Raw genomic sequence first — 576,716 nt, 5'->3', positions numbered from 1 at the left:
ATTATGTACATTAATGCTTCTTTCCCCCCATAATTGTTCCTTGTACCTCACACTGAAGGATTTTCCAGTTTGTCCTATATAATAAACGGGACCCGCATCACAAGTGATTTCATAAACTCCTGAACAGTGGACTTGAGATTGTGAATAAGATTTTTTTGCAAGTTATTGTCAGTGGAAAAGGTAACTTTGCATCTTCATTTGGAATTATCTTGCTTTCACCTTCAAGGTAGAAGTACACTGTACTTCTGTCAGTCATTATATAGTTTATTCATATCACATTAACAACAAGTTGAATTAAATGAAGCGCATTTTGCACTAAAAGTTTTTGTAGGAAGACATTCTACATGAAATCGAAATAAAAAGAGAGAACGTGGTCTTGTTCTTTCTCTGCTCCCTTTTTCTCATGTTGAAGATCGGTGTAAAATTATCTGCTCTTCTGCTTGTGAAGAAGTAACTCAATCACAACTCTGCGCTTCGCTGTATTATTTAGTCAAGGAGACTTCAGTTGAATATTTAGCTCCTTGCACGTGTGGTAAGTATCTACTTGTGGCCTTTCAAATTAATGATTAAAATTTTCCCTGAAAAATGTCCAGTAAAAGTAATAACGTACTTTTTCTTGAGGATATTTCTCAAGGAAAAATTATCACATCAGACTGATGATGAGGCCAGCACTGAAATAATATCGTGTTAGTCACCTACACAATGACATTATTTCCTCAGAAAGGATGGTATATGATCCCGCGCTCAACTTAGCATTGCTGTCGGTAGGCTGTGCCGTTCTCTTTTGCCTTCGGGTGTCCTGCGAGCAAATTTCAGTGTTCGTAGTCTTCTCGTTCTCTTCACGCTAATGCTGAAAACTCCTGTAAAGGCATCGGCACATACTCTTTCTCTCTGGTAGTTCCATTAAGTATATGATACATAACGCTTGCAGAATTAACACATGGAGAGTAAAATACTTGGACAGCCGTGCTTCTAAGAGGCCCTTGAAGAAATACATCTTGATCATTTTTTGCTGTAATATTGTGAAACTGTGTAAACGTGTCCAGGCATCTTATCAAATTTTTCCCAAGAAATTTTGTGAATAACTACGAGTATAATACGACATTTATTTTTGTTAATATCAGTTTCACGTAAAATAATATCTACACGAAACTACAAATTAGATACCTGTTCCAAATCAAATGAACGCATTTTATTATTAAACGTATTTAGTGTAGAATGGTTTCGTAACACAGTGTTACTGAGATATGTTGGAGAAAATGCTACAGCCTAAGAGTGGTCTGAATTCACAATAACAGAAACTCAGCGTAGAGGCTTGAAGCTTAAAAATATATTGTAAATTAATCATTCATGTCTACTAATTATAAACTTAGCATACACAAAAATAAAGGACACAAGCTTATAACGAAGAAACATCGAACTATTCACATTCTCTGTACACTGTTTAAACAGGAAGCAATCATCATACAATGCTGGTATCATGTGATCTGGTTACAAAATAAGATTATAGGAAAACTAGGAGTATTTAAAAGTAAGATTATGCAATTACAGGTAAGTTTACACTACGAAAATAACGAAGCGTGTCTAGGGTTTATGTGACCTATTATTCATTTACTAAGACAATAAAGACAGTTGCTACTTAGTTGGAAGTGAATGCAACCATTTATGCTACAATATAATTCGCATAGGCCTCTCCTCATATCCTTACAGATTTTATTTAATTGGCTTTACAACATTGTGGACGATTACGTTTTTTCGCTTTTCCGAATTACAGCCTTGCTATCCAGTATCAATATCACATTTGGAAGCACTCAACGTACGGAAAAATTCAAAATAGACACTAATGGAACATACAACGCAATGCATGTTTAAAACAAAGACAGCAATGAACAGCAGTCGAAATAGTAGCAGCATATTGTTTGATTGTGAACGCAGATTGTAATGGCACCTAATGGCGTGATGAGAAAGCATTACAGATTTGCGACATTAGTTTGTGCAGTTACCTAAGTTTCATTTTCAAAGAAGCATGAGTCACAACTCGTGGCTCTTCTTTCTTTCAAAGGGCTGGAGTCATTGACTGATGCCAATATAAAAATAACTCTGTTTTTCAGTATCTCATAAAAAACATACAAACTGCTGGACTGCCGCCCTTTTAATGTCAGTTTGTGGAGTTATATACGAAGTATCTCGAACAATAGTAAACTAAAAATAACCAAATTAATGACTAATGCCCACTTAAAAAATATACAACGATGGTAACAGGCAGCGACTTTCATTTAAAATTTCCTCCCTTGAATGAGAATTACATAGGTTAATGTTCGTATGAGTACATGTTAACGCAGGAAGTTTGGGCTTGGCCATAAGAAGTACACAGATGACCAAAGCACTGAGATGGGCAGTCTGCCTTCGTCGGCAGAGCGGTGCGTGCGGAACTGTTTACGTACTACAGCGGCTTTCTGACGAGTGAGTGTCTTTCGAAGTAAATGGCCAATTCATATCATAAATCGCGGCTGAAATTGATTTTCCCGAATGAACATGCACGTCCCAAAATGCTGAAATACAAATTTCTTTAGGCGATGCGAGGACCCTTATATCGAACTTGTTGGAATCCAGTTGTGAACAGCTATTGTAGACAAGACGAGAGACTGGCTCAGATTCCAACATTCAGACGGCGACATTGGTCCAGTGATTGTGGATCATGCGGGTCTTGTGGAGAAGTGGGTACAATTTACCACCTACCCTGTATGGAAAGGAGTGCGACAAGTACGGTTTGAAATCTGTAAGCATGTTCCACCTTACCTACACATCGGAGATACAGGGCAATCGTCATATGTTGCTGCCAGGAAAGGACCTGTTCGGGTTGCGGAAAAGAGGGCCACGTTCGCACTGAGTGTCTGCAGCGACGGATTACTCACCTCCGACCAACGGATCTGGCGCCTTCTACCATCCCGACATCTCTCCCTCTGAATATCCAGCAGCACTGCGGACGAATCCCAGTGAGATGCACGGGCCCGACTACTTACAGGATCTTCAGCAACTGGTGACGTCAAGATTGTACGAGGGCAAGCGACACCTTACACAGTCCTCCCTTACTCCTCATCTATCAATCTATCTATCGCTTGCGCCTTGTCCCGCGGTGACTCAGGGTCGGCCATGGTTAGCCGGATTTGGCAAGTTAATTGTAAGAGGTGGCTGTATGCCCTTCCTGTAGCCACCCGGTACCCCCCAAGGACGGAATTACTGTACCCCAGCTGTCTGTGTCTAGCGTAAATCATGAAACAGTGTGACTGCGTTTCAGATGTCTGTGAGTCTTGGAACTGAGGCTGGACGTGGGGACCAGCCCAGTATTCACCTAGTAGAATGTGGAAAAACGCCTAAAAACCCCATCGAGGCTGGCAGGCACACCGGCCGTCGTCGTTAATCCGCTGGGCGGTTTCGATCCGGGGCCGGCGCGCCTACCCGAGTCCAGGAAGCAGCGCGTTAGCGCTCTCGGGTATCCTGGCGGGTTCCTCCCTTACCCCCCACCGGTTCTCCAAATAGATAAAGAGAAGCGCCGTTGTGTTTTGCCAGCTGATGTAATGTTCGTACTCACAGCTGCTTTTGTGCCTGGATGTAAGTACTCTCTCCTGTCACCTAACACAGAGACGCCCTCTAGGAAACAGTGGTCCCCAAAGAGGCATAAGAAGCGAAAGATGACCCCAGCCAGTGAGCTCACAGCACAGTCGGAAGCCGATGCGATCTTTTACAACCACGATGAACTTCCGATGGACGCCTCCACGCCGGATTATGGCATGTGTCCTTCGACAGGGCCACGCGCCGATTCGCTCTGGTCGAACATGCAGCTGTTGATTGCCGAACAAAGCGACAAAAGACGCCTTGTGTCATGTGAAGTGTTCCAGCAGACCCCACGCCCCATACAGGAGGCCTCTGAATACCTAACCCATTTTTCTCAGCATGATAGGCTCACTAATCAAACTTCAATTGCTGCTCGATGTGCTAGGGGCGGTGGACGTGGATGTTGCTCAATTTCAGGAAGTTCGACTGAAAACTTTCCCAGACATCTACACGTTTACTACCAATGTCACTCCTGCTGCTACAGGAGGCAGTTGAACAAATGCCCTTGCGCAATTTGGAACAGGGGTAACCGATGTCATATACTTGCCATCGGCACGAGGACTGCGTTCGATGTGTAATGGGCTCGAGGTCTTAACGTATACGCCGCTTCTGGGTTTTATGCGGAATAACTTACCCCCCTTTTCTTGGACCACTATAACCAAATCATTATTGGCAGAGATTGAACTGCGTCTCTTGGCACAACACCTGCGTCTTGCTGATACTTAGGAGGTATTACACTGCGATCGCTCTGGCTTCATTTACGTGACCAGTCATTCCACCAGCAGACTCGCTTGGGTCTAAGAAGTCCTCTGACCTCTTGTTGGCGATTCTAGCAACAAAGCACTGGCCCAGTCTTTCTCAGACCATAGTCCCTATATCTGCACGTTCAGTCTCCAGCGGCAGACGGTCTGGAGAAGTCGGGAGTATGGAAACTGAATGTAGCACTCCTGCTGGATCAGGAGCTTCATATGAATATAGATTGCTGCGGTGTCCTTCAAGGCTTCAGTGGCGGCTCGAATGTGTCAAAATGGCTTTACGAGGTTCGCTATTTAGTTATGGTGGAGAACGATCACTCTGGCACCGACAAATGACGACCATGTATTACGCATTTCTTTGAGAACTTACGGCGTACCACAATCCCCCGATCGCCAGATGGAGATCAATCGTGTCAAAGCAAAGATTCTCACCCTTACTCGCCACAGGCGTGAAGGTGCTGTGGTACAAACGAGATACCAGGATAGGATCGACAAAAGACCTGCATCCATGAACCCCAATATCCCCAAACGACGATGAAGACGACGCCACTTAGTACATCTTCGTCTACGAAAAGTTTCTGACAACACAACAACTGCAAAATATTGCTTGTAACCTCCTTCTCGCTTATCGACCTTAACGACAGTGAAAAATTAAACCGCGTGTAACTAATGGAAATTTGGGAAAAGCAATCGTCACCAAAGTTAATCTGTCGGTAAAGGGGGACGAAAGGGTTACATCTAAATGAAAGGAAAAATGCAAATCAAACTGGTGGAAATTAATTTTGAAAAGGGGTAAAGTTGATAAAGAAAGTAAATGTGCGGCCGTTACGTTAACAATTAACTAGCGATAATTAGATATTTGAGATTTGGGGGAAATTACGGTCGCCAGTCCTAAAGACAATTACTATAGTAATTGAAAAAGAAAAGTTATTACACATATAATTAGCACTATAAGCGTGGCAACTGAAGGTTGACACGTGTAGTGTGAAAACTGAAAGTTTGTCAGAAGTAATAAATTTTGCTACACTCTGACTTAATTTAGCAAAACAATTAATAAAACAGGAAAATCGAAAGTTAATTTAGTGACTGAAGATAATAGTGAGCTTTCTTTCTGAAACATATCGAAATTCAGTAAAATACGGTTAGTCTTGGACTACCTCAACAATCATTTCAAAAGCTACTTGAATCTACGCTATTTAGAAATAAGAGATTTAACTTTGAACTTGAATTAAATGATTCTGAACAATTAACAATAGTAAAATTTAGTACGTACCAAGCTGAGCTGTAGTCACAGGTAAGCTAAAGTATGGTAACAAAACTTGCACTCATAATTTGTGCTTGTGTAATCTAAATATTGTAGCCAGCTATGAATACTTTAACTGAACTTGGAAATTAAAGCAGTGAAATCGAATTATATTACTTTAATGCTGGCGTTTGAATTTCAACGACACTCGGGTTCATTTCGGAAAAGGAAGGGACCCTGCTTGGCAATGCAATTGGGACAATGAGCAACAAAGGTTCATTCTCAGTTGTTGTAGTTTTGTGATGCAACAATTTTAAAAGGTGAGGTCTGCCATACAGTTCTAAAACTTTACCTGTTTCCAGTCTTCTTTGCTGGTTGATTGAAGGTATGAAACCGTCGATCGAGGAGGTGGCGACAGTCACTCATTGTCGGCCGTCGCTGTTGCAGAAGCTGGATGTTGGCGCGCCTTCTGCTCGACACTGTCACCAGACGAAACGGGCTCTTGATGTGCGCCAGCTAATGCTTCCCGTCCGCGACACCATGTCAGAAACTATCATCGCAAGTCGAGCGCAACTACATGCTGCCAAACTCCGAAAGCGCGGCAACTCGCGGGAGCTTCACACAACACACCTGCTCCACTGCACTACTCCAGCCAGACTCCCCTCTGCCCGCGCTCCACGCGACAGAGTTAACGCTACCAAAGATCCTTTGGTTCTACACACGACCTATCGATGTAATGGTTCGATAGCATAGTTTTCCCTAGGCAAGACCAGCGTATAAATACAAATAATATTCACAAAACAAACCAATTATAAATCGACATAAATGCATATATATATATATATATATATATATATATATATATATATATATATATATATATATATATATATAGTAAAACAATTACAATATACAAAGACACAGAAACGTTATATCTTCAGGTAACAAAAGAAGGAAAAAAATTATAGTACAATTGATGGAAATAGGAGGATATGCATTTCCGGCGTTACACTTGCATCACATTGTCTGAGGATGTTCGTGTAACCTAAACAGACTCAGAAAATGTCCCAAGAAAGAAACAGCGGAAATGTATTTGCTCAAAATATCAACAAAATTTAGCATTCGTCTAATTAATCATAAACCAATTTTTAGACCATAATAATTGAGTGGAGGCACTCCTAATCTTATTCCACTCTGTCATCTTGCACAAAATAAAACAGGTTGACAACATATTAAAATTCATAGAAAACATAGAAAATGGTTTAGCTACTCCATAATCATTAAAATTCGTAACACTATCAAGAAATGGAATACTATTTACAAAATTAATCAGAGTACATGGTCATAAAAACAGGTAGATCAAAATACGCAAATTAATTATTAATGACACAGAATACATATTTTTCTTTATATAACCTTTTCATAATTAATATTCTCGTCATGAGAGTCCACTTAACGCTAAACAAGAAAATAATATACAGCAGATCGACAAAAACATAAATATTGACAACAGAATTCTTTCACATTGACTGACCGGGAAGAAAAACAACTCCGCCTTCCCTACCCGTAAGTACAAAGAATACCGACAGCGGCACAAGAGCCGACAGCGGCACAAGAGCCGACAGCGGCTCCGCCTCGCCAGTATTGTTGCGCCCGCCTGTGCGGCACGCTTGTTCTCACTCGCCCTTGTAACGGCATTTCCAGAACGTCCGTTTCACTGAATTCTATCGGAAAAACTCACTCCCGAGTAATCTCAAGGAGTCCATTAACACTATCACAGTGGATAACTCAACACTGTCCATCATCATAAATGTTCAAGCCTGAAACTTAAAACATCGTCTAAGTACATCGGCAATGACTAGTAAAACACATATTCATGAAATCTTACAGCTAGTTACAAAATTATATTTCCATTCCTTAATCTACTGTGACTCAGCTGAAAACTTAAACTACCAGCTCGGATTTTTCAATTGATTAATAATCACTCTCTCTTAAATCATTTAGTAAAAATTAATTACTTATTAATTACAATTTCTTTAATGACCTCTTGGTGAGGCAAAAGCATGACAACCTAGCAAATCCTTAAATCTTACACTCTATATTTAGATACAGCACAAATTACCCATTCTGTGGTATTAATCAATCCTAGGTTGGTACAATTTCAAGTCTACAATGTTCCGTATACCTAATAGTTTTCCAGAGCTTGGATACTCTAAGCAATAAGCATTTGTGTGAGGTATACCAATGACTTTATATGGTCCATTATAAACAAACTTAAATTTAGAGATTTCATTGTCTATCTCGCTCGATTTCTCATGAGCTTTTACAAGTACTAATTCTCCGATTGCAAACTTAGCAAAGCGCGCTTTGGCGTCATGACGACGTATGCGAGCATCGGCTTTTAGCTTCATTATTTCTCGCAAACGATCTTTTTTCACACCAATACTAATGTCAATCCGTGGAGGGAATTTGATTATCTCTTCCAATAGTCCCGGTTTGTCTGAAAACACACTCTTATTCTTCATTATCACTTCATACAGGACTCGTCTTTGTTCGTGTGTTACGTTTGACACACCGTCTACAATACTTTCCAAGTCACTTTCTACACTATTGTCAGTGCTGAGATTCCTCACGTTACAGTAGTTCAAATTCATGCCTACGTCAATGGCATCCAACCAGTTAACAATGTGTATAGGCTGGTTTTGTCTATGCACGCCGTCTCCTGCCTCGTGAAAACTAACTACTATTGTTTTATCTTGTGACGTACATGTCAAAGTTTTGCTTTCACAATTAATCACTGCACGGTACTTTAATAGCCAATGTAACCCGATAATTACTTCCATAGTTAAGTCTGGCACGACGACAAACTCTTGTTCAAATCGTGCCCCACAAATCTCGAAGTTGACAAAAATTTGTTTTGTGACCGGTTTACTGGCCTTCCCAGTAGCACCGATAATTTTCACTCCTGTAACTGGCATAACTACGATACCAGTTCTGTCTTTCAGTAACCCAAATATTTTCCCAGACACAGCACTCAATTCTGCACCGGTGTCAATCAACACGTTTAGTTGTAGGTCGTGCATATTAACAAACACTACTATCTGACTACACTTGTCCTCGACTGTTTCTTTATTTTCCCACAGTAAATCCTCGTCTATATCCAGGTCATTCCAGAAAAAACCATCCGGCTTCGATCCTAAATCCGGCTTATCTGGCGGCCTTTTCAGCCTCTGTTCACATACAGTTTTAATTTCAACACGTTTGTCCTGAGGCTTAGTCTGTAGCTGCGCCCCCAATACCGAAACCTTTTCCTGTAACTCGTCAAATAGTGAGTGTTGCTTTGCTATCAATTCACTAATTGTCACCTTCGTTGATTCCTCTTTGGTCAGATTGATCTCATCTGCCAATCTACCTGGAGGAATGTGCCCAGTTGTATCTGCAATTACTTCCTCTAGATCTGCGCAACCCACACTGCTATCGTCTGACCGTACAACGTCAGCTCTAACCTCATAAACGCTATAATCTATATGCTTTTCTACCAATCGTGTCCGGTTATCACTAAAATTCTCGTAATCTATCTCCTTAATACTTTCGCAATGTTTAAACTGGAGGTTTGCGTCGGATGGGTCGGCCACTTCTACCACTATAACTTTCGGTAAAGTCTGCCGGTTAGGGCCAGAACTTTCCGTTACTACTTCAACATCTAACTCCTGCGGGACGAAACACGACGAATCTTGCTCGTGCTCCCCATTAACATCGTTTCTGGTAAAGTCTGCCGGTTAGGGCCAGAACTTTCTATCATTTCACAAACACTATCTTCCTGCGGGACGAGACGCGGCAAATCCTGCACGCGCTCCCCATAAACACTTCTCCCATACATGCCCCTATAATCTCTTAGTTCGTCGGATAAGCGACCGAACTGCCTTAACCAGACCTCATCCCTCTCTGCATCCAATCGTCCGATGACGGACGTGTTATCCGACATCTGGTCTTCTCTCAACGATTGCGAATCATTCTTAAACTCAATCTCCAGTTCTGCTGTGGGTGTTACAGCTGCCACTTTATAATCGATTTCCGGAACACTACTTACATTGTTCTCACTGACAGTGAATGCATTTTCTAGTGCCGTGTCTACAGCTGATCTACTACTTGTGGGTGCACTCCTTTCTCCTAACACTGGCACACTCTCCCGCCGTTGATTATTCCATACGGAATTTTCATAACGACGACACCTCGGTTTTCTACCGTTATTGGGCCGCCAAAATTTCTCCACGCCCGGTCGGCCCCTCACCGACGCGGCTAATGGTTTCCCTGTCTCGTCCCAGCAGATACGCTCCCCGGATGCTGCTGAGGCGGCTGATCACACCCTCTGGCGTTATTACTATTCTGCGAAGACCGTATCACGCTAGTATGATACTGGTTTCCGTCATTCCTGTTTTTATTTGCATTGCACCGATTGTCATTACATCCCGAACCACTATTGTTATTGCTGCCAAGATTGTGGTATGCATTATTCCCATAGTTATGATTGTTGTGGTTTCTGTGGTACCCGTTGTTGTTACCACGGCCTCTACCACTATCGCTATTATTACGCCAATTGTCCTCGTCCTCAACTCTTTCCAGGAAACCATGGATTGTCCTGTAATTGCTTCCTATGTAGCGTTTTGTATCATCTGGAAGCTTCTTGTAGAGTTCCCAGACTATTCCGGGTTCGGTGCGGCGATCACGCAAATATTCCAACTTGTGGATCCAGCCCTCACAAAACTCCTTCATCGAGCCGCGCGAATTCGCATCGAAAGGCCTCGATACGACAAATTCGCTCCAGAATCTTTGCTATTTTCGCTCTCACCAGTATTCAGCCAGAAACAAATTTTTAAACTCGTCAAAAGTCAGGTTCGTAATGTTGAGGTTTAAGCCCCAACGCTTGGCATCACCAGCCAACACGTCAATAACCGCATTAATTTTTCTCTCATTAGTCCATGATCTGGGTAAAACTCTTTCACAATTTTTAATGAAAGCCGTCGCGTGTATACCGCCTTTTTTCAAGGGGTCGAACCGTTCCTCTTTCGTCAACAATTCCGAACTATGTGCACATATTGGCACATAGCTCTGTTTTTCGTCAAGTTTCTTTTCTAATTCCGACACTCTCGCAATTACTTGGCAAGTGGTTGTCGCAAGCGTTTCCACATCCCTCTTTTTCTCTTCGCAGGTATTAGCCTGCTTCGTCAATTTGGTATCTACTTCGGATACTAAAGCCTTTAAAGTTTCCACCTTCTTTTGATCCTCTTTTTTCACTAATTGAATTTGTTCCGTTACCTTATTCTCGATGATCGGAGCAACTGCTTCTCCTACACTTTTCTCGATTCTGCTAATTTCGGAATAAAAACGAGTATTTATGCTTGCAATTTCCGCCTGAACGCCTATCATTTCCTGTTAAAGATTACCGATTTCGGTATTAATTACAACAATATCTTCTTTGATTTAATCAACTTTTGTGTTAACAACTCCAACATTGTTGTTAACAACATTAATAGCTTTGTTCTGATTGTCTAGCTTCCGTTCAATTTTTTCAGACTGAGCTTATTGCTTGGCAGCCTGAGCTTCTTGCTTGGCAGCCTGAGCTTCTTGCTTGGCAGCCTGAACTATAATTTCCGCCTATTGACTCTTGATTTCGTTAATCAAAACATTCAAAAAATCAGTTAAATTCACGGAAACTATCGGTTTTACTTCCGTAGCGGCTTCCTCTTTAATTGTCCCCCAGTATTCGTCATCAAGGGATTCACATTTGATTTCACTTCCGAGTCCGAAACATTTTCTTAAGTTTGGAATTCCATTTCTGCTCTTTGTTGCGTTTCGGCGGTCGCGTCTTTCATGCTAGCCGCCTGCCCCTGAACAATGAGTACCGTGGCGCGCGTTTCCCACTGTTCGACCGATTGTTCCGTGTCCAAGTCTACCAAATTTTGGTAATTGTTGCCTTCACTCATTTTAATAATTTTCAATATAAATGCCAAATCTCAAATCTAGTTAGGATTCCTCACACTAAGATTCTCGCTGACGTATCGACCATTTCGTAACCAGTACTTTATTACGAGATTTGCACAATGCAAAATTTGTGTCCAGAACAACCTCAAATCCGAAGATTGTCCTGTCACCAGATCGTCACGTGTCACCTCCCCCTCACTTATCGACCTTAATGACAGTGAAAAATTAAACCACGTGTACCTAATGGAAATTTGGGAAAAGCAATCGTCACCGAAGTTAATCTGTCGGTAAAGGGGGAGGAAAGGGTTACCTCTAAATGAAAGGAAAAATGCAAATCAAACTGGTGGAAATTAATTTTGAAAAGGGGTAAAGTTAATAAAGAAAGTAAATGTGCGGCCGTTACGTTAACAATTAACTAGCGATAATTAGATATTTGAGATTTGGGGGAAATTACGGTCGCCAGTCCTGAGGACAATTACTATAGTAACTGAAAAAGAAAGGTTATTACACATATAATTAGCACTATAAGCGTGGCAACTGAAGGTTGACACATGTAGTGTGAAAACTGAAAGTTTGTCAGAAGTAATAAATTTTGCTACACTCTGACTTAATTTAGCAAAACAATTAATAAAACAGGAAAATCGAAAGTTAATTTAGTGACTGAAGATAATAGTGAGCTTTCTTTCTGAAACATATCGAAATTCAGTAAAATACGGTTAGTCTTGGACTACCTCAACCATCATTTCAAAAGCTACTTGAATCTACGCAATTTAGAAATAAGAGATTTAACTTTGAACTTAGATTAAATGATTCTGAACAATTAACAATAGTAAAATTTAGTACGTACCAAGCTGAGCTGTAGTCACAGGTAACCTAAAATATGGTAACAAAACTCGCACTCATAATTTGTGCTTGTGTAATCTAAATATTGTAGCCAGCTATTAATACTTTAACTGAACTTAGAAATTAAAGCAGTGAAATCGAATTATATTACTTTAATGCTGGCGTTTGAATTTCAACGACACTCGGGTTCATTTCGGAAAAGGAAGGGACCCTGCTTGGCAATGCAATTGGGACAATGAGCAACAAAGGTTCATTCTCAGTTGCTGTAATTTTGTGATGCAACAATTTTAAAAGCTGAGGTCTGCCATACAGTTCTAAAACTTTACGTGCTTCCAGTCTTCCTTGTTGGTTGATTGAAGGTTTGAAGCCGTCGATCGAGGAGGTGGCGACAGTCACTCATTGTCGGCCGTCGCTGTTGCAGAAGCTGGGTGTTGGCGCGCCTTCTTCTCGACACAGTCACCAGACGAAACGGGTTCTTGATGTGCGCCAGCTAATGCTTCCCGTCCGCGACACCGTGTCAGAAACTATCATCGCAAGTCGAGCGCAATTACATGCTGCCAAACCCCGAAAGCGCGGCAACTCGCGGGAGCTTCACACAACACACCTGCTCCACTGCACTACTCCAGCCAGACTCCCCTCTGCCCGCGCTCCACGCGACAGAGTTAACACTACCAAAGATCCTTTGGTTCTACACACGACCTATCGATGTAATGGTTCGATAGCATATTTTCCCTAGGCAAGACCCAGCGTATAAATACAGATAATATTCACAAAACAAACCAATTATAAATCGACATAAATGCATATACACTCCTGGAAATTGAAATAAGAACACCGTGAATTCATTGTCCCAGGAAGGGGAAACTTTATTGACACATTCCTGGGGTCAGATACATCACATGATCACACTGACAGAACCACAGGCACATAGACACAGGCAACAGAGCATGCACAATGTCGGCACTAGTACAGTGTATATCCACCTTTCGCAGCAATGCAGGCTGCTATTCTCCCATGGAGACGATCGTAGAGATGCTGGATGTAGTCCTGTGGAACGGCTTGCCATGCCATTTCCACCTGGCGCCTCAGTTGGACCAGCGGTCGTGCTGGACGTGCAGACCGCGTGAGACGACGCTTCATCCAGTCCCAAACATGCTCAATGGGGGACAGATCCGGAGATCTTGCTGGCCAGGGTAGTTGACTTACACCTTCTAGAGCACCTTGGGTGGCACGGGATACATGCGGACGTGCATTGTCCTGTTGGAACAGCAAGTTCCCTTGCCGGTCTAGGAATGGTAGAACGATGGGTTCGATGACGGTTTGGATGTACCCTGCACTATTCAGTGTCCCCTCGACGATCACCAGTGGTGTACGGCCGGTGTAGGAGATCGCTCCCCACACCATGATGCCGGGTGTTGGCCCTGTGTGCCTCGGTCGTATGCAGTCCTGATTGTGGCGCTCACCTGCACGGCGCCAAACACGCATACGACCATCATTGGCATCAAGGCAGAAGCGACTCTCATCGCTGAAGACGACACGTCTCCATTCGTCCCTCCATTCACGCCTGTCGCGACACGACACGACACGACACGATGTTGGGGCGTGAGCGGAAGACGGCCTAACGGTGTGCGGGACCGTAGCCCAGCTTCATGGAGACGGTTGCGAATGGTCCTCGCCGATACCCCAGGAGCAACAGTGTCCCTAATTTGCTGGGAAGTGGCGGTGCGGTCCCCTACGGCACTGCGTAGGATCCTACGGTCTTGGCGTGCATCCGTGCGTCGCTGCGGTCCGGTCCCAGGTCGACGGGCACGTGCACCTTCCGCCGACCACTGGCGACAACATCGATGTACTGTGGAGACCTCACGTGTTGAGCAATTCGGTGGTACGTCCACCCGGCCTCCTGCATGCCCACTATACGCCCTCGCTCAAAGTCCGTCAGCTGCACATACGGTTCACGTCCACGCTGTCGCGGCATGCTACCAGTGTTAAAGACTGCGATGGAGCTCCGTATGCCACGGCAAACTGGCTGACATTGACGGCGGCGGTGCACAAATGCTGCGCAACTAGCGTTATTCGACGGCCAACACCGCGGTTCCTGGTGTGTCCGCTGTGCCGTGCGTGTGATCATTGCTTGTACAGCCCTCTCGCAGTGTCCGGAGCAAGTATGGTGGGTCTGACACACCGGTGTCAATGTGTTCTTTTTTCCATTTCCAGGAGTGTATATACAAATAGTAAAACAATTACAATATACAAAGACACAGAAATGTTATATCTTCAGGTAACCAAACAAGGAAAAAAATTATAGTACAATACATGGAAATAGGAGGATATGCATTTCCGGCGTTACATGCTCTAGCGGACTCCCTAGTTTGCATGCGGTGTAGTATGACTGACAAGCGTTTGGAAGCTGCTGCAAGTGAGTGCATTGGGTGAACTCCTGAGTTTCACACACCAGATATATCCAAGATATCTCATGTAATATCCTTGCAGAACCTATTACTACCCAATGATTTAACTGTGACTGGTGAGTCAGTTGTAAGTCTGGGCCCTGTACGAGTTACCATGGAGAACTCAAGGTTCGGCACTCACCCCTCTTACCATGTCTGGAGAGCTGTCTCCCGCTGAAACTAGAACTGAGCTAGGGCAAAACACATAATGCGCATGACCTGTTCAAAACCCTGCTGTTTCTTGTACGCTGAGGTGACAGAAGTCATAGGGTAGTGATATGTACATATATGGATGGCATACACAAGGTATAAAATGTCAATGTATTGGTGGAGCTGTTATTTGTACTCAGGTGATTCATTTAAAAAGGCTTCCAACATAATTATGGCCGCACAACGAGAATTAACAGACTCAGTCCCTGATAGCCTTCACTCAATGACTGAGAGCAGCAGTGTTTACATAGAGTTCTCAGTGCTAACAGACAAGCAACACTGCCTGGAATGTGTACCTTCCGCGAATGTGTGGCTTTCAATTCAGAGTATGCTTTCCTTCTACCTCCAAGCGCCGTCCCACACGATCGAGCCCGGAATGTTCCTTCGCCCGGTTAAGACCTACTTTCCCCAGTCGAGGATACATGCGATTAACTGTGTAAAAGCACTTGCTGTCATCTATTTCGGAACGGTCTCAGAGAGGCACATTCCTTTAGGACTTTCTTACAGGAACGACGCGATCAGCTGCAATACATTTCCAGATATCGTCACACCTTTGCTAATTATTAAGCAGAGTATTTAAAGACCTCCTGCTACTTGATGGTATCGCGTAAAAAGTAGTTTCAAATGAACACTGATTTGAATCTCGACACGGAAAACTCAATAAAGCTGTATTCAGGGAATACAACCGCGTCCCCATCGTGGAGAGTTGGGACCAGACAGCGTTTATTTTATGATGTTTTCGATTGGTCATCGCTTTTATATTGTATTACCCGTAGGATAACCTCAGTTCGACGTATTCAGTTTTATATTGCTTGTTAATAAAATACATTGCTGTCACAAAAAACAATGCAAAACACAATATTTTGGAAATGGGAGAGTCTCTGGTTCGAATCTCCTTAACAGTAAATTTTTCCTTTTTTTTACTGTAGTTTAAATTGTATATCTTTGTCAAATGGAAATTATAATTGACTAATACTGTATTCGACAAATAAAAATTTGTCTTCTTCAGAAGATAACAATGAACATCATAGCTTACATTAGAAAAGTATGCAACTTATAAGCCAAGAATATTACTAATTACATTAGTAAGGACTAATGTACCATCGCCGTTTTTACAATTGTCGGCATAGATCCCTGTGTCAAAAATAAAATATAGCCCTAAAATTAGGGTTGGTCACGTTAATATAAAATAGCTCATGGATCTCGCAGAGCTCACAACCGACTGAGTGTAATCGGCGAGCGTAGTTACTCTGAAAACAGGGCAGGTGGCGCTCGTGCCGAGAAACATGTGCCAATTGGCGTACAAAGGCAATGTGTAAATTATCAGTATTAATAACGTTGTCTACAAGCAAGGTTCAACTGGTCGTTCAGTATATTACCGTCCATGAGCTCAAGATGTTTGAAAATTAGTAACTCTTCCCATAGATCTAATCTACGCAATTTGTCTTCTCTGTGTAGGATAACGGTGTCTTCTAAATGTTTTGGCGTATGACTGGTTATCAGGAGGTGTTCAGCAAAAGTAGAATTGTGTATATTCGCTCCTTTTTTACCTAATAGGTGTTCTTTATATCCTGTTTTCACAGCTCTGCCTGTTTGACCAAAATAATATGAAGGACAGTTTTTACAGGTTAGTTTAAACCCCTGAATTGGAAAACCAATCGCCGGCGATCTCTACTGAATGTACAAGATTTCTCTTTAAACTGTTATCTGTAGAGAAGGAGACGTTAAAGTTATATTTTTTCATTAGAAGACGTTTTATCCTATATGATATACTACCCAAGAAAGGAATAGAAATAAATTTTTTTAACTTCTTTTGCTATCAGTGGGGAGGTTGTTGCTCAAAGTCGAAGAGTTTTAGGACGTTTTCTTACTGAACATGTAATCAATCATATTCTGATTGTACCCATTATTAACCGCAATTGCTTTGATGACATTCAATTATTTTTGTTGATCGGCAGGTGAGAAAGGAGTAGTTACCATACGGTGAATGGCAGAATGAAAAAACGCCAGTTTATGAGCTTTTGGATGAGTTGAGTCAGCAGGGATGACATTAGCTGAATACGTGTCCTTACGGAAAATGTTTAAATTGAAGGAACTATTCTCTATAGAAATTGTTAAATCGAGAAAGTTAAGTTCACCTTTTTCATTCTGAAGTTCTTTTGTGAAGGAATTTTTTTTCCCTTGTAAACCATTGAAAGTATTGAAGAGAAGCTCTAACTCACAATCTGTACCAGCAAAAGCAATGATAATGTCGTCAACATAACATGCATAATAACGGATTTTGTGGCGTGATTCTGAACCTGAATTGAAGAACGTTATTTCCAGAGCGTTGATGAAAACATCAGCCAAAATACCAGCAAGTGGACTACCCATTGCTAAACCATCTGGTTGTATATACATTTTCCCACTGAACGTGAAGTAAGTGTATTTCAAAACGACTTTAAGCAAACTAATCAGTTCTGCAATCTGAATTTCACTGACTTTTTTATGTTTTAGTAGATTATTTTTTACAAGGACTATGGTTATATCGACAGGGACAAAAAAATTTTTTATTTGTCGAAACCTAGGTAAAGAATTTCTTTATCCATTGCAACTGGTCGGCTGTTTATAATTTTATTACGTGAAACCGTTGCTTTTGTGCAGCTATGTTTAAAATATTAATACCGTATTATTATTAAAAAAAACGCTGCCTAGCAAGCAGGAGGAAAAAGAAACAAAAGGAAAAAAATGTGGAAGGTTGAAAAAGGCGGTTGAGACAGAAAAAGTGGTTGATTCGACAACAATAGAATGTACTTAAGGCGACCGCTCTCCTAAAGCGGGAAATCGTGGTTCGAGTCGCTGTCCGGCTCAAATTTTCATTGTTGTTATTCCTTTATACAGCTGATTGTTCTTCGTAATCGCAACTGCGAATACATTTCATATATTTCATAAAGACTGTATTCGGCGCGTTACCCGTTCCTTCGGACATGCATGCATGTCCAAAGGAGCATTGCTTTGTTATTCTTAACAACACAGGTGATGCATTATCGCATCTCATTTTATTTATGTTCTGAATGGGATGAGAAATTCGCTCTTGACATTAAAGAGCTTAGTCTATTAAGGACTACGGCCGCTGACCTTTGTTCGTTTGCTGGAACCTAGATGACGATTAACGGCGCGACTCCTATGTCTGAAGCCTTATTACCGTTCAGCCGGTCTACAGTAGTTAAGCCATAGACGCAGGTGATAGAATGTATGGAATGTACGGAATTCTGATCAGAAACTTGTGTAGAAGAAATCAGATCCTGTCTGGGAGACAAAGGACGAGAACATTCCCAGAACTGTGATTAGGAAAACACGTCCCGTTGGCTGGCAGAAACAGGAGCAAACACGAAAAGGACCTTAACCAGATAGGAGCCTTAGCTAACGGTAGGGTCTAAATTGAAGGCTATTGAAAAAATTTCTTAAGACAACGAGTAGTGATCTGGATCTGTGATCACTATATGATGACGATAATGGTGACGTTGATGATGATGCAATTATGAAGTGAATATGAACACCTAAAGAAGGTAATTTGTAGTCATGGGAACAGGACTTCTGTCATGTGAATACAGAGTTATAAATGCAAAATCAAAAAGCGGTAATGCAGGAATAGGTTTAATAATGAATAAAGGGAACAGGAATCCGGGTAAGCTACTATGGGCAGTATAGCGAGCCCAGTATTGTAGCCAAGACAGACACGGAGCCCACACACAGCGCAGTAGTAAAAGTTTATGTACCAGCTAGCTCCACAAACAAGGAGGAGATTGAGGATATATATGCTGAGGCAAAATAAATTATTCAGATAGTTAAGGGAGTGAAAATTTAATAGTTATGGGAGACTGGAATTTGATAGTAGGAAAAGGAAGAGAAGGAAATGTAGTAGGTGAATATGGACTAAGGGAGAGGAACAAAAGAGAAAGCCGCCTGGTGGAAATTTCACAGTGCATAATTTTAATCACAGATAACACCTCGTTTTATAATTATGACACGTGGAAGAACCCTGGAGGCTACGGATGGTTTCAAATTGATTATACAGTGGTAAGACAGATTTCAGAACCAGGTTTTCAAGGGCAGATTTGGGCTCTGACCACAAATTACTGGGTCTTAACTTCAGATTAAAACTGAAGAAACTGCAAAAAGGCAAGAGTTTAAGAAGCTGGGGCTTGTATAAACTAAAAGAAACAGAGGTTGTAGAGAGTTTCAGAGGGATCATTAGGGAACTATTGACAGGAACAGGGGAAAGGTATACAGTAGAAGAATGGGTACCTTTGAGAGGTGGAAAAGTGAAGGCAGCAGAGGATCAAGTAGGTAAAAAGACTTGGGCTGGTAGAAATCCTTTGGTAACACAACAGATACTGAATATAATCGACGAAAAGAGAAAATATAAAAACGCAATAAATGAAGCAAGCGAAAGGGAATACAAACGACAGAAAAGTGAGATCAACAAGAAATGCAGAATGGCTAAGCAGGGATAGCTAGAGGACGAATGTAAGGATGTGGAAGCATATATCACTAGGGGTAAGTTGGCGCTGCCTACAGGAAAATTAAAGAGACCGTTGATGGAAAACCGGTCCTAAGCAAGGAAGAGAAAGCAGAAAGATGGAAGGAGTGTATAGAGGGTACAAGTACTTGAGAGCAATATTACGGAAAAGAAAGAGGACATAGATCAAGATGAGAAGGGAGATATGACACTGTGTGAACAAATTGACAAAGCACTGAAAGACATAAATCGAAATATGGCCCTGGAGTAGACAACATTCCGTTGGAGCTACTAATAGCCTTGAGAGACCCAGCCCTGGCAAAAGTCTTCCATGTGGTGAGCAAGATGTATGAGACAGGCGAAATACACTCAGACTCCAAGAAGAATATAATATTTCCAATTCCAAAAAAAAAAAAAAAAGCAGGTTCTGACAGGGGTGAGAATTACCGAACTAGCAGTTTAATAAGTCACGGTAGCAAAATACTGACACGAATTCTTTACAGAAGAATGGACAAACTGGTAGATGCCGACCTCGTGGAAGATCAGTTTGGATTCAGGTGACATGTAGGTACACGCAAGGCTGTACTGGCCCTAAGATTTCTCGCAGTAGATAGGTTAAGGAAGACAAACTTACGTTCGTAGCATTGGTAGACTTAGAGAAAGCTTTTGACAACGTTGACTGGAATACTGTCTTTCAAACTCTAAAGACGGCTGGGATAAAAGACAGGGAGCGAAAGCTATTTGCAATTTGTACAGAACTCAGACAGCAGTTATACGAGTTATGAAAGGGAAGCAGTGGTGGAGAAGGTAGTGAAACAGGGTTGTAGCCTATTCCCGATGTTAATCAATCTGTACGTTGAGCAAGCAGTAAAGATAAAAAAGATAAATTTGGAGTATGAATTAAAGTCTAGGAAGATGAAATAAAAACTTTGACGTTTGTCGATGACATTTTAATTCTGTCAGAGACAGGAAAGAACCTTGAGGAGCAGTTGAACGAAATAGACAGAACATTGGAAAGAGGGTACAAGATAAACATTAACAAAATCAAAGCGATGATAACGGAATGTACTCGAATGAAATGCTGAAGAAATTGGATTAGCAAACGAGACACTGAAAGTAGTAGTTGAGTTTTGCTATTGGGATGCTAAATAACTGATGCTGGTCGAAGTATGGAGAATATAAAACGTAGACTGGCAATGGCAGGAAAAGCTTTTTCGAAGACAAAAAAAATTTTAACATCGGGTATACGTTCACGTGTCAGTAAATCATTTCTCAAAGTATTTTTATGGAGTGTAGCCACGTATGGAAGTGAAACATGGGCGATAAACAGTTTAGACAAGGAGAGAATAGAAGCTTTTGAAATGTGGTGCTTTTCAATAATGTTCAAGATTAGTTGAGTAGAATACGTAACTAATGAGGAGGTGCTGAATACAACTGGGAGAAGAGAAATTTGTGGCTCAACCTAACTAGAAGAAGGGATCGGTTGGTGGGACATATTCTGAGGCTTCAGGGGATCACAAATTTAGTACTGAAGGGAATCTTCGAGGGTAAGAATCTTAGAGGGGTACCAAGAGATTATTACAGTAAGCAGATTCAGAAGGATGTATGTTCCAGTCGCTACTCTGAGATGAAGTGATTAGCACAGGTTGGAGTAGCATGGGGAGCTGCATCAAACCAGTCTTTGGGTGAAGACCGCAACAACAACAATACCAACAGATGACTTAATTGAAAACTAATACGATCAGACTTCATACCATTCCTTATTTACCAAGCAGCTACAGATATTTAAATATTTGATTAGTGATTATGTTTGTGGTAGAGACCAAAAGGGAACCGTTATTTGTAATTGCATGGCACTGTATATGGTAACCCTCTCTGTGATGACCACTAAACGAGCCTCTACCGAAATGAGCTCTTCCCGTTTACAGATTCGCTATTTCCTCTATAGATCCGATCTGACTGGGGTTGCAAACTAGCAGTATTGAAGCTTTTCCTTTCGTCCTCGTTGCGGAGCTTCTGCAGCGTCTGATTAAGCACCACTGACGCCCGTGGCCAGATTCCATGAACACTTCATGTTGTATTTAATTTTTTGTTTATTTATTTATTTGTTTGTTTAAGCTTATGTAATTAGGGCCACCAGACCTCTATTAGAGTGGACCAGGATTTCACACATACTGTAATTGCCTTACATCATACTTATCTAGGAAATAAAAATTTCAATATGACAACTAGCATGAAAATGATATGAATGTCTGAAATGGCAATGTGAGTAAATTGTACTGTCCATGAACTAATAAAGTTAATACTGGCAGTACTTGCACTACAGCAGATGCTGCCATTAATAGTGATGGTGATAATAATAATAATAATAAGCGATAGAGCAATTAGATGAAAAGAAGCAGAAATTACAAGCATTGGCCAAACGACTTAGGTGATACAAAAAAAAATGAAAATGGAAGGAAACAAAACCAAACATTCAACACAAACCAAAAGAAATTTTATCAGGCAATAGATAACACACACAGTAAAATAGACAACCCACCAAACATAACAGACACAGAACACTTCTGGATCAAGATATGGTCAAACCCAGTGCAACATAACAGGCATGCACGGTGGATACAAGCAGAAACAGACTCATACAAGATGATACTACAAATGCCTGAAGTGATAATTTTGCACCATGAAGTCACCTGAGCAATTAATTCTATGCACAATTGGAAAGCCCCTGGAAAAGGTAAAATAGCAAATTTCTGGCTAAAGAAGTTCACCTCAACACATTCACATCTAACTAAATTATTTAACAGTTACATTGCAGGCCCATACACAACCCTGATACACTTACAGATGGAATAACTTATCTGAAACCTAAAGATCAAGCAGACACAGCAAACACTGCAAAATATCGCCCCATAATATGCCTACCAACAACATACAAAATATTAACTTCAGTCATTACACAGAAATTAATGACACATACAACACAGAACAAAATTATAAATGAAGAACAAAAAGGCTGCTGCAAAGGAGCACGAGGATGTAAAGAGCAACTGATAATAGATGCAGACGTGACATATCAAGCTAAAACTAAACAAAGGTCGCTACACTACACATACATTTATTACCAAAAAGCTTTTGATAGTGTACCCCACTCATGGTTACTACAAATATTTGAAATATACAAAATAGATCCTAAATTAATACAGTTCCTAAACACAGTAATGAAAAATTGGAAAACCACACTCAATATCCAAACAAATTCAAATAATATCACATCACAACCAATACAGATTAAGCGTGGTATATACCAAGGATACTCATTAAGTCCTTTCTGGTTCTGCCTTGCTCGAACCCACTATCCAACATGCTAAATAATACAAATTATGGATATAATATTACTGGAACATACCCACAAAGAATCACACATTTGCTATACATGGATGATCTAAAACTACTGGCAGCAACAAATCAACAACTCAACCAATTACTAAAGATAACACAAGTATTCAGCAATGATATAAATATGGCTTTTGGAACAGACAAATGTAAGAAAAATAGCATAGTCAAGGGAAAACACACTAAACAAGAAGATTACATATTGGATAACCACAGCGACTGCATAGAAGCGATGGAAAAAACAGACGCCTATAAATATCTAGGATACAGACAAAAAATGGGAATAGATAATGCAAATATTAAAGAAGAACTAAAAGAAAAATATAGACAAAGACTAACAAAAATACTGAAAACAGAATTGACAGCAAGAAATAAGTCAAAAGCTATAAATACTTATGCTATACCAATATTGACCTACTCGTTTGGAGTATTGAAAGGGAGTAACACAGACCTAGAAGCACTCAATACACTTACACGATCACAATGCCACAAATATAGAATACATCACATACATTCAGCAACAGAAAGATTCACATTAAGTAGAAAGGAAGGAGGAAGGGGATTTATCGACATAAAAAACATACATTATGGACAGGTAGACAATTTAAGAAAATTCTTTATAGTACGAGCAGAAACTAGCAAAAATACACAAAGCAATCACTCATATAAATACATCAGCCACACCACTGCAATTTCATAACCACTTCTACAACCCTTTAGATCACATAACATCAACAGATACGAAGAAAGTAAATTGGAAAAAGAAGACACTACATGGCAAGCACCCATATCATCTAACACATCCACACATCGATCAAGACGCATCCAACACTTGGCTAAGAAAAGGCAATACATACATTGAGACGGAAGGATTCATGATCGCAATACAGGATCAAACAATAAACACCAGATATTACAGCAAGCATATTATTAAAGATCCCAATACCACAACAGATAAATGCAGACTTTGCAAACAACAAATAGTAGATCACATCACAAGCGGATGTACAATACTAGCAAATACGGAATACCCCAGAAGACAAGTCAATATAGCAAAAATAATACATCAACAACATTCCATGCAACATAAACTAATAAAACAACACGTTCCCACATACAAGTATGCACCACAAAATGTACTGGAGAATGATGAATACAAATTATACTGGAACAGAACTATTATAACAGATAAAACAACACCATATAACAAACCTGACGTCATACTCACCAATAAAAAGAAGAAATTAACACAACTAATCGAAATATCCATACGCAATACAACAAATATACATTATGACATTATACCAATTATACTATCAACTACAGGAATAATACCGCACAATATCCACCAGTACATCAACGCAATACAGCTACATCCAAACTTATATATACAACTACAGAAATCTTTAATTATTGATACATGTTCAGTTACCCGAAAGTTCCTAAATGCAATGTAACATATACCGTACAGTTAAAAGGAAGTCACGCTTGATCAAGGTCCGCGTCACTTTCCATTTTTGACCAGACATAACATCTGTGAAAAGAATAACAATAATGATAGTGGCAGATAAAAAAAATATTTATAGATGTACAAGATAGATTTTTCCTGATACAGCACAGAAAATGTAGGGAGATTGCACCTGATAAAAACACTAGGAAGTGAGGGAGATCACGTTGGAAAGAAGGACGTACAAGGTTAGCGAGTGCGTGTAGGAACAGCAGATACGTCATTAGCTGTCTTCTGAAGCTGCAGATGTTATTTAGTTCTCTAATATAATCCGGGAGCTTGTTCCATAGTCGGGAACTGAGGAGCACTTTGAGAAGGTAGCTGAACAATGGAGTATGACAGAAACGATTTTATTCCGATGGGAGCGAGTATCTCTCATATGTTGTTCAGACAAGAGCGTTAGAGGAGAGATGTGAGGAGCAGTTTTCGTTGATAAGACAATAGAGAAGACGGAGGGTAAGGAAATCTCTGCACTTGTCTACACGCAGCCAGGATAGCGGTGCATATGTTGGTGAAATGTGATCAAAGAGTCAAACGTACACGAATATAACGAACACTTCCATAATTAACACGTTCATAACTAGTTCCAGGAGCCTTGAGCTTTCCTGAGACGCCGGCGGGGTAGCCGTGAGGTCTAAGGGCGTTGTGTCACGGTTCGCGCGGCTTCCCCCGTCGGAGGTTCGAGTCCTTCCTCGGAAATGGGTGTGTGTGTTGTCCTTAGCGTAAGTTAGTTTAAGTTAGATTGAGTAGTAGGACCGATGACCTCCGCAGTTGGGTCCCATAGTCCTTAACACAAAATTCCAAACTTCTTTCCTGAGAAAGGCATAGCAAGATAACATATCTGTAGTCAGTAATTGGAAGTATAAGTGTTGGTACAAGTGTTTTTTTCAGGGAAGAGCCTTTCATATTTTTGTAGGGCATGGGAAAATGCTGATGTGTTCTTGCATATTGCAGTTACTTTCTCAGAACAATTTAGGTTTTCAACTATTAATTCCCCTGAAATCTTTGTTGAGGTAGAGAAATTGATATTCGTCCCATTTAGGGTTCAAGTCGGTAGTAATTTCCGATATTTTGGGATAATTATCCTAGAATGACCAACCACTTGCGTCTGGGTTTTGGATAGGTTGAGCTATAACCATATATCCGTGGTCCATAGTGCACAAAGGTCGGTATTGAGATTCGGTGTTGAGATTCTAGTTAGCTGTCATTTGGTTTGTTGGTTTTGCACTTAGATACAACTGGATATCTTCAGTCTTCATGCGGTATTTGCAGTAGGACAAAACTGACGACATATGATTTACCTACAGTGAAGAGAGTATAGGACCGAATACAGAATTCTGGTGGACGCCTCATACTTCGTGGTACCGGACATGACACATGACACATTGCTAGCGAGACGTCAGGTATGAGCGAAAACGTTGCACTGCAGTTGGCGAGAAATTTATGCGCTAAGATTGGCAAGAAAAATGTCGTAATCGCCACTGTCAGAAGCTTTGCTGAAGTCTACGAAGTCTATGGCCGTTGCCTCTTTTGCATCTATGTCAACCTTCAGGTAATCTGTTACTTTGTTAAGGCTTAGGTTGTGCCGCGATGTTTAAGGACGTCTGAATGGTATTCGTCAGATACTTTGTTTATAGTTAGGTAGTTTGCTAGCTGGTTAGCTGGTCGTGGGCTATAGATTTTAAAGCCTAGGACATCGCAGAAAGAATCCAAGTATATCGGTAATCAGAAGGTGCTGTGGCAACGTCCTTTTTGGGTATGGCTAAATTAGCCCCTTTTTCCAGGCCTCAGGCAGGACACTTGTTGGTACGGATACGTTGAAAATATCTGTTACAGTGGATAGTAATGTGTCAGTACGAAGCTTCGTCATTGGACTGTGATGCCAGTTTCCAGTAGATCCTGATCTGATACGCATGATGACATTTTTGACAGTGTTGCAGGTAACGTGTTTTGGATAGAATTTTCCGTGGCTACAATCGTTCACCTCAATAAATCATCAATGTGTCTTTGTTCCCAATGTTCAGCATCTGAGCTGTTTTAGTTCGTCAGTTAGCCAAGGTGTAGGTTTACGTCTTACTCAAGAGGGCATGCTTGTATTATAGTTGTGTAAGTTTGTTAACAAACCCATGACGTTTTTCTTTTAAGACCGAGAAGAAGTCCCCAATACTATTTCTTGCTCCTAACTTGCAAGTTCGGGTAAATTAATGTGTTTGAAGTCTCGAGACCTTCCAGTGAGTACGTCACGAAAATTATGTTTAGGGAGGACATGCCAGGTGCAGATACTTGAGAGAAATGAATCACTCTTTCGGGGTATTTCGTAGCACGTATATTTGTGAGAGGAGCTTGCGACTGCTGTTGGTTTGGGGGTAGGAGCACATTTGAAGAGGAAAACATCTGTTTTAATTTCATAGTGGATTGACTATAGTGTAGAAAATTTGTGTTAGTGTTACCAGCTATAACTGTACGGCCGTATGTCGATTCGCGGCGAAAGAGCAGTTTTGAAGTAGGAAAACTCAACCAGCAAAGAAAGTTAAGGATTTTATCTATATGAACTTATATTCCAACTGCTTATCTTCATTATTGTAGGATGTGTGTAGCACAGAAGGCAATAAATCAGCGCGTATGTACGCCCCAGTCAACCCCTTCTCGGTAACATCTGTCATATCTTAAAAAGGCGTAGACATACAGATTCACCGAACTTATGGGAATATTTTGTTTGAGCCAACGTGAAAGGAATGGAAAGGAAACTGGATAGGAAAGAGAGAGGAAATGACTTCCAGTCGCACAGGGCATTGAGTCAAATTTGTGCTATACCGGGACTCGAACATAGATGCTCCACATCACAAGAACGGTTACCTTAACTGCCTCAGCGATCCGGACATGCTTTCTATATGACCCAAATTCCCAGCTTTCCACTCATTGCATCCCATAAACCCCACTCATTAACCCCCTACTCAGTTTCTGCCCCCCCCTGTAGCCTGTGGCGTATCATACTGCATCTGCAGCAGCAGTTTGAACAGCAGTTGGCTCCATCGTGACACAACGAACTTTTACAAATTATTCACTTTAAGAATAACACAGGGCCGGATGTCCTGTTGTGTGTGCTCCACTGAGCACAAACCACAGCTGCTTTTGACTTCAGTAGAGTTCAGCGAGAGCTCATTGGTGGGCAGGGTGGAGGTCTGATGGGTTTTCAGACAAAATCTGGTCTCCCCCCTGTGCCAGAAATGGCCGTGCGTTGGCTAGAAAAAGGCCAGTACGGAGCCTGCAGTCAGCCTGTCTGCGTAAGTTACGGACACACTGGACATACACCTGGAGTTATGGTCTGAGGAGCGATTTCGTATGGCAGCAGGAGCATTGTAGTGGTTATCCCACGCACCCAGTCCGCATATTTGTACATCAGTGTCGTGATTCGACCTGTTGTGCTACCATTCATGAACAGCATTCCAGCAGGATAATGCTCGCCCACACACCGCTTTTGCAACCCGACATGACGTGCAGAGTGCCGACATGTTGCCTTGTGCCACTCGATCATCAGATCGGTCGCCAATCGAGCAAATGTGGGAATTCATTGGACGACAACTCCAGCGGCTTCCACAAATAGCATTAACCGTGCCTTTATAACGAAGTGCAACAGACGTGGAATTCCGTTCCACAAACTGTCATCTGGTATATGTAGAACACAATGCATGCAAGTTGACGGTTACATGAGCTACTAATGTACCAGTATTTCAAATTTTCAGTGATTCATCTCGCACTTACATGAACCTGCGATCTTGCAGTGTTAATCACTGAAATACGTCACTTGGGTAAATGTATTCTCGAAACTTCATTACTCTAGATCAGTTACTTTTTGGTGTTGTGGTTTTTCTTGTTTTCGTATTTTAGCACGTGTGATCTGAAGATGGTTGCTTAGTCAAATGAAACTAGTTGTCACATTTTGTTTTATCGTGTACTCCATCTACGTAATTATAGTTTCTGTTTTTAAAACTTTAATAAATCTATATTTCATCACTTTCCCCATTTCTGAGGATGTCAGTTACAACTAACATTTCTGCAGACAACAGCCTTATGTGTCCGACTGGTCCCGGCGGAGGTTCGAGTCCTCCCTCGGGCATGGGTGTGTGTGTTTGTCCTTAGGATAATTTAGGCTACGTAGTGTGTAAGCTTAGGGACTGATGATTTCACACACATTTGAACATTTTGAACAGCCTTATGACATTCCAGATGTTATCCACTAGATCGTTTGCACGATGTACACTTCATAAGTAATGCACACAAAGTTTTTTACTAACACTTTATTTAAATTTTCAGCATAAATTTTCAGCATATCTTTAGAGTCCTTCAGTATGTCTTCCTGTTTCTCTATGACTGGCCGGAATTCTCAGGAGGTCTATTATTCCACTAGAACACCACTTCTAATCATCTGTCGAGTGGCTTGGATAACAGTGGTAGAAAGCACTTCCGGAGAAAGATAACGACGTCCACGAAGAGGTTTTTTCAACTTCAAGAGCAAGTTGAAGTCAGGTGGAGTCATGACTGGGCTGTAGGGACGATGCGGCAACGCCTTTAATCAGTGTTTGCGCATTTTTTGCGTTGCAACATGGCTGACATTCGGGCTATCATTGTCGTGGAGAAAGAGTAGCACCGCCTCCAGCAACTGACCACTGGTTTTGTGCATTTCTCTGCTCAGGTTTTGCATGGAGTTACAGTACATTACTGTGACACTTGTTACACTTGAGACTCTATCTGTAACGATGATTCCTTGGTGATCATAAGCAAAAATCATAATTTACTTGAACTTTGACTGAACACGTAGAAATTTTTGGACTTGGAGTATTTGAAGTTCTCCACTCATTGGACTGTGATTTGAACTCAAATTGTTCAAATGGCTCTAAGCACTATGGGACTTAACATCTGAGGTCATCAGACCCCTAGACTTAGAACTATTTATACCTGAGGACAACACACACATCAATGCCCGAGGCAGGATTCGAACGTGCAACCGTAGCAGCAACGCGGTTCCGGACTGAAGCGGCTAGAACCGCTCGGCCACAGTGGCTGATTTCAATTCCGGTTCAAAATTTCCAATCTACTTTTCATCAATAGCGACGATTCCACACAAGAATGCTTGACCTTCACGGTCGAATCGTTATTTGAGCAACGTTGCAAAGTCCAAGTGTCTCTGCTTCTGTTCAGCAGTGAAACAGCGTGGGACCCACCCGGCAGAAATTTTTTTCTTCTTCAAATAATTTCTCAGAATGCGGAATACTGATGTTGGGTGAATTCCCGTGGCTTCAGAGAGTTCCTTGAAAGTCGCACTGCTATCCTCTTCAAAAGCATCTGCAACAAGTTTCACACATCGTTCATCTGTTGACGTTTCTGGCCTCCCGGGTCTTGAATTATCGTCAGTGGTCATATAACCACCAAAGTAATATTAACCCAACGTATAACTGTACTACGCCCCACTCTACACTCATCAGAAGTTTCACTTATCACATTGCGGATTGCTGTCAGGGTTTTGCCGCGTAATGTCTCGATCTTGAAGTACGACCTCTGTTCTTCAACTATCACAGTACCCGAGACCCATGTTCTATCCATTTCTAATTCCCGTCAATTGTATGTTAGAACACATGGCGAAAAAAACAAATCATGTACTTGTTCCTCAAGCTCCCAAGTACATCTGACGTAACTTTAATTGATTTTGCATCATACAGTCCACAGTAATACGAACCTGTGCATTATTTATGAAATGTCCCTCGTGTATGTCGTGAACAGTAATGATGTTATAACATTCTCTTAGGGTACATCACAGTGTTGTATAATCACTAAACTAGACAGGGTCAGCCGGTCTGTTAGCCCGAATGGGTACTCCACGAACATCTTGTGCGAGATCCTGACTTTGACGTATAACTTTAATAGGCCAACAGAGGTCAGTATATCAATCCCAGTTTCACAAAACACATCGGTTGTTGTCGGTCAACTACACTAGCGCCTACCTCGTGCGGAGGAGTGAAAGAAGCAAACACTTTCCCGTCCGGCACCTCTCAGCTGGCTCTGCGGCAGCCCGGCGCGGGGCACTGCCTTTCATCTCACTTTCATCGCCGCCCCGGCGGTGATTAATGCGGTTGAATTCGCAGAGACTGTAGAGTAGCTGGTGCCCCTCCTGCGCATGCCGGGGCGCGTACCATTCCAAGTTGCAGCTGCGAACCGGCGCGGCCAAGTTGCGCACGTTATCTCCGCCGCGGAGCCCTCACCGGAAGATCAAAGCAGCCGCCGCCGCCGCCGCGCGCCCTTGAGGGCTAATGGTCGCCCACACCGATAAGAGCCACGTCAGCCCTGCGCCAGCCGTATTAACGGTTTGCCGGAGCACGGCGGGCCGGAAGCCGATGCCGCGGCGACGGGTGCGTGCCTGCGCTCCCCATGGCTGCAAACAGCGGCGTATCTCACATTAAAACTTCTGAGGGGGCGTCACACTGAAAATACCGCCCAGTCGAGGAACGTGCTCAGAAAGCGAATCAGTTGAACAGTAACGCAGCCGTTTTCTAACGACTGCTTGAGAAACATACGGAGTGTCGTCCTTTTACGTCTACATCTACGTTAGTAGCCACAGTACTGCTCACGGCGTAGGGTACTGCCCAGCAAAATTGTCAGTTTTCTGTCTTATTCCAGTCGGGTATTGTGCGACTGAAAAATGTCTGTGCCTATATCGATCTTCACGTGTCCAAAACTCTCTTATTCTCATTATCCCTTAAAGTCGGCCTCTCATGGAATATGAAGACGCACGTGAACCTTGAACTGGTGACGTCACAGCCTGGAATTCCACGTTCCATTACAAAGGGGAGCGTGAAATAAGGAATCTAGCATGCCAGATTTTTGCCTCATAAAGAAGAACGTGGCAATGAGATGCGACATTATTCTACGTCGGAAGTAGAATATAGTAGCCACCATATTGTATAGTAAGAACCTTCAACATCGCAGCGCGTCAGCAATCGTTGGTTAATATATTAAAAAGCTAAAAACCCGCCTCGATTGCGAAAAAAGCACCTAGTGTTAAGTGTTAACCCAGGTTCTCCAGAACAACAATAAAACCCACAAGTGTCTAAGAAGACCTTTGTCAATGATTAAAAGAACACCATAGCTACATATTTCTAAACGAGAAAGAAAAGGAAAACAAAAACAGTACATATGTACTGTTTTTTTGTACACTTTGTGCATATGAACTGTTTGTGTTTTCCTTTTCTTTCTCTTTTAGAAATATGTAGCTATGGTGTTCTTTTAATCATTGACAAAGGTCTTCTTAGACACTTGTGGGTTTTATTGTTGTTCTGAAGAAGGTGTAGTTATCTACGCCGAAACCTGAGTTAACACTTAACACTAGGTGCTTTTTCCGAAATCGAGGAGGGTTTTTAGTTTTTTAATATATTGTATAGAGTTAGACAACGTATTTGGTGGGTTTTCTATCTCGTAGGGTTAGTGGTATGAATGTAATCTGTTTCAAAGCATCAGCAAACTGAAGACCTCTGTACGATTTGTTATAATAAAATGACGGGAAACCTCATATCGGTAGGTAAAAGCTTCATGTAATTGAAGTTTTTAGAGTTACAAGTTTCGCGCTACGGAATTACACAGTTTCAGTGCTACGACCCAATAATTATCAAAATCGGCTTTTTGTACAGTTTGTTATTGAATATCAAATAATGATATCTACAACTGCAATTTTACACACTGTATGCCATATCGGAAGCTGAAACTGTATCGCAATTGGTAGCATCGTGAGATTATGAGTAGTCACGTGATAGCCACCAGGTTCTTTTCCATCTTCCTATGAAATTTTGTTTTGCATCTTGTTTTCTCTAAGATTGTGGATTTCTGTTATTCATGTAATAGACGTGTTATCTGAAAAGTTGATGTTACTTATTACACATAATGAATCAGCTGTTATTGTTGTTACAAGGGCCAAGGACTGGAATGCTATCCTTGTGCTCAGAAAGCTTGATATAGTTACTTAATTTCAGGCTGTTGGTAGTCAACGCAGCATCGATAACATGGATATGACCCATGCACAAACTCATATTACACACCATACATTAACCATATTCAATTTAAAACGGAAAATGGAGGAAAATGTTATTGTGTCAACTAATGACTTCTACCAGTATTTATCTCAGATCGTTGTACAGCATTATGTAGTGTTCCTCTGCCTGCAATTCGATTTTCAAGCCATCGACGAGTCTAGAATCTTCTTCGGGTTTTCCTCCACTCTTCTTCGACAATCACTAACAGAGTTAACGCAGATAGTTTATGGGTATACGTTTTCGCAAAGAAAGTGTGTGGTTTGAGAGCCATATAAAGTCGGAAACGGCCGCTGCAGAGCGCAGTCACGTTAACCAGCTCGTCCCGTGTGCCGCCGGCGCTCTATCTCGTGAGGTCGGATGTACCGTCCGCGTCCACGTCAACGTTAGCTGCTTCGTCCCATGTGAGGTCGGCATAAGACAGACATCCGCTGCTGGTAGCATAATGGACACACAAAGTTCTTCACTTGTAGGTATCCTAAATTTACCCGATACACTGTCGTGCAAATTCGATCGATTTTCTTCAGAGGACTCCCTTTTTACTTCTCTCAGCTTTTTTGGTAGTCTTTCCTGAGGGCTACACTACCCATTACTATCTTAGCAGTGTATCTCTGAATTCATTTCGTATATATGCCAACATCATAAGAACTTCAAGCGCTGAAACAATACTGTGGAATGGGCCACCCTAACATCTTGTATGAGATTTCCTTTTCAGATTGGCTTATAAGTAGATATAATTTTTGTCTATTCCTCCCCCCCCTCCCCGGTGCTTCACCGTTACTTCTAATACTATTAACTAAAACTGTACTGTACTGTACTGTACTGTGTGTTACACACGCCATCGGAATCACGAACCACTCTAACATCACTGGTACAGTCGAAGAACTAAGTGGAGTACTGACTGGGCATATATAGTGAAGCACAGGAACCCCAAATTAAAACGATTTGGTATTTCTTGGTAATCTCTATGCATGCACACTGGATACTCTTATCTAATATAATTTAATTCTAGAACCGTAGATATTAGGCTATTACTAATCACATGAGCCTTACAACGAACAAAGGCAGGACTACTTTGCAACAGATGCCTGTTACATAAGCACACAGGCGTCATAGCAAACCAAGGTAAAATCAAATGATCGAAAAGTAATATCATAGGATAGTCGATTTTCACTATATGGAACAAATTCCAATGCTGCGTCTTATAGAACGTACAATGGGTCCTTTCATTGGTAGATTGTGATAGTCCATGACATACACATATACAAGCACCTAGGTGCTGGTTTTTCAAAACTTTTTAAGGGTGAGGAATAAATAAGGTGGCACTGAGATCATCTATATCTGATTAAAATTTTTAGGAGCTTGTAATGGTATTTGTCAAGTGCACAGATACAATGAATATTTCCTGCAGCATTCCTTGAAACAGCTGAATAGCTAACCAGAGGAAGAGTAAAGATGCAAGAGATTTGAAAAATAATTTACGAAGTTTCAGTGGGTTACGAAAATTCCCAAAAACAGGAATAACGACGTTTCTACTTCTCTTCCCCCCCCCCCAAAAAAAAAAAAAAAAAAAGATAAGAACCTTACCACTAAGGTGACTGGGATACACAAAGTTCCCTGCTTCATAAACTTGGGGAGTGTAGATGTAGATGTAGACGTAGCTGTAAACACAACTATTCATTTTTCACACTCCTATCGTAGTGTGCAAAACTTTCGCTCACATTATCGCCAACTTCGTCCATAAAAAACATTGAATTTTAACTAGGCAAATGGCTTTGGAAGGGATACGTAACACCTGATCAGTTTCAAGTTGCAAACGAAGTTATGCAATGGAGGGATGAGACTCGATTACCATGTATAAATTCTGAGAGTTATTTTGGCTATTAGAGGGGGAATCGATTTTACTGGTGGGGGATATTCCGATGGCAGCCTTTTTAAGATGCACATCAGTTCTATGTTTCGTGTTCAGCACTTCATAGTGGGCACTGATAATGTTTGTTAGTGATCACTAGCAGCGAGAATCATAGTTGCCAGCATGCTGTCCAGATCTGGCCATAGACAGCGACACACACCAACATGCTTGAGAACACTGGCTGCCGACGGACGTATTGCCAAACTTTTCGAAGTACTGCCTTATATTTCGTTGTTTGATATTATATGATTTCGGTTTGAGAAGTTCTTTTCGTAAGTTGTCCTGATTAATTTAGACTAGTATATTGACAAAAAGGCATTTCCAAATGATTCATATTTGTGAAAATATTGTCCAGCTGTGGTTTCCCAGAGTGGCCTCGTATTGAAACTTCCTGGCAGATTAAAACTGTGTGCCGGACCGAGACTCGAACTCGGGACCTTTGCCTTTCGCGGGCAAGAGCTCTAACATCTGAGCTACCCAAGCACAACTCACACCCCGTCCTCAGATGGTAGAGCACTTGGCCGCGAAAGACAAAAGTTCCGAGTAGGCAGTTTCAACTCCCCCACTTGAAAGTCGAACAGATGACATTATTCATTCCGACCGCCGTGTGACTGTGGAAATGATAGTTGATAAGGTTCAAGTTAGTACTTGTACAGTTCATAACATTATCTGTAACAAGCTGAAGTACAACAAAACATGTGCCAACAAGGTCCCAAAGGAGTTGACACGGCTACACAAGGAAACAAGGTTGAGAGTGTCCACAGAGCTAAAGGAATGTGATGAAACCTAGGTTCACTATTATGGGCCTGAATCAAAAAGTCAAAGCATGGAGTGGAAACACACCAACTCTCCTGTCAAGAAAAAATTCAAAACTCAAGCTATCAGCATGAAAAGTCATATTGACGGTGTTTTGGGATGCTGAAGGTCCAGTTTTTTGTGATTATATCGAAGAGCAGCATACAATGAATAGCCACTACTACTCAGATTTGCTTCGAAACAAGGTTAAGCAAGCCATAAGAGAGAGACTTCGTGGATCTCATAGGAGAGGTGTGATTTTCCGGCACGACAACGCACGTCCTCATATTTCACAACTAACCCGTGAAACCATCGACAAAATGGGCTGGGAAGTACTGCCTCATCCCCTTATAGTCCTGATGTAGCACCTAGCGATTTTCATTTGTTTGGTGCACTGAAGGAGTCATTACGTGAAAAACGAGGTTCGAGGACAACGAGGACGTGAAAACTTTGTGGGAAATTGGTTCTAACATCAAGGTAAAGAGTTCTTTGCAGCCGGAATAAAAACGCTCATAGCCTGTTGGAACAAGTGTATAAATGTTCAAAGGGATATATGTTGAAAAGTGGAAAAAGTATTGTTTTGCTAAAATAAATGCTTTTTTCTCCAGACCAATTTGTCTCTTTAATTATTAGATAACCCACGTATATTTTGTCTTAAAAGAATATAGTTTTAATAAAACAGGAAAAAAGAGAACAATGTTAATATGTCGCTATAGGATATATATTTTAAAACCATTTATTTTTCCGAATAACTAAATCACACTCTCTGATAGGTTGTGTGCCCAGTTTCCAATTCTGAACATACAGTTACCCTACAAAATATCAAAACACCGCCTTCACATAATTAAACATTGGTACAACTCGTAAAAGCCCAAAAATGAAAATAATAAATTAACCATACAAATTTACTGCTTTCATAACACAAGTCTGACAGATTCTGGCTGGTCATGCCCAGGCTGCAGCACTCTCAAACTAACGTCCTTAAATGATTAATCAAACTAACCGCCAAGTTTCTTACCTACTAAACTTATAAATCCAAAACACGTTTTCTAGTCAAATTCCAGCTGCAGTTACGATTTTAAGAAGCACGAAGGGTGATATCAAAAGTTTACCTGTGCTTAACGCAGGTAAATGTTTGGACCATAGTTTTAAGAAGAAACCGTACTGTGCCAGGCACGTCTGAATGACGCTTGTTTAATAGATAGTCAATACAAAATACCAACAGCCCACAGATGACCATTGCCGTCCAATCGGACAGCACCAGCGTGGATGACGCACATAATGACGTTAAGCTCGGCCAGTCTACAAGACAATAAGTATCTCACTGAGTATGCTCCCCTCTAAAGAAGAAGTTTGTAGCCGGCCGGTGTGGCCGTGCGGTTAAAGGCGCTTCAGTCTGGAACCGCGTGACCGCTACGGTCGCAGGTTCGAATCCTGCTTCGGGCATGGATGTGTGTGATGTCCTTAGGTTAGTTAGGTTTAAGTAGTTCTAAGTTCTAGGGGACTGATGACCACAGAAGTTAAGTCCCATAGTGCTCAGAGCCATTTGAACCATTTTGAAGAAGTTTGTGCACAAATGATAGGGTGCGTATTTCATTTCTCACAACAACAAGAACACTTCGTTCAAACGCTTCCACGGCTGTGAGACTCTATAGTACGATCACGACTCACTGGTGAACAACGCAACAAGTTTCACAACCGGTCACACCACCAAAAATTAGCGTCAGGATGAGAAAGAACAAAAATACATCGATGTCCATACAACGCCCATTGAGTTTTACACTATGAAAGAAGCATTAGGACTTAGGGCCAGAGGATGCACGGATGTGCTCTTGTTGTTCGGAATACTCCCTAATAACAAAATTCTCACATTAGTACCGAGCCCAAAATGCTCGATAGCCCCCAATCCAGCCACTGAAATCAAAATAGCGTCGTCTCGCTACAGGCCAGGCGATGTTGACCCCTCCCTCGTTCATCACCGAGGCCCGCACCAACTTCCAACGCCTGTCGCAACGACCGACACCCGTCGTTACGGCGGTCCAGCTGTTTGCTTCAACGACGCGCTCTTCGCCCGCTGCATCCGCAACGGCAGTTTTAAATGGTTGCCCGCGTGGTGACTTCTAGTACATCTGACACTGAGAAATTGAGGATGGTGCACATTAGCACACAGAGTGTGGAGAACGGGATGCCGCAAGTTTTCGTACTATGGAAAGACAGACCAAACTGGCATAATGCTGGGGAAGAAGAGAGGGAAGAAAAGACGACATGGGCCAGAGAGAGCAACTTCAGGACGAAGCATTGGGTAACGGATGAAGTGTCAATTGTGTTCGGGGATTTCCATGTAGTATGAAGAAGGAGAGGCGTGATTACTTAGTACTGTCAGTTCACTGCGTGGGATTGCAAAGGGAGCTCACAAATGACAGAGCCTGTGTGACAGAAAATTCTGTGCCTGCGTAGACAGAGTTGGGGAGAAGAGGATCAGCTACAAGGAGAGGTCACATAATGTTTAGAACTCAGTGAGCAACGAAATCACTGAGTGAAATCCCTCCAATCACTCCCATGTTTATCGCAACTTTTTGTCATAATCATTTTTTCTTCGTGTTGGGTGGCCATTCCTTGTGGGCTGATGCTCGAATCTTTAAATATCCCTCTGTTCCATGTTGGATTTCAATCTCTAAATACACTTGCGGGAAAAAATCACAACACCAGGAAAGAGTTGTGCGACATAAAAGTTAGTAGTTGTGTATCTGAAAAACGATCCTTATTCAGATAACGCACCAGTCGCATAAGAGTGTTGCTAGCAGCGCCACTTTGAGGTTGCACCCAGTAACAGTCATGAGTGTCAGTTATATTTGAATTTGAACGAAGTGAGTTGATGTTAGTGAACAAAGCCTTTAACGCGACAAAGACGCCATTATGAACATGTCACTGAGTTTGAAGAGGTCGTGTAATAGGGTTGCGAGATGTTGGACGTTACTTTTGAGATACTGCAGCAAGACTTAGCAGGAACGTAGCCACTGTTCGTGATTGCTGGCAGCGGTGGTCACGAGAGTGTATGGTCGAGAGATGACCTGGTACCGGACGGCCATCTCGCGTTACCGAAAGGCCATACCATCGTATTCGGTGTATGGCTCTGGCGTATAGCACTGCATCTGCAGCATCAGTTGCAGCTTCAGTTGGCACCGCAGTGACACAACGTACTGTTACAAATCGATTATTTCAAGTACAACTCGGAGACAGTCTGATCCAAAATCACCGCCATTTTCGACTTGACTGGTGTCAAGCGAGAGCTCACTGGAGAGCAGGATGAGTGTCTGTTGTGTTTTCTGATGAAAGTTGGTTCTGCCACTGTGCCAGTGATGCCAGTTGAAGGCCTACAACCAACCTGTCGTATGACATCACGAGCACTCTCGTTGTTGTCCCACTCACACCGACTGCAAGTTTCGACCTATTGTACTGGCATTCGTGAACAGCATTCGTGTAAAGTTTTCCAACAGGATAACAGTCGCCCACGTACCGCTATTGGAACCCAACACGCTCTACAGAGTGTCAACATGTTGCCTTCGGCCGATACATCACGGGCTCTCTTCCTAGTCGAGACCATACAGAATATCATCGGATGACAACTCCAGCGTCTTCCACAACGAGCATTAACCGTCACCGCATCATCCGACCAAGAGCAACAGGCATGGAACTCCATTCGACAAGCCAACATCCGGCAGCTGTAAGATCTAATTCATGCACATTTGTATTCTTGGATAAAAAATTCTGCTGATTACCCCTTTTATTAATGTACCATCTCTTCACCCTTCCAGTGGCTTACTTCCCACTTACGTTAACCTGTGATTTTGTGATGTTAGTCACTCAAATGTATTACCTAGACAAAAGTGTTCCTGAAATTTCATTACTTCACATTAATTATTTTTTTCATGTTAAGATTTTTTCCGCCAGTTTACTACGCTAATGCCGCCTTCTCAGCGTGCTCATCCTTGCAGACTACAGTCGCAGGGAGCGGAAGCACAGCAACACCACACTGGTTGCCGTGTGTACTATACTTAAAACAATTAAAGGCCGGTAATCAGCCAGCATGGAGACAGGAAGCAGTCAAACCTTCCAAGGCATCGTCTCAAGTTCACAGAAAACTGAAGATGAAGCCGTTGAAGTATAACAATTCTGCAATACCGTTATATCACCTTTTTGTCAACTGAATGAAGTGTTATTTGATTTATTTATACGTTACTGAAGTGAATACTTGTTATCGAGAGACAATATTTGTGTGCTGCGACATTTTCTCGCTCTGAAAAAATCTATTAGACTTTGCCACATTCCATTGGTATTGTCTAACGGGTAGAAATTGGGATGATCTTTTTATGGAGAGAGCATCAGTATTGGTATAGTACGTATATTGTTAAAGTCCATCATCAGCTCTTATGGTGAGGGCTTTCATCTTATTGGCTAGTAGTTATTATTATTATAAGTATATTAAGTTTTCAGAGAAATATTGCATCGTATTGGTGTGAGGTGGACTCTGACTCAAATATTGCCACAAAATTGGCGCACTCGACATCGCGGTGAGCTTAACGAAAGCGTAATAGCACCAGCCGCACTTTTCTATGGGTTTGAAAATAGGAACTGGGGTGAGAGGTTGATAAACCGCCAACCTGCTGCCACAAAAATTATGGTGAGTGATCAGCGCGTTGCACTGACACCGCATCTGTCACACATGTCTTCCTCCAAAACTCTCTCCGTCGAGTGGTGAGACGACTTAATTTGTTCAGCCCCACCGTCCCTCTCCTACTCCCCCCCGTCCCCCACCATGCATTTCCAATTACTGTGTCGTGTCCTTGCCTATTCAGATCGGCCCCTGAGGATATCTGCTTTGTTGGAACTCAACTGTTTCTGATTTTAATCCTTCATTTAATTTGTTTTCGTCACGATCTGATTCGCATGCATAAAGTTCCTCAATCATTTAGAAGTTACAAAGGTATTAGTGTAATTACATACATTAAAAGATGAATTACATTAGCTTTTTACCACGAATAAGTCTTACAAACGTTCGAAGGAAAAATATTTTTACGTGACAGACAGGCAGAAGTCAACTACATCAGCTAAAAACCAGTGAATGGTGTTTTGCTTGTAATGGTCCGCCTGGTCGTAGATATTGCTAATTGCTGTAATCGCACTATTTCACTCCAATTTACGGAGCTTGTTAGCACTTGATGTTAGGTTGGCGCCATTAAAATGTATTGTATTGTAGTAATCGCTGCTGCTTGCTGGATCGCTGCTGTGTCTCGATGCTGATGCTGGCTCTAAATCTGGTTGTCTAGGGTAAACACATGAGGTCCCGTGTTTTTCATGTGCTTTTGATGATAAAGAACGAGCGAAACCAACACATATGTAAACATCAAACATTTATTACTTTGGTGGCCATATTAATTCCACTGTCCACCAAAGACCATAACACAACACAAAGTAGTACTTCCTTTACATGTTCTTTGCATTGTTTTTCCATCCCAAACAATAACACAGAAACACACTTCACCAAAGTGACATTCCGACTGCCCCACTGCCTCCAACTGCTTTCCGACCCTTCTCGCTGCTTGTATTTATAACATTGTCAAAGAACTACTAAAAAGAGATATAGTTTATGAGTCACATGTACATCTGTTATCATAATTTGTGCAGAAAAGTTATTAATTTGCATCGAGTGACATAATTTAACATGTTATGAAAATGACAGACAGATTTGTTGACTTGACAGAATAATTCTCTGTTACAAAAAGGCCGTTTTTTAGAAGTTTGTCAATTGACTTCTCTAATTTGCATAAATAAGTAAGTAACATGAATTATGAAGAATTACATTGGTTTTCGTCTAAAATAGGATTGATTACGTGAATACTGAGTGAAAACGCTCCTAGTGAACAAATAGGTTTCACTGGGTGATTTTTATTTAAGGAGATCCAAAATACCTAAGTTGGCCACTATTTTTCGTACTTCATATTAATTATTTAAGATAAACTTAGTGTTTTTCATGATGACATTTGCTGTATCAGTGATCAAGTGATATAAACTTTTGTGTGGGTCAGTTATTCAGTATAATTTAATGTGTTGACTGTTTATGGAGACATGTTATGCAATCATTGTTAACATACACAATAACTTTTCTATAATCATAACTACTCATTCAACTGGTTGAATTTGGAGGGTATCGCATACTTCGGGAAAGGAAAGCCTTTAATATGTTCCGTTACATGCTTCATGCAAGTCTGTCTCAAACCAAAATTAAAATGATCGACGATGTAAGTAATTCTTACACATATTTAAGTGGTTTTGTCAAGAGGAAACACAAATGAAAGCAACAACTTACTATCTTATAGGTGTGAGCTGCGTATCACTTCCAAATTTTAAGTGTCTAGATGTTTTGGCGGTATATTTCCAAGGGATGTAACCACACCAGGTCTTTGGCTTCCCAGTGAAAAATCGTCAAGAAAGGAACGTAATGACAGAACTGGGGAAATCTGATAACATTGTAGAGGCACATTTATTTTCGTTGTAGTATCAAAGAAGGTAGAAAAAAAGTGTTTCAGAATAGTAACACACTTGCCGTCATTACCAAAACAAGTCTCTTTATTAACTATCTCACATCATGTTTCGGAAGAACCACAACATCATGACTGTTAAAAGCAATACGATATCTTTTGTGGCCATTCCGTAACACCATCAGCGACTGCGATCAGGAAAAATACAATACCATTCAAAACCAAATGTGGTCGCAGGCCTCCTGTGTGATTTTCTTCTAAAGTGGTAAAAATTGTTATTTTACTGCATGTTATGTTGGCATAAACCGTAGCTTCTCCACTTCAAACAACACTGCAATGGGGTTTTTGTATTTCTAATACTGTGCATGAAACACTGCCAAGGGAATGACGACCAAAACCTGAAAGCAGATCTGTAACATTATTCTGCGTATTTCGAGGAATGTACGTATACAATATCTCTATCAGAGCTCGATTCTGAACGAATCTGATCAGTTAGAACACAGTGACAGGAAGAACTGTGCGGAACTGTTATGTTATACAGTTATACGGAGACTGATTGTCGGTGTTTCAATAACGTGAAGTGAAATTTTACATATTAACAATGAGTTTAAAATTACGTTCATTTTAATAGAAAACACTGCCGATTTTTTGGTTTGCTTATTCCGCGTTTTCTGCCTCACGTGAAGGGCCGTTACCAGGAGTAAGGATTTGAAGACAACGATGATATGTCAGTGAATGTGAGGACCTGGATACTACAGTTCACACTTGTCACTTTTAAAAAATGGTTCCGGTATTCAGACTGCATGAATATATCTCTTACGACGAGAACTATTTTTGGGGCTCATATAATATGTCACTACAACTGGTAATGCAAATTTAATTTCGTTCTAATCGAGTTTTGAATTTACACTGGTGTGTAAAATATACGGACGAAAGTACCACTGCCAGCAAACATCTCGATGATGGTTGTACCAGACATAGAATGCTCTGTTACAGTACAGCACAGAAAATACGTATGTGAAAGAAATATTTATTTATTAATCGTCAAGTTCCGTAGGACCAAACTGAGAAGCAAATCTCCAAGGTCATGGAATTTGTCCGTACATGAAATTACAACATAAAAGTAATAATAAATAAAAATAAGTAAATGCAATCAACAACATAACATAAAAATCAGCTTAACTTTTCAAGGAACTCCTCAACAGAATAGAAGGAGTGACCCATGAGGAAACTCAACAGTTTGGATTTGAAAGCATGTGGATTATCATTAAGATTTTTGAATTCTTGTGGCGCTTATTGAAAATGGATGCAACAGTATACTGCACACGTTTCTGCACAAGAGTTAAGGAAGGTTTATCCAAATGCAGGTTGGATTTCTGCCGACTATAGCTAAGTGAAAACTGCTTATTCTTGGGAATAAGCTGATATTGTTAACAAGAAACGACAGTATAGAAGGGAGAGGGAGAGAGAGAGAGAGAGAGAGAGAGAGAGAGAGAGAGAGAGGCTAATGTCAGAATATCCAGACTAGTGAACAGGGGTCGACAAGAGGTTCGTGAACTTAAACCACTTAGTGCCCGAATCGCCCGTTTCTGAGACAAAAATACTTTTTAGAATGGGAAGAACTACCCTGGAATATAATAAATATAATAAAAAGTGGACTATTTTTCGTGTCGAACGATGACTGACTTCAGACACCGTCCGAACAGTAAAAATGACAGCATCAAGTCTTTGAACAAGATCCTGAACGTGGACTACCTATCTGAACACCTAGAAATCTGAACTGTTGCGTTTCACTAATCATATGCCGATTCTGTGAAATTAAAACATCGGGTTTTGTTGAATTGTGTGTTAGAAACTGGAGAAACTGGGTCTTACTGTGATTTAGCGTAAGTTTATTTTCTACAAACCATGAACTTATGTCGGAACTGCACTATTTGAAACCGAGCCAATGTTGCACACAACATCCTTTACTACCAAGATAGTGTCATCAGCAAACAGAGATACTTCAGAGTTACCCATAATACTATAGGGCGTATCATTTATATAAATAAGGAACAGGAATGGCCCCAACACTGATCCCTGGGCAATCCCCCATTTGACCGTACCCCACTCACACCCAACATCACAGCCATTCTCAACACTGTGAATAATGACGTTTTACTGTCTGTTGCTAGAGTAAGAGGTGAACCACTTGTGAGCTACTCCCCGTATTCCGTAATGGTCCAACTTTCTGAAGAAATATTTTGTGATTATCACAATCTAACGCCTTAGTTAAATCAAAAAGTATGCCATGCGTTCGAAACCTTTCGTTTAACCCATCCAGTGCCCCACAGAGAAAAGAGAATATAGAATTTTCTGTTGTTAAACGACTTCTAAAGCCGAATTGTATATTTGATAGCGAATTATGTGACATAAAATTATAAATTATCCTCAAATATACAGCTTTTTCATTAACTTTAGCAAATACTGATGCCGTAGAAATAGGCCTAAAACTGTCTACATTATCCCTTTCTCCATTTTTATAAAACGACATTGCTATTGAGTACTTTAATCGTTGAGGAAACTGACCATTTCTAAAGGAAAAATTACAAATATGGCTAAGTACAGGGCTAACATGTGCAGCACATTACTTTAATATTCTGCTAGGCAGTCCAACATATCCGTGAGAGTCCTTAGTCTTCAGCGATTTAATTAATGATTCGATACCCCCCCTTGTCTGTACCACAGAGGAGTATTTCAGACATCAATCTCGGAAACGCATTTGCCAAGAGAGTTATATGATTTCCCACTGAAACTAAATTTTTATTTAATCCACCAGCAATGCTCAGAAAATGATTGTTAAATACTGTACATATATCTGATTTATCAGTAACATAAATAATCTTATTACGAACTAACTTTATATCGTCGACCTTGTGCTGCTGAATAGAGACTTCCTTCACAGCTGACCGTATGGTTTGACTGAGACTGAGAGAAATGACGCTTTTATTCAAAGAGAGTAATTACACTGAAGTGACCGCAATTTATGGTGATCTCCTGGTCACAAAAAGGAGGGACATGGCTCTTAACAGAGTGAATAATCACCATGGATAGCAATGCATGCTCTGTAACGAGGTCTCATGCTGGCCACAAGGCTGGTTACGAGGTTTCGTGGTAGGACGTTCCATTCCTCCACCAGAGTGGTTGACAAATGCTGATAGGTTGTTAGCACATGTGGACGGGCTGCAGTAAGACTCCACATCGCATTTCACGCGTGCTCGGTTGGATTTAAATCGGGAGAACGGGCAAGCTAGTCCATCGGCCGAATATCCTCACGTTAGATCTGAGCTGTCCGATGCGGTCGCCCACTGACATCCACAAAGATGAAGTCAGGTTCGAATGCATTCCTGAAAATACGGACTTCGGGAGGAGTATAGCGTCACAATAACATTAACTGGTGACTGTATTGTGTTCAAAAATTTGGAAGTCATTGCGTCCATGCAACATTACGAGTCTCCACACCATAACACTTCTACCACGAAACGATCACATTCGACAATGTTGCTGGGTTCTTGAGTGTTCGGAGCTCTCATCATATGAGGGTATGTCAAAAATTATTACTACTACTCCGTCTACAGGCCACAAGTGGCACATCGGTAGCATCCGACCGCCGTGTCATCCTCAGGGGAGGATGCGGATAGGAGGGGCGTGGGGTCAGCACACTGCTCTCCCGGTCGTCATGATGGTATTCTTGACCGAAGCCGCTACCATTCGGTCGAGTAGCTCTTCAATTGGCATCACGAGGCAGAGTGCACCCCGAAAAAAGGCAACAGCACATGGCGGCGCGGATGGCCACCCATCCAAGTGACGACCACGCCCGACAGCTCTTAACTTCGGTGATCTCGAACCAATGTAACCACTGCGGCAAGGCCGTTGCCCAAAAATTATTACTCAGACCGAATCTGCTTCCATTCAGGAAGGGCACGCAACTACCCCCATGCAGTCGCCGTGCCACTGTCAACTGTGAGATTACGTGCCTTGCAGTCCTGTTAAACATGTTGCAATTTCACCCAAAGTTTGACGTCCATAACTTCTTACTTTGTTGCTCACTGTACCGTTCATCTGCCGCTCTAGTGGGCCACCTCCTCTCCTTCGAACTTCAGTTCCTGTGTATCGGAACGCTCTACTTCCACGTCAAACAATGCTGTGAACAGTATACAATTCCTGGGCTACACTTGTAACAGATCGTATATCTTCCAATATCCCGATGATTCCTTCCCGGATGATGTCATCCAAACGTTGTCTCCGGGCCACATTTTATTGAAGAATACCACCACAGTGCACCATAACTGCCCGCTGATGGACATACACTGTCTTTTCCAGTTTAACTGCCTAATGTTGCGGGCCAGCCTTTTTTGAGGCTACAGTTACTCTGAACTGGTGTCGCGTGACGTCCAACTTTCTGTGCACGACTAGTAGACCTCTAGCAACGTGATCACGCACATTCATTCATTTCCACCTTGTAGTCACTGTGTTGTTGTTACTTTACCTATCTCAATCTCAGTTTGCAGAGCAGTGTATACCCGTTAACAGATGTAACAAGGAGCTAAGCAGAGCCTGCCTTCGAAAGCAGGATCCGGCAACAAAATCGCAGTGGTATCAAACCGAACATCTGTCCGCGCGATTTATTCGCCCCCAGCAGGGAGCGCTGCAGTCGGGTTGCTGAGGGTGAGTTAAAGGCGCCACGGTGCTCCCACTTTCCCCTGGGATAGGGGTTGCCGGCGGAAAAAATCGCGGGGATTACTTGTGGATTCGACACCGTTAGTCAAGGTGGCGCCGCCAATCGGAAACGTGTCGCCCTAAAGTTGCCGCCAGCCGCCGACCTGCGGCCCGGGTATTGAATATAAAGGGGGCGCGCTATGCTGACATTAGCGGTGATACGGGAGGCAGCGCGCCCATGCCGACCTCTGTCTTTACGACCGCCGCTCCTTTCATCCCTCACGGTCCCTCCCCTTTCTCGAAACACGGGCCGTTTCGGAGAAATGCGCGCTGCAGGTGCGTAAAAACTACACGGTTGCGTGCGCTCCGGCAGATTGCGGCAGCGCTGCGTGGATTCGAATGTTTCACGCAGTCCTCACAGAACGTACTACTGGAGGCGTGTTCAAATTAAATAAAGCGCCAAACATGCGCCAAATTTTGCATTTATGTCCACTCTGGGTAGTTGAAATTGAACCATTTTTATAAATACAATGTAGATATTTCCAAATGGAAGTATGCGACCTTCGTAAATGTTCGTATAACATTTTATTAGGTCACGATCTCGTAGAAATATAAAAATATTCACGTTACAGGTTTCGTCAAGTAGTTTACGCCATCAAATCTGCTTAAACCACTAAAAAATTTCGTGTAGAAATACAAACAAAGCATCTAATTATTTGAGGGCGGAATTTTAGGTCGTAATAGTGCATTTAGGCGTCCAAAAATCTTCCAGTACGTCGCTTGGACTATAGAAGAACTAAATAACCCTTAAATATATTACATAGAAAACTGAACATAATTAAAATACGCAGTGTTGGCGTTTTAGCGTTTCTATAAACTTAAGTCGTTTGCTCGCATCCCACTGTATCTGCAGCCTAATCTCAGGAGCTGCTGTAGAGAATTTGATCTAGTTTTGACAATGATTCACGAGAAAGTATTTTGTACACTTTTTTAAATTTTTCGTACAAATCGTCTGAATTATGATGAATTAAAGTTAAGTTGTGGAAAGGATGTCATCAGCACCTACAGAACAGCCGCTATAATTCGAAAAAGCAGCAGTCTCTTGAGAAAACAGAAAGCGAGATGTAATTCGCGTGTGGTGTGCGCTGGTCTAGTGTTAGGGAATGTTACTGGAAAGCGAGAAGTTGTGTGGTCGAGTCTTGGCTGCGGTATTTCTTTCCACTGCGCCTTTTAACCTACCATTCGCCTCTCAATGATGTGGAAACACGCATTTCGAAATATGACGAAAACTTCTGACAGCCAGTTTCTGTTTACCTCAGACTCGCACTCGTAATTCTCACTCCTAATTCACATCAGATCCTTCTAACTACGGGAAGTGAGTTACTCAGCTCAAAAAATGGTTCAAATGGCTCTGAGCACTATGGGACTTAACTTCTTAGGTCATCAGTCGCCTAGAACTTAGAACTACTTAAACCTAACTAACCTAAGGATGTCACACACATCCATGCCCGAGGCAGGATTCGAACCTGTGACCGTAGCGGCCGCGCGGTTCCGGACTGAGCGCCTAGAACCGCTAGACCACCGCGGCCGGCGTTACTCACCTGTACCACCCTATCATCTGGCTGTGAGATGAGACTTAAAATTTGAAAAAAAATAAATAACTTTTAACCAATAATTTCCCTGCAATCGCCTAAGAACAGCTACACAGCGTAAAAATATGCGAATGCAAAGTACTGTATGTGGTGATCTATTTTTACAATGTAAGCACAAATTTTTCTGAGAAACTACTTGTGCATCTTAAGTAACTTCGCTTCGTTGCATACAGTACGGTCTTTCAGCATCACAGCAGGACTGTTTATTTTCCGCCTTACTTAAATGAAACCTAGATACCGATTCTTTTCCTGACACTTTGAAGAAGTCTGCCATAAAGAGTCCACGACGAAGGAATGCAGCAATGAGTCGCATCAGTGCATCACAGTGCGTGCTCAGCTTCGCAAGATGAATGCTGCGACATGAGGTAAACAGGTTCATTACGCGTGTTTCTTCTTATCTTTTCTTTATTTGTGCCCTCACAGCCAGACTCCGATACGTACTGAATCACTCTCACACACATACACCCATTTTTCACATACAATATTTACATCGGTTGTAAACATATTACATACATCACGGTGTGGTCCCGTCACTCTCATGATATGTCACACCAAATGCCAGTTCGATATGGAGGACACAACTTCCTTGTCGTGCGCTGCTTACATCGCTTAAGTTATATCAAAGTTATGATATTCAATTACTTAACGCTGTTCTATGAAATTTATTCATAACTCTGCGGAGTGGAAATCATTCTACGCTAGACAAGTCGTCTGGTCGCAGATACGTAACGTTACTCGCCCGAAGCTGGGCCAGGTTTTACTCATTCATGAAAAACAAGAAAAATTTAAATATGCGCAGTTGCACAACGTACTTTCACACTGGTACTTTATTTTAGAAATGTAAAATATAAGAAACATACAATACAGTTTAGCAGTTTGTTTCCGAACGATCCTGTCACCGAATAGATTTTTATACAACTAAAATCTTTAAAAAATGGAAACTTGGTGTGTCATTTTCGAAACATTTTTCGCTTTGTCCTATAGGTATGACACATTCACATTTATTACTTTTCCGTCACATCAAAACTGAACTCAGCCATTTTAAACAATATTTCCAAAATAATCTGCTTCACAAAGGACATAGCGAAATACACTATTCCGAAATGTAAAAACTAATATTTAAAAACGTAACACCTCTGTTTGTTGCATTCTTGGAAGAACATAATTTTCCAACCTATTGCACACTGCGGGAGCTAGGGCATCCACCGTCTTATACGATCATACTTTGAACTAGCTGTTTCCGGCATTTTCTTCTGTTAGCCTATTCGCGCACTGAAACTAGAATAGATTTAGAACGATGAACACGTTATAATTTTGTACGTTAATCGGCACACTACGTACTTCAGTGGTTGAATTTGGCAGGTGGAAAACAAATATTGGACGATGGCCTTGCTTTCCTATAACTGGAGCCCGAGTATAATCAAGCAGAGAGGTGAGATTTTCTTACTACAATGGCTAGGCAGCTTTAACTCTCTCCTTGTGTGTGTGTTTTTCATCTGATGTCAGTCCAAGGCCTGCAAATACCTTTCTTTGTGGAAACAGGTAGTTGACCAGAATTCCATGACCTAAAGACTTTTTTCCAAATGTGTCCTGTACTCCCACCTTCGATATTTGAAAGCAATTTTAATTTTTTTTAAATAGAAGGATTTTATGTTACATAACAGAAATAGGTACGTTTTAGGATTTTTAAGGCAAAATAGGCGAAAACCATAGTTAACGTTGTATTAGGCTGTTTTAGGTGCTATAAAGTTAACGCTTTCAAGTTAATTAGTCATGAAACGCTTAAGTGCAAATTTATTTGTAACTAGACACTCAGAAAAAGAATGAATTTTAACCGAAAAGTCTGAGGTCTACTGATTGTGTTGTTTATGCATCTGTTCGAATGGTTCAAATAGCTCTGAGCACTGTGGAACTTAACTACTAAGGTCATCAGTGCCCTAGAACTCAGAACTACTTAAACCTAACTAACCTAAGGACATCACACACATCCATGGCCGAGGCAGGATCCGAACCTGCGAGCGGAGATGTCGCGCAGTTCCAGACCATAGTACGTAGAACCGCTCGGCCACCTCGGCCGGCTATGCATCTCTAAGAAGCTTTTTAGTAGATTAAGAACACCTGAATCAAGGTAAATTATTTCTTCATAATTAGACTACTCTGTAACAGCAAAGGCAATTGCATAATTTCGTTAACGTCTATTTCCGTCAGTTCGGCATCGTAATTCGAAAACTTTCCAAAATTTACATCGGTAATACGAATATTTATATAGGCAATCCAGATGATCGTGAAGTAATAAATTGTTATGAAATGTAACCCTTACACACAGACCCAGTGTTGGAATTTGGGTTGGCAGTAATTTGCACATAAACAAAAATAAAGAAACAGAGTATGTGAGTGGACATATCGGATGTTTAAAATTTAAACTCAGGGAATAAGTTCTTGAAAAAATAGATGATTCTGATAAATTATTTCGTCTTAATTATTCCCGTCTGTAACAACAAAAGCAGTTTTATATTTCCGATGAAGTCTGTTTTGCAGCAGTTTTTCGTTGTAATTTGAGAACTTTTTCTTATAACCCTGTCAGCTGACTCTGAGGATCAGGATTTTATGTACATGAACGTAAGAATGTTTGTAAAGAGATGCCATAAAATATTTTTGAGGTCGAAGCAGAAAGATTGGAAACACACGTTTTCTATTAAACTCTGCTTCCTTGTTATTTCAAAAAGTCTGTCGAAATCTTCTGCAGCTGGGCAGATTATGATAGGTTTTTAATTTTTGAAGAGGGAATGTGTACAATTTTACTTTGTATCATTAGTGTGTCTTATTATGTGTATCTTTGACTATATTATCACACAAATCAGTCTTCATCATCTTTCTCTTCAATAGCTGAGAGTTATCGCTCCTTCTTCTTTTTACTTCCTTTCTAGTTTTTTTTCTTTTTTTCATTCTCGTTATTTCTAGCTGATATTCTAAGCAGACTTTCCACCAAACCTTTACACGAATTTTCAGCTAGTTCTTCAAGCTTTCTCTTAAATTGTGAATCTGTTAAAATTGCTGTATTTTCTTTTTTGTTGGAGTTATTTCTTTCTGTATTTTAAGAGTCACCAACCTTTAATGAAGGTCTTACCTCACAAGGTGACAGTGGACACGTAGTACGTTTAAAAGAATTAGGTACGTAGAGATCATATGCCAATTTTATTGATTACTTTTTGTGCTAAACCATAGCAAGCATCAATAATTGTACTTCCTTCCGGTCGTCATCAGGCGCTTATAATCTGTCATTTTTATACCTTCCGTATGCTGCAAGCTCTTTCTTGGTTTGTTATTTTTATGATTTCTCATAGCTCTTACCTGAAAGAAGCGAAAAATCTACTTAAACGCTTGTCGGGGAAATTTTTCACGTAAGACTATCATCGCCGAAAATATTGCGAGAACCAGGCCCTTACAGATATTTCAGACAAGAAGGGAGCTGGAAAACAGAGCCTGAAACTACCCTCAATTCTGATTAAAATTATATTGTACAACTGATAAGTCAGAACAGATAATAGCTGCAGTATACACTTCACTGAAAAAAGAGTGAACACTGAGAGTTAATTATGTCCATAAATGGACATTTTCAGCAGAAACAGACAACTGAAAGACTAAAATCTGTCTCGAGAAACTAACAATTGCCTATACCCTACTCAGTATATGGGTGATATTACTGTGGTTTGCTTTAAGACACGTAACAACTAGGAACTCGAGATTTGTGACAACCATCCCCTGTAACAACCTGCTCTATTGTAGGGCACACAGAACTATACAGACATTTCTTTCTTTCTCATAAAGTGAGGTACAACCGTCTCTTGCAGGATACTCACAGAAATATAGCAAATATTTTAATTGTTTGTAAAGTTTGGAGTCCCAGCTTTCGCATGTGGTTTATTAAAAACATTTACCGCGATTCTCTGCGTATTATTGCAAAACAATGAACGTGCTGATGAGTACAGGAGCCACAAGAAAATTAGTGATATAAATAGAGTCCTACAGTTAAGAAATTTTGGACTAAAAAATGAACCCACTGATGATGGCGAAAAATGCGTCGCAACATATATGAGCAACAAAAATATAAGTAGTACGCTTAGCAGGAGTAACTAAATTTCTATAATTTAGTTTGTAAACAGCATTGTTGTTAGAGATATACAAACATCGATCACGTATGTACATGTTATTCTAAATGCTGTAATTTTAATTGCATATTTAAAAATACTAGAGCAATAAAACCATTGCACATCTAGCAACTGAAACTTATGTTTGTTAATTAGAGTGCGTTTTAAGAGCTTAACTTCACATTCAGCTAACTGTCTCGGTTTTAGCTGCCCAGCAAAACTCTATCTAACGAACGTAGGTGTTTCCATACAACTGAAGTTTTCATTGAAACAGAATAACCTCGATATAACAGAGAAATATACGTCACTTTAGGACTAGTACATAAATGTATCAATAAATGTTTGACGTTTATATGTACTTTATAAAAATCTGTGTTGCGTGTCAAATCAACCACCGGAAGCACCAGGGCACATGCATCGAAACGCAAGATAAGTTACTAAATGCATAAACATTAAATCTTGCAAATCGAAATTTTTCATTAGTACTGATAGGGCCGACGACAGCCGGAATTCGGATCACTTTCTGTAAGATCACGGCCCCTTTCGATCAGCAGACTGTGCGAAATGTAGAAATATACAAACAACAAAGTGCGAAATTAGAAACCAGCTGATGTCACTTGACGGAAGACGTGTTTTTGTGCCTGCTTTTTACCATATCTTGCCTCTGAAGGAACTAATCCCATTTGATACAATGCTCTAGTGAAGGTCGGGGCAGTAGCGAGATCTGTCACGTGACTGGGAAAAGGGCACGGGTCGTTTCAACGTGTAAAAGGGTCGCGGAAAGATTTACAATTCCGTAAACCTACCTCACCTACCTGGCGTAACTTACAGATGTCGTTCTGTGTTCGGCAGTACTGAATTAAATATGATGCCCTTAATGAGGTGGCATTGTGAAAAGGTCAGGTTGCTTTATATCTCGGGGTACTATAAGGGGACTGATGCTGTTTACGGTAAATTCTAATATTCTGACTTGCAATGTATGTGGCTGTATGACACTTTCCGAAGAAAAGTGTAATGTTCATTGCTGCTCAGCAGCGTGCTGACGAAACACGGTGGTGGCGGCCAATAGTTGCCAGCGCAGCGTCTTTGCAGGCATTGTGAAAAGGTCAGGTTGCTTTATATCTCGGGGTACTATAAGGGGACTGACGCTGTTTACGGTAAATTCTAATATTCTGACTTGCAATGTATGTGGCTGTATGACACTTTCCGAAGAAAAGTGTAATGTTCATTGCTGCTCAGCAGCGTGCTGACGAAACACGGTGGTGGCGGCCAATAGTTGCCAGCGCAGCGTCTTTGCAGGCAAGAGTGATTGCAGTTAGGGAAGATAGTGGCGATGTAACCATCTGCTGCCGCATACAGATGATTCTAAGGACTGCCTGCTGGCGTAGAATCTCAGATCCCAAGGAATGTGGCCGGTGGCTGGCTGACCCGATATTTGGGCCTGCAGAGCTCTGTAACTGGCTCTTACCACATCTACATCTACATCTACATGACTACTCTGCAATTCACATTTAAGTGCTTGGCAGAGGGTTCGTCGAACCACAATCGTACTATCTCTCTACCATTCCACTCCCGAAGAGCACGCGGTAAAAACGAACACATAAACCTTTCTGTTCGAGCTCTGATTTCTCTTATTTTATTTTGATGATCATTCCTACCTATGTAGGTTGGGCTCAACAAAATATTTTCGCATTCGGAAGAGAAAGTTGCTGACTGATATTTCGTAAATAGATCTTGCCGCGACGGAAAACATATTTGCTTTAATGACTTCCATCCCAACTCGCTTATCATATCTGCCACACTCTCTCCCCTATTACGTGATAATACAAAACGAGCTGCCCTTTTTTGCACCCTTTCGATGTCCTCCGTCAATCCCACCTGGTAAGGATCCCACACCGCGCAGCAATATTGTAACAGAGGACGAACGAGTGTAGTGTAAGCTGTCTCTTTAGTGGACTTGTTGCATCATCTAAATGGCCTGCCAATGAAACGCAACCTTTGGCTCGCCTTCCCCACAGTATTATATATGTCGTCTTTCCAACTGAAGTTGTTCGTGAATTTAACACCCACGTACTTAGTTGAATTGACAGCCTTGAGAATTGTACTGTTTATAGAGTAATCGAATTCCAACGGACTTCTTTTGGAACTCATGTGGATCCCCTCACACTTTTCGTTATTTAGTGTTAACTGCCGCCTGCCACACCAAACAGTAATCTTTTCTAAATCGCTTTGCAACTGATACTGGTCTTCGGATGACCTTACTAGACGGTAAATTACAGCATCATCTGCGAACAACCTAAGAGAACTGCTCGGATTGTCACCCAGGTCATTTTTATATATCAGGAACAGCAGAGGTCCGAGGACGCTTCCCTGGGGAACATCTGATATCACTTCAGTTTTACTATATGATTTGCCGTCTATTACTACGAACTGCGACCTTCCTGACAGGAAATCGCGAATCCAGTCGCACAACTGAGACGATACCCTATAGGCCCGCAGCTTGATTAGAAGTCGCTTGTGAGGAACGGTGTCAAAAGCTTTCCGGAAATCCCGAAATACGGAATCAACCTGAGATCCCCTGTCGATAGCGGCCATTACTTCGTGCGAATAGAGCTAGCTGAGTTGCACAAAAACGATATTTTCTGAAACCATGCTGATTACGTATCAATAGATCGTTCCCTTCGAGGTGATTCATAATGTTTGAATACGGTATATGCTCCAAAACCCTACTGCAAACCGACGTCAATGATATAGGTCTGTAGTTCGATGGATTACTCCTACTACCCTTCTTAAACACTGGTGCAACCTGCGCAATTTTCCAGTCTGTAGGTACAGATCTATTGGTGAGCGAGCGGTTGTATATGATTGCTAAGAAGGGAGCTATTGTATAAGCGTAATCTGAAAGGAACCTAATCGGTATACAATCTGGACCTGAAGACTTGCCCGTATCAAGCGATTTGAGTTGCTTCGCAACCCCTAAGGTATCTACTTATAAGAAACTCATGCTAGCAGCTGTTCGTGTTTCAAAGTCTGGAATATTCCATTAGTCTTCCCTGGTGAAGGAATTTCGAAAAACTGCGTTCAATAACTCCGCTTTAGCGGCACAGTCGTCGGTAACAGTACTATCGGCACTGCGCAGCGAAGGTATTGACTGCGTCTTGCCGTTTGTGTACTTTACATACGACCAGAATTTCTTAGGATTTTCTACCAAATTTCGAGACAATGTATCGTTGTGGAACCTATTAAAGGCATCTCGCACTGAAGTCTGTGCTAAATTTCGCGCGTTTGTAAATTTTAGCCAATCTTCGGGATTTCGCGTTTTTCTGAACTTCGCATGCTTTTTCCGTTGCCTCTGCAACAGCGTTCGGACCTGTTTTGTGTACCATGGGGGATCACTTTCACCTCTTACCAATTTATGAGGTATGAATCTCTCAATTGCTGTTGCTACTATATCTCTGAATTTGAGCCACATCTCGTCTACATTTGCATAGTCAGTTCGGAAGCAATGGAGATTGTCTCTTAGGAAAGCTTCTAGTGACCCTTTATCCGCTTTTTTAAATAAACTTATTTTGCGTTTGTTTCTGGTGGATTTGGAAGAAACGGTATTGAGCCTAGCTACAACGACTTGTGATCACTAATCCCTGTATCAGTCATGATGCTCTCTATCAGCTCTGGATTGTTTGTGGCTAGGAGGTCAAGTGTGTTTTCGCAACCATTTACAATTCGCGTGGGTTCGTGGACTAACTGCTCGAAATAATTTTCGGAGAAAGCATTTAGGACAATCTCGGAAGATGTTTTCCGCCTACCAACGGTTTTGAAAAAGTATTTTTGCCAACATATCGAGGGAAGGCTGAAGCGAATGAGTGGGGTATTTATTTGTTAGGAGACTCAAATTTTCTCTGAACTGTTCAGCAACTATATCATCGGAGTCTGGGGGTCGGTAGAAGGAGCCAATTATTAACTTAGTTCGGCTGTTAAGTATAACCTCCACCCATACCAATTCGCACGGAGTATCTACTTCGACTTCACTACAAGATAAGCCACTACTGACAGACACAAACATTACACCACCAATTCTGCCTAATCTACTTTCCTGAACACCGTCTGAGACTTCGTAAAAATTTCTGCAGAACTTATTTCAGGCTTTAGCCAGCTTTCTGTACCTATAACGATTTCAGCTTCTGTGCTTTTTATTAGCGCTTGTAGCTCATGGACTTCCCCAGCACAACTACAACAATTTACAACTACAATTCCGACTGTTCCTTGATCCAAGCACGTCCTGTATTTGCCATGCACCCTTTGAGATTGCAGCCCACCCCGTACTTTCCCGAGGCCTTCTAACCTAAAAAACCGCCCAGTCCACGCCACACAGCCTCCGCTACTCGTGTAGCTGCCAGCTGAGTGTAGTGAACTCCTGACCTATTCAGCGGAACCCGAAACCCCGCCACGCTATGGCGCAAGTCAAGGAATCTGCAGCCAACACGGTCGCAAAACCGTCTGAGCTTCTGATTCAGACCCTCCACCCGGCTCTGCACCAAAGGTCCGCAGTCGGTTCTGTCAACGATGCTGCAGATGGTGAGCTCTGCCTTCATCTCGTAAGAAAGACCGGCAGCCTTCACCAAATCAGATAGCCGCTGGAATCCAGAGAGAATTTCCTCAGATCCAAAGCGACACACGTCATTAGTGCCGACATGTGCCACCACCTGCAGCTGGCTGCACCCTGTGCTCTTCATGGTCTACTACAGAATGGTCAGCGCGCATGCGTATTTGTAGTGTCCCCATGCCAAAAGATTTTGTTGCCAGGGGCGGAAGAAAGCCTGGGCGATTGATATAATGGGACGTCGTTGCCTACTTGCAAGAAGTTAGCAGGTCTGGTGTCATCAGCCGCGTGACTTTGGGGATGCTACGTGGATCAAAGGGAGTTCGATGCTCCTCTGCTTTGCTATATTCCGTCGCCAATTTATAAAACACTGAGACAGCTACAGATGATCAAGGACTGACAGCCTGTCTCAATGTAAGTGACTGTAATGTAACGCCGGGAATCATACGAAAAGATCGGAACTCACTTGACTAAAGGATCGGTAATCGACACCTGCAATCATTCAACAATTGGTACAGAGATACACAAACTGGAACGAAAATAGCCCTCGTCATGGGAACGGTGGGGAGAAGAATTCTAAGGAAGGGTATTTCACGCAAGGGAGATGTTCCTTACGAAATCCTAAAATCCCAATGCTGATGCGGTGCAGGGTGTTGTATTTCACATAAGCTGCAACACACAGTACGACACATTTACACAGATCAGCCAGAACATTATGACTACTGATCTATCCAGGCGATAGCAGCGTCACCTGGCGAGGAATAACTGCTAGTCGGACACGCGCACGGTGCTGTCCGTGTGTAGAATGGGGAAGGCGTGCGATCTATCTGTGACCGAGGGCAGATTGTGATAGCCCTGTAGTACGACACGAACATTTTAGGAACTGTGAGACTTTTCGAGTGTTCGAGGAGTGCTATGGTGAGTGTATGCAAGACGTGACGGGACCAAGGTGAAACCAGGTGCAGACGCCATGGGATTGGGCGGCCACTCCTCGTTACATAAGTCGGACGTCGTAGGTTGGGCAGACTGGTAAAACAGGACATGCGACGAATTGTGGCGGAACTAACATCAGATTTTAATGCTGGGCAGAGTATAAGTGTGTCTGAACACACAGTGCCCCGAACGCTCCTAACGATGGGCCTCCGCAGCAAATACGGCTTAAACTCGCAAGTGAGCATCAGCACTTGACATTGGTAAGTGGCAGAGCTTTGCATAGTCTGATGAATACCGATATATTCTTCGTCCTGCCGATGGGAGGACGCGAATCCGTAGCCCTCCAGGGTAATAGCTTTTGAACACCAGTACTGTGTCACGGAAAGAAGCTGGCGGCGTCTCCAATATGCTCTGGGGAACGTATATGTGGGCATCCATGGGTCCATTTGAGCCCGTACAAGGCACCATGACTGACAAGGAGTGTCGCACACTCGTTGCAGACTACATGATGATCTCGTTTCCCGACGGGAGAGGCATTTTTCAACAACATAAAGCGTCATGTCACAAGGCCAGGAGGGTGATGAAATGGTTCGAGGAACTCAGTGGCGAGTTTCAATTTATGTGTTGTCCCACAATTCGCCAGATCTGAGCCCGATCGAAGACATTTGGAATGTAACTGAATGTGGTGTCGGAGCTCCTCGATTCCTCCCCGGAGATTACGGGAATTGCGTGACATGCGTGTGCAGATATGGCGCCGACTCCCCCATTGGCTCTGAGCACTATGGGACTTCTGGGGTCATCAATCCCCTAGAACTTAGAACTACTTAAACCTAACTAACCTAAGGACATCACACACATCCATGCCCGAGGCAGGATTCGAACCTGCGAGCGTAGCGGTCGCGCGGTTCCAGACTGTAGCGCCTAGAATCGCTCGGCCACTCTGGCCGGCCTCCCCCATTGTTTCCAAGACACGACGCACCGCTACGTTACCCGTGCTTATGGTGGACATACCGGCTGCTATCTAGACAGCAAAATAACCCATCACGGACGGAGCAAGGGTGATATAAGAAGTAGAGTAGCATTAGCACAAAGGCCATTCCTCTCCAAGAGCGGTCTATTAGTATCAAACATAATTCTTAATTTGTGGAAAAAGTTTATGAGAATCTGAGAATGTACGTTTGGAGGACAGTAAAACACGGACTGTGGTAAAATATGGAAAAGAAGAGAATCGAAGCATTTGATAGGTGGTGCTACAGAAAAATGTTGAAAATCAGGTGGACTGGCAAGGTAAGAAATGAGGAGGCTCTCCGCAAAATCGGCGAGGAAAGAAATAAATGGAAAACACTGACAAGAAAATGGAACACAATGGTAGAACATGTGTTACGACGTCACCGAACAAACCCACGCTACTAGAGGGAGCTGCAAAGCGTAATAACTTTAGGGAAAGCAAATAATTGAAGACATAATGCTACTCTGAGCTGAAGACCGTGCGGTCTAGGCGCCTTGCCACTGTTCGCGCGGTTCCCCCCGTCGGAGGTTCGAGTCCTCCCTCGGGCATGGGTGTGTGTGTTGTCCTTACCGTAAGTTAGTTTAAGTTAGATTAAGTAGCGTGTAAGCCTAGGGACCGATGACCTCAGCAGATTGGTTCCGCAGAACACACCACAAATGTTTTTGAGATGAAGAGGGTTGCATAGGAGAGACGGATCGCATCAAACCAGTCACAAGACTGATAAATATTTTCGCCCAGCCGACCACGCTACGTGCCGGCCGTAGCGCGAGACTTCCCCGAGAGAGCGCCACTACCTACAAAGCTGGTCCAAAGTCGGCATACCCGGAGACGCTGGGACGGCCTATTTTCTACATTTGCCATCGGCACTAGCAGCACCAATATCTAATGTATGCAAGCAAGAGGCAATAAAGTATTTCTTGTATCCACGACCAGACTTTTTTGCTGTACCTGCTCACTACGAGTCATCGTGGACACGCCAAAATACAGGGTGTTCGAAAATTCCAGTAACATACTTACAGAGGGGAGTGAGTACAAGATATTTTGAACAGGAACCCATGTCCAGGAACGTACATTTCCATGCTAGAGCTGTCTGAAAACGTGTTTTCCAGGAAAGCATGAAACAGGGTAGTCATGGTCGGCGTGGTTACGTCGGATAGGCTGACGTAATTTGACGTCAGTCGTATCTTTCCCACCTAGTTCGAGCCCCATTCTGGTGCCTCTGTTTCAGCTATGTGGTTGAGTGCAACACGGTTGAGTGCACGTTTGCGGAATACATTGGCATGATCATCCTGAGTGGTGAAGCTCACGGTATCGGAATGGCTGCTTGTCGCCTTTATGAAGATCGTTTTCCACAACGTCCGACACCATCGCATACCCTTTTCGCCTCAGTTACGCAACGGTTTAGGGAAAGAGTACTTTCACCGTCAGCAGGCGTGACTGGTGCGCCAAGGGGACGCCGCGCGCCCGAACTGGACGAGGCCGTGCTGCATCGCATTTAAGAGAATCTGTGAATGAGTCCATGAACAATATCTTTGGCTATTAATGAGTGGAATTGTAAAACAAGTGATGTACTGGGTCCCACCTAATTAATTACTTTTAAGAGTGGTCGAGTTACCAAACAGTTTCCAAATGATTGTAGCACGGAAACGGTACTTTTCAGGACATGTTTACAATTCATAACATTATCAACTTCTTCCCCACTAAAGTCCTAGAAGTTTGTAACGGGAATTTTTGAACATCCCATAATTTAGTAATGCGTTGCACACGTTACTGCTATTACTTCATTCAGCACAATCACAACAATCAAGGCTACCTGCCATGGCTGACCGTCGAAAACACTTCCGGTCTTTCCAACTGGCGCTTGTAACTTGACCCGAGCCCATACAAACAGTTCACTGGGCTTTCATGCTTGACATAGAACTTTCACATGGTACAACAACTTTGTAAAGTGGCGTATTGCTATAGCAATAAGGAGATATTGGTGCAATGGGAACGGGATAACTCGTAGGAGGTGATGTGGAGGACAAGTGTAAAGCGTGCCAAGGCCAGAGGACGGCTGACACCCAGCACCCTAAAGTCCCCTGGGGTGCGAACCGCACCAACAGCGACTGATGGAGCAATTAAAGCTGATTAATACGCCGCCGCTACGGCCTCCGCTTCGCGGGTCAAAACACATTTTGTTAGCAGGCTGCTGTTGCGGTCGGCGCGGCTATTAGTTAGTCAAATTAGACAGTGCGCGCCTGTGGCTCCCTGCGCGCCCTAAGACAGCCGGCAAATGGCTAAACGTTTCATTAGGGCCGCCAGCCGTCCGCTCATAAGGCCAGCTCCATTAATTTAAAACACTGCCACCCTTCGTCTCGTCCCTCAGAACTGCGCTCATTGCCCGGACCCTTCTTCCGACTGCGGCTGCTGCGGTTGACAGGAGACAGATTGTTAATTTGCGCGTAATTTTGCGGAAAACGCTATTTCTTCGCGATATTTTTCTTGTTTACCTCCTATGTCTGTTGTTTTAGCCAGAGCCGTATCGAGGAGATCCTGCGCCTCTGGCAGAGCTGCCAAAGTTCTGCCCCCCTCACCCCCGGATTTATCAAATGCTGTAAATTTGTAAGTAGGTTTAATAGAAAGTACGACATTGTCGGTAAACATCACTTAAATGAACTGTACTCATGAAAAAAGTATAACAGAGCAAATTAAATGCAGCATTTCAGTAAACAGATTACTAATTATATAGACTCTCTAACAGAATTGTAATCAGAACAAAACCTACATATTACTGTTTATGGCAGCTCTTTACGTTGATAAAGTTATGATGTATCGTACATAACAGATTTCTTTTGTTTCTACAAATTACTAACGCAGAGTGGGCAGAGAAACGGGAATATTTGAAGTTGATGTCGGCAGCCCTGTAGACGTTCAATAACCGGAGGGAAAGCGCCAAACTATCTAGCAGCAACGGACATTCAGTTGCAATGGAAACGGAGGGCAAATTACCGACCTGGTGACAGTGTGAAAACTGCGTAAAGAGTGTTACAGCACCGCTATAAGATTCTTCCTGTGATCAAGATCTTTCACACGCAATCAAAACATTAGTTCATAACTTTGAAGAGACCAGTTCGACTTTGACAATCAAAAGCCATGTGGGTGGGAATCGTTCATACGTACCCCAGAAAACATTAATGCTGTGGTAGAGTCCTCGTCCGTTTGGTGCAAAAAATTACCTTGTCATTGGGGTCCGGACGTCGAAGGGCGTAGAGAATACTCCATAGCCTTCAATTTCATTCACGCAAACTTCAGACTTTTCATGAACGGGTATCTAATTATTTTGTCTTGTGCATACGATGTTGCGAAAACCCGTCGACTAAAATCAGTAAGGATGCACACTTCACTGAAAATTTTTGGGTCTCAGAGAAAACTTATTGTCATTGGACACGTGAGTAAGCAGATCAGGCCAAACTTGTCACAAAAAAATCCTACTGCGCTTCACCAGCATCCATTACACACTTCTAAACTTACTGCGTGGTGTCCAGTGTCGTGTTGTGCTGTCATAAGTCCTCACTTCTTTGAAGCAGAAGAAGGCTTGATTCTCAATGTGACTTTTCAACGCTATATCAAAAACACAGTGACATTTTTAGCTCATAAACTCTACTCTCTTCCGAAGTTCGACGTTAAGCACATTTTCATTCAACATGACAGCGCCATCTCACTCGCTATCTAGCTGTCCATGCATGCAATGAATCGTTTGTTTGGGGATCACATGGTTACAAGGAATGCTCACATCGATCTGATCTCTAGCCCTCTCTGTGACTTCTTTTTGTGAAGATGTCTAAAGAAAGTTGGGCCGGCTGGAGTGGCCGAGCGGTTCTAGGCGCTACAGTCTGGAACCGCGCCACCGCTACGGTCGCAGGTTCGAATCCTGCCTCGGGCATGGAGGTGTGTGATGTCCTTAGGTTAGTTAGATCGAAGTAGTTCTAAGTTATAGGGGACTGATGACCTCAGAAGTTAACTCCCATAGTGCTCAGAGCCATTTGAACCATTTGAAAGAAAGCTGTTTACCATACTATACCAACAAACCTTGCCCAGCTCAAGACTCGGATTGAGGAAAACATTGCCAGCAACCCGGAGACGAAAGTCTTACATGACCTTTTAAGAAGCGATGCCTAATAAAATATCCGCTGTTGTTGAATAAACATTTCACCATCAAATAACTATTTTGTAATTTTCCATTCTCCAATTATTTGAAATTGTGCATAATGTTTGTAAAAGCCAAGATCGCTTGATTTTAAGACCTTTGTTCCAGTTTCTAGTTACAACAGAATCGTGCTGTCATCTTCAGACTGATATTACATTGTACGAAAATGAAATATGTAATCGGTGATCTGCACAAGATTACACCATTTTTGGGAATGACCCAAATTTTACAAAAGTTTCTACTTACCTTTGCTTATATGTTCACTTACATCTGTTGTTGACATATTCAGAAAAGTGAGTAAATACATTTAAAAACTCGACATGGTTTGTCACTTATAAAACAGAGTGCTCCCAGATGGGTTGTCAAATGAATAAAAGGTAAAATTACAACGTCCATAGCACCAACACACGCCATATCGAGGACCTCACTTGGAGTAAACTGAGGCGCCACAGAGCCCTTGTGACTTGCCGTGTAGACGTCAGTGGCGCCATCGTATTAACCGGAGACATACTGAAATATTTTGAAATTAGTCTTACGAATACTTTACACAATGTAAAAAGCATGCTATAAAAAGATTTCGTATACAGAGATTTGGCGCATTTCACCAGTACCAACTGCATTTATGGAAAAACGTAATGATAGTAAACGTTCGTAATCCTCTTAGAATGTCATTATGTGCAACGTGCTCTCAATACACGACAACAGCCAATAAGCTCGTCCACAATAGACGATGATCTCTTAATATTATGCCCTATACATACCATTCACTAATCATTCCAAGTCTAGTTACACGAAAAATCATGATATGCACCATGAAATAACAAATCCAATAACCAGGGAGATGGGGGGCGGTGGGAGATTGGGAGGATGAGGGGGGGAAGGGGGGAAAGGGGGGAAAGGGGGAGGATATGGGGGAAAGGGAGAAAGGGGGAAGGCAGGTAAGGAAGGAAGAGTGGAGGGAAGGGGAAGGAATCAGAGAGGATTAAGGAAATGTATAGGAAGAGGGAGTAAAAAGAGGCAGGAGGGGAAGGAAAAGGGGAAAGTGGGGTGGTACATGGTTTAAAGTTGTTTGTCAAGGCAAAAATAAAAACATTTGATTGTGGCACTGAATTTACATTATGTTTGTAAAGAGGAATATTAAAAGTATGGTTCTGTGCGTGCAATAACGTATAACTAGGCATGGCTCGATTAGTGAATGGTATGTATATGGTACAAATAATAAGACCGTCGTGTACAGAGGGCGAGTTCGTTGGCAGTAGTGGTGTATTCAGCGACTTGTAGCACATAATGACAGTCTAGGAGAATTACAAATGTTTGTTGCCATTACGTTTTTCCATACCCGTAATTTATATCGGTGAAATGCGCTATATCTTTGTACATGAATTAGGTGCAAAGATGTTACCTGTGTGATTCCTATAGTATCCAATATGCTTTTTCAACTGTGTGAAAATTTTCATGAGGATAATTTAAAAATATTTCAATATATCGCCGGTTGATACAATGGCGTCACCTGATGTCTGCATGGCAGGTCACAAGGACTCCATGGCGCTTCAGTTCAGTCCACGTGAGGACATTGAAACGGCATCTAGTTCTAACTCTGTTGGTGCTATGGATGTTGTAATTTTACCTTTTATTCATTTGACAACCCATCTGGGAGCCCTCTGTTTTATAAATGACGAACAATGAGATTTTTAATATTCTCAAAATGTTATCAAAATTCTGGCGACACTCTACAGGAATATATAGGTAAAGGTATGTAAAAGATTTTGCGTTCACCACCGTCGATTTTCTTGCCAGGGCTACTCTCTGAGTGATCTGTCTTCGCTGATAGTCGCCGCTGCTGCCTATCACGGTCACCACCTGGAACTGCTGCCCGTTGCCTCCTCCCAGTGTTGCCAGAGTCCGCTGCCCGTCGCCGTGCCTGTCGCCGCCATCACCTGCCCGCCACCGCCGCTGACATCGCTGCTGCCAGCAGTCCCTCCTGGGGTACCTACAGCCGCCGCCGCCATCCTTGTCTTTATCGCTGTCCTCATCTGATACGTATACGAGCGCATTAATCATGCCTCTTTTCTGGGTCGGGTGGTGGTTTGATAGCTTGTGCTGGTATCGGTCCGTGTGTGTCGGTTTTCGATACACGCTGTGTCCCAGGTTTTCGACATCCCTTGTGACCAGCACATCTAGAAATGGCAGTTTTTTGTCCTTTTATACTTCCATGGTAAATTTTATGTTGGCTAGGAGGCTGTTCGTAGAAATCTCCATTCCAAGTGAAATAGTTCGTGGTGAGACATACACGGAAGAGGTCTGTGATGTCGTGCGGGAAAATGGAACCGATGTACTCCAGAGCGTCACTGAGTATCACTTTCGTAAACAAAGAAACAACATCAAAGCTGACCAGGATGTCGTTTGGTGCGAGTTTCAGTTTCTTCTGCTTCTCAATGAAATGTCCTGAGTCCTTTATGTATGAGTAGGTCTTCCTCACGTGTGACTGGAGCAGAGAGGCCAAGTGTTTTGCCAGTTTATACGTTGGTGAGCCAGGAGCGCTAACAATCGGTCTGAGTGGAACGTTGTTCTTATGGATCTTGGGTAATCCATACAGGCGAGGGGGTGTGGCTTCTGTGTTGCGCAATTTTCTCTGTATGTCCGCCGTCAGAGAAGACGCCTTGATTAATCGATTCGTATTCCGTGTCATACGCTGCGTCGGATCTGCGCTTAGTTTTCGGTACGTCGTTATATCTAATAGGTCTCGGATCTTTTGCTCATAATCTTCGGTCTTTATTATGACGGTCGCATTCCCCTTATCGGCAGGCAGTACCAATATACGCTTGTCGGCGCTGAGATTCTTAATGGCTTGTACCTCTTCCTTCTTCAGGTTGCAAGCTGGTGGTTTTTCTCGGCGCAGTATCCTGTCTGTTTCAGTGCGTATTTCCTCTGCCCTTTCACAAGGAACGGTCCGAATGGACTCTTCGGTGTTGGCAATGATGTCCTCCATAGGTATAGTTCTCGGGATGATAGCGAAATTCCCTCCTTTTTGAAAAACAGACACTTCCTCTTCCGTCAATTGTCGTTCAGTGAGGTTGACCACTGTGTGTAACATGTCAGGAATCGCGTTGTCAGTCTGCTTCCGGCGTCTTTCAAACTTTTTCTCCTGTTGCTCGGTGCTACGCTCGAGTTCGTTCTGCATGCTTCTGTGAGTGACAATGTCAATCTTGTCCCAGTCGTCTCGATGCATTCTGCTACTTTGTTGATAGAAAATGTCCGAAAGTTCCTGATCCGTTCTTGCCAAGTTTCTCCGTGTTGTATGAATTCACTCAAAGCTCGTTCCATTCTGTCGTAGATACTTTGTGCTAGGGCGGTGGTGAATAGGCTCTTACATTTCAAGAAGTTCGGTGTAGCACCTTCATCTCGGCACCGTGACAGAAAGGCGAGAGAGGACATAAATAGCGCTTTCTTCTTCCGTCGTTGGACCATGCGTCGGTACAATCTGCAAATCTCCTCACCGTAGAGGCGTAATACAAAACTGTTAAGGCTTTCGTGGCCACTCGTTGACAAACTGCCTATTGATTTCTGTTTTGGATTCTTCGGCCGACGTTCATCTAATGATTTTACTGACGTTTCGCCAGCGGGAGTGGCTGGCATTGTCATAGACACTTGTCCTAAGACACTTGAATAGACTCCATACCAACATAAAATTGGGCATAGAAGTAGAAAAGGAGAAAAAACTGCCATTTCTAGATGTGCTGGTCAGTAGGGATGGCGAAAACCTGGGACACAGCGTGTATCAAAAACCGACACACCCGGACCGATACCTGCACAAACTATCAGACCACCACCCGAGCCAGAAAAGGGGCATGATCAATACGCCCGTAAAGCGAGCAGGACGAATATGTGAGCCGCAGAACCTCACACGCGAAATGCAACACCTGAAAAGTGTTCTGAGGAGCAATGGGTACTCCACAAATTATATTAGAAGTGTAACAGAGCCAAACACTCGGCGAAGTAAGGAATCAGAAAAAGAAATGTCGGGTACAACCTTTCTGCCATACATTCCCAGAGTGACAGACAGAATCGGCCTTATATTGGGCAAACATGGCGTACAGACGATTTTCAATACGAGAAGGAAGATCAAAGAGTGTCTTAGATCGGCAAAGGAGAACAGGGACCCAGTTGCAATATCGGTAATATACCGTATACCATGCACATGGGGAGAAGTTTACGTCGGAATGACTGGACGATCAATCAACACCAGGATCAAAGAACATAAGCGACATTGCAGGTTGGGGCAGGTGGAGAAATCAGTTGTGGCAGAGCACGCACTGAGTGAGACCGACCACGTAATAAAATTCACCGACACGAAATTGGGGCTGTAGAAAAGCACTATCACACGCGCTTGTTCAGAGAAGCTGTAGAATACAAAAACACGAGAACAGTTTCAACAAGAAAGAGAAAAAACCTTAAGGTAAACGGATCCTGGCTTCCCATACTGCAGCGAACGACCGTCGCAGGTAGCAAGAGAAAAACCGCACCGGAAATGACCGTGGAGATGCCCTCGGACGTTGGCACGCAAAGTACATATTGTCTGCGGCTGTGAGCTCGGCTCTAGTACACCACCGGCAATGGAGGGTGAACCTTTGACAATGCCAGCCACTCGTGCTGGCGAAACGTCAGTAAAATCATTAGATGAACGTCGGCCCAAGAACCCGAAACAGAAGCTAACTGGCAGTTATTCAACAAGTGGCCATGACAGCCTTGACAATTTCGTTTTACTTGCGAAGTCAATCTGATTTAACAGAAGTGTACAGATTCTGTGAAATTATTAGCCAAATCATCAACAGCAAATACACTCCTGGAAATTGAAATAAGAACACCGTGAATTCATTGTCCCAGGAAGGGGAAACTTTATTGACACATTCCTGGGGTCAGATACATCACATGATCACACTGACAGAACCACAGGCACATAGACACAGGCAACAGAGCATGCACAATGTCGGCATTAGTACAGTGTATATCCACCTTTCGCAGCAATGCAGGCTGCTATTCTCCCATGGAGACGATCGTAGAGATGCTGGATGTAGTCCTGTGGAACGGCTTGCCATGCCATTTCCACCTGGCGCCTCAGTTGACCAGCGTTCGTGCTGGACGTGCAGACCGCGTGTGACGACGCTTCATCCAGTCCCAAACATGCTCAATGGGGGACAGATCCGGAGATCTTGCTGGCCAGGGTAGTTGACTTACACCTTCTAGAGCACGTTGGGTGGCACGGGATACATGCGGACGTGCATTGTCCTGTTGGAACAGCAAGTTCCCTTGCCGGTCTAGGAATGGTAGAACGATGGGTTCGATGACGGTTTGGATGTACCGTGCACTATTCAGTGTCCCCTCGACGATCACCAGTGGTGTACGGCCAGTGTAGGAGATCGCTCCCCACACCATGATGCCGGGTGTTGGCCCTGTGTGCCTCGGTCGTATGCAGTCCTGATTGTGGCGCTCACCTGATCGGCGCCAACCACGCATACGACCATCATTGGCACCAAGGCAGAAGCGACTCTCATCGCTGAAGACGACACGTCTCCATTCGTCCCTCCATTCACGCCTGTCGCGACACCACTGGAGGCGGGCTGCACGATGTTGGGGCGTGAGCGGAAGACGGCCTAACGGTGTGCGGGACCGTAGCCCAGCTTCATGGAGACGGTTGCGAATGGTCCTCGCCGATACCCCAGGAGCAACAGTGTCCCTAATTTGCTGGGAAGTGGCGGTGCGGTCCCCTACGGCACTGCGTAGGATCCTACGGTCTTGGCGTGCATCCGTGCGTCGCTGCGGTCCGGTCCCAGGTCGACGGGCACCTGCACCTTCCGCCGACCACTGGCGACAACATCGATGTACTGTGGAGACCTCACGCCCCACGTGTTGAGCAATTCGGCGGTACGTCCACCCGGCCTCCCGCATGCCCACTATACGCCCTCGCTCAAAGTCTGTCAGCTCTACATACGGTTCACGTCCACGCTGTCGCGGCATGCTACCAGTGTTAAAGACTGCGATGGAGCTCCGTATACCACGGCAAAGTGGCTGACACTGACGGCGGCGGTGCACAAATGCTGCGCAGCTAGCGCCATTCGACGGCCAACACCGCGGTTCCTGGTGTGTCCGCTGTGCCGTGCGTGTGATCATTGCTTGTACAGCCCTCTCGCAGTGTCCGGAGCAAGTATGGTGGGTCTGACACACCGGTGTCAATGTGTTCTTTTTTCCATTTCCAGGAGTGTAATTAGACAATAAAAAAACAGAGCTGAATACCACCAGCGCCAAACCGTCAGGCAGGTTTATTTGAAAACATAGATTTCCAAAACTAATTACATGTACGTTTATCTCAAAAATATTTTGCCAAGCCAAACACAGAGCTGGATCACATATATTGCGCTACGTAAATACAACACAGCAGATTCTGCCATCACATAAATAACTTTTTACAAGATGTAGCTTTCCCAGACTACGACGTTACACTCGATTTTTACACTGATACACTGAATTTGCCCATTTTTTACGTCTTTCGTAGCTATGAAACACCTGAACGTGTACTAAATATCAGTTTCCATCGCATAGCAAGAATGAGAAATTACTGGAATACCAGTAAGGTAAGTTTCAGCACCAGGAATACTGATGGGATTTTGAACGAAATTAAAGACACGTTTATTTTAGCAGCAAGAATCTGTAAACAGAATTTTACGGCATTTGTTCTACGAAATGTCTACGTAACCAGCTACTTTACTTACACTACTGATATGCACCAATTCCGACGACATAAATTGTTTCTTCAGTTAGACGTCTTGCATTCGGAAATCATTACATTACTGCTATTAATATATTTCATCGCCGTTCTGCTTGGTATAAATTTTTCTTGCTGTTTTCTAGGAACTCTGCTAACTGCCAAATTTTTACATCTGTGCGTATTTACATTGCCAGTTTTCATGTATGCTTATTCTGATTTACGTATGTGTGTACATAATAATATGACGCAACACAGATCCTTTTAGCTGAAGTATTTCCCATGCTTATACATTGGTACCTTGTTTCCACGATTCCTTAATTATTCAGCATTTTATTATGTGGCAACGTGCAAGGTAGGGAGAATGTTGCAGGTCGCTTCTCTTACCGTAAGTTCAGGCCCTGCACATTTTCTGTTTTCATACGGGTGTTCATGAAAACAACAACTGAAAGAGACAACATTTATTTTGACATATGTCTAGCTGATCACATCTCTTGGGTGGTCTGACCGTCGCAAATTGTAACTCAAACATTTTTTTTATATAATACGAACTTGTGTCCTTTTTGTTTATATCCTATATATATCCTATGATCATTTTATTCTGATACTATTTTGTCTTTACTGATACATTGTAATGTACTCTTTTTATGATACTATGCTGAAATTTATGCTATTGTCTAATGAATTATCATTACATTTTTTGTTAGGTTAGTCACTCTTTGCACTTTATAATGTTTCCATATTTCATTCCTGCCCAGTCTTATACTCTAATTTGCTATTTCTCTTGTATTTGATAATGTCACTACTTTATTTGCTTTCGCCTACGTAGATTTAAGAAATCAATGTACCCTGTAACTTATGTCCATCGCACAATATTATCCATTTCCTATATTTTGCAGAACCATTGCACCAAAGTCTCATTCTTATCAAACGGGACATTATGCTCATAAAGAGAAGCACATGAAAGTGCAGGAAATGCAGTACATAGAAGTACATAATAAGCAACTTGTCTGAAATTAAACACCATTGACACTTCTCAGACTGTTTCCTGGCATGCCTTTTATAAAGATTTGCCTTTTACTGTACTAGGCAAATTAGGCAGACTGCCTGTAAAGATTTAGGATATTGTTTTGCAAATTGTGTTAGGTATTAGATCATTATTTAATGTGTGTTCGTGCCCTGAGGTGCACCAATTTTGGAATAATGATGGAATGTTGATGTTTAATAACTGCACATGTCATGAGCTGCATTATAATATTCAGGATTATATTGACACATTGCTGATTTTTACTTAATGATATTCTATGATGTCAATATATATTTTGTGTAAGTTGTGTCCTTTCTAGGAATATCTGTCTTGCCTTGTGCGAAATAATTGGAGGTGTTTGTGGGAGACTGTCACAGAAGCTTTGCAGCTAAAAACTTTTTTTTTCACCATTACTTGTGAGATGGGTTATGAAACTGCCTTCTTATGTTACGTGCCTGACTCCCCTTTTTTTTTTTGTTTCCAGGTTAATAATCACATTTATAGGATTCACTATTTCTGCAGTTCACCCTCATACTTGCATTTTGTATCTCTTGATTTCGCGTGGTATGTTACATTTATCTAGTCACTAAGCTATATTGCACTTATTACTCTTGTCTTTATGTTTGCATATACTATAATTACATTTTTCTTAGCTTTGGCCACAGCAGTTTTTGACTCAAGACGAATTACGATTGACTGTTAATCATTTTCCTTACAGATAAAGTGCACTAACCATATGATCATTCCCATATCCTTCACTGTAGATATGCCGTTGTTAGAGTTATAGGTCATTTAAAAGATGCTTTTTATGAAGCCCCAAGAGTGCTACACAATGTATGAATATTGTGTCTTTATGTGTCTATTTTTCTAATATACACTCATACAGGCCATACACAGACATACTTTTGTATAGTACTGCTATTTATGCACCTTGTTCTTGTAAAATCCATATTGACTTAAGTATTCTCATTATGAATCATGCATAGGCCTCTGAGTGCCATATAAAGTTATAGGTTAATGATATTTTATGATACTTTCTTAGCATTATGCTGCGTAAAACTAGACTACCTTGAGCCAGAAAGACGTTTTCTGTCACATTAGCAATTAAGATTAGCATTTATTTCATGTAAGAACAGGGCTACTGTGAGCCTCAAAAAATATTTTCGTCACCATTTAGTTATTAAGGTCAGTAATTAATTCTTTGTAAAACTTAGTCACTTTGAGCCACAAAAACGATGTCTGTAACGTTTTATAGCTACTAAGATCAGAATAGCTACTAAGATCAGAATTCCCCCATGAACCATGGACCTTGCCGTTGGTGGGGAGGCTTGTGTACCTCAGCGATACAGATAGGCGTACAGTTGGTGCAACCACAACGGAGGGGTATCTGTTGAGAGGTCAGACAAACGTGTGGTTCCTGAAGAGGGCCAGCAGCCTTTTCAGTAGTTGCAGGGGCAACAGTCTGGATGATTGACTGATCTGGCCTTGTAACATTAACCATAACAGCCTTGCTGTGCTGGTACTGCGAACGGCTGAAAGTAACGGGAAACTACAGCCGTAATTTTTCCCGAGGGCATGCAGCTTTACTGTATGGTTAAATGATGATGGCGTCCTCTTGGGTAAAATATTCCGAAGGTAAAATAGTCCCCCATTCGGATCTCCGTGCGGGGACTACTCAGGAGGACATCGTTATCAGGAGTAAGAAAACTGGCGTTCTACGGATCGGAGCGTGGAATGTCAGATCCCTTAATCGGGCAGGTAGGTTAGAAAATTTAAAAACGGAAATGGATAGGTTAAAGTTAGGTATAATGGGAATTACTGAAGTTCGCTGGCAGCAGGAACAAGACTTCTGGTCAGGCGAATACAGGGTTATAAATACAAAATCAAATAGGGGTAATGCAGGAGTCGGTTTAATAATGAATAAAAAAATAGGAATGCGGATAAGCTACTACTAACAGCTAGTGAACGCATTATTGTGGTCAAGATAGATACGAAGCCCACGCCTACCTCAGTAGTACAAGTTTATGTGCCAACTAGCTCCGCAGATGACGAAGAGATTGATGGAATGTATGATGAGATAAAAGAAATTGTTCAGATAGTGAAAGGAGACGAAAATTTAATAGTCATTGGTGACTGTAATTCGACAGTAGGAAAAGGAAGAGAAAGAAACGTAGTCGGTGAATACGGGATGGGACTAAGGAACGAAAGAGGAAGCCGACTGGTAGAAGTTTGCACAGAGCATAACTTAATCATAGCTAACACTTGGTTCTAGAATCATAAAAGCAGGTTGTATACATGAAAGGAGCCTGGAGATACTGGAAGGTCTCAGATAGATTATATAATGGCAAGACAGAGATTCAGGAACCAGGTTTAAATTGTAAGACATTTCCAGGGGCACATGTGGACTCTGACCACAATCTATTGGTTATGAACTGTAGATTAAAACTGAAGAAACTGCAAAAAGGTGGGAATTTGAGGAGATGGGACCTGGATAAACTGAAAGAACGAGAGGGTGTAGAGAGCTCCACGGAGAGCAGTAGGGAACGATTGTAAGGAATGGGGGAAAGAAATATAGTAGAAGAAGAATGGGTAGCTTTGAGAGATGAAATAGTGAAGGTAGCAGAGGATCAAGTAGGTAAAAAGACGAGGCCTAATGGAAATCCGTGGGTAACAGAAGAGATATTGAATTTAATTGATGAAAGGAGAAAATATAAAAATGCAGTAAATGAAGCAGGCAAAAAGGAATACAAACGTCTCAAAAATGAGATCGACAGGAAGTGCAAAATGGCTAAGCATGGATGGCTAGAGAAAAAATTTAAGGATGTAGAGGCTTATCTCACAAGGGGTAAGATAGATACTGCCCACAAGAAAATTAAAGAGACCTTTGGAGAAAAGAGAACCACTTGTTTGAATATCAAGAGCTGAGATGGAAGCCCAGTTCTAAGCAAAGAAGGGAAAGCAGAAAGGTGGAAGGAGTATATAGAGGGTCTATACAAGGGCGATGTCCTTGAGCACAATATTATAGAAATGGAAGATAATGTAGACGAAGATGAAATAGGAGATATGATACTGCGTGAACAGTTTGACAGAGCATTGAAAGACCTAAGTCGAAACAAGGCACCGCAGGTGGATAACATTCCATTAGAACTACTGACAGCCTTGGGAGAGCCTGGCCTAACTAAACTCTACTATCTAGTGAGCAAGATGTATGAGACAGGTGAAATACCCTCAGACTTCGAGAAGAATATAATAATCCCAATCCCAAAGAAAGCAGGTGTTGACAGATGTGAAAATTACCGAACTATCAGTTTCATAAGCCACGGCTGCAAAATACTAACACGAATTCTTTACAGACTAATGGAAAAAAACTGGTAGATGCTGACCTCGGGGATAATCACTTTGGATTCCGTAGAAATTTTCGAAGACGCGAGGCAGTGGGGGAAAGAAATATAGTAGAAGAAGAATGGGTAGCTTTGAGAGATGAAATAGTGAAGGTAGCAGAGGATCAAATAGGTAAAAAGACTTATCTTAGAAAATAGATTAAGGAAAGGCAAACCTACGTATCTAGCATTTGTAGACTTGAAGAAAGCTTTTGACAATGTTGACTGGAATACACTCTTTCATATTCTGAAGGTGGCAGGGGTAAAATACAGGGAGCGAAAGGCTATTTACAATTTGTGCAGAAGCCAGATGGCAGTTATAAGAGTCGACCGACATGAAAGGGAAGCAGTGGTTGGGAAGGGATTGAGACAGGGTCGTAGCCTCTCCCCGATGTTATTCAATCTGTATATTGAGCAAGCAGTAAAAGAAACAAAAGAAAAATTCGGAGTAGGAATTAAAATCCATGGAGAAGAAATAAAAACTTTGAGGTTCGCCGATGACATTGTAATTCTGTCAGAGACAGCAAATGACCTGGAAGAGCAGCTGAACGGAATGGACAGTGTCTTGAAAGGAGGATATGAGATGAACATCAATAAAAGCAAAATGAGGATAGTGGAATGTAGTCAAATTAAATCGGGTGATGCTGCGGGAATTAGATTAGGAAATGCGACGTTTAAAGAAGTAAATGAGTTTTGCTATTTGGGGAGCAAAATAACTGATGATGGTCGAAGTAGAGAGGATATAAAATGTAGACTGGTAATGACAAGGAAAGTGATTCTGAAGAAGAGAAATTTGTTAACATCGAATATAGATTTATGTGTCAGGAAGTCGTTTCTGAAAGTATTTGTATGGAGTGTAGCCATGTATGGAAGTGAAACGTGGACGATGAATAGTTTCGACAAGAAGAGAATAGAAGCTTTCGAAATGTGGTGCTACAGAAGAATGCTGAAGATTAGATGGGTAGATCACATAACTAACGAGGAGGTATTGAATAGAATTGGAGAGAAGAGAAGTTTGTGGCACAACTTGACTAGAAGAAGGGATCGGTTGGTAGGACATGTTCTGAGGCATCAAGGGATCCCCAGTTTAGTATTGGACGGCAGCGTGGAGGGTAAAAATCGTAGAGGGGGACCAAGAGAGGAATACACTATACAGATTCAGAAGGATGTAGGTTGCAGTGGACATTGGGAGATGAAGAAGCTTGCACAGGATAGAGTAGCATGGAGAGCTGCATCAAACCAGTCTCTGGACTGAAGACCACAACAACAACAACAAGATCAAAATTTATGTAAGTAGGAAAGCAACTGGACGTCTCTGGTTGTCATTTTCTATTCAACTGTTTCAGATATTAAGATTTAGTGTATTTCGTGTACTAGGCCACTTGGGTTGGTTCAAATGGCTCTGAGCACTATGGGACTCAACTCTTGTGGTTATCAGTCCCCTAGAACTTAGAACTACTTAAACCTAACTAACCTAAGGACATCACAAACATCCATGCCCGAGGCAGGATTCGAACCTGCGACCGTAGCAGTCGCACGGTTCCTGACTGCGCGCCTAGAACCGCAAGACCACCGCGGCCGGCTGGGCCACTTGGGGCCCCAATCATTTCATAGCTATTAAGATCAGCTTTAATGTGTGTAGGAATGCTACTTGGAGTCCCAGATTGATATTTTCTCCACAGTTGTATTAGTTATGATAATGTGCATGTATTCCAGGTAGAAGGCAACCTCGAGCCATTCAGTTCTTGATGTTACTGTTAGATTTTCTTAAGTAATTATGTCACAGTATTGCATTAACAAGGCCACTGAGAGCCAGCATCCTGATTTTCATGACATTTTATGAGCAGTTTGTGTAATCATTTATGTCAAATGGCCATTGAGAAACAGGAACTTTAAATTTACACTACAATTTTAGCTAGCTATGTACTCATGCATACTCTATAACGGTCTCTTGTAGCCAACCTGTGACCTTCCTTTAGTATGTATACTTTATATAATGGCCACATGCAGTCATACCATGAGTATTTCTTATTACCTTCTTAAGTATTTTGTCAGGATGTTTAGTATGTGAATTGAGCTTGTAACCATAGCACTATTTATCTGAAATGTCTAACCTCTGCTATATTCATTATGATAGGTATACAGGGTGTATCAAAATTAATGGTGTGGATGTTGGAGCTACGAGCAATTTTTCATCTTCGATACTGTGAAGCAAATCTCTTCTACTGAAAGCTCTTCGCTTTCCATATTTTGGAAAATGGTAATGTGCTCCAAAAAAAGAAAAAAAAAAGAGCTATGAGCACCGTCTCATCTTCACTACTTGGAAACACAACCCTTCTAATGAACAATTGCTCAGAGCTTTTAAGGTACCGTATGCATTTTAGAGCAAATGTTTACTGGACTTTTTGTTCTTTTTTCAGTCCCCACTGCTTCTCCCAAATGTGGAAATCAAAGAGCTTGTGGTAGAAGAGATTTGCTTCACAGTATCGAAGATGACAAATTGCTCATAGCTCTTAAGGTGAGCATTTACGACCCTTTGTCTACTGAGACTTTTTTGCTTGTAGTTTCATGTACTTTCAACTGTATGCATCAACGTCATTAAAAATGATAAACTCTGTATAAGCCACTGTAGATTATGAAGGATTTTCCATTACCAATATTATTGTCTTGCCTTGTTTGCTTCAATCTTTATGTTTTGTTGAGATAGCAGGTATGCTAGTATTGATATACTCAGAGACAGACACATGCCACATTTCTCAAGAACTATTATACTTACAGGCAGACTGTTGCCACACTTGTCCTTATATTGTATAGAATTGAAATCTTATAGTTAACAGTAACATGGATTTATCCAGATAATGATTTTCTTACGATGTTGTATCTTTACTGTTCACTGTTCCCACATTTACTGAAGTTGTCATGTTACAACAGTCAGTTTAGGCTGATTTAGGTCTTACAAAGACATTGTGCTACATTTAGTAGAATATGTTCCACTATCTTACCTGTTTCATTGCTTCCCATCTTCCCTCATCCAATTTCCTCCCTCTACTCATGGTATTGGAGCTATTGGTTATCAGCTTTCATACTCCACTGTGGCCATGCACGTTAAGAATCGAGAACAACCTAATTTTGGTTGTTGGTAAATATGGTGCTTTCTACTGGAGTGAGACTATGGAGACTTGTTTAGCTGCTCTTGGACGCTGGACCAACCTACTACAGCTAATGCTCAGATGTGAGACTGCAAAGAATTTGACTTTATAATACAGCCACGTCTACATGGTTATAAGTTTCCGCCATGCAACAACATTTCCTTAACCGTTTTCCCATTATGTTCTTGATCACTAAGGGTATATACTTCACTCGTAGTATCCCGCTGTGGTGGCATAGCGGTTCTAGGCGCTTCAGTCCGGAACTACGCGACTGCTACTGTCGCAGGTTCGAATTCTGCCCCGGGTATGGATGTGTGTTGTCCTTAGGTTAAATAGGTTGAAGTAGTTCTAAGTTCTAGGGGACTGATGACCTCAGATGTTAAGTCCCATAGTGCTCAGAGCCATTTGAACCATTTTTCTCGTAGTGTCACTAATGTTATGCATCGTGTAGCAACAAATTTATAAAATTTTGGATATGACATGACCAGACTTTACATTTACTACTTATGCACGAGAGCACAACTCGCTCAAGAGCGCAATGATCTGTACTGTCTTTACGATTATATTGTGATGATTCTGTAATACCGATTATTCATGTTGCAAATTCTGATGTAAAAAATTTGCCCTACATTTGGTGTCCATTGCGTATCCAAACCGGTTAGCAAATTTAACAAACACCGCTGGAGGGTTATGTGAGGGATCCACTTGTACGCAGAGCCCGATTTTCTCACATATTTAATGCAATATGACATGAAATCGTTACCACATGTAGAAGAGATTGTATCTTTAACACCACTGAACCAAAGATGTTGCCTGAGTAGCAGACTCGATGGTAAGTGGGGCGCGGAACTCAGTATCAGTTGCCGTTGCACTATCTTAAAGGTAGGATGTAAGTTTTATGCTAGTGGCTAGCTGCGAGAATTTAGCTGTTGGCCTGTGGACACAGCATAATACAGTTTTGTAAGGTAATGAAACTTTGTATATTTAGTTTTAAGTATTCAGCAACGTTACTTCTAACAGTACCACCCCTTGAATGTAGGAACCAAGTGTCTTCCATCAGATTTAATGTACATGTTGATTAGGTATATCCGATTTGTAATATTTTGTGTATTTGTAAGCCTGATACAGACAAGTTAATTTCGCAATCTGTTTCGTCAAACAATGTGAGACCTTTTGTCACGTAACTATCCAGATATTGTTAACTACGTCAGTAAGTAGAATCGTAGAACAGTTGAGAAGTTCACTGTTTTTTAAGTTAACGTAAAATGTTTTATATCTGATTTTGTGAAGAATAAACTTTAGTCTGAATACAAGTTTCAAACTAAACCATTTGGTCTTAGCATATCCCCTTATCAGTATCTCATCCTCTTCCACATCGTGTTTATTTAAATCAAATAAATATTTTTTGAAAAAAATTATTTTTCAATCAGTCAGAAAAAATGTAATGTGCCGGAATCACAAAAGTATTAATGTTTGTATGAAGCTATTTTACGGCCGGCATTGTACTTCGCTGAGCCAAGATTGAATACGGAGTATGCATCCTACGGAGAGAACAGAGTACTAAGATTACACCCGTTGGGACTCAATACCTTAAGGAAATGTATTTCATTGTGTATTTTTATATGGAATTTTATCAGTTTATTGCACAGGGCCGTAGAACTCGATGCTCACGAGACTGAGTAAATTTCAGAGGCATTGATTTCATTGTAGGCATCACATAATGGTTTCCCAGATTAAGTTGTTTAATTTTTCTTTGGATTACTGGGAGGTTGGTAAATGGATCCAATTATTTTATTCCGGTTGCCAACAATGACCTCTGCCCATACAAACTCACAGGAAGCATCTACTTCAATTTCGCGACATGATATACTACATCTAACAGCAACAAACAAACCACCACCAACCGTGTTCAGCCTGTTGTTCCGGAACACTGTTAGGTTCTTCGCAAAAATTACGTCTGAGATCATCTCCGGCTTTAGCCAGCTTTCAGTGCCTATGACGCTTTGAGCATCAGTGCTTTCCATTAGCGCTTGGAGCTCTGGAACTTTCCCAACACAGCTACGACAATTTACAACTGTTATACCGATGGTTCCTTTACCTACGTTCTTCCTGTGCTCGGCCTGCACCCTTTTTGGCTGAAGCGCTTCTTGTGTTTTTCCGTGACCTTCTAACCTAAAAAGCCAACAATTCCACGCCACACAGCCCCTGCTAGCCGTGTAGCCGCCTCCTTCGTATAGTGGACACCTGACCTATTCAACGGAACCCGAAACCCAAGCCTACATGGTCACAGAACTGTCTGAACCTCTGATTCAGACCCTCTACTGGCGTCTGTACCAGAGGTCCGCAATCGGTCCTGTCGACTATTCTGCAAATTGTCAGCTCTGCTTTCATCCTGCTAGCAAGGCTGGAAGCCTTTACCACTTCTGTTAGCCGCTCGAAAACAGAGAGAATCTCTTCTGATCCAAAGTGACACACATCATTGGTACCGACATGGGCAACCACCTGTAGTTGCCTGCACGCTGTGCTCTTCGTGGCATCCCTGAGGACCCTTTTCACATCTGGAATGACTCCACCCGGTATGCACACGGAGTGAACATTGGTTTTGTTTCCCTAGTTGGCAGCCATTTCCCTAAGAGGCCCCATAAGGCGCGTAACGTTGGAGCTTCCAACTTTCAATAATCCCGCCCTCTGTGATGGCCCGGATGTTGCAGGCTAAGAGGATTCCTCTAAAACAGAACAGGCGACAGCATCTGGTTCAGTGACTGCGTCAGCCACAGACAGCTCCTGGAACCTGTTTGTCAGACAAACCGGTCAGGCCTTACGTGCGGCGACCTGGGAAGTCTTTCGTCGCCTGCTGCGCCCCGGGGCGCCCTCCCACTCGGCGACAGGTGAAAGGTCAACCTCAGTGAACGCAGTAACTGAGCTCTCGCAGCCTACCGACCCCGTTTGCGCAGTGGGTCTTGCTGTTTCTATTCAGCCTAAGTAATGTAGATTATGACTAGTTACTATGGTGCTACAGTTTTGCACTTGATATGGCCAAACTTTGGCTTGCAGTAGTTTAGTGTCAATCGCTTCTGAAGAAGGCCAAATAATTTTGGCTGAAGCCTGGGTAAGGTTTGGTTTCTATTTGCAATTGAGGCTGACGTGTTACATGTTCAAGCGAGTGATATCATTGACATCTAAATGCAGTTGAATATAAACTGGGCTGATATAGAGAAGAAAATCAAACGGACCTAGAAATAAACAACCTAACCACAAAGAACATCAGAAATGTATATTATGACATTTTGCTACAAGGTATGGAAGTATACCAGACTAATTTTATTAGCCTATTCAGGTGACTTAGAGAATGAGGAAAATATCGACATAGCAGCGATGATGACACAGATGTACTCACATAAACAAAAAATGTTTTGCTGATACAGAGAGAGCAATACGCAAATCTTAAGTTGAATATCTTGCCCTACTTCACTTTATGTTGGCATGCTATGCAGTGTAGGAGCAAAAGATTTCATAATTTCTGTATCAAATAGAAACTGTAAAGGCGTATGTAGACAGTAATGGATGTATTCGTTCCCGTAATAACCAGTGTAAACATAGAGGGTGGTCATAAAGTCTGAGAAACTTATAAATGTAGTGTTTAGGTTGTGCTGAGAAATAGTTCTTAATAAAAAAAATCGATACGTTGCACCGTTTCCGAGTTAATCAGCAGTGAAATTAGCCAATCAAAACGTGGCGCGCAAAACTTCAAGCTAACCGCTAGAGACGCTGTCCCAAACGTGTTCTTCGTTTGGTTTCCTAAAACTGAACAAGAGAGCGATACGAAAAGTGGACACGAGACGGTAAAATAGATCTAAGCCGAACCATAGGCCGAGCAGTCTCCTGCGGTACCAGCTACACTATGAGAACTATCTATCTATGTATCGTTTGTGCCTTAACTCGCGGTTGCACAGGGTCGTCCATGGTTAATGGGATTTGGCATGTTAATTTTAAGGGGTGGCCGGATACCCTTCCTGCCGCCACCCTATACCCCCCCCCCCCCCCCCCCCCCGGGATGGAAGTAGTGTACCCAACTGCCTGCGCCTAATGTAATCCATGGAATAGTGCGAATGTGTTCAAATGTCTTCGAGCTGTGTAACTGAGGCGGAACGTTGGGACCAGCCCGGTATTCACGTAGCGGGATGTGGAAAACCGCAGCTACACTGTGAGAACAATTGACACTAATAGTATCTACGATACGGCAGTGCCTGTGTTGTTCCAAAGTACGATGCGAAGTTGTTCGGACATGCAGGCACCGTGGCGACTACAACTGACATGAAATGCATGAAATATATTCGCAGTTGCCAATGTGGACGACCATCAGCTGCATAACCAAATGACGACAATTAAGTTTGGGTCTGGCCGTGTGTCACGCTCGGACAGCCTAGTGGTAACGCGCCCACTCGCGATAAGCAGAGAATCCGGGTTCGAGTCCCAGTCCGGCACATATTTTCACTGTCTTCATTCCATTATATGGCAGAGATTGTCCATATCCGCAACTGCGAATAAATTTCGTGTACTAATTGTACGTGCCAGGACACTTGCATTTGTGAGTGTAAAGGCCTGATCGGCCAACTTTAGCTGTAGTTGACTCGGGTGGTGCAACGCTTCGATTTTTTTCTTAACAATTATTAGTCAGTACAAACTATCGTTCAACGCCTTTACAAGATTTCCAAACTGTTTCTGACCGCTCTGTTTAGAGAGCGGAGAAGATAGTATCCTCTGCAACATTTATCAATTCCCCTTGGCTTACGCGCAGAGACACAGAACAGATTTTATGATAACTTTTTCAAAAGCGGAAGCATAGAGTGATACAAACTGTAAACAGTCCTCCACGTGATATCATCGGCATAGACCATCGGTAGCAAAAGAATATACTGATAGAGGCTTACAAAGCGCGATATTATCTTACAGCGGGTATCTGATGGTGACATTTGTTGCGTATCGACTGAATTGCAGCGGTTTATGTTTGCTTCCACAGAAACGTACTCTGAAATATTAATCACTGTTAATTATCTCTTTGTAGATTGGGATTTAAAATAGATGATACACTTCAGCCTTTTGTGTTTAGTTTTACGTTGTAGAAATTGGTTTGGCAGCAAAATTGAACTTTTCATTCTAAATGTTTAAAACTGCAGCTAACGCAAAAGAGAAACTGATACTTTGGAGTGATAAATGATGCTCGCAGACCTGGCCTCAGTATGCACTAATGAATTACGTGATTATTTCGGTTTAAGAGACATTACCTGCGACTGTGATACTGAATTTCAGTGGTATGAATTAAGTTACGAGAATCCTATGAGTATACTAAAAGAGACAACAATAATAATGTTTATCTGTTCTTCCACATTCACATTGAAGTGGAGACAATAATCTCTAAGAACTAAGAATACGCTCAAAAACGTCACTGCCACCTATATTTTAACCGATATATTATTTCATGTAGATTTCGTGGAAGTAAGATGCCAGTGTGGAGCCTTATACAGTTGTTGTGGAGTTAGGTTTTGAAGAACGTTTCATTTGGCGTGTATTTCACAATAGGTCATGAGAACCTAATGTAACGTATGGGCTCCGTGGCATTTTACAGCCAATATCCCACACCAATCAAATATAGATGAATTAAATTTCATGATGGTTGGCGGTGGAGAGAATGCTACAGCTAGAGACAGTCAGAGAACGGCGCAAAACACCTTAGATAAATATGTTACATTTAATACTACAAAAATTTTCGTGATTCAAATTCTCGAAGAACCAAAATGTTTTGCGCCTTGTATACAGATTTGCAGACTCCTCTCCGTAGAATCCTAAATACGCGCGACTAGCAATGATACCAGACTAAAGCCTTCGAGAGAAAGGGTATAACACAAATAAAGACTGTAGATGGATCACAGCCGTGGTTCTTTTGCAGAGAGTTAATTATTCCCTGTCTATCAGGAAAAGGATCGATCTGGGGATAAAGTGTTATTTTTTTTCTTTAGACATGCTCAGACGACGTGATTAATAAAGCACTGCCAGAGACAGATACAAATGTATCGCTATAACTTAGCACAACAATCATCACAGCTTAATAACATTTACGTTGGGTTGAAGAGTATTCGTTGTCAATAGTAACTGAAGCTAATCACCATGTGCTTACATGTACGCATTTATTTGCATTTTCTTCGGTATTCAGCTGTTAGATATGGCCATTACTTTCTGTTGTCTCATGTACTGGATAATACTACATTTTGCCGCTGCGTGATATCATGGACATATTTTCAATGTTTAACTTTTTAAGTGACACTGGTAAAATATATACTGGGTGATCAAAAAGTCAGTATAAATTTGAAAACTGAATAAATCACGGAATAATGTAGATAGAGAGGTACAACTTGACACATATGATTGGAATGACATGGGGTTTTATTAGAACAAAAAAAAAAACAAAGTTCACAAAATGTCTGACAGATGGCGCTGGCCAGAAAAACTGCTACCGTGACGGGTGAGAGGTACGCCGATATGTTACAGAATCGCATCATCCCCAGCCTGGCTAATAAACACCTGCTGGGGAACGTACGATGTTTATGCAGGATGGCGCTCCACCCCATATTGCTAGATGCGTCAAAGATCTCTTGCGCTCGTCGTTTGGTAATGATCGTGTGCTCAGCCGCCACTTTCGTCATGATTGTTCTCCCAGGTCCCCAGACCTCAGTCCGTGCGAATATTGGCTGTGGGTTACCTGAAGTCGCAAGTGTATTGTGATCGACCGACATGTCTAGGGATGCTGAAAGACAACATCCGACGCCAATGCCTCACCATAACTCCGGACATGCTTTACAGTGCTGTTCACGACATTATTCCTCGACTACAGCTACTGTTGAGGAATGATGGTTGACATATTGAGCATTTCCTGTAAAGAACATCATCATTACTTTGTCTTACTTTGTTGTGCTAATTATTGCTATTCTGATCAGATGAAGCGCCATCTGTCGGACATTTTTTGAACTTTCATATATACAGGGTGTCCCAGCTATCTTGTCCACCCAAAATATCTCTGGAACAATAATAGATATTGGAAAACGAATTTCACCGGTATCAGTGTAGGGCTGGGGCCCATGAATGTACATATTTGGAAACACTCTAAAACGAAAGCATATGTGTTTTTTAACACAAACTTATGTTTTTTAAATGAACCTCCTATATTTTTTCTTCAGCAATCCATAGCATGACAAAGCACATACACAATGGCGTTGATTGCATCGCAATATTACCATTACATCCCGAGATATTAAGACGCGAAGTTGACGCTTGAAACACCCGACATGCGCTGCTAGCGCACGTCCTGCGGCTCAGGCGTGAACCCCATGCTGCCCGTAATCGCCATGTGATTGATATGCGTAATCACACTTCCATACTTATCAAGAGGTGCGAAACGAATAATACGGTCTGCTGCCATCCTGCATTAACGTCGTACATTCCAGCAGATATTTATCCCATAGGCTAGGGGTGATGCGGTTCTGTAACATATCTGTGTACCGCAACGTTAGTCACAAAGTTAACTTCGCTTATCGTTAATCCGGTACTAAAAAGGTAATGCCGTTCAACGTTAAAACTTTACTTTACTGTAGATCTAGCGCAAGTGACAGTTAATCATTCACTCGTAATAGTAAAATTCATGTTGATGGTTTTAGTGAAACGAGCAAGTGGACTAAAAGTTTTACCGTCGTTTAGTTAAAAATGTTTTGATTTGGGAAGTTCAGGTAGGACATAGAAGATGAATGTAAACATATTTAACCAATTAGTTTTATTATCACATAATTATCAATGTTATGTTTATCTAATGCGTTAAATGACAAATTGTTGCAAACAGATGTTTCTTAACATCACTGGGTAAAATGGCCCTTTGTAGAAACTTCCACTGTGATATCAGCACTACATACTAAACATAGCGTTCACATCTCATCCTCAAAGTGATGCCCATTGGCTTCAATACATAGGGTCACTCTGCGGATGAAGGATGCCCTACTTCGTGCTACTGTTTCCTCTTTGATGGCTGTACAAGCATCAATAATGCGTTGCTTCATGTCCCCTGGTGTTGTTGGTTCATGTTGGTAAACAGCTTCCTTCACTGCTCCCCAAAGAAAATAATCCAGCGGTGTAAGGTCCGGAGATCGGGCAGGCCACCTAACTGGGCCACCTCGTCCAATCCACCTACCAGGGAACTTACGGTTCAGAAGTCGTCGTGCTCGTAAGGCGTTATATGCAGGGCATCCGTCATGCTGATACCACATGACCATTCTCCGGTTCACAGGTACGGCGTGCAAGAGAACAGGAAGATTGTGTCGTATAAATCTGGAGTATTGTCTGCCATTTTGGATGCCATTTATAAAGAAAGGTCCTATAATGGTATCTCCAATAATCCCACACCAAACATTAACTTTCCACGGACGTTGATGCTCTACCTGACGGACCGATTTTGGATTGTCTGCGAACCAATAATGCATATTCCTCACATTGACAATTCCTTTGTTGGAGAATGATGCCTCGTCGGTTAAGAGAACATCTGAAAAAAAATTTGGATTAGTCAGAAGTTTTTGTTGAGCCCACCGAAAAAATGTTACCCTATTGCGGAAGTCATTTCCATGAAGATCCTGGTGCAAATGAACATGGTAGGGATGAAATTTATGACGTTTAAGAATACGCTGTGCACTTGATTTCGACACACAAACTTCACGTTAAATTTGACGTGTGCTGATTTGAGGATAGCGAGCTCAGCAACTTCAGCATGTTCATCAGTGCGTGTTCTAGATACGTTACAGAACCGCATCACCCCTAGCCTATGGGATAAATACCTGCTGGAATGTACGACGTTAATGCAGGATAGCAGCAGACCGTATTATTCGTTTCGGACGTCTTGATAAGTATGGAGGAGTGATTACACATGTCAATGACATCGCGATTACGGGCAGCATGGGGTTCACGCCTGAGCCGCAGGACGTGCGCTAGCAGCGCATGTCAGGTGTTTCAAGCGTCAACTTCGCGTCTCAATATCTCTGGATGTAATGGGAATATTGCGATGCAATCAACGCCATTGTGTATGTGCTTTGTCATGCTATGGATTGCCGAAGAAAAAATATAGGAGGTTCATTTAAAAAAAACATAAGTTTGTGTTAAAAAACACATATGCTTTCGTTTTAGAATGTTTCCAAATATGTATATTCATGGGCCCCAGCCCTACATTGATACCGGTGAAAGTCGTTTTCCAATATCTATTATTGTTCCAGAGATATTTTGGGTGGACAAGATAGCTGGGACACCCTGTATATATTTTTTTGTCCTAATAAAACCCCATGTCATTCCAAGCATGTGTGTCAATTTGTACCTCTCTGTCTACATTATTCCGTGTTTTATTCTATTTTCAAATTGATACTGACTTTTTGATCATATTGATAACATTGACCTTAATGCTATTGCTTAGTTCATTTGCTTCAAACAATTGATTTTATTCGTCTTAATATATCGAGAGTAGTTTACCTGATAAGAATGAATACCAATTTTATGTTTCTAAGTGGATAGATACCAGCGAACATGTGAGTAATGGTATATTTACCGATGGCTTTGAGACACTCGTCATCAGAGCTGGTTTTGTGCTCAGCTGGTACTTGTCACCAGTGGATATACCCTTCCGATGTGGACGACAGTAAGTAGAAATCAGAGAAAATTTTTCTGTATTATAAAGCATCAAATCAATACGGGAGCTGTTTGCAAGTTTATTTGCAGCTAGTTTTCTTATTCACCTCACAAGTAAGCAAGTAAATTGATTTGAATTCTGGTCCTGGTAGCATCCAGTATTCCTGCCTATATACTGTGAAATGCTTCTTCTAATGAGGAGCAAATATTGCACATAACATTGTCTCACAAAATATTCCGAAATTTTTAACCGCTGAGATAATGTATATTATTTACGCTGATAACGTACATGTACCTTGATTACTGAAAATATGTGAAGTGGTGAAAGCAGGCCACGTTCACCCTTGAATGTAACAGGCGAACTATTTACTCACCGAAGGTTGGTTTTTATACACTATGGGATCAAAAGTATCCGGACAACGGTCTAAAAATGACTTACAAGTTCGTGGCGTCCTCCATCGGTAATGCTGGAATTCAGTATGATGTTGGCCCACCCTTACCATTGATTGCAGCTTCCACTCCCGCAGGCATACGTTAAATTAGGTGCTGGAACGTTTCTTGGGGAATGGTAGTCCATTCTCCATGGAGTGCTGCACTGAGGAGGGGTATAGACGACGGTCGCTGCGGACTGGCACAAAGTCGGCGTTCCAAAACATCCAAAAGGTGTTCTATAGGACTGAGGTCAGGACTCTGTGCAGGCCAGTCCATTACAGGGATTTTACTGTCGTGTAACCACTCCACCGCAGGCCGTTCATTACGAAATGGTGCTCGATCTTGATGAAAGATGCAATCGCTATCCTCGAATTGCTCTTCAACAGTGGAAAGCAACAAGGTGCTTAAAACATCAATGTAGGCCTGTGCTGTGATAGTGCCACGTAAAACAAATGTTCAAATGTGTGTGAAATCTTATCGGACTTAACTACTAAGTCATCAGGCCCTAAGCTTACACACTACTGAACCTAAATTATCCTAAGGACAAACACACACACACCCACGCCCGAGGGAGGACTCGAACCTCCGCCGGGAGCCACGCAAAACAACAAGAGGTGCATCCTCCTCCATAAGAAACACGACCACACCGTAACACGACCGTCTTCGAATTTTACTGTTGGCACTACACACGCTGGCAGATGACGTTCACTGGGCCTTCGCCATGACCACACCCTGCCATCGGATCGCCACATTGTGTACCGTAATTCGTCACTCCACACAACGTTTTCCCACTGTTCAATCGTCCGGTGTTTATGCTCCTTACACCAAGCGAGGCGTCGTTTGGCATTTACCGACGTGATGTGTGGCTTATAAGCACCCGCTCGACCATGAAATCCCAGTTCTCTCACCTCCTACCTAACTGTCATAGTACTTGTAGTGGATCCTGATGCAGCTTGAAATTCCTATGCGATGGTCTGGATAGATGTCTGCCTATTAAACATTACGACCCTCTTCAACTGTCGACGATCTCTGTCAGTAAACTGACGAGGTCGGCCTGTACGTTTTTATGCTGTACGTGTCCCTTCACGATTCCACTTTACTGTCACATTGGAAACAGTGGACCTAGGGATGTTTAGTAGTGTGGAAATCTCAAGTGTAGACGTATGACACAAGTGACACCCATCACCGGACCACGTTCGAAGTCCATGAGTTCCGCGGAGCTCTCACGATGTCTAATGACTACTGAGGTCGTTGATATGGAGTAACTGGCAGTAGGTGGGAGCAGAATGCGCCCAATATGAGAAAGGTATGTTTTGGGGGTATCCGAAAGCTTTTGATCACATAGTGTAGTTAGAGGTCGTCATGGAGATGCCATGTTTTGATTGCAGATGACGGCTGATCGTGTAATGGACTGCTGGGAAGATATTACAGAAGAGCAAGCAGAACATCTAGAATTTGGAGGAGATTATGACGCAGATGAAACTATTTCAACAATTTAAAACATTACTATACTAACCAATGGAAGTTTGGGGTTACGCAGTGTCAAGTAGACCACAGGGTGAAGCGCCTACTACAGATGCAGCAGATAGGGTGCTGTGCTGAGCTGTGCTGCAAGAAGCATGTCATGAAGTGCGATATCTTAGTGCCTGTGTTGTTAAGAGAAATGACGCATCGTTCTTCTTAACAACACGGAGACTGCAATATCGTATTTATCCTCCGATACCGGGCAGAGAAATTCAATTAAAATGTCATCCACTGCAGGGAAATTACATAATGCGTATAATAGTACAAGTTGTGTCGCAGGAACTACGACATATGAAAGTTCGGGTCTGACCGTGGATCGCGCACGGATAGCAAAGCGGTTAAGGCGACCGTTGTAATTCCGAGTTAGAGATCCAATCCAGCACAAATTTTCGCGGTAGTCGTTCCAATATACAGCTGATGGTGGTTCGTATTCGCAACCGCAAATACATTTCGAGAAAGTCATGAAACGAACTTTTATTTGTAATTGGTTGCAAATGTTGATATATACGCTTGGTCCAAATTTTGGTTGTGAACCCCTGTTTTTTGGGAAATTTTTTCCCACTGAAGGCATAAGTTTACTTAAAAAAGTTGACATTGATAATTTCCTGCAGATTTTTTCCCAGATTTCCAGTGAAACTACCATGTGCTCTTGATTAATTGTTATGAGAGTATTTATCACCTCTCGCTTCCCGCGCCCGGGTTACCGGGTTCGATTCCCGGCGGGGTCAGGGATTGTCTCTGCCTCGTGATGACTGGGTGTTGTGTGATGTCCTTAGGTTAGTTGGGTTTAAGTAGTTCTAAGTTCTAGGGGACTGATGACCATAGATGGTAAGTCCCATAGTGCTCAGAGCCATTTGAACCATATTTATGACCTCTCAACTTATGGGGACGTGCAAAAATATAATACGTTGAACAGTTTTATTGATGAATGTTCCCAGAAAATACATACTGACACGTATTTCATTGTTGCATTGGATAAAATATTTAGTCAGTGAAAGCGAGTGAGAGAGTAGCTATTTTATAATAGTATTTCATAAGGACGGAGTCATTAACTAACTAAAACAGATGAATCGAAGCAAACGCCACAGCATACAGTAGATTGTGCCTCGTACTTGTCTGTCACTTGTGATGATAAATTTTGATACATGCCAAATCTGAACAGATATTGGTTGTTCATGAACGTAAAATTGTGCACTCCACAAAAGTAAAGAATTGTAGTAAGGTATGCGTACAATATCAGTGAATCTTAAGTGAAAACGGTTGACTCGTAGTAGAATCAGGAAGTCACAGTTTGTAGGAATGTGAAATGGAACGTCACATAGGCTCAGTCGTAAGGAAAATCAGGTGACTGACTATCGTTGACTGTCCGAATACAGTACTAGTTAAATACAATCAGTCTACAAAGGAGACAGCTTAAAAAGAGTCGTGCTGTTCCAACAGGATAATGCTTGCCCGCGCACTGGTGAAACTCGCCAATCTCTGCAAGACGTGTATCAAATTCCATGGCCAGGATCCCCGGACTTCTCTCCTAAGAGCACGTGATGGGACGAGAAGGGATTCGTGCGACCCGTCAGTCAACAACTCTTACAGAACTTGTAACCTCCCCACAACATATTCTATATATAATAACTATATTTATTAGTAATGGAGCCACAGCTAAGTGTGACCTTCCCACAGAAATTTTAAAAACAATATTTATTAGAAATGGTGCCACAGCTAAGTATAAACTCCCACAAGAATATTAATGGCAAAGACAATTAAATGAAAGCTCGCTATCTGACTCAAGTACAAGTTCCCATTAAATAATGAACGCTAATCCCATGATAATGAAACTGTAATGATAACCTAAACTCAATTCAACCGAAAAGTCGGTGTTTGCCCTGTGCGAAACGAGAATAAATTTCTTACCTTAGTGAAACTGCATGTCAAAATTCTGCTCTTATTGTTCTCTGGCGCTTGCATGAAAAGCATTGGAAGTACCTTTTAAAAATCTTTGTTAAAAGGAAATGGAAGGAAATTTGAATGATTGTCTCTAAAATTGCTTTTAACTCAAAATTATTATTGGGGGCGATTTTTGAAAGTTAAATTACAATGACTGTTCGTTACATTATCTGATGAGCGCAAAGCTGCATGATTATTTATTTAAATAAATTATACCTCGTCCTGAATCTCGACCATTGCGATGCCGACGCCCGCCGACTGCTCTCCGCTACTGCTAGCAACCGACTCCAAGCACTACTGAGGACTGACTACTGCAGACTGACTGACTGCTCGCTACTGCGAGTCGAGCGCAACTGCTCTGGTCAGAGATTCTACAATGTCTCAGCATCGCTGCCGCACAACATACGTGTTTCATAACCCTCCACTGGGGGGGCAAAAATTTGGCAGCGATGGTGAGTCATTTGGACTTGCCATCGTAACAAATTTTTTCTTTAATTAATGAACATTTACAAAATATTTGGATGTAATACATGAATTAAATGTTGTGCGCATGCACCAATTACAAAACATTACAGACAAGACAAAATATAAGTACAAAACAAATCAGGAAAAATGTATATACAAATTATTTGACAGATAATAAAATGCACACACACTGAAAAATTCTTTAGCAGTTTCATAACAGGCAAAAAAAATCATGTTGACAAGTGTCATGAGTGCACATGCACTGCAGTGGAGAACATATCAGTAAAAAAAAACGAAATGTATATACAATGAGTAACAAGTGACATAAATCATAAAAGGTATACAGAATGAACACAAATCATATCGTAAATTGGGAAGAGTGCAGAGGCACTGGAGTTCAGTTGAAAACATATTCACATAAGTGCACATGCACTGAAAAGCTTTTGAACATTTTCATAACAAATAAACACAAGGATAAATAATCATCAAATCACAAAAAGTATATACAATAGAGATGACAAGAGTGCACACATACTGCACTTCAAAACAAATCGAAAATGTCTTTAGTATTTTGACAACAAATGGCAAAAATCATGTCGACAAGTGACACAAGTGTACTCGCACTAGAGTTCAACAAATCGAGAAAAAAAATGTATAGGCCATGAACATAAATGGTGTTAGTAAAAAATGATTTTCACTATTAGGATAGGAAAGGAAAGGATTGCATCATGGTTGTAGCACTTTAGTTTGCACATAGCTGCACTGAAAGTCCATATCTTTCCACAGAATCACAACTAAGTGATACAATCTGCAGTTCCGTTCCCAGAAGTATTTATCAGCTTATCAAGACAGTGAAACGTCGTAGTAGTATTCCATACTATCATTTGGCAGTATACCAGGTACACCAAACAGTGGGACCAGAATAACGTCTTCATCGCTTACGGTGGTGGACAGCATGTCGTGTCAACACCACGCTCTTAAGAGGCGGCACACAGTGCTCCATAACAAAGTCTTGATTAGTGATTACATAAGTAGTTTCTTCGCCTACAGTGGTGGACAGCATGTCGTGTCAAACCACGCTTTTAAGAGGCGGCACACCAACGTAGAATTAGTGCAAAAACCAAATATAGTGCTCCATGATAATGAGGATGGACAAGACAAATGGATGTTACAATAATTTCAGGTAGTTAGGTCAGAAGGTGAAGGACATTAACTAACACACAAGTCTTGATTAGTGATTACATAAGTAGTTTGCGGTATCCATACTCTAGTCATTGAACATTTCTGTACCATGAATGTAGTATTACAGAAAAATGTTCATTAATTAATTTAAAGACAAGAGTGGTAATCAATCGCCATCAAGTATTGAGTATTACAAAACATTTTTCCTCATTCAAATGACATATTTACAAGTAACTATTAACATTCAGTGGCCTAGCAACTTTCGATTAGTACAAAATATTTATCATCATTCAGTATTAATATGGGAAGTCATCATTCAAAACACTAACAAAACGTTAAGTTACATTAATTATTGGCACTCAGTGGCCAGCAAGTATTGAATAGTACAAAACATTATTCATCATTCAGTATTATTCATATCATTAAGAAATCATTATTAGAAAAATCAGTTAATTACAGTCATAGCATTAATAAGCATGGGCATTATAAGTTACATTAATTATGGGCACTCAGTGGCCAGCAAGTATTGAATAGTATAAAACATTAGTAGCATTAATAAGCATGGGCATTATAAGTTACATTAATTATGGGCACTCAGTGGCCAGCAAGTATTGAATAGTATAAAACATTATTAGCATTAATAAGCATGGGCATAATAAGTACTCTCATTACAATAGATAGTGGCAATTATGTTTTGGTATCATTAAGAAGTCATTATTCAAGTGACATACTATTCAGAGCTGATCAGTGTTATTCAGAATTATCATAAACTAGTGACATTATCTGGGACTGTTAATACATTTTGTTTTTTCTGCTAGCAATGCATTGCTTTGGGTAATTATAAGGGAAAGCAAGAAGAAATAAGAGAAAAAATTGCTTCTAGGTTGTTCCTATAAATGAAAAGATTGTGTAACGTCATTCGTCATGAGTCAGCTGTAGCAAGGTTATCACATTTATAAATGATAGACACAAGTGGGTAAAAAAAAAAAATGCAAGTACTAGAACAGGTATAATAAGTAACAAGTTTAGTAAGTATCATAAAAAGCTTCTCCTGAAAGAAAAATACAAAATGGATTATTGAGCTGAAAGAAGAAACGCAGACTATGCTGAAAAGTAGTGAACTTCGAATTAACAGACAGTGAAATGTGTATAAAAATGTGTTCCATAGCTGTCCTTTCCAAAATCTTCAGTCATCCTACTATGCAATATAACACCTGCTGTCAAAGCAAACTGCAACAAATACTTAAATAACTACATAGCATAAATACATAACTTCAACATTATCCTCATCTGTAAAGAAAAACTTCATTATTCATATCATCATAACTCCATCATTATCATCACCTGTAAACAGAAACTTCATTATTCATAGTACCATATTCTTCATCATTGTTCATTATCAGCATTCATTATCATCTGCAAAAATCATTTCATTATTCATCACACAACTATTCCTAATCCCTAGCATATTTCATCACTTAAAACTAAAATGTGTAGTTCTGTCTGACAGCTTGCATCAATCGCTTTGTATTCTGAAAGAAAAAATTAGTTAAGACTGCTATTCTGCGATGTGTATAATATATTCTGGTTAATGCTTGTTAATTCTGATCCATTTACTCGTCCTCATTAGCTTATTGCATCTTCTTTCGTTTATTCCATAGGTGAAATTCCCACTTCTGTTTAATTCATTTCCTGTACGCATCATTTATTTCTGAAATTGATGAACAAAGATTAATGTCTTGCATTTAAATCAGATACCCATTAAATAATGACTGGTTAATGGTGACTCAATTAAGCATACAACATAACATGACAGAAAACGTAACATCTCAAAGCACAGACAGTGTTTAAAGGCAAAAAGTGTACAGAGAATATCGTAATGCAGCAGCAAAAAAGGGAAAATGTAAAACAGTCATGATGTTGAGATATCACAAGGCAAAATGTCAAAGTCAAATGGTGTGTGTTATACCTTAACTAGTTCACAGTGCATACAAACAAAACATAAAAACAATCGTACATACATAAGAAAGACAAAATGTGACATTCATTGTGTTCAGCTTATATGTAGTGTAGTTAATAGATGCGATAATTAAAGACTTCAATGGAGAGAGAATTTGATAAAATTAATGCGTCATTATAGAGAATTGCATAATTATTCATAAAATGCGTAAGTTCATCTGAAAAAATGCACGGTCTAGTGTGTAACGACAAGAAAAGCGACCTGCTAACCTTACCTTGCCGGGCACTTGCCAAGAAAAAATACGATAATCATCAATAGGTAGTCACATAAATGTAATTGCATAAGTGGTCACAAAATGTGTAAGTTCATCTGGAAAATATGCACGGTCTGATGTGTAACGACAAGAAGAGCGACCTGCTAACCTTACCTTGCCGGGCACTTGCCAAGAAAAAATACGATAATCATCAGTAATTAGTCATGTGAATATAATTGCATAAGTGGTCATAAAATGTGTAAACGGCCTCATAGCATGTTACATCGTAAAGTGGTTTCATTCGATAAAGGGTTTAATGTTTGACACATGATGGTTGCCTTTCGATTTTCTGGTTCTCAGAGTTTCGACGTGTACAACATTGGGGTGAGGAATGCTGCGAATCCGATATGGACCTGCGTATAGAAGTTCAAATTTACTGCACTTACCTTTTAATTTGCTGGATAAATAGTGTGTACGTACTAATATCTTCTGTCCAACGTGAAAATCTCGGTGTCTACAAACCTGTTTTTGCTGTCTTCTCCGGCGCTCTACGGCACGTTTGATGTTGTTCAGCGCAATGTCAATTATTTCGTGGTGTCGTAATCGACGAGATGTAGGAAATGTTACTAATTCTTTGATTTTGTTTGGTGGTTCAACGTTTTTCAGTATAACAGACGGAGGTAGCATAGTGGATTCATTTGGAATGGAATTAATTACATCTTGAAATGAGTGTACGTGTGTGTCCCAATTAACATGTCTTTTGTGGCAGTATATTCTACACAGTTTACCAATTTCTTTCATTAGTCGTTCACAAGGGTTCGAAGAGGCGTGGTACTTGGATATATAAATCGGAGAAATGTTTCTAGCTCGTAACATGCGTGTCCATATGACAGAACGAAATTGTGATCCATTGTCAGAAATTACTTTCATCACATGCCCTACATGAAATAAGAAATGCTTTACAAATGCTTTCGAAACAGTTTTAGCAGTAGCTTTGCGTAACGGAGTGAAGGTAACAAATTTTGAAGTGAGTTCAACAGCGACAAAGATGTAGCAAAAACCTCTATTAGTTCTCGGAATTGGACCAAAAATGTCTACTGCGGCCATATGTCTTAATTTAACAGGTACAATGGGATATAATGGAGGAATGTGTGAAGTGGTGTCAGACTTAGTTTTCTGGCAAATTTTACATGACGCTAAAACTCGTCGTATACGTTTTTCCATGCTGGCAAAATAACAGTTCTGTCCCAGTATCAGAAAACATTTTCTTGCTCCATAATGTGCGTAGCTTAAATGAGTGTACCAGATTAATTTGTTAACCAGTTCGTCAGGAATGCATAATAACCAATTGTTACTGTCTGGATGAGAGCGGCGAAACAGAATGTCATTGCGTACAGTGTAGTGGTTTCTAATCGTAACATTATTCTTATCTTGCCAAAGGTGTTTAATTTCTTTCCACACATTGTCTTTGCTTTGCTCTCGTGCTATGTCCTGTAATGATGATGAAATAAAATTTTCAAATGCAACTTGTTGAATGTACATGACGCTGAAATTTGCTTTGCAGAAGTTGGTTGCTACGTCTTGCTGATTGTTGCTGAGAGAACGAGAAAGTGCGTCTGCTATAACATTTTGTGTACCGGGAATGTGAACAATCGTAAAATTAAATTCTTGTAAATACAGTTTCCATCTGCTTAATCTGTCGTGAGTAAATTTAGCTGAAAGTAAAAATTGTATAGCTCTGTGATCTGTGTAAACGGTGGTATGTCTGCCATAAAGAAAGTGCCGAAATCTCGTAAAAGCCCATACAACACATAATGTTTCTAGTTCAGTAACGGAATAATTTCGTTCAGCAGGTGACAAAATGCGGCTTGCAAATGCGATGTTTTTAATTACTATTGAGCCATGTTCTTCAAATTCCTGAAAAATGTGTACGCCTAAAGCTGTGTTGGAACTGTCGGTGGCAATAGAAAAATTTCTAGTAAGGTCTGGGTGCGATAAAAGTGGAGCATTCAACAAAGCATGTTTCAGGTTCACGAATTCAGAGTGTGCTTGCTTATCCCATGACCAAATAGTATTTTTACTTGTTAATTGGCATAATCTAGGTGTGTCTAAAGCAGAGTGATGAATAAATTTACGAAAAAAGTTAATTAAACCCAAAAAACTGCGTAATTGTTTCTTTGTTGTAGGAACAGTAATGTCACGTAGAGCTTGAAGTTTTTCTGGATCAGGCGCAATGCCTTCAGCTGAAATTACGTGTCCAAGAAATTTTATAGAAGTTTTACCAAAATGCGATTTACTGAGGTTAACTGTAAGTCCTTGTGCATGGAAAGTTTGCAATAGTCGTTCTAAAATCAGATTATGTTCAGACCAGTTAGCTTCTGCAATAAGAATGTCGTCTACGTACGTCGTAATTCTGTCTTTAAGTTCTGTCGGAAGTATTGTGTTCAAACCACGAATAAAAGCTGCAGAGGAAATAGTTAAGCCGAATGGTAATTTACAAAATTGATAACAGTCACCAAAACAGAGAAAAGCTGTGTACTTTCTGCAATTCGGATGAAGTTGTATTTGCCAAAATCCCGATTTCAAATCTAATGTGGAATAAATAGCTGTACCGTGAAATTTCTGTAGTAGTTCTTCTAATGTCTGTGGTCGATCTGTTTCATTAATAATAATGTCATTAATGTGACGTGAATCAAGTACGAGGCGAAGTGAGCCATCTTTTTTCTTAACAATATGCAGCGGGTTTATGTACGGGCTAACTGCTGGTTCAATAATTCCTTGATCGAGCATATCCTGCAATTCTTTTTTAACTTGTTCTCTGTGGATATATGGAATGGGATAATGCTTTGCTTTAAATGTGTCGTGCTGTTTGACTTGAAATTCGTACATAAAGCCGGACATAGTACCAGGAATATTGTCGAAAACTGGAGCTTGTTGTAAAAGAATTTTATGTAATTGCGTTCGTTCGTCGTCTGTATTTGCACTGCTTTGTTTAACTTTATCAGAAATCATTTGCATTACGTCGTAGTCAGTTTCGTCTGGAGTGTTATAGTTATGTACGTACGTGTCGGTGAACAATGCGGAATTACAGTTTATGTTACGTGTTGCGGAAATGACCTCTGTGCAGTTAATTGTTTGTTCTTCTGCAGATAGTGAATGTTGAAATTCTAAAGCTAATTGCACATTTTCATCTTTTAACATTAAATAAGAATTTTGGAAATCAACCACTGCGTCGTGTTGTACGAGAAAATTAGTACCTAAAATTACGTCTGTTGTCAATAAAGGAACAATCCAAAAATCTGAGTGAAAAATATGACCTCCAATACAAAATGATAAATGCGTCTGTAATTTCACATCCACTCCTTTACTCGATACTGCTCCTTTCACTTTCGTTTTGCCTAAAGGTAATGTAGGATAAGTATTCTCTTTGTTGCACTCGTTAAAAGTTTCCTCATTAATAACTGACATAGGTGATCCGGAATCTATTACCGCTGAAAATTTCGATGAACCAATTTTAATTTCGATGACAGGATGTGAAATAGTTTTCTGAACAACTGGTTTTTCCTGCAAAAGAGTGTCTCTGATGTCGTCAAACGTAATTACATTCTCGTGAACAACATTTTGCGTGTCAGAACTAGTGCTTGTGTTATTGGAAGATGCAACCTGTACAGTATCTAGTCAGATTCTATCTGACGTGTTATTATTTTCTGGAGGATGTTGCGACATTTCTACTATTTGAACAGTTCTATTACTTCTTCCAGACGTGTTACGCTCTGGATGGTACCTACTGTCGGGTTCATTCATGAGAATAGGTTCTTGTGGATACTTTTGCTGTTGGTATGACCGACTGTTATTAGATGTACGCTGAAAACTGTCGTCATTATTTTTACGTCTATCGTAATAGTCATTCCTATACGGTGCATTGCGATAGGAATTGAAAAACTGTCTTCTCTGTACGTAGTTATTTCCTTGCTGCCGTGCGTTACTATTTGTTGTATCAGAGACTACACGTGCACGCGGTGAAACATTAAAGCTAGGTTGACCTTGTGCATTCCATTGTTGGTTAGGTATGCTAACCGGTTGACTTTCATGCTGTTGTGGTGGAAAACGTCTATTGTTACCAAAATGTGATTCTTGTTGCTCAAAATTTTGACGATATTGATAATTAGAATTTTGTCTGTTATTAAAGCTTTGGTGGTTTTCATTCCTAAAACGTCTGTTACTTTTCCTATTAAAATTACGTGTCTGATCATAATTACTGTAAGTTTGTTGACTTTGATTACTATACGAAAAATTTTTGTTTACGAAAGAATAATCAGATTGCTGCACTTCTAAAAGCTGCAATAGCTCTCTGAATGCTGAAATGTTTTCTTTTTGTTGACCTGTTAGAAGTGACACTCTTAATGATCGCGGCAATTTAGAGATACATAATTGAATAAGTGCAGATTCACTATAGGGTTCACTCAGGTACTGGTTTTGTTGCACCATGTGCTCAAAAAATTGCGTCACACTCGGAAAATTGGAGTTCTCATAATTTGGTAAGCTAATTAACTGATCTTTAATTCCGCGCTGTGTCGTCTTCGACCAATACGCTGACAGAAAAGCATTCTGAAATTCCTCTACCGAGTAACATTGTCTCGCGATCGGCCTCATACGAGTTGCCGGTTCGCCTTCCAAAAAGCTGCAAATAAATTCAAGTTTATGCGTTACAGGCCAAGTCGGTGGAAAAGCAAAGCTAAATTGTTGTATCCAATCTAGCGGGTGAATCTGTGTTCTGTCGTTTTTAAACACTTTAAACTTTCTCACTGACAGAAAATGTTTGTAATCGAAATTGTCGTCTCTGTGTGATGAAACAGGTTCATGGTTGTAAGAGAATCTGTTGAACTGTGATTGTTCGGAATCTAAGTCCCGTACTCTCTGTAGATTACCCAAATTATACGCGTTGCGCGAGTCTGGCAAATGTTCGAAAAGTGGTGTCTGCTGTGCTGTGTTATTAACTGAAGTGTTTTTCATCTCTGTTACCTCCTGCTGTAAACTTGACAGTTTTCTACGCAAGGTGTTATTAGACGAATCAATCTCATTAATTGTCTGCTGTAAATTTTGAAATTCAGGTGTTTGGTTGAATGAAACCGGTGAAGTATCGTCTGATTTATTGTCATTAGTGCTTTCGATGACATCAATACGACTGGCCAATTCATCACATTTTTCAGTCAGTATTTTAACCTGATCATCGGTTTTAGTGTCATTGGCATTAATCTGGTTTTGCAATTTACGTGTAGTTTCGTTCAGTTTTTTAACATCAGCTTTCACGACATCGGAATCCTGTGTTAGTTCTAATTGTTCGAGTCTGTCGGTCACTGTTTGAAAATCTGTTATGTATGTGTCTGTTTTCGATTTCAGATCAGAAATTTCGTCACGTAATTCTGTGTTTGACTGTTCGATGGTATTAATTTTGTCCGAAACTGTGGCAATATTATTGTCTACATACGTTTTTGCCTTCGCAAACATTTTACGTTTGTCTTCTTGTCTCTGTGCAGTGATTGTTTCCATTACCTGGCGTTTTACTTTATTTTGATCATCAATAAATTTACGAAAACGCGTATTACTGTTTTCTATGTGAAGATTAAGACGTTCGTTAATTTGTGTGTTCTGTTGTTCGAATTTTGCGTCAATCTTTTCATCCATTGTGCGCGAAAGTTCTACCGTCATTGCTTTAAACTCGTCGCGTAATTGTGTAGCTTTTTCAGAGCATTGTTTAGCGACTGTACTGATTTCCGCTCTAAGTGTTTCTGTTGCAGCTGTTTGCAATTCCCTTAATTCCTGAGCAACAGACTTAATTTCTTCGCTACTTTTTCGTGAACAAGCCTCAATTTCCTCGCGTAACTGTTCCTTAGTGTCATGACATTGTGCGGCAACGGCCCTAATTTGTTCACTTAACTGTCTGCAATTGTTATCTAATTTTTCATTCTGTTGTTTAGCCTGTTCACTAAGTTGTTTGAGATTTACATCATTGTTGTCTTGTTTTTCAATAATTTGGTTAATTCGTTGCAGCAATAGTGCCATAATTTGATCTGAGCCAAAATTAACATTTCTATTCTCTGTGCTGATTAATGGTGGATCTGGAATCGTTTCGCTTTCTGTAACCATTTGGTTATTTTGCGATTTACAAGAAGGTTTGTCAGTCAGATGTACACTGTTAGACATTATTTCGGAATTAAATAAGTCCGGCGTACTTTCCGTACACTGATCATTTTCATTAGACAAATTTGTCTGTTCGTCACGTGAATTTAGTAAACCGGTTGTGTTAGGCTGGGCAGCGCTCATTACAATAGAGCGTCCCGCGTCATTGATTGTCGTCAAATCAACAGAAGACATAACCGAGTTCGTTTGTTCATCATTAAGGTAAAAGTCGTCATTCGCCATTGGAACGCACTGACTGTTAGTGAACACAGCATTGTCATCATTACACTGCGTGTCACTAGTACTATTGGTCACGTTGTTTAAGTCGGTAATTTCGTTCATGATACCTCGCGATACACTATTCACAGTCTTTCGCGGCATTTTCACAATAGTCACAATTAATCACAAAACAAATAAGCACAATGCAAAATCAACACACAAATACAACAGAGCAACGAATTGCCGTTGACCTGTAGAAAGAAAGTCACAAGATTAGTAAAAGCGTTGCGCCAAATCCTAATTATATCTAAGAAATAAGAGCAGATATCTGACTGTTTTTCAAAAGATTCTCTACGAAATACGATCCTGGCAGGGTCGCCAAGTGTAACCTCCCCACAACATATTCTATATATAATAACTATATTTATTAGTAATGGAGCCACAGCTAAGTGTGACCTTCCCACAGAAATTTTAAAAACAATATTTATTAGAAATGGTGCCACAGCTAAGTATAAACTCCCACAAGAATATTAATGGCAAAGACAATTAAATGAAAGCTCGCTATCTGACTCAAGTACAAGTTCCCATTAAATAATGAACGCTAATCCCATGATAATGAAACTGTAATGATAACCTAAACTCAATTCAACCGAAAAGTCGGTGTTTGCCCTGTGCGAAACGAGAATAAATTTCTTACCTTAGTGAAACTGCATGTCAAAATTCTGCTCTTATTGTTCTCTGGCGCTTGCATGAAAAGCATTGGAAGTACCTTTTAAAAATCTTTGTTAAAAGGAAATGGAAGGAAATTTGAATGATTGTCTCTAAAATTGCTTTTAACTCAAAATTATTATTGGGGGCGATTTTTGAAAGTTAAATTACAATGACTGTTCGTTACATTATCTGATGAGCGCAAAGCTGCATGATTATTTATTTAAATAAATTATACCTCGTCCTGAATCTCGACCATTGCGATGCCGACGCCCGCCGACTGCTCTCCGCTACTGCTAGCAACCGACTCCAAGCACTACTGAGGACTGACTACTGCAGACTGACTGACTGCTCGCTACTGCGAGTCGAGCGCAACTGCTCTGGTCAGAGATTCTACAATGTCTCAGCATCGCTGCCGCACAACATACGTGTTTCAAACTATGTGAACAGGAAGAGAAGGCGTGGTTGAGCATGTATGGCATAATGCATCAGAGAACGACTCTCTCCTCCTGTTTGATCGACTGCTGAAAAAAAATTAGTAAAACATGTTTGAGGTTTCCAGTTCACTTAAGAGTTATTGTTGCAACAATGTATATAAAACACATGAAATGATAATATTTACCGGCCAGTAACACAAGCGGTTCCTAGGTACCAGATATCGACCCATGCTGGAATACCCATAATAGTACATGGGTCGCCCCCTCGGGCGACAATGCAGGCGCTGACTCCGGCATTCAGTTGATCAAACAGGAGGAGAGAGTCGTCCTCTGATGCATTATGCCATGCATGCTCAACCACGCCTTCTCTTCCTGTTCACATAGTTCTGTAAGAGTTGTTGACTGACGGGTCGCACGAGTCCCTTCTCGTCCCATCACGTACTCTTAGGAGAGAAGTCCGGGGATCCTGGCCAGGGAATTTGATACACGTCTTGCAGAGATTGTCGAGTTTCACCAGTGCGTGGGAAAGCATTATCCTGTTGGAACAGCACATTAACTTCCTGTTGCAAGAACCACAAAATAACGGGTCGAACAACATTATCGCACGTAACGATCGGTGGTTAGCGTCCCATCTAGAAACACAAGAGGTGAACGAGGGCTGAAGCTAATCGCATCCCAGACCATAAGGCCTGGTGATGGGGGGCTGGAAGGGAGGGCAGTGTGTCTTCGACGATGCACTCTGCGAGACAGCGCTCAACAGATCTACGGCTTTAGCGAAGAAGATCATCACTTGCGTGTAGGCAGAATCTGCTTCCATCGCTGAAGACTATCTTCCAAGTGATTCTCTGATGGCATCAGCAGAGCCGTACATGTCGATGCTGTAACGTGAGTGTGAGACGAGCTAGAGATATGCGTGCCCACTATCCCCTTGTTAATAACCGGTTCCCAACACTTCGTGTTGACATGTCTAGGCGTTCTTATCTGTGCTGTGTTAGCTGTAGGTTCTGCCACTGCCGCTCTTTACGACGATCCAGGAGAACGTCTGTGATACGTGGGCGTCCAGGTCGTCGGCTATGAGGTGAGAATGTTCACGAGACCACAACTGACGCAGCACGTCCAACCTGTGAGGCAATTCCCCGAAATGGCCACCCCGTTACAAGGAAGACCACAATTTTATCTCTTCCAGACTCGCTCAATGGGCTGTGTGAAGCACTAAAGCGTCACCGTGGCATGGTCTTCGTAATAAAATAAGAGAACTCAAAATTCCCAAGAATATTCACTTGCTCATTTTGTCCACGTACTGCTCGAGCGTGGAACGGTCGAGAAATAGTCTCAAAGTGCTTCCGTAAACTATCTGCGAAACACCTAAGGATGAATTGCAGTCACGTAATGTAAATGTAAATTAGCGGCGCGGCATTGCAACATTCGCGTTAAAATAAACTGTGAGTGTCATTTGCGAATTTTGCGTGTTACTATGAGGGTCGCTTAATAAGCAACGCCCCACATTATTTTTTCGTAGAATACGTTTATTGTTAAGAGTCAGAATTTGGTAACAATATACATCAATATGTCTTGTCCATGTCCTATTTTTCTACGATCGCATTCTATGGCCGTACGCCAACGTTGAGGAAGAGCATGTATTCCCTGCTGGTAAAAGCCCTTGTCCTGCAGTCATAGCCATGTTTTCAATGAATGGCTGATACTCTAGTCATCTTCAAAGTGTGCTCCCCGTAGAGAATCTTTAAGCAGCCCGAAGAGATGGGGATCCGAATGTGCCAGATCTGGACTGTAGAGCGGGTGAGGCAGTGATGTCCAACCTAATTTGGTGATGTGTTCCCAGGTTCTCAGACATGTGTGTGGACGTCCATTATCGTGTTGGAGCAAGATTTCTGTTGGATTCTTGTCCGATCAAACAGGTCGGAAACCGTTCTTGAGTTTCTTCAGAGTCTTCACGTATGACTCTGAATTGATGGTTGACCCTCTTGGATCACATCCACGAGAGTGCCGCCATCACAATCCGACAAGACTGTTGAAATTGGTAGTCAAGGAAGGCAGGATTCGGCTACGATTGTGGACGGGGCCGTAATCAGTTACTACTGGTACCCTTTTGCAATTACACACATTTATTTCAAAACGGTAATTACAGACTCAACAATAAATAAAGATATCACACGTTATTAATGAAGGAATAAGCAAGTGTGAAATTAATAGTGCTTTCAGTGAGTTACAGTTTACCAAATGAGCATAAAATACAGACACAGCAAATAATGTTTTAAAAACAAGCCATTGTGATCCCAATTAGCATTTTAAGGCAAGTAACTGCAGTCACGGCTGACTGCCTTTAACGCCAAGAACGGCAACTATAAAAAATTTAACAAACATGCTGTAAAACAGCAATGCAGTGGCAAAGGTTAATTTGAAAAGACAGGAAACTGATCACCAAACAGGTGAGACAAAGTGCAATGAACTTGGTAGCACAACCATTTAAACCTGCTTTAACGCCGAGAATGGCAATTAAAAATTAAAAAAAGATTAGAAATATACAATAAAACCGCAAATACAATTATAAAATACAAGGGCCAGTTACAGACAATGCACCAGGAATCGGCCTCTGAGTAGGTCCGGGAGAAAACACTTTCGCCAGCGATGAGAGAGGGAGCCAAGAGTTGCATTAACTTCACCAGATAGTAACTCAGACTAGTGGCAGTCTAACGAATGGCTAATGACAATCTTGCTGAGGCTACCTGACGTCCAATAAACCAAATGCAAAGACGTAAAAATACGCCAAAGCTGGAACCCACGGTCTGGACTCCGCCCGCAGAATACTGTGCTTAGAACACCTGGAACGACAAAAGAATCATGACCACCAGAGTAGAAGAATCGCCAACCAACTTACAATCAAGAAAGCTGTCAAAACTACACGACTCACCGGACAGCAGTGGCAAGGCGAGGAAACGTACACTGCCGTTACATACACTAACCCCCAGGGCAGGTAATTGTGGCGTTAGTGGCCACGAGGCAGGAAAAATAGCACTGGTTGAACTTAACAAATAATAACAAACTGAACGCAATAAATAGTAATTAGAAGCCCAGGAAAGCTAATCAGATCCGCATTCCCCATGCACTCCACTCGCTGCTTTTGGCCTCGGCAACACTACGAGCAGCAACACGAACCCAAGTCACTGGAGAATCTCCAGATCTCACAATGGCGGAGGTTTCTCTACTTGAATCCAAATGCACTCAACTTAAAACTTACAGGATCCGGTTTACGACGAGGTCGTGCACCCTCGTGACCACAGACCTTCGATCCGGCAGTCCATGCGCACCGCCAGTGGTCACGGAGTATTCTCGCACCGCGCGGACCTGGCTCCTCCTGAGCCCCCATCCGAACTACCCACTGACACGACCCGGAAGAACAACGACGTCGCCCTATAGATAGGGCCACAGTTACTACATATCGATAACCGCCGCTGCTGCCACTAGCGGACAGGCAACGCTTTCGAAACCAAGTGGCGCCAGTCAACACGAGAGGAAGACAAACAACCGAAACCATGTCAGCTAAACGATACGGCATGGCCCCCAACAGAGGACAGAAACCTACAAACAGCACCAATGTGAGACGCAGCACGGCTCAATTGTCACCATGACTTTTAAGTAAGAGGAGGGGCTCGTCTTGAATTTCTTCTTTCGTAGTGAATGAGGATGATGCCACTCCATGGACTGCCTTTTTGTTTCCGGCGCTAAGTGGTGCAACCAGCTTTCGTCCCGTGTAACGTTCCATGACGGAAATGCCTCTCCGTCGGTCTCAAAACGCTCCAACAATTCAGATGAAATGGCCTTTCTTTGAATCTCGTGGTCCACTTTGAGCATTCGTGGAACCCATCGTGAGCACCTCTTTGAATATTCGAGAGTCTCAATCATTGCAGACGCTCTTCCAACGCTGACCGACAACTGTAGAGACAGTTGCCGTGTTGTGACGCCCCGGTCACCACGAATAATGGCATCGGCACTGTTCAGTATGTCTGGGGCAGTAGCTGTGACAGGACGTCCAGAGTGCAGCTGGTCATGGAGCTCTGCTTCTGCGTTTCCTTAGGCTGTAACTTTCTTTGCCCATCTCCCAACTATACTCCTATCAACTGCAGTACCGTCATACACTGCACGCAACCGTTTATGGATGTTCACCACGGTTTCCATTTTGACGCTGTATTACGCGCTGCCGTCTGGCAGAACGGTTCGAAACTTAACCGGCACACAGAACAAACATTACATGTGAATCACCATCACGGTCGTTTGTCTTTTTTAAAAAATGTGGGGCATTACTTATTGAACGACCGTCGTAGTTGAAAACTGAAATAAACATGCACGGTATGTAATAATAAAGTGGATCTGTAGACTGCACTCAGATATAAAATTATTTTCCCTGATCCTCAGACCGAAAAAATTCGATCGATATTTTCTGTGGCTAAAGAAACGTTACGCGTTTTGGAAGGGAATCGGTTTCGGCTTTACAGCACAGATTTATTATAAACTGACTTCTACCGTTACTGAAATTTAATATAGCAAGAGGGAGTACGTCACTGTGATCGTCATTGTGCTCGCCGACTTCATAACTGCGGCACAAGAAGCTGATATTACGTAGTACAGCGAGCAGACGCCCAGCACAGACATCTTAGCAGCTCCGTCGCATCTCTGGAGTAAGCAGTGGCCACAAATGAAGAATGTCTCATGCAGTTGCGAAATGTACGAAGTTTTATGAGATTTAAAACAGCTGGTAAACATCTTGTGACGCATCCGTTGACTAAGATACCCAAATAATTATTGGACTTATTAGTAATTGCTGACATTTTTTAGAGCAGAACACAACAAAATAGTTTAATTTAACTACGCCCTTCACGTAACAGAGATACACCCATTGCTTCAAAATTAGAATTTATGTTGATACCTTCAAAGCAGATATTCCTTGAGTTAACTACGTGACTTGATTTTTCGCTATCACGTGGTCTAATTTGGCACTATATGGTCAAACACTGCAACATAAACAAAAAATTTCAATTACATTGTCTATGAGAACCTGAGTATTTTCCAGTAATAAGTTAAATTAGTTCCAGTACATGTTCCGACAAAGGGAATTTGTCAGGTAATTATGGAAGTGAAATCGCCTGTCATTTATATCCAATTGGAAACATGTATGTCTTACCACCAGCTTGCCAAATCATCGACAAGAATTCAAACACTATGATAGGCTGGATCTGAAACAGTGCACTCTGTTCCTTGGAGTGGAGAACCAAAAGTGCCAAAACAGGCAAACAAATAGTGGAGCATCATAAGACACAAATCTTTTATGGAAACACATTGCTGCTTTACTTATACAATGCGATGCTCTGTTGCCCCTGTGAATGACTGTTTCGAACAGGTGTATTTTTTTCCTTTTCTTCCTATATACCGAAAACACTGGAGATTATAGAGTATTCAGGTACAAAAATAAAATGCTGATGGAAACCTGTGTCCAAAACCTGTGTCATCTGAGACATTGGAAATATCACGTTTGCAGGAGACAAGGCATTTCTCCGCAGCAGATAGCTTCATCCTCTCGGTTGGCGCCTGTGCCGATCAGTTGCGATCACTCAATAGCAAGCATCGTTGTGTGACGTTCCACCTACGTCCTGTCAGCGTACGAAGTCACATTTGGTGCCGACCGGGTGGCCTAGCTGCAGACTCAGGCGCCTGTAACTTCGACGCTCTGCAGCATCGTTGGATGACGTTTCCGGACACGGTTTCCTGTCCTCGATTTGTTGAACGAGACACTCTGTAAAACTTCTCGAAGTTTTACGCCGCATTTCTGGGACAACCTGTGAACTGATATCTCATATAGTACTTCATTATTGTTATTATTATTATTATTATCTAGCTGCTCGACAAAATGAAAGTTTGACTTGAAGGTGTGTGTGTGTGTGTGTGTTTTTGTGTTTCTGTCTGTGTATTACTTATTACTTTGAAACGTCCCCATAGAAAAATTAAGCGTGGCTGTACTGCAAAAAATTCTTACGTTATTTGAGTTTCAAACAGCTGAGCAAAATTCAACGTACTCAAACAGTTTTCTATTTACTTATTCTGATCTTCACTAAACTGACAAACACAATATCTTCAGCGCAACGCAATCTGACTTTCATAAATCCCTACAAAAGATTGGCACTGAATATCAATAACCTATACCTTTCATGAATCACTTATCTCACAAAAATCTTCGTTACTCGAACTACTGCAATACAGCCAGTTAAATAAAATATTCTAACTACTGAAAGCACTAACTACTGATAGACATAGTTAGCAAATGAAACATTTTGATAGAGAACAAACAATGTATTTACCTTAATAGCGTTCAAAAGTCATTATAATTGTGTGATATCCAATTAAACAAATTTCCGTTTTCTGACGGACACACGTCCAGATCGTCCGCTCAAAACACTGGCAACTGTCTCCCCACATCCACCACTGCTGGCGGTTCACTTCCAACTGTGCAACGCTACGTGCTGTTCACATCCAACTGCGCAACACTACACAAGCGAATATTGCAACAATGAGTACGACCAGCCACAGTCTGCACACAGCACAGTCAGTGATTTTCATACAGAGCGCTACGTAGCGTTACCAACATAAAACCTAAACAGCCTACATAGAACTTACTTTTGAGGATAATATCAACCAATAAGAGTAATATAATGGAAAGGTTCAGTTTTATTCATCTTGTTGCATTACAGTACATTAACCGCACCATTAGGGTCGTCGGTGCACTGGTCGCTTCCCATGGTTTGAAGAGAGGCAAGATCGTGTTTCGTCGCATAGCAGTACAGTCACCTACACCTCAGTTTATGTTTTGGTTGGCCGACTGAAGGCGTGTAGCTATATGCTGCTATGAGCAGTCATCTTTTATGTGGCAACAGATTCCAGATGTCCTTTGCACCACTTTCCCCTCCACTGGTTGTAATGGACCTGCGTTCACCCATCGCAGCAATTCCTGTCAGCAATAACGAAGCTCTAGGATTCGAACATACATCTCCTGCTTACTTGATAGATACACTAGCAATTAATTCATTGCTTCAGTCTACTTCATTATCGTAGACCAGGGAGAGATTATGTCTCAGCAACATCAACAGTTTGTGATTAATGTGTCACCTACGCCTACGAGATACAGGCAGGAGTAACCCCATTTCGCTCACCGCTAAGATGCTGTTCCTACCTTGGTAGTTTCGACAGTACTGATGCGAGTTTAGAAGGGGAATAGCAATGGGCAGCCATGTGACTTGGAATTTGTATCGGGAAGGGAGGCATACAACGATAATCCATATAGCGTGGCGTAACGGATGTTACATCTGTTTCTATGTAGTAAGCAAGAGCCACGGTTCGAATCACAGTGGTGGTACAAGTTTTAATTAATTGCCTCGGCCTACTTCTACACTCCTGGAAATTGAAATAAGAACACCGTGAATTCATTGTCCCAGGAAGGGGAAACTTTATTGACACATTCCTGGGGTCAGATACATCACATGATCACACTGACAGAACCACAGGCACATAGACACAGGCAACAGAGCATGCACAATGTCGGCACTAGTACAGTGTATATCCACCTTTCGCAGCAATGCAGGCTGCTATTCTCCCATGGAGACGATCGTAGAGATGCTGGATGTAGTCCTGTGGAACGGCTTGCCATGCCATTTCCACCTGGCGCCTCAGTTGGACCAGCGTTCGTGCTGGACGTGCAGACCGCGTGAGACGACGCTTCATCCAGTCCCAAACATGCTCAATGGGGGGACAGATCCGGAGATCTGACGGCGGCGGTGCACAAATGCTGCGCAGCTAGCGCCATTCGACGGCCAACACCGCGGTTCCTGGTGTGTCCGCTGTGCCGTGCGTGTGATCATTGCTTGTACAGCCCTCTCGCAGTGTCCGGAGCAAGTATGGTGGGTCTGACACACCGGTGTCAATGTGTTCTTTTTTCCATTTCCAGGAGTGTATATCGTAGATAAAGGTGAGACTCATTATGTCTCAGTAACATCAACTGTTTAAGTTTAATCCCTCTCAGGTTTTTACCGATTGTCAGTTACAAGGTATGTTAGTTAACATCCTTTCACGATCACTGTTCTCTCTCTCTCCCCCCCCCCCCCCCCTCTCTCTCTCTCTCTTTGTGTGTGTGTGTGTGTGTGTGTGTGTGTGTGTGTGTTTGTGTGTCTGTGTCTGTGTGCCTGTGTGCGTGAGCGAGTATGCATGCGAAGAGAGTACCTTTCATGCCTCTGAGTCCACCCGCCACACTCTCGCTCAGTAGCTCACTGCGTCATTACCACTGCGCAGTGAACGCTCCCCAGTAACTAAACAATGACTTCCTCTGCGGATCTTCATAGCCAAACAAAGAATATGAAATAAACATGTGGGGTGTCAAACTGACCAGCGTGACGTCTAGGTTGAATTGGTTGCAAGCAACAGAGATAATAAGAAAATTAAGCGAGCGAAGGGAAAATTTTTGACCGATTGTCTTAGCCAAATGAATAGTGGCAAATCGGTTATCACGTGAACCCTTGTTTTTCAACACAACGTATTTAACTCGTTGAAAGCAGTCACAGTAATTAAGACTGTGGGGACATCAAAATTTACACTGCTGCGTTATTTAACTCTCAAAAAACGTGAAGATTAATGAAAGAGAAACACGCTCGAATGTGAAACGACTTGTTTAAAAACAAGAAATAAAAGAGATTAAAGAAACATTCGACAGTCCCTTGAATGGTGCTGCAAATAATCTTCAGCAAATGAGCTGTCGGCTGAATATTTAAAATTCAATGGAACCTAGAATTTGAAAGAGAGTTAATAGCAGTTTCTCTAATGGATTATATAGACCATGCAATCTGTTGTTGTGTGGCCTTCAGATATATTTGCTTTGACTTTAACGGACATGGTTTCGAGCACCATTCAAAGGTACGTCAAACGTTCATCTAACTTTTCACTACTGGCCATTAAAATTGTTACACCAAGAAGAAATGCAGATGATAAACGGGTATTCATTGGACAAATATATTGTACTGGAACTCACAAGTGATCACATTTTCACGCAATTTGGGAGCATAGATCCTGAGAAATCAGTACCCAGAACAACCACCTCTGGCAGTAATAACAGCCTTGATACGCCTGGGCATTGAGTCAAACAGAGCTTGGATGGCGTGTACAGGTACAGCTGCTCATGCAGCTTCAATACGATACCACAGTTCATCAAGAGTAGTGACTGGCGTATTGTGACGAGCCAGTTACTCCGCCACCATTGGCCACACGTTTTCAATTGCTGAGAGATCTGGAGAATGTGCTGGCGAGGGCAGCAGTCGAACATTTTCTGTATCCAGAATGGCCCGTACAGGACCTGCAATATGCGGTCGTGTATTATCCTGCTGAAATGTAGGGTTTCGTAGGGATCGAATGAAGGGTAGGGCCACTGGTCGAAACACATCTGAAATGTAACGTCCACTATTCAAAGTGCTGTCAATGCGAACAAGAGGTGACCGAGACGTGTAACCAATGGCACCCCATACCATCACGCCGGGTGATACGCCGGTATGGCGATGACGAATAAACGCTTCCAATGTGCGTTCACCGCGATGTCGCCAAACAGGGATGCTCTAAACAGAGCCTGGATTCATCCGAAAAATTGACATTTTGCCATTCGTGCACCCAGGTTCGTCGTTGAGTACACCATCGCAGGTGGTCTTGTCTGTGATGTAGCGTCAGGGGTAACCGCAGCCATGGTCTCCGAGCCGATATTCCATCCTGCTGCAAACGTCGTCGAAGTGTTCGTGCGGATGGTTGTTGTCTTGAAAACGTCCCCATGTGTTGACTCAGGGATCGAGACGTCGCTGCACGATCCGTTACAGCCATGCGGATAAGATGCCTGTCATCTCGACTGCTAGTGATACGAGGCCGTTGGGATCCAGCACGGCGTTCCGTATTACCGTCCGGAACCCACCGATCCCATGTTCTGCTAACAGTCATTGGAGCAGCAATCTCGCGCTACGATAAACCGCAATCGCGATAGGCTACAATCCGACCTTTATCAAAGTCGGAAACGTGATTGTACGCATTTCTCCTCCTTACACAAGGCATGATAACAACGTTTCAGCAGGCAACGCCGGTCAACTGCTGTTTGTGTATGAGAAATCGGTTGGAAGCTTTTCTCACGTCAGCACGTTGTAGGTGTGGCCACCGACGCGAACCTTGTGTGAATGCTCTAGAAAGCTAATCATTTGTGTATCACAGCATGTTCTTCCTGTCGGTTAAATTTCGCGTCTGTGGCAAATCATCTTCGTGGTGTAGCAATTTTAATGGCCAGTAGTGTATTTTATTTGTTACTAATAGACAAATTTTCTCTCAAAATACTGAGACTTTTCTTTGAATTTCTTTTCTTTTCTTTTTTTGTGAATCAGGTGGAACTGTGTCGCCTGGTCGGTGCCCACTGTGTTCGCGGCCCGCCAGGACAGCGCCTGCCTGTGGCGGCCGCGTGAAGTGGTAGGCGCTCTGGGAGCCGGCATTACTGCGGCCGGCAGGCGGCCATTTCTTGGGATTAAAACAATCAAGTATTCATGGTGGGCCACGCACGCTGCATTCCTGCAGGTAAACAAGCCCGACCGCCGAGGCCGTGTGCGGCCACGTTTTAGGATTAATTTATTTCTGAGAGCATCTCACGGAGGCAGAAACAGAATTTAATCTAAATTAAGTGCATTTGCTGCTTAGCGATGGCAAAAAAAGGTTACTGCAACACCCAATGTCTGTGTAATACGACTAAAACGCAGAGTGACTCTTAAGTGAGACCTTTCTCCCCTTTTTTTCCTTTTACGGAAACGCACAATTTCACACACCTTCACACAAATGTACAAGGTGGGTATTTAGATAAGTAGATTTATTTCATAATATATTTAGAGAACATTGCACAGTAATTCTGAACAATACAGACACTATAATATCGTATTTATCGGCCGATGCAGAGTCAGCGACTTCCAATTGAATTTTTGTTTTTCTTTTTTCGGAATACACATAACGAGAGTGCGAGTGCAGGCACATACATGACGACATGTGGAATTTTTTTGGTCTAGCCGTAAGTCGTGCTCGGATAACCTAATGGTAAGCCGATCGCTCACAATAAGCACGAAATCCGGGTACGAGTCCAGGTACGACAAATATTTTCATTGTAGTCATTCCATTTACAGTTGATAGATCTCCATATTCGCAACTGATAATACATTCCATGCATTTCGTAACGGCTGTTGTCGCTCCAGTGCTTGTTACTTCGGATGTACATGCATGTCCGAAGGAAAACTACATCGTAATTTTTCACTGAAATATGGTATCGATGTAGAAATAATTCCTCGCCAGAGCGCACTCCGAGTGTCGTATATTGAGTCTGACGTGATGCGGTTCACTTATTCCTCTGGTGCGCGATCCAACTGTACCGTTGAACTCCTGATCTTTGTGAAGCTGCTTGAGATTTCTTAAACTGAACTGTTTTAATATTTAACGTGAAAGGCAGAGAATTTTTCTCAAATTATTTTTCTCAGTATATCTACACTTCTGTTCCTTCCAATTATGTCTTTTCAAAAATTCTATCTCTTATAGGAAGGGATGAAGGATTTCTTTTGTCTGTCATATTATTGGGAACAAAAGTTGGTCAACTATGTGACATTCATAATTTTACGTAGAAAATTCATTTGTAGTGAACGTGTTTCATCGTAGCAGTGCCTTCATTGAAATCTTCACATTCTATGTCCTACAAATTCTAAATTAATAGAAAATAACCTTTTGGATAGAAATCTTAAAAACAGATCAAATGATTCTTGTGACAATAGAGAAAAACACACAACTGAGCGAGGATAGTCACTGCTTTAGGTCGGAGACAAAGACACTTGGTGCTACCTCTCTTGGTGGAGCCATTCGACGAACAATTTGGTGTATCTTATACCAAACGATATCAAGAAGTAAATGTAGGCTTCCTTGTCCGTTGTCATAGTTAATGGGATCCCCTCTATCGCCTATCACAGCAGACCTCTTTATGCAAGCGTTCAAAGAAACGGCATTCTAGTCCGCACCATTACGTCCAGAATTAGGATACGTTGACGACACCTTTGTCACCCGGCCACACGGCGAAGAAGAGCTTCAGAACTTCCACCACCATCTCAATCAACAGCACAGCAAAATTCACTTCACCATGGAGATAGAAAAGAGCTGGGTCTTGCGTTTACCGTAAACCTGTTGGACACAAAGAGTTTACAGAAAGCCCACGAACAGGGATAGGTAGATGCATTCATGCTCCTACTACCGTCCTACGCGAAAGAAACCGGCCCTGCAAGCTTTAACTAAGAGCGCCCACAGAATCAGCGATGAATACAATCTCAGAACTGAACTACAGAACCTCAGGTCCACTTTTAAAGCTAATGGCTACCACATGAGGATGGCCCCGAAAGGAATAGGGCAACAGGGAAATGCAGAATGACGCACAGAACACGGCCCTGCTACCATACGTACAAGGGGTCACTGAGCGTCTGGGCAAAGTTCTCCGTCGGGCAGGTATTAAGCTTATTTTTCGTAGTAACAAAAAACTAAAGGTCGTTCTGGGCTCGATGAAAAATACAATTGACAAGTTTCATGCCGCCGGAGTTTATGAAATCGGGTGCGAATGTGGACTGGTGTATGTAGGCGTCCAATAAGCATACGGTTATCTGAACAAGAGAGATACATTCGTCTCAAACAATACAACAAATCAGCGGTGGCAGAACACCAGGAACAGCGCAGGGTGAAGACAGAATTTCTAGAGGCCCGCGTACTGGCGAAACAGCCGTTTAGCTTGAAGAGGAAGATCAGTGAGGCTATAGAAATAGCCAAGCAACCCGAGAAGACGGGTACCAACTCCCAGCGTCTTGGCTGCCAGCAGTGACACTTTGCGGAAGGGCAGCTCTCGCAAAGCAACATACGCGCAGTAGGCCACAGCAGCGGAGGGTACACGGAGTGCTGTCGCGCCCTAGCCGAAACTAAGCAGTTAGTAAACTGAGCTACGTTGCAGTCGCCGTTCAGTTTCCTGTGCTCAGATTTCCACCGATGGCAAGCAGTGAAGGAAACCCTAATGGAAAACGCCTATTTCCGCCAGTGACAAGACACAATGCAAAGAAGAATAAAAGAACATCTAATATCCTTCGTCCTTACCCTCACGTCCAATAAAAACACTCCTCCATAATATATAAGTAATTAATCTAGCGCCCATTCAGCAGTTAGCAATACACCCTGAGGAACACTTCTTGTAATTGTCGTCGAGATGTCGGAATTTTATGGTAGACAATACGGACACAAGCCCAGAAGAATTTTATTGACAATATCAAGAGGACTGGGTCACATACAGAATTTTCCTGCTCTGGTCATGGCTGGTATTGCTGTTTCTCCAATCAATTCGGGAGCGGAAAGCCTGAGCCGAGTCTATAATTGCCCACAGTATTTCAAAACTACGTAGAAGTAAGTTTCTTGTGTAGAATCAGGTCATACGTGGGGTTAAGGGGGATGGAAAAATGTTCAAATGTGTGTGAAATCTTATGGTACTTAACTGCTGAGGTCATCAGTCCCTAAGCTTACACACTACTTAACCTAAATTTTCCTAAGGACAAACACACACGCCCATGCCCGAGGGAGGACTCGAACCTCCGCCGGGACCAGCCGCACAGTCCATGACTGCAGCGCCTCAGACCTCTCGGCTAATAAGGAGGATGGAAACAGATGCCGTTTCGCCAGTGAAGATGCTGATGGTAGTGAACACCTCATTGTTGATTCAGTCCTGTCGTTCAGACTCGTCGTTAATAGGTGGTTTAGCTGCTATGATTTCGTGGAGGGGTGAAAAATTTTCCATATAAAAGGCCACAAAACCTGAATGAACACATTGCCAAAAATCGCATTTGGTAGCTGATATTATTGAGTTGGATATTCAGGTTTCTCTGGATACTTGATGTAGTAAAGTCAGAGGAGACTATATAAATCTCGTTAACACACCGCCAGCTCACACGGAATATTGTAAACGAAACTTGTAGTTAAGGCAGATACCACGTGGAATCCGTTCCACCTCTTCCAGGCAGCGCGTGCAACTTTTACTGGAGCACTACAGCCAGTAGAAATCCCCGTGTCACATAGTTGGAAGCCAAACACGTGGTTGGTGAGTTTTACGGTACTAAATGCTCTTCTTTCCGTGGAGGGTGAAGATGTGACACTGCCAGCCGCTGTTCCTCGCGATACGCGAGAAGAACCATTCAAACGAATGCCCGCCAAGGATCCCGAGACGAAAACGAACGAGCATTACGTCAACAAGTGACTACGAAAGACTCAGCAATTTTGTGGCCTCTGTTATCGTTCGGAGCGTGCAGCTCAATAATACTAGTTGGTTGAAAGTAAGAAAGAAAGACTTAAGCAAAAAGTGCAGTTAGTAAATCGAGCTAGGATTGTAATCGGAAGCATCGACTTGTGTGAATGGCAGCGGCTGTTCCTGTATGAATCTAGCGCACCGGGTAGTGGGAAGAGCGAAACAGTGCAGCGCAGGTAGCATCAAGTATTCAGCGAACAGCGGCCTGCCGCCGGCAGCCGTCGCTCTCGCTGCCCACACGTGGTTCAAAGCCCCCAGCACGACCTGATGCGGCCGCCATGCGACGCGCGGCCAACGCGACTCCCGGGATAGCGTCCGAAATAATCCTTTCAATTATTCCGTCGCCTAGCCGACCGTCACGCGTTGACGGCGTGCCCCGGATGTAAGAGGTAGGAGGTAGCGAAAGCCACTGACTTGTCATGCGAACTTACCAAGGGATGACGTGGAGGCCTCTGTGTATCGTTATGTGTGTTGTATTTTGCGCACAATTCCGTAAAATTCTTCTGGTTTTTAAAACAAATTCACTGTTCCAAGTACCCTTCATCTGGCTTGTCATCATGTAACGAATCACCGGTGCGTGACCTGCCACTTGGTGATTTTTCTTCAAAAAATGGTTCAAATGGCTCTGAGCACTATGGGACTTAACATCTGAGGTCATCAGTCCCCTAGAATTTAGAAATACTTAAACCTAACTAACCTAAGGGCATCACACAAATCCATGCCCGAGGCAGGATTCGAACCTGCGACCGTAACAGTCGCCAGGTTCCAGACTGAAGCGCCTAGAACCGCTCGGCCACCGCGGCCGGTGATTTTTCTTCATTTCTCTGTCGCCTCTTGGTATAGGACACAGGTAACTCATCTTACAATTGCATATCGCTAGTAGGGTAGACACAAATATAGAAAACGCACTGTCTGTAAAGCACATCGTCTCCCTTGCCCTCCCTTTGCGACGTAATTTCGTAATCGATTATCGGAGTATAGTCAATCGGGACATCTAGCAACACGCCTTTTCACCCTAACCTAAATTTATATCAAGTGGATTCGACTTAAAGAGACACATTTATAGCTAAAGCGCAACATGTTTGTTGCATACCGATTCCTTAGGAAACATACACCATAATTTCCTTTGGGCCTTTGTCCCACTTCAGTTACTATGGAATTGGGGATGTTAGCGTCAGTAGGTGGCCGCATGCCCTTCCTGTCGCCACCCTGTACCCCCCGGGATGGAATTAGTCTACCCCAGTGGTCTGCGTCTAGTGGTTGGTTGGTTGGTTGGTTGGGGGAAGAGATCAAACAGCAAGGTTATCGGTCTCATATTATTAGGGAAGGATGGGGAAGGAAGTCGGCCGTGCCCTTTCAAAGGAACCATGCCGGCATTTGCCTGGAGCGATTTAGGGAAATCACAGAAAACCTAAATCAGGATGGCCAGACGCTGGATTGAACCGTCGTCCTTCCGAATGCCAGTCCAGTGTGCTAATCTGTTTCTAGTGTAAGGCATGAAAGAGTGCAAACGTCTTCAAATGTATGCAAGTCGAATAACTGAGGAGGGACGTGGAGACCAGTCAGGTATTCACCTAGTGGGATGTGGAAAATAGCCTAAAAACCACATCCAGGCTGGCGGGCACACCAGCTTTCGACGTTTTTTTAATCCGCCGGCGCGACTACGCGAGTCCAGGATGCAGCGCATTAGCGCCCTCGACTGATCTGGCGGGTATAGGTAACAAACATCACTCTGAAATTTTACTTTAGGACTCCTGTAAGAAATTAGCATTTCGAATGTTGAAATCATTTTATTTTATGTCCCCATACTTAACTACCATGAACTGACGTTCTGCAACAGCTAACAAAAGTACTGGGATTTATGTTTCATGAAAAGCCTACTCATTTGGTTAATTCCAAAGCTGTATGAAATATTAACAAATGAAGCAGTTTTACAACGTTAAAAGCTAATTAAACTACTGTTTTAAAAAGTAGCATTCCCTCAACTGATGCTGGAGGGCAGCAGATCATGTTTAACACACACAACGCATCAACTGAATTAAAAATTACTAAAAAATCAATAATAATGGATATATAATTAGACCCGAAGCTCTCTACGCATCTGAGACACTAAACCTTCAACACAGAACACTAAAAGAGGAATTAGAAGTGAAAGAACGTAAGATAATGAGGAAAATCCTAGGACCAGGAACTAAAGATGGGGTACATTATCCAAAACCCAATGCAGAAATATATAAAAAATCTCCAAAATAACAGACACAATGCGCATGAGAAGAATCCAATTCATGGGGCACTTAGAAAGAATGGACTCAAACAGGTTAACGCACAAAATCCATACATTTTTAAAGAACAATACCACAAGACCGAACTGGTACAATCAGACGGAAAAAGACCTGAGAGAATTAGGGTCTCCAAATCTACATGATAGAAATGAAATCAGAAAAATCACAAACACACGGGGTTTTGAGGAAGAAGAGAGAAAAACTAACCGACATACATGGTCTACGCAACGAAAGCTAGCCCATTCGTTGTTTATGAAGGAATACTGGGCGAAAAGGAAGGCCAACAAATGTTGATTACGCGTGGTCCTAAGTGATCCATCCGCGAAGAAGAAGAAGAATGGATATATTACACATTCGGAAATGTGAGCCAGCCATTCCTTTGAGGCGAGATGCTGAAATTATTCTCAGTGGTTTTCAACTTCGTATATATTTCATATATTTGATCTTCCTAACTTGACAGACAGAATGGTGGAAACAATTGTGGACTGAAGTTTGGTCCCTATCACGAAATTCAAACAAATTTTCTCGGCAAATGGAAAACACTTTCAAGTTACTACCATCAATTAATACATCACTAGACTTAGGGCAACTTATGGCTATTATTATGTATACGTTTTTACTTCGTTTTTGTGGTCTCACATCCTTTAAATTTGTGGGAGGAGGAATGTCTTTAAACAGATCTTGCAGAGACGCCAAAAGGCAGTTCAGACTGAACAGAAGTTGTACTAAGTCGTTTCTACTTGCAATGCTCTTAACACCAGCCAAATGTAGGTTGGCAACAGTACGAGAACATATCAAAGGCCAGCTATTATTGTAACATATTTTGAGAGTTTGTAACCTCCCTGTTTCTAATCAACCTATTGGAATGCGATATAAAACCGTGATCGCATATGCGTTACGACATTTTACAGTGATTAATGCTATTGTTACCGAAGGAAAATAATGACGGTTAGTAAGGGGGTGGGGGGGGGGAGGGGAAGGGTAACACGTAATATTTAACACAAAAAATACTGATTAGCAAAAAAGAATTACCCACTAGGACAATGAATTTACAAAACCCAAGCCGGCCGCGGTGGTCTTGCGGTTCTAGGCGCGCATTCCGGAACCGGGGGACTGCTACGGTCGCAGGTTCGAATCCTGCCTCGGGCATGGATGTGTGTGATGTCCTTAGGTTAGTTAGGTTTAAGTAGTTCTAAGTTCTAGGGGACTGATAACCACAGCAGTTGAGTCCCATAGTGCTCAGAGCCATTTGAACCATTTTACAAAACCCGAAGAAAGGCAATGGCAAAGAAACTTAAGCAAATAATCATTGGCGTGGAAACAGAAGATTGTCACGCTCTTCCACGGCTCAACAGTTCACGAGGAAATAAATAAATCAGAAAACACTGATTTTGTAGTTACTTATTTTGAAATAATAAGTTTTGAAAGTGAGGTTAAATGAAGTTGCTGGTTGAATTTTATCCACGCAAATGAGAAACTGGTATTACTTTTCACATAAGAACAATAATGTACGTACCAAGCCAGCAGAAGTTAGTCGATAAGCTCAATCCAGAAAAAATGAAATTGTGCACTATTACTTTGTGATGTATCTTTAGTTATTAGTTATGTCAGTGAAATTACGTTACGTTAAGTGAGTGGGGTAAATACCCAAAATTTCAAATTCGTTAAAGTTCTGTTATTCAGTTTGAGAATGAACAGTTACTGAGGCAGCAATATTTAGACAAACTGGTAATTAGCAAACAAACAAAATTGGCTGTAAATAGTTAATCAATTTTCATATTTTTACGACACTCTGCGAATGCATGGAAAGGAAAGGGACCCTGCTCGGCAATAATGTCTGAGGACAACGATAACACAGATAGTGCCCTACAAGTTTTTACTATTGCAAGTTGTTATTCTAGAAAGTTAGATAAACCTCGCGAAAGAAATGCCACTGGGTAATGCCTGTACAATATTAGTTATACTCTGTCAATTAACAGTCTTACGAAGTTGTAGCCGCACGGATGACGAAGACTGTCGCCGAGAACAATGCTGAGTTCTGAACTGCAGCTATTTCTGCTGCTGGTTGAGAACCACGAGCCGTCTCCAGAGCCACGGATAATTATGGGTTAGAACTAGAGCTCCTTTCTTGTCCACTCCTGCCGTGCTCTCAATACTGGCGGGTTAACAAAGTAGGTACACATATATTGGCGCGGTCATTGCTGCACACCGCGTCTGCTGGAGCGCTCAATAAACACTTCCGCACTCTTGCATGACTCAAACTGCTCCGCTTCCTCTCTGCTCGCAGCTCGACAGAGACTCTCCGTACGCAAAGATAAACAACAGCAAAGCTACTGCCATTTCGTTGGTGTTATCTACTTTTGACAAAGGCATTGTTGGCCGAAAGCTTATTGTGTGACAGTCGTTTTGTTGTGCCTGTGTACGACTCAGCTTGTCCACTGTATGGTGAGTAGCAACTATCCTTTTCATAATATTGTTACGTTCCAGCCTGGATTTTCCGTTGTTTGATTTTGCTTTATTTATTCATCTCTGTGTATTAAAGGCGATGTCCATACTGACTGGCTGACTGACTGACTATTGCCCAGTCCAAACCGCTAAAGATAGGAACTTGAAATTTGGATAAGGTATGAATCTTACACTACAGGCGTCATTTAAGAAGGGATTTTTCTAAATTCGAACCCTAATGGGGTTAAATACGTTAAAATGCTGCTATTAAGGAAATTTTGGAACTGGACCTACGAAAATTGGTATTTGGTTTCTTGTCAGAAATAAAGAAATACATGTTTTAGCATTTTTGGAAATTTGGCCCAATGGGGGTGTAAAAGTGAGTGAAAACTTTGTCTGAAATATATCGTTACTAAAGAACAAGAATTTGTCATCTCGGTTACAAATTACAAAAATACACGACTCAGAGTTTTCGTAAATTGTGCCCCTAAGGGGGTGAAATAGGAGATGACATTTTTTATGGAAATATTTTATTAAGAAAGCATTTTTAAAGTTAAATCTATGAACATTTAAGTTTGGGTTCTCAGTTGTAAATAAGGAAATACGTGTTAGACTGTTTTTGGAGATTCATTCCCAAAGTGGGCAAAATAGAGTGTGAAACGTTTGATGAAATTATTTCACTGTGAACACATGTTTAAAGCTGCACCCTTGGATATTGATGTTTGGCTTCTCGGCTCAAGAGGAAAAAATACGTTTTTCACTGTTCTAGGAAATTCAACCCACAAAGATAGTGACTCATTATCAACCATCCCAAACCGCTAAGGATGGAAACTTGAAGTTTGGAGAGGGTGTGGAACTTATACTGTCAGCATCGTTTAAGAAGGGATTGTCTGAAATTTCACTCCCAAAAGGGTGAAATAGGGAGTGAACGTCTTGTTCAAAGTATGTTGTCATTAATTAATCTAGAACCACAAAAACTGGTGTTTGGATTTTTAGTCAGAAAATAAGCGTTTCTGGAAATTCAACCACTAAGGGGGTAAAATAGAAAGTGAACAGTTTTTTCAAAGTAAGTGATTGCTTAAGAACTACTAAAGGATTTTTTAAGGCTAGATCTATGACAAGTGATATTTAACTTCTCATTTTCTGGAAACTCAAACCCTAAAGGAGTGCCAGAGGGGATTAAAATTTTTAAAATGTTTTGTTATATGAAAAAGTTTTAAAGGTAAATTTATGAAAATTATTATTTCATTTCTCAGTTAGATGTAAATATTTGTTAGGGGATGAAAGTTGCTGTGCAAATATCTCCATAAGAACTCAACAGGCATGAGTAAAAAAAAAAAAAAGACTTTGGACTGCAGCTACTAGAATCGTTTTTGCTCAGAAGTACACCTGGAAAAGACCATGCTTATAAGGCCTTAATTAGTATGGAAAGCTCAGAAGGTGTTGCAGTTCTTGAACAGCATAGACATTCCATTAAATAAATATAAAAAGTATCTCTGCAGGTGTACCGGCCCGTATGCGAGCCGAGGCTCGGTCTCTGCTGCTGAGGCATTTCTCAGTACGTCTCGGCTGTGCTCTGCCTTTCTCGGTACAGCGCGACATTTCATTTTGCAGCGCGATGGGTCACTTTCTTCCGGTATTTGGTGTGGCCTATTTGGTTTGGCATGACTTTCTTCATTTGGGCAGAATAGTGGCGTAAATCCTTATTATCTTGTGCTGTTTTTTTGATGGTATGAAGGAAGAGCACCGGTCCAGTGGCTGTTTGCGCACAAAGACGTCTCTAGCAATCTATCGTCGCAATCTTTTTAAAAAATTTGCTAAAAGTGAGAAGGACTCTCACACTGAGGGCTGATTATGTATAACATCCTGGAATCGAGAATCTCAACAATTTTCGCCTATTACCGATATCAATCCTGGCAAAATGTTGGCCCTGAGGATTTCAACACCGCTCAAAATCTTTACGGTAGGTCCTTAATCTACCCCGCACATGCAAATAGAAACACTCAGGGGACTTTAGTTAGTACATTTAAGGATAAGATCTAATTTTTAATTGCTTACAGAAATATAACTAAAACTAATATTTTTATGTTTGCGTGCAGTAATATTATCATTCAAATTTAGTAATTTCCCGTTGTTTTACTTATACCCTAGAACCTCGTTTCTAGCAAAATTTCATGATTGGAGGTTGATGGAAGATCCCTATAGGTTTCGATGAGCGAGTCTGCGAATAGCAAAATACACTGATGAGCTAAAAAATTATGACCACTAGACTAACAACGTGTTTGTCCGTGTTTGGAACGAAATGCATAACTGATGTTGTTTATCAGGAATCCGACGGTTCGTTGGCAGGTTTGTGGAGGTATGTGCTATTTGATGTCTATACACAGGTCATGTAACTCGCATAAACGACGGACCTCTGATTTGTGTACTTGATGATGGCGCCCGGTAACGACCCAGATGGGTTCCACTGGATCTGCATCAAGCAAATTTGCTGGCCGAGACATTATGAGTTCTATGTATTGCTCCTCAAATCACAATAAAACGCTTCGGCTTCGAGGCAGGGACAATTATACAGCTGGAGAAGAAATCAAGCTTGAAGGGATGGAGGTAATTCGCAGTTGTCAGCATGTCTTCGAATACTACCAAGGTCCCAAGCAAGAGCAGGACGATATCTCCCATAGTATGATACTGCTCCCACCAGCCTATGTCCGTAAGGAGCTGCGCATGCCGAGCCGCCGTTCATCCAGATGATACCGTTTATCAAGACGACCAGTGACTTATTGTAGCAAAAATGCAGTTCATCCAAAGAGCCGACACTTTTCCACTGATCGACACTTGAATCTCGGTGGACCCGTGCCAACTGCAATCGCAATTGATGATGCCGTTGGGTCAACATGAGAATAAGTAGGGGTGGCCTCCTCCGGAGCTCCATGTTCAACAATGTACGATGAACGATGTGCCCCGAAACACTTGTGCGTGCACTAGCATTTTCCTGTTTCGGCAGAGATGCTACAGATCACCATCTTCCTGCATTACACAGCAGGCAAGCCTCCGAATCCCACGTTCTGTGAAGAGTCGTGGAAGTCCAGTCATCTAGCGCCTAGCGGTAATTTCACTGTCCTACCTCTTTACTTAACCGATCACAACAGCAAAACGTGAAAATTCGATCAGCCTTGCGTTTTCGAGATACCCGCTCACAGGCTTGGCGTAATAATAACCTGCCCTTTGTCAAAGTCACGTATCTCAAGGGATTTTCCCGTTTGCAGCCCATATTTTCGCAAGGGTGATAATCGGCCGTGTCTGCTTCGCTTACATACATTTGTTACTTCGCCACGTGGCCCCAACGCCACTAGGCAGCATCCAACTGAGAGGGGTATACTCGGGCGCACTTGTACGTAGCACCAGAATAAGATAAGAATATTAATAAATTAAAATTAAAGTAGTATCTATAAACGATGAATGTCTCTGACAGGCTCGATAGTGTGGATCGCTGAGAGTACGCGACCACAGAGGCAAGTATACTGTACTGCTTTGTAGGAGTAAGAGAGTGCTGGGTACACACCGTAGGTAGCTGTCTGTGAGGGAAAGACGATGGAGTAAGCAGTTTCTGTGATGCGGTATCTGAAGCCACCAAGAGTTAGAATAATGTAGGTATGTCAATATTGTAGATCATGGAAGCAGAATTCTTCATGCAAACGAGGTAAAAATATTAAATAATTGTGATTTTTGTTCTGCCAGCGCGTTTGTATAAATGAGTTGGCTGATAATTTGTAATTGTTGAGTAACCCCAGAATGAACGTAAAAGATTTTGATGAAGAGGCTAGTTAAATATTTCATTTTTAGTAATGCTTTAAGATTTGTTAAAAGAGGTACGTGTAATTTGATGATTTGAACTTATGTTGGATTAAAGAAGTCAGATCATACTTGCTGTTTAAATCCCGTTGTTTGTGAATCTGTGAATCAATTGTGAGCAACGTAGCTTCAATTTTCAGATGTTTTTGAAAAGCCAAAATTAGCTTGCAGTATGATTTTGCTAAAAAATCTTTGTGTTAGTAATTCACCATAATCAGTCCCGCCTCCCAGTCCCAGTCATATAATTTTTAAAGAAGTTTGAAGTTGAATTTTCTTAAATGTTCTCGTCTATCAGCCAAAAGAATTTCAAGTGCATTTCAAGTATTATGGCCATCATTGCACACTGCTCAGCGTGTACTTAGCATATTCATATTTTTTATGAGAGACCAGAATTCATCGCGTTACTCCGTTGCCGCTTTAGGGGTAAGACAATTTAATTTATTTGTTCTTTGAACAAGGTCTTAGGATTCAGTGTTTAAAAGGCTGAATGTATTCTGCAGTGACTGTATTTCTTTACTGATATTGGGAGTTGCATTGCCCAATCCATTCCTAAAGTAGTGCTAACAAGACAGAGTAAGCACACCTCTTGCACTACCAACACGCAACAGGACAATTGGAGTTCTGTATCAATTCCACAGTTCGGACTACATTCAACGTAATAGTTCAAATGGCTCTGAGCACTATGGGACTCAACATCTTAGGTCATAAGTCCCCTAGAACTTAGAACTACTTAAACCTAACTAACCTAAGGACATCACACACATCCATGCCCGAGGCAGGATTCGAACCTGCGACCGCAGCAGTCCCGCGGTTCCGGACTGCAGCGCCAGAACCGCTAGACCACCGCGGCCGGCCAACGTAATAGTAAAGCAATCATTGTTAAAGAACGTTATACTAGGAAAGTTACACTTGGCGACAACTCTGCCAGTCGTTCACTTTGTGAAATCGTTGATGTTAAAATAACCAGCTAAATATATTCTCTTCTCTCAACCACTCAGTAGCGATAATAGTAGCTAGATTTTTGGCGCAACGCAATTTACTAATTCGTACAAAATTTTTCCACAGTTCTTCTGCATTCTTATACTCCGACTTGTTTCTTTTTTTTTTCATTGAGTTGAGTGTTGAACATTTGTCTTTGGATTTGTACCCTGTGTGTGATTTACGATGCCGCGCATAACTGTTAAGGTTCCGGCGCATAATCTTACAATTAGAGATACCGTAATAGACGATTTTCTCATTATTGACAACAGTGTTGAGACTGCTAGTGACCACTCTATGGCGCAACATTTGCAAAGCACCACAGAAAACATGAGTCCTGTTTCCAAAAATAATGGACAAATTCCTGACACTAGAATTTCACCCACTAATTTGACTAAATCAGACGGTAGAGACCGGTACTGCCGACGACGCTGATCTGCACATGGCTGATGTGCACAGTGCAAAACTCGATTGTTTTCCTAGTGAGGTCGGTGACTTCCCTACTTTTCACAGATTTCGTCCGATTGCCAATAGTATGTGAGAGGAAAAAATAGTGCAAAGTACTCAATTCGTTTTTAAAAATCCATCCGTCAGATACCATTACCGGTAATTGTACAGGTAATGCAACAAACGAGACGTCCATGGTGCAGATGTCTCCACACCACAAAACGCAAGTGACACCCGACGCATCAGTTGAAAAGAATACGGAAGCGATGCTTCAAAATCTCATGCAAACGATGGTTAATCTGAATACTCAGTTCTATAAACAACTTCCCAGCGTATGAAAACAACAAGATGGAGAATTTTACAGCGTACGAGAAAGACAAAATGACAACTACAATCAGTTCAAAAAATGGTTCAAATGGCTCTGAGCACTATGGGACTCAACTGCTGTGGTCATAAGTCCCATAGAACTTAGAACTACTTAAACCTAACTAACCTAAGGACAGCACACAACACCCAGCCATCACGAGGCAGAGAAAATCCCTGACCCCGCCGGGAATCGAACCCGGGAACCCGGGCGTGGGAAGCGAGAACGCTACCGCACGACCACGAGATGCGGGCACAATCAGTTCAATGAGTGGCTTAATAAAAATGATGAACAATTTTCCACCATACGTGACGAGCTTAAAAGCGTACACAAAACGACTGATACCCGTTTGAAACAGGTAGATACAGATCTTAGGACCAGTGAAAAACCTCTTTGCGATAAAATTGAATACCCAATCGCTGAGAGATGACATTAATGATTTAAGATAGTGAAACGCATAAAAAGCTTACAGAAGAAATCCAATCAGTTAGTCAAAGAATAGATCAACGAGACACTCGATAAGATGCACGTCTTAAAGTCCTCACAGAGACCTCAGAAAAGCGATACCAAGACTTTCTCCGTGAACACACTGACGAAAGCAATCAGTTTTTACAGTCATTAGCAGTACAAACACGGGAAGCAGAACAGCAGTTGCTCACCAGTCTAACAACCCATGTTGACGCTAGCACAACTTCGTTACAGAAGAGGTTAACACAATAAAGCAAGCACAGAACCAAATACAGGCAGACGTAACTGATTTCAAAACCACTGTTGACACATAATGCAAAAAGTTGAAGAAAAACGTACGGATGACAATGAGTCGCTAAGCTACCGTCTTGAACAAACAGAGCTGGTGCAGGACCCTGACACAATTAAAGCAGATTTACGGAAAGATGAACAAAACCACATGAAAACTACAGAAGCAAGTCGACACCTTAGACTGAAACACTTCCACACACATTCTTACGCTCACGGAAAGATGTGATAACCTATCGGCAGGATTAGAAACAGTTGAAAATCAAACCGAAAACAAACCAGACAACACAGCTCCCATTCCGTTCGCTGAATCTTAAGAATATCATTGCGTGCAGTAAACAATAAGCCAACTTTGTGCACGTAAGTGTTCACTACATAGGAAAGGTAACAGTTTACATCAGGAAGTAGAAAATATCAGACTGTTTTCTCCACGTAATCAGTTTCAAACTAACGTGCCACAGCAACAGTCGACTACTTTAAAGCCCCACAATAACATGCGCAGACTCAAAAAATTGCGTGACTTCGATAAAAGCCAGTCATCTCACGATCAGTTCTTTTACGCCGCCGAACCCTCTCAAAATCCACAACGCTAAGGATTCGACTATAGACATTTCCTATCTGTAATGAAATTCAAGTTACTTGGAAATAACCGCAAAGATCTGCATCCCCTTGATTGGGTGCAGCGATTTTCATTTTCGCTACCACCAAACTGGCCCGTGACACACAACCTCGAATTTATCTGTAGCCTTTTAGAGGAAGAAGCTTTGATGCATATGAGACCCATAGCAAGGCACTGTCACTCCGTTGAATAGCTCCAAAATGCATTTCTGTCTGCGTATTGGTCGGAAACGACTCAACGAGACATTAAAGACCAGCCAATCAGTTTATCCAGTTAGAACACTCCAGTGTTCCCACTATCACCAGATTTTGAATATATGTTTCAACAACACCAGTACCTGACCGAACCGCATAGAAAATCTGCGCTCATACAATTATGCATCCCAAAATTTCTGCGCACATTACGAGTTTCCTTTCTCACCGGACAGCAAAAGGAAAGAATTTCAGATTTCACGGACTTATTGCAGTTATTAGAAATTCGGCAATGTCGATAAAAACTTTAATAACAGAAATCAAGGTAACAACTCATTCGGTTACTACGAGCAATACCGCCCATTCCACAACAAGGGAAATAAATGGTTTGGTTCCGATAACGATTTTCAGGAACATTTTAATAAGAGACAACATTTTGACAACCAGTATATTCAGCAGCAGCAACTACGTGTATACCAGAATTTCGACGCCAACAATCACAGTTTCCAGCCACAATTCTTGCCGCAGCAGCCGGAAAATATCCTACAACAATATGGTCGACAAGCCCAACCGAAGGTCAATGTACCACCACCGCCCAGCTTTGCCAATACAGCCCAGTCCAGTAATTTTACGCAACCGCAAGGGAATAACTTCTCCCACAAAATCCAAAGGTCACAGTCACCTCGAAACGATCAACAGCAAAGAAACTTTCACCACAAGGGTGAAGGGATTATTCAACAATTTAAGGGTAATTTTGGCCACAGCAACTTGCATCACAATCAGCTTGCAGCAGTCTCAGTTCATTCTTAATGAACCTAACGTTCGTTTCCTTCTACCACGGCATTCTGCAGACCAAAACAGCCGTACAGTACATATAATTCAACCAACACAGCAATCTTCTGCAACCAATCCGCCCACTAGTAATGCATGACTAGAAACCACCAACGCTGTTCATTTGGAAAACGTGCGGTGCAGTTCTTCTACTCAAAATACCGTTCAGCTAAACGTCATAACCTTCGACGGCATTCTCTCTCTCTCTCTATTCGTTTAGTCGGTTCCGACTCTTCGTGACCCCATGAACCAAACACGCCACTTTTTCCTGTCTTGCACTTTCTCCCGTAGACCTTCCAACTTGGAACACATTGCTTCTGTGATGCCATCGATCCATCTTATCCTCTGACGCCCTCTTCTTCTAGTTCCTTCAATCATCTCCAGCATTAATGTTTATTCCAGCGATGTATGCCTTCGCATTGTGTGTCCAAAGTAGGTCAGCATTTGTTTTAACATTAGACCTTCCAGGGAGAAATCTGGTTTTATTTGCTCCAATATTGATCTGTTGGTTCTCTTTGCGGTCAATGGAACTCTAAGAAGTTTCCTCCAACACCACAATTCGAAGGAGTCAATTCTCCGCCGTTCAGCCTTTCTAATGGTCCAGGTCTCAAATCCATACATCACAACTGGAAAGACCATAGCCCGCACAATACGGATCTTTGTTGCTAGTGTTATATCTCTGGACCTTATAACCTTGTCAAGGTTTGACATCGCCTGTCTACCGAGCATCAGGCGTCTCCGGATTTCATGGGTGCAGTCGCCATCAGCAGAGATCTGGGAACAGAGATAACTGAATGTGGTCACTACCTCCATGGTTTCTCCTGCTATATCCCACGAATTGGTAGGTGTAGTTGCCATAATTTTCGTTTCCTTCACATTCAGACTAAGGCCGGCCTTTTCACTTTCGTCTTTCACCTTCAGCAAGAGTGTTCTCAATTCTTCTTCACTTCACGACATTAGGGACACATTATTTCAAGAGCGACACCAAACTCAAAAGAATATTTCTCATCCGGTTGTTGAAATTAAAATTGGTTTGTAATTATTTTCTGCAGTGATCGACTCTTGTTCACCAGTAATAGTGATAAATGAAACAGCATTCCAAAAATGTAACGCTGACAATACCCGTCCTACCTTTCCACTAGGTAAAACGGAAGTTCGAGGCGCAATCTCTAACAAGGGAGTAGATGTGAATCTGCAAAAACACCTATCTTTTATACTAGTTGACCACACATTTCATGCTAATTTCTTGATCGTTTCTTTCTAAGAACCGACGTCATCCTTGGTATGGATTTCCTTGTCGAATATGACGCGTTATCAACCTTAAGAAGTCATTGCTTATATTGAAATCCGATGCACAACAACTATCTGCCACTTTTCGGAATACTTTTTCAGCTGAGGACAGAGTAGAGGTCATTTCAGCATCTAAGAATACTAATTGCCATACAACATTCTTTACAGACAAGTATTTCCGTAGTAACAATATCCCTGAGGCTTCGACCGACGAAGAGCGCCAACAGTTGCAGGAAATCCATTTACAGCACTCTGAAGTATTTAACAATGTACGAGGAACCATGTGCAGTTTTGTTTACGAATTTCAAGTGAAACCGCATGATAAATTCAAGGCAAAACATTATTCCATTCCTTCCATGTAGCCTTTCACGGCCGGCGTCTTCATCAGTAAACACTTCCGGGCTAAGTTGCAGTGGAAGATGTTCTCCGTAGTTGAGAACGAAACGTCAGGGAGAAGAAGCTCTACAGATCGACCACGGCAACTTAGCCCGGAAGTGTTTACTGATGATTATTCCATTCCGTTCGAGATCAAGTCAAGCAAGAACTTCAGGCTATGTTACACCAAGGTATCATTGAAACAGCCGTTAGTCAATATTTTAAACCTCTTCACGTTGTGTAACAAGAAAGATGGCTCACTTCGCCTTGTATGGGATTCACGTCAGATCAACGAACTCATCATTACTGAAACCGATCGTTCGCAAACGCTGGAACATCCCTTACAAAAACTTCACGGAACGTCAATCTGTTCTAGTCTGGACCTAAACTCTGGAGTCTGGCAAATTCAACTACATCCTAATTGCAGAAAATACACTGCTTTCCTTTGTTTCAGTAACTTCTACCAATTTTGTAAATTGCCTTTTGGCTTAACAATTAACTCTGCTGCCTTCATCCGTGCTATCAATACTATTCCTCCAAATGAATTAAGAGACAGAATCACCTCTTACATTGACGACATTCTAATTGCTGAACCTTCTTGGTCGGAACATAATTCTGTTCTTCACATGCTATTGCAAACTTTTCTTACAGAAGGCGTTAGCGTGAACCTCCCTAAATCTCATTTCGCAAGACTTCCATAAAATTTCTAAGTCACATAATTTCAGCTGGTGGCATTACGCCCAATTCCGACAAACTACAAGCAATCTGTGACATTACAATTCCGTCTACCAAAAAACAACTTCACAGCTTCCTCAGTTTGATCAATTTTCTTCGACGTTTCATACACCACTCTGCACTGGATACCCAGAGATTGTATCATCTTACTGGTAAAACTACTATCTGGTTGCGGGATGACCAGGCACACTCCGAGTTTCTCAGTCTGAAAAAGGCTTTACTTAACGCTCCACTTCTAACAGATCCTGATCCGACAAAGAATATTTCGATTGCTACAGACAGTTCCAAGGCTGCTCTTGGTGTCCATGTATTTCAGGAAATAGAAGAAAATGGTACAAGTATTAAGAAGAACATCGCGTTTGCTAGTCGCATCCTCACATTGGCTGAAAGAAATTATTCTGTCACCGAACTCGAAACGTTAGCTGTTGTTTGAGCTTTCTCTAAATTTCGTCACTTTCTATGCGGCAGACACACAACAGTATACACAGATCACAGAGCTATTCATTTTCTTTTATCAGCTTAATTCACAAATAACAGACTCAGTCGTTGGCAACTTTACCTACAGGAATTTGATTTTACGATTGTCCACATCGCAGGAACCCAGAATACACTAGCAGATGCGCCATCTCGCTCACTGTGCAATAACCAGCAAGAAATCCCCGCCAATTTCTGTCAAACCGATTTCAGCCTCCTCTACATTAAACAAGTAGCTTTTGAAAATTTCATTTCAGCATCGTTAAAAGACATCGCCAGAGAGTAGAGCAAAGAGGACATCTGGAAAGAGATCAAACTTCTGTGGCGAGGCACGAGCCAGACAACAATCAGAAATTACTACCTTGTGCACAATCAAATTTATTCCGTTTCGTCGTTCTTGTCCTGACAGCGATAATTGGACTCTCTGCATACCTGAAGAACTTGCCAATAAGTTAATCTGGTATACATACTTGAGTTACGCAGTTTATGGTGCTCGCAAATGCGTTTTGATACTACGACAGAATTTTTAGTTCACAAACATGAACAAGCGTATTCGACGAGCCCTGGCGACTTGCAAAATTTGTCAGACAGCTAAATCTTCTACACTATCACACATTGCCCCTCTGAATCCCACTGTACCCATGAAATTAAGACATATGGCAGCTGTTAGTCTATTTGGACCCATTCCACGAACTAATAAAGGTGTCTTACATGTTTGCTGCTGTAGAACTAACTTTTGAATTTGTACCTTTCACTCCGTTTCGAAAAGTCACTGCTATAACTGTTTCTAATGCTTTTACTAAATATTTTTGCCTCCTTGTGGACATGTTCAGAAGGTTATCTCGTACAATAGAGCGCAATTTCGATCAGTAATATGGAAAAGCACACTGCAGGGTAGAAATATTACACCCATTTCTACTTCCATATACCATGCTTCTTCCTACCCATCAGAGCGTATCATGTGAGAGATTAGAAAACTTTGTCGTATCTACTGTCATAAAAAAAATATTGATTGGGACAAGCACATTTCAGATTTTCAGGACGTCATCACTTCAGTACCAAACGACCCCACCATGCTTTCGCCGTATCTTGTGTTGAAAAATATAGACACATCTAACAAAATTCGTGAACTTATTTCTTTTCCTTCTACAAGAAGATTACGTCACAATGAAATTATAGACATTGCACTTAATAATGTAAAGAGTGCAGCACGGCGCCGCAAAGGGCAACAAAAACACAGGTGATTAACCTCCAGGAATTTCGCATAGGTCAAAAGTATTGGTACGCACTCACTACCTATCCAACAGAGGAAAGCGTCGTCGCAGTAAAATTGAACGTTTATATTCTGGACCTTTTAGGATACGTAATATTCCCCATCCCAATGTGGTTCACATTGAAACATTACGGACGAGAAAATCGCAAGACAATCATATCAGCAACGTCAAGCATTTTTAGAATAAATTTTACTTTGGTTCATTTCACGTAGATAGATAGAATTTTTGATGATGACATACCACAAGTCTTTATTTTTTCGCCATTCAGCTTGTTATAGCTTTTTTTGCTATTTTTCAGGAACCATGGTAATGGTCAAATTTTTACGGATGTGCTTATTTATATTGCCAGCATTCAAATATGCTTATTCTGATTTACATATGAGTGTACATAATAATATGAATCAACACAGATCTTTTTACCTGATGCATTTCCCATACTTACACAAATTGTATTGGTACCTTGTTTTCACGTTTCCTTGATTAATTATTCAGCATTTCGTTAGGTGGCCACGTGCTCTATAGGGAGAATGTTGCAGGTCGGTTCTCTCACCGTAAGTTCAGGCTTTGCACATTTTTCTGTTTTCAAACGGGTGTACATAAACAACAACTGAAAGAGAGAACATTTATTTTGACTTGTGTCTAGCGGATTACATCCCTTGGGTGGTCTGACCGCTGAAAACTGCCACTCAAACTTTTTTTTTTGTGTAATACGAATTTGTGTCCTTTCGTATATAGCCTCTATATATCTTATGTTCATTTGTTTCTGATGCTACGTTGTCGTTACTGATACAATGAAATGTGCTTTTTTATGATGCTATGCTACTTCACTTTGCCAACTATTGACATTTATGCTATTGTCTAATGAATTATCATTACTTTTTTTTGTTAGGTTAGTCACTCTTTGCACTTTACGATGTTGCTATGTATCATTTATGTCCAGTCTCGTGCTCTAACTTCCTATATATCTCTTGTGCTTGATGATGTCACTAATTTACTTGCCTCTACCTATGTGGCCGCAGCTCGTGGTCTTGCGGTAGCTTTCTCGCTTCCCGCGCACGGGGTACCGGATTCGATTCCCGGCGGGGCCAGGAATTTTCCCTGTTTCGAGATGACTGGGTGTTGTTGTGTCGTCTTCATCATCATCATTCATCCCCATTATGGTAGGAGGAAGGCTATGCCAAACCGCCTCCGCTAGGACCTTGCCTAGTACGGCGGTGCGGGTTTCCCGCATAGTCTCCTACGCTCCTTGGTATATGGGACCTCATCATTATCATCACCTACGTAGATTTAAGAAATCAGTGTACCCTGTAACTCATGTCCATAAGATGTACTTATTCGTTTTGTATGTTTTGCAGAACCAGTGTACCAAAGTCTCATTGTATTCAAACGAGACATTATGCTAATAAATAGAAGCACATGAAAGTGCAGGAAATGCAGTGCATAGAAAGCATGACATAAGCAGCTGATGTGGAATACTGAATTCTACTCACTCAGTTTCCTGGCATGCTTTTATAGCCATTTTCCTGTTGGTGTACTAGGTAAATTAGGCAGATTGCCTATAAAGATTTAGGATTAAAGATATATTTTCTCGGCATTTTGTGTTAGATTCAGTGAGTGTTCATGCCCTGAGCTCCATCAATTCTTTGGAGTAATGATGGAATCAAACCCTGAGCTGCACTCCAATACTGAGGATTATATCGATATTGATGATTTTCTATAATGGCATTCCATGATGTTCATATGTGTTTTTGTATGTTGTGTACTTCCTAGGGATATCTGTCTTACCTTGTGACATTTGATTGGAGATGTTTGTGGAAGAGTGTGACTGAAGCTTTACAATTAAAAAACATTTTTTTTCACCAGTTCTTACGAAACTGCATATGATACTGCCTTCTTAGGTTAGCATGCATGTCTGCCTTGTTTTTTGTTTCCAGGTTAATAATCACATTTACAGGTTCCACAATTTCTGACGTTCACTCTCACCTTTGCATTTTTATCTCTTGATTTCTTGTAATATGTTACATTTATCTAGTCACTGAGTTATATTGGTCTTAGTAATCTCGTCTTTATGCTTGCATATACTATAATCACATTTTTTCTTTGTTTTGGCCGTAGCAGATCTTGACTCGGGACGAATGACGATTGACTGTTAAATATTTTCTTTACAGGTGAAGTGCACTGCCCTTATCAAGCATTCCCACATCCTTCCATTTACATATGCGCATTGTTAGAGTTATAGATCATTTAATAGATAGTTTTGTGAATCCCCAATGGTGCTTTAAAAACCTCTAAATATTGTGTCTTTACTCACATGGTACCATACTTATATTCTATGATTTTATTTGTCTAATAGGTATTCATACAGGCTACGCAGAACAGTACTTTTGTACTGCTATTTATGCAATTTGTTCTTGAAAAAGCCGTCTCGAGTTATGTATTCTTATTATGAATTATTCATATGCCTCTGAGTGCATATAAAGTTATAGGTAAAGGATATTTTAAGACACTTTACAAGCTTTCATGTTTATGTTGTGTAAAACTAGGCCACCTTAGGCCATAAACAAGTTTCCTGTCGCCTTTACTATTAACATTAGCAATTAGTTCATGTAAAACCTGGCCACTGTGACTCAAAGAACGTTTTGTAACTTTTTAGTTATTAAGGTCACCAATTATTTCTTTGTAAAACTTGGCCATTATGAGCCACAAATATGACATATGACGTCTGTAACATTTTTTAGCTACTAAGATCAGCATTTATTTATGTAGAAACACTCTTGGCACATCTGATAAACTTTTTTCTATTCAGTCGTTTTATTTAGTAAGATTTGCTTGCATACTAATTACAAGGCCACCTGGAGCCATTTGATTCTTGATTGTCCTATTACGTTCTTTACGCAATTATAGCACAATATCTCATATACAGGGCCACTGAGAGTCATAGTATAATGTTATGAACCAGTGATGTTCTCTGTCATGTTAGGTTATTCTATGTCTAATTGGTAGCCTGATGTTACACTTACTGATGTTATCTTACTCAGAGTTCACTTCCAATTTTGCCTATTCACTCTGATGTAGAGCACTGTTGCTTCATCCAGTCTGTAATTTCACTAGGATACTGTACATATTCTGATCAGATAGATTACTCGATGTTGACATAAGTAGAAATGGTCATGTTCCACTACCTTACCTTTGCTACATTTTTGTACCTTCCATTATTCAGTCTCCTACCACAGTTCATGATACTGGAGGAAATTACTATTTGTATTCATACTTCAACATAAGTGGCAATATGTTGTTTAATACTAAAATGTAGACTTTCGCGGCCGGAAATATCATGTCCATTATAATTATCCGGGCTATTATGCCGTGGTCGGTTGATGAATTCTGTGTCAATTCCCAATGTTTCGTCTCCGACTGCGGGAGACATCTTCAAGGGGGTCCGTAGCTCGATGGAAGGTCCTACACACCCACTGGCTCGCTACTGTAGCTACTGTAACGAGCCAGTGGGTGTGTTGAACCTTCCATCACGCTACGGACCCACTTGAAGATGTCTCCCGCAGTCGGAGACGAAACGTTGGGAATTGACACAGAATTCATCAACCGACCACGGCATAACAGCCCGGATAATTATAATGGACATAATATGTTGTTTAGATCTCAGAAGAATCTCTACTATGAAGAGCAGTGATGATGATGGTCATTACGTTACTGATATTATGGTAATCGCCAACTAGGGTTGCCGACAATCTGTTGGCGAGTACATATTGTATCTCTGCCCATAACTGAGGAAAATAATGAGGAGTTCAGATGTATTGGTACACTGAATGCAATCCGAATGTGTCACTACTAGTGGTTGAACCGACACAGAACCAAAAGAAATGGACTTTAGGATACAGTCACTTCAACATGCTCATAGGGTTCAGCCCAATCCTATACCATTATCATGACGACTATAATGATTCTGCCTTACATACTTAATTTACCAGCAACCTTGTTTAGGAGACAATTTACTCACATTATTACCCGTTTATGATTTGTGGTAGTGCATCTGAGCACTATCAATTCTTTCGAGTTTAATAATGTTATAGAGTTAGATAAATTTACCACACATTTGTTGTGCAAGGTACTTCTAAATATTCTAAATATGTGCCAAATTTGTTAAACCCCGCTGGAGGGTTATGAGAGGTGTATGCAGGGAGCACTTGTACGTGGCAGCAGAATAAGATAAGAATATTAACATATAAAAATGAAAGTAGTATACTATAAACGATTAATGTCTCTGATAGGCTCGATAATGTGGATCGCTGACCGCGCCTGACCACAGAGCCAAAGATAATTTATTGCTTTTGTTGGAGTAAGAGAGGTCTGGCGCACAGTGTAGGTAAATGTCTGCGAGAGAAAGGCGATGGAGTAGGCAGTTTCTGTGGCGTGGTGTGTGAAGCCACAAAGAGTTCGACTAATGTAGGTATGTCAATATTGTTGACCATGGAAGCAGAGGTCTTCATGCAAACAAGTTAAAAATATTAAATAAATGAGATTTTTGTTCTGCCATCGAGTTTGTATAAATGAGTTGGCTGATAATTTGTAACTGCTGAAAAACCCCAGAATGAACGTAAAAGATTTTGATGAAGAGGTAAGTTAAATATTTCATTTTTTGTAATACTTTTAAGATTTGTTGACAGAGCTACGTGTAATTCGTGATTTTCGTTTATGTTGGATCAATGAAGTTAGGTAATACTTGATGTTAAAATCAACTTGTTTGTGAAACAATTGTTAGTAATGTAGGTTCAATTGTCATATGTTTTTGAAAAGCCAAAATTAACTTGCATTACAATTTTACTAAAAAAAGCTGAGTGTTAGTAATGCACCATAATCAGTACCGCCTGCCAGTCTAGGTCATATAATTTTGGAAGAAGTTGAATTTCCTTAAATGTTCTCGTTTATCAGCCAAATAAATTTCAAGTGTATTTCAATTACTATGGTATTATGTAGTTAGCATATTCATGTTTTTTGTAAGAGACCACAATATATCGCGTTACTCCGTTGCTGCTTAGAGGTAAGACAATTTAATTTATTTGTTATGTGAACAGGGCCTTAGGATTCCGAGCTTGTAAGGTGTCAGGCAAATCCAACAACTTTCATGAAAACCCTGACATGATAAGCAAATCCAGTAGTATGTCACATAGCTCCGAATAAATCGTGACATTAAATTAACCAAAGTAATACGAGTAACGAGTGAGTAAATGGAATACCACAGACTAACACAAGAATGCCTAAATGCATGTCATACCTTCCCACCGTGAGACAGACGCAGTTCCGAGGGGAGAAACGAGAACAGAAGCCGAGAGCAGAACTGTGTTAAGCTGGAAGGCCCTACGATAAGGGACGGACACCCACGTCGCCACCTAACCGCTAGGACCACCCCCAGCCCATGTTAAAATCTAGAGCCCTCCAGAACAACAGTATAGATCCTACGATAACACAAAAAGGGCCACACCACCCGCAAGTTTTAGCGTGAGACTTTTTCGCCTCTCTGTTACGTCATGACCACCCCCCAGCCCATGTTAAAAGATAGAGCCCTCCAGAAGAACAGTATAGATCTTACGATAACACTAAAAGGACCACACCAGCTGCAAGTTTTAGCGTGAGACTTTTTCGCGTCTCTGTTACGTTGCAAACTTTAAAAAACATTGCCCCCACCACGAAAAGTATAACTTTTCTCATGGGATGGACAGAATTTTTGTAGGCGGAACTTAAGGTTAACATTGAGACACTGATTTGTCAGATGAAAACACAGCTAGATAGGTTTTTTAACCAACTTCGGTAAATTGTAGTAAGGAGAAGTTAAGAAGGAGTTGCTTCCGAGACGGCAAGGTGGGCGGAGCTGTGCTGCCCGCTGCCCCATGACGAACACCGACAAGGTAATGAACGCACGCGATGCCGCATAACAGCGCATAAAGTTTCACTCAGAACTGCAGAAGTCTCATCTGTTACATCCCCTTTTTGCGTAATACTAGTGTCGATCGTCAATTAAAGCTCATGGTATTCACATTTGCTAAGTAAGTTAAAATCTGAAACGCGATGATTTTTCTGTTATATAATTATTGAGAAGCCACATGAGCCACTGTAATTTACGACAAGTTAGATACGTAATTAAAGATAATTGAGGGTCACTGTAGACCATTTTGATAGTTTTCTCTCTTGTGAAACTTAATTTAAACCTAGATTATAGATGTGATATCGCATAGGTCATCCTTCAATCCATTGTAGAACTTGGAAACCCACTCAGGGAATATTCGTTCACATTTTTGTTGAACGCAGTTGGTTTTTATCATCCTGTATTAAAACATTTCCTTTTATCAATAGTGCAATTTATAAACAATGTTTTGGGAGTAGAATAAAATTTCCAATAGTAAACTTAACTGCTTTTTCGACGTTATTTTACCAGATAACTAAAAGTATGAAAGCCTTGAAACCCTTCCACTAAATTTAGTTAGCATTAAGATTCTTTTACAGGGAGTGCAGTGGAGCTGACGTTGAAATCATTAAGTATTTGGTTATATCATCGCTAGTTTCACTGAACTCTTCTGAACTCTACATGTCATGTGTGGTCTGGTGTCTCCTTACCAGCAACAGGTCCCAGGTTCAAACTAGTCAATTCACTAAAAAACACGCTCAGAGCGTTGTTGCGCGAAAGTAGTAGGGAGACACGATATAGAAGAAACAAGCACCACCCAGAATGATACAAAAGTAGCTTCAATTGTCAGATGTTTTTGAAAAGCCAAAATTAACTTGTATTACAATTTTGCTAAAAAGTGCTCAGTGTTAGTAATGCACCATAATCAGTACCGCCTGCCAGTCTAGGTCATATAATTGTGAAAGAAGTTGAATTTCCTTAATTGTTCTCGTTTATCAGCCAAATAAATTTCAAGTGTACTTCAATTATTATGGTATTATGTAGTTAGCATATTCATGTTTTTTGTAAGAGACCACAATATATCGCGTTACTCCGTTGCTGCTTAGAGGTAAGACAGTTTAATTTATTTGTTATGTGGACAGGGCCTTAGGATTCGGGGCTTAAGTGGTTTAATGTATTCTGCAGTGACTGTATTTCTTTATTGATATTGGGAGTTACATTGCCCAATCGATTAATAAAGTTTTGCTAACAATAAGACAGAGTAAGTCCACCACTTGCACTTACCACATGAAACACGACAATTCGAGTTCCGTAACCATTCCACAGATCAGACGTTCATTAATCGTAATTTTTCTCCCAATTTTTTTAAAGAAATTTACACAAAGTCGTGGTCGCGGTGGACGTAATGTTTTGACTTATCAGTGGATGTAACATGAATTACAGAATCTTAATTGCCATTACTTATAAACTGAAATTTTTCACACCGGCCAGAGACCATAGGTTTAAGTATGAGTCATGAACTTGAACGTGTTACGCCAAACTGTTCCTGAGAAAAAGGGGTCTTAATAGACGGACAGACAGATATATTACAAATTACAGTATCAGGAATTTTTGCTTTACTTGTACTGTCAAATCTTTCTGCTTGCCAAATTTCATCACTATCGGTCAACGAGAGGTACCATATAGGTTTTGATGAGTATGTGTTCGAATACGAAAATAGTTAACACAAATGGCCGTAGCTTTTGATTGAATTGACTTAAAATATTGAAATTTTTACACCGCCAAGGGAACATAGATATTAATACCATGCCCAAACAATTTAAAGATTTAGTTGACGATGAAGGAGCTAAAAAATGTAACGATGGACGTATCACTTGTACGGGGTTTATTGTCCTGCAGATCTAGTAGCACTTTGCGTAAAATATGCAGACATGGAAGCATGGCGGAACCGGTAGTGCGAATAGAAATTTTCAAAAGTCGTACGCACTGTTACATCGCACGTTGCAACAGTTTTTGATGTAATTAAACGAAGAATACCGAGACGTTATATAATACTGCAAAGTACACCAAATGACATGCCTGGAAAGAGCTTTCAATTAAAGTGCACATTTTTTGAAGAAAAAAGGTAAGCAAGAATGAAAATTAGTAGATCCAGAACTGATAGCAGACCTTGAATTTTTAATACAGTTGCCTGCAGACTTCCCTCCTTCAATTTATTGTGTGATTTCATGGCGAAATTGGATGCATTTAACAAGGAAGTCGCATTGCGGAAGGGAGAACTTATGACACAGGACTCCATTTATTACCCTAAGTTGACTGGCTTCAAAGCAAACGCGAATTTTGAGCAGTCTATTTCTTCATTGAAAGAATTACAGGAATAGCTTTCCGAACGTTTGAGGACGCTGCTAGTTTTATATCTGCTTTAGACCTTCTTTTGCTACTTGGTTTGAAGGTGCCCCTTTGTATCTGCAGATGGAATTCGATCATCTCCAGCGTTATTCCGTTTATAAGACAAATTCTTCCACTTTAAAATTGTTGGGGAGTTCTTCGTTGTTTTCACATTTTCGTGATGATGTTGCCAACGTGGTACCAATAATACGATTAATTTATCTGTTTTCCACATGAACCATGGACTTCGCCGTTGTTGTCCAGATCTGCGTGCTTCAGTAACAAAGATAGCCGTACTGCTGATGCAACCGCAATGGAAGGGCATCTATTGAGAGACCAGACACACGTCTGGTTCCTGAATAGGGATAGCAGCCTTTTCAGTAGTTGCAGGGGCAACAGTCTGTATAGCATTGCCTCCGGTAAAAAACAGTACAAATTAATAGCAGAGACTTAACAATGGGGAAGAGTTATCTGTTTTGTCAGAATTACCAATATATTATCTGTGTTTTATTGTAGAAGAAGAATAAGTCGCTTTTGTTTAATTGTCTCGTCGATTCTACGGTCCTCACTGATGGACGTTAAATTTTCACGGTCTGTAACTGATATGTAACTGATAAAATATTTGTAGTAGTGTTGAATACATATGAGATTAATAATTATAGTGAGTATTTTTGTGAGTAGCTAGTACCTATCCTGTATATGATTCAGGACGTAATAATAAATGTTGCCTTGGCTATTTCTGTATAGTCTCATTCTGGTAGCGAAGCCATTAATGACAAAAATTATGTAAGTTCTTCAACAGTCATATAACATTAAAAGTATAAAAAGAATAATTTTATAATCTGAAAACGGTGTCCTGCAATATTTTTCAATTCATATTGGGCAAGAGGTACAGTTTTTGTTAATAACAATATCAATAAATGCTTATGCTGCCATTGCTCATAGGCAGCTATCTTGGAACATCCAGCCCCTCAGAAAAAAATAATTATGAATTCTTTATATATATTATTGCATAATAGTTAAAAAGGATTTTAATCCATCGTGAATGGGATGGATGTCTTCACATTGGGATATGTATACCAGTGTTATTGATAGCACCCTGAGAAAAACCAGGCGTGGCTTTTGCCATACATAAAAGAGAAAACAGTCATTATTTCTATTTTTCAAAACTATTTCATACAACAAGAATAACGGCACGGTTATCGTTGCATGAATTATTCAATCTATCATTTATTATCATTTAAAATTACGCGATTGATCTGGCCTTGAACATCAACGAAAACAGACCTTGCTGAGCTGGTACTGGGAACAGCTGAAAGCAAGGGGAAACTACAGCTGTAATATATTCTCGAGGGCAAGCAGCTCTACTGTATGGATAAATTATGATGCCTTCCTCTTGGGTAAATCATTCCGGAAGGAAAATAGTTCCTCATTCAGATGTCGGGGGGGGGGGGGGGGGGACTACTAGAAATAATGTCGTTATCAAGAGAAATAAAACTGGCCTTTTACGGATGGGCGCATGTAATGTGAGACCCCTTAATAGTGCAGGTAGGTTAGAATATTTAGAAACGGAAATAATTAGGTTAAAATTAAATATAGTGGGGATTTGTGAAGTTTGGTGTCAGGAGGAATAGGACTTCTGCTCATGTGAATACAGGGCTATAAATACAAAATCATATTGGGGTAATGCAGGAGTACGTTTAACAATGAATCCGAAAATTGCAATGCGGATAAGCTACTATGAACAGAACAGTGAACGCATTATTTTAGCCAAGATAGACACGAAGGTCATACCCACGACAGTAGTGCAAGTTTAAATGCCAATTAGCTTTGCAGATGATGAAAAGATAGAAGAAACGTATAATCCAATAAAAGAAACTATTCAGATAGATAAGGGAGTCGAAAATTTAACAGTCATGGAGGACTGGAATTCGCTAGTTGGAAAAGGAAAAGAAGGAAAAAAGTAGGTGAATACGAACTTGGGGAAAGAAATGAAAGAGGATGCCGCCTGCTAGAATTTTGCATAGAGCATAATTTAACCACATTTGATTCGAGAATCGTGAAAGAAGGTTGTATACATAGAAGACATCTGGAGACACTGGAAGGTTTCAGATTGATTATACAAACATCAAAAGAATTATGCATTACCTCGGTCCAGAGAGTTCGGGAACCTTTACAGAAAATTGGAATATAATCAACACAAACATAATTTCCGCCCTTTTTATTGCTCATGAAAACCACACATTGCATATTGTACCACCATACAGAGAGACCTTCAGAGGTGGTGGTCCAGAGTGCTGTACACACCCGTACCTCTAATTCCCAGTAGCACGTCCTCTTGCATTGATGCATGCCTGTAATCGTCGTGACATACTATACACAAGTTCATCAAGGCACTATTAATTCAGATTGTCCCACTCCTCAACGGCGATTCGGCGTAGATCCCTCAGAGTGGTTGGTGGGTCACGTCGTCCATAAAAACCCCTTTTCAATCTATCCCAGGCATGTTCGATGGGGTTCATGTCTTGGGAACATGCTGGCAACTGTAGTCAAGCGATGTCGTTTTCCTAAAGGACGTCATTCACTAGATGTGGATGATGGGGGCGCCAATCGTCGTCCATGAAGACGAATGCCTCGACAATATACTGCCGACATGGTTGCACTATCGGTCGGAGGACGGCATTCACGTATCGTACAGCCGTTACAGCGCCTTCCATGACAACCAGCGGCGTACGACGGCCCTACATAATGTCACCCGAAACATCAGGGAACCTCCACCTTGCTGCACTCGCTGGACAGTGTGTCTAAGGCGATCAGCCAGACCGGGTTGCCTTCCTGTCTGGTTGAAGGCATATGCGACACTCATCGGTGTAGAGAATGTGATGCCAATCCTGAACGGTCCAATGGGCATTTTGTTGGGCCCATATGTACCGCGCTGCATGGTGTCATGGTTGCAAAGATGGACCTTGCTATGGACGTCGGGATTGACGTTGCGCATCATGTAGCCTATTGCGCACAGTTTTAGTCGTAATATGACGTCCTGTGGCTTCACGAAAAGCCATATTCTACATGGTGCCGTTGCTGTCACGGTTCCTCCGAACCATAATCTGTAGTTGGCGATCATCCACAGCAGTACCAGCGCTTGACGGCGTGATCGAGGCATGCCATCGTCAGTTCCTGCCTCTCTCCGTATCTCCTCCATGTCCGAACAACATCGTTTGGTTCACTCCGAGACGCCTGGATACTTCCCTTGTTGAGAGCTCTTCCTGTCACAAAGTAACAATGCGGACGTGATCGAACCGTGGTATTGACCACCTAGGTATGGTTGAACTACAGAGGAAACGAGCTGTGTACCTCCTTCCTGGTGGAATGACTGGAACTCATCGGCTTTCGGACTCCCTCCGTCTAATAGGCGCTGCTCATGCATGGTTGTTTACATCTTTGGGTGGAGTTAGTGACATCTCTGAACTGTCAAAGGGACTGTGTCTGTGACACAACATCCGCATTCAACGACAATATGAGTTCTGGTACCGGGGTGACGCAAAACGTATAATGGTAAGAATGAGATTTCGCAACCAGGTTTTAAATTGTAAGACGTTTCTAGCGATAGATGTGGATCTTGACTACAATTTATTGGTTGTAAATAGCAGATTACATCTGACGAAACTGTAAAAAAGTATGAATTTAAGGAGATGGGCCTGGATAAACTGGAAGAATCAGAGGTTTTTGAGACTATTGGAGGGAGCGTTAGGGAACGACTGATGAGAACAGTGGAAAATAATGAAGTAGGAGAAGAGTGGATGGCTTTGAGAAAGGAAACTGTGAAGGCAGCAGAGAATGAAGTTTGTAAAAAGAAGATGAGGGCTAGTAGAAATCCGTGGGTAACACAATAGATGTTAATTTTAATTTATGAAAGGAGAAAATATGAAAATTCAGTAACTGAAACAGGAGATAGGGTATTCAATCGTTTAAAAAATGAAATTGACAGAAGTGCAAAATGGCTAAACAGGAATGGCTAGAGGCAAAGTAAGGATTTAGGTGAAAGGTAGATACTACCTACAGGAAAAGGAAAGATATTTTTGTAGAAAACAGAACTACCTCATGAATATCAAGACTGAGAACAAATCCTAAGCAAAGAAGGGGAAACGGAAAGGTGGAAGGACTATAAAGAGGGTCTGTAAAAGGGTGATGCACTTTTGAGCAATATTATAGAAATAAAAGAGGATGTGGACGCAGATTTGGTAGTAGATAAGATACTGCTTGAGGATTTTGACAGGGAACTGGAAGACGTAAGTCGAAACAAGGCCCTGGGACTAGACAACATCCCGTTAGAACTACTGATAGGCTTGGGAGAGCCAGCCATGACAAAACTCTTTCATGTCGTTAGCTAGATATATGAGACAGGTGTGAAAATTGTCGGTCTATCATTTGGTAAGTCATTGCAGCAAAATGCTAACAAGAATTCTTTAGAGAAGAATGGAGAAACTGGTATAAGCCATTCTCAGGGAAGATCAGTTTGGATTCCGTATAAATGTTGGAACACGTGATACAATACTGACCCTACGACTTATCTTAGAAGAGAGCGTAAGGAAAGAGAAACCTACGTTTATGGCATTTGTAGGTTTAGTGAGAGCTTTTGATAATATTGACTAGAAAACTCTGAAATTTATGATGGTAGCACAGGTAAAATACAGTGAGCGAAAGGCTATTTACACACTAGTATGTTGACGAACTATGTGGAATACGAAACCAAGCTGCATTTGTGACTTTCGCAGTTTCCCCCGCCCCCACCTCTACTCCCGCTCAGTGTGGCGTGAAAGAGGATCGAGAGAGAGTTTGGCATGCACGCACGGGCACCACTCGTAATCAGAGTTGTTGGTTGCCCCAGTTCGTGTTCAACAAGCTACTGTACTGTGCAACGTCAGTACTTTGATAGAATGATAAAAACTGCTCATAACTTTATATCTGGTAGAAAATACTATACATTAAACTATATTTCAGTTAACGCTTAACAACATTGACGGCTTGGTATGGAATATTATTCATCGATACTGTTGTAAAAGTGGTGCTGTTAACCCTCAAAACATCGTAACGTACATTTGTTAAAATATTCAGGGATTGTATAAAGTTTGGCGTTCTCATCTGGTGCATGACGAGAAATATTCGCTTTTCGAAAAGCGCTGATGTAAAAAAATCGCAACTCCAAAAAACACTTGCTATAGATTAATGAAATTTGGGGCATACATTAATCTAAGTAACATATTTAAGTGATAAACATTGCAAGGTCGCAGATTATTGTAAGCGCGGGATACGCCATTGCAAATGTGAAAAGTTGGTACATGAATTACCAGTGTAACCTCCAGTATGTTGAAAACAGGCATGCAGACGTGTATGCATTGCATTGCACAGGTGCCAGATGTTTGTGGAACAGAGTTACAGGTCTCTTCCACTTGGTCGATCAGTACAGAGAGGGTTAATGCTGGTTATGGACGACGCTGGAGTTTTCGTCGGAAGATGCCCCCTATGCGCTCGACTGGAGAAAGATCCAGTGATGGAGAAGGCCAGTGACGGATGTCGACACTCCCTACAGCATTTTGGGTTACAATAGCGATATGACCGTGCGGATCTAGGCTCTTCAGTCTGCAACCGCGTGACCGCTACGGTCGCAGGTTCCAATCCTGCCTCGGGCATGGATGTCCTTAGGTTAGTTAGGTTTAAGTAGTTCTAAGTTCTAGGGGACTGATGACCACAGATGTTATGTCCCATAGTGCTCAGAGCCATTTGAACCATTTTACAATAGCGAAATGTGAACGAGCGTTATCCAGTTGGAAAACACCCCCTGGGATGCTGTTCATGAAATGCAGCACAACAGGTCGAATCACTAGATTGACGTAGAAGTTTACAGTCAGGGTGCGTGGGATAACCACAAGAGTGCTCCTGATGTCATAAAAAATCGCATCCCAGGTCACAACTCCAGGTATGGGTCCAGTGTGTTCAGCAAGCTGACATGTTGGAAAACTCCGCCGTGTCCTCCACTGAGCTCTCGGTTTACACCACTAAGGTCACAAAGAGCGGTGGTTTGGGATCAGTAGAATGCACGATATAGAGCGTCTGGCTCGGAGCTGTCCTTAAAGTAACCGATTTATAGCAGTTCATTGTGTCAGTATGGTACCAATGGCTGCTAAAACTGCTGCTGCAGATGCACTACGGTGCCCCTGAGCCATACACTGAATACGATGGCCATCCCTCTCGGTAGTGCCACATGACCGTCCGGAGCCCGGTCTTCCTGAGACCGTACATTCTCGTGACCGCCGCTGCCAGCACTCATATACAATAGCTAAATTCCTGCCTTACCGCAGAAGGATCATTCAACTTCTCATTGCCCTATCACACGCCCTCGTTCAATCTCAGAGTGGTGTCTCCGTCGCGTTAAGGCACTAGTGATTCATATCAGCTCACCACGTCCATTTTCAAAGATAACTAACGCTCACGACCGTTACAGCACGTATTTAGAGCAAATCTGATTTGTATCCTGATAGTGGCACTAGTAGTGCAATTCTTACACGAGTAATGCGGAATTTGAATAGGCATTTTCTTTCCGATGTAGAAATACGCCTATCACCTTTCATTTATGTCGCACAACTCCTTCCTATTGTGATTTCTCTCTCATCAGTGTATATGTTGACGATAATAAACAGATATTGTCAAACTTAAGCTCCACTGTGTTTTTCAAGTAGGCATTCACGAAAAGTTATGCTCATTTGATGAAAAACTTGCAGAAAACAAATGCAGCTCTAGAATACGTGATACTGCCTTCTGATCACGGTGGTGAATCTTACAAGAGATAGAAACGCGTATTAGGGAGCAATAGGAAGCAATAGGAAGCAATACAGTAAACGTTTGCCATTTAATCCCAGTAATTCGTATAAATGGACAGATAATCTACCACCAAATGGGCTAAATAATATGGATCGTCATTAAAAAATGACTGTTTAAGGTAACTGTTTGCTAGAAACTGAATTTCTTCCTTAAAGCATTGAACTTGCGTGAGAAAATACTAATGGTGGGCTACTTCACTCAAGTTGCGAAGTGGAAGACTTTGAAAAATTAACTTGTCGGCAGAACTATTCCTTAATTACAGTGACTAACATAGCAATCAACTAACCCCGTATTCGCATTACGAAGTGTACAAATACTTTTGACGTCTGTGGTCGACACTTTCATGGTTTGGTCTCAGGGAGAAATAAATTAATGGATCATTTACATCATGTCATCTCCATACATAAGAATATTGTCTTTGTAATTGAAATCATGAAAGACAGTCGTCTGTCTTGCCTGGATGGTGTTAAACAAAAGAATAATGGCTCTTTGAGGCATTCAGTTTATCGCAGGCCTTCTCATACCGTTTTGTATTTACATTGTTCAAATTGTCATCACCGGTCGTAAAATACGAGTTTGCAACTCATGGAGCCTACGGAATGTGAAATCCAGTTACTTCGCATACAAAGCGCGCTCACCTAACGAAATTTATCAGGGATAACTCATCTTCTACCCACTATAATTAACAGGACTGTGTCAGCGAAAGCCAAAATGAGGAGATGAAAGGCTGCAGAATCCGTTACTTTTCTGGCCTGGCCATATTTCATCAAGATAGACAAATCCTCAAACAATGTCTGGATGAAGTTGTTTTCGCCTATCGCTGAAGATTGTAGACGTTCTGGAATCAGTAAAATACGGTTTGTTATTGCGGAAGGCTGGAATTTACAAACTATCTTGCCTTTGAGGTATGGCTTATGTAGCCAGACCGCATACATAGGGAAGAGCGCGGTACCGAGCAATAACGTTGCAGCTGCATTTTGCAAACAACCAAGTACCTTACTGCCAAACAATGTATTTCCACAGGAAATTGAACTGAGTAAGATAAAACAAAGAATCTGTGGAAATACCCTTGACGGAGAATCGAAATAACTGTAATAGGGGTTACCAGTCTGATAACGCGTTGAATCCATCTTATCCACAATTTCCTCCAAACAAAGACGACGTAATATGGCGGTTGCTTCAGCGTCCTAAAACCCTGAAAACTTATGAAATCCGCAGTTTCACCAGTGGTGCCGCTACTTGCAGTGTAGTGTGGCCATCTGATAGAACGATCTCGACGTATCCGCGGAACACGCACAGTGTGCTAATAAACTGCGGGCTGGAGCAAGTCTTTGTCAGTCTTCGATGGCTCTAATGACGATGACTGACAGGTACCCAATCAAAATATCGTGGAGTGTAGTAAATGATGATCGTACGTAAACCTGAAACTTCTTTGACTATTCAGGTCGCTGGGGAAATTTTAAAATTGACATGAAACTTCCACATCGTGCAAAGAATACTGTCCAACATATGTAGAACTGGAACCTTAAAACAACTCCATGTTGTTCAGCTTTGACTTTCACCTTTCCCAGAAATTATGTTTTAAATATTAAGTGTTTGGTAAGAAGGTCGTAATATATTTTATGATAGGCTTTTTGATTCATTTATGTTCAGAATTGTATGTCAACAGTGCTGGAAGAGTGGAATCCGATATCTTGGAAGCTTTCTCATATAATGTGAACAAAGCTTGATAACACAACACTGTCATACGACACGTAATTTCCTTTAAAATACAAGTACTCTTAAGTCACTTTCTGCTATTGCTGGGACTGAATATTTCATATTTGTTTCTTTACATGTCTATTTTTTTTCTTTCGTTCCTCTTTCTGCGTGGGCTCGGCCAGGAAGATTTCTATGCATGTCTGTAGTTGTATCGAGGGATGGCATCACCTTACACTGTATGAATAAGAACGAGTGCAACTGAGGATGTGAAAAGAGAGTGAGGCCGCACAGAAATGCGTAACTGGAAATAACTGGGGAGAAGAGATCCTGTAAAAAATGTACATGACTCTGTGACCATTGAAAGAACCACCAGCAGCAACACTGTCAAACCACCAAAAAGGGAACGCTCAAGAAATAAGAATGGTTGGATAACTTGTTATAGATGAAAAAGGACAACGTTTTTAACATTTATTTGTATGTGTTAATTCAAATATGTTCTTCTTATTACGTAATTATAAAAACACACCTTATAATTTGGTATGAAAGCAGTTGCTGTACATGTGTAGGAAACCATGGCTGCCCTCTTGATTCAAACGTGTAACATTTAAAGGAGTGAGACCACCCCATTATATCATGGTAAAATGTTTTTCGTAATTAACTGAAAGTAATCAATAAAATCAAATGCTATTAGTTGAATTAATAAATTGATTAATAAAAATTGAAAAAGAAAAAAGCGGCTTAGGTTGCTTCCAAGTTGAAAATTCTTATACGAACCATTGTATTTCACTAACAGAAGAGCAACTGCGAAATTAGCTTGACTGTGAAGTTTTAAACTGTTCTCCCTTTGGAATAAAAGAAAAACTATAAAGTAACTTAGAATATTTAGAAAAATCGTGCTGGAACTGTAAAATCAACAGCATTAGTTTGTAGATGGAATAAAATATTTAAGTCATAAAAGTGGCAGAATAAATACAGAATTAAAAACAAAATTGAGGGTACTTCATTGTAATTTGTATGTACAATAGGGAAGAAGCATTAGTGCGTTAATATGGTTAACAGATACCTTCACTAAGTCAGTAACACTGATGAGAACGACAGGACTGGGATGACCTTGTTGCGCCTCATACATAAACCATGAGAAGTAACTTTTGCTTTCCAATTACAGGCTGCATTCGGACTTCGCATATTTAATTACCAAGGGATAGTTACGTAACACTTTAAATACAAATCATTAAACAAGTATTTGTACGAGTAATTATCAGTAATTAATCACGTAATTTGTGGCTAATAACAAACGAAAGCTGTTTATACACTAAACAGAGGTTTCAGTTAAACATTTGTGAGATCCTCATTAGACATTATGATTGGTTTTTTCTGTGTTCAGCGAAGTCAGATGGATTTAGGGATGATGACAGGTAAGTCTCTTTGTCAGCGTCTACTTGAGATATCGCACCGTTAACGTGTCGTTTATGATTGCTTGACTTAAATCTGACGAGAAATCGGAATGTTAATTTACTTCAGTTGTTCGAAAACTGACGTGGTGAGTATGTGTGTTTGAAAATTATAGGTTAATTCCTTCAGTAAAGGAGAACCGGCAAGCACCTTTTGTTAATAACGCCGTTTATTAGGGATGAACTGCGCTGTTGGCTACTTCCAGTTGATAAGTACATCCTCAGACGGCTGTTCACATTCCAAAATACATTACGGTGTACATACGCTATACTGAGGGCAGATAATTGAGAAAGCTATAGCACAATCGGTTTAATAGTTCCTGCATCCAAGTTGCTGACGTGAATAATATTGAGAAGAGTAGAAAAGAACATTGACTCATTCTTCTTTGTTCTTGTACCCTTCTCTTTCACCCCGAGCCTTGCATGGTGTTATTGCAGACGAAACATTGATTGGGAATTAAAGTCGCTTAAAATTAACTGGAAAATCAGTTGGGAACATTGCTATACAGAGTATGGGAGACCTCTGCAGCTGCTCCACCTGAGTGGAACTTGCTTCAGGTACACATATTGCATAGTTTTAATCTTCGAATGGGTGGAAAACGAAGTCTCGGACGATTCTGATTACATCTACAGGTATCAAACATGGGCGTTATTTGAGAATGAAATTTCCGACAATATACGTTTGGAGCACAGCACTCTCTATTAGTGAATCATGGATTGTAGGAAGCCTAAACGGAAAAGAACAGAAGCGTCTGAGATGTGGAACTACAGAAAAATGTTGAAAATCCGGTGAAATGATAAAGAATGAGGAGGTTCTCTGGAGAATTGGCGAAGAAAGGCACATATGTAAATCAACACTGACAAGAAGAACAGACATGGTGCTAGTAAATGTGTTACCACATCAGGGAATAATATCATTTGTATTAGAGGGAGCTGTAGAGGATAAATCTGTAGGGGATGACGAAATTGCGAATGCAACAAGCGAATAATTGAGGACATAGGGTGCAAGTGCTACTCTGAAATGAAGAGGTTATCGCAGGAGAGGAATTTGTGGCGGGCCACATCACACCAATCAGAAGGTTGACGACTCAGAAAAAGTGATATCCGCTGATTATTTTTTGGGGTAATACTTCTGATTCAAAATGGATTTTTTTGGCTCAAAAACGAGCTATTCGAGCTATATGTGGTGTAAGTTCGAGAACCTCTTGTCGACCCCTATTCAATAGTCTGGGAATTCTGACATTGCCTTCACAGTATATATTTTCTTCAATGTCGTGTGTTGTTTGCAATATTAGCTTATTCCCAAGAGTTATGAGCTTTCTCTCAGTTAATACTAGGCAGAAATCAAATCTGCATGTGTAATGCACTTCCTTGACTCTTGTGCAAAAAGGAGTGCAGTATTCTGCTGCATCCATTTTCAATAAGCTACCACAAGAACCCAAAAATCTTAGCAGTAGCCCAAACACTTTTAAGTCTAAACTGAAGAGTTTCCTCATGGCTCACTCCTTCTATTCCGTCGAGGAGCTCCTGGAAGAGCTAAAAAATTAAGCAATTTCCAGTTACTTTGTTGATTTTCTTTATTTAAACTTATGACTTGTCGCCTGAATATGTTTCTTATATTTCAATTTATCTGTTTCTACTATCGTGTTATAATTTCATGTATTGACTCGTTCCATGACCATGGAGACTTGTCCTTAATTTGGTCCCACGGAACAATAAATAAATAAATAAATAAATCGTACTTGAAGCTCCATGCGGCAGCGGTGCCCTACCGTAACAAATTACGTGCGGAAGTAGTTAAGTGTTTTGTAAACGGACATAATACTGAATTATAGTAACGTAGACAAGTAACTTGGTTAAGAACAATTAGTTTCTGGTTTCTTTCATTGAAATTCCTGTGTCCTATTACTACACTGTTAACTGCTTTCGAAGCACTATATATTTCGCTGAATGACAGACCACATGTAACAAATTGTGAATTTTGAAAATGTAAACAGTTTAGAATTACGCTCACACACACACACACACACACACACGCGCGCGCGCGCGCGCGCGTTAGTACTGCGGACATACTGATGTTAATATGCAAAGATAGTGCTTTACCTGTATTGAAATTTCATACACTCCGATGTTTATATATACGAAGACAGAGATTTACAAACGCAGAACAGTGTCTGTCATAGAATTTAGGATATGTACACGAATATTGCGATAGAAAATTCGTATGGTATATGTGTTGTAGTAATTGCAGTATATTCTAAATGGGCATTAATTCTAATTTAAACAAATAAGGAAAGCCAGTTCACCAAAAAGAAATAGATTTACTGCTAAATTTGCTAGAAGATAACAATAACATGAGAAAGTGAGACACTTGTAAGCACAATTATGATACACGTAGATATTATGACAGCTTGCTTGCATTATTTATTGTATTTTACACAGGGTGATTCAAATCATGTCTCGTAAGACAATAATTATATTTGTGATTCAACAACGCTGTTCCTTGAGGAAAAGTCGTAATTAGTGGAGTAAGGGAAAGTACAAAGAAATGAATGTATGTTAGACAAGTGCTTTAAACGTACAAACAAAATGTTTCATGATCTGTCCTTGACAACCTGAAACCTGGTTGTGACAAAAAATAAAACCACCTACAGCCATCCTTAGTATTTTATTTTAATTTGTCGCTACCAGTTTCGACGCTTCATAGCGTCATCTTCAGGCTTTTTGATGCGGTACAGCTTGATACGATCCCCGTCCATAACCCATCAGTTGCCAGCATTGCTGGATTCGCAGATAATGTGTCAGCACTCCAACCATCAACTGTCAACTCAAGTGACGCAATGAAGCGTCGAAACTGGTAGCGACAAATTAAAATGAAATCGTAAGGACGGCTGTAGGTGTTTTTATTGTTTGTCACGATAGTAAACGGCCGTCGTCCCAGAGACGTCCTGCTAAAAGGATGGAAATACAAAAGCTCGAAACCTGGTTGTTCACAAGTACATCTTATGCAGACGGTGTTCAGATTCACTGTCATCCTGCAGACGAGACACCGGAACACAGCTACAGACACTAGAGGCCACTGACCTAACGTCGCTGTCGGAATTTCTGTACAGACTCTGATCATATTCTCCTGCAGATCAGTTAATCTTCCAACTCAGCGCCCAAGAAGAATCTCATCCAGGAGTTGTGAACGTTTCGTCTGAAGTGTGGAAGTGCGCGATCGTGCTGGAAGAAAATCTTACGTCTTTACTAAATTTAAGGAACACGTACATGTCATACGCGTGAATAACATATGGAAATACCCAGTTGCAATGGACATTCCTCTTAGCAGACATATAGTAAAGAGTGTCGAAGATCGCCTTCAAATGTTCAGCCATGGTCAAAACGTTAGCTTCAGGTAGCTTGAAGAAGTAGAAACCTAGATAGATAATAGGGTTGCTCTAATCTTTTCAACGAAGAGACTGTGCTAAGGAAATTAGAATCTCTACATATGTACTCTACAGAATAATTAAGAAGAAAATCGGGCATGTCTTTTTTTTTTTTAAGAGACATAATGACATTTGGGGAAAGCATAGATCTAAATTTTGCTGTAGACACGACTTCCACCATTGTCCTGTAGAAATCTTGTCCGGCAATATTACGAGTGCGATCTTCGTAAATAATTTAGGAGACAACTTGAGCAGTCAACTGAGGTGTTTTCATGATGTTATCGTTTACCGTCTAGTGAAGTAAACTGATGATCAAAATTATTTTAATATATAATATTAATATTATATTTGATCATTACGAAGAAAATTCTGTTGAGTTTCTGTTAATTTATAAATAATTTTGTCGGGTTGCCAATAAATTTATGGATTACAAGTGAGAACACATTAAACTGGATGGATCTTGTAGCAACAGTGTTTTAAAGGCGAACCAAAGACTTTAAAATTCTTATAATGTGCAGTTAATTCATTAAAGAAACTAAGTTCACTATCTTCCTCCTTCACTTCCACAGTACTCTTGCACAGTAAGAGACCCTTAGCAGATAAGACTGACAGAAGGTACAGAAGGATGAAGAGTAGCTCGTTTTGTGGTATCATGGAGAAGAAGAGAGAGTGCCACGCATTGGGATGGCAGTCGTTAAAACAAAAGCTTCTTTATTTCCGTGGAACTGTTTTTATGATATTTCAATTAGCCACTTTCTCCTCCGTGTGCCCTAGTACTATGTTCTCCCCCTCTCTCCCAAAGTGAATAACAGTTGCGATAAAAATAGATAAATTTGAACTTTCACGAAAATTAATGTTCGTTTAACCTATGCACTATTACAGAGTGGAACAGCAGAGGTATACTCTTACATTGGAAGTTCGTTCTTCAGCACTTAATGATAGTGTATTATTTAGAGCATTTCTCGACAGTTAAGTAATGCACTATCCCCTAGGTCGTGTAAATCTTTCAGTCTCACGTCGACAAGTGTTTCCCAAACCATTATGCTACTTATTTATTGTTGATCGTTTGTGCTCTTGATATTTCAACGAATATAGCACGTGCAGTTTTAATTATTTAATTTATTTATTTATTTACTTATTTACTTTTACGCAACTTGAATATCTGAGAAACGTTAGCCAAAGTAAATTAGAATTTTGCCACTGTTGTAGTCCTCATACTACCAAGTGAATTTCACACAAACTATGGACAACAACTACTCTACCGGTCATGAACGTGGTGGGTGAACACTGCAGAAGTAGAAATCTCATGAGCTGAAACATTTTGAAAGTGTATATGTTCTTACAGTGTAAATGAATTATTCAGATTATGGTTTATGCAGTGAAGACGAGATCATTAAACATAAAAGTAATTCTGATTTGGGTGAGCTGAGAGAAAAAGTCGACGAAATAGGAAATCTATAAAAATGGCTATCGAATAAACTGACGGAGCTTAGGCCCGTTGTCCTCCAAAATTTTAGTCCATTGTCTTACTACTAGTCCAAGGTCACACACCATTTTCGGAAGTTTCTTCATTTCCATATTGCGAATTAGTAAAAAGTCGTAATGTGTAATATTTCCTGTGGTACTACAATAAAATATATGATCAAAGGGATCCGGACACCTGGCTTAAAATGACTTACAAGTTTGGGGAGCCCTACAACGGTAATGCTGAAATTCCATATGGTGTTGGCCCACCATTAGCCTTGATGACAGATTTCACTCTCGCAGGCATACTTTCAGTCACGTGCTGGAAGGTTTCTTCGGGAGTGCTGCACTGAGGAGAGATATCGATGTCGGTCGGTGAGGTCTGGCACAAAGTCGGCGTTCCAAATCTACCCGAAGGTGTGCAGTAGGATTCAGGTCAGGACTCTGTGCAGGCCAGTGCGTAATAGGGATATTACTGCGTGTAACCACTTCGCCACAGACCGTGCGCTATGAACACTGAAAGTTGCTATCGCCATCCCGGAATTGCTCTTCGACACTGGGAAGCAAGAAGGTGCTTAAAACATCAATATAGGCCTGTGCTGTGATAGTGCCACGCAAAACAACGTGGGGTGAAAGCCCTCTCCATGCAAAACACGACCACACCACAACACCACGGCCTCCGAATTTTGCTGTTGGCACTATACACGCTGGCAGATAACGTTCACCGAACTTTCGCCATAGCCACACCCTGTCATCGGAAAGTCAAATTGTGTACCGTGATTCGTCACTCCACACAACGTTTTGGCACTGTTCAATCGTCCAATGTTTTGGCTCCTCATACCAAGCGAAGATTGGCTTGGCATTGACCGGCGTGATGTGTGGCTTATGAGCAGCCGTTTAACCATATAATCCAAGTTTTCTCACCTCCCGCCTAACTGACGTAGTACTTGCAGTAGATCCTGATGCAGTTTGGAGTTCTTGTGTGTAGGTCTAGATATATGTCTGCCTATTATACTTTACGAACCTCTTCAACTGTCGGTGGTCTCCTGCGGTCAACAGACGAGGTCAGCCTGTGCGCTTTTGTGCTGCACGCGTCCCTTCACGTTTCCACTTCATTGCCACATCGAAAACAGAGGACCTAAGGATGTTTAGGACTGTGGAAATCTCGCATACAGACGTATGACACAAGTCACACCCAGTCACCTGACCACGTTCGAAGGTCGTCGAGTTCCGTGGAGCGCCCCATTCTGCTCTCTCAAGAACGCCAATTACTACTGACGTCGCTGATATGGTGTACCTGGCAGTAGGTAGCAGAACAATGCGCCTAACATGAAAAACGTATATTTTTGGTACTTTTGAATGCATAGTGTAGCTTCTGTGTATTAGAGGATAAAATAACCTGCTTCCTAGAAATATATTGTCCGACGACAGAAGGTAAATTAACCTGCTCCTATGACTTATACCTCCTACAAGACTGTTGACTTTGCGAAGAAGAAAGTAAAAATGCGTCCAAGCTTACAAAGACCCCAGAAGTATATCTCTTAATGAAGTGCTACACCTTTCACAACATTGGAACCCTTCACGTGCTCTATCTTTATTCAATTTCTCAGAGGGCAGTATACCGACGGAAGTAGCCACCTGCAGTGGGTCTTTGAAAGGATGTTTCGCTCGATTCCACTCCGCAAACTGTGAAAGCTTCTTCGGTGAAATAAAGTGGAGGGCCACTTTGTACTGTTAGCCCTATTTCTGGGAGTACGGCGTCAGAGTAGCTTGTCCATGTTGGCAGCGGATATACTGGCATCCCTGCTGGGCTCGCCCTGCGATGTAGCGGCGGCGAACAAAGTGGATGGAAGTTACCCCCACCCCAATCCCCATCCCCACCCCCTCCCGCCGTATTTATTGGCGGCTCTGCATCCGGCCCGGCGATGATACGGCGGCTCGCTCGTTTCCATTACCCGCTTCACGTGAGAAAGAGGGTCTCCTGCCTCAGACGGATGGTAGCGCTGTGTTTCATGGCTCCACGCCCCTTTGCTACGATCCGCTGCTTCCTTGCGCAGTACGTGACGACGCATTGACGTAGTACTCAGATTCATACACTAAAACGCTGTTGTTTCATTCCTTTTCGTTAATCTTCAAGGAAGCGAACAGTTCTTACAGTTATACATGATGATCTTTACACCATTACAACTTCATATATTCCCGTCGGATGATCATTGCATACAGAGATGTAAGTGAATATTCGTAACGTCCATCTACTCTACGTAGTTATGAGCACCCAGGTGACAAAAGTCATGCGATAACTAATGATATCGTGTCGGACCTCGTTTTTCCCAACAGTACGCAGCAACTCGACATGGCTTGGACTCAACAAACTCTTTGAAGTCCCCAGCAGAAACACTGAGCCTTGCTATCACTATAGCAGTCCATAACTGCGAAATTTTTCGGGGGCAGGATTTTGTGCAGGAACAGACCTCCTATGATTATGTCCCATAAATATGGGATGGGAGTCATTTCGGACGATATAGATAGCCAAATCATTGGCGTGAACTGCCCAGAATGTTCTTCAAATCAATCGCCAACAGTTGCGGAACAGAGATACAGCGCATTGTCATCTATACAAATTCCATAGTTGTTTGGGAACATGAATGCCATGGGTGCCTGCAAATGTTCTCCAAGAGGTTCAGTTGGATCGCAGCACCCAGACAGTTTGCGAGCACAGTCCACACCGTTATTCAGCCAACACTAAATTGCAGAGTGTCTTATTGACGACTTGGGTGCTTGGCTTCGTGGGGTTTGCGAGACACTCGAACCGTACCAACTCAAATCTGAACTCATCTGACTAGGCCACTGTCCAGCGGAACCGATACGGTCAAGAGCACAGATGAGGCGCTGCAGGCAACGTCGTGCTGTTAGCAAAGACACGTCGTTCTTCTGCTACCGTAGCGCACTAAGACCACATTTCGCCACACTGGCCTAAAGGGTACAAAAATCGTAGATCACACATTGAATGGTTCAAATGGCTCTGAGCACTATGGGACTTAACTTCTGAGGTCTTCAGTCCCCTAGAAGTTAGAACTACTTAAACATAACCAACCCAAGGACATCACACACATCCATGCCCGAGGCAGGATTCGAACCTGCCACCGTAGTGGTCCCGCGGTTCCAGACTGTAGCGCCTAGAACCGCTCCGCCTCTCCGGCCGGCCTCACACATTGATGCTGTGTTTATTTCACGCATTGTTTCTTGTCAGCTAGCTCTGACAACTCTAAGAAAATGCCATTGCTCTCGGTCGTTAAGTGAAGGTTATCGGCCACTGTGTTACCTACAGTGAAAGGTAATACCTGAAATTTCATGTTTTGGACACGCTATTGACAGTGTTGATCTCGGTATATTGAATTCCCTAACGATTTTGGAAGTGGAAAGTCCCATGCGTGTTAAGTGTTAGAAGTCCGTTAACTCCCGTCGTGCGGTCTTAATCACGTTGGAAACCTTTTCACATGACTCACCTGAATACAAATGACAGCTCCACCAATGCACTGCCTTTTTATACTTCCATGTGTGTGTGTGTGTGTGTGTGTGTGTGTGTGTGTGTGTGTCTATCTCATGAGTTTTGTCACCTCAGTGTAATTGCTTACATCCAGTTATAACAGTCTTCATACACTCACAAAATAATGCCATATAATTTCCTTAAGTGCTGTCTGAGATGATTTTTTACCACTACATTTTGGTTCTACATTTACTATCATACACACTGATTACCAGCATTCCCTAGTAAGAAAAGAACGAGATGTGACACTGAAATCCTGTATACTATACAAGAAGCCTTATATTCTTCTGCATGCAATGGGCCCTTTCTGTGTTGTTGACGGATGTTGTATAGGCTCTATTATGTATGTATGATGATTTCAGACGACTTCAGTGAGTGTGTATGTAGTATGATGTAAATATTGAGGTTTATTGCAAGAGGAGGCACAGGGTGAAATCCAATGGCAGCAAGTAGTCCTGATATAGAATAGCACCACAAGAGCTGCAAGACATTAACCCTTTGACTGCTGGAGGCGCACGATCCGCTTGGCACGCTGAGGCGCTGCGGCCTGCACTGTCATCCGTATACCTGCGCCAGTGTGGCTGACCCTCGAGCTGCCGCCTGTGGCTGAGCGCCCGTCGGCTGCCCCACCCGCGCTGTGCTGAATATTTCTGCCGTCACTGCGACTACTCGCGAAATATTGTGTCCTCTCACGGCTGATGCAGAATACTCGTAAGTGCTCTCACTACGTAGTTCCTCTGCAGGTGAATTTTACTACAGAATCAAACTGTCTGGTAAAACTATTTTCCGTCACCAAGAATGGTATCTTGCTTGTAGTTTTCTTGTACTATTTTTGTAGATTATGCCGAAAGCGACATGATTCGTTAGCTTTACATCAATAGTTTATTGATCTTTCTTAGATACCCGTTTATAATGTCTGCGTTTATCTATGTGTTCCTCACTGTATTAACTCAAGAACGAATAAAATAAGCCATAGATTATAGCTTACTGTACGTTATTTTTGTTGTTCAGAACATCGTATTACGTCGTTTATAGGAGAAAGCGACATGCAGATCATCTTTCATATCGCACTGCAACATCGGAATTTACTGTGAGCAACGGTAAGAACAATTTTAATTCACGTCGTTAAATTCATATTCTGGTGTGATAAGAAATTTCACATGGTCTACTGTTTGTATCGCTGAATTGGCGGAATATTTGTTGCGCTTTGTAATTACCCGATTATGCATAATTTTGTTTCTTTGACGAAATTTGTACAATACCTGTGATTGTTGCATATGAGTATTCAACAGATTTTCCAACATTTGAAAGCTGTGAAATCTCTGTCTTTTTGTTAGCACATTAAATTCACTTATAGAGAAAATTTAAAGTTATGAACTGTAAATTTAGGCGTTACTTTTACACTTTGTGAATATGTTTCCCATCCTTCTTTGTGATCCGGGCTTTGGACCGGTACTGGTGAAGTTAAAAACATTTTTATTTTCTTTTTCCCTTTTTACAATTTTTTTTCGTTTTCGAAGTATTTTCTAATAGCATTATTGTGTTCGTTCTATGCTGCAATTAGTAATTCTGTTTTGTGTGTTTTTTTTTCAAAACAGGGTACGACGCACAGTGGTACCTTGCAAGTTTTAGATTTGTACCTACTTTCTTGACGCACTTTTTGTTTCCAGCAAAAAATGCATCTACGCGTTAGCGCACTTTTCTTGGACTGCTCACTTGTTATAATGTCTGGAAAATGCCTGCCCACAAATCTTAGAGGATTATCATCAGAACACCTTCCTCTGCCAGCTTTTCTGCCCTCTAACGCAGACGTTTCTATATGTTCCCTTACCAGTGACAGATGAAACTCTGTTATCGTCATTTTACGACCTGTTAGTGATCTGTGTAGGACATGAGCATTTAAAACACACAGATCTAGAACGTGAAAAAAGAACTTCATATACCACTTCATTGTTTTCCGTATAAATCCGACAAAGCTAAGCAGCATATCAGAACGGTCAACTGCTCCCATATTCAAGTTATAATCTACAATGCTTTGTGGTTTCTTATTTTTTCTCCAGTATTCCTGTCAATCTTTCCTGTGTCAACCATTTCTGTGGTGTTACATATGGTCAACATCCACACTTCCCTTTTGTCACACCACTTTACAGCAAGCATTGTATCAGTACACGTAAACTGAATATCTCCACGTTCCAGTTTCTTCTGAAGTTTCGGCATGTTATGTCTGTTCTTACGGATAGTACCACATGCGTTTGTCCCATGACTGTGAAGCCAGGCAAACAAGTATGGGCTTGAGTACCAGTTATCGACGTAGAGGGTATGTCCACGTTCTAAATAGGGCTTCATAAGTGTAGCCGCTATGTCACCACTTTTCCCCAAATTGTGGAACTCAGTTTCTGTTGATGCCCCTGTATAAACAATGAAATCCAAGACACAGCCAGTCTTACAATCACATAACACAAATGTTTTTATACCGAATCTACTCCGTTTCGATGGAATGTATTGTCTGAAAGATAAGTGTCCTTTAAATAATAACAAACTTTCAACGATGCAGAGTTTCAGATGTGGATTAAATGCACAACGGAAAGCTGTACGAACTTTATTGACAATGTTCTTAATTTTGAATAATCTGTCTCCTCCTGTATTGACAGAGTTGTCACTGAAATGTAACATTCTCATAAGTAACAAAAAGTGGTCTCTTGACATGAGATCACTAAAAATTGGCGTATTTAGAAGAACATCTCTGGTCTAGTATTCGCTAATTTTCAGAAGACGAACAGCTATGAAACAATACATTACTTCATATCCAGTATCTTTCCACTTCGAGATTCGAGAATGCACTGATTCGGGAGTATTCTCCTTGGTGAATAAATAATACCGATTCGTTTCGTCAGCTGTATATTTCATCAGTTCTTGTGTAAAGAATAACACGAAAACTGACAGAATACTTGACTCATTCCCTGTTTGACACACATGTCCCAACAGCGTATCATCAATTGCGTGATTAACTGGCTGAAAGTCATTTTCTTTCCAGTCAAATATATCACTAAGACGTGCTTTCTTCATAGGCGTTTGCGTTTCACTATCACTTTCTGATGCTTCAGATTCAGAACAACTAACATATCTTGTTGAAACATGAGGTTGCTTTGACATCCCTGCTGACATGGACACTTTATGAATAGAGCTTTCGGACTCTGTGGAAGAGCTATCACTTTCGTCAAAATCAAGTACTTCACCCTCACTGTCGCTCCTTGTAAGAATGTCCATGAATTCTTCCTCAGTGCAACCATGACGTCTCGCCATTTTCCTTGTAAAATACAGGACGCGAAGAACACTGATGTAAATTCCGATGAACAGTGAACTGTAGTGCGAAGCTTAGACTCAAAACAGCCAAGATAGGGGCCAGAACTGCGAAAGGCTACTGAGACATGGGACGGAAAGTCCGCTGTCCGAGTTACCTCGTCATCAGCATTCAGGTAGCGGCGCGCCTATACTCGTCAACAGCGCTCAGAGGCCGGCAAGCGGGTGCGACTTGACTCGTCAACAGCGCTCAGGGGAAAACCGGCGACCACGACTATACTGGTCATTAGCACCCAGGTAGCGGCATACAGCATGACAAGTAAACTCATCAACAGCAGTCAAAGGGTTAAAATTCCCATGCAACAGCTGTCTAACCATCACCAGTGTTGCATGCCTTTTTTCATGAGACACTGTAGAGAGATTTGTATTTTATTCCTGACCTTTGGCTTACATTCCCTTGGTTAAAAACTTAAGCCAATACCTGTCTTCTCATTGATGGCCAAATACTAGTGGTGAAAATTTTGTCCACTGACAGGGCTATAACTACCTTCTTCAAAGATGAGTACAACAACAAAGGGTGTACATTAGTGATGTCACCGGTAGTAGGGAAAAGAGAGCATTGCCCCACTCTTCATTGTTGCCAAATTTGTTCAAGATGGTGGATCCAAGATGGCGGCGATAAAAGTGGCAACATCATAATGTATTCATGGCAGGGAGTTCAAATTTTGGCCAGAAAATAGATCAAGTGGGCTACGTCCATTAACCTAACCCCTCCCCTCCCCTCCTCCATCACTTCCCCTGCCCACCCTAAGAAAATGGTGTGAAAATTTTGGTGGGAAGAAAATGGCATGAAAAAAGGTCACTTGGGCTACCTCCACTAACCTAAGTCATCCAACCACCACCTCTTTCTTAGAGTTGACAGGAAAAGGACGCAGTCAGTGCTAGGCTGATGTATAGGATGGACATAAATATTTCTTTTGCATGCATTGTTTACTTAAATAATTTGAGTTGTCACAGGTAGTAGCTCCATCCAGCATCTTCACCATGAGGTGAAGTCCAGAGTTCAACTGACCTAGTACACAGTACCACCACCAGAGGGCGCTGTTGTACCTCCCATGACATAATCCAAGATGACAGTCTGGGGAAATAATGGTGGGAAGAGTCTGTGGCCAGCTGCTAGAGAGGAAGTGGTATACTTAATTTAAATTTTTAAATTTCAGTGGAAAGTTTTAATATTTTATTTAGGGATGGGTTTCACATAGTTTATTTATTGCACTGACAAAAAAGACTTGATCTGAAGTACTTGGGGTCACAAAAATAGCCTACAACCTGCAAAGTACTCGTAAATTACCGAAATAATGCTGTACACTGATGTACAGACATGCAAGCAACTCATAAATTGTCAATATAATGCATGTAAAACGCTCTGCAAACATGCTCAGTAATTGTGAACTGTCAAAATAATGCATTGCACAGCCTACAGGCATGTCCACAAAATAATGCAGTACAGTGATGTACAGACACATTCACTACATGTAAAATTGGCAAACTAATTCATGTATAACGCTTTGCAAATACTATCACAGTGCTTCAACAGCCGAAATAGAACAGTGCACAAACACTCATTGTATGGAAAAACAATTTCGAATTATCGTTAAGAAATTCTACCGTAATGTTTCAGTCACCTGTTCCCTACAGATGTCCAAGGCAGAATGATAACCACATGTGTCAGGCACACACACCCGTCTAGCCTGTCCCACATGTGAGACGCGTCTGGCTGCGGACATGTTCACCTGCTGGCCATGGCTGGTGCGCTGATGCATTGCCATAGTAACTGCAGGTTCTGTCCCAGCCTAATTGCCTAGCGAGATCCTTGCCTAGCGACTCACCCACGCAGATGCAACTGAAAGGTTGTCAGTGCTATACTGACATCTCATGTCCATATGAACAACAGCTAAGTCTCCCTCTGGTCACATTATAGAAATCTTTTGCAATGCTTTCAGAAACTATGATAATATCACACAGGATGCATTATTCCTAGTGATCGTAATAATACAGCCTGTCAATTATATATCAACCCTTCCTGGAAATCATTAAGTACCACAGAAACAGTTAATAGTTGCTTTTGTAGTGGGAGCTTTCATGATGTCTCAGCTTGTCAACATGCAGATTCTTGTCCTAACAGGACCTATTTACGAAAAATTCCCAGAATGATACCGAATGCATTCTTCCTGCTGGTCCTAACGAGGCATACCATCTATCACATCTTACCCATCCCGGAAATTCTGATGTCCTTCTTTCAACTTACATCTGGTAAACATTTGCTCCTGTTCTCATCACCAAAAGCCTTCATCATGTCTGTGCATGCTTGGGAAAACACCATTAATCATAACTGCATTCTTATTGTTTGGAAATAGAGCACTGTCTATGCAAAGATAGGAAAATCAGGACAATTACGTAAATAGAATTCGAAGCACTGTCCTACAGAAGAGAATAACGGCTGGAATTTTCCGTGTTCTAAAGCTGCTGGTCTGGAGATGTCGTAATTCCACAATGGCAGATGAGGGACAGCATCCCACCAGAGAACAAAGAAGGCATCACATTACTCTCAGAACTTTCCATACGTAGCATTTTGTACGAACCAGTCTGTAGAGGCTTCTTGCCCCAACACAAAGGATGTATTGTGAGTGAATGGAGCATTCTGAATGGCTCTTACTGAATTTACCTGTCAAATTGCTACTATTGGTGACGTAGGAGCACTGTGCATCACTTTTTCTGTGGACGAGACATTCAGTGGTAAAGATATTTAGTACAGATTGCCATTTGCACTGACAGTTAAACCCTATAAAAGTGGTCTACAGATCGTCAAATACAGAAAGACACTTCCTCAATTACACTGCTCTGCTACTGATGAGCAATGCCTAAATTTTTTCGGCATGAAACCCGCCAAACTACTGCTGCTGGTGTGGGAGCAATGTCCACCATTTTCTGCACACGAGGCTTTCAATGGCAAAACTATTTTTCACAGATTGGCATACTGCACTGACAGTCAAATATTACAAAAGTTGTCTACAGATCATGAAATATGGAAAGAAACTTCCTCGATTACACTGGTCTGGTACTATCGAGGAAACCTGGAACATTCCAATGTGAAGCCGATCTCAAACCCGGCTATATCACCACATACCATATTGTTATTGTGAACACACAATTCGTAACCTGCGCCATACAAAATCACTATTTCTGCATGCTGCATATAGCTTTCAACCATCAGACACTTGCACATATACCACAAAGACAGACAGCATAAGTACAAACACCATTTATACTCCTTGGAGACCTAGACATTTCTTGTGAAACTGGGTGGTCGTCCACTGCAGCCAACGGTCACAAGTCACATGTCCCCAGACACACACTAGTCTAGCGCATGACCAGAACACCCTCAGCAGACTAAGGTCACTCTCTGAACTGTTGTACAAAGGCTGGGTCAGTTCTCTTCAGCGTTAGTGTTTCTGACTCCTACAAGCTTACTTCCCTGTTTTTTACACCCATCACCAAACTTTGGGATTAAAAGAACATATATATCTTCACATGGTTTACCGGAATATTATACCATTTTATACCATTTTGCGATACTTCTCGATATCAAGCACATAGCAATATCGCTTGCATAACATTATCACTTCCACCATATAATTCCCGAGGTATAGAATAAAAATTGTTTGTCTAGAAACCCAAAATTTTAGCTATGTGCAGCGAGGTAGAACGTATTGTAAACCACAAAGGATGATAAACTTATCTCGTCGGGGAAGACATTTACGTGAATACTCGAAAAAAACTGATTATCCTACTCATGGCTACCGATTTTGGTGGTATAAGAGATTTAAAACTATCCTTATAATTTGCAAAGTCAACTGAGGTGGTTCTTATGTCTAGAGACCCTGCAAACATATCTTCCACTCATCTTTCACCTGCTAGGTACGCACAGCATACACCAAAATTAATGTTGTCTCGACCAAATGAAGAGAGGAAATGTGCAGTCAACCGGACAATTTACATTGGAAAGACTAATCCTCTAGCGCAAAATAAGTTCATATTGGATCTTCTCAAATTTCCATACAGAACAAATGCGATCACCAACACACACTGAGTATTAGTCCGCTATTCAGCCATCTAGAGGGCGTGTCGTCGTGGTTAGGTCAGCTATATTCCTGTACCCCAACCGGCCTTTCCATTCAGATGGCTAGATGGCTCCTGCTGTAAGCCAAGAACGGGAATCGTCCCCACCACAGGCCACCACCGCTGCACGCTACACACCCCCAGACAGAATCTTCCTAGGTAGTCAGCCATATATATATATATATATATATATATATATGATTACCGTACATACAATTAAATATTACAATTACAACCTCAATCACATGACATTTGACAATGAGGGTAGTATCGAAAATACCCCCTCCTGACAACTGTGTCTCTGGAAATAGAAATATCTGTACCATTCTTATGACTTGACATAATTTTCCAAATAAAAAATATATTTCATTCCCTTTGCGGCTATCGCAGTTTTCCAAGTCAAATCCATTCCTTCCCTTATGTCAGGACACATCCATTTTCTATGCACATACACATACTTTGTAAGTCTGATGCTAAAGGCGAATCTAGCACACATCCCCTACTACTAAGTATAATACTTCACCAATAACTGAATGCTGGCGATATGAAGCCATACTGAAAGAAAATCAGCGATGGGTGGACATGTCTCATAATTTGTCTTGCGAGTGGGACAACTGTGTCTTAGAAAGAGAGATGTAACCATTTTACAAGCCGCCAGATGTTAAAAACACGAGCACAGCGCCTATGTTACTGTTACAACCGGTCTTGGTTCTACAGGTGCTCGTACGTGTCGCTAACGATATCCATGTTAAAAATTGTACAAGCCATGTAACTCGAGGTATGGCATTACCTCTGGATGAAGTGGTATTTCCACTCAAATGCCGCAACACTGAATATAAATGATGATCGATGGAGTGTGTTTTAACAGACTGAAGCTGCAGTTACTGGTCGCAACAGTGTAAACTCGTAATAAAATCATCAAATTTAGAAAGTGATTTGGCTAAGGTACATGGTATCAAGCCAGCATTTGCAGCTTCCTCATGATGCTGCTATTTATTTTTAAAGTATTTGTAACGCATTCTGTCTTGATGCCACATCAGAATTTCTGTGAGGTTATAGCCGATGGTTAACTGAGAATGATCACATACAGTAGATGGTGTGCTGATTGAGGTAATAAGAAATGTACATAGGCTTTTCAGATCTCTAGCGTTACGTTTTCCAGAACAAATGCTGTCTGTGATTTGGAATCAAGTTTTTCCATTCATCCACATACCTGAGTTTGATCCTACGGAAAAGTCATTTAATGATTACGACCACGAGTGAATCATATTCGTGGCACTCTCATACCTCGAAACGAGTCACCTGTTTCGAACTTATATGCTACAGTAAAACTGGGCTTTTGAGAGTCACTGTTCATCTTGCAACTGCTCCTCAGACTCTGCCCTACCGTGTCTGTAGCTTTGCTCATGTGATCGTTCGAATTTAAGCCGGAACTGAGCAGAAGTTTGGAGAGAGCTATATCTAACACATTCTGCAGCCATTTTAGAAACAGGCTAAGCTGAGTTAGTGCAACAAGACCGTGTTTTGACCATTCGGTGGAATTGGGAACATGTTGTCATAGCTCAGCCAACTGAATACGATGTGAAATGTCAATGCCAAATGAAGCTCGTTCCTGCAACATGAAGTAGTACAAAAGACAGTACGATCTGTTATGGTGGTGCTTCTTATAGAGAAAATTTGGAAGTCTCAACATCAGATGGTTCAAATGGCTCTAAGCACTAGAGGACTAACATCTGAGCTCATCAGTCCCCTAGACTTAGAACTGCTTAAACCTAATTAACCTAAGGGCATCACATATTTCCATGCCCGAGGCAAGATTCGAACCAGCGACCGCAGCAGCAGCGCGGTTCCTGACTGAAGCGCCTAGAACCATTAGGCCACAGCGGCCACTATAAAAGTTCTCATAATTTCATTAGATAGAGAAGTCGATAAGATTTTTACCACATTTGTCTCTTCTAGTATATTGAAAACTAACTCCGTATGTGTGTCGGCATCACGCATATGTGTCGATCCTATTAAATATGCAGGCACTGATCCATTGCACAGACCATTGTTAATTGTATCAGTTGCAAGAGAGGTCTGCGTCAAGATCTAAACTGATATTAACATTCTTCGATTCATTGTCTTTCTCATAGGAAACTAGACATCACACAGTGTAAATCACATTGTTGCAGCTGCTACCTCAAAACACACACTGGATGATTTTAAATAAAAGACAGTCACAACATAAAGAAACTGGAAGAGTTTTGTAGTGTTGTGTAGCGTTTCCAAACTTCTGTCCTAATGTAACCGATGGCTTCAGCATTTAACCTCATCTGTCACAGTGATGGGATAGCTGATGGTGCTGTGTTCCGTTTCGATTGATTCCTCATATTTCAGTCATGTACACGATCTCTGTTTCGGTGCTGGTCGTCCCCACAAGGTGTTGTCCCTCCACTCTCTTTTTCCATCTCAAACAAGCGATGTCACTGAATCATTATGTGGTAATCAAGGGCATACCAGTGGACAGATGGGATGGAAAACACACCACCAATGTACTGTAATAATAAGAGGCACAGTTGATAGTGTGAACAATTTTACCATAATTTCAACACTGACCAATGACACTGAATCATATTTTCCAGATTCTCTATCACTGCTAAACCGCACCTCCTCTATTTTGCGACTACCATTGTAAATGTAGATAGATGACTGAGCAGTATGTCCATCCATTGTTAAATCTCGAACATATGCAGCGAAGTATACCAGAGAAAAATCTACATATTTTTAGTACTCCGACCATACTGCGTAACTTACGATCTTTCTCTATGTGCGTGGAAGTCACAGGACATTCTCTCATTCTTAGGATAAATTTAGAGATTGAAAGATCTCCTTGCACTGTCTTTCATCAACCCACCCTGCAACACTGCCACCAACTTCATCTGCAAACTGACGAGAAGTAGGCCGTTACATTCCACGTGTCATGAAGGAATGGAATGTGCCGCGTCTACAAATGCTGCTCCGCATCCATTCAAGTGCACAACATTTCTCCAGATGCACGCACGTCGAGGTGCCTAGCACCCCTTATTGGGGTGTTGTAATTGGAAGTGTTGTAATGTAATAGCAGACTGTTAAGAACGACAAGAAACAGGTGGTTTTTATGCATAATGGAGCTTCAGACGGATGGAGTTCGAAGCATTTTACGTAAATAAACTACGCTATCAATTCTAAAGTATTGTTCTAGTATCTTGGATCAGTACCAAGAAGTTATTGGTAAGAGAGGACATAAACACACGCACTCCTAAGGCTACACGTTTCTGCACGTAAAACTGGCTACAACGTTAGATCGTTGCAGTTTCTGACCTATTGGTCGTGTGGTACACAGTACTGTTAATATTAAAATGTAAGAAATACATTCCCCGTGGATGACGTACACCCTTCTAGCAGATTTCTCTACGATAAACTATGGTGACAAACTGCAAAATGAAGAAAACTATTTCCTTAAAATGTCAATTCCGTGTCATCCATGTACAATATACCTTTCCACTGTTCACATCCGATCACGGTTCAGGAATTATACTACGCTCGCTTCCCTCCTATAAAATGATCGTTACTAACAGAGAATACCTCTTACAAGGAAAAAGATAAACGCATAGCAGCGGCGTATGACTTCCGAAATTACTCGTCATGAAGCTACTAACTCTGTCAACAGGACATCTGTCAAGCAGATGTAAACACGGTGATTGCAGTGCCTTACAAACACCTGTCGCTAACTTAGAATGACTTAGTTATGAAACTGAAAATGGTTCAAAATGGCTCTGAGCACTATGCGACTTAACTTCTGAGGTCATGAGTCGCCTAGAACTTAGAACTAATTAAACCTAACTAACCTAAGGACATCACACACATCCATGCCCGAGGCAGGATTCGAACCTGCGACCGTAGTGGTCACGCGGTTCCAGACTGAAGCGCCTAGAACCGCTCGGCCACAACGGTCGGCTATGAAACTGAAGTCTAGATTTTATAGCCAAGATACGACAGAGGAATGAAGTATGTCGCGTAAATCTTCGTTCGTTTAGAGGAATGTGTCGAAACAGAATGTTCACTTTTGATTACACATGGAATGGAAGTCGTCTGATGATTGCTGAGAGGTTCGCTCTTGACGATCGCAAGTAGACAGTGCTCAAAGTCACACACAGAACACGCAGCTGTATACGAGTCGAAAGCAGGCTATGTCACACAGCTGATGCATCCTGACAGCACAACGGAAGAAAATGGTCAAATGACCTGCAGCAACATCTCCCTCTCTCTCTAGAATGCGTCATTAGTCTACCATTAAATCGTACCGCATTACAACTCCATCTCAACCGATTACTCCATCCACTCTACGTCATCCTTTAACGCTTATGCAATAAGTTTAGAGGCATGGGGCACTAATTTTTTTTCCAATAAAGTATCAAAGACAACAGCCAACTCGTGAGTATCATTATTACCTCCAGAGACATACAGTAGAATGCTGCCTCGACAAAAAAATAGATGTTTCCCTGGTTCCCGTTGTTTCCATGTCAACGTTTTCTCGTTTTCCTCTAGCTGTCACATACTCGTTCTCATGTACAAGAACTGTTCTGCGCCAGTCATAAGATACGGAAGTACTTCCATCTGGGGAACATTCAATAAGGCTTCCATGGGACCTGTGGTAGTATTGGAAGGCTTCATAACATCTGCGGACTACGTGAACATTATTGCTGATTACTTACATCTCTTCTTGCTTGATGTCTTCACCGACGGCAGTGGCCTCTTCCAGCAAGATAATCGTATCACATGGCTAGAATGCCACGGCATTGGTTTGACGAACGGGATAGTTAATTGACATCGATGGTTTGGACAAAAAATTCGCCTCATCTGTCCCCGATAGAACACATCTGGAACCCTATCAAGTGCCAGCTGAGAGGCCAGACAACACCAGCAGATAATTTACGAGAATTGTGTGATCCCTTTGTTGACATCCGGTGTTACCTACCTCTGGAAAACTGCCAAAGACTTGTCGTATCCGTGATGTGCCTAATCTTTGTTGCACTGCTTTGCAAAACGGACCGATATGCTACTAAACAGGTGGTCATCATGACATGTGGAATAATCGGGTCTATTGCCGGATGTTTGTGTCGCTCTGGCACAATATTTCGGCCACATATCTCGTTGCCTTCTTCAGGTGCTACCTGAGACTGCCGTATTGGAGGGTCTTGTCCAGTATTTATGCCCAGAGGGCGCTGGAAGCTCTGTTTGCCGTCCGCGCCCGCCTGGCACTGCTTGTAAAAATGGTTCAAATGGCTCTGAGCACTATGGGACTTAACTGCCATGGTCATCAGTCCCCTAGAACTTAGAACTACTTAAACCTAACTAACCTAAGGACATCACACACATCCATACCCGAGGCAGGTTTCGAACCTGCGACAGTAGCGGTCGCGCGGTTCCAGACTGTAGCGCCTAGAACCGCTCGGCCACTCCGGCCGGCCACTGCTTGTAAGGTGTTGTCTCTTCACCAGAGCTCCCTCAGACGTCCGCGCCCGACTTGGTCGCCGTCTGTGGCAGCTCTCTGAAACTCCTCCTGTGTCGAGCGTTCCGTTCGCGGTCCGCGCCCGCCTGGTGCTGCTGCTGAGGATTTGGCCCCTCCCTGGTGCTCCCACGGACGTCCGTGCCCGGCTCGTCCACCATCTGTGGTCGTGGCAGCTGTCTGGGGCCGGACCCGCGTTTGGTGTTCCGTTCGTGGTCCGCGCTCACCTGGCGCTGCTTGTAATTTGTTGTCTCTTCTCTGGTGCTCCGTCGGACGTCCGCACCCGAATCGGTCGTCATCTGTGGTCGTGGCAGCTCTCTGAGGCCTGTCCCGCGTTGGACGCTCCGTTCGCGGTCCGCGCCCGCCTGGCGCTGCTCCTGAGGTGTTGGCACTTCCCTGGTGCTCTGACGGTCGTCCGCGCCCGGTTACGCCAACATCTGCGGTCGTGGCGGCTGTCAGAGGCCCGTCCCGCGTCGGGAGTTGCGTTTGCGGTCCGCGCCCGCCTTGCGCTGCTCCTGCTACTACTTCTTGAGGAGTTTCTTGGTTCCTTTCGTTGGGCCCTGATAAGCTCCAGAGCCGGATTCCACGCCGAGCTGAGCTGTTAACCGCTGTATCGGTTTATTAGGTTGTCTGTGACTTTGATCTCGATGGCCTCCTTTATGACACTGTCCCAAAATCTTGACGTCTGTGTCACAATTTTGGTGTTGTTGTAGTCCACTGAGTGGCCGAGCCCCAGACAGTGCTCCGCTATGGCAGATTTAGTTGCCTGTCCGAGTGTGGTGTGCCTCTGGTGTTCTTTGCACCTGACATCCATCGTCCTGGTTGTCTGGCCACTTTCCACACTGCCACGGGATGTTGTAAATGCCTGGTTTACGTAGCCCCAGGTCGTCCTTCACACTCCCTAGCATTGTCCCAATCCTGGAGAGTGGACAGAAGATACACTTTATATTATATTTTCAAATAATTCTGCTGATCTTTGCAGAAATAGGTCCAGCTTATGGCAGGTATGCCACCTTCTTCGCCTCTTCTGGCTCCTCTTCTGTACCAGAACGACACAATCATCTGGCAGTAGACCCGATTATTCCACATGTCAAAATTTCGCCGGGAAAGCCTGGAGAGTTACAGGTGGTCATAATGTTTCGGCCTATCAATGTAGATTTTATATCAAACGTCAGACGCACTTTGTCTGATAACTGGCAGTGTTCTCATTTTCCACAAGCCTCACAAGCAAGGGTTGTGTCGATGTTTTCGATGTCTCTTGTAACATGACTTCTTTATCTAAGCATTATCGCTAGAAATAGCTTGGAACAATAGTTGAACTACCTATAGGAACGACAAGGACCGACTGAAATATGAAATTTGTCACTTGTTACACTATTACGCTTCTAGAACCACATGGACTCACCCGCTTCTGAGAGAACAAAAAATTTCTTTTCAAAGGCCGTGTAGTCCACCTTCAGGTAATATTTGTTACGTAGAGCCACGCTGTCTATGACAGCAAATGAAACGAGAGCCTGTACAGCGTCGTAAGAGTTTTAATACATTCAAACATCTTTGTAATTCTTTTCGTTCCAGTAAGTAACTGCGCACAGTGGTATTTCATCCATGCTATAGTTACTCTTATATTTTATGTTTCAGTTTTTACTTCAAGTCCAGAGTACATGACAAATCTCTGTGTGCAATTACTCACTCTATCGAAAATAATTACATAGTCCTTACAGTGTATAAAAGGGCTTTGTTTCACATGTTGTGATAGACAGCGTGGTGTGCATAAGAGATTGCAGCTGAAAATTTTAAAATATGACTGATCTGGGTGATGCACCGGTGTTGTACACTGCAGTTGTAATTATAATACCTTAGGAGTGGTGGCAAATTTCTCTTTACAGTTAGCGACTGTAATGAAAATAGTTATATAATCTGAGGATACTGGATATTTTTTTTATTCCATCCGTCTCATTTGCATTAACACACAATTTTTGCTGCAGTGCTTACCGATTTTATTCTGTCACACTCATTCTTTAACAACACACCTTGTTAGGAGCCGCAACTAGTCAGACATACTGTTCCAAAACGCTCAAATAGCTCCTGTACAAAAACTCCAACTATGGACAACAAGTATTCTCATCGATATTAGTCTAGGCGTCTATTGTTAAACTGACTGAGTTTGGTTGTGTCAGTCAGGTACAACAGTAGGCACATAGACTAATATCTGTGAGAGGACTCGTTGCTAACAATTGGACTACATGTACGAGTAAGGAACTGTTAGTGTCTTTTGGCACCATGCTGTATGACCAGTTACCGTTAATAACTAGGTGTGTGGTTTAGAGTGGGCGTGACAGCCCGAAACCGGTAACCACAGCAGCAAAAATTTTATATTAATGTAAGTGAGACAGATGAAATAAAGCGATCCAGTTTCCTCAGTACTGAACAGCTCCGGACCTACCCTCTCGTGGCAGCATGTCTCGAATTAGCAAATTACAAAGACGTTTCACTGTATATGCTCGATGCTTCCGTTGCTGACACCGATAGTTTGATCTGCAGTTGGTATTCAAACTACTGAAACTGGTCATTACTTTAAAGTTAAATGCTATTTTGGCAATACATAGAAAATTTTGAAATTTTTAAAAAGTTGTATAGAAAGTTTTTAAAATTTTGGTAATTTCACACTGGAAACCTTTTGCTCGCCAATTATACTTGAGCTCGGAGTCGATTCGTGATTTCTACACGGATAATGTAATTCGTAGTGAACTACCCTACAGATGTGCGGGCTCCAGACTTTAACTGTGCATTTGGCGTACGTTATTCTTTTGTCCAACAATCAAGGCGTCACGAAATCACCTTGTATTTCGACAGCCCAGCGCTTCAGATTCTGTAGCATCAGCGTCCACGTCATCTGCTCCTGGTGCCTGTTTGCAGTTAATAAAACGAACTCTCGGCAAACAACAGCGCGGGTGCGTCAGTGTTTACACGCTTGGTTGCCGGCAGCTCCCCACAGCAAGTGCTCGCGTCGGCCTGGGACAGATAAGGCGGGCGGGGTGGTGCCCGGGCCTGATAAACACGGTGTGTACGTGTGTGTGTGTGTGTGTGTGTGTGTGTGTGTGTGTGAGGGGTGAAGTGTGACGAGGGGGGGGGGGGAGAGGGGTTGCGGCGAGGCGCCGAGAGGGGTGTGATATGGAAGGCCTATCAGCTCCCCGGCAGCGTCACGGGGCTGCTCGGCGTTAATGAAAATCACGCGTCGAGGTTTTGCAATTTGACAAATCAAATATTTTGTCAACATTGCATAATGTTTAGCTTGTACAGTTTGAGCGTCGAGGCCGAGTAAACAATGAAAATAAATTTATTATCCTGCGTGATCGGTGACGTAATCCGAATTCTCGTGAATCTGTTTGTGCCAAGAGCAATCGTGATGGAACCTTGCCACGATACGTCATTATTTATGACACTCGGATGAGAAAGAAACTGGTACACCAAAAGGAACTCTAAAGGGCACGGCAGGAAGTACTTTGTCCAGTATACGATTTTAAGTCACATTCCATTCGCCTATCAAGCGAGACCAAAATAGCAACCAACTCTCCATGTACGCTCCGTAATCTGTGTTTCTCGTTATCACTGCGTTGAACAGACGACGGAAGATGAGGAACACAAGTGCAGTCTTCTCCAAATAACTATTGCCTAAACTTACCCCACATTGGTTTCCCTAGATCCATACATTTCTTCAAGAGAAAGTTCCCTAACCATTTTCGTCAAATATTCTTGCTGATTACACTGATCTCTTATAATCCTAACAGCGTGATTCTGCATTCTCTGAATGTCTGTTGGCTCACCTACTTGGCAAATGGAACAATATCTCAGAGCTGTTTACAGTAGCGTCTTGTATACAGTTTGCGCTAAACATACGCCAAATTTTCTCAGAATTCGTCTCAACGAATTCAAATGTTCCAGACGGTTTCCCTGTAAGTGATACTAAGTGTTTTCTCCTGTTTGTGTCTTTTCTGGTTTTATGACAAGTTATTTAAATAATGTGACGTACTGCAGAATATTTAGCTTTATTTCGTGAGATAAACACCACATTTAAACTCTTTCCATATTTTTGCATTACTTACTGCATTCTACATCAGTAATGATATCTTCCACTAATTAATATCCTCACCACACAACAAAAATTTAGTCACCTGCACTAGGCATCACACTAATGCTATGCAACACCGCCTCTAAACTTGAACTTGTCTTCATTTCGGCGAGGAGGATAGTCCACAAGCTTCTTCAGCATAACCAATTCATTGATGATTAGATCCAATATAGCTATCAAACTGCTGACATACAGGGTGTTAGGTATATAGATAGACATGTTGTGATATTTGGAACCTTAATATGTACCCAATTCAGTTGTTTTTCCTCTGTTTCTTTATTCCTACAAACACATCACCTAATTTACTTTTCTGCGCGGCCGCAACGGCGTCCCCAAGTGGACTGTGCCTCTCATTGTAGACTTTTAATACCTGACCTGCTGCCCAGAGGAAAATGTGCGTTAATGGCTTGCTTCTGCCACACGTACTGGTACTTGGAGGTACTAACAAATCTACAAACATATTGCTTCTAATGTCTATTATTATTGGTCTTCAGTTAAAGTAAATGCTGATGAAATGTTGTACAATACACGGAGATCAGTAACCAAGAGAAATATTTGCACTTGTACCCCTAAGACCTTGCATTATACTACGTTTCACCCTCTGTTCCAAATATTTTTTAATCGATTACGACTGGGCGATATAGCGGGTCACCTAAGTTGAGCCGCGCTAGGTAGCCCTGCAGTCTGAGGCGCCTTGCCACGGATCGCGTGGCTCCCTCCGTCGGAGGTTCGAATCCTCCCTCGGGCATGGATTTGTGTATTGTCCTTAGCATAATTTAGTTTAAGTTAGATAAAGTAGTTTCTAAGACTAGAGACAGATGACCTCAGCAGTTTAGTCCCATAGGAACTTAACACAAATTTCGAAAATTAAGTTGAAATACGATGCGTGAGCTTTCGTCGAATCAGGAGCGTATGCACGGAGTCCTGCAAATATGGCTGTTGCCATCTTGGAATACTCGCTTGCACACAAGATTCTCAACAAGAAGATGTAGATAGAAGAGCTGAACGTGGTCTCTGCAAACATTGTACTAAAGGTGCCAGTTAAATTCCCGGTAACAGAAATGAGTGGGCTTAGGGCTCAGTTGGGAAGAAAGAGAACCCAATTTTTGTTGGTCCCTATAGTGTGCAAATGAAAGGACCTCCCACAGACGTTTAACTTAGTAATGGACGTCGTGCCTGTGATTGGTGGGCTACACCGATGGTCCGATCGAGAACATTTTCGCACACAATCAACACACACAACTGAAAAAAAGAATCACAACGTCAAGGAGTTGTGCGACATAAATGGAAGTTGGTGGACGTGTTTCTACACCTGAAAGATGACACCTACACTACTGGCCATTAAAATTGCTGCACCATGAAGATGTTCTACAGACGCGAAATTTAACCGACAGGAAGAAGATGCTGTGATATGGAAATGATTAGCTTTTCAGAGCAGTCACACAAGGTTTGCGACGGTGGCGACACCTACAACGTGTTGACATGAGGAAAGTTTCCAACCGATTTCGCATACACAAACAGCAGTTGACCGGCGTTGCTTGGTGAAACGTTGTTGTGATGTCCCGTGTAAGGAGGAGAAATGCGCACCATCACGTTTCCGACTTCGATAAAGATTGGATTGTAGCCTTTCGCGATTTCGGTTTATCGTATCGCGACATTGTTGCTCGCGTTGGTCGAGATCGAATGACTGTTAACAGAATATATAATCGTTGGGTTCAGGAGGGTAATACGGAACACCTTGCTGGATCCCAACGGCCTCGTATCACTAGCAGTCGAGATGACAGGCATCATATCCGCATGGCTGTAACGGATCGTGCAGCCACGTCTCGATCCCTGAGTCAACAGATGGGGACGTTTGCAAGACAACAACCATCTGCACGAACACTTAGACGACGTTTTGCAGCAGCATGGACTATCATCTCAGAGACCATGGCTGCGGTTACCCCTGACGCTGCATCACAGACAGGAGCGCCTGTGATGGTGTACTCAACGACGAACCTGGGTGCACGAATGGTAAAATGTCATTTCTTTTCGGATGAATCCCGGTTCTGTTTACAGCATCATGATGGTCGCATCCGTGGTTGGCGACATCTCGGTGAACGCACATTGGAAGCGTGTACTCGTTATCGCCATACTGGCGTACCACCTGGCGTGATGGTATGGGGTGCTATTGGTTACACGTCTCGGTCACCTCTTGTTCGCATTGACAGCACTTTGAACAGTGGACGTTATATTTGAGATGTGTTACGACCCGTGGCTCCACCCTTCATTCGATCCCTGCGAAAGCCTACATTTCAGCAGGATAATGGACGATCGCATGTTGCAGGTCCTGTACGGGCCTTTCTGGATACAGAAGATGTTCGATTACTGCCCTTTCCAGCACATTCTCCAGATCTCTCACCATGTGAAAACGTCTGGTCAGTGGTGGCCGAGCAACTGCCTCGTCACAATACGCCAAAATATGGTTCAAATAGCTCTGAAAACTATGGGACCCAACATCTGATGTCATCAGTCCCCTAGAACTTAGAACTACTTAAACATAAATAACCGAAGGACATCACACAAATCCGGTTCCACACTGAAGCGCCTTGAACCGCTCAGCCACACTGGCCGGCCCACAATACGCCAGTCAATACTCTTGATGAACTGTCGTATCATGTTAAAGCTGCATGGACAGCTGTACCTCTACACGCCATCCAAGCTCTGTTTGACTCAATGCCCAGGCGTATCAAGGCCGTTATTACGGCCAGAGGTGGTTGTTCTGGGTACTGATTTCTCAGGATCTATGCACCCAAATTACGTGAAAATGTAATCACATGTCAGTTCTAGTATAATATATTTGTACATTAAATACCCGTTTGTCATCTGCATTTCTTCTTGGTTTAGCAATTTTAATGGCCAGTAGTGTATTTATATTTCGCGCCAATCATATAAGACTGGCGCTTCTAATGAAACCATTTAACGTTTGCTTTAAATACACCCTGTAAAGGACGTGAGTGTTGGTTACTTTTGAAATCGAACGTGATGAGTTGACGTCTGTCAAGAGTGCCTTTAAGTAGACAAAGCCGCCATTATCAACTCCTCATTAAATTTCAATGAGATCATGTAGTAGGGCTACGGAAGCTGAATATTCCTTCTGCCATATTGCGGAAAGACTTGACAGGAATGAAGCCACTGTACATAATTATTGGCAGCTGTGGTCATGAGGAGGTACAGTCAGCAGAAGAGCGGACACCAGACGGCCGCCATGCACTACCGTGAGGGAAGACCATCATGTTCTGCTTATGGCTCTGGCACATCGTACTACGTCTGTAACAGTAATTTGAGCAGCACCACAGTGTCGCAACAAACTCTTACAAATCGGTTGCTTCAAGGACAGCTCCGAGCCAGGTGCCCCGTAGCATGCATCCTACTGACCCCATGTCACAGCCATTTGGGAGTTAACTGGGGCAAAGCGAGAGCTCACTGCAGAGTACGGTGGAGGTCTGTTATGTATTATGATGAAAGCTGGTTCTGCTGCAGTCCCAGTGGCGGCCATGAGTTGGCTATAAGTAGGCCCCTTGAGGTCCTGAAGCAACCTATCGGAGTGCTAGACTCACAGAACAAAGACTGGGAATTATGGTCTGGGGTGCAATTTCGTATGACAGCAGGAACACTCTCGTGGTTATCTCACGAATCCTGACTGCAAATTTGTACGTCAGTCTACTGATTCGACCTGTTGTTCTACCGTTCATGAAGAGCATACGAGAGTGTTTTATCCAGCGGGATGACGCTGTCTCACATACCGTTATTGTAACCCAGCAAGCTCTGCAGAGTGTCGGGATGTTGCCATGACCTCCTCCATCACCAGATCTGTCTCCAATCTGGCACATACGGGACATCGTAAGATGAAAAACCCAGAGTCATCCACAACTAAACCGTCTCTGTATTGATTGACCGACATCAACAGGTCTGGAAGGCTATCCCACAAATATCTGGCACCTGTATAATGCAATTCTTGCAAGTCTGTGTGCTTGCATCCAACATTCTGGCTGTTACACCGGTTTTTAATGTACCAGCATTTGACTTTGCAATGTCTTACCTCACGCTTACAGTAACCGCTGATCATGCAATGTTAAACACTTAATGGTGTTATCTAGAAAAATGTATCCCCGAATTTTTATTACTTTACTTTAAGTATTTGTGAGTGCTGCGACATTTTTCCGTCAGTGTATTATTTCTGGACCCCAGTTTCACTCGCTGTCCTCACCCATCTGCCATTAGCTGCCTTTCCTTTACCTCTTGGTAAGACGTTTACAAATAAATCAGAACATAGATATTGCATAAATTTCTTTCAAAATAAGAATTACAGCGACAGTTATTTATAATAGAAATAAATTAATGAATATTATTCCTCTTAATATAACCCAGGCAAATTATTAAGAAAATCAGAAAATGGGGGCAAAGATTTATAAAGTTTTGAAACTTCGGGAAAATACTCATATGGGGTATAGTAACAAGAAACAGAAAAGTTCTCCTTCGCAGGGAGGGGGGTCAAGTCCCCCTTTCATCCTCGCCCCAAAAGTCAATTTGGAACTGCCAAAGTAGTGCCAGAGAGTTCTGTTTTTGTGACTGTATTCATCGTTTGTGGTGTTATGAAATGCCTCTTCTTAGTCTCATTTCTTGTGTCTGGACTGAGAAAGCAATAATGCTTGACCATATTACCTGTTTTATTTGCGGTAAATCTATTTAGGAAGGAGAGACATCAATAGTGATAAGGGATTGGAAACTCTGATACGCGGCAGCAAGGAACAGTAGGATGCGGCTCATAATCTTTTACAGTACAAAGGACTGATTGAACTGCATAAGATATGTCGAAGTGAATGTAATAAGGGACGTGATACAAGGGAACTAATTAATCAGAATTTTGCATAAGCAGATGATAAAAGTTTGAGATTCTCTTCCTCTTATCCAGTCAATTTCAAAAAAGAATGTTTCGTATGTGCTGAAAAGCGTGACATAGAGACGGAAAGAAAACAACCACTCCACAATTCCGTGGAGTGTTTGAAGTTCACTCTTTAACTGTGAAACACACGCAACTTGATAAAGCAGAGAAGCGCGATGATGATTTCGATAGAAAGATGGCCGAACGCATCAACAATGTTTCGTGTTTAGTAACAGCAGAAGCCTGTTATCATAAAGATTGCTATGCCAAACTAGTGTCGAATCCCACCTTTGTTCGAAAAAGAAGCCGTCCTCAAGATATCTATTTTATGCCACTTTTCAAGAATTATGCAGATTTATAGATAGTTCAGAGGAAAGTCAATTTTCAGTGCTCTATTTGTCGTAGAAAGTTGATGAATATCTCCCAGAAGAAGAGACATTGACTAAAAATTCTGAAAAATAAAGTGACTGAAAACTTCAGTGATGGGGTCTTGTTTGTCACAGTGACAAAAAATCCCCCAGTTGTATGTTTTCGTGGCAGTGGCCACAAACGTTTGAATCAATGGTACAATGAACGAGCTGTTAGTGAAAAAGATGAGAGAAAGAGAAGAGCAGCAACAGTAGCTGCAGCTATCATCCGTGAAGTATGAGAACGACTATTTTCAATATTGCCGATTATCCAGTGACTTGACAGAGAATGCTGAAGTTATGGTTCCTGTCAGTTTACACGAATTTGTGAAGGGAGTGGTTTTGTTAAAAAAGAAAGGTAATGAACAGTCCCCTTTAAAAAATATACACAATATGCCCTGCCATTGTGTCAGCTACCAGGCCTCGTTCATTTACCTCCCACTACAACTTGGACTTGCAGTGTACTTGTTTCGTAAAGTGGGATAAAATTACATTGTTGAAACCATCTCTCATACGGGTTTCTGCTCTTCATATAGCAATGTGGCTTTATTTGAGGCTCGAAACCAAATACTTCAAATGATTCGTTCTCACAGTTTGTTTTCGATAATGCTGGCTCCAGTATTGCATAAATGACGGGCGTAGATACATAGGTGGAATCAGGTGTGTTATTCCGGACAGAGCGATAGAACATCAGAGAGAAACGAAGCTCTCTGTCATGCCGAGCTCTACTGAAACAGCAAGTGCCCAAAACATTAGTCTGCTAACATTCCGAAGGCAGAAAAGAGTTGGAATTGAAGAAATTGTTCTGCAAAATGTCTACTCAGAACAATCGTTCACTTAAGCGACGTTACCTAGGAATCAAGATTTTACTCGGATGATGGGAAAGTTTTTACAGCTTTCTATTCCTGCATGGCAAGGTTTGAGGATAAAATCACAACTGGAGAACCTTATACGCAGTCAAATGTATTATCGTTTCCATTCATCAACAACCCGCCCACAGATTATAGCACTACTTTAACTGGTTTAACTTATGCCGTCACGGAGTAAGAAGACCACACAGCAAACGTGTGCCGTGATATTTGATCAAGCACTCTACATGAAAGCTAAAGATATAGTTGTAATGGAGGCTAATGCATAGTATGTGCTATTCACTAATATAGTTATTAGGAGGCTTTAAATTGATTATGTGTTTTCTAGAAGCAATAGGATTCTTAATGTGAGACAGTGGACTCTCTCAACTTTTGTAGACTGTATATGCTGCGGCTCCTGTTCCCCATATACTTTCTGATCGACCATACATTAGGGCAATTCAAGCTCACTCTGCGTCATGTGTGCTCTTTCCATCATAATACTGGAGGAAATGGCAATCATGGAGGAGGAGAAGCAACATATTAAATTTCTGATATGGGTGGAAACGGTGCATCTTTCGGAGATTGGAAAAAAGATCAAGTGATTAAAAGCTGAAAAACAAATTTGTCAACACAATGGATGACATTAAGCAAACAGGGAAAACATCCCAGTTACGGATACAAGCCTTCAGCTTGGCATCTGGGCAATGCATTTCATCCAAGCAGAGCTTATAGGAAATTGGGAGCTCCATATAGAATGTGTGGGAGCTAAGCTCCCAATATTGCATGCAACTGGACACATTCCTTATGTCAACGCGTGTCATTTTTATCTCTAGGACGTAGAAAAACTGTAAGAAACTATGAAACCGCAGAGTTAGATAAATTCACCAAGGAGAGATTCTTCACGGTTCGAAGCTCTGATAAGTATTGGTGTGGAGTATGGACCGGCATAACGACAGACAAACGCTTAAGAAAAGCCTGAAGAATGTTTGAGGTGTTTCACACGGAAGAGGTTCCACTGATAGTGCGTTGAACCGATGGATCACCGGCATACCAATAGACCATCACATATATGAAGTTATGGAACAGTTCTGCAATTTACATTCCGTTTCGAGAGATCAACATGTTGAACTGAGGAGTCGGAGGGTAGAAATCGACGAGAAAATGAGCAGAAGATTTCAGTTATGATTGCAACAACACACTCCATTTGCTTATAAGAATCAGTTGTACTCATTAGGATCTGGATTACTAGCTTCCCAAGAAGTAAACCACTACAAAGCTCTGCCTGTTCTTGAAGAAGCTTTGGCCAAAATTTAGTTCTCTGACGCTTAAGCGATTAAGTGTGGTTAGGACAATGTGGATGTCAACTGTTAGGCTTTAAAAAAAATGTAACAGCTCGGGTATTTCACAGAATACTGTGCACGTTTCATTTACGTGATGATTTAAAGTATTGCTTCACGTACGAATTATCAACTGTATCAATGTCTCTGTTTCACAGCAGTGGATTGGTGAAGAACACAAAAAAGTCTTCGCTGTACAATCTTTTCAATCAAGTACCTGAAAGGAATACTGACAATAATCAATCGAAGTTCTTTGTTATAGATGGAGGGTTTCTTATCCATCAAGTCGTGTGGCCCGAGAATGGAGCTTCTGTTAACGTATAAAACCTTAATATCCTATATTCAGAGACTTAATAAAGATGATGTTGCTATTGTATTTGACGGATATTCAGAAATAACACTGAAAATAAAACTACTTTACGCCAAAGGCCAACGATGAAGCGGACCTCACGGGAAATTGTCTTTAATGGCGAGACATTATGCGTTGAATCACAGTTTGCGTTTCTTAATAACCTTAGCAACAAGATAATGTTTATTACACAGGTTGGGCAAAAACTAGATAGCTTGGTATTGAAACCAGGATTGCGGATGACGATGCAGATGTTGATATTGTTGCAAAATCAATAAATGCCTCAAAATTTTAGAAATAAGTGATTACAGTGGGACAAAATGTAGATCTTCTTGTGCTACTTATCGCTCCTCCTCCGGACGACACAGACATAATCCTGATGAAAGAAGGTAAGGGTAGCATCAGAACAAGGTGTTCAGTTTTAAAGGTATACGTCACTCCTCACTCGTTTATGAACGCAAGAATTCAATACTGTTTCTTCATGCAGTAAGTGGTTCCAACAGCACTTCAGCGTTGTTTGGGAAAGGAACGCTGCAAGCTTTCCAACTGTTCAACCACTATCTCCAACTTCATAATATTCCACAGATATTCACCGATCCTGCTTCTTCTCCTGATACCATTGCAAAAGCAGGAGAGAAATTTATACTCTATCTCTACACAAAAAAGTACAGAGTCCTGATTATAACTTATGTGTCATTCGATTTAAATGTTTTAATGTACTTGTGGGTCAGCCAAACAATGCCGTCATACACTCTCGTTTGCCACGCACTACCGATGCAGGACGCCTCCACTCTTAGCGAGTTTACCAACAAGTCCAGCTATGGCTGAGGAACAACTTGGATCCCAGAAACTGAGGCTGCGTGAAATCAAACTCATCCCTCCCACCGATTGACGTGAAACGACCAATTCCTTCAGAGAAAATACTGCCGATGATTTCATGGGGCTGCACTCAAGGCTGCGGAAGACAGTGCGGATGTATGAAGGCTGACCTACATTGCACAACAATGTGCAAAAACTGTCGTGGACAAAACTGCACTAATATGCCACGCAATAACTTGATAGAAGATTTGGATGATAGGATACAGTTACAAGAATTTATTTGTTTGATAGATATTGTCAAATTTTCATTGTCTACGTGCAGTATATATGATTGTAAATACATTAGACCAAAAGTACCTATTCATTATTTTTGCAGTAATTATTAATTTGCATGAAAAATTATTTTCATTTCAGTAATTTAAGTTGCATAAATCTAAAGTAAAAGAGTATAAAGCAAAATTGTTCTGTATAAATAAAAGTCTGTTTTAAAAGAAATTTCACTCTTTTACCTGAAAATTTTAGCACTCTTAAACTAATTACCTTGCTTAAACACGCATTTGACCTTTTCCGAGTAGAATTTCATCACAAATATTTTCCGTCATATAGATAACTTCGTCAAATTAACCGTTTTCGTTAAGTTTGGAAAAAGGAATATAAATTACGTTAAAGGGCGGTAGTGGGGGAAGCGCCTCCTATAGCAGAGGGAACTTTTCTGTTTTTTGCTTCTTCATTCCCTATGCGTGTTTTCCCAAAGTTTCAAAACTTTATAAACATTTCCCCCATTTTTCCTAATTTACCTGGACTACTAGGAAGAAAAGTTCATTTCCATTAAGGTAATTCCGGCGATCCTTAAATTCCTTTAATGAAATTTAGAAGAGCTAGATCTATAGTACTGGTTTCGAAGAAATAATGTAAAGCCGATCACTTGCGAAATGGAAGGTTTATTGAAACCCCTTGACAACTGTTGCAACATTTATCAACGCATCTTCTTCAGAAGGAGATGGTGGTAACTGTGTTACATGTTGTGTTGGAGGTAAATTAAAATGTAGCGGAAAGCGTCTGTAAAATATACAATTTCACCTCCATAATAATTAAATTGTGTTTAACGTAATGTTGTATTGTTGTAGCTACAGTAAAAAATGTGTAATCTATTAGGGCGAATGGAAAGAATAATAACTCCTGTAAAATTTTTCTTTAATAGTATAGCTTGGTAATTCTATAGTTTCTAATTATTTCATCTTACATCAGAAAATATGAGACAGAAATTTAAAAAAAAAGAATAAAATTTTGTATTAATGCGGTAAACGTAAGACACTCACTGACAGCTCACTTTGTATATGTGAAGAAATCTCACTTGTAAAACTTAATGTCTGAAACTGAAAAAGGAAACACAAATTGGGTTGTAATAGTGTAGGGCAGTAATCTACAAGTACGGACCAGTTTGATCCCTGCTTTAGTTCTGTGTATGTTTTACTACAGTACAATTTTTCTACACTTTAACTTTGCTAAATCTTTCGAAATATAACCTGAATCTATTGATTTCAAGCTATTGCTTTCAAGGGCCTAAGTCGACAGTCCACACAAATGTTTTTCATAACAGAAGCGTCCGCTTCTGTTGCTTGATCTCAAATCGACTTCGGGTAGACCTGCTTGTTGGCCTTTGGAAATGCACAGGCACAGATGATTTGGGGATATCAAGTACTGCAAATATGAAAGGATACATTGCAGCAGGCAAATGAAAACAGAACTGCAGTTTAAAAAGAAACGTGATTTACTTGGTAGCGCGGAGGCTTAGTGGAACTAGAGGTAACAGAGAAAAATATGCTCGTGCCCTGCATCAAAACATAAAGGTAAAACCGCCGTTTACAATGACAAGCATGTATCTTTCCGAGCATTATTAAGATGGCGTAAGATTTTGTGTCGTTCAGGCTAAACTGCATCCTGCCATGCGGATCTCACACTTTAATATACATCACTGAAATTTTTTTCTACACTGTAAACCACTGTAATTCATGACTCATGAAATGTCAATAAAATTCTTATCACCTAAAGAGAATAACCAATAGGGCGCATGGATCCATAAGTGACTCTCATACTCAAGACAAAATAAACACTTCCTATGTCATGTAACTGGTACTGGACTTTGCTGCCAGCCATATCAGCGCTCATTGCCTTGACCACTAGTTTAGCCTTCTGTGCTTTTGTCAAGCATTATAAAGACAGTTAGTTATAGAGATTTACCCAACAAAAATTTACTGATAAGTAACACTACTATGGGGTTCCAGGCTCATAGCATACGTACTTGTGAATACACATTTCTCAGTGCCTATATGCAGGAGCAGGTCGGGTGACTGCGTTTAGAGGCGAGGTAGGCGAGAACAGTACTGTTGTAACTTAAGAGTTAAGGTACACCTGTCGACGGCTGTACTTCGAATTTGGCATTACACTTGATGCAAGATGCAATGTATCCTTCAGTCCTTCATTTAATTGCCACGAGGTTATTGCCACACCTTTATGCTTCTTCTTTCTCCTTTTTCCTCTCCTTAAGCACATATGTTTTTAGTGGCACCATTCCAGATTTTACATTTGGAGCGTTAGTTGTAAAATGTGGCCAGATACCCTTGCTGTCACTGCAGGCCCCCTCCCGTCACACACACACACACACACACACACACACACACACACACACACACACGGTGCCAGACGGAATTCCGCTACGGTCGCAGGTTCGAATCCTGCCTCAGCATGGATGTGTGTGATGTCCTTAGGTTAGTTAGATTTAAGCAGTTCTAAGTTCTAGGGGACTGATAACCTCAGATGTTAAGTTCCATAGTTCTCAGAGCCATTTGAACCATTTTGAATTTTTAATGTTGGTATATCATGTAACTGAGGTGGGACTTTTGGTATGCTTCTTCTTTCTCTTTTTTGCTCTCCTTAATCACATGTTTTTAGTATCACTATGCCAGGTTTTAGATTTGGAACGTTAGTTGCAGAATGTATCCAGATGCCCTTGCTGTCACTGCAGGCCCCGTCCCCTCACACACCCACCCACCCACCCAACACACACACACACACACACACACACACACACACACACACACACACACAGTGCCGGACGGAATTCGTGCACCCCAACTGCCTGTGCCTAGTGTTGCACCAGGTGAAAGTGTGTGAACAATTTTTAATGCTTGTATATCATGTAACTGAGGCGGGACTGTGGTGTTAGTCCAGCATACATATATTGAAATGTGGGAAACCATTTAAAAACCACATGCAAGCCAGCTGTCAAATCCGTCTACAACCTTAATCAACTTTTTGGATTCTTCCATCTACTCCACTGTCGCTTTCAACAGCTTTTCTGTAATACTTCACGGAATCAGGCAACATTTTAGGGTGGAACAAAGTAATGCGTCATGTTCTATACCGGAAGAAAGAGATTCACGTTATTGACCGGCTAATACAGTTTTCTATTACTTTATAACTTAGGACTTTTTCAGATTACGTTCGACTTGTGGTTCACTAAACAAATTTTCATACCAGATGGTTTTGGAAATTTTCCACTAACGCTTCACATCGCCAAGCACTACTTTAGGGAGCGTGAAGATAATGCATCATGTTCTATGTAGGGAAAATATAATCGACGTTATTTACCAAATATTATACCTTACTACAACTTAAGATTTTAGGCTGAGTTGAGGTTAGTTTACTGGTGGTACAGAGAAAGGAACGTTGTAGCAATTTCTGATCGGAACTATGGTGCCAGGGCTTTGTAAGAAGTTTACACACTTTATCACCTTTCCCTATCACAAGCAACTTCTAACCAAAAGCTAAGTCCAGAACAAGCTCTAGGACGCTTCTATCTGTCAACGTACATTTCCCAACATATCACCACAGTAAAATGTGCTAAAAATTATGCGTTTTTGAGAGATCTTTATTGTACTGTATCACTAAAACTGCATATTTTCGTAATACGCTAGTACATCTGTGAAAAAGCACCAAAGACAAATGAGCCATGCGCGGCTCGCGGTCGTGCCGTTTATTGCTCGTCATATTGTTTTTGTGGTTCTGTGACCTGTTTTCTGTTATTCAATTTACTGGCGTCACTAAGTTGCTGGTTTGCTTGTCCGTGAGTGGCAGCAGTAGCGCTTATCGTTAAGTGCACTGTCGTGCTACCTCTGGAGCGACCTCTGGTATTTCCACGTCGTTGTCTGTCGGGAGTTCAGTTGGGGACGGAGTGCAGTCGCGGACGGAGTTCCAGTGAGGTGCGGACAGCCAGTGCTCGCCGACCGCTGGAGACACACACAATCTGTCGGACGGAAGGAGATAGCAGCGGGACGACCATTGGTTGGTCGTTCCGTTGGTCGTCTCATCGGGCGACGTGTATTTGGTCTTTTGGCTGTTTCGGGGCCTCGTCAGTTGATCACTTCGCCGGACGTGGGTCGGTTTCGTCCTTGTGCAGAGATGTCGTGGCCAATGGGCAAGAGTTACCTCTGCATGGTTGGGTCCGAGCCAGTGTGCCCGGGTCTCCGTATCTCCGAATTCCGAACGGACATCGAGTCGAGTCGGGTTGGAGTTGCAGTCAGCTTCTGACAGCCAAGACTCGTTCGACCGTTGCCGACACACGTAAATACAGTGGGAACGACGTGCGTTGGTCGTTCGGTAGGTCGTCTCATCGGACGACGTGCAATTTCTCGCCGACCGCTTGCGGATACTCTCTGTGTGTCGAATTGATTCATCCTTGTTGTTCCACAGTGATTGCTTTTACGATTCTTCGAGTTCTTGTGTAAGTGTGTTTACGTGGAACTGCGTGTAGCTTCTGTGATTTTCATTGAGTAGATGAATGCTGTCTGCGTACTGGAGTAGGGATTCGGTCGGTTGCGACAGAGCAGCGAGGAAGTCATTTTCGGCTGTCGTGCCGTTGGTAGCGTGGAAGGGATTTGATTAGGTTCTCCGTTGGTTCTTCAGCCGTCCCTAGGTCTTACTGCCACCCGATTGTTCAGTGTTACGGTAGGCTGCCTATCTCACCTAAACTGTGCTTAGAGTTTTCTCTCCAGGCCGACGCTTGGAACACTCCTGAACACCACTGTTTGTTGTTCGTGATGGTCATTTTATTTGGTCGCAGGTACTCTACCAGGCCTTCAGCCATGTATTAATATTGTCTATTTTATGTTTAGTATATGGCCTTCAGCTGAACTTCATGTCAACTATTTTAAGATTAGCCCTTCAGCGGTGTTTCGTTTTAAATTCTTGTTGCTCTGTATTTAGGCCTTCAGCCGCGTTTGTTTCTCGATCTGTCGCTTTAATACGTAACTCCTTGTCCTAAGGTTTTTTTTAATTACCTTGGATTCTTGAAACGGCCTTCAGCCGTTTTCTGAAAATCTTAAGGTTGTCTTTATTTACTCCTGAATAATTGTTTGGGCCTTCAGCCGACAAGATACTTCAGGTTTTCTTAAGATGTTTTGCTGTTGTATTGGGTAAAAGCTTATCTTTGAAGCCTCTCTTTTATTATGTAAAGAAAATTTTTTATTTGGCTGTCAGCAGAAGAATTAACTTTAATTTCTCTTAATATGGCCTTTAGCTGGAATTTGTAAATGCCTGGCTTTTGAAGAAGTTCCTTAACTCATCTGAAATATTATTTCGCCCTGTAGCTGAGAAGATATTGTAATTTTGCTTAATTAAGGTCTTCAGCCGTTACTCTAAATCCTAGTGTTTTAAAAGCAAACATTTAAACTTAATCTGGAGACGTTACTTAGGCCCTCAGCAGTGAAATGATCTTTGTTATTTTAAAGAAAAAACTGTGCATTGGTTTGAGCACATAAAGTTGTGTGTATTCTTGTATAACTAACAGTAATTGACCTTGGCCCCTTTCCACAGTCTGATCCGCTCTGTCCTGCGAAAGCAGATTTTAACAGCGTGTTAGTTTCGTAAAATCTTACCTCATCTTGTGGCGAAACAAGTGCTGTATCACTGTGAGAGATACAGACGCCAGTGAGCGTGACGGGACGTACCCCAGTTCACTACTAATAGCATCACGTAATCATAACGCACCTGTGCGTAGCATACAAAGTATTGCACCATAATCTAAACGTGTAATTAAAAATTAAAATAACTTGTCCAAACTTTGTCACTGTATGCATCAATATGTTAAAGACGGACGTAGGGCAAATGTATTCTACAAAAATATTACAGCTAATATAGTAAAACTTTAAACCATTATGTATAACATAATGTTTTGTGTTAGCAGAAGAGCCAACACCGTGTTACGAGTGGAGGCCGAAATGCACGCGTTTTAGCTCACGCAGGCTGGAGGGTAGAACTATACTGACGTGAGGTCTGGAACACGACAAGGAATGAGAATTCAGAAAGCGGACGTAATTAGTTTGATACTTAACTTTAATCCATTAACGATGAACGTCGCTCTTGACGGTACATGATTCACAATATTATCTGTTCAGAATACATTCTTGAAGATAGTAATTATAGTAAGTGAATATGGCGGTTTGCTAGGTCGTAGCAAATTACGTAGCTGAAGACTATGCTAAACTGTCGTCTCTGCAAATGAGAGCGTATGTAGACAGTGAACCATCGCTAGCAAAGTTGGCTGTACAACTGGGGCGAGTGCTAGGGAATCTCTCTAGACTAGACCTGCCGTGTGGCGGCGCTCGATCTACAATCACTGGTAGTGGCGACACGCGGGTCCGACGTATAGTAACGGACCGCGGCCGATTTAAAGGCTACCACCTAGCAAGTGTGGTGTCTGGCGGTGACACCACATAATGCTTCTGTGAAATTTTGTAATGTGCATCCACATACATTTTATAAGGATTTGAATTTTTAATTACCATTGTTTCTATAATGTACGTTTTCACGTAGACTAATCAAGCAAGAAAACTGGAATTTCACAGTTTACACCTCCAAATGAGGCTAATAAAACGTGTGAAACAGATTTAGTCATCGTTGGTTTGAAATTGAATTTTCAATTTTGTATACTCGGTACTGCAACATTTTTCTCAAATTTTAATGAGGAACTTCTCTCAGAGAAAACACAAGGAAAAAGTTCTGCACAGTATTATTTAGTAAGTAATTCTTAAGAACTATGCCATTTTTCAGGATGCTAGCTTTCATAGTTACTGAGAAAAGGTACATATAGCTCAAAAATGTCAGTTAATGGCAATTCGCATTTAAAGTATTTACTTCAAATTTTGACAGTATTACTATACGTCTAGTGACTAATGCTGTCCATATCCATAATCCTCATTTTCTTCCTCGTCTTTCTGGAGGAGAAAGCCAACTTTCGCATTTTTTCTTCTGCTGTCTGAGCTTTGTCCAGTCGCACTTCATCGATGGTTTCGAGTATCTTCAGTGTGACTGCACCTCTATTTGTGCCTGGTCTCTGCTGCCTACCTACATTTCCACTATTTAACACTAGACATGCATGACATGCAGCTGTCTTCACAACAACTGAGGGCACAAACACTGTCTTAAGTGAACACATTCACATAAGGTAATTGTACTCTGTCCCCTGTGTTTTCTCATGTACGCATATTTCAGCAGTTCATGATTGGCTAGATACCTGAAAGTTGGTTTTATAACATCGAAAACAGCAAGTGGCAAACCATGTTTAAGGTGTATGGCTTTCTACTGAGTTTTGCCTGGAGATATGTGCCCCATAATATGTCACAAAGGGAATGTTGAGGATAATCACCCGTGGAATGTTTGTGAAAGAATATTGCCCACACGGCTTGCTGAACTGTTTTCACTCTATCCAAAAAAAAAAACCACGTTGTCAACAAAGAAAAAGCAAAGATAATCTTTCTCATAGCCTTCTACGCTAATCTGCAGTTGATTTCGACTGTGTGAACGAAAAATGAAGTAAAAATTTTTTTGGGTAGAGAAGGTGTGGATCAGAGCATAGAAAATTTGGCTGTGGCAGGTGCAGACGCACAAACAAACTTTTTTAAAACATGTTTCTGGCCAGAAAGCGATTATGTAACTTTGGGACGTTATTCTTCAAGAACCAGTCTAATAAATTACTCATGGGCTGTACACCGCCGTGGATTGTTTAGCTTTCACGGAAGTAGCTGTTTGGCAAGTGGCGCGATTATTTTCCGCATTTAGGGCGTGCAATTATCTTTGATAATTAGAAATCAGGTTGAATGGCCATTTTACTTGTAACTTGCCGTATAGGTCGCTCTGGACTGGTAATAGTGCTTTTCCAATAAGTACATATTATTATTATCAGGAATATTATTATGTTTGTGAGTGTGAATTTTTACCGATGATATTAATCAGTTACAACACAAAACTTTTATTTATAGTCTGAGTTCCTCCTCCCGCTGAGTAAATAGCAAGTAGGAACATTTTCTTCAAGGAATGCAATGAGTAATGTGGACTTGCAGACTGGAAGTTATGGTTTGTAAGTTCTCCATCGTTTTCTGGCTGACTAAAAAAATAGTTTTTAGACTCTTGTAAAAGGCGAAGAAGATTTATATTATTCCCCCCGTCGTCCCAGAAAAACAAAGGCTGCATGATTTAATTCTGTCAGCCAACACCATCTATGTCATCATGAAAAGGACTCTGTTTTGTGCTGTGAATTCATAAATCCCACAGGCACTTCCTCATATTATAGTTGAACTTAAAGTTGACCACTTTGGCAAACGAATGGTTATTAAATGTATTTATTCCCTCGGCTTTAAACTCTGTGTATGGCTTTTTTGCTGCTTCATTCACAATGTCAAGACCACAACGTTTAGATACACAGAAGCTATCTTCCTTTAGGAAGTCCAAACGGAAATAGAGGTTGTTTAACAGATATTTTCAAATATCTTCTGGCGTACTAAACATCCTTGGGTCCTATATTTTATTCGAGTACGTATTTAATTCTATTGACAGTAAGTACCGGTACCTTGTATTTCCCAACTATACACAGATTTTTCCATGTTTTGCGTAAAAAGTCATTCATAATCTTTGTTTTCAGATTCCCTCCTAGTTTTCGTTTGCATACGCTTAACGCATTAATTGTACTTAAAGTAGCTAATTTCTGTAATAGGAAATGGTTTAAGTTAGTCCGATACATAGCTCCTTTTTCTTAAGAGCTACGGATTCGTGGGAACCAGCCCTAATTTAGCAAGATTTATGTATGAGAACTGTGTACCAGATGAAGAAAAATATATTTCTTCTGCTTTTATATAACACATACGTTGCCCTTGCTGGAGTCTGTATTAACGACATCAGCTTAGTTTATAGGTAAATAACTCAAACTTTAGGCAGACAGAAGAAGCCACTGCAGATATGGAAACAAGTCTTACAGATTTAAATGATGACTAACTGACAACCTCAGCTGCTGATAGGTGTTGTTGTTATACCTCGATGTGGACAGCTGAAAATGTGTGCCCCGACCGGGACTCGAACTCGGGATGTCCTGCTTACATGGCAGACGCTCTATCCATCTGAGCCACCGAGGACACAGATGAATAGCGCGACTGCAGGGACTTATCCCTTGCACGCTTCCCGTGAGACTCACATTCCCAACTGTCCACAATTCTACATATGTACTGTACCTTATAGATTAATGGAAAATTCTGTCTACAAGTGGGGATCACAGGATCGGGGTCACTAGGTATTAGCATTTACTGTCAACCGCAAGTATTACTGTTTACTAGCACAGACAGTAACCAGGAGAAACGAAACAGCTAGGCAGTATCTACCGCCTACAGAAGGCCATATTGTTCTCCTCATCGTAAACTTTGCTCCCAAATGCTAATTTTATTCCACTTTGACACTTGCTTTGCTGCAAGGCACAATGTATCTCCAAATTAGCTGCCACAATGCTATTGCCTTAATATTCGACATTGATTTAAATTTCCCACTGAACCCAAGTTTGGAAATGTAGGAAAGGTCATAGATACTCGGGCTTCATTCCATAGCCGCGGCTTGCTCCAGTAGAGGGTGCCGACACAACCGCAACACGTGGGCTCAGCACAACCGCAACACTTGGGCTTTTCACTGATGCGAGGGTGCCTGTAAATAATGCAGCACCACACCTGTCAGTTAGCTATTGCTGTTTTATAAAGCCTTCGATACGTGCCATTAACAGCAGGGGGATTTATCTTGTCTGTATATCTCTTTTTGTTTGGTTTGCTCCCTGGACTGTTTGTGCACACTGAAGACGACTTTCACCACGCTCTGCGTTTCGTTTCTGTATAATCATTTACTTCGTGAACTCCGCCGTCACCGACAACAAGAGCAGCCAGTTTATTCCACCAGCCCCGTGTCACAACAAGTACGGTGCTCTATCTAAGCAGAGTAGGACAGAAACTTGTCCACGTGTAAATTGCCACAATGTTAATTACACATCAAAATACTCTGTATTAATGATCTCCATTGATACAAAGCATATTTGGCCCAGATTCTTTACACTACTGGTGTAACTTACATTGTAAACATTATATTACTTCTAACAGTACTATTCAAAAGTAGTTACAAAAACCGTGACGCTTCATCTCACCGAGCACTATTTTAGACAGGAAGACGACAACCCACCATCTTCTACAGTAGAGAATGTAACTGACGTTACTGGCCGGCCGAAGTGGCCGTGCGGTTAAAGGCGCTGCAGTCTAGAACCGCAAGACCGCTACGGTCGCAGGTTCGAATCCTGCCTCGGGCATGGATGTTTGTGATGTCCTTAGGTTAGTTAGGTTTAACTAGTTCTAAGTTCTAGGGGACTAATGACCTCAGCAGTTGAGTCCCATAGTGCTCAGAGCCATTTGAACCATTTTTTTTTTTTTTGACGTTACTGACCGGCTAATACAACTTTTCGTAACTTTCGATCTGCGCCTACCTGTTGATATAAAACTGGTTGTACAAAGACAGGAAAACTGGGACATTAACCGATCAGAGCTATGATGCCAAGACCCCTGAAAATGTTTACAGCAGTACCTCATTTCCTTATCACAACCAGCTACTAAATAATGCCAAGAGAGAACTCCACAATAAGATCAATGTGATTCTTGTTCGCAGACGTCACGTTTCCCGACACTGTAGTACAACAAACGGTACTGCAGTTTACGTTTTAGAAAGCCCTTTAATACAATATACCACTTAAATTGCATATTTTCATCATAGCCTAGTATAAAAACGAAAATAGGCAAATACGACATGTTAGCTTCTTAACACTTACATGAAAATGACGGCTTCTTGCTTTACATCTGTTAGCCAATCACCGAAAGGATCCGTGACGTTAGGGAACCATCACTCTGTTTCATCAAGCGAACTCATAAGCACTGCCGATGCTCCCACATGTTCTAGTGCGATTTGTGCATAGGACATTAAGTTTACCACTTTAACCAAGAATGGTCCTTAAACATAGTCATCCCATCAGTTTTAAATTATGCAAATTTATTTTCTTTTGCTAGCTTCGCAGTCTTGAAACAAGCTCATTAAATGCCATATTACAATTTTCTTAAGAAGATCCAAATGCGGAAAGAGTTATAGATAGACTTTTTCCAAATATCTCCCAAAGTAGGTAACGCCTTAGGATCAATTATTTTCTACGGGTAATACAGCGTATCACAACTTTCCATGGTTTTTACACTAAATGCTCATATCTTGTAATCACCAGTCGTATGTTTTGCTAACCATCACTTTCTCCTAGTTCTCTAACACATGGCTACTTTCTGTGCTATTTACAGTAAATGCAAATATCTCGTGGTCCCCACTTGTATACAGAATTTTCCATATGCTGTGTTTACTGGGCTGTGATTTGGAGACGAAACTGTGTGTAGGTGAATGCGTGCTTGCCCATGTGTGTGTAGGTGAATGCGTGCTTACCCATGTGTGTGTGTGTGGGGGGGGGGGAATGGGAGAGGGGGATGGGAAGGTGGACTTTAGTTTAGGATTTCTCTTGTTTTTTTCTTGAGTATCATCTACGGATGACCATATCCCAAAATCTAACCATATGTCGAAAAATAAATCTTGAGTTCGGGGCGTTTTAGTCGTGATTTTGGCTGCGTAAAGAGTCCGAAGATCGTACTGCACATCACAGCGGCCGCTGTTCCGTAGATCTTCTATTGTAATTAAGTTGAAGGGGGCTTTCAGTCAAGCTAGGCGCGTCGTGCAGTAAAGGAAGATTTCAGCGGTATATTCATGAAGATAGAATCTCTCCAAAATCAATCGATTTTGAATCCAAAGGATGAAATCAACAACTGCAAGTAACTAGAATATCATCGTTTATCCCGAAACTAAAGATAATAGTTCATGTGATAACGGTTCAAAAATGGCTCAAATCGCTCTGAGCACTATGGGTCTTAACATCATCAGTCCGCTAGAACTTAGAACTAGTTACACCTAACTAACCTAAGGACATCACACACATCCATGCCCGAGGGAGGACTCGAATATGCGACCGTAGCGGTCGTGCGGTTCCGGACTGAATCTCCTAGAACCGCTCGGCCACTGCGGCCGCCGATTTTTACGGAAATGAATAGAAGATTACAGCTAAATATTTCAGAAACGCAAAGAAAATTTCATAATTTGCCTACAGTTTTACGACCAGACCGATCACATGTTGTAGATGGAGCGATTATTAAATGAAAAAATTAAAAAAAGCTGCAAGTAGCTGCAATTATGTCATTAATACGATTTCTTAGAATTTTAAACATAGTCCTTTGAATCAAGTACATTAAAGACACGGAATGTGTAAAAATGATTCAGATAAACGTTGTAGAGGTTTTCAATATCATTTTCGGGGTGTATTAAGGTTATCATTCCTTACAATTACTCATTCTCACTGAAGACTGTTTAAACAATGACAAATTATTGTATTATATGCTGCTGATTTGTTGAATCTGTCTGCGGTCTTTTAGTATTGAGTTTTATGATACATAATTTCCTTAAATTAGTATTTCCTTTTACTTTTCAACTAATACTTTGGAATATGTAATAATAGAGAGGTTGAATATGGAAATATGTATGTATATCATGCTTCCCAGTTTTATAATCTGTCGCTGTTGAACGTAAAGCATGTGGCTAAACAAGGCAGGAAATTTTCTCGTTATTGAAAAATCATTTGAATGACACAGTGTCTGAAACATATGTGGAGATCGAGAAGTTCGTGTCTGTTAAACTACAATGACCCTTTCCTCTGTCAGACGCTTCACTCTAGCTGTTGCATGACTTGCATTAAAAAGTGGCGTCAAGTATCATGCAAGGAAGGAAACATTCTGCACAAATTTCCTGAATTGTTGAAAGTGTTTGTTTCTTTACACAAATTAAACAATTTTCCGAAAATTCGAGTAAACTGGTTCGGCCTTCTTCACAATTTGAGGAGAATTGTGATGATGCAACACAAAGAAGTATGTCCGAAAAGGAGAAATTCCGATCACGGCCGCATTCACACAGTGAATGAATTCACTGGCGACAATTGAGAATCGGTCTTCATGGTCATCGTCGCCCATGCCGACGTGGTACTTATCACTGAATACAAATCTACTCCAGTCATTGTACTTACATCAAAAAAAGTTTTGCTTCACCTCGGATAAGAGAGTTCCGGAACCTGTACAGAAAATTGTGATAGAGATCTACATAAACATCATTCCCGCACTTTTTATTGCTCATGAAAACCACACATTGCAGGTTGTACCACCATATAGTGAGACCTTCATAGGTGGTGGTCCAGATTGCTGTACACACCGGTACCTCTAATACCCAGTATATTCGTCGTGGCATACTATTCACAAGTTCATCAATGCACTCCTCAACTGAAATTCGGCGTAGATCCCTCAGAGTGGTTGGTGAACCACGTCGTCCATAAACAGCCCTTTTAAATCTGTCTCAAGCATGTTCGATAGGGTTCATGTCGGAGGAACACGCTGACCACTCTAGTCGAGCGATGTCGTCATCCTGAAAGAATTTATTCACAAAATGTGCACGATGGCGGTGCGAATTGAGTCTATGAAGACGAATGCCTCGCCAATACGCAGCCGATATGGTTGCACTGTCAATCGGAGGATGGCATTCACGTATCGTACTGCCGTCACAGCGCCTTCCATGGCCACCAACGGCGTACGACAACCACACATAATGCCACCCCGAAACATCAGGGAACCTCCACCTTGCTGTACTCGATGGACAGTGTGCCTAAAGCGTTCAGCCTGACCGCGTTGCCTCCAAACACGTCTCCAACGATTGTTTGGTTGAAGGCACATGCGACACTCATCGGTGAACAGAACGTGATGCCAATTATGAGCGGTCGATTCGGCATGTTGTTGGACCCATCTGTACCGCGCTGCATGGTCTCATGGTTGGAAAGAGAGACCACGCCATGGACGTCATGTGAAGTTGGGCATCATGCAGACTATTGCGCACAATTTGACTTTTGGCCAGCTTTGTGGGATTAAGCCCCACTGTGTGGCGTAGGCGACACCTTTCCTTCCCCTGGGGTGGTATCCGTCGGGGTATTGCTCCTTTCTTCATTCATCCTATTCACATGCCCAAACCAAATCATTTGTGTTTGTTCGATGTGTTCACAGATACCCCTAGACATTTTCATACTTCGCCGAATGTAGTCATTTTTATCCCACCCATCGTAGTACAACTTGAGCTTCGTCTTGCGTCCCAGGCTTCTGTTGCTCCATAGAAATCTACACTCTGGATTAAAGTGTTACACATTCTCTTCATCGTTGTTTTTCTTACCTTTTTGTTCCGCAGATCGGAGTATATAGCTGTTGTTACAGCTCGTCCTTTATTAATCCTACTAACTATTTCATCATTACCTGTTCGCTGTATATTAAATAAAATCCGAAGGTATTTTGCCTTTTCCACATTTTCAAATGCTTCTCCATATACCTCCAAACTGTTTACATTCCCCGTTCGAATGACCACATACTCACACTTCTCCATGTTCGTCTTCAGGTCAGCCTTATTGTATTGCTCTTTAAACTTTCTTACCGTATAGCAGAGATCAACTTCATTGTCTCTAGAGAGATCTTTCGAAATATGAAGGCTAAACACATTGCTGTCCTCTAGCGTCAATTCTATAACCTATCAGTTTATATGCCATGTCCTTAGGAATGCTCCTAGATACAGGTTAAAGGGGGTCTGCGACAGCCCTCATCCCTGCCACAGACCCTGGTTCAGCTTCTGTTCTTCTCTCCAACTACCCTCAGTCCTTCTTCTGTGTTATTTCCATATAATTTTATAACAGCCTTTGGCGATCTTTGATTCAACTATGTCACTTTCAAATTCTCCCATAGTTTGTTCAAAATGTTCAAATGTTTGCAAATTCCTATGGGACCAAACTGCTGATGTCAACGGTTCCTGGACTTACACACTGCTTCAACTAACTTATGCTAAGGACAACAGACACACCCATGCCCAAGGGAGGACTCGAACCTCCGGCGGGAGGGGCCGCGCAATCCGTGTCATGGCGTATCTAACCACGTGGCCACGACGTGCGGCTCCCACAATTTGTTGGTGGGTAAATTATCATATGATTTTTCAAGGTCATTCAAGGCAATATGCGTCTCGAACCTTTGCACATTTTTCATATATTAATTTCATTGTGAAAATGCTGTTCATTACTGACCTTCCTGTTAGGAATCCTGCTTGCTCATCTTGCTCCTTGAGTTTTGTTTCTCTGACATTTATTTGAGAACACAAAGGAAATGTTCATCTGGTTCTAGTGCAATCATTTCACTCACAGACTGTCAAAACACCTGGCAGGGTTGTTAGCTTCTAAACTGGGACACTGCGAACATCGCTTAGCTAATTTGCAGTCATTCGTTGAGACCCACAAGAAAGAGCCAAACGCCACCTTGGCTCCAGGCTCAGGTTCGCGTCCACCTTGACCTTAGCTCGCTCCCAAAGGAGGTTACCTCAGCTTCGGTATACCGCTCGCGGTTTGTCGAAATTCGTGCGAAGTTCATTAATACGATCTTCATTTATACAGTTGGCTCTAAGACCAATGACGGTGTCGGGTGTTCTTTTATTGCCGGGGCACACAGTTTCAAATACCGGCTCCAAGGCCATTGTTCGGTCTTCACAGCTGAGCTATTTGCCCTCTATCAGGCTGTTCTTTACATCCACCGCCACCGACATTCTGCTTATGTCATCTGCTCTGATTCCCTGAGCGCCATCCAGAGTCTCAGTGATCCGTATCTAGTTCACCCTTTCGTGCACCTGATCCAACGCTCTCTTCAGCGGCTGGCGGACAACGGTTGTCCTGTTACCTTTATGTCGGTTCCTTGCCATGTCGGTATCCCTGGGAACGAAGCTGCAGATTCCGCAGCCAAGGCTGCGGTCCTCCAGCCCTGGACAGCTTCTTGTTGTGTGCCTTCATGTGATTTTAGCAGGGTTATTTGTCAGCGCATTTTATCGCTGTGGCATGCCGGTTGGTCTACACTTACTGAAAACAAGCTTCGGGCCTTGAAACCTCTCCCCACGGTTTGGACGACCTCTTCACGCCCTTCTCGGCGGGAGGAGGTCGTTTTGGCCTAGTTACGGATTGGACACTGCCGGTTCAGCCACCGCCATCTGCTGACGGCTGCGCCGGCGTCGTTCTGCCCATGTGGGCAATTGCTGACGGTACGCCACATTTTAACGTCCTGTCCGAATTTTAATACACTGCGCATTGATCTTGGCCTGCCATGTACTCTGGATGAAATTTTAGCGGATGACCCAGGAGCAGCTGCTCGCGTTCTTCGTTTTCTCCACTTGCCATACCTGTCTAAGGACATTTGATTTTGCTGTTTTTTTTTTTTTTAAATCCCTTGCCTGTTAATGTGCCTTTTATAGTGTTGTCCTTTTTCGTTGATGTTTTAACATTGTGCCTCGCAGTGCATTCATAATTTAGTCTGAGCGCTAATGACCACGTAGTTGTGCGCCCTAAAACCTCAAAAAAAAACCTCAAGAAATTAAAGATAGACCAAAATTACGTAATGGATAGCCTGGACGTTGTGTCACTTTTTACGAGCTCTTTTAGTCCAACAGTTAGTTTCCACTTGAGATCGTCAAGCTATTCCGCCATGCCTTAACAACAACATACATTCTGTACCGTAATGAATATCATGGGATGACGATGGAACAGCCTTGGAATGCCCACTGTTTCCGGTAGTGGCGAATTTTTTCATGCAGCACCTTGATAAATAAACTCTGCACTCTGAGAGGTTGTAACCGCCTTGCTTCCTACGGTTGACGATACCTTCTTGATGTAACGTCATGGTGGAAATGCACTAAAGCAGTTCATCGATCACATGAACGGTGTCCATCCTAACATTAAATTTACTGTCGAGTTGGAGAGGAAGGCAAGTTCCCGTTCTTGGATGTTTTAGCTGAACGGAAGGCAGGGACCAGCTCGATCATTCAGTGTACAGGAAATCCATGCACGCTGACCGGTACTTAAACGCCAACAGTTCTCACCACCCTGTACACAAGAAAGCGGTACTGAACACTTAAGTACAGTGGACAAATATTATTTCCGACGACAGCCTTCCAAAGTCTAAATTAAAGCTCTGGAACACGTGAGAAGAGAAAATGGTTACACCAGTGGAAAAAATGCTAAAATGTTCAAGTGCCACCGACGGAAGACCCTTCCTGAACTGACGAAAGAGGCCAAGCCAGCTGTATTCCTTCAATATTCTGGAGCAACTGCTAGCAAGGTTGGACATGTGGTGAAGAGACAGGAAGTGTACGTAGTGTTCCGGCCCGGATGCAAGGTAAGAGATATTTTACGGCCCGTTAAAGACAACATAGATCTTCGAGTTCCTGGCGACTATGGTGTTCGTGTGAATGTGATAGTATTTACGTAGATCGAACCATTCCCACTGTTGCCGAGCTTTGTGCAGAATTTTCACAACATATCAATCAAAGGGAACCGGCCAGAGTGGTCGAGTGGTTCTAGGCTTTTCAGTCTGGAACCGCGGGACCGCTACGGTCGCAGGTTCGAATCCTGCCTCGGGCATGAATTTTTTTTTTGTTTTGTTTTGGTTTTAGGGCGCAAAACTGCTATGGTCATTAGCGCTCGGTCCGTGACTTAGGAAACAGTAAAAAATGAAAATGGAAACCAGCAGCAATGGGAACGAAACTAAAAAAATTGGAGAAACTAAAAGCACAAGGAAGGCTTAAAAATCCACTACAGAAAGGGATTGGTTGTCCCCAAAAAAAGCTTCAAATGACTGACGTCATCTCATTGGCACTAATAAACTCGAGAACGCTATCGGCCGAGCGCGTGTCATCTGCTAAAATTGACGATATATCAGGCGACAGCTGTAGACGGGCGCGTAACGGAGTAAAATAGGGGCACTCAATTAAAAGGTGTCTTACCGTCCACAGGTGAGAGCAGTGGGGACAGAGTGGGGGAGGATCGCCGCTTAAAAGATGTCGATGGCTAAAAAGACAGTGCCCTATCCGGAGTCTAGTTAAAATGAACTCCTCCCGACGACGCGTTCTGCAGGAAGAGATCCAAGCACAGGGAAGAGCTTTCACGTCCCGCAATTTATTATGGGGAAGTGTCGACCAATGTGCGTGCTATAAAAGAACAACACGACGACGTAAAACGCTCCGTAGATCGGCGAAGGGAATCGATTGAATAGCTGGCCGAAGAAGAGAGACTGCAGCCTTGGCCGCTATATCGGCCGCCTCATTTCCGCAGATACCAACGTGTCCCGGGAGGCAGAGGAACGCCACCGAGACGCCCCCCAGGTGGAGCAAGCGCAGACAGTCCTGAATCCGGTGGACCAGAGGGTGGACATGCTAGAGAGCTTGAGTAGAGAGCTGAGAGAGTCTGAACAGATAACGTACTGTATCCGCTGATGGCGGCGGATGTAGTGGACAGCCTGGAGAACAGCGTAAAGCTCCGCAGTATACACCGAACACTGGTCGGGAAGCCGAAATTGATTTGGGGTGTCGCCAACAATATAGGCACTCACTACGCCTAACGATGTTTTCGAGCCATCAGTGTAAATAAATGTGGCTTCCTTCGTTTGTGCACATAGAGCAGCAAATGCCCGACGATAAACAAGTGAAGGGGTACCATCCTTGGGAAATTGACAAAGGTCACGGAGCAGGCAGATCCGGGGACGGAGCTAAGGCGGTGCTGTACCCCAAGTTGTCAAGAAGGTTTTAGGAAAGCGGAAGGAAAGAGAATGGAGCAGTTGACGGAAGCGGACTCCCGGTGGTAGTAGGGAGGAAGGGAGGCCTGCATACCCTACATCAAAGGAGGCGTCGAAAAAAATGTCATTGGCTGGATTAGCAGGCATGGAAGACAGGTGGCTAGCATAACGACTCAGAAGGACTGCTCGCCGATTGGACAGCGGAGGTTCAGCAGTCTCAGCATAAAGGCTTTCCACAGGGCTGGTGTAAAAAGCTCCACACAGTCAACGTAATCCACGGTGGTGGATAGAGTCGAGACGACGAAGAATAGACGGCCGAGCAGAGGAGTAAACTATGCTTCCATAGTCCAATTTCGAGCGCACTAAGGCGCGATAGAGGCGGAGAATGACCACTCGGTCCGCTCCCCAAGAGGTACCATTCAGGACACGGAGGGTGTTGAGCGATCGCAGATAGCGAGCCGAAAGATACGAAACGTGGGAGGTCCAGCACAGTTTTCTGTCAAACATAAGACCCAAGAATTTAGCGACGTCCGAAAACGGAAGGTTGACAGGTCCTAGATGTAAGGAGGGTGGAAGAAACTCCTTACATCGCAAAAATTAACACAAACGGTCTTACTGGGAGAAAAACGGAAGCCGGTTTCGATGCTCCAAGAGTGGAGGCGATCGAGACATCCTTGAAGACGTCGTTCAAGAAAGCTGGTCCGTTGAGAGCTGTAGTAGATCGCAAAATCGTCCACAAAGAGGGAGCCTGAGACATCGGGAAGGAGACAGTCCATAATTGGATTTATGGCAATGGCAAACAGTACAACACTTAGCACGGAGCCCTGGGGTACCCCGTTTTCTTGGGAGAAATTACGGGAGAGAGTAGTGTTCACCCGCACTCTAAATGTGCGCTCTGCCATAAATTCGCGAAGAAAAAGGGGCAGCCGACCTCGAAAGCCCCAAGAGAACAGTGTGCGGAGGATGCCTGTCCTCCGACAGGTATCGTATGCTCTCTCCAGATCCAAAAGTATTGCTACTGTTAGGCGTTTCCGGAGAAAATTGTTCATGATATAAGTGGAGAGAGCAACAAGATGGTCAACTGCAGAACGATGCTTTCGGAAACCGCATTGGGCAGGTGTTAAAAGACTGCGGGACTCCAGCCACCAAGGTAAACGGCAATTCACCATACGCTCAAAACCTTACATACACTACTCGTGAGAGAAATGGGGCGGTAACTAGAGGTGAGATGTTTGTTCTTTCCAGGTTTCGGAACAGGAACGACAATAGCTTCCCGCCATCGTCTGGGAAAAGTACTGTCGGTCCAAATTAGATTATAAAGGCGAAGGAGGTAACGCAGACTATGGGTTGATAAATGCAGCAACATTTGGATGTGGATACCATCCGGTCCTGGGGCGGAGCAGCGAGAAGAAGAGAGTGCATGTTGGAGTTCCCGCATGGAGGAAACAGTATTATAGCTTTCGTGATTTTTAGAGAAGAAAGCAAGAGGTTGCACTTCCGCTGCACGTTTCTTCGGGAGAAACGCTGGCGGGTAATTTGAAGAGCTCGAAGTCCCAGCAAAGTGTTGACCCAATGAGTAAGAAATTGCGACGGGGTCCACTAACGTATCACGCGCGACAGTGAGCCCAGAGACCGGGGAGAAACTAGGCGCACCTGATAACCGTCGAATCCGACTCCAAACTTCCGAGGAGGGAGTGAAGGTGTTAAATGAGCTAATAAAGAATTTCCAGCTTCCCTTCTTGCTATCGCGGATGACGCGACGGCATCGCGCACGGAACTGCTTATAGCGGATACAGTTCGCCAAATTAGGATGGTGGCGGAAAACGTGAGGAGCACGTCGCCGCTCACGTATTGCGTCACGTCATGCCTCGTTCCACCAAGGAACTGGGGGGCGCCGGGGCAATTCGGAGGTGCGTGGTATTGAACGTTCCGCAGCTGTAAGAATAACGTGTGTAATATGTGTGACCTCATCGTTGACGCTAGGAAAGTGACGGTCATCGAATGTCGCTAGAGACGAAAAAAGTGTCCAATCGGCTTGGGCAAACTTCCAGCGTCGCGGGCGCATATATGGCAGTTGAGGCTGCAGTCTAAGGACACATGGAAAGTGGTCACTCGAGTGTGTATCATCAAGGGTGAGCCTTTCGAATCGCCGAGCTAGCGGAACAGTACCGACCGACAGGTCCAAATGAGAGAAATTTGTCGTGGAGGCAGACAAAAATGTAGGGACCCCAGTGTTGAGGCAAACTAGATCCGAATGGTGGAAGACGTCTAGCAATAGTGAGCCACGTGGACAAGGATGTGGAGATCCCCAAAGCGGGTGGTGGGCATTGAAGTCCCCAACCAGCAAATAGGGGGGTGGAAGCTGACCAAGAAAATGAAGGAGATCAGCTCGTGCCATTGGTGTGGACGATGGAATGTATACAGTACAAAGAGAAAAGGTATACCCAGAAAGGGAAAGACGGACAGCGACAGCTTGGAAGGAAGTGTTTATGGGGATTGGGTGATAATGGAGAGTATCATGGAGAAGAATCATGAGTCCTCCATGGGCTGGAGTGCCTTCAACAGAGGGGAGATCAAATCGGATGGACTGAAAATGGGGACGCAGCTTTGTTTCCTGAAGACAGAAGAAGACTGAGGAGTAGGATCGTAACAGGATCGACAATTCATCACGATTGGCTCGAATGCCGCGGATATTCCAGTGGATAATGGGCATAGGGTGGACAGAAAATGGAGGAATGTGACCAAGGTTGCCGTCAACTCAATGACTGCTCAGAGCTTGCGACCGACAGCATGGAGTGGCATTCAGCCGAAGGCAGAAGATCCTGATCCATAGGTTGTTCAGGGGCAGCTCCTTCCACCAGCGATCGGCCGGTTGATCGGCCGCCAGCAGTGCGCCTCGGCGGCACAGAAGACGGCAAAGGGCGATTTCCGCCAGGTGGTGCTGTAGATGAGACACGCCTTGGCGGAGAAGGAGATGAACTGGGTTTCTTATTAGCATTCTTGGAAGTATGATGTTCAGATGAAGGAGGAACCGATGGTTGTGAAGTTGGGATATGTAAAAAATCTTCACAACTATGCTCTTTTTTCGAAGTCTTGGTGTCTGACTTTTTGGCTCGAGATTTAGCAGAACCCGATGAAGGGTGAGCCATAGACTGGGCAGGCGAAAGTGGTGAGGTTGAACGGGCGATCTTTGCGCTGGCCGATCTGACGACCGTGGCCCTAAAGGTGAGGTCGCAAGTCTGCGTGGCCACCTCCTTTGTTGGCCGAGGAGAAGCAAGGACAACAATTAGTGGAATAATAAATCTAATAAAAACTCTTGTAGATAGAATTAGGATTGTTTTTCCTGATTTATATCAAGCTTTCTGATTGGAAGTCAAATGTACTATTTATACTAGAAACACAATTATCTACCTCATCAATAAATAGCTGTATTTGCCTGTCTGAGGCACGGTGGGCTGTCGACTGGTGAATAATTTTCGAGCAGCAAAGGTCGACACCTTTTCCTTCACTCTGATTTCCTGAATGAGCTTTTCGTCTTTAAAAATGGGGCAATCGCGAGAGGAAGCAGCGTGGTCACCCATACAGTTGATGCAACGAGGGGATGGAGGTGGACAAGCACCCTCATGGGCATCCTTGCCACACGTAACACATTTGGCTGGATTGGAACAGGACTGGCTGGTGTGATTGAACCGCTGACACCGATAGCAACACGTAGGGTTTGGGACGTAAGGGCGAACGGAAATTATCTCATAGCCTGCTTTGATTTTCGATGGGAGTTGAACTTTGTCAAATGTCAAGAAGACAGTGCGGGTTGGAATGACGTTCATGTCAACTCTTTTCATAACTCTATGAACAGCCGTTACGCCCTGGTCAGACAGTAGTGCTGAATTTCTTCGTCAGACAATCCGTCGAGGGAGAGTGTATAAACGACTCCACGTGAGGAATTTAAAGTGCGGTGCGCTTCAACCCGGACAGGGAAGGTGTGGAGCAGTGAAGTATGCAGAAATTTTAGTGCCTGGAGGGCACTGACTGTTTCTAAGAACAAGGTGCCATTCCGTAATCTGGAACAAGACTTTACAGGACCTGCAATTGCGTCGACACCTTTCTGAATAATGAAAGGGTTGACCGTGGAGAAGTCGTGACCTTCGTCAGACCGAGAAACAACAAGGAACTGTGGCAACCATGGAAGAACTGTCTGTGGCTGAGACTCAATGAACTTACGCTTGTGAGCAGACATAGTGGAAGATGAGGAAACCATTGCGGAAGAATACCCCATGATTACCGGCGTCTCCGATGGCGCGCTCCTCCCTTGTGGGGGCCCTCTCTGAGGGCACTCCCGCCTTAGGTGATTGTTCACACCTCAGGTCACACCTCCCGACAAACGGACGGAGGGACCAATCGGCACTTTCGGAAGGTATCAGCTCGGATAATTACCCCTCCCAGGGCCTGGCCGTTACCAGGGGGTACGTACGTGTCCTACCTGTCTACCCGGGGCGGGGAATTACGCGTTACCCCGTCACCGGCTACACACGAAAGTGCGTGGGTCGGCCTTCAGACACGCACAGGGAGGAAGAAAGAGAAAGGGAAAAACAAAGAAAGGGAAAAACAAAGAAAGGGGAAAAAAAAGAAGAGAGGTCTCAAACGCCGCAGCGGAGAAAAGGGTAAAGAGAAGAGGTAAGGAAAAGAGAAGGACAAAGGAAGGATGAAGACATACCAGTAGAGAAGGCAAAGAATGCGTTACATTTACGAGCGTCCGTCTCCGGAGGTAGGCACAAACCATACTCCCAGAGGGGGAGAAAGGGAAGGAAAGAGCCAGAGGTGAGGGGAGGTGGGAGGGCGAAGATCGGGGATAGGAAAGGATGCGGAAAAGGAAGGTATGCAGCCCGGAAAGGAAGGAGGGCGCCATTAGCTCGGGGTCCCGTGCTCGCTACACACGTATCCACAAAAGAGTTGTGGACCCCCTGGGCGGGGGGGAGGGGGGGCATGGATGTGTGTGATGTCCTTAGGTTTAAGTGGTTCTAAGTTCTAGGGAACTGATGACCTCGGATGTTAAGTCCTGTAGTGCTCAGAGCCATTTGAAACAAAGGGAACTTGAGAAATCGGCCATTGCTGAACATTGCCTAGAAAACTGGCTTGAACACCACCGTACTGGGATTCTTTTGTCAAAGAAGCGGCTAAAACTGCATTAAGCAACAACAGTTTTAACACAGACCAGGTTAACACACTTAATAGGGCATGGAGGGCGGACTTTGGATATTGCGCGAAAGCAAAGACGCCGACTTGACGCTTATAGGGAAGCAGAAGCGGTAGCTTAAAACATGGCGCTTTCCGCTCGCACCATGCGACGTCAATCAGTCTCGCGAGGGTGACGGAGCCGTTAGGGGCTGCCCAACTTGCCTTCCACACATGTGCAACTCCTGCTCTTTCAAGAGGGTTCCAGACGCTGCCATTACATCTATATAAGCAGAACACCGTGCCAGCCCCGACAGTCAGTTCCTGACAATGATAGCCGAGACAGCTCGAGTGATTTATTTGAAATGACGCGGTTTGTAAACCGAAAAGAATTTATTGAACCTTCGTGTACATTCTTCCATCAAAAGCGATCACAGCCAATCTCCTATTATTACTTGGATCATTACGGGGCCCCTTTTACTCACCGGAACATATTTTCCATTCCAATAGAACCTCTTCTCCATTCAATATAATTTACTGAGCGTCTCCATCAATTTCTTTGGTTTAAACTTCAACACATCTGGATATAATAATCCACTTTCTGGTGCCTTCTTCGTCCTACGTTTCCTCACAACCTGCTGAAGAACTAAAGATCGTTGCATTTTCACCTCACATCTGTGTGATAATTCATGCCGATTTTTCCGTAATAAATCTTTAAAATAATTTTCCATTGAGTATGCCCAACGTTATTATGATATAACTCGTCACTAGTCGACATTCACACTGACTTTATTGTTCTCCATGCCTCACCACCACGTTTCCCAGAAATCATCCTCTTTACTTATTCATATCTTTCGTCATACACCGTTTTTTTCCGTTTTCGCACCTTCTCTTTACTTCTCTATTCAGTGTCCTACATCTATTTTTGGTTTCATCATCATTCAAATTGAGGAACGTCAAATAAGGTTTATTTTCCTTTTAATCATCTCTGCTATTTCTGTCTCCCACTAAACTGGTATCTTCTTCTTTCCATACTCTGCAAGGGCTTCCTTTGAGGCTTCATTAACAATGTTCTTTATATTCTGTTTTTCCTCTTTCCCCAATGTCCAATTTTGTAGCCTGTCGCTATCGATACAAATACTTAGTACTATCTTCCCTTAAACTGTCCAAGTTATATCTTATGATATCAGACTGGTCAGCACGTTGATTCCCCTTTCGCTCGCCAATACCCCTTTGAGAATCATTACTGTAGCCTTCACTACTCATGTAAGAGCAGCCTAGTATATATTTCTAGGATTTTTTGTAGACAAAGGTACGTTTTGCTAATTGTTTTGTATACTATATCAATGCGGAACGCACTTGCTTGGATTTTGACAGAAATTATGTATACTGTAAGGAATGACTGCTGATTCTAAGTGCAACTGATGTAAATGATACGTTCCCCCGGATGATGAACACTTCAACAATATGTCACTCTTTTAAATCTGACATCATGAATTTTTAAATAGACCTTTGGCAAACTTTTTCTATTCTCATTCGTAACATCCTCCTCATACATCCCAGTAATCTTACTATAATTCTCTTCCCCTACTCTCCTATTAAAATCTCCTGCCAGTATCAGTTATACTCTCTATCAGCATCTGTTTAAAATATTTTTACCTTAAACGTCGCGTCTTCAGTGGGGGATTACACTCCAAATACCACTACACTCATGGATCAAGCTCTCAGATTGAGCTTTATCAACTGTCATTAACTGCTTCCCACGATGTTATGTATTTTTACTACCCTTTATTTAGAGCGATGGATACTGCTGCTCTGGCACTGCTGTCTTTGTACACTCCACTATAATACTGGTCGAACTGCAGACAAGTTGCCCAAGAAAAGGGATGTGGCTTAAGAAGTTCGTGCAAAAATTTAATTGAGAGAGCTAAATATGTGTGTGTGTGAGCGTTGTGTGTTTGCGCGCGAGCGTACATGCGCCAACCCCTTCGCCAGGCCTCCCCTAACAATCCAACCTACCTATTTATGTAGTCATCCGGAGCTTGTAACGTCACAGTAAGAGACAGACTCTTATGCAATACAATTATCCTATCAAGGTAGGATGAAGTGGAATGAGATATGGACTCCAATCCACTGTCAGGCCACAATTAGGTACTCTCCGAGAGTTCTCTGGGGTTTGTAAAGATCGTGGCGCCCAGTATGACAAGGTACAGGCAGAAACAGGATTCACGTCATCTGTGTCCCACTTTTCCTATTATTTTGTGGATGGTCAGGAAGGCCCAGCGTAGAACTACTTCTGCCATCTTGACTTTCTGCCATTGACAACATCTTCTGTCACAGTTCATAAGTATATTCCTTATTTACTTTGATGTCTTCGATTGATCATAAAATCAGTCAGTATTTGCTTATATACCTTTGAAAGTCGAAAGTTTCTCGAGGGATATCATTTGATACGCCTGGGGGTAATTAGTATGCACTACTGTTCGTTTACGTGGACGCTGTGCACGCACTATACACGACGAACGGAAATGGTATAGCCACCTCCACTCAATGTCGCACCGTCTCATCCCATCCACGTGTGCCTATATTTTCTTCGGCATAAAGGTGGTAATTCTGTTCTGTCCAGTAGGATTAAAACTAAGAAGGATATGAAGAACATAAATGTGAAGATTTCCACGACCAGTGTCAGTATAAAACCCTTTCCAACATTACGAATATACAGCGTTATTTTGGAACTGGAACACCCTGATACAGACTACTGCAAGGAAGGTTGAAACCCCTGTTTGAATAGCAATTTTTGGTTTAAAGTGACTCAATCTATTGGCCAAAAGAATTTTATTCAAACACATACATGAAGAACGTTCAGGCGTGAAACAATATGAGTGTTGTCTACGTTAGCTCAACAGCTAATTAGGTACATTACATATGACTGGTCGTTCCCCTTTGAGCATCATTACTGTAGTCTTCACTACTTTTGTAAGAAGGGCCTCGAATATATTTCTAGGAAAACGTACGTTCCGCTAATTCTTTTATATATTATATCAACGCGGAGCTCACATACTTGGATTCTGAAAGAAATTAAGTATGCTGTAAAGAATGACTGCTGATTCTAAGTGCAACTGATACATGTTTAGTGAGTCGTAAATGCTGCTCTCAGTATGAGGCAAATAATTCTTTAATTTCGAGGACTAACACGTCTGTATATGGAATTGAATGAATACACTGGTGTGTGCAGGAGTCTAGCATTTGGTAGATCTGTTCAGCTAGTAAAATAAAGACAATCAATAGTCTTTTCGTCAAACAAAATCGTTTACAAAATGTACTATAACTTGAACACACTAGGTGGAATCCACAATAGGCTGGTTTAAGAATTTGTTACGAATCCTGTTTATTACGATGCTAAAGGAATGCCAACGAGATAATTACTGGTTTAATTAGTAGGGCGAGAACGGCTCAAAGAGATGTCCCTTTGTGGTAAGCAAGGGTCGATAGCTATGAGGGTAGAATGGAGGACACTGACCTGTACGTACGAATCCAGGAGGGATAGGTGGAGTTCGAACAGCGCTGATCGTTAGCGGAGCATGATAGCGGCTGTATTAATGAGACAGCAAGATTATGATACGAACAGTACAGTAAAGAGAGAGCAAAAAGTAACTTTAGAAACTTGTAATTGGATGTATCTTGTGGCAGATTCTAATATATTAAAAATCTACTACTTATTAAACAAGTGTGTTAAAGATGCTGATGCAGGGATGGAATCTCCAGATCGAACTGCTCTCTGTTATGTTGGAGAAATAATGTATGAATCTTCTGTCGTGGCTTTTGACATGGGGTACAGATGGACAATAAGGGCACAAAGTGATTTTAGATACTGTGATAACTAGTTTATACCTTTGGTGTCCGTGTTGTGTCTGTTTGAGTACGAACGTAAGCTTTGTCGTGTGTGTGTGTGAGAGAGAGAGAGAGAGAGAGAGAGAGAGAGAGAGAAAGAGAGAGAGAGACTGTAAGTGTGTGTGTGCGTGCGTGTGTGTGTGTGTGTGTTTGTGAGAGAGAGAGAGAGAGAGACTGTAAGTGTGTGCGTAAGTGTGTGTGTGTGTGTGTGTGTGTGTGTGTGTGTGTGTGTGTGTGTGTGAGCGTGCACCTGTTCGTCAGTAAGTTCCACTGCTAAGAAGAAATTTCAAAATTACGAATGTAAACTAATGATTTTGTTTTTTAGATCCATCGTCCGCATAGTAGAGTCAAAGATTAAAATACACATGTGCAAAGACCCAGAATTGCAAAAAATCTCTCAGTACTTCGGCATCCTTACGAAGAAATACTGACGACACATGATGAAAGGCAGCAAGCATGCTCATTGTTCTTATTTCCCTAACAATAGACAGAGACACTTTGAGAAGCGTGAAATGGCAGACAGTTGAAGAACAGGCTTCTTTGCTTGCTAAAACCAACTTGTGTAAGTGTAAATGTTGCACTGGAAATAAACAAGTCTAATGTCGGTACTGACATTTTTGGTATTAGAAGTGGAAGGTATAATTAAAAAGAGGATGAAAAAGGGGAGGATTGGCATGCAAGTGACAACAGCTGCTAGGAAACAAGAGAATTTCATCAGAGAACTCTGAACACAAAGAGAGCGAAAGTAGTGGGGGAGGGAAGGTTGACGAGAGAGAACTGCAAGCAGAGATAGCTATTGTGATACAAGGTGGGCCATTAGCCATTTTTTAAAGTTTGAAAGGATTTTAATTTCTCTAATACTCTAAGGGAGATTGTTCCAGAATCGAATTCCTGATGAAAAAAAATGTTTCGAGAATATGGTAGTGTTGTGTAATGGTACAGAGAGGCTTTTACTTTGTTGATTATGAGTACTTCGTTGGGTTGTTCAGATAGTGGTGTAAGGACTGGAGATAAATGGGAAGTAGTGCAATGACAGAAGAAGATGCAACAAACACGGGGGATTATAATCTCTATATATAGCCATTATAATTGTTCTTAAGAAGGAGTGATGTAATTGAAATATAGTACTTCATAAATGTATCACATAGAAGCACTCGTCGCCAGTTCCTGCCGACGTGAGCTCTTGTAGGAGAGGATCACCATGATTAAGGATGGCGAGTGTTAGTGACTATACGAATTTCTTTTTAATATCGAGAGGAAATGCTTTTTATATTTCTGTAATATATGAAGTGATGCTGAGACCTTATTACAGGTTGCAGTTGTGTGTTCAGTGCAGACTAGGTGATTGACCACAGTTATTTCCAAACTCTTTGTAGAGGAAGGAAAGATGCTTTTTTGTGCAGTTTACAATTAATGGTGAAAACGATTACCTGATCTGAGATTGTGGAGGCGTCTTGGGCAAGGAGTGGGGCGAGTTGTTGCTGGGCATATTTGTGGGTCAATTTGAACTCGTGGCTGACTTCGAGTGCCGTCTTCGTGCATAGCCTGGCCACACTGATATGAGAGTTTAAGTGAGTTTCGGTCTTCTGAATTCTAGACCCCCCATTGGAACTGATAAGATTCATCTTCGATTCGTGAACTTCAGTTAGGATTTGGATTTTGAGTTCTTAAATGTTATTTTCTTATTAGAGTCATAAGTCTGTTGGGATCTTTGCGATTCCTCAGCTGACCTATTTCAGCACCAGTTGGTTCCTTGAATTGTGGCTGTTGTTTGCTTTTACCTGAGTCGATGCAGGCCCAGATCGTCTGTTAACAGGATAAGTTAAACTGTGTCAGCCGATGGTGTTTCCTGAGCCGGAACTATAACGTGTTTCTTCTATGCTTTACTTTTCTGTAGCTGTTGTTAAAGAAGGCCTGCCTGTTTTCTATTTGATAATTTCACTTAACTGAACCAGTTATTATCGAGGGCCTGCCTGTTTTCTATTTGGCAATTCTACCTAGCTGAAACTGTTATCGTTAAAGGCGTACTGTTATCTGTTTGGTAACTTTGCTTAACTGAAGCTGTTGTCATTGAAGATGAGCCGGTTTTCTGATTGTATGGGTAATTTTAGTTAACTGAATTTCTTATTATTGAAGGCTAGCCTTTCACTTTTAATTAAATAAGAGCTATTTCATAGTTTTGGTTAGCTGACACTCTTATTCGTCATTGACCACCTGTTTCTATTGTCCTATAGCTCAGTTCTGATATCTTACTCAGTCTGTGTTGTAAGCAACTAAAATTGTGATTGTCAAAGGCCTAACCGTTTCAGAGATACTTATGTCAATACTGTAGTAACAAGAAATGACACATCCATTTATTCACAATTTTAGGTTTCAACTGGTAGCTGAGCGTTGGTAGTTTTTTTTTTTTTTGGAGGGGGGGGGGGCATTGTGTACCTGTCTCTGGTGATTTGTCATTTCCTGTCGTTATTTAAAGGTTCCCTTACTATCTGTCAAGCACTGTGCTAATTTGTTCCATTGTTTGCAGGAAGCTAGCTTGCTATGGATCCCAGGGGCTACCGCGGAATAGGACATCTAAAGAAGGAGCACTTGCAGTATGAATGTAGACTTCGGGAGCTTAGCACAGAGCTGGCGGCCAGGTTGCGCGCGGTATTGGGCACCCAGCTTTGCATTTCGACGAGCACTATTGGGGAGGTAGATGTTTCTCTCGATAATATTTCTGCGGCGTTGTATGACGCGCAGCGTAACCTATCCTTTTTGCAGACCTACTGTGAGGCAAATTGGTAGAATTCAGGCCCTCCTTGCACGTTTGAGGGATATTACCTCCTTGCAACTTAGCCAGCCCCTGAAGATTCCAGGGTGGGGCAGTTGAGTGATCGAGTGAGGAATTTGTAGGTCCAAGCAGTGTCCTTAAGCCTGGAAAGTCAGGAAGCGGCATCAAGTCCAGCAGCTACCTCCACTAATTAGTTCGTTGATCAGGCGTCTGGGGCCCCAGGTTTAGGCAGTCCTCCGGCTAATCATTTCGTTTGACTACCCAACCCAATTATGTGCCGACTCAGTGGTATTTCTGAGTTTTCACTCGATACTTTGGGCTTGTCCAGTAGTTTTTGTGGCTCTTAGAGAGATTTGAATCTCATCCCGATGCCTCGGGAAAGCCTCATTATATGACATTAGCATAACTTTACCCCTTGGCGAAAGATACTCTGAGTTATTTTATGTCCGAAGTCCTTAAGTGGGAGGGTTCAATAGGACAACTAAGGGAACGGACTGTCGATAACAAGCTCTCACAACGGATGCGGAACGAGCATGAACGCACATGTTAGAGGCCGGTGCAGACATCAATTGAACAGCTGAGCCAGTTGGGCTTAATATTGCATCAAAGATTTTGGAGAGCATATGTCCCGAGGAAAGGTTGCACTCTGCCTTTCGTTCCCTACCCACTAGCTTCCGTGGATTGCAAACACTGGTTGATTTCTTTGAGTCCTCATTGGCAATGGGGAACGGAGGTGTGAGGAGCACTTTGAAACTCCCCTGCCCATCTCGAGAATTAATAGGGTTCCTCAAGCATCCAATACATTTTCACGGAAAGGCTGTTTTCGGTGCGACGCCCGCGATCACCTGGTGCGCAAGTGTCCCATGGCACCAGCTCCTAGAACCGGCGAAAGATGCCAGGTGAAGAAGCTGGGGGCACTAATTCCGTCAGGGACGTGCACCATGGTTCCCGCGTATTTAGGCTCCCTTCGAGTCTGCCCTCCCTTTTATCTGTGCCCATATAGGACAAGTATCTTGTGCGCGCTGTTGGATTCTTGTAGCTCCGTGTCTTTGTTGAATTATAACTGGTATTTCAAGTTTGGGCATTTGTGTAAATTACCTTCCGTGCGCCCCTTCCTCAGAGATATCATGTGGGCAATGGGCAGGAACTGCCTATAGTCGGCGAGGTACGCAGCAGTTTCTCCATTTGTAATTTCCAATGGCCCTTTAAGCTCTTGCTTTTTATAGATCTAGCCCTCAGTTTGTTGGTTGGGTAAAACTGCTCTTGCCACTGCGCAAGTGTCGGAGATTCGCTAAAATGTAATTCCAGTGAGTTTGATGTGGCCCATCTTGAGCCGTGTCAGGCAGGGCAGTTGAATTTATTAGTGGAGTTTCATGAGATATTTTCTAATAAGTTGGCTGTCACTTAAGTCATACAGTACCACATACGCTTGGTTGACGATATTCCGGTGCGACAGTCTCCTTAACTGGCGATTACGTTAAAGGATATGGTCATTAGGCCGTCTACACCTCCCTACGAGTCACTGTCTCAAGGACAGGACTATAGGCTGGTGGTTGCTTGTAGACTCCTTAATAAAAAGGTTATCTTAGTATCTGTCCCCTTGCTTGATTTTCACAACTGCTGTACCAGGTATTCGGGGGCTAAGTCGTTAACGATGCTTCATCTCAAACAAGCTTATAATCAGATTCCTCTTCCCGAGGAGTCTAAAGATGTCACCGCTTTCTGCACTGATTGGAACCTTGATGAGTTCAACTGGGTGTCGTTCGGCTTGGTCAGTGGAGCGGTGGTTTTGCCTCGTTTATTATCATATCCTGGGCGACTTGAATTTCCATGTGTCTTTAATTACCTTGATGGTGTTGTTATTTATAGCCAGTCGTTTGAGGACCATATTTCCCATATTCAGGAGGTCCTCTCCAAGTTTCGTGATGCGTTGTTCATTGTTAAGCCAACCAAGATTACACTTGCTAGGAAATAGGTGTCCTTTCTGGGCCATTTCATTTCCAAGGACGGCGTTAGGATTAACCAGGAACGAATTAAGGTGTTGAAGGAATTTCCTCAGACCAGAAATAGGAAGGAGATACCGAGATTTTTTGGGATGGCAAATTATTTTCGTCGGTTTGTCCCAGATGTTGTCGAGACGGCCGCTACCCTGAATATTTCTTTTGCCTGCCCGTAACCTATAAAAAGGGCCTTGACGGTCCTTTCATTGTAACATTTCACGGCCTTTCTATTTGGTGTAGTCTGGTCTCCTTGCTAATAAGCCTACTTGTGCACCCATTGTGAGGAGACAGTTCAAACTCTTGGTTACTCAACTGAAGCAGCTATTCAAGATGTCCTATGTATTTCCTGTTTGGTATTCTTACCTAAATGAAGCTGTTTTTAAAGAAGGGCAGCTAGTTTTCTAGTTGCTAATTTCACTTAACTGAAGCTGTTATTATTGAAAGCCTGCCTATTTTCTATTGGGTAATTTTACTTAACTGAAGCTCTTATTAAATTAAGAGCTATTTCATAATTTTAGCTGAAACTGTTTTTATTGTCCTGTTACTGAGTTCTGATATCTTACTCTATGTTGTAATTAACTAAAATCGTGTTTGCCAAAGGCCTACCTATTTCAGAGGTATTTATGTCAATAAGGTAGTAACAGGAAATGACACATGATCGTACACGGTCCCCAACCTTTCGCCTCACATCTCTTTATCCATAATCGTAGGTTTCAAATATGATAGTCGACACATCATTAACGTGGAAAGAGCGACATTGTGGGACGAATACTGATCCTCGCCGGGCCCCCTTATAGGAGATTTCCATAGTGACGTTTCTTTTTCAGTCATTACACACTGTTGGTGGTATGTAAGGTACGAGTGGCGTCACTGTACAGCAGTTGAAGAAAAAGTTGGAATTCTGAGATTAGCAAGTAGAATATTGAAGTCGACAGAGTCCAAAGCTTTTCAGAAATCCAAAAAGTATGTAATAGTTGCCTCTTGTTGCTCCCAGGCTTGTTTCATTTCGTGAATCACTTTTGTAAGACCTTACGGATTTTTCCATATTTCTTTTTTCTAAATCTGTGACGACATTAGTGTTAACGAGATTACGTTCATTATTAATTTTTTTGCGTACTTGATTCAACACGGAAAATAGTAAACTTCAATCTTGATTATTGTTATTATCTTGTACTTTCTAAGTTGCAATTTTCGTCCTGATCACAGGTTACTGTACAGTTCGCAATTACCGGTTTTGGGATACTGCCATCACCAGACCATTAGGAATAGTCTGACACAAGTATCAATGTCATATAATTTGCACGCACAGATAGATGGTCGAGTGGTGATGTATCTGCGTGTATACATTGTGTAAGGTGGATACTTGTACGAGAGTATTCCTAATGATCTGGTAATGGCAGTCAGCCGAAACCAGTTATTGTGACTTGTGCAGTATTGTGCGATGAAGGCAGACATTTACGAAAAAGTGGCCAAACATGATCGCGGTCTCGTTTGCAGTCATTATGTCTTCAGTTTATACATTACTGATACAAATAAGTATTTCCGAAGAAACTATCCCCCAAAGCAATGTTAACTGTAGCCAACTTCAGATGGGTTTCCACTGTAGTAGCAAGTGCTGCTTGAGATGGAGAGACTGGATGGGTTTAAACTGTATTAGTAAATGCTCCTCTCAGATGACGAGGTTGGCACGAGAGAGGAATTCTTGTCGAGCCGCATCAAACCAGCTACAAGACCAATGGCTCAAAAAAGCAAAAGAAAAAAACTAAAAATGCGTATAGGACCTGAAACAGGGCGAAGTCTTTGCACACTCTCGACGTGGTTGTATCTATACGATGTGCTGCATGTACGTTCATGTATGTTCCCTGCGCTAACGGATTGCTTGATCGCTGAGTAGGAGCCGCACAAACTGCTTCCAAAACTCTACATTTATTGAAGGCAAAATGCCGGCCGTGGTGGCCAAGCGGTTCTAGGCGCTTCAGTCCGGAACCGCGATGCTGCTTCGGTCGCTGGTTCCAATCCTGCCTTGGGCATGGATGTGTGTGATGTCCTTAGGTTAGTTAGGTTAAGTAGTTCTAAGTTCTAGGGGACTGATGACCTCAGATGTTAAGTCCCATAGTGCTCAGAGCCATTTGAACCATTTTGAAGACATAATAAATATTCAACAAGGGCCTGTGGGTGTTTCGACTTACAACTGTTGCCAATAACTCGTGTTCAATTATATTTGTATTTCGTTGATTACTACAACTACAACTCAAACTGGAGATATGCGCTTAGAAAGTGTATAGAGTTGTATGCCAGCTGTCAATAACTTCAAAGAAAGGATGAAAAGTTTTTTTCTTCATATACCTGTGATCACAAACACTATCTGAAATTATTTGTACTGGTAACAAACATAGGTGCTGATGTTCAATGGAATACAGTTATTAAATATTTCCTACAGTGGCGTTGCTTTACCAGTCCATCATGCACCTGGCAGTAGTACAAGAGAGACTGCCACACTGTTAGTAGTCTTCTTGTAATGAGATGTTGTGGGAGATGGCCGTGATCACGTTACAAAATGAAACATATGGTAATGTTAATTTAGTAATGAATTCAACAACTAAAATCTGCTTATTCATTTCCGCAGCTGTTTGCAGGCAAAGCTAAGTAGTGCGACATCAAGTTCATTCCTATTCTGAGTATTGTAATGTCAAAAAAGGGAAGACTGGACAGAGAGCTGACTATATTGAGAGGCGCACTACACTGCTGCGCGGACCTTGCTTAAAATGTGACAGATACATGAAACGTAAAGCAATACTGTTGTGTAGAGTACACAGAACGAAGGTAGGCACAACATAAAATTGGACATGACCAAAATACAGCACGAAACAAACGCGCAGTCGCTTTTAAACGTCATCACTCGTAAACAACCAGCTGACACTGCTGACGTTATCTTCTGGGTCGGTTACTCGTATGTGGCCGCTGAATAGCGCCGAATCACGCGAGCTTTCAACAGCGGTAATAAGGGTCTCATTCTCAGAGTAGGGCGGTGGAAGCGATAAGTGTACTGATTTCTATCATATGTGAAAAGCACAGTCCACGTCCCTCCCTGTACAGGTATCAATTTCCTCTTGTTTTGGTTATCACTTAATAACACAGTACTGCATCAAACATACAGGGGTTCGACAAGCATATGGAAACAACAGGAGAAAATGCTAGCCAGGCATGCAGGACTCGCTGTTGCACTTAACGTCAGTTGTGCAGTGTTCTCAATACGTTGTGTCACACGTGGTCAGAATAGTCGTCAGCGCATTATGTGGCAACCTAGTGAACCTAAACATGGCCAGATTGTTGGTGCTCGTACGATGGGTGCCTCGGAAACCAAGCCAAGCCGAAGTTTTTGGTGTTTAAAGAGTCACCGTATCGAATATTTTTAACGCAACAGGGAAAGCGGGGAAACATCAACCGTTAAGTCAGAACGTGAGTGAATGTGTATTTTCAGCCATCATGCGAACGGTGTTTGAAGAGGACTGTGGTGAAAAATAAGAGGTCGACTGTTGCAAATACCCGTAACAGGATGACGTGGTGCCGAAACCACAAGACTGGGACTTCTGTGGTGAAAAATAAGAGGTCGACTGCTGCAAATTCCCGCAACAGGATGACGTGGTGCCGAAACCATAAGACTGGGACTTCGGAGCAATGGAAGAATGACATTTGGCCGGATGAGTCTTGTAGCACATAATTTCAAACTTCTGGCCGAGTTTAAATCCGAAGGGTGAAACGTGATGGAGGTTTAATGATAATTTGGGCAGCTATATCGTGGCATTCCGTGGGCCCCCTGGTTACTCTGTAACGTTGCATTGTTGGCAAGGACCATTTGGGCTTATCAAGTCCGCCCCTTGGTACTGGGTTTGTTCCTCAATAACGATAATGTGTTTCAAGACAACAAGGCGCCTATTCAATCAGCTCGCTTCGTCCAGGACTGGTTTTGCGAGATCAAGGACGAAATGTTGCATTTCCACTGGCCACTAGATCCAAGTATTATTGAGCCTTTGTCGTCTTCTTTTAAGAAAGGGATGCGTGATCGCTATCCACTTCCATCATCGTTACCAGGAACTGCCACAATTTTGCAGGAAGAATGATATAAGGTTTCCTTGAAAAACGTACAGCGAGACGACTGGAAGCTGTTTAGAATGCCGTCGGTTTTCTTGCAACGTATTAGGCATGGTAATGCGTTGTGTTTTTGGAGTTTTCATGTTTCAAAATGCATAATCGACAGTTCCAGGCAGGTTAAATGTAGTGTACTGTACTAGTTTACGATATTTAAATACTTGTTTATAACAACAGGAGGGTATCTCTTCACAACGATGACTCCTAATTTTTGTGTACTGCTTGAAGGTAGAACAGAAACGTTATATCGACGGAGAGAAGATCGAACAGAAACGCTATATCGACTTCCTCACAAGAAAATATGGTAAGCAAAACAGATTAAAACAGAATAAAAGATTTGGTTCATGGTCTCTACCAAGAAAAAACTTTGAAGAGAAAAAGAGGAATCTGCTCTCCCTAAATATCAAAAAATGACAGTGAATCCGTTGGTCTACCTTAATAATAACACAGGTCTTGTAAGCACTGTCTGACGCCTCATCACGTAAAATGTGACAACTGTACCTGGAAAAGCGAATAATTCAGACAAATGCGTGAAAGGAGCATGGGTGAATGATGATGTATTACTAGGTAAAACAAAATGTGTGTTTCGGTTATACATTTGTGAAGTAATTGCTATTTTTAATTTGGAGCTTATAAACAAAAATAGAATCTACCCACTTGCACCATCACTAAACCAATACCCCAATCCCTTCCTGATCTGAAGGGTTAGTCAGACCATATATAGTCGTATACACCCATTACTAGCAAGACAATAAAGTAGATATGAATCAGCTATGGAGCAGGTTCAGTCTGTTGTCTGGACAAATATTCCCAGAATAAGATATGTTACACAAAAAGGTACTGAGACTGCTTGTGTGCGATACCTGGAAGCTCTGAATGAGCGCATAATTGGCCGTATTTAGGAGATCATAATTTTGTCCAGTTATCACACATACTGAGTGTACTCGCAACGCAGGCTGATCGAAATGGTTCGTGTGGAGCTTAATATGTCTGCACTGTCGGTGACCACGGGGCTATTACAGCAACAATGATTACCAGTGTAAACGGTATGACAACAACAAGGAGGAAAATTACACCAGTGTAAACGGTATGACAACAACAAGGAGGAAAATTACATGTTGAAAAAAGCAAAAAATAGATGCAGTACTGTCGTATCAAGGGAAAATTCAAAACGTTTTACTCTCTGCGCGAACACATTGAAGATCAGCTACTGAATGAATATGTACCTTATACGTTCATGATGTAACAGACACTTTCATGGTTTACAATCTTTGTAAAGTACTTTTACAGCAACAGCGACTTCTCCGTGACTGGTGTAGCGTAAAACATGGAGTTTCTGAAACAGAGGTCCTAAGTAAAACGCGTTGGATATCAGAAGGGCAAACCGTGAACCCTTCAACGACTATGGTGGTAGAATTTTATCTAAAGACCCCGACAAGAGTGGAAGATATTCTCGTCATATGCAAAGGGTATTAGCTGTAACAAATGTCCTGACACTCACAGACTGCAGAGAACCTCAAACTGAGGAAGCAGATACGTGCCGAACCTGAATGTGCTCAAGACGTAACGACCATACAATGCTACTTTCGTTTTTCCTTATTACAACATCCTCCTGAGTGATCTGCGTCCGGAGATCCGAATGAGGAAGTGTTTTACTTCGGGAGTATTTTACTCAAGAGGACGCTGCAATCAGTTAATCGTACGGTAGAGCTGCATGCTCTCTGGAAAAATAACGGCTGTAGTTTCCCCTTGCTTTCAGCCGTTCGCAGTACCAGCACAGAAAGGGCATGTCGGCTTGTGTTACAAGACGATATTAGTCAAACATCCAGAATGTTGGCCCTACAACTATTGAACACTTGTAGTCTTCAGGAAGCACATGCTTGTCTGCCCTCTCCACAGAGGCCCACTCCCCACTCTTTGAGTCTGTAGCAGCCGCCTCCCCCCTCCCTCCCTCCCAGTCGCCCCACACCTCAGAAAGATTCTTACTTCTTAGTCTGGGGGTATGAGTTAAAGTAATTTCGCTGTTATAAAAGTGACATTTATTCACTATTGCAAAATTAAGAAGTACTACTTATAAAGTCATAAAACTAGTTTGCACAGATTAATTTTGAAATAATAAATAACCATTAGTTAATTCATCATGTTCTTATATCATGGTCGCTGTCATCCACATCTATAAGGATATGATTCAGTTGTAGGAGTAACTTCAGACATTCACCAGAGAAGTGTGCTCGTACACTTGTTCTTCATGTTGTGTGAATATGACTCGACATTCAACAGTAACAGTAATCTCAGATATATTTCAAGTAGTTTACTACCTATATAAATCAGCCTAAACATTCATGATGATACTGATAAGATTTAAAACTGGTGCAGAAATACTGAAAGAAGTACAACCGTATATTTCACAAAACGCTAAAACGTAGTATGCTATGAATACAATATCAATCAATCTGATCAGAATCTGCAAACTTATATAAATACCAGGGTTTAAAAATTTGTGGATGGGTGAACTGAAATAGTCACATACGTCCAATCGTAAGATAAACCTGTTTTAGGGAATTCATTGGGACGATTCAACGAAAACACAGTAAGTCTACAAAGGAGTTAGCTTACCTGTGCCACCCGTCCTAGAATTTTGTGAGCGACCCATACGAAGTAGGTCCAACAGGGCATAGTAATTATATATGTATGGGAGCATGAATCGTGAAATCTTTGCGCCACGAGAGAGTACCTAGGAAATTCTGAAAACCTGAGCAGCCATATTCTTATAAACAGACGCCACCTATGATGTGAAAGATTAGTTAAGAGTTCCAAGGACCAGTATCACGTGAGAAATTTGAGGAATGTGCTACTGCTTCTACGTAGAGCTGTTGTACAAGAAAAGACCAATAAACGAGTGCGAAGAGGGATTTAAGTAGTGTTCGTTCCCGTGCTTCATCCATGACTGCAGCGGGAAGAACTAATACGCGGCACAATGGGAAGGCAGCACCCCGTGTCAGGTGCTTCATAGTCCTTTGCACGGTATAGATGCAGATGAAGATGTAGATGTAGGCACGTTTCTTCACAATCCGTACTGTAACGATGCACTGAAGACTAAATATTCTTGGTGTTCACATTCGAAAACATTTAATGATATTTTCTAAGAATGTTGTACATGATATTGCGTTTTGAAAGTGTATTAACAGATCAGAGTCTGCAGCTCATCGGTTTCACTTGCAGCAGTTCAACAAAGCAGGTGAATGAAAACAATTACGGCCATCCTACATACGTAAAAAAAAATGGTTCAAATGGCTCTGAGCACTATGGGACTTAACATCTATGGTTATCAGTCCCCTAGAACTTAGAACTACTTAAACCTAACTAATCTAAGGACAGCACACAACACCCAGTCATCACGAGGCAGAGAAAATCCCTGACCCCGCCGGGAATCGAATCCGGGAACCCGGGCGTGGGAAGTGAGAACGCTACCGCACGACCACGAGCTGCGGAGCCTACATACCTAGATTACAGCGAAATTTGAGAAGAATAAGTAATCCAGGGTAATTCACTACAATATAAATAGCTTCTGAAATATTCTTCCGTTAAAATGACAGCTTTATTGCTACCTCTGCGGTCCAAAATAAACTGCCAGTTCATGTTTCAGATTTTCTACTTTAATTTTATAAATACCACTTGATGAATAAGAACAGTTTTAATATTCATAATTCGTTGTCACATTACGTTAATTTTGCGTGCTATTATTTAGTGAGAGTTTGAAGCACTTTTGAAAGACGAATATATGAAAACTAAAGCTAAAATAAGAAATGGAATAGTATCAAAATTAAAAACTGGCTATGGAATGGATGTGGCAGTGATGTATACAAAACTTTATTTGTCTGGTACGATTCCGACACATACAAATCCCCCTTATAGCCCAGTCGAAGAAGGAAAATTAGGGGAAAAATTCGTATAGTCGCAATTTTTCGTACAATGGAAGGGCGAAGTATCATGGACTACATACTAAAAATCCTGACCTGTAATTGGGGTGGGGTGGGGGGGGGGCGTTTAAAGGGCACTTTTTCGTGTTTTTCTTAAACAACACAAAAACCATGGCTTCTAGTGAAACTGCGTCCCAATACAAAATTAAAGCACATTAATTTCCTACAAAAAAGCTTGTATTAATTTTTCTCTAGGACTAATAGTTTTCACATTAAAATGGGTGTAAAAGCCAAAATTTTAAAAAAAATTATGGTTTTCGTGGTGTAAAATTAATGTTTAATTCCCAATGAACTGGGAAATAGCAGACAATACCCAGTGGTTATTATAAAACATCATCTTATCTTAAATTTGTACATTTCAAGAATCAACAACTGTATCATCATCGTCATCATTTTCTAGATCGAGCAACGGGGTACCATTTGTACACGTACCACGGCAAGTACCGCAAACCATTCAACATAAGATACCCGCTTTTAGGCATTCAAATCGTCCCCCATACCCAGTAGAACATCGGCAAAAGTTGTTGTTCGGTATATCTTCAGGTGCTACTGGGTCTTTAGTTGTCAGTGGATGGGGCCATCTATCCCAGTTCAGTAGACAGTAGGGGGTTCCTGAGCCACAGTTGTCTCTGTAAGTAAGTAAACAAACATAAGTAACAAGAAATGGTATTGTAAAAATAATTATATAAAAACAGACAGTTAATAAAATTAATTTACCTGCAAATAAACTCTAAAAGAGTGATGATGTGCAACTCCTGTGGTTGGCGACAATGAGGCAAGGTCTGGTTTTGGCTTCGTTGATGTCTTTAAGTTTGCATCATATCAGAGATTACTTAAATCTTGCAGATATTCATTAGCTTCATACATTTCTAGAAACTTCTTCTCACCAGCCTATGCAACCTCCTTTGCTGGTGTCGAGGGGTTATTGAAGATGTCGGATATTGTTTTCATTTGCCTCGGGATCTTACTGCATTGCTTAACTAGTTCTCCCTTGCTTTTGTTGTAAATGGCGGAGGTTGTGTCACACCCGCTAGAGGCATGTAGTAGGAGGATAGTTTGGGTTCAGCAAAGGGAAGTTACTGGAATTTATTTGTTGAAAACAATTTGGATTCAACCTCGCCTTTATCAAGCTTCATGAAACATGTGTTAGTGCCTGTCTGTGAAAAAGCAATCAGTAAATCAATTAAGTCGACATCGTCCCCAATCATCGTAACATGTAGGTTCATGGCAGCTTTACTTGATGCACATCTCACTATCGTAGCGTCAGTATCGCCTGTAGTAACTACTGTTTCTATTCCCTTTGCTGCAATTTTGTTACTAAGGACTGCTGTAAGCCTGGTTCTGTTCTTTCCGTATGCGAGAAAATGCTCCTGTTGAACTGTGACAGTCATACATTTATTAAAATTGATTTCACCTGAAGTTTTTGTGAAGACCCTCCTCTTCTGCTCTGCTCATTTTGTGCTGTTGACATCACCATAACCATAAAATACTACAGTACAATTTCTACCATAATGTTGGAACACATAGGCTATACACTGATTGCAAATGCCCACACGCTGGAGAAGGAAGCCTCCATCTACTACATTGGCGTTGGTTTGCAGGTTATGAGTTGCATAATTGTTTTCCGGAAAAGCATCATAGAATTATTACATGAAGATCTCGATTCGTGAACCTATCTAAACCATTAAATGGCAGAATAAACAAAAAGTACGAGTTACAAATATAATTTATAAAGGTAGAAGGGAGCAATGAACTTATTCAACAGTAAAGTTGTTTTTCTTACTCACAACTGAACTGGACTGAAAATGCTGTGTGTAAATTGAAGAGCGAGCAGTTCTCCTAGTGGGGGTAGAGGCGTTTCCCAAAAGAAAGCCGCAACAAACGGACATTGTGCCCTGCAATCAGTTTCCCGCCTACCAGTGTAAGGTGGTGTGCACAGATGTACGCAGATTTTGTTTGTATGTGTAGTTCTATTAGTAAATAATATCTATATTCCATTTCGTGTTAGTGCATTTGTGGAAAATAAACACTTCTAACACGCGTCCTCGTACAATGCATATTGTGAAATATCATAAATCTCCAGGTGTCTCTGAGCACTGCATCACCAGTGAGTTACGAGATGCCCTGTGGACGGGTCGATGTAACTTGGTGAAAAATCCTGTAGTTGCTTCTTGCGATGTAATGGGGTAGATGGATCGAGGACTCACTAACTCGCTCTTCGTTTTGCAGACGCACAAATAAGGGAAGGGCTTGACATCGTTCCGCGTCAAGCCTTCCGTCATCTTCTACCCTCCAGCGTCCCCCCCCCCCCCTCCAATCCCACTCTCATCCTCTGCCACCTGTCACATCCTCACAACAAAATTTATCCCTCAGTACTATTCTACTGTACGTAAATGAGCTACAGCCATTTAATATTTGGTCTTAAACATCTTCATTTTATACCAATAAAACAATGTTTTTATAAATTTGCTATTTTTCCACCCCTTGTACCGCGAAACCTATTGGTCCTAGAGAAAGAATAAATACGACCTTTTTTTGTAGGAAATTCAGCGTACTTTAATTTTGTACTGGGAAACATTTTCTCTAGAAACCATTGTTTTCTAGTCATTCAAGAAAAGCGTAAGTAAGTGAACTTTAACGCCCCTCATCCCAACGTTCACAACCTACAGGTCAGGATTTTTAGTATATTATTCATGACTCTCCCCCCCCCCCCCCCCCCCCAGCACTACACAAAAGTTGGTGACGACACGAATTCTTCCCCTAATCGCCAATTATTGGTCCTCGTTGACTGGGCTATTATAAGTTATGTCTTGCTCTTGCTGACTTAGCGCACTGGATTCGCTCGGATATGCAGACAATCTACCCCTGTGGGTATAAATACAATGGCGGTAAGTTAATCTACTTTAAATAAGTTGCCGGACGTCATTAGGCTGCATTTATTAACAAACTTCGTAAAACAATTGCCAATGATGCACTTTGATACTTATAAAAAGTACGGAAAATCGACTGAGTAGGCGACACAAAGCACACCTCTTGATTGCAAGCTAAAACTGCCTGACGAGATTCTCGCGTAGCAGACGTGTTTAGTATACTTCATTTAGCTTCGAAGCTTTTCGTATACTGTCAGAAGACTCAGCAGAATAATAAGTCTGATTTCTTTCGTGATATAAATAGCTTACAGAGTAGTAGCATTAACATAACTTGGATTCAAGGTAGCTTTTAATTGTTAATATTTGATAAAGAAAATGTATTAGGTAGACGCCTAAATGCTGGCTGTCCCCGTTGTTCAAAAAAGCCGATTAGGGCCAACTCTCATGGCTTACTCATAGTTCCTCACACCACTGGCGTACTTCAGTAGCAGATGGCGTCGCCACTCTCGCTGTCTGTGTATCGTATATGGGCACCTCTTCCTGCTCTTCCTACTCTTCACTATAGCATTCTAAATTGTGACACACGAAAGCGAGTTACTCATGTTAACTGAAGCGTCACAATGGAATAGTACAATTAGTAAATATAACGTCCAAAATAAGGTGACGACCCCGATATACCCTTCATTGTTGTCTTTTCAGAATTATTTTTTTAACAAAGTTTTAATTTTGAATATAAGTAGGGTGATGATACTATATTACCTAGTACGTAGCCTCTGAACTTCGTTGTCTTTCTCTGTGCAGTAAACTTATACATTTTCTAACAGCAAACACAGAATTCTAATGAAGCGTTTTAGTTGCTTATTTAACTTCAGTAATTAAGAAATTGTTTTTAATTACATATTCCCTAAATGTAAATTCTTCATTGGAGTCTTACCACAAAATAAAAAGTTACAACTATAATGAAATATATCAAAAGAAAATGTGGTACCAAGTTTCTTTCCTTCAGGTTACAACGATAATCTAATCCTACTTCCCACGATTTCACAATGATAATATTCATTACCATTGATTAGTTTAGTACAAACAACAAACACAATGAGGTTGATTTCAAAATAATCCTTTCAGATAATAAAACACTTTACTGAAATTAGCTTATGTCACTGTGAACACACTTCTCGCTCCACCAGTGACAGCCGTCCGTCCCAATCGAAACGACCAATAGCCTCTAGACAAATACCTGTCCATTCCCTTTAAACATCTCGCTAATTTGTACTTTGCTTCATTATTACTTGAAACGCTTCCACCGTGCACGGCCTACTGTTAATAAACATTTAACACAACATATTTTCTTAACATCTGCCTGTTTGTTAACATGTTCTTTTACATCTGTTTGTCTAGATTCCGTTATTTAACAATACACATTGGACTTTGCATAATATTCTGACTGTTAGTAATTCCTTGTTTGTTTACAAAAGAAATGCTTGTTCCAGTACATGATATTCGTGTCATTATAGCCAAGCTACTTTCTATCAATTTTCACAATATATCTTGATATATACATTATACACTCATTTGCAGACTGGGACATAGAATGTGTCATTACCAAATTCAGATAAATTAGTCTTCTTAAAATGTACTGACCTTCCTAATATATCTCTACATTATCGTGAATACTTGATGATTTCTCTTTTTCAATAAGCCTTTGCTGTTTGACAACGCTTTTTGGTACTTCAGAAGCAAATTCCTCGAGTCCCCTCTTAGAATTTCATGAATCTGTTTCATTTCCACTACTTCATCTCTTATTTCGTTGTTTGGTATCCTTATTTCTAAATATGTATGCCGAACATTTCCTCTTTGTGATGTAATTTCATTTCTATTGGACACCATTCGAAAACCTGAATGCATCGCCTCCTCACAGCAGAGATTTTGCACTTTTTTCGGAATGACCAATAACATTTGCACATTTTATATTATCCTTTCAGTCACCTTGACACACATATTGCTCTTCTCAAAACATCAGTATGGTCCACCAACCGATTATTTCCTATAATACACTACTGGCCATTAAAAATTGATACACCAAGAAGAAAAGCAGATGATAAACGGGTGTTCATTGGACAAATATATTATACTAGAACTGACACGTGATCACATTTTCACGCAGTTTGGGTGCATAGATCCTGAGAAATCAGTACCCAGAACAACCACCTCTGGCCGTAATAACGACCTTGATACGCCTGGGCATTGAGTCAAACAGAGCTTGGATGGCGTGTACAGGTACAGCAGCCCATGCAGCTTCAACACGATACCACAGTTCATCAGGATTAGTGACTGGCGTATTGTGACGAGCCAGTTGCTCGGCCACCATTGACCAGACGTTTTCAGCTGGAAAGAGATCTGGAGAATGTGCTGGCCAGGGCAGCATTCGAACATTTTCTGTATCCCGAAAGGCCCGTCCAGGACCTGCAACATGCGGTCGTGCATTATCCTGCTGAAATGTAGGCTTTCGCAGGGATCGACAGAAGGGTAGAGCCACGGGTCGTAACACATCTGAAATGTAACGTCCACTGTTCAAAGTGCCGTCAATGCGAACAAGAGGTGACCGAGACGTGTAGCCAGTGGCACCACATACCATCACGCAGGGTGATACACCAGTATGGCGAAGGCGGATACCGCTTCCAATGTGCGTTCACCGCGATGTCGCCAACCACGGATGCGACCATCACGATGCTCTAAACAGAACCTGGATTCATCCGAAAAAATGAGGTTTTGCTATTCGTGCATCCAGGTTCGTCGTTGAGTACACCATCGCAGGCACTCCTGTCTGTGATGCAGCGTCAAGGGTGACCGCAGCCACAGTCTCTGAGCTGATAGTCCATGCTGCTGCAAACGTCGTCGAACTCTTCGTGCAGATGGTTGTTGTCTTGCAAACGTCCCCATCTGTTGACCCAGGGATCGAAACGTGGTTGCACGATCCGTTACAGCCATGCGGATAAGATGCCTTTCATCTCGACTGCTAGTGATACGAGACCATTGGGATCCAGCATGGCGTTCCGTATTACCCTCCTGAACCCACCGATTCCATATCCTGCTAACAGTCATTGGATCTCGACCAACGCGAGCAGCAATGTCGCGATACGATAAACCGCAATCGCGATAGACTACAATACGACCTTTATCAAAGTCGGAAACGTGATGGTACGCATTTCTCCTCCTTACACGAGGCATCACAACAACGTTTCACCAGGCAACGCCGGTCAACTGCCGTTTGTGTATGAGAAATCGGTTGGAAACTTTCCTCATGTCAGCACGTTGTAGGTGTCGCCACCGGCGCCAACCTTGTGTGAATGCTCTGAAAAGCTAATCATTTTCATATCACAGCATCTTCTTCCTGTCGATTAAATTTCGCGTCTGTCGCACGTCATCTTCGTGGTGTAGAAATTTTAATGTACAGTAGTGTAAAACTAATCTAGTATATATCTGGTGTTTGCAGATCACTTACTCCGTTTCTTGATTCCTCATTTATGATAATACTTGTTTTTTATTGTATTTGATACTGCCTCAGTGTCATCCATTATAAAATGATGATTTTTCTTTATTCTCTGACTTTATTTGTTTCTTTCTAATCAGGTTGCCATTGTCATGACAATTAAATGGTACAGTACCACGAAATTTCTAACTCACATGAAGGTTCTTCCTGTCACAAACATTATTCCATCTGTTATCATGCAAAAGTAAATTCTCATCAGTCTCTTCCTTGTCACAATCATTAATTTGTTTACATCTATGAAAATGTGAACCACTTAGTTTTCACCTGCTTCTTTTCTGAGGAAACGGTTACTGTATCTTTCATTCTTATCTGTGGAAACATTGTTTACGTCATTGTGGTTTCCGTTCCCATTATCCTTATATTTCCGTCCTACACATTTCAACCATTAACTTCGTATTGGTTTTTCATACAAAGGACCCACCTGAACGAGAGCCTTTACAATAGTCCCAGTTTGTACTTTGTGATTCCCAATGAGGCATACTATTCCTATATTTAAGAAATGGTTGAAAGTACCTACTACCTGATAGTGGTCTCATTAATAATATTTCCACTATTATTATTTACTACAGCTCTACTTTATAATTGTCGGCAGAAAATTCAGTCTCTATATTACTAAAATGCAGTAAATGAAGCAGGCAAAAAGGAATACAAACGTCTCAAAAATGAGATCGACAGGAAGTGCAAAATGGCTAAGCAGGGATGGCTAGAGGACAAATGTAAGGATGTAGAGGCTTATCTTACTAGGGGTAAGATAGATTCTGCCTACATGAAAATTAAAGAGACCTTTGGAGATAAGAGAACCACTTGTATGAACATCAAGAGCTCAGATGGAAACCCAGTTCTAAGCAAAGAAGGGAAAGCAGAAAGGTGGAAGGAGTATATAGAGGGTCTATACAAGGGCGATGTACTTGAGGACAATATTATGGAAATGGAAGAGGATGTAGATGAAGATGAAATGGGAGATACGATACTGCGTGAAGAGTTTGACAGAGCACTGAAAGACCTGAGTCGAAACAAGGCCCCCGGAGTAGACAACATTCCATTGGAACTACTGGCGGCCTTGGGAGAGCCAGTCCTGACAAAACTCTACCATCTGGTGAGCAAGATGTATGAAACAGGCGAAATACCCTCAGACTTCAAGAAGAATATAATAATTCCAATCCCAAAGAAAGCAGGTGTTGACAGATGTGAGAATTACCGAACAATCAGTTTAATAAGCCACAGCTGCAAAATACTAACACGAATTCTTTACAGACGAATGGAAAAACTAGTAGAAGCCGACCTCGGGGAAGATCAGTTTGGATTCCGTAGAAATACTGGAACACGTGAGGCAATACTGACCTTACGACTTATCTTAGAAGAAAGATTCAGGAAAGGCAAACCTACGTTTCTAGCATTTGTAGACTTAGAGAAAGCTTTTGACCATGTTGACTGGAATACTCTCTTTCAAATTCTAAAGGTGGCAGGGGTAAAATACAGGGAGCGAAAGGCTATTTACAATTTGTACAGAAACCAGATGGCAGTTATAAGAGTCGAGGGACATGAAAGGGAAGCATTGGTTGGGAAGGGAGTAAGACAGGGTTGTAGCCTCTCCCCGATGTTATTCAATCTGTATATTGAGCAAGCAGTAAAGGAAACAAAAGAAAAATTCGGAATAGGTATTAAAATCCATGGAGAAGAAATAAAAACTTTGAGGTTCGCCGATGACATTGTAATTCTGTCAGAGACAGCAAAGGACTTGGAAGAGTAGTTGAACGGAATGGATGGTGTCTTGAAGGGAGGATATAAGATGAACATCAACAAAAGCAAAACGAGGATAATGGAATGTAGTCGAATTAAGTCCGGTGATGTTGAGGGTATTAGATTAGGAAATGAGACACTTAAAGTAGTAAAGGAGTTTTGCTATTTGGGGAGCAAAATAACTGATGATGGTTGAAGTAGAGAGGATATAAAATGTAGACTGGCAATGTCAAGGAAAGCGTTTCTGAAGAAGAGAAATTTGTTAACATCGAGTATAGATTTAAGTGTCAGGAAGTCGTTTCTGAAAGTATTTCTATGGAGTGTGGGCATGTATGGAAGTGAAACATGGACGGTAAATAGTTTGGACAGGAAGAGAATAGAAGCTTTCGAAATGTGGTGCTACAGAAGAATGCTGAAGATTAGATGGGTAGATCACATAACTAATGAGGAGGTACTGAATAGGATTTGGGAGAAGAGGAGTTTGTGGCACAACTTGACCAGAAGAAGGGATCGGTTGGTAGGACATGTTCTGAGGCATCAAGGGATCACCAATTTAGTATTGGAGGGCAGCGTGGAGGGTAAAAATCGTAAGGGGAGACCAAGAGATGAATACACTAAGCAGATTCAGAAGGATGTAGGTTGCAGTAGGTACTGGGAGATGAAGAAGCTTGCACAGGATAGAGTAGCATGGAGGGCTGCATCAAACCAGTCTCAGGACTGAAGACCACAACAACAACAACAACATTACTAAAATCACTTATCTCATGCCAGATACTATTTACCATCGCAAAAACCTTTGGATGACTGACATTAAATGTCTTAACAGAATTTGCTTTAGAAGATAGTGCGAATTGAGCCTGCTTGTTTCGGACTAACTTCTTAATTACAACTGAGATTCTCCTTAGCATTTCTAAGTTTAATCCCTAACAGTAGTCTGCAACGCATTAAAGGTTGTCTCAGTTTCATTGATACCTAATTTGGTACAACCTTGTACTCATTATATTTACTAACTTACTTCATTAATATTTCTTCCTCCATGAAACCAGTAACATTTTCAATCAATTCTTGAAGGTTTTGTTACTGTCACTAGCAGTTGGGGCTATTTTCTCGGTATGAGCTGCCTCCATTTTGTCGGATCTCTTGTTAATATCCCTAGAAGATTTTCCTGACTTATTATTTTTATATAAAATCTGTTGTTTGTGTCCCTAGAAGAATCGTCTGTAGTTTTTTTTAGAAATACTTCCTTCACATGAATGTCCACATTTCCAGTCCTTTTACTCTTTACCTTAGTATTTGTGTCTTTAATATTCTTTGTTAAATCTACAGTTCCTCGAGCCATTTTCTACCATTAAACCTTCTCTAATTTACCCATGTTAGCTTTCATCATTGGCTCTAACTTTCTTAATGATAACACACACACTACAGATTCTAATTTTTAAAATTTAGAACTATTATAACTAACGTAATCTTCGACTATTTTCTCTAAATTTTCTGGCTCTCTGGAGGATGTAGTTGGTTGAAAATTGTGACATTACAATGCCCTTGCTCCAAACTCCAGATCTCTGCATGTTTGCCTGCAGCCCAACTTTCTATGCTGTCCCTGCGTGGAGTGATGCCTCCTTTAGGTAAGTGTCTGCTGCTTGGTGATACTTTCGTGATGATTGCCTGCGACACGTCGCACACGATATTTTGATAATCCTTGGATGCATTCAAAATTTTTCCTTCATGTAAACTTATTACTTCCTCCTACAGATACATGTGACATTCTGTGAGTGCATCATTATATTTTCACAAACCACACATTATATTCCCTTTCACTTCTGAGTTCGCTTCCTCCACAGTTCTAAAACTTCAGTCAGTTGAGACAGTGCTGGTGTTTCTTAACTTCAGCACAAATATTCGGGCGAAACATCCACTATCCTTAATAAAGGTTATCAAACAAATATTCTGTTGTCACGCACGTGTACTCAAACTGCATCTCTTGACCTCAACAAAATCCCCAACAAAATAATCTCCTCAAGGGATACAGTAATGCTAGATCCTCTACTTGGTGGTAAGCCTCCATGAACGTTTCTCACTCCACAGAAGAGTACATATATAGTGATACAAGTGATCTGCAGTACGACTGGTCATTCCTTCCCATTCGACAGTGTAAAAGTCAAGTCAACTCGTTGATGACACAACTTACTGAAACAATGCTTAGAAGTCCTCCCTACCTGATGTGTCTCTTGCTCTTTCCGGCATAGTGCCTTGAAGCAGCTCTCATACCTTATTGGATTTGTTCAGAGGTAAAAACAGACTATCTGTGTGGCTATAAACGGAAAGGCAAGGGTAATGTACTTTAAATAAATTTCAGAATGTCATTGTGGTGAATCTGTTATCAAATACGGCAAAATAACTCATACTGATACTGTTTGATAGACATTACCTACAACAAATACAGAAAATCGAGAGCACAAACTAATAGAGATGAGATCTGGATTGTATCCTAACTCCGACTAACGAGGTTGACGTGCAATACGTTGTTAACCGTTGGAACTATTCGTAAGCTGTTGACAAAATAACAGTATTCATTTGTTTACTGATGTAACCTGTTTACTGCATAGTAGCACTGTAGTACCCAAACTTTGAAGACACATTCACCTTAGCATTCTTTATGCTCTCGTCGAATTTTACTAATTAACAATTTATGACGGTAATTTATTACTTTTGCATCTAAATGGTGGCATGTCCTTGACGTATAGAACTGCCAAGTACCATCTACTCTAACGTCTTACTCAGTACCTCACGCTTTTGGCGTACTTCAGATCAGATAGCACAGCTAATCTTGCCCCCTGTGTTCAAAAGTGGAGATCTCTTTTTAATTCTTCCTGCTTCTCTCGAAAGATAGTTACTCGTGTTGACTGCAACGATCAAATACAATGTTAAAATGAGGAAATAAAAGGTTGCCCAGGATAAGAGGAACGACAAGCACTTTATAAGATAGTGGTGGTGTTTTGTTTCATTAGAATGGATAAAATATAATACTGTGCCATCAAGAAGGTATTTGTTTTGGTTGATTTATACTACGAGTGTCTTTTGGACCGTCAGCGAGAGAATCCGCTTTCTGTCACCGCTGTAGGTAAGGTGAGAACACGGCTTGTTTTCGAATTATATCTACGAACTTCAAACAGGAGCGGCCTATTTTCAGTTATGTGTGTGGATACTAGTTTAGTTTCTTTTAATTTCCTGCGTGTTTGTGTCCTCACCAGGGATAGTATTTCGTTTTAATAACAGTGTTGTGTAAGGTACCCCTGCTTGTGTCGACACTTGTATGGATCCTAGTATCGTACAGACATTTGTTTATTTGTTTCGGTTAGATCAGGCCATGGTCGGTTGACCATCAGTGAGAGAGCACTTTACGTTGCTGCTACAGATTAAGATGATTACATCTACAACATTGAAATAGGAGCGACTTATTTTCAGTTATCCAAGTGTACATTAGTTTATTCTTCTAATTTCCTGCATATTCGTGTGATTACTAGGCACAGTCTTCTGTTCTCGTAACAGTTCAGTGTGCAGTTCTCCAGCCTTCTGTGTGGATAGGGACTGTGACAGCTGCGTTCAGATGCCAGCTGATTTGGTGACCATTAGCGCACAGCCCCAGGCAGTACTGGCGTGGTCACACAGCTTGATGCTGTTGCCAACGAGATTCACTGTGAGGCGCAGGACGTGGGGATCAAGGGGACGTCTGACACGTCCCATGTATCCCACGGCCTGTCCACTACTGCGGCCACCTCGGGTACTGCCAACACTGAAGGTGACCCCTCACCCATTATCGACTGGGAGTTCACTCCAAGGAGAGGCAGGCTGCGACAGACTTTCCAGAGGCCAATTGTAGGGGCACCCCGTTTCGTCTGACGAACAGGATTCGGGCGCTATCTTTGGCTGACGAAGTTCCTGAGCCAGATGTAGTTGCTCGCCGTTTTTCCAGAAGAAGCCTCTTGGCCCGCAAGGTCTAGGCATTCGCACAGGGTGGGAGTACTGTTAGTTGGAAGTTCTAGGGTTAGGCTCGTAATGGGGCCCATAGGGATTTGGATGCCAAGGAGGAGAAGGAATCCAGAGTGCACTATGTGTGCGAACCGGGAGGAGGCGTTTCAGATGAGGCAAAGTTGCTTCCAGATGTCATGAAGAGCAGAGGGATTAGCCAACTGCCGGAGGTGGCTCATATCAGAGTTAACGACGTGTGTCACTTTATATCAGAAGAGATTCTCTCTGCTTTTGGGCGCCTAGATGAAGGACTGCCAGTCTTGCTTGCTTGGTGGGTTTCTGGGTTTGGCTTAATAGGTCAGGGTTTCATTAAACACAGAAAGCGGCAACACGGGTAGCAGTGAATGTTCAAAACTCTTCAAATTTGTGTGAACTCCTCAGGGACCAAACTGCTAAGGTCAGACTTACACATTACTTAAACTAGCTTATGCTAAGAACAACATACACACCCATGCCCGAGGGAGGACTCGAACCTCCGGCGGGAGGGGCCGCGTGAATCCGTGACATGGCGCCACAAACCGCGCGGCCTCTCCATACGACAGCGGGGGATGTGTGGAGGGGACTGTGCGAATTTTCAGGTTAGAAGGTTTAGGGAAAAGGGCATCATTGTAAATGGGTGTAGGCAAAACACCGGAAAATAGACCTGTAAACTATTGGTATTGTAGTTGTATACTGCCTTAGCTAATTGGAAAAGAACCAGAGCTCCAAGCGCTAATGGGGAGCACTGAAGCTCAAACGTTACAGATACGGAAAGCTGGCTAAAGGCGGAGGTAAATTGAGCCAAAATTTCTACAATGTACCCAACCGTGTTCGGAAAGGATGGTGGAGTGTTTCTTGCTGTCAGAAGTGGAAGTACTTAACCTTGTAGAGAAATCGAAGTTGAAAATGCCTGTGAGTTGTTATAGGCTTAAGCAGTACTTGACAACCGGAATCAATTAATAACTGGTTGGGACCATAACGTTGTAGAGAGACTGAGTACCGTCGCATCCAGACCCACCAAAAATAAACACAAAACACATTGATTTAAAGAAGCAGATAGAATTTCGTTGGGTCTTCCTAATAGACAGTCTGCGCGCCTTCTAATCTGAATATGAAGGCATAGAGCAGATGTTTTTTAAATTCAAAGAAACAGTATCGACGGCTATTAAGAGGCATATACTAAACACATTAACAAGAGAAGGTACTATCCCCCATGGTACACTAAACTTGTTAGAACACTGGTGTAGAAGCAACAAGACAAGCATGCTAAATTTAAAAGAACGCAGAACCCTCAAGATTGGAGAAATTTTACAGAAGTTCAGTACCATCACTGCTCGATAACAGTATTGAGTTACTGATGACAATGTCACTAAAGCAGAGTTACTAAATACCGTTTCCCGAAACACATTAACAAGAGAAGGTACTATCCCCCATGGTACACTAAACTTGTTAGAACACTGGTGTAGAAGCAACAAGACAAGCATGCTAAATTTAAAAGAACGCAGAACCCTCAAGATTGGAGAAATTTTACAGAAGTTCAGTACCATCACTGCTCGATAACAGTATTGAGTTACTGATGACAATGTCACTAAAGCAGAGTTACTAAATACCGTTTCCCGAAAGTCCTTCACAAAACAAGATGGAGTAAATATCCCAGAATTCGGCGAAGCAAAGAAGCATAAATACTTTAATCAAGGCAAGGTCTCCAGTCCTGATAATATATCGCCCAGATTCCTCTCAGAGAATAAAACCGATCTCTCGCCGAAACATCCGTACCTGAAGACTGGAAAGTTGCACTTGTCACATGCAAGAAAGGAAATAGGAGTAATTCTTTTGATTACAGACCCCTGTCGCTGACGTCGATTTGCAGTAGGACTTTGGAATATGTGCTGTGTTCGGACATTATGAGGTACCTAGAAGAAAGTGATTTATTGACAATCAACCAACTCGGATGCAGAAAACATCGTTCTTGTGAAATACAACTAGCTCTTTATCCACACTAAGTAATGAGTGCTGTTGACAGGGGATGTCAAATTGATTCCGTATTTATAAATTTCCTGAAGGATTTCGACAACGTTTCTCACAAGAGGCTTGGAATCAAATTGCTTGCTTATGGAATATCATCTCAGTTGTATGAATGGATTCGTGATTTCCAGTCACAGAAGCAAAAATTCGCAATAACTGACAGAAAGTCGTCAAGTAAAACTGAAGTAATATTTGGTGTTCCCCAAAGAAGAATGACAGGCCCTCTGCTGTTCCTTATGTACGTAAACGATTTAGGAGTCAATCTGTGTAGCACTCTTAGATTGTTTACAAACGATGTTGTCATTTACAGTCTTATGAAATCACAAGATGATCAAACCAAATTTCAAAACGATTTAGACACGATACCAATTTGGTTCGACAAGTGGCAATTAACTCAAATAATGAAAAGTGTGAAGTCATCCACATGAGAACCAAGAGGAAACCGCTAAATTTTGGTTACACGATAAATCACACAAATCTGAAGGCTGTAAATTCAAATAAATGCTTACGGACTACAATCAAGAATAACTTAAGTTGGAACCATTTCGTAGGTAATATTGTCGGCAAAGGCAAACCAAAGACTTCGATTTATTGGTAGAACACTTATAAAATGCAACAATTCTTCTAAAGAATCTGTCTACACTACGCTGTTACGTTCTCTTCTGAAGTACCGTCGTGCGGTGTGAGATTCGTGTCAGATAGGATCGACGATGGCCATCGAAAAAGTTCAATGAAGGGCAGCTCGATTTGTACTGTCGCGGAATAGGGGAGGCGATTCGGATATAATGCGTGAATGGGGTTGGCAGTCATTAAAACAAAGGCGTTATTCGTAGCAGCGGGAGCTTTTCATGAAATTTCAGTCAACAAATTTCCTCTCAGAGGGTCTGGAAACGAATGGGAGTGTTAGAGCTCTCCATTTATCAAGCTGCAATACTATATAGATTTATGAAGGAACTTTGTGGCTACCTATATGGCGAGAAATAATCACCGTAATATTTTTTTAAAAAAAGAGCACAGACGGAAAGATTTAAATGATTGTTTTTCCCGTGAGCTGTTCGAGAGTGGAACAGTAGAGAAACAGCTTGAAGGTGTTTAGATGAACCTTCTGGTAGGCACTTAATTGTGAACTGCAGAGTAATCATGTAGATGCAGATGTACATGCAGATCTACAAAATGTCGGCGAAATTTCACGAAGAGTCACCATCATTTGGTGTTTGAAGCTATAAAGTTGGTCATATGTCCAGACTGATTCGTAGGGACTTGATTTCTCCTGATTATGAAAGCTAAATTAAACTAACGTGCCGAAAAATATCTGCACAGGAGGAAAATTTTGTTGTTTCGGTAATTAGGTGGAACAGGATTCGCATAAAATTACAATTGGGTTCTCTCCTCCGTTTTCAGCAGTCACGGAATGATAAGCTAAATTAGTCACCCTTCCCCGGAAAGGAAGTCATAAAAACTGTACTCACAGATGAAAACACATATGAAGTGCAACATATTATATACATCGACATTTATATCTGAATGAAATAGCTGACACTGTACGTGAAACATTGCATTACACTATACCTGAAGAATTAAATATGGGGTACTTTCGTGGGTTGAGTGTTCACATACAGCAAACTCAAGTATTAGTTTCTCAGCATTGGCTTAGCCGTTTTGAATACGATCAGACTGATGGTTTTCTCTTACTTTGTACAATAGGAAAAGAAACATCTATCAAAACAGAGGTGAGTAACCAATGGAACTGTACAAAGAAGACGTTCTGAACACCAGATAACAAGAACCGAAATGACACGCGATGCAGGACAGATCTAAATCTATGTCTACATCAAGGATTAGACATTGTGGTCCGTTCCGCCTCCTTCAAAATTGTTCATTCCATCCCTTCATTGGTCTTTCTGAAGATATTTTGCCTTTTAGTTTATATTATTTTATGGCTTTAGTTGTTCTTGCATCTGGCATAAGGGTTTATTCTCCTATGTTATTTCTGTCTTAACTGATGTTGTTTTATTGTATCAGTTGGAGGAAGGCAATGGCAAACCACCTCCACTAGGACATTGCCTAGTACAGTGGTGCGGGTCTCCCACATCGTCCCCTACGCTCCTCGGAGTTTGGAACCTCATTATCATCATGTTTTACATATTCAGTTCAGCTTGGATGTCATCATTTATCTTTTTATCCGTCAAAGTATACCGTGCCACGTATCTAAGGAAATTCATTTCACTTAATTCTATTCTCTTTTCATCTCTCTTCTTAAGAGTCCAGTTTTCGCATCCTTAGAGCAGTGCTGATATAGCCATAACCTGATAGAAATTTAGTAAAGATTCTCTGTAAGGTTCGAGTCCTCCCTCGGGAATGAGTGTGTGTTTGTCCTTAGGAAAATTCAGGTTAAGTAGTGTGTAAGCTAGGGACTGATGACCTTAGTAGTTAAGTCCCATAAGATTTCTCACACATTTTAATATTTTGAATCTCTGTGGACTTTCTTTCTCAGTGTTCTGCGTAAAGTTCCGCAGTAACAGTTAAACAGGTCTAGCCTATTTTCTATTTCATTGTTTTTCCTGTATGTAATACTGCTCCTTTCCAATAATCCGCTCTAAGAGCTCCTTGTCAATTTCAATCTAACTTGCATCGGCCGGTGTCCTAAAAATGCCGCTGATTTTGTCTTTGTGATGGGGACTTTCATACTGTGTTACCCATCTTTTGTACTTAAGTTAAAGACGGCTTCTTGTAAGTCATTTTCATTCTGACCAATAATTAATTGGCCGTCAGCAAAAAGTATTGTACTAACATCAACATCGCTAATTTTAAAATGTTTTATTGCCTGCCATGAAGTGTTGGTTACATCGTCGCTATGTATATGAAAATGAGTTAGTGAGAGTCCGCCCCCGGTAGCTGAGTGTCAGCGCGACAGAATGTGAATCCTAAGGGCCTGGGTTCGATTCCCTGCCGGCTCGGAGATTTTTCCGCTTAGGGACTGGGTGTTGTGTTGTCCTAATCATCATCATTTCATATCCATCGACGCGGAAGTCGCCAAAGTGGCCTCAAATCGAAGCAATTGCACGTGGCGAACGGTCTACCCGACGGGAGGCCCCAGTCACACGACAGTGGGTGAGAGAGAACAACGTTGTCTAACTCAATGGTTCATTTCAGCTATATTATGGCTGCTGCTTGCTATTTTTATTTGTATTTTGTTACTCATGTGTGAACTCTGTCCAGCGGTTGTGAGAAAGAATCCCTTTGTTTCTTCAAATTTCCCACTGTCTGTTTCAATTTGCTTTCACAGACGCCTTTTCGTAGTCAATGAAGACACTGTAATTGTTAAGTTGAATTCGCGATTTCTGTTGGTTGTGTCATGGTGAAAATACAGTCCGAGCATGATTTGCCTTTTGAAAAGCATTATGGGTGTCCGACAGTACAGATTCAGTAATTGGAGACGGTCGTTTTCCTAAAATTAGAGCATACACTTATACATGAATTCTGTAAGCTAATACCTCTGTAGTTCTTATATTCATGTCTGTTTCCTTTTTATTATCTGCTGATATCTAGGCTATATTCCACTCTTCAGGTGTAGAACTACTACGCCAGCACATGCTCCTATAAATCGAGTACTCTTACTTTTGCAATATTTGGTGCACATTTTATCGATTCTGTATTGATTTTGCCACACCCTGGAGTCTTCCTGTTCTTGCCAGACGTTACTGCATCCCGTATCTCCTCTAACCTTATTAAATCTATATTCCTATCTCGTTCAGACAGACCCACTGTATATCTTGCACTTTCGTCCAGAGTGTTTTATAGTATTGTAACCAATTAGATTCAGATATTGTGTTCATTTTCTGACTGTCCTTATCTTCTTTGTTTAAATGATTCTTTATTTTGTACGCTTTGTCTTGTCGTCCTCTAACGTTATATTCAATATCTATAATATACTTTTCTCAACTAACGTTCTCAGTTTGTATGGCTTTCCTCTTGACTAGATCTGATTTCCTTTTTATAATCTAGTCTCAGCTTTAGAACGTCTGGGTAATTGACATTTAGAAGTGGGCATGTTTCTTATCATAAATTAGACTATGTATTTCATCATCCCAGTATTACAGGCTCCTTTTGAAAAAAAAACTTTTCTTTCTTGTGCCATGTGACTCTTTTGCTGTTTAATTAGTGCTTTCCTTATATTGTTCCAATCCTGGTTGACGTTATCCGCTTTTATACTTCAACTTAAGCGTTCTTCAAGTCTTTTATGACATAGTAATCAGGTACTCTCTCCTTTAAGAAAATGTTCTTGAAATGTTGCATCATCGTTATTTTGTTTCTGTTTCAAAGATATCTTCCATCTTTTAATTAGTTTTATTTTTGAGATGAGCAAGAAATCATCTGGAGAGACAAGTAGACCTCTCAAGAACCTTGTGTTTTGCAGTGAAGACCAAGGCATCTTGTTTGGAATTACGTAGTCCGTAATGGTGACAAAGCCTTTAACTCAGCAGGTATATTTGTGAACCTATGAGGTCAGATGTTTAAGGAAAACTTTCGGCAGATATGAATACGGGTATCAGGTGAAATAATGCTGTTTTTATGGAACTGAACTTTATAAAAGCTATTTTTATGGTTCCCCTAAAAAATCGGAGGCACATGCTGGGATGATTACTTAGAAAAGGAATTAGCCAATGGCATTCCTCGTCCTCTTATCCAGAGATTTGCTCGACCACAGATGACTTCACCGTCGGTGGGACATTTAACCATTACATTATAATATGGACGTTGGGTAAAATTCAGGAAAGGGAGATACTGGACTATGTTTAGCCTTAAAACCTCTCTTGACACAGCAGCATCTGCACCGCTTATGGTAATCTTCCTTTAACTCCTTCACAGAGCACTGTAAGCAAACGGTACTCGTGAGGAGCCAAGTTTTGTACTTTCATATGTAACTAGAGGTAATAAGATGATTAAGATGACATTGATTCTCGTAGTCCATCTGTGTTGTAATGACAGATAATACGTTGGACATCCAGCAGTGTGTAAGTACAAAATTTCATTAATGGAGATGACAGAGACGCCAGGTGTAACGAGTATAAGTGCAAATATTTGTATCGGTATGTGAGGATGGTGTACTGAACAACATGAGTCATTCATGTATGACGGTAACATCAGTTTAGACGTCATTTTCAGACCAACAAGCATGGTCATTACAAGTCGTACGTTTTTACGTTGGTTGGTATCTCCTAGTACATGTGGAAAGAAGAAGCCATCAATGTTCATTTTCCCATGGACAGTACGTCAGCTGTTGAAGTATAAACACATGGACGCCAAACTGGGAGACTATACTGACAAGCGTAGTCCACTTAATGGTGCCGTACGACTGTGCAAAAACACATCAGGTCGTAAATTTTGTGACGAATTTGTGGGAAGACTGTTCGACGCAGAGCAAAACCAACCAACCTAAAGACGTGTGTACGTATCAGGTTACCACATAGAAAATTATCTGCTCGTATACCTGTTACACTGTGTATACATTGCCTGGTATGTTATTCAAATCCTCTCTGGTCATATTGATTTACGTTTTCCATAATTAATCCAAATCTCTTCAGACGATTGCGTGATGGTTCCTTAAATGTGCCACTTCAGATTCCATAACTTCTCATTCTATAACTGTAACATATTTTACGGCTTCTCTATTGAAGGTTCATATAATTCAAGCCATTCTTTGTTCATTCGTTTGGTGCAAGCTGTTTAATTAAAACGTTGTCGTCATTAATCTTAGTTGCACTTGCTGTATGGAACACTAACAGCGAGGCAGCCATAGCTCGTCTTTTATAGCCACGCTGGTTTCACGACTCAGGCGCCCTATAAAAATTCCCGTTGCCTCGATGTTAAATAATACGTTTGGGGATCATGTGCGGTGGTTTCTTGCAAGGGGAACACCCTACCGCACCTACTCAGATTTAGTGATAAAATGGCCCTTTGAGTAGCCTGTAAAAAACTGAACACTGATCAAGAATGAAAACAGGAAGGAGTTGTATTGAACTGTCGAAAGAGAAGCAACATATAAAAAGTGAACGAACCAAGTTCAGGACGTGCAACATAGAAATGCAATAACCACTGTGTCGTGGTTATATGGTTACGGCGTTGGACTCCAAAGTGGGAGATCCGTGTTCAGATCTCTCTAATGCCCCTTTTTTTTTACAAAATTATGAACTGTCCGTCCGGTCATTGAAGTGTTTGTTTTCTTTATGTAATCTTGGCAGTTGTCATGCTATGGATTGCTTATAGAGTATGAGTTATGTGGTAAGAATACATTACTGTCGCAAGTAAATGTGATGAATAACGTGAGCAGGCGAGATGCCGCATAGACCTCTCACTAAAATGAGAGCAACAAATAAACTGGTGTGAACTATGTTACAATAAAGGAAATCAAGCGTCAGAAATTCCAAAACGAAGCTCAAGAGTCACAACATGTGGTACTTCTGTTGAGCAAATAGGAGGTGTGTACGTCTGTGACCTCATCGCCTTGTAATCATGGGATCACAGTGTCGAGTACCCGTGAAAACACACGAGTTTTCCTTGTTAGTAATTGTGTTACGTTTTGCACTCGAGGGTAAAATTGTAAGACCATCGGTTGTTGTGTGGTTGATACTATGATGAATTTAGTCAACGTTTTTGGCAATGGAAAATAAATATTGGACGAGGCATACACAGCAGACCTCAGCGAAAAAAGATGCGATTTTTATGGTATGGTATTGGGAAACAATGCTTTTAGGATGTCATGTCAAGGAAGTTAAACTGAAACTAAATTTAAAGCCGTTTATTGTGCCTCTGCGTCGTTATTTTTCCAAAAGCGCCGACGTGTTCTTTGCATAAATGAATTTGAAAAACGTATTAACTTGTGTTTTCCAGAGCCGCATACGACATGGTTATTCTTTGTTCCGCGCCTCTCTCGTTTTTACAATGGATTTGATATATTTAATACCACCTTTGTATAGTAAGCGACGTGTGCCTATGAATCATAGGCCCAGCCCGTCTATAGTATGGTGAGGCGAACATTTAATCTAACACGTAGATCAAAGTAAACAGGAAGCAGGTTTTGTATAAGAGTCTAACAACCGTTTCTTTGATCGCTCCGCAGTGGGAAGATAACGATCTCTAGTTTTCCTTGATCGAGCGGGGTGGCGCAATGGTTTACACTGTCTACCAGCATTCTGTAGCAATAAATTATAAATCGCTTTCTAACTACCAGAATGAAGTTATAGATGATTTCAGAATATATATATTAGGCCTGTTCTGTGTTGCTTTCCTTTAAAAAGTTGGGAGCAATTTACTTTCCCATCCTTGTCATATCTAATCTCGTGATCTATCCTTTACGACCTGGTAATCGACGTTACATTAATCTCTAATCTTCCATATATACTTTCCTTGGATTTCTCCATTTGACTTTAGCAAAGCCAGCCGATAAATATTTAATGGCCAGCGAGAGTTTTTTAGTTGATTTAGTAGTAAGCGTGTAAGGCAAGAAAAACACTTAGGATTGACAGGAAGCAAATATTTCTTTCTTTATTGCTCTTTCATACCCTCAACCAACACGGGCATGGGCGGCCTGGGATCGGTCCAGTTTGCTGTCCCTCAGCTGAAGAATACACGAATTGATAGGTTTTACATTTAAAACTTACGAAAAGAGTGATGATGAAATATTTCATAAGCTGAAAACCATGTGTGTTGTTTTATGACATATGGGGACGCTGATGTCAGGGCTCTTGGTACCTGTGGGACAGGAATTTCGACAAGGTTAGGGCTTAGGAGAGGTTTACGTAGGACTGTGTGTGTATATGGGGCCAGTATTGAATAGATGGAATGTTGGTATTAGGCTGTGCATGTGTGGTAGATCATGAGACTGCATGTGAGAGGAAGTTCGCGTCCCATAGGAGAAGAAAAGACAGGTCACTAACCGAAAATATTGTTTTATGATAAGATTGCGTAAAAATACGGTTACATTCTGCTGAGAGTGCGAACGCAAATAATTGGTGTCGCGAATGAGTATTCCGTAATGCTACGAGTCGCGGAATGAACAAATATAATAAACTACTACTGTCTGGGATGTCAGAAGAGGCATGAAATACAGATACCCGGAAAATAGAATCTTTTTTGTTAATGACACACATTAATAATTTTCAGTTACTGAGATTTTGATGTTAAAATTGCCTTTGTATAGATAGAAGTCTAACTTACGATTGAAAAAGTAAGATTGAAACTGTAAACGACTAAGATAATATAACAAAGTTCATTTCTTCTACAAGTAATTCCTTGACCTCCGAAATCCGGTGGACACCTGAGCTCTGTTACTGTATACGAGCAGATGCAGTGAGATTCACGTAAACAGCGACCGCAGTTTTTGTGTTATAGGTAACTCATCATAAATGTCAATCAACCAACCATGAATGAACTCAACCTACATAAACCTGAACGACACAGTAAATTGGAATTTATTGAAAATGTTCAAATGTGTGTGAAATCTTATGGGATTAACTGCTAAGGTCATCAGTCCCTAAATTATCCGAAGGACAAACACACACACCCATGTCCGAGGGAGGACTCGAACCTCCGCCGGGACCAGCCGCACAGTCCATGACTGCAACGCCTTAGACCGCTCGGCTAATCACGCGCGGCTGGAATTTGTTGGGTGAAGATGAGGTCCGGGGTAAGGGAAAAGATACGGGATAAGGGAAAAGATACGGTGGACAGAACGGATGTGTACCGTGTGTGGTTAGGAATCAGATGGGGGAAAATTTTAGATGTTGCCATGTTATCAAAGCTGGGAGGGTACAACGTCAGAGCAGGTACATTAAACGAAAAGTGGGTAGGCTGTTGAATATAAGGTGCGTCTGATCGTGTGATGGCAGTTACAATATGGGGAAAGACAGATCGGCGCACTTACGGAAATTTCTTAGTTTGAGTACGTTAGAATGTATGAACGTATTATTTAAGTCTGCAGTCTGTAGTTGCCGTAGTCATTCAAGGTAAAATCTTTTAAAATGTGCGCCGGCCGGGGTGGCCGAGTGGTTCTAGGCGCTACAGTCAGGAACCGCGAGACCGCTGCGGTCGCAGATTCGAATCCTGCCTCGGGCATGGGTGTGTGTGATGTCCTTACATTAGTTAGGTTTAAGTTATAGGGGACTGATGACCTGAGAAGTTAAGTCCCATAGTGCTCAGAGCCATTTGAACCTTTTTTTTTTTTTTTTAATGTGCAGTTGGAGGCACTTTGAGCCGTCTGTATTTTGAATCTAATATGCTTATACGATGAGATTCGGCGATTCACTACGTTGTCTTCAGGCCCCCTGACCAATGTGTAGGAGGAATCCAACATGAATTTTAGATTTTATACTGGTCAGCCGATGTTCGCAGTCATCTTGTACAAAGATAGACTTACAGAGCCATAGTATTTTAGATTGTTAGGCTGGATGTGTCGAGTTCTTCTTCAACTTCTTCTACACAATGAGTCTGCAGCTAGTGCCGGCCGCGGTGGTCTAGCGGTTCTAGGCGCGCAGTCCGGAACCGCGCAACTGCTACGGTCGCAGGTTCGAATCCTGCCTCGGGCATGGATGTGTGTGATGTCCTTAGGTTAGTTAGGTTTAAGTAGTTCTAAGTTCTAGGGGACTGATGACCACAGATGTTAAGTCCCATCGTGCTCAGAGCCATTTGAACCAATCTGCAGCTAGTGGTGGACACCGGGTGATCCTGAAGATTGCAGTGGAAGGTTAGAAAAGTCGATCGTGTAGAAGAAATTGAAGAGGAACATGACGTGACCCAACAACCCAATAGATTTGGTCTTGAATGTTTTCTTATTTTGTAAAGCTATAGTCACCAAGGGACTATCTTCAGCACTGGGAGGGGATGGAGAGAATGGTTTGTCCTGGGCTATAGATTTCTCGGATGGGAATAATGAGTTTAGGTTTTGTTGGTGGAGATAAAAAGCAAAGGAGAGTTCATAATATACATACACTTATTTTTCGAAACCTCGTTGCCTAGGTAGAAGTGATCTATAAACTTTTTCCACTACACTAGAAACCTTTTATCAATGCATTTGAAATATTTCGGTAACGAGCTGTGTTCCACTGCGTTAGGTCCCTCCTGTGACGCTGCGGAGTTTGCTGTCCGCGGGGCAACAAGCCGCGCCAGACAGTCGAGGTCTCTAAACTGACACTGGCGGCTTCTAGCGGCGTCTGGGGGAACCAGCGCTCGGCAGGTGGCGGCCACCCCGGCAGCCTCGGTCAGTGAGCGCGCAGCCGCCACCCGCGACGGACGGCGCGATCTCTCGCTGTCGCCAACGTTGCGGCCGTGGCCGGCGTCTAACGCATCCGACTATATCAGAACCGATATTCGCCGAGTGCTGGTAGACGCAACGCTGACCGCGCTTGGCTTTGTTTTTTTCTACTCTATCTGTTTCCAGTTTTGGTGAATCCTTGAATGGACCAACTGTCACGCGTAGATTTACTGTGCCATAATTCAGATTCCATCTGCCGAGCAGTAGCATAAACTGTAACATCAGCGGACCGCTCTCCGAAAGCCGCCCCAACATAAATTGCTTCATCCAGAGATCGCCACACACTCTTCAGAAGATGCCATTTCCGAACATATACACATTAATACGAAGTAAATATTCAGTGAACGATGGCTAGTTACTTTGAACATTGCCAGTCGTGTGCTACATTACTATAAGGATATACCGCTTTTAGCGGGTTTTATTCAAAATATCTGCTTCTAATCTGAAAGTATCTTGGCATAGGACTGCTGAGAAAAAGAAAAGAATACACTAACGATATGTAACTAAGCCTTCACAGTTATGATCTCTTCTACCTTTGCTTCTTCAAAGAATTCCAAACATGACACAGGCACAGAATGAGAATAAGTTCTCATTAGATGATCGATTTCGAAATGTGGAAGTAAAACGGTGGTAACATCTGGACTTTCTCAACCATCAACCAGTAGTTGGTAAGTTTCAGAAAAAATTCTGCGTAGAAGGAAGTCATAACTTTTTTCATTACTCAATTTTCATATAAAAAATTTTAATCATTTTATTTCGAATAATTTTTTTTTCAATTTTAGTATAGATTTCCTATACCGTGCAGCATAAATAACGTGCAAGGAATAGCATGTAAATAAGACACACCAGTTTATTAGATAGCTATTGTATATGAGACATATTCTACCCTTATTTGAAATGAATATTTCATCTCCCTCGTATATCTTTCAAAAACAATGAGCGAATCGATATAAGGAATTCTTTCCTATTTTCGTGAATGCTTTTCTCTTAGCTATATTCACACGTACGTAGGACTCCAAGGGTCAGTTCGTCCCAGGCACGAACTGATCGTGGGCTGAGAATGAACCAGTTGAGATTTAAGATACGATGTAACGTTATTTGCGTTCCTTGTATGTATCACAGTTTACATCATAAACGTTACAACGCTACAGTTATCATACGTATCCAAAAGAATGTCTTTACCGTGTAGTAAACAAAATGACGTCGCTTTCCCTAGACATCTTTTCAATGCTTTACTAGAGAGTGCAAGTTTTGACGTATATTTATCGCGTAAACAATTACAAGTCTATGTTTTCAGATGTAACCTACAAACCAATTTGTCAGCCGCGGTTAATACTAAATACTTAAAGGTAAACTACTGTTTGGAAAGATGATCTCTCCTCGCAAAGTGCGAACCCATATCTGGTCCTCTGAATTTAAAAAGGCACAAGTGTGAAATGTATCGTAAGAGACTGTAGTGATATTGCAGGTTGAACAACAAGGACATTTTGTGGTTTATCACCGTTCAGCACTGACCTTCAGAAACGATAGACCTTCGTTTATCTCCTGCAATGTTCTGACTGTTGCATACGTTTTTCTGAGTTAATCACCAGTCTCAAAGGCATGATTTACTTCAGTAGCATTTTTTATTTCTTAATGTCTATCATACTGTTCCTGAGGTCTTGTGTCCATCACGACGGCTCCTATTAGAACCATATCATAATATTTTAATAAATATTTTTACCTCAGTTGATTACTATCTCTCAATCTGGGTGTAAAGAATCCTCAGACACGAGTAGATTTTTACGTATCTCCATACCTCATCGTACATTGGTAAGGTAAGGTCGAATTGTTCCTCAGGTCCTATGGTATTGTTGGAGGATCATGACAGCGCTTTCTTTGTCAATAGTGTTTACATACAAGTAGTAAGGTAGCATAGTAGAAAATACAGTTTAGAATCCCTCTGTTAAGGACACTGCAGTATTTGGTCTCTAAGAACTTATATCCTACAACTTTGTAAGTAAAGCAGCGTACAATGTGAAGTTTGTACGGGCCGTATATGTTTCTGACTTTGTGAAAGCGAGCACAGCGGATACTCGATAGCATATTTTTCTTTGGAGAAATGCGGAGGGAAGCAATGATTCAGACCGCAGATGAGCTAAGATTTGTGAAGACGCTGGGCCTGTGAAGGAGGCAATCGGGAGAGAGAGAGGGAGAGAGGGAGAGAGAGAGAAACAAAAATGTATGGGAGGGAACTACAGAATTTTTAAAAGAATTTTAATGGCATTACTTTCATTCAGAATTTTATCAACACAATTAATGCGTTCCATAGCACTTAATGCATAATTAGACAATTCTTTGGTGAAATAATAATCACAATTACGTTTTTCTAAATTTATTTTGACAATTTCAATGGAAATGGTAAAATTATTTATAAATTTATTTCTGTGAAAACACAGTTCTTGTTAAGCCAATACGTCGAGAAAACTGTATCCCCTACTGTTTAAATGTTTTAAGCTTGGGGTATTATTTTTTCGCTCATAAATGTAAAAGTAAACTGTGTTTGTTGTTGGGAGTTCTCCGTGCAGTTTCGGCTAAGCGGAGATGGTATATTTAATACGAACAGTGCATATGTGTGCATTGAAAGAACCTCGTAGGCGAGTTTATCTCTTGAGAAAGTGTTCCGCTTCTATTACTAAAGCATCTAATTAACATTAGTAATGCTGATGCTTTTAATGTCGATCAACGGCTACGTTCAGCCGTCCTTAGCTGATATCCACCGCTGTTCATTCCGTTCACGGGTTTACGACTTAAATAAATCGGAATTGGAGACATACGTTTGACTGCCTCTGACGTAAGTACATTTTCTAATATCACGTACATCTCTCTATCTTATTCACCCCCCGTCAACCCATTCCACCCCTCGCCTTCGGCACTTTTGCCTTCGCATCCTCTGCATTTTCACGAGTTTTAAATTGCAGTCAGTCGAGTAATATCATCCGTAATAATAAGTCCAGGGAAACACGTCGCACTGAGTGCGTATCAGTTCTATATCGCAAAAAACAACAGGAATACACGCGATACTTAGTTCCGTGTTTCGTGATGCCTTTACACTCACAGTGCGATTACTGATGAATAAGTAAGTTATACATACTCCAAGCACCTAAACGTCGATCAATATGCACAAAACACTTCGCTTTTCAGTTAGAGATATTTTATAAAATGACGTCGCGTTTCAACCATCCGAGACTGTTTTTTGCAAAAACAAACATTCGATACGAAAGTAAACTAATGGTATCGAATACGCACCAAGAAGTAAGGAAAATCATATGGAGTACATCAGTTGGTGTATGTGAACCATGATGGTGATGAATCTGGAGCTCAAACTGAAAATATTTGATAAGTGTTAAAAAAAAGGCTGATCACCATTAAATAGATGTTCGTTGTGTGAAGTGAAGAGATGCTGGGAAGATTAGATCACAAAGGAACGTATGGTACACTTGAGAGAATAGGTTCAAATGGTTCTGAGCACTATAGGACTTACCATCTATGGTCATCAGTCCCCTAGAACTTAGAACTACTTAAACCTAACTAACCTAAGGACATCACACAACACCGAGTCATCACGAGGCAGAGAAAATCCCTGACCCCGCCGGGAATCGAACCCGGGAACCCGGGCGTGGGAAGCGAGAACGCTACCGCACGACCACGAGCTGCGGACCACGAGAGAATAGGTTCGAGAGAAACCGATGACCAGTACACAATTCTGTGGAAAGTTAGTTTGCACAAGGTAATACGCACAAGAATTTTTCTTTGCTAAATTGTCTTCACGGTGTAAAATACTTTCGCTGTGGATGATCCTATAATACGACGTATATTAGCGTGACGACGGAATGGTAAAATAGGAAGCTGTTCCTAAACATGCTACTGGTCATTTAGTAGTGTAAAACCCACGTATGTTTTCAACTAGGGAGTGGAACAACTTGCTGAGAGGTTGAACGATTTTTTTGGGGGGGTTGGGGGTTGGGGGTGGGAATACACTTCTTCTGCAGAACGTTTTGTTTGACGTTATGAATTCTTGAGACAAGATTGGTATGGCGGTATCACACGACGTCTTAGCGCCACCACCGCCGTCATTTAAGTGTGACGACCGCTGATGAGCAGATTTCTGACTCCAATAACATAGGAATTTTAAGTTAAAAAAATCATTTTCTGCAAATTTACTCCAATTCGTGCGTGTAGCTCTCGAATACAATCTGTAAAAGAATGAACACTGCTTAAGGCCTTAGATATTATAGGTTAGACTTGTTTGAGTTTGGAATAATAAACTAAAGCCTCCCTCATTCAGCCATTCAGTAAAGTATTGCGAGTCACTCGATTGCGTTCAGATTAGTTACAGCTTTTCTCAGAACCAAAAACGTAACTGAGAATTTTTCCCCAGTGGATTCCGAGATTAAAATCGTAGTTTGCAAAAACTTAATCATTTCGCCAACCGATATATTGTTAACGAAGTTCTGTATCAGATTCTAAGAAGCGTTCTGAAGTTGTTCATCAGATTTCATGTAAATTTACTCACTGACCCATACAGTGAACCACAAACTAGTCGGCCCAGATATGTTGTTTGTAATTTCTTGTGTGATCCCATAAAGTGCGATTGACCAAGACAACTTTCGACATCTATTTTTTTCTAATTGTAATAACTTTCGAACATTTACTCCCGTTTCCTTTTGTGAAAAGTGTGTAAGACCACACGAAATAGCTATTGGAACCGTAATAAAAATATTGGAAAGTTCACATACCGTGCGCCAAGAGCAGTCGAAATATTGACATGTTTACAGAACGGGTAATAATAGGTTCACTGAAATATCATACAATATAGAAAATAGCCGATTAGAGGAAACTGTGGAACATTTACAAGGCATCAAGATTACGGAATAAAATATAACAAATTCTCTGTCGTTTGAAGCACCACTAACGAAGCACAGTGTCACACAGAAGCTTAAAAAGGAGACCGGCAGGAATGGTTACAGGAACGGAAGAAAAAGCATAGTAAATTCAGGCGGCGGTTCTGGCAGAATTAGAAGATAACTCCCAAGTAGAAACACCCATTATAGCGATAAAACGGAGAAGGAAGAATAATTACCAGGAGCCGTTTCTAAATCACTAGTTCTTGTTGCTACGTCATTCATAGAAACTACCATTCCTTTGAAATTATCTGATACATCAGCGTCGAACGTGAAACAACTAGAGATACTAGTCGAGTACTGTCGATACTTCGCAAAAAGTAGGTCGTAAATGAATGCTAATTTTGTGCCTCTCGCGTAATAACAGTCTACTTCGTTTCGGTGACAGAAGGGATTTAAATTAGCCAAAGTGATTTCGTCAAACGAGATTCCTTTGTATTACAACGAACTGGAGAATCAGTACTTTTTCAGCCTCAGGGTTTGCCAGTCCCAATTTCCTTCCGTTTTTTAATCTTTCGAATACCACCAAACCGCGGAATCCGCGTCGCGTTTAACGTAATTACGAGCTCAGCCGTTGATCAAACGGCGGCGCGGACGAATGTACGTGGTGTGCGCGGGCGGCCGTTTGATATCTCCTTTGAGGCGAGACTCCATTTCAGAGGGCCGCGATTTCACAGGAGAGCAGAGAGGTCGCTCTGTCGGGCCCTGGCAATCAAAACGGCAGAGGCGAGTCCTGTTGTCAACTGTGCCTGCAAAAGGCGCTTCCGCAGTGGCTCCTGAAATAAAGCGCTAAACTGGAAAATGAAATTCTGTTTAAAAAAACTAGTTTCAGCGCTTCGCTTTCTACAGAACAGCCACGCCAACGATTTATGAACTAATTATAACGGACTAACTGTGCAAAGGCTAGTCTTTAAATTTTAATAATAACCTTGAAAAATTAAAGTTTTCTAGTTATTATACTTCTTGTTTGTTTGCAGGTATGTATGTCGCAACGCGGTAGAGGAGAAAAAAAAGTAACAGGCAGACCTCACTGATACAGTATTGTGGGCTGCATCACGGTTTTTTTCTCCTCTACTTGCGTGATATGGTACTACGGCTCGTGGTTTCTCGAAGTATACCAGAGTTGAAGACATGGAACTGACCGGTCAAAGAGACTAGACTCTTTCACCCGTCAGTTCGACGATTATATGATAGTTAAGTGAAACGTTATCATAGACGTTGCCTAAGATTTGACACCAGTAAGACACATAACAGCTTGTACATTATGTTAGAGGATATATTTCAGATCCTATCGTATTAACTGACATGCACGTCCCTGTTATATATTTACGTAATATATCACTGACGATGGGTACTAGCCCGAAAGCCGATTTTGGTAAATAGACGTTTCTAGTGCATCTCACGGTGTGCAGAAGATGGCCTTCAATAAATATCTGAAAGCTGCGGAACACTAATCATTCAAGATTATTTGCTAGTCTGTTCGACAGTACATTTCAAGCGATCTCGAATGTAACCAAATGACTTACTGCTTTAAAGAAAATATAAATCATTACGAGCTCTAGACTGTAATTTATCAAATGGAAAACAAGAAGGTCAAACTTCCGATTTGTTCATCTTTTTGAGTGTAATACTGCAGGAAAAGACTGGGTAGATGGATACATATATATGTTCGGTATACGTGGACCATATGAAAAAGTAACAAAATTATGAAAAGAATCCATACATTTCATTGTGTGATTACTTTGGATATCAGAATTAACGTTTACTTTCTCTAAACAGATGCCTTTTCTGTTACTAATGACACCCGCTCGTAAGGTGGTTACTCCATATCAACTACTAGTACAAGTAGAGCCATTAAGCCCTGACTGAAACTATGTTGTTGTTGTTGTTGTTGTGGTCTTCAGTCCTGAGACTGGTTTGATGGAGCTCTCCATGCTACTCTATCCTGTGCAAGCTTCTTCATCTCCCAGTACCTACTGCAGCCTACATCCTTCTGAATCTGCTTAGTGTATTCATCTCGTGATCTCCCTCTACGATTTTTACCCTCCACGCTGCCCTCCAGTACTAAATTGGTGATCCCTTGATGCCTCAAAACAAGTCCTACCAACCGATCCCTTCCTCTGGTCAAGTTGTGCCACAAACTCCTCTTCTCCCCTTCTCCCCAATTCTATTCAATAACTCCTCATTAGTTATGTGATCTACCCATCTAATCTTCAACATTCTTCTGTAGCACCACATTTCGAAAGCTTCTATTCTCTTCCTGTCCAAACTATTTATCGTCGTTTCACTTCCATACATGGCTACACTCCATAGAAATACTTTCAGAAACGACTTCCTGCACTTAAATCTATACTCGATGTTAACAAATTTCTCTTCTTCAGAAACGCTTTCCTTGCCATTGCCAGTCTACATTTTATATCCTCTCTACTTCGACCATCATCAGTTATTATGCTCCCCAAATAGCAAACCTCCTTTACTACGTTAAGTGTTTCATTTCCTAATCTAATTCCCTCAGCATCACCGGACTTAATTCGACTACATTCCATTATCCTTGTTTTGCTTTTGTTGGTGTTGATCTTATGCCCTCCTTTCAAGAGACTGCCCATACCGTTCATCTGCTCTTCCAAGTCCTTTGCTGTCTCTGACAGAATTACAATGTCATCGGCGAACCTCAAAGTTTTTATTTCTTCTCCATGGATTTTAATACCTACTCTGAACTTTTCTTTTTTTCTTTTATTGCTTGCTCAATAAACAGATTGAACAACATCGGGGATAGGCTACAACCCTGTCTCACTCCCTTCCCAACCACTGCTTCCCTTTCATGTCCCTCAACTCTTATAACTGCCATCTGCTTTCTGTACAAATTGTAAATAGCCTTTCGCTCCCTGTATTTTACCCCTGCCACCTTCAGAATTTGAAAGAGAGTATTCTAGTCACTGAAACTATGTCTCGTTATAATAAATTTCCTGAGATAACCAATCAATTTTTACCGCTTTCTGACTTCGGTAATGGAAAAGGAAATAAAATGCGCACTTCACACTTACATATATCGTGCAACTTCGCATATGGCAGACGTAGTATGAATAATTTAAAGCAAATAAATATGAAAATCACTCGTAGAACCTTCTAAATTTACGTATGTGTAATTGTGATCAGCTTATACTCGAGCTATGTGCAATGGGTGAAGAGTCTACTCTCTATAAGTGCAATAGTCAAATATGAAAAGAAAATAGCTGTTAGCAGTACGGTTCAGAATCATTTCAGTAATATTTTGCTCAAAGGATATTAAAACTGAAACTACTAGCAGTAACCAAGAAATAGATATCCAAGATCGACGTCAAGACAACTAGAGAATGAGCTAAAATGAAGTAGAGAGTGACCGAATTACTGCACACGAGGCTGATGAAAGTCAACTTTTGAAACTTAATGCGCATAGGTACTAAATTCATCGCATATTTAGCACACGAAGCTGATGAAAATCAACCGAGGGATACGAATGGGGAACCTTGGTTATGGGCAACCACTTCAAATAATCGCAAATAAATGAATAGTTCTCATCAATACTGCAGACACGCTGTCACATCAGTCTCCAACAAATACTCAACCATACTCTGTTCTTGCGAAGTCTGGTGCACAGTTTTAATCTGCCAGGAAGTTTCATATCAACACACACGCCAATGAATAGTGAAAATTTCGTTCTGGAAACATCCCCCATAGTGTGGCAAAGCCATATTTCCGCAGTATCATTTCTTCCAGAAGTGCTAGTTCTGCGAATTTCGCAGGAAACCATATGTGAAGTTTGGAAGGTAGGAGACTGGCGACAGTAAAGCTGTTGTGCTGGGGTAGCTCAGTCGTTAGAACACATGCTTACGAAAAGCAGAGGTCCCGATTTCAAGTGTCGGTCCAGCACGCAGTTTTGATTTGCCATTAAGTTTCATATAAGCGCACACTCTGCTACGGAGTGAAAATTTCATTCTACATACTGGGTTCTATTACTTAAGAAGTGTTCGATCTACTCACATACCTGGGAATGTATTCTGTTTGCTTTTACCTTCGTTAACAGTCCACAGTGTCAAACGTTTTACTCAAATCTAAGAATATGGAATCCGTGGTTCGCTGGATCTCATGTGAGAAGAGGTCAAACTATAGTTTCACACGAGAGATGCTTTTGAAAACCGTACTGATTTGTGAATAGAAACTTTTCCCTGGTCGTTTCTAGAAATTAAGTCTGTCATATTTACTTCTTTCACCTCTGATAATGTTTGGTGATGTGAAAAAGGGCGAGCTGGACCATGTTTCTGAGTACACTGTACCTGAGTGGGTAAGTTCAAAGACTGGAGGAAGGAAACGGCATACCACCACCAACAGGACCACGCCCAGTATAGCACTGTAGTGTTAGAACCAACCTTCGGGTCCATGAGAGCTCTGCCTTTAAATTTTGTTGAGTGACAACTTTCCTTGAGGAGGATATATTTAAGACAAGGTGTTGCATCTTCTTAAACTGAAACCCAGCAGACTTTTCAGAGATGAAATCTTTTGGAGAGATTTATCAGCAGTAGAGACTAATAATGTAGTGCTGTATGTGTGTCACAGAAAAAGTAACGCTATTTGATTCTTTCTGACACACCAACGTTGAACCAATCAGGGTATGGCGTGGAAAATTCGGTCATTTGTACGCTTTATGTTTTAAAATACGTTGTATACATGCCTTCCAATAACAGTATCTGGTCATAGTGTTAATACCACTGTAGATTAATAACGTTCATTAGTAAAGAAACACACTCTGTTTCGTTTGGAACAGTGTTCTGGAATATCACTTATCCTTAATCTAAGCTACACAGTCGAAGAGGTACAGACAAATATGTCCCACATAAACTCATCAACAACCTCTTCAAAAGAATAAGATAAGTCACGAAAAGAAAATCAAAATCTAAACCACTGAAGTCGTTAGATCATGTTTGTCTCACCCATCACAGGAGTAAGAGCGAACTGGCGTCGCCGTAGTGTTCTACTACGTGGCAGCAAGCACTTCTTCTTCTTATTCCTGGACTTTTACCCTGACTCTGTTGGGTCGGCGTGTTACACCGGAAGAGGCAATCTTAGTGGTATTAGCTGTTTGGATGCCCTCTCTTAGGCCAACGTCACAGCATACACGTTTCAATTAAAACAGAGGCACACAACAACAGCTTGTCGTAAATACGGAAAGTCACGGAAATATTCTAGAGTAAGCGAACTGTAATGCAATAAACACACCCACAGAGCGACATCATGTTTCCTCTGTTGCTGCAGAAATAAAAGAAAATGAACTCAAAAAACCATAGACGCAGTGTTGTGGAATGTGGCGGGGGGAAGGAGGGGCAGGGGGTAGGGTAAAGGCAAATGAGAGACTTGTTTTACATCAAAAGGAGTGTGCAGACTAGGAATCGAGGGAACTATCTTCGTTTTCACAGATAATGTACATATCATTTGAACTATCCATGTATGCTTCACGTTCACTCAATCTTTCCAACTGCCAGTATCATTCTCTTGATTTCCAAATTACTCACCAAACGTCCTATGAAGAGTGAACCTCAGCCCCGCCGACAAAATTCCGATGATTTTCATTGATATGATTTGAGTATTTTGGTATAAGGGACTTCGAGTATCCAGTGGCTTGCAGAGTAATTACTTCATTTCGCGTGATTTCTTACATGTATTTATGTTTGTATAGTCACAATATTACAAAAATCGACAATCAGCTCCTTGTTTGGAAACAAGTGTGTTCCATACACTCATGGGTTTTGCTATTGACAGCAGCAGTGTTCATTCTCTCTTCGTCCTCAGACTTGCTTTCAATACCACGCGATTCTACATCTGGTTGGTTTTCCCAAAAACGGAAATATGACTCACTGCTGGACAACACAAAACGCCACTCAAATTACAGCATGTCTCTATAACATGGTAGTCTGTCTTCTGCTGTATTGTGTCAGTGGCACACGACTCATGGCTATCGTGCGGATGTCGCCAGTTCTGTCCGTCTATTTATCAGTCAATATCAATAAAATTCGCCAACTACTGTGTACTTTAAGGTTTATTTTTACTTTATTATAAAGGCTACCAGTTTCGATATTTCATTTAACTCGTAGCCTTCACAATAAAATAAAATAATATCTTGAAGTACACGCCTGTTGGTGAATTTTATTGACACTGACATTAACCAGCCGGTATCCCCTGGCGCTGATGGACCAACAGATATTTGTCACTCAGTCTAACAGTCGTCGTCAAATGCGCTCTGCAGTTATTTCATTACGGCGAACTGTCTCTACAATCAGTCGGCATGACGCTCCTATGTGCCATTTGAGAATGATTCCACGCTTCTTAAAGTCTGAAAGATGGCGACGGCTGTATCTGCACTTTCTCTGGGCATGAGGATTGCGATTTTCCATTTGAAAATTTCCGGCAAGGTTATGAAATGGATCCTGTGGCTGGCAGGCCATTTCTTCAGAGGTCTATGTGGTAGCGGAGAGTCGTGGGGAGGAGTAGGCCGATGGAAGCTTAGCGAACAATATTAAAAGTCTTTTTTACTTAATTACATCTCGAGTGGCTACACTCATATGTCACGATGTGGCTGCCTCGCTCCTCTCGTCGTAGTAGCGAGTGCCGCAAAGTGTTGGCTAACGCTCAGATGGTGGGCTCCAACGTTTGCAGCCCAGAATGATGCTTGCTTGCCAGCACCCGACCTAGTTGGGCATGCCGAATCTGCTTGCGGGTGGTGTCGGTGGCACAGATGACGGCCCAGAGCACTTGTAGAGGATGCCAGCCTCCAATTGGGGAATCTCTCGGCGACGGAGACGTATGTCCCCAGGGCGCCCACATCAATGTGGAAGGGTGAGTCACGGCCTACTGTCCTCTAAGCAGCAGTTGGGGTGCCGCTGGAGTGAGCCCGAAGTAACCCACCAGTGAATAGGCACCAAGTACAAGAAACAGGGCGTGGTAGTGGAAGATGGTGCAGGGGTGTTGACCCACAGTTGTAGTGGTGGCTGCTTGCTGACCCATAGTGCAGCGGTAGCTGCCGTAGACCTTCCCCCCCCCCCCCCCCCCCCAAATCCCCCGCCCACCCAATCGTAGTAGGGGAGTGAATATCTCTGCTAAAAAGTGACAGTTATTTATATGGGATGGCAGCTGATTTGTTGTGCCGACGTATCGCTTCTAGTTCTTTTCCTTAGAGCACTTATGCTGCCTGGTGGTTGAGAAACTACTGGGACCATTCTTTAAGAAACCTATCCTACACTAGAATGAGATTTTCACTCTGCAGCGGAGTGTGCGCTGATATGAAACTCCCTGGCATATTAAAACTGTGTGCCGGACCGAGACTCGAACTCGGGACCTTTGCCTTTCGCGGGCAAGTGCTCTACCAACTGAGCTACCCAAGCACGACTCGCGCCCCTTTGCAGGTTCGCAGGAGAGCTTCTGTAAAGTTTGAAAGGTAGGAGACGAAGTACTGGCAGACGTAAAGCTGTGAGGACGCGGCGTGAGTCGTGCTTGGGTAGCTCAGTTGGTGGAGCACTTGCCCGCGAAAGGCAAAGGTCCCGAGTTCGAGTCTCGGTCCGGCACACAGTTTTAATCTGCCAGGAAGTTTCATACCTTACACTATGCTGGCATACCGACAACCAGTACTCGCCGACTCCCTATGGCTTCTACCAATACTACACAGCTACACTGTTGGGCTTACAATACCCAAAAACTAGTGGCTGTGCTATATTTCGGTACACCTGAAAGCCAACATGTACTCACACCATACGGCTTCTGTTGGAACAAGTTTTTTATGAACTTGAAGTGCTCAAGATAATCTCCAATAGGGATGAAATTTTAATCAACATACCTTACAGTCATAGAAATACTGGCTTATCAGTTTGGTAGCATTCGGTCAAGGTGTTCATCGCTTATCGCTTGCCACTTAATTTAGTGTGGATATCGATCGCTGCTTTTGACTCTTCTGTATCCCCTGGTTCCGGAAACTTTCTGTTAGAGCCTAAATGGCGGTATAATCAATGCGTTTCCTGGAAGCAGACCGTTTTGCCACAACAGGTATGGTTTATTTTTTGAAAATGTGTTCTACAAATTTGGCGTGTTGAACACAGATAGTTTATTTTTTTGTTATGTTACTGTCGAGTAATCATTGAAAATAGTCATACCAATAGCAATTGTTGAGCAAGAATAAGTATCTAACAAAATTCTCGTTCGACCGACACTTTAGTATGGTCCTGTCCGCGATCCTTTCCAGGAAACAGAGAAGCTTCAAAGAAGAGAGGCAGGTTTCTTTAGCAGCATAGCAAGTGCTAAGAGAGAGGCATTGTGCATCACTGTAACGTGTACACTGATCAGTCAGAACATTAGAACCATTTACCTAATAGACGGTATGTCCATTATTAACATGGATGACAGCGGCGATGCGTAATGTCATGCAAGTAATGATGCCTTGGTGGGTAGCTGAAGGGGGTTTCCACCACATCTGCACACACATGTCACCTAACTCTCATAAATTCCAGGGAGGAGGGGGGGGGGGGGGGGCAAGGCGATGAGCTCTGACGCCTTACACAATCACATTACAGATTTGTTGTATGGGGTTCAGATCTGGCGAGTTGAGGGGCCAGCACATCAATTGAAACCCGCCACTGTATTCGTCGAACCACTCCATCAAACTCCTTATCTCGTGACATCGTGCTACATCGTACTGAAAAACGCCTCTGCCAACGCGAAACATGATTATTATGAAAGGGTGTACGTAGACTGCAATCACTGTACGATACACCTTGGCCGCCTTACCTTGCACGAGCTCCACTGGATCCATGGATCCCCACTTCGTGTTCCCCAGAGTATAACGGAGCTGCCGCAGGTTATCTCCATCCCTCAGTACAGGGGCCAAGGAACTGTTCCCCTGGAGCACGACGGATTCGCGCCATCTCATCGGCATGACGAAAAAGGTATCGGGATTCATCAGACATTGCAACGCTCTGCCACTGCACTAACGCCTAGTGCGTTGAGTCGTAGCTGCTGATGTCGTGTTGTTAATATTGGCACATGCATGGGTCGTCGCCAGTGTAGGCCCATCGTTAGAAGTTTTCGGTGCAATATTTGCTCAGACACACTTGTACTCTGCCTAGCATTAAAGTCTGATGTTAGTTCCGCCACAGTTCGCCGCAAGTCCTGTTGTATCAGTCTGTGCAGCCTACGACGTCAGACTTCTGTAATGAAGGGTTGCTACACAAACCCACGACGTCTGGACGTGGTTTTACCTTGGTTTCGCCACGTGTTGAAGACACTCACCACAGCTCTCCTAGACACCCGACAAATCGTGCAGTTACAATCCGCCCTCGTTCAAACTCAGATAGATCGCGCACCTTCCCCATTCTTCACACAGACAGAACTCTCACTGACACAATATTCACCGTGTCTGTCTGTGACTAGCAGCCCTTCCTCGCCAGTGATGCTGCTATCGTCTGGACGGGTTTATATCCGTAGTGGGTTGGCGGTCATGATGTTCTGGCTGTTTAGTGTACGTTTCTAGAGGAGATAGCATACAAACGGCTAGTATCTACGTACATCTCGCAAAAGACCTGGAAGGTAAATGAAAGAGATTCGAACTCATACAGATACTTTTCTAGAGCCGTTCTTCCTGTATACTATTCGCAGATGGAGCGAACGGAGAAATGTAACGGTGGTGTACAAACTGCCTCCTGCCACACTACGTAAGGTAGCTTGCAGTACATATGCAGATGTGGATAAAGAAGTCTGTTATCGAAAAGTCTTGCTGGCACTTGTTTTTCACGTTTTCAGTTTCTTTGAAGTTCCGTGCTTGGTGTTACATTGACCTTTCAGACCGCACTACAAAACTTGTTGTTGGTCATTGGCGTGCACTATCGCTTTCCATATTTAATCGTTCGTTTCTGGTACACCTTTGTACAGAGTTTACGATTTCAGAGAACCTGCCTGTTTCAGAAAAGCCGCTAAATTTCCGATTTAGCTATACTATCGATGTTTATTATTATTGTCTTCTAAGCCCTTACCTGTGTGTTATATCATGAACGAATAATGCAGTTGAAGAATGTAAAGTAGATTCTTACACAAGAATATGTATTTTCTGCATATAACATGTATATTATTTCACGGCTATTTATGTCGGGTTTCAAGATTATTTAGGGTGATGGGAAACACTGCAAGTTTTGTAAGGGTGTTGCAGGGTAGGTTGTGCTGAGAGATAATAATTGAGAAAAAATCCGGTACGTTGCGCCTTGAATTAATCGTCACTGAAGTTAGCCTATCATACCGTTGCGCGCGCTAGTTTAGACGCTCCACCAGATACAGTTAGTCGTTCTCATTGTGTAGATGACAGCGCACGAGACTGTTTAGCCTTCTGTTCGGGGTAGATCATTACTACCGTCCCATATCCAATTTTTGTATCGCTCTCCCTTGTTCGGTTTTAGCAAACCAAACTAAGAACACGTGCCGCGACACCGTCTTTGGCTGGTCGCTTGAATTTACGAGCGCAACGGCCTAATTGAAAAACTTCAATAATAATTAATTCGGAAACGGTGCAACGTATCGTTTTTTTTCCTAACAGTTATTTCTCAGCACAACCGACCCTGTAATACCTTCATAAGCTTTTCAAACTGATATGACTACCTTTCATTTCTAATTTTGAAATAAGCATATAAATACATTGTACTTAAGGCTAAGGGACAATACGATGAGTAAAACATACAAAGATAACAACGTGAGGGGATGTGTACTGAGTTATCTATGTTAAAGTGCTTGAAATATTTTCGAGGCCACATAGGACTCTTCCTGTCCTGTATAAACATATGCCATCATATGTTATACGCTCTCAAAACTACAGGAGCTTTATTATAAATCAGTTACTGATGACAAACTGGAAACTAGGTATCAATGGCTTGCAATTTGGGAAACGGTGACATTCAGATCACCTTGTGAAAATGAAGAAGAATTACAAGATATTTTGAATGGAATGAACCGTCTAATGAGTAGAGAATGTGGATTGAGAGTAAACCAGAAAAAGACAAACGTAATGAGATGTAGCAGAAATAGAATTGCGAGGAATCTGACGTCAAAGTAGATGGCAACGAAGCAGACGAAGTTAAGGAAATTTGCTACTTTGGGCGTAGAGTAACCCATGGGGATCAAAGCAAGGAGGACATAAAAAGCAGCTGCTGATAAGACAAGAAATGCGAAGGTTTTCTACAGAACAGGCGAAGAAAGGGACATTTGGAGAACACTGAAAAGAAGAAGGAACAGGTCCTGTGTTAAACCGTCATTGTTCTAGATGGAACTTTAGAGAGGAAAGCTGTAGAGGAAGACAGGGATTGGAATACATCCAGAAAATACACTAACGGAAAAAAATCGCAACACAAGAATGAGTTGTGCAACATAAGAAAGTTGGTAGGCATGTTTATATCTCAGAAATATGAAGTCTATTCACACACATATAAAAAAGAAAAAGCTTTGCATCACCTCTGTTCCGAGAGTTTTGGTACCTGTACAGAAAATTGGAATAGAGATCAATATAAACATCATTTCCACCCTTTTTATAGCTCATGACAACCACTAATTACATGTTATACCACCATACAGCGAGACCTTCAGAGGTGGTCGTACAGACTGATGTACACACCGGTACCTCTAATACCCAGTAGCATGCCCTCTTGCACTGATGCATGCCTGTATTCGTCATGGCATACTATCTACAAGTTCATCAAGACGTTGTTGGTCCACATTGTCCCACTCCTCAACGTCGATTCGGCGTGAATCCCTCAGAGTGGATGATGGGGCACGTCGTCCATAAACAACCCTTTTCAATCTATCTCAGGCATTGCTGATAGGGTTCATGTCTGGAAACCTTGCTGCTCTAATCGAGCGATGTCGTACCCTGAAGGAAGTCATTCACAAGACGCGCACGACGGGGGCGCGAATTGTCATCCATGAGGACGAGTGCCTCTCCAATATGCTGCCGTTATGGTTGCTCTGTCGGTCGGAGGATGGCATTCACGTATCGTACAGCCGTTACGGCGTCATCCATGACCACCAGCGGCGTACGTCGGCCCCACATAATTCCACCCCAAAACAGCAGAGAACCTCTACGTTGCTGCACTTGCTGGACAGTGTCTCTAAGGCGTGCAGCCTACCTGGGTTACCTCCAAACACGTCTCCGACGATTGTCTGGTTGAAGGCATATGCGACACTCATCAGCGAAGAGAACGTGATGCCAACCCTGAGCGTTCCATTTGGCATGTTGGTGGGCCCATCTGTACCGCGCTGGGTGGTGTCGTGGTTGCAAAGATGGATGTCGCCATGGATGTAGGAAGTGAATTTGCGCATCAGGCAGCCTATTGTGCAGAGTTTTAGTCGTAACACGACGTCCTGTAGCTTCACGAAAAGCATTATTCAACACGGTGACGTTGCTGCCAGGGTTTCTTGGAGCCACTATCCGTAGGTAGAGATCATCCACTGCACTAGTAGCCCTTGGGCGGCCTGAGTTAGGCATGTCATCGACAGTTCCTGTCTCTCTATATCTCCTCCAAGTCAGAAAAACATCGCTTTGGTTCACTCCGACACGCCTGGACTCTGCCCTTCTTGAGAGCTCTTCCTGACACAAAGTAACAATGCGGACGCGATCTAACCTCGGTATTGACCGCCTAGGCATGGATAAACTACGGACAACACGAGCCGTGTACCTCCTTCCTCGTGGAATGACTGGAACAGATCGGCTGTCGGACCCCCTGCGTCTAATAGGCGCTGCTCATGCATGTTTGTTAACATCTTTGGCCATGTTTCATGACATCTCTGAACAGTCAAAGGGACTGTCTGTGATACAATATCCACAGTCAACGTCTGTCTACATGAGTTCTGGGAACCGGGGTGATGCAAAACATTTCTGATGTGTGTATTTCACGCAGGTCGCGCTGGTAGCGATAGTATGAGTCTGCAAATCATGTTTGCTTTAAATACAAGCTGCAACAGTCGTGAGCGTTAGTTACCTTTGAGATTGAACGCAGTGAGTTCATGTTAGTCAAGGAGGACTTTAAGGCGACAAAGACGACATTATCAACACCTCACTGAGTTTGAACGAGGTCATGTATTCGAGCTACGAGAAACTGGATGTTCCTTCTGCGATAGGGCGAAAAGACTTTGCATAAATGTAGTCATTATACATGATCGCTGGTAGCGGTGGTCACAGAAGACCGGGCTCCGGACGGCCACGTAGCGCTACCGAGAGGGAGGACCATCGTGTGAAGACCATCATGGTCGGTGTACGGCCATACTACATCTGCAGCAGCAATGTGAATTGCAGCTTACACCACAGTGACACAACAGAGTGCTACAAACTGGTTGCTTCAAAACAATTCCGAACCAGACGCAGTGTATTGTGCGTTCCACTGACCCCAAACCATGCCATTTGTGAATTCAGTGGTGTCAAGCGAGAGCTTGGGGTGGAGGTCTGCTGTGTTTTTTTATGAGATCTGGTTCAGCCTCGGTGCCAATGATGATAGAAGGAGGGCAGTTGTGGGTCTGTAACCACCCTGTCTGCGTTCTAGACACACTGGACGTACACCTGGAGTTATGGACTGGGTTGCGATTTCGTATGACATTAGGAAACTATTCCCGAAACAAGAATACAAATGCAAATGGTAGTAAGAATAGTATATGTGAAACATGTTTCTATTTTCTACGTGCACTAATGCGGTAGTATGACTCGTACCCTACAATACTGCCAAAAGCTCTGGTATATGCAGTATGGTGTAGCGGAGGTGTGCTGTGAATCGGCGATCCAAATCCGATATGCGGTAATTATTTTTGCTTGGCATTTATAATTTCTGGAATCTTGTTGTAATATACTCGTATTGTATTTGTAATATTTGTATAGCCGGAATATTCGATTACTGTATAAATACTAGTATTCTGAAATAGTCGATACCTTTATAAATAACAGCAATCTCCGTCTAGGAGGTTAGCTCTGACCTGGCTGTAAGCTGGTGATCGTAGTAATACTGCGTTCGGTTCTAAGTGTATTACATTACTGACAAGCCTGCCTTTGGATTTGCACTTGACTGTGGTTTTGACGTCGTAATATGCTAATGGTGAAAACGTACGATAGGCAACCGTTGTAGGACGTACACAGAGCGCTCGTGGACACTGTAAGGGTACATGTAACATTATGATGTTACTAAGCTCTCCGGACGACAGAGTGTTTCCCAAGTACTTGTCGCTTGAGAGCATTTTAAAGTGTGCCTAAGTAACACCTGACGGTCAAGTGATCTTCTTCTGCTGACGTAAATCATGGCAGTGGATTGAACGGCGTCATTGCAGTGACGCGGACCGACGTGGAGACGTTACAGTACAGCAGAAAGAAGTTGTCGTGTTTATATATGATCATGACCGCAACGTGAATGATGTTAACCCAATTTGTTCCAGGTGTCAACGCGTGTACCACAGCGAATGAACACGGCATAAAATCAATTGTCGCTAAGAATTTCCTAAGCGACAGACACTAGATGTTTCATGTCTTGTCATATAATGGAGTCGGATATCACGAAAAACACTGTTCACTGCGGCACGTAAAGCTGTGCGACTTTAGTCGGCCAAATGACACAAAACTCAGGCTTGACATAGTGTCCTGTGGTTCGATCAGTTGCGATTTTGCGTCCTGTCAATTGTTGCAAAGCGCCGAGTGTACCGATGCCACAATGCGGCGTTTAACCGAAAATGTGTGGAGGGTGTACCTCAGGCCGAAAGAGATTCTGTGACGTATTTGTCGTGTTTTTCCTACCACGAGCCGGGCCCGCTCTCTCAGCTCACCTCGAACGAGAATCTCCATATTTAATCCAAAATCCTTGGTAACTAAGAATTGCCCTTTCTTCTGCTTCTTCGTGGTAGTTATTTTGTGGTGAGTTCCTATGGGACCAAACTGCTGTCATTGATCCCTAGGCTTACACACTACTTAATCTAACTTAAACTAACTTACGCTAATGGTATAAAACCTGAGTTCAGAAGGCTGCTTTGACAAACTATTCTATACTAACTTGACAAGTCCACTACATCACTCAATCGTTATCCAACAGATATGTCTAGGATTATTTGTAATAGTGGACGAAACGAAGCAAACAACATTCCGTAATTCGGTAACTCTGCTGGATTTAAGTACCAATGAGTTGCTCCAGCTGTATGGGAGGATTTCACGATTTCAGTCTTTGGCAAGACTTGGGGCGATATCATACAGCAGCAGCCTAGTGACTCCTGGGGAGTCGCTACTAATGTTAGTCCGGTGTGCCTGTAAACCTCACGGTCAAATAAAGAACGCCGACGTGAAGTCAGCATGCGTCTAATTTTAATAGCGCGTTGATGCACCTTTGGAATTCAATTCGTAAATGACTCCGTGTGTCATGGATTAGATAAGTCCTGGGGAGCATTCTGGAGGTATGTGGCACCAAACGTCTACGTACAGGTCACAAAAATCCCGTAAATTACCTGGCGGTGGTTTGCGGGCCAGGAGTTTACACCCATTGTGTTCAATCCGTTTTAGATCAGGCGATTGTGGTGGACAAGAAATGAACATACTTTCACTATCATGCTTCTCACACCTGCACAGCACGAATCTGGCTTTGTGCCACGGCAGCTACCCTGCTGGATGATGCCATCGCCTTCAGGGAAGACGTCTGGCCTGAAGGGATTCAGGTTCTGCGCAATAACGCATACGTAGTCCACAGCTGCCATGGTACCTTCGACTCTACCAAAGATCTCATGCAGGACAAAGGATCCTTAGGTCGGATGAAGGGGAAACCAGTCGCGATCATCAATCTGCTGATTCACCTCACCATGCGACACTTTTCCATTGATCCACGATCCAATCTCGATATTGTTTTGAATAGAGTTCTTTTGATTCGGGTCACCATGTCCAACAATGTATGTTTAACTATGTGGGAAATACTTGTAGCTGCGTCAGTGTGGTATTGTGTTGTCACATCCGCCATAGATAGCCACCTACCCTACTTTACCGACACCACGTCGAAAACCGTGTCGTCTCTCATGCTAAAGACACTAGCACGAGAAGACACAACGAGCGTCTAAGCCGCTTATATCAGACGGTTTCTTTTTTTGCGACCCCTACATTCGATAGAATACTTACTTTCCGCAAGCACATTTCTTACTGCGCGTGTGCACATAATTTCACTAGAAGGCACATAGTCTTGCTTGCCGTTTGGCCGTGTAGAAAATGTGCACCTGTTCAACCACAAGTGGAGTGCAATAGCAGGTAGAATTATATGATTATACACAGCGATTGAAAACAAACTGAGTCTCGCTGCTATAATAAGTACGAATATGTGTCTATGAACCTTGTACGTTCACTAAGTGAACAGTGCTAACAACAAGCACATTAATAATGGCTACTCACATCCAATTTTGTAAACAGCAAGAAGTTGTGTAACGAGATCAATGTTTTTCAGCGCACGCAGGCATTTGCGGATAGTGAACGGTTTAATCACACTGTTTGTGAAGGTGTTTCAAAACTTTTTCGTCGGACTGCTAGCGGTGATATTTCAGGCCAACAATTTTTGTTAGACAAAATGTTCACCGATGCCTCCCAGCGACGATACGCGTCCTTTAGTTTTAGCTGGCTCCCGTACGTCTGTATTTTGCCAAACAGGCAGGGTCTACAAACTAGGTACGAGTCACACAACCTGTTCCAGTGAACTGATAAGTGACTTCCATCAATAAAACATTAAGAACGACTGTCGCTGAGTGGAGAAAGATACCTTACAAGCGAAACAGGAACCTTAATTTTGCTCAGTCTCCCTCTGTTTCATACCGAGCAGATGACAGAATTATAGGAGACACAAAGGCACACGCACGCGACAGAGTGACGATGTGTTATACACCTGAGAGGTGGAAAACCAGTACAAAGCGACACCTAGATATTGCTGGGAAGCAGCAGCCAATATTTTTTTCTAACAAAAATTGTTTCCACAACGCGATCTGTCAACGCCTAAACATTTGATGCAAAGGCTTTGCAACGTCATTCATATACAGGGTGAGTCAGGAGAAAAGGTACAAAAAACTCCTAAGAAACATATGCCCTTTTCTTAATCGTTTCCGGGTAAACCAATGAAAACAACTAGGAACGGCAAACGTGTAGCGTCGTTCTTACTAACCGTGCCAGCACGCAGTTCACTTACGCATGATGCATTTGTTCACATCAAGTCTAAGTCCGATAGTGCTTGTCATAGTGCACGTTACTACAGTGTTGTTACGTGAACAACGATACAATTTTGTGTAATGAAAATGCCACGGATCTTCACACATGCAGAGTATGCTGACATGACGTTTGTTTATGGTTTGTCCAATGGGAATTCCAGAGCTGCTGTGCGAGAGTACCAACAACGATTTCCGAATCGCAGAGTGCCAGATAGCAGGATGTTCATCACGGTGTTTCACGCATTGCGTGAGCGTTTTATGCTTCCCAGCGTTAATGTTGTCTCTGAACATCCCATACAACAAACTCTTAACGAAGTTGAGAACATTCTTCAAGTACTAGAACGCAACCCTACTACTAGCTCTAGAAGAATTTCTGGCGAACTTGGTATTCCACAAACACGAGGGATACACACAGCACACAAGCACTGTCTGCATCCCTTTCATGGGCAGAGTTTACATCAGCATGAAGGAGATGTTTCCGCCCGGCAAAAATTCTGTCAATGGATCATTGTCAATGATCGATTAGTTCCACGTATTCTGTTCACTGAAGAGTCGCCATTTACCCACAACGGAATCAACAACACGCACAACTCTCATGTATGGTCACATGAAAATGTGCGTGCTCCTGTGGAAACGAATTTTCAACGACGTTTCTCAACGTCTGGTGCCGTTGTTTTAGATAACCGTCTTACCGGGACACGGCATCTTGAGTTTCTTAAAAATGTGTTACCAGTAGACGTGGAGGATATCCCTTTGGCAACACGAGTTCGTAAGTACTTCCAGCATGACAGAGCTCCTATACATTCCGTACGGCCAGAACATCTCAACACAACGTATCCTGATCGCTGGGTCGGTCACCGTGGAGTCATTTCTTGGCCACCGAGGTCATCCGACCTTACCTCATTGGATTACTACTTGTCGGGGTGGTGGACGAGCGACATCTACAAGCATAGAGTGGACACAAGAGAGGAATTCCTTGCTCATATTTCACATGCTTGTGCCCAGGTAAAAGAATTCAAAACTGAGCTCCGATCGGCGACCAACACCTTTTTACAAGAGCAGCAATATGCATTGAAGTTGACGGTGGACTGTTTGAACATCTGTGAGTAAACGTACACAATGAAACAAACCATAACGTAACAGTATCTTAATTTACCGTCACCTGCACCTTTCCCGTTCCTAGCTGTTTTCATTGGTTAACCCGGAGACAGTTAAGAAAAGGGTCTATATTTATTAGAGGTTCTTTGTTCAGAATCACCAGTAGTATCACCCACAAAATTATGTATCTTTCCTCCTGACTCACCGTGTATTACATTCAACTGTAGAGCTGTGAATCGAACATGTTTTACCTGAAAATAAAAAAAAGGATGATGTATCTTTCTGATACGGCAAAGCAATCTAATTTTTGTTTGCTGATAGGGATGTGGAACTGGATTCGAGATTTTCAACTAACTCAAGCAAGGATTGGGTAATATTAAATTCAAGTATAAAATTTTGAATTTCTTTTTTCAATTTTCACCTGTTATTAACCAATAAAGAGAGCAGTAGTTTATAGCCGCAAATATTGTATGACTCGTACGTCTCCCTGCGTCTTACAAGGGGAGGCCGCCAATTGTAAAATTCAGATTCGATTCATACTGCGCATAATAAAAGCTCATGGCCAGAGGTGTAATGTGGCAAAGCACCAAGATGCACTTCTCAGCCGTTGTCGAGCAAATCGACAGTTAAAAGAAACCGTTGCGGTGAAATACTCTCTACGATTAATGGTTCTCCACAGCGTCGTGGCGCAGCGGTAAGCGCTCGGGTTTGTAATCCGAAGGTCGCCGGATCGAATCTCGCACCATGCAACTTTTTTTTTAGTATTTGTTTTTTGTAATTCAAATATATATATATAATTCCCGGCAATCAGTTGCAACAATTATGCATATAATAAGTTGTTGAAAGTCGTTTGTCGTGGAAAAACTGGCGGCTTCGAACATCATTATGTTTTCCGCAACCAAAGTTGTATTTCACAAATGTTATTAATTGTCTTCATAATGGTAACCACGTACAGTTAACAGAAGACGTAGAAACTATATTCCGAGACGAATACGTATAGCGTAAGTCAAACGTTCGAATTAGAATAGAGACCCCACGAACACAAATTCGCTGTGGCAGGTATCATATATAAACTCCGTTACTCGCTCGTTACACTTGAAGGACAGATGTAGAATGGGCCGAAACGAGCCGCCGCATAATAGCGTAGTGGCTTGCTAACTTCGAAAGAAGGTAGATGCGGTCCCTAGCGCAACATATAACATCGTCGAAAATCAGTGCGGACGGGAGAGCTTTGGTACACCCTGTTAAAAAAACGGAAAAATGGAGGCGGTACAATTGGAGAGCGATCCGCCTTCACCAACATGCATAAGCAATTCATTAAATATAAAAAAATTTCATGGCGCGAGATTCGATGCGGCGACCTTCGGATTACGAACCCGAGCGCTTACCGCTGCGCCACGACGCTGTGGAAAACAATTAATCGTAGAGAGTATTTCACCGCAACGGTTTCTTTTAACTGTCGATTTTCTCGACAACGGCTGAGAAGTGCATCTTGGTGCTTTGCCACATTACACCTCTGGCCATGAGCTTTTATTATGCACAGTATGAATCGAATCTGAATTTCACAATTGGCGGCCTCCCCTTTTTAGCCCTGCGAGTTTACATTGCATAACAGGATTTGGTTATGAAAGGCATTTTAATTTTTTTGGTGTATTACGACAGGCAGTTAACTTGTAACGTAATTATGAAAACATCTGTTTCGTTACTTCACCATATCCTGTTATCCGACGGCTTCTTGCAGTTCTAGCAGACTGCTCCAGCAGCGTCGTTCGAGAAAAATCGGCTGTCCGTCCGCAGATTGCACCCTGGATAGGAACAGTTCCAGACGCAGCTGCTCGTCGGAGAGTTCGAGAAACTCACCCGACCGAGTTAACTGGAGAAAGACTCTTGCGGCCCGAGGAAAGACAATGGAAACTTTCCGACGTAGCAAGACGTCGCTCTGCAGAGCACAAAATCGCGTTACTGCCACTCTCAGGATACATACCACTGACAGAACTGATCTCAACCTCTGTGCCTCATGCAGCAGCTTAAGATAGCTTTTGTAGACCCTGCACTTTCAAGTAAGCTAAAAATTTGAGAAAATTAAGCTACATTAGGAAATAAATTGTATTGTTATCTGATTACTGTACGTGCGCGCCCTATAAGACACTGTACGTAAATGGCACTTTTGACTTTGATATTCGCCTGTAAATTTACGTCTCGTCCGTTTTGACAGCTTTCCTGTGCTTAGAACTATTGTCAGGTTCGACTGAACATTTGTCGCTAATCTGAACTCATAGGAAAGCGTTGTCTACGGTACATTTAGAATTGCAGCCGTCAGTTTCAACTTTTCCCGTGACGTGTAGGAAGTACCTACTACAGTAATCATCAGGACGAAACGTGTCTCAGGAGAAAATCTACTCTTCGGATGAGTCGGTGTTCTGTCAGAAGAAAGCCCTCAACAAATTATTAACGACGAACTAAATTTCAAAACAAATTTTAAATGAAATATTGAGTGAATGTGCTTGGTATTAATGTGCTTCTTAGCCGAACTCTCAGTAACGGTAAAGTAATTTGTCACAAAGATCAGATCTCCTAATTATAAGTGGTCGACAGTCAGTTCAACAAAGACATAATTACCTGATGAGTAACAATAGCAAATAATAGAAAGACGACGCTAACGAAAGCATACATGTTTAATGGATTAGAGAATTCAACGAAAGTTTTTACACTGTAAAGAAATGTAAGCGCTGTATGGAGAAGAAGCTCTGCGATGAATGTGTTTCACCATCCACAGCAGTCCAAGTTATAAGTTTAGCAGCGAGGTTTGCTTTTAAAGAAAAAAGAAATTCTTTCAAAGTACGAATTGTAAATTCAGACATGACTGTCTTCTGTTTTTGTTTTGAACGGCCAGTGCCGGTTGGTCACAGCCAGTGTGCTCCCTGCCGCCGTTGGATAAGCAGCTGCCAGCAGAAAGTCGTATACTCCTAGCTCACTCATTTGTTACATAGTTTAATTCTTAATTTCTTTGCGTGTTTTTGGTACTTGCATTGTTCAAATTCATAAATTTCGGGAGTATTATAGTATTTGAGAGTTGTAGCATCGCGTTTTAGTACCTGAATAGTGTAAAATCGCGTAGTCTCCTTCCGTCGCCAAGCAGTGTGTCAGCAGTGAGCAAGTAGCAGCATTACTGAATTTACTAGGCAATCTTGTATTTTAATAACCGTTTAAATTTTGTGTCGATTTGTTTGTGCTCTCTGTAGATTAGATCAGACGTTCTTTGCACAACGGTTTTTAGCATGGATAGGGTCTGCAACTGCTGTGTTCGGATGCAGGCTGAATTGGCATCCCTTCGCTCCCAGCTTCAGGCAGTGTTGGATTCGGTCACACAGCTTGAGGCTGTTGCCAATGGGCATCACAGTGGGGGTCCGGATGGGGGTTTGTCGGGGACGGCCAGCCCGCCCCAGGCATCCCCCGATCGGACTACGACTGTGGCTGCCCGGGATACTGCCCACATTGAGGCTGATGCCTCACCTGTGGTAGAGTGGGAGGTCATCTCGAGGTGTGGCAGGGGGCGAAAGATATTCCGGAGGGCTGAACGGAAGGCCTCTCCAGTTTGTCTGACGAACCGGTTTCAGGCTCTGTTTCAGGCTGATACTGATGTTCGGCCGGAGATGGCTGCTTGTCCTGTTCCAGAGGTTGCCCCTCAGTCTGCAAGATCCGGGCAGTCGCAGAGGGTGGGCTTACTGGTAGTTGGGAGCTCCAACGTCAGGCGCGTAATGGGGCCCCTTAGGGATATGGCAGCAAGAGAGGGGAAGAAAACCAATGTGCACTCCGTGTGCATACCGGGGGCAGTCATTCTAGATGTGGAAAGGGTCCTTCCGGATGCCATGAAGGGTACAGGGTGCACCCATCTGCAGGTGGTCGCTCATGTCGGCACCAATGATGTGTGTCGCTATGAATCGGAGGAAATCCTCTCTGGTTTCCGGCGGCTATCTGATTTGGTGAAGACTGCCAGTCTCGCTAGCGGGATGAAAGCAGAGCTCACCATCTGCAGCACCGTCGACAGGACTGACTGCGGACCTTTGGTACAGAGCCGAGTGGAGGGTCTGAATCAAAGGCTGAGACGGTTCTGCGACTGTGTGGGCTGTAGATTCCTCGACTTGCGCCATAGGGTGGTCGGGTTTCGGGTTCCGCTGGATAGGTCAGGAGTCCACTACACGCAGCAAGCGGCTACGCGGGTAGCAGGGGTTGTGTGGCGTGGACTGGGCGGTTTTTTAGGTTAGATGGCCTCGGGCAAGTACAGAAAGGGCAACAGCCTCAAAGGGTGCGGGGAAAAGTCAGGACATGCGGGGACCATGCAGCAATCGGTATTGTAATTGTAAACTGTCGAAGCTGCATTGGTAAAGTACCGGAACTTCAAGCGCTGATAGAAAGCACCGAAGCTGAAATCGTTATAGGTACAGAAAGCTGGCTGAAGCCAGAGATAAATTCTGCCGAAATTTTTACAAAGGCACAGACTGTGTTTAGAAAGGATAGATTGCATGCAACCGGTGGTGGCGTGTTTGTCGCTGTTAGTAGTAGTTTATCCTTTAGTGTAGTAGAAGTGGATAGTTCCTGTGAAATATTATGGGTGGAGGTTACACTCCACAACCGAGCTAGGTTAATAATTGGCTCCTTTTACCGACCTCCTGACTCAGCAGCACTAGTTGCAGAACAACTGAGAGAAAATTTGGAAAACATTGCACATAAATTTTCTCAGCATATTATAGTCTTAGGTGGAGATTTCAATTTACCAGATATAGACTGGGACACTCAGATGTTTCAGTCGGGTGGTAGGGACAGAGCATCGAGTGACATTATACTGAGTGCACTATCCGAAAATTACCTCAAGCAATTAAACAGAGAACCGACTCGTGGAGATAACATCTTGGACCTACTGATAACAAACAGACCCGCGCTTTTCGACGCTGTAAGTGCAGAACAGGGAATCAGTGATCATAAGGCCGTTGCAGCATCGCTGAATATGGAAGTTAATAGGAATATGAAAAAGAGGGAGGAAGGTTTATCTGTTTAGCAAGAGTAATAGAAGGCAGATTTCAGACTACCAAACAGATCAAAACGAAAATTTCTGTTCCGACACTGACAATGTTGAGTGTTTATGGTAAAAGTTTAAGGCAATTGTAAAATGCGTTTTAGACAGGTACGTGCTGAGTAAAACTGTGAGGGACGGGAAAACCCACCGTGGTTCAACAACAAAGTTAAGAAGCTACTGCGAAAGCAAAGAGAGCTTCACTCCAAGTTTAAACGCAGCCAAAACCTCTCAGACAAACAGAACCTAAACGATGTCAAAGTTAGCGTAAGGAGGGCTATGCGTGAAGCGTTCGGTGAATTCGAAAGTAAAATTCTATATACCGACTTAACAGGAAATCCTAGGAAGTTCTGGTCTTACGTTAAATCAGTAAGTGGCTCGAAACAGCATATCCAGACACTCCGGGATCATGATGCCATTGAAACAGAGGATGACACGCGTAAAGCTGAAATACTAAACACCTTTTTCCAAAGCTGTTTTACAGAGGAAGACCGCACTGCAGTTCCTTCTCTAAATCCTCTCACAAACTAATAAATGGCTGACATCGAAATAAGTGTCCAAGGAATAGAAAAGCAACTGGAATCACTCAACAGAGGAAAGTCCACTGGACTGACGGGATACCAATTCGTTTCTACACAGAGTACGCGAAAGAACTTGCCTCCCTTCTGACAGCCGTGTACCGCAAGTCTCTAGAGGAACAGAAGGTTCCAAATGATTGGAAAAGAGCACAGGTTGTTCCAGGCTTCAAGAAGGGTCATCGAGCAGATGCGCAAAACTATAGACCTATATCTCTGACGTCGATCTGTTGTAGAATTTTAGAACATGTTTTTTGCTCGAGTATCATGTCGTTTTTGGAAACCCAGAATCTACTATGTAGGAATCAACATGGATACCGGAAACAGCGATCGTGGGAGACCCAACTCGCTTTATTTGTTCATGAGACCCAGAAAATATTAGATACAGGGTCCCAGGTAGATGCTATTTTCCTTGACTTCCGGAGGCGTTCGATACAGTTCCGCACAGTCGCCTGATAAACAAAGTAAGAGCCTACGGAATATCAGACCAGCTTTGGGCTGGATGAAGAGTTTATAGCAAACAGAACACAGCATGTTGTTATCAATGGAGAGACGTCTACAGACGTTAAAGTAACCTCTGGCGTGCCACAGGGGAGTATTATTGGACCATTGCTTTTCACAATATATATAAATGACCTAGTAGATAGTGTCGGAAGTCCCATGCGGCTTTTCGCGGATGATGCTGTAGTATACAGAGAAGTTGCAGCATTAGAAAATTGTAGCGAAATGCAGGAAGATCTGCAGCGGATAGGCACTTGGTGCATGGAGTGGCAACTGACCCTTAACATAGACAAATGTAATGTATTGCGAATACATAGAAAGAAGGATCCTTTATTGTATGATTATACACTCCTGGAATTTGAAATAAGAACACCGTGAATTCATTGTCCCAGGAAGGGGAAACTTTATTGACACATTCCTGGGGTCAGATACATCACATGATCACACTGACAGAACCACAGGCATATAGACACAGGCAACAGAGCATGCACAATGTCGGCACTACTACAGTGTATCTCCACCTTTCGCAGCAATGCAGGCTGCTATTCTCCCATGGAGACGATCGTAGAGATGCTGGATGTAGTCCTGTGGAACGGCTTGCCATGTCATTTCCACCTGGCGCCTCAGTTGGACCAGCGTTCGTGCTGGACGTGCAGACCGCGTGAGACGACGCTTCATCCAGTCCCAAACATGCTCAATGGGGGACAGATCCGGAGATCTTGCTGGCCAGGGTAGTTGACTTACACCTTCTAGAGCACGTTGGGTGGCACGGGATACATGCGGACGTGCATTGTCCTGTTGGAACAGCAAGTTCCCTTGCCGGTCTAGGAATGGTAGAACGATGGGTTCGATGACGGTTTGGATGTACCGTGCACTATTCAGTGTCCCCTCGACGATCACCAGTGGTGTACGGCCAGTGTAGGAGATCGCTCCCCACACCATGATGCCGGGTCTTGGCCCTGTGTGCCTCGGTCGTATGCAGTCCTGATTGTGGCGCTCACCTGCACGGCGCCAAACACGCATACGACCATCATTGGCACCAAGGCAGAAGCGACTCTCATCGCTGAAGACGACACGTCTCCATTCGTCCCTCCATTCACGCCTGTCGCGACACCACAGGAGGCGGGCTGCACGATGTTGGGGCGTGAGCGGAAGACGGCCTAACGGTGTGCGGGACCGTAGCCCAGCTTCATGGAGACGGTTGCGAATGGTCCTCGCCGATACCACAGGAGCAACAGTGTCCCTAATTTGCTGGGAAGTGGCGGTGCGGTCCCCTACGACACTGCGTAGGATTCTACGGTCTTGGCGTGCATCCGTGCGTCGCTGCGGTCCGGTCCCAGGTCGACGGGCACGTGCACCTTCCGCCGACCACTGGCGACAACATCGATGTACTGTGGAGACCTCACGCCCCACGTGTTGAGCAATTCGGCGGTACGTCCACCCGGCCTCCCGCATGCCCACTATACGCCCTCGCTCAAAGTCCGTCAACTGCACATACGGTTCACGTCCACGCTGTCGCGGCATGCTACCAGTGTTAAAGACTGCGATGGAGCTCCGTATGCCACGGCAAACTGGCTGAAACTGACGGCGGCGGTGCACAAATGCTGCGCAGCTAGCGCCATTCGACGGCCAACACCGCGGTTCCTGGTGTGTCCGCTGTGCCGTGCGTGTGATCATTGCTTGTACAGCCCTCTCGCAGTGTCCGGAGCAAGTATGGTGGGTCTGACACACCGGTGTCAATGTGTTCTTTTTTCCATTTCCAGGAGTGTATGATAGCGGAACAAACACTGGTAGCAGTTACTTCTGTAAAATATCTGGGAGTATGCGTGCGGAACGATTTGAAGTGGAATGATCATATAAAATTAATTGTTGGTAAGGCGGGTACCAGGTTGAGATTCATTGGGAGAGTCCTTAGAATATGTAGTCCATGAAGAAAGGAGGTGGCTTACAAAACACTCGTTCGACCTATACTTGAGTATTGGTCAACAGTGTGGGATCCGTACCAGATCGGGTTGACGGAGGAGATAGAGAAGATCCAAAGAAGAGCGGCGCGTTTCGTCACAGGGTTATTTGGTAACCGTGATACCGTTACGGAGATGTTTAGCAAACTCAAGTGGCAGACTCTGCAAGAGAGGCGCTCTGCATCGCGGTGTAGCTTGCTCGCCAGGTTTCGAAAGGGTGCGTTTCTGGATGAGGTATCGAATATATTGCTTCCCCCTACTTATACCTCCCGAGGAGATCACGAATGTAAAATTAGAGAGATTCGAGCGCGCACGGAGGCTTTCAGACAGTCGTTTTTCCCGCGAACCATACGCGACTGGAACAAGAAACGGAGGTAATGACAGTGGCACGTAAAGTGCCTTCCGCCACACACCGTTGGGTGGCTTGCGGAGTATAATTGTAGATGTAGATGTAGACCAAAGGTAAAAGCAAAATATAGAAACGAGGATCATGTGATGAATACTGAAAGTGGAAAAAATACTATAGAATGTGTTGATAAACGTTGTCCGTGTCCGAACCAAACTTCAGAATGGTAGGCAAGCAAGTGCAACGTAGCTTACACATGAGCATATATTCAAAAATAATCCGCCTATAAATGAAATTTACTTGTTTTGAGTGTAATACCATTGAATACTAAATTACTGAAAACGTGTGTATGTTAAACATTACTGAGCACTTCTAAGTGTACTGAGACGAGGGAGTTAATTGTTCCACTCCTATCTTTCGGCTAGTCCTGTTCCACCCCCCTCCACTTTCCCCTCACCCAGAGAAATCGTAAAAGAACACCTTAAAAACTCTAAGTTGGAGTAAACATCCATTGACAATGGGATACGGTCAGTGCAGTCTTCGGTAGCCTCCCTATGTCACCTTGTTTTCAGAGCCATGACAGGTGTTGTACCAAGATATACCGTCATTTTATCTGGCGAAACATCTCTCCCCGGGTGGTGTAGCGTATATTTCGTTTCTGGGGGTCACTTTCTGTATTTTCGGTGTTGTATGCGCATTGTTATACAACAATATCGCTGATAATCGTATACACGAGCTGCAAAATTCGAGTTCCATTGTTGGCTGAGCACTTTGAAGATACGCCAGTCCCTATTGTCGAAAAGAGAATCGAAAATAATATCAGCATCACGATAAGCATTCGCTTTATTTTCAGACAGATTTTACATTACTGTCACTCCTTCAGCTCTGGTCTTGGATTCATTACGATTTATATTACCGCATAGAAGACAATAATTCTTATTCTGGCCCCTTCTCATCAGTGACTTTTTCAGTATTCTCAGCATCTCAAAAGGCCTCATCGTCGCTTATATGCCTACTGATTGCCATTCTCATACTTGAAAGAAACCCCTGGATAAGGATATGAAAATTTGTCTCGTTTAAGTAGGTAGCTTGGCGTTGTACAGATAGAAGTGACGTATCGGATTGTCACAGTACTATGGGATGAAACGAGATGTACTGCTTGCTACGGCAGGCTAGGCAAAGAAACGTGACAAAACAACGCGTCGGAAGTATACCGATGTTAAAGACAAATGGGAAAATCAGTACGTTGGAAGACGTTAGCCAGTGGAGCGGAGCCCGTGATACGAACTGAGGGAGGATTTCATCAAAACAAAGAAGGGCAAACTATTAAACACAAATGAATCTCACCTGAGTTTTCGGGCTTGCAGCCGATGACATCGACATCTTGTATTGATATTTCAGCTAAAAATCAATTTTGTAATCTTCATACGAGTTTTATAGTGGAGATGATTAGTGTACGTCATTGATTTCATTCCTAAAGTAGGTGTGGAGGCAGATGTGCATAATTCACTGCTGTGTTAGGGCCGCTGTCAAGACTAGCGCCCCCTATCGAATAATAATCCACCTGAGCTGCGGAGAAGCGTGTGTAACGACGACACAGCTTGCACGCTCTCTGTCGAATTGTGAGACTGCGGGGTGAAAATTCAAAGTAATTAAATTGAACTGTAAAATCATATATTTGTTAAACCCTGTATAAATTAATATCTTTGCTGCAAGAGAAAGACAAATCGTTAGGAAAGGAAAACTTCTATTTGCGATAGTAGTGGTGTTTAGTACACGGACGCAGCGTTCGCTCCACTTCAGCACGTGGCCCGAGTCTTTAGAATGTATTGTACATCCCGTATTTCTATAAGAAGAGCGTCATTAGGAAACCCACTCTGAAACTTGAGGTGACGTATGGAGATCAAAGGCCTTATGTTTCAGAAAATGACGTCTAGTCATACCAAAAGATCAAATTATGTGGCAGTGAAGTAACGACTCTACAGTAAGATTTCTTGTACGAATGTGATCGAATGAGGATTAGCAATAAGCAAACAGGTTTACTGTAGGTGACAAGCCGTCGGACACACAGTTTTCACCCTTTTATATGTGGAAATTAACGAAGTTACGGTTCATCAAAAATGACCTTGGGTTATGACAGTTACTTTGTTGACTGTGCTCTACAAGATGAAAGTCTCCGATCCCTACGGTGTCACCTTCTAGGTGAGAGGCAAAAAGAGGACATAAAAAATATTTTAATTGCGTCACGATCATCAAAAATGTTCAACTGTGTGAATTCCTAAGGGACCAAACTGCTGAGCCCATTGGTCGCTAGACTTACACACTACTTAAACTAACTTCAACTAACTCAGGCTAACAACAACACACACATACACCCACGCCCGGCGGGAGGGGTCGCCCAATCCGTGACATGGAGCCTCTAACCGCGCGGCCACTCCGAGCGGCACGATCATCAAATTTCAGGTCATAAATCACATTCCATGTACAAATATATAGAGTTTTAAAGCTCCCGTTATGATGGCAACCGGGAAGGTTACTAAATCTCTGCGACACCAATTAGCAAACAGCAGCCTGCCTGCAAATAAATTCTCCACGTGAAGTGTAACATCGTTCTACCTCCCGAAATTTACGCATACGAAGAATCTCGTCTAATGTGACACTGAACAAGCAACTAAACAACGTCGTAGAATAACTGTATCTACATCATACTCTGCAAGCCACCTAATGGTGTGTGGCGGAGGGTACTTTCGGTACCACAATCTGATCCTTCCAACCACGTTCCACTCGCGAATAGTGCCTGGGAAGAATGATTGTCGGTAAACCTACGTATTGGCTCTAACTTCTAGATTTTTCTCCTCGTGGTCAATACGCGAGATGTATGTGTCGAGGGGGAGGGGGGGGGGGGTAGATGACGAAGTAAAATGCTGAAAAGTGCTGTCCCGAAATTTCAATAGTAAATCTCCCCGTGATGCACAATGAATATCTTGTAACATCTGCCAGTGGCAGTAACGCTCTCTCGCCAGCTAAACGATCCTGTGACGAAACGCGCTGCTCTCCGTTGGATCTTCTTTATCCCCTCCATCAGTCCTACCTGATAGGGGTTCCTGATAGATGAACAATATTCAAGAATCGGGCGAACAAGCGCCTTATAAGCCACTTCTTTCGTGGATGGGTTACATATTAAGATTCTTTCAATGAATCTGAGTCTTGTGTCTGCTTTTGCCCCTATCTGTTTTTCCTATGTATGCGCAATATGTTACATTTACATTACATATGCCAGAGTCTGCACCATTCATCAATTCTCTGCAGATCGTCCTGCAAATCCTTACTATCATCTGAGGTTGCTACTTTGGTATAAACAACTGCATCATCTGGAAATAGCCTTAAAGAGCATCCAACGCTTTCTACTAGATCATTTGTAAATATTGTGAACAGCAACGGTCCTATCACACTTCCCTATGATACTTCGGATATTACCTTTACCTCTGTCAATTTAGTTCTATTGACATGTTGAGTTCTATCTGCAAGAAAGTCTTGAATACAATCGCAGTTCTGCTTCGATACTCCGTAAGCACGTTTTTTTTTTTTCATTAAACGGCAATGCGGGAATGTTTCAAATGCCTTACTGAAGTCAAGGAACACGTCATCAGCCTGAGCGCCGTTGTCCACTGTGCTGTGGATCTCATGGAGGAACAGAGCGAGCTGAGTTTCGCGGGATTTCTGTTTGCGGAACCCATGTCGATTTTTATAGAGGAGCTGTTCACTTTCCAAAAACGTTATAATTCTTGAGCATAAAACATGTTCCATAATTCTGCAATAGACTGACGTCAACGATATAGATCTATAATTGTGTGGATCTGTCTTACGGCCTTTCTTAATGACGGGAATGACCTGCCGCTTTTCCCATTCGTTAGGTAACTTTCGTTGCTCAAGCAATGTACGATAACTTACTTCTAGAAAGGGAGCAAGTTCTTTCGCATAATCTTTATAGAATCTTGTAGGTATCTCATCTTGTCCTGAAGCCTTTCCACTACTAAGCGATTGCAGCTGCTTTTCAATTCCGCGATCGGTTATCTCAATATCTGCCATTTCGACGTTCGCACGACGATTGGAAGTATGGACAGTGTTACGATCTTCCGCTGTGAAACAACTTCGGAAGGTAGGTAAATAACGTGGACGATTAGGGCAAGGCCACAGTTCTTTAAGATTAATTGCATTCTCTCAATGATGAACTGTATCAATTAGAGGAAAAACCAAAGAAGAGTAGTAGTAAGGTACTCTGCCTTACGGCAGGTCTCCCACTTTTGTCTGTCCATAGCCAGTCTTTTCATTTCTGAATATTTGTGCCTTTGGTATTGTTCAGCATTTGATATCTTCTTTTTCCTCTTCCCCTTTTTCCATCCACCATTCCCTCCAAAGAAGAAATAACAGAGAAAAGTAAGAAAGATGAAAATCAACCGCAGCGGTGGCCGAAGACTCACGGTATAAGAAGTCACCTTCATCCTAACGACGGCCATGCGAAGAGAGTGGAGCAGCGTACAGGTTCTCGGGTAACTTCTTGCCACTGAAAGGAGGATGAATCAGCAGTTCAAAATGGTGCTATACAAATGGACTTGGAAAACTGTATATTGAAAAATATAATCTAAGGACATGTAGCGCTATAATGGAAAGAGTGATCATCTCTCCATTGGCGAAAGGTTCCGGATTAGTCCCACAGTCAGATCTTTGGGAGGGGGCTGCCAAGGGCACGTAACTTCGAGAAATTGATGGAATAACCAACGATGGGACAGCCTGGATTGTCAGAAGTTTGAATGTTGTAGAAAAGCTAGAAAATCTGAAAGCGGAAATAGAAACACTCAATATACAGTGAAGCGCCAAAGAAGCTGGTATAGGCATTCGTATTCAAATACAGTGATGTGTAAACAGGCAGAATTTGCCGCTGCGGTCGGCCTATGTATGACAAAAAATATCTGGCGCAGTTGTCAGATCGGTTACTGCGGCTACAAAGGTAGGTTATCAAGATTTAAAGGAGTTTGAACGTGGTGTATAGTCGGCGCACGAGCAACAGGACACAGCAGCTTGATATGGGGATTTTCTCGTACGACAATTTCACGAGTGTGTCGCGAATATCAGGAAACCGGTAAAACATTAAATCTCCGACATCGCTGCTGCGGGAATAAGATTCTGCAAGAACGGGACCAACGAAGACTGAAGAGAAACTTTAAACGTGACAGAAGCGCAACCCTTCCGTAAATTGCTGCAAATTTCAGTGCTAGGCCATTAACAAACGTCACCATGCGAACCATTCAACGAAACATCATCGATGTGGGCTTTCGGAGCCAAAGGCCCACTAGTGTACCCATGATGACTGATCGATACGAAGCTTTACGCCTCGACTGGGCCTGTCATCACCGACACTGGACTGTTGATGACTGGGAATGTGTTGTCTGGTAGGACGAGTCTCGTTTCAGATCGTATCGATCGGATGTCTAGTGCATGTGCGTGTCATGCATTTAATTGCATTTAAAATACCAAATTTAAAATTAGTAGCTGACTACTCCAGCGCTTTGTCTTGAAACTTTTTAAAATATTACAATTTCAAACGAAAAAAATGTAGTGTGTCACTTGAAAGATCTCTTTACATACGACATTCAAACATATAATGTGACATCGGATCCTACAGAGCGTAAGTATGCCACGTACAGAGTTAATGGAGTTAGCGCATCACTGCACGTTCTTGGATCCATAGTCAAATGTGTGGTATTTTAAAAAGTTTTAGACAACGCCGCTTACAGTAGAGGGCTACTACTTCTAAATCATGTATTTTAAAATCTGATTAAGTGAATGGCACACAAACATACACAATACAGAGTTATCGACTCCCGCATAGGAAACAGATATTACGTGATTCAAACCTCGGAAAAAGACAGTTTTAAAACTGCCGAAAATCTGATCAGGATGAATAAACCTGTGTTTTGCAATTGATTGGCGGTTATTTCCAGTCCATTGAAAGTCAGAACTATCTTCAGTAAAAATTAGAACGAAAGTGTCAACACTGGTAACTCCACTTCAGTTGCAGAGGAGAGAATGTATAGGTGCAAGGAGTACACTGAAGGCCTCTACGAGGGGGGGGGGGGAGTTGTGTCATAACGTGATTGACTCCTAAATAAAGAGTTCAACGATCTTATTTGGCTTGTAAGAATTACCAGTTAGGCACTACTCTCATTAAAGTTTCTGAGCCTTTCCAGGAAGTTGTAGCAACTTGGAATACTAGGCTGCACAAAAAAAGCTCGTTATGCAACTTCATGTGATGAACAGAAGTCACAAAGATATGAAACAAAAATCACGTTACACAACACACTACGACCAAAGACATCATCACGAATGTTAACTGCACGTTCTTAGGAGAACCATACGAAGCACCATCCAAATTATAATGCGGGAAAAATTAGGATTAACAAGTGTAGCAGTAGAAACTGACTCTACTGGTCACATTATTAAACAAAATGAGATGTGCTGAAAGGAAAATTACACCCATCTTAGGAGACAAGCAAGAAAATTGGCAGACTACAGAGAACACAGTCAAGGCACATGCGTCTAACTTTTTCTTTCAGCAACGGCCGTCAGTACCAGAGCATAGACAAAATTATTAACCAATTTACAGCCAATCTAGATGCGGCCGACAATGATTCTACTTTAGAAATCATTACTTTCGAAGTATTACGTATTGTCGTAAGCAGTGAAAGTAGGTATGAAGAAACTAGCAACGATCTCTCAGAGCTGTTTCACGAAACATTTCAGGTTTAATTGATACAGATGAAACAGATATTTGCAATGAAATACTGTTCTGCAGCTACGTAAGTTCACATTCACGGAAGTAATAGGATAGCATGGACTTTCGAACTTTCGTAATGGTGAATAATGATAGTGTACTCCTACCACGTTCAATAAAAGGAGGAGCTGAATCTTGATTTCTCAGATGATTGGACAGTAATAAGCTGGAACGATAGCGGGTGTTCTTTGATCACAATCATGACTCCACAGAGAAGTCTTATGAAATTGGCCTGGTAAAACAAATCTAAAATAGCAATTTTTTTAATTTGTTAAGGCTTATTCTAGTATTAAACATAACCTTTTACATCAGGAAATGAAGAAGAAAGGATTTGATGAATAAGTCTTTCGCAACATAATAAGTTTTCTCATTGGAACCTAACCTCGTTTGAAGGGTAATCTGATATGACTGGCCCTGTCGGTGGTCTCATGATGCCAGAGTCGTGGACCCGCTACTGGTCTGATACACTCAGCCACGACCATCTCCTTTGTCAGTCTCTTCATCTCAAAGAGCACGTGCTCACTAGGCACTCAATTATTTGTTCTATGTATTCCACTCTCTGACTTCTCCTGTAAATTTACCCTCTAAGACAGATGTCATAATAGACATCCTCTCCTTCTCAGTGTTTTCCATATGTTTCTTTAGTTCCGATACCGCGGGGAATTCATTTCTTGGAGGTAAGAGATGAGTGTTTAATGTCCCACCGACAGCGAGGTTATTAAAGAGGGAGCAGAAGCTCGGATTAGGGAAGGATGGAGAATGAAAGCGACGTGCGTTATGGAAGGAACCATCCAGACATTTGCATTAAGCGATGTAGGAAACCATAGAAAAGCTGAACTAGGATGGCCGGACGCGGGATTGAACGGTCGTCCTCCCGAATGCGAGTCCAGTGTGCTGACCACGGCGCTGTCCCGCTCGGTAATTCATTTCTTGTCAGTCCACCTAATTTTCAACCTCCTTTATTACCTCTATTTCCCACAGTCTGTGATCCACTTCTAAAACAATGTTGTGCACTAAACGTACAATCAACGAAATTTCTCTCTTAAACTACGAACAGTGTTTGATGCTAAAAGACTTACTTTGGTAGGAATTCACTCTTAGCTTATGTTAATCTGTTTTCTATATCATCCTTGATTCGTCTGTAATACGTTGTTTTGCGTCCAAAATAGCTGAATTCCATTCTTCATGGTCACCAATTTTCATTTTAAGTTTATCGTTAATCTCATTTCTGCTATGCTTCATTACTTTTACCTTTCACTGATTTTCCTCTTGATCCATAAACTGTACTCATTAGGCTATCAATTCCATTCATCACATTCTGTCATTCTCCTTAATTTCATTGAGAATAGCAATGTCATCAGCGAATTTTATCACAGATACCCCTTCACACTACATGTACAGATTGAACACAAATGATGAAATACTGGATCAATGTCTTACACCCTTTTTATCCGAGCCTATTGTTCTTTGTCTTCCACTATAATTGTTCCATCATGGTTTTTGTACGTATTGTATGTCACCCCTGTTTTCCTTTGGCTTATAATTACTTTTCTGGAAATCTACCATCATTTTACAAAGTCTAATTCTTTTTGTAAGTAAAAAAAAAACTATGTACGTATTTATGATCAAATGGAACATGAAAATTGTCTCCCTGGTGCCTTTACCTCCCCTAAAGCCAAAAGATATCATTGTCTAACAAAGCTAACCATCCCGAGAAAGCCAATTAGAAATAATCAAGTATCGGTTTAGAATGATAACTCGAGGAACATACTACAACCCAGCATGTATGTGTCCCACAGGGACCGTAAGGACAAGATAACATAAATTGGAAATTTGTGGTAAGGTCTTATGGGACCAAACTGCTGTAGTCATCGGTCCCTAAGCTTACGCACTACTCAGTCTAACTGACTGACGCTAAGGACAACACACACACCCATGCCCGAGGGAGGACTCGATCATCGGACGCGGGGAGCGGCGCGGACCGTGACAAGACGCCTCAGACCACGCGAAGATTACATAAAAAACAGTACGCATGGTCACATTTAAGCATTCTTCCAGCGCTCCATATGGGAATGGAAGGGTAAGCGGTCCTGAAAATTGGTAGGCTGCCACGCAGTTCACATTGTTTAGCAACGTATGATATAAAAGTTCTCTGAGGTGACTAAAGTTACGGGTAAGTTATATACACATACACAGATGGCAGCAGTATCGCTTACACGAGCTATAAAAGGGTGATGCACTGGCGGAACTGTTACTTGTACTCAAGTGATTCATGTGAAAAGTTTTCCGACGGGATTATTGCACACGACGGGAATTAATAGACTTTGAACACGGGATGGTAGTAGGAGCTGGACGCATGGGACACTCCATTTCGGAAATCGTTAGGGAATTCAGTATTCCGAGATCCACAAGAATGTGCTAAGAATAATAGATTTCAGGCTAGACCTCTCACCGAGGACGACGCAGTTTTCACTTAAGGACTGCATGCAGCGCCGTATGCGTAGAGTTGTCAGTGCTAATAGACAAGCGACACTGCGTTAAATAACCCCAGAAATCAATGCGGGACGTACCACAAACATAGCCGTTAGGAAAATGCTTGCGAAATCTGGCGTTCATGTTCTGTAGCAGTAGACGAACCGAAGCGATTGCCATTGATAACAGCACGACATCGCCGGCAGCGCGTCTCCTGGGCTTGTGGCCATATCTGTTGACCCCAAGACGGCTTGAAAACCCTAGCCTGATCAGATGAACCCCGATTTGGTAAGTGCTGATGGCTGGATTTGAGTGCGGCGCAGATCCCACGAAGCCGTGATTCCAAGTTGTCAACAAGGCACTGGCACTGCTGGTGGTGACTACATAATGGGCTGTGTTGTGTTTATATAGAATAGATTGGGTCCTCTGCTCCAACAGAACCGATCATTAACTGGAAATGTTTATGTTAGGCTATTTGGAGTCCATTTGATGACCTTCATGGATGATGCGCGAATAGTTGTGCCACCCACCAGCAACATTTTCGAAATTATGAATAGCTATACAGGCAGCATTGCTCAATGTTTCTGCAGGGGACTTCCAGCGAGGTGTTGAGTTCCATTGGCACTTCGAGCTGCTGCACTTGGCCGGGAAAAAGACGGTCCCCCACGGTATTGGGAGATTTCCCAAGGCTTTTGTCACCTCAATGCAGATGTAGGTGCTCACCTTCCTGTATATTATACCTGTCAGCAAATTTGATGCCTGTGCTGTTGAGTTGATTGTACGATTGTTTGCACACTTATCTGCCTTTGGTGTCTTCGTAATTGTGTGGATGATATTTGTCCAAAAGTCTGATGCTATATCTCCAGTCTTACAGATTCTATAAACAAACTCGAGTATTCGTTTGTCAGCCACTTTCTCAGTGATGACAGCCCTAGAGACCTGTTTAGCATGACGTAGTTAATGAAAGGTCCAAACAGGGGACAATCTATACGGATTCCTGGCCCCTGCGTTGATTCACCGTCCGATCTCGATTTTGTAGACACGCAAAATCTCTGTTCTCCCTTCAGAGAAACACAATGGGCCAGATGTGTGGCATGCATTGTAGTTATTCTCACCCTTCAATTCACAGTTGTGGTAAAACTTAAACTTCTGCATAATTACAATTTCTGTGGACAATTATATAGAAGACTTCAGCTGAATTAGTCGTGGACTTGTGAAATGATAGTAGTCTACAGACTTACAACGAATATTTAGTGTGTCTAGGGTCAGACGTCAGTTTCTGACATGCTGCTGAGACAGGATACGTGCAGAAAGGGCCCTAATCTCCCATCCTGTTTATGCTGCAGTGTGGTGGCGCCATCGGCGGTGGCTGCTGGTCTGCTGTGGGATGCTGGTAGCGAGTATGCGGCCGGCGGCGCAGCTGCAGCAGCAGCTGACCACGGCTCTGGTGGTCACGCTACTCGGAGCAGCAGTGGCGCAACAAGGTCAGTGGAGACGCTGAGCACCACGTCAAGGTGTGGTAACGTGTCGAGAGCTTAGTTTCGTGGTGCGTCTGTACTGTTGTCCTCCTCAACACAGGCTTTAACGAATCTTCTAACATAATGAACCTTTGAGTGGCAGTAAATGTGCAAGAACATAGAAACTACGAACTCTATTTAAACGTCTCACAAATTTAAAGCCTCAGTATTAGGTAGCGTATGTTGATTTCCCACCACCACGGTACCGTTTGCCCTGTTGTTTTGGGCTTCAAAGAGCGACATTGTGTTGTATTCTCGTTTCAGAGTCCCTTTCGTAGGGCTGTTGCAAAAAGAATCGGGCAAAGCGGTTGGGGAGGGGGGGTGGAGAGAGGGGGAGGACACATGTAGATGTTACCTCCTCTCCTAAAAGGTTATATGTTTTTACATATACATATTTCCCAATTTCTTAAATAAGCTGTAAAGAATGAAGAGCCTGAAAATATGCCGAGGAATTCTATACAATTCCAAGCCCACATGGATAGACCTGCGTCCTGGCCACCCGTGGGGAACGTTCACAAGCTAATCTGCTGCTGACTACAATGCCGATACGTTTAGAGTCCACGTGTAGAACCGGTGAAGCGCAGGAAGTAGAATGATCTGAGACAGATGGGGAAGAACATCTGCTCCTCGAATAATAAAAATTACAAAAGTAGGCGTCTGGAACGCGTGCGGAAATGATTGACAGAAAAAGTGTTTCCCTCTGCAGACCTGTGTTCGTAATCGTAGCACTCTGTAAGATGTTGACAATTGTGAAAGCGCACTCTGATTGTATATTATGTAAGTTTCAATGTTGTCAAAAAATGTAACAGTTTGTTGCGGTTATATTTCTCACGCCAACTTCATGTCCCATGCCCTTTTCAAATTTTTGGACAAATGTTTTTCAAATACTGCAGTTCTCTGAAATGAAATTTCTTAGAAGTTATGCTAAGGGAGTGCACTCACTCATGTAAATCAGTTACTGCATTAAAATGTTTTACTCTTGTTATTATTATAACCTAGACGTCTGTGGCATGTTAAAAGCTATGTGAACAGTAAGTGAGGCTTTTGGAGGTAGGAGTGGGGAGGGAGACTGTAAGAAAATGTGATCCATCCCTCCCTCCATCTAGAATCAAACTCTGGATCCACACCTCGCAGTAACAAGAACAGCTACATCTTAAAATTTGCTTGGACTTGAAAAAGATTTCCCACAGCCACTGCAACAAGTATAAGTGATGATAATTTTATTGGTGACTGAGGCAGTGAACTGAAAAACATTCCGTCAGTACTTAAGTCATTTGCAAACTAATAACTATAGCTACTACAAGTCGTATGTTTTTAGGTTGGTTAGTACATCCAAGTACTTGCGGCAAGACCAAACCATTAATGTTTATTTTCGTCTGGGCAGCAGGTCAGGTGTTGAAGTATGGACCCATTTATGGGGAAAGCCGAATAGTCTCGAAAGTTTAACATAACGCTCTCGGTGAAAACTTTCCTTCTTATATGTTATTCATATAGTTACTTGTACGAAAAGAAGTGGAAAGAAGTTGAAGCATTATTCGTGCCGGTTTTTCTTCCACGTACATTGCGGTTTCATAACTAATTGCAGCCACGTTCTTTTGAAATTTGAATCTTCTGTTTTCAGGTACCATAAATAAGGAATAACTGCAGCAAGTGATTGTCAGCGTAACGTAAGCGTCAAACAACATATCTTTAGCACGCCCTTTAAAATTGTTAATGCAAATGGAGATTGCCATATTGGCGAACAGACAGCTTGTAATTAATTCCAGGCTCTTTAATTAAACAAACATCACGTACGTTTGTAAGTTCTAAATCATACGTTTACCATTTACAGTCCCGTAGGAAGCAGAATAGTAGCAGAATGTCCACATTTGGAAGCTAGCTGTCGATCCTATACGAATTGATTGGCCACAATTTGAAGTAAACTCACCCTCAGATGTAAGTGAACAAGTGCTGGAGATACAATATAGCAGTGTGGCGAAGCGATCGATTCAGTATGTACATAAGAACCGCAAACAAAACCAAAATCGTTTCTATGCAGCAGCCTATGGTTGCAGAGAAAAATAGAAGTAGCTTTTCTTAATATTTCTTTTTGACATATATCCAGATACGCATTTTATCCCAGATATGTCATAGATAGTGAAGAAAATTAGGCTGTCTACTGACGTTAGTAACTGTGACTACAAACGTGTAAATTTATGAACTGTAATGAGTTGGTCACTAACAGTAGAATGCTTGATAAACGGAACATCTGTTCTGTTGTAAACGTATTTTACTGAAATTTAAAGATTGACCAAGCTGGTTAAGGGTTATTCGCTATAACTGTCAGAACGGATCATATCAGTACCATAAGAGCAGTCATACTCTCATTCACCCGCTGCGAATTTCTTGTGTTACACTGCGAGAATAAATAACTACACTTACCCTAAAGGCAATGCAATAGAAAAATCTTTCTTCTTTACCGGACACTTTTGCGGTTAGTCACTTAAATTTTGTATGACACAATATGACATTTAGGCACCAACGAAGCCACTAAGCGATAACTGGAAATGTGGTGCTACATGAGAATCATCGAAGGCTCTAAAGTCTTCCCATAAAGGTCATAATTATATCCTCAGATTTCAGAAATTTACCCTTTCTCCGGATGAATAACTTCAGCTATTTTTCCTTATTTCCGTCACTTAGTGAGCTCTGTAGGAAATGAAAACAATAGAGAAGAACGAGAAAGTCGTCATTTTACAAAACGTGGATAAATAATCGTAAAATCTTAATTCATCTCATTATGGGTTATTCATTTAGTATAAATGATATTCGTAGACTATTTAGTGCTACAACAGAAGACAGATTACCACCAACACCAGGAATTACAGATACTACAAAAGGATTAACATAGCGGAGGACTTTTTGTTTCTGGGACATATAGCACGAATGAGACCAACTAGTTTGACCAAGCGGATTATTACGTACTTCATAGAACGAAAAGAAGGGGCCCTGGTTCTTCGAAATTGGTGGGATCTTCAAAAAGATGTCGTCACATATTAAGAACTCCATGACAGTGACTTATTCAAGAAGGAACGTGGAGCAAAGTAGGATTCACATGAAAACTGACAAGACGTGTACGGGAGGAATAAAGAAGCTCAAAGGACTCGAACGAAATCTACTGGGTGCAAGTTAAAGTACAAAGAAAGAGGTTGTAGAAATAGAGTGGTTTTCAGGTGGACTTATGGAATTAAATAGTATTAATGCTGGTCAACCAAAGTATTTTTACAGATAGCAGAAAGTTTAGATTCTGCAATGACAGGATCACTGCGAATATAGGCAGAGAATGCGCAGAATATTAAAGGCGTTCGTTATGGTCACTTTTCTCCCATCTCTCACAATCAGCGGCTGTACCGAGTGGCGGCACCAGGGTCTGGCCCAGACTGACGATCCGGCGGTCAGTAAGCCTGTCCTTGCCTCTGGCGGTGAGCTGGCGGGACACAGCGTTACGTAAGTCACCCTAAGCCGGCGGCAGGCAGCGCCCGCTCTCGAAAAGGCGGTCCTTTCCTGGGGCTTAGCATCAGTTATTCAGTAAGCTGGTTTGCTTTACGCAACACGCCGGCTTTTGTGAGCCAAGTGGCCCGTCCGCTTTAAGACTGGTATTGGCAACGCCACCGGTGGAAACACGGGGGCCTCTACTGAAAGGAAACCTCGCAGCCCAAAGTCCTCTGTGGGCAGTTAACAACTGGTTTTGCTCTAAGGTCTTGGATGCCGCAAAGTACTGGCAAATGTTAGATAATGGAGAACACCGAGTAAAGAGATGAATGACTGGTAGTTCACATGAAACTCTTATTAAAAGTTCTACAGATACGACTGTAATTGAGACTTCCTGAGTGTTAAAGAGAGAGAATGCCATTAGCAAATCTGATATATTTTTCCAATTTTGTAAGATTAAAAATTAGTTTGTGTTGCAACATATTTCCATTTTTTTATTTTACTTTTTTAACTGATATCTATGAACACCTTACTATTTCAATCATTCTCATGTAGTTACTTCACTTCTTATTTATTTTTACACTACTATACATTCTTGTGTTTTTCGTGTTGTTACGTTCCTGCAATTTTACATCTTGTAGAATGAATACATAGGCCAACTAAAACTACGAGAATGAGAATCGGGACGGAAAACACGAATCAGTATCTACAAACGCAAATGAAACTGGTTTATAAGCACATAAATTGATTAAGTAGTAATCTGTTTATTTCAACCAACTACTAAGTGCCATTGTTATCATTATTATTATTAATAATTGTTTTAACTTTCTTATATGGAGCATAGAACTACAACAAAGGATCGCCATCTTGTTCTGCCTTCTGCTAGTTTTTTCACCTCTTCCCATACTTTTCCTTGCTGTTGAACTTCTGCTTCAACTGATCGTCTCCGCGTCATTCCGGGCCTGCCTCGTCTCCGTCTTCCCTATGAAGTGCTTCCTTCGCAATGTGTTCATTTCGTAACTCTCCAAGATGTATGTCGTAAACATCGCCACTTCCTGCCTCTCATTTGCAGTTCAGTCTGCTTCTGATTGATTCCTTCCCAGACTGTTTCATTAGAGATGACATTTGGTCACCATATCCACAGGATGTTCCTCAAATACGTGTTGTTCAATATCTGCAGCTTATGGATTATGCAATTTGTCACTTTCCATGTTTCACACCCGTATAGGAACACAGACTTTACGTTACTTTCAAATATCCGCATTTTGGTCCTCAATGTTATTCCCTTCGATCTCCAGGTAGAGCGGACAGTTGTAAAAGCGCCTTTGGCTTTGTTGATGCGGCTGTTGTTGTCCTCTGTTGAACCAACCGCCATATGGTGTGCTCATGCTTTCAAGGTAGCCAAATTTATCCACCTTTTCGATTACCTGGCGCCTTTAGGTTTAAGCTCTGTGGTGTTGGTATCATTTTCCCGTATGTTTTTTGTTTTTCGGCATTAATTTTCAAGCCGAGTTTCTTCCAAGCAGATTTCAGATCTTATTGTTTCTCTTTCATGTCGTTGAGGCTAAGGGGTAGAAGGCGGAGGTCCTCTGCAAAATCTAGGTCTTCTGGGTGTGTTCCATTGCTCAATGTTATTCATCTCCCTTTATCTATTGCTTGCGTCATTACAAGAATTAGTACTATGTTAAATAGTATCGGTAACCTGCTGCTTTCACTGCTATTTGATCTGAAAGCAGGACTTGATGTTAAACCTGGCACTAGTAGTTTTCATACGTGCACTGACAAGAGAAATTATTTTCTTGGGAATTTCAAAAGTTTGCAGTGAGCCCTATATTTTTGTTCTAATTATAATGTCGGATTCTTTTTCAATGTCTACAAACAGCATGTAAAGCAGTGATTGGTATTCATATGAATATTCAGCAACTATTCTCTGGTCAATGCAAGAGCAGCCTTCCCTGGATCCTGCTTGTTCTCTTCCTATTTTCTTGTGTACATACGTTTTTATCGAATTTAGTATTATTCGCGAGAGGATTTTGCTTGGGATTGACAGCCTCTCCAATTATCACAAACCGACAGATCTGCTATCTTGGGGACCTTGACAAGCATGCCTTTTTTCCAATCATTCGCTACTTTGGCTGTCAGCAGTGGATGAAAAATTTCTGCTTTTCCGTTTTTTATGCATTTGGCTGCTTTAGCGATTTATTCTTCGGATAGCAGTTCAACGTTAATTGACATATCTTATCCGTATACATAGACCCTCCAATGATCAGGTTAAACATACCGCACAAGTCTATGAGACGTTCACCATTGTCATTACAGGTTTCCAACCCATGTTGCTGCATAATCTGCTCTACTCCATGGTTGTCATTCCCAATTTTTGCATTGAAGTCACCCATCAACAGGAGGGTATTCCCTTTTCGACTCTTTTGTAGTGTTTCTTGGAGTTTGCCATAAAAACTTGTCTTTCTCGTCATCCTCAGACATTTCTGTTGGTGCGTAACGTTGTACAATGATCAGTGGTCTTAACCTCGCTGCAAAGCGAGCGACTGTGATTCTCTCTTTAATTGAGTTCCACTCTATCAGAGACTTCTTTGCTTCCCAGTCTAGTGCTAATGCCATTCCTTCACTATGGATTTCATCCTTTCTTCAAGAATAAAGAATGATATGCCCTACCTCTATTCTTTTTTCTCCAAATCGTGTTATTCTTGGTTCACTTAATCCTAAGATTTCTAATCTGTGTAGTTTCATTTCTTGTACTACTTCATTTGTTTTCCTGTTTGTCACATTGTTCTCACATTCCAGAATCCTATTCGTGTTACCAGTTTCATCGCCAAAATTGCTATCTTTAAATCCGTCCATATTATTAGTTCAAAATGGTTCAAATGGCTCTAAGCACTATGGAACTTAACATCTGAGGTCATCAGTCCCCTAGACTTAGAATTACTTAAACCTAACTGCCCGAGGCAGGATTCGAACCTACCACAGTAGCAGCATCGCGATTCCGGACTGAAGCACCTAGAACCGCTCGGCCATAGCGACCGGCACCGATTATTAATTAGTACTCTCTGTTGAAGTTCCTGTGATATGCTAGCTTCAGGTTCATGGGTTATCGGTCCATACACCCTATCCCGATGGGAGGGCTCCTCCCTTGATTGCAACTGAACTCAAAGATGTTGTCTGTCGAGGTTATCTCCCTTAGCTTTTGAGGGTCCTCTCTCTCTGCAAGAGAGTAGCTACTCACTATGGTCCGCAACACATGTTGTCCGACAGTTTGCTCTATCCCATTGTTGTCATTCTGGGGAGCGTTCCCCTATCATCCACCTAGGGACCAATAACCCCTCAAGGGACTGTTCATATTGTTAGACATATAAATGCGAACGAATTTCCACATCGTCGAAATCATGATCACAGTGCTCTACCGATGGTTGAAATACCGTGTGAATGACAGTACGATGTTACCACGGCGATATACAGTAGCTGACAGTCGTTGCGGTCACCTGACGCCTGGATGGTAGTTCAGCAGTCTCCCATCGACCAACCGCGCAGTTCTCGAGTGACTATACAGTGTAGCACTGCTGCCAAAAGCACAGGGTTCGAAGTGGATACTCGAGGTCACGAAACCCACCCGTCAAAGCCACTATAAGGTAGTTTCTTCCAAATTACAGGTGCTGTATTTCCGTTCCCTGAAAATATGGAATAAGGACTGCGTATTACCAGCTTGTCAACTACAGGTAGTCTAAAGTTTCCTTAACACTATATGCGGGAAGATTGTTGAGGAGAAAGAAAGGTATCTTTAAAAGGGCTAAATTTATATCTCGAACGGCACTTCAGTGCATGTGTTGTTCACAAAGAACGTAGCAGTGTCCTTCGGACACACGCAAACGACGACGTATGGAAGTCTGGGTGTGGCCGTCGGTCGTGTGTGGTTAGTCAGAGTGGTTACGGCGAGCGTTCGATTAAAGCAGGAAATCCGAGATCGTGTGTCAGTCCGGTACAAATTTTCGCTGTCGTCGTTGCCTTACAAAGTTGGTGGCTGTTCGAATTCGCAACTGCGAATACGTTTCATTTGACATCTGCAAATTTACGGAATTCTCAAAGCAAACTGTGTGCTGTATTTCGCGGCTTTCCGAGTGTCAGGTTGATGTATCAGACTTCACCAGTCACATAGACACACACTATTTTCAGAGCACGAAGTGAGTGGGACAGTTACAACTACAGAATAAATAAATTACCGCAGTCGCTGCCACGAGATGATTTTTTGATCTCCTATTGATTCACAATTCGTTTCGTGACTGTAAGTAACATCCTCAGGTGCCAAACAATTGACCTTATTAGACATGGAAGCCGTTCCTCAATAAAACATTCTTATGCTGATCATACCGTAAAACCGCAATAGAAAAAAAAACTTGATACTGGATTGCATGTGTGATGTAACAAAAGCTGCGGTGAGAGACCGTACGTGTAGCGGCCCAGCCCACAGGTACCCCCGTGATTATATTCCAGCTATAAAGTTCTTGACGCTTTCTTGGATGATTTCGTCGTGTTGTTCTGTGAGTCCTCCTCTGCTAGTTAGCAACAGCACCGAAAACTTTGCCTGCGTCGAGTCTTGAGATACTAGTTAGCGTCAACGTGTAAAGAATTATTCGGTTCACCTATCACATCACAAGGTTTTCTTCTGAGGCCATACAGATAAAGAGAAGTTAACGACGCGTTTTTGCTCGCCTAGAAATAGAATCGGCCAACCAACTAAGACCCATATGTAAAAATAAGAAGTTCTCCAAGACCTGCCACCGAGCGAGGTGGCGCAGTGGATAGCGTACAGGACTCGCATTTGGGACGACGACGTTTCAAATCCACCTTCGACCATCCAGATGAAGGTTTCACGTAATTTTCCTAAATATTTTAAGGCAATGTCCGGGATGGTCCCTTTCAAAGGGCACGCTCGATTTCCTTCCCCACCCTTTAATAATCCGACATTGTTCTCGGTTTCTAACGACCTCTCTGTCGACGGAACGTTAAACACTGGACTTACTTCCTACCAAATTCTGACGGTTTTGATGTATATATTCTATCACTAATGCTGCCATATAAAGTATTTCCTTCGCCCATCGGTCTCTAAACAGTTGTCAGACTACCGGCGTAGAAAATGTTAGTTCATTTTCCTCCCGAAACGATTTTCATATTTTCTTTTCTTTTTTTTTTTTTTTAGTTGTCACACCAAAATCTAATTTTGAGGTACCACCCACTGAAAGGAAATCAAGAAAGAAGTAAGCAAAACAATAATCTCAAGGAAATTTTTGGGATTTTTTTTTTCAAGATTCCAATACATTCGTTTAAAATTCGTGGGCATTAAAGCACTGGAAAAATGCATTTGAGGTTTAGGAGTAATAACAATAAACAGAAATTCGTCGCCATTAAAGTAGCAAAACATCAAAAATACACATGTTTGAAGTAATGAACAAGTGAGTGAAGCATTTAGCGTTTCTTGGGCCATCGTGAAAATGTGGACGAAAATATTGTGTAGACCAGAAAATATAGATCAAATATCAGAGTAGAGATGAAAGTAAGTGGAACACTTAGTTCACGTACTTTATGAGAAAATACATTTAATCTAGAAACATTATAATAATTGCTCATGCAGCTGTATAAGAGCGTCATTAATAATAACTATTACTAGGACATACTTTAACTCACCGTATTTCAGCGGATATCCGTGTCCGCGTAACAGACAAATTGTGTATGAATATGTTCACTCAACGCTGGTTGCATAAAAGAAACATAAGAGTAGAAATAGTTTATGTATGTGTTCACGCACGGCTTGTTGCACAGAACAAACATAAAAGTAGATTAAGCAGACAGAATAACTCTCACGGTGTTCAGTCTAGTTTCATCTCTCTTCATTGGGTTGTTGACTTTAATACTCCCGTTTCGTCATGCGATCGAACACTCGTACAATAGTTATAGAAGCTTGAGGACGTGCCTCGCTACCAGTACCAAGTCTCACGCATGCAGCAAGCCAAGCCACCAGCAGAGCGCAATGTCATATTCATGACTCTCCACAGAGTTGGGCGCCGATGTTGTGCTGACGTCTTGGACAGCAGTAAACAGGTGTCTCATAGCACCCTAGACGTGGACTCCTTAAAGTGGTTATATGAACTGACAACATCCATCTGAGTATGGACAATATCGACTGCCTCGGATTTCGATGTCCAAAGATACCTGTACAACGAAGCGCAGAGAGAGACCATTAGCGGGTAAGTTCCCCGTTCAGTCTCGGAGTTCAGCCCTCACCTGTTATCCCAGGAAGCATTGAGGGACTCCGCGATTGGCGGTGTCTGTCGCACTACCTCTCATTGTTGGTTTGATGATCGAAAACATACGGTGAGCGTTTTGCCGTCAACACAACTATGCCGACTCCGCACCCTCTTTGTGCTCACCATCCAACTGATTGTCAATGTGTAGAACTTAATACCTTAGCATTGCTTAACATCGTGGTATTCCACTTCCATCCGAGACGCTTCTTTCTCAACTGGCGTCCTTGTAAATTTACAGCCGTTCCTGTGTCTGCGGATGCGTGAGGCTTCATTCATTCCTTCTGCTCCTTCTGCTCATCAGTTTTATGAAGGAGGAACGTAGTTGTCATTATAATGTCTAATTCCATTTGGCAAGTACAAAAGATATCGGTGCCTGACTGCGTGCGGTGGCAACACTGCAACTGACGGCTTCCAAGCACGTGAATGCTATATTGTATTCATTCGTATCACTTCCACTCGTAATCCGAGAGCTCAACGAGTAGTTCTTAAGCTCAGAATTCTAAGGCTTTGTGATATAGATATTACAGTAGTTTGCAATGCCTAACATATAGTTATGGACAAGCCCATATCTGCTTGTGTTTCCAGTACCCCATCGAGCAGCACGATGCTTATCCATTGTCCCCACAGGAGAAGGACGGAAAAGGACTGAGAAGATACAAAATGGTCCATAGTCGGCAGAGAATTATTAGACTGCTAAGTATGGAAGCCGGTTAGTACAGACTCCAAATCCAAGGAGCTTTGGAAATATTTAGTGCCTTAGCTAACAGGTTTTTGCACTCCTGGTGCCGAGTGCCTCTACGCGAAAGACACCCACAACGTCTTCATACATGATGTCCTCCTGTTTTTTATCACTTCGTTGTCGTGATGCATCTTGCAAGAGAAATTGGAATGTTCGCCTGCATTCGCAGGCCAAGGCTCAATGCAGCACGGCTCCTTTGATAAATGGTTTAAAGTCCTGCACTTCAAAATAGTGTAGGCTGATTTTTGTAGTGCCTCGAGCGATTTCTCTGTTATCCAACGCGTTCAACGCTAAGCACATTGATGGTATGACCAGTATCCATCTTCGCAAGATATGGCCTCATTTAAAGTCGAAATTCAGTATCTTCCTCCGAACTGTGAATTAACTTACCAAGCCAGTTTCCACAGCAGCTACGTTGAACGGGGTGTCAGCATCGTACGGCAGCTTGGTATTCTATAAATATATCAGTACAAAAGCAGTGCCGCAAGTGAACGTCGCAATAAGCAAGAGGACAAATCTTAGGACGGACTCCTTGACCTTGAAATTAGAATCAGTTACTTCGTTAAGTTTAATGCGTGTTAACGTGCTGTCTGTGTGGCTCTACAGGGTGTAACTTTACGTTCACTGGCAGCTGTGACCTGAAGTGCCGTAACTATACTACTTTCGAATATAAACATTAACTGCGTAAATTTTACCGAGTATGTGATGTTTGATTACTCTGAACTGGACCTGACACTCTGTAAATGATTAATAACTAAAGGCAAAGACTAGGTATCTGTAATACTCTGGAAAACTTTCTCATCAGCAATCAAAAGTTACAGTGGTCAACTGTCACTTATGAAATCTGTATGCTGTTGTGTATGTAACTTCTGAGTTATACAGAAAATATACAAATTGATACAGTTTCCTAATTCTTCCCCACAATGTTCGTGATGGTCCTACAGTCGATTTTTACCTGGGCGAAGGAAACAGCTACTCCGCTCTGCTTTAATATTTGAAATAAGTTGTGGAGCTATATGTTCTTGAAAGAAATCACTGCGCGGCTGACAGATTTAAAATTTGCTTTAGCTACCTGTCAGTAAAGATTGATACGTTGAAATGAATGCAGCTAGTGCGAAGTATGATAGCAAAGTTACGTTACGTTTTACTTTCAAACAGTGAGACGATAGCTTAACGAACTAACGGCAAACGAATGATAATGTTGTTCCAAATTGAAATTATATTGCTACTTTTAACCACATAGAATCTGACTGCATTGGAATGAGATCTGTAGTATTCTTCAGACATATCACAGACAATAAAACTTTACAGATCAGCACTAACAAGAAGGAAATTTCTGGCCAGGAAAAGTCTATTAGTATAACACATAGGTCGTAATATGAGGACGAAATTTTTGAGAATGTACGTTTGGAGCACAGAATTGTATGGTAGTGAAACATGGACTGTGGAAAAACCGAAGCAAAAGAGAAGCATTTGACATGTGGTGCTACAGAAGGATGTTGAAAGTTAGGTAGACTGATAAAGTGAGGAATAAGGAGCTTCTACACAGAATCTGGAGGGAAGAAATATATGGAAAATTAAAGAATTGTTAACATTTAAGTTACATGAAATATTCTGTTTTGCTTTTTTAAAAATCTTTTTAACCGAAACAGAAGAGTGAAAAATGGTTACAACAGCTCTTAACATGTGATTGATGATTCTGGAATGGATACCAAAGTATAGATTGTTGATCAGAATTCAGCTTTTGCATTACGACAGTTCGCGTAAAGTTAAATATGATGCAAAACAGCATACTTTAGAGTTAGAATTAGCGTTCACAGCAGATAAGACCGTTGTCCGTATTGTCTCATTCATGCCTAAAAGTCGCACCCGGGAGCACCGCAAAAAATCATCCTGTATCCACCATGTACGCCATCCGCAGAGCTCTCTCATGGACCACCAACAACAGGAGACTAATTGCATCTGAACAGCAGTGACTTCATCTGCAAATAACAAGGACGCACTCTCCTAAAACAAATAGAGGATTGAAAATGGGAATGTAGGCCACTTCTGTGACACACGTTTTTTTAATTTTGTTTTTTTATTTACATTTGATGTGCTTCTGAGCAAGGCTCATTACGAAGTCGTTTAGCAGTTGGCAAAGTGGCTGAAAACTGTAATATATTTCATTCAGCTGATGACCTCCAAGTAAAAGCACTGTTTTAAACGATAATACGTGTAGAGGAAAAGCAGTAAATCTTCTACATGGGTGTTTTTCCTTTAGACGACCACAGAGATTTTGACAAATGAAGAGCAACCTGAACAAAACTTCTTGGCTGATAAAACTATGTGTAGGATCAGTGCATGAAACCTATATCTAGCTCTTCACGGGGCACACGCTCTGCGGGCTGAGTGAGCAAACATGACTCACGATTCGTCGTCACAGTTTTGCTTCTGCCAGTGCTCGTCTCACACTTCCATAAAATTTTTTACCAATATCTTCGCTTTCATGGATACCAGACCAGCAGGAGGGGCCGGAGTAGCTTACATCCGTGCAGTTTGGAAAGTAGGAAAGAACTGTTGGTGTTAGTACAGTCCTAAGGGTGGGTTTTGTGTAACACGCCTGAATAACTCAGTGGATAGAACACTTCCTCGCGAAAAGTGACGGATCTCGTTTAAAGTCCCAGTCCGCGACACAGCTTTAATCTGTTTAAAACTTTCAAATCAGTACAAACTCAGCTGCAGAATGAACATTCGTTCTGAAATCATCTAGAATATTTCTGTATAATATGCACATTGTCGTCTGTTGTTTCTAAAGAAAACCTTACTTTTGTGGTGCGCTATACACACCAAAGACAGTCGTGAGCTCCTTAACGTTTATAGTTATTATCTCGCCCCGGGCAAAGTAATCTAGTGGAAGACCCCTTCTCCTTTATCGGTTTACCATTTATTACACCTCAGTGGCTTCTAGGGCTTCGGGGAAGTGACAGCGAAGTGCCTGTGACACCAACTGCTACGCGTAGATCGCCGTGCGGCAGCGCACGTGCTGTTGCCTTTTCTCCTCGCAGCTCTGTGGGGGCGTAACTGGCGCGTTCCGCTGACGCGACGGATGGCCTCCTCTTCCGCTCACCGGAAGACGCCGCGAGGTGCGGGGGTGCCACATGTGGCACTAAGCAGTGACGCAGGCGCCGCGGCCCGCCTCCACGCGATCGTATATTGTTTTACGATACGCGGAACGACGCCGCGTAGCGCGGCCCCTGCCAGCGCTTTTATTTACATATTGCGACATGTTTTATTCAGAGACGGCGCTTCTAAAATTCAGCTTCTGCAACCGAACTTTATTTACTCGCGTTTGCTTCCCTGGCGGTCTACAGCAGGGCAGTGGCCGAACTGAATGCCTTTTCGGACCTCTTTATCCTTGTTTCTCACCGTACTTACACTACATCCCGTCGAAATGAACGTTTGGTGGTTCGGAGAATAGTACCAGTATACGTACGGAAGCTACGAGTAATTACTTCGTAGTGCATCTTCCGTAAAAAGGCAGTATGATATGCGGGTGTGTTTTTAGTTCACAGTGCGTACTGATGTGCCAATATTTTCCACTTACTGCATCCTTATTTGGCCGAGCGGTTCTTGGCGCTTCAGCCGTGAACCGCGCTGCTGCTCCGGTCGCAGGTTCGACTGCCTACACTACACTTGCCCGTCCTCTTTGGGACTACTGCTGCGCGGTGTGGAATCCTTACCAGATAGGATTAATGGAATAAATCCGGAGAGCGTGCCGGACGGTGTGGCCAAGCGGTTCTAGTCGCTTCAGTCTGGAACCGCGCGACCGCTACGGTCGCAGGTTCGAATCCTGCCTCAGGCATGGTTGTGTGTGATGACCTTAGGTCAGTTAGGTTCAAGTAGTTCTAAGTCTAGGGAACTGATGACTTCAGATGTTAAGTCCCATAGTGCTCAGAGCCATTTGAAGCATCCTAATTAACGTCCATCTTTGGTACGTTCCTTTGTGGAAACTGTGATCAATGGGGCCATCCGTGAGGGGTTGTCGTCATGGCAGATAGGGAAGGAAAACGGTGTCAATATAGTTGAAATAGGACGGTACGACAGTAGTGGGGAGCGAGCGAGCGCGAGAGAGAGGCAATAATTACAATCAAAACAATTGGACGACAATTATACTGAAGATAAGAATATTCAAACTTTACAGACATAGAATTTCACACCTACATAACCCCAGAACAAGATCTAGAGAATGATGGGTTTCGGTTATTAGATGTAGATAACCGAACAATTTTACCGATGAGAGATACAGAGAGAGAGAGAGAGAGAGATAGAGAGAGAGAGGTGGGGGGGGGGGGGGTGGAGGGAGAGGAAGCGACGGAGCGTGGGAGGTCAGACATAGTGGTGAAGGAGGATCTCTCTCCCATATTCCTCACGTCATGTCAGGCCATTTCATCGATTTTTTCGAACTGAAGTTCATTAAGATGCTTTGCGATAGATGTAGTAGATGGCGTGCAGTGTATTACTTTTCGCCCTTAGCGGTCCCAATTTGGGTTATAGGCCGTAGGAAATGTTTTAGTTTCGTGTGAAGAAGTTTCATTCGGATTAAAAAGAGATGTTTAAGAATAAGAACTCTATGTATGCCTATTACTAGTCCCCAAGGGCACCCACATCTGGGAGGCTAGGGGCAACTGGTTGCGGTCTCCTCCTAGCTATCATGGAGGCACGCGTGTTTTTAACATTCTGAGAAGTGCAACTTTTTATGACTACTTTCATAACAAACGAAACTATATAGTTCAAGAGACCTTTTCAAATGACAAACATTTATAACGTAGAAGGGCAGACTGAAGGTCCGAATGAAAATTTATACCGACGCTGGGTTTGGAACCTACGTGTGTTGGCCGGCCGGGGTAGCCGTGCGATTCTAGGCGCTACAGTCTGGAATCGCGTGACCGCTACGGTCGCTGGTTAGAATCCTGCCTCTGGCATGGATGTGTGTGATGTCCTTAGGTTAGTTAGGCGACTGATGACCTTAGAAGTTAAGTCCCATAGTCCTCAGAGCCATTTGAACCATTGTTTGAGCCTACGTCTGTTGAGCAGTCTCCTGCTCATTAGTCAGATGCGCTAAACCCTAAGCAGACTTCTCGGACTACCATACGCTCGGACTAACATACGCACCTCAGCCGACTAGGTATTTCCTCCTAAACTCGAAAAGCATTGCACAAGCTGTCTGGCTGTATTGGAATAGCACTTCAGGATGGAATGAAACGGAGGATCCTGCCTCAAATTTAAGGACAAGAGCTTAAATCAAATGGAGTCTCAAACATCTACGATGTACACATGCACCCTAAAGCGACGCCAGGGTAGCGTATTAGTTGTTGCATCTCGCCCATCCCCTCCCCCACAAACAATCGTATGGGCGCCTTTCGATCTGTACTACCGCACTCGTAATAATTAAAGGCACACTTTATCAGATAACATTTCAACCTGGCAGTACTTCAGTCCCAATTTACTCTCGTTACTATGTTTAGAAAACTATTCCTGTTCAGTTTTGTAAATCGCCTAATGAAGAAATCTGTTACAACGATAATGTGCACTGTTTCTGGTACATACCTCGTACCTGAATTTTCATTATTTCTTTTCCGGCCCCACCATCAGTTTTCACGTAATGATGTTTTTTCTTTTTTAAGTATTTACGATAACCTAGCTCTGTTACATTGTATATGCCACAACGACACGCTCTCGCAACAAGATATCCGAATGTGAACGAAAAAAGAAAAAGAAAAAAACAGTCTCACAGTACATAAAGGACTTATTGAAACGAGTAACATAAGAGAGAAGAAAAGTACAAATATTTCCCTCATAAGCTGCTGCGTTTGCCTCAGGAATATCGCTACGTAAGACCTGTAGTAATAGGACAACGCTGTGGTACTCCATTTGCCGTAACAACGCTCTTTCATTTGAGAAGTGTTCAGATGGAACAATTCTCAGTGTTCTACGCTTACGGTGTCAAAGTTATTTTGCAACATGTCCAATCGATCGTTCAAGAAATGCAACTTATATGATGTGATACATCCCATAAGGTGATATTATTTCAGTAGTTCTTGTATAATAACGCAAAAGATGTCTGTTCAGTGGTTGCCAAAAATGTTTTCACAGACGTTTGTGGAAGCCAGCCAAGGTGTTCTTTCAAAGCCAGGCAAGCTGTTGTTTCACCACCACACAACAAATCAAGGAACTAGAATGAGATTTTCACTCTGCAGCGGAGTGTGAGCTGATATGAAACTTCCTGGCACATTAAAACTGTGTGCCGGACCGAGACTCGAACTCGGGACCTTTGCCTTTCGCGGGCAAGTGCTCTACCAACTGAGCTACCCAAGCACGACTCACGCCCCGTCCTCACAGCTTTACTTCTGCCAGTACCTCGTCTCCTACCTTCCAAACTTTACAGAAGCTCTCCTGCGAACTGTTCATCAGAAGCTCAAAAAACTATTCAAATGTGTGAAAATCTTTTGGGGCTTAACTGCTAAGCTCATTAGTCCCTAAGCTTACACACTACTTAACCTAAATTATCCTAAGGACAAACACACACACCTATGCCCGAGGGAAGACTCAAACCTCCGCTGGGATCAGCTGCACAGTCCATGACTGCGGCGCATCAGACCACTCCGCTAATCCCGCGCGGGAAGCGGAAGCTGATTCCTTAATCCAAAAACCTACAAATATTCCTTCCTTTATTTTTGCTTCATTGATCCTTGTAAAGATTTTCTCTCAAGTACATCAATTCACCTCAAGTTTTTTTCATGCGTTTCGTAAATTTTTGACGACACTCGGTTTAAAGTGCTGCGGAGCTAGATACACGTTTTTGATGTCAGCAAGAGGGGCGTTCACCACGTTCTTTTGTCCAGCAACAGCGTATATTCAGCCGGCCATCTTTTTCCACAGAACTGTTTTTTTCTTTTTTGTCTCTTTTGTGCCACACACGTAGAAAGCAGCAGAACTTCATGGATCCGAGCTGCATGCCAGCAGTTGTAATTACCTTAAGGTATTCACAATGATGCCATTTGTATTTTAAGTACTGCAAAGAGGTTAGTAATGGTTTACAAAAGAGCATCACCTTTCTTGAGAGAATATTAAAAAATGGCGGTCACAATAGACACTGACTTTCGCACCGCGAAGAAACCACCATCGTTTCACATTTTCAGGAGGTCGTGCCCCACAGCGCTTATATATTTGATAAAAGTCATATTACCGCCTTGAGCTTCAGGTAAATACTTTATTCGTGCAACTAATTCCAGTCTTGTGACCATCATCGTGTACCGTATACCAATAATACATAAGTAACATTACAGGCTTAAACAGTCGCGAATTGGTTAACTGATGTAAATTTTAAAATAACACACATGTAATGAAATGTCACGTACTCACCTTTAAAGCATTCACGGGATCATTCTAGGTGAGATATAACACCGCTATCGCCAGGTGTAAAAGCATGAATTATAACCGAAAATAAAAGTATATCATGACACAGTAGTGTGACTCATTAAGGAAGCCACTTATCATGAAGACGTAAGTGGTACATAATTTTACAAAACAAATGGCTCTGAGCACTATGGGAGCACTATGGGACTTAACATCTGAGGTCATAAGTCCGCTAGAACTTAGAACTACTTAAACCTAACTAACCTAAGGACATCACACACATCCATGCCCGAGGCAGGATTCTGACCTGCGACCGTAGCGGTCACGCGGTTCCAGACTGAAGCGCCTAGAACCGCACGGCCACACCTACCGGCCATAATTTTACGTAGCTACCTATTATCATGTAGTAATATAAATTATATCATCAATCTACAAAACTGTGCCAGGTAGTGGACTCATCCATGTTAAAACTGTAATCGACTTCAGTACTGTGATCATATGAATAACGCATAGAGGCGACTTCACAGTTGCTCACTGTTTACTGGTCGAGCCAAATATGGTCAGGTTCATAGACAGGTTGTTTTATCAGTATCTCACATAACACAGGCTTTATAAATAGCTGCTGATGTCTGTTAAACAGCAGCACTATTGCTCTTTATTTTTTATGCTTTAGCTGCTGTTCACTATCGCTATGTTACCTCAATCTTGCGTACAAGTGAAACACAGGCTTAGACGCTTAATTTGTGTGACGTTCTGTTGACATGGTCATTCTAGCACTAAGTCTCTCTACATAAGAGATTAAATGTTTTGTTATATGAACAATAATTAAACCTACTTTTATTGACACTTCCAAAAAACATTATTTCAGTTAATATACGTCTCTGCGTGAGGGAAAAATCCTCGATGCCTCTTTAGTTTGTTATGTGAGACGCAGACGTAACTATTTGTCCTGCTTTACCAGGAAACAGTAATCAGCTGTGAAGTCGCCTCTGCGTAATATACATCATAGCGTTAACGCTGATTACACGAATAAGTACGCTACCCAGCACACTTCTTTTTACAGTGACTATGTAATTTACATTACCATATGATAACGGGTAACTATGTAACAATATGTGAACCACTTACGTCTTCATGATATGTAGTTTTCGTAATGAGTCAGATCAGTGTGTCATGGTATACTTTTATTTTCAGTGTTTAATTCATGCTTTTACCACCTCATGATTAACAGATTCGTGACAATTTAAGACTGTAATATAAAGAGTATTCTGCCAGCAGCACAAGGTGGTAATACGATATTTTTCTCCAACCATTTAATCACGATGCTACAATCTCAATCTGTTTCTTCAACAATTTTAAATCGCGGGGAAGATCTTTGAGATTCCCTTGAAACAAAAAGTATACTTTTCCTGCGTGTCGGTTACGACATTCGTCTTCACTGTCAAGTTCTAAGGATACCAAGTATTGGCATTTCTTACTATGACAATCAGGCCTTAAAGCAGACACTGTATTTCGATGTACATTTTGTTTCCGATGTAATAACATCTATTTTTGCCTAACAAAGGTAACAGCCCATTGTATACTCGTTGCTTCCCTCCGAAGCATAGGATAGTAACATTGTTGAACAGTGTATGTGGGGGCCTGACTGTGTCGTGATGGAGAACGCAGCACTAACATTCCACTTTTGCTCTTTCAAATTTAGCACTCGACAGATATAGTAAAAAATATCTGCGCTCTTTACACAGGTACAAGGCATTGCTTCTTCTAAATTATCACAAAATACAAACGACAAACCTTCGCGATATTTTGCAAAAAGGAGCGTCTAGATCGCTAAAAATGTTTCTTTGTAAAAAAATTAATAGCTATCTTGACGGTTTTCTTCGCAAAATAAATACAGTGATCACAGACTCATACAGGAAATTCATCTACTTTATTAATAAACCTTCCATAACTTAGAACATCAATCAGTCATTTCCAAAAATTGTTAAAACTTACAATGTTGATATGCAAGTGGTACAAACTCATCGTGATTCTGTAGTTGGACATGGCACTTTGTTAGTGACGTTTTTTACCTGGAGGTCGATTTCTGAACTCAGAACCATGTATTTTACTTCATTGAACATACTTCGATTAGTTGTAAATAATTAAATCTGCAGAATATACGAGGGTTGGAACTTAAATAGTGGCAACTATTTATTCACAACCGATACAAAAGAGTTACATGTTTGCACCTGTTACTCAAAATGGTTCAAATGGCTCTGAGCACTGTGGGACTCAACTGCTGAGGTCATTAGTCCCCTAGAACTTAGAACTAGTTAAACCTAACTAACCTAAGGACATCACAAACATCCATGCCCGAGGCAGGATTCGAACCTGCGACCGTAGCGGTCTTGCGGTTCCAGACTGCAGCGCCTTTAACCGCACGGCCACTTCGGCCGGCGCACCTGTTACTGTCCTTCAAATTAGTCACCAGCGTTGTGTAGAACCCGTTGCCAGCGATGTGGAAGGCGTAGTATACCGTTAGCAGAGCCTGTTCTGTTGATGGTGCGAATGGAGCGGTGTACTGCCTGTCAAATCTCTGGAAAAGTTCTGAAGCGAATGCCACGAAGTGGTTCCTTCATCTTCGGAATCAAATCAAAGTCACAAAGACGTAAGTCCGGGGAGTATGGTGGATGGTACAGTACTTCCCAGTCACATCGACCGAACAGAGCAGCCACAGCTTGCGCTGTATGCGCCCTGCGCATTGTCGTGCAAAATGATGGGTGGGTTGCGCAGGAAGTATCGCCGCTTCTTTCGCAAAGCTGGTCGCAGGTGATGCTCCAAAACCAAACAGTAATACTGTGCACTGGAGGTCTGCCGTGGAGGAACGTAATGCGTTAGGATAAAACCATCACAGTCGTACGCGAGAATCACCATAACTTTCACCATACTGGGACTCTGATGCACTTTCGACTTTCGCGGCGACCCACAATGACACCATTCATTGGATTGGCGTTTCTGTTTTGCTTCGTACGATCCGGCGCATGTCTCATACAGTGTTACGATACGGTGTAAGAAAGCCTTTCCTTCGCACTCATAGCGCTCCAAGAGCGTCTGAGCAGCGTCGTAACGCATCCATTTCTGCATTTCAGTCAAGTCATGGGGAATTCGTCGTGATGCAATTTTTTGCATGCCCAGGCCTTCCTTCAGGATAGGAAGCACATTCGTTTGCGCTAATGCGGTTTCGTAGGCGAGCTCACGAATCGTATGGCGTCGATCACTGTGCACTAACGCAGCAACAGCGTGCACTTCTTCTTCAGAGACGCTAGGACGAGCTGCCCGATGCATGTCTGCCACAGTTTACCGACCTTCGTTGAAGGCTTTTACCAAACGTGCCACTGTTCTGTACGGCAATGCCAATTCCCCGCACGCCTCTGGAAGACCTTGATTAAGACCTTGATGACACTGTCGTGCTGTACAACCTTTGGCACATTCAATCTTGATCCAGCTCAGTTGTTCCTCTTTCTAAAAGATGGTGATACCGTTACTTTTGACCGCTCGCTCACAAGTGGCTGTGTTTCCCTCGATTGTCCACAAGCCAGTGACGTGGGACAGGCGAGTCCATTTGCTCAGAGGTAAGGTAGGTATGTCAACAACGTGTGCTATCAGCGACAGTAGTAGTTTCCATTGCATAGTGTCTCCACAGCAGTGTTGCCACTATTTAAGTTCCAACCTACATGTACGTTAAGCCACAGATGATTGCAGCATAGCCGGCCGCGGTGGTCTAGCACTTCTAGGCGCTCAGTCCGGAACTGCGCGACTGCTACGGTCGCAGGTTCGAATCCTGCCTCGGGCATGGATGTGTGTGATGTCCTTAGGTTAGTTAGGTTGGAGTAGTTCTAAGTTCTAGGGGGCTGATGACCACAAAGTCCCATAGTGCTCAGAGCCATTTGAACCATTTTGATTGCAGCATATGATTTCGATAGAAACAGGGTAGTGTCTTACAAGAAAATTATGCCCGATATTTAAACGTGGATTTCATTTTCGATTTCAGCAACCACGACTCAGCAATGAATACCATTCGTATTCTTTTTGTTGACCAGGTTAATTATTGAACCTTAAGTCAAACACTGTTTAAAGCAATAAGCGTTTCTGATTATGCGTGAGCGATTGTCAACCATAGAGCACTTGAGTTACTTGAAACCGAAGTAACTTGCTTTAGTACTTATTGCAAAACCTGCCGCTGAATTCTTCCACGAATATGCTTCTTTTCATCGCAGAGATTCTTTTTGAATTCCATTGACGTTCATCTCACTTTTAATATTTATAATTTTCAAGATCTATTTTCAGTCGATACGCTGTTTACTCTAGTGTCCGATACGACAAGGAAGTGTGCCCGTTTTGCGTTTCATTGTTGTAACATTCACACTCTACGATCTGAATCACGCAGAGATCCACACCACTTTTAATCAACACACGGCATTTTATATAGACGTACTACCGTTGATGAACTATGTGCCCGAATACTGGTCCGGCAAATAAATGTATTGAAGTGCAGCTCATCAGTAAAAAAATATGGCCTTTATGAGGCAGAATATGTATTATAGGTTAATAAGATTGTGTATAATTAATTTATAAAATCTTCCGATGACAGACGCACACTGGATAGGTAACTTCACCAGCAACACCATTCACTCGTGATTCAAAAGACGGAACAATGAGTTTCTGTTGATGCTTGCCTTGGTTTCATTATCTGTATTCCTGCTTAATCAGAAAATTTTCAGAAGATAAGTCAAGACATTTTGAGGTGTTCAAACTTCCACATGTCTTACATCGCATATTACAGAGATGCGCTCTGCAAGTGTACGTTCTAGGAATTGTCCGACATTTCGCGTGTGTATGGAGTAATCACCAAGCGTTTCATACAGTATTTCGTTGAGAAGGCAGAGTTTGATCCTTTGTGGGACGGATGGATACTGACGATCCAGTTACATCAGGCTGCAGTTGAACTTAGTATAAATGCGTACTCAGGTAAGTTACGTAGCACCTGCCTTAAGGAAGCTTGCTTTCTGTATACCCAGTTGAACATACTTCAACTACTCCCAAAATCAAAAGCAAAGTAAATGATATAACTACGTACTTCCAATAGTAAGACCACAGCACTATCTGAAACCGTGTTTATTGGAAGGCACCTTTCCTTCAAAACTTAAAAGGAAAGAAAATTTTGAATGTTATGTTTCAGAAAACTTGGTTCCAACAGCGCAGACAAATTCTTCTAATCGAAATTCAGGGCGTTATGAGAGCATGAGACTGTTTTACGGTTACGGTAAATGAATTTTAAATCACAGTCATGTCCACAGCTAAATCGTAATGTATTCCCATCTGTTAATATCGATGAGATATTAGAACGTGAGTGTTAGATATTTGTCAGCAGAATGTAAAACATTTGTTTGCTTATCATAAGTTTTTGTTCTGCTGTCGTCTACGATCTGTGCACCAGCTGTTTCAGGAACGATAATGCTAAGCTAACAGAGCGCTGGGGAGGGATGAAGGTAGTAGATACAATTGCAAAACCTAATTTCGAGAATAGTGTTACATTTACTGGGCTCTGGTTGTTATTGGAATTATTTAGACCTTTTTTGCAGTCTCATACCTGTATGAATAGCTACTTTAGGTAGCTGTATGATTCTTAATGTAGATTTCGTTTATGGATATATGCTGATAAAATTTCGAGCAAACATGTCAAAATTAGTTGCTTTAACTTGGGTAGTTCGACATAACTGGCAATTAGGTCAAGTAATTACGACGTTGTTTAAAATGATGTGGAAGGATGGTCTGACAATTAATTCCGAAACTAAAAGATAGAACATTTCAACTGTGAAAAATAGTTGGTTTACTGAAAGAGACATGTCTGGTGAAACTATCACACAAGTCATTGTTCTGAGAACAAAAATGTACGCTCTCTACATTGGTACACATCGAGTAATGAGTAGAGTAAAAGATGGCAACTTCAGCTAAAGAACCAAGCTTTGGTGATTACCGAAAACGTGTATGACCTTTTGTTAATAAAATGGATGTTCAGTACAGAATTCGCTATCCGCTATGACACAGAGTACGTTGGTATTATCAGCAAAAATTAAGGAGGAGCACATTCTCGAAGATGAAATGAGTGCTTAGCTTGAGTTCATTTTCCATCGTTGAGAACAGAAAGCAAAGCTAGTCAGTAGCTAGATACTTTCCTGTGAAACTATATTGTGTGTAACACTGTACTGCAGAATTATACGTCATACTATATTTTAGATTAATCGAACAGTATTTAATAGTTGTTTCATGTTACTGTAAATGTAGCAGAATAAAAATATTTTTGAGAATGGAACAGACTGGTTGAAGATGTAGAGAGTTGCAATTGTGTTATTGTAATAAATTAACATAATTATGATGAATGAAGAAGTGCTGAAAGCATAGTATGAAACTGTAAGAGATATAAAACTGTTAGAGATATAAAGTAGGTAACTGTAGTACCACGAAAATACAAGTGTTTCAGAGTTGAAATGACATTATGAAACTGTATCGTACTGTTTCTGGATGTGGAGTATTATGAGTAAGCAAAAAGAAAACCTTCGTAGCATATATATCCTAACTGTAGCAGAGGTGAATGATGATAGAAGAAACATCTGTAAACTACTTATGATCCTAATGATCGATTTTTGCCTCTCATTAAAGAGGGAAAGAGAAGATTGTCGCACATCTACACACAATCACTCTCTCTCTCTCTCTCTCTCTCTCTCTCTCTCTCTCACACACACACACACACACACACACACACACACACACACACATGTACTTACACACACAGCGGCATGGGAACAGGGCGGGAACAAAGGTGAAGTGGTTTGGCTGTTCCAACAAGCCATGGCAAATCTTTCCTGGAAAACAATGTCCATATAAGAAGCTGCAGGCAAGCAAAATGTATTAGTCAAACGCGTGGTGTGATCTCCATTTCAAGCTCATAGCTAGTAATTGGCAATGAAAAAGTGCGATTTCTTGCGACTAGTTCCACCACACTAGGCCTTTTATATTAACTCTGCGAGGCTCGTTCAATGAATAATGACATTTTTTTATACAGCTGTTAGTATATGTAAGAGATCAGCATACCAGGTGATTCAAATCTGAAGTTTCTTCTTAACGTGAGTGAAGTTTAACAATTCCAACAGATGGCAGGTCTATAGTGAATCACAAAAAGGCTTTTAAGAAAGCAATGTGCTTAATGGAAATCTCGGTTGCGGATAAAGGAACCATAGCGAATATACGTCAGTGTTTATGTGAAGTGTATGGCAAAGACGCAGTTGATAGGAATACTGTTTGCTGAGCAGTAAACAGGATTGTACTTTCATGAAGTGCAGAAACGGAGCTCCGTGATCGGCTACATTCGAGAGGTCAAGTCACAGCGGCTGTTCGCGATATAGTGGACCGCGTTTATGCCATTACTCGCGCAGAATGGCGCCTCGCCACTCGACAATTTGCTCTACAGCTATCGGTATTCACTGGAAGTGTGTATCGAATGATTAAGGGTCTTAGATATTCAGAGCTGTGATCAAGATGGATTCCATGAATGCTGACAACAGATCGCACGAACTGCTGGAGAAGTGTGAGGTCAATGGAGAAGCCTTTCAGTCACGAATCGTTACAGGTGACAAACGAGATTTGGGTACATCAGTTTGATCCGAAAAAAAGTTATACTCATAGGATTGGGACCAAAAAAGCCGAAATTAAAAACGAAAGTCGTAGTGGCAGTCTTTTACGACAGTGGTGACGTCATTCTCGTGGACGTGTTGCCAAGAGTGTAACAAACTCAAGAACAATTACCGACGTATTCGGTCTGACAGGAATCCAAGAAACTTTGCTCTAGCACTGCAATGCACACGCACACAAGAGACTCAGAACCCATGAGCACGTCGTCAGATTTTGTTGGCCATTTTGTTTCGTCATTTGATATCCGACTTCAAACTTGAAATTTAAAATGTTCCCGAAATTCATGGAAGCCCAGGAAGTAGTATCTTACCCGTAGAAATGTCGATAACAGCCAAAAATCGTCGATGTTCTCGATTCCTGAAATGGAAATGGAAATACAGAATGAAATTTGTACTGAACCCTCCGTACGCAGGTCTTACTCGCACCTGACCAACTTTTGCCTGTTGTTGTACTGTGAAACCTTTGTTCTTGCCGAATTTCATAATTCTAGACCAACTGGAAGTACACTACATCTTTAGATGAATGAGGGATCTTAACATGCTGACGGCAGGCGGAGAGTCTGGTAACAAGCGACAAAAAATTTTGTTCTGTGACAGAATTACAGATTAAGAATTTTCGGATTACTTCCTCTGGCTTGCTTCCTGGAAAATTTTGATTCTAGGTCAACGAGACGTAACCTGTAGGTTTTGATGAGTCAGTTCGCGAATATCGAAATATGGGACACAAATGTCCTTTTATCTTTTGGTTGCATTGACTCAGAAGCTTACGTCTACTATATCGCCAAGCGACTGTAGACCTTAGTATAAGACATAAATTTCAACTTGATACATCGTACTGTTACACAGAAAAAGGTCGCTTAACAGACGGATAGACAGGAAGAAAATAAATAAAAATAAACCTTTTTCGTGCGATATAATTACAAATTCTCAACGTCTGGATTTTTTTTTCTTTGGTTGTAGAGTGAAACCTTTTTTCTACAAAATTTCATGTAGGTTTTTGCAAACGAATTTACGGGTATTAGAATATGTGAGATATATGGCCGTATCTCTTGAATGAGTTGAAGTTTTTTTATTTTTTTAATTATTTATTTTTTTTTACGTCTAAGAGATCGCAGACCTCAATGTGTGATATAAATTTCACCTGTATACGTCTACCGTTTTGTTCAGTCGGGAAGACAGACAGGCAGATGGACAACGAAGTGATACCAAAAGGGTTCCGTTTTTACCGATTCTGGCACGGAGACTTAAAAACAAACGTTTTGTCTTTCTTATAGGATAACGGGCACTGATACAATTTCCGTACGTCAGTGGAATTCTTTTGCAGTAAATTTGGACCGTTAATGTGTGTGGACACGCGAAATGAACATTTTCTAGTACAGGAAGGAAACCCGGCGATCAGCATTGAGGCCTTTGGCGTTGCTTTCTGTTAGTCAGGGAGCGTTCTGCTCAGCAAATGGCCATTTTACTTTTTTCGGTATCTGTGAAGGAGTGTGCAGTTGCTGTAGTGAAAGTGACGTAAAAGGCAGCGAAATATACGTGCTTATGCATTTGATGATTAACGTCTGTCGATCACGTAAATACGCAGGCAGGCAGATACGGTATTTAGATTAATAAATGACGTGTGTATTTGTTTCTCATACGAGGGACCACTCAGTATCCGTTAACAGCCGGTGAAAACGTCGAGAACCTGTTGCTAATTTCATCCCACGAGGGTCGCAGTGAGCCGAGCAGAGTATTTCCGGTACAGCCGTAACACAGTGGCCGCCGATCGGGATGGACGTTTCGTGTTTCCCCTGGGAATTTTCAATCCGCTCGACGAATCGGACCTGCAGGCCAGGCGGTGACGCCAGGCGGTGAGGTCGCCGGAATTGAAAATGAACATTCCCTGACAGGCGGGCGGCGCACGCACACGCACAGACACGCACTCACGCAACTACGCAGGCGGGCGGAGCGGGGGTGGAGCCTCACCCGGCCACGCTCACACCACGCACATCCGTGCCACGTGTCGAAAGTCGAACGCATCGACATCCGAGGTTCTTTACCCTTTGTCTCTAACAGGTACTTTCCTTCAGATATATTCTTTTATTCTAATGCACTGAAGGAAATGAAGAGAGTTACGCCATAAAAGCTTTGGGCCACCAAGCTGACATTACAGTATTTTAAATCCAGTGAGATACATTGACTAACATTTCATCTTTACATAAGCTTATTTTCAATATTCTGACAGGAGAAACTCGCCATCACACCCCCTCCCCGTTCTATGATTTAGTGGTACAGTGGCCCTGTGGACAGCCCGTTAAAAACTGACCTCAGAAAACAGAAAGGTGTATTGAATTGTGCAAAAAAAGAACCAAAAAGAAACAGCAGACGGTCCATGTGTAAGATGTGTAACAATGAGCGAATTGCAAGTAGCACTGTGGTTCTGTGGTATTGGTGTCGGACTATAAAGCAGGAGAACCGTGACACCTCGTTGAATCGGGTGTACTGCCGGTAGTCTGCGTTTTTTCTAATACAATATTTCGACGTCGTACCTCGGCATCTTAATCAGGTTCTTCCTGTGACTGAACGACAGGGTGACTGTGTCCCTTATTTATGTCCAGTTGGTATCTGGCGTTCCCTACGCCGTCCGTTCCCGCTGCGACCGTGTCGTTTGGTCGCCAGATGTTCCGTCTTCCATCCGCGCCACTTTCCGCTGTTTTCCCCGATTTTCTCCAGCGCCCCTGTCAGCGCGGACCTAGTAGGGTACGTCATGAAACGGCCACCACCGGGGAAGACAGCAGAAGACGGCACGGACGGAAGACGGAACATCTGGCGACCAACCGACACGGTCGCAGCGGGAGAAGACGGCGTATGAAACGCCAGACACCGTCCAGACATAAATATGGGACACGGTCACCCTGCCGTTACATCCGAAACTTGCTCGCGGCTAAGAAACGCCGGGACTGGCGACAGACATGCACCCGTTTAAATGCTACCCTACCTATAAACTCGTCCAAGTTCTGGCCAGCCTTCCGTCGCCTTACCGGAACTAACCCCCCCCCCCTACTATCCTCTTCTCCATGATGATCACCCCTTCCCTGAGGCCCTTAGTAAGGCCAATCACTTTTGCTCCTACCTCTCCGATGTCTTTTCCATCCCCGACGATCCCCAGTTCGATTACTCCCTCTTCCTGGATGTCCGCGATAGAACCGACACCTCTGTCCCTCCCCTCGCACCTGGTTTCCAGTACTTGGACAACATTGCACACATGGAACTCAGTGCCCCTATCACTACACAGGATCTCATTGCTACACTCCGCACAAAACGCAACACCGCTCCTGGTCACGATCGTGTCACCTACCGCCACATTCGTGAAGCTCCTGTCTCTTTCCTCTCCACCCTGGCTAGGCTCTACAATGTATTCCTGTCCACCGGCTACTACCCCGACCTGTGGAAAACCTCCCATATCCTGATGTTCTTTAAACCCAGTAACCCGCCGTCCTCCATCTCCTCCTGCCGTCCCATCAGCCTTACCTCAGTCTTCAGCAAGGTCCTGGAATACATCCCCACCCAATGCATCCACCAGCATCTCCGCCACCACCGCCTCCTTCCCGTTACCCAGTGTGGCTTTCGGCCATCCTTCTCTTGCGATGACTTTCTCCTTCACCTCACTCATCTCCTTTCCGAATAGCTTAAATCCCGTCGCTCCGCAATCTTCCTCTCCCTGGACCTCGAACGTGCCTATGACCGCGTATGGCATTCCGGTCTCCTCTTCAAGCTCCAAACCTTCGCCCTTCCCATTAACTACGTCCGTCTGATCGGCTCCTTTCTCTCCCACCGTCCTTCATACGTCACCATCCATGACACGGATTCCTAAACCTTTTTTCCCTTCGCCGGTGTGCCCCAAGGCTCCGTCCTCTCCCCCCTTCTGTACCTTTTGTATACGGCGGACATGCCGCCGCCGTCACCCCCCGTCCACCTTCTCCAGTTTGCCGATGATACCGCCTTCCTTGCCCTCGCCTCTCCTGGACCCCCTATCTCCGGACAATTCAAGCCAAGGCATGCTCCCGACTCCGTCTCCTCAAGCTCCTTTCCGGCCGTACGTGGGGTCTGGACCCCTACACCAAACTCCACATCTATAAATCGCTCATCCGCCCTATCCTCTGTTACACCCATCTGGCCTGGGTCTCCGCCCTCCCTACCTTTTATAAATCCCTTCAGATCCTTGAACGCCATGCTCTCCGCCTCACATATCGCATCCGTCTCCCCTCCCCCACGTGGATCCTGTACGACCTAATTCTGTTCCCCCACCAGCCCCTTTTCCTCGAACGGATACGGATTCTCTGCACCTCCCGTAAACTCGATCCTCCTCACCCGCTTGTCTCACCCATCCTCTCCCACCCCCGCCCGCTGCCGCGCCTGTATTCCCACGTCCCACCCAGTCTCCATCTCTCCACCCTCCCTACCCTCTCCCAAGGTGGCTTTCGTCAGCTCCCCCTCCTGATGATGCCCTCCTCCCCTCCATCTACCCCTCCTATCAACTTTGAGCCTCCCTTCCCACTTCCTGTGTTTTTTCCTTTCGGCGCCCTCCCTCCATTCTCTCTCCTTTCCCACATCACCCCTTCCTCCACCCCTCTTCCCTCGGGCTTCCCCTCCCACTTACTCCCCTCCTTCCTCCCCCTATCTCCCCTGCCCTTAGCATCTCTGCTCTCCCCTCTCCCTCTCCCACCCCCCTCCTCCTCTCTTGGCAGGTCCCCGCACTCGTACATGCTCAGTGGACATTCGCGCGCCGGAGATCATCGCCATCAGTGTCTCGTGTGTGTGCCTTCGTTTTGTGTTTAGTCTTCTTTCGCCATCACACCACCATCGTTCACCTGTGCCGTCACAGTCGTCCGTACTTTGTGCGCCGTGTCAACAGGTTTTAGTGTTTTTTCTAGTCCAGCGTGAACGGCTGCGTGTATATTGTTTCCCATGTCTACATTTTTTTACCCGCCATTTGTATTGTATCATCTGTACCTACATTATGTTTTATATTGTATCACTCGCGGCTGAAGGGCAGCGTATTATGCTGCTGACAGCCCACGTTTGTACAAGGTGTTCAAAATAACAATAAAGAAAAAAAAACTGTCGTTCAGTCACAGGAAGAACCTGATTAAACGCCGAGGTACGACGCCGAAATATTGTGTTAGAAAAACGCAGACCACCGGCAGGACACCCGATTCGACGAGATGTCACAAAATCGCCGGGAAAGTCTAAAAAATTACGGGAGAACGGTGTTCAAATCTCCCTTGTGCCCCTTTTTTCCACGTAATTATGAACTTTTTGTCCGATCATTGACGTGTCAGTTCTCCTTCCATAGTCTTATGAATTGTCATACTATACATTGGTTATAGAATATGAGACATGTTGTGAGAATATGTTAGCGTCAATGTCATGAAAGTGAGAGGAGGTTGAGATGCCGCAATAGATCTCTCACAGAAATATAAACAACAAATAAACGGGTGTAAACTATGTTACAACAAAGTGATTAAAGACTCAAAACTTCCAAAATGGAAAACAAGAGTCATAACATGTGGTAGTTGTGTAGAACAATAGGAGGTACGTACGTCCCGTCCCGAGGTTCCTCCCTTACCTCTTTTTTTTTTTTTTTTTTTTTACTTTATTGTCATTTTAAAACCTATACAAAGGCAGGCTGGCAGCAGCACACTACGCTGCTCTTCAGCCAAAGAAGACATAAGCAGCAAAAACATGAGAAAAACATAAAAGTTGCAAAATGGTGGGCGATAAAACAGGAGACACAGAGAGACAAACACGGAGCCGTTCACACTCGACGATAAAAACCACACTGCAAACTGTTGAGACGACGCACAAACACCGAAGAAGACGATGGCACTGGTGAAGAATGGAGTGTGACGGTGAACACTGAACACTAAACACGACGGCACACACGAGACACTGATGGCGGTGATCTCCGGTGCGCGAAAGTCCACGTAGCGTGTGCGAGTCCGGGGACCTGCCAAGAGGGGAACAGGGGTGAGGTGGGGGAGAGGGGAGAAGAGGATGCCAATGGCGGAGGGGACGGGGGCAGGAAGGAGAGGGACAGGGGAGGGGAGGCCCGGGGGAGGAGGGGAGAGAAAAGGAGGAGGGAGGGAAAAAGGGAGAGAAGGGAGGGAGGGTGCCCTGAGGAGCAAGCACAGGAGGAGGGTGGGAGGATCAAAGTTGGTAGGAGGGGTAGATGGAGGGGGGGAGGGCATCATCAGGGAGGGGGAGCTGGCGGAAGCCACCTTGGGAGAGGGTGAGGAGGGTGGAGAGATGGAGACCGGGTGGGACATGGGAGTACAGGCGCGGCAGCGGGCGGGGGTGGGAGATGATCGTGGAGACGAGTGGGTGAGGAGGATAGAGTTTACGGGAGGTGTATAGGATTCGTATCCTTTCGAGGAAGAGGAGGAGGTGGGGGAAGGGGATAAGATCATACAGGATCCGTGTGGGGGAGGGGAGACGGATGCGATAGGCAAGGCGGAGAGCATGGCGTTCGAGGATTTGGAGGGATTTATAAAAGGAAGGGGGGGCGGAGATCCAGGCTGGATGGGCGTAACAGAGGATAGGGCGGATGAGGGACTTATAGGTGTGGAGGATGGTGGAGGGGTCCAGACCCCACGTGCGGCCGGATAGGAGCTTGAGGAGACGGAGTCGGGAACGTGCCTTGGCTTGGATTGTCTGGAGATGGGGAGTCCAGGAGAGGCGACGGTCGAGGGTGACGCCAAGGTACTTAAGGGTGGGGGTGAGAGCGATGGGACGGCCATAAACGGTGAGATAGAAATCAAGGAGGCGGAAGGAAGGGGTGGTTTTGCCTACAATGATCGCCTGGGTTTTGGAAGGATTGACCTTGAGCAACCACTGGTTGCACCAAGCGGTGAACCGGTCAAGATGGGATTGGAGAAGGCGTTGGGAGCGTTGCAGGGTGGGGGCAAGGGCAAGGAAGGCGGTGTCATCGGCAAACTGGAGAAGGTGGACGGGGGGTGACGGCGGCGGCATGTCCGCCGTGTACAACAAGTACAGAAGGGGGGAGAGGACGGAGCCTTGGGGCACACCGGCGGAGGGGAAAAAGGTGTAGGAATCGGTGTTATGGATGGTGACATGGGAAGGACGGCGGGAGAGGAAGGAACCGATCAGACGAACGTAGTTAATGGGAAGGGCGAAGGTTTGGAGCTTGAAGAGGAGACCGGAATGCCATACGCGGTCATATGCGCGCTCGAGGTCAAGAGAGAGGAAGATTGCGGAGCGACGGGAATTGAGCTGGTCGGAAAGGAGATGAGTGAGGTGAAGGAGGAGATCGTCGGAAGAGAAGGACGGCCGAAAGCCACACTGGGTAATAGGGAGGAGGCGGTGCTGGCGGAGATGCTGGTGGATGCGGCGGGTGAGGATAGATTCCAGGACCTTGCTGAAGACCGAGGTAAGGCTGATGGGATGGTAGGAGGAGACGGCGGACGGCGGTTTGCCAGGTTTGAGGAACATGAGGATACGGGAGGTTTTCCACAGGTCGGGGTAGTAACCGGTGGACAGGACTACATTGTAGAGCCTGGCCAGGGTGGAGAGAAAGGAGACAGGAGCTTCACGAAGGTGATGGTAGGTGACACGATCGTGACCAGGAGCGGTGTTGCGTTTGGTGCGGAGTGTAGTAATGAGATCCTGTGTAGTGATGGGGGCATTAAGTTCCATGTGTGGAATGTTGTCCAAGTACTGGAAACCAGGAGCAAGGGGAGGGACAGAGGTGTCAGTTTGATCACGGATATCTGGGAAGAGGGAGTAATCGAACTGGGGATCATCAGGGATGGAAAACACATCGGACAGGTAGGAGGCAAAGTGATTGGCCTTACTAAGGGCGTCAGGGAAGGGGTGATCATCGTGGAGAAGAGGATAGTAGGGGGAGGGCTTAGTTCCGGTAAGGCGACGGAAGGCGGTCCAGAACTTGGACGAGTTTATAGGGAGGGTAGCAGTTAAACGGGTGCATGTCTGTCGCCAGTCCCGGCGTTTCTTAGCCGCGAGCAAATTTCGAATGTGTCGCTGTAGTTGCCGGTGGCGTCGTAGGGTGTCCGGGTCACGCGTGTGGAGGAAGGCACGGTAGAGACGACGGGATTCACGGAGGAGGAGGACGGCCTGTGGTGGCAAGGTAGGACGGTGGGGGTGGATGGCAACAGTAGGGACGTCGGCCTCCACGGCCTCAGACAAGGTCTGCTGGAGAAAGGAGGCGGCATGGGAGACATCATCGGGACGGCGGTAGGCGAGAGGGTGGCTGTCGACCTGAGTGGAGAGGGTATCCCGGTAGGCATTCCAGTTGGCACGGGAATAGTCATGGATGTACTTGGGGGGAGGGTCATGACGAGGGTCGGGGCGGGGGCGACGACCGTCTGAAACGGTGAGGAGGACAGGGAGATGGTCACTACCAATAGGCTCCAGGACATCCACCGTAATGCGACCAAGGAGGTTGGGGGAGGAAAGAATAACATCGGGAGTGGAATTGGATTCGGGGCGGGTGTGCTGGGGGATGGGGAGGAGGTCGCCTTGAAGGGAGGAGAGGAACCGATGCCACCGCCGTAACTGGGCAGCGGAGCGACTATGGATGTTGAGGTCAGCGGCGATCACATAGGAGGAGAAGGTACGGTCGATGTGGGAGAGGAAGTCGAAAGGAAGAGCGGCGTTGGGGCGGACATAGATGGTGGCACAGGTAACGGTAAGGCCGGGGAAGAAGAGACTAAGGATCAGGTGTTCGGTGGGGTCGGGAAGGAGAGGTTGGAATCGAACGGGGATCTGGCGGTGGTGGCCAATGGCAACTCCGCCACGCGCGACTGGGAGGGGATTATCGGATCGGTGGAGGAGATAGGGGGAGGTGTGGATGGAGTGGTGGGGTTGGAGGAAGGTTTCATTGAGGAGGAAGGCATCCACACGGTGGGTAGCAAGGGTGTGCAGGAAGAGGTTCTGGTTGGCGGGAAGGGAGCGGATATTGTTGAACAGGATACGATGCTGTCGCGCCATGATAAGGATTTAGACGAGGGTGTCAAGGTGGGAGAAGGTGAAATGGGCCTGGTTATGGGAATAGGTGGCGTACATTTTAAGGTGGAAGATGGAACGGGCGGCGAGGGAGATCTGTTGGAGGGTGTGGGGGCGCTGAAAGGGATGGACGTTTTGGAGGACAATGGTGAGGAACCTGATGATGTCCTCAGCAGTGGGGGGGGGGGGACGAAGGGAATTGCCAGGAGGGGTGGGGGCGTCCAGGGGACGGACAGGTACGGTGAGTTCAGGGGTGGTGGGAGGGGGTCGGGCTTTACACTTTTGGGAGTAGGTAGGGTGGGGGAGGCTGCAGGTATTACAGGAGGGAGGGGATTGAAGGTTGGGGCACTGCCGGAGGAAGTGCGCTTGTCGACAATGCGGGCAGGTGGGGGCCTCGCGGCACTCGGCAGCACAGGGATTGAGGGGGGGAACGGGAGGGGTCTACCTTGTACCGCTGATTGAAGAGGAGGGCACCCTCCTTCAGGAGGCGGTCAATGGAGGGGGCGTCCTCAGAGAACACCCGCATAAGGCGGGTGGGGCCGGTTGCGTTAAAAATGCGGCGGACTGCCCGCACCTCCAGGGTGGGATGGGCCTTCAGCTCCGCCAACACCTCCTCCTCCATGATCGACGGACTAAGCCGAGTGATCACGGCGGTGAGGGTCGGCGGGCGACGCGGGGGTTGGGGTTGGCGGGTAGGAGATGGGGAGGGAGCAGGGGTGAGGGAGGCGTTAGGACCAAAACGGGTGATGGGGAGGCGGGAGAGGATGTCAGTATGGAGGGTTGGGCTGGGGGAGGAGATAAGAACAGAGTCCCGTCTGGGAGTAAGGAGAGATATGGGGGCGCCAGGGAAATGGTGGCGGAGGAGGAGGGAGAGATTCCGGGCCTCGAGGAAGGAAGGATCGGGACGGGACAGGAGATATTTGTAGAGACCGGGTGGGGAGGAGGAGGAGGAGGGAGCGGGGCCTGGTGGGGAGACGTCCATGGCATTTTGGGGTGGGGATGGGGGGCGGGGTGGAGCCTTTTTAGGAGCAGAGGAAGTGGGGGCGCCACTAGGGCGTTTGACAGCGGCTGATGGGCGGGTGGTGATAAGAGGGACGGGAACGATGGGGAGGTGGTGGGAAGGGGCAGGTCCCGGCACGGACGCTACAGTCGGCGCCGGAGAGAATGACTGTGACGGTGCAGGCGAAGGTGTCAGTGATGGTGACGGCGACGATGATGGCGGTGGTGGTGGTGGCGGTGGCGGCGGCGATGGCGATGGCGACGGGGAGAGCTGGGCGTGGACAGTGGCCCGACGGGCCACCACCCGAGCCGGAGCTGCAGTGACAGGCTGGGGGAGTGGGGGGAAGGGATCAGAACGAGAGGAAGAAGCGGGAGAGGGGGCGACAAAGAGCGAGGGCGAAGGGATAGAGAGGAGGGGAGGGATGGAAGGAGGGGGGTGGGACTGGGCACACCAAGTGATAGTGGTGGAGGCGGCGGAAGGGGACATATACACGATGGCGGTGGTGGGAGTAGTGACGGTGGTGGTGGGGGCGGACATGACGACAAGGAGAAGAAAGAAAAAAAACACAACACTAAAAGGACAGGACACACACTGGGGTACGGCGGACGGCGGACGGCGACGGCCAGGAACGCTGCTGCCGCGGACGGGGCCGGGGCGGCGGCGGCTGCTGCTGCTGCTGCTGCTGCTGCCTGGACTGCTGCTGCCTGGACTGCTGCTGGTACCGGAGGGCTGGCAGGCTGGCTGGCTGGCTGGCTGGCTGGCTGCGGGACCACTGCTGCAGGCCGGGACCGAGAACTGCTGCTGCTGCTGCTGCTGCTGGGCTGGCTGGCTGGCTGGCTGGCTGGCTGGCTGGCTGGCACCTGGAACACCTAACACTTCGATAAGCGCTAGAAGTGCACTATCGAAGGGCGGTAACCTTTCGGTGTACCGCCGGAGATGCCTTACCTCGCCGTTGCAAACGAATGTTGCTCCACGACACATACAAAAATTTGAGTACAGCGAACAGACACGGCAACCACCGGACGGGCAGTCGATAATTTTGTCATATATATATATATATATATATATATATATATATATATATATATATATATATATATATATATATATAAGGTGGTCCATTGATAGTGACCGGGCTAAATATCTCACGAAATAAGCATCAAACGAAAATAACTACAAAGAACGAAACTCGTCTCGCTTGAAGGGGGAAACCAGATAGCGCTACGGTTGGCTCGCTAGATGGCACTGCCATAAGTCACACGGATATCAACATGGTTTTTTTTTTAATAGGAACCCTCATTTTTATTATATATTCGTGTAGTACGTAAAGAAATATGAATGTTTTAGTTGGACCAATTTTTTCGCTTTGTGACAGAAGGCGCTGTAATAGTCACAAACGTACGTGATATCATGTAACATTCCGCCAGTGCGAACGGTATTTGCTTCGTGATAAATTACCCGTCTTAAAATAGACCATTTACCAATTGCGGAAAGGGTCGATATCGCGTTGATGTATAGCTATTGCGATCAAAATGCCCAACGGGCGTGTGCTATGTATGCTGCTCGGTATCCTGGACGACATCATCCAAGTGTCCGGACCGTTCGCCAGATAGTTACGTTATTTAAGGAAACAGGAAGTGTTCAGCCACATATAAAACGTCAACCACGAACTGCAACAAATGATGATGTCCAAGTAGGTGTTTTAGCTGCTGTCGCGGCTAATCCGCACATCAGTAGTAGACAAACTGCACGAGAATCGGGAATGTCCAAAACGTCGGTGTAGAGAACGCTACATCAACATCGATCGAGTGCAACCGTATTATATTTCTATGCACCAGGAATTGCATGGCGACGACTTTGAAAGTCGTATACAGTTCTGCCACTGGGTACAAGAGAAATTACGGGACGATGACAGATTTTTTGCACCCGCTCTATTTAGCGACGAATCGTCATTCACCAACAGCGGTAACGTAAACTGGCATAATATGCACTACTGCGCAACGGAAAATCCACGATGGCTGCGACAAGTAGAATATCAGCGACCTTGGCGGGTTAATGAATGGTGTGGTATTATGGGAGAAAGGATAATTGGCCCCCGTTTTATCGATGGCAATCTAAATGGTGCAATGTATGCTGATTTCCTACGTAATGTTCTACCGATGTTGCTGCAAGATGTTTCACTGCATGACGGAATGGCGATGTACTTCCATCATGATGGATGTCAGGCACATAGCTCGAGTGCAGTTGAAGCGGTATTGAATAACATATTTCATGACAGGTGGATTGGTCGTCGAAGCCCGCACGTTCACCGGATCTGACGTCCCTGGATTTCTTCCTGTGGCGAAATCTGAAGGATATTTGCTATGGTGATCCACCGACAGCGCCTGACAACATGCGTCAGCGCATTGTCAATGCATGTACGAATATTACGGAAGCCGATATACTCGCTGTTGAGAGGAATGTCGTTACACGTATTGCCAAATGCATTGAGGTTGACGGACATCATTTTGAGCATTTATTGCCTTAATGTGGTATTTACAGGTAATCACGATGTAACAGCATGCGTTCTCAGAAATGTTAAGTTCACAAAGGTACATGTGTCTCATTGGAACAACCGAAATAAAATGTTCAAACGTACCTACGTTCTGTATTTTAATTTAAAAAAACGTACCAGTTACCAACTCCTCGTCTAAAATTGTGAGCCATATGTTTGTGACAGTTGATGTCCGTTTGACCTGTGGCAGCGCCATCTACCGGGCCACCCATAGCGCCATTTGGTTTCCCCCTTCAGGCAAGACAAGTTTCATTCTTTGTACTTTTTTCATTTGACGCTTATTTAGTGAGATAGTTGGCCTGGTCACGATCAATGGACCACCCTGTATATATGTATATGGGGCACGTGGAAGATTTGAACACGTATCTGTTCGAGGCCCAACACCGGGACCACACGACCACGACCTCCTGACTGTTCAAATTCGCTCGAAGTTGCACATCTTGAGCTTGGACCGTTAACTGTTTCTAATTTGCTTGTTTTTTCACAGTTCAGTACACCTTCCTCCTGTTTTCTTGCTTGGTATGCATTTAGTTTTGACGGGCTGTTCACTAGGCCATCTGACAATTTAATCTGAGGAGGGTGCGATGTGCAGTTTCCTTTGTGAGTGCAGAATGAAGCCATTCGTACAGATGAACTATGGTGTGAACACATTATGGTCATTAGGAGTGTTTAACGTCTTACTCTTACATCTACATGATTACTCTGCTATTCACAATTAAGTGCTTAGAAGACGGCTCTTCGAACCACTTTCAAGCTCTTTCTGTACCGTTCCACTCTCGAAAATCTTGCGGGCAAATTAACACTTAAATCTTTCCATGCGAGCTCTGATTTCTCTTATTTTATTATAGCAACCATCCCTCCCTATGTAGGCGGGCACCAACAAAATGTTTTCACACTCTGAGGAGAAAGTTGGTGGTTGAAATCTTATGAGAAGATCCTGCCGCAACGTTAAATTCCTTAGTTTTAATGATTCCCAATTCGCGCATCACGTCCTTTCCTAACTCTCCCCTATTTCACAATAGTACAAAACGAGCTACCCTTCTTTGATCTTTTTCGATGTCCTCTGTCGCTCCTGTCTGATGCGGATCCCACACTACACAGCAATACTCCAAAAGAAGACAGACAAACGTACCCTAAGCAGTGTCTTTATTAGACGTGTACCAGTTTCTAAGAGTTCTGCAAAGAAATTGCAGTCTTCCGTTTGCTTTTTCATACAAAATTAAATATGAGGTCGTTCCATTAAAATTATTCTTAATTGTAATACCTAAGTATTTATTTGAATTTATGGCCTTTATATTTTTGTGACTTATCGTGTAACCGAAGTTTAACTGCTCCCCTCTAATATTGATGTGAATGAGTCAACACACTTCATTATCCACAGACAATTGCAAACTTTCGTAGCATACAGATATCTTGTCTAAATCGCTTTGCAATTTCTTTTAATCAACCGATGACTTTATAAGACGGTAAATAACACCATACTCTGCAAACAGTCTAAGAGGGCTACTCGGATTGTCTCCTAAATGGTTTACGTAGATCATGAAGAGCAGGGTCCTTAACGCACACCTGTTATTACTTTTGTTTTAGTCGATGACTTTCCGTCAGCTACTACTAACTGTGACCTTTCAGAGAAGAAATCACGAAACCAGTAGCACAACTGAGACAATACTCCATAGACACACAATATGATTAGAAGTCGCATGTGAGGAACGGTGTAAAAAATCTCCTGGGAATCTAAATGTATGGAGTCAATTTGACATCCTCTGTCAATACCACTGATTGGTTCAAATGGCTCTGAGCACTATGGGACTTAACTGCTGTGGTCATCAGTCCCCTAGAACTACTTAAATCTAACTAACCTAAGGGAATCACACACATCCATGCCCGAGGCAGGATGCGAACCTGCGACCGTAGCGGTCACGCGGTTTCAGACTGTAGCGCCTAGAAACTCACGGCCACGGCAATACCACTGATTATTTGGTGAGAATAAAGCCAGTTGTGTTTCACAAGAACGCTATTTTCTGAATCCGTGTTGGCTTTCAATAAACTGTTTATTTCAGAATAACTTATAACGATCGAACACAGCATATGTTCCAAAATCCTATTGCAAATCGATGTTGGCGATGTGGATCTGTAATTCACCGGATTACTCCTACTTCCATTCTTGAGACTGTTCGTTTGGAGAAGAAAAGTGGGCGAGACACATGTTGCTACAAACCGGAGGAAGACGTTCAAGTTCGTACCACGCTGTTCCATCACTGTGGATCACAGTATTCCATGGAGTCGCGTCTCAGGAATGGAGGAGTCTATTGATTTTCTGCATAAATAAAAAGTTATTTCATAACTCTTAATTATTTATTTCTGAAAAATTTTAGCTTGCAGTGATCAAAAATGGCTCTGAGCACTATGGGACTCAACTGCTGAGGTCATTAGTCCCCTAGAACTTAGAACTAGTTAAACCTAACTAACCTAAGGACATCACAAACATCCATGCCCGAGGCAGGATTCGAACCTGCGACCGCAGCGGTCTTGCGGTTCCAGACTGCAGCGCCTTTAACCGCACGGCCACTTCGGCCGGCCTGCAGTGATCATAACTCAAACATTGTCGTCCCTACATCATAACTCAAATTAAATCTATGTCTGTCTGCATGTTTCTGTCACAGTTTAAAATAACTGCTGCAATTGATTACATCACACTTTCCCCACGACTAGCAGCACTGAATGCTGCGACTTCGTTTGGAACGTTTGACCCACCTGTTTTCGCAGCATTTAGACTCACCAGACAAGTTCAAGAACGACCACAGCGTTTTACATGTCGGTCGATCGGAACGCACCTAAATGAACTTATTAAAGTACACACCAATAGTGCCCAGTTCATAATGCCTTATGCTCCAGAAACTGCCACGCAGGGATTACTCACTAGGTTTTAAGTCTGATAAAATCTAAGCTCCAAGTATTTATATTTTTCTTTTCCTGATTCAATGTTATGTATCGCTTAAAATGGAACTGAACTCACTTCGGATTTCTAGAGTCGTGAAGACCATTGTCAGTCGTTTGAAAGGAAACAAGAGTGGAGACCATTTTGTTATGTATTTACGTTTAATATGGGTGAATCAGAGGCACCCATGAAATCGTCCAGGAATATGTAATCGAGTTGTTACTAATAACCTACATCGTCATTAACGGTTCGCAGGAAACGAGGTTCTGAAATAACGAGTTTTTGAAAAACCAATCGGGAGGCCATTTAGCTATTTAAGTAATTTACATAGTAATGTATGCAAAAATTTCAGTTCTTTAATGCCAAAGAAATGCAGCTCCACCAACTTACAAATAAATTGCATGGTGCTAATAGTGCAGTAATAAATCTGTTTTCATTAAAGTTTTCATCTAATGTGAATACTGCTCAATTTTTATATATACTGGCTACATGTCCTCATAATTCTCCAGTGGCAGCTCATGATACCTCTATGGGAAGAAATGAAATTTGCAAAGTTACTAATCAATTGTTGAAATTCGCTTGTACACGATAGATGAAAATATCGAGTACAGTTTGGAAAAAATTGGTTAGGTGAGAGTAGGACACGCATACTGAGGGTATCGTTCAAAACTCGTTATATATATAGACAGTTCAACCATTCCACGAATCGAGAGCCTAGACGACTTTGGCCCGTTATCGACACTGATATTGGCAAGATATCGATCCCTGGGATCCATAGACTATTGAGAATGGTTTAGTTTCAAGTTTGAATTTTCATAACCAGGGACATAAGAAATATCTTTTCGTGCAATAAAATTACAAATTAAGATTTTTTACAAAAAATTTTCCCTCCACTTGTACTATAGAACGTATCTACTGGCCCAATTTCACGTCAACGCGAAGATTTTAAGGAGTGCATTTGTATCAAAATATTTGCCACAAATCGCCGTATCTTTTGATTGCATTGACTCAGATGCTTAACATTTTCATTCACCAATGGACCGTAGACCTCAGTATGTCACGTAAATTTCGATACGTCCTCCCGCTCCTGAGAAAAAAAAGTCTTAACAGATAGACGTAGAAACAGATAATCACGCAACAAATGGCAATTTTTCCATATGGTGTAATTACTGATTCATAAATTTTGGGTGCTTTCCTTTATTTGCATAGTGAGATCTTCCTTCGTGACGAATTTAGTGATTCTAGACCAAGGGAAGTACCATACAGGTTTTGATGAGTGAGTTTGCGATTATCAGAATATGACATAAATGGCTGTATCTTTTGATGGCATTGACTTAAGTGCTTAACATTTTTAAACTACCAAAGTGCCATAGGTCTTAGTATGTGACGATATGAAGTTCGGCTTCATACGTCTACCGGTTCCTGAGAAAAAGCGGACAGAACAGACTGAGGAACAGTCGAATACTAAATGACAAAAATTTTTTGTGTGGTATAATAAAAATTAACTATTTTTGATTTTTCTCCTTTGGTTCCACGGTGAAACTTAGCTTCTAGCCAAGTTTCATGATTATAGACCAACGGGAAGGGGAAGTACTCTATAGGTTTTGATGAGTGAGTCTGCGAGTATCAAAATATGTGACATTTAATGGCTGTATGTTTTGATTTCACTGACTTAAATCTTCAGTTTTTTACACCACTCGGGGACCACAGTCGTTAGTATGTAACAGAAATTACAACTCATTATGTCTGCTCATTCCTGAGAAAAATAGTTTTTAACAGTTGGACAGACAGAGAGACAGACGGACAACAAAGTAAACTAATTAGGGTTCCAGTTTTGCCGAGTAAAGTAGGGAAACCTAAAAAACGCTAAACTATTTTCATAAATACTTGAACTTGTGAGTTAAAATAGTATGTGGACAATACGCTATATTTATTGAAGCAGCAAAAATAAATGTGAATGAAAACAGTTCCTGTACTTAACAGCAAGTTTATTGAACTAAACATATGTGGCGTGAAAAAGGACCTACAGAAAGGGAGTCCTATAGTCGTAGACGTATCTGAAGCTTTCGTTTACCAAAAAGACCGTTATGCTATCTACTTATCTTCAAAGTTAGGGAATATGTACCCACCTTCAGATCATACAGTCATATTTAAGCGAAGTGATATAATAACATGCTTCAATATCACTTTTTTTGGCTGTTCCACCTGTCACAGAGAATTGCAATTTGCGTCAGTTACGCACCCGACGATGGTGTGTACATATACGAAGTTACATATACATCAGACAATCTCTTCTTGGTGCTTCACTTTCTCTGTCACGCAGTATGTATTTACTGTGTCTATCTGACTTTAAAGACATTTTCTGAAAGCGTATACATTAGGTTCATCTAGTCTGAGCTTGGACTTCGAAGCGTTCCATTATCAGTTTAGTACGGGTGTCCACTATTCAACATGTCGACACTATTTTGAAAAGCGGGAACGTTTCGGTGAAGTTTGCAAAGTATGAGAGGAATACTGGCAAAATTTAAAGCATGAAGACGAGTAAAGAATCACAACTGGACAGCTCAGTCGGTAATAGCGTAAGGAAAGATTCTGCAATTCTGTAGCTGGAGTATTGATTCAGTTTGGCACTAAGTTCCGCAACGGTGTGTGTCCACTTTGGAGTGGGAGAATCAGGCTGCAAAAAAATCCGAGAACTGAACCATTTCTATATGACATCCATTTTACGAGGCGTGTTTATCGGCAAGTTATGCAGGAAGGCGTCTTTGAAAGTGAAAGACAGGAACGGGCAGAGCTGGAGCTACGAGGACAGGTCGAAAATCATGAGTCCATAGTAATAAAGCCGTTCTGAGTCCCAGACCAGAACCAAGTCCCTGTTTAAATTCTGCATAAAAGTCATCAACAATATTGGCCTAACACTCCCGTTATAAGGGGAGACTTTCACTTTGCCAACGGCTTTTCAAAGAGGAAGATTCAAGGCAAAATCTTGCATTTGGAATGGTAAACTGCCCAGAAAATGCGGAAAAAATCAGCAGTTATCAACAGCATGGGGCTGCAATAGACAGTGGAAATAACAGCATTAAAGACGCACAATATGTATACATACGACATGCTACCTGTGACTGAAGAGTGCCATGATGACCTCTCCATTGGCAGAAAATTCCTATTTAGACCCTCATTCGGACCTCTGGGAGAAGTAACACGAGAAAAAACTGAATAAACAACAAAAGAGTAACGTACTGCGAGTTGGAGCGTGGAAAGTTTCAGTGTTGTGGGCAAGCTACAGTATCCGATAAGGGTGGCTCCCCCACGTCGGAGGCTCGAGTCCTCCCTCGGGCATGGGTGTGTGTGTTCTCCATAGCGTAAGTTAGTTTATGTTAGATTAATTAGTGCGTAAGCTTAGGGACTGATGACCTGGGCAGTTTGATCCCGTAAGACCTTACCACCAATTTCCAAATTTTTCCGAAAAGGGACATGGGAAAGCTCGATATACATACAGATGGAGTCAGTGAAGCGATATGAAAAGGACAAGAATTTCTGATCAGACGATCACTAGTAACATTAAAAGAAGCAGAGTATGGCATAGCGGAAGTAGGATTTGTTATATATGGGGAAAGAATGACAGAGTTAAAGCGAACAGTACAGTGATTCTGCTGTTTTCATCAGCATCAACAGCAAACTAACACCAACAACAGTTCAAGTGTACAAGATGACACAATCTGAAGATGATGAGGCAGAGAGAAAGCTTATGTGAATATTGAACATGTAATTCGGCATGTAAAGGGAGATGGAAAAATCATCATCGTTGGTGACTGGAACGCTGTAGCAGGAGAACGAACTGAAGTTAGGGGAGAAAATGGTCTCGGCGTTAGGAATGACAAGGGAAAAAGACTAATTGAGTTCTGCAATAAATTTTAGATAGTAAAGCGAATGCACTGTTCAAAAATCACAAGTGGCTTGGAGACACGGGAATTTTGACATGGAGACAGATATAAAGAAAGCACATGAGGGTATTGAACAACGCGATATTTGAGGAAGGAATAGAAGAAAGAGTTTCTGGAGAGTATGGGCGTTGCAGCAGGGCTGAGAGAAGAGAATGACTAATTCAACGCTGCAAGAAATTCGGTTATTAATTGCGAATACAAAGTTCAGAAATCACAAGAGGATATGCTTGGAAGAGGAAATATTGGATTGCTGCACGTACGCAGATATAGACGCAGATCACGATTTCATAATGACTAAGGGTAGGCTTAAGTTTAACAGACTGATCCAGAATATTCAGTGTGCAAAGAAGTGGGATACAGAAGAGTGGATAGGCAGAAACAGTACATTGAAGTCCTCTACAAGGGAAAGTACTTTTCTGTTAACATGAATAAGGAAGAAACGGGATTCGATGTGGAAGATATAGGGGACAGTTTAACTGAACATTGGAAGACTTGCGTCAAATAAGCCAGAGGGGACCGATAATATTCCTTCGAGATTTTTGAAGTCATAGTCATAGAGGGGGGGAGGGGGGAGGGGGAAGGGGGGAGGGGGGGGGGAGGGGGGGAATTGGGGGAGAGACAGAGGCAACCGAGCGACCATTCAAACATGTGTGTAGAATCTGTCTTTCTCGATTCATATCATCAGACTTCCGGGGGAAAAAAGTCATTAATATAACACCAAAGACAGTAAGGGCAACTAAATGCGAGAACTGACGCAGAGTAAACTTAACGGTTCTTGCAACCAAGTTGCTGTCGAGAATAATACGCAAAACAATGGAAAAGAAAATAAGTGAGGACCTGTTAGATGAGGACCATTTTGGCTTTCGGATAGGTAAGGACACTAGAGAGGAGCTTCTGACACTGTGAAGTAATGGTAGCAAAAAACGTTCATAGAATTCAGCGACCCAAAAAAGTGTTCGAGAATGTAAAATGGTGCGAGATATTCAACAGTCTCAGAAAACAAGGTGTACTCTATATGGGAAGACGGATAACATACAATATGTTCTAAAACAAAGAGAAGAAAATTAAAATAGAAGGTCAAGAACAAAGTGCTCGGATTAGTTAGGTGCATGAGAGGCATAAGGTCTTTCATCACTACTGCTCAGCCTGCAATCAAAGAAGCATTGACGGAAGTAAAAGAATGGTTCTTCTCAGTTAAAGTGAAGATGTATCAGAGGGTGTGTTGAATGAAATGAACACTCTACTGATATACAATGCGAAATGAGAGTAGACCTAAGGAAGACGAAAGTAATGAGGAGTACCAAGAATGGGATTAGCAGTACTTTAACATCAGAGTTGAGGACCAGGGACAAAGTCGTAGAATTCCGCCTCCTTGGAAGCAACATAAATTGTGGACGAAGCTAAGAGGACATAAAACACTATCAAAACAAGCAAAGAGGGTATTCTTGGGAGAAAGATGTCTGCTAATATCAAACATTAGCATTCACCTGAGGAAGAAAGTTTTGAGACTGTGGAAAAATCTGGAGGAAGAAGCGTTTTAGATGTTGTATTATTAAAAGATGTTGAAAATTATGTTGATCAGTTATATGAGGAATGGGGAGGTTCTCCGAAGAATCTACAAGTCACTTGACGTGAGGAAAACACTGACAAGAAGAGGGGACGGTATGATAGGACATGTGTTAAGACATTAGGGAATAACTTCCATGGTACTAGAGCAGCAGTTCTTGGAATTTTTTTTCGCTGACAAATCTCTTTGAGAATCCTAGTACTCTGATGGCACTCTTTGTTTAATTGAAATATGTTTGTAAATGTGAAAAAATACTTTTATTCAGTGGTTATTTGAATTTTATCATAAATAATAAATTGGAAATCGTAACAAAATTTTAAAAAAGAAGAAAGAAGGAACAACTTTAGTGGAACACAGTTTACGAAATTCTATACTAGACGGATATGTAGAGGGTAAAAACCTGAGATAATGTGGTTCGCAGAATAGGTGAATAAGTGGCTAGCTGAATCGAAAATCATAACCAAAACCTAAATGAAAATAATAAACAAAAATTTAGCAAGAGATAAGATTCGATTTACACTTGTCGACTTCTAAGTATTTCTACTCTAACTATCTGCGGCTGGTACAAATTACGTAATACCTGATATGCATTTTAAGTGAAACGATTTCCGATAGCCATTAGCCATTTTTATCATGGCACTTGTACTTGTCTGAAGGAGTCAGATACAACAGGCTCGTTGAATAGGCTGCAGCGGTTCGAATGGATGCTTTCGAAAGGGCGATTGGCATATCGTATTGCCACCGCGTGCATTGAAACTCCAACTGGCGTTTATAAACCCTGTTTATAGGAGGTGTATTGAAGATTAATATTCAAGGAAAGAGCTGCTTCCACTGATGACGGAACGTCCCTACCGTATACAAACTAGTTCATAAATATAGATGAATATGTGTGGAGCGACGTGGTTCCGACCGTTATAAATGTAACTTCAAAGAAATCTGTGCTGATATTTTCCTTTAAGAATATGTTGGACTATTATCATAGCGAATGAGGCACTTCGCTCAGCTACTTTTCGTTTACTGATGTATCAATCTAACAATTAACATCGTGACACCAAGTGGTACGGATATTCCGGTTAGAATACTGAGTGTCCAAGTAGTAGTTTCACCTCAAATAACTTTTCATGCGTGAGTATTACTGGTCACTGTAAAACCCTAGGCGGAAAATTCATGGAACACTCAAATTTAGGACAAAATATCACAATATATTCCATCAAAATAAAAAAAATCTTTACAGCAAACCCTAACAGCAAAATATCCTGAAAAAATATCCTGGCAGGGTCGAAATTATGAGAGGCACCCACATGCCTTGCTCATACTGTGGCATCAAGCAGTCAGGCCTGCAAGATGAGTGGTCTGCCAAGCGAGTGGATTCATTCTTATTTATCGAGTAACATGAACTCTCGTACTCACAATTTAGTTACAAATTATCCTCCTGTATGAATAATACGCAACGGAAACACGCATCTGACTATCAGTGATTTACAGAACTCTGACTGTTCACTACGCACTGGCAATACCACATTTTCTTTTTGTCTTTTATTTAACGGCTTTTATCAACACGTGGCCACCGCACTGAATATGAATGGCGCACACATTATAAATTCGGGACATCATGACAACATACAATTCGAAGGAAAAGTCCACCAATCTTTTTCTTTTCACTATCTTATTTATTCCGATAAATTCTATAACCTAAACACACAAATTCTATAACCTACAACAATAACACATGAGAAATTCCGCCCAGTGGGCATGGCTTTACATTGGTGAATTTCTATATTATGGTCTCGTAATTATTTAACACTACAGTGCACTTTCTGGATCGGATGGTGGATCTTTTATTATTTCTCACACTTCGACTCTCACAATCATCATCACGAAACTTTCCTCCAGACCGAGCGGTACAGAAGGAACAAGCATAACCCATTAATCTTTTGAAACTACCTCGCTACTCTCCCATGCAAACCACACATACCCAAATTACATGACATACACCACACTACAATGTGAAATACTACACAGGGAATAGTCACAACATTATCACTTTCAGCTTTCCCACTTCAATTAACATTTATCCCAGTTTCACACGACACTGCCCCACTTTGTAATTCTACTTTCCTACTATGAACTCTGGAGATATATGCACGTCTTCCTGTGCAATGCAAACCAAGTGGCGTTGCTGGATAGACGGCCGACTCACCTTGATTCTCACTCAGAGTTTAAATCTAGCGTCACACGGAATCATATCACGCAATGTAACATAAAGAACATATTCATTACACACGCGAGTCCTCAACTGATACCATGGACGAGTACTTCTCTTTATCCTTTGTCTCATACACAGATTGAGACTCACACAGTACTCACCACGTGGAAGTACTCGTCTCTAATTTCAAGTCCTGCACACGCCATTTCTTAAATATTTCAACTTATGGTACACACACTATTTCTTAAATATTTCAACTTATTGTACACACGCTAGTAATTCAGCTTAACTTAAGCACACGGAAGTATTTCAACTTATTGCTACACATGATTTCATTGTGACCGTTGGTCACTTCCGAAGATTACTACAATCCCATTAATATTACCTGCCTGACATTTAATTCTCCCCACAAACGTTCCTGAGATAGAGAAATTATTATTTCAAACTACTCTTAAATATTCCACATGCATACCATGTCTCCACTCTTTCGTCATTACGGAGCACAACTAAAACAGGTCTTAACAGCACAAGATCCAGCGGCACAGTGTTGAAACATGGCCGTTCTTGAGGTTCTCTCCCACCTCTGTCGAAGTGGGGGAGCACCTTTCTACCCTATTGGTCAGCCACATTTCAGGCGCTCAAAGCTCAGGTAAATTTCATCTCTTTGGTCCCACCAAAGGTGGCCAAAGGATCGACTCAAAGATGATCATATATTCACATTCACTATCTGCGGTTAGCAGACGACCATACATTCATTCATTTCACAGATCTCACCAAACTGGATGTAGTGATTTATTTTGTTGGAGTGCACATGTGATCAATTAAATAAATAAATTGTCATTCTTTCCCACACTGGTATCCGGCTTCGCTGTATTAATTGAAATTGAGTTATTTTACAAAAAAAATATGTGTTGTTCTGACAAAAATAATGAAGTATGTTGTACCTATTTTCAATGTCGGGCGGTACTGTACCCTTTCACCACCGGCTACCCATGCAGAAAAAAATGGCACGGTACTATCCTTGCAATGCGAGGGTAGTTCCGAACATTTTTTTAAGAAAACTGTATTAGAACAAACATAGCAAGTCATCAAAATAACCAGGAGGAGACCTTAGCCCCTGGTGACCTCAAATAGACGACCGAATGCTGTTACTTTACCAAATTATTGACACAGTTGTTGCATTATTGTACTTTCCACAATGCGGAGTAACGTACACATACAAATTTACAACAATCCACATGACAAATAAAACATTACATCATACAACTAAAAAATAATGGTGAGATCAAAATTGGCTTAGTTACCGGGATCTCCGTTATTTTTAGGAGTAATCCAAACTTCAATAATTCTAAAACAAATAAAAAATACTAATTGTACTCATGAAATTTTAAATAGCTCACCGTCCAAAGACAGAACAAGTAATCTGACATTCATAAATTGCGTTGTAATAATCTTTACACGGCAATGTCTAAATACAAAACAAAATCAACAAAAGAAAAAATTTCGTACACTAGTTACACGTAGAATGTCAGGCTCCATAACATTACTCTAAAATATACCTCAAACCTACAGAGAAATAAAACTGAGAAGAAAAACAATGGAATATACCACAAGTTACATACTGGTTACGTAATATAGTTCGTCTAAGACATCATGTCATACTTCATTAACTATCATCACCTAAGCAATTGCCACAATTACTCGACAGTGAGTTTATCCTTATCCTTGTCCACCAGTACAAATACCTGCTGCTGAGCCAGTCAGTCCATCAACTTTGATCAATACACGCAGTAAGTAGTTTAGCAATAAGTGCTTGAATCCACCAGTAGCTCTCGTATCTTACTCTACTGCTCATTTCTCTGTTGTTACACATTTGGACGACAAGAACTTGCATTTCGACTAGCCTTCGTTACACTTTAATGTGAAATATCACCACTGTGATAATGAAAATACGTGGCTTCAGTCAACACACCAACAAGATCATTACTGTCCACGACATCAAAATGCATCAATTAATTCCGATATTTGTTGTGCAATGCAAACTCTTGTCCCCTGTGACAACCTTACTGACCAATGCAACAAGAGCCGCTACGTTAGTATTACGCCACTGGCTAATAATTAAAGCATCATTGTACCAAATATTCTAATAAACATGCTACGTGAACTTGATAACCCAGAACAAACAACAAAAAAAACATTAACTATTCTAAACACAAATGCTAATGAAATACAATTGCACTTGCTGTCCCTTCAGGAATGAAACACATAATAAAAAAAAATTTACACAATTACAAGTACAAATACATTATTCCTTATCTTGCAAGTCACACGGAAACATTTCATTCTGTGATTTTCTTGGGGTCAAAAAGTTGCTGATAGTTTTCCTAGGAACACTGTCTCGGTCTCAAAGCTCTCCCATGGTTTCCCGGACGAAAGTCTTTAAGTCACTCAAATCGGCATTTTGAACACGCACTGAACAGTAAACTGTATCTCACATTAAACACAAATGCCATAGTCACTCTCAGCGTACCATTCACATGAATCTGGTCGTCCAGAAATGGTCCTACAACTACTATTACCCACGGTTCTGTCCTTTCAGTTCATGGTGTAATTAAAAGTCGTAAGTTCCAAGAAACAGCACTTATTCCTGCACCAATTCAAGAAATGTCTCCTACTACAGACGTAAATGTCAATGTCCCACTCTAGTTTCTTGCGTTCATACAATAATTAGTCACCAAACGACAACTATCCTCTTCAAGAATACCAAGCGTCCCACATGCAATTCACAAAGCACACTTAACAAGTCACTGCCAAAAGTTTATGGATCCCACCGTTCAGTAGTCAAGACAAAACAAAACGATCGTCCTGTCTGCTAAAGACAAAATCTTTTCCACCACTCACAACATGGAAACACCAGTCCTTCACTTTCCACCTTATGGAGACGTAACGAGCAGTTACCTTGTTTCACAGCTCCACAGTCCAGTACTAGTTAATAGTTGCTGGTAACAAATGCCCACCGGGCTCTGCCGCGCATCGTCCATTCTGCCGTGGCGCCACTGAACGCGCCGTTGAGCAGAAGAAACCACCCGCTGTTGCCTCCGCGGGATACTTTCCCCAGTCGTAAGGATGGCGGAACTCATGAATGGCCAGTGGTACATGCGTGTCGCCCCAGGCCGTTGACCTGCTGTAGCGGGCGTGTGGAGTGTACCCCGAGCGGCAGTGGATTGGGGGTGCCGCGGCTCTGTCGCCCGTCGCCATGGCGACGTCAGCTCGGCCCGCTAGCGGTATGGGCGTTACGACACCCAATCAGTCAGACCCTTCCGTGCATCTCGCAACATTACAAACAAAAGGATATTCTTACAGTATTTAAATACTCATTGATTACATGTATGATCTATTAGATACATTGGTAGTAAAAGAATCTTTGTTCTAAAAACATAAAATCATACACTTTAGTTTTCTACACATACAGCATCAACATTTATCCCTTTTCTATATACAGCCCACACTTGTGCTATTCATTGTACCTGTCGTCCCTCATACAAAACATGAAAGTGTAAAAAGAAACAAAAGGAGTAATAAGCAATCTGTACTGCTCATAATTACAATATCAAATAGTAGGCTACTCTAACATCCTATCACAGTGAAAATATTAGAAACTGTTGATTCTAAAGCTACAATATACAATGAACCTTTGTGTTTGTGACAGACTGAAATTAATACCCCTTGAAAGTGTTCTAACAAACAAACAAAAAATAAGAAATAATCTACACAGCTGTCAATTGCCTACCACATGTTATTAAATAGTAAACTACTTTAACATCCTAACACAACAAACATTTTAGAAACTGATGACTCTAAATCTACAACGTACAATGCACCTTTGTGCTTGTGACAGACTGAAATTAGTATCTCTTTATATATTTTACATTTTATTATATATAACAACATTTATAGGACATGTATGAACCATCCACATGATGTCAGATCCTGACCTGCCATCGAGGTTCATCCAAATCAAACAATACACAATAATGTTTTAGTTATGGATCGGTAGCATCCCTTTACAGGAGTGTGCGCATTGATCACACTAGATTCTACGACTCTCACTCACCAGACATCACATTTTCCTTCTCATTCAATCCATTAATACACTAACAGAATAGGTCTAGAAGTCAGCTAACCTTAACACCACCACACTCACGACAACATACCATACCTTTGCTCCCTTATATTCATAACACCACCACACTCACAACATACCATACCTTTGCTCCCTTATACTCAACCACATAACACATGAAGCTGTTTCGGAGATAGCATTCCAGTCTCCGAATTCGTCCTTTCACTCTGGCACCTTTCTCCATCGGCTTAGCTCTGCATTCAGTTTAGAATTGCGGCATTTCATCTAAGAACAAAAAATACACAAATTATTCCTCCTGCAAAATAACTGTACACATTCTTGGTACCGTTTTGATTAGTTATACTGGTACCAGGCTTCAACAACAACAACAAAATTATTTTTGCCAAATAGCAAATCTTATGGTAAGATTTAGATTTTACCCTTATATTACATCCTACGTCAGTATTCCACAACGTTCACCATCTGGATCTCATACTCCCTTTATGTCCTTTCACATTGTGCAGTTGTCCTCATCTCTTTATTCGTATTTCGGCTCTCCGTCCGTCCATTACTCCATCATTTCCTGGTCTTCCTTCACCATTGGCATCAATCTCTATTGCAGCATACACAGGCCTCTCTGTAACATACATCTAAGACATCTCCACATTATTCAATTCTACTCACCTTTATTTACCACTGTTTCATCACGTCGAATCTCTCTTTATTAATCACACTGCTTCACGTCGCTTCTCTCCTTAAATATCACCTTTATCCACTACTATTTATCACGTCGCTTCTCTATCTACCATCTTTATCCACTCATTAATCATCACGTCGTTTCTGCTTGATCCTTATTCATATGACAAAAAAATACGTACATACACCACTCTGTCGACTCCTGTTCATGACTCATTCGACCAGTCTATTCCGTCATACTTCCTGACATCCCACCTGAAAATTCTTATGTTCGATTTGACCCTGCACAACGTTACACACCACAAATAAATACACTGACTATCTACCATAACTTGCCTACTTTCGATCTATCCTTAACTTTTCCATAATTTGATGTTAGAAATGTGATGAAGCCCACGAGATTGTTTTCCCTTGATCGTCTCAATCAGTACAGCATTTTCATGGACAATCCGCCTTACTCTGAATGGTCCACTATACACCGTAAAGAATTTGCTAGTTAGGAATCTGTGCTTCTTTGATAATCGATGAGTTTTTATTAGAACCTTGTCTCCTGCTGCCAATTCGATCTTACGGATCTTTCCTTTCTGCTTCTCCTGCCTATCCTTAGCTGCTTTCTTAATACATTCTATCGCAACCTTGACAACTTCTGTGTGCCTCTGCTTTCCTGATCGCGGAAAACCTACCAGCTCCCTGACTCGATCTGGTGGTGGTTCATTCTTTAGTACCGTAATTGGTGATAAACCAGTTGCTCCATGTGGTAGCTCATTGAGGATGTCCTGAAAATCTTTGAGAAAAATACTCCAACTTCTGTGTTGCCTATGGCAATAGATTTTACACAATTTTCCCAGTTCTTTTACCACTCTTTCACTGGGGTTACTTGCAGCATGGTATCGGGATATGAACACCGGTTTTATCCTTCTTCTCTTCAGTGTGGTTAGCCATTGTCTCGATCTATATTGCGGTCCATTGTCAGCTATGAACTTTTCTACAGTTCCTACTTCTCGCAAAAAGTTTTTAACGATCGCTGCTGCGACTGTCCTTCCCGTCGCACGTTTCAATGCGGTAAAAGTTACATACTTTGACACCAATTCCACTGCTACTAAAACATATCTATATCCCTGCACTGACTTAGGTAGCGGGCCAAACAAATCTGATGCTCCGAATTCCCTCAATCTACCTGGCACTATCGGAAAAAGCGGTGCTTTGCATGAGATAGTTAACGATTTTGCCTTCTGGCACAATTTGCAACTACCAAGCACGTTCTTGATCCTCCTCTCCATACTAATGAAATAAACTGATTCCCTTAACTTCTTACAGCATTTCCTTGCCCCGTAATGCCCGTAACTTAGGTGCGTGCACCAGATCAACTTGTTGACTATTTCATTTGGTATACACAACACCCAGTCCTGTGTGTTCGGATTTCTACGGTAGAAAAGGACCCCATTCTGAATTGTATAAAAACGTGCTATATTGGCATCTAAGTTCGCTCTAACTCTGTCCTTCACCATTCTCCATGACGCGTCTTTATCCTGCTCTCTCGCGATATTTGTGAGTACCGCCTCTATGTATTTCTCGAACGGCACGCCCTGCATATACAATATATCATATCTGTTCTCGTTTACCTCCTCATCAAAGCATTGACCATTACCTTCTGGGTTCCTTGACAACGCATCTGCCACTATATTCTGTGGCCCAGGAATATACATGACCGAAAACTGAAACTCCTGTAAATAGAGTGCCCACCTAGCGAGTCGTCTATGGTTAAGTTTGGCCGACATCAGAAACTGTAGTGACTTGTGGTCAGTATAGATTTTAGTATGCCTTCCATACAAATAGTATCTAAACTTACCAAAACCCCATACTATTGCCAAAGCTTCAAGCTCAGTTACCGTGTAATTTCTCTCAGCTTTGCTAAGCACTCGGCTCGCAAATGCAATAGGTTGTTGTATTACTTCTCCTCCTTGCTCTTGCTCTTGGAACAACGTTACCCCAAGTCCACTACGGGAACTGTCCGTGGCCATACAAAACTCTTTCCCTACGTCTGGATGCCCGAGAAGACGTGCCGATAGCAGTGCCTTCTTTAACGCCTCATACTCTTCCTGTGCGACAGGGTCCCAATTCCATACCGTTTTCTTTCCAGTCAGCTGACATAGTCTGGGTGTCGCTGCACCCCCAATCTTAATGAACCTCCCGTAAAAATTGATTAATCCTAAATAACCCCGTAGCTGACGTTTTGTTCTTGGCACCGGAAAATCTCTGATTGCTTCGAGTTTGTCTGGATTTGGTCTTATTCCCTCTGGTGTCACAATGTGACCTAGAAACTCGATTTCTTTTCGTCCAAATTCTGACTTTCCCAAATTCACGGTTACCCCATGTCTCTCCAATGCACCGAGCAATATGCTTATCGTTCTATTGTGGTCTTCCCAGTTTCTTTCGGCTATCAGGACATCATCCACGTACTGTGTTACCTTATCTTTTATTTCATTAGGAATGACAGTATTTAGCGCTCTGATAAATGCCGCGGATGATACATTTAACCCAAATGGTAGTTTCCGGAATTGATACGATTTCCCGTAGCACAAGAAAGCAGTGTATTTTCTACACCCCCTATCTAACTCCACCTGCCAGAAACTCATTCTCAAATCAACTGAGCTGAGAACTCTGATCCCGTGGAACTTTTGTAGCAATTCGTCAAGTGTCAGCGGCCGATCTGTCTCTGGCTCTATTATCTTATTAATTCTTCTTGCGTCCAAAACTAATCTAATTGACCCATCCTTTTTTTCAACACAAACTAAAGGGCTGTTGTACGGACTGGATGCTGGTTCGATAATCCCTTGTTGTAGCATGCTTTCGATCTCAGCTTCCACTCTTTCTTTGTACACAACAGGTATCGGGTACACTTGGGCCCTAAACTGTTTATGTGGCTTGACCTTGAACCTATACACAAAATTTCTTATTGTACCTGCAGCATGTTTAAATACCTTTCTATTCTCGTATAAAATTTTCTGCAATTCCCCGTAGACCGTGGTCCCTCGTAAATGCCAGATTTTCTCCCTGATCTCCTCCTCCAAACATTTATGAATTTCCTTCTTCTCTTGTTCGAACCCCGTATTCTGTGCCTGTCTACCGGACTTTACCGCCAGACATAATGCTAAGTGTGCGTTATCTTTACCATGTAAGCAATCGTCGAATCTTAATGTAATTTCCCCCGAATCTCGTTTCAACTCTATCGAACCATTTCTCATGTTAACGACTGCTTTATATTGGTTCAAAAAATTAACGCCTAATATCCCTTCAACAGTTAGAGATGACACAATCATGAACACTGTACTAAACCTCTTCGCCTGGCACACAAAGTCTACCTGCGCTTGTAACTTCACCTCAATTCCCTTTCCTGTAATTGCCCCTCTCACTGTTGTCCTTTGCAATGGCAACGTTGGCCATGGTTTTGTAAGACTAGAACACTTAAACACATCTTCCCTCAAAACACTCGTTACACTGTCTGTGTCGATGACACAAGGTACGATTATATTATTTATTTCTACGCTAATTATTGGGTGGACTTCACTCCCCACATCTCCTACTTCCTCTAACAGATTCTCCCTTAGTTTTCCGTAATCGATATACCTAATATTTACATCATTAATAGTCCTGGTTTGTACCCGTCTATCAAGTAGTCACCTTCTTGTCCCTCCGTCATTGTGACAATGATTGTCCTGTCGTGAACCCAATGACTGCCTATCCTCTCTTCGCCCATCATTTTCATTTTCCCTTCTTCTTCCATCTCTGTCCCATCTTCTATTTTCCCGGTTTGCTGGTCGATATCCCCATGAATCCTGCCCCCTATTTCCTCGCCATCTTCCATTTCCGTCATTCCTCTGATTCCTTGCTCTCCTGTCATTCTGATAGTTTCTACCGTTCCTATCCTCAACTCTGTCTTACCTATGAGTCATGTCGCCGTTCACAATATTGCTCTCATTACCCAGTTCCTGTAAGAAGTGCTGAAATGACGCAGAATCGTTCAAGCCTCTGCCTGCTATCACTATATCTCTGCGCAATCTCACTGGCAACTTCGTTATACAGATCCTAATGAGTTCCCCAGTTTCGTATGGCACATCCAAATACCTGTTTCGTCTCAGCATTTCCTGATAGCACGACACAGGATCTCTTATACCACCTTCGTTACAATTTGGCATCATCAATATGCTTTGCTTAACCTGGTCCTGCTTACTTTTCGATCAGAATTCATTTAAAAACTTGTCACAAAATATCTTATAGCTACTACAGTCTTTAATAACTTCCTGCATTTTCGCTCTAGCCTCGTCCCTCAAATGGTTACACACAAACTTCATTTTGAGGAGCGGTCCCCACGATGAAGGTAATGAATCTTGAAACTGAGACAGCCACAGGCATGGATGTTGGTAATTATCAGGATCCGGAAAACAAGTGTACGTTTGTACCGACACGAAGTGCGTCCTACATTCTTCTTCTGCATTTATGTTTCCCGACCTTGGACTATACCCAGTTGGGTTTGCCACCTGCTTTATCCGACACAACCGTTCTTCTAACTCTCTGAGTTCGTCTTCCTCTTTCTGCCTATTTTCGTTTTTTGAATTTATCTCACTCTCCCTCTGCAGTCTACCTGGTGGTGTTTCACCTTCGCTTCTGCACGCTAATTGCAACTGTGCTAGTTCTTCCCTATGTTTCCTATTCGTTTCTAATTGTGCCTCTTAAAACTGTAATAGTGATTGTATCTCCTCCTGGTCGGCATAAACCTCTCGCTGCGTACTGTCAGAACCTGTCTCGCCTCTTTTACTGATCTTTTCTACATCTGCACTAATCGTATTCATTCTGACCACTACCTCTTTGATTCGCTCATCCGGCAACACGTCCCTACGCTCAGTAGTATCACTCTCTATTGCAAATGCTTGTACCTCCAAATTATTAGCTTTTTCTTTCACGGCGTCACATACTTCCTTCAACGCACCCAGATTCTTCTCCCCCTCATCTAACCGATTATTAACTGCGGGCAGACGCTCATCGATAACTGTGTGTAGCTTCCTCATTGCCTCTTTATTTCCCTTATCCAATGCCTCCATACTTTCCTCACTATCTTTATCCATCGCTTCCCATCTTTCCTTATTACCTCTACGCATCACGTCCAATATTTCCTTAAACTCCCTATCTCTCTCCTTATTCTCCCTATCCATCGCTTCCCATCTTTCCTTATTACCTTTATCCATCTTCTGTAAAAACTGCAGTATCACATTGTCATTTGCTACTTTCGACGCGCTCACCTCGTTCGCCTGAGAAACCGTAGCTTCGCTAAGGGTAGCTGCACTTTCACTGCATACCTGACCTAGTCCCGGCTCGCCCGCGTCGTCGGGAAAAGCCCCCGTTTGTGGACAAAGCCCGACGCATAAAGGATCACCTAGCAGCGATCCACTGAACAATTCAGCCCCTTTCGAGTGTTTGTCGTACCCGCTCATTAACCCATGGTCAACAGCTACTTCCTGCTTCACTGCTACGTTCACCCCAGAATCACTATTCTCCATGGTGACTACACTTTTCGACTGCGACCTAGTTACAACGGACATTACGCAAAAAAAAATATGCAACGATCTTCCAGCCTCAGACGATATAGCAATTAAAAAAATAAAAGATGCTCACAAATCCAGAAAGAAATTGCAAAAAGAAAAAATTTTACTTCGTAGCGCTATCAGAATATATTCCATCAAAATAAAAAAAATCTTTACAGCAAACCCTAACAGCAAAATATCCTGAAAAAATATCCTGGCAGGGTCGAAATTATGAGAGGCACCCACATGCCTTGCTCATACTGTGGCATCAAGCAGTCAGGCCTGCAAGATGAGTGGTCTGCCAAGCGAGTGGATTCATTCTTATTTATCGAGTAACATGAACTCTCGTACTCACAATTTAGTTACAAATTATCCTCCTGTATGAATAATACACAATGGAAACACGCATCTGACTATCAGTGATTTACAGAACTCTGACTGTTCACTACGCACTGGCAATACCACATTTTCTTTTTGTCTTTTATTTAACGGCTTTTATCAACACGTGGCCACCGCACTGAATATGAATGGCGCACACATTATAAATTCGGGACATCATGACAACATACAATTCGAAGGAAAAGTCCACCAATCTTTTTCTTTTCACTATCTTATTTATTCCGATAAATTCTATAACCTAAACACACAAATTCTATAACCTACGACAATAACACATGAGAAATTCCGCCCAGTGGGCATGGCTTTACATTGGTGAATTTCTATATTATGGTCTCGTAATTATTTAACGCTACAGTGCACTTTCTGGATCGGATGGTGGATCTTTTATTATTTCTCACACTTCGACTCTCACAGTCATCATCACGAAACTTTCCTCCAGACCGAGCGGTACAGAAGGAACAAGCATAACCCATTAATCTTTTGAAAGTACCTCGCTACTCTCCCATGCAAACCACACATACCCAAATTACATGACATACACCACACTACAATGTGAAATACTACACAGGGAATAGTCACAACATTATCACTTTCAGCTTTCCCACTTCAATTAACATTTATCCAAGTTTCACACGACACTGCCCCACTTTGTAATTCTACTTTCCTACTATGAACTCTGGAGATATATGCACGTCTTCCTGTGCAATGCAAGCCAAGTGGCGTTGCTGGATAGACGGCGACTCACCTTGATTCTCTCTCAGAGTTTAAAACTAGCGTCACACGGAATCATATCACGCAATGTAACATAAAGAACGTATTCATCACACACGCAAGTCCTCAACTGATACCATGGACGAGTACTTCTCTTTATCCTTTGTCTCATACACAGATTGAGACTCACACAGTACTCACCACGTGGAAGTACTCGTCTCTAATTTCAAGTCCTGCACACGCCATTTCTTAAATATTTCAACTTATGGTACACACACTATTTCTTAAATATTTCAACTTATTGTACACACGCTAGTAATTCAGCTTAACTTAAGCACATGGAAGTATTTCAACTTATTGCTACACGTGGTTTCATTGTGACCGTTGGTCACTTCCGAAGATTACTACAATCCCATTAATATTACCTGCCTGACATTTAATTCTCCCCACAAACGTTCCTGAGATAGAGAAATTATTATTTCAAACTACTCTTAAATATTCCACATGCATACCATGTCTCCACTCTTTCGTCATTACGGAGCACAACTAAAACAGGTCTTAACAGCACAAGATCCAGCGGCACAGTGTTGAAACATGGCCGTTCTTGAGGTTCTCTCCCACCTCTGTCGAAGTGGGGGAGCACCTTTCTACCCTATTGGTCAGCCACATTTCAGGCGCTCAAAGCTCAGGTAAATTTCATCTCTTTGGTCCCACCAAAGGTGGCCAAAGGATCGACTCAAAGATGATCATATATTCACATTCACTATCTGCGGTTAGCAGACGACCATACATTCATTCATTTCACAGATCTCACCAAACTGGTTGTAGGGATTTATTTTGTGGGAGTGCACATGTGATCAATTAAATAAATAAATTGTCATTCTTTCCCACACTGGTATCTGGCTTCGCTGTATTAATTGAAATTGAGTTATTTTACAAAAAAATGTGTTGTTCTGACAAAAATAATGAAGAATGTTGTACCTATTTTCAATGTCGGGCGGTACTGTACCCTTTCAATATGTCATCTAGAGAAGCTCATGAGTTCTCCCTGCAAAGATGCTTTGGCAGACAATATTATTATTTTTTAATGGATAACAAATATTTTTAGATATGTTAAAACGAAGCACGGGTGACACAGAAAAACAGGAACATTTCCATAAACCAATAAAACTAGAAGTGATGAAGGAAAGAAATTGCATTCAAAGTAATTGAAACCTTACAACTTTGTCATTGACGAACCATAGATGGCATTTATCATTTTTTTAAAAATTACTTGCTTTACATGACGTTCTCATGTACGAATACATTCATGTAATGTGCTCTTGGGATTCCTCGTTGACCCCTGGAAAATCTCGGCTGGTATATTGTGAACTGTATCCCGAATTCTCTGTCTTAACTCTTCCAGGGTTCTTGGTCGAGTCGTGTAGACTTGGTTCTTGAGGTAGCCCCACAGTAAAACATCACAAATGAATAAATCTGGCGATCTATGGGGCAAGCATGTGTTACCGAATCGTGAGATCACACGGTTGCCAAACAATTATCGCGCATATTCCACTGACTGCCGTGCAGTGAGTGATGTCGCCCCGTCTTGTTGAAACCAGGCTTCTTGAACGTTTGGAAAGTTGTTCAATGCAGGTGTAACGAAAGTTCGTAACATATCCACGTAACGATCGGCATGGAAGTTATTGTGCTTCCCTGCTCATTTGCGAAAAAGTACGGCCCGATAATCCAATATGATGGAACACCAAACCATACTATCACTTTACTAACGTGCGAAGGGCGCTTATGAACGTCATTAGGATTTGTATTTGCCCAGCAAAGGTAATTCTGTTTATTCACATAACCTGTGAGATAAAAATGTGCCTCATCCGACATTCACAACTTGTTTAGCAATTCATCGTAATTGTTTTAGTTCGTTATCATTTGTTGACAGAATCCTAATTGTAACCGGTAATCGTTGTCCTTCAATTGTTGCACCATCTGTAGTTTGCACGGATGAAATTTTAAATCTAGATGAAGAATTCTGCGAACCCTCTCCCGGGGCGTTCCAATCCCTGCTGGTTGCTTACGAATTGAACGCCGTGGTTTCCTTAAGACAGACTAGCGTACAACATCAATGTTTGCTGGAGGAAGCATACTTCTTGGTCGTCCTTGGTTGCTTCTTGAGGGCACATCTAGTCTCTTCAAGGTTATTAATGCAACATTTTATTGCGTGTTTCGACGAAACGGCATCATGACGTCCTAAATTATAAAAACGTTGAAACTCCCTTTGTGCCGCTACCAAAATGTCATTGCTTTTATAAAATATTTTTATATCTAACTTACGCTGTTTTCCGTTCCATTGATGCACGATTACTCAAATGACGGAATGTTTACTCGCTGTCACGAACCTGCAGTGCTGTCACCTGCCCATGGCTCCCACTACTATTTTCAAACTTTCCCGTTATTCTGTGTCACCCTGTAGTTCTTTTAGAGCTAGCTGAGTAGCAACAAACCAGCCGTTAGTATCAGTGTAGTAGTTCTTGGAATAAAATATGCATTAAAATGTTTTCAAAGTTAGGTTTGCGTGATATTTTTGTAGTAGGTGGAATACACACCACCCTCAGTTTAATGAACAATGTTTGGAAGGATTTTTAGCTTCACAAGAAAGCCATAGCCGCTGAACAGTTACCTGTAATAAACTGGTTCACTACACAATACAATAGCTGAGGATGTGTGTTCCAATTATTCACTTACATTATTTTGTGTCAACGTATGAAACGAAGCGATACTTAGTATAACGGTAACTTATTATATGCTTCCCAACCAGAGGGGTTTGGAATCGATGGTTTCGTCAAGCAGGTAAAGTATACAGGAAGCGATTTGAAATACTGTAGCCGGCCGAAGTGGCCGTGCGGTTCTAGGTGCTGCAGTCTGGAACCGCGAGACCGCTACGGTCGCAGGTTCGAATCCTGCCTCGGGCATGGATGTGTGTGATGTCCTTAGGTTAGTTAGGTTTAACTAGTGCTAAGTTCTAGGGGACTAATGACCTCAGAAGTTGAGTTCCATAGTGCTCAGAGCCATTTGAAATACTGTAGGGGAGTGTTACAAGAAGCTTTTTAGGAAGTGAAATATATATGGGTGGAAGAGAAGTTTGAGCGAAGAGTAATTGGTGAGGTCATGGTAGACAAAGTCTGAAACGACTGTAATAACAGGAAGGTAAATAACAAGGAGGTCTACAAATTTTCAGGAGCATTGTGTAGCTGTCGGTAACCTGGCAAACACAGTTATCCGTAGGGAGTACACGGATAAATAGTATTCTAATCAGCGATGCGGTTAGGACGTAACGATGTAGCGTCTAGCGAGAAAACCCTTAAATCTGCTTCGTAGTGTATTACTGCTTATGGTGCCCCAGAGACAAATGGTTGGCGGAGAGGAGAGCCATCAGACAAACCTTGTTTGCGTTGCTATCGACAATACAGCAATCCCCGCCCCTGAGATAGCACGCAGGTGCGTAATCGACGAGTAAAATGCTGAGGACAAAGAGGGAATTCGCCTCCCAGCACGGTCATGACGTCGCCGAAACCTCTGGGGTGTCGAACCTGTGGTCCTCGACTCCAGTGGACAGAGTCACGTAGACGGAGAAGGTTGTCTGCAGTGCAGGTGGTATGGGAAATCAGTCGATTGCAACCATGAAGCTCCGGTGGTTTCGAGTTGTTGTTGATGGAATGGGGGGAGGGGAAAGCTTTGCTGATGGAGGGGAGGTGTATATGGCGGAGTAAGATGAGGCATCAGCAGTCTGGGTTGGATACTGAAATGAGCGGAAATTTCCAGTGGAAGCGTTTACTTGCTGCAGTTGGTTTTCATGGTGCCACTATTGGTCCACACTCCTGACGCCCAAGTAGGTAGAGGAAGCTCATTTGCTGTTTTCAAGGCAATAGCACCATTCGGATTTTCCCAACGATCTGTGTGAACCTGTAACTGCTTCAGAATACTATTTTGGTGTCGACTATGGATATCCACTAGATCGCTGCTTTGATTTTTTCGTTAAAGGTGTTGACCCGTTGCTCTGCCTCTAGTTGGTTTGTGGGTGGCAGTGAACTGTTGTTAACAAAACTCTTTGAAGCTGGTAGACATGAATTGGGACCTGTTGTTCGTTGCTTACCTTAGATGGCTTCCGCCATTCTACAACACTGTAATTTTGAAAGTGATTTCACACCCAGCTGCATATTCAAGAAGAGGCCTATATGATCGATGCGAACCCACTACTAAGGAGCAAATGGTTGAGCCATGGAGAAATATCGGTGGAGCAGAACCTTGGTGTGGAGCGCAGTCAGAATGTGGGTAGGACAGACGTTCAATTCTTTAGTTAATTTCCTAGTTTCTTGCTGACCAATAGGCACAGCAGCCGACGATACGTCAGTGCGCAATAACGGAAGCACGTTAAAGTGAAGGATAGGCGAAACCACTACCAGTTGGATTCCCCCAAGTAGTAGCACACCATCTTTTGTAGTTACGCGGTGCCTTTCCGGAAATAAGACCTGTAAAGTAGGATGCGTCCATACTGTTAGGTAAGCATGGTATCCTTTCTTATCTCTGCCACAGTTGTGGATGTGGTGACGGTAAGTTCTGACTGGAACGTCTCTGTGACGACTTTAAAACGTAAAACCTACTGTTGGTCAAAACTCTGTCAGGACCAGTCGTAAACCTAGAAGATGTTACCACATTCGCGTGACAGCTGCTAAGCTGTAAGGTTTGAGCAGTAAAGAAGGTAATGCAGATGTCTGGGTCAATTACAAGTTAAAATCTGGCACCGAAGATATATGATGAAATTTGGTTACAGCAACAATAATCACCATAGTTTCTTCGTCTACTTGCACAAAATAGCACTGAATTGAGTTCATAGTCTTGGATGTGAACTCAGTGGGGGTGCTCGGAACGGTCTTCATTATTATGTAACGAAACTGCCCCCAAGCGGTAATCAGATGCCCACTACCTTGTATCTATAGTTTTCCCAGGGTAATACAGGACTACATGAGGTGTAGATTGTTGTGCTTGTTGGAGGGAGCAAACCGCCTATTGCATTCCTGTGATTATACTTCTGAAGAGATATGACGGATGAGGTCTACTGTACTTTTTTAATGACGTTCCACACTACATTGATGGAAAAAGTCGCAACACCAAAAAATTATTTGTGTAGGGTACTGAAATTTCTGGAATACCTTTTTATAGGTCACGTACTTAAGAGATTAACATCGCAAGATCACAGGTTAATTTAAGCATGAGATAAGCCGTCGTAAATGTGAAATGATGGTACATTAGTAGCAGATGAAATCGGTAGAATATTGATGCCAGCATGCAAACATGCATTCATTGTGTTGTACAAGTGCCAGATGTCAATGTGTAGGATGGAGTTGCACCTGGCCGCTCAGTACAGGAATGGTTACCGCTGTTCGTGGATGAAGCTCGAGTTGTCCGACTGGAGACAGATCTGATGATTGACAAGGCCAAGGCAACATGTAGACACTCTGTAGAGTATGTTGGGTTACCACAGTGGTATCTGGACGCTTTTTATCCTGTTGGAAAAGAACAACTGGAATGCTGTTCATGAACGGCAGAACAACAGATCGAATCATCTGGATCACATACTCTTTTGCAGTCAGGGTGCGTGGGATAAATACGAGAGAGCTCCTTGTGTCATACGAGATCGCACCCCCGACCATAGCTCCAAGTGTAGGTCCAGTGCATGTAGCACACAGACAGATTGGCGGCAGGACCTCCACTGGCCTCCTTCTAACCAACACACAACAATAACTGACACCGAGGCAGAACCAGCTTTTATAAGAAATGACAACAGACCTCCACCCTGCCCACCAATGAGCTCTCGTGTGACACCATTGATGTCGCAACTCGCGGTGGGTTGATGTCAGCGGAAAGCACACTAAAGGGCGTTTGGTTCGGAGCTGTCCATGAGGTATCCGATTTGTAACTGTTTTTTGTGTCACTATGGGGCCAACTCAGATACCTGCTGCATATGCAGTATGATGTGCCAGAGATATAAGCCAACACGAATGTCGTCCTTGTCGATAGTGCGACGTGGCTGTCCAGGGCCCTGTCACCAGCTATGTACTGTACCTACACTCCAGTAAATTCTTTTGCAGTATCACAGAAGGAACAGTCAGCTCCTCGTATCCCTATTACACGATCTCGTTCAAGCAGAGTGTGGTGTTTTGATAACGGCATCTTCTTCAAATTAAAGGAATGCTTGACTGATATCAACTCGCCACGTCCAATCTCAAGAGCAACTAACGCTCACGAACGTTACAGCGTGTACTTAAAGCAAACCTGATTTGGACCCTCACAGTGCTGCTACTAGCGCCACTATTCTGTGACTGCCGCGAAATTGGAATAGACATCATCTTTCAGATGCAAAAACAGGCCTTCCAACTTTCGTTTATGTTGCGAAACTCCTTGGTGCTGCAATTTCTTTCCGTCAGTGTAGTTTGTTTTTCCCGTGATGGACAGGAGTTGCGTGAAGGTGGCGGCTTGAACATACTACAAGGCTGAAATAACATCCTGTTTGCTGTCAGGGAAACCAAGATAATACACACAGTGTTTGAAAAATTGATACTTCGGTAGACTGTAAGTCAGGCCAGCATGCTGCAGTGAACATCACGGGAAGGATATGCAGATGTTCAACGGTGTTACCATCAATAATTACGTCATCAAGATGATTTAATAACGCAACAATGTTACGGACGAGCTGTTCTCGGCGCGCTGAAAGTTGATCGCAAGGGTTTGGGGGGGGGGGGGGGGAGGGGGGTAAGAGGAGCAGAAAGTCAGGAAATTCTAATTTGCCGGTTATGATACTCACATATGCCGAATGATGTATTTAAAACTAACACACTTTGAGACTATGGATGCAATGGAAGGTGTAAATAACCACTGAACAGACTGACATAGTTTTATCAACTGACCCCTCTTGATTTGGAAAAATTTTGGGACCAAAGGCTCATAAAGGTATCTAAAACAACTCCAGAGTTAACTACTTTGTCTTTTGGACAATTACTAACAGAAACGCTCAGGTGCTGTATGAGACGGGGAATGACATTCTTCTGCTGTTAGCTATCAAGTTCTGCGGAAGATGTGCGATATAGGTCGGAACCGGACAAAACGTGAATCTTCGCTTGCATGTCTTTTGCGCAGCCTGATCCAAGAGAAAGAAGTCCGAAACATTTGTATGTTATTCAGAAACGGTATGGAGCGAAATCTCGATGGACACTTGGCGTTAATGGAAAATTCGACCTGATGGAAGCATCTCGACCAAAAATATTCGGCATATGCAATGAACAAAACACTTATACAGTGTGTAACTAGTAATGCTCCTCCGATCTATAACGGAGTTTCCTTGGCAAACAGTTGTACGTAATGAAAGAGCTATATATGTGCGTAGAATAGATAACTGATGCAAAAACTCTATATCCACTTGAAATACTATTGTATTCTGTGAGTTTCCTATTTCAGTTAACACATTTTGTGGAATGCCTATTTTGGGTTTATTAAATTTGAATATTGTGCACAGAAACATAACTGTGTGGCTACATAGCCTTGATAGAGGGATAAAATTTACTAGTTTTTCTGCCGTGACGTTTCTCACAAAAGAATCAGATTTCGTATTGCTTAGGATGCTGTTAGCACAGATCTCGTGCATAAACACTGAGGACAAGGTAGTAGTAGTAGGATAAGGCCAGCATAGCGCCCCCTCCCCCCTCTGCGTTGTTGCCAAATTTATTCAAGATAGCGGTTCAGAGATGACAGCCATAGATGTGGTAATGTATCACTGATGTCCTGGTGGGAAGTCCAGATTTTGGCAGGAAAAGAGGTCAATTGGGCTACCTCCACTAACCTAACTTCATCACCCATCACCCTCTGCTGCCCTCCCCCCTCCCTCCCCATCTGGTGGTAAAAGGACTCAACCTGTGCTGGGCCATTTGATGGGACTGATATGTCTTTATTTTGTGTGCACTGCAGTATATTGTTTATTTAAACAACTAGAGTTGTCATAGACACTAGTTCTATTTAGTGCGTTCACCTCAACATCCAGAGACCAACTGACATAGTACATAACACCGCCACCAGAGGGCGCTTTTGGCCCTCCAACTCTCCCCTCGTGTGGTGTAATCCAAAATGACGGTCTGGGAAATTCGCTCAGTCTGTTTCTAGATTCAGGACACTGAGGATGGATGTGATTGTTTATTGTGTCCTATGTCTTCAATGTATGAGATGTCTGTGCTGGAGAAGGAGGTATATTGGCCATAATATTGCAGCTGAGGGCTGTGTCCATAGCCACCTGCATGAAGTTTGGAATGCATTGATATTTGGTGAATGTATGAAGAAGACGAATACTCTTCATCAAATAATGAAGATGCGGCAGCATGGGGTAAGTTACACTTCGAAACCCATCCTGATAAATTCGTGTGCTGTAACTATAGATCATTGGATAGAAGTCCAGTATGTCTTCCGAAGTGCAAGAGGCAAGAATTTCACCGGCTCCAGCACACACGACCCTGTCCCAGAGTCTGTGCACCCGACTGAAAGTGGCCATGTAGGCTCACAGCACCACCATAGGGTAACTGTAGGGGTGGTTGAACCCTAAGTACTCCTGTCACATAGGAAATACCCAGAGGATACCCTTGCTCGTTAAACACGAACTGCTTCGGGAGTTGTTAGAGCTGGTGTTTAAGCAGTGTCCAGAATATTGTCACGTACGTATCTTCAAGATGTCACAGGAACTAAATGTACCATGCAAAAAGAAAGTGAGCTTTGCAGATGACACGAGAATATTTAAACAATTTGCCATGTAATTACACATTTTATTCCGAGGAATACCACTATCGCACTTGAACACGGGGTCTAAAAAGAGATAGCAGCACACCTGGGAAAACGTCCTTAAGACGACTGTCGCTTGATTTTGTCGGAAAACAAAATACCACAGCCTTCTGTGGTCTTTGAGCATGAGCCTCTTCAGGTGTTATTAAACCCAAGTGAATACGGCTCTATATAAGCATTCAAAAAGGTCGGTGCACAGTAGTTTGCTACAGTTGTACTTCCACACTTGAACACGGACTCCAAAAAGATACCGGCACTCTTGCGAAAGAGCTCTCTCTTTCTGCGCTGTTCTGGAATAATGCATAAACAAATTAGGTAAAGTGTTTAACACCTCAATACATTTGCAAATGTTGCTTTAAACATTTTTTTTTCAAATACACTGCGCTGTCTTTCCAGTAACTTAGGGAACAGAAATACTTTATGGCAAATACACTCGAAAATCCATCATACAGGAATATTGTTTATGAACTGAAACTAAAATAAATTAGCACAAGTACACCGCCTCGAAATTCTGAAGCCTATCTTACATCAGGAAAAAAAAAGTTAAATACACTACCACAGTAGTTTGCAGCATAAGGCGCGGTCTATCTCGGGACTCGCAAGGCGGTGGCACGTCCGTCAGCGGTCGCAGCTCACAACAGAGTGTAACGGTGACTGGAAGCGAGGATTGTCTTTGAGCACGGGCTGCTTCAGGAGTCACTAAAGTCAACTGAATATCTCTCCGAAAACACTTTCGAAAACATTAGTTTGCTTCAGTTTTGAGATGATACCATCAGTCACTTCAACATAGACTCTAAAAAGATCGCTGCACAATTGAGAAACCTCCCTGAGACACTTCACACGCTTCTGTGGGAAATAGATCCCTAAACCGTCATCAGCTGATTTTATGTGCCAAAACGACGATATTTAGATGTCGAAATAAATATCTCTGTGACTCTAAACAGGTCGATCACCATTTTTCGAGTTTTAGTTGCTTGTTTGAAGGCACTGCCAGAGAGAGTGAAAAATTTATGAGTCCTACAGCCCCTGTGGTATTCATCACTTTTCTGAAACGGTATGCGGACTTAATTTGTGCACTGCTGTCCAGAATTAAAGCAACAAATTGCCGTTTCCCGTTTCTGTGTCTAATTCACGATATAATCATACGAACTGACATGCAGATGTCCGTACGATCGTGTTCTGCACCGAAGGTGGCATTCTGGTCAACAGACAACCATGCCAACGATCACATCCAGACTGGAACGAGGTAGTGTTTAACGTGCAAATTCACACCCACTATCGCTCTGTATATAGATACAGACGGTGCAGTAAGGGACAGAGAAGATGCTTTCCCAACTCTCTGCTGTGTAGGGCCAAACTGATTTGGCCCGATGGGTTAATGTGAGTCGTTCTGTTGTTTCTCGGTTGTGGAGAGGGTTTATAGAGACCGAAACTGTATCCCGAAGACCAGGACAGGACCAAACACGTTTGACCTCAGAAGAGGGGACCACTATTTGGCTGTAAGGGCACGACATTACCGCCTTAGTACTGTAGGGCAACAGGCATATGAGCTCGCAGCATCCACTGGACATGTTGTATCAAGGCAAACGGTGTGCAGAAGGCTTCGGCAGAGTGGCCTTTATTGTCAGAGACATGCTGTATATCTACCTCTGATGCGATTTCACAGAAGAGAACATCTAGAGTGGAGTCATCAAAATGTCACCTTGACTGTCGAACAGTGGGCCGATATTGTTTTAACAGATGAGTCCCGATTTAGTCTGGAGAGTGATTCTCAGCGGATATGCATCTGGAGGGAATGTGGAACATTATTTGGGACCCAAACATTGTGGAGAGAGACTGTGATCAAGGAGAATCCCTAATGGCTTGTGCAGGGATTATGTTCACCACTCGAACCCCTCTTCATTAAATTGTATGGGTGAATCGGTAAAGTTTACTGATGTCACGTATCATGACGATATCTTGGAACCTCACGTGCAGTTGTTGCGAGGTATTGATGCACGATAATCCTCGACTTCGTAGAGTACAGGTGGATGATGTTTTCTTTGGAAACAAAAGATACTGCAAGCATGGTGTGGCCTGCTCGCTCTTCTGATTTGACTCCCATAGAGCATGACTGCTTTGCACTAGGGAGATGTTTTGCATCACTTCAGCAACCACCAACCACTCTCCAAGACTGCGAACACATCTGCAGGAAGAATAGGCGCTAATGCCTCAAAATAAGACTGATGACATCATTTACTGCATTCCCTGTCGTTATCAGACCTATATTGCTGCCAGAGGTGGTCACATACAATACTGAGCACATTAACCAGTTCCGGAATGCATGTGCAAATCCGTTAAGTTCGAAAAAAAGAAGAACATTTTTGTGTACCCTTAGCAAGCTGCAGCCGTTTGCGTTCTGTGTTCTTTATATTGTTTATGCTTTACTATCACCTGTTTACACTGGTTTGTGGCAAAATAAATGCGACCTTGCCCAATTTCCTCTCGTTTCTTCAATTTTGGACAACAGTGTATTTGCTGCTGGAGTCACGGACGCTATTTTCCTCACTTTTTGAAGCACACGCTGGTGTCTAAGCACAGGCGGGAGAATCGGAAAATTACACAAACAGAATTCGAAGCACTGTCCTATCGACGAAAAAATGGCTGGAATTTTCGGTGTCCTAAAGCTGCTGGTCTGCAGATGCTCTAAACTCACAATGTCGAATAAGGGACAGCATCCCGCCTGTCCGAAGTAGAGGAGATTGGACTGCTGGAAATTGTCTCTGACCACTCGAACAAAGAAGACATTACATGACTTTCCAACCGGGCTACATCACCACAAACGTTTACCATATCGATGTAGTAAACACAATTCATAGCCTGCACCATACAAAATCATCACCTCTGCATTCTGCATATAGCTATCAGCCACACGACACTCATACATATACCGCGAAGAAAGACAGATATCAAATGCACTGTGCAATGCATATAGTAGTAGCGCTAGACATTTCCCACTATGTCAGTCGGTCATCCACCGTGGCCAAAGAACTGAAACCTTCCCCCCCACACACAAACACACACATTGCCTGAGTCACGATCAGTGCGCCTTCTGCAGACCATAGTCACTGTTCAGACTGGTGGACAAAGGTTGGGCTGGTTCCCCCAGCACAACAGCGTTACTGTTGCCGGTCCTGACATTCTTGTTTACTTTTTGCAATGTTTTCTACACCCTTCTCCAGACTGCATGGTTTGCCAGAATATCGTAGTACTCTATATCAGTCACATAGCAGTATGCTACCGATCGCTTGCACAGTATAATTCCAAAGATAAAGTGTGGAAATTATATCTCTAGATACCCAAAACCATAGTGAGGTGGGACGTGCTGCAAACCACAGAGTAAATAGAAACCTACCTTGTCTGTTGAGATCCAACTGTTTTTAATCATCTACATGCACACAACACACATTTGGTTTGGAAATATAAATATCTATATTCTCCTCTGCAGATAATTTTCCACATAAAATATTTCATCCTCATTACGTCTATCGCAGTTTTCCAGTCAAATCCGTACCTCACCTTACGACAGGACATAGTCATTTTCTTTGCACATATCGGAACACTGACGCGGTACACATACTTTATAAGCCTGCTGATCACAGCGAATCTATCACACATCTCCTACTAAGTGTAATGCTTCATGCTTCGCCGATAACTGAATGCTGGTGACACCAAACAATAATTAGTGAAAATCCGCGAACGATGGACATACCTCATTTGTTTTCCTTGCGAGTGGCAGGAGTGTGTCTTAGGAAGAGAGAGGTAATCGTCTGATAAGTGACCAGCTATTAAAAAACATGGTCGCAATGGCTATGTTACTGTCACCATTCTTAAAAAAGCGGTCTGTTTTTATGAAGATAAAAATTTTTAAGAAAAGAAAACTACTTTCTTCTACACAAAAAAAAGCAACAGAGTAATTGTGAAGCATGCACAAGATAGCTTTTCAGCGGAAGTATAGTGCCCACTGTTCACATCCGATCATGGTTCAGAATTTATGCTATGCTCGCATCAGTCGTGTAAAAAATGATCATTAGCAACGGAGAATGCCTCTTACAAGGGATCAGACAACCGCATAGCAGTGGTCTTTGACATGTGAAATTACACATCTTGCTGCCACAAACTCTGTAAACAGGACATCTGTCAATCAGATGAATACACAGGGATTGCACTATCTCACAAACACCTGTCACTAATTTAGAATCACCATAGTTACGAAACTAAAAAGTCATTTTATGCCCAAAATGCGTCATGGGAATGGAATACACATGGGAATGGAATAATAGCATAAATCTTTGTTCGTCTAGATGAGGGAGCCGAAACAGTATGGATACAATTCATCGTCACACTTAAGTTGGAATGTCTCTGATGACTGAGACGTTATCTGTTAACAATCGCAGGTAGATTGTGCTCTAAGTCACATATACACACATAGAACACTCAACTGCATGCTAATCGACTGCACTCCGACAGAACTAAGGAAAAATGGTTAAATACTCGATAAATGAACTGCAGCAATATCTCCCACTCTCTAGAATGCATCATCAGTCTACCATTAAAATCATACCTCGTAACAACTCTATCTCAGAGGATCACTCCTTCCAATTCCTGTCAGCCTTTAGGGCAGACGCAAGTCAATTTAAAGACAACATGTGCAAAGATGACAAGTATGGCCTGTCATGAGGGGTGGTGTGGATCTGATGTGCAGAACTGTTACAGCTCTAAGGCCAATGATAGATTTTAGGAGAAACCTTAAGCCCAGTCACAAGGAGGATACAGATATTTATGTTTCCAGAGCGACAAGTGTGTAGTGTGCATCTAGATCGTGAAAAACAGGTGGAAGAGACATTTGCTGGTACTCTATAGATGAGAAACACCTTAGTTGACTTTGTAAAGTACAGTCCGCCCCCGTTAGCTGCGTGGTCAGCGCGACAGACTGTCAATCTTAAGGGCCCGGGTTCGATTCCCGGATGGGTCGGAGATTTTTCTCCATTCAGGAACTGGGTGTTGTGTTGTCCTAGTCATCATCATTTCACCCCCATCGACGCGCAAGTCGCCGAAGTGGCGTCAAATCGAAAGACTTGCACCAGGCGAGCAGTCTACCCGACGGGAGGCCGTCGTCACACGCCATTCATTCATTCATTTGTAAAGTACAAGTTTGATTTGGAATTTCTCGTATCATAGACATAGGTGTTTGCTAGGAAATACGAGTGGAATTACCAGTTCCCCCTATTTTTCGAACTTTCACGTAAAGATTTCCGCAGACGACGTAATTTTTTAGTTACTCAGTGGTTTGCAGCACATCCCACCTCTCTAAATTGTTTGGTTTCTGGTCATATAGGCCTGAGTGGCCGTGCGGTTCGGGGCGCTACTGTCTGGAGCCGAGCGACCGCTACGGTCGCAGGTTCGAATCCTGCCTCGGGCATCGATGTGTGTGATGTCCTTAAGTTAGTTAGGTTTAATTAGTTCTAAGTCCTAGGCGACTGATGACCTCAGAAGTTAAGTCGCATAGCGCTCAGAGCCATTTGAACCATTTTTCTGGTCATATAATTTCCAGTCTTTGTCTTTGGAATTACACTGTGCAAGCGATCGGTAGCATACTGCTATGTGGCTAATATCGAGAACAACCGCGTAAATGGTATGATATTCTGGTATGTTCCTATAATCCCAGAGTCTAGAGATGAGCGTAGAAAGCTTCGCAGCAATTAAATAAGGTGGTCAGGACCGGAGCAATAAAGCCGCTGTGTTGGGGAACCAGGACAGCCTTTGTCCACCAGTCTGAACAGTGAGTATGGTCTAATCGTGACTTAGGCAATGTGTGTGTGGGGCTGGGGAGGGGGCGGGGGGAGGCAGTTCACTCGTGACCGTTGGCCACGCTGGATGACCGAATGACCTCGTGGGAAATGTCTAGCATTACTACTATATGCATTGCATGCGCTCTTGTTTTTTGGATATGTCTGTCTTGGCAGTACGAGTGTCTGGTGGCCAATAGCTATATGCGGGATGCAGAGGTGATGATTTTGCATGGTGCAGGCTATGAATGGTGTATATTAGAGGTGCAGGCTATGAATGGTGTATACTGGATCGATATGGCTATCGTTTGTGGTGAGATAGCTCGTTTGGAGAACGGTTTCGCGCTGAAAAATGCAAGCTTTCCTCGATAGTAGTAGAGCAGTGTAATTGAGGAAGTGTCTTTGGCGATATTTTCCTTATTTCAGGGATTAACTATCACTATAATATGACTGCTGTATTTGTTTCCCATTCTCCATAAAGTACTTTTACCGCTGAATGTCGCGTAATTTATCCGTCTGAAGAAAATGGCGGACAGTGCTACAGACTGGCAGAGGCAGCAGTTTGGCGAGTAAATTCTGTAAGAACCAAAGAGAATGCTCCGTTCACAGGAACTACTATGACGTCAGAGGGTCACAAGGCATCCTTTTTTGTGGGGCGTAGGGGCTGCTACAGACAGGCTCAAACAAGAGAGGGGAAATATATCTACAGAAAGTTCTGTGACGTCTGAGAGTTATGTGATGTCTTCTATGTTGAGTCGTCAGAGGACACCTCAAGCAGACTATCCTCCTTTGGTTTGGAAGGATGGGGTGCTGTCCCTCACTCACCATTGTTGCTTTAGAGCCTCTAAAGACCAGCGGCTGTAGGGCATCAGAAGTTCTCCGAAATAAGAGGCATTTTTTTCGTCTGTAGGACAGTGCTTCGAATTCTGTTTTTGCAATTGTTCTGATTTCCCCATCTGTGCATATGTGCCTCGAGAATTGAGGGATATAACGTTCCTGACTCCAGTGGCAAAAATAAACTAAGCCCGCTCACTGTTTCAGAAAAGTGATGAACACCACAGGAACTGCAGGTCTCATAAATTTTCCGCTCTCTCTGGCAGTGACTCCAAGAAAGCAGCTAAATTCTCGAAAAGTAGTGCACTTCCCGTTTAGAGTTACAGAGATATTTATTTCGATACCCAAATATCGTTGTTTTAGCATGTAAAATAAGATATTGCAACTGATACTGCTTCGGGATCTATTTTCCACAAAAGCGTGTGAAGTCTCTTAGGGAAGTTTCACAAGTATTCAGCAACCTTTTAGAGCCTGTGTTCAAGTGTGGCGGTAAACATCATAAAATTTTTGCAAACTACTGTGGAGCGGTCTTTTAGAGTGTCTATTTAGAGACATAGTCAGTTGGAAGTGCCTCGTGCAGCAAACTGCTGTAGTAGTGTATTTAACAACATTTCTTTTAAGTGATGTAGGATCGTCTTCAGAGTTTGGACACGGTGAATTTGCGCTCATTTACTTTAGTTTCAATCTATAAAAATATTCCTGCGTGACGTATTTTCGAGTCTATTTGACATAATGTATTTCCTTTCCACTTGCACCAGGGAAGATAGTGCAGTGCTTTTGAAACAAATTGTCTAAAGCAATATTTGCAAATGTATTGAAGCGTTAAACAATTTACCAAATTTGTTTATGCACGGATATTTTCCAAAACAGTGGAGGAACAGATAGAGTTTCCACAAGTGCGCTGCAACCTCTGTAGACTCTGTGTTCAAGTGCGGCGGTATACATCGCAAAATTGAAGCAAACTACTATGCAGTGGATCTTTTTGAAAGTGTATTTAGAGACATATACAATTGAATTTAGTAAATCCTGAAGCATCTCATACTCAAAGACAAGGTAAGGATTTGGTATTTCGCACAAAAGCACGAAGTGCCTCAGAGATGGTTTCACAAGTTTGTCGGACCTTTTCTTAAAGTCGGTGTTCAAGTGAGATGGCGGTATTTCTCAGAATAACTGTTTAAATATTCTTGTGTTATCTGCAAAGCTCACTCTATTTGTGCAGTGGTGCATTTAGCTCCTGTGATATCTTCAATTTATGTATGTGTCAATATTCCGCACATTGCTTAAACACTATAGTTAATAACTTCTGAAGCAGTTCATGTTCAACGAGAAAGATATCCTGGCTACGGGGAGAGCTCCAATGAGAAACTTAGCCTCATCCTGCTCCATCTGACTGGACATTTATTAAATGATGTACAGTTATAGCGCTTGCATCTATCAGCATGAGTACCAAAGAGTAACTTACGCCCATCCTGCTGTCTTCATTTTTCGATGAAGCATATTTGCCGTCTTCGCACATTTACCAAATATCATTGCTTTCCAAACATTGTGCTGGTGACTATGCACACAGTCCTCAGCTGCTTGATTACAACTTGTAAGGTGGCTATAATTTCGCACCTTACAAGCACTCATCCACATATTTTGCCGTAATCTACAAACACAATTAGTTGTAATGTGATAGGTTGTACATCGTATATGTGAATATTTAAAGGAGACTGACATTGTCACGTACATCTTGTAAATAATTGTTAACGCTTACTGCATGAAAGGTGACGGAGTGTCTTTATTATAAAAACGGCGTAATGAATGATTGCCTATACTGGAACGCGAGTGGAAATGAAACAGCTGTCGGAATTGAAGCCCTGGGTGGAAGGCCCACATAGGTTTGTTGGTTCTACTCAAACACAGGAAATAGCAAGACGGACATCGTAGCACCTAAGTGCTGGAGGACAATAGAGTCGCGACCGTCCAGTTGGTAGCCGAACCAGAAGGATTATACTTCGGAAACGCGGAAAATCTTGGATGCAGGTGAGAGGAACGAAGAAGCCGCACCTCGTAAACCAAGTGGGCTGGGTTATATCCTAGTATTTTTACTCAGAAGCGTACCATTGTACAAGTATAGGTTTTCCTCACAATCATTCCGCGCTGGACGACAAAATTCTAAAACATGGTTGGTTGGCATTCAGAAGAATCTGTAGAGAGGGAGAATATTCCTTGGTTTCGGGAAATGATTCGTTTTCGGAATTACGAGAGTGGGGAGCCGAGCCTTGCTGGGAAGACAGCAGTGAAGAGACGAGGTCTTCCGTTGTGAGCCTCCGTGTGTGACGATCGCTTGAGATGAGCTTTGTTGGTACAGACAGACTTGTGTCTTTGCTCTCAGGAGAGTTTATAGTTAGAATAGTTAGGCACTGTACCGTTGCGAATTATACGTTTCTGGACTTCACCTCCAGGTTGGAAGTCGTCGTTGACAGCGCAGCTTTCAGAAATTGAGACCCCTTTTTCCTGCCTATACGTATGTTGAGACGTTATCTGAGCTCCGTCATTGTGGCTGGCAGTTCACATTCCTCATCTATAGGACACAGAGAGGAGAAGACAGTATTAGAGTATATTAGTCAGAGGACCGCCTTCTGCCATCCTAGTGTTTGAAAGAGTTTATTTGTTGCTGGAGTTCTTCCATCGCCGCAGACGAGTACGAGAACCATCATTTCGATGCACCGGACGCACTACATACAGTGATACCGCAAATTGCACAGCTTATTAGGGCTATAAAAGCTAAGCAGCTGTGATCACGTTAGTTTATCTCCACTGATGTTCCACACCACTGTAGATCATCTTTCAAAGTAGTATCTTCTATTGTTTGGTACGTAGATGATGTCAGTCATTTCACGTTATTGATATTTGATCACGCAGACATAATAAGGGCAACTGATTATTAATTTTACTTATGAAATGTAAACTTTTTAATATAAAGGCCTTTTTAATCTGCAATAAATATATAAGCAGGAACAACGTTTATCATTTAGTAGTATTAGTTCAAATGGCTCTGAGCACTATGGGACTTAACTTCTAAGGTCATCAGTCCCCTAGAATTTAGAACTACTTAAACCTAAGTAACCTAAGGACATCACACACATCCATGCCTGAGGAAGGATTCGAACCTGTGACCGTAGCGGCTGCGCAGTTCCAGACTGTAGCGCCTACAACTGCTTGGAGTAGTATTAGTTGCGTTTATCATTACTTATGTTTAGGTTGTAATTTATATATTAAAGTCCATTAAGAGATCCTAAGATCTGCTTTACGGGGTAGTCAGACAGGGCAAAATGTTTATTTTAGCGTTTATTATTTTCCTTTGCGCACATTCATTCTACACCCACCTGGAGTAGCATATTGGAAGATAATGTACCTGTTAAACTCCTCCTTCTCCAGCACAGACATCTCTTCCATTGAACACATTGAACACAGTAAACAATCACATCCGTTTTCCCAGTCCAGCACCTAGACACAGACTGAGAAAATTTCCAGCCATTTTTTCCAAAGACTGCCTTCTTGGATTACATCACAGGAGGGTAGAGAGGGGGGGGGGGGGGGGGGGAGGGCCAAGAATACCTTCTGGTGACGGCTTTGTGAACTAAGTCAGTTGAACTCTGGACATCAAGATGAACACACTAGATGGAGCAATTGTCTGTGGCAACTATAATTGTTTAAATAAACAATGTACTAAAATACATTCAAAATAAAGACTTATATCCATCCCATACAGCAGCTCAATACAGGTTGAGTCTTCTTCCCTCCAATGCCAGTTACAGACAATGAGTGAGGGGAAAGGGGGGGGGGGGGGGGATAGGGTATGGAGTTAAGTTAGTGGCGGTAGCCCTGTCGACCTATTCTCTCACCAAAACTTGAACTTCTAGCGATGACGTCAGTTTGACGTTACCACAGATATGGCCGCCATCTTGGATCCGCCATTATGAATTAATTTGGCAACAATGCAGAGTGGGGCAATAGCGGCTTTGTCCCACTACTTATTGTGGTGACACTCAGCGTGTTTGTGACTCTAACTGTGGTTAGTGTCACCAGAGTAAGAATCTGAATTTGAACAATGTAGTGGGTAAGTTGATTATTTCACATCAGGGTTTAGTACTTTTCTGGACTCTGGTTTCTATGATTGCTGTGTCATTGTCGTGCATAATATGGGAACTGTGAATTATGTTGCTTTTCAGTCTCACCCGAAAATTCATTAATTGTGCAGTTCTGAGAATTTCTTCCTGATACGGATAAGTAAACTTTAACGACTGAGAATGCAGTTCTCTTCCAGGGGAGTAGCGAATAGCCTGACCCCTAACTGGGGAGTCAGCATACAACTGTTTCAGTGATTTATTTGTACACAAAAACGACGACTTAAGCTTTTAAGATCTGATAGTCAAACACTGTACTATTCCGACAGCATTTTCCGACTCAAGTAGAATTCTAATCTGAAAAAGAAGCATGCAGTTTGTGACTATAATAACCTGTAAATACCTCTAGATCTTGGAGAACGACAGTTTGACGGTCAGTTCCTCTTTTTCTTGAGTTTACTTATTTCCATTTTATTTTTATTTAGCGTTCTCCAGTGTTTCGGCTGTGTAGCCCCGCTCAAGTAAAGTTTTTAACCAAATAATTACATTGTTTTCTAAGAAGGCGCCATACCTCTGTGTAGCCAGTTTCAAGTAAAATGTTTAACCTGTTAACTACATTGTTTTCTAAGAAGACACACTTCGGTCTGAGACGACTTAGACAAACAGAACGATATATATATATATATATTGATGACGTTCGTATACCTTGAAAACGGTGAAATGGTATTTTAATCGATCCGAATACACAGTTATCCGTTATCAGTGCCGTCCAAAAAATGTCGGGAATGGTGGACCCCCCGGTGTCACTGAGGGTGTCATTGCCAAAGCTGTTATTGCTAGTGAATTGCCATCTGCTGCTACTGCCGCTGCTCTTGAGCTGCGAAATATTTGCTGCAGCTGTTCTTGTTGTTGTTGTTGTTGTCAGAGCTGTTACCTGAACAACGTCCTTTGTTCCTGTTCATCATCCAGAAGATGAATTCTCGTTACGCCTTTATGGAAGCATTATGAATTCATGGACTGTTGTGACGTGGTACATGTCACATTACTTGACCGAAAGGGACAAGAACAGTTAAAAATTTTAAGCATGGCTGGAACAGCAACTGTTGAAATTCTTCACGATAAAGGATGACACCCAAAACAGTTGCAGGATAAAAATTTATTAAAATTCTTGACTGAGGTTTCGGTATACGAGGCCTGTTCAGAAAGTAAGCTCCGATTGATTGCCAAATTGAAACCACAGTGAACATCAGAAATGTTTTACTTGTAACAATTAGCTACATCTTTCAGCTACTTCTCTACGTAGTCGCCGTTCTGACTTAGACTTTTGTCATAGCGTTGTACCAACTTTTCAATAGCCTCATCATAGAAGGCAGCCGCCAGTGCTTTCCGCAAATTCTCCACGCTGGCCTACACCTCGTTGTCTGTGTCAAAATGTTGTCTTCAAAGACAGCGGTTCATGTGACCAGAGATGAAACTCAGGGGGAGACAATTGCGGACTGTATTGTGGGTAATCTCACATTTCCATTTGAAAACGATGCAGGAGCATCTTCATTGCCCCTGCAGAATGCGGCTGAGAATTGTCTTGAAGAAGAAACAGCACGACAGTTATGTAATGTTAGCTGCATAGCTTCAGGCGAAATTTCTCACCAGGCCCTCGTACTTGGCGGCAGACACTATTTTCTAGACATCTTTACGCACTCACTGCGAGCTCAGAAATGAGAAGAGCGACGTGATGCTAACTGGGGTTATACTAGAGACACTACCCAACACATCTGTGCAAAGCTTTATCGGATTTTCATAGTCGTTTCCATTTCGCGACCGATCGGAGCTTACTTTCTGAACGCCCCTCGTATATAAATATACCTTCATCAGAAGTAAAACAGTTTACACAAACTACATGTCATATGCACAGAATCACGTCCAGGCATAGTCGTCGGTAAAAAGTAAGCTCGTGTCTGGCCTTTGAATAATCCGCAGGGAGTCCGTGGACTAGGCAAGAATTGTAGCCGGTGGTGCAACTGGGGTGCGGCGCAACATATAGCGCGCAAACACAAGAACCTGCTTGAGTGTCGCCACGCTGGACTACAAATGTCACCCGGGAGACCACTGGTTGACGCCTTGCAATCATACAGCGTTTCAGGGAACGAGCCCGCAGTGTAGAACACAGCGCTCAGTGTAAAATACTGCCCGTCCCTATAGCTGAGTGGTCAGCGTGACACTGGAACGGAGCGCCTTCGGTGGTTCTTACAAGGGAACCTCCCCATCGCACCCCCCTCAGAATTAGTTATAAGTTGGTACAGTGGATAGGCCTTGAAAAACTGAACACAGATCAATCGAGATAAGAGGAAGAAGTTGTGTGGAACTATGAAAAAATAAGCAAAATATACAAACCAAGTAGTCCATGTGCAAGATAGGCAACAACACAGGTAGGTGTAAACCCATGTGCGCCGTGGTCCCGTGGTTAGCGTGTGCAGGTGTGGAACAATAGGTCCGCGGTTCAAGTCTTCCCTCAAGAGAAAATTTTAATTTTTTGTTTTCAGACAATTATCAAAGTTCAGGCACTCACATATAATCAACTTCGCTCTCCAGAATTCCAGGACATGTTCAGTTTTGCTTGGACATATGCAGGATTTGACGGTCTACACACGGAAAAATTTGAAAACGTTAAAATGTTTTGACAGAGCACAGACAAAACTGTGCGACTGTGAAACTGTTGCATTCAATTGTTGCAGTTAATGTGACAAACTCTTATGTTTTCACACTTTTTTGGGAGTGATTATCACATTCACAAGAAAACCTAAATTGGGCAAGGTAGAAGAATCTTTTTACCCATTCACCAAGTGTACAAGTTAGGTGGGTCGACAACATATTCCTGTCATGTGAAGCACATGCCGTCACCAGTGTCATATAGAATCTATCAGAAGTGTTTTCCTGTGGAGGAATCGGTTGACCTATGACCTTGCAATCAAATGTTTTCGGTTTCCATTGGACAGGCACGTCCTTTCGGCTACTAATCGCACGGTTTTGCGGTGCGGTCGCAAAACACAGACACTAAACTTATTACACTGAACAGAGACGTCAATGAACAAACGGACTGATCATAACTTTGCAAAAATAAAGAAAGTAAATTTTTCACTCTAGGGAAGATTTGAACCAAGAACCTCTCGTTTCAAAGTTATTCAGGCTAACCACGGGACCACGGCACTCCTTATCTCAGATTGTCCTAGATGTTGCCTATCTTGCACATGGACTACTCAGTTTGTATATTTTGCTTAGTTTTTTCATAGTTCCACACAACTTCTTCCTGTTTTCTCGATTGATCTGTGTTCAGTTTTTCAAGGCCTATCCACTGTGCCAACTTATAACTAAATCTGAGGGGGGTGCGATGGGGAGGTTCCCTTGTTAGTATCGTTACCACCGTTGTTGTCGAATGCAGCCAACGTATCGCGTCATCACCATGTCGATGAGATCATCCCAATATTCACCTACAATTATTCATTACTTTTACGGTACTGCCGTGATTTTACTTTATTTATTGACCACGTGATTTGATGTCCATCCTTCAATTTGTGTACAAATGAAAATGAAGAGTTTCGGATTTTGAAATAGATTCTCCAGATAACGCAACCAAACTTCCAAAGATATCGAAAATGCACATGCTCTCATGTGTTTTCACGTTAATCTTCCAATAAAGACTCACTGCCTACGCAGGAAGTGTGAATGTCGTATTCATGGCCCAACTGTGGGAGCATATAGTATCTCGGAATCCATCGTGTGTGTAGTCCTTTAGCAACAACTATATATAAAAGTTCAAAATGGTTCAAATGGCTCTGAGCACTATGGGACTTAACATCTCAGGTCATCAGTCCCCTAGAACTTAGAACTACTTAAACCTAGCGAACCTGAGGGCATCACACACATCCATGCCCGAGGCAGGATTCGAACCTGCGACAGTAGCGGTCGCGCGGTTCCAGACTGTAGCGCCTAGAACCGCTCGGCCACACCGGCCGGCTACGAAAGTTCCTCTTGGGATAGATTTTGGACTAGTATTTTGTACTCCTCTTACAGAAGTCCTGTCCTTCATTCAGTGCGAGCCAAAATCTATACACGTGATTGCCACGTATTTCTCGTTTTAAGCTATGGCACATAGCTTTTTAACAGCAACAAACATCCTGGTGAATCAGTAGCGTCTTTGACTAATAATGAAAGCATTCTTGGTCTCGTGCGCGAACTTCCCCACTCGTTACACTTTGAAGAAAAATATCATGAGCCATGGCGGCTGAAGACTTCCGGTCTGCAGAAATAAATGTTGAGAGAAATGGGAAAGTGATGTACTGAGGAACGATAAAGTGCGGATGATACTCATTCCGGCTTTATTTATTATTATAATAGATGGCAGTTTACTTGAAGAGTAATAGACATCTAAGAAAATGGCGGTCACAGAAATTGGAAAGGAAAGTATAGGTGTAAAGAAGGAAACAGCCTCCAACTGATAGACGAAAGAAAGAAATACAGGAATGCTAAGGGAAATAAAGAAATACGGCAATAAAAGTTGCTTAGCAGTGAAGTAAACAGGAAGTGAAGGGAATCCAAGGTGAAACAGCTTCAACAAAAATATGAAGAAATAGGAAAAGAAATGTTCGTTGGAAGGAGTACTTCAGGCAATAGGAAAGTCAAAAAATTCTTAACATCAAATTCGTCAACATCAAGAGTGCAGGAGGCATTCCGCTGTTAATCGTAGACGAGAGATCGGATAAGTTAATATAGTACATTGACAGCTACTATGAAGGAGAGGAACAGTCTAATGGCACCTACAAGAAGAAATGGGGGTCGATAGGAGGGACAAAGTGTATCCAGTATTGGATTGGATGATAGCAGTTTTGACATATTTGAGATCAAGTAAGTCAATAGGCATAAATGTAACGCCTTCAGAATTTCTAAAGCCATTGGGAGAAACGGCAACGAAATGGCCTTCCAAATTGACGCGTAAAATCGATGAGACTGGATATATACCATCAGACATTAGGAAAGGTATCATCCAAACGGTGTCGAACACTGCAAGATCAGATAAGTGCTACAACTACCACACAGTCGGTTTAACTTCTCGTGCACCCAAGTTACTGACAAGGAATGGTAAATAAAATTGACAATTTCTTTCCTGACGGTAAATTTTTCTTTAAGAAAGGTAAGACTATCATACAGAAAGATCTAATGACGAAATGGTTAGTGGAACGAATACTGAAGAGGAATCAGGAAGTTTTCACGGGATTCGACGACCTACGAAAACAGTTTATACAGGGGGTTCGTGATGTAAAATGATGCAAGATGTTAGGTAACATACAATGTCTATACGAGTAATGAAGAAGCAAATTTGAAATTTGAAATCGCTCTAATGTATGTGCTTTTCTTATCTCGTGTTGTAATCTATTGACTTTCTCCCCATATACTAACACCATCAATTGTGTCGCCAAACGCTACAGGAAGCATGTATCATTTAATCAGTCTCGAACACTACAAGATCAGACAAGTGCAACAATTTTACACATCAGATTACAAAATTATAAAAGTTAACTGAGGTGGAGTGGATAGTTAATTAAGAAAAATTCTAAGTTGTATCCGCTATCGCTTCATAAATTTTCCTGTATCTGAAAGCTTTTAGCATGAAGGTGGTATCTCCTATCAATTAGTTTTGGCTATCAATTAAAATTTTCTTGTGCAAGCTTGACGTCACAATAATATACATTAAGTAATATACGTAATTTTATGGCTTTTTCATTCAGGTTTCCTACACTATACAGGTATTCGAGGCGAAATCCGAGATGCAGTTATGTAGCCTTATAGAGGAGACTTCGAAGCCAATTTGGCATTTATTTTAAGATTAGGCGAATTATTCGCAAAAGAATGAGTATTGACGAAATTTAAATTCTCAAGAAATAATTTCATACAAATCGAAGAAAGGACAACGGAAACCTTAAATATAACTAATATTATTTCTAAGTATCTAATTAGGGAGGCACAAAAGTATATTTCATGCAGTTATGTTTCGCTGATATAGTTGCTGATTTCTTTTTCCGATCACATTCTTTCTTAGCTCAAAGAAGATTGGCAAATACTGGGGTGATTTGGATGTATTCCATGCGTACTTTTTCCATCTCACTGTAGTTGTAGCAAATGACTTCATTCTTTGGACATTTATATCGTTTAAAATATGTCTTTGTTAATAATTTCAGCAATCATTCAATGCCCAATGCGTACTTGTTTATTTTACATGTAAGTTTCTGCTTAAGGTCAGGGGAAGTAGCAGTAAAAGGGAGTAAACAACTTTTACTTCCTATGGAAATGCAGCAATTGGTGCCGATAACAAATACTTAAAAATAAATTTTTATGGTTGTGGGAAATACTACAAGTTTCATTTGGTAAATAATAACATAAATCGTCTACTGAATTTGTATTTGTTACCTCCATTAGTATTTTTATATCGAAGGGTTTATTACACGGCATCGTTTATACACTGGCAGTTCAGTAATGAAAGAGAAACCATATTGCAACACACTGTAAATAGGATGCCATTAGAATTACGTTTCACCATACGCATTCAGTAAACGATACCGATAAAAAGTCTCCCTTTCAGCTGGGCACTATGAAATTATTTTTCTACATTGCGTATGCGTTTGCATTATTGGTATTAAGTTGCATTCCGTAATTGTTGGTAAACGTTTGTACTTCTTAGAGAAGGATTATTTATGTGCGAATCTTGTCATATTATGGTACTATACTTGGCTACACAAAGTGTTTGAATATGAAAGAAAAACCAGAGTATGTCGTGAAGCTGAAGAACAATGTAAATTTCGCCGTATACTGTATTTTAGTCTTTTTTATAACTGTGGTTTTTACGCCGTAAAAACAAGCAGAAAGCGTTATTCTGAAATGGTTGAAGGAATGAGACTAGGCACTTAAGACAGGCCCTCGTTGAGTCAGTATGTTATCCGTTAACGACAGCAGTTACACAACAAATTAGAGTTGGAAAAATTGTCATATGTTAAATTGGACTATGTAATGGCCCCTAAGAAAATTTTGCAGAGTATTTAAACTTTCCTCCACATTTTCCATGCATGTAACGTTACATATCCGTTTCATACTGGACTTCACAGACTGGTACTGAACAAGTTACAGTAGAAGTATGTTTAATTGACCAACAGAGCTACAGCTCAGTATCTTTTACAATTCTGTTTGCTTTTCTGAATTTACCAGCAGAACTGTTTCACAAATTAAATGAGAGAAATAACAGAACTGCGTTCACACTAAGTATTAATACTATGGCCCAAGTCAGGTAGTTGTTCGTGCATAAACAGATGCCTCCATACAAAATCTTCTCTTACTTAGAGGCGAGTTTGTAGTTTCAGCCAATATGTCCATGTGAAAACAAATCCTACACCATCCAATCTATACCTTTTTCTGGTATATTTGATTTTACTATCACCCTGTTGCACACTCAGATGTACTCTGATCTTCCAATGAAGCGTGACGTTATACGGGAGAGACTGCTTAATATTCCTGTACGAACACATTCACGTGGAAATCTTATCACTTCCACAAACTTGGTTGTAGCATTCCTTCAAGATGTCACTACAAAGCTGATTGTTTCCGGTTTAGACTCTGATGTACCAATTTCAGATCTTTCTGTTTAAATTACATTACTAAGGCATTTTAGGTGTACAGTTGATAGCGAACGGATTCAGTTTTTAATATACCACCTATACTTGTGTCAACATTAACTACCTTATTAACGCATTGCTAACACAAGAATTAAAACAATGTACTATCATTTCTTGAAACCTAATAATTAGTTTCCTCCAGCAGTGTCAAAGTTTCAGTGAATGATTTCCCGTGAACGCATACTAGAAGCTGATAAAGAGCTGGCATTCTGGATACATCCCCCAGGCTGTGGCTAAGCCATGTCTCCGCAGTATCCTTTCTTCCAGGAGTGCTAGTTCTGCAAGGTTCGCAGAAGAGCTTCTGTGAAGTTTTGAATGTAGGAGACGAGGTACTGGCAGAACTGAAGCTGTGAGGACGGGTCGTGAGTCTTGCTTGGGTAGCGCAGATGGTAGAGCACTTGCCCGCGAAAGCGAAAGTTCCCGAATTCGAGTCTCGGTCCGGCACACAGTTTTAATGTCAGGAAGTTTCATAAAGAGCTGTCTGCGTGAGATAAACCAGAAAATGTAGTGGATTCGGTCGCAGAGCTTCTCTAGGCAGCAACTGATGGTAAAACTTGAATAACCGCTTGGATATGTATGGTCCATCCCATTTCATAACACCAGTAATGATGGCCTTTATTGACGTTGTTGGATATGGTCATGAGCGAAGATTAAATTTATCCCATCAAACAGAATTTCTTTGGCGGTCGTAGTGAGGTGACGCAACAGATATCAAACTGTGACAAAACTCAGTGACATGAAATGCAAAGTCAAACTCTGCTTTCACTCGGGATTTATTTCTTGTGCGAACTGCATATGGTCTCTAGATATTTGTGTGTATGGGAAGGGGGAGGGAGGGTGGGGAAGGGGCGAAGGTAGACGTAAACTCTGCTTGCGGTTGCGAAAGTGACGTTGTCTCACATAGAGACCGAATTATTTCACAAACGTTATACACTCGGCGTGTGACTGACACTTCAGAGGTAGCCTATTAACAACAGTTCAGTGTCAGCAATATCCAACGATGCTGGCCGAAACATGCTCAGAGCCTACGTTCAATCAGGTGTCTCGTTTATTAATACGATGGTCGTTTAGGAAGTTATGGAAATTTTTTTTCTGAAGGCCGGTTGGTTTTATTGAATTTCAATACATCTTCTCTTCTGTTTCGGGTACAAACGCTTATCTTGCAACATAATCACCGTGCAATTCAACGGCCTTACACCACATTACTGGAAGGGCCTGTATTCCTGCATGGTACCACTCTACTGGTCGACAGCGTGTTGCTGCATCAATGACCTCTCCATCATCCACGTACTGCTTCCCATGGATTGCATCCCCCTCTGGGACAAACAGATGGAAGTCGGAATGCGCAAGATCGGGACTGTAGGATGGATGCGGAAGAACAGTTCCGTGATCTCCTCTCGGATGCACAGACTTGTGTGACGCATCTCAGATCAGAGTGTCCACACTTTACAACAATGCAGGAGTCACAACTGTGTGCGTCCGGCCGGCACGCGCAACATCGGACAGGTTTGCGTGATTTTTTTGCTATGTGACAGATGGCTCGCCCAGTGACTCACCGTGCTTTTGTTGACTGCCAGTTCTCCGTAGACATTCTGCAAGTGCCTATGAATATCTGTGATGTTCAAATTTTTCGCCAAAAGAAACTCTTTGACAGCTCTCTGCTTCGAATGCAGCTCCATTACAGACACCATTGTGAAGGCTACAAATAGCGCCGCCACCTATGGGGAAACCATGAAGCTATAGGGGCTGAAGCAAGAGTACTCCAAAATACCCCACAACTAACTCCACATATTTTTAAATCTGCAGAGAAAAAAAAGTGTTGCATCAGTTATTTGACACCCCTCATATCTCACAGCACCTGAAATGGTCGTCTCACAGATTGAATGGAGTGCTTTAAGCAGCTTTTATTCTACAAAGACCACAGTCTCTTTACCATCACTGATTGCACTTATGTTCTGTGGCTCCCACAGTTACAGATCTCCACTACTCCTTCGAGCACGGATGACACGCAAATATTTCTTTACTGCAACGAATTCCGCCTGTTTTCACAAAACACAATGTATTCATCATTACGTCCACTGCTCCGCAGATTCTACTTTCCATTTCGCAAACGTGACCGTAACTTCACTAGGCGGTAATGGATCAAATGGTGGGTAGGGCCCCAGATGTCGAAATCCACTGACGTAAACGACTTCGAGAAATGGCCGAATGTTATGGTCCAGCGCCAGCGAAGGAGCACATCAGCGAAGGTGGCCGACTGTTTGCGTGTCGCTGCCACGTGCATCTGTGAAAAATACTTGGAGGACGGTGAAACCACGATCTCGGGGGCAAGGTGTTGGACGTCTACACTTCATCACAGATGAGTAGGTCAGAGGCTTCCCAGAGTACAATGACGATGTAAGCAGTAGTGTTTCGGAGCACATCGTTCTGCGCACACTGTAGGAGATAAGGCCCCACTGCAGACGTCATCAGTTACGATTGCAGTGGGCACAGGATCATCGAGATTGGGTTGGACTGGATCAATGGAACATTTGAGCAACCATTATCTTTCTGTATGATTATTGAATACTTTCGGGAGGAATTAAAAAGTCACGTTTCTTATTAAATCAAGTCGATGATCGTTCTCGAATACACAGTCATTCCCACTAATGGCCGTTCGATACATGCTCTGCACCACAGACGCAGGCCGATCGGGGATAGTATTATGCTATGGGGGAAATTCAAGAACTGTGACTGACACCCGAACAACAGAGAACTATCATGAACCGTGACTAGAGAATAATGCATTGATAATGGCTAGGCACTAGCCGAAATCTGGATTTGCCAAATATAACCTGCAAAAAAAGGACGACTGATTGCTGCGCCCTGTAATTTATAAATAATTTCACTGTCGCTGAGTGCACCCACTTTCCTAATCGAAGATAACCCGGTGGATTCAAGTGGACTTCCATTTAGTTATCGAAGTTCCCCAAACAGCTGTGGATTACGTGCACATTACTGCTGACCCGTTACAGTCGCAAGTTAGAATCCTGCCTCGGGCATGGATGTGTGTGATGTCCTTAGGTTAGTTAGGTTTAAGTAGTTCTAAGTTGTAGGGGACTGATGACCTTAGAGGTTAAGTCCCATAGTGCTCAGAGCCATTTGAACCATTTTTGAACTGCTGACCACCCCTATCCTTTTATGGTTCATGCCTTCCCTGACGACGATTTTCAAAAAAGGTAGCAATCCAGAACCGTACAACAGCGGCTTCAGGAGCATGATAGCAAATTAACGTCGATATTTTAGACATCAAATTCGTCTAATCTAAAATCTGTTCAACACGTGTGGGACGCTGTCTTTGCCAACGTCGCATCCACGAACAAATGGTACGTGATTTAAAAAAAATAACGAGACCTGTTCGTAGACATTTGCAGCCACATACCTCGGAAACGTATCATGGTTCATACCACTCAGAATGGCTGTTATTTCACGTTCCGGAGGTGGACCAACACGCTATTATACAGGTGGTCATAATGCTTTGGCGTGTCAGTTTATTTGACATTATCATAGGATTCAAATTTTATTGATAACATAATTTTAATTGGTTGGATCATGTAGAGCCTTCGGAGAACTCATAGTTTGTTTTGACGCTCTGTTTAACCAGATAATGAAATGTTATGTAATAAGATTATTGTCACTTACTACAGAAAATCCGAAGATGTGCTACCCGCGCCAAAAGCGCCATTGTTAATAAAACCTTTTTAACAGAAAATGTTTTCTACTTTTGGACCATTGAACTACTGTTGCTGCATGAGACCAAAACAGAGGGGAATAGCGTGTGCAGTTAATGAAAGTCCCAAAAGAGCAAACGAACTACTTATTTTGATTTTCAATTAAATAAGAAACTACTGATGATTTCCTAGATGTTCTGAAATATTTTGGAAGTTTCTGTGAATATACAGTTGGAGTATTGAAGTCAACAATAGAATATGGGAAAACCGGAAAGGGTGGTAATCTAATAGTTTGTGATGTGTTGTTACAGTAGTCTGTGCAAAAGCAGGGGGAACGACAAGATTAAATGAAAAGGTTCTCCTTATAATCGGCAAAGAGAGGAACATGTCGAAGGCAGTGACAAGAGGAAGGAACATGTGAAATTCAGCTTTCCTTTTTCTCACATGCAGTTCTGCGAACTGTGGATGAAGAGGAACAGGTAGATTCCATATTCCTAGATTTCCGAAAAGTGTTTGACACAGTGCTTCACTGCAGACTGTTAACGAAGCCAGCATCAAATTGAATAGTTTCCAAGATATGTGAGTGGATCGAAGACTTCTGAAGTAACAGAACACTGTCCGCTGTGAGAGGACAGCAATTAATCAATATATAAACAAATGACCTGACAGGCAACGTGAGCGGTGATCTGCGGCCATTTGGTGATGATGCTGTGGTATACGGGAAGGTGTCGTCATTGAGTGACCGTAGGAGGGTACAAGACGACTTAGACAAAATTTTTAGTTGGTGTACTGAATAGTAGCTAGCTCTAAATGTAGAAAATGGTAAGTTAATGCAGATCAGTAGGAAAAAACTCAAATAATATTCGTATACAGTATCAGTAGTGAGCTGCTTCACACAGTCACAAAGATTAAATATCTAGACGTAACGTTGCAAAGCAATATGAAACGGAATGAGCATAAAGGGACTGTAGTAGGAATGGCGAACGGTCGACTCCGGTTTATTGGGAGAATTTACTGGGGGAGTATAGGGAAGTGTTATGCATCTGTAAAGCAGATCGCGTACAGAGCATACTGCTCGAGTATTAGGAATCCCTACCACGTAGAATTATAGGAAGACATCGAAGCAATTCAGAGGTAGGCTGGTAGATGAGACATTGCAAAAAATTGTGAGAATCGGCATTTGAAGGTGCCTGCAGAACGATTGTACTGCCGCCAACGAACATTTCGCGTAAGAACCACAAAGATAAGAGGAAGTAGGACTGAGCCACACATACAGTCACTTTTCCCTGGCTCTGTTTGCGAGTGGAACAGGGAAGGCAATTACCGGTAGTAGTACAAGGTACCTTGCGCACCTTGCGTAGTATGTACGAAGATCCAGATGTAGACTCAGAGGAGATAGAACATGTGTTAAGATGTCAAGAATAACTTCTATCGTTCTTGCTCGAGCTGTAGAGAGAAACATCAGCAGGGTTGTTGTTGTTGTGGGCTTCGGTCCTGAGACTGGTCTGATGCATGCTACTCTATCCTGTGCAAGCTTCTTCATCTCCCAGTACTTACTGCAACCTACATCCTTCTGAATCTGCTTAGTGTATTCATCTCTTGGTCTCCCTCTACGATTTTTACCCTCCACGCTGCCCTCCAATGCTAAATTGGTTATTCTTTGATGCCTCAAAACATGTCCTACCAACCGATCCCTTCTTCTAGTCAAGTTGTGCCACAAACTTCTCTTCTCCCCAACCCTATTCAATACCTCCTCATTAGTTACGTGATCTACCCACCTTATCTTCAGCATTATTCTGTAGCACCACAATTCGAAAACTTCTATTCTCATCTTATCCAAACTAGTTATCGTCCATGTTTCACTTCCATACATGGCTACACTCCATACAAATACTTTCAGAAACGACTTCCTGACACTTAAATCTATACTCGACGTTAACAAATTTTTCTTCTTCAGAAACGATTTCCTTGCCATTGCCAGTCTACATTTTATATCCTCTCTACTTCGACCATCATCAGTTATTTTACTCCCTAAATAGCAAAACTCCTTTACTACTTTAAGTGTCTCATTTCCTAATCTAATTCCCTCAGCATCACCCGATTTAATTTGACTACATTCCATTATCCTCGTTTTGCTTTTGTTGATGTTCATCTTATATCCTCCTTTCAAGACACTGTCCATTCCGTTCAACAGCTCTTCCAAGTCCTTTGCTGTCTCTGACAGAATTACAATGTCATCGGCGAACCTCAAAGTTTTTACTTCTTCTCCATGAATTTTAATACCTACTCCGAATTTTTCTTTTGTTTCCTTTACTGCTTGCTCAATATACAGATTGAATAACATCGGGGAGAGGCTACAACCCTGTCTCACTCCTTTCCCAACCACTGCTTCCCTTTCATGCCCCTCGACTCTTTTAACTGCCATCTGGTTTCTGTACAGCAGGGTAAGACAGAGAATATAATATTCCCAATAAATAATCGATGGCGATATGTGCAAATCCTAGTCTGAGGTGAAGAAGTTGGTACAGGAGAACAATATGGGCCGGGCTGTATTAGGCCAGTCGGAAGACCAAAACAAAATAGTAAAAGAAATAAAAGAAATTAAAGTAGGATGAATTTCAATTTTGTAAGAAACAGAGAGAATTCTCTAATATCAATTCGTTTTCCTGCAATCATACTTGATTTTGGAGCAACAAAATAAATGTATGCTTATTATGTGCAGTAAGACGGCATTCACAAACGTTCTGGTTTTCGCCCGCCCAGCAGTCCGCGCCATTATTGGCTCACGTTCTCCGGCGCGCCAGTGAGTGCGCATAACTGCTTGTCGCCGAGTGCAGCATCTCAGTGGGGTATGAAGCCGCGTAATGGCAGAGCTGAAAATGGGAAGCACCCATCCCAGTCGGCCACGTCAACTTGGTGCCAGACGTGATCTGCCGTGAGTAGCGGCAGCAAAACTTCATTAGGTGCCGTAGCCATCATGGCACGCCAGCCGGATTTGCTTATACCATGGAGTGGCTTTCCCAGACATTCCCCCCACTGTCATCTGCGAAAGGAGCAGCAGCGAAGATGGAGCTAGGAGGCGAGGAGGGGCCGGTTGCCAGTCTGTTGGGATATGCTGGCAAAATTATGTGGACACAGGACGAACTGAACAGTGCTGTGGTGTTAGATAGCGTGGAGGCAACTGAGTGTTGGGATGGTGAATGGTCGACATAGCTGTGATGCTGTAGCAAATGGTGCTTAGCTCTGTAAAACCAAAAGATATAGCAGCCGAAAGCCAATAAGGTATCAAAGGAAAAGTTTAATGTATTGACGATTGACAAGCAGGGTGTAAGGGTGACTTGTGCTGTTGAGTAGTACTGATAATTACGTCTGTGCTGGCATCGGTGTCCGACCAACAGTTGAAGTGACAACGCACAGTATGAGTGGGGGGGGGGGGAGGGGAGAGGCTGCTGCACATGTATTCATAGTACAGTGCCTTGTATAATTGTAACTGAACCGATCAAGCGCAGGTGTCCTAGTAATTAGCTTCAGTGACACTGTTGCTAGTCAGTAGTTCACTGCATGTTACTTGGTTGTGTTGGTGTAGATTGTGTTGTTCGTACATGATGTCTGTTTCGAGTGCGATTTAGGTGCTGGTTGTAGCTACGTGTTGTACTATCTGGTGAACTAGTGTTGTTCCAGAAATACTTTCAGTGCTCCCTATGTAAACTTAGTTTCAATGGAGCTAAGCTACATTTGTTCTGAATGATATGGGCCCTTGTATGTTAGGTTTTCTCTTGTATGTTCGGTCGTGCCCCTTTGAACTTTTAATTACTTTATTACCTTCGGTGAGTATTCTTTTTATCAAACTAAATTTGTAGTACCAGAAGTTAATTCGGAATACTGAGCGCAAGCGCTTGACTTGTTTATTTATGTATGACCCCTTTCCGTAAGTTTTTCTTAATAAAGCTAGGTACTTGGTTAAGAGCCATCTCTCACACAGTCCACGGCCGAACTCCACTCAGACAGACATCGTGTGCCACAATTACCTACACTTCTTCCCTTTCTCATAGGATTAGTCGTGCAGTCCTCTTTGTTAACGTTAGTCGGTTATGTACTGGATGTTCAAGTAGGTAAGCATTATCATGCTTCAAAATATCGAAATTTATGTTATCATCGCCGCCGGATTCCCTGCACTTCACACAGTTTAATGCCTATGTCTTTCCTTCCCTAGTATTGCATATCAGACCGACATTCTGTTATTTAGAGTATCTTGGCAGCTAAGGAATGAAACCAATAATAGCCTGCAGTTGAATAGAAACCAATCCAGTCATACCGTTCGGGAACTGGATTCACTGTGACGGTGCATGATATGTGTTGGAGGAAAATTACGATGAGATCTCGGCTCTGTACAGGGTGAACATTACTAAAACCGAAAAACCACAGGGACAGGTTCCTGACTGGAAATGGAGGAGAAGAGGTCCTGTGAACAGAATGTAGATGTAGATGTCCGGAAATGGACGGGTTGCCTGCCGTGATAACAAATCGTCCAGGAACATAGTACAAAGCTGCATCGCATCCAAGTCACAACAGATGATCAAAGACGCCTCGGTGGAATTCTAGGTGATAGAGATAGTAGCAGGATACACATATTCTAACTTTGGCTTTCATCATGTTGACGGACCACTTGACTGGAGCTTGTACTAGGCTTCGTCTCAATATCCTGTAGAAACCGGTCCCACCATATCTGGTGTAAGCACAGTCCGCCGTGTCCCTGCACATTCATCTGTCTAGAAGGACCCACGATTACACAAACGCCCAAAAATGGTTTGAAATGTTGCGTGATGTGTTTGTCTGTGAGGGTACTTGTTTTGGAATAGCCGGAGTGCCTCTCGACCGCTTCCATTTGCTTGCCCGTACGCAAACCCCTTCTCGGCTTGTTCCCGACATGAGCACCGGACCACTGTGCTACTTTCAGTACTCCGTCAGCCACACAACCTGCGACACTCAAGGAACACGACACGTAGTCAGAGGAACTATCATTTGTTAGTTCTATCTACCGTGGCAACGATGCATTTCCGGACACATATCCACGGGACCTCTCTTCCTCCATTTCTGCTCAGGAAACCGTCGAGGCAGTTTGTCTTTTTATTGACGTTCACCCTGTATGACAAAGTAAAGTCAGGCATGTCATTCAGTTTTTTGCTGCACTGACGCAGATGGAAGGTGGTTTACGTCTCATGATAGTGAAAAATTAACTTTCTTTCCATAGTATAATGACCGGTTTTATGTCTGTACATTTTGCTGTTTTCTTCACGAAGAGACGCCAGCCATAATGCTGGAGTCAGGTGAGGGTGTACCACAAAGTCGTTTGTTTGCGTGGGGGACATGGCTTACAGAGCAGGCCCCTGTGTTGCAGGTGACTGCGACGCACCGCTTGGACTCGAGTCTGGGGCCATTCCGGACTCAGCCCTCTCTGCGAGCTCCAGCTACGTGGGAAGTGTTGGTCCCCGATACGGCAGGTTAGTGAGATACAGCCATAAATTTCATACACCGAGTGTACAGGACATTCGAATAACTGTATGGCTAAAAGAAAAGAAAGGTGAACACACACAAAAAAGTGATATGCCGCTAGTACTGTGAAACATATACCTCTGGCAATGATAACTGCCTCCATTCGTCTGGGAAAGAGACATGAAAAATTTATTTAGATATACCATATCCAGATGGAACCTCTCGTTGATGAAAACTCCTGCAGAGCTACCAAACTGTCGAGATGTTAATTGCTAGTCCCCTTCATTTTCTATTGGATCAGGATCGGTTGCTTTAGCGTGACAATGGTGATGGGATAGGGTCCCTGGCTCTTCTAAAAACGGAGACGGTATACGTCAACCTCTCAGAATATATCCATCGTTACCTTGGAAGACCGTAGTACGTACACCATTTCCTTATAGCGGAATGGGTAATACTTGGTAACCGAGAATTCTGAAAGGAGATGAAAGAAAATGCTCGTGAAATCTTAAATGAATGGACCCAAGTCATAGTAGAGAAGAATAAATCACAGTACTACCTCAGTCTTGACCTACAGCCTCCATTGCGCTGTCGATACACTCAACGCATTGAAGAGAGGTAATATCGTATATCTTACCAAACTACTCGACTCCAACCAGCTGAGGTCCAGTTTCTGTGCCACTATGCTACTCTATAGCATCTGTTTGCAGCGGTCTTTTGGGAGATGTACAACTCCAGATGTCCAGGGGGTTCATCGAACCACCTGTAGACTATTTCTGTATCGTTCCACGCACTGATACCACATGGAAGAAATAAGCACTTAAATCTTCCGTACGAGCTCCAGTTTCTCTTAGTTTATTTTGATGAGTGTTAATTTTATGTACACTCCTGGAAATGGAAAAAAGAACACATTGACACCGGTGTGTCAGACCCACCATACTTGCTCCGGACACTGCGAGAGGGCTGTACAAGCAATGATCACACGCACGGCACAGCGGACACACCAGGAACCGCGGTGTTGGCCGTCGAATGGCGCTAGCTGCGCAGCATTTGTGCACCGCCGCCGTCAGTGTCAGCCAGTTTGCCGTGGCATACGGAGCTCCATCGCAGTCTTTAACACTGGTAGCATGCCGCGACAGCGTGGACGTGAACCGTATGTGCAGTTGACGGACTTTGAGCGAGGGCGTATAGTGGGCATGCGGGAGGCCGGGTGGACGTACCGCCGAATTGCTCAACACGTGGGGCGTGAGGTCTCCACAGTACATCGATGTTGTCGCCAGTGGTCGGCGGAAGGTGCACGTGCCCGTCGACCTGGGACCGGACCGCAGCGACGCACGGATGCACGCCAAGACCGTAGGATCCTACGCAGTGCCGTAGGGGACCGCACCGCCACTTCCCAGCAAATTAGGGACACTGTTGCTCCTGGGGTATCGGCGAGGACCATTCGCAACCGTCTCCATCAAGCTGGGCTACGGTCCCGCACACCGTTAGGCCGTCTTCCGCTCACGCCCCAACATCGTGCAGCCCGCCTCCAGTGGTGTCGCGACAGGCGTGAATGGAGGGACGAATGGAGACGTGTCGTCTTCAGCGATGAGAGTCGCTTCTGCCTTGGTGCCAATGATGGTCGTATGCGTGTTTGGCGCCGTGCAGGTGAGAGCCACAATCAGGACTGCATACGACCGAGGCACACAGGGCCAACACCCGGCATCATGGTGTGGGGAGCGATCTCCTACACTGGCCGTACACCACTGGTGATCGTCGAGGGGACACTGAATAGTGCACGGTACATCCAAACCGTCATCGAACCCATCGTTCTACCATTCCCAGACCGGCAAGGGAACTTGCTGTTCCAACAGGACAATGCACGTCCGCATGTATCCCGTGCCACCCAACGTGCTCTAGAAGGTGTAAGTCAACTACCCTGGCCAGCAAGATCTCCGGATCTGTCCCCCATTGAGCATGTTTGGGACTGGATGAAGCGTCGTCTCACGCGGTCTGCACGTCCAGCACGAACGCTGGTCCAACTGAGGTGGCAGGTGGAAATGGCATGGCAAGCCGTTCCACAGAACTACATCCAGCATCTCTACGATCGTCTCCATGGGAGAATAGCAGCCTGCATTGCTGAGAAAGGTAGATATACACTGTACTAGTGCCGACATTGTGCATGCTCTGTTGCCTGTGTCTATGTGCCTGTGGTTCTGTCAGTGTGATCATGTGATGTATCTGACCCCAGGAATGTGTCAATAAAGTTTCCCCTTCCTGGGACAATGAATTCACGGTGTTCTTATTTCAATTTCCAGGAGTGTAGTTGGCGGCAATAAAACATTTTTGTAATCAGAGGAGAAAATTGGTGTTTGAAATTTCGTGAAATTATCTTGGCTAAATGATAAATGCCTTAGTTTTAATGGTTACCACCCCAATTCGCTCGCCGTGCCCTTGATACTCACTTACCTGTTTCACGATAACACAAAATGTGCTGCCCTTCTTTGGTCGTTTTCGATGTCCTTCATCTGATAAGAATTCGATACCGCACCGTAATACTCTAGCAGAGGACAATTGTTGTGTAGTAGTCTCTTCAGCAGACCCCTTGCATCTTCGAAGTGTTCTGCCAGTAAAACGCATTCTTTGGTTTGTCTTCCCCTATGTGATCGATTCAGTTCAAGTTGTTCGTGATTTTGATTCCCAGGCGTTCAGTTAATAATAATAATGTCGTGTGACGAGGGCCTCCCGTCGGGTAGACCGTTCGCCTGGTGCAAGTCTTTCGATTTGACGCCACTTCGGCGACTTGCGCGCCGATGGGGATGAAATGATGATGATTAGGACAACACAACACCCAGTCCCTGAGCGGAGAAAATCTCCAGGAATCGAACCCGGGCCCTTTGGATTGACATTCTGTCACGCTGACCACTCAGCTATCTTGGGCGGACAGGCGTTTAGTTGAAATGACAGCATTTCGATTTGTGTGATTTATCGTGTAACAGAAATTTAACGGATTTCTTTTAGTACTCTTGTGGATATCCTTACTATTACGGATGTCCTCACACTTTTCATTATCCACAGTAAACTGCCACTTTTCGCACCATACAGATATCGTTCTGCATTGATTTTGGTGTCCTGAAGGCTTTAGATGATAAATAACAGTGTCATCTGCCAAAAATCTAAGAGGATGCTGAGATTGTCTCCTAAATCGTTTCTGTAGGTTATGAACAGCAGAGGGCCTCAAACACTTCCTTGAGGAACGTCAGATATCACTTATATTTTAGTTGAGTACTTTCCTTCGATTACTACGTATTGTAACTTCCTCATTGGAAATCAGAAATCCAGCTACTCTATAGGCCCGGATAAGAAGACGCTTGTGAGGAACGGTGTCAAAAACATTCCGGAAATTTAGAAATATGGAATGAATATGAGATCCCCTGTCGATAATACTCGTTACTTGGTACGAATAAAGAGCTAGTTGTGTTTCACAAGAACGATATTGTCTTAATCTGTGTTAACTGTGTGTCAATATATCGTTATCGTTGATGTAATTCATAACGTTGGAGCTCAGTATATTTTCAAAAACCCTATTGCAAATTGACGTCAGGGATATGGCTCGGTAATTTATCAGACTACTCTATTTTCTTACTAGATTACTGGAGTGACTTTGGTAGCTTTCTACTCTTTTAGGTACAGATCTTTCGTCGAGCAAATGGTTGTGTATGATTGTTAAGTATGGGGCTGTTTTTTCAACATACTCTGAAACGAAACTTACTGGTATAGTATCCGAACCGGGAGACTGGCCTTTATTGAGTGATTTAAGCTGCTTCGCTATACCGATGATTAATCTACATCTGAGCTAGTATTGTTGGCTGCTGTTATTGATCTAAATTCTCGAAAGTTTACTTCGTCTTCTTTGGCGATGCAATTTCGGAAACTTGAATCCAGTATCTCCGCTTTAGTGGCGCTGTCAACTGTAGTGTTGCTATTGAAATCGTGCAGTGAAGGTATTTACTGTGTCTTGCTAAAGGTGTAATTTACGTGTGGCCAGTATCTACTAGGAATTTTTAACAGATTTCGAGACAAAGTTTCGTTGTGGAAGCTATTAAACTCATCTCGCGTTGAAGTCCGTGCTAAATATCGAGCTTCAGTAAAACATCTTCAGTCTTGGGATTTTGTGTTCCTTTAAATTTGGCAAGGTTTTTTCTTTGCTTCTGCTAACGTGTTCTGATATGTTTTGTGTACCATGGTAGGGCCATCAGTACCATCTTTTATTAAATTATTGTATACAAATCTCTCAATTGCCCGCATCTCGTGGACGTGCGGTAGCGTTCTCGCTTCCCACGCCCGGGTTCCCGGGTTCGATTCCCGGCGGGAATCTCTACCATTCCACTCCCGAACAGCGCGCGGCAAAAACGAACACCTAAACCTTTCTGTTCGAGCTCTGATTTCTCTTATTTTATTTTGATGATTATTTCTACCTATGTAGGTTGGGCTCAACAAAATATTTTCGCATTCGGAAGAGAAAGTTGGTGACTGAAATTTCGTAAATAGATCTCGCCGCGACGAAAAACGTCTTTGCTTTAATGACTTCCATCCCAACTCACGTATCATAGCTGCCCTATTTTGCACCCTTTCGATGTCCTCCGTCAATCCCACCTGGTAAGGATCCCACACCGCGCAGCAATGTTCTAACAGAGGACGAACGAGTGTAGTGTAAGCTGTCGCTTTAGTGGACTTGTTGCATCTTCTAAGTGTCCTGCTAATGAAACGCAACCTTTGGCTCGCCTTCCCTACAATATTATCTATGTGGTCTTTACAACTGAAGTTGTTCGTAATTTTAACACCCAGGTACTTAGTTGAATTGACAGCCTTGAGAATTGTACTATTTATCGAGTAATCGAATTCCAACGGATTTCTTTTGGAACTCATGTGGACCACTTCACACTTTTAGTTATTTAGCTTCAACTGCCACCTGTCACACCATACAGCAATCTTTTCTAAATCGCTTTGCTACTGATACTGGTCTTCGGATGACCTTACTAGACGGTAAATTACAGCATCATCTGCGAACAACCTAAGAGAACTGCTCATATCGTCACCCAGGTCATTTATATAGATCAGGAACAGCAGAGGTTCCAGGACGCTTCCCTGGGGAACACCTGATATCACTTCAGTTTTACTCGATGATTTGCCGTCTATTACTACGAACTGCGACCTTCCTGACGGGAAATCACGAATCCAGTCGCACAACTGAGACGATACCCCATAGGCCCGCAGCTCGATTAGAAGTCGCTTGTGAGGAACGGTGTCAAAAGTTTTCCGAAAATCTAGAAATACGGAATCAACTTGAGATCCCCTGTCGATAGCGGCCATTACTTCTTAACAGTTTTACTGTTCTTTAGCCTAGTTGTGATGAAAAGTCATTGAAGCAATTGACGACCAAGGTTTTGTCACATTATACCCAGATTACGAAAGTTTAAGTCTTACAGCTTAGCAGTTTAAGATCCAGGTTCGTGTCCCAGTAAGTGGCTTCCACCGTGCGACTGACAGTTGCTGCTTCGACCCGCAGACTACGCAGCGAGCGCGGCGGCGGCGCGTGGTGCCCCAAGTCGCAGGTGTCGCGCGGGGTGCGCGAGTGGCTGTCGGTGGCGCTGGCCGGCGTGCACGTGGTGACGGCGGTGCACACGCAGGGCCGCTACGACCACGCGCGCGGCCAGGAGTACGCCGAGGAGTACTCCGTCGAGTACTGGCGGCCCGGCCTGCGCGACTGGAGGACCTACCGCCGCTGGGACGGCAAGCAGGTGAGGCGCGCGCTCGCGAATACTGCCGAGGAGTGCTCCGTCGCGTACTGGCGGCCCAGCCTGCGCAGCCGGAGGAACTAAATACACTGGAAAGGCAAACGGGTGAAGCGCGCAGTCGGGCACACTGCCTAGGATTACTCCGTTGCGTACTAGCAGCCCACCCTGCACGACTGGAGGACCTACATCGTAAGCAGGTGAGTTGCGCGCTCGTGAAAACTGCTGAGGAGCACTCCGTCGCGTACTGACGAACCCGCCTACACGACCGGAAGTTCTGCTGCCACTGGAACGGCAAACATGTGAGGCTCGCGCTCGCGAGCCCAGCCTGGGTGAATGGCGGACCAGCCTCCGCTAGGACGGCAAGCAGGTGTGGTGTGCGCTCTCGAACACTGCCAACGAGTATTCTGTCACTTACTGGCGGCCTGGCCTGCGCTACCGGAAAATGTACACCCACTGGAACGGCAAGCAGGTGAGAGTCACGCTCGCGAGCACTGCCAAGGAGTACTCCGTCGAGTACTGGCGGCCCGGCCTGCGTGAATGGAGAGCATAGTGGCATAGCCACCAGAGGGCCATATGTGTCTACCATTTAATAAGGAATGCTCACGGCCAGAAAGCTCAGTGTGATGCAAACGTGTGAAGCAAGCTACGGAGACGCACATGTGCTTTCTACAGCCAACTGTGCGAGTTTGTGAGGGATCGCACTGTTGCTTTTCGAGTGGAGGGACGGTCTTCTCGGAGAACTGCCACACAAGTTGGACGTGCTAAGCAGTTGTGCAACGATTCCGGTTTGTGGAGATACAGGAACATTCTCACACTCGTATCCGAGGTTCTGGACTTTCTAACAACCCTAACACAACAAAGGTCAAAAATTAATTATGATTGTAGTGTTGCTCACGCTACTAAATATTGCATTTTCGGGCAACAACAACGTTATATTATGTGGTAGATGTCATTAGAGCACAGTTAATAAAGTCATTTCATGAAATAATGGATAAACTAGGCACTCATCTTTTCGTGTTTCCCACGCTGGTCTCGTTGTGAACTCTTGGCTCAATCGTCGAAAATCTAGGTGCTGACGGTTCCAAGCTCGGATGTAAGGAGGCCTAGGTGTTATTCTACGATATTCAAAAGTTTTATAGATGTGTTTCATAAACCATTCTTGAAGATTAAACTTTTGCAAGTTAGCACAATGGTGATGTAAAAAAGTAAGCAGCACTCCGAATTTTAGCTACACTTCTTTTTTATTACTTTTGTTGTAATATCACGTAACACACAAAACATCACTTCACAATATAAAACATACTTGAAAAATATCTTCCTCACTGTTAAAGTTCGGATTTTATATACTGACAACAATTTGCGTCTTTTCAACATGACGACCAAGACTTGACTCGACTCTAATAACCGCTTACGCGCCCAAAAAGCAGAGTTACAAGTACGACAAAGATCATAGTGACAAAAGAAAGAATACACATAAGAATAATATCGTTGCAATATAAACATATCGATGTATCGATGTACCTCTACATTAATGAAATCGAATCTGAATGTTGCCACAGAAAAATGTTTTCTACAGAAACACTGTAGAATATTGCTGGTATCGAGAGGTTGAGGTGAGGTGCCGTAATGGTTACGTAATTCAAGTGCCATTACAACTTCCACGCACCACAAACACCCGCCAGGATCGCCGTATTTTAAGGGCGGCAGTGGCAGATTGTACAGCACAGATAAGAGGGTTTGTGAACCTATACGTATCAACACGGAAAGTTGGAAAGCCGTTATTAGCAGTGGAATTATGGGCACCCACACTTCTAGCCCTCTTTTCAGTCACGCCACAGCATCGGTGTTCACGGCTCGTCTGGTGCCGCCACCTCTATTGGAAGATGGAATGGTGTGCCATGGTCTTCAGTGATGAAACCAAACTCTGGCTGCAACAGGAGACTGTCGTTTGCGCGTATGATGTAGACCTTGTGAGCGCTGACTCATTGAATGCAGACACACTAGCCACGCTCCAGGCATTATTGTTTGAGATGCAGAAAACTACTACTCTCGCTCTCCTTTGCTGTTTCGGGAAGGAGCGCTAATCAACGCTCACCTCATGCTGAATTTTGTTACACCCGCTCTTTTGCCGTTCTTGCAACTGGAAGGTGATGTTGCAAGAAGATAATGCTCGACAACATACGGCCCGTTACATTCAGCGTGCTCTTCAAGACTTGCAACAACTGCCCTGGCCAGCATGATTTCCGGACTTGTGTCCAATCAAGCACGTGTGAAATATGATGCAACGAGAGGTGACCAGTGCGACTCGTCAGCCAACAGCTCTCACTGAACCACGTGATCAGGTCGAGCAGGCGTGGCGCAACCTATCCGAGGACAGTATTCGCCATCTACACGAGCGACTGGATGCGAGTGTCAGCGCTCCCGTTGCCGTCTGTGCAGGCATCGGTCGATATCTGGTACCACAGAATCGCTTATGCTATTGATCTGTGAAAGTAACATTTCTCGTATACAGTGTTGTGGAAATAAATCTAGAGTAACTGGAAACCTCTAAATGGTGTACTCTTTTTTTCGGTTAGAATCTATAATCGAAGGAGATAATTTGGGTTTAAAAATAGTAACAAAAGTTTAAGTGAACAAACAAAGTAATGTTTGCCCGGAAAATTTTATTGAAAGCCAATTCTTCCTCAGCAGCAAGTAAACTTTGTCATATTTGATGGCAAGAATGGAGTTGCGTAACAAAAATAACTCAGCTCTGAAAAACTTTCTTCTCGAATTTAATTTCGTTATTCTCCTTAAAAAAATTAAAATGATTCGAGAAAGGTTTTTGTTGCCACTGTTCTACGACTTACAACATTAAAACTGTATTTCTGTGTATGAATATCATGAACAGGAGGTAATGCCTAAGCGTTAATGGAACTTGAAACAGAAACTTTCTTATTGTCACTTAGAACCAGACAGTTCCCTTGTATGACACTTAGAACGCTCCGAATAAATTACTTATTTTCTAATTAATTTTTGAAGCGATGAAGTTAGCAGCATAATTCTATGTTACCATAAAACATTGTCAATTTTTTGGATACAAGTAAATTACGTTCAAAAAGAGATACAACAGTTTTTGATTTACCTTACTACTGTGAAATTCGTCACTTAGAACATTTGACATTTTCACTCTTCATATGATGTGCGAGCTTAGACTTCGATAGCCTCTCTACTATCCAATAAAACGTTTCTGGTATGTCACCTCATCGTCATGCATCTTTTTCTGTTTTTGATGAAGTAAGCTTTCCAATCAGTGCTCATTTGCATCAACCAAATCACAGCCGTTTCCGATGTCGGTCGAACCGTTGGTTTTGTAAACGACAGGAGGTCGCGGTCACATACCAAGGAACGTTTAATTGAAGATCACCTGCAATCAACAGAATCAGAAAGAGATCCGACTGTCATAACGCAGATTTCTCCTTATCATTGCAAGCAATTATCGTTTTCTTTTCTAACATAAAGGGGAAAAAAATCTTCTACTGACGCCAATTTCTATTCTTTTCTCATTTTCTACGTAAGAATCTGCAGTTCACAGAACATCTACTTCCATGCCGATTTCACTAATAGCAGTGCTCTGCTCCGCTAAGTCGTAAGCTCCATTCCCAGTAGTGGAAGAAATTTTCAACCTCGGTATTTGCCCTGCAATGAGCGGAACGGATCGGAAGTGTGGGGGTGAGAGGAGAGGGGTCAGGGAGGCTGACGGCGAATGTTTTGAGACCACCGCATTTGCGACATGAACTGAGTGAAATTCCGAACATTTGCACAGTGCCTTTGAGTGAACACATGTGAAACTGTTGGTTTCTAAGCATTCGTTGACGCTATCTTTCCTGTTATGGTGTGAGGGAGTACCACATACGCACAAGTGCACATACACAGCATTACTGTACTTAAATAAGAGAGACAGGCACTTTGAAACTACGCGGAACAGAACTATGTGCCTCAAATCTGATTCCATTGCTCTTCTGGATGACGGTATTTCTTAAACACAATTATAGAAGCTATTAAAAAATATCAAATTACTACGGACCTTGCCGTTGGTGGGGAGGCTTGCGTGCCTCAGCGATACAGATGGCCGTACCGTAGGTGCAACCACAACGGAGGGGTATCTGTTGAGAGGCCAGACAAACATATGGTTCCTGAAGAGGGGCAGCAGCCTTTTCAGTAGTTGCAGGGGCAACAGTGTGGATGATTGACTGATCTGGCCTTGTAACATTAACCAAAACGGCCTTGCTGTGCTGGTACTGCGAACGGCTGAAAGCAAGGGGAAACTACAGCCGTAATTTTTCCCGAGGACATGCAGCTCTACTGTATGATTAAATGATGATGGCGTCCTCTTGGGTAAAATATTCCGGAGGTAAAATAGTCCCCCATTCGGATCTCCGGGCGGGGACTACTCAAGAGGACGTCGTTATCAGGAGAAAGAAAACTGGCGTTCTACGGATCGGAGCGTGGAATGTCAGATCACTTAATCGGGCAGGTAGGTTAGAAAATTTAAAAAGGGAAATGGATAGGTTAAACTTAGATATAGTGGGAATTAGTGAAGTTCGGTGGCAGGAGGAACAAGACTTTTGGTCAGGTGATTACAGGGTTATAAATACAAAATCAAATAGGGGTAATGCAGGAGTAGGTTTAATAATGAATAAAAAAATAGGAGTGCGGGTTAGCTACTACAAACAGCATAGTGAACGCATTATTGTGGCCAAGATAGACACAAAGCCCATGCCTACTACAGTAGTACAAGTTTATATGCCAACTAGCTCTGCAGATGATGAAGAAATAGATGAAATGTATGACGAGATAAAAGAAATTATTCAGGTAGTGAAGGGAGACGAAAATTTAATAGTCATGGGTGACTGGAATTCGTCAGTAGGAAAAGGGAGAGAAGGAAACATAGTAGGTGAATATGGATTGGGGGGAAGGAATGAAAGAGGAAGCCGCCTTGTAGAATTTTGCACAGAGCATAACTTAATCATAGCTAATACTTGGTTCAAGAATCATGAAAGGAGGCTGTATACATGGAAGAAGCCAGGAGATACTGACAGGTTTCAAATAGATTATATAATGGTAAGACAGAGATTTAGGAACCAGGTTTTAAATTGTAAGACATTTCCTGGGGCAGATGTGGATTCTGACCACAATCTATTGGTTATGAACTGCAGATTGAAACTGAAGAAACTGCAAAAAGGTGGGAATTTAAGGAGATGGGACCTTGATAAACTGAAAGAACCAGAGGTTGTAGAGAGTTTCAGGGAGAGCATAAGGGAACAATTGACAGGAATGGGGGAAAGAAATACAGTAGAAGAAGAATGGGTAGCTCTGATGGATGAAGTGGTGAAGGCAGCAGACGATCAAGTAGGTAAAAAGACGAGGGCTAATAGAAATCCTTGGGTAACAGAAGAAATATTGAATTTAATTGATGAAAGGAGAAAATATAAAAATGCAGTAAATGAAGCAGGCCAAAAGGAATACAAACGTCTCAAAAATGAGATCGACAGGAAGTGCAAAATGGCTAAGCAGGGATGGCTAGAGGACAAATGTAAGGATGTAGAGGCTTGTCTCACTAGGGGTAAGATAGATACTGCCTACAGGAAAATTAAAGAGACCTTTGGAGAGAAGAGAACCACTTGTATGAATATCAAGAGCTCAGATGGAAACCCAGTTCTAAGCAAAGAAGGGAAGGTAGAAAGGTGGAAGGAGTATATAGAGGGTTTATACAAGGGAGATGTACTTGAGGACAATATTATGGAAATGGAAGAGGATGTAGATGAAGACGAAATGGGAGATAAGATACTGCGTGAAGAGTTTGACAGAGCACTGAAAGACCTGAGTCGAAACAAGGCCCCGGGAGTAGACAACATTCCACTAGAACTACTGATGGCCTCGGGAGAGCCAGTCATGACAAAACTCTACCATCTGGTGAGCACGATGTATGAGACAGGCGAAATACCCTCAGACTTCAAGAAGAATATAATAATTCCAATCCCAAAGAAAGCAGGTGTTGACAGATGTGAAAATTACCGAACTATCAGTTTAATAAGTCACAGCTGCAAAATACTAACGCGAATTCTTTACAGACGAATGGAAAAGCTGGTAGAAGCTGACCTCGGGGAAGATCAGTTTGGATTCCGTAGGAATGTTGGAACACGTGAGGCAATACTGACCTTACGACTTATCTTGGAAGAAAGATTAAGAAAAGGCAAACCTACGTTTCTAGCATTTGTAGACTTAGAGAAAGCTTTTGACAATGTTGACTGGAATACTCTCTTTCAAATTCTGAAGGTGGCAGGGGTAAAATACAGGGAGCGAAAGGCTATTTACAATTTGTACAGAAACCAGATGGCAGTTATAAGAGTCGAGGGGCATGAAAGGGAAGCAGTGGTTGGGAATGGAGTGAGACAGGGTTGTAGCCTCTCCCCGATGTTATTCAATCTGTATATTGAGCAAGCAGTAAAGGAAACAAAAGAAAAATTCGGAGTAGGTATTAAAATTCATGGAGAAGAAGTAAAAACTTTGAGGTTCGCCGATGACATTGTAATTCTGTCAGAGACAGTAAAGGACTTGGAAGAGCAGTTGAACGGAATGGACAGTGTCTTGAAAGGAGGATATAAGATGAACATCAACAAAAGCAAAACGAGGATAATGGAATGTAGTCAAATTAAGTCGGGTGATGCTGAGGGAATTAGATTAGGAAATGAGACACTTAAAGTAGTAAAGGAGTTTTGCTATTTAGGGAGTAAAATAACCGATGATCGTCGAAGTAGAGAGGATATAAAATGTAGACTGGCAATGGCAAGGAAAGCGTTTCTCAAGAAGAGAAATTTGTTAACATCGAGTATAGATTTAGGTGTCAGGAAGTCGTTTCTGAAAGTATTTGTATGGAGTGTAGCCATGTATGGAAGTGAGACATGGACGATAACTAGTTTGGATAAGAAGAGAATAGAAGCTTTCGAAATGTGGTGCTACAGAAGAATGCTGAAGATAAGGTGGGTAGATCACGTAACTAATGAGGAGGTATTGAATAGGATTGGGGAGAAGAGAAGTTTGTGGCACAACCTGACTAGAAGAAGGGATCGGTTGGTAGGACATGTTTTGAGGCATCAAGGGATCACAAATTTAGCATTGGAGGGCAGCGTGGAGGGTAAAAATCGTAGAGGGAGACCAAGAGATCAATACACTAAGCAGATTCAGAAGGATGTAGGTTGCAGTAGGTACTGGGAGATGAAGAAGCTTGCACAGGATAGAGTAGCATGGAGAGCTGCATCAAACCAGTCTCGGGACTGAAGACCACAACAACAACAAGAGCAAAAGAAAAAAAAAAACGATACAACAGGAAGGAATCGCACAGCCGTGCGAGCGCGCATTCGCACACACACACACACACACACACACACACACACACACACAAGCACAGGCACACGCACACACACATACACTCATACGGTGTTTTTTTTTGAGAGGAGACGGGCAACGTCCTTCCACAGAGGATGATCAGGAAGAGCGATTATTGCTCTTACTCATCTGAAACGTCTTTTATCTGTGAATAGTACAGCACTCGAGTAAATTGGTGGCCATACCGTACTGTATTCCTTGTTAAATGTCAGATAGCAAATGTTTGGAATTTCAAGTTAAGTTCTCAGGGCACCCCATGCTTTTCATGTAACTTCTTTCACCAGCTTTTCCTTGGAAATTCTTGGCGATAATGTAATACCGAAAGGGTGCTTCAAGTCGATAATCTTTGAATCGTTTGTGACCGTGTTTCTTATTTGTTGTCTCTACACCATATTTTTTCATTATATTCTCGTCAAAGCATCGGTAGAGGCATTTTTAGTACGGCAAGTCACTGTAGCTGAGAAGACTTCCTAAGCTTATGGATTGCCCGGCCTCCTGTTCCGGTAATCAGCCTTACGTCCACGTCGCATTCCTAAGGTTTCGCGGCCCACCACTAGGAACACACACAACTAAAAGCCACTTTCACGTCAGCACTAACAAAGAGAAACTGCTTGTGCGTGTGTGTTTGTGAGTGTGTGTATGCGTGTGTGTGAGTGAGAGTGTGAGGGAGAGAGGCAGAGAGGGGGTGGGGGGGGGTAGGGGAGTACTTGAGGTGGAGGATGGAAGGTTGTGATTATGATGACGTTGGTTTGCCAGGATTTTTCTTTTTCTTTTTTTTTTCCACCAGTGTTCGATCCCACTCATGAACCTTACTTTTGTTTCCGTAATTGCTTCTTCGACGTATAGATTGACAATAGGGCCAGAAGGCTACATCACTGTGTTACATACTTTTTAATTCATGAACTTCGTTCTTAGTCTTCCACTCTTATTGCTCCATCATAGTTCTTGAATACTACCCATCTCACGCTATAGATTACCTCGATTTCCCTCAGGATTTCAAGGTCTTGCATCATTTTACGCTGTCCAGCGTTTTTCCAGTCCGACACATCCCATGAACATGGCTTGGGTTTTCTTTAGTCTTTCTTCCATTGTCAACTTATTCCCTGGTTCCTTTACCTTTTCTAAAGCCAAAATGATCATCATGTAACTGATCCTTAACTATGTTTTCCATTGTCCCATATACTGTTCTTGTAGTAACTAGGATGTATGAGCTGTGAAGCTGACTTTGCGCTCATTCTGTCACGTGTCAACTCTTATTATCTCTGGAAATATGTGGAAGATTTTTTTCCGAAAGTCTGATGGTATATCGCGAGACTCACACGTTCTGTACACCAGTGTGAATAGTCATTTTTTCGTCACTTTCCGCAACTGTTTTAGAAATTCTGATGAAATGTTATCTCTTCCTTCAGCCTTATTAGGTCTTAAGACTTCCAAACCTCTTTTAAGCTCTGATATCAATACTGCATCCTCTATCTCTTCTATATGGATTCCTGTTTCTTCTTCTATCATATCATTAGACAAGTCTTCCCCCTCATAGAGGCCTTCAATGTACACTTTCCATCTATCCGCTCTCTCCCCTGCATTTAACAGTGGAATTCCCATTGCGCTCTTAATATTACCTCCATCGCTATTAAGTTCACTGAAGGTTGTTTTGACTTTCTTATATGCTGCGTCAGTTTTCCGATCTTCATTTCTTTTGCGATTTCTTCACATTTTCATGCAACCATTTTGCCTTAGTTTCATTGCACTTAATATTTATTTCATTCCTAAGTGACCTCTATTCCCGTGCTCCTGAACTGCCTTGAACATTTTTGTACTTCCATCTTTCATCCATCAGCTGAAGGATTTATGTTACCCATGATTTATTCACAGTTACCTTCTTTGCACCCATGTTTTCTTTCCAATTTACGCGATTGTAATTTAAGAGATGTCCCTCCCTGTTCAACTAAACAGCCCACTGAGCTATTCCTTATCGCAGTACCTACAGCCACAGATAACTTCAACCGCGTCTCTTCATTATTTAATACTTCTGAATCGCACTACTTTGCACATTGACTTTTCCTGACTACACACAATCTTCAGGTTACTCTTCATTACTACTAAATTGTGATTTGAGTCTATATCTACTCCTGGGTACGCCTTACAATCCGATATCTGATTTCAGAATATCTGGCTGACCATGAAGCAATCTAAGTGAAATATTCTCATATCCGCAGGTCTTTCCCAACTATACCTCCTTCTCTTGTGATTCTTGAACAGAGTGCTATTGCTAGCAGAAATTTATTACAGAACTCAGGATTTTTTCCTCTCTCATTCATAATACCACGCACATATTCTCTTGTGACCCTTTCTTCTACACCTTCCCCTACAACCGCATTCCAATCCCTCATGATTATTAGTTTTTCCTCTCCCATTACGTAATGAATTACCCGTTCAATATAGCCACATACTCTCTTTAGTTCTAATCTTATACTTGCGGCGTCGGCATGCATACCTGAACTACCGTTGTCGATGTTGGTGTGCTGTCAATTCTGATGAGAGCAATTCTTAACTGTTCACAGTAACATACTCTCTGCCCTACCTTCCTACTCACGAGTCCTACTCCCGTTAAACTATTTTCTGTTGCTGTTGACATTACCCTATAGTCATCTGTTCTGAAATGGGTGTCATCTTTCCATTACACTTCATTGACCCTCACTATATCTAGATTGAGACTTTGCATTTCCCTTTTAAGATTTTCTAGCTTCCCTACTACGTTCAGACTTCTGACATTGAATGCCATGACTCGTAGAACGATATGCTTTCGTTGGTTATTTAATTTCTCGTGGTCACCGCCCCCTTGGCGGAACACTTCCGGAGATCCCAATGGGGCTCGTCCCGAATCTTTCGCCAGTGGAGAGATTATCAAGATACTTTTCCAGTTACAGACCACATGTTCCGTGGACAACCATTTTTTGTTTTTAAAGTAGTGGTTTCCATTCCCTTCTGGATCCTAATACCATTGATCACTGCTGATTCTTCCGACTATAGGGGCACTTTCCCACCACCAGGGCGAGACAGAGCCCTGTACCTCTGTCTTCTTCTCCGCCCTCTTTGGCAAGTCCATTGACAGGGTGACCTCTTTCGCCAGAAGCCTTCGGCCGCCGTAGCTCATGTTTTTCTCCAAAAATTTAGCGGATGTGTTGCCACCTAGGATGTTTTGACTACTGATCAAAAATGATACCCATTTTTCCTTCATTTTTTTTGTTATTGTTCTCAGGGTTTGTCGGGGCAGACGACATACGACACCTATTTCAGATGGTCGTTGAACACTTCACAGAGATTTTTTATTATTCCAGAGAGCAGTCAGCCCTCTGATCGAACACGGAGAGCTACCGTGTCGATTGCCCTAGACCAAGGGAGCATCTCGTCCGTTGCAAAACTTAAATAAGGATTGGGTTCAGAAAAATGATATCAGGCTTTGTGTCAGTAAACGTAAGGTAGGGAATGCCATCAAAAATGTTTAGGAAGTTGAAAAAATGAATAACAATAGGATCATGACAGTCTATTCTTAGTCTGATTAGCAATTACTCGTATTATACGAGCATTGGCATTAGTTATTTCACAACCATTATAAACTTTTAGCCTTTCTTCACTGTTATATTCTTTATTGTAAGCACCAATGAAAGTTAGGAATTAAATTTACTTCGGAAAACCCCAACGTCTCCTTTGGAAATATACGTCCAAACAAAAAACGCGATTTTTTAAAATTCAGTTTCTAATCGTAAGGTGAGTAAATTTTTAATGAGAAAATATTTACAAAAGTTTGTATCATTAAATGAAAAACTGATGATGTTGCATTTGTATCTTCAAAGCTTTAGTGCACAAAATATGATACACGTACACATATTGTCAATCGAAGGGCTTCAACCAATGAATGATTCAACAGTTACTTTGTATTTCACGTAATTTCTTACAATTTCGGTCCTTCAGCTAATTTACGAAACAAACGAGAAACTTCATGCTGTGTCAACTATGTGGAGAAAATTATTTTATTATGATATTTGTTATTGCTATTATTACCGTAATTATAATTTCCAAGCGCAACAACACAGTTGAGCCAATGGTAATAAATCCCCCGTTAGTGATATTACCATTTTCATGCGGTCGGTTAGATATAGCATTCATTTATTTTACTTTGCCGCAAAAACAGCCATCTTGATTCGTGCTGTGAGACAAATTTAAAATGCAGCTGCAGATTTTAATTCACACGCATTACGCATACCAGATACACGTTATGAACTGTGGCAGTACAAGTCACGAACTTCAGATACAGTAGACCGTTGCAGAGTTAGTTATCAAGGACGACATGCGCAGTGCCCAACTCAGTTTTTATTAAAGCTGTGTCCTACTTGCGTAATTACAGCAGTAACTCTTCGAACAATATTCCTGAGTAACTTCGTGTATTAATGTTTGTATTGACTTCTGTCGATTTTAGGCCCCCCAACTCGTGATGCACATGTCCTAAGCTAAACCACTGGATTGATTTCAACCAAACTTGGTACACATATCCCTTACAGTCAGGTAACAATCACTGACGATGTAAGAAACACCTACCTCTCATAATCAGGGAATCTGACATCATAAACACTGAGAAGCGTGAAAAATGCAGCATCATGCATGAAGTTTTAATAAATTCATTCTTTAGTACTAAGACACTGCCACAGTCGAGTCAACTTAAGGAAATTTCTCAAACCTGGCAACGTTTTCGAGAACTTTTCAGTTGCGAAACGCAAACGGCTGTAGGTGAAAATAATCTCCGTCCATAGAGTTATGAAGAGGCGTTGGCATTGAGGTGTTTGCGAAATCGTTTTATAGACAAACTGCTCGGGATATTACACTACAAAAACAGTACATTGTTTGTTTCTGTTTCTAATCGCAAATAGGCAAAATGAATATCCGGGCAATGCTAGGCTTTTCTACTAGTGTAATCATAAAACAGAAAACAATGAGTTGTCCAAGGAGATGGTTGGAAAACCAAAGGATAGTAACACTTGGAACGGAAACGTAGTGCATAAGATGTACGAGCAGCTAAGAGTTAAGACTTCCAATTACAATTTATCTTCTGTCAAACCGAGAAATAACAAAGTTGTTAAATGGATAGTCATAAACGTGAAGATGAGATACATACGCATTGTTAATTTACACACCAGTGTTCAAAGTTGAAATCACGAAATTCAGTTTCAGCACGAATAAATATGTCAATGAATTTGTCAAATGTAACTATTATGCCAAGTACGGCGCACAGCTATTATGAAAGACAATATGATCCAACAGTACCGTTGATACTTAGCTTAACTCGTTAATACAGTTGCTGTACTGGCAAGTGTGCATTCCTCACTGGCTCAGCTGTTAAGTGCCATTTTAGCGATCAGAAGGTTCATCTCCAATTAGTTCAAGGATTTTATTTGTGTCTATTCGCTTCTTTTAACTACAGGGGTTCTGTTGTTCTGTAGCCGTATATTCAATTAAAAAGATAACCCTGGATGTAAGACTATGTTTTTTTCGCCAGCGGTGTTGAGGAAATTAGAGAATCGGCTTTTGATACTGACTGCTGAACAGTTATTCTGCCGCCAACGCATATTTCGCGTAAGAGGCAGGAATATAAGAGGGAGACAGATTATGGCGCGTAAGGATGCTTGTTGACAGTCGTTTTCCCCTTGCCCTATTTGCGATGGAACAAGAAAGGAAATGTCTAAAGTCTGGCCGCTGAAATAACGTTTCTGAGAGCAAAGCACGTGTAGCGCAGTGTGTGGAGGAAACACTCTAACGCCAGTCCGATCTTTGCAATTTTTAACGTTGCATTGGTGATGGTGCTGCGTCGCCATACCTACAGGTCAATGTTGCGTGTGATGGTTCTCAGTGGATGCTAAGCGTTTGTTCTGTGTTCATCGACTTTTTTGGATCGTCGTTACCGATTTTGTTTGTGTCAGTGGTGTTGTGTGAAGTGTCATATTGTTATCTGATACGGTGTCTTTATCAGTTGGCAGGAAAGTGGGTTGGTGCACTACCTTAAAGAGCTAGTCCCGTCATTTCGTATATATTCATACGTACGATGCTATTTTCAGGAAGACACGGATAACGGTAGCCTTCTTATATTGTTAGCGAAATTCGTCAGAGGAATTGAAGCAGCTCTGTAAATTGGAACAACTTCTGTGAAGAAAATAACGAGGGACAAATGTACAGGAAGTCTACAGGATTGAACTGCTGCTCGTTTGACTACAGGAGAAACAACAGTCAGCGCTGCTAAAACGACGGAACTGGATAATTTTGAAAAGTATCCTATTTCACGAAATATACGAGATTACGATTATTAAGTGTGAAAAGAATATCCCAATAGGAGGAAGCTTTCTCTGTCACAGCGGGATAGTGAATTGTTTGTTGGAGGAACGAGCCATTCAGTGGTGCTAAAGACGACAGGGTTTCGCTGGAAGAATACTTCTGCTTGAACAGCGGGGTGTCGTTGCCCGGAAATGCTGTTTTTTGAGGGAAGTGTATAAGTGCAAACCTAACGAAGTAGTTTGGTTGGACGAAACGTATCTTAATGTTGGGCACTCCAGATCGACTGCGTTGAACCAACACGCTTCGCGAGAAACATTGAAAGTTGTATTTGGATAAGGCAGTTGGCTCATTCTCTTAATTGCTGGAACAGTGGGTTTGTTCCAAATGCTTTCTTGATCCTCTCATGGTCTGGGGACCACCATGAGGAAATGACGGCAACGAAATTTAAGGAGTGGTTCGTACACTTTTTGCTTCCACATATAGAAAAGAACTCCGTTATAATATTTGATTATGCACCATATCACTTCATTCAATTATATAAAGCCCGAGCATGCAGCAACAGGAAGCGATAATACCATTTACGACATTTACAAAATAGTCTTCCACTATAACATTGCCGTTTCAGTGAAACAGAACTTGTGTGGGCTCAGATCAAATCATATGTTACAGGAAAAAATAAAGATTTTAGATTAGGATGAAGAATTTTTAGTAGATGTGTCGTTTGGCAGTACTACTCCCACAAAATGGATGAACATCTTACAAGAGGCGTGGCAACGAAAAGGTATACTGAGACCAAAGGTGGAAGTGTTAATAATGTGACTAGGGCCCGACAACGGCAGGAGAAGCAGCAGTCAAGACATTGACAGTGACGGATGTAGCTAACAGCAACACACTCTTTGAAGACATTGCAGTTTATCGTCTTTCATAAAGTGCAGGTAAGAGATATATTAAAATATCTGTTGAAAGACTGAAAACCTTTACTTTATCTCGACATATAACGTTTCGATCCCTCGAGGCTATTAGCGATTTATCACGTTTCAGTAGTATGACATTGCAAATACTCTACAGTTTTCAGGTGTAACACTCGTAGTCGAGCGACCGACACTACCTAATAACAAACAGCCGCGTAGTAGCATTGGTAACACAGCCGCCGTCTGTCATAGACGTTTTTTCTGTGGCCCGTTGTTTCAGTGTAATAGTGGTACAAGCTACCGTCCACCATGCAGCGCATGGCAAATGTAGATGTAGATACTTACTTAAGTAAACGACCGGTTTCGGGTTTTACAACCAAGACGTATTCAGTTCCATTTGAAAAGGCCTGGATGTGAAACTCGAAACCAGTCGTTGCTTTTGGGTAGGAGAGGCTCCTAATTTTTCAACTCTGTCGTTGTTTGTTAACGTGAAATAGCCAAATTCCACAGTGATTACAAGTCACAGTAAACTGTAGGTTCGACTATAACTGATAGCCAACGCAAGTGTACAAAGATATTAAAAGCTATAGCATCTAATCATGATGTAACTGCTGAACAGAAGCTCGATTACAGTACTACTGTCCAACAAAGTCTAGAAGAGTTGACGCGTTTCTGTTTTCAACCTTCCCAGCATAGGTAAATATTGATTGTTAATGTAACCAAGTACTGAACCATTCACGAAGTTACACTAGTTATCAGGGAGGTATAAGAAGAAACAAAATTTATTCTACACATTATATTAGCAGGTACCGGAGGCAATGTAAATAAATTGAATGTCAGTAATCAGCTCGAGTGCAGAAACACATGTTTCTGTTGTTGAATTAATCATTAATGTTATCGTGTCTGGGTAATAGTTCAAATAGCATTAATGAGCAAAATAATCTCTTCGACACATCTAGCAGAACGGTAAACAAGGACACAGCTGCAGTATGTATGAGAAACTATAAAAATTTTGTTTCATGTGCCACTTTCAGCACAAAGTGGCTGCTACCATTATGTAAGGCAGAAAAATAAAAAAGGATAGTACTTACAGTGCTGAAATTTGATTGGGTAAAAAGAAAATAAACAAATGGCTTCTTCCGCAATGGGTTAATTCTGTCCAAAATTACCTTCCAGGTAACGGAAATGAAGAACTGCAGTATCGAAAAAACGATACCTGATTGAAAAATTTGTGTGGGAGGAAGTAATACATTTGTGGCTTTTCCTGGAACGTAAATTCTTGGAATTACAGTGGTAAATCTTAATTGGAATCATGCCTTTCCAGCGCCGTCTGGAATTAGAAATTACTGAAAATTGCTGTGATGCTTACTATATATACCAGTGACGATTGGAGCAACAGCTCTGTCGTTTTTTTGTGTTTTTTCCATTAGCACAACTCGATGACTCTCCTATGCTGACGAACAACACACTGATGAATGTCACAGCATACAGTCTACTGACTACAAAATTAGTGCAGTTCGTTATTTATTTCGATATCTCGTATTTTACATCGTCAGTAACGAGCCGATTACGTATAATCGTGGTCAGATGTGTCTAGAGGAAAACTGACAGCGCATAACTACAGCAGCTGAAATATTTATTGATGTGGCGGACTAGCGAATATCGGTGAACTGTTATTAAAGCTGCAGAAATGGTTCTTACTCCACACTTCCTGTAATTTGGAGATTTGCTTTGTGCAAAGCGTTCTAGTTGATTCCCAATGTTTCTTGAGATATAAATGCGAACGTAGTTAGAAACAGCTTCAGTTTACTCTACAAACGCTAACACAAGTTTTAAGGGCTCTCATTTTTCTGTTTTTACTTATAAAATCAATGGCCGCTGAATTTGCACGCAGCAAATTCCTTAAATAAGATAATTTTATATTCATGAAATGCACTTGGCTTATTGTTATCAGGAGGTCTTCTGCAGTTAGGCAGCCCTTGCCGCTGGTTTAACTCGCTTTGAAAAAAAAGAAACTAATATAATGTAAAACTGGCAGCAAAATACACCGCCTGATGAAAAATTAAGCACTCAGATGACGTGGTCGGACAACAGTGATATTTCGTACACTAACACAGCGTAGGAGTTTATGTAAATGGTATGATTAGAAGTGCAACATTCTCTGACAAGTAGAACAGCCATCATTGGGCATAAATTTTTTCGAGTGTAGTGTTGTTACCAGACCAGGTATGCTATATAATTGGTGTGAGCAGCGTCTGATATTGAGTGATTGCTTCGAACACGTGTGAGATAGCGTTATCAGCATCTGACAAAGCTTGGAAAAGGGGCCTGATTTTGGGTCTCCATTTGCGCCTGCCAGCCGAGAGTAATTAATGGACTCACTGCAACGTTTTTTGTCATGGTCGGAGACTAGCAGCAGCTGCACCAGAGAATTAGATTGCTACTAACAATGCTGCAAAATTTGCTGCCTTTGGATGATGCTGCGATCGGGACGCATAACAGCTGAAGTATGGTATCGCCTGTGTTCAGCTATGAACCGTGATTCTGCACTACCCCGGATGACAATCGCCGGTGAGTACTGGGAAGAGGTCCCATTCTACAAACGTGTTAGAGAAGCAATACTGTGCTATCCTGGCGTCATGGTCCCGAGAGCCATCGGGTACGACTTCAGGTCACGGCTGGTTCTAATTGAGGGAACTGTGGCAGCACGGACATCCAGCGTCCTCATGTACTACCTCTCAAGTGGTAGTATCGTGGTGCTGTCTGTCAACAGGAGAGGCTCATCCACACATTGCGCGTGCCTCTTTGAACTGTATGTGTGGTACCGAGGTACTCCCGTGACCAATAGGAGATGGATGGCACCAGCTCGGTCGTCAACTCCGGTCCAGTGTCAGTCTCAAGAATATCAACGACCAGTAGTGTGGGCGAGCTTGCCTCAGGAGGCCAGAGGGGGTGCGACTTCATACTGGTTATTGGGTTCAAACAATGGAAAATCCAGGATGTAATGTAACAATACCAGAGAAGGAAAGTTGCTACTCACCATATAGCGGAGATGCTGAGTCGCGATAGGCACAACAACAGCTCTCTGAAACTGCAGACGTGTGTGCAAGTTGCGTTTATGTGTGTGTGTGTGTGTGTGTGTGTGTGTGTGTGTGTGCTTATGTGTATGTATGTATGTATGTATGTCTACTGCTGACAAGGGCCTTAATGGCCGAAAGCTTTAATTGTGTGAATCTTTTTGTTGTGCCTATCGCGACTCGGCATCTCCGCTATATGGTGAGTAGCAACTTTCCTCCTCTGGTATTGATTAATGGGTTCATGTTATCACCGAAGTAATATTACATAACCTCTCAGCCCGTGACGTTCCATTTCGTCGCTCCACTCCCTTCCTGAAACTATTTTTTTTTTTTGTCATGCAATGTATTGAACGAAGCACTTTTGTTTTTAACCTGGTAGTTAACTTTCGACATCCTTTTAATACTATAAAGAAAATAATTCTTAAGATATTTATCCTCGTGAGTATATGTGTGTTACTAAGTAAAATCTTTCACTTATCGCCACCACCTGCCATCAGCCAAATCTGTTGTTTCCATATTCTGAAGGAATAAATATAAATCTCACCTATGTTCGCTTCGACTCCGTTTTTTCAGTAAAGTACACAAACAAAGAAAAGGGACTCAAACTTCTTCGAGCATTACCTGCAAGACAGGAGCTCCAGGACATTCCACGACAGATCCTACCTAAAACTGTAGCTCAGAATACCACTCACATACAAGATGGAAGTAAGCGGCTTGGTGTAAGTCACCATCTACTGTCAGTTGTCTTCTGCTCTTACATGCAGTACGTATTCATACCTGGAAGCGGCAGTCATCAGTACGCGTTGAATTACAGTAGTATTACCATGTCAGATCATAATCGACGAACACTGCCCCGTGTTTTCAAAATGGTGATAACTGCACAGATATAGCTAGCTGGCTTGATCACAAAAACAATGCAATGTGGTCTCATTACTGGACAGACAGCTACTTTAGAAAACTGGAGACAACCAATTTCGGTGGGACCCGTTAGATATCAAGTTTTCTGGATAGTGCTACGATATTGTTTACCTTTTTACCTGACGGAAGTCTCGTAACTGGGCCAAATGTCTCACGAAATAAGCGTCACACGAGAAAACTACAAAGAACGAAACTCGTCTAGCTTGAAGGGGGAAACCAGATGACGCTATGGTTGGCCCGCTAGGTGGCACTACCATAGGTCAAACGGATATCAACTGCGTTTTTTAAAATAGGAACCCCCAATTTTTGTTACATATTCGTGTAGTACGTAAAGAAATATGAATGTTTTAGTTGGACCTCTTTTTTCGCTTTGTGATAGATGGCGCTGTAATAGTCAGAACCGTGGTATCACGTACCATTCCACCAGTGCGGACGGTATTTGCTTCGTGATATATTACCGTGTTAAAATGGACCGTTTACCAGTCGCGGAAAAGGTCGATATCTTGTTGATGTATGGCTATTGCGATCAAAATGCCCAACGGGCGTGTGCTATGAATGCTGCTCGGTATCCTGGACGATATTATCCAAGTCACCATCCCGTTCGCCGAATAGTTACGTATTTAAGGAAACAGGAAGTGTTCAGCCACATGTGAAACGTCAACCACGACATGCACAAATTATGATCCTCAAGTAGGTGTTTCAGCTGCTGTCACGGTTAATCCGCACATCAGTAGCAGACAAATTGCGCGAGAATCGGGAATCTCAAAAACGTCTGTGTTGAGAATGCTACATCAGTTGCACCCGTACTATATTTCTATGCACCAGGAATTGCATGGCGACGACTTTGAACGTCATGTACAGTTCTGCCACTGGGCACAACAGAAATTAAGGGACGATGACAGATTTTTTGCACGCGTTCTATTTAGCGACGAAGCGTCATTCACCAACAGCGGTAACGTAAACCGGCATAATATGCACTATTGAGCAACGGAAAATCCACGATGGCTGAGACAAGTGGAACATTAGCGACCTTGGCGGGTTAATGTATGGTGCGGTATTATGGGAGGTAGGATAATTGGTCCCCATTTTATCGATGGCAATCTAAATGGTGCAATGTATGCTGCTGTTCTACCGATGTTACTACAAGATGTACCATCCAACATGATGGATGTCCGGCACATAGCTCGCGTGCGGTTGTTGCGCTATTGAATAGCATATTTTATGTCAGGTGGATTGGTCGTTGAAGCACCATACCATGGCCCGCACGTTCACCGGATCTGACGTCCCCGGATTTCTTTCTGTGGGGAAAGTTTAAGGATATTTGCTATTGTGATCCACCGACAACGCCTGACAACATGCGTCAGCGCATTGTCATTGCATGTGCGAACATTACGGAAGGCGAACTACTCACTGTTGAGAGGAATGTCGTTACATGTATTGCCAAATGCATTAAGGTTGACGGATATCATTTTGGGCATTTATTGCAGTAATGTGGTATTTACAGGTAATCACGGCAAAAACGGCTCTGAGCACTATGGGACTCAACTGCTGTGGTCATTAGTCCCCTAGAACTTAGAACAACTTAAACCTAACTAACCTAAGGACATCACACACATCCATGACCGAGGCAGGATTCGAACCTGCGACCGTAGCAGTCGCACGGTTCCGGACTGCGCGCCTAGAACCGCAAGACCACCGCGGCCGGCAGGTAATCACGCAGTAACAGCATGCAATCTCAGAAATGATAAGTTCACAAAGGTACATGTATCACATTGGAATAACCGAAATGAAATGTTCAAAGGTATCTACGTTCTGTATTTTAATTTGAAAAAATATACCTGTTACCAACAGGTCGTCTAAAATTGTGAGCCATATGTTTGTGCCTATTACATCGCCATCTATAACAATGCGGAAAAAGTGGTCCTACTAAAGACATTCATATTTCTTTACGTACTACACGAATATGTAATAAAAATGGGGGTTCATATTTTAAAAAACGCAGTTGATATCCGTTTGACCTATGGCAGCGCCATCTAGCGGGCCAACCATAGCGCCATCTGGTTTCGCCCTTCAAGCTAGACAAGTTTCGTTCTTTGTAGTTTTTTCGTTTGCCGCTTATTTCATGAGATATTTGGCCCGGTGACGATCAATGGACCACCCTATATATATAAAATTCCTACTTAAAACTATAGGTAATGTATACTGAAATGCAAAATCGTCACTTTGTCCGCAATCTTACAAGAATCGTTTGCACGACTGTTTCGAAGAGAAATTCTTCTGTGTACTTGAAATAAACGCATTTAGTAATCTTCTACTAGAACTGTCTAGCATCTCCAGTAGTCTTATTTTGTTCGGTGATTCTACGGTTAACAAAATGTAAGTGATTTTGGGGAGTAGTTCTACATGCTTGTTACTATGCTTGTTAATACTCGTATAGTGTGTGCCATGTTCCTTTCCTTGAAAGTTATATCGATAATCAATTGCCTGACGTTGGGCCAGCTCTTTCGCAAAACTTAGAATCTAATAGGCACCAAGAGTAAAGATTTTTCGACAGTTTGTGAGACTAGACTTTTGTTTTTAAATTCGGTGACCAAGATATGCATAAATATAAAGTGCATTGTTTGTACACGGACATAGGGAATTAAAGGAATTCCGGCTAAACGAAACATAGCGTTTAATGTAGCTGCTCCACTGAATTACAGAAAACATCTAAATATGCTTTTAAACATGTCTGTCGGTTAACTGCTTAAAGTTAATATGGAAATATCGATTTTCTTCAAAAAATGATAAATCAGGTAACATTTTTGAATTACAGCTTGACGCAAGAAATAATAACTATAGATCTTGTTTCTTCTCGATTATTGCTTTGGGAGCAGCTAAACAGATACGTCTCTTAAAGAGATCGCAGAATCGTTTTGTTCGGTTACATTAAAATGTACTACGCACTTTAAGCGATCGGCAGAGTGTATATTGGTATTTGAAGAGGATACTGCTGCATTCTACATTCGCAGTAGTCATACAAGCAAATCACTGAATCTCTGGTGAGAGTTATTCCCTACTGTCAGGTCTGTGCTGTCATGTGTGTATGTAGAAAGGGGGGGGGGGGGGACGCTGAGTATGTGTGTGTGTGTGTGTGTGTGTGTGTGTTTGTGTTTGTTTGTATGTGTGTCACTGAGGGAGACAATAATGTTTACTGTTTGTTGTTGTGTGTTATTTTATACGCACACGTCTAATCGCGTATGTTGTTTACCAGAGGTTAGACAGTTATATTGCCGAACCAAGACTATCATTAACGTTAATCATGGCTTTATTACATCGGACTGCTTAGGATCATTTTTAGAGTACCATGTATGCAGTCTTCCGCTTATCATATTAAGCTTCAGTTGACTCAGGAAATACCTAAGCAAACCAGTAAACTACAACTACTACATGAATTTAAACTTACGGCACTGGACTACTGTGCGAACAGATCATATTTCTCTCGTCCAATATTTTCAGACGTACGTTTCACTGAGGTCCGCGTCGGCTCTATATTACAGTTATCACCCTTATTTCATTGTCGCATCATTTCAAGAATTTTAAATGCGTAGTTAGGTGAAAAACATTTACTTAGATGAGTTTTGTATAGGTCTTTTCTCAATTTTTTCTTTGATACTTAGATTGGCATTTTTGTAGAAAATAATTTGCAAGATGTAATTTTATTTGTCTCTATAAAAATAATAGTTCTTCAGCCCTATCACATGCTAGTGAGTTTCTTTTAAAGTTCATTAGTACGTTGTAGCTTACAACACCGACAGCATGACATTTCCTCACCTTTATTCTCTTTCCCCGAGTTCCGTTTATACTACGGAATTATCCCTTCTTGAAGTTATTGAAGACATATAAAACAAACTGAAACACCATAAACCTTTTCCCTCGTTCTGCCATAACATTTTAATATTTAATGTTTTTAATCATCTTAAAGTTGGAAATTAAAAATTGCCTCCACTGGTGCGGATATTGAATCACTGAATGAGTCCATTATGAATTCCTTACTTGAAATTGATAAAGCTAAGTACATTGTTTCCTTTTGAAATGTATGAAAATTATACTTAGGCCAAACCTTATGTTTATTTCCGCAAAAAGAATTTAAATGGTCGAGGGAATAGTTTTAGCTTTTCCATAAACAATGAAAGAAAAACCATTTTGGTACAAATTATTTTATTGTTTCTCGGTGTATTCGCCTGTAAAATTTGAACAATTATTCATGATTCGAATCATATTTGGCAGTACTTTTTTCCGCTCTGATACTGGTGCCTCATAATTGTTTTCTAATGACTAAAAAGTATACTGAGACAACGAAAATCAGTTTACAAGGACTGTTGGCTACACATAAAGAAAGAAACAAGCCACTCGGTGATAATGTAGATCAGTGGATTTTCTCAATATTTTTTGTAAAGGATGTTCGGAGAACAGGGTGAACAGCTTTTAAGTGTATTGCACTGGAGGTTGTGTTGTGAAATAATAGTTAAGAAAAAAACTGTTGCGTTGCGCGATTTCCGAGTTATTTAGCACTGAAGGTAATCTGTCAGGTCACTGCGCGCAAGGATTCAAGAGGCCCGCTAGACGCAGTGTCGCCAAACGTGTTCTTCGTTTAGTTTCCTAAATCCAAACAAGAGAGTGATACAAACCTTGAATTTGTGTTCTGTAGTATAGATCGAACACGAGCTAAAGACTGAGCAGTCTTGAAGCTGTCTTCTATGCTACGATAAAAACTGAAACTAATTGTATTTGGCGGGCAGCTTGAATTTGCGCGAGAAAAGGCCCGATTGGCTAAATTCAATGCTAATTAAATCGCAAAAGCCGCTACGTATCGAATTTTCTTCTTAGCAATTATTTCTCAGGCTATTTCTGACCATCCTGTCTGTTGTTAACGGATTTGTGTAGGCTATACTGTAAAACGTAATGGATACTCGTTGAATTAGTTTTTTAACTTTCGATTTTTTATGAACGACATGATTAGTTTTATCTCGAAGAAAGACCTGAATCCAGTCGCAGATGTGGTACGGTACCCTATAATACTTTCGTCCGCTACTGTTATACCATAACCTTAAAGTTGGAGGCGGTTCATATAATGAAATTATTTTTTATTCAAGCAATTATGGTATAAAGCAACAGAGCAGTGTTACCCTCTGAGAGGAATTTTGTTACGTTGACCGTGCTATACCTAACGGAGGTGGCTTATCGGAAGTGAATGTCAAAATTACGTAAATATTTAAACAGTAACAAACAATATTTTTACCTATCCACACTGTTCAACGGATAAAGAAAACGGTCGCCAGCCTAATTAGGCATAAGAATGAGTAACATTCCTGTTAAAGAAAATAGATGTGAATAACTTTAATGGACAGGCACAGCCTATACTTTATCACCTGCAAGTGCAATGAACTCTGTCACTAGCTGAAATGGTTCAAATGGCTCTGAGCACTATGGGACTTAACATCTACGGTCATCAGCCCCCAGAACTTAGAACTACTTAAACCTAACTAACCTAAGGACACCACACAATACCCAGTCATCACGAGGCAGAGAAAATCCCTGACCCCGCCGGGAATCGAACCCAGGAACCCGGGCGCGGGAAGCGAGAATGCTACCGCACGACCACGAGCTGCGGACTGTCACTAGCTGATGTTGACATTAAAGAAAGTGCTAACAGTTATAGGAGAACAAGGCTATTTGCATAAGGACAACAGAAAATGACATACACTTTTACTTTCAAAGCTTGGTCACACTGAGTAGTTTCAATAATATTAGTATTACAGTGCACTTTAGAATCATAAATTGGACATAGGTTCAATATTATTTTTTCAAACATATTCCTATTTGGCATGAAATATGGATATAGTTCACAGCAAAATTAATTATTAAGCATAGATTAAGTCCCTCACTACTAAACACCTTTCTATTTAGAATGAAAATTAAATGGAATTCACTAACAGATTACTTCTCACTGTCTTTTGAATAAAGAAATTATTGTTTTCATTGATAGTGGTCTTTCTATTAATCGTTATCTAGCATGAGCACAATAGACGAACTGTTGATCCTGTTACACCATTAATATATACTTTTAATACACAAGAGGAACCGAATATTGTACAAAATTTGACTTGAATAGCATGAGTAATTGAAACTTTCTATAATTAAGTAACTTTGTGCCTTTGTACTACTTTCAATGGAGGGGGGTCCTTAATCTTGACCACTATAGCAGAGAAAACTAAACACACTTTCATTATATTAGTGAAACACTTAGCAAGCATGAACATATAACTCTCAACAGTTGTAGTGCTGAACTTTTACTGCACTGAAACGCAAAATTGAGATATTTGTTAGAGCCTTTCAACAAACATTATTAATCTTAGCACACTCTATTATCATATTAATTTTTATATGCTTTCAATAAAGGACGCTCGGTAATCATAGTTCAAACGGAGAGGAACCTGATAGGTGTTGTGATAAGGAAAAAATCAAGGTAGGTACATAAATTCAGTTATACTACCTTGTATTTCAGCACACTAACACATCCAATGAGCTGAACCTTCACTGTATATTACTATCGTTCTTCTGTTCTATTACAGTATTTGCGCAATGTGGTGGCGTGTGCGTGTTGGTAGGTGGATTTGCAGGTAGAATTGCTGTAATATGTCATTCCTTGGTGGAGATGATAGATGCCAATTTCAGAACAGTTCCAGCTCTTTATCCATCCATTCGAGGCATTGGAAAGCGTCAGGAAAAGCCTCTATCGGAACCAGCAAACTACACAGCTTTTACATAGGCAGTTGATAGTTTGTTAGCTCATCCCCGACTGACTCTTTGTTCCACCTTTTCCACCTAGGCCAACCACAATTTGCGCGCGCTACACAGTTCCGTTCCCGAGGGGAGCCACAACACCTTTTACATACAAAATAATTAAGAACCGTAAGTGTAGGTCAGCAGTTTACACAACAGCAACCAAACATTTTAAATAAAGCAGAACATTTGCATATATTGGTAGTTCTACACAAAATTATTTAAATAAAATTATTTAATTTTAAAAATAACCAATAAGGTTATACGACAAAGACAAAACATACACTCCTGGAAATGGAAAAAAGAACACATTGACACCGGTGTGTCAGACCCACCATACTTGCTCCGGACACTGCGAGAGGGCTGTACAAGCAATGATCACACGCACGGCACAGCGGACACACCAGGAACCGCGGTGTTGGCCGTCGAATGGCGCTAGCTGCGCAGCATTTGTGCACCGCCGCCGTCAGTGTCAGCCAGTTTGCCGTGGCATACGGAGCTCCATCGCAGTCTTTAACACTGGTAGCATGCCGCGACAGCGTGGACGTGAACCGTATGTGCAGTTGACGGACTTTGAGCGAGGGCGTATAGTGGGCATGCGGGAGGCCGGGTGGACGTACCGCCGAATTGCTCAACACGTGGGGCGTGAGGTCTCCACAGTACATCGATGTTGTCGCCAGTGGTCGGCGGAAGGTGCACGTGCCCGTCGACCTGGGACCGGACCGCAGCGACGCACGGATGCACGCCAAGACCGTAGGATCCTACGCAGTGCCGTAGGGGACCGCACCGCCACTTCCCAGCAAATTAGGGACACTGTTGCTCCTGGGGTATCGGCGAGGACCATTCGCAACCGTCTACATGAAGCTGGGCTACGGTCCCGCACACCGTTAGGCCGTCTTCCGCTCACGCCCCAACATCGTGCAGCCCGCCTCCAGTGGTGTCGCGACAGGCGTGAATGGAGGGACGAATGGAGACGTGTCGTCTTCAGCGATGAGAGTCGCAACTGTCTTGGTGCCAATGATGGTCGTATGCGTGTTTGGCGCCGTGCAGGTGAGCGCCACAATCAGGACTGCATACGACCGAGGCACACAGGGCCAACACCCGGCATCATGGTGTGGGGAGCGATCTCCTACACTGGCCGTACACCACTGGTGATCGTCGAGGGGACACTGAATAGTGCACGGTACATCCAAACCGTCATCGAACCCATCGTTCTACCATTCCTAGACCGGCAAGGGAACTTGCTGTTCCAACAGGACAATGCACGTCCGCATGTATCCCGTGCCACCCAACGTGCTCTAGAAGGTGTAAGTCAACTACCCTGGCCAGCAAGATCTCCGGATCTGTCCCCCATTGAGCATGTTTGGGACTGGATGAAGAGTCGTCTCACGCGGTCTGCACGTCCAGCACGAACTCTGGTCCAACTGAGGCGGCAGGTGGAAATGGCATGGCAAGCCGTTCCACAGGACTACATCCAGCATCTCTACGATCGTCTCCATGGGAGAATAGCAGCCTGCATTGCTGAGAAAGGTGGATATACACTGTACTAGTGCCGACATTGTGCATGCTCTGTTGCCTGTGTCTATGTGCCTGTGGTTCTGTCAGTGTGATCATGTGATGTATCTGACCCCAGGAATGTGTCAATAAAGTTTCCCCTTCCTGGGACAATGAATTCACGGTGTTCTTATTTCAATTTCCAGGAGTGTATAATTTGCGCATATTGTACATATTACAGTGCTTACACTTCGTACACTCTAAATGACATCAAAGTTTTTAGAAAGAAGGGAGTATACAATTTTGTGTTATCGATTCAATCCAACAACATTTACAGAAACTCAACGATATAACACTAAACAATACAGAACGCAAAATATATCAGTACAGCATTAGAGCTGTGGTGTTACAACCCATTAAGCTCGTAGTTTGCTCGCAGCGTTACAATGAACTTGTTGATGCTCACCAGATATAAGAGCAAGAGCTGTGTCCTGCAGTGGTGCTCGTTTACTTCCTCGACCTGCAGAGGGTGCGCCCCCTGTCCGCAGATCCTGAGCGGGAACAGCGACACGGCCACGGTGGTGACGCAGCGTCTGTTGCCGGCCATCTTCGCCAGCCAGCTGCGGGTGCTGCCCTACAGCGTCCACCGCAGGACCGTCTGTCTGCGCCTCGAGCTGTCCGGCTGTCCTGCCACAGGTGGGTCTACGACTGGCTACAGCCGAGTCCTCAGCATCACGCTTGCTCTGTTGGCTTCAAGTGACGCCACTAGTTAGTCTCCTTCCATGTGCGCTGTAACTGCTTTGAAATTCAGTGTCCATCAATTCTGATTTGTAGGAGCGAGGTAGTATTGTACAACCAGAAGGGCGAAGGTTCTTCAAAGAGTGTGGAGGGAACTCTTTTAGTAGGATTTGGCGCAACCAGATTATGTGGAGAATGCGCTGTGGCTACTAGTAAAGTGGAAGTGGGCTGCGCCGTGTAGTTTCTCCTCTTCTGACAACATCTCACCATACTGCCGTGCAGGAATTGCTATGTGTAACAGGATTAGTGACATGTACCTGCTGACGAACAAAAAATCAATTACGTAACTTTATCTTCTCGAGGTGATAATTAAAACCTTACGTCTACCCTTCCTAAGCACTTCACTTTGTCATAGGGTTTCGTGATTACAGTCTGGCTCCCCTTGTGACGTGTTAAGCCACTAAGGCGAAGTGATTTCAGTGTGTACCAGAACTGCAGACATGCACCTGCAACAAACGAAAAATTACCTAACTTTTATTTATTCAGTTACTGATTGAGCCTTAAAACTGAATTACTACCACTCATAAGAAGCCCCTTAGGGAGAGTGGCGAATGAGCAGACGGCAATGTACGGGACGGCCATCCCAATGTCCAACTGTTGTCATAGTAGGTCGGAGTAGAGATTTCGCCTGAGGAAGAACTGGTAATTATTCAAGCATTGTCGCCAGATTCGAAACAAAAGTACTGTACCATCTTGAAGTTCTTTTAAAGACACTTCGTGCGGACCAAAGAAACTATCGATGATGGTTTTACTTTTAGGGACAAGCATATACGAAATACGTTAAATCTGAAAATCCTTCCCATTAATAACAATTTCTAGAGCTACAACAACATCCGAGGAATCAAATGAAAGCCACTGAGGAATGCTTTCATTTGAAAACAGCTTCTGTACTATGGTCATTCACACAAAGTCTCCACAAGACTAATCCTAGACTACTTTGTTATAAATAATTGTGACACATAATTCAGACATTTCTCGTTACCGCAGTTTAAAAAAAAAATTAATTTTAAAACGGCACACGATACACAAAACTGTTTGTGCCAAGGAAACCAGCAGAGGAAACAGTGTGGAATGAGGTGCTATTTTTACTTGTTATTTTAGTGTGCCGTTCCGTTGCTATAATTATTTGACGTCTTTCACTGATTTTATACAGTAATTTCCACCGTACACATGTGGAGCATCAGCTCGCAACTACCGGTTCTGTTCTCCAACTTCTATGTGAATTCACTAGTTAAATATCGCATGAGGTAGCATTCTGGCAGTTAACATGTGATGTACAAAGAGAACGTTCAAACGGCTAGTGAGATGAAAGTGTAGGCAACACCTCAAGACCTGCACCAAGGTCTAAGGCAGGAATAAGGCGTTTAGCCCTAATTTCGAACCTAGGTTATTTTATATTCACAGTTGGTTTCCAGTTTATTTAAATACTGATGAAAATTTGATCTATTCCTTACGAACAGTTACTATCTGGCTGGGAAGAACGATACATAAACTTTTGTATCAGGGATTAGGTGGACTTTCATCAAATTGGTACGGTGTCAACTCGTAATCGTGAAACTAGTTAATGCAACTACACTTTAAAACCCTTTTGAGTTTGAAATAAATGTGCTAAAACTATAGATTTTTGTCGGCGGAATTATTACAGTATATAAATTTCACCAACGTGCTTTATATTCAGCTGTTGCAATTATTTTAAATTCGGCGAACTATTAGGGTTGTGTGTGGTGGAAGCTAAGACGGAGAAGAAGCCAATGTTTCTGTTTCGGGCCACAGATGTTCCAGAGACCTATTGAATCAAAGTGTGTAAAAAAACAGACAACTGCGTGGCCAGATACAGGTGGTTAATAACATACAACGGGGTATCCAAACTCAAAGTGAAAACTTTGTCTTTATCGAACTGTTATCTTCCAATTCCGAATACTTAAGAATCATTTAATTGTGTTACGAGGAATAGAATGTCGTGTATTAGACAGTATTGGTTTCACATCGACGTTTTAGAGTTATTTGACGCTGACAGATACGTTTAAACCACCATTCACAGGCTGCTGAGTATTGAAGATACCAAGTCGAATTAACTGTACACGAATAATTGTAAGTTACATTTGCGGAAAATAATCAGATTAGCATTCCAGTGCCTGAAAAACCATGACATCGGAAATGGGCATTTTGTTCCGGTGTAGTTACTCTCAGATCAGACTAACTACTAATACTAGTGGGTAAAACGTCTTGGACATCAATAGCTCCTTCTTCGTTACAAAAGACAGTACCTGAAAACAAGCCTGGTCTTGAAGTTCCCAGAGTGCGGCTACACTTCACTACACTTGCATCACAATCATCATCAGTGTTCCGCCAAAAGGCAGGTATTCACGTGGTAGATCTCCAGGCTGTCCGGTCTTCTGCCATCTTCTTCAGGTCTGCATAATTTCTTCTTCCCTTTGTGTCGTCTATCATCTTCTCCCACAAACTAATGCTACAAAGCATCTGCTAGAAAGCACTCCCTTCTCAATGAATGTTCCAACCAGTTCTTTTTCCTTTCTCTTATAACCTTCAGCAGACATCTTCTCTCACCAACCGTTTCCAATGCTCTTTCGTTACTCACTCTATCTATCCAGCTTATTCTCTCCATTCTCCTCCACGTCCACATCTCAAATGGTTCTAACATTTTTTCATCCTATCGTCTTAGCGTCCATGTTTCTGCCCAATATGGTGCCACACTCCAGACAAAACATTTGCCAAGCCTTTTTGTTAGACTTTTATCTAATTTGCCACATAATAGTCTCCTATTTCTGTTGAATGCCTCCTTCGCTACGGCAGTTCGAGTTTTCACTTCCTGGTGACATTTCAAGTCTTCAGTTATTGTGCTTCCAAGATATTTAAATGCACTTACTTGGCTAATGGTAGATTGCCCCATTTTAATATTGGACAGTCTGCATCTTGTACCGATGACCATACTCTTTGTTTTTGCTGTGTTTATTTGTATCCCATATTCCACACAAGCTTCATTCAGATCCTTCATCATGATTGTAAAAGGTGGGAAAAGAGGAATATGTGTTGGTGGAAAGAGAATAGAATGTATAAAATTTGCTGATGACATGGTATTAGTGGCAGAAAGTGAGCGGACTGTGAATAACATGCTGAAAAATCTGCATCACATTGCCTGTATCAGATATTTGTGTCATCATAAAGTGACAGTTCACGTCGAAACGAAAGATGTAAATGTGCCAACGGCATCATTATTTGAAGAGTACTTCCTTCATCTGTACTTCTAAATACTACAGAGCTACACACTTCATATTCGAGAAAAATGTGGCAGTATAATAACTGTAGCGTCTATTTCAGGCGTATGGTGTAAAGATAACCGATATGCAGGTATCGGCTTTCTAAAAAGAATTGAATAATATGGCAAAATCACTCGACAAAAACCCACCATTTAACTACAAAACTATTACAGTTACACGAAGGTAATCTTTAAGTCAAACATGTCAACCACCAGCACAACAGTATCCAATATGGTACTTGGACTAGAAAGTAAAAATACTGTTTAGGTTAATGGTCACAAAAAAATTAAGACATCCTAGTTTATAGATGGAGTCATGTTGTAGTAGGAACAAAAGCATAAATTGATCACAATTCGTTAAGAAATGAATCCTACCGGTCTATAGTACACATTTAATAAAACCAGTACTTCATGACGACATTAACAAACTCATTAAAACCACTCGTTTAAGCAATAAGTATTAGATAATTATATTTACGAATCCTACTATAACATAACGTGTGCTAAACAACGAATGTCTACAGCAATATCAGAAAAATCTTATGTTTGGTACATTTAATACAAGAAGTGCATCCATCATGACGAAAATGCTATTCATTTTCGTCTTTACGAACACCGACAGTCAATCGTTCATGGGTTCCAGATATTTACATCCATGAAATATTTTTTAGACAGAAGATCAACCTTGCATGACGGAAGCCTCAGAGTGCAGCCGTACAATAGCACTCGTCGACCGAACTTGTATTTCTATAGCTTACTTTCTTTCCTCTTTTTCTTTTGGAAACACATTTCTTTATTTATGACAATTATTCCTTCAATGATGTATTTGTACATTTTTTCTTCAGTGTTATTACGATATATTAACATAGCAACCAATTTCACGTCATGCTGCCGACGAAGGAAATGTACTGGATTTGCGTAAGAATGGTAATCCGGACACCATGTCAGTGAAAACATTGCAGCGATCACGGACTATTCAACGATGCATCGGAGTTTGTCTCACGTAGTATATTTTATAACGTGTGAAAGTTTTCAAATGGACAAAAGGTGAAGTCATGAAGTTTCCGATGAAGAGTTATCTGTCATGTTTATGCTAAGTGTTTTACACTGTGCAAGATATGTAAAATGTAACGCTAAAGCCAGTTTTGCGAATTTGACATGCCATACATGGCAAGAAAGTATAACAGCACTCACTGATTCCGAAATCGGACCACAGTACTCTCCGAAAGACGTGTATAATGTTACACGTCTTATTCAAACCATAATTTACCATATCAAAAACGACAGTTATATAACTGAACTTATAACGGGAGAACTGTTATCCACAATACTTCATAAAGGGGTTTATTGTGAGGAAAAATTCATACACACACAGTGAATTAAATAACTTAATTATGTGCGTCAGAGAAGGTAAACTTACAAATATTAAACTTATACAAGTGATCCAGATGTAGTGTTCAACGAAACATTTGTGACTTTCGATAAAAAATTATATTGCTTACACGAATCCAGAAAAATCGTTAATTAGCTTAAAGGCAGACATCTCAAAAGATAAAGACATTCTCTAACTGCAAAACCGTAGTAGAACTAATGCAGGAGGCTTATTACACTATGACCATGCCGTTCTCTATGAATTAACTGAAAAGTGCCACAAAGCGATAGTGAACTTTATACATGTACTATATTCCAACTGTAAGCTAAAAGGAAGTCAAGAAAATGTCGGCAGAGAAACATTGTTTCCGTTGACAGCTGGATATAAATCATTTCAATTGCAATCTCTCCAGTCTTTTGACGCTTCACATAATGATTTCTATCATTTTCTGTGGCTGACTGTGAAAATCAAGGCGTACTTTTTTCAGATCAGTATACGTGTGAAATAATTCGACGCGCCATGCTGATCATTCCAACAGTTTTAGGCTATTGTGGAAACGTAGGCGTAAGTATCTGTATGCCGAAGGAGAGAGAGATAGGAAGAATTTTGATATGTTTTTCCTTAACTGATACCACCAACATGCTGCGTCTAATACACACATTTCCCTTTTAATCAATTTTACGTCACTTAAGGTACTATCCTGTAAACTATAGCACATTTCAAATAATATGATGGTTTCTTTGCTGCAGCTACCCGCATGAGAGTTGGTATTATCATATTGTGGGAAATCATTTTGTGTTCATATAGCTGGCGTAGGAGCGGAGTCTTCTCCGACTAGTAATCAAAACATCAAGGTTCCGGGGTTCAAGTCCAGCTATTGCTTAAATTCTGAATAAAAATCATCAGCAAAGGCGGGCGAAGATATCCGGCTTAGGAAGTAGCGCTTGTTCTGCCAACGGCCTTGTCAACGATGTCTCGTCCTTGTAATCGGAAATTGTTCCTAAAAGGCGGAAAGATTAGCAACTTTCAATGTATGAAGATGCAGAAATCAATTTAAACCAATGGATTAAAGACACGTAAAGTGTAATCTTCCCGTTGGCAAAAGTTTCCGGACTAGTACCCCGTTCGGATTACCGGGAGGGGACTGTCGAGGGGGAGGTGACCAGGCGAGAAAGATGGAATAGCCAAGGGTGCATGGAGTGCCAGAAGTTTGAACTTAGTAGAAAAACTACAAAATCTGAAAAGAGAAATGCTAAGGCTCAATCTAGATATAGTGGAGATCGGTGAAGTAAAATGTAAAGAAGATACAGTTTCTGTTCAGACGAATATAGGGTGATACCAATAGCAGCAGAAAACGGTATAACGCGACGAAGATACATTACGAATAGGAAAGTAGGGCGGAGAGTGAGCTACTGTGAACCATTCTGCGGTAGGATTATTCTCATTAGATTCGAAAGCAGACCGACACCGACAACGGTAGATCAGATACAGGCAGACCGACACCGACAACGGTAGTTCAGATACAGACCCCTACATTTCAACGACGCGAGTAGAACATGAAGAGATGGAGTGAATATATGAGGATACTGAACGGGTACCACAGTATGTAAAGGGGGATGAAAATCTGTAAACATGGAGGACTGGAATGCGATTACAGAGTAAAGAATAGAACGAAGTGTTACAGGAATATGTCTAATATAATTGTCACTAAGAACAAGATAGAGACAAGACTAATTGTGTTCTGCAATAAATTTCAGATTTTACTACCGAATCCCGTGTTGGAGAATCAGAAGAGGAGGAGGAATAATCACAAAATATCCGGAGACGCGGAATGATTCCAGCTGGATTACAACTTTGTCAGACAGATATTCCGAAATCAGATACTGTAAGGTGTAACTGGGTGCAATTGTAGACTCAGATAGCAGTTTAGTAATGATGAAGAGTAGACTGAAGCTTAAGAGAGTCATCAGATAGAAACAGTGTGAGAGGAAGGGGGATAATGAAGTGGTGAGGAATGATGAGACTAGTTTGAAGTTTGATAAAGAGGTGAATACTAGAGTAGGGAGTTCTGTTGAAGAAATGCTTCTCATCGACGAAAGGAGGAAGTACAAAAAAGTGCAGGGAAGACAGGAATACAGCAACACGAACACCTTTTTAACAAAATAAATGGGTATTACATGGCAATCAAGGTAAAATGGCTGCAGGAAACGGGACTGCCTCAGCATATACTGAAGTCAAAACAAGCTTCGGTGCAATTAATAGCAAGGGTAGTGACAGTAAGACTACAGTGGGAAGTCAACTGTTTAACGAAGAAGAGAGAGCGAACAGGGGGAAAGAGTAAGTTGACAGTCTCTATGACGCGGAGGACGTGATAAGAGAGGAAACTATAGTCGACATAGAATACTAGACGATATTGCAGTTAGAATCTGAAGGAACTCTGGAAGACTTGAGATCACGCACAACAGAATGGATGGATACAATTCACCCGGAATTTCTAAAATCATTAGGGGAAGTGGCTACTACACTTCCAATTTGGTGCGTAGAATGTATGAGACTGGCAACGTACCATCGGACTTCAGGAAAAATATCAACTCACTCGATTCCGAAGGTAGCAAGGGCTGATAAATGCGAGAACTATAGCACAATCAGCTTAACAGCTCATGCGTCCAGATACTGATAAGAATAATATAGGGGAAGGCGGGGCAAGACGGGGAGGTGGGGTAAGACGGGGAAGGGCTATAAGCTACAGTTAGAGTGCTGCCATCTGTGAATAGCTACGTCAACATCAACAGTACACAGGTCTCAGTGTGTTGACATTGCCGAAATTTAGTTTCACTGCGGTTTCTATGAGCTTTGCAAGGTACGTACAATTGTTATGCTGATTTGCAATGTTTTACACCCTTAGAGGTCCTAAAACATGTGTTTCGTGAACATTTGTCCAGACTGTATATATAGCACTGAATAGTACGTCTTATTAACAGTAAACTGCTGTGTCAGTAGTCAATGTTCACTACATAGTGTTCATGTAGGCGTAACATAACCTGACAGAATGGTAGGGGGCAAGACGGGGTGGGGCAAGATGGGGAGCTTGCCCTACTTGCCCCTACTATTTGTCCAACCATTACATTCTTATCGTCTCATGTGTTTACCTCGCTGCGGGTTTTGAACACGTACATTATACGTTGAATATAATTGTAAATAGAAAGGCATTCGTTATTCCAACGTTTCCTAACTAGTTACAAAGCATGCGTTAGGCTATATGGTGAATATAAATACAAAAACCGTGCAAAGTCAATATTATTGCTATGCTTTAACGACTGACTATTGGAAATATTTTATTTACTATATAATATAGATTACCAGGAATGATCCGACTCAGTAGTACGTTCCACGTGTTTTATTTCAGATGGTTCGCAAGTATCGGCGACAAACGTCTAGACAAGATCGGTCATTGGAGTCAATGTAAGGCGCTGTAAATGCTGTTATAGAAGGTCATATGGGTTCTTTCAGGGCTGCTCGACAGTTCAACGTGCCACAGAAATCTGAGTTTCAGCGTCGGGGTGCCCAAGATACTTGTGCAGGGACAGAAAGTGATGATGACGAGGCTGTCCACACTTGTGTACTACGTGAATGTAAGAGGCCTAAATAAAACGTAATACCTGATTCTACAATTCGCAGAACCATGTTTAGAAACCCTATCGTCACATGATTTCGTTATTCCAGTCCTCATTTAAGCTTTAGAGATGAATTCATGCTAGTTCCCCATCTTACCCGGCATATGGGGCAAGACGGGGAATTGGTAGTTTATCTTTCAAATAGAGATATTTCTAACTAAATGTAACACGTTTGCAGGTTTCTTTGCATGCTATTGTAATTCAATGGTTCAGTAAACAAATGATAATCAAACGTACTTCAATTTATTTTTGTCCCTCTTGTAAGGGTTTAAAGTTAGCTTCCCTATCTTGCCCCGCCTTCCCCTAGTACCACATGTAAAAGAAAATCGTGGGGATCTCTTTTATGACGATTAGTTTTGTTTTAGGGAAGGTAAAGGCACCGGAGAAGCATTTGTGACATTATGCTTGATAATCACAACAAGGCAGAAGGAATATCAAGACACGGTCGTATGATTTGTCGTTTTAGAAAAAGCATTCGACAGCATGAAATGGTGCAAAATGTTCTAAAAATATGAGAAAAATAGGAGTAGGCTATGTGGAAACACAGAGTATGTGCAAGTACCAAGTGAGAACAATAAGCCTGGAAGAGCAAGATTGAAGTGCTCGGATCCAAATCGGTGTGAGGCAATGATGCGATCTGTTACCTCTACTTTTCAATACGTATATCGATGAAACAATGATGGAATAAAAAGGGGGTTGAAGAATGGAATTAAAATTCATGGTGAAAGGCTATCAGTTATTAAATTCCCTGATTACACCGATAGCCTCAATTTATTTATTTAATCGTAGGGCTAGGGCCCCCCCGTCGGGCAGACCGTTCGCCTTGTGCTGGACTTTCAATTTGACGCCCCTTCAGCTACCTGCAGTCGATGAAGATGATGGGATGATGATGAGGACAGCACAACACCCAGTCCCTGGGCGAAGAAAATTCCCCGACACAGCCGGGAATCGAACCCGGGCCCAGAGGATTGACAATCAGTCACGCTGAACATTCAGCTGCCGGGGGCGGACGATATCCTCAGTTAGAGGGAAGAATAATCACAGGATCTGTTGAAAGCTATGCACAGTCTGTTGAGTACAGAGTAAAACGGCAGAAGAATAAAGTAATGAGAAGTAGCAGAAATGAGGATAATGAGAAGCCTATCAAAATTTCTGATCACGAAGAGGCGAAGTTAAAGAATTCTTTTAAAGCAGCGTATCCCATGACCGACATATCAAGAGGACACAAAAAGCGGACTAGAACAAGAAAAGAAGGTATTCTCGGTCACGAGAGGTCTACTGGTATCAAAGTCTTAATGTGAGGAAGGAATTTCTGAGAATATACGTTTGAAGGTTGTAAGGTAGATAATTGACGCGTTTGAGATGTGGTGATACTGAAGAAGGTTGGAAATTAGGCGGCCTTATAAGATAAGGGATGAAGAAGTTCTCCACAGAATCGTCGAAGTAAGGAATTTTCGAAAAATAACAGGATGGTAGAGCATGTGTTAAGACACAAGGGAATAACCTCCATCGTGTTAGTGGGAGCTGTAGAGGTTCAAAATGTAAAGGAAGGCAGAGATTTCAATAAACCCGACAAATAACTCAGGACGTAGGACGGGTCACATCAGACCAGTAGAAAACTGATGACTGAAAAAACGTATGTTGTAGGATTCTTATATTGCTTCCATGTAAGTTTTGTAGCGATATGATCGACGATACTGTATTTGTGCAGTGTGGTATCATCACGAAGAGGAATTTCAATCATACTCTGCAGAGATACTCGTTGTGCATATAGTGACATATATTATACACATAGACAAATCCTTCTTTGGGAATGAATGTGTCGCTTACAGTATATATGTAATCCATGGTTACAGTAATGAGAGTGAGAAAATAATTTTATTTCCACTAGTGAATTTTGATTCCATGGCGGTGACTAACACCTTGGTTTCATTTCGAAGCGTTACGGCATTTGTGTATTAAATTTATTTGCACACTGAGGTGACAAAAGTCATGGAGTAGCGATGTGCGCATAAACAGGTGGCAGTAGCAAAGAGTACACAAGGTATCAGGGCAGTGCATTGGTGCAGCTATCATCTGTACTCAGGTCATTCATGTGAAAAGGTTTTCGAAGTGATTATGGCCACACGATGGGAGTTAATAGACTTTGAACGCGAAATGATACAGACGCGTCTTTACGGAATTCAATATTCAGCGAGTCAAGAGTGTGCCGACAATATGAAGTTTCTGGCATTACCTCTCACCACGCACAACGCAGGGGTCAACGGCCTTCATTTGACGAGCGAGAGCAGCAGCGTTTGCGTAGAATTGTCAGTGCTAACAGACGAGAAACACTGGGTGGAATAACCGCAGAAATCAATGTGGGACGTACGACGAACGTGTCCCTTAGGACAGTGCGTCGAAATTTGGTGTTAATGGACAATGGCAACAGACGACTGACGCGAGTGGTTTGGCTAACGGCACAACATCACCTGCAGCGCCTCCCCTGGGCTCGTGAACATAAATCGGTTGCACCCTAGACTATTGGAGAACCGTGGCCTGGTGAGATGAGTCCCGATTTCAGTTGGTAAGAGCTCATGGTGGAGTTCGAGTGTCTTGCAGATCCCACGAAGACATGGACCCAAATTGTCTACAACACACTGTGCTGCTGACGGCTCCATAGTGGTTTGGGTTGTGTTTAAGTGGAATGGACTGGGTCAAACTGAACCGATTATTGACTGGAAATGCTTATATTCAGCTACTTGACGACCATTTGCAGCCATTCAGGGACTTCGTGTTCCCAAGCGACGATGGAATTTTTACGGCTGACAATGCGCGGTGTCACCGGACCACAGTTGTTCGCAATTGGTTTGAAAACATTCTTGACATTTCGAGCAAATGATTCCAACGCACTGATCATCCAACGTGAATGCCATCAAACATTTATGAGTCATAATCTTGAGGTCAGTTAGAGGCAGCATGGTTCAGTATTTCCACAGGGGACTTCCTACGACTTGTTGTGTCTCTACCACGTCGAGCTGGTGCTTTACGCTGTGCGAAAGAAGCTCCTACACGAAATTAAGTGGCATCCCATGACTTTTGTCACCTCAGTTTATGTCATTCACACATTTTAGAGTTGATAATGTTTTAAAGCATTTGTAGACTTAGAGAAAGCGTTTGACAATGTTGACTGGAATACTCTCTTTCCAATTCCGAAGGTGGCAGGGCTAAAATACAGGGAGCGAAAGGCTATTTACAATTTGTAGAGAAACCAGATAGCAATTATAAGAGTCCAGGGCCATGAAAGGGAAGCAGTGGTTGGGAAGCGAGTGAGACATGGTTGTAGCCTATCCCCGATGTTATTCAATCTGTATATTGAGCAAGCAGTAAAGGAAACAAAAGAAAAATTCGGAGTAGGAATTAAAATCCATGGAGAAGAAATAAAAACATTGAGGTTCGCCGATGACATTGTAATTCTGTCAGAGACATCAAAGGACCTGCAAGAGCAGCTGAACGGAATGGTTAGTGTCTTGAAAGGAGGATATAAGATGAACATCAACAAAAGCAAAACGAGGATAATGGAATGTAGTCGAATTAAGTCGGGTGATGCTGAGGGAATTGCATTAGGAAATCAGACACTTAAGTAGTAAAGGATTTTTGCTATTTGGGGAGCAAAATAACTGATGATGGTCGAAGTAGAGAGGATATAAAATGTAGACTAGCATTGGCAAGGAAAGCGTTTCTGAAGAAGAGAAATTTGTCAACATCGATTATTGATTTAAGTGTCAGGAAGTCGTTTCTGAAAGTATTTTAATGGAGTGTAGCCATGTATGGAAGTGAAACATGGACGATAAATAGTTTGGACAAGAAGAGAAGAGAAGCTTTCGAAATGTGGTGCTACAGAAGAATGCTGAAGATTAGATGGGTAGGTCACATAACTAATAAGGAGGTATTGAATAGAATTGGGGAGAAGAGGAGTTTGTGGCACAACTTGACTAGAATAAGGGATTGGTTGGTAGGACATGTTCTGAGGCATCAAGGGATCACCAATTTAGTACTTGAGGGCAGAGTGCAGGGTAAAAATCGTAGAGGGAGACCAAGAGATGAATACATTAAGCACATTCAGAAGGTTGTAGGTTGCAGTAGGTACTGGGAGATGAAGAGGCTTGCACAGGATAGAGTAGCATGGAAAGCTGCATCAAACCAGTCTGAGGACTGAAGACCACAACATCAACAACAAGGTTTTTAAAAGAAAGTAAGGAGAAATATCTTTAGTTTACATTGCTGCTCTTATCCTTAATCGTACCTCAGAAAGTAAAAGTAAATAATTTACGACAGTGGTATCACAGTTAGCCCGTTCTGAAAATTTCAGCTCACTCATCTTACACCTCTCTGAGATCCACAAAGCCTCTTCTGCAGTGTCTGCTGCCAGAGTAGAAGAAATGAATAACTATAAATTATTGCTGTTATAAACTGAAGCCGAGTCTGAGCCTTTTAATCATCTTTGAATCTTCTCTATGAATCACTATCCGTAAAGGTTCTACTCTCACATTCAGTTCGATCATCTATCTCCAATTTTACCCATAAGTAGGTTAAAGTCGTCATTTCGCTTTTATCTGCATATTTCATGAGTGTGGTAGTTTCCAGTGATTCACTGCGAATCGTTTTATCGAACGTTAAAGGGTCATATAAATACGCAGTACATTATATTTGTTTGTGTTGAAGCCAAACTGCCAGTCCCAGAAAAAGAGATGGATCTTTTTCTGTTCCTGGCAGATCTCTGCAATTTCATGGCATTGCTACATCCGTTGGCATAACAATATCATCCACAAGATACGACATGGGATTTCCGACAAGGCTTTGTAGAGCTACACCCCCCTTCGTTCGAGGTTATCTTCATATTTGACATTTCCTCCGCCTCGAAGGCCTCTGCGGTTCTATACACCAAGAAGTCCTTAATCAAGGCATACAGCTGGCCCGATATTGAATTTATTTGTTCATTGTGCAGAGCCATATGGGGCTACTTTGGGGAACAAGAAACACGGTACTAACTTGGACACCTTTATTAACTGCAACTAGTTGCCTTGGACGAGAAGAATTTCATAACGTCTCTATTACTTGAATCCACGTTGTTATTAAGTAGTAGATTTTCTGTCTCCAAAACATATAATTATAGCTATGCGCAGATATGTTCTACAATTCTAAAAGTGATTTCACTGCCCCTTTAGCTATGCCAATGAGTGGGACAGACGTATTTCATATATTAGATAACGACCTGCACCTTTTTCCAAACGGTTTATTGCTCCAGCGATGTTCAATGTACTGCTGCAAAATGGAATGATGTTCATTTGTATAATCTGCATATAACTACATATATCTACTATTTCCTCTGTTCAGTTTCTCTGATTCCTCATCAATTAGTCGGTAACTTTTCTCAATATCGGTTATTTTGATATTAGTGTGTGGATTAACAGGAGGAAGTGAAACAATTTCACTGAATCTAAATCACTGTTTTTGTCCTCTCTATATCATCCTCTGTTTCGTTGTCAGCGTGACCACCGATGGACAGTATAGATGACTGATCCGTTTACTCGCAAGCGTAAAACTCTTACAATATTTCGTCACACAGATAAAATTTAACTTTCAATTTCACAAAAGTCTTGTCGTAAAGCTGTATTTTATTCTCATTTTTCACTTTATTCAGCTGAGTTGGTCGGCAAGACTTTGACTTCATTTATATCTGTTATGAAGCTCTGTTTCCTTTCGTAGGAACCCATTGCGTCAATGTATTATTTGTAATCCGAATTAATATCTTGACCGTCAAACTAGTTTGGAAATTACTTACAACAGTAAAATACCTACATGAAAATCGTAGTTCACATTGCTTTCCCAATATTCATTAATCATTAAATATAACCAAATTTGTTAAAATGAGAGAATCATTATCTTATATAACATTAACAATGCAGAGAGATAACTAATAGCAAAATATATTAGTTATATTAGACATGTTCGTGCGTAATTAATTAAAAATACATTACACTCTGTGCTCTGTTTAAGCTGGAACAATCAACTACAGTCTCAACGAAGGAAATTTTACAGGTAAATTTAGAAAATTTCCATTTACTTCGTCTGGACGACACTGTCGAATTTCATTAATACCGCTTCATTTGAGTAAAATGACATTTCTGTAAGTATGCTGCCAGCAAACTGATAGAGGTATAATAAATTATGTTGTCCATCGTTCAGGCCAATTATCTCATAAAGTGAAAGGAAATTAATAAACTGTTCAGTTGATGACAAAGATCTCATTTTTCTCATGAATAAGTCACATTAAGTGCGAAAGACTTTTTTTTTACTGAAAAACATCATTTGCTGTTTTGAGATCACTGTCGATTATTAGTCTCCAAAAGAAAACTGTTTGATGGAATGTCCCTATTTCGATAGCTAGCTTGAACATAGTTTTACTAAATATTTTAAACTCTAGGACTCAACTACAGCCGATGGGATTCAAGTAAATTAACATTATTGAGAATACTGGGTGATGGTTGTTGAAGTACCGCAATTAACAAGCAGTAGGTGCTTTAAAACAAAAGTTTCAGATATGGATTGGGGTCACGTTGCTTGTATTAGTTAACCCTATACCCATAATTCGAGACGTCTCTTGCTGTAAATTAACAATTAAATAAATAGTCTTTCTAAACAAATTTTTGTTGTTACATATCTCTACCGAGACGCTCCAGAAATCAACCTTCCATACTTTCATCCCTCACCTACACATACCTTGCTTCCTATAAGCCTCTCAAACGATTAATCTGGTTTCCTTTACAAAAAATGTGCTATCTACCTATATTTCCTTATTAATGAAATAATTGTTTTCCTTAATGTGAGTTACATTATGAGGTATCGTGGTGCACTGATATAGAGCAGTTTGTCTAATTCAGAAGTCATTGTACATGTACGTTTGTGTTAAGAAAAGATATTTTATAACATGGAGTATTAGGGAAAAAAATGCAAATAAAGTAAACTCTGAACGATGTTTGACAGGCTCAGAAGCTTGCAGCGTTTATGAATTTTTCGTTTCACGAGGCTCCGAAAACGAAATTTAGCGCACTTGCGTTACTCAAGGTACCATATAGTTTAAGAGTAAGTTTAGGAACGAGAGTTGTTTGGTGAAGAGTCTGCCGATTGCCAACAACTGAGTAAATCACTATTTGCTGAGTTCTCCGTAATGTTTGAGTTCATTATGCATGTTGGCTACGTAATACGTCCGCAGTAAGCACTCTAGATGTTTCCAGATCATTTAAAATCCTTTACGATTTTGTAATAGATTTGTAAAACCTTACCAAGTTAGCGTCGCTGAAGACAACAAAGGGAAGTACGCTTCGCAGATATTATATACTGCGACCTCCATTTAAGTAGAGCACAAGGCAACAGCGAACACCGAGAAATAAATTGCTGCATCGGCAGCATTGCTGGCTACGATAGCTACGAGGAATGCCGTTAACGGAAAGAGCCCCTTCTGTCAGGGCAAATCGCCTCCCACCGCGCGTCTAACAAAACACAGGCCATTTCAATTGGCCGTCGGGGGCGAGCGGCTGTTTTGTATCGCGGGGCAACGGTTGCGCCGGCCGGTCGTACACAAACGACCGCCCACATCGGTGGCACTTGCCTTCACATGACATTAATAGCGGTCGTAAATACAGCGCTTAGCGCCTGAGTAATGACAGGCCTGCTTACGGTCGTGCGCCGCGGCAGTAAACGTACAGTAGGTACCTGCCGGTGTTCATAAAAAGCGGCGCGCCGGCGTTCGTGCCGCGCAATCCGATTTGTGCGAGCTGGCGGGCCGGCGCGGCGCGCGCGCTGCACGGCCGGGACGGGGCCCGCGGCTTATGGAATGCGAGTGGCCCGGGCGCTCGCTCGCCAGCGCCGGCCGTCAAATGTAATGGAAAACCCGCCGTCGCTCCGCCTTATGCTGGCACGGCCGATACGGCGCACGAGCCCGGGACCTGGGGACACGCGAGCGTTCATGCCGGCCCGCGATCTGCGTAACGAAAAACCGAGTCTGACATTGCAGGCATACGAAAGGGGGTGTTATTCACTCACTAGAACTGGCGACTTACGAGTATCAACCTACCATTAAGGAGGTCTCCATGTCTCCTTTTTTGCGATCTGATGGTTTCTTAAAGTCTGGCCTTGTTTATTACAGTTTTATCAACTATACTTTAAGACGTAAGTCCTGACCATTTTACAGAGAATATCGTGCTACACAACCTACATACAGTGTGTTACATAATGAGATTTTCGCTCTGCAGCGGAGTGTGCGCTGATATGAAACTTCCTGGCAGATTAAAACTGTGTGCCCGACCGAGACTCGAACTCGGAACCATTGCCTTTCGCGGGCAAGTGCTCTACCAACTGAGCTACCGAAGCACGACTCACGCCCGCTACTCACAGCTTTACTTCCGCCAGTACCTCGTCTCCTACCTTCCAAACTTTACAGAAGCTCTCCTGCGAACCTTGCAGAACTAGCACTCCTAAAAGAAAGGATATAGCGGAGACATGGCTTAGCCACAGCCTGGGGGATGTTTCCAGAATGAGATTTTCACTCTGCAGTGGAGTGTGCGCTGATATGAAACTTCCTGGCAGATTAAAATTGTGTGCCCGACCGAGACTCGAACTCAGTGTGTTACATAAATAATAACCAAAACTGGCAACAGCAAAGAGATAACTGAAGAAAAATAACTGCAATAAACTGAGTTGTCAAACGAACCATTTAGATGATAACTGCAGATGAGTGATCACGAACTGTCACTGTCATCAATACAAAACATTGTGCTATTGAATATAAATAAATTGTGATGGTAGCTGTTACCTAAAAGGAATGACCCTAATCTTGAGATTGTTCTACGCTTACCACAATGTCTCCGTCATCTCACACACCGCGTGATCAAAAGTATGCGGACACCGCCAAAAACATACGTTTTTCATATTAGGTGCATTGTGCGGCCACCTGCTGCCAGGTACTCCAAATCAGCGACCTCGGTAGTCATTAGTCATCCGCAGAACTCACGGACTTCGAACGTGGTCAGGTGATTGGGTGTCATGTGTCTGTACCCGAAATTTCCACACTCCTAACCATCCCTAACTCCACTGTTTCCGATGTGATAGTGAAGCGGAAACGTGAAGGGACACGTACAGCATAAAAGCACACTGGCGATCTCGACTGTTGGCTGACAGAGACCGCCGACAGTTGAAGAGCATCGTAAAGTGTAACAGGCAGACATCTATCCAAATCAACACACAAAAATTCCAAACTGCATCAGCATCCATTGTAAGTACTATGACAGTTAGGCAGAAGGTGAGAAAACTTGGATTTCATGGTCGAGCGGCTGCTCATAAGCCACACATCACGTCGGTAAATGCCAAACGACGCCTCGCTTGGTATAAAGAGTGTAAAACTGGACGACTGAACAATGGAAAAACGTGTGCAGTGACGAATCACGGTGCACAATGTGGCGATCCGATGGCAAGGTGTCGGTATGGTGAACGCCCAGTGAACGTCATCTGCCAGCGCGTGCACTGTCAACAGTAAAATACGGAGGCGGTGTTGTTATGGTGCGGTCAACTTATTCATGGAGGGGGCTTGCATCGCTTGTTGTTTTGCGTGGCACTATCACGGCACAGGCCTACATTGATGTTTTAAGCACCTTGGTTCCCACTGTTGAAGAACAATTCGGGGATGGCGATTGCATCAACACACTCGAGCACACGTTCATAATGCACAGCCTATGGCGGAGTACTTACACGGCAATAACATCCTGTTATTGACTGGTCTGCACAGAGTCCTGACCTGAATACTATAGAACACCTTTGGAATGTTTTGGAACACCGACTTCGTGCCAGGCCTGACCGACGGACATTGCAGCACTCCGTGAAGAATAGGCTACCATTCCCAATAAACCTTCCAGCACCCAATTGAACGTATCTCCAGTTGGGATACTCGAGGGTGTGTGCCCGCTTGGTTCTTCGTCCCCTGGCAGAAGACCATAAAGAGCGACGAAGGATCATCTGTGCGGAATCACTTGCGTGTTACGAGGCTCATAGTGACAATTTTTTGTTGAACATGTGTTCATCGCTTACAACCGGATACAAAAAGTAAATCCTTTCCTCCTAATAAAAAATTCAAAGCCGCACCATCAGTCGGTAAATTCAAGGCGACTGTCTTCTGGGAGTCTGAAGGGCTTATTCAGTTTCATGATCTCTTTCGTAGTGCAACTATCAGCTCCGAAGTGTACTGTGCTACCCTCAGGAAACTGAAGAAACGACTTCAGCGTGTTCGTTGCCACAAAAATGCAAATGAATTTCTCCTTCTCCATGACAACTCAAGGCGCCACACCAGTCTACGCACCATAGAGGAGCTTACAAAACTTAACTGGACTGTTCTTCATCATCCACCGCACAACCCGGATGACGTACCTTCTATCTTCCATCTCTCTGGGCCAATGAAGGATAAACTCCGCAGGAAGCAGTACTTGCATGAAAGGGAGGTTATTGAGGCAGTAATATGTTTGCTCCGGCGTCGACCAGTGGAATAGTATCATGCCGTCACAAATGCTCTCCCAGTAAGGAGGCGACAGGCAGTCGCACTGAACAGAGATTGTGTTGAAACATAGGGTTTTGTAGCGAAAAGAATTGGTAATATTATAGTGATTGGAATTGTGGATAAAACCAAACTGGTTTCAGAAAAAAAATTATTTCATTACTGTCTGAAAATTCCCAGTGGATCAACAATTTTACTAGCTGTTTTTACATTTTCACACTTCAAAAGAAACTGAGGACTGTGACGGAAGAGAAACAAAAAATACAACTCAGAAACATATGCAGTGTCATGTACTGTCTGCAACTCTAAATATTCTGGGATGACTGGATGTAATTTGTATCAAGTACGAAGAAGATATAAAGGCACTGAATAGTGACTGTACCCACTCCACTTATGGGGAACAACTAATAAAAGTAAATCACCACAGCAGTGGCACAAAACGGAGATGAAAATCATCTCATAACAACAAAATTTAGAGAATTCTTACTCTGCAGCTAGAATTTGTCATAGTAAGACTATAAATACAAACGAAAATAATCTCAGTCACCGAAATAGCAATAACCAGGGAAACAATATGCAAACTAATTGACAGTTTACGGTAAAAAATCTGACAGAATATGTATACTTATGTTATTTTCTTTATGTTATAGCCTACTGAAGATTTCAAGTACGAAAAGGTGAAAACATATTTCTTACACACAAAAACTCTGTTACAAAAGACGGAATTGGTTGTTTTGTATATGATGATGACGAAGTCCCTTGCTTCTTGGCAGACCGTAGGGGAACGATGCGGGAAACCCACACCGCCATACTAGGCTACGTCCTAACGGAGGTGGGTTGTCGTTGCCTTCCTCCGATCGTAGTGGGGATAAATGATGATGACGAAGACGACGCAACAACAACCAGTCATCTCGGGGCAGGTGAAAATCCCTGACCCCGCCGGGAATCGAAGCCAGCACCCCGTGCTCGGGAAGCGAGAACGCTACTGCGAGACCACGAGCTGCGTATAACAAAACATACACCTGTGTATGAAACATGTGTATAACAAAACATACATTCAGTTGGGTTTTATAGGGAGTTAAACAGAGAATTTTAACTGGGACGTAAAAGACATACTGTTTACTCTGTATACCTTCAAAAGCAATCTACCAACTTCTCCCAGGCACTTAATTGTGAACTGAAGAGTTATCACGTAGATGCAGGATAATACTGCCTCGCGCTCTCAGGGTAGCTTGAACTAGGGAGTTGGGTGCTGTATTCAGTTGCCTGGCAAGTGTGAGGAATGCTGCTGCTGTGGCGTCCACCGAGTGGTTCCCTTGTCAAGCTCTGGCTCAGTAAGTATACCTGCACATGGCTGAGTTGTGTCGGAGGCCTCTGAGACGTCTCTGTTATGCTTCCCAGGCAGCTGTCAGCTGATCCCCGCGGCTAGGCTGAGAGGAGCTCCTCTCAGCTCGCCCATTCCAGACTTACCCGAGAATGTCCTAAACCTCATTATCCACGCCTATATACCAACATCGGTTCCCCTATATTATTCACCTATCACCAGGCGTTGGGACAGCATCTTGACGGGCAGAGGTCATGATTTCTAGGCACCACTCTCCAGCATTGCACCAAGGACGGCCCTCCCTCTTCTTTCGCATTTCCTTTATAAATTTTACTCTTCGTCCTTGCCGCCAACGTACTGCGGGAACAACTCACATTCGTTCTCTGCATGTCACACAATGTGGTTTACTTGAAACTACTCGGGAACACATTAAAGCATCGTCGAGGGAACACCGTGTAAGTCGCAAGATGTATCACTGTGAACGTGTGAGTCGCCTGCAGTGTAAGCAGTTGAGTCTGGTCACCTTCCTGGAATATCGCATTGACTATTAGGAGTGCCGTCGAGTGCTAATTCTGGCCTTCCGCAGAAGACTCCTTTGCATACATTATAATGTTTGAAAGCTAAGCATTCCGATTAATTCCCTAATCAGTCTGAAATTTCACCCACGGTTATCATTTGAACAATGTTGTACGTGCATGTCGGGGCAATAGCACATTTCTTCTGCTGATTTAAGACCATACCCAACGAACCAGTGTCGTAAAATCTAGATAGGTCGAAAAGGGCCTGTAACTAGAACTCCAGTATCAACTGATCTCAATTCTTCAGAGCTTTGGTATCATATTACAATTTTTGTGTGCCATACTCCCATAAGTTCGAAGATCTGGTTCAGCCATGTAATGCCTTGATTTACGAGATGCACCGAGAGTGTTTCAAAGAATTTATCACTTACTGGCAAGTGAGTTATTGTATGCATATGGGAGAGGGACGATGGGAGCTCTTCCTTTAATAGGTACGAATGCACAGTAAACTGTACCATGTAATGTGCTGAAGTAGTATTGCCTTTCTTGTTAAGGGAGGCCAGGGGAGAAATTTGATTTCAATTAGATGTAGACTTAGTCGAGAAGTTCACATTTCAAATCCATTTGTACTAATTAGGATAATATTTCGTACTGAAGTCAGTGACGGTTAGTAACCACACATTCACGGTCAATTCGCAGATGGATCATTTGTGTACTTGCAGTTGACTGGGATGTTTTCGAGGCTTTTGTACTTCCAGCCGAGTCAATTTTCGCTATAAAAATGTGGTACAGCATGCATCCTCACTGATTCAGGAAAAAAGTTTTTCTGTGTGGAAGGAAGAAAAATTGGAGTTAAACGTATATGTGACAGCAGGCTTCCTCGGCGTATTCCAATGATGAAATCTTCTCGGGTGATCTGCCGAGTGGTGGCGTTGTCTTGTCGCAACGTCATGCTGAATTTCGTATCCATCATCTTCCCTTGAAGATGATGTCCACAAAATGCTGCGACTAGACGGCACCACCACTCATCACCCGCAAATACATTATCATGTGAATTAAACGTATCGTCAAAAACGAGCTCATTACAGACGGAATAGAAGTTCAGAGATGGAAACGACGGAAAGGAAATCAGTTGTATCCCTTTCAGGTTAACATGAAAAGTGTTCGATGTTGAGAATATGGACAGTCATCAGCTGTATAATGTAACGACGTCAATGATAATTTGTGCCGGACTGGGACTCGAACCTGGATTACCCGCTTATCGCGAGCGGGCGCCTTACCATTAGGCTCTCCGAGCACGACTCACGGCCGGACCAAGACTTGCGTATGTCGTCAACCATGTGTCTACAGTCAGCCCTCATACATTCATTATGTATATTTTCATACAGGGGTGATATTTTAATTGAATGTCGTTTGCCCGGTGTAGGCGGATAAATACGTTAGCTCAGTGCCTGCGTTGTTCAGAAGTACGATCCAAAGTTTCTCGGACATGCATGCATGTTTCAAGGAACAGCCGTAGGTTGTAGCCATATGATTGACGACATATGGAAACTTGGATCTGGCCCTGAGTTGTGCTCGGGGAGCTAAATGGTGCGACCGCTGACCATAAGCGAGAAATCGAAATTCGAGTCCCTGTCAGTCACAAATTTTCACTGCCGTTGTTCCATTATAAAGATGATACTTGTCCATATGCCTGTCCAACTGCGAACAAATTTCATATATTTCATAACTGCTGTTGTCGCCGCAGTGCCTGTTCCATCGGACATGCATGCGCATCCGAAGGAACCTTGTATCGTAATTCGGAATAACACTGGCACTTCAATATCTTATCTTCAGATTAAAGTCCCAGCATTGACCGTAAGACACTTGCTGAATGCATGGTAAACCTAAATGTGGAAGATCCACCGTAATGTTTTCCCACTGTTGCATCCACTACCACTGACCTCGTCACTCACTTTTGATGTCAACAGGAAGTTCAAAGCACAATATAAGAGGAAATGAAACTCAGTAGAACTATTTTTTTTATTTATTTCTTACACGGTTTCTAGTTAACATGCTATTAGTGAATAGCGTAATTACTTGATACATCTATACTGAAGTGAAATTTAGGTACATCATTTTCAACATTCGTTATTACATATTACTTAGCTGAAATGAACAAACAGGTCTTCAAATCTTCTTATCACTTCTTTCACCAATAAAGTACTTCTTCAATGCTGCGAGTCTATACACATTATAACACTGTATAAATGTACGTATGTATGTTCCACATCTCCTCCTAAACCAATAGTCATATTTCAAACTTTTTTGGTCTAAATATCAGCCACTTTGGGGGCTAAGAACCTATCAAATGGGTGGACTGGTGGTCTAAAAGCAGTGTAGCCCAGAAAGCGCGAATATCCGTACTTTATTCATCCAGTGTTTGAGAATGATAGTTGTTTCTGACTTGCAACCAACTTAACACATGATTAAAAATTTTTATGAAACTTTTTCTCACTGACAACCTCCACAAAATGATGGTAGGACAGAAGTTTAGTATTTACCACATTTTCTCTGTCCACGTAGTGTAGAGTAACAGCCGTATGAAGCATTACGTTGTAATTTATTACTTCTTTAATGTTAACTTTATTCGTGACCCAATTTACTGACAATATTTTAATATACCACAGAATATACCAGCAAAATTTTATCAGTGTCCGACACACATTTCAGGAGATACGACGTCACAGACATCCAGATGCATGAAAAAATTCCGCATCTTGCATGCATTTTGAATTTATTGCTTCTTTGTCACTATCTCTGTTAGCAACACACTTTGCAGACTGAATTCATGTACATCTTTGAATGTAGCTACAAAACTATATCATTTTACGATACGTAGGAGATACAACTTAGAATATTGGGATGTGTAAGAAACTATAGCACCATGCACGATGTTTTAATTTATTACTTCTTTACTGCTAACTCTATTCACAGCATATTCCGCAGACAGTCGTCGCATATACCACTGGATGTACCTGTAAAATTATCTCATTGTAACATACGTAGTTCGGGAGATATGATGTCATAAACATAGAGTTGCATCAAAATGAAACTGTAGGGCGAAATTCCCTGACGATACAGTGGAAATACGTGTACAAATACGTGTGAAAAAAGTTAAATGCAGGCAAAGACACAGATAAAAGTCTCTGGAACAATTGCTGCCAAAGGTAGTACACTTATTTGTTACAATCAGGAAAGGAATACTGTGGTGGAGGAAACACAAGCATTATATTAGGTTGGTGGTTATAACTTGGAGAGAAAAGGGGGAGGAGGAGATGGACTTGAACAGAGAGGGAATGAGGTGACAGAAACAGATTAGGGGAAGAGGAGAGAGGGATAAGTGAACAGAGAGAAGCTAGACGATGGCATGGACAGAGGAAGGGATGAGGAGGTGTTGTACAAAGACTGGGGGAGGGGAAGAGATGGCAGCGAAAGGGGGAATGAGGAGATGAACACTTGGAAGGGGTAGGAAGAGATGGACAGGGAGATGGGTAAAAGATGATGGAAAGGGAGAGGGGCAGAAGGATATGGACAGTGGGAGAGGTGGAAATAGTGTTTGAGGAATAGATGGGCAGGATGAGTGGAGGAGAAGGTGGACCGACAGAGTGCAGGTGGAGATGGGCAGAGAATGGGGGAGGTGAAGATGGACAGAGAGAGGAGGGAGGGAAACGGATAGAGAAAGGGCAGTAGATGGACAGAGAGAGGGGTAGGAGGAGGTGGAAAAATAGAGGGGAAGGAGAAGATGGGCAGAGTTTGAAGGGCTGATGAACAGAGAGAGGGGTTGGAACAGATGGACAGAGAGGGGGAAAGGAGGATGTGGACTGAGAGATGGAAGAGGGAGACATGAAGTAAAAGAAGATTGGAAAAATTACATAGCCAGTCTACGCTATGTACTCAGCTAGTACATTATAATTGACAACCGTATACCACTCACTGTGCGGTTTACGTAGATCGTATATGGCAATAAAATGGTGATACCAACTCGATAGATTAAACGATCAATAACGGTGGCAACAAAGGCAGCACATTGTACGATGTACTTCGGGAGGAAAAACACCGACTTGTACTGAAATTACTTACATTCACAGTGGAACATACTTTAAGCTATTTCTAATTAATGAATAGTGCATATTTTACTGTCACATTGTCAATGATTTGTTGTAAAGTGTTAGATATATTCCATTTCACTTGCAAGCTCTACTTGGAGCCTTAATGGACCAATACATATCATTTAAAAATACACAAAATTTGTGAAGATTAGGCATTTGGAATGAATTTATTGTTCACTACATTTACTGTGCTAGTCAAACTTAGCCACTTTGACAGGATACGTTAAGTATGTCTGACTTTAAGACATATTTTTCGAACAAGGCAGACATTATTATTCTGGTCGTCAGGTGACCAAAATCTTGTATGCTATACAGAGATCATATAGATACTATGCTCCACTGCTAGAATCGGTATCGAAGTTCTTAATGCGATGCCCTGTATCTTGTGTTCCTTAGTCTAAAGTCTCCAAAAAGCACACCACAATGATTTCAGTAAGAACAGAGCTACGACCTTATTTCAGGATTCAATTAAGGTTAAAAGAAAATTTTTAACTTCTGTTGGCAGAAAAGCTAGAGTTTAACGCTCCACTATCGTTGTAATAAGAAGCTCAGCACTAACTGATCTGTACCCGAAATGTATACGAAATTCGTCGTACAGATATTGACTGATACCTTCCTGACGATTTATTTTAAAGACTGAGAGAAACTAAGACTAAATTATTACGATAAGTATGGCAAGTAGATAATGTTTCATGTCCAGCTCTCCCGAAAACAAATTGAAGAATAAGTAATCCTTCTTCGCGTGTAGAGGCGACACAAGCTTTCATAATCACATATAAAGGAGTGAAATAAACAATTCCACAAAAGAGGGGCTTATTCTCCGACCGCTATCTTCTACGCTAATTTGTGTTGTCTGTTATGCTCACACAGATAATGCTTAGACTCACGTATTGTCGTTTGTGATGAATAAAGGTTTCATCTTACCTCTCCCGTTTCTAATGAAAGAATTCGTGATGTCTCGTACGCCTGTTGGTGTAATACACTCATACACTCCTTGCTGCAGGTTTCCGATGTGCCTATATACATGGCAGCCACCGGAACCGCGAAGTCACAGCACCGTTTAGTCTTTCTACGTCCATTCTTGTAATAGAGATTACAAGCACTTCGGCTGTTCAACATGACAGGCCGGCCGAAGTGGCCGCGCGGTTCTGGCGCTGCAGTCTAGAACCGCGAGACCGCTACGGTCGCAGGTTCGAATCCTGCCTCGGGCATGGATGTGTGTGATGTTCTTAGGTTAGTTAGGTTTAACTAGTTCTAAGTTCTAGGGGACTAATGACCTCAGCAGTTGAGTCCCATAGTGCTCAGAGCCATTTGAACCATTCAACATGACATCTGAAATCTTTACTTTTGCATGTAGTTATTTTACGCATACAGTTGTGGCGTTGCATTACCGCATCTCCAGGCCCCTTGAACAACGTAAATTGGGAGGAATCCACTGTTGACAGAACACGCCATAACAGAAGCCAGTATTATAGAACCGGTGTCTGGTTTGTACGACACTACCTCTTCGTACATTAACAGTCAGCCAGAGGTATGCCGAAACGTGCGTGAGGATGACTGCTATCTCAAACTTGCTCAAAATTATTCGCTCATTAGAAAACGTCTTAAATCGCATCACTAATGGCATCTACTCTTTACTTTTACCCTGGTTTTGAAGGCTAATATAAGGACGGTCTCAATAAGATCCGTATACAAATAAGCTCTGATTCTAAAAATCGCAATGTCAGTGGAATCTTAAACAGTAACTTCCTGCAAAAGACAGTTACAAACTTTCCTGCCACCACCTGTCGCAACTAGAACTTTGCGAGCAATGCGTATGAATGGCACTTGAAGGATTCCCCCCGATATGGTGAGTTGCATTTCTAGTTTTTCAGAAAACTCTGAGAGTTATGTTTCAAGGAGGGTGTGAATATTGTCTGGTTGCACAGTAGCCCTCAGAAATCCCAGTATTGATCTTTGGCTGAGCAAACGCTGACACATCACGCTCGTGGCCACGCTCCGCTGAATAGGGTCTTCGAACATGAGAAGCCACTTCGGACCGCGCTGGTTAATAAGGGCGCTGTAAGGAGCTCGTGCTGGAGGCTGCCACAGACTGCAATGTTTCCCCCATATCGATAAATGAGTAACAGGAAGTAATGCATCAGAAATAAATAATTTTAGAACAGCGCATGGAAACAGCAATATGCCAAGACGGAGAATACGTCAAAGTGTGTACACTGCGAAAGACGGGAAACCTAATCTTAGTGGCTTTGTTTATTAATTGTATTGACTCCGTGACACCGCTGTGCTTTTTGTAAAACTGCAGTATATATCAGAGAAGCTAATGGATACTGATGAATGAATGGAGAGTAGTCTACACGTCATGTAAGTAGTGACGAATATAACATAAATACTGAACAATATACCCGGCTCTTCATAAAAATGGTCAATAGAATACAAAGAGGTGATCTTAAACTTGAATTTTTAAAGGGTGAACTGTAGTGAAGCCTTGTTTCTTACCTTTCTATGTAGAAGAACGTTGTAGCACCGTAAATAAATTTTTATACATGCAGAATCATGCAGGACGACGGCCATGTTTGCAGTATACTTATTACTTGCGGAAAGAAGCGTTGGAAGTGGCGTAGCAGCAACATAGGCTGTGGAGTGGCAGTGGCTAGTGGCTGTAAAGTGCAATGATAATTTAACAGTGGTACCATTTATTGACAACAATACAATTGAGCAAGATCACTGAACTATTAAGTAAAATTCTCCTAAAGCTGTTATTTTAAAAAAGAACAGTAATACAAGCAAAATCCTACTGGTTCAAAATTAATAATAATAAATCCCAAAATAATAGTACAGAAACGTTCAGTAACTAAGTGTGGAAGTAAATCACTGTGCCCATATGTTAAAAGTCTCGCAAACCTTTAGTAGAATATTCGGAATCCTCAATTAGAGAATAATCAGCAATTTGCAAACTACATTATGTTCAGCACATATGCAGCAGTGAAAGTACATCTTGTGGGATGAAAATCGCAAACAGTTGTAAGTAACAATCTTTACTTAGAACCACAACCGGTTTCTTAGCTTACAGCCACATCTTTTTGTGGGTATGTAAAATACGCATATGAGATCCGAATCTGGCGATGGATAAGAGACTCAGCGTTCACTGTCCACAAAGTATTAATACGCCAAGTGATGATGATGGCACCATTCAGCCTATTTAATACTTGATAGTACGCTCGCTTGGCGTATCACCGTTACCTGGACAGTAAATGCTAGGTCTTGTATGCATTTCTAAATTGGATGTGAAGAGGCTGAAGAATCGGCCAACCAGTTGCAAACCAATTATTTATTTAGCCCGCACCTAGATTTCGATGTTCCTAAAAATATCTTCTTCAGAAGGAGTGGGCCGTGTTACGCCACATGGTGGTAAATTACATTAGCTGAAGCTAATCACCATGGGATGTAACAAGGCCTACTCCTTCTGAAGCAGATAGTTTTAGAAATATCGAAACCTAGATCAAGAGCTAAATAGACCTTTGGTTTGTAACTTGTTGGCTGATTTTTTCACCCTCTTAAAATTTGTACACTTGCTGTTTCGCAGCAATGTTTCAGATTTTGACATTTGGATCTCATATGACGTAATTTACATACCCATCGGTAGTCGTGGCTTTAAGCTATGAAGCCGGTTGTGGTTCTAAATAAAGGATCTCGCATACATTTGTTTGCAGTTTACATTCCATAAGATGAATCAGCAGTTAAACGCTGAAACTATAACCTAAGTAGTATAAAATAATATTACCATTAAAATGTAAATTACACTGAATGAATACATCGCAATCAACTAGGTAAACCGCTGTAGGGGTGCCGAGCAGAGACACCACTATGTCCCCAGAATGAGGTTTTCACTCTGCAGCGGAGTGTGCGCTGATATGAAACTTCCTGGCAGATTAAAATTGTGTGCCAGACCGAGACCCGAACTCGGGACCTTTGCCTTTCACAGGCAAGTTCTCTACCAAGAGCTACCCAAGTACGACTCACGACCTGCCTTCACAGCTTCAATTCTGTCAGGACCTCGCCTCCTACCTTCCAAACTGCACACCAAGAGCTACCCAAGCACGACTCACGACCTGCCTTCACAGCTTCAATTCTGTCAGGACCTCGCCTCCTACCTTCCAAACTGCACACAGGCTCTCCAGCGAACCTTTGCAGGACTAGCACTCCTGGAAGAAAGGATATGTGGAGACATGGCTTAGCCACAGCCTGGGGGATGTTTCCAGAATGAGATTAACTGGCAGAATTGAAGCTGTGAAGGCAGGTCGTAAGTCGTGCTTGGGTAGCTAAGTTGGTAGAGCACTTGCCCGCGAAAGGCGAAGGTCCCGAGTTCGAGTCTCGGTCTGGTACACAGTTTTAATCTGCCAGGAATTTTCACCTCTTTGTTTTCTTGATGGTCTTGTGTAACCTATGGAGAGTGTTTCGACGCTAATAAAACGTGATTACAAGTTATCATTTATGTATTCCAATTTACAGTTCAGTAAGCAGGCAATTGCGAAGTGCATGAGCGTTAGGGCATGGTTACTTGGATGTTGTAATCTCAGGAACACTAAGCAGCAAGTTTACGAGAAGTGCTGGAATGTCTAATACATGGATGTCAGGTGCTAAACTGCAGTAATTATTGAACAATAATTATTGAATCGAGCACTTCGGTATAAGTACCATTGATACTAATAACTAACTGACTCAGAGATGGAAACCTGCAGTATGTAAGAAGACAAGTGGGAGTTAATGCTGTGAGGCTCTGTTTGTTATGGCCAAATGTATCTCACTTCTTTACTAGTGATCAGTGGTACTCATTCCACTGCGTTTGCTTAACAATTTTTTAAGGGCTTTTATCTGCATTGTCAAGTCTCTGGAATGTGTTATTGAGTACAATGTAAAGCTGTTACTTCACGTAACAAGAGCTAACCAATATATCTTGGTCTCTCTCTCCCTCTTTACAGGTTGACTTTTTTTTAATGTGTAACTTATGCCTGGCGATTGATGCCAATATAGGAACTCGTTCTTCTGTACATGATTGACAGAGCTGATTGTGTCTTTCTGCCGCATTTCTTCACCATCTCTGCCTTGTATTGGTTGTAGCTGTGCTAGTGTGAACTTACGAAAAATTTTAATTTCTTCTCCTTTTCTACTCTGTGACATACCACTACGATACCGACTTAATCCGAAATATTTCATTAATTGAAAACCTTCCTAACACACACACACACACACACACACACACACACACACACACACACATACATACATACATACATACATACACACGTGAGCCTTCCATTAATACGAATGACATCAGATCGTAAAACTGTGACGACCCCTTAACGGAGCAAAGCTTCGTTCCTGAAAGATAATATGACGCCAAACTCAAAAATGAGAATTTAAGAGCAACGTTTTAGCGGTGCAAACACAAATCTGCACGAAGGCCTTCCCCCAACACCTTCAGTGGGACTAAAGTAGGCAGACATGGTCACTCCTCTAACGATATTCGTTTTCATTTGCCTGTAGTAGACAGTGAGCAATCCGCAACATATCTCCAAATACAACTGGATTAGTATTAACGAAGGTAAGCCACGAATTTAACAACAGCTGCACACCGCAATGTTTGACAGCTTCCTTGAGTAATGCTGTGTATTGGGCACATTTCACAAATCACCGCCACATCTGTGCACTCCAGACTCAGTTTTCTCAGTAACCATCAAAACACCATTCTGCCCACTCCTCACATGTTTGGCGCAGCTCTCTCAGCTTCACAGACATATGTTTCCAGACTAGGACGGACCACTTCAGACACAATGAAAGCAATGGCTACCCAATCCTCCTTGATTGTGGGGCCGTCACATGTTGTCAGCAACCATTCAATATCACAAGTTGCGAGCATTGTATCGCCCTCGTCACCCGGGTTCATCCTCGCAGACACTGGGGTTCTGCTCTCTAACAGCGGCAGACGGTAATGTAAAATCTGCCGCCCTATTCTCTTTGCATATGGGGCCGATTACTTGTGTCAACAGTCCCCAGGGGTGAATCTTCTCCCAAGGTGCAGGCTGCATGAGTCAGCGTCTTTGCTATTTAGCCACACAACTTCAAAATACAACTAAACCAATCCACAAACACCACGCGCTGCGCCCTCCATGCAACCGGTGCTGCACATGACAGTCCGTTGCTGCCAATAGTCCCAGCGTTCGAGATTCGGCTGGACCGCTGTCACACTCAGGACTGCATAATGCTGCCGCACTCGTCGACTCGCCGTAGTGCTGTCTCAATTGTTGCGATGCCTTGCAAGCCAACTGCTGCTGTACAGACACCATCAGCCTTTGCGACCACTGCCAAACGGGACACAACTACAGCACAATGCAAACGTTTATGTACTTTTAACCTAATAAACTCATCAGAAACAGAAGGTCTCCGCTGTTACGCGAGTAAAGACGCGAATTTTTCAAAAACAGCTGATCTACCCAAACTGGGAGCAGCCTGTCAGCTTTCTGACCTAGAACATAGTATGTGACACATCCTCAACTTGGACTATCAAGTGATGGGCGCAGTTGTTAACGTAATGGACTACTATTCAGAGAACTCAAGGGGATGATATTGTTCCAGATATTCAGATTGAGATATCTGGTGATTTCCCGAAATCATTTAAGATGAAGCCGACATGTCTTCTGTGGAAATCCTGGAGAGTGTCCTTGCATTAGCGGAATTCTCCTCCATATCTACTGACGTCATTAGCTATGGAATGCTGAACCTCAGTCTTCTTTCCTTCACAATATGCAGCAATAGCTGAGGTAAGCTGTAGTGAATTACAATAGTGCTGTGAAAGGTAGACTTGAGGGTCCATTGACTTGATACTGATAACAGCCATTGTTGCGCCTTGTTTCTAGTGTTATGCTCAAGTTGGACGTCAGAGAGACTAAAAATGCCAATTATTTAACGTGCTACCTTTACTCTCGCGACACCTTTTTAACATGTCAGATGTATATATTCGTTTTTTAACAAATGATACTTTCCTTTACTGGCCAATCGCAGTGAATCGCACACATGGGTAGTTGCATTATACGCTCTTTTTATCCCTTGTATATTAGAATGTATCGTGGCAGTCACTACATGAGACGATGGAACTATTTTGGCATCGCATTATCTACCACCCTTGTCTCACAGATGGGTGTCCAAGGTGGGTTGGGCTGAGAAATAACTAGCAAAAACCAGTAAATTGCATATATTTTATAATACGAAATCATTTCATGGAAAGTAGAAGGACAATACCGTCAAGCACAAAAGGAGTAGATCTTCGAGTCGATATCATAGTCAGATAGGGGAAAAAGTGTAAATTTAGGGGAAGGTGCTGGTAAAATCACATTGTTGTGTGATGGTTGGTAATGTCAGGTACAATGATTAGGTGGCTGGTATCTGTTTCGTGGAAAGTGTCAGGTGTTTAATGTGTGTTCTGATGTTTAACGTATGAGAAAAATGGACGATATAAACTTACAGGATTTAAGTGGAGGAGAGTAGACAGATATGGCAAACAAGCTGGAGTGAAAGATTTTGGGAGAAGTGAAAGGATTTTGGTGGACCGGATATCCATGTGACATTGGTGTCTGTGAGTATGTTAGAGGAATGCAAGTTGGACTAGATAGTAGATTTATCACTTTCAATCTATTACAGAAGTTTTGTTACATGGTTGGTAGGTGAAGTTTCCACGTTAGTTTCTGGTTGAGAAGCTCGACTGGACAGATATAAATGGTGAAGTGGGTGTCACGAGGGCAGAGCCCTGCTTTCGTTCTGAAATTATTGCGTGTGTCTTGGCAGATTTGATGTCGAGGAGCCAATGGTTAAGAGGGAGTTGCAATCGTTGGGATTTCTGGAGGGTGCATATGAGGCTTGGAAGGCGGCCGACAAGTTGAAATGGCCTAAGCGAATAGGGGGTTTTTGCATATCGGTAGTGGAGTTAGGATAAATCCCTCAGGCATCCCTTTGTGGAATGGAAAGTGCGGAAATAGATGCTGTTTATGGGTTACATTGGACTCACAGTTGGAAAGAAGGAATGCAAGACGATGTTCCCAATTTATTGTGAGGGCAAAATGAGTTTAGAATTTGAGAAGGAAACAGGAATTCCAAATATGACCGTATTCTTTGTCTAGTTTGAGAAACACAGAGATGACAGATTTGCACTTATTAAGTAAGTGAGGTAAGAGGTTAGTAAGGTACGCTTCATCATAGTAGGAGAATGGTGAGGAGCCGCATGGTTGACTTGGAGGGGTAGGTGCACTTCCGGTGTGTATGGATTCTTGTGGAGCTGATAGTTTGAAATAACTGTCCCTCTAAATGGGAGACAACAGACGAGCAACGACACCGTCGAGAACCTCCTCTTTGCTGCAGGGTGCAGAAGTCATCGTACTATATGTATGATTCCCTTCTCACTGCATGACATCGAGAGCTGCACTCGAACCATGAATGAATGTTAGCTGAACTGATGAGCGGCGACGCTAGGGAAGCGTACGAGCACGTCCAGATTCACGTAAGCCGCTGTTTGCCATCGTCGAAAGGGGCAACACTGATAGTGCAGTTTCGCGTGGGGTAAATTGGCTCCACTGATATGTATATCTAGCTCTGTCACTATCGAAAGACATACAAATCTAGTCTCTAATCATGTGCTTCCGTTTGGTGGCCTACAGAATTCTGGAGGTGAATTGTATCTTAATAGAGAGCCTTAACACTCGAACTGTGTTAGATATTTTGAGGAAGACCAAGCGATTGCGCGGATGTAGTATGAGGATCCTCAGTTTGATTACTCGTCATTACCGGTAGTTCCTAACGAATCAATCAATTTACTGCTCCTAGTCTCTATTAAATAGATGGCATACCACAAACAGAACACAGACACTAAGCCAAATACTAGACATTAAAGACTTCACGACAAACGAAATACTGAACTTGGTCACGACGACACTACATGTTATCTGCAAGGATGGCCTCATTCTAGAAACTCTTTCCAGCCGTTAATGGGCCATCATTCATTCAATTTCAGTTCAGTTTCAATTTACTGCCACGAATTTTTGGCCTTTTATCTAGAAACTCTAATCAGGTCGTACACATTAAATAATCATGATGACATACAATGAATGATATTATGTATCCAGTATTAAATTATGTTAACAGCAACCACTTCTTACATTAAAGGGGAAATAAAACATAAAATTGTAAATAATAATCAGTTAAAAAAACATAAAATAAATGTAAATAACTCAAGTTTTAAATGAATATCTCCCAACTTATATTATTAGATACGTTACGGGCAGTCTCTGATGAACTCGAGTTTTGCCAACTAACTACAACTGTACCTACTTCTAAACCCATTGCTGTTATACTGTTCTACATTGCCCTCCCTCTGGTGTGTGCTTGTCTCGGCAATCCTCGAGTCTACACACGCCTGTGTGGGTGACCATAGCATTCTCTCTTCCTTTCTTTTATTTTCTAAGTGTTTCTTATTTATTTGAATATTATATACATTCTAAAGTTTTTCTTAATTAAATTTTTATGTACCTATCATTGTCTATAATGCAAGAAACGCTTTTTGCGATCTGTCGACGTTATTTTGTTATCCAGAGCGTCCATATGATCTTACAGAATGGAAGTAATGCAGTTGTCTTTTAGATATTATATGCTCAGTCACATTAACTGTAACCGAAAAGTTTAGGTCACGTACAATTGTCTGCAGATTGCAGTGAAATTGTCTGCACTCTCTCTACCTGAAGAATGGGGCAACTGAAAACGGTAGGTTCAGCGGAACCTTCCTCTCCACCTTTACGGACTGATGTCTTACTACATCCCACTCGACGAAAGTTTTGAGGTGTTGACCGTGACCTGTTAATAGGTCCACCATACCTCTAGTAGGGGCAATGTCGCCCAATTGGAGCCTATTCCTGATGCTTGAGACTATATTTAAACCCGCCTTGCAGTGCTTCCACTGTTTTGAGAAAGTAATGTATTCAAGAGTAGCTTCACATATCTGTAAAAATGAAGTACTAACAAAATGTCAGTTTGGTTTCCAGAAAGGTTTTTCAACAGAAAATGCCATATATGCTTTCACCAGTCAAATTTTGAATGATCTGAATAACAGAACACCACCCATTGGGATTTTTTGTGATCTCTCAAAGGCTTTTGATTGTGTAAATCATGAAATTCTGCTAGACAAGCTCAAGTATTGTGGCATGAGTGGGACAGTGCACAAATGGTTTAATTCGTACCTAACTGGAAGAGTGCAGAAAGTAGAAATAAGTAGTTCTCGTAACATGCGAAGATCAGCACATTCCTCAAACTGGGGAACTATCAAGAATGGGGTTCCACAAGGGTCAGTCTTGGGTCCTTTGTTGTTCTTATTATATATTAATGACTTGCCATTCTATATTCATGAAGAGGCAAAGTTAGTTCTCTTTGCTGATGATACAAGTATAGTAATCACACCTGACAAACAAGAATTAACTGATGAAATTGTCAATACTGTCTTTCAGAAAATTACTAAGTGGTTCCTTGTAAACGGACTCTCACTGAATTTTGATAAGACACAGTACATACAGTTCCGTACAGTGAATGGTATGACGCCATTAATAAATATAGACCTTAATCAGAAGCATATAGCTAAGGTAGAATATTCCAAATTTTTAGGTGTGTCCATTGATGAGAGATTAAATTGGAAGAAACACGTTGATGATCTGCTGAAACGTTTGAGTTCAGCTACTTATGCAATAAGGGTCATTGCAAATTTTGGTGATAAACATCTTAGTAAATTAGCTTACTACGCCTATTTTCACTCATTGCTTTCATATGGCATCATATTTTGGGGTAATTCATCACTGAGGAATAAAGTATTTATTGCACAAAAGCGTGTAATCAGAATAATAGCTGGAGTCCACCCAAGATCATCCTGCAGACATTTATTTAAGGATCTAGGGATATTCACAGTAGCTTCTCAGTATATATACTCTCTTATGAAATTTGTTATTAACAACCAAACCCAATTCAAAAGTAATAGCAGTGTGCATAACTACAATACTAGGAGAAAGGATGATCTTCACTATTCAAGATTAAATCTAACTTTGGCACAGAAAGGGGTGAATTATACTGGCACTAAAGTCTTTGGTCACTTACCAAATAGTATCAAAAGTCTGACAGATAACCAACAAGTATTTAAGAATAAATTAAAAGAATTTCTGAATGACAACTCCTTCTACTCCATAGAGGAATTTTTAGATATAAATTAAGAAAAAAAAATAAAAAAAAAATAAAAATAAAAAATAAAGAAAAACAAAAAAACACAATAAAATAAAGTTGTTATATTAACTTAAGTATGTTGTTGAATTAACCTAATTATGTCATGTATTGGAAAATTCGACTCGTTCCACATCATTACGAAATATCGTATTCATGATCCATGGAACTAGTATTAATCTAATCTAATCTAATCTAATCTAATCAGTCAGACTGTCATTCATGTAACTTCCAGGTTCGTAAATATTTTTATCGGTAATATGATTTTCTGTGATCTCGTACACAGGGTCATAGTGTTCAACACCCAAAAAACACAGTGCTGCCCTATAACGTACCACGATGTCCATCGAACATACTAGCTAAAGTAGTGAGCTGTAGAAAACTTTCCATAGAAAACTTTCCTAATGAACCTGTCAGCGACAGCTTCTTCTAGGGATCCACCACATTAATTTTAGTTGAACATTGTCCTTCCAAGTAATCAGCAAGACACCAGTAGCACAGTACTACAGGCGAGAGAGAGCATACTCAGGAAACAATGTCGTGACGTTTGTACCCGCAGGAGGCGTCGTGTCCTACTCGATCCCGGAGGACACGGTGGCGGTGTCCCAGGAGCTGTCGGACGCCACGTACGACGGGGAGCACCGCAGCGGCATGCTGGTTGGCGGGCTCGGCCGCCTCGTGGACGGACAGCTGGGAGCCGACAACTTCCGCATCGACGTCGGTTACGGCAGAGGTCTGAACTCTCACTCGCCAGATTTTTGTCTCCTTTTCCGTCTCTACTTTACAGGTTATGGGACTCATAAATGATAAGTGTATGCTTGTTGTCTACAATGATGAGCCAAAACATTATGACCAGTGCTCAAAAGTCAGATCGAACGCTACCAGGTCGCGGTGCTGACACGTAACACAATAAGGATGTTATATAAAATGAGCAGAGAGAAATAAAACTTATTCTAGCAATGCTACGATAGGGACCGAAAAAGGTGAAGTACACTAACAGATACGGCTTCAACAAAAAACAGTGAGAGTGCTGGCTGTCAGCGTGCTACCATCGTAAGCATCTGTGCAAAGTACTTGAACGTCAATAAAACCACGACTGGCGACGAGGTGTAGGACGCCCACGCCTCATCACAGGTTCTATAAAACAGAATAAGTGGCGAAATGTGGAAGATCAGAAACGGAGTATAGTGTTGGAGCAGGCACAAGTGTTTCGGAACACATTGATCAGCGAACACTGTTGAACATAGGGCTATGCAGCAGGTGACTGCAGTGTGTTCTAATACGACATCAATTACGATTGCAATGCGCACGGGATGATCCAAATTCAACCGTGGATCAGTGAAAACAAGTGACTCAGTCTCACGAACATGTTTCTTGTTACACCAGGTGAATAGTCGTGTCCCGATACGCCGTCATCGAGTAGAACATCTCCTCGAAACATGCATCGTGCGCCGGCCGCGGTGGTCTCGCGGTTCTAGGCGCTCAGTCCGGAGCCGCGCGCCTGCTACGGTCGCAGGTTCGAATCCTGCCTCGGGCATGGATGTGTGTGATGTCCTTAGGTTAGTTAGGTTTAAGTAGTTCTAAGTTCCAGGGGACTGAAGACCACAGATGTTAAGTCCCATAGTGCTCAGAGCCATTTGAGCCATGCATCGTGCCACCGACGCAGGTCAGTGAGGATAGTCTTTAGCTATTGGGGCTTCCATGGGAGCTGTGGTAGTAATCGAAGGCACCATGATAGCTGTGGACTAGGTGAACAACAACGCGGAACACTTGCATCGTTTCGTCCTTGATGTCTTTCCCGACACTGAAGGCACCTTCCAGCAGGATAAATGTCGTGCGAGAGTAGTTTTGCGACATGAGAGTGAACTTACATTGACTTCTTGAGGGCAAAATTAGCCTGATCTGAACCAGATGGAGTATTTCTTGGACACTGTCGGGCACCAGATCCGCGTAATTTACGAGAATTTCAAGACCCGAGGGCAGACATATAGTGTTACATACCTCCGGAAACTACCAGTGATTTGTAGACTGTACGTGACAGAGAATCCCTGTTGTATGGGTTAACAAGCTATTAAGCATGTGATCAGAATGTTCTGTGTCATCATTTTCTTCTGGGTGGACACCAGAGCCTCTGTAAATTAGGAGAAAGATACCATTCGACAGATTTGTATTTTAAAACTGTACATCATAAGCACTACTAGGCTACAGAGTAACTCACTATAAATTCATATGTAACAGATGTGGATACAACATCTTCAAACGTAAGTGGCGTTCTGTGTCTACTAGTGGATAATTGTTGAAATGCGCAAATACAGGTCACAGGATCTATGTTTGACGAGGATGTATACACATCCGTTATAGATGCACCTGAGCCGTACTCGAATATAGCAGTACGTAACGAGATTCAGTTCTAAAATTCAGCGTAGTGGGCCGAAAATGGAGTGTGGTGAGCCAATGTCTCCCTTGAAAATCTGAATTTTTTGTGAATTTCGAATTTTTCCATAACACTGCTATGCTGTGGTGACAAAAGTCATGGGGTACTTCCTAATATCATGTCAGACCTCATTTTCTGCTGCGTAGTGCATCTACTCGACGTGCCATGGACTAAATAAGTCGTTGCAACTCCCCAGCAGAAATACCGAACCATGCTGCCTCAATAGCCGTCCATAATTACGAAGGAGTTGCCGGTGCATGATTTTGTGCTCTAACTGACGTCTCCATAACGTCCCAAAAATTCGATAGGATTCATGCTGGGCCATCTGGGTGGTGAAAACATTCGCTCGAATTGTCCAGAATGTTCTTAAAACCAATAGTTAAGAACTGTGGCATGGTGAAATGGCGCATTCACATTCATAAAATTTCCATTGTTGTTTGTCAACGTGAAGTTGCGCCGTCTAGTGCACCTTGTCACGGTCCGTGCGTCTCCCCCCATCGGAGGTTCGAGTCCTCCCTCGGGCATGGGTGTCTGTGTTGTCTGTAGCGTAAGTTAGAGTAAGTAGTGTGTAGGCTTAGGCACCGATGACCTTCGCAGTTTGGTCCCATAAAACCTTACGACAAATTTCCAACTGGCTTCAGATAGTCTCCAAATAACCAAATATACCCATTTCAGTCAGTGATCGATTGGGTTGTTCCAGAGGACCCAGTCCATTCCATGTAAACACAGCCCACACCATTATGGAGATACCACCAGCTTGCACAGTTGCTTGTTGACACTTGGATCCATGACTTCGTGGGGTCTACGCCACACTAGAACCCTAGCTTCAGCCGACCAGGCCACGTTTTTCAGTAGTCTAGGGTCCAGTCGATATGATCACGAGCTCAGGACAGACGCTGCAGGAGATGTCGTGCTGTTAACAACGGCACTCTGTCGGTCGTCTGCTGCTAAGGCCCATTAACGCCAAATTTCACCGCACTATCCTAACGGATGCGTTACTCGTACGTTCCACATCGATTATTGAGGTCAGTTCACGGAATGTTGCATGTCTGTTAATACTGACAACTTCACGCAAACGTCGCAGATTTTAGTCTTTAAATGAAAGCTGTTGACCACTACGTTGTCCTTGCTGAAACGTAATGTCTGAAATTTTATATTCTTGGCACACTCTTGGTATTATGGATCTAGGAATACGGAATTCCGTAACGATTTCCTCAAGGGAATTTCCCATCCGTCTAGTTCCAACCACTATTCGCCCTTCAAAGTCTATTAATTCATGTCGTGCGACCATAATCACATCGGAAACCTTTTCACATGAATCACCTGAATACGAATTACAGCTCCGCCAATGCAGCGCCCTTTTATACATTTTGTGCGCGATACTACCGCCATCCGTATACGTGCATACCGCTATCCCATGACTTTTGTCACCTCAGTGCATTTTAACTGCTTGTACGCCATCTACTACACGGTCAGCAAAACTTCACATTTTCGTGGGAGCAGAAGAATCTGTGGAAACTGGATAAATTTGCACCGGTCCCCTCTCGTCTTTCTTCACTAGGGAACAGCACAATAGCAGCACTCTAGTAGGCATTATGAATGCAGTGGTGATTGATTATGGTATAATGCTTGCCCTGTGAACAGAAGACGGGACTAACCTCCACTCCCACTGCAGCATGATTACGCTCCCAGCATGTTTTGTGGAGTAGGTCAAGCTGTATTATGTGCAACAGAACCGTACTTACATCCTCTGTTATGCCAGCGTAGCTTGGATTTCCGCCCCTCCCCGGTTCTATAAAGCCCTCCAAATCCTCGAACGACATGCGCTCCGCCTCGCCTTCCGCATCCGCCTTCCGTCCCCCACGCGCATCCCCTACGACCTCATCCCCTTCCCCCACCTTCTCCTCTTCCTTGAACACTTCCGAACACTATATATTGTCCGCTGCCTTGATCCCCCTCACCACCTGGTGTCTCCCTTCTTCTCCACCCCCAACCATTTGCCACGCCTTTATCGTTGTGTCCCACGCTCTCTACATCTCCACACCCTCCATCTCCTTTCCCAACGCAACTTCCACCATCTACCCCTCCCGGATGATGAGCTTCGCCCTGACATCTACCCTTCCTACCAACTCTAACCCCATCTTCCTGCCTCCTCCTCAGGTCTCCCTCTCCTCCCCCTTCCTCCTCCTGAGCGGCTACCCCCTTCTATTCCCCCTCCCTCTCTTGTGGCCCCTTCCAGTGTCTCCTGCCTTGTCTTCCCTCTTCATCTCCTGCCTCACGTGTCTCCTGCCTCTTAGTGTACCCACTGATGCCCCTACTCTCTTCATACCGGCGCTTCCCCTGCTGCCCCTTCTCTCCTTTTCCATCCTCTCTGATCTTTCGATCGCAGGTCCCACCTGGCAGTTTTATTCTTCGTCGTGTGTTCTCCAAGTGGGTTTTAAGTGCGTTGTTCCGGAGTGTTTTTAATACTGTGGGCCAATTTTAACCTGTGCATGCGCATTCAGTGTCTTCTCTGTGTTTTAATAATCGCCAACTATGTTTTTTTTAACTTTCTGATGACTTTTTTAACTGTCCTCCGTGAATGTCTCCATGTCAGTGTATTTTTACCTCCATTTTCTCCCCTTACTCTGTTGTATGTTCCCCTTTTTTTATCGCCACATGTATTTATCATTTTATTCTTGGTTTAGTTGTCGTGTCACTCGGTTGAAGAGCAGCGGATTGTGCCGCTGACAGCCCTCCCCTGCCCATATGGGGCAGGGGAATGAAATCAGAATAAAGAAAAAAATCTGTACTTCTAAACTACTTGAATTCCTGTCAGTGTGTCGGGCGTAGATTGATAAGCATTTGTTTTGGAAGTAGACGTTCCACAGCTGCACAGTTCAATTTTGATTTATTACTCTAGGTGATTTTACTTTGACAGCGACCAGCTGTGACGCCGGTTCACAATCTGATAACATGTCTCAGAGCACAAATAACTGTCTCAACGTGGATTACAGCCACAAAATTACTGGGTAATCGGTTAAGTGTTATTTAGATTAATGAGAGCATACATAATTTTAATTTATTTTAATGAAAATACGTTATTATTAGTGTGGCATTGCGATTACTCGAAGGTTTTTGTCAAGTCGCCCAAAAACTGGACAGTATATTATGATTACAATTTTGAATGTTTCACATTAAATGTATAGGCATGATATATAGGAAATGAAAAGATGGTTGAAGTGTAGACCATTTTCCATTCAGCTCTGGCAAAACTTGAAGATGTATGGAGATAGCCGCAACCCGAATATCAGCTTGAGATATTTACATAAGAAGTAACGTATTACATTTCTCTCTTTCGTTTCATTATTTACCTTGTGTATTCTATATAACTAATTGTATTTTCTTTATACATACATGTTACTGAGTTAGATTGTTTAGTTTAATAGCTTAATATTGCATTATTGAAGTTAAGAAAAAAACTGTAGTTATGTAGAGAATTTTCAGTGTACTGTCTACTTTAGAAACAAAGGGGGACAGGTATTATGAACGTTACAAATAAGTAAATACACTATCAACAATACAGACACGTAAATAAAATATGAAAATATGGCTGTGGAGAGTCCATTTTCTGCATAAACACTTTATCAGCTACGGACTACTCACAAAAATTGTTCCTGAAAAGTAATCTACTTGATAATGAGATGGTTGAAATGGCTCTGAGCACTATGGGACTCAACTGCTATGGTTATCAGTCCCCTAGAACTTAGAACTACTTAAACCTAACTAACCTAAGGACATCACACACATCCATGCCCGAGGCAGGATTCGAACCTGCGATCGTAGCAGTCGCACGGCTCCGGACTGCGCGCCTAGAACCGCGAGACCACCGCGGCCGGCTGATAATTAGAAATACAGTAATAAGCCCAGTAAATATATATGAAAGAGCAGTATGTTAAATTAGGCTGTTCTAATTGAGTTAAGTATAAATATTATAATGCTTTTGTTGATAATGCAATACCATATTACGTTCACATGTTAGATAGCAGCCATTAAACGGTTAACGTCACGTGTGACTTGCAGCATGGAAAGAAGCTTTCCGTATTCAGACTTTTGTCTGTGGAGGGCTTGTTAGCCGTCCGTATATATAACGTATCTGATTAAGCTTATGTGCAGTTTGCGGGGGTATTTAAGAACAATTACATCGGAGTAAATGAACTGAAATGTCAAAATTTTAAACATGGCTGAAGCAGCGACTGTTAAAAATCTTCGCGATAAATGATAACAGCCAAACAGTTGCAGGATAAAGATTTACTGAAGTCCTTGACCATGGTAACGGTAACTCTAAATATACCATCATCAGAATCAAAAATACACCTGAACTGGAAGACGCCTTCATTAGCGAAAAAATAGCAACATAACTGAGAAAGAAGAAAAGACAAACACTTACAGCGTTAACTAACCATAAAATTACCAAAAGTATTACAAGCACAAAAACTTTTAGTCACTTAGTAAAATCACGTCCTGCAGTGGAGATGCATAAAACAATCGTGCCAAAGGCGTCACCAGTAGTTAAAATTAAAATATCACCTCCATCTGTACAGCATAATTATGAACGGTGGCCGATGCGAAAGCGGCATACTATCAGTACTTAGCCTGTGAAATAGAGTGAAGAGGGTGTGGAAGCACTAGGGAAGACAGTTCCACCGAGAGAGGGCACTTGTGGTATGGACGAGACACTTGCGCACATTAAAAGCCGGGACACATACTCATGCGCGAGTGTTATTTGTGTTGAGTATGACATGAAGTTATGGAATAATGGAAAACCACATGAAAGGTATATTCTTAAGACATTGTAATGATGGCTCAAGAACGTGATCTATAGACCAGTGTATGTACAGACCATCATCAAAAGCGTAACGGACTATCATACTATGTCACTCTGCAGGTCGATGTAGTTCTTAAACACGGTGTATAACCAGCTCTTCTCCCCTTGTAGGCTAAATTCTGACAATGAACATTCTTTCCATCACTAGAATTCCAACCGACTACTTCTGAACCGAGAGCTACGAAAACTTGGAAATTTGTGGTAAGGTCTTACGGGACCAAACTCCTGAGGTCATTGGTCCCTAAGTGTACACACTACTTAATCTAACTTAATCTAACTTCCACAAGGGACAACATACACACCCATGCCCGAGGGAGGACTGGAACCGACGACGGCAAGAGCCGCGCGGACCGTGACAAGGCGTCTCAGAGTGCTCGGGAGGGATTACGACACCAATGTTGCATTTCGTTTACTGTTTGGTTTTCAGATAACGTACTCATTATAGTAAAACACGAATATCTTTCTCTTAAATTTGGAAAACTGGTTTACAGCCAGAGGAGATAACTCCAGCAAAAGAAGTTCAAAGCTGTCAACAGGAAAACAGAACAGGAGTCCAAGCCGTTGCGTGCACATAACATAGAGTCAACAAATGTGGTCATTAAATGTCATGTCTTATACTGTTAAGGCCGGTACATGAGAATTGCTTCACGTGGGTGTTGGCAACCGTAAATAATGCTGTCTTTTTTCTCGCAACAGGTAACGCCTGGGTTGGCTGGACTAACGAATCTTTCCCCAGCGGCTACGTTGACCTCGTATTCGAGTTCGACCAAGTGCGTAACTTCAGCGCTGTGCAGATCTTTGCCAACAACTTCTTCCTCAGAGATGTTCAGGTTCGTATAAAGATGCACGTTACTTTGCAACTAATTTTCATAGGCCCTAAGCAACTCTATGTAGATATCATTTCAGGTGCCAGAGTTATAAGGATCGGCAGCACACCCGAATAAAAATCAATAGTAAATTGCTTTCACTATTCATTTCGAGAAGTGGAATACGAAATTTTACTTAACTGTAGAACTGGGAGTGGTACAGCTGTTGAATAAAAAAGTATTCTCCGTACGACAGGCGAAGGAGAGAAAATAACAGAAATAGATTTAAGCAAGTAAAAGAGTCCTCATTAGACAAGTTATTGGTGTAGAACAGGGGGACGAAATGTTTGTGTGGAACACGGCTCTGGATAGAAGTGAAACGTGAATGATGCGAACATCTGGTGAGGAGAAATAGCAAGAAGTTTATACGTGGCGCTTCGCAAGAATGTTCATAATTGGTAAATCAGATGCTAAATGAGGAGATACGATAGTAAATGAGCAAAGATATAGGCCTACCGAAGGCTGTACCCAGAGGAGGGATCAAATTAGTAGTACATATCATACTACAATTGGGGTTACTTAATGTGGCACTATAATGAGCACTAGAGAGCGAAATTTATACAAGCACAAAAAAGCACTAAAATGCGGAACAGCCCATAGTGGGTGTGAGATGTGGTAGAAATGAAAATCTTACCACAATATTATTGCAGTGCTTATGTATAATATGATGAAGCACGGCGTCAACCAGTGGAATGAATAAATGATTAAAAGAGAAGAAAAACATGATCTAAAAATACCCATCTTATCCTTTCTCTGTTCATTGTCAAGTCAGTGACGCCGACAGTGTCGCCTGCAACTTATGTAAAATTACAGTTTCAGTTCCAGCGGAATAGGTAGTCTACGTCTTTCTCTCTTATGGGGGTTCTGACCAGCGTGTTCACAGGTAAAATACTTTATATTACTACGATATCGCAGTAATGGGTCAGGCAGAAGCACTTACTTACTGAAGTCAAATGTCCACGTTCCAAGTGCATTTTATAATGTGTCGCATCATATCATACATTTCTGACATGGGGGTTCCTACAGAAAATATGAGAAAATAAAATTCCTCAACATGCAGCCATAACTGGCTACACAGACAAATGTATGGAACACATTTCATCACACTCATTCCCTAGAAAATATCTCTTACGACGAAAAGCAAGATGTCGGACGCACCGATTGCAGACGTCTTCATGTAGTGGACACTTGCCTTTTATGTTTCAAAGCCAGCTTCACCTCGAAGCTTCAGTAACATCTCCTCCAGGTCGAATTGCAGCTAACATCGTATCTCTTCCCACGCGTCTTGCTGCAGGGAAACAAAATATTATTTTCTCATTTGCAGCCAAATAAACGCAACAGTAGTACTTTAATTTTCTTTTAATTTTCACGAACGGTTTCTGGCTTCAAGGCAATTTTCCAGTGGCTCTCTGAACGATTTTAAGAAACCAAGTACAATGGAATAGATTGCAACAAAAATATAAAAACAGTTACAAAACAAATAACGTTGCACGATAACAAGATAATAACAAAACACTTGGTAAAAAGCAAACATTTAAATTAAATAATATTATATATCACTAACATAATCGAAACAGCGTAGTAAAATAAGTAATCCATATTTAAGAAAATAATAATTAGTACCTGAAATTACATGAGTGTCGTCGTAACAGTACACATACAGGTGAGACCTGTGAGATGGTACATAAATGGGGGAGTGGCAGGCCACAATGATCCTTATGATGGGCAACAAATTAATTATTTTCTCATTTTCAATGTCAAATTTACATTAACATCGGAAAAATTCGAAAGCAAATACTCGTACTGGATCACGTTGAAATTCTTCTGTTGCAGACCATTCAGTGTGTTTCAAAAACACACACCTGGTATCATAAGAGGATACGTCCTATACGAATGAACGTAGAAGTACGGATTAAATTTTAACTTTGGCTTAGGACTACAAAGTTTATACCTGCAAAAAACCCTCCTGTTTTACAGGGGCATGTTTTATGCATACATGCGAAACCTAAGGGTGCATTTTAAAGTTTCATATAACAAAAAACTTTCACTTAGCTATCAGAAGTGTTCAACGTGACCTTCAGTGGACGCACAACAAAACAGCAGATGATTATCAAATTCGTTACATGCTCTTGTGATCATGTCTGCAGTTACTGATTCACTGCTATTTCTGTACGACGTCGCAGCTCGCTCAATGCGGAAGGAGAGACACATAGTGAGTGTAGTGCCGTAATGTCGGCGAAGCTCACGCCTAAATACCTTAACTGAGCAGCACGTTTTGGTATGGAGGAGCTGAACACTTTTTATAAATGTGTTAACTTCATTTCGACTCGATTCTCATTTGTCAAGCGGGCCATGTAGTGCTACCAGGAAAAGATAAGTGACATGCAACAAGGGGAATATTTATTTTGGATGGGTAAGTTAAAATTTACTCACAGTTTCTTTCTTCATTCATATGATGGGTGTAATTTTGTTAAATCTGAGAATCTTTTCGGAAAACGTTATACCTCACCTCCAGCTGTATCCACAGCCATATATTATTATTAATAATAACGCATGATTTACTTAGGCTATCGTACAAATAGCATTGAGAGCTGCATCAAACCAGTCTTTGGACTGAAGATCACAACAACACATCGTACAAGTATGTCCTTCTAGGACCTCGCTAAAATCAGAGTACGCAAAATAGAACGCATTTGGCAAATGCAGTTTCTCGTTAAGTGACTTCGTTATCCTCCAGTGTACAATTTTTATCGTGTTACCGTATCGAATAACAATATACTTCTCGCTGAGTCATTGCCATATGTCGTGTCAAAGGTGTTCCTCTTGCCGTCGGGAACAACATGTTGCGTCCATGTGCTATAGGTGTTCCGGCGGGCTCTGGTGTCCTTCAGCGTGGGCGGGCAGGTGTTTCCGGGCCGGCCCATCAGCTTCACGTACATGCCGGACATGGTGTTGGAGAACGCGCGCTACGTCACCATCAGGCTGCATGGCCGTCTGGGCCGCTTCGTCAGACTGCGGCTCCTCTTCGCCGCCCGCTGGGTCATGATCAGCGAGGTTACCTTCGATTCAGGTCAGCATTCTGAAGTCAATGCAATAATGCTACATTCTAGACATTTAATTTTATTGCTGTTGCTGTACTCGTGAGACCGCAGAGGGGTCGAAACGTCGATTATTCTAGAAGGAAATATAACGCGGCCTAACAATCCAGAAAATGTTAACTTGTGTCACAACGGCCACGAAAGCCTGCGGACTGTCTCTTTCCGAAGTATAACCATGAGCTGCAGGTGCACGACCCCTGGGAATACTGTGTTGCGATATCTCTGTGGTCTGTGGTATGGTACCAGCTCAGAACGACACATGTTAATTCAAATTTCGTGATAGACTTCTCCTGTATCCCCTGCCTACATCCCAGCTGTTGTCATGAGTCAGATCGTCAGTCTAACTATCCTACCATCATTTCGTTATGTAGTTCTTCATGAAGAACACATACTTACCCTTCTTGCCATACTTTTTTTTCCTGGGTCTATATCGTCACCACTCTTTTTGTTCTCCATGTCGCTGCAATGCTCTCGTGTCCCTTATTCCAATGTATCGATCTCTTTCCGAAGTACCACCATGAGTTGCAGGCGCACGTCCCCTTGCCACACTGTGTTGCGATGTCCAACTGAAGAGTTCCAGTAACGTTGGGCATATCTAATAGTAATGCTCCATATTCCTCATACGGCAAAATGCATCCGTTCTGAGAGTTCGATACGTGAGCTGTCACATCTGGAAATATTCTTATTAGGTCATTTATATATACACTGTTTTACGGCGTACCTTCACTTCAGTTACTTGAATATATAATGGCAACTTTCTTCTATTTTCAACATTAAGTCAACCACGAGAACCAATGTTTTTACAGTTTTCATAGTTTCGCTCATGTAAGCCGATATAGAGGTTGATATTATGAGGTGTCTGAATTTACTTAAACGTTTAGTAAAGTTGGTTGATTGCTTAAACCTTGTTATCATAGCAATTGAAGAGCCTGCTTTGGAAATATGTTCATTTGTTTGCCTGTCTACAGGCACGAATCCGTTTTATGTTACAGTACGGAGTGGATGATTTGTTTATATGTTATGACACACCTACCCTCTAGTGGTGCGCTGTCCACCGATATGTGTCATTTTTCTGAATGACTGTCTTCTGAAAACCCAGTGGTACTTACGAATAACCTTGTATTTATTGTTTTTCAGTAATTTCAGTTGATTTAGAAGCCAACTGGCGTCAACCCCAGTCACCTGCATTTGACAACAAAATCGCCTCCCAAAGGCTACCTTCTGACCTTAACGAAATTGATATTAATATTCATAGTGCCAAGTTCAGAAATAGTATTTCTTTTTCTCCTCTAGTCAGTTCAAAAGGCTGCTCAAAGTCGTAACATAACACGCATTTACCATAATAATAAAATAAATGCACCTGATAATGAAGGCTTCAAACTTTGAAACGCGTTGTGGAAGTAAATTAAACAGAGACTGAAAACAGTAAACATGTTGCTTCACGCAATATACAGTGGTTTGAGAATAAAACCTTTTAGTTTTGATTTGGACTGTAATTATAGGAAAACGAACAACACAGCTTTTTGCACACAAAAGTAACTGGAAGTATATAGCTGTTTTCCATTTCCAGTATTAAAAAAGGGACTTATTTATAAACTTTTCTCACACTTCGAAGTAGTTTATATTATAAGATTAATTTCAAGATCTTTGTGACGTGCTGGCCGCTGAGGCCGAGCTGTTCTAGGCGCTTCAGCCCGGAACCGCGCGACTGCTACGGTCGCAGGTTTGAGTCCTGCATCGGGCATGGATGGGTGTGATGTCCTTAGGTTAGTTAGGTTCAAATAGTACTAAGTTTCAGATGAAGTCCCATTGTGCTTAGAGCCATTTGTGACGTGTAACCGAGCTAACGATGTTAGATATTTCGATGAATGTTTCGATTGATTTATGCAAAAGTTCCATTAGTAACATAGCGATTTTGGTGTGTTCTAGAATTATTGGTGAATGAATATTTTATAAGTTACTTCGTTATGCCATATAATTGGTCATTTCTTCCTTATCTATATCATGATAAATAGCAAAATTCATCTTTAATTTAAAGCGCAAGATCAGCAAGATAAATATAATTTGAATTTATATTATTCCTTCGTTTCCACAGTTCCTGTGTCGGGCAACTTCACCTCTGAAACTGATTCTGATGCGGAGATCGTCGGGCCGGAGGAGCTTTACTACGAGGAAGAAGAAATTGTCTCTGAGCATCTCGAAACTGGTAAATATTGATTTAAGCCAAACAGAGAAAGATTACGAGCACCTCCATTCTCATAACTATTTATCTGAGTCTCCAATAAAACTACTTTTATTCCTTATAGTCCCACCTGTGGTGTAGGGATAGCGTCTTGGATTAATAGCCAAAACGTCTTCCATCCTGGGTTCGCAACCTGCCATCGCTAATACGAGGGTTCACTGAAAAGTAATGCCTCCACCTTCGTAAATCTTCAACAGTTGGCAGCATTGGTATGGCTTGTTCCGTAGCTCCTTCTCTACAGATCCAGTTGGCGGAAAGCCTTAGCATTGAACGGTTGTGTTGTTACAGTGTAAAGTATGGAACCCTGCGCAGACGGTCTGTCTGTGCGATTTAAGCAACGTGCAGTCATCGAATTCTTGACAGCAGAAGGTGTCACCCCAAGGGTGATTCATCAGAGAATGAAAGCAGTTTATGGTGATTGTGTTTATGTGAGTTGTGTGTCATTGGGCGAGTAAGTTTAAAGATTTTGAGGCGGGAATATCTGACCTGCGTGACAAACAAGGAGTTAGACGTCGTGTGACAGCAACCACCGAGTTTCAAAAGCAAAATGTTGACAGATTGATTTAGGACGATCGTCGTATCACTCAAAGAGAAATTGCAAGCACAATCGACATTTCACAAGTACGTGTGGGACACTTTATTGCTTTTCTTGGCAAACCACACACTTCACGTGCCACCACAGCAGAACTTGCAGACACTGACTCTCACCACCGTACGCATCCTCCATACAGTCCAGATTCAGTACCGTTTGAATTCCATCTGTCCCCGATAATGCCTGTGATGAAGACTTTGAGAGGCCTGTGAGACTGTGGTTGCGGATACATAGTGTCGACTTCTTACGTGACGGCTTCAGAAAACTTTTTCATCGTTGGCAGAGGAGCACCCAAATGGCTGGTGATTATGTGTAAAAGTGAATATTGGTAATTAAAGATCACACTCTAAGGATTATTTCTGCGTTTAATTTACTAAAATATTCCCATCCAAATCCAATTAACGAAGGTAGAGGCATTACTTTTCATTCAACCCTCGTATTTTGATTAATAATAAGCACTAACGGCTGAAGGCCTCCGGCATATGAAGTCACCCTCATTCTGCAACGGCCTTGTCAAAGAGGATGGAGGAGCGGACAAAGATTCAGGGAACTCTCTTGCCCTTGGGGTGGGAAACTGCCCCTGAAGGAGGAAGAATCAGCAACGATCAATGGCACTAGGATGCAGAAGGCAATGGAAACCACTGCATTTCTGACACACAACGTGTGTCCACAGGACATGTAACCCCTAACTGAAAAAGTGTCATGATGATCTCTCCATTGGCAAAAGATTCCGAAACAGTCCCCCATTCGGGTCTCTAGGAGGGGACTGCCAAGGGGGAAGTGACCATGAAGCAAAGATTGAATAACGAACCAAAGGATATCGTTTCACGAGTCGAGGCGTGGAATGCCTGAAGCTTGAATGTGGCTAAAAATCTGATAAGGGAAATGAAGTGACTCAGTCTAGATATAGTAGAGGTCAGTGAATATATGGCAATATCAACACCAGCAGCAGAAAATGGTATAGCGGGAGTAGGGTACGATGTGAATAGGAAGGTAGGGTAGAAAGTTTGTTACTGTGAATAGTACAGTGATAGGGTTGCTCTTACCACAACCGACAGGAATCCAACACCGACAACGATAGTTCAAGTATACATGCCGACTTCGCTAGATGAAAACAAAGTGATAGAGAAAATATAAGAAGATATTGAAAGAGTAATACGATGCGCAAAGGGAGATGAAAATATAATAGTCACAGGTGAAGGGAATGCAGTTGTAGGGGAAGGAGTATAAGAAAAGATTACAGGAGAATGTGGCATTGTGACAAGAAATGAGAGAGGAGAAAGACTCATTGAGTTCTGTAGTACATTTCAGCTAGTAATAGGGAATATTCTGTTCAAGAATCATATGAGGAGGAGGTATTCTTGGAAAAGGCCGGGTGATACGGAAAGATTTCAGTTGGATTACATCATGGTCAGACACAGATTCCAAAATCAGATACTGTATTCTATGGCGTACACCGGAGCAGATGTAAACTCAGATCACAATGTAATAGTGGTGAAGAGTACGCTGAAGTTTAAGAGATTGGGCTGGAAGAACCAATATGCAAAGAAGTGGGATACGGATGTACTAACGAATGACGAGATATGGTTGAAGTTCTATAAGGCTATAGATGTAGCAATATGAAACAGCTCAGTAGACAGTACAGGTGAAGAGGAACGGGCATCTCTAAAAACAGAAATCACAAAAGTTGAAAAGAAAAATTTAGGTACAATGAAGGTAACTGCGAAGAAATCATGGGTAACAGAAGAAATACTTTAAGGGGCTCCGGAACGCCCTATACTTGCAATGTTAAAATAACTCTTATAAATTACATCTTTCCTCACAAAGTATTTGAGGTAGGAAGTTGAACTTTTTACAGATTATTTATTGGAATATGGGCTACAACTTAACACAGGGATTTTACAAAATTTTTGTTCAGTTATTAAAGATGATTTTTTTTTCAATTGTAATGAAAATTCACAACATTTTTTTGCAATTTTTTATTTATATATTCAAAAATATACAGTTTTTTGGAAAAAGGCTGTGTTAAATTATGCAGAAGGTACTGTGTAACATTTACTGAAAGTTTTAAACAAATATGTTTGGAAGATCCTTAGAAAACATGTAATTAGTATGAGAAAATAAAAGTTTTGGGAATCGAGCGACAAATATTGGATTAACTTTGTAGTGCATTCCAGGTCCATAGGATGGATTATCTTCATCCTCTGCAAACTCCTCCTCCAGCTTCCTCTTGTTCCTCCCCCTGTTTACTCTTGCTTGTATTTCTAGACTCTTTACAGCCCTGTCTGCAGCCCGAAGGCGTTCCTTGTCTAAAGCAAGCATCGCTCGCACCATGTTAGAACCTATCTTCATTCCCATATTTCTAAATACCTTGCACCTTACAATGTTGCCATCATTGAAAGTCGCAACAGCATCATACACACCAAAGTGAAGTGTTTCTATTCCAACAAATACAGTCTTGGGAATTCTCGACCATATAACACTGTTTACACTTTCATTTACACTTTCATTGGGGTTTTGAGTTTTTCCGTGAATACACTTTTTCAACAGTTCAGGTGCTGCTAAGTCTCTGAAAATAGGTTTTATCACCTCCATTATTGCATGAGGCAGACTATGCTTATGAGTGTACACTTCACCAGTTAGCAATCCTTTGTTATTTTTACACCAACTGTCTTCTTTGGGACACAAGCTATGTTGGGGATTTTCATCGTCTTTATTGTTTACAGTAATAACACATACCTTTGGCTTTCCAACATTTCTCCTTTTCTTAAAAGCCTTCAGAGGATTTCTAATAACTTTACTTTTACTCATTATTATACTTCAACAAAACAGAGACTCAAGAAACAGAATTAATTACGAATATTTTCGAGATAACGACAGAGTAAATAAACATGAAACAATCGACAATCACACCAGCGATATATATTGAACCATCACAGGTTAGCCACAACACATACTTTATCTCACATCACTAAAATGTACCTGATGAACACGGACGTTAATAATAACACCATTTGACAGCAGTTTAACAGCGCCACAGTGGGTCACGCCCATGTAGAACACATTTCAAAAAAAATTTAAAAATAGTTGTAGTCTTCGGAATTGAATAAATTATATATCTATTAAAAGGTAATAGTCTGCAGATTCAGAAAACGCAAAAAAGTAAAAATTGAACTTTTCATGAATTTGAGCCTTTCCGGAGCCCCTTAATTAATCGATGAAAGACGGAAGTACAAAAATGTTAAGGGAACTTCAGTAACACAGAAATACAAGTCCCTGAGGAATGAAATAAATAGGAAGTGTATGGAACCTAAGACAAAATGCCTGCATGAAAAATGTGAAGAAATAAAAAAAAAAAGAAATGGTTGTCAGAAGGACTGACTCAACATATAGGAAAATCAAAACAACATTCGGTGAAATTAAGAGCATGGGTGGTAACATTAAGAGGGCAACGGGAATTCCTCTGTTAAATGCAGAGCAGATGGTTGGAAAAACCACATTGAAGGTCTCTATGAAGGGGAAGGGGAGGGGGGATAGAGTTTCTGATGTGATAGAAAAAGAAACCGGAGTCGATTTATGAGAGACAGGAAATCCGATATCAGAATAAGAATTTAAGAGATCTTTGGAGGACTTACGATCAAATAAGGCAGAAGGGATAAATAACATTCCATCAGAATTTCTAAAATCATTGGCGGAAGTGCAACAAAACTACTATTCACGTTGGTATGTAAAATGTATGAATCTGGCGACATACCATCGGTCTTTCGGAAAAATGTCATCCACACAATGCCGAAGATTGCAAGAGCTGGCAAGCGCAAGAATTATTGCACAAGCAGTATATCAGCTCATGCATCCAAATTGTTGACACGAATGTATAGAGAAGAATGGAAAATAAAATTGAGGATGTGTTATATGACGACAGTTTGGCTTTAGGAAATGTAAAGGCACCAGAGAGGCAAATTTGACGTTGTGGTTGATAATAGAAGGAAGTATAAAGAAAAATCTAGACGCGTTCATAGGAACTGTCGACCTGGAAAAAACGTGCGACAACGTAAAATCGTGCAAGATGTTCGAAATTCTGAGAGAAATAAGGGTAAGCTGTAAGGAGAGACTGATAATATGTAAAATGTACCAGACTGAAGAGGGAATAATAAAAGTGGACGACCAGGAACGAAGTTCTTGGATTAAAATTGGGGTAAGACAGGGATATAGCCGTCCGGCCATATTGTTCAATCTATACATCGAATGGAAAGAAAGGTTCAGGGGTGGGATTAAGATTCAAGGTGAAAGGATATCAGTGATACGATTCGCTGATGACATTACTATCCTGAGTGAAAGTGAAGAAGAATTGTATGACCTGCTGAATGGAATGAACAGTCTAATGAGTACAGGATATGGATTGAGAGGGAACTGATGAAAGACGAAAGTAATGAGAAGCAGCAGAAAAGAGGACAGCGAGTATCCTAATATCATGACTGATGGTCATGAAATAGATGAAGTTAAATAATTCTACTACATAGGCAGCAAAATAATCAGCGATGGACGGAGCAAGGCGGACATCAAAAGCAGACTAGCTATGGCGAAAAGGGCATTACAAAATTGTTAAGGCTTTCGTGGCCACTTGTTGACAAACTGCGGATTGGCTTCTGTCTCGGGTTCTTCGGCCGACGTTCATCTAATGATTTTTACTGTCGTTTCGGTAGCACGAGTGGCTGGCATTGTCAAAGCTTCACCCTCCATTCACCACCGGCAATGGAGCGTGAAGCTTTGAAAATGCCAAGAAGGATGGAGCAATGTACAAACTGCATATTGTAGATATGAAGAGCATGGATGCAGTTCCAGGTGCAAAAATCAGCAGTCAGGGAGAAACAATTTGCAGGTATTAGTAGAACTGAATTAAACTCCTTCCGAACAGGCCTAAGATGGCACAAGGGTACCGACCGAACGTCAAGTCATCTACAGCCAATAGGTGTCACTGGATGCAGATATGGAGGACCATGAGATCAGCACCGCGTCCTCCCAGCCGTTGTCATATGTCTTGACCGGAGTCGCTACTTCCCACTAAACTAGCTCCTCAATTGGCCATGCAGGGTACGAGTGGACCACGCTTGCCAACTGCACTTTGCAGACTAAGATGGTGGTCAAGCCTGACATCGGTTAACTTCGTTGATTGGGTAGGAACCAGTGTTACCACGGCAGCAAGTCTGTTGGCAGGAGACATTGTATAGAACTAAATATAATAAGAAATGAGCAGCTCATTGCAAAAAGTCGTTGGTCTACATAAGATGATAAATCTAGCGTCCGCCGAAGTGGTAATCTCCTACTATTCCTGCGTTGTGGTCCACATAGGATGATAATGCATGACTGTCACAACTTCCCTAATTGTAACTTCTGTTCAGAACCAACTATTACACCCAGATTCTGCCCTAAACTACTGTACTAAACAACATTCAAAAGAAACTGGTACACCTGCCTAATACCGTGTAGCGTCCCAGCGAGCACGCAGAAGTGCCGCAATACGACATGGCATGGTCTCGACTAATGTCTGAAGTTGTGTTGGAGGAAACTGACACAATGAATCCTTCAGGGCTCTCCATAAATCTGATAGTACGAGGGGATGGAGATCTCTTCTGAACAACGCATTGCAATGCATCTCAGATATGCTCAATAATGTTCATGTCGGGAGAGTTTGGTGGACAGAAGAAGTGTTTAAACACGGAAGAGTGTTCCTCGAGCCACTCTGTAGTAATTCTGGACGTGTGGAGTATCGCATTGTCCTGCTGCAGTTGCCAAAGTTTGTCGGAATTGCCGCGCGGGATTAGCCGAGCGGCCTGAGGGCGCTGCAGTCATGGACTCTGTGGCTGGTCCCGGCGGAGGTTCGAGTCCTCTCTCGGGCATGGGTGTGTGTGTTTGTCCTTAGGATAATTTAGGTTAAGTAGTGTGTAAGCTTAGGGACTGATGACCTTAGGAGTTAAGTCCAATAAGATTTCACACACATTTGAACATTTGATTTCGTCGGAATTCACAATGCACATGAAAGGATGCAAGTTCAAAAATGTTTCAAATGGGTCTGAGCACTATGGGACTCAACATCTGTCATGAGTCCCTTGGACTTAGAAATACTTAAACCTATCTAACCTAAGGACATCACACACACCCATGCCCGAGGCAGGATTCGAACCTGCGACCGTAGCGGTCGCGCAGTTCCAGACTGTAGCGCTTAGAACAGCTCGGCCACCCTGGCCGCCTGGATGCAGGTAATCAGACAGGATGCTTACATACGCGTTACATATCAGAGTCCTTTCTAGACATATCGAGGGTCCTATATGACTCCAACTGCACACGCCCCATACCTTTACAGAGCCTCCACCATTTTAAACAGCTGCTGACATGCAGGGGCCATGGATTCATGAGCTTGGGATCCATACCCGTAGACGTCCACCCGCTCGATACAATTTGAAATTAGACTCGTCCTACCAGACAACATGTTTCCTATCATCAACACTCCATTGTCGGTGTTGATGGGCCCAGGTAAGGCGTAAAAGTGTCGTGCATTCATCAAGGATACACGAGTGGGCCTTCGGCTCCGAAAGCCCATATCGATTATGTTGGCACTTGTTTGTGGCACAGCCCTGAAATGTGCTGTAATTTGTGGAAGTGTTGCTCTTCTGTCACGCTGAACGATTATATTCAACCGTCGTTTGTCCCGTTCTTGCAGGAAGTGGGAGATTTGATGTTTCACTGGAGTCCTCATATTGACGGTACACTGCGGTAATGGTCGTCCTGGAAAATCTCCTCTTTATCCCTGCATCGGAGATGCTGTGTCCCATCGCTCGTGTGCCGACTATAAGACCACCTTTAAACTCACTTAAATCGTTATAACCTGCCATTGTAGCAGCAGTAACCGATCTAACAACTGCGCCAGACACCTGTCGTTAGATATAGGCTGTGCCGACCGCAGAGCCGTGTTCCGCCTGTTTACATACCTCTTTATTTGAATAAGCATGCCTATACCAGTTTCTTTGGCGCTTCAGTGTAGATAAGGAAATAAAGTGAGCGCAGGACCTTCCAAAGGAGGCACTCTCCTCCCACCATCATTGTTGATAAATACAAAAAATAAAATTAATAAATAAATAAAATTGTTGAAAATACTGAAAATTTGGCAGAAACGTCACTTCGATACTTTGAACAAAATACTGAACGCGTCCAAGTCACACACACACACGCACGCACACACACACATTCTCAGACGCATACCCAAATCAAAATGTGCTGTGACTGAAACACAACTCAATTAAGCATTATTTGAAAGTGAAAGTTAGTGAGTGATATTTAATAAATGGCTCAAAAGGAAACGAATTTTGCCAAAATTGCTGTTCCTAAAGACGCCAATAATTCATAGTACTGTATTGTTAACACCAGTACCTCGTTTTTCTTTTTTACGATAATACTGAAGCATTTTGTAAGTGGAAGACTATATCTCCGCTAATGGTTATGAGAAATTTCTTGGAAACAATCTATACTGAGTTTTGCAGTAAAATTTTCGGTGTGTATAGCTAAACAATGTTCTAAATGCAAATGGTAACGAACGCTGCTAGATGGTTCCACTGAAGGGTAAACAATACCAGAAGCGAGAAACGGAGCACCCCAACCGCCATCCTTTCCAACCTTCGCGCACTCTTGTACCGATTTCTATTTCCACATATTTCTAATGAAGTTAAAGTGTAAATATTTCTTTACTTCCGACAAATATAAATCTAACTGCTTCAGTGTTTAACTACATAACAAAGATAAAATTTGTGTACAATACAGAAAGTTGCACAAACACCATTTCGATACCTTGAACGTGAACGTGTTCAAGTTACAAAGCTTAGCTTGTATAATTTTAACTAGTTACGAGGCAAAAGTTAATCAAAACATTTTTGTGTGCTGTAAAATAGAACATGTCTGCTCTAATCCTAATTCTAACGCAGATACGAAGATATAGAAACGATGATGGTGGTTTTTTGCCGTAAATAATCACTTCATATTCTTCAGCGAGAACTGGCTGGTTTAGATCCCAGGAAGCAAGTCACGAAAGGAAAACAGCGATGGGAAACGAAGAACAAGAGTACGTTTCCACAGAATAAGGGGGAGGAAGTAAAGAAGAACATCACATCACAATCCTTGTTTTTTTTATATTTATTCCAGAACTTATCAGGCCATCATTGTTATTGTTGCTTAAGTCTGACCACCGTCAATAGTTTTGCCATCTTGAAAGTTGTACTTAAAACATTTTACACAGTTCCCGCGACGGTGAACGTGAACGAGATACCCGTTGACGCCAATATGAAAGATGCCCGGGAAGAGCCCAGTGAGGAGGGAGGCAGCGTGGAGGTGGTGATCGGCGTGCTGACGGCGGTGATGCTGCTGCTGCTCGTCGTCTTCGTGGTGATCCTGGCGCTCAGCAGGAGGCACAAGATGCAGGCCGGCTCCTCACCCACGCTGCTCAGGAACCCCTTCAGCGGAGTCACCCTCAACATGAAGGTCAGTTCGGACCGTGTTACTATTTTGCGGTCGGATGATGCTAATGGGATACAAGGGAGGGAAATAATCAGACATAATAAAAAAGTAAAAAAGTAATTGTTTACAAAATAAGTTTCGATTATATACAGAATAAAACATAACATTCTTATGATAGAAGTTATTACCCATTTTCTTATATCTTTCATAATTGTCACTTCAGTTTCAGAACTTTAGCAATTTTAAGTTTTGGACATTTCTGTATGATTAATCGCTCCCATTTTATTTATCTGGTGGTGTACCATTTTCAAAATCCTGTTCATAAAATTTCAGTTATTTCTCGATTATGACTGAGATTCTGATGGTATCTGTTATGAAGGTATGTGCTGACAGGAAACATATTTGGACTACAATAAAAATCAGTTCCATTGGCTATACGTGTATATTAATTTTTGGGTTAAGTTATTACTAAATATCACAATAAATTTGGAAGGAAGCAATAAAAGTTTCCGCTGAAATCCTTAATTACGCAATCAGTAACAGACATTGCTTGAAAGATGCACATTTAGTCACCAGCAACTCAAAAATGGTAGATGTGTTGTAATGACAGAAACATTCCAGAAGCTCAATCTGTTGTGAAAAACATTTTCATTAAGTGATAGTGATCTTCTAATATATTCTTGTAGCTCGAAGCCTTCATTGTCAAGATCAACACTAGGGGTTATTCAAATCCTAAGGCAGACGGGATACAACTATCAATAATTGCTGAATTTAAGGATGATGTGAGTGCTTCTGGCTCTGAGCACTATGGCTCTGAGCACTATGGGACTCAACTGCTGTGGTCATTAGTCCCCTAGAACTTAGAACTACTTAAACCTAACTAACCTAAGGACATCACAAACATCCATGCCCGAGGCAGGATTCGAACCTGCGACCGTAGCAGTCGCGCGGTTCCGGACTGCGCGCCTAGAACCGCGAGACCACCGCGGCCGATGAGTGCTTCTGAAAAAAAGCACATTGGTGTAGTTTACTCTAAGGAACTGCGGCTGTTACGAGCTGGAATGAGTATATATACAGAGTTAGCGTGATTTTAGGCTTTCTCGGGGTATAATTATTTTTAAATGTTATTGGGGTCATCCTAGTGGCGTTGTATATAGGATGCACCATTTCAACAACCCCAACTCCTGAATACCCGAGAGAACATTAGAAAATACTTAGGTAGCTTTTGAAGTCGGTCAAGTGCATATGACTTTAGAGGATCATAATCTTATTTGTTGCAACTTTCTCAGGCGAATTATACAGGGTGTTTCAGAAGTGTTGGTCAATATTCGGTCATCTAACAGGAACGATCATTCGAAACAAAAAAGTCAAGTAAACATGGATTCTAAAACGCATGCCATTAGAAGAGTTGTGTTCAGAGTAGCGAAGATAAACAACTGCTCGTAGCTCTTAACGCATGCGTTTTTTGTTTCGAATGATCATTCATTCCTTTCATATCCCTGAATGTTGACCATCACTTCTGAAACACCCTGCATGTTCTGGAAGTGGAAAAGAGCGTAATTATTCAGTCAGATATGTGATACAGCTTAACCAAAATTAGCATTTCACTTTCGTACCAAGAGCTGTAATAACAGTATCAGAACAGAGTGTCATCGAGGAACCATTAAAAGTATTCCTGAAGTTCTGCTTCAACCTTTCGATTCGCACCTGCTTGATACTGAGGCTCACTTACGGACAGTACTGGTCGATTGCCGAGTGGACACCCTAAATTTGGTACAGTGGTATATACGCTGACGGAAAGAAGTCTCAACACACACAAAAAAATAATTAGAGTAATGAAATTTTGGGGCTACGTTTGTCTAGGTAACATATTTCAGGGACTATCATTGCGCGGTCACAGGTTAATGTAAGAGTGAAATAAGCCACTGCAAATGTAAAATGCTAGTATTTAATAACCGGTGTAACCGCCAGAATGTAGAATGCAAGCATGCAAACGTGCATGCATTGTACAGTATGCGTGCCGGATGTGAGTTTATGACATGGAGTTCCATGAATGTTGCGCCAGGTTAGTCAATACAGAGACGGTTAATGCTATTTGTGGATGACGCCGGAATTATCGGTCGATGATGTTCCATATGTGTTCGACTGAAGATAGATTTGGTGACAGAGCAATCGAGGCAACATATCGATTCTTTTTAGAGCATGTTGGGTTACAACACTGGTCTCTGGGCGAGCGTTATGCCGTTGGAAAACCGGCTCTGGAAAGCTGCTCGTGAATGCCACGGCAACAGGCCGACTCACTAGATTTACGTATAAATTTGCAGTCAGAGTGCTTGTGATAACCATGAGCGAGCTCCTGCTGTCATAGGAAATCGTACCCCTGACCATAACTCCAAGTGTACGTTCAGTATGTCTAGCACGGAGACTGGTTGGTTGCAGGTCCTCAACAGGCCTCCTTGTAACCAACACACGACCGTCACTGGAACCGAAGCAGAACCAGCTTTCATCAGAAATTACAACAGATCTCCCTTCTGTCCTCCAGTGAGCTGTTGCTTTCATCACTGAAGTCACAAACAGCGGTGGTTTGGGGCCAGTGGAATGCACGCCACAGGGAGAATGGCTCGGAGCAGTCCATGAAGTAAACGATTGGGCCATTGTGTCACTGCGGTGTGTATCTCTGTTGCCAACTACTGCTCAAATTGCTACTGCAAATGGTCTTCCCTTTCCGTAGTGTTATTTGGACGTCTGGGGCCCGGTGTACTTGCGACCATGCGTTCTTCTGAACACCTGTGCCGGCAATAGTGTACAGTGGCTACATTACTGCCCAGCCGGTCTGCAATACTGCAGAAGGAACACCCAGCTTCTCGTAGTCCTATTACATCACCTCGCTCAAGCTCAGTGTGATGTCGCCTTTAAGGCATTGTTGACTGACATCAACTCACCACGTCCAATCTCAGAGATAACTAACGCTCACGACAGTCACAGGGTGTATTTAAAGGAAACCTTATTTACATCCTCATAGTGCCGCTAATAGCGCCACTCTCATAAAATTGGCGAGAAATCTGAGTAGACATCATCTTTCAGATGTAGAAACACATATCACCTTTCATTTATGTCGCACAGCTCCTTGTTGTTGCAGTTTTTTTCCATCAGCGTAGTTAAGCTGTCTTCAAGGATCTACTGACCGAAGGCTGGATCTTTAGACCTGTGACAATGAATTCTTTTAGCTTTTTTCGAATGATGAATACTATTGAAACTGCATGAAATTTAATATATCAGACAACGCCAACAGCGTCGATTAGCAAGCCTCATAAAATGAGTATTCAAAAGACAGGAAAAGGTTGTCGCATACCAGAAAATACCATGCATGACGCACGAATGTTGCTCCTAATTGCGGTGTACGGCGCGATTGCCAGCATGTCTCTTGCAGACCTAACAGACTTTGAAAGTGGAGTGATAAATACGTAGAATGAGTCATATCTGAGATTGCTAAGAGAATTCGAATCTAGAGTTGGTGATCAGTATCACCGAGACAGTGTTTCAAACACCAAAAACCGCCGCACAGGGAGAGTACAAGTGTTTGATTTAACGCAAATTACGTAAACCCTGGAGCGCTGTACGTGGCGACCGTCACTCTACTGTGAGTCGTGTTGATGCCGATTTGGAAGAGGCGAGAGAAGAACACATTTCTTTCACTCCAACACGGAGACAAATTCATGGCTTAAGCTTCAGTATCTGACGACATGCTCGTCTCCTTTCTGATATCTACAAACAGAGATAAACGATTGAAATGTCGGAATTTGACCATAAAAGAGTGTTGGCGAGTAGCACGAATTCCTATTTATTTTACCGAGTTAATGTGCGCGTGAGAGTGTGGCACATAGCCCATGAAGTTAAGGATTCTGGTTGTGTGTACAAGATCCTTTTCATGCAGAAGGTGGCTCAAGTATGGTTTGGACTGTGTTCACGTTGAATTATTTTCCAGCTTCAGAGTCAGTTGCATGTTATCTGGGAACTTCTGAATATCTGCATTTCTCTATAGCATTAAGGTGCCCCGTTGTCCACAGGACACTGTGGCATTTCGCCGTTCTTTGTTTGAACGCAGTTTGCTGTTTGAGAATTTCAGTGAGATCACGACAATTACGTGCGCCTCTTCCCTCATGCCTTCTCCCCAGATCAACCAGTTACAACCCAGTCTTCCGTTTATGGGATGCTTTAGTTATCAGTGCAATCCCAGTTAATTCAGCACCAAATAATCAGAACCAATTGTAATTAGCATTGACTGATGCGTGGATGGATTTCTCTCCAGAGCGATGCCACTACCTCATGGTGTCAATGCCTGCTATTGTAGTTTTGAAAGCTCGCGAGGGAGAAACTAGCTGTTAGCATGTCACGACTTTTGGCCCCTCTGTGTATTAACGTCATGCATGTAGTTGGGAAATGGTCTTATATTAGCAATAATGATGTAATTTAGTTAGCTTTGGACCCATTCGTTTCATACAGATAATCAAACCTCTAGAGTTGTTACTGCACGAGATATGAATTTATATGAATTACAAAGATGATCACATAAGTGTGAATGGTTTCTACTAGATGTAGAAGCTGATGTGATTAGGTAGGAGGTACAGTGGAAAGCGTGTTGTTTCCGATTTAGGACCTTCTGCTTAGCGTGGTGCCTGGCCCTGCGGGAGGTGCCATCGTTCCGAGGGAGTGTGCACCGTGCTCGCCGTCCACCACGATCGGCGGGGACGTCGGCCTCTCAGGCGTCGCCTGTGCCCGCTACGATACTCTCCCGTCGCACACAGGTAAGACCCGTTTCACTTCTCCACCGGCCTTTAAACGGCGTTGTGTGTACCACAGATGGGCTTAACCATTTCTTTCGTGGATCAGATCAAAGATACTAATGCGTTCGAAAGCACTACCTCCTTTTCAAGACACAACACTCACCATTTGCGTACTACAATAAGTGAAACGAAGGGCCGTTGATTTTTAATTCAACGTCAACGCACGTGTATTTTTGTCTTATTTTAATCTTCCTGGAAGGAACACAGGAAAGTTAATTTTCCATTAAGTCTTCCATGGTTTTAAAATTACCAAAAAGTCCTACATTTCGTCTTCAGAATAAACTGAAAAAATTGAAACAAAATCCTGAGTATTTTTGTCAAGTTTGGACACAGAAGTAAGAAATCAATACTTCATAGTTAAAAGGTACCAAAGATGTCGTATTATTAAACAGTGTGTCCCACAATTCTTTCCATGATTACAAACACGCATTAGGCAGAAAATCTGACACACAGGCACATATTTCTTACCTTGAAAGCAGTTAACATATCCAAGTTTTTGCGTACACAGACGCAGTTAATAAATTTCATTGTGTGCTCCTTTCGTTACCCGAAGGATATCTTTGCGATATTCGAGTCCAAAACCGTGTTGGTCAACATTTCGTGACAGATGGATGTCATGAAGTCGGAAATTCTACGCCGTGATGCTGTGATATGCTTCTCTGGTTTTGAAAAACATGGTCCTTGATATTACCCCAAATGAAGAAATCTAGCGGTATTATGCCGGCGATCGTGGAAGCCAGTTGATAGAACCAACACGCCTGATCCATCTACCTTGAAATGTCTTCAAATAGACACGAATATATGACCCCAATGAGTTGGCACACCATCCTGTTGGAAAATTATGTACAGAATGTCCTGAACCTGTAGCACAACAAACAATTGCAACATATCAAGATAAATATTGGCTGTGATGGTTGTTCCACTGAAGAAAAAAGTTTCTATGATTTTATTGTGCATGAGACCACATCACAGTTTCAGCAAAACAGAGTGCTGTTGGGTCTCAAACACCGTGTGGCGATTCTCGGGCCCACAGGTCCTAGCACTTTGTCGGCTGACAACACCATTCAAATGAAATGTGGCCCATCCGAGAAAAGGAGACGTTTCAGGTAGTCATTATCTTCCTCACTCTCCGCCAGAATGGCAACAACAGTCATAACGAACGCTGTAATTTGTTAGTTGCACTGACTGCACAATCTGGACTTTGTACACAGGGAAAATAGATTGTTTGTGTACGATGCTGTGCAATGATGTCTTCGGAACCTGCAAGTCAGTGGGGCGCTGAGAACGGACTTCTTGGGGTTTCTCACAAAGACGTCTCTCACTGTCTGAGTGATCTGTGCACTACATCCAGGCCTGCTTGTTCTAGGGAGGTCACAGACGTTCCCTGTTTCCTTCAACTTCGCGTATCACATCTTGACGCTTATAACGGCTGGTGGCTGTCTATGGTAAGCCGTCTGGAATTTTCTCTTGACTGTTTTTGGTGACTGCGTCTCGTGATATCGGAGGATACATAGGGCTTTCTCTTGGCTTGGGTACATGTCGTTCGAAGATGGTGTCCATTCCGCTGTTGCTACGTTGCTGCTCCCGGAAACAAACAAAGTAACAGAAAGTATGTATACACAGAGAATCTTGAATATATCAAACGCAATTCAAGATTAATAGTATTTATCTATTTGTCACATATTATGCTTTATGAATGCTTCTAAACAGGAAAAGACTTCTGGGACACCAAGGAATTTTTCTCATTGAAAAACACTGAAATGGTCATGGAGCAGTGTGCCCCATAAACCATTCCAGGTTAACTATTTCCTCAAAAAAATTTCTACTTGTTTGGTCCAAAATAAAGAGCATAGGTTAGTTTTCTTGCTTCTTTCTCAAAACTGACCAAAAGTGAGCTATGTTCCTTTCAACAATCACCTGTTCAAGTAACCATTCAAAATCATGTAAATATTTGACTATTAGTAAAGAGGGGTATTTTGTCATGTATTCCATTCAGACAATTTCTTAGTTCGGTAAGAATACTGACTTCTGGGGAAAGTGCTTCTTATGCATGAACTGAAGGATGATGTAATAGGTTAATATTAATTTCAATGCCATAAACTTTGTGACAGGAACTTGTAGTTTAGTGCGGATTAGGTGGAAGTCGTTTCTGTTTACAACTATACCACAGTTGTTTTTCAAAACACTTACATCATTTAATTAGAGAAAATAGATATGAAGTGTAGAAAAAATTAAAGCAGAACAACAGTTCAACGGATTATAATCTGGGGACACGTACAATGCCGTAAAATTTTGGCAGATTTTCTTGGCTCGGGTCGTTATGTGTTGTCCTAGAACAGACAGTGGAATGTAATAATTTCGGAGACATGTGTGCTTTGGCTTTGGAACGCGATCCCACTGAATCAATCATGCTTACACAGAACTTACTGGAGTCGGAAACTGCCGACAGTGATGAAGCTGTATAATAACAGAAATTATACACGCAGTTAGCAATTTTATAGCTACGAAGCCTTTTGCAACGGAGTCCTCGGATGAAAATTTATGGGTTAACTTGTCACATAAAAGTACCAAGCTTTCCATTAGTATCTTCATAATGGGGTGAACGTCGTGAAACAGTTTTTTTTCTTTTGTTATTATTTTAGTTCTACACGAAGGGGCGGGTGGGAACGAATAGAACAGCTCTCCAGCAAGAACATAATTGGAAATAGATAAAAAACTAACGATAATGAACAATTATAAAATAATCACATTGTTGGACAATATTTATGTTACAGTTAAAAATAATCACATTGTGGACAATATTTATGTTACAGTTAAAATCAAATCACTTATGGTAACGGTAATGATATGGTGTAATGGGGATACAGATTGTGCATGAAAATGACCATGATAATGATAGAAATGGTGTGATGAATATGATTATGGAGCCATGTGGAATCGCAGATAGCAACCAAAACTTGGTGAGCTGGAGGAAGGTAGACGGAGGAACGCTGAAGGATAGTGTGAGGTGGAACGTTGTGGCTACTTTGGAAAGAGGGGTATATCTCTGGAGGGATCATTGTTGTTTGTGGGAGTCGGATTAAATTACGTGAGGAGAGAATGGATAAGGCACGGGAGGTGGAATATGCTATAAGCATAGCAGGTGCAGCAGGGACCTTGGTATTAGCTTAGTGTGAGGGATAGTGGTTACTGGGACTGGGTTTTGCGTTTAATATATTGGAGCTGAAGGTGCTGCAGGAAGAGTAGAAAGCGTGGGAAGTAAGGATGCGAGATGGGGAAGGTAATTAACGCGGAGGGCCAAGTGGAGTCTTTCCAGGATTTCGTGAGAACTGTAGAATTTAGGAGAGGGGGAGATCCAAGCAACTTTGACATAAGAGTAGATGGGGAGGATGATTCACATGAGGTTCCAACGTTTATGCCCAGAGGAGGCACTTCATTGATTAGCCCTCAACGTCCATAGATCATGTTTGCGCTGGCTGTCCAATGTTGCTTGCCGCGCCATCACTTATATTTATGGGCAAACTGTGAGAAGCTTGTCTCTGTGCTCTTTATTTATCAAGTGCAGTCTTCCATGCATTTGCTAAGTGCACCGCCAGTATTTCACTGAAGTTGTTATAAGATAGCATAATCTTCACTGCTCCCTTAATCACAGCCGGCCGCGGTGGTCTCGCGGTTCTAGGCGCGCAGTCCGGAACCGTACGACCGCTACGGTCGCATGTTCGAATCCTGCCTCGGGCATGGATGTGTGTGATGTCCTTAGGTTAGTTAGGTTTAAGTAGTTCTAAGTTCTAGGGGACTTATGACCACAGCAGTTGAGTCCCATAGTGCTCAGAGCCATTTGTACCATTTGAACCTTAATCACAGAATCCCAACTGTTCGATGTGTGGGACATAAATGCCAAATGTTCAAACACCATCTTGTGTTCAACATATGCTCGACCACCACTGAATTCTTTTCTCAAATTTCCTGTATTTAACGTGAGTTGTTTAACACAGCAATCACCAATTGCCCTTACACACTTCCCTACACACTCTCAAGGAAAATTATAATTCTTTGCTACTCTGAGGCTGAAATTATGTTCACCAAATCGCCACGTTTCTTTAATTTTCATGTTTCCGGAAGACTCGTGTGATTCCCTGGTTGTTTAGGGTTATACCTTAGTTACTAGTTGTTGCATCACAGAATGGAAGCCGCGGTATGTGTTTTTCCTCCTGGTTTGTTTCGACGGCGTCGCGTCTTTGCTTCCTCGATGCCTTGATCTAACACCACGGAATGTATCCGTTCTTTCTTAACAACTTCGCGGGATGATTAATCTCGGAGTCGAGGTGGTTCTTGCCAGGAAATCGTTTCTCCGTGAGCGTATTCAACATAACTCCCTTCTGAGATGGACGATGATGGCTATGCCCCTTTAGATACACGTCGATCTGCGTTGATTCTGTAATATATTGTTCTTCACTGTTCACAGCACTCTGCCAACGCTGGCGTAACTGTGGAAATCACATGGTTTTCAGATGAAGATCTCGTCGAGCCATGTTCAGAACGCATTTTCACACGGAAAATAACTTCCTTGAAGGATATTCGGTTGTTTGCGGAAAAGGTGAAACTCTGAGTACTCAAGATCAGATGCTAAGGAGGGTGCGACATGACTTCCCACTTCCCAACCCAGTTCCTGTATAGAGTTTTACTCAGTCTATCAGAATGCGGGCGGCAGGTATATTGAGCAGCATCACTTCAATCAGTCTTCCTGATCGTTGCTCTTGCAGACGTCTCAGTTGTTGACAGTAAATGTCAGCGGTGATGGTTATATTTCGGGGTCTTTGCACAGGGAGTTCCTGGTTTGTTTGGGTTTAACCAGGCCTTTCTTTTCTTTCTGTGTACATAACGACGTCATTTCTCATCACCAATAACGACAGAAGATAGGAATGGTCGGTGCTGTTCACGAACAAGCAGATATGTACACATGATCATGCTCTGATATTTGTGACTTCGGCTTAGAGCAGAAGGTACCAACAGAAGTGGCTTCTGAACCTTCCCCATTGCACGAAAATGTCGACCATGTTAGAATGATCACAGTTCATCGTATCTTTCATTTCTTGACTATACTGATGTGGATCATTGTGGACTAATGCGTTAAAGCAACCATCAGCAATTCCCGAATGTCACGCTGAACTTGCAGAGTCACTAACGTCAAAACGAGACTCCTTAAAACGAGAAAACCATTTTCTTGCCTTGCTCAGTCCAGTGTCATCATCCATATAAAGTGTTCTCGCTGGCTCCACGGGAGTCACCTCTCCATTCAACTCAAACAGAAGAATATAGAGGGGTACAAAAAATGAATTCAGTATTTAAAAGTCCATAACTGGCAAACTAATTGACGGAGTTGTCTTTAGTAATGTAATAGTTTGTAGTTCCGGCAACAGCCACACAATCGTTGTATTGCGTTGTTTTGTTTCGTCACATGACAGTCGCCGGATAGTCAGTGTTTTGCTCTTAGTTGCACCTAGTTACTCGAGTAACATGACTGGCGCAAGGCTTACATTTGATGAAAGGAAGTCAATTTTGAAGTAGTATTTTAAGTACGAAAACATTAATGACGTTCAACGGCGATGGCGAAATGAGAATCAAACAGCGCCACCGACACGTTTAACGATTCGTCGCATTCGAGACAAATTTGAAGCCGAAGGCCGTGTTAAAGATGTGCACAACAAAGATCTGGACGACCTGTAACTCTAACAAGTCCAGCTAACTCCCGTCGTGTGTTACAACAATTCACTCGCTCACCACCGATGTCTGTGAGACAGTGTGCCCGTGAAACTGGAGTGAGTCGCTCCAGTGTTCGGCGAATTTTGAAGACAGAAAAGTGGAAGTGCTAGATCCCACGATTGATACACGCAATAAACGAGGACGACCCAGATCGTGGAGTGGAGTACTACGAGTGGTTTACTAACATGGTGCGCAACGATGAAGAGTTTGCAGAGATGATTGTGTGGTCTGATGCGGCACATTTCAAACTCAATGCTACAGTAAATCGCCACAATTGCATCTAATGGGCCACCGAAAATCCGAACGTCCATGTAGACAAATCCGTGAATTTGCCAGGAGTAAATTTGTGTTGTGGGTTGTCTTACCGGGGCTTGATTGGGCCATTCTTCTTTGGCGGCACAGTTATTGGTGAGGTGTACCTTCAGAAGCTTCAGACATCCATTTTACCTGCCATCCGAGACTTTATGGAGACGGAAGAGTTTAATTTCAAGAAGGTAGTTCCCCAACCCACTACCAAAATCGTGTTAGGGCATATCTCGACGAAAGTCTACCAGGAAGATGGATGGGCCATAGAGGTGCTAGAGGTGCTGTGGAGTATCCACCACTTTCCCCATACCTAACTCCTCTGGACTTTATCTGTGGGGAACACTAAAGCACGTTGTTTATCGACAAAAGCCAAGCATATTGGATGAACGTCGAGGATCGATCGTACATTCATGTGCAAATATCCAACTGAACACGTTGCAGTCAGTAGATCGTGCTGCAGTTCGGCGGCATCGTTTGTGTGTGGATTTCGATCACCTACAGTGATATCTTTCAGTTGGTCTTTAAGCTATACTTTCACCAAAAATGAGGCAACTCCGTCAATTAGTTTGTAAGTTATGGACTTTTAAGCAGTGGATACATGTTTTTGGACCCCACTGTATATGGGAACCATTCAGAATTCTCCACCTGGCACTGCAAAAGCGCAATAGCTCCTCTAACTCAAAGTAACAAAATGATAGTATGTAAACACAAATAGCAACACTGAACAACAAATAAAAAAATCGGACCGATAAATAAACTCTTAGGAATCGGAATGTAAACGTACAAAACAAAAATCCTAAAATGCACCAACTTACCAATATAAATCAGTTAACCAATGGCACACGATGTATGGAGGCATTAAATACGCAGTAAAACTCTCTGGAGCATCTATCAACGTAAAGTGGTTACGCTGCATTCATAGAGCACTGTGCTGAGCTCATTTCTTGAACGGAATCAACTGATCTTGTCTGTTGACGGTGCCTGACGCAGCAGTGGCTGAACTACAACGTAGTCTTGCCCCCCGCGCAGACGCAGTGGAGGTTCAGTCGCTGGTGGTGCGCCTGGACGAGGAGTCGGGCGGCGGCGCGGCGCGGCACTTCCACACGCTGCAGCTGGCGGCGGCGCCCGGCGGCGCCCCGGCCTCCGCCCTCGCCTCGCCGCGCCACGCCAAGGGCCGGCGCTGCCACACGGCGCCCAAGGAGCGCCGGCCGGTCAGTGTCCGCACTCAACACACTTTGGTCCACTTAGAATCTTTTCCGCCTGTAGCCTTGGATATGGGTGTGCATCGAGTTGAGTTGCGACTCTGACTACTCCAAGCATTGCAAGTATTGTTCAGTAGATTTAACACTCAGAACTTTTTTTTATTTATTTACTCGTGTCCAGAACATAACATACATATATATCGGATAGACAGAAATTTACAAACAATGTAAGTACATAATTAAATTCCATATGACATCCAAAATTCCGCCGTTTGAACTGCTGCAACATTGGCGATAACCAGATCGTCCATCTGGCATGGGGCTGGGAGGTTACTACAGTTGAGCAGGTGTTGTTGATCTTGCTGTAGTAGATAAAAGAAATTATTCAGATAGCTAAGGTGGACGAAAATTTAATTACAACAGAGGACTGGAATTCGATAGTAGGAAGAGGAAGAGACGGAAAAATAGTGAATAAATATGGGCTGGGGGGGGGGGGGGGGGGGAAATTGTAGAGGAAGTCGTCTGGTAAAATTTTGAATACAGCGTAATTTAACCACACTTGGTTTGAGAATCATGAACGAAGGTTGTATTCGTGGAGGGAGACATGGAAACACCAGAGGGTTTCAGATTAATTGTGTAACGGCAAGACAGAGATTTCGGAACCAGAGTTTAAACTGTAAGAAATTTCCAGTGGCAGATGGCAACTCTGATCACAGTTGATTATGAATTCTAAATTAAAACTGAAGAAAAAGCAAAATGGTAGGAATTCAAACAGATGGGACCTGGATAAACTGAAAGAACCAGAGGGAGCGATTGACAAGAACAGGGGAAAGGAATGCATTATAAGAAGGATGGGTAGCTTTAAAGATGAAATAGTGAAGGCAGCAGACGATCAAATAGGTAAAATGACAATGCCTAGTAGAAATCCCTGGATAACACAGGAGACATCGACTTTAGCTGATGAAAGGAGAAAACATAAAAATGAACAAATGAAGCAGGCGAAAGGGAATACAACCGTGCAAAATATGAGATTGAAGGGAAGTGCATAACGGCTAAGCAGCAATGGCTAGAGGACAAACGTAAGGAATTAGAAGAATATTTCTCTGGGAGCAGATAGATACCGCCTACAGGAAAATTAAGGAGAAGCAGATGTATAATTATCAAGATCTCAGCTGTAAAACCAGTTCTAAGCAAGGGAAAGCTGAAAGGTGAAAGGAATGTATAGAAGTTCTGTATAAGGCACATGAACTTGAAGGCAATAGTACAGGCATGGAAGAGGATGTAGATGAAGAGGTGATGGGAGAATTCTACGAGAAGGATTCGACAGAGCTCTGAAAGATCTAAATCGAAACAAGGGCCCTGGGGTAGACGATATTCCGTCAGAACTACTGACAGCATTCGGAGAGCCAGCAATGAGAAAACTCTTCCATCTGGCGGCAAGAATGTATGAGACAGGAGGAATACCCACAGACTTCAAAAATAATGTAACAGTTCCCCAAGAAAAGCAGAAACAGGCAGAAGTCGATCTCGCGGAAGATCAGATTTTGAAGAAATATAGGAAAACGTGGGGCAATACTGGCCCATTGACTTATCATAATAGATATATTAAGGAAAGACAAAGCAATCTTTACATCGTTTGTAAACTTAGTAAAAGCTTCGAATTGGTGACTGGAATGCAATCTTTGGAATTCTGAAGGTAGCAGGGGTAAAAGAGAGGAAGTGAAAATTCTTTTCAGCTGGTGTAGAAACCAAACTGCAGTTACAAGAGTAATGGGTGTACGGAATGGAAGCAGTGGTTAAGAGGCCTATCCACGGTGTTATTTAATTTGTATATTGTGCTAGCAGTAAAGAAAATCAAAGAAAAATTTCCAGTACGCATTAAACTTCAGAGAGAAGAAATAAAAACCTTCATGTTTGCCAATGGTATTGTAGTTCTGCGAGGACTGCAGAAGACTTGGAAGAGCAGTTGAACGCAATGGACAGTGTCTCGAAAGGTGGATACAAGATGAACATCAACAAGGAATAATGGAGTGTAGCCGAATAAAACCAGGTGGAGCCGAGAATTTTATTTTAGGAAACGATACACATAAAGCAATAGATAGGTTTTGCTATTTGGCAGCAAAATAACTGATGATAGCCAAACTAGAGAGGATATAACATGTTAGACTGGCAATGGCATGAAAAGCGTTTCTGAGAAAAAGAAATTTGTTAATTTCCAATGTGGGCATAAATGGTAGGATGTCTTTTGTGAATGTATTTTTCTGGCGTGTAGTCGCGTGTGGAAGTGAAACATGGACGATAAACAGTTTAAAAGAGAAGAGATTATAACCTTTTGAAATGTGTTGCTACAGACTAATGCTGAAGTTACATGTGTGGACCACGTATCTGGTGAGGAGGTACTGAACAGAACTGGGGAGACAAGAAATTTCAGGCAAATTTCTCTAAGAGAAGGAATATGTTGATAGGACACGTTCTGAGATATCAAGGGATCACTAGTTTAATATTGGAGATGAGTGTGGTGCCTAAAAGTTGTAGGGGGAGACCAGAGATGAATACAGTAAGCAGATTCAGAAGCATATAGGTCGCGTTAGTTATTCGAAAACGGAAAACGAAGAGTCTTGCACAGCATAGAATAGCGCGGGGAGCTACATCAAACCAATCCTTGGACTGAAGCCCGCGACGACTACAACAACAATAACAATAACAACAATAACGACAACAGATGACAAAACGTCGCAAAAACATGTTTCAAAATAATGCAGTCTTACAAATTATTTAATAACCTGATTTAATTGCACAGAGGTAATTTGTATAAGTTTCATCAAAGTGAGAAGAGATGTTGTGGAGTGAATTAGCAATTTTAACGATCATTTGGAAGCGAAGTAGCTTACCATATAACATTAACAGAGTCATAAGGGTTTGCACAAAATCATGAGTCTTTTTTAAGTCAACAGCTCAAATATTTCAACTCGATAGTAAAAGCTGTTTGTACAATCATTGTTGGTATATTTTTATCCATATGACGGCTTTCGAGATTTTAAAACTCCTTCTCATACAACAAGACTATTGATGCTATTTTGGGCAGCAAGTACATAAATATTCGTTTTATCTATTGAAACGACATTTGCTTGATGCAAGCTAATATTTCTTTTATTTGCATTCCAGACGAGTTTCACCTTCATGTTAAATGTAGATTTAGGTTAAAAACCACTGAAGATGCCTTTAATACTCGTTTAAAGGGCGGAACACATCTGGAACGCAAATAAAACTAAACAGCCTGCAGCGAGAAAATGGAGTTTGAAATTATGGAACGAATGGTTTTCAAACTATCGTTGGGTCATTTTATGGTATCTAAAAGGCCAATGCTTGGGTTCATTGTTTTTATAGCGCTTACAATAATTGTATCTTGGGTAACTACAGTCATGGCTTCATAAAAATGTCGTCAAATATCTCTGACCTAATAACCGAACTTACTCGCCCCTATAATCTTACTTTTTGCATTGTATTTCCATAAATGTATTAACTTTTATGATAAAAAGCTCCTCCATTTCTCTAACGTATGGTGTTACTACATATATTCCGTTTATTTCGTAGTCTGAGTCAATGATTTTAGAGAGGTATTCATAGACATTATGTCACTGAGTGTGTCACTCTCAGATAAATTTCTGTTCACGTGGATTGTTTACGGAATATGTTAACGTCTTTCAGCAGTCATGAATATGTGCCCTTTCCTGCTTAGCTTATCCATATTCTCGTTCACACGTGTTTTTCTAGGATCGTAAGAATAACAACCAAAAGTAAATGTGGTGAGATAGATTATTGTATAGGAGAACATGAAGAAAGAATCATATATTTCCTGAACGAATTGTCGTTCGACATGAAAGGTATACCTACTTATGAAATTTAATACCAATAAAATTATTACGAATAGAGTATAACAATCGCAATCTCAAATACAACTATTAACAATAGAGGTCCTGATTTACAGCATTCCTCTTATTTAATTTCTAGAGTAAAACAGGATGGTTTTCCTTCCATTGTAAGTTCCACAGTGTTTATTACGCATTCATTTTCTAGGAGACGTTGTTTATAACGTTTTACGACGAGTATATGACCAGAAACTATTGATTTACATGTGACAAGAAAATTAATAGGCTTGAATAAGGATCGTTATAAGGTAGCAACGTACTGCAGAGACGTAGCCCGATGCGATAGACATTACGATCGTTCCACAAATTTTGACCGTGTATGGAGACTGAATACAACCACTCACAAATATTTGACAATTTCATGCAGAACTGACATCCTGTGCAACCAGCTCGTCTTCTGATGGTGTGGCGTTTGTCAACAAGTCTCTTTATAATTCTATTCTCTCATATGGAGCAATTCTAAATGTCCGACCTCTAATCGATATGATTTAGAACGAGATCTGCAAAATGCTGAAACAGCGTCTCTTCAATAACGCTCCGTAAGACATATTCCAAGCATTCCAGAAGTACTTCTTGTAGCGACGACAGACCTTTCAATTTTTTTCTTTTCGTTGCATGGATGCGGGTGATATCTGCGTCTGTTTTACGAATTTTATTAGCAACTCAATTTGCCGGTTCAGTCATGTTTAATAATAACTTCTAGCGTCGCACTTGCGTTTGGGGCCGTGTTATGTTGCCATCATGTACCCATATGTTAATTATACACTAAACTACACAGGGTGATTTAGCTCCCCTTGCTAATGGGTTTTATGCAATCCACAACGTCTTCAAAAATCATGTGTCAGATATTCATATTCTCTCGCTCGTTACAGCAAACTGTTAATGCTACACAAAAAAGGAACAGGACCTTTCTGTAGAAAATTTAATGTAATCAGTTTTTTTCTGGGATTTGTTTCCGCTAGCGGCAACGGTTTTCGAGATAGTCAAGATAAACGTTCAAAAGTGACCTTCAAATGCACCTCCACCTTCACAATCACCCTCATCAGTCAGGATTTCTAGGGTATTGTTGTGACACTCTCGCCTACCACTGTACAAATATTTCAGTCTACACGAACTATTCCAAGTATCCGAACTTTTATAGTCTCTACTGACTGAGTTATTACACCACCAGCATAGGTGGCTATTTCCTTAACATTATTAATTTAAATGTTCTCGAGAGGCAATAAAAGAAAAAAGAATTCGTAAAACTAATTCCATTTGCAATTCGATCCAAACTTGACTCTTACAAGCATAGTAGTTTCGTAGTCAGACGGCTTGACGAATACAACGTAATTGTTTACTGTATATTGCCAAAATTCACAAAACTGTTGGGGAAAATTTACACGTATGTCTGTTACACAATTTGTAATTGCTCGAATAAGCTTTGGCATAGTAAGGCCAGTCAATGCAGACCAAACGAGGTCGAATGTGGTAAATAATTTGTGCAGTCGCAAAATATTTTTACAGTGTTAGGAGAGAGTGCGATGAACGACTTACTAGAAATTCCGACCGGTGGTGATTGAGTATGAGAGTGTTGGTGCAGTTGAAGGTAACTTTTGTACGATTATGGTGAATAACGCGAAAACTATGGTCTCTAAGGGAAACATATTCTAGCACAAAATTTAACTGCATTAAATTTCCTACAAAAAGATTTTGTTCATTTTTTCTGTAGGACCAGTAGTTTGCTTTTAGAGAGTGAGAACTTATGAAACTCTTGCCTGTGTATTTTAAGGCGTTGCTGGTTTCATAAAACCCATCAGTAGGGGCAGCTGAATCATCCTGTATATCGGTGAGGTGTGATGCTTTTATTGCTGTTGTGTGTGATCCTCGCTGGTGCACACAACAGATATTAATTTATTGAAATTAGATGGGGAACTGATGATAGCAGAATTCTGCCAAAACGCACTGTGCTGAACTACGTATTGCTGTTAATTCTGACTGAAGTGGCACGGCGCATTCTCTAGAATCTGCGTGGTGGAGTATAACGGTAAACTTCAGTTCGCACTAGTTAGTCACTGGGCAGCTTGGAAATAGAGAATGTTTTGTAATATCAACTGGAAATATCATATAATCATTTAGTATGTGTAGCCTACCATACATGGCTATTACATACGAAATGAGAGTTGTAACACAAGTCGATTTTTTTTTCCTGTGACTTTTAATGGGTTACATCCAGACATACATTATGTGTAACTTCATAAACTTCATCTTGTATTTTCCCACTGTATCCTGTACAAGTGTGGATAATTGCAGCAGACAATGTAAAATTGCGATCACTTTCTTCCACTCTGACTCGACACATATCACATAATCGGTGAAACTTGGCAAGTTGGCTCAAAGGAGAAAAAATTAAAGTACGACACAAATAATACATAGGAAAGACTAAAGTAATGGCAAAGGGTGTATTACTCGCTGATCGCTTGCAAAAATTTTGATTGAGTTCACGATGCAGATAAAGCATTAAAAGACTCTCTCAGAAATATTGTCGAGAAAGGTATCGCAGTGTCCTGCATTCGGGACGGCGATGTTCAAATCCTTTCCGGGCCAGACGCATTTAGGGTTCCCTAAATCGACTGAAGTAAATGCCAGAACGGTTGTTTGAATAAGATGCGGCCGACATTCATCCAGGCAATCCAAGCATGTGCTCCTTGTCCAATGACGTATCGCCCACGGCACGTCCGATATATCAAGGGATCTTAAAAATCGTCCCACACTCTTCTATTATCAACTGATATAACTTGAAGGGTTGTAGAAAAATTAGCCCTTTTGTCTCAGTGTAAGGCACAGCCAACCATATTGCCTCATACTGTGACCGAGGCGCCACAAGCATCACTCACTGAAGGATCATCTAGCGGCAGATACAAGTCATACATTATAGGGCTGCGTCCTATACGTGGTGGACCACACCTCGTCTGTATCGCTGCACGAATGGGACTTTCAGTCACTCTTCCTTCCATCTACACGTAAGTGTACCTGAGCAGCGAGGAGAGAGCATGTAGGGCGCAGGAATATAGCACTGCATGCTTCATTCATTGGCTGCTTCACCTGTTAATTGGTTCCCCTGATTTCCTATACAGCCTGGTACCGAGCTGAATAATAGGACATGTAGTACGTAGGAAAATAATCACTATTGACTTTCCATATTACATATTCCCGACATACTATCGGTTGCAACAGTGACCGACACAATTAGAAAAAAGTATTTTCTTTAATGTATAGTTACATTTTCATTATTATTATTTGGGCATCAAGAACCAACATCTCCCCTGGTGTCAGTCGTCAATTTCATTTCCCAAGTTGGTGTGCCACATATTCCACAGTATTTGGTACAAAAAAATGGCTCAAATGGCTCTGAGCACTATGGGACTCAACTGCTGAGGTCATTAGTCCCCTAGAACTTAGAACTAATTAAACCTAACTAACCTAAGGACATCACACACATCCATGCCCGAGGCAGGATTCGAACCTGCGACCGTAGCGTATTTGGTACATCTAATTGGGAAATGAGACTGACGACTGGCACCATGGAACGTTCCGATGATTGTCCATGATTCCGAAATCGGTAGCCATTAGACATAATAAAACTGCAACTATACATTAAAGCAAATATTTTTGTCCTCTTCATTTTCCGTGGTTTCTACACTACTTTTCTTGAGGATAAGCTTTTTACTTGCTGTTTAAGATGCGCGTTCTGTATTGTTTAGAACTGAGAAATTTTTCTGAAACATTGACCTCAGTGTTTTTGAACGTTCTGCAGCGCCAGACGCCGCCCACCGTGAGCTGGAACATCGTGCCCGTGGCGGACCGTCCTTACCGCTGCAAGGAGGCTCCCTCGCTGCCGCAGGTGCCCAGAGAGTGCCTCAGGGTCATCGAAAGGGTCGGCTCCTGCCACCTGGGAGAGGTAGGTAGTCTCCCCGCGAGAGAGCACTTTCGTCGCTCGTAAGCACACATACATTGCAAAATCAGTAACTAATGTTGTACCTGAAGTAGCTTCCACTTTCGGAGAACTAATCATTAATGATAATGGACAGGAGTTAAGGCAGTTCGTGACTTACAGTAAACTGAAAATATGGTTCCCTTTTTAGGAAAAAATACATTAATAAAATACGTGGACTGTAGAATGCTTTAAATCGATAGTAGATTTCTTTGTCGAAAACTCAAAACAGAGTAATCAAGTACAGGAAATAAGGGTACATGGAGGAAAAGATGTTCAAGATTCAGACCATTTTCTCTTCGCTGAAGCAAAAAGTTTAATAGGGACATGGAAAAAAATTGCTGAAAAGAACCACATCTTTCAGAAGAAGTGTTCAAGCTATGTTTATGACGATGAAGTGAGCATAAAGAAACTGAAGCAATAGAGACAACAGGTATACCTAGTGAAAACTCCATCTCCATATGATGAGTAGGCAGAATGGAACCATGTAAAAGAGTGTGTTTAAAGAGCTGCTTTTGAAGCGATTGGTAAGCAGAGGAAGTTAAAAAGGAGAGGGTTAAATGTATGGTAGGCTTGAAGGGAAAACAAAAGGCTTATGTTCTGGTAATAGAAAAGAGCACAAGAAACAGAGTAACAGTAGAAGAAAAAACCCGAAACATGTTAAGCAAGTAATACGTAAACACGCTAAGAATCTTGGTACAAATGAATTACAAATATCAAACATGATATACATGGGAAACAGAACTCAGCATATAAAACGTTAAAGTACATAAATCAGTCAAAAAGAGATAATGCTAGAATTATAGTAATTAATGAAGAACAGTGGATACTACATTATAAGAATTGATAATATTCTAAATAAATACAGAATAAGTAACACTCTAACATGTCAGTTAATACAGTAATCTTAAATTACTGAGACGTTTGAAAAATGGCAAAAATTGTGAGACGTTTGAAAAATCGCAAAATTTGTAGCCCAGATGGAATAAAAGTTGAACTTATTAAGCATGGAGGGACGCTGTGGGAACGAAGGCTGTTTAATGTATCTAAAAAATGCTGGTAATGTTATAGATCAATGATGACTGGAAAACCGTGCAAGTAATTTTGTTATTAAAAAGCGTCAAAGATAATTACAGTGGTACAAGCCTCTCGATTGCAGTTGATACAGCTCACTCAAAACTAATAAACAATTTTTGAAAGTAATAACACATGCTTCTTTGGGAGAAGAGCAAAGTGAACTAAGGAGTGGACGCTCGTGGAGTGTTACTGTTATTAGTATCAGGAGAATTTTAGAGGAACGACGAGTGGTCAATCTAGAAATACGTGTTTCTTTTATTGACTCCGAAAAAGCCTCTGATTCGGTGATTAGCAGTGATAGGCTACGGACAGTAATGGACAAGACAAGCGAGGCTATTCATCTTCTGCAGGTAATCAAGAAGCCTATACAGAGACACCAATAATAATAAGCCAATAATAAATACCAATAATCATAAATACGGGATCTCCATAAAAAAATAAGACGACAGTAAACCAAGGTCTCAGACGGTGATGTAACTCGTCACTGACTTTTCTTAACGTCTATAATAAGGACACACTAAGAAACTGGAAGAAGGAAGTCAACGAAGGTATACAACCGAAAAGGAACAACCACGTAAATGCTACACTTTGTGCAGATAATGTAACTGTATTACAAAATACAGACTTAGATTTATAACAGCCTGTGTTTAAGTTACATGAGTTGGGAAGAAAACATTACAATAAAAAATATATGCTATTCTCTAAAAATGTATGCTACTTAAACAAAACGTTGTACCTCACTACGGAAAACTGACAGTTGTCACCAAGACCGTTATCGAGAAAAAGGTACTTGAGAAAGTCTACAGTTTCAGTAAGTCCGGACGTAGGCACAGACACAAAAAATGAAACCAACGAACTTCAACATCTCGTTTGTCGAACTCTAAATAAAACTTTAAAGGAATAAAATTAAAAAAGTCACAAAATCCAAACTGTATATAACAGTGGCAACGCCTCTGCTACTTCATAACAGCGAATTCAGGGACTGAGAGAAAAAGAGAGAAAATTAACATACAGTCTGCAGAAATGAGATTTCTCAGAACTATTAGAAGTTGCTCAAGGAAGGACCACATAAAAATGATGATATCCGCGAAGAATTGAAAAGTTACAATTTAAATGAGAAGATTAAGTATACAGAGAAGAATAGAGACAACACTTCAAGTGGATAGATGAAGGCATAGCTTCAGACGTTATAAACAAGAAAAATCCCTTAGGAAGAAGAGATGTAGAAAGGCATGGAGACACAGATGAAGTTAATTATGTGAAGCCGGAACAGTTATATCACGTAGACCTAGAAATGCAGAAGAACTAGTAAATTATTTCGTCTTTACGGCTACTGACATCCCAAGGAGAGAAAACATACACGCGTCGGAAATGTTCAGTTCTTATCTGAAAGTGAGCTCTGAATCGGTTGAACTGTCAAAACACTCGATGATGAATTGGCAGTTTAATATAGTGTAGTAGGACAAACACTTATTTGTCTCCAGAAACTTAAAGGAGTAAATATGATTAAATTTTAAGTTGCAAGTGCCAAATGCATTTGTGCCTTGAAAAATGACTGGGTGTTGACCAGTCGGAATATTGTCGGTTCTCGAGTACGAAACCAGACTGCATTTTAGAAAGTTGTTTAAACTTTTATACGTAGAGAGAAATGCACGTTTCATATGTATTCGGTATTTCTCAAGGAATATACTGCTGAAGCACCAAACTCTGGAATTCGTACAGGGCTGCCGTTTTCAGCAGTAGAATGTTCGGAGCATACTGACACTTCAAGAATAGATGATATCTGATAAACCGAAAAAATGGTATTCGTGATTAAAATCGGATTCACAATTGTTACGGAGAATCATCTGACAACCTCAAACAACAAAATTAGTTTGTTTTACGTATTTCTGTAACCAATGGGCCTCTCATCAGCTAGAAAGGACGGCTTCACAACGTTTTTCACTTTCGATACGTAACACGGGTTCAGCAATAAAAATTATTCGGATCCTATTATGGAAAAGCCGTGATTCGAATTCCATTGTGGAATAATAAATCACGATTTTGCTCCTCTAATCCGTGAAAGAAGGTAAGTTCCCTGGTGCCAATTTTATGACACTTCTGTGCCAACTGCAAAATATCTGTCACATTGCAGACGCCTGTGGTGAATGTATGACGCTTTCAATAGGAGGAACGTGCAAATTTGGTAACACGGAGACTGAGGGGGTTTCGGCAGCGTTTCACATGAAACTTCCTGGCAGAATAAGACTGTGCCTCGCCGAGACCCAAACTCGAGATCTTTGCCTTACGCGGGCATGTGCTATACCGATTGAGCGACTCAAGCCCGACTCAAGATCTGTCCTCACAGCTTTCAGCGGATATCAGAGAAGAGCTGAAATTTCACTACAGCACTGTATCCCAAATCGCAGAAGTACGGGAACGATAGACTTAGTCTTGCCACAAGTTCAACGGTTTAAGTCTGAGGAAGACATAGGTCTTTAATCACATAAACACAGTCAAAAATGTAATCCTAGAAAAATTTCCTTAAGTTGCGTACTGTGAAGCGAAAGGCTCTCACAGATTCTGTCCTTGGTGCTACGCATTCTCTTTTCTCTCTTTACCAACTGTTTTATTGTTATACATCTTGAGCCATTATTCCTAACATGATTTAACCAACATTTAAAACATAAATAAAAGGAATTTGCAAACTTATGTAACAATGACCCTCTGTGCTGTCACTCTCGTCTTCTCTGGAACAAGGATTACATGCGCAAAAGTTCACACATGCGAGTGTATCAGTTTTCCTGTTGTCATAATCAATAGATATTATAAAAGTAAGTGTACAATGTGCGTGCCACTAAAACTCAGAAACGAGTCCCGCTACAATCAAGGGATTTATATGATGTGGTAGCCCTCTAACTCCATCCATGAAGAAGATTCCCGTTTTTACCGGAAGAGTGTGCTTTTGAAGATATAAGGGCTGGGAGGTTCTGCCCTCTAGCAATTTCTAGAACATTCCAGAACATTCAAGAGTATTCGAGAACATTCCAGAGATTCCTAAAGCACTCCAGAGACTTCCAGAATGTTCCGGAATGTTTCACAGTGATCCGGATTGATCTGGAATGTTCAGAAGTAGTCCGGAACATTTGGAAAAATTCCAAAATATTCGGGAACATCGCGGAGCATACCAGATCATTGTGAAACACTTCAGAACACTCTCGAATGTTGAGAAATTCTTTGGAACATTGTGAACCACTCGAAGTCATTTTGGTATGTTTTGAAATTCGCTACTGCTGGGGGTACCAATTAGTAGGGGATATAAACAAGACACGTCGTGGGTTCGAGCGTCAGTTTATCGGTGACGAAGGGAGGAACCGAAAAAGTAGTGCAGTGAGTGAATAAAAACAGTGATGTGTGTGTAGTAAGAGTTATACAGGGTGAGTCACTTAACATTACCGCTGGATATATTTCGTAAACCACATCAAATACTGACGAATCGATTCCACAGACCGAACGTGAGGAGAGGGGCTAGTGTAATTGGTTAATACAAACCATAAAAAAACGCACGAAAGTACGTTTTTTAACACAAACCTGCGTTTTTTTAAATGGAACCCCGTTAGTTATGTTAGCACATCTGAACATATAAACAAATACGTAATCAGTGCCGTTTGTTGCGTTGTAAAATGTTAATTACATCCGGAGATATTGTAACCTAAATTTGACGCTTGGGTACCACTCCTCCGCTGTTCGATCGTGTGGTTTCCGTTTTCAATTACGAAGTGGAATAGAGTGGAATAGAGTGGAAACCACGTGTGTACGTATACCTCACCCCTCATAGTAATGTACATGTGCGTCAGTGAAGAAGACCAATAAAAGGTGTTAGCATGTGGACGTAATGTGCTGTTCCAGTCTCTTCTGTACCTAAGGTCCATCACCGTTCCCTTTGGATCACTACGTAATTCGGTGCTCTCCGATACACACGATCGAACAGCGGAGGAGTGGTACTCAAGCGTCAACTTAAGGTTACAATATCTCCGGATGTAATTAACATTTTACAATGCAACAAACGGCACTGATTACGTATTTGTTTATATGTTCAGATGTGCTAACAAAACTAACGGGGTTCCATTTAAAAAAACGTACGTTTGTGTTAAAAAACATACTTCCGTGCATTTTTTTATGGTTTGTATTAACCAATTACACTAGCCCCTCTCCTCACGTTCGGTCTGTGGAATCAATTCGTCAGTATTTGATGTGGTTTACGAAATATATCCAGCGGTAACGTTAGGTGACTCGCCCTGTATAGTGACTGAAAATAAATCGAAAATAAAATGTGAAATGTGTGTAAAATGTGCTTATGGTATTTGTAATGCATTAAAAGTAAAGTATGAGGCATGACATTATTTATTACTTCTTTACTACCAACTGTATTCTTGACACACTTTGTAGACAGAATGCACATATACCACTGAATGCAACTGCAACATTGTACGACGCAGTTTAGGAAACATGACGTCATAAACAATGAGATGCGTGAGAAACTGCCGCATCATGCACGACGTTTGATTTTATTACTTCGGTGCTACTTATTCCATTCGCAACACACAGTGCAGACAGTTTTCACACGTACCACTGTATGTACATACAGAACTACACTCCTGGAAATGGAAAAAAGAACACATTGACACCGGTGTGTCAGACCCACCATACTTGCTCCGGACACTGCGAGAGGGCTGCACAAGCAATGATCACACGCACGGCACAGCGGACACACCAGGAACCGCGGTGTTGGCCGTCGAATGGCGCTAGCTGCGCAGCATTTGTGCACCGCCGCCGTCAGTGTCAGCCAGTTTGCCGTGGCATACGGAGCTCCATCGCAGTCTTTAACACTGGTAGCATGCCGCGACAGCGTGGACGTGAACCGTATGTGCAGTTGACGGACTTTGAGCGAGGGCGTATAGTGGGCATGCGGGAGGCCGGGTGGACGTACCGCCGAATTGCTCAACACGTGGGGCGTGAGGTCTCCACAGTACATCGATGTTGTCGCCAGTGGTCGGCGGAAGGTGCACGTGCCCGTCGACCTGGGACCGGACCGCAGCGACGCACGGATGCACGCCAAGACCGTAGGATCCTACACAGTGCCGTAGGGAACCGCACCGCCACTTCCCAGCAAATTAGGGACACTGTTGCTCCTGCGGTATCGGCGAGGACCATTCGCAACCGTCTCCATGAAGCTGGGCTACGGTCCCGCACACCGTTAGGCCGTATTCCGCTCACGCCCCAACATCGTGCAGCCCGCCTCCAGTGGTGTCGCGACAGGCGTGAATGGAGGGACGAATGGAGACGTGTCTTCTTCAGCGATGAGAGTCGCTTCTGCCTTGGTGCCAATGATGGTCGTATGCGTGTTTGGCGCCGTGCAGGTGAGCGCCACAATCAGGACTGCATACGACCGAGGCACACAGGGGCAACACCCGGCATCATGGTGTGGGGAGCGATCTCCTACACTGGCCGTACACCACTGGTGATCGTCGAGGGGACACTGAATAGTGCACGGTACATCCAAACCGTCATCGAACCCATCGTTCTACCATTCCTAGACCGGCAAGGGAACTTGCTGTTCCAACAGGACAATGCACGTCCGCATGTATCCCGTGCCACCCAACGTGCTCTAGAAGGTGTAAGTCAACTACCCTGGCCAGCAAGATCTCCGGATCTGTCCCCCATTGAGCATGTTTGGGACTGGATGAAGCGTCGTCTCACGCGGTCTGCACGTCCAGCACGAACGCTGGTCCAACTGAGGCGCCAGGTGGAAATGACATGGCAAGCCGTTCCACAGGACTACATCCAGCATCTCTACGATCGTCTCCATGGGAGAATAGCAGCCTGCATTGCTGCGAAAGGTGGATATACACTGTACTAGTGCCGACATTGTGCATGCTCTGCTGCCTGTGTCTATGTGCCTGTGGTTCTGTCAGTGTGATCATGTGATGTATCTGACCCCAGGAATGTGTCAATAAAGTTTCCCCTTCCTGGGACAATGAATTCACGGTGTTCTTATTTCAATTTCCAGGAGTGTATATCACTCTACGAAACATAATTCATACGCTGCAAGGTATGCACAGCTGTAAATAAATACCTGCGCAATGCCGGGTCTCTCTGTTAGTATTGGAAAGTAGTATAATGCTCTTTGCTATGTTCCAGGGAGATTTTCACTGGTACGAGGGCGTGCTGAGAAGTAATGCCTCCGAAAACTCTTAAAGACTTATTTCTCAGCAGAATCACCCTGGCTACGACACATTTCTCCCAACGAGATACCAGTTTGTTGATACCGTCACCGTTCAATGTTTGAACTTGTTGACAGAGCTTCAACCTCGCCCTTGCTTCCACCGTTTCATCACTATGAAAGTGAAGTCCTCGAAGGTGTTCTTTAAGTTTTAGATGTAACTCAGATGCGGCAAAGTCTTGACTAGATGGAAGATGATTGGTGACAGTGAACCAAAGACGTGGGATTGTTGTAGATGTCGCAGTGCTCATGTGTGATCTGGCATTATAAAGCTGAAAGAGTAACTGCTCCATGTGTGGACGATTTCTTCGAATTCGAAAGTCGATTACAGCACGCTGTTTCTCAAGCATCGACAGTTATGTTACACACCGCCATCTTGCATGCTACAATTCGGAACCCTGTAGCAGTAGACGGCTGCAATTATATATTCACGAAGAACGGAGATGGAGATTGTGAATAACATTTGTTTTATTAAACTAGCTTTGAGAGTTTTCACATTAAAAATTTGGAGGCATTATCTTTCAGTGCGCTATCGTAAGTGTGAGCATCTATTTACACGTTTTCGTATAAAGAGAATCCGCAAAATATATTGCTCTTGTCCCAAAAAATACCATTATTAAAATAATTATTTGCAACTCAGATGTAGTTTTGTAAATAATTTAATTTCTTTAAATAACTCCAAAGAATATCTCACTATAGAATTGTGTAGATCATTCTTCATTCTAATCTGAATGCGTGGTTCTTGGCGAAAAATTACATGAGTTTCAGTCATACTGCTCTTAAATCAAGCTGCATGTTAAATTGAAAGTGCAAGATATCTGCGTATGTCTAGAGTTAAATTTCGTTCAACATTAACTGCGTTTCAATAATAAAAGTGTCATTATTGACTACTTCTGATACATTGATGCGATACTCATTTTCTGGTTAACTGTAGAAGAAAAATGTAAACCAAGGTTTTACTGGGCAGCCAGTTACTACAAACCGGCCACAAAGTGCTAAATGCTAAACAATCACAAACATTTTTGTATTGAGTTTGCCATATCAGTTAGAGAGAAAAAATCTGCTTAGGTGAAAAGCCTTGATTTATTTTATTTTCTTTTTCAGCGTGCGCACGTTCCGAAAAAAATGCGCTGTAATTCTTGCATAAGTAATTCAGTCAGTTCAAGTGCTTGAGAGTTAAGTTCCTCGGAAGTGGAGTAAGCATTTTCCCGCTAATATTATTTTGTTACATGAAGAATATTGAATATTTATGCCAAGTACGTATTTGGAGATACAATGAAAATATTTTTGTAATTATAGGGAGAGAATGGCACTTATATTCGAAAGTTGTATTAATAATATTAGAAGCTGAGAGGAGACTTAGAAGATAATTCAGTAAATTACGTATGAACAAGCCTCGACTTAAACACTCGCGACAGAGACAGACTACTGCCATGATTCGTAGCTGTAAGTTCTCATCACTTCACTTCCCTGAAGAATTTACTCTTAAGTGTACGTTTTCAAGATGCGACAGGAGTACACACCACTGTGCCTAATATTAAACGTCATCCTTCATATTTTCTTTCTGCGTTGGTGCAACGAGGGTTGTTTTGACGAGATCGTGGCCTCAATATACACTCATCGTTCTCCAGGTGCATGGCCATTATGTTTCAATCAACGATTTCCGATAGACTGGTCAGCTATGTTCGTCGCTTTTCCCTGCAGCGAAGAGACTCCTAGAAATAACGAGAACTTACTACCTCCAGGTGATGACACAAATTGAATCATTAAGTCACAAGGCGGTGATACATGTGTCGACGAGTACCAAGAGAGGCCTAGAGACAGAACGTTATGTAAACGAAGTGACTGAATGCCAGACTATCTACAGAACGTGAGATTGATTCATTTGTAAGCTCTGTTTCTTTACCTTAACTGTAATCTGCAGACCATTCGCTTGCTGGTTGTATGGACGGTGGCTTTGTGATCGTTATCAAGACTCAGGTATAATTTTCTGCTATTAAATTCGGGTGTTACTTTGCACTATGAACTGAAATCACTCTGCCTTTCTCTCTCTCTCTCTCTCTCTCTCTCTCTCTCTCTCTCTCTCTGTCTACTAGTGTTTAACGTTCGCTCACTACTTACGACCGTCTTGTAATTTGTCTTGTTATTATACACTCTTGAGACTGTGTCAAAGGCAAATAGTGTATCAATGAATACAAAACAAATTAGAATTTCTCAAGTCGTTCATCTCGATCCTAAGCTGCATGAAAATGAGTACAGAATACTGTTAAAGACAGAAAGCGGTTAGAACTAATGGAAATGTAACTTCGAAGGGCCAAAAAAGGGAAAAAAGGTATTTTAAAAGAGACTAAACACTTAAGCAGCACTGTGGCTTGTGGATTTCGTTAAATTGTAGGGCCCGCAGTAACTGACCGGGTAAATTAGTTCAAAAATGGGAAAAGGCAAGTACATGTCACCTCCAACAGGACTATGCCCAGTAAAATATTACAGTTTTCAACCTAATCTTTGAGTCAAGGACAGCTTCACTTTGCGGTTTACAAATAGTATCCAAGTTGAAAGTTACGAGAGTAAATTAAAAGGGAACAAAATTCAATGAAATAAAATATATTACTGAAAACTTCATTACAGGCCTTGGACTGCATTTAGATATAACTGCTATCGTTTTAAGACAATTGTTGTAAGGATACATCACACATTTTACCTCCACGGAGAAGAACGATGCTGTCTGTATTGATGCCCAAGCTATAAAAGTGTTTTAGGAAGCAATGTTATCTTGGATTAGACCGTTAGCAAGGAGATTTCTCACGTGCGAAAGCAAACGAAAATCAGAGGTGGCAACGTCAAAACTACAGATCACGTGAAATAAGGTTTCAGGGTCAAGGTTTATCGTCTTCGCGTTGCGGAAGACATATGGCTACAAGTACTGTCTTGGAAATAAACAGCACCAGCGTGCAATTTGAAGTTCCTCCTTGGACATAAGCTTCTAGGCAGTCATAAAAGGCAAACGTTTCCGGTGTAAATATGTTAGCATCTATTCATGGACTGTCATTTGTTTCTGAAGCTCTATAAGATGTCTAGGTCTCATAATAATTCATTATGTGATTAAAAAATTGGTTACACTCATCATAGTAAAATGTCAGAAATGTTACTTGCATCAGATTCTGCTGCTTTGTGTGATCTTCTGTTAGCAAGTCAAGAAAACAGCTAGCATACGGAGAAAGTTCTTCTTGTGCATACAGTGACATTGTAGTGGCTGGGAAACTTGTGTAAAATTTACGTACAGACTTGTCGTGAATTATATGTTCTCTGTCTTTTCTTCCCCGCCCTGTTTCAATTAGCCTGTCACCAGAAAGGGAGCCTTATTTTATCCCACATAATACGTTGATACGTTGATTTCCCTGTCACTACATCGTCACAAGCCTATCCAAAGAACTTAAACAAACATTATCTCTTTAGCATACACTCAACAAATTTAGCAGAATTTCATGACCTGATGAATTGCTGGCCAGTTGTTTAGCGATATGTGCTCGTATTTCTTAAAAGTACTTAATTACATCCCTGTAATGTAAGAAAATAACAGCTAATTAGAGATTATTTCACAAATTAGAGCGCTTTGATTTTTGACTTCTAGATAACCAACATAACAAATATTAGTCACACTGAAACTACCCATCAGATCGCTTTTTTCGTAATTCCATTAAGACGGCAAAAAAAACCGTTTAGATTAATAAACAGATTTTTGTATTTCTCCTACATCAAGAAGACGCAGTAACATGACAAAACTGGCAGATCGTGGAGGCGACTAATAAATAGATATATCACGAGGCTACCCAGCAAAGGTTCTGATGGTCAGAGTCAGTGGGAAATTACGTACATCCATCTAGGCTCTGGTAGGCAGTATAAACGATACTGCATCAGTTAGGGTTTACACAAAAAGGAAGAACACGTCTACTCGACAATAGCAATAAGCAAGTAGATTTACCCATACTGCACATTTCGCCATCATTTATGAGTACCCGAACTGGTGGACGAGTGTGTCAGCACACCCAATAGAGGCGTCCAGTTGTGCAGTGAGATGTTTGATTATGATCCATCGATCACCTTGAATGATTTTGTCCACACATTCCAATACTGAGGGAGTGACAGCTATGTGCAACCGGCAGGCACACGTGACAGCGTACAGGTTTCGCGACTCACTATGCTTTTGTTCTCTGCCAGGTCTCCGCAGACATTCTGTATAGGCCTATGAATATCTGCGACGCTCTTGTTTTGCGCGAAAAGAAATTCAGTGATAGCTCTGTGCTTGGAACGCACTTTGAGAAGACTTCGTATTGCATCGCCACATGTCGGAACTTCATGAAACCAAAGGCGCTGAAGCGGGATTATTTCAAGATGTCCCACGACAAATGTCGCACATTTTCAACAGCAACTGACCGAGAGAAAAAAGTATGTGGCATTATTTTTTGAATACCTCTCTTAGAAGGTAGTGAAATAGCGACACATCCGTTAAGAAATCCTATTGTTAACATTGCGACATTCAGCGTGGGGATCTGAGTACATTGTCTACCTCTGTAGTTAAGCAGCCACTGTATCTGACCTCAGTGCAGTGGACCGGGTTTCAGTTCCTGCCCCTATTTGTGGGCATGTGATATGTAAGGAGCAGTTTTCACCACCCAGCTGAGAAGACAGCTATGCTGAATACCTTGGTACACAGAGCAAGCACTATTTCGGACAAGGATCATCTCGGCTCCGAGATTAACCATCTTAAGACGGTATTCAGAAAAAATGGATAATCCGATCGTGATATCAGATCTACTCTGGCGAAGAAACGTAGGAAGGACGCTGTTCGAACAGGACCAGCACATCGCGCGGCTACCATTCTGCGGTGCAATGACCAGCAAAATCGGCAGAGTCCTGAGCCGGCAGGGAATCAGACCAGTCTTCCGGCCACCCAGGAAGATTAAGGAGATGTTGTGACCCGTGAAAGATAATCTTGGTCTGAGAGTGCCGGGAATTTACAGCATACCTTGCGAGTGTGGCAAAAATTATGTGGGCCACTCTATAAGAACTGTTGCCAATCGCTGTGTGGAACATCAGCGTCACCTGAAAAACAGGTATCTAGAAAAATCAGCGGTGGCTGAGCACAGTTTGTTAAATAAACATAAGATTTTATTCGATGAAACAAGACTACTTGCTCAAGCATCAAACTATTGGGACTCTGTCTTCAGGGAAGAAGTTGAAATTAGACTCTGTGAAAATAATTTCAACAGAGACTCCGGTTACGCACCCAGCAATGCATGGAAGAGCGCAATTGATAAAGAAAGAGCGCAGAGGGAGACTTCTTACAGCCTCGCAGTTCCCCGCCTGTTGCGATGGATGGCGCTGCAAGCAATGCTGGATAAAGCGCGCCAAGAAAATCTATGGATATAGAGGCCGCCACCTCGGTACGTGCTGTTTTCATCGTGACGTCATCCAGCCAATGAGAAGCCGTCTACTGCTTATAAAAGCGGAAGCCTTACCGGTCCACGACAGACAGTTTTACCCCTGACGAAGATGACGGAGGTAGTCATCGAAAGCTTGGGATGTTATCCAAATTTGACGCGGCAAGTAAACCGAGAACTTTTTATGCATCGATGTGGTTGTCTGCCAGCAGGCACTTAGGAAGTGGTGAAGTGTTGTCTCTGTACAGATACATTTTGAAAGTGCTCAACAAAGCTGCACGTATGGCACCAAGGTTGTTTGCCAGATTCGGGGCCTTAGAGGGACACTTATACACTTTATCCATGCATGTGTCAATGTCGAAATCTTCCCTCACGTGATCGCGTCAGAGGAGGGCACGAAACAGGAGGACCTAAAAAGCATTAAACGCTCTTTCCTAACTTCGTCGAATGGGTTTGAACGGTTCCTAGTGGCCCCATAATGTGTACCATAGCAAAAATAGCGGTCGTGCTGCCCTCCAAAGGGATACCATGTTCAGTTGGATTAGAGCCTCAAGATGTCTTTAGAGAGGGGGTAAATCATCTGGAGGGTGTCAGCAGCGTCAAAGGTTGTCAAGAGCGTGGTTCAACTGCACATAGCACAACAAATTGTCGTTTACGACTGCAAAATGCATGTACATATAGGCCCCATATGTTGTTTCAAATGCCGGCCGGAGTGGCCGTGCGGTCCTGGGCGCTACAGTCTGGAACCGAGCAGCCGCTACGGTCACAGGTTCGAATTCTGCCTCGGGCATGGATGTGTGTGATGTCCTTAGGTTAGTTAGATTTAATTAGTTCTAAGTTCTAGGCGACTGATGACCTCAGAAGTTAAGTCGCATAGTGCTCAGAGCCATTTTTGTTGTTTCAAATGATGCCCTTTAGTGCACATTCTGATCCCGTTTATTGTCATTTCTAAGCAACAGTCTGTGTAATATGTTTTCCACGGCAGCACATAAGAAAATCGCATAATTTCGATATTGGGGGTCACAGTTCAACTGTTTCGTAAAGGCGTCAAGATGTGATTGAGAGGGAGGGAGGGCGATGTGATAACCTTCAGTATGATGCCGTTGGGCAGAATTTTGGTGAAATTTGGTGGAGTTGTGACACCGTTAACTCACCTTACACCTCACATGAATCTCTGAGTTTTGGACTTTTATTCGCACATGATGACACTCTGCTATTTGAAGCGTCATCTGCCACGGACACATTACCGCTTCCGACCGCACGCCGCTTTGGCCTCCAGTGGCCAGAGGACAGCGCTAAGGTCGACTGCTTCCACGTGGGAATTGATGGTATCATTCGTTACTGTCCGACTCGTACGGCGAGACAGAAGGAACTTTGAAATTATACCAGTCATGCTGGAACCTAATTCCCTTCATGTTATACTCCCAGTGGGGGCGTGGACTTAAGAGTGTTCCTAGTGATGGGTCGATTTGGAAGACCGTATCATATCACAGAGGATATATTTGGGTGTTCCACTAATAGAAGGACTGCGTTATTAAGCGTTCAGTGAACTTTCTATACAGTCTCAAATTTACTACCAGGTTAGTGGCACTTTGCACTTAATCTGTGTTGAGCTTCAGTATCGGTCAAAGGAGATCATGTGTGTTAAGTTGAGGAAAATTATTTTCTTAATAAGTGGAGACAATTCTATTCCTAAGTTTTCTTACGGGAGTGCTCCGAGCCACGAATCCTTCATTCTCCTCTCTCGAAAATCTGAGCATTGTGGCTGCAGGGCACTTCGTAGCATATGCTGGCTTCGGTACGTGGATAACCCGCGTCTTTGTGGTGGCGTTGCAGGTGCTGCTGTGCGAGACGGAGGAGCCCGCTCTGCAGGCGGCGGGCGGCGCGTGCCGCACGGTGTTTGCGCGGACGCTGCCGCGCGACTGGGACGGTGGCGGCGGCGGCGGGAGCGCGCGCGAGCTGCGCATGCTGGCGGCGCTCAGCGACGAGCACGTGGCGCGGCTGCTCGCCGTGTCGCCGGCGCCCGCGCCAGGCCAGCCCGCCTGGGCGCTCACGCAGTACCCGGAGCTGGGCGACCTGGCGCTCTACCTGCAGTACCACACCGCCACCAGGCCGCCCCTCAGGTCCGTCTGCGCTCCGCTCGCTGCTCCTTAGGGCTGTTCGGAAAGTAAGGAACGATCTATCGCAAAATGGAATCCGCAGTGAGAAACCGACGAAGTTTGGCACAGATGCGTTGGACAGTGACCTTCTATGCCCGTAGACAGCGTTCCGTCGAATCTCTCACTTCTGAACGCACAGTGAACATGTAATGCTGCCTAGAAAACAGTGTCTCCCGCCAAATAAATGTTGCCGCGATATTTCAGTTGATTTCATGCACCCCACATAACGTAACTCTCCTGCATTTCCTTCTTCGTGGCAGATCTCGGCCGCACACTGCAGTGGCAATGTTGCATTTTCGATGGGAAGTGTTTGATCACCCACCATACAGCCAGGAGTTGGCTTCCCCTGTGCTCAAATGAACTGTTGGCTATGAAGACAACATTTTGGCACAGACAACGTCCTGCAGTGCAGCATAGAAAACTAGCGGAAAGCACTTAGGGCTACCATCTACGACGGCGGCGTGAGAAAGTTCGAAGAACTCTACGTCTATGTGTGAGCGACGATTATGTAGAGACGTAGCAGGAAGATGTAGCTAACTGTTGCAAATTAAACGGCTTTGATTTTCGCTGCGGTTTCCATTTTGCGACCGATCCTTCCTTCCTTTCCGAACAGCCCTCGTAGCTAACGTGTGTACCAATCGTGAACGTAAACGATTTGGCATTTCAACAAAACAATAAACGTTTACTTCAAAAGGATGGAGTGGTGGACTGGTCTAATTCAAAGCACACAGCTTGGACATTATTCTGTGCATTTTTTCGTAAGGTATACTTTTAACGAAGTTCACAAGACACGATTCTTTCAATACCACTGACATTAATGTACTACCTCAATGACAGCAGTCTTCAGAATTTCTCAGTTGTTTTTAAAAAGAGTAACTTAAGTTAAAGTAAGCCGTTAATAAATTACCGTTTGTAAAATACTATTACTATCTTACCTAGGGATCAAAACTCAACCTGATCAATGCATGAAACTCAGGTGAATCTTAATGTCCCTCCGTCTTACCCAATAGATAACACATTAAATTGGACTTTATTATTTCTTCATCAAAAGCATCAAACTCAGGTGAATCTTAATGTCCCTCCCACTTATCCAATAGATAACACATTAAATAGGACCTAAGTATTTCTTCATTAAAAGAACAATTAATTTAATCGTATTCTTCCTTGAACACTTTTGATGAAAGCTTTATGATAGGATAAGACACAAGCAAATGCCACACAATCACAAGGAACATTAAAGGGGTTGCTCTCATGTGACGAACCAGCTCAGCTGCAGTCAAACACGATCCACCTAACGAATTCTTCCCACATTACGAAGTAGAGACATCCGTCAAATAATTACCACCGGCAACCAATCAGACTTTAGAAAATAGTGACACGAAATTACACCCGTGCTCGCAACACTCTTGTGTACTGCAGTCAGTTTTAAAGTGGCGAGACGGTACTTTCAGGAGGAGGACTGATTACTGCATTTGACACCCGCAAGACAAATACAGCTGCAGCCGGTTCAAAATGGTTCAAAGCACTATGGGACTTAACTTCTGAGGTCATCAGTCCCCTAGAACTTAGAACTACTTAAACCTAACTAACCTAAGGACATCGCAAACATCCATGCCCGAGGCAGGATTCGAACCTGCGACCGTAGCGGTCATACAGTTCCAGACTGTAGCGCCTAGAACCGCTCGGCCACCCTGGCCGGCCTGCAGCCGGCTTACGTACCCAAAGTATAGAGGCATTTACAGGCCTCCCGAAATTAAGAGCGCAGACATGATACAGTGCCTTCTCACTGCATCAAACACTGGACGTCGGCCAAGTCCTTTTAAAACGAGAGTAATTATCCGTCCGCACACACTGCTTTGCTCCGGCGAACACACAGTGGGCAACATGACTCCACCAGCCACTTCTCCGACCTCTGCTGTCAGTATTTAGCGCCGTTCCTCCTCTCCAAGCCCACAGCGTTCGCACACGTCCAGCACGCTCCCAGACCAGATTGACTCACCACTCTCTATTGTGTGCCCGTGCCCCTGATGCTAGACATTCCTGCAAGACGGCGTGGAACGCGGTTTCCAACAGCTAATCGGCAGCGCGGCTACTTCGAAATGTGCGGGCACTCAGCACCGGCGATAGGCTCAAGCGACCAATGAAAGTAAATATTCGCCTGGCATTATTGACCGGGAGAACCGGTCTGGGGTTATTCGGTCACTTATCACAAGTCTTTCTATTTGACGCTACATCGGCAACTTACGCGTCGACGAAGATAAGATGAAATGATTAGGACAACGCAAACACCCAGCACCAAGCTAAGAAAATCTCCGATCCGGTCGGGAATCGAAATCAGGACCCCATGATCTAGAACCAGCAACACTAATTACCAGACTACGAGATGCGGACTAACGCAGCAATGAGTCACCTAATACCGAGGGCTGATAAAGGCACAAGAGCATACCAATTAAAGAAACAGCTTCCAGAACTCGAATAATAAACCGTGATACCTGATAAAGGTTCATGAAAACCAGTGGACTCTTGTGAAACATTCGCCCCTCTTTAGTTTCAAAATGGTTCAAATGGTTCTGATCACTATGGGACTTAACATCTGAGGTCATCAGTCCCAGAGAACTTAGAACTACTTAAACCTAACTAACCTAAGGACATAACACACAACCATGCCCGAGGGAGGATTCGAACCCGCGACCGTAGCGGTCGCGCGGTTCCAGACTGAAGCGCCTAGAACCACTCGGCCACACCGGCCGGCTCTTTAGTTGCAAAGAATGATCAGGAATACTTGTAGTCGTTATAATAAGGGTAGTTGCGGGAATGAAGAGCAAATATCTTCAAAAACCAGACAAATGACGTGAAATCATAATCATGAATTTGTAATACTTTCTTGTAGATACACAGCCACGCACATAATTTTGAGCAAAATTCTTTACAGAACATTACAATACCTAGGTGTAAACGATATTTGACGTAATAAGGTAATCTTTGTGTAAATTTCGTTTTTCATTTTCTTTAAGGGATATCAGAATGTAAAGCGATTTAGTTACCCTGGAAAAGGCTGCACACAATTGTCCGCGAGTAATTATATTATTTGGCAAATACAGTCCTGCTCTTTGAAGAGTTTATCCCTACTACTTTTTTATAGTTATTGCAAATAAAATGTTTTTAGAAACGCTCTTCTTGTCAGTTGAAAAGTCATGCTTGGATCAGATGATGTTACGTTTATCCGCGGTATTACAACAGGTTTCCCAGCTCAATCAGCTGAGCAACAATTGTAAATTCATCGGGTTTTGTTACAACCGTGCGAGCTCCATCGACTAAGCTCTGTTTAGCAGACAGGTTTCTTATCAACTTGACCATAGTATTATTGTTTAATGTAAGTTAATCTTTCGGTAATCCTGAATGTAAGAATTCTGCAGTATACAACTGACTGTCGAACAGTTCGCCGGGCTTTGCGGAGTCACAACTGTAGTAAATATGAAATGTTTACGTTGGAACGTTGTGTTCGCTTCTTAACTTGGATATCACTAAGGCCACATTAACCTCTAAGAGTATTTAGAGATTTTAATAGCACTTCTAACGTCCAGTATAATTGAAGGGCTTCTTTCAGTAGTAGTACAAGTTCGTTACCTCCACTTTTCTGTCTGTAATACTTCTGAAATTAATGAGCCAAACAAACAGAAAAAAAGGTTCATCTCTAGCAAAAAGCCATATGCTTGAATATTTCTGGTATCTCAACTGCAAATTTTTCAGCGCTCATTTACCTTTAGGACTCTGTATCTCAATATGAAAAAAATGCACTTGTACCACCATTGAAATAAGCCCTTCAATTTAAACTTGAAAAATGTTTATTGACACCATTCGATTGGATGCACGCACTTCTGAGCCTTTAGCTACATATTAAGAACACAAAAAGTTGCTTCTCGATGTGTCTTAAAAAACTAATAGATTAACGCCATAGAAATTACATATTTCTTCGGAAAATTTACTGGGAGAAGAAGAGGTATTCTTGAGAGTGTAGTAAACAACTGTCTTAAAAAGAAGGTCAGCAATTAGAAAACAAACCATCAAGCCCATGCTGGACGATGGAACTCGTACAACGAAGGCTAAAGTTCCGATAAACCACTGTCCAGCACATTCGTCGTGAAGGATAAGTCTGTGAAGAGCATGAGTGGTGAAAAAGTTACGGTTACTAACTACCGGAACAATGAAAAAGTCCAGACGCGCCGGTGGCTGTGACGAGGTTCATCGGTTCCGGGCTGGCGATGTCATTGCCTCCGGTAGCCCCGGCGCGAGCCTAAATTCTCGACGTGTGGAGTACTGCATCCTTCGGATTAGTTGCCAGGCTGGGACGCGGAAGCCGAACATAGACTCGATCGGTACACGCCAATGATAGCTGCGAGTGGCATTTGAGATATCGGCGCGGCAGCCGGCGTCGCCCACTGATGGTGTACTTGCGGACATCTTGATCCTTCCGCGGCTGTAGAATTGTGCGGCCGGCAGACATTCGGCCACCCGCGCGCCACGGTACTGCTCACTTTACGTAAGTACATTCGGCCGTAGTGGCAATAGGTGAATCACAGTTCAACACGACAATGACCAACATGTTTGTCTTTGCAGAAAGCATTTTCATTTAGAACAGTTAACTTTCACGACGTGCAGAGATAATGAACTACCGTGGTGATTATGGGTACTCTCTATGAGAATGCTGTATAGAGATTATCCAGTGAATAAGTATTTAAAACTATTAAAGGACTTTTTATAATAAGGCTTTATGAGAAGGGAGTCCCTTATAAGTGATTAATTAGTTAGCTTTATGATATACAGGGTGTAAATTTTAAGTTGCCAGACCAGAATAACTCGAAAAATAAGCTTCACACGAAAAAATGTGTAGAATCCAAAGTTGATAATTTTCGAGGGGACATTTTGCTGGTGCTAAAATTAGCCCACCACCCCATCCCCCTGCGGTTGGGGCGGAAGGCAACATCAAAATTCTGCAACAAAAAATGGGGGTTCCCATTTGAAATTTTAAAGTTGCCTCACACCCCACCCCAAGGGGGTTGGGGTGCCGGGCTAACTTTAGCACCAGCAGATGTCCCCCTCGAAGATAATCAACTTTGGATTCTACACATTTTTTCGTGTGAAGCTTATTTTTCGAGTTAATGTAGTTTGTCAAATTAAAATGTATGCCCAGTACAGATATGAAACTGCGCATTCATGAGGCCTTTTCTGCCCACGATAGTCAAGACTGTCTTTTAAGTTATAATGTATCATAAGCAAGAATCCGTATGCAGTGTCAGAATCCGGTTAAAAAAACTTTCTAACGATACCTCATTCATCCCTGTGCCTTTGGTATGAGTTGAAAAAAAGGGACGTTGACCTGAGAAAAAATATACACTGTTCTACCAGAACGTTATGACCACCGACCTACTATCGATATAAACCCGTCCAGGTGATAGCAACGTCACCTGGCGACGAATAATTTTTACTCAAGACTTACGCACGGTGCACGTAATAGCAGTGAGTGAGCTGTCCGTGTATAGAATGGGGAAGGTGCGCTATCTATCTGAGTATGACCGAGGGCAGATTGTGATGACCCTGAGGCTCGGCAGGAGTTTTTCGGAAACTGCACGACTTGTTGGATGTTCGAGAAGGGCTGTAGTGAATGTGTTCGGCACGTGGCGAGACCAAGGTGAAACCAGGTTCAGACGTTACAGTTATCGGGCGTTGCAGCCTGGGCTGATTGAGGAAACAGGATAGACACTGAATTGTGGCGGAACAAACATCAGATATTAATGGTGGGCAGAGTACAAGTGTGTCAGAACACACAGTGCACTGAACACTCCCAACTATGAGCCTCCGCAGCCGACACCCCATGCGTGTGGCAATGTTAACGACTCGACATCGGCAGCTACGACTGAAATTGGTACGTGACCATCGGCACTGTACGTTGGCGCAGTGGCACAGCGTTGTGTGGTATGATGAATCCCGATACCTCTTCACCATGTCGATGGGAGCGAATCAGTGTTCATCGCCCTCCTCCCAGGAATTTACAGGAATTAGGTGACTTTTACAATGGAACATTTTTTTACATTCGAACTGCCAGATACATCTAGAGAAACACTGTCCATTCGTGCATTGTGAAACACAGTCGCATTTATTCGAATAATACTTACGTTTCTGTATTACAGCATTGAGTGCCTTACCTCCATGGCAACGCAGATAGCGTCTGGAATGAAGTACCTGGAATCAAGAAACCTCGTTCACAAGGATCTGGCTGCAAGGTAAGGTACTCATTACATATATAAACAAATCGTAAAGTATACGGATCGCTCCCTTGACATTTTTAAATATAGCAATATAGATATACGGTTGGTGCAAATCGGGAAGATGCATGTGGTACTGATAAGATTATTATTAAGTATTGAGCAGAAAGCCAGTTTAAAGAGAAACAGGGTCTCAAGTCTCTAGGTCACTTGGAAAGGATTATTTGCTGGTGTGGTATATTCTTTCCAAAATGCCTTATTAATTCTGTAACGTAGCTTGGAGCATTGACTACCTGCAGGTAAAAGTTGCCTTCTGGAAGCTATAGGGGAAGAAACAGACGCATGATTTATCGCTCACGTGTGATGGTGGGCAGAGCCAGTGCCAAATGTAACTTCCACGTACATGTCCTTTCAACGCTAATGCCCGCACCAGCTGCCTAAACTGTGACCTCTTGACAAACGTGATGCATCTCGTTGTGGCTTTCCTCGTAGAGTAAACTACGTGATAAAAACATCATTGCCCACTGCTGAACGTTCTGCCGACGGAGGCTTATTGTTGAGCTACAGGGTGGCGCCCGGTATTTCCGGTCCCTGCATGACGGCGAGACACGGGGCGTACCACTCTCGGTCTCCTACCTTCCAGCTACGATTACATGCAATGATATTGCGCGTCTGCGGAAATGGAAAATTTGTGGTAAGGACTATGGGAGCAAACTGCTGAGGTCATCGGTCCCTAGGCTTACACACTACTTAATATAACGTTAACCAACTTACTCTAAGGACAGTACACACACCCATGCCCGAGAGAGGACCTGAACTCCGACGGGGGGAGCCGAGCCAACCGTGACAAGGCGCCTGAGACCTGACTGGCAGTTTTTCGATATCCCAGTTCTTTCACATGATGAATCATTCTATTCTATGCGGAGATATAAGCGCTCCATTTACAACATAGATAGTCCAGCTGCTCATGAGTGCACACCGCTGTTAAAAAATTTTCTCGATACTTCTATACCCATCGTACAGATACTAAAGTTTCCAATCGTTAATAAATCAAAACGAAAAGTGCTCCAAAGGATAAATACTTGTTCAAAATCTGGATTACTGAGTCCTACTTGACGTTGCAGTCGACCGAAGGTGGTCTAATATTCCAGTTGAGCTTTTCTCGTTTTTATCCATTCACATCACTTTCAAGGGTCTGATAGTGGCCTAAATATACTCTTACTGCTTCATTCATTTCACTCTAAAATTTCTGATGACAGATTGTGACTTTTTGATGGTCTTTAATTGGCGTGGGAGATTTGTTCAAAGTAAGTATCTTGATAATGATCTCCCATCGAACCTTAACTAGGTCAGCTACTAAGCTAATTTCACAATGGTGGATAAATATTAATGTGCGATGTCACTCGTGATGTCATTAATTTTGACCGCAGTCCATTGCATAAGTTATACTTTTATCGCAGATAAAATATTAGTAACAGATTGTCTGGTGCACCAAAAATGAAAAAATTGCGAGTTGTGTTCAGTAGGCATTGATCCAAATGTAACATCCTGTCAGGAGCTATTATCATAAGAACATAATATTACTCTTCGCTGTAGTTAATAAATTTTAACAACAAATGCGTCATATATCGTCTATGAACTGTGAATACAGCTGAATAAGATAGTTCTAACGATTACCATCTTAATGAAATCGAGCGCCTGCCGTGAATGCTTATTTGAATGTGGCACACCTACGTGTTATAATACGCTTTTGCTTCAAAACGGCAATACTTCTCTGTTACCAGCATCTGTGCATTTGACGAGGTGTAAGTGAAAACTCTTCACCTGTTAGTGAATGAGTATGTATCGGATGCGAATTTCTGGACCTCTACTATCGGGAACAGAATTTCTGGTTCCCTAATTGCTGGGCTCCCCTTAATAGGTCTGGCGTGCACTACAAGCAGAAAGCGGGTATTTGGGTAGCGGAGTACATGGAGCTTTTTTAGGTTAGAGAAATCGTCCTTGGATTCAAAGACGATTTGCCTGATAAATTAGTCACAATGTCCTCAGAGAATTGACTTTAGTAAACTGCACGAGCATCCAAGGAAAGGTCCCAGAATTAGCGTCGCTTACTGAAGGTTATGAAGCACAGACAGTATTAGAAGCAGAATGCTGATTGAAACCGGACAATAAGGACAACGAAATCCAAAGTTCAGATTGGAATATTTATCGTAAGGATAGGTTAGACGCCAATGGTGGCGGCGTATTTCTTGCATGAAGAAATCGTTAAAATCTAGCGAAGTTATCACGGATTCCGCTTGTGAATTAATCAGGATGAATGTAAGTATCAAAGATACGTCAAAAATAGTAATCGGATGCTTTTATAGACCGCCAGGGTCAGGAGCTCTAGTGGTAGAGCGCTTCGGACAGAACTTGCAGACTATAGTCAGTAATTTTCCAGATCATGCAGTTGTAATAGGGAGTGACTTCAACTTGCCAGGTATAGATTGGAAGTGTCGTACTATCAAAACTCATGCCAGAGACAAGGATTCGTGTGACATTGATCTGGATGTCTTGACCGAAAATTACTTTGAGCAGATAGTTGGAGAACCAACGTCTTAGACCCCCTGGCAACAAACAGTCCTGAACTTATCAAATCAGTTAATGTAGTGGATTGTATAATTGATCGTAAGGCATCTGTGACAACGAGTCTGACAAAGATTGTTAAGAAAGGCAGGAAGATATTTTTGCTCAGCAAGAGTGACAGGTTCCAAATTTCAGAGTATCTGAGCAGTCGGCATCAAATATTCGGTGATGAGAACGAATCTATGGAAAGAAATGGAAAAATATCAAAGGAATCGTTCAATGTGCCCTAGACAAATATGTTCTGAGTGAGGCATTAGGGACGGGAAACACCCACTAGCCGTGTGAGAAAGCTGCTACGTAAACAAAGAGAACTAAGTAAAATCCTAGATGACAAAAAAAGATGAACAAAGCGACAATGAACGTAAGGAGAGCAATTATAGAAGTTTTCAATGGCTTTGAAAGTAAAGCTTTGTCAATCGATCTAAGTAAAAACAGTAAGAGGTTTTGGTAGTATGTAAAATCACTAACTGGGTCAAAATCATCTATTCATTCAGTGACCACAGTGGCACCGAAACGGAAGGTGACAGAGAGAGGGTCTAAATACTGAATTCGGTCTTCCAAAATTGTTTCGCTGCGGAAGATCGTAACACCGTCCTTCCCTTCAATGGTCGAGCGAACGTCAAAATTTCAGATATTGCGATACCTGATCTCGGAATAGAAAAACAACTAAAATCCCTTAGTGGCATCAGAACCAGATCATATAATTATAAGATTCCACGAAGATTATGCGAAAGAAGTTCCTCCCCTTGTAGCAGTAATTCATCGTAGATCGCTTGAGCGACAATTGGTGCCTATCGACTAAACGAAAGTGCATGTCATTCCCGTTTTTAAGAAGGGCCGTAGGACAGATGCACACAATTATAGGCCTATATCATTGACGTCAGTCTGGTGTAGAATTACGGAACATGTTTTATGCTAAAGAGATAAGCCGTTCTTGGAGAAGGAAAATCTCCGCCGTAAAAATCACCATGGATTCCACAAACAGAGATCCTGCGAAGCTCAAGTCTCTCTGTTCCTTCATGACGTCTACAGTGTCGTAGACAATGGTGCTCAGGTTGATGCCGTGTTCCCTAACTTCAGGAAGGCATCTGACACCGTCTCGCACTGCTGTTTAGTGAAAAACATACGATCTCATCTAGTATCGGAGCAGATTTGCGACTGAATTCAAATGGCTCTGAGCACTATGGGGCTTAACATCCGAGGTCATCAGTCCCATGGAACTTAGAACTACTTAAACCTAACTAACCTAAGGACATCACACACATCCGTGCCCGAGGCAGGATTCGAACCTGCGACCGTAGCAGCAGCGCGGTTCCGGACTGCAGAGCCTAGAACAGCGTGACCACCGCAGGATTCAAAACCTCCTTGCAGACATATCTCAACATGTCGCTCTTAGCGGAACAATATCGACAGATGTAAAGGTAATTTCCTTTGTACCCCAAGGAAGTGTGATAGGACCGATAGTGTTTACAATATACATAAATCATGTACTAGAAAGCATCGGATGCCCTCTAAGGTCGAGCCGCGCGGGATTAGCCGAGCGGTCCCGGGCGCTGCGGTCTTGGACTGTGCGGCTGGTCCCGGCGGAGGTTCGAGTCCCCCGTCGGGCATGGGTGTGTATGTGTTTGTCCTTAGGATTATGTAGGTTAAGTAGTGTGTAAGCTTAGGGACTGATGACCTTAGCAGTTAAGTCAAATAAGATTTCACACACATTTGAACATTTTTTTTCTCTAAGGTTGTTCGCCGATGATAGGTTGTCCACCACGCCAGAAGATAGTAGCGATTTGTAGATCTACCTCCAGATAATTGATTAAAGGTACAAGCTCTGGCAGTTGACCCTGAACGAAAATAAATGTAATATATTGCGCAAACGTATGAAAAGAAATCCACTGCTGTATAGATACACTATTGATCTCAAACCGGTGGAAACAGTATCTGTTGTAAAATATCTACGAGTAACTATCCGAAGCCACCTTCAGTAGAATGACAATACAAAACAAATAGCGGGAAAAACAGGTACCAGACACAGATTCATAGGAAGAATCTTAAGGAAAAGTAACTCATCCACGAAGAAAGTGGCTTATAAGGCTCTTATTCGAAACATTCTTGAGTATTTTTCATCTATCTGAGACCGCTACCAGATACGACTGATAAAAGAGGTAGAGAGGATCCAACGAAGAGCGGCACATTTCGTCACGGGATCGTTTATTCGGAACGAGAGGCGTTACGGAGATGTTCAACAAATTCCATTGGCAGACGTTACGAGCCAGGCGTTGTACATCACTAAGAGATTTACTACTGAAATATCGAGAAAGCACTTTCCGGGATGAGTAGGAAACATATTACTTCCCCCTACACACGTCTCGCGTAATGACCGTGAGGAGAAAATTCGAGAAATTAGACCCAATACAGAGACTTACAATCATCCTTCCCACGCGCTATTCGCGAATGAAAGAGGGTTGGAGGGTTCTGTTAATAGTACAAAAAGTACTTTCCGCCACACACCATTAGGTGTAGATGTTTCTTAGGGGAAGAGGGTAGCTTTTTTTCCACGTAGTGTCCTTCAGATAATACTCTAACCTTGATAATGTAGCTTAGTAACTTTGGAAACAATACGTCAAGTTATTACTTGGCTATACCGTTTGACATATGACTACGAACTGTTTATAAAGTTTAGGCAAAAATTTCTTATTTTCGAACAATCTACTATCGATATCAAGGATTGTCTTATCTCATCTGGATGCGGTAAAATATCACTTCAACTAACTGAATTGCTAAATATCCTTATTCATTATTGATAATACTACTGACATGTATTTTTGAATGTTAACAGAAATTGCTTGCTCGGCCGCGGGTATGTAGTGAAAGTCGCAGACCTGGCTATGGGCTGCGACCTCTACAAGAAGGACTACTACCAAGTTGGTGGACCTGCTCCAGTTCCAATCCGGTGGTTGCCTTGGGAGAGTATACTACTGGTAAGATATTTCACAACACTAAATAAATGTTCTGCAACACTACAGTTGCATTCGTAAAGAACAGTATGAAGATTACATTGACCTATTATAGGAATATCATAGACTTAAAAATGTTATTATAAATCAGCAACAGGTAAGACAAGTTTTTATTTAGGGAAATCAGTTTACCTGAATTTGTGTGGCTGTATAGGGATTTAGACCTGGCTCTTATTGCAAAGTAAATAAACTTTCCGCAGTAATCACCACAACATCGAGTATGAAACTGGATATTGACTTGAAATGTCTCGCCGAACTTAATGTCGATATTACGTAACGCATAAAGGGACTGGACATGAATTCGAAGGAATCTCAGTCCGACATTAACAACCTTTCTCTCTGATTCTAATATCTCATTGTTCAAGAGATTTTCATATTAAATTTCCTCTATCTTCTTTCAAAGTCGATAGAAATCATGTCCATAGGCAGTCTTCAGCATTTCGGTAAAATATTGAAATTATGGCAATAGATTACCGGTATGATAGCTTATATTGTCCTGCTCTAACTTCCTTGACCCATATGAAACTTCATATCTATGATCTGTGTAGCTCCTAAGCACAATTTTAAGCAAAGGGCCTCTTCAAATCAGTCAAACAGTTTCTAAGAAATTTCTGGCTTGCATCCAGTTGTCGTCTACTGCACTCACGATACATCGACTGGGAACTTTCCAGTCATCCTCAGGTGAGCAACCGAACCAATTCTGAAAATGATTGGCAAGTACCAAGACTAATATCAAAGTGAGCAGCTGTCGGCGACTAGCTGCAAGCCTGATATTTCATCCATCATTCAATTCGCCGCGAAAATAATAAAATTTTCTCCTACATTGTAATACACTACTATCTGTAGATAAGCTCTGTAAGACAAAAATACGAACGACACGCCACGAAGATGTTTTCCGAATGGGGCTGATATCAGTAGATGCGATGTACATGACAAACAAATGATTACAATTTCGCAAAAATAGGATGATTCATTCAAGAGAACGAGCATCACAAATTGAGCAACTCAATAACGCGCTGGTCCACCTCTGGCCCTAATGTTACGAGGAATTGATTGACAGAATTGTTGAATATACCCTTAGAGATATTTTGCCAAATTATATCCAACTGGCGCCTTAGATCGGCAAAATTCCGAGCTGGCTAGAGGTTCTTGTCCAAAATGCTACAAGCGTTCTCAGTTGGGGAGAGATCGGGCGACACTGCTGGCCGAAGTAGGATTTGGCAAGCAGGAAGATATGCAGCAGGAACTCTCACCATGTAGGAACAATTAGTTCATGAGCCCACTCGAAGCGTAAACTGTTGCGAAAGCATACTTGACCTCTTAGCAACAAATAATGCAGGACAAATAGTGAGTATCGTGACGAATACAGGGATTAGCGACCACAATGCAGTAGGTGCTAGGCCGAATACCGTAACTCCTACAACCAAAAAAATGAAACGCAATGAATACATGTATTTAAAAAAAGATGATAAAATGCTCTTAAAACCGTTTTAAGAGACAGTCTGCACTCCTTCCGATCTTACCACGTAAGCGTAGAAAGGTTATGGAATGATTTCAAAGAGATAGCACGTTTTATTGGCAGGACACTTAGAAAATGTAACAGATCTATTAAGGAGACTGCCTACACAACGCTTGTCCGTCCTCTTTTAGAATACTACTGTGCGGTGTGGAATCGTTACCAGATAAGACTGACGGAGTACATCGAAAAAGTTCATAAAAAGGAAGCACGTTTTATATTATCGCGAAATATGGAAAAGATTGTCACAGAAATGATACAGGATCTGGGCTGGACATCATTACAACAAAGGCGTTTTTCGTTGCGATGGAATCTTCTCACGAAATTCCAGTCACCAACTTTCTCCTCCGAATGCGAAAACATTTTGTTGACACAGACTTACATACGGAGGTACGATCACCACGATAAAATAAAGGAAATCAGAGCTCGTACGGAAAGATATAAGTGTCCATTCCTTCCGCGCGCTATAAGAGATTGGAATAATAGAGAATTGTAAAGATGGCTCTATGAACCCTCTGCCAGGCACGTAAAAGTGATTTGCAGATTATCCATGTAATGTAGATGTAGATGTAGATGCAGATGGACTCCGGCAAATCTTATCAGCTGATGCCAAGCCGATTAACTGCTTGCATAAGGAACACAGGTGGACCAACTAGCTATTGAGTTTCTTAGTTTATGAATCTCCTGCTTTTGAATAAGTTATCCACTTTTTGTGAAATAATAATTTGTTTGTCTGTATACGTACCGCAAGGCTATCGATTTCCATACCATTCGGATAATTACTTCATTGTATCTTAGTTTGTATTTTCTACATCTTCGAGGATCTGAAGAAATTATATTATTATCGTAATGTTTGTTAACTCCATAAACGACGACTGTAATATCTTGCATTTCCTTTCATGTGGCCATGTGAGATTTTACATAATAGCACGACGCAACTCGTGTACATTTAGCACATTCTCTGGCCTCAGGACCGGTACACGCCAGCGAGCAGCGTGTGGTCTTTCGGCGTGACGCTCTGGGAGATCCTGAGTCTGGCTGGTGAGCGGCCCTTCCAGCACCTGTCCAACGAGGAGGTCATCCAGAACGCCGAGCACATGTACTACGGCAGTGAGTTGCAGGTACGTGTGCAACCCTCACATGCTCACCATCTATCCTGCGGCTTTCCAGGATAATGAGCTCGAGTTGGCCAGTTAAGCTGTGCCGTGACCTAGATAGTAACGTTTGCTTGGGCAGGAAACGGGACAAAATTGGCAATCCTACAAACTTCAGCAGGAGCACACTCAGAAATAACAATTCCTTTCCAGCTTGCATGCTAGACTTGCATGCTAGACTTAGTTAAGCTGAATTAACGGAGGCGATCAGGCAAATAAGATACACAACACACATGACAGTAGGCAACCATAAGCAAACTGTAGCAAGATTGAGAAATACACGTGTAATTCCGTCGCTAACCGAATTGAAACGCTCGTATGAGGAAAGCTAAATCACAGTCCCTACCAAACAAGCATGCACCGGACCGTGTTTCAGTCGATGCTAACGTTATGGTAATACAATCCAAGTAGCCCGACTGTGGTGGTCACTAGCTGCAGGGATCGAATGTCTGCCGAACGCCGAGCCCGCGGCAGCGGAATGCTGACGACGGGATACGACTGCTACATTCAACAAGTTTCCATCTCTTCCGGCGCCCCCTCCACATCCACTGATTCTGGCCGAGACACCAGAGTTGATCCATTTGTTACCGTATTCACGATACACGGTGGCATCAATGTTTAGATTTGTGTGTCTCAGAACTTTCCGGTATGATAGGAACCAGCACATTAAAGCCGTCCTCATCTTTTCATAGCTTTGAAATATAAATCAGGGATCCTCTTTTCCAGTTCATTAAAAAATAGAAAAGTAATACAAGCAAGAGTAGGACTATAAAATGGTCAACAGAAACTCTTTGTGCAAATCCAGCAGGAGACGTGTTACTGAGTAGCACAACACGTTTTCTGAGTTACGCGAACATGTGGGTCTGAAGAAGCCGCTGCTGTTAACACTTTTTTTTTTGTAATACCGTTCAGCGTTTGCCTATTGACGTCTGGGAAAGTAGAAGGAAGAAAGGAAGATTAGTGGGTAACGTTCCATCTTTAACCAGATCATTACGGGCCGAGCACATGTTCACACCACAGAAGGGTGATTAAGGAAATTAGTCGTGTCCTTTCAAAATCACAATCGAAGCATTTGCCAAAAGTGATTAGAGAAATCAATGAAAACCTAAATATGGATGTTACATATTTCCAACATACTGTCAGTGAGCAATACAATACTGGTTCAGGCGATTATATACGAGGGCTATCCACAACGTACATTACGTTTTGGAATTAAAAATAAATAAAGTATTGGAAAACTTTTTCATTATATATAGATGAAACCCACACTTAAATACTACTTTTCTACATAGTTGTCATTTAAATTAAGGCACTTATCGTAGCGATGGACGAGCTTGGAAATTCCTTCGTCGTAAAATTCGGCCGCCTGCGCCTTCAACCACGTGGTTACCTCTTCTTGAAGCTGTGCGTCGTCATCAAAACGCTGCATAGCCAACCACTTCTTCATTGATGGGAATAAGTGGAAGTCGCTCGGTGCCAGGTCGGGACTGTACGGCGGTTGAGGAAACAAGATTCGAGAACTTCACGAGTGGCATTTGCCGTGTGGCCCCGGGCGTTGTCGTGAATCAGCAAGATCTTTGAGTCCAACTTTCCCCTGCGCTTGTTTTGTATTGCTCTTCTGAGGTTGTGCAGAGTTTGGCAATACCTTTGAGAGTTTATTGTAGTGCCTCTTTCCAGGAAATCCACAAAAATCACACCTTTTCTGTCCCAAAAGACAGTCGCCATGTGGTTGAAGGCGCAGGCGGCCGAATATTACGACGAAGGAATTTCCAAGCTCGTCCATCGCTATGATAAGTGCCTTAATTTAAATGGCAACTATGTAGAAAAGTAGTATTTAAGTGTGGCTTTCATCTGTTTTTAATAAAAAAAATTTCCAATACTTTATTTATTTTTTATTCCAAAACGTAATGTACTTTGTGGATAGCCCTCGTATATACTTCTTTTTTTGCCTGCTGGCTACCAGTTTTGGTACACAGTACCAGTATCGCCTTCAGCCCATCCTTAAAAGGTATCAGTAGCCTCTTACACCCTGCGCACTGTCGTAAAACACATCTACTTGGAAAGTAAAAGTGAGTGGTAAGAGGCTACCTATACGTTTTAAGATAGGCCTCAGGATGTTACTGTGTACCGAAATCGGTAGCCAGTACGGAGAATAAATAAACTACGACTGTAGATTAAAATAAACTTTTTCAGTAAATCTGGATGGTCCAAGGACGATCCGAACCGTGCTCATTCCGAAAGCGAGTCTATCCCTCTCGGTCGTCTAGGAAAGAACTCAACGGAAGGAATGGCCTTTCGTATCAAGAACGCCATTCGCACCTATTTACAGACCGACACTGTCTCATTGAATATAGCCACGCCAAAAATCTAATACGACGCCAATGCAGCGAATGCAGCTTAGTTTCTATTACAAAGTAGCCAGCTGATTGTTCATCAGCCATGTCGATCCTGTTCAAAACTTTCGCTATTGTGTTTCTGCTAAAGAACTGTACCCACTGCTTATATGGATTTCGTTTTGTAGTCAGTGAGGACCTGCACATCACTCTGCTCTCACGGTCATTTTGACGAAGTTCTGAAAATATGAACGCAGTTCAAATTTCTTTTATGACGCCCTATTCTTAAGGATGGATCTGACGATGAATGTTAATTAGCCTTTCCCTTTATGCATTTGCAGGTCCTCACTGACTACAAAACGAAATCCATATAAGCAGTGGGTACAGTTCTTTAGCAGAAACACAATAGCGAAAGTTTTGAACAGGATCGACATGGCTGATGAACAATCAGCTGGCTACTTTGTAATAGAAACTAAGCTGCATTCGCTGCATTGGCGTCGTATTAGATTTTTGGCGTGGCTATATTCAATGAGTTGCAGTTCGGAACAAAAAGAAGAAAGATACCATTTTCAGCCACCAAGGCATTGATAGACTTATAGGGAAACGTCAAGTGCCACTTCACGGCAGTCATGACCTGCCTCACTCATTTATGCAGATTCGTTTCCGTCAGTGCCCGACCTTTCTCATTAGGCTGCCTAGGTAGTTTACTTTGCGGATAACCTAACTGGAGCATGAACTCAGATTCAGTGATATCCTTATACGAAATTTCTAATACACAAAATCACATCCAATAACTGATAAACACATTGACATAGTAAATGAATAAAAGGTAAATTAGGAACTGGGTGATGGGCGACTAAGGAGCTAAATCTAGAATGGCGTGATCAAAATTCAAGAGGACCGCTTTTATTGGACAAGAAAGTACGTTTCCACCAGAAAACTATAGAGATGTAATGTTCAGTTTTATTGCACAATCGATTTCGTTGGACAGGTACCTTGGAAGTGGTTTTGAGATGCCATAGCACGTGCTGTAACTATAACCATAAGCAAGTAGTGGACCAAACTGATTCAGTTGCTTTGCCATAGGTTCTCCAAATACATAAATAATCCAATTCTCAGCTTCGCGATCTATAGCATATTAATGAGTCGGGACCTTTTCATTATAGAGCAAAGAGTTAATGTTCTTAGATAAATTTATAACGAGAACACGACGTGTTGCACAATAATGTTACGTAGAAATATTAAACAGAAAGCTGCTACGCCCTGTTCATTACTTGCTCTCGCCAGATAGCAATTTAGTTTTCAGTCTAGTATGAGCGCAAATATTCATTAATGTCTGTACAAATAAAATATATTTTTTGTCCGTCACTTATAAAGCTGGAAAATAAAGCTGTACAGTGTCTGATTGAATCTGCTCAAGTTACTGTGATAATTTTAATCTTTTTTTTGTTTCAGGTGTTCCTTCCCAAACCAACAATTTGTCCACCAGAACTGTATGACCTGATGTGCGATTGCTGGAAGAGAGACGAAACAGTACGACCTAGGTTCAAAGAGATCTACCTTTTTCTGAAATATAGAAACTCTGTCCATCCAGTTGAGTACAGGGAGTGACCTCAAACCCAAAGTTGCGTGAAATTAGAGTAATGGGGCCACCATGATTTCAGAATGTTATTCATTAAAGACTTCTAATAACGTATGAACTACGGCTGACATACTTCGAATATATCAGGAAAAAAGTGTTACTGGGAAGTCGTGATGGTCTGTGAAATCCTCGTGACGCTCTAGGAAAATGAAAATTTTTATCACTAAAGCCAATATGAGATACATTAATACATTTTTTATCACAATTTGTACTACAACTTCTTTTGGAAAAATGTTATCAAAAATATCTGTTACATGGATAATATGTGTACAGCAATGGAGGTACAGACAACAGTAAATTTTTCACAGACTTCTTGTCTTTGACGATTCTTGCGGTGAGTATTGTAACTTCCTCCTATTTGTTTTTTCATTATTAGTGAACGTATTCCTCCCACATCCCACACTTTCGCCACCATATAGACACACAGTTCGTAGAAAGATACACTACTGGCCATTAAGATCGATAGACCACGAAGATGACGTGCTACAGACGCGAAATTTAACCGACAGGAAGAAGATGCTGTGATATGCAAATGATTAGCTTTTCACAGCATTCACGCAAGGTTGGCGCCGGTGGCGACACCTACAACGTGCTGACATGAGGAAAGTTTCCAACCGATTTCTCATACACAAACAGCAGTTTACCGGCGTTGCCTGGTGAAACGTTGTTGTGATGCCTCGTGTAAAGAGGAGAAATGCGTACCATCACGTTTCCGACTTTGATAAAGGTCGGATTGTAGCCTATCCCGATCGCGGTTCATCGTATCGCGACATTGCTGCTCGCATTGGTCGAGATCCAATGACTGTTAGCAGGATATGGAATTGGTGGGTTCAGGAGGGTATTACGGAACGTCGTGCTAGATCCCAACGGCCTCGTATCACTAGTAGTCGAGATGACAGGCATCTTATCCACATGGCTGTAACGGATCGTGCAGTCACGTCTCGATCCCTGAGACAACAATCATCTGCACGAACCGTTCGACGACGTTTGCAGCAGCATGGACTATCAGCTCGGAGACCATGGCTGCGGTTACCCTTGACGCTGCATCACAGACAGGAGCGCCTGCGATGGTGTACTCAACGACGAACCTGGGTGTACGAATGGCAAAACGTCATTTTTTTCGGATGAATCCAGGTTCTGTTTACAGGATCATGATGGTCGCATCCGGGTTTGGCGACATCGCGGTGAACGCACATTGGAAGCTTTATTCGTCATCGCCACACTGGTATATCATCCGGCGAGATGGTATGGGATGCCATTGGTTACAAGTGGACGTTACATTTCAGATGTGTTACGAACCGCGGCTCTACCCTTCATTTGATCCCTGCGAAACCCTACATTTCAGCAGGGTAATACGTGACTGCATGTTGCAGGTCATGTACGGGCCTTTCTGGATACAGAAAATGTTCGACTGCTGCCCTGGCCAGCACATTCTCCAGATCTCTCACCAGTTGAAAACGTCTGGTCAATGGTGGCCGAGCAACTGGCTCGTCACAATACGCCAGTCACTACTCTTGATGAACTGTAGTATCGTGTTGAAGCTGCATTGGCAGCTGTACCTGTACACGCCATCCAAGCTCTGTTTGACTCAATGCCCAGGCGTATCATCGCCGTTATTACGGCCAGAGTTAGTTGTTCTGGGTACTGATTTCTCAGGATCCATGCACCCAAATTACGTGAAAATGTAATCACATGTCAGTTCTAGTGTAATATATTCGTCCAATGAATACCCGTTTATCATCTGGATTTCTTCTTGGTGTAGCAATTTTAATGGCCAGTAGTGTACATAAAATTGGTGTTTTAAATTTTATGGACTTCAAGCGCAATTAAATGCGTTAAGGTACTAAGGCTCTGTCGGTGGAAATGAAGAGAATGTTTCGACAAAAATATGGCGTTTATATATTCTCTTCGTGCTAATACGTACACATTACGCTTGTTTTCTTTCGGTTTCAGATGGTTATGCTTCAACTCCTATTTCATGGCGCTGTACATCCCCGTATGTGATGTCCTGAATGAAACGAAGCATGCAGAGTGTTACGTATATGAATTCTATATACAGGGTGAGTCACCTAACATTACCGCTGGATATATTTCTTAAACCACATCAGATACTGACGAATCGATTCCACAGACAGAACGTGAGGAGAGGGGCTAGTGTAATTGGTTAATACAAACCATAAAAAAATGAACGGAAGTATGTTTTTTAACACAAACCTACGTTTTTTTAAATGGAACCCCGTTAGTTTTGTTAGCACATCTGAACATATAAACAAATACGTAATCAGTGCCGTTTGTTTCATTGTAAAATGTTAATTACATACGGAGATATTGTAACCTAAATTTGACGCTTGAGTACCACTCCTCCGCTGTTCGATCGTGTGTACCGAATTACGTAGGGATCCCAAGGGAAGGGTGATGGACCTTAGGTACAGAAGAGACTTGAACAGCACATTACGTCCACATGCTAACACCTTTTTATTGGTCTTTTTCACTGACGCACATGTACATTACCATGAGGGGTGAGGTACAGGTACACACGTAGTTTCCGTTTTCAATTACGGAGTGGAATAGAGTGTGTCCCGACATGTCAGGCCAATAGATGTTCAATGTGGTGGCCATCATTTGCTGCACAGAATTGCAATCTCTGGCGTAATGAATGTCGTACACGCCGCAGTACATCTGGTGTAATGTCGCCGCAGGCTGCCACAATACGTTGTTTCATATCCTCTGGGGTTGTAGGCACATCACGGTACATATTCTCCTTTAACGTACCCCACAGAAAGAAATCCAGAGGTGTAAGATCAGGAGAACGGGCTGGCCAATTTATGCGTCCTCCACGTCCTATGAAACGCCCGTCGAACTTCCTGTCAAGGGCCAGCCTAGTGTTAATTGCGGAATGTGCAGGTGCTCCATAATGCTGATACCACAAACGTCGACGCGTTTCCAGTGGGACATTTTCGAGCAACGTTGGCAGATCATTCTGTAGAAACGCGATGTATGTTGCAGCTGTTTGGGCCCCTGCAATGAAGTGAGGACCAATGAGGTGGTCGCCAATGATTCCGCACCATACATTTACAGTCCACGGTCGCTGTCGCTCTACCTGTCTGAGCCAGCGAGGATCGTCCACGGACCAGTAATGCATGTTCCGTAGATTCACTGCCCCGTGGTTTGTGAAACCCGCTTCATCGGTAAAGAGGTAGAACTGCAACGCATTCTCTGTTAATGGCCGTTGACAGAGTTGCACCCGATGATTAAAGTCATCACCATGTAATTGCTGATGTAGCGACACATGAAACGGGTGAAAGCGGTGACGATGCAGTATGCGCATGACACTACTTTGACTCAGTCCACCGGCTCTCGCAATGTCCCGTGTACTCATGTGTGGGTTCATGGCAACAGCAGCTAACACACCAACTGCACCCGCTTCTCCTGTGACGGACCTGTTACGGACCCGTTTGCGTGCTACGACCATACCTGTTGCATACAGTTGGCGGTAGTTATTTTGCAATGTGCGGCACTTTGGATGCTCTCTGTCCGGGTACCGTTCTGCATACACCCTGCAGGCTTCAGCTGCATTTCGTCGACACTCGCCATAGATGAGTATCATCTCCGCCTTTTCGGATTCCGAATACACCGTGGTCACAGTTCCTACAACACTACACTATCACAGACGTCTGGTAACACGGTGTACTGCAGTTGGTCTGCGTGCGGAGACGAATGCAGAATAACAATAGCAGCAAGCGCTACATGCGGACACTGCGACAGCTAGACCAAACCACAACAGTGCACTACAGCCACACTTGTAAACATGGTCGTCATCGTAAACATGTCCCTGCAGATGCTGCTCGCCGACCGTGGCCCGTGTTTGTTACAACACGCAACTGAACGTCGGAGGTTTCAAGCGTCAACTTTAGGTTACAATATCTCCGGATGTAATTAACATTTTACAATGCAACAAACGGCACTGATTACGTATTTGTTTATATGTTCAGATGTGCTAACAAAACTAACGTGGTTCCATTTAAAAAAACGTAGGTTTGTGTTAAAAAACATACTTACGTGCATTTTTGTATGGTTTGTATTAAACAATTACCCTAGCCCCTCTCCTCACGTTCGGTCTGTGGAATCGGTTCGTCAGTTTTTGATGTGGTTTACGAAATATATCCAGCGGTAACGTTAGGTGACTCACCCTGTATATAGTGCATAGATGAGATATTTCTACTGCTGACTGAAAACGCTGTGCTGAACAACGCTACATAGGTGGTCATTTACCGACTAATAATTACAGCTATTACAAGTCGCATGTTTTTAGGTTGCGTAGTACGTCTAAGTAAATGTGGTAAATCGCTGTTTTTCCCTTGGGCAGCAGGTCAGGTGTTGAAGTGTAGACACGCGGACTCAAAAACCTAGTCTACACTGATAGACGTAGTCCACTTAGTGGTGCAGCTATGACTGTGCAGAAAACATCAGGTGGTAAACAATGTAGCTGGTTTGTGGGAAGAGTGTTAGACACAGAGAAATAAAAACAACTCACAGATGAGTCTAAATATTAAGATACCCCATGTGCGCTACAGTCTACATGTATGCGGATGTTATGTGGTTAAAATGGATATTTGTGGGAGAATTGTAGCGTAATTCCCAATCCTTATAAATGGGTAAGTATTTAATAGGAACCGTAAAGCTTATGTAATGTATTTGAATGATGAAAACCCAGAGAGATTCAACTGGATAACTATCTATAACAAGAGAATAGCAACGCATGGTTGACAACGTAGTGAGATTGGGTATCCATATACCCAGTAGCACCTCTCTTGGAAAAGCAAGAAACATCCATCTCCATCCGTCAAAAGCCGTCCGACAAGCAGAAAGTGTGGATAAATAGCGAATCTTCAGCAGAGTATTGGTATGTATGGACTCAACCCCATCTTCAGGTGTATCTGTAACTCAAAAGAAAACAACATCTCTGAATTGAAAGACCATAAACAGGTTAGCAGAGTTGGAGATTCTGAAAGTGGTATATCACGTTATACGGTTGAGAGTTGTGTGATAAAACATTATGTATTGGAAGGAGTTCAAAATACGGTGACTATAGGGTAGATGATTTTCTTCGTGTAGGATACCACAGCCGTTAAAGAACGGTGTCAAGGCATTCACTAGCTGTGGCTTAATTAAGAATTATTTACCTTATTATGTTTTCAGACCAAACGCCAGTTTCAGCCCTACAGGCCTTCTCAGGTTCTGTAGATTGCTGTTATACATGGTGAGTCACTAACTATTGCCTTGAATAACTCCGGAAGCATGATAGGAGCTGTAAAGTTTGTAGGACATAGGTTGTATGGGACAACGGGGGCCATAACATGACGTTGGTTTGGTGTTGCTAGGTAGGGTCGCTTCAGAGATAGAAGGGACATTTTTTTTCTTTTCTTTAAATGAGATGCTATAGTTTGGTACTTATTTTCTGTTAGAGGCTATCGAGACGAATCGAATGATGTGTAACAGTAAGGTCTTTGAAGGTCAGCGATGGTCACAAAGGTGACATGAACATCCATTTACAGAAGGTGTTCGAAGTGATGACCATTGGTATCAATACAGTGCTGCAATCTTCTTGTAATGGATTGAGTGGTATTCCTTATCACATCGGCAACTATCGAAGCACGTGCTCTGATAACTCTTTCTCGCATTTCTTCATGTGTCTTTATAAACAATGTCTTTTGCGAATCCCCACAAGAAAAAATTCAGAGGCGTCAAGTCTGGCGAACGTGCCGGCCACAGCAAATCTCCTCCGCGTCAAATTCAACGATTTGGGAATTTTCTGTGCAGCTCATTTCTCGCCAACAGCGAAAAATGTGCCAGAGACCCATTGTGTTGGTACCACATTCTGTTCCTTGTTCCTAAAGACATTTCTTCCAACAACAGACCATATGTTTCTTGCTGGAATGTGGTGTACTTCCTACCACTGAGATTTCCTTCGATGTCCTCCAGAATCCCACACCATACTTCACCAACCACGGTTTTTGGTATGCAACTTGCCGCAGCCAATATGGGTTTTCAGTTGCCAATAATGCATATTATACAAATTTACATTTTGAATGGTTCGTGAATGTAGCCTCGTCAGTAAATAAAACCAAATTAATAAATGTGGCAACCCTCGGAATCTGAAGTTGAGCCCATGGACAGAATTCAATGCGACGCATACAATCTGTACGATTTAATTCTTGGTGGAGATTCATATGGCAAGGGTGATATTTATGGCGATGTAGAGCACGAACAACACTACTCTGGATCATGCCAGATTCCCTTGCAATTTGACGCGAACTAACACAAGGATCACGAACCACAGTGGCACGAGTACCAATTTCCATTTCCTCGTTAGTAACTTTCCTTTGCCGGATGTGTTTCCGATGCGTTAAAGATCCAGTTGTTCTCAGTTTATCGTACACATATATAAATGTATGACGTGTAGGGTGAGTACGTTGAGGATATCTTTCAGAGTATAAGTCTCCATCTCTCACTGAATTTAGTTGGCATTCTTCGTAAATGAGAAGCATATCGACTTGTTCTTCGAAGGAATACGCCATTCACATGCGCCTGATTCGACAATATTAGTCTTAACGTCGCTATTAGTATTGTACTGCGAAACCGTCGAATGGTGTTTAGATGTCAATGGCACGTTAGATCGATACGCCGTATTGGGCGAATGTTTACTATTTGCACGATATACGAGAGAGAATTGTCAGAGCATGTGCTTCGATATGTGCCGATGTGATAAGGAATACCACTCAATCCATGATGATTGCAGCACTCCATTGATACCAATGGTCACCACTTCGATCACCTTCTGTAAATGGACGTCCATGCCACCTTTTTGACCTTCGTTGACCTTCATAGACCTTACTGTAACATATCATTAGATTCGTCTCGATAGCAGCTGTCAGAAACTAAATACCAACACATAGCATCCCATCTAAAAAAACGAAATTGACACTCATATCGTCGACACCTCTCCACCTAGCAACAAAAACCCAACGTCATATTATGGCCCCCGTTGTCCCATGCAACATTTGTCCCACAAACTTTTCAGATCCTATCATACTTTCGGATTTATTCTATGTGGCTATAGTTAATGACTCACCCCGAATACTGTTGAGAATGTTTTTGAAGTGCTATAGGTTGGTGTTATATGTTGTTGAGAACGTCCAGTAAGGCCTAAATTGGCCAATCCTGCGAAATGAAATAAAGTAAATCGTTGTTAATTAGGCAACAGCCGATGTGGAACCATGACACCGTTACTTAATAGTGTCAGAATGAACTACGTATGTCATCACTGCTATCTGCGACTTAATCGACGACAGTCCCACAGTCACCGTCGAGATAACACTCTCAGAAAAATACTGCACAGATACTGCATTGTTGCCGGCCGGGGTGGCCGAGCGGTTCGAGGCGCTACAGTCTGCAACCGCGCGACCCCTACGGTCGCAGATTCGAATCCTGCCTCGGGCATGGATGTGTGTGATGTCCTTAGGTTAGTTAGGTTTAAGTAGTTCTAAGTTCTAAGGGACTGATGACCTCAGTAGTTAAGTCCCATAGTGCTCAGAGCCATTTGAACCATACTGCATTGTTATTTTGTAAACCAAGGAGGAATCAAGTAACATTAACACCAGTATCTATTTATTAGGATCATAGTAAATACTTCAGTCGCCGTCTGCTCGTCTAACGCGTGACAGAGCTTTACCAGTAACACTAACTGAGCTGGAGAACGAGATAAACGAGAAAGCAGAATCCATAATCAAAAGAAAGACTGAACTCTCCTTACCGTATCTGCAGATGCAGCACTGTTACTGTAGGTGGTAGAACATTTTGTACTTCCTACTTGGGGGAAACTTGACGACAGCTTCACAAAGCCCAGAGCCAAGCTGTTTCGTGTAGTAACAGCTATCGTGATTTTTACACGCTGCATACCCAACGTCGAAGCTATAATTTTCCTCATTTTGCGATCACTTAAACAATTGTGTCATTTTGCAAGCTACGCATATCTCCTGCTTTCCTCTAAAATTGGTACTATAACACTGCGTATATTTTATAGCTGCTTGTGTGACTTTCGACCAATGTGCGCAAGAGATGCTCACACACACAAACACACACACGGAGAGAGAGAAAGAGAGAGAGAGAGTGAGAGAGTGGAGCGGTATCCATCACCTACAAGGTAACAAATTTTCTGGTTCACTTCCATTCGTGATTAAACATTGTGACTGGCAGCAGCATCCCACGCTCGGTGCCACCATGCGTGAGGAAGAAGCTACTAACACCGTTAACATATGTATCCACTTTTAAGTTACATTATCCGATGTTAAAAATTAATATGTCTTCTTTAGAATCAGTCGTTCAGAAATAATTACTGTCGTCTCTACCGCCATTTATTTTGTTAGACATAGATAAACCTCTCTCCTCTGCCAGCTACATTGTTGGTACACGTTATCGTTGTGCCACATACGGCCTATTCCCCAGCTTCCTTGCTTTCACAACCGATTCCGTGTTAACTACGGGTTGTGTGTCCCTATATATGATAACTTACTGATGAGTTAGCTGTATAACTGAAGACTGGTCTGTGGTCTGCCTCAGTGAAGTCATTTATGAAATGCAGGTAAGAAAACTGTTAAGAAAAGAAGTGGATGAGTACAGTGTTCTAGAAGTCACCGGCATATTTGTCATTCACTTCTGCTGTAAAGTTTGCTGTTACATAGTTTGCAGTGCAAATGGCTTCTTCAGGATTCTCCTATATGCAAAAACGAAAAAGTGTTGACAAATTTCGGCTGCTATTGAGAGGCAGATAAACAAACTGCTTTGCAAGAGTACTCTGGCCCAAATTTTTGTGCACAAAGTAGCTACCCTACTTTTTCATTGAGTGCGTCTTATAAGCCACAATGTAACAAACGTTTAAAGGAATCCAGCTGAACGTAGCCGAATTAGTTGGTCGGTCACAAGATCGTAATGGCTCTTCAGTGATACTAAGTTAGACAATTGTAAAATATAAAGGTATGTTCCAAATGAAAATTTACGCAACGATACAACTAGCTGCCAGATTGAGAGTCGGGCCCAGATACCTGCCTCTAGGAGGTAGCTTTGTAATTCAGACACACCTTAGAGAGCGACTAGAATCTTTACCATCCCACTGACAGCAGGAATTCTTAATTTTCCGCACACATTCCTTGGATATATACTCAGTTAAAAAGAATAGACCTGTCATTTCAGAGACTTAAAACTTATTCATTCGGTCGTGTGACGTTTTCGTCGTACATTCCAGTTTTAGAAATTTCTTTCCTAGATTTTAATACATTTCGACATTTGTACAAACTGCTGCCTTCCTTCTCTTTATTCATAACACCAGTCATCAAATACAAAACGCAATATGTTGTTACTAAAAGTAGCAACATTCACCATAGTATTTCAAATTCATTCCTTCATAATGAAACTTTCCGTATCTTCTCGAGACTTTTTGATACTTCCTGATGAAAGAATCCGGTTTGAAAAGTGCATTTCTGCTGTGGATGCTGGTAACGAATATATCGAAATGAGAGGCACTGTTTTACTGGCCCCTTTCTTTTAGCATTTGCTGAGGCTAGGAATTTGCTTTACCTTTTCCTTTTTTCCTTCAATGGGTCGAAAATAAACACATTTGAAAAAAAATGTAATATTTTAGATATTTATCATATTCTTCATCTTAATGAAATTAGATAGTAAGAATATACAATTAGCTACTATCGGTTTACATAAAACGTAATGAAATCGCACCTTACAGTTATGTTGCAAACATGATGCGTATTTAAGTCTTCGCCATGTCTCAAATAAATCTAAAAGTAAACTCCCTACCCACCGATCCTGTGCAGAACTAAAAAAAATTACGTGTTACACCGTCAGTGAGAGAGCACCTCGAGTTCCTGCTGTTAATAAGGCGAGTACACCGTTCAGTTGTTGTATATTTTTACGTGCTTCAAACAGAAACGACTTATTTTCAGTTATCTGTGTAGTTACTAGTTTATTTTTGTACTTCTTGCGTGTTTGAGTGCTTACTAGGCACAACTTTTTATTATATCAACAGTGTAGCGTACAGTACCACCGTTGTTATCGACGCTTGTATCGACTCTCGTAATGTACAGGCTTTTGTTTGTTTTCAATAGAGTAGCTCAGTGTCGGTTAGGCAGTCAGTGAGAGAGCACCTCGAGTTCCTGCTGTTAATAAAGCGAGTGCACCGTTCGTTTGTTACATATTTTTACGAGCTTCAAACAGGAGTGACTTCAGTAATGGATAGGAACTGTGATTGCCGTGTACAGATGCGAGCTGACTTGGTGACCCTTCACTCACACCTCCAGGCGGTGTTGGCTTCTGTCGTGGGAGACCATACCAAAGTCTGGCAGGCAGTGAAAGACTTTTCGAGGCGCTGATGGTACCGCCTTCCCGGTTCATTTGACGAACAGGGTCCCGGCGTTACTGTGGCTGACGAAATCACTAAGCCAGATGCAGTCTTCTATCCTGTTCCAGAGGAAGCTTCTCGGCCTGCGAGGTCTGAGCATTCACAGAGGATGGGTTTGCTGGTAGTTGGGAGCTCCAACGTGAGGCGCGTAATGGGACCCTTAGGAACACGGCTGCCAAGGAGGGGAAGGAAGCCAGTGTGCACCCCTTGTGCATACCAGAAAGTCGTTCCGGATGTGGAGAGGGCGTTTCTGGATGCCATGAAGAGTGCATTGTGCAGACAACTGCAGATGGTGGATCATGTCGGTACCAATGACGTGTGTTGCTTTGGATCGGAGGAGATTCTCTGTTTTTTCGGGCGGCTAGCGGGAATGGTAAAATTGCCTGTCTTGCTTGTGAGATTAAGGCGGAACTCACCATCTGCAGCATCATCGATAGAACCAACTGTCGTCCTTTGGTGCAGAGCCTAGTGGAGCGTCTGAATCAGAGGCTCAGGCAGTTCTGTGACCGTGTATGCTGCAGATTCCTTGACTTGCGCCATCGGGTGGTGGGTTTCCGGATTCTGCTTGATAGGTCAAAACTACACATTGGAAGCGGCTACACGGGAAGCGGGGGCTCTATGGAAGGAACTGCGTGGTTTTTAGGTTAGAGAATCTCAGGAAACGACAGAAACGGCTTCCGTCTAAGAGGGGGCAGGTAAAACCCAGTAAGGTAGTTTTAGCAACAATCGGTATTGTAACTGCAAATTGTCGGAGTTGTCTAGGGAAAGTACCAGAACTGCAAGCCCTAACAGAAAGCACTGAAGCTCAAATGGTTATAGGTACGGAAAGCTGGCTAAGGCAGGAAATAACTTCAGCTGAAATAGATTAAATACAGTTGGTGGTGGAGTATTTATTGCTGTCGGAAGTAGTTTACCCTGTAGTGAAGTTCAGGTAGATAGTTCCTGGGTAGAAGTTATACTTGACAATCGGACTAAACTATTCACTGGGTCGTTTTACCAGCCCCCCGACTCAGAAGATATAGTTGCTGAACAGTTCAAAGAAAACGTGAGTCTCATTTCAAATAGATATCCTACTCATACAATTATAGCCGCCAGTGACTTCAGTCTACCCTCGATATTCTGGGAAAATAATAAGCTTAAAGCCGGCGGCAGGCATAAAATGTTATCTGAAGTTCTTCTGAATGCTTTCTCAGGAAATTATTTTGAACGATTAGCTCATGAGCCCGCTCGAATCGTAAACTGTTGCGAACGCATACTTGACCTCTTAGCAACAAATTATCCTGGACAAATGGCGAGTATCATGAAGGATATAAGGGTTAGCAACCACAAGGCAGTTGCTGATAGGCTGAATACCGTAACACCCACAACCATCAAAAACCAACGCAAAGTACATCTATTGAAATAAAAGCTGATAAAAATGATCTCAAAGCCTTTTTAAGAGACAGTCTCCTTCCGATCTGATCATATAAGCGTAGAAAAGATGTGGAATGATTTCAAAGAGATATAATCGATGACAATTGAGAGATACATGCCACATAAATTAATAGGTGATGGTACTGATCCCCCATGGTACACAAAACGGGTCACATCGCTGTTGCAGAAGCAACGAAAAAGCATGCCAAATTTAAAAGAACGCAAAATCCCCTAGATTGTCAACGATTTGCGGAAGTTCGAAATATAGCGCGTACTTCAATGCGAAATGCATTTAATAATTTCCGCAACGAAACTCAGTCTCGGAATCTGGCGGAAAACCCAGAGATTCTGGTAAACATTAAGCACACTAGCGGCAAGACTAAATCAATACCTTCCCCATGCGATAACAACGGTGAAGTCACTGATGACAGTGCCACGAAAGCAGAGTTATTATACAGGGTTTTTCGAAACTCCTTCAGCAAACAAGACGAAGTAAATATTGCTGAATTCCAATCAAGAACAACTGCCAAGATGAGAAACATGGAAACAGATATCCTCGGTGTACCAAAACAGCTTAAGTCACTTATCAAAGACGAGGCCTCCGGACCAGATTGTATACCACTCAGGTTCCTTTCAGAGTATGCTGATACAATAGCTCCATACTTACAAGGGAACCTCCCCATCGCACCCCCCTCAGATTTAGTTATAAGTTGGCACAGTGGATAAACCTTGAAAAACTGAACACAGATCAATCGAGAAAACAGGAAGAAGTTGTGTGGAAGTGTGAAAAAAATAAGCAAAATATGCTAACTGAGTAGTCCATGCGCATGATACGCAACATCAAGGAGCATATTAGTTCAGGAGCGCCGTGGTCCCGTGGTTAGCATGAGCAGCTGCAGAACGAGAGGTCCTTGGTTCAAGTCTTCCCTCGAGTGAGAAGTTTGTTTATTTTCAGACAATAATTATCTGTCCGTCCGTCCGTCCGATGCGAGGTAAAAACATATGTTTTGACAGAGCACAGGGGAAAGTGAGCGACTGCGAAACTGTTGGATTCATTTGTTGCAGTTTATGTGCAAAACTATTATGTTTTCATCACTTTTTTGGGAGTAATTATCACATCCACAAGAAAACCTAAATCGGACAACGTAGAAGAATGTTTTTACCCATTCGCCAAGTGTACAAGTTAGGTGGGTCGACAACATATTCCTGTCATGGGACGCACATGCCGTCACCAGTGTCGTATAGAATATTTCAGACGTATTTTCCTGTGGAGGAATCGGTTGACCTATGACCTTGCGATCAAATGTTTTCGGTTCCCATTGGAGAGGCGCGTCCTTCCGTCTACTAATCGCACGGTTTTGCCGTGAGGTCGCAAAACACAGACACTAAACTTATTACAGTGAACAGAGACGTCAATGAACGAACGGACAGATCATAACTTTGCGAAAATAGAGAACGTAAACTTTTCACTCGAGGGAAGACTTGAAGCTAGGACCTCTCGTTCCGCAGCTGCTCACGCTAACCACGGGATCGCGGCGCTCCTGAGTTCACACGCTCCTTGATGTTGCCTGTCTTGCGCATGGACTACTCAGTTTGTGTATTTTGCTTATTTTTTTCATACTTCCACACAACGTCTTCCTGTTTTCTCGATTGATATGTGTTCAGTTTTTCAAGGCCTACCCACTGTGCCAACTTATAACTAAATCTGAGGGGGGGTGCGATGGGGAGGTTCCCTTGTTAACAATTATATACAACCGCTCGCTCATAGAAAGATCTGTACCTACAGACTGGAAAATTGCTCCAGTCATACCAACACACAAAAAGGGAAAAATTGGTGATCCGATGAATTACAGGCCGATATTAGTAAACCTCGATTTGTAGTAGGGTTTTAGAACATATACTGTGTTCAAACATTATGAATTACCTCGAAGAAAACGATTTATTGACAAACAGCCAACACGGATTCAGAGAATATCGTTCTTGTGACACACCACTAGGTCTTCATTCTCAAACAGAATTGAGTGCTACCGACACGGGATATCAAATTGATCCCATGTTTTTATAATTCCAGAAGGCTTTTGACACCGTTCCCATAAGCGACTTCTAACAAATTATATAGCTATGGAGTATCGTTTTAGATTTGCGTCTGGATTCGTGATTTCCCGTCGGAGAGGTCACAGTTCGCAGTAATAGATGGAAAGTCATCGAGTAAAATAGAAGTAATATCCAGAGTTCCCCAAGGAAGTGTTATAAGCCCTCTATTGTAGCTGATCTTTATTAACGACATAGGAGACTGTCTGAGTAGCACTCTTAAATTATTTGCAGATGATACTGTTATTTACCGTGTTTCAAAGTCATCTGATGACGAAAACTAATTGCAGAATGATTTAGATAAGATATCTGTATGGTGCGAAAAGTGGAAATTGACCCTGAATAAAGAAAAGTGTGAAGTTATTCACATGAGTACTAAAAGAAATCCACTAAATTTCGATTACGCGATAAATCACATAAACTTGAAGGTTGTAAATTCAACAAAATACTTAAAAATTACAATTGCAAATAACCTGAATTCGAACTATCACGTATATAATGTTGTGGGTAGAGCAAGCCAAATACTGCGTTTCTTTGGCGGAACACTTAGGTGTAACAGGTATACTAAAGAGCATGCTTATAACACGCTTGTGTGGCCTCTGCATCAAGAGGGAATGACGGATAACATCGAAAAAAGTACAAAGAAGGGCACCTTCTTTTGTATTATCCCCACATAGGGGAGATAGTGCCACAAACATGGCACGTGAACTGGAGTAGTAATCTTTAAAACAAAGACATTTTTCGTTGCGACGGGATCTTCTCATGAAATTTCAGTTACCAGTTTTTTCCTCTGATAGCGAAAAACTTCTGTTGGCACCCACCTACATAGGGAGAAATTGTCATCACTATAAAATAACAGAAGTCAGGGCTCGTACAGCAAAATGTAAGTGCTCGTTTTGCCCGCGCGACGTTCGAGAATGGAACGGTAGAGAGATAGCTTGAAGGTGGTTCATTCAATCCTCTGCCAGGCACTTTATTGTAAATAGCAGAGTACTCACGTTGATGTAGATGCAGATGTCTCAAGAACGATATAATTTGTTATGGATTTTTATTTTCTAAATGAAACTCAATAGTTTTGCGGAACTGGGTAGAACTTGAGTTGCTGTGTACTGTGTGGGTAGCCAGCTGCTCGTTTTTGTGATACAATATACAAGTAATATTACAAAATATGTAAGGAAAATGGATACCACTTTTAAATACACACATCAAAAGTTTTGCATCACCTCGGCTCCGAGAGTTCCGGAACCTGTATAGAAAACTGGAATATACGTCATTTGCGCCGTTTTTGTTTCTCATGAAAACCACACATTGCATGTTGTACCACCATCCAGCTTGACCTTCAGAGGTGGTGGTCCAGATTGCTGTACACACCGGTACCTCTACTACCCAACAGCACGTCCTCTTGGATTGATGCATGCCTGTATTCGGCGCGGCATACTATCCACAAGTTCATCAAGACACAGTTACTCTAGATGGTCCCACTTCTCAACAACGATTCGGCGTAGATCCCTTTGAGTGGTAGGTGGGTCACGTCCATAACCAGCCCTTTTCAATCATCCCAGGCATGTTCGGTAGTTTTCAGGTCGGGAGAACATGCTGGCCACTCTTTCGAACGATGTTGTTACCCTGGAGGAAGTAATTCACAAGATGTGCACGATGCCGAATGCCTCGAATGCCTCGCCAATATGCTACCGATATGGTTGCAGTATCGGTCGGAAGATGGCATTCACGTATCGTACTGCCGTTACGGTGGCTTCCATGACCACCAGCGGCGTACGTCAGCCCCACATAATGCCACCCCAAAACAGCAGGGAACCTCCACCTTGCTGCATTCGCTGGACGTATGTCTAAGACGTTCAGCCTGACCGGGTTGCTTCCAAACACGTCTCCGTCGATTGTCTGGCTGAAGGCATATGAGACACTCATCGGTGAAGAGAACGTGATGCCACTCCTGAGCTGTCCTTTCGGCATGTTGTTGGGCCCATCTGTACCGCGCTGCATGGTGTCGTGGTTGCAACGATGGACCTCGCCACGGACGTCTGGAGTGAAGCTGCGCATCATGCAGCCTACTGCGCACAGTTTGAGTCGTAACACGACGTCCTGTGGCTGAACAAAAATATTTATTCGATATGGTGGCGTTGCTGTCAGGGTTCCTCCGAGACATCCACTGCAGCAGCAGGCCTTGGGTGGCCTGAGAGAGGCATGTCATCGACAGTTCTTGTCTCTCCGTATCTCCTCCATGTTCGAACAACATCGTCTCAGTTCACTCCGAGACACCTGAACACTTCCCTTGTTGAGAGTATTTCCTGGTACGAAGTAACAATGCGGACGCGATCGAACGGTGGTATCGACCGTCTAGGCATGGTTGAACTACAGACAGCACGAGCCATGTAGCTTCTTCCTGGTGGAATGACTGAAATGATCGGCTTTTCTGACAAAATAAAACACCTACAGCCGTCCTTGTGATTTTATTTTATTTTGTTGCAACCAGTTTTCAACGATTTAATGCGTTGTCTTCAGGTTGTTGCTGATGCGGTACGGGTTGATATGATCCCTAATATATATATATATGTATATACTCCTGGAAATGGAAAAAAGAACACATTGACACCGGTGTGTCAGACCCACCATACTTGCTCCGGACACTGCGAGAGGGCTGTACAAGCAATGATCACACGCACGGCACAGCGGACACACCAGGAACCGCGGTGTTGGCCGCCGAATGGCGCTAGCTGCGCAGCATTTGTGCACCGCCGCCGTCAGTGTCAGCCAGTTTGCCGTGGCATACGGAGCTCCATCGCAGTCTTTAACACTGGTAGCATGCCGCGACAGCGTGGACGTGAACCGTATGTGCAGTTTGACGGACTTTGAGCGAGGGCGTATAGTGGGCATGCGGGAGGCCGGGTGGACGTACCGCCGAATTGCTCAACACGTGGGGCGTGAGGTCTCCACAGTACATCGATGTTGTCGCCAGTGGTCGGCGGAAGGTGCACGTGCCCGTCGACCTGGGACCGGACCGCAGCGACGCACGGATGCACGCCAAGACCGTAGGATCCTACGCAGTGCCGTAGGGGACCGCACCGCCACTTCCCAGCAAATTAGGGACACTGTTGCTCCTGGGGTATCGGCGAGGACCATTCGCAACCGTCTCCATGAAGCTGGGCTACGGTCCCGCACACCGTTAGGCCGTCTTCCGCTCACGCCCCAACATCGTGCAGCCCGCCTCCAGTGGTGTCGCGACAGTCGTGAATGGAGGGACGAATGGAGACGTGTCGTCTTCAGCGATGAGAGTCGCTGCTGCCTTGGTGCCAATGATGGTCGTATGCGTATTTGGCGCCGTGCAGGTGAGCGCCACAATCAGGACTGCATACGACCGAGGCACACAGGGCCAACACCCGGCATCATGGTGTGGGGAGCGATCTCCTACAATGGCCGTACACCACTGGTGATCGTCGAGGGGACACTGAATAGTGCACGGTACATCCAAACCGTCATCGAACCCATCGTTCTACCATTCCTAGACCGGCAAGGGAACTTGCTGTTCCAACAGGACAATGCACGTCCGCATGTATCCCGTGCCACCCAACGTGCTCTAGAAGGTGTAAGTCAACTACCCTGGCCAGCAAGATCTCCGGATCTGTCCCCCATTGAGCATGTTTGGGACTGGATGAAGCGTCGTCTCACGCGGTCTGCACGTCCAGCACGAACGCTGGTCCAACTGAGGCGCCAGGTGGAAATGGCATGGCAAGCCCTTCCACAGGACTACATCCAGCATCTCTACGATCGTCTCCATGGGAGAATAGCTGCCTGCATTGCTGCGAAAGGTGGATATACACTGTAGTAGTGCCGACATTGTGCATGCTCTGTTGCCTGTGTCTATGTGCCTGTGGTTCTGTCAGTGTGATCATGTGATGTATCTGACCCCAGGAATGTGTCAATAAAGTTTCCCCTTCCTGGGACAATGAATTCACGGTGTTCTTATTTCAATTTCCAGGAGTGTATATATATATATATATCAGTTGCAAGCATCACTGGATACGCAGATAAAGTGTCAGCACTCTCACCATCAACTGCCAGTTGATTGTTGGAACAGCGGTTTTTATCCGCTGTGAGCCCATCCCTCTTGTGGGCAACTGAAACAGCAATAAAGAAAAATTACCTTGGCATCAACTTTCAACATAACTCAGCAGTAGCAGTGTTTTCCAAAAGATGACGGACAGTTGGATCGCCGAAAAATTGAAGGAAGCTGATTTTAGGATCCGGCATTAAACCTGAGGAATCTTTCAAGACTTACTACGCCAGGAAAGCCTATGAAATTCCAGTGTTATTAGTAGCTGCCCAGGGTCTGGATTTCTTACTGTGTAGCAAAGATGTACATTTACAGACTTGTTGTCACTGATATTACTGTTTAGAGGACACTGTAACTCAACATGAAACTGTGGTACGACAATCGTATGTGTCTAATTGTCCAGTGACGTTTTTATACAGAAATCACAGTTTTCAGCAGACAGGAGATAAATCGCTAGTTAAAAATTTAATCTATGTGGAAAACTGTAGCTACAGTGTTACATATTGTCTGCACGTCACAAACACCGAATTACACTTACCTTTCTCCACACTTCCTTAAGAGTCATAACTGGTATACCAGTACCTTGTGAGGTAACGGGCGAGTTGTGGCACCCTGAAAATATTCTAAGTTCAGAGTTGGCGTGGCTGCGCTGGAGCCTCTCGGCGGGCCGTGGCTCGTCGTCGGCTGCGTGGTGCCGAACGTTAGCCGGGGTCCAGGCCGACCGCGTGGCTGGTAATTTCATGGTGACACTGTGTCGATGAAGGAGACATGCCGGGAGTGCCAAAGATAGCGGCCTTTGTGATACCCTTAATGGCAGACATTTCACAGTTCGTATAGAAATTAATAGCAGCCAATGAATCATGATACCTCAAAAAGAAACATGTACATTACCATTATTTGCACGAAGATTCTGATGTTTTAATCAAATTTTCAATATCTTTATTAGTTTAAAGTTTAGTATCCGACGATAAATTATACAAGTAATACCCAGAAACGAATTTCCAAAATCTAAACCGTTCATCCGATTTTGTCCATCGACGTGTCTTTAGAAGGCTATTAGTGTGAACCTAAACTGGTATGAATTACAGGTATGTAACTTGAATAGTACATCAGTTGTTGGAGGTCAAAGTGGCCGATTACTATTAATCGCGCAGCTTTACTGTATGATTAAATGATGATGGCGTCCTCTTGGGTAAAATATTCCGGAGGTAAAATAGTCCCCCATTCGGATCTCCGGGCGGGGACTACTCAAGAGGATGTCGTTATCAGGAGAAAGAAAACTGGCGTTCTACGGATCGGAGCGTGGAATGTCAGATCCCTTAATCGGGCAGGTAGGTTAGAAAATTTTAAAAGGGAAATGGATAGGTTAAAGTTAGATATAGTGGGAATTAGTGAATTTCGGTGGCATGAGGAACAAGACTTCTGGTCAGGTGACTACAGGGTTATAAACACAAAACCAAATAGGGGTAATGCAGGAGTAGGTTTAATAATGAATAGGAAAATAGGAATGCGAGTAAGCTACTACAAACAGCATAGTGAACGCATTATTGTGGCCAAGATAGGTACGAAGCCCACACCTACTACAGTAGTACAAGTTTATATGCCAACTAGCTCTGCAGATGACGAAGAAATTGAAGAAATGTAAGATGAAATAAAAGAAATTATTCAGATAGTGAAGGGAGACGAAAATTTAATAGTCATGGGTGACTGGAATTCGTCAGTAGGAAAAGGGAGAGAAGGAAACATAGTAGGTGAATATGGATTGGGGGAAAGAAATGAAAGAGGAAGCCGCCTGGTAGAATTTTGCACAGAGCACAACATAATCATAGCTAACACTTGGTTTAAGAATCATGAAAGAAGGTTGTATACGTGGAAGAACCCTGGAGATACTAAAAGGTATCAGATGGATTATATAATGGTAAGACAGAGATTTAGGAACCAGGTTTTAAATTGTAAGACATTTCCAGGGGCAGATGGGGACTCTGACCACAATCTATTGGTTATGACCTGTAGATTAAAACTGAAGAAACTGCAAAAAGGTAGGAATTTAAGGAGATGGGACCTGGATAAACTGAAAGAACCAGAGGTTGTACAGAGTTTCAGGGTGCGCATTAGGGAACAATTTGTAAGGCGTATGCTTCGCCGGCGATGGGCGAGGCATGACAGAATCTCTGACCAGAGAGTAGTTTATTGTTAGTTGTTGCTTGTCGCGAGTCTGCGCAAGTCGTCAGTAGAAGTCAGTCTGCGCTTGTCTGCGCGAGTCGACAGTAGTAGTCAGTCGGCTACAGTGGTAGTCGGTCGGCTTTAGTAGCGAGTGGACGGTAGTAGTCTGCGACAGTCGACATGCGTCTGCTGTCTGCTCTGGTCGCGACTCTGGTCAGGACTCTGGAGGATGAGTATTTGGTTAGAAGGTAAAGAAGCAGCCTTGCGCATAATTAATAATGTATGTTAATTGAAATTTAATTTGTTCAGAAAAAATGCCCCAATAATAATTTTTATAATATAAAGTAACTCTTTCGAAAAAAAGCATTCATTTCAATTTAAAGAATTTTTCCAATGCATTATCATTGCTTCCAAGAATCAAAAAAAAATATACCCCAGCATTGCACGAAGCTGTGTCGATAAATAAGAGCAGAAATAGTTACAGTTTTTATTGAGGTAAGACTTTTGCTTTTGTTATTCAGAATACAGGACCGAAGGTCAGTGCTGCTGTCCTTATAAAATTTACCAGATATTATTATTTCTGTTAGGAGGTTACATTTCGTTCATGGTTCATTATTTAATTAATATTGTTGTTGGTTTATGGTCAATTTTCATTCCTTAATTCTTGTGGGGATTTTAAGCTTGGCTACATTATTAAACATTATTTTTGTTGGGGGTTACTCTTGGCTCCATTTTCATTATTTTCATTTATCAAAATTACGTGTGGAGAGGTTTCAAATTGACAGGAATGGGGGAAAGAAATACAGTAGAAGAAGAATGGGTAGCTTTGAGAGATGCAGTAGTGAAGGCAGCAGAGGATCAAGTAGGTAAAAAGACGAGGGCTAGTAGAAATCCTTGGGTAACAGAAGAAATATTGAATTTAATTGATGAAAGGAGAAAATATAAAAATGCAGTAAATGAAGCAGGCAAAAAGGAATACAAACGTCTCAAAAATGAGATCGACAGGAAGTGCAAAATGGCTAAGCAGGGATGGCTAGAGGACAAATGTAAGGATGTAGAGGCTTATCTCACTGGGGGTAAGATAGATACTGCCTGCAGGAAAATTAAAGAGACCTTTGGAGATAAGAGAACCACTTGTATGAACATCAAGAGCTCAGATGGCAACCCAGTTCTAAGCAAAGATGGGAAAGCAGAAAGGTGGAAGGAGTATATAGAGGGTCTATACAAGGGCGATGTACTTGAGGACAATATTATGGAAATGAAAGAGGATGTAGATGAAGATGAAATGGGAGATACGATACTGCGTGAAGAGTTTGACACAGCACTGAAAGACCTGAGCCGAAACAAGGCCCCCGGAATAGACAACATTCCATTGGAACTACTGACGGCCTTGGGAGAGCCAGTCCTGACAAAACTCTACCATCTGGTGAGCAAGATGTATGAAGCAGGCGAAATACCCTCAGACTTCAAGAAGAATATTATAATTCCAATCCCAAAGAAAGCAGGTGTTGACAGATGTGAAAATTACCGAACTATCAGTTTAATAAGCCACAGCTGCAAAATACTAACACGAATTCTTTACAGACGAATGGAAAAACTAGTAGAAGCCGACCTCAGGGAAGATCAGTTTGGATTCCGTAGAAACACTGGAACACGTGAGGCAATACTGACCTTACGACTTATCTTAGAAGAAAGATTATGGAAAGGCAAACCTACGTTTCTAGCATTTGTAGACTTAGAGAGAGCTTTTGACAAAGTTGACTGGAATACTCTCTTTCAAATTCTAAAGGTGGCAGGGGTAAAATACAGGGAGCGAAACGCTATTTACAATTTGTACAGAGACCAGATGGCAGTTATAAGAGTCGAGCGACATGAAAGGGAAGCAGTGGTTGGGAAGGGAGTGAGACAGGGCTTGTAGCCTATCCCCGATGTTATTCAATCTTTACATTGAGCAAGCAATGAAGGAAACAAAAGAAAAATTCGGAGTAGGTATTAAAATCCATGGAGAAGTAATAAATACTTTGAGGTTTGCCGATGACATTGTAAATCTGTCAAAGACAGCAAAGGACTTGGAGGAGCAGTTGAACGGAATGGAGAGTGTCTTGAAAGGAGGATATAAGATGAACTTCAACAGAAGCAAAACGAGGATAATGGAATGTAGTCGAATTAAGTAGGGTGATGCTGAGGGAATTAGATTAGGAAATGAGACACTTCAAGTAGTAAAGGAGTTTTGCTATTGGGGAGCAAAATAACTGACGATGGTCGAACTAGAGAGGATATAAAATGTAGACTGGCAATGGCAAGGAAAGCGTTTCTGAAGAAGAAAAATTTGTTAACATCGAGTATAGATTTAAGTGTCAGGAAGGCATTTCTGAAAGTATTTGTATGGAGTGTAGCCATGTATGGAAGTGAAACATGGACGATAAATAGTTTGGACAAGAAGAGAATAGAAGCTTTCGAAATGTGGTGCTACAGAAGAATGCTGAAGATTAGATGGGTAGATCACATAACTAATGAGGAAGTATTGAATAGGATTGGGGAGAAGAGAAGTTTGTGGCACAACTTGACCAGAAGAAGGGATCGGTTGGTAGGACATGTTCTGAGGCATCAAGGGATCACCAATTTAGTATTAGAGGGCAGCGTGGAGGGTAAAAATCGTAGAGGGAGACCGAGAGATGAATACACTGAGCAGATTCAGAAGGATGTAGGTTGCAGTAAGTACTGGGAGATGAAGAAGCTTGCACAGGATAGAGTAGCATGGAGAGCTGCATCAAACGAGTCTGAGGACTGAAGACCACAACAACAACAACAGGCCATAAGTACTCCACTGTGAGCGCTCTAGCTAATCACTGCGATCGTTCCAAAAAGGACACGTTTAGAGGCAGTATGGAAGTACTGGAGGAGCATCGTTTCGTGAGAGGACAGGGGAGTTTGGGACAGTATGGGAGAGGACACGAGAGCGTCCTGGACAGTATGGCGCGACGAACGCACGGTCGCGGGAAAGACTTCGAGAGTGGAGCAGTTTGCGCGTGTTCGCAGGAGATAGAAATATTTCGGAGTGCCGACTTGTGCTCTTGTGTGATTTCCGTTGTGATGACGTCGTATGCGTTTGCAAATGATTATCTTGGGAGCTATGTTGTTGTTCGTAACTAATTACGTGAAGTAGGAATCTATTATTTCCCTGTTATTCAACTTATATTTATTTAATTGCTGGACCATCGACATCAGTAAGTGTTTGCAGTAATAAACGGCATTCTTAAAGGTACTTCTGTTATCGTACTCATCATTTAAAGTCGTTAAAGTAATACCTGTAGATTTTATTTAATTGCAATCTTTCATGTATAACTGATACATTCAAAATTCGCAATTGCTCAGTGATAGGAACCTTTGACCATTGGATTCATGTGAACATTCATGTTGTGTACTGTAGACTGTATTTGGCTTGTAATGCGGCAACTACATATCCCAGCTCTGGACTACAAAACCAGCCAAAACTTTTAATATTTCAACTATGAGTCGGAGGGTACGTAGTTCATGGCCACCACATCACATCATTATACTTTAAATACCGCAACCTACGCAGAACTAACCTTACTTACGAGAAAACTAGCATCAGGTTTATAATATATTACAATGTATTAAAATGTACCAATCGCTATCAAATCCCTATACAACACCAGACACACATAGCTGCCCCAGATTTATTATTTTCAAACGACAGAGGAATCTCACAGCACATAGACTTGCTATCACAGATACGTATATACAACAATAACTCTTTTGAGAGAAATTCATAAACCACAGTACCAAGTGTGCTGCACTGCGGGCTGCATACACTGCAGGGTGCTGAAGCATCGTAGGTATTTTCATTCATGGATGCGCTGGCAGTGTGTGCCGAAAAAATAATACTTCCGCTTTCTGTCACCCGGTAAAAATATGGAGCTGTAAGCAATCAGAATCTAAAATGTTTCGCATTTTCACGTCAAAATGATGTTTTTCGCTTGGTGACATATGTTTCATTTTTTTTTTATTTTGTGAAGCTACTGTTGGTTAAAGGGTTAGAAGGTCGAAGTAGATCGTCAACATCAATAGCTCTGCATTGGGGAATATGGCGGAAGGAAACGGATGCAAAGACGCCTCACGTCCTTAAGTGGGCTAAAGAAGAAAATTAAGAAATTTGAAGAAATAGGTGAATTAGATGCTGCAGCAAGAAGAGGGAGGCAGACCAATCCCACGACGGTTGTTCATGTCGTTGCTGTAGCTTTAGTCTAACTTGAATCACGTGCTTCACATTCTATAGCCAGCGGTCGAGCTGTCACGGGAATTGTCTTACCCCTGGTCAACAGTTCAAAAGATTTTGCGGCGCACTTTACATGGGTATCACTAGAACCTTCAGATTGTGCACCGAATAAAGATCCAAGATATGGTACAACGCCATGACTTTGCACTTCATGTTTTCTCACGCATGGAACTGGATCACATGTGACCGGGGAAAATTCTATGCATCCACAAGATTCATTTTACTCTGCACGGCGCCGTGAATGCACAGAACTGTCGCCCATGGGATTTTACATAACGGGTTAAAGTCAGCCTCTTATGGTGCAGGTATATCCACTGTACAGAGCTTATGTGAATATGTGATGTGGTTTCAGAAGGTCCTTCATTGTCGGTCCGTTAGTCTCCGGCGACTGACACCTCCGACATCCCCCACTCTTCTTGGGTCTACAGCGATATCTGCACATTATAAAGACCCCATTGCGTAACACGTGATTTCATATTTTCAAGAACGCAACTGTGTCCACACGACCATTTTCATGGAAGTTGGGGCGACACAGTATGCCGCAGGCCAGGTGAAAAGTTTGCTTCCAGAAACCTTCACTAACGACCACTTCATTTCCAGATATTTTCAAGATCTGTGGCGTTCCATATCCCGTGACCTACGTCCGTGTGCCTTCTATTGTGGGGATATTTGAAAGGTCGTGTCGACTAGTGATGTATCCGGGCTCTTCATGAAGGATAGCATACGATAATATATCGCTCTTACTACACCGGATATGCCGCGAGAAAATATCGACCATGCCGTTTTACGAACGCAGGATGTTGCTGAATCGGGAAATCGTACTGAACGTGTTGTAACAGATAACCATATCATAATAAAGGTGTAAGAACCACTGTTACCGTGTGTGATCGTTCCTCTCCTTTTCCTGCACACAAACCACATTCTGACAGCTTTCAGCGCCATATTTTCACCTAGTGGCAGAATATACAACTATCTTTTTTTCAGAATATTCCACGAGCAGACCGGTTAATTACCATACTTAAGATGATTCAGCGTCCTGCGATGTATACAGCTGGCACTGCAACAATCGGAACCTATCAGTTTAGTTATAACCATCCGGTGCCTTTATTTAAATACAAACTAGTGTATTAGACCTTCGAATTTTCACGATACCACTTCTCCAACTACCTCTGAAATGGAACATTGTGCGAATTCTCACAAATGTATACTCCAGAACATGGGCATTATATCCTAATTTTCGAATCTTCCTTTCTTGTCTCATTTTTACTGCATTAAATTTGTTATTTATTAAAGGTATTAGAAATTGAAGATATGTAGTAAAATTTCTTACCATTCTTATTAATGATAAAATAAGAATTAACATAGCTACGTTTGACGTGCCTACTCGAATCAGTAAATGAATAACAAAGACAGTTTGTATCTAGAATTATGGCTACAAATTTCTCAGTTGCTTGTAGACATCCACACAAGTTTAAGATGCACGATGCGTGACTTAATCATACAATTCTACATAACCTATCATATCTATACTTTTAATTTAGTCACGAACGTCCAGCTGGTAATACTTCACGACGAAATGAAAAAACTCTTTCCGATAATGATAATGAAGCGACCAGGCTTTAAATAAACTATTCACCCCCACAGCGGGGTGGCGCAAATGCAGAAGATTCGATCTGCGCGTCTTAATGGGTTTACCCAACACAAAACGCTTACGAGCGCTGTCTCATTCTGTTGTGACAGGCTTTGTCACGGCATTTCAACCCTGAAAGACAGAAATAAGCTGCGTCTCTCTTAAATAGCATACAGTCCTTACACTATTGTAGCTGTCTATATTCGGGATTTGAAATTCAGGCGGTACATTGAACTGTTTACGGAGATTCAGTTTTGATTTATCTTCTGGAAATCAAGTAAATTACGCGTCTCCAATAGGACAGCAAGATTTAAATGACGTTGATAACCAGGACGACAGAAACAGGAATTCGCACCTTCTGCAAGTATGAAAGGTTTCTTACCGAAGACTGATTCCGCACACAGACGATACACTCACGTGCTTCCTTTCCTAAGATAGTTTTTATGGGACCGTATAATGCGGCAGTCTATTCACTGAAGTTCCAGTTCCTCAGAAATTTTTACAGCGATTGGAAAATTGGTAGCACTACACGGTAATTATTTATGACGATACGTTGCGGAACGCCGTGGTAAAATAAATTAAACTTTGATATAGTTAAGATCGCGTTAAATAACATTTGTTACTGACTACTGGTTTCGACAGCTGAAATTCTTATCTTCTGATTTGCAAAATATTTTTTGGTAACAGATCGCATTCCATTACGAGTTTATCACTCGTGCCCTGTTGTCATTATGATGGAAAATATACTACAGCACGTCATACTCTGTACATAGGCCAGTCAAAAGTGAAACCACATACAGATAAGAAAAAAAGTGCATGTTCACACACGAAGCACTACACCGAGGCTTGTTAATTCCTAAAATGCACGATTTGTAGTACAAATACACATTTGTACAAATGTTTACGTTTACATGACATGTTATACACATGTCTACATCGTAATCAAAGTATGCGGTGCAGCTAGCAACTTCAGCAGACATATATCCATGATGTATAAAATATTTCATGTGAGCGTAAAAATTTGTACAAATGTGCAAATTTACATCATACGTGGAATTAAAGAACTAACAAGCCTCAGTGGAATGTTACGTGTGTGAACATGCCCATTTGCAAACGTGCTTTTTATCTGTATAATGTGTGGTGTATTCCTCATTATAATCACTACATGGCGTGAGTTATAAACTCGTAATGGAACACGACTTTTAAAGATCGGAAAATGACAAAAAGCTGATGAAAGCGGTCGCCAATAATAAACATTAATTAATGCGGTCTTGGCTGTAAAACTTTTTCAGGTTAAATATAGACCAGTCCTTCCATTTTCTCAATATGAGGAAATTCAGTCACGTTTCGTTTTCGAATCACTTATTATGAAACGAGTCTCGTTAATGAGCACACCATATGGTATTTTTCATTTCGAAGTAATTATTCACTTTTGATGTTCGGATCACACACCGACATTCGTGCCATTACCCTGCTTCCTCGGTTCATAGATCATAGGGAACATCCAGTTTTCAAGAGACTTTCGATATTTTAAGACTTTTGTCACATCCCTCTTTTCCCTACCACTGATACAGAAGAGATACTATTCCTTCCACATTGCCAACAAATCTTACTTGTTGTAACCTCCCCACACGAAATATGTTAAATGATAATGGAAATGAGCCAAGCGTAAACTCGCCACAAAAATAAATGAAAATGAGCCAAGTGTAACCTCCCAAATAATAATAATTAAATGAATTTTTCTAATATTGTAACCTCTGAACAAAATTGGTTCCCATTTATTGTCTGTGTGCAGAAATGCATTCACATTTAATATTACCACAAAATTCTTTTCTCATTTAATGTCAAATTCGAAACAGAAAAATTCCTAAACACCAAAATAATAAAAAAGTTTTGTAATCTGATGAATTTATAAGGACAGCAGCGCTGACCTTAGGCCCTGTATTCTGAATAAAAAAAAGGCAAAAATTCTTACCTCAATAAAACTGCAATTATATCTGCTCTTAATTAGTCATTTTTCGACACAGCTTCGTGCAATGCTGGCCTATATTTTTGTTTGATTTTTGGATGCAATGATAATGCATTGGAAATTGAAATGAATGCTTTTCTTTAAAAGAGTTACTTTATATTATAAAAATTATTATTGGGGCATTTTTTCTGAACAAATTAAATTACAATTAACATACATTATTAAATATGCGCAAGGCTGCTTCTTTACCTTCTACAACAATACTCATCCTCCAGAGTCCTGACCAGAGTCGCGAGCAGAGCACATAGCCGACGCATGCCGACTCCCGCCGACTCACGCAGACTACACCAGACTACTACTGTCCACTCGCTACTAAAGCCGACCGACTACTCACTCGCTACTACTGTCGACTCGCGCAGTCAAGCGCAGACTCGCGACGAGCAACAACTAACGATAAACTACTCTCTGGTCAGGGATTCTGTCATGCCTCGTCCATCGTCGGCAAAACATACGTCTTACATTGTATATTATATTAAGGTAGAAGCCGCAGCAATAAGCAGTATGGAATCTGGATCACACCTAATTCATCTTACCATAATACTTGGCCATTAGATTTATACGGAGAGCCACGAAGCAAAGCTTGGTTCAGACGGCCGAGTAATTGCGGATAGTGTGCAAATCGTACTAACACTTAGCTAGACACTCGCAATAGTGGTGTACGAAGGTAGATACCTGAAGTGAAAGACATTTTGCTATGCATCGAAACATGCAATGGTGGCATTTTGTATAAACACTGGGTACAGGACGCCGTAAATATTCTACTGCCACTGGCAGGTCTTACGTTGTCCTGCTCCTCGTGGGAAATAAGGGCAGATTTCCTTTGTCCTACGTTGCAACGTTACGGTTACAACTGGGACGACCAAGGTCTTTGCATCTGTGCAGTGTTTTCGTATGCATGCAGAGCTCTGTCGCCACGCTGCACATTTTTCCCATTACGACTCCATGCTGTCTAAGCGGAGGAGGAGGGGGAGGGGTGGAGGCAGGAGGAAACTATGAATGTGGTGCATTTAGATGGAAATGCAGTGGCGCACGGCCACAGGAGGAATTGCATGCGGCTTGGTTTCATGTTTCTCAACGATATAAATCACAAACAAATCATCAATTTTCATCACGGCTCATTTAATTTGAGCATGCTGATGAATAATAAAGTTTTTGTCTGGCACGGACCTCAGGTAACGTAACCCTCTCTTATTTTGTTTCATAATTGAAAAACCCTTTCAAACACATGTTTTCATCGAAATATTGAATCACGTGCGCAAACTCATTACGGAGCCGTGGAAAAACTTCCAGACAGAAACAATGCAGAACCCTTGGACAGTTTCATTCCAAAAGAACATGTCTTTCATACGAAAATTACACTGCAGTTCTATCAGTACCATTTGCGCATGCCCTTTCAACGAAATCGGTAAACAGTCTCGATACCAGCTCAAATATATAAGTCCAGCAGTGTCCTCAAAACGTTTAGAAAACTAACCTTGTTATTCTTTCTACACAGCTCTCAATTCTCTAAAATCCGCGCTTGTATGAACGTCATTGAGCCTAGGGACATGGAAGGCGTTTTATCCAGAGTCTGGCCCTTCCACACTGCGAGTTTCTCTTTAACCGTGTACCCATATAATGAGAAACAAGTTGTTTCTAACCTTGCAACATGTTACTATTGGCTTTGCACCCTGAGGTCCACATAAAATGTGAATTCTGCAATCCTTGTTCTAATTTTTTTTCCTGATTTCCTTTTTCCTTCACAAATTCAACAGTAGCAGATTTTAAATCAAAAAATCGTTCCACGTATGGCCCTTGACTTCAACAACGCACGTTGTCGTAATATACATTGCTTCCAACATCGTCCTTTTTTTCCGTCGAAAACATTTGCACTGACTGTGTACTATTGCGTGCGACTTTAGAAAATTTACTGTTCTTACCACCAATTTCATCAAATGCTTCACGCCTGCAAATTTAGCGCGAAGTGCTTCTTGACGTACATAACAATGAATCCCGTAAAAAATGCGTGTCGATCGTTGTAACTTTTCATTCAACATCGTCACTTGAGTCCTTCACTACTTTCGCATTGTATTGTATGATAGTTCTATAGCATATCTGCGGTGCTCATGGATTGTGAGGTTACATAATACATACTGAAAATTCTCATCTTCCCCTTCTGTGACTTTCACTCTTTTTTGAAAGCTTGCCACTACATATCGTTAGACTGCCTCTTTTTGTGCAAACAGCCACTGAGCGTGTGAACTTCTTTTGTACTACGAACAAACAGCGAAAGATAAATAACGCTGACCCCAGATTCTGCAGAACCGAAGAAAGTCGTACCAAGCGAAAAATGTCGCACTACATTGCTAAATGAGATATCACGCTGTACCGAACACTTCCGAGGAGGATCGAGCAAAGCTGCGGCGTCCAGTACTGCTGATACACGCCGACCCTTTGACTGGACACGTGCAGCACACTGTGCACCTTGTCGTATGGGATTCGCAAAGAGTTTTCGGCAACTTACTTCTTTCCTACCTCAAAAGAACAATGGTGCATACAGTATCAACACCAAGCGGATACATTGCACACGAATTCGTAATTCTGAATGCAACAGAACATAACAAGACATTATGTAACGCCAGGTTTGCGCTAGACCACAATGACACACAGTAATTTGCCGTTACTGAGAAAGTGAAAGTTGTACGCCACTGTTGGATGAGAGACACTCAGGTGTTATGCAGTCGCCTTACTGTAAGACTTCCTTTCCTTGGCCACAACTGCGACTGAAGTTTCATTCCTGAATCGGAATCATTTAAGCGATTGTATCGAGTGCATGTCGAAACTGGCGGCATGTTTCCATTTTTCAAGATGATGAGAGAGAGAGAGAGAGAGGAGGCTGAAGGTAAAATTTGTTAGTCAATAGCCTACCTAACGATATACATCTGAGTTACGTTAGCAGCATTCCATTTCAGCTCGCAGAGCCTGATCAAGTTCTGACGGTTGGTATTTCACTGCTCCGGGACAAACTACCTGATGTCAGGTCAGTACAATTCACAAAATTTTCCGATCTTTTTTGATGAGCTAACATCCCAGTGCCACCCTGCACGGATTGCTATCTCGTTGTAAATGGTGGCACTCTAGTGGCCACAGCGGTAACATGGGGACAGTTATTATAAACTAATAATATAACAAAATGTAAAAACCGCCGGAACTTCTCCCGTTGAACAGCACCAAGCTAAACGCCTAGCTTTAACGTCCACATTCGTCACAGACACACATGGTCTCACTCTAAGAAACACTATTGAGACTTTTTTAATTTTACTCGGCACATTCGCGCAAAGCCTGATGACCTGCAACTGTATGTTACCACCTCTGATCCTCTTGCCGCGCAAAGGATAGTGATAAAGGTTTCCTCCAGTAGCAGGATTGAAACAGTGTACCACCGGGTCGACCTCAATAACACAAACGAGTGTAAAGATATTAGCCACTTTTTGTGCCTCAGCACCATCTCGTTCTCGCCATTTGCTTTCAATTGCTATTGTCTTGCTCTAGATCATTTCTTTGAGGATGTTTCTCCTGAGGGCCAAAGTATCAAAAACAAACCTCGTTCCAGGTACAGCGTGTCAGAACTACTGAGGCGTAGGGCCTCTCCGTCGTGCCTATTGAGATGGGATATCTGTCAATAAGGGTGCAGTATGAGTCACGACCAGGACCGGTGGCGATCTGGTAGACGTTACAAGCTGACCAATACTGTTTGAGCTGAAGTCAAAGTACTGTCAGTTTTATTTCTGGTTCTAATTGTTTATTAACTGCTACTATAATTTTTCTTAGATATGAGAGTGAATGAAGGTGTGATTGTGAAACACCGTCGTAGGTAAAGCTGTTATACTATACAGTGAAGTAGCTGGTCACGTGAGGAATGTTCGGGAATGACGTGTGTCTTAGTTATTAGTATCGGGAAATTTTTTATACACTATTTCGTTAATTTATGATACTGAGAAGATGAGATTATGATTTCCCTAAGGTAGTTTTGTTCAGAGGGAATTAATTTTGTATTTGTGCGTTTTCAAAATTAATTATGGTAATTTACTGCACTGAAGCAGTGACGAATTTTGATAGGTTCTGTATATAAGTGCGGGATTGAGCGGGTTTGATGCTTCTTACCGATTAGCTGTGATGTTTCTCTGCCGATCAGAAATTAACATATTCGAGCGTGTTAAAGGGAACTAGAAACTTCTGTTGTAGGGTAGAGTAGGGCCTTCGATCTCTAAGTGATCAGCCCTATTGATATTTTCTCCGTTGAAAATCACTAAATCGCGTGCAAAATACATGAGAAGTGGCATAAAGTGTGAAATTCTGAACATTTGGTGACATTTAAATAACTAAATTCCCCGTGGCAAGTTGCTTACTCGCGAACTCAAACATTTTGTTTCGTGAGACTGATTATATCGATATTTGAGTGAACTATTCGAAAAGAAACAATCCGTTCGTACACTTTCGGTGAAGAATAATACATAATTACCACAAACTGGCTAAGGTTATGAATGATGTGTGCGTGTGGACTTTTCAGAATTTTTACAGCTTAGAGTAATGCGTGGTAGTGACTGCTGTATGGAAGCTTATCGTAATAGAGTGAAATACTACGAACATAAATAATTTCATTTAATTATTCCTTCCACCGACAAAACAATTTTAGTGCGACTCGTGATTACGATGTGTACAGTTGTTTTTTCTATAGCTTTTTCCGGACGGGAACTGCATGTTATTAACTTGTAGCAGGCGTGCGTGTAAGAACGAAATTTATCACCAGGTGAGTGGAACTTTGCAATGCATTGCTCCGCCGCATTACTTCTCTTCAGTCTTATGGTTGGAAATTTAAAAATCGCCCATTTATAGAAGAAAAAACCCCTGTTCTATCGGAACATTTTTTACTAGCTTGTAAAAAAAAAATTGGAAATTTGTGATAAGTTCCATGTTACCAAAAGGCGAGGGTCATCGGTCCCTAGGCTTACACACTACTTAACCTAAATTAACTTACACTAAGGACAACACACACACCCATTCCCAAGCAAGGACTCGAACCTCCGACGAGGGGAGCCGCGCGAACCGTGGCAAGGGGTCCCATACCGCATGGCTACCCCGCGCGGCTACTAACCTGTAGAAATAACTTCAGGTTATATCTAGATGGGGCTAATTTGATGTCCCCATGTCGCTCATTTATGCAGCCCAGTGCTTACATTACGGTAATCACTAGTAATGTGGATGCGTGTGCGTTTATTTCTGCTCGACATTGTATGAGCACCGTTTGGTGGCCACTGACTCATTAATGCATTGCTTTCTTGAATGAGTCCATTCTTTTTAAGGTTCGCTTATTATTTTGGATTACTGACTATCTCTAGCTGTCGCTTTATGAGACTGGGCGTCTCTGTTTCGACTAAGTAATTCGCGCAGAGATGAGCTTATGTAGGAAAAACTAGACCGCTGCTAAAAGAAATCTGGAAAGAAGACGTCGACTTGGATCCGATGACAGCATACGCCACCTGGGCGATAGTAGGTCTACTGATAAGGGTTTCAACGTTCTTATCAACAGACAACGTAGTGGCATACCTACCAGAGCTCAATCTGTGTCAGACTTTTAATATGGAATGCACACAACCAGCCAACTGAGCGAGTTCGAAAGGGGTCAAATTGTTGCCTTCCGGGTGGCAGGATGATCCTTTCGAAAAATTGCCACGCGAATTGGGCGTGCTGTAGGAACTGTGCCGCAATGCTGGTATCAGTGGTCACGTGAACTTTCTCACAACCATAGAGGAAACTATAGAGGAAAGTTCACTGCACCTGACTGGATACCAACTCGATTCTATACAGAGTACGCGAACGAATTTGCCCCCCTTCTAACAGCTGTGTTACCGCAAGTCTCTAAAGGAACGTAAGTTTCCAAATGATTGGAAAGGAGCACAAGTAGTTCCAGTTTTCAAGAAAGGTCGTCGAGCAGATGCCCAAAACTGTGTCTCTGACATCGATATGTTGTAGAATTTTAGAACACGTTTTTTGCTCGCGTATCTTGACATTTCTGGACACCCAGAATCTACTCTGTAGGAGGCTCCCAGGTAGATACCATTTTCCCTGACTTCCGGAAGGCGGTCGATACAGTTCCGCACTGTCGCTTGATAAACACAGTAAGAGGCTACGGAATATCAGACCAGCTGTGTGGCTGGATTGAAGAGTTTTTAGCAGACAGAACACAGCATGTTGTTCCCAATGGAGAGACGTCTACAGACGTTAAAGTAACCTCTGGCGTGCCACGGGGAAGTGTTATGGGGCCATTGCCTTTCACAATATATATAAATGACCTAGTAGATAGTGTTGGAAGTTCCATGCGGCTTTTCGCGGATGATGCTGTAGTATACAGACAAGTTGCAGCACTAGAAGTTGCAGCACTAGAAAATTGCAGTGAAATGCGGGAAGATCTGCTGCGGATAGGCACTTGGTGCAGGGAGTGACAACTGACCCTTAACATAGACAAATGTAATGTATTGCGAATACATAGAAAGAAGGATGCTTTATTGTACGATTATATGATTGCGGAACAAACACTGGTAGCAGTTACTTCTGTGAAATATCTGGGATTATGCGTACGGAACGATTTGAAGTGGAATGATCAAATAAAATTAATTGTTGGTAAGGCGAGTGCCAGGTTGAGATTCATTCGGAGAGTCCTTAGAGAATATAGTCCATCAACAAAGGAGGCGGCTTACGAATCATTCGTTCGACCTATACTTGAATATTGCTCATCAGTGTGGGATCCGTACCAGGTCGGGTTGACAGAGGAGATTGAGAAGATCCAAAGAAGAGCGGCGCGTTTCGTCACAGGGTTAATTGGTAAGCGTGATACCGTTACGGAGATGTTTAGCAAACTCAAGTGGCAGACTCTGCAAGAGAGGCGCTCTTGCATCGCGGTGTAGCTTGCTGTCCAGGTTTCGAGAGGGTGCGTTTCTGGATGAGGTATCGAATATATTGCTTCCCCCTACTTATACCTCCCGAGGAGATCACGAATGTAAAATTAGAGAGATTAGAGCGTGCACGGAGGTTTTGCGGCAGCAGTTCTTCCCGCGAACCATACGCGACTGGAACGGGAAAGGTAGGTAATGACAGTGGCACGTAAAGTGCCCTCCGCCACAGACCGTTGGGTGGCTTGCGGAGTATAAATGTAGATGTAGATGTAGACGAGATTCTGAACGTCCACGCGACACATGTGCCAGCCAGGATCGTCGTATTGTAAGGGTAGCAGTGGCAGATCGTACAGCTATCGCAGCACAGAAAACAGGGCTTGTCAGCCCAGATATATCAACACTAAGTGTTGCGAACCAGTTATTAGCATTGGGGCTACAGACACGCGCACCTTCAGCCATTCTTCCACTCACGTTTCAGCACCGATGTGCACAACTCGACTGATGCTGTCAGAGGCTCACTTGGAAGATGGATTGATGCGCTATTGTCTTCAGCGATTAAAGCAGATTCTGCCTCCACGCCACTGACGCTGGTTTGCGCGCACGACATAGACCTGGTGAGTACTGACTCGTAGAGTACATTCGTCCAAGACACACTGGCCCCAGCGATAAGCTACAAATCTCGTTCATCTAACGAGCGCTCGGTACGTGGAGGTTCCTGGACCCGTTCTTTTGCTGCTCTTGCAACAGGAACGTGTTGTATTGTTCCAACGAAATAACGCTCGACCACATTCTGCTCGCGAAACTCAGCGTGCTCTGCAAGACGTGCAGCCACTTCCCTGGCCAGCCCGCTCTACAGACTTGTCTCCAATGGAACACGTGTGAGATGGGGTGAAAAGTGACTCGTGCGATTCGTCAGCAAATAACTCTTACAGAACTACGTGAACAGGTCGATCAGACTTGGCACAACGTATCACCACACAGTATTCGTCATCTGTACGCTAGACTGGATGTCAGATTCAGTGCCTGCATTGCCGCCCTTGGAGGTTACACCCTGTACCAATGTGAGTCTTTCAGCGTGGGTCGATACCCTGCATCTCAGAACCGCTTGAGCTATTGATTTTTGATGTAATCATCTCCTGTGATTCATATCTACTGTTGCAACAATAAATCTTCAGTCAACTGGAAACCTGTAGAATGATGTAATACTTTTTTCGGCAATGTATTCCAAGTCGTCGAACGCAATACTTAAGTATCTGTGGGAGAATGAGCTACATTTCACTCCTGCTCTTCTATACATAATCTTCTGCGCTTGCTGATTATAATAAACTCAATTGCCTATCACTGCTTTCTGTTGTTGTTAGAGGAGTGAGCGATACATGGTCAGTTAACTATGCACAACTGTCACTGCTAGTCCTGTGGAAACTGTAACATTCCGTACGTAGTATTACATCAACCGCGTTTCTAGGTGAGGTTAGTCTATTAACAATCAAAACGTGTTGTTCGTCAGTTTCGATATGTTGTTCTCCACACGTGTAAGGATTAGCAGCTAAGTCTATCATCTAAATTCTGTGACAACAAGGGTTGTACATGAGGTTTATCTTAAAATTCTGCTCTTTAGTACTAAAAGATTGTCACGAAGTCATATCAAGTGGTTTCTTTTCTGAATTGTTTCAAATGAATGTTTTCGAAACGTTTGACCAGTTTTCCAGGGGATATTTCAATAAAGTCAGATGTGTGTAGAAGTTATCTGCAAACGGTCTACAAATTTGTGACTTGAACTTGAGCAATATTTGTTCCTCTACATCCGACGCAGGTATTTGCCATCTCTGATACTTGTGTTATCTCTGAGGCATCACACCATAAGCCTGAAGAATCACTTCGCTGTACATTAATAATATACCTAAAAATTAGACACTGTGATTCATAACTAGGGACAGACGTTTACAATTTTGACTGATTACAGAAACTTCAGTGTGGAGCTCTTGAACTTAGTGCATTCATTTCTTTACCCTAAACCGCATCAAAAGTCTGGTATCACCGTCCAAAAGTTGTGTTACCTATTCTCTGACATACAAGTCCACAATTTTGGGGTATATTGCACACAGGATGGTGATGCTACACTCCTACCAGGTGAAAACATTTTAGTCCTTTGCTTCTGTCATGGAGTAGCAAGGTTTTCATACACTTTAGCCACAAGAGTAAAAATGTTTTAAGCTACCCAGTGATTTATAATGCGTATATAACATATGTTATTCCTTTACTACTTTGATCTTAATTAAGGATCTGATTGTCACGGCTGGACTGGTTTTGATACTTATTATCAATAGTGGACTCGGTTGCCGTCTTTCAGTGGAGACGATAATGATTTTATTCAGTCTGTTACCTAGTAGTGGCGTTTTCATTACTATTTTTTACATATAAAATTTTGACCAAGTATACTGTTAAACAATGAGTACATTGTATTGTATATATAACTTCATATTTTTAATGAGATTTGTCCTCTAAGATATTTGCACTCTCAGATCATTAATGCAACATAATGTACCAGAAGGAAACTTTACATTTTTAATCGGTTTTGCCTTCTAAGATATTAGCGTATACAGCTTCCAATCACATAAGACACAAAGAAAATTATGATGTAGAGCAGTTTCTTCGTTACCGTGCCTAGAAGAAGAATAGTAATAGAACATGTTTCTTCCTTCTGTTGGGCTGAAAACAATATTCCTGTAAACAAAGTATAAGTTGCACTTTATTATACTTATCCAAGTTGTGTTAGATAGGAAGCAACGAACATTTGCGGCTAGATGAATAAGGACAAAGATGCTTAATATCTCATCGCATGTCAGATCCTCTCGATACTAACCGTGAATGTAAACATGTCTCCTACTTCACACATATTTTAAAGCCGGCCGAAATGGCCGAGCGGTTCAAGGCGCTAGAGTCTGGAACCGCGCGACCGCTACGGTCGCAGATTCGAATCCTGCCTCGGGCATGGATGTGTGTGATGTCCTTAGGTTTGTTAGGTTTAAGTAGTTCTAAGTTCTAGGGGACTTATGACCTCAGCAGTTGAGTCCCATAGTGCTCAGAGCCATTTGAACCATTTGAACATATTTTAAAGTAGTGCACTGTGAAGCAGTTACGTTGCAATTCCGTGGTGCACTGAAGCAAAAATAGTTGTTCGTAGACAGTTTACCATGAAAGACACATTATTAGGTATCTTATGAAATATGTCAAACAGTTCGAAACGAGTGCCTCATCCTCCCTTAGTTCAGGTAGTTCGGTTCAGTTAGAGTCTTAGTGACTGTAATTTTACTTACACCGAAATACAAGAACCATAAAGCTCTAAGGAATTTACAAACACAGGTTGAAAATAGAAACAAATGAAATGTATCATCAACATACCCACGCATATTCGAACACACACACACACACACACACACACACACACACACACACACACACTCACACACACACCCTCACACACACACACACACACACACACACACAGCTCCAAGATAAAAATTCATGACCTCATTTGCAAGTCAGTTCTCTTGTTGCATTCAGATTACAGTGAACACTCTGAATAACAAAAGAGCGGTCTGTTTAGTCATCGGATGTTTATGGCATAGTCCTTGATTTCCATTTCCGTCGGGCCCCGTAAAGCTGAGCCGGACTACGCGAAGAAGTCCATGTTTACTACTATCATTAAGAAAGTGTAACTCACCTTCGCTTTTAGAATTATGCTGAAAAACAGTCAAGTTTCATCGATATGTTCTCCACTGTTTTCAATAATTAACTTGAAATCAGTATATTCTAAATAATGATTTCGACTACTGGTAATTACGAAAACATAATAATTTGAAATATTTGTATAACACGCACAATAGTATAATGAACAGCATGCTTACTATTGCTAATAGACGTTCAAATACCCACGGACTGTTGCACCGCCTCGGTGGTGTCACATTACATTCATCAAGTAACAACAAAGCTAGTTTCGTAGCGTGAGACCATGCTACCTCAAGGAACGACATTAAATTACTATTCGAGATTAGAAATAATTATAGTACGAAGAAATAGTGTGTCGGAATATTTTGGCATTAGAATGGTTTCTAAGATGCCTCGTACTTGAATATTATTGGTATAACTATTTGTATGGAGTGTAGCCATGTATGGAAGTGAAACATGGACGATAAATAGTTTAGACAAGAAGAGAATAGAAGCTTTCGAAATGTGGTGCTACAGAAGAATGCTGAAGATAAGGTGGGTAGATCACGTAACTAATGAGGAGGTATTGAATAGGATTGGGGAGAAGAGAAGTTTGTGGCACAACTTGACTAGAAGAAGGGATCGGTTGGTAGGACATGTTTTGAG

At 42.3% G+C, this 576,716-nt stretch overlaps 1 protein-coding gene across 1 annotated transcript; it reads left to right on the top strand.

Annotated features, from left to right (window-relative positions):
• Positions 1-251,848: 251,848 nt before the first annotated feature.
• On the top strand, positions 251,849-537,545 carry LOC126244741 (discoidin domain-containing receptor tyrosine kinase B-like). Its single transcript, XM_049948267.1, has 18 exons — positions 251,849-252,550; positions 294,272-294,409; positions 391,304-391,406; positions 396,947-397,178; positions 424,698-424,845; positions 461,706-461,879; positions 469,144-469,277; positions 472,176-472,383; positions 474,507-474,617; positions 483,530-483,771; positions 488,402-488,552; positions 495,690-495,871; positions 503,588-503,731; positions 518,381-518,667; positions 524,892-524,984; positions 530,425-530,566; positions 533,090-533,239; positions 537,061-537,545. The coding sequence occupies exons 2-18, from the start codon at positions 294,313-294,315 to the stop codon at positions 537,214-537,216; spliced, it is 2,754 nt and encodes a 917-aa protein (XP_049804224.1). The 5' UTR covers positions 251,849-252,550; positions 294,272-294,312; the 3' UTR covers positions 537,217-537,545.
• Positions 537,546-576,716: the final 39,171 nt, after the last annotated feature.

This window comes from Schistocerca nitens, chromosome 1 (assembly GCF_023898315.1).
Source record: "Schistocerca nitens isolate TAMUIC-IGC-003100 chromosome 1, iqSchNite1.1, whole genome shotgun sequence".
NCBI lineage: Eukaryota > Metazoa > Arthropoda > Insecta > Orthoptera > Acrididae > Schistocerca > Schistocerca nitens.
The sequence above is the reverse complement of the archived record's forward strand: the minus strand, read 5'-3'. Positions and strand labels throughout refer to the sequence as shown.

Excerpts from the sequence above, each read along its gene's own strand:
- LOC126244741 (XM_049948267.1), top strand. The coding sequence starts at position 294,313 with ATGCTGGTAGCGAGTATGCGGCCGGCGGCGCAGCTGCAGCAGCAGCTG. Across the intron at positions 461,880-469,143 it reads CGACGTCGGTTACGGCAGAG|GTAACGCCTGGGTTGGCTGG; the intron begins GTCTGAACTCTC and ends TTCTCGCAACAG. Across the intron at positions 483,772-488,401 it reads GAGTCACCCTCAACATGAAG|GACCTTCTGCTTAGCGTGGT; the intron begins GTCAGTTCGGAC and ends TTTCCGATTTAG.